The 514,260-nt window shown below is 47.7% G+C and overlaps 2 protein-coding genes across 4 annotated transcripts; one reads left to right on the forward strand and one right to left on the reverse strand.

Annotated features, from left to right (window-relative positions):
- Window positions 1-13,885: 13,885 nt before the first annotated feature.
- On the reverse strand, window positions 13,886-412,531 carry LOC140393004 (protein bicaudal C homolog 1-like). 3 transcript variants are annotated; one of them, XM_072478914.1, is made up of 20 exons: window positions 412,114-412,529; window positions 331,226-331,272; window positions 212,749-212,818; window positions 86,949-87,028; window positions 86,212-86,370; window positions 83,534-83,587; window positions 79,701-79,895; window positions 77,332-77,583; window positions 71,939-72,070; window positions 64,756-64,945; window positions 61,963-62,162; window positions 58,939-59,077; window positions 54,750-54,906; window positions 52,657-52,822; window positions 50,572-50,611; window positions 49,078-49,232; window positions 44,118-44,262; window positions 35,808-35,968; window positions 30,525-30,624; window positions 13,886-17,682 (listed from the first exon to the last, which is right to left on the reverse strand). In XM_072478914.1, exons 1-20 carry the CDS (start codon window positions 412,331-412,333, stop codon window positions 17,552-17,554), a joined length of 2,793 nt encoding a protein of 930 aa, XP_072335015.1. In that variant the 5' UTR covers window positions 412,334-412,529; the 3' UTR covers window positions 13,886-17,551. The 3 variants fall into 3 exon arrangements, with proteins under 3 accessions (XP_072335015.1, XP_072335017.1, XP_072335016.1); XM_072478915.1 differs by lacking the exon at window positions 13,886-17,682 and adding an exon at window positions 27,306-27,489 and having other exon boundaries at window positions 412,114-412,531; XM_072478916.1 differs by lacking the exon at window positions 79,701-79,895 and having other exon boundaries at window positions 412,114-412,528.
- Window positions 412,532-494,091: 81,560 nt separating this feature from the next.
- Window positions 494,092-505,342, forward strand: LOC140393005 (large ribosomal subunit protein uL18B-like). The gene is made up of 2 exons (XM_072478917.1): window positions 494,092-494,432; window positions 504,716-505,342. Exons 1-2 carry the CDS (start codon window positions 494,166-494,168, stop codon window positions 505,340-505,342), a joined length of 894 nt encoding a protein of 297 aa, XP_072335018.1. The 5' UTR covers window positions 494,092-494,165.
- Window positions 505,343-514,260: the final 8,918 nt, after the last annotated feature.

Genomic DNA, 514,260 nt, shown 5'->3' on the forward strand with positions numbered 1-514,260 from the left:
ATGTGGTAAAAACACCAGTTAGAAGGAAGACTCACCGAGTGTGTCATGTGAATATGCTTAAAAGGTACTTTGAAAGGGAAGGAGAGAAAAAGGAGGTTTTAATGATTCTAACTCAAAGTGACGACCCAAATCCAGATGACTGTGAATTTGACATACCTCAAATTAAATTGGAAAAGGAGGATGTTCTTAAAAATTGGGATGAATTGTTAAGTTATCTTCCAGAGGAAAAACGAACTGACCTGAAAGAGTTATTGATATCACATGGGCAGGTTTGGGAAGTCCTAAAATGGCTATACATGATGTAGATGTGGGAAATGCTGTTCCTATCAAACAACATCCATATAGACTTAATCCTTTAAAATTGGTACAGGTTAACAGAGAAATTGAGAGTATGCTGAAGAATGGCATAATTGAAGTGGGTTGCAGCCAATGGAGCTCACCCATAGTGATGGTACCTAAACTGGATGGTACCCAACGGTTGTGTGTGGACTATCGAAAGGTGAATGCAGTTACAAGAATGGACTCTTATCCTATCCCACGTTTGGAGGATTGCATTGAGAAAGTGGGACAATCTGCTTTTATTTCCAAATTGGATTTACTGAAAGGTTACTGGCAAGTACCTTTATCTGAAAGGGCGAAAGAGATTTCAGCTTTTGCCACTCCCGATGGTATATACCAGTTCAAAGTTATGCCATCTGGCATGAAAAACGCCCCAGCAACATTTCAACGGTTAACTAATACAGTTGTTTCAGGATTACCCAATTGTGCGGTATACATCGACGATCTGGTAGTTTTCAGCCAGACATGGAAAGAACCTTTAAAACATCTGATGGAGTTATTCGATCGACTTCAGGAGGCGGGTTTGGTGATAAACCTAGCCGAAAGTGAATCTGGAGAAGCCTGAATCACTTTCCTTGCGGAGTTTCCGATACCCTCAAGACGATCTCCTGGCATGAATGAATTTGATCGAACAGTGTGCAAAGGTTTTGTGGCGTGATTACTCCACTGATGGAATTGCTGAAGAAACGTAAAAAAGTTCAATGGACAGCGGACTTTCAACAGGCATTTGGCTGCCTGAAAGCTGTGGTAACCAATGCTCCTGTATTGGAGAATTGCAAGGGGCTCTGTGGTCAGATTGAACTAAAGTATCTGATTCCAAAGAGAAATGCTGAGGAGTAGAGGAATGGATGGATCGTACAGAGACTTTGTTCAAAGAGACTGTCAATTGAGAAGGATTTTGGTTGGAGGAAGAAGAACAAAGAAAAATGGACTATATTATTATATCTGTTTGCATGTGGTTTTTTTTAAAAACGAAAAGGTATATTTACTGTGTACATTTCTTAGTGGATGGTGCAAAAGTGAAAAATGAAACCATCTTGAAGTTGATGGGGGTTTTTTTTCTTCGGGGGAGGTGTCATGTGAGAGTACCTTTAAGACATGGATGTTTAAACAATGTACCTTTGAGAAAACAGTGATGTCAGAGAGTGGGTGGGGCTGAGCTCAGGTCAGCCATTTTGCAGTTTAGTTTTGCAGCTTGAAAAAGAGCTTGTGTGTGTCTGGGTGTTTCCAGAGAGCTGCAGTTTGGAGGAAAAGAGCTGGGTGTGTGTCTGTGTTGCAGTGAGCTGGATTTGCTGTGATGTGTGCCATGTAAGACTATCTCTGGATCATTTGGGTGATTTAAACTCATAATAGTAAAGCCTTTAACCTGATGTGATTCTGTTTTAAGGTGTTAAGTCTCTTGGAAGTTTGAAGGAACATTTTGGAGGAATTATTTACTGTTGCAATATTTTCTGAGTTATCTTTGAAGTAAGGGGTGTTAAGAGATCCAATGTTTATTGAAGATGTTAAGTTGAGTTCTTGGAATAAACATTGTTTTGTGTTTAAAAACCCACGAGTCCATAATTGTAATCCCACACCTAGGGAACAAGGCGTGTGCTAGGAAAAGCGGCAAATACATTAACGGGAGAGGTTGGTTGAACTCCTTGATACATTTTGGGGTTCTGAAAACACCTCGCCCATAACAATGGTAACAGTGGGGAAGAAACTGTTTTTGAATATGTTGGGCGTGTTCTCAGACTTGTGTGTTTTCTATGATGGAAGCGGTTGGAAGAGAGATTAACCCAGGTGGGAGGGGTCTTTGATTATGCTTCCCACTTTCCCAAGGCAACAGGAGGTGTAGAATCCAGTAGGAAATTCAGGAAAAATGTTTTTGGTAAGAGAGTAGTTTGAATGTGAAGCTTCCTACCACATTGGAGTAGTTGAGGCCAGTAGCATAGATGCATTTAAGCAGAAGCTTGGTAAGTAGATGAGGGAGAAAGGAATAGAAGGATATGCTGATAGGGTGAAGAGATGATGGGTGGAGCAGCTAAGTCAAATGGCCTGATGTTGTGCTGTATATTCTATTTAATATTATGTAAAATGTCAAGGAGTCTATAATCACGTGTAACTTATGGATGAATGGATTTTGAATGTCCCCTTCCTTTCCCCGGACTTGTTGGTTAATTTTCTCTGACGTTCAAGGTAAACTAATGGTCGATGAGACCCGCTGTAACAGAAACCACTCGAATCATTACTTCCATTCATCTCAGAAGAAAATCCCCTAGTCGCCACATTCCGGCACCTGTTCGGGTGCAAGGAGGGAGAATACAGAGTGCCCCATTCACCTAACAAGCACATCTTTCGGGACCTGTGGGAGGAAACCGGAGCACCCGGAGGGAACCCACGCAGACACGGGGAGAACATGCAGACTCCACACAGGCAGTGACCCAAGCCGGGAATCGAACCCTGGACCCTGGCGCTGTGAAGCAACAGTGCTAACCACTGTCCAAGTGTAGTTGATAACTACAGACCGGAGGGAAGTATATAATGGTGATCTCCAGGGGGTTGCTTTAGGACGGATGTTCTTTTTGATACATATTAGTGACTGGACAACAGTATACAGGGCATCATATCAAATTTGCCGATGATACAAAGCTTGGAAATTAAGTAGTGAGGAGGATAGAAACAGAATTTTATGCACTATCAATTACTACGAGACGAGAGTAGAGAATAATCGAGGCGTTATTAAACAGAGATGTGTGGCCTCCTGCAGCTGCTACCAGAATGGAAGCAGCTCGGGTGTGCACACACATTTATACTCCGCCTACTGGGCGGAGCCAGCAGGCAGGGATTTACCTATAGTACAAGAACCTTACCGTATTACCTCTAATAATTGTCATTACAACTACTATACAATCAGTGGTGACTACCATATTCACCCCCTGTTAAAAAGGAGTCCAGTGGGGGTGGTGGAAAAATTTACAGTTCGGTTGAAAAATTTACAGTTCAGGCGACATTTACAAGTTCAGCCAGTCGGGTGCCTTGATCCTCCACTGTGATCGCCTCGGTCCCGGTGGTGATGCGGGCACCGACTTGGTCGCCTGTGACTCCGGGAGCGTGTTATCCTCGTCTTCATCCCTGGGTGGAACGAGTGGGAGGACGGATCGTCCTGGGGCAGGGGCTGTGGTGAGGTGCGCTGGGGGGAGGGTGAGTGGCGCCGGGGCAATCGGAGGGTGGGTGTCGGGTGGTGGGCCGTGGGTGGAGATCCAGCTGGTGCCAGGTCCTGGGGGGAGACTGTGTCCTGGCGCCCGGTGGGGTACGCCACGTAGGCGTACTGCGGGTTCGGGTGCAGCAGTTATACCCTTTCGACCAATGGCTCTGCCTTGTGGATCCGCACGTGTTTGCGGAGGAGGACAGGTCCAGGAGCTGCCAGCCACGTTGGGAGCGGAACGCCTGAGGTAGACTTCCTGGAGAAGGCAAGGAGACGTTCATGGGAGGTTTCATTAGTTGCAGTGCAGGGTAGTGATCGGATGGAGTGGAGCGTGTCGGGGAGGACCTCTGCCAGCAGGAGACTGCAAGATTTTTAGACCGCAGGGCCAGCAGGACGGCCTTCCAGACCGTCCCATTCTCCCTCTCCACCTGCCCGTTTCCCCGGGGGTTCAAGCTGGTCATCCTGCTCGAGGCAATGCCCTTGCTGAGCAGGAACTGACGCAGCTCATCTCTCATAAAGGAGGATCCCCGGTCGCTGTGGACGTAAGCGGGGAAACTGAACAGGGCGAAGTTGCTGTTGAGTGCTTTAATGACCGTGGCAGCCGTCATATCGGGGCATGGGATGGCGAAGGGGAAGCGGGAGTACTCATCGACCACTTTCAGGAAGTACGTGTTTTGGTGGAGGGGAGGGGCCCTTTGAAGTCCATGCTGAGGCGTTCAAAAGAGCGGGAGGCCTTCACCAGGTGCGCTCGATCTGGCCGGTAGAAGTGCGGCTTGCACTCTGCGCAGACCTGTCAGTCTCTGGTGACAGCTCTGACCTCCGCAATGGAGTAGGGCAGGTTCCGGGCCTTTATGAAGTGAATGAACCGGGTGACCCCCGGGTGGCAGAGACCATCGTGTAGGGCCCAGAGTCGGTCCACTTGTGCGCTGGCACATGTACCTCGGGGAGCTCGTTGAGCTTCCCGGGGTAATACAAAACCTCGTAATTGTAGGTGGAGAGCTCGATCTTCCACCTTAAGATTTTATCATTTTTGATCTTGCCCGCAGTGTATTATTGAACATGAAGGCAACCGACTGTTGGTCAGTGAGGAGAGAGAATCTCCTGCCGGCCAGGTAATGCCTCCAATGCCGCACAGCTTCCACGATGGCTTGGGCCTCCTTTTTGACAGAGGAGTGCCGAATTTCGGAGGCATGGAGCATGCGGGAAAAGAATGCCATGCGTCTGCCTGCCTGGTTGAGGGTGGCGGCCAGAACGACGTCCGATGCATCGCTCTCGACCTGAAAAGGGAGGGACTCGTCAATCGCGTATATTGTGGCCTTGGCGATGTCTGCCTTGATGCAGTTGAAGGCCTGGTGGGCCTCAGCAGTCAGGGGGAAAACTGTGGACTGAAAGAGTGGGCGGGCCTTGTCCGCATAGTTAGGGACCCACTGGGCATAATAGGAGAAAATCCCCAGGCAGCGTTTCAGGGCCTTGGGGCAGTGGGGGAGGGGGAGTTCCATGAGGGGGCGCATGCTGTCAGGGTCGGGTCCTAGAACTCCGCTTTCCACAACATAGCCAAGGATGGCTAAGCGGTTGGTGCGGAACACGCACTTCTCCTTATTGTACATGAAGTTAAGGAGTTTGGCGGTGTGGAGAAATTTGAGAAGTTTAGCGTCGTGGTCCTGCTGGTCGTGGCCGCAGATGGAGACGTCATCTAGGTACGGGAAGGTGGCCCGCAGTCCGTACCGGTCAACCATTCGGTCCATCTCACGTTGGAAGACCGAGACCCCGTTAGTGACGCCGAAAGGAACCCTATGGAAATGGTAAAGGCGGCCGTCTGCTTCGAACGCAGTGTATTGGCAGTCCGCCTTGCGGATGGTGACAGGCAGCTTTCAGGTCCACTGTAGAAAAGACCCGGTACTGTGCAATCTGATTGATCATATCAGATATGCGTGGGAGGGGGTATGCGTCGAGCTGCGAGTACCGATTGATGGTCTGACTGTCTGTAGTCAATGACCATCCTGTGTTTCTCCCCAGTCTTAACTACTATCACTTGGGCTCTCCAGGGGCTGTTGCTGGCCTCAATGATGCCTTCCCGCAGTAGCCAACCTGATGAAGGTCCTGTCCTGAACACTGTACCGTCTGCTCCTGGTGGTGACAGGTTTGCAATCCGGGGTGAGGTTTGCAAACAGGGAAGGTGGGTCGACCTTAAGGGTCGTGAGGCCGCATACGGTGAGGGGTGGTAGGGGCCCGCCGAATTTTAGAGTTAGGCTTTGGAGGTTGCATAGTCTGCCCGCAGAAGTAGCGTTTGTGCCCACTGGGGTTGGCTGGCTGCCGCTCGGCGCAGGCTTGGGGTGGGTTGGGGGTGGTAGCTGTAGCTGGTGGGGCCCACGATGTCCATGAGGGTGCCATGCGGTCGGGAGCATACGACTTTACGTTACGGGAGGCTACTGTTAGTGAGTTCGCGAGCTGTCTGGTCGCCGTGAGGTTGAGCGAACCCTCTTCTAATCGACGCTGGCTGATGTACGTCGACCCATGCCCGTAACAAAAACGTCCCTGATTAAAAGTTCCGTATCTTCGACTGCTGAAACTGCCTGGCAATCACAGTTCCTCGCCAGGATGTGCAGGGCACGCCCAAAATCGTCTAATGACTCACCGGGGAGTTGCTGTCTCGTGGGCAGGAGGTGCCTGGCGCAGAGTTTGTTGATCGGCCGAATATAATGTCCTTTCAGAAGCTCCATTGCTTCAGTGTAAGTGGGCGCATCCCGGATAAGGGGAAAAATACCAAAGCTTAACCGTGAGTACAGGACCTGGAGCTTCTGTGTTTCCGAGGGTTGTTCAGTCGATGATCTGAGGTGGCTTTCGAAGCAGGCTAGCCAGTGGTCGAAGGCCGACGTGGCGTTGGTTGCTTGAGGTTGCAGCTGTAGGTGATCAGGCTTGATACGAAGTTCCATCGCTGTAATATCTCTGCTTAATAAATTGATGCACCATCAATTACTACGAGATGAAAATAGAGAATAATCGAGGCTTTATTAAGCAGAGATGTGTGGCCTCCTGCAGCTGCTACCAGAATGGAAGCAGCTCGGGTGAGGACACACATTTATACTCCTCCTACTGGGCCGAGCCAGCAGGCAGGGATTTACCCCCGTACCTATAGTACAGGAGCCTTACTGTATTACCTCTAATAATCATCATTACAACTACTATAGAATCAGTGGTGTCTACCACAGAATTCAGGGCGGGGGGAGGGGAGGAGGCTGGTGAAGCGGGCAGACACATGGCAGATGCAATTTAACGCAGGGAAGTGTGAGGTGAAGCAGTTTTGAAGGAAAATGGTGGGGCGATATGAATTAAATGGTATAATTTTAAAGGGTGTTTGTGCAGGAATACATGCGGGTGTATGTACACAAAGATATGAACTCTGGTAGGAGACACGCTGAGAAGATCATCCTGATCTGTATCTTTCACCATTCTTTGTTCCATAAACGTATTTAATAACAAGCTGTAACATCGGCTTTGAAATTTTCAAATGACACAGCTGTTGTCTACACCATCAATTCCCTTAATCACCTTAAAGTCCTCAATCAGATCGTGCCTTAATCCCCTGCATTCAAGGAAATAGAAGCCCACTTTATGCAACCAATACTTATAATGTAACCCCTTTAGTTCCAGTATTATCATTCCGGTGGTCAATTCGAGGACAATATACTCTTCTGGAGGCGTGAGTACTCAGAACTGAAGGTGGTACTCCAGTTGCAGCCTAACCAGAAATTCATACAACTGTATCAATACTTTTGTATTCAAGCCCGTTTGAGATAAAGGCAACATGGCCTCCAAATCTCACTGCTTCTTCTTGTTCCCAGTTTCTCACAATTTAGAAAATGCTCTCTTCTGTCCTTCTTAGGCCCAAAATGGATTACTTCACACTTTTCCCTCCTGCACTCCACCTGTGATTGTTCCCATTCATTTACCAATGTCAGTTCTCTGCTTCCAGCTACACTAATTATATCATCCAACTTATCATCAGCAAATTTTTATATCCTGATTTTTCTAACATTTTAAAATATAGTGAAAAGCTGAGGCCCCTTTCCAGATCCCTGAAGGCCACCATTAGTCACAGACTGACAATTGGAGTACCGGATCTCCAAGTGCAAATGGTTCACAGCTGAGGTCTCCACACATTCCCACTAGTCACCTGAATCTAACTCTGCTGTCTCATGGTCGATTTCCTTCCCTTCCTGGTCCTTTGTTTCTTTGGACAACCTCCAGCAACTCCCATGTCACATACAGTACGTTCCCTAATGTAGTCCCTGTCTTCAACTGCCTATGAACCTGGGCATTGATTTGTCAATACTTCAAACTGTCTCCATCCTGTTGAAAAGTCAACTTTGTGACACCGCAGGACCTTAGACCTTGACATTGAACACTCACGCATGTCTCGGAATATGTGTAATTTCCACATAACAATTCCTTTGTGACCATTTGTCAAGTAGCATTTGTATAAGTGGCTGCCACTCCAGAACAAAAACCATAACTTTTACCTCCTGTGTGTTTTATTTGGTCCCTCACTGATCCTATTCTGCTGCCTCCTCCCACCCCCTTCCTGCCACCCAGTCATGCCACCTTCTGTTTCTTCCTTTTTTGGAGTACTTTGCCACCCCAAACCTTACCTAAACCGTTCATTCTTTCTCACCCTGCTGCCTTGCCATTATTTCAGGTGTGAAGCTCTCTTGGGGAAACCCATAACCATCTTTTTTCATGAATATCAACACCGTTATTTGCTCCCATTGACCCATCCAACCCAATGCACGTTCCAGGGGCTGATTTCACCAACAATCTTTTCAGCTTACTCATCCCACACACCACTGACCCTTTAGGCTCTGCCTATGGATTCATAGTCACCTTCACCCTGTGCATTTTCCTCCAGAATCCGCCTTCACTCACGAACATGACCTTTGCCATCCATGTCAATGATTGCATCGATATCATGGCTGACTGATACTTGGCTCACAGTTGCCAGCACCCCACTCTTGAATGTTAATTATTTCAATAACTTCCTTCCTCCACCTTTTATTTCCTTGTTCCCAGTAAAACCTTTACTCTTTCCAATGCTGGTTGTTCCCCCTAATGTGGTCTCTGTTTTTGCTCCCTCAAATCCAAGGGGTGTCGACTTAAGTGCATCTGGAGCACAACCAGTTTAGCTATCTGTGGTATTGGCTGCTTTACCACATCGGCTTCTCACTCTGCATAAAGGTTCTCTGCTCCAAGATGATCCAGAACATTTCTTTGCTTCACCACCAACAGTCTCCTTAAACTCATGGACCACTATTGCTAAGATTGAGAGCAAACCATTAAGCTGGTTCTGGCACTGTCTCTCAACCACCATATCCAATTGACCCTCTGACCTCCCATTCTCTAACCTGAACCCCGTGTTTCCTCTTGCTTCTCTCCTATCTCCCCAAAACCCTCTCTAAACTTATCTTGACCATGAGACACCATTCCCACTAAGCTGGCAATCTCCGAACCTCTCTTCCTGACCCCGTTGCTGGACAACATTGTAAATTGCTCGCTCTCGTCAATCAAACGCTCCCTACATCATTCCCCTCTTACAAATGACTGTCTTATCTCCAAGCTCAAAGTCCTTGAAAATATTGACACCTCTCAAGTGGTTTCCAACTTTCCTGTAGCTCCATGTTTGAATCTCTCTGACCGGGTTTCCATGTTTTTCTCAGCTCTGATCATGTCCTGTGACTGTGAAAGTATTCCATTTCCTTTCTTGTCCCCCTTTAGTCTTTAACATATTTGATTAAGCTCCTCAGTGTCTATTCTCAATTATCCAGCCCAGTGGGTCTGCCCTCAATTGGGTTTGCTGCCTTGCACCATTACTCCTGGCCCTTTTTTCTTTCTCAACTACATGCTGCCATTCATGCCTTCATCTGGAAGCACACATATACACTGGGGATGTCCAGCTCCACTTCACCATCTTTCACAGCCCCTCCACTGCTACCTCGTCTCACACTTGGGCTCAGCTCCAGTTAAATATTGAGGAGATCAGATCAACATTTTTAGTCATCACTTCCAGCGCCAGGGTCTCTGGTTTGATTCCTTGCTTGGGTCACTGTCTGTGCAGAGTCTGCACATTCTCCCTATGCCTGCGTGGGTTTCCTCCGGGTGCTCCGGTTTCCTCCCACAAGTCCCGAAAGACGTGCTGTGAGGTAATTTGGACATTCTGAATTCTCCCTCCATGTACCTGAACAGACGCCGGAATGTGGCGACTAGGGGCTTTTCACAGTAATTTAATTGCAGTGTTAATGTAAGCCTACTTGTGACAATAAAGATTATTATTCCACTCCCCAGCCACTACCTCAGAGTGAAACATATCATTCTAATTGATACCAACCCCAACCATTTCAATTCTAATGCTCTTGTAGATGGGATCCCAACTGCCTGAGGGTTGTACTGCACTGTCCTACTCACCCATTGGTCCTGACTGCTAACCTATATTAGTTTTAGCACCTCATCTTTTGAGTCAGTCCCTTCAAAGACTCCTCACTCCTTGCCGCTATAACAGCTGTGCAAGTTACATATGTTCGTGATGGTGGGTGGAGTAATGATATTTTCAGGGGCCTAGTAATCCAGAGGCCTTGGCTAATGTTCTGGAAACACGGGTTCAAATCCCAGCACGGTGGCTGGTGAAATTTGAATTAAATTAACAAATCTTGAATATAAAGCTAACCATGTAATGGCAGCCATGGAATTATAATTGATTGTTGTAAAAATCCATGTGGTTGACTTAACGCCCTTTAGTGAAGGGAATGGTTGATTCCCAACTATCTGAAATGGTCCAGCAAACTACTCAGTTCAAGGACAGTTAGGGGATGGACAACAAATGCTGGCCTTGCCAGAAATGCCCACATCTCATGAAAGAATTCATTATCAATGGGTCAAGCCTCTACCACCCTGACCAAAAACATTGTGGGAGCATCTTCACTATGTGCAGCTCAGGAGGAAACCTCACCACAAGAGTGACTAGGGATGGAAAATAAATGCCTATCGTACTAGCAAGACCCATATCCCGGGAATGAAACTAAAAAAACAATCAAACTCTTCCCCAACACTCTTCATTCTTCTGCCTCTAGCATCTTGTACAAGGCTCATCTTTTTGCCTCACCTTTGGCAGCCAGGACTACAGCTACCCAGAGCTCACACTCTCAAATTGCCTTCCAAAATCTTCATGCCCTTGCCTCAGTTGATGAATCAATGCTCCCCCTGCCTGACCCATTCCTCCACTGAGGGCACAGAATGTACTGTGGAAGAGGGACTTAAATTAGGGAGTGCTGTGTAAGTGCCGCTTGATAGCACTACTGATGATCGCTTCCATCGCTTTGCTGATGATCTAAAGTAGACTGATGGTGCAGTAATTGGCAGGGTTGAATTTGTCTTGTTTTCATGTACAGGACATGCCTGGGCAATTCTCCACAATATCAGGTAGTTGCAGTGTTGTAGCTGTAATGGAACAATTTGGTGCTAGAGAATTCTGGAGCACAAGTCTCAGTACTACAGCCAGAATGTTGTCAGGGCCCTTGGTCTTTGCAATAGCCAGTGCATTAGGCTATTTCATATTATATGGCATGAATCAAATTGGCAGTAGACTTGTATCTGTGAGGCTGAGGATATCAGGCGGCAGCCAATATGTACCACACTGGGTATTTTTGGCTGAAGATTGTTGAGTACGTCAACCTTGTCTTGTGCACTGCTATTCAGGGCTCCTCCATCATGGAGGATAGGAATTTTTTGTGGAGCCTCCTCCACCAGTTAGTTGTTTAATTGTCCACTGCCATTCATGGATGTGGCAGGACTGTAGAGTTTAGATCAGCTGAGTACGAATAACGGGACATCATCTGTACAAGGACTGTGCGGTGGTCACTCTTACCTGTGCTGTAATGGACAGACGCATCTGTGACAGGGAGATTATTGTTGACAAGGTCAAGTAGTTTTGTCCCTCTCATTAATTTCCTCACCACTTACCTTATACCTAGTCCGGCAGCTAGTCTTTTAGGACTTGATCAGCTCAGTGTGTGGTGCCATTTTTTTGTGAAGGACAAAAGCCTTTTAAAATTCTTTCAAGGGATGTGGGCATCATTGGCAACACCAGCATTTGTTGCCCATCCCTAATTATCCTTAACCTGAGAGGATTGTTGGGCCATTTCAGAGGACAGTTAAGAGTCAACCAAATTAGTGTGGATCTCGAGTCACATGTAGGCCAGGCCAGGTAAGGATAGCAGATTTCCTTTCCTGAACTGTATGAGTGAAACAGATGGGTTTTTACAACAATGAATAATAGTCTCAGCATTACTGAAACTAGCTTTCAATTCCAGGTTTTATTAATTGAATTTAAGTTCCAACAGCTTCCATGAAAATGGTTCACACTGCTGCCACTATGTACCAGTGAATGTTGAAGGTGGTGGATGTGGTGCTAATCAACTGAGATGCTTTGTCCTGGAAAGTGTTGAGCTTCTTGCATGTTGCACGCATCCAGGCAAGTGGAGAGTTTTCCATCACACTCCTGACTTGTGTCCCAGATGGTGGACAGGCTTTGGGGAGTCAGGATGTGGGAATTCCCAATCTCTGACCTAGCTCATTTAGTACTTACTGTATTCAGTAACCAGTTTTTATATGCCAGTTTTAGTGCCTCATGGATACCGAGATTTGAGCTAGATCTGTTTGAAGTCTATCCCATTTAGCAAGGTGGTAGTGCCACACAGCACAATGGAGGGTATCCTCAATATGAAGACAGGACTTTGTCTCCACAAGGACTATGCGGTGGTCACTTCTACCAATGATGTCATAGACAGATGAATCTGTGACAGGTAGGTTGGTGAGGGTGAGGTCAAGTAAGTTTTTTCCCTCTTGTTGGCTCCCTCACCATCTGTCGCAGATCCAGTCCTTTAGGACTTGGCCAGCTCAGTCAGCCATGCAGCTATCGAGCCAGTCTTGGTGATTGATATCGAATTCTCCCACCCAGAGTACATTCTGTACCCTTGCCACCCTCAGTGCTTCATCCAAGTGGTATTCAACATGGAGGAGCACTAGAGGGGACATTAGCTGGTAACCAACCGGAGGTTTCCATGCCCATATATGACTTGATGCCACGAGACTTCATGGGTTCTGCAATGTTGAGGACTCCCAGATCAATTCTCTCTTGACTGTATACCACTGTGCCACCACCTCTGGCAGGTCCGTCCTGTTGGTGGGACAGGACATACCCAGGGATACTGATGGTGTTGTCTCGGACATCATCTGTAAGGTATGATTCTATGAGTATGACTACAGCAGGTGTTGCTTGACCAATCAATGGAACAACTCTCCCAATTTTGGCACAAGCCTCAGGTGCCAGCAAGGAGGACCTTTCAGGGTTGACAGGGCTGGGTTTGCCGTTGTCGTTTCCAGTGCCTAGGCCGATGCCGGGTGGCCCACTCATTTTCATTCCTTTTTGACTTTGTGGTGGTTTGATGCAATTTACTCGGCCATTTCAGCCGACAGTCAAACACATTGCTGTGGGCCTGAAGTCACATGTTGGCCAGGTAAGGACAGCATTTCCTTCCCTGTAGGGCATTATTGAGCCAGATGGGTATTTACATAAATCAACAATAGTTTAATTGTCCACCATTACTAAAACTAGCTTTATATTCCAGATTTATGAGGTGAATTTAAATTCCACAGCTGCCATTGTGGATTTTGAACCACTGACCCCAGCATTAACATGGGCCTCAGGATTACTACTTTAGCACTAGGCCACTACATCCCCTATATTGCTACCAGCCGACATATAAATGAGGATTGAATGCACTGGTCCACAAGGGGCAGATGAAAGAAACTTGAAATAGAAAGCAGCACGTGCAACAAGAATGTAAAGAAAAATACAAACGGACAAACCATGTAATCGCGACCAAGCAGCAGATCCTACTGTCATACAAAATCAAAATTGCTCAGTTTCATACAAAGTACCGTAAGAAATGGGCCACCTCTCCAACTACAATAGGTCATTGAATGTTCTGGCGGAAAAAACTATCCAAGCAATGTCACGTCACAAAAATGCACATTCTCTCACTTTCTCTCTTTCACTCACCATATATTGTTTCGAAACAAAGGAATTTATTGCTTGGCAGTTGAAGCATCAGATGATAACGTTTGCTGCTAAGTTGTCACACGTGATAAGCAACAAAATAAACTTTGAACAACAGCGGTCTTTCACCAGCCGAGGTCCCAATAGACATATTCAGATAAGTTGGGAGGGAATTGTTGCAATACCATGACTTCAACCTGCTTGTTTGACTCTTGTGCAGATGCAAAATATATTTACACAACAGACCATAGAAAAGGATATAGAAAATTATCTTTTAATACAATGTAAAATTGTGTCAAAAATTCCCTTTCTTAAAGCTCATCTATCAACAATATCATTTGAATCGAAAATCATGAAAAGGTCATCAAATCCCCCCCCCCCCAAACACGCACTGAAAATAAACATCTGTGCTATATTTACAGATAAGTAATCACTCAAAGCACTGAGTTATTCTTAACCTCTAACTTAAGATGATAATCAAACAGCTTTGTCCATTAGATAGTCCTAGGACCTTGATGTTAGTCTACACAAGTTAGCATGGCACCTCCTCACACTTGAGACAAGTGAGTATTCGTCCAGTGTTTCGTAAAGAATATTCTTTCAGTTTAGCTTCCATAAACTGAAGAGCCTTCACTTTGGTGTACACACACATATATACCATCGACTTTAAAAAAAATTTTAGAGGGCTTCACAAAACCGGATTTCCTCTTAGTGGCTAATAATTGAGAAAGAACAAATCACAAAACTACATTTTATATATAAAAGTGACAAAACATAACCTCTTCCCTTTGAGTGTGCAAATTTGTTTTCGATTCATCGAGCAATTACCTACACAGACCATATGCACAATTGCCACTGAAAGTAGAAAACAATATTAAACTATTCACATATTTCTTTATAATTAACTTCACTCATGCAGCAAAAGTGGTGTTTACCTTATGCTGGCTACGCAGAACACTTCATATGGCGGTTTACATCTTTAAAGTCCTTACTCCTAAGTACTGGTCAGTGACTCTATAGCTCACCCTGTTCCGGCAGAACAGGACAATATAGACATGGACATCAATATAACTGGGTAGCAGAACATGTAGGCACTTTGGGATTTTCTTCATTTCAACAAAAAACCTTCATAGATCCAGCATAAACATTGTGATACTTAATTCTTCAAACTCCTTTGGGCTTGCTAATTGTATTGGGAGAACTGCACGTGGAGACAAGAGCAAAAGGAAAAATTCAGGAGCTAAGGTTCCTATGGAAGATCGAGAGCAAAAGAAAAATAGGAAAATAGAAAGCTTGCATTGTCTGTGGATTTCTGAGGGTTACAGGGCGTAACTAAAGTGAGGAGCACTGAAGATGGTCTTAGAGAAGGAGAGAACCATGAGGAAATTGATTTTCAAACTCTGAAGACAGAGAGTTTGAGAACTCAATGAAAGGCTTCTCTGTCTCCAGTGTGGGAGTTTGTCACCTTCTCTAACCAGTTGCAAAACTGAGGAAGCGTGGTCTTCAGTTGGGGTCATGAGGAGGCAAGGAAGAGAGTTGGGGAGGGGGGGGGAAAAGAGAAGGAAAATGAAATTAACTGCACTCATCAACATCACTACTTATCAGTTCATCACAAAACATCATCCGTGACAGGTCTGCTGTCAAATGGGGTGTCGAAATTGCCCAGTCCTCCAGGATTGAGAACATGATGTGTTGGGGCCATCCAGGGAACCGGTGGGCCTATGGGAACAGGCTGCCAGATTGTGCAGTGGACAGTGATTCCCTGAACCGCTTCAAGTGACGACTGAAGCCTTTCTGACTGGGGAAAAGATCACCACATACAAAACATAATCAATGGCAGTTCTGTGTCAAATGGGCTGCTGAGATTGTCTAGTTCTCCAAGAAGGAGAACATGATGTGTGGGGGTCATCCAGGGAACCAGTGGGCCTATGGGAACAGGCTGCCACATTGTACAACATCCATCAGGCGCAGACTAGCTTTCTACGCTGAAGGGGATTGGAAATTAATTTCCCAGATGGCTTGGTTTCTTTATCTGGAGTGAATGAATATGTTGTGACACACAGGGCTGCGCACTTGCTTGGGACAATCTGGATAAACCGGAGGCTTTTCCCGTCTATCTCTGTTAATATGATTCAACAGCAAAAAAAACCTCCACAAATAAAAACACTTTCATGTGGTAATAAGAACGACTCTCAAAACTGAACTAAGACAGAAGTTTCCAGATAAACATGCGGGCTATTCAGAGCCATCTGTTTCAGCTTCAGACCTTGGCCGATGCCAAGTACACCCATAAACCGACATATTATCTTTGTTTTCTTTAAAATAAACTTTGCAAGAAAACGAAGGTAGACATTTTGCCAATATCAACTGGTCACACGTCCATTTCAGCTCTATCTCAATTTGCAGAGGAAAGCTTCTCAAAAACAGACATTCATTCTTGGGTTTCACATTACCAATGTAGAGGTTCTAGTGCTGGCACACCCGCACAATTGCATGATGCCCTCCAAAAACATTATGCCACTGAAATTGTTCCAGCTTAGACAATGCTGCAGGCCCAGTCGTTGGGAACTTGAAGAATTGTGAATGAATAATAAATCAGATGAATCCAATAGGAGAAACATCGTCACCTAAAAGGTGGTAGAAAATGAGAGAACAAGAAGGAAATCGATTTCCAAACTCTGAAGACAATGAGTTTGAGCACCCATTGAAAGATTCCTCTCTATCTCCAGAGTGGGAGCTCGGCACCTTTGCTTCCAAGTGATTGTAAAATTGAAATAGCATAGGCTTCAGTTGGGGTCATGAGGAGGAGAGAGGGGGGTGGGGGGGGAGGATAGGGGCAGAGAATGAGAACTGAAATGGACTGCACTTAGTGCACCAGCAACATATGAAACTCACTACCACAGGGAGTAGTTGAGGTGTATAGCACAGATGCATTTTATGTGGAAGCACACAAGGAAGAAAGATATTGGAGGTTACGCCAATATGGTTAGGGTGACGAGGGGTGGGAAAAGGCTCGTGTGGAGCATTAACAACAGCAAAGACCAGTTGGATCAAATGGCCAGTTTCTGTGGCTTAGATTCTACAAAAGAACTGAATTCAACAAACATGTAAAAAGTTATGTTTTTACAAGCTTTGTTGGATCGAAAACCAGCATATTGAATACTGTAAAGGTGTTTACGATGGCAGTAAAATACAATCAGATTCCATCACTGTATTTAGACATTGTTTCAGTATCTGCATTTGGTTTTATTGGAGGGGGGGGGTAGCGAGAGAGTGAGGTTGTCAGGCGACTGTAGTCCCAAGCCTCACTGTAAAATAATTATACACCTCGAGGAAGGAAGCTAGCTTCACTCAAGTCCCATGAGACACCCGCTCCATTTCCTCAACCCTGCTAACAATACATTTGTTGTATATGAAGACCAGAGAAACGAAAACACATTTCCACAGGTCTAGAAAACCAGGACATGTAAAGTGCAGAGGCAATTACATTTAAGTCATCTACTCAGCAGTACAATACATCTTACCCTCTCATTACAAAAGGCACCCACAATGCACTTGGGTTAGTGGTTCGGGTTTAATTCTACCATAGAACCTAACATTTCAGTGCATCATTAAGTTTTTGTTTCCTAATAAATAATATTAAGCCAGAAAGTTAGTGTTAACGGTCTTGTTGTTCTCTGGTCTGCATATAGATTAGTATCATATTTGGTGAAACAGCAAAAGGCAACCAAGGAATACACATTGTTGGCCCAATTTTGGCACAATTATTTGCACAGTATCAAAGCAATTTTGATTCTTGTAATCCAAACTCTGAAAAGACCAAAGGCTCTGTGCAGTAAATGCTTTCCACAGGGTTAACGTGGCATGGCAGGTTGTGCCAGCTTGCCTCATTCGGGCCAGCAAGTTCCAGTTCACGGCTACCACCGACCACTGATGCTGGCTATGTCAGAGTGATATTGCCGTGGTAATCGGCCGCTTGCGCCACCTTCTAGAAACGTTGAGCGAATGTGTGGAGGCTGAAAAGGCTTTCGACAGTTTTTGTTCAATTCTGAAAAGGGAGCAAAAAAGGGGAAAACAATGTTCATCGTCTCTTGAGGCCCAAGCATCAGAAGTAAGGCTCTAGTTTAATTATAATAGTTACATGTATAACTTGAATGCTGGGTACCACAATGCAACAATGTGTTACTCAGTTTGCTTTGCTTACTGGTCCTGAATGCAGCAAGACAAAAACGTTCAGGTTTGGGCAAAATGGCAATTAACGCTTACACCACAGAAGAGCAAGTCAATAAATAGCTTCTGCAAGATAAAATGTAATATCCCCATGACATTCAATGGCATCATTACCAAATAAATACCATCAGAGTTATCATTGACTTTAACTCAATTGTACTAGCTGCATAACTCCTTTGGCTGGTAGAGTAGGTCAGAGGCTGGATATTCTGCATCGATTGGCTCAACTCTAAACCCAAAGTCTCTTGACTGTCTACAAGGCACAAGTCAGCAGTGTGATGGCTGGAATGTGAGGTTGAGGTTACAATCAGATCAGCCATGGTCTTACTGAATGGCGGAGCATGCTCAAGGGGCTGAATGGCCTACTCCTGCTTGGTGGGAATCTATTTAAATATGTCCAAGCATTGCAAGGTTTGACGAGAAGGAAGTGGAAGCCTTTTTCATTTCATTTGAGAAGGTAGCTAAACAGATAAAATGGCCACCGGACATGTGGGTGTTACTGACTCAAACAAAGCTGGTAGGTAGAGCTAGTGAAGTGTTTGCATCACTACCGGAGGAGGTATCTGAAACATATGAGGAGGTGAAGAAGTCCATCTTAAGTGCATATGAGCTAGTGCCTGAAGCTTACAGACAAAGGTTTAGAAATTTAAGGAAAGAATTTGGTCAAACATACATGGAGTTTGAAAGGCTCAAACAGAGTAATTTTGATAGGTGGATAAGGGCTTTGAAAATAGACCAAACGTATGAAGCTCTCAGAGAAATTATACTTTTGGAGGAGTTTAAAAATTCAATTCCTGATGGAGTGAGAACTCATGTGGAAGAACAGAGGGTTAAAACTGCAAGATTAGCAGCGGAAATGGCAAATGATTATGAATTAGTTCATAAATGAAAGATTGGTTTCAGACATCAGTTTCAGCCGGTGAGGGATAGAAACTGGGGACATGAGAAATACTCAAGTGGTAAAGGTAAAGGTGATCTGATGGGAGACAATAAAGAGAGTGTACCTCAGATGAAAAATGAAATCCAGGAGGGTGGAAAAGAAATGAAAAGTTTCAAATGTTTTTACTGTAATAAACTAGGCCATGTAAAGTCACAGTGTTGGTGGTTGAAGAAATGCACTGGGAAGGCTGATGTGGTAAAACAGGATAAGACAGTGGGGTTTGTTAGAGTGGAAGGAAGGCCCAAGGGAAGCGAAGGAGGTGCAAACGATTGTATAGCCTGTTCAAGAAGTAATTGTTAAGAAGGTGCCAGATGTCTTGAAAGAATTTACTTGTGTGGATAAAGTTTACTCGTGTATCAGGAGGAGCAGGTAAAGAAGTCACAATTTTAAGAGATACAGGGGCTAGTCAATCTTTAATGGTAAGAGATGAGGAATTATGTAGTTTGGGAAGAATGTTGCCAGAAAAGGTGGTGATATGTGGAATTCAGGGTGAGAGGAGTAGCGTTCCATTATATAAGGTAAGGTTGGAAAGTCTAGTGAAGAGTGGTGAAGTGGTAGTAGGAGTAATAGATAAACTATCTTGTCCAGGAATACAGTTTATCTTGGGTAATGATATAGCTGGATCGCAGGTGGGAGTGATGCCTACTGTGGTTGATCAGCCAGTGGAAAATCAGACAACTGAAGGGTTGAAGGACGAATATCCTGGGATTTTTCCGGATTGTATAGTAACAAAGTCGCAAAGTCACAGGTTAAGACGAGGAGAAATCAACGAGTGAAGATGAAGTTGAAGTGCAATTATCAAACAATTTTTGATCAGATGGTTGAAAAAGAACAACAGGTGGAGGATGAGGCGGATATTTTTAGTTCAGGAAAATTGGCTGAGTTACAACAGAAAGATGGAGAAATAAAACGGATATATCAGAAAGCATATACGGAAGAGGAATCTGAGAGTATACCAGAGTGTTATTACCGTAAAAATGATGTCTTGATGAGAAAATGGAGACCTGTACATATGCAGGCAGATGAAAAGTGGGCAGACGTTCATCAAGTAGTATTGCCAGTAGGGTATAGAAAGGAGGTGTTGCGAGTTGCACATGTGGTACCAGTGGGAGGTCATTTGGGAATAAGGAAAACTCAAGCTAAAATCCAGAAACATTTTTATTGGCCTGGACGACATAAAGATGTAGTTAAATGTTGTCAATCATGTCACACATGTCAAGTGATAGGGAAACCTCAAGCAGTGATAAAACCAGCACCCTTAATACCCATTCCAGCATCTCAGGAACCTTTTACAAGGGTCCTAATCGATTGTGTAGGGCCGCTTCCTAAAACAAAAAGTGGGAATCAATATCTTTTGACTGTAATGGATGTGTCTACTAGGTTTCCAGATGCCATTTCAGTATGTTATATTACAGCTAAAAGGATTGTGGAGGAGTTACTTAAATTCTTTACTAGATATGGACTACCCACAGAAATTCAATCGGATCAAGGAACGAATTTTATTTCAAAGTTATTCAAAGAAGTTATGGATAGCTTAGGAATAAAACAATTAAAAACTGCATACCACCCAGAATCGCAGTTAGAAAGGCGGCATCAGACATTAAAGACAATGTTGAGGGCGTATTGTCAAGATTATTCAGAGGACTGGGATAAAGGAATTCGTTTCGTATTGTTTGCAATTAGGGATGCACCTAATGAGTCTACCAAATTTAGTCCTTTTGAACTAATTTTTGGCCATGAGGTAAGAGGACCACTTAAATTGACTAAGGAAAAATTGGTGGGTGAGAAATCGGAAATTACACTGTTGGATTATGTGTCAAATTTTAGGGAACGATTAAATAGAGCAGGTGAATTGGCTAGACAACATTTGAAAGTTGCACAAAATGTGATGAAACGGGTAGCGGACAAGAAATCCAAAGTTCGTAGTTTTGCCAGTGGGAATAAAGTTTTAGTGTTGTTACCAGTGGTGGGGGAGCCTTTAAAAGCTAGGTTTTGTGGACCGTATCAGATTGAAAGAAAATTAAGTGAGGTGAATTATGTGGTAAAAACACCAGTTAGAAGGAAGACTCACCGAGTGTGTCATGTGAATATGCTTAAAAGATACTTTGAAAGGGAAGGAGAGAAAAAGGAGGTGTTGATGATTCTAACTCAAAGTGACGACCCAAATCCAGATGACTGTGAATTTGACATACTTCAAATTAAATTGGAAAATGAGGATGTTCTGAAAAATTGGGAAGAATTGTTAAGTTACCTTCTAGAGGAAAAACAAACTGATCTGAAAGAGTTATTGATATCACATGGGCAAGTTTGTAGAGATAAATTGGGAAGTCCTAAAATGGCTATACATGATGTAGATGTGGGAAATGCTGTTCCTATCAAACAACATCCATATAGACTTAATCCTTTAAAATTGGTACAGGTTAACAGAGAAATTGAGAGTATGCTGAAGAATGGCATAATTGAAGTGGGTTGCAGCCAATGGAGGTCACCCATAGTGATGGTATCTAAACCAGGCGGGACCCAATGGTTGTGTGTGGACTATAGAAAGGTGAATGCAGTTACAAGAACGGACTCTTATCCTGTCCCACCATTGAAAGATTGCATTGAGAAAGTGGGACAATCTGCTTTTATTTCCAACTTCCGGACATGGAAAGAACCTTTAAAACATCGTATGGAGTTCTTCGATCGACTTCAGGAGCGGGTTTGGTGATGAACCTAGCCGAAAATGAATTTGGAGAAGCCCGAATCACTTTCCTTGCGGAGTTTCCGATACCCTCAAGACGAAGGGAAATAATACGATCTCCTAGCATGAATGAATTTGATCGAACAGTTGTGTAAAGGTTTTGTGGCGTGATTACTCCACTGATGAACTTGCTAAAGAAACCTAAAAAAATTCAACGGACAGCGGACTTTCAACAGGCATTTGGCTGCTTGAAAGCTGTGATCACCAATGCTCCTGTATTGGAGAATTGCAAGGGACTCTGTGGTCAGATTGAACTAAAGTATCTGGGGCGAAATTCTCCCCCAACGGCGCGATGTCCGCCGACTGGCGCCAAAAACGGCGCCAATCAGACGGGCATCGCGCCGGTCCAAAGGTGCGGAATGCTCCGCATCTTTGGGGGCCGAGCCCCAATATTGAGGGGCTAGGCCAACGCCGGAGGGATTTCCGCCCCGCCAGCTGGCGGAAATGGCGTTTGTTGCCCCGCCTGCTGGCGCGGAAATGCGGCGCATGCGCGGGAGCGTCAGCGGCCGCTGACAGTTTCCCGCGCATGCGCAGTGGGGAGAGTCTCTTCCGCCTCCGCCATGGTGGAGACCGTGGCGGAGGCGGAAGGGAAAGAGTGCCCCCACGGCACAGGCCCGCCCGCGGATCGGTGGGCCCCGATCGCGGGCCAGGCCACCGTGGGGGCACCCCCGGGGTCAGATCGCCCGCGCCCCCCCCAGGACCCCGGGCCCGCCCACGCCGCCTGGTCCCGCCGGTAAATACCAGCTTTGATTTACGTCGGCGGGACAGGCAATTTCTGGGCGGGACTTCGGCCCATCTGGGCCGGAGAATTGAGCGGGGGGTCCCGCCAACCGGCGCAGGCCGATTCCCGCCCCCGCCCAATCTCCGGTACCGGAGACTTCGGCGGGGGCGGGATTCACGGCGGCCAACGGCCATTCTCCGACCCGGCGGGGGGTCGGAGAATGACGCCCCTGATTCTGAAGAGAAATGCCGAGGAGTAGAGGAATGGATGGATCGTGCAGAGACTTTGTTCAAAGAGACTGTCAATCGAGAAGGATTTCGGTTGGAGGAAGAAGAACAAACAAAAATGGACTATATTATTATACCTGTTTGCATGTGTTGTTTTTTTTTTTAAAACGAAAAGGTATATTTACTGTGTACATTTCTTAGTGGATTGGATTAGATTTGTTTATTGTCACGTGTACCGAGGTACAGTAAAGTATTTTTCTGCGAGCAGCTCAACAGATCATTAAGTACATGAGAAGAAAAGGGAATAAAAGAAAATACATAATAGGGCAACACAACATATACAATGTAACTACAAAAGCACTGGCATCGGATGAAGCATACAGGGTGTAGTGTTAATGAAATCAGTCCATAAGAGGGTCATTTAGGAGTCTGGTGACAGTGGGGAAGAAGCTGTTTTTGAGTCTGTTCGTGCGTGTTCTCAGACTTCTGTATCTCCTGCCCGATGGAAGAAGTTGGAAGAGTGAGTAAGCCGGGTGGGAGGGATCTTTGATTATACTGCCCGCTTTCCCCAGGCAGCGGGAGGTGTAGATGGAGTCAATGGATGGGAGGCAGGTTTGTGTGATGGACTGGGCGGTGTTCACGACTCTCTGAAGTTTCTTGCGGTCCTGGGCCGAGCAGTTGCCATACCAGGCTGTGATGCAGCCTGATAGGATGCTTTCTATGGTGCATCTGTAAAAGTTGGTAAGAGTCAATGTGGACATGCCGAATTTCCTTAGTTTCCTGAGGAAGTATAGGCGCTGTTATGCTTTCTTGGTGGTAGCGTCGACGTGGGTGGACCAGGACAGATTTTTGGAGATGTGCACCCCTAGGAATTTGAAACTGCTAACCATCTCTACCTCGGCCCCGTTGATGCTGACAGGGGTGTGTACAGTACTTTGCTTCCTGAAGTCAATTACCAGCTCTTTAGTTTTGCTGGCATTGAGGGAGAGATTGTTGTCGCTACACCACTCCACTAGGTTCTCTATCTCCCTCCTGTATTCGGACTCGTCGTTATTCGAGATCCGGCCCACTATGGTCGTATCGTCAGCAAACTTGTAGATGGAGTTGGAACCAAGTTTTGCCACGCAGTCGTGTGTGTACAGGGAGTAGAGTAGGGGGCTAAGTACGCAGCCTTGCGGGGCGCCGGTGTTGAGGACTATTGTGGAGGAGGTGTTGTTGTTCATTCTTACTGATTGTGGTCTGTTGGTCAGAAAATCGAGGATCCAGTTGCAGAGTGGGGAGCCAAGTCCTAGGTTTTGGAGCTTTGATATGAGCTTGGCTGGGATTATGGTGTTGAAGGCGGAGCTGTAGTCAATAAATAGGAGTCTAATGTAGGAGTCCTTGTTTTCGGAATGCTCGAGGGATGAGTGTAGGGCCAGGGAAATGGTGTCTGATGTGGACCGGTTGCAGCGGTATGCGAATTGCTGTGGATCAAGGCGTTCTGGGAGTATGGAGGTAATGTGCCTCATGATCAACCTCGCGAAGCACTTCATTACGACTGAAGTCAGGGCCACTGGTCTGTAGTCATTGAGGCACGTTTCCTGGTTCTTCTTTGGTACCGGTATGATGGTGGTCTCCTTGAAGCAGGTGGGGACCTCGGAGTGGAGTAGGGACAGGTACCTCTGCCAGCTGGTCCGCGCAGGCTCTGAGTGCACGACCAGGGATCCCGTCTGGGCCTGTCGCCTTCCGAGGGTTCATTTTCAGGAAGGCCAATCTGAGTTCGGAAGCTGTGATGGTGGGTATGGGTGAATTATGGGCTGCTGGGGCACTCGCCAGCGGATTGTTGGTTACCTGCTCGAACCGAGCATAGAATGCATTGAGTTCATCGGGGAGTGGTGCGCTGCTGCCAGAGATACTGTTCGGCTTCGCTTTGTAGCCCGTTATGTTGTTTAGTCCTTGCCACAACCGCCGAGAGTCTGTCTGTGACTCTAGCTTGGTTTGATATTCTCTCTTGGCATTCCGGATGGCTTTGCGGAGGTCATACCTGGATTTCTTGTATAGGTCAGGGTCGTCTGCCTTGAACGCCTCAGATCTGTCCTTCAGTAGGGAGTCAATCTCGCGATTGAGCCATGTTTTCCGGTTGGGGAACGCACGTACTGCTTTCTTTGGCACGCAGTCATCCACGCATTTGCTGATGAAGTCTGTGACGGTGGTGGCATACTCATTTAAGTTGGTCGCTGAGTTCTTAAATATGGACCAGTCCACTGTCTCTAAGCAGTCACGTAAGAGCTCTTCTGTCTCCTCGGATGGTGCAAAAGTAAAAAATGAAACCATCTTGAAGTTGATGGGTTTTTTTTCCTTGGGGGGAGGTGTCATGTGAGAGTACCTTTAAGACATGGATGTTTAAGCAATGTACCTTTAAGAAAACAGTGATGTCAGAGAGTGGGTGAAGCTGGGCTTTAGATCAGCCATTTTGCAGTTTAGTTTTCAGTTTGGAGGAAAAGAGCTGGGTGTGTGTGTGTTTTGCAGTGAGCTGGATCTCTGCCATGAAAGACTATCTCTGGATCATTTGGGTGATTTAAACTCATAATAGTAAAGCCTTTAACCTGATGTGATTCTGTTTAAAGGTGTTAAGTCTCTTGGAAGTTTGAAGGAACATTTTTAGGAATTATTTACTGTTGCAATATTTTCTGAGTTACCTTTGAAGTAAGGGGTGTTAAGAGATCCAATGTTTATTTAAGATGTTAAGTTGAGTTCATGGAATAAACATTGTTTTGTGTTTAAAAACCCACGTGTCCATAATTGTAATCCCACGCCTAGGGAACAAGCCGTGTGCTCGGAAAAGCAACAAATACATTAAAGGGAGAGGTTGGCTGAACTCCATGATACATTTTGGGGTTCTGAAAACGCCTCGCCCATAACATAAGGTACAGATAGGCCCATTGTCTAATTGAATAGGGAGCAGGCAGACCAGGTTGAAAAACCTACTTCTGATTTTATACAATTACTAGTGTACTACAAGGATCTGTTTTGGGGCCACTGCTGTTTGTCATTTTTATAAATGACCTGGAGGAGGGTGTAGAATGATGGGTGAGTAAATTTGCAGATGACACTAAAGTCGGTGCAGTTGTGGACACTGCGGAAGGATGTTACAAGTTACAGAGGGACATAGATAAGCTGCAGCGCTGGGCTGAGAGGTGGCACATGGAGTTTAATGCAGAAAAGTGTGAGGTTATTCATTTTGGAAGGAATAACAGGAAGACAGAGTACAGGACTAATGGTAAGATTCTTGGCAGTGCGGATGAGCAGAGAGATCTCGGTGTCCATGTACATAGATCCTTGAAAGTTGCCACCCAGGTTGAGAGGGTTGTTAAGAAGGTGTACGGTGTGTTAGCTTTTATTGGTAGAGGGATTGAGTTTCGGAGCCATGAGGTCATGCTGCAGCTGTACAAAACTCTGGTGTGGCCGCATTTGGAGTATTGCGTGCAATTCTGGTCGCCGCATTATAGGAAAGATGTGGAAGTATTGGAAAGGATGCAGAGGAGATTTACCAGAATGTTACCTGGTATGGAAGGAAGATCCTATGAGGAAAGGCTGAGGGACTTGAGGCTGTTTTCGTTAGAGAGAAGAAGTTTAAGAGGTGACTTAATTGAGGCATACAAGATGATCAGAGGATTGGATAGGGTGGACAGTGGAGCCTTCTTCCTCGGATGGTGATGTCTAGCACGAGGGGACATAGCTTTAAATTGAGGGGAGATAGATATAAGACAGATGTCAGAGGTAGGTTCTTTACTCAAGAGAGTAGTAAGGACGTGGAATGCCCTGCCTGCAACAGTAGTGGACTCGCCAACACTAAGGGCATTCAAATGGTCATTGGATAGACATATGGACGATAAGGGAATAGTGTAGATGGACTTTAGAGTGGTTTTACAGGTCGGTGCAACATCGAGGGCCGAAGGGCCTGTACTGCGCTGTAATGTTCGATGTTCAATGGGGGTTATTTTGGTGAAACGGTGGAAAAAAGCAGTAAATGGGTGCTGTGCTAATTTAGTTTTAGAATGCAATGTTGGGCTTCATTGAGGATCACCATGATATGAAGCTGCCCAGTGTTGCTAAACCAGACATCTGCCGGCCTGCACTCAAATGCTGATTGTATGGGGCTAGATTGTTCAGGACAGGTGTTTGGAACTCTCTCCCACAAACAGCAGTTGAAGCTAGAACAGTTGTTAAATTTAAAATCTGAGATAGATAGATTTTTGTTAAGCAAATATCTGCACGTTCTCCCAGTGTCTGCGTGGGTTTCCTCCGGGTGCTCTGGTTTCCTCCCACAGTCCAAAGACATGCAGATATTGGTGGATTGGCCATGCTAAATTGCCCTTAGTGTCCAAAAAAAGGTTACAAGGGGTTATTGGGTTACGGGGATAGGGTGGAAGTGAGGGCTTAAGTGGATCGGTGCAAACTCGATCGGCCGAATGGCCTCCTTCTGCACTGTATGTTCTATGTTCTATATTAAGAGATACAGGCCAAATCCTCTGGGCAGACATTCCTAGCCCAGGCTTCAATCCCTTTACCAAGATGACATCTTGCACTAAACACAGGTAGACTGGTTTTTCGGCTCTGAACTCCATCTTAGCCAGCTCAAATGCTCTATGGCGCTGAAAGTATCCATGGAGAATCACCCCTTATGTGTTTTGATAAGAAGATAACATAACTTAAGCTTGTAATCAGTCAAATAACAGGCGGTGTCAGGGAGAATGCAAGAGTCTTCACTTCCTCATAATGGTGGAGTCACACATCTCTGTTTTAATCATTACATTTCCATGTTTAAAGCTCTATAACTCTGTTTACTCAGAGTAAATATGACTTGAGCTTCAAGTCACATTTTCTGACATGTCTAACACCTGTAGGTGGTTGTGAAACTGATTTTTCAGCCAGTGTATGTGGAACATACGATCACTCTCCGCTTGACCATAAACAGGGTTTCACATATTAGATCAGCCAAGCAGAAAATAGTTCTGAAACAAACCACACAAAGAATGTTACTCAGTATATCTCTCTCAAATACAACTGCAAAAGCAGGTGTGTATTAGGTCATTTTTAATCACTGGGTTTCATGTACCCAGTACAGAGGAGCACAGATTTCCTCAACTAATCATTGGGAAGGCTGAAGGCATCAATTTCAGACCCCACTGAAGACTCTGCTCCCCAGTCACCAACTTCATTCCTCTCCTCAGCAACTGCCTAAGACTCGGTGAAGCCTTTTGCAGCCTTGGTATGATATTTGATCCCAAAATTAGCTTCTGATCACATATCCATGCCATCGCCATGACCACCTATTTCCATTTCTGTAATGTCACCCAATTCTACCTCATCTCACTTCATCTGCTGTTGAAACAATCATTTCATACTCGTTACCTCAAGACTTGACTATTCCAATGCTCTCCTGACCAGGGGCGTCATTCTCCGACCCCCCGCCGGGTTGGAGAATCGCCGGGGGCTGGCGTGAACCCCGCCGCCGTGAACCCCGCCCCTGCCGGTTGCCGAAGTCTCCGGCACCGGATATTCGGCGGGGGCGGGAATCGGGCCGCACCGGTTGGCGGACCCCCCGCTGGATTCTCCGGCCCGGATGGGCCGAAGTCCCGCCGATAAATTGCCTGTCCCGCCGGCGTGGATTAAACCACCTTTTGAACGGTGGGACAAGGCGGCGTGGGCGGGCTCCGGGGTCCTGGGGGGGGGGGGGGCGCGGGGTGATCTGGCCCCGGGGGGTGCTCCCACGGTGGCCTGGCCCGCGATCGGGGCCCACCGATCCGCGGGCGGGCCTGTGCCGTGGGGGCACTCTTTCCCTTCCGCCTCCGCCATGGTCTCCACCATGGCGGAGACGGACGAGACTCCCTCCGCGCATGCGCCGCCCGGAGATGTCATTTCCGCGCCAGCTGGCGGGGCAACAAAGGCCGTTTCCGCCAGCTGGCGGGGTGGAAAGTCCTCCGACGCCGGCCTAGCCCCTCAATGTTGGGGCTCGGCCCCCAAAGATGCGGACATCGCGCCGTTCGGGAGAATTTCGCCCCAGTTTCCCGTCTTCTACACTTTGTAAGCTTGAGGTCATCCATTTGCTGCCTGTGTCTTAACTCACAGCAAGTCCAGTGTCACAGTTATCCCTGTGCTCGTTAGCCTCAATTACCTCCTCGTAAATCAACATCTCGGTTTTAAAATTCCCATCCTACTTTTAAATCGTTCCATGGCCTCACACCTCCCTTGCTCTGCAATCTACTTCACCTCCACAATCTAGTGGTTAGCATTGTTGCTTCACAGCTTCAGGGTCCCAGGTTCGATTCCCACTTGGGTCTCTGTCTGTGCGGAGTCTGGATGTTCTCCCCATGTCTGCGTGGGTTTCCTTCGGGTGCTCCGGTTTCCAACCACAAGTCCCGAAAGACATGCTGTTAGGTAATTTGGACATTCTGAATTCTCCCTCAGTGTACCTGAACAGGCGCCGGTATGTGGCGACTAGGGGTTTTTTGCAGTAACTTTGTTGCAGTGTTAATGTAAGCCTACTTGTGACAATAAAGATTATCCTAATGCCAGATCCCTGCTCTACCAATATCCTGAGGATTCTGCACTCTTCCGATCCTGATCTTCTCATCATCTCAGTTTTAATTGCCCCACCAATCGTGGCCATGCCTTTAACTGCCCAGGCCCTCAGCTCCAGAATTCCTGCCCTAAACCTCTCCAGCCGCTTTAATTTAAAAAAAGTCTAGAGTACCCAATTATCTTTTTCCAATTAAGGGGCAATTTAGCACGGCCAATCCACCTACCCTGCACATCTTTGGTTGTTGGGGTGAGACTCACGCAGACACGGGGAGAATGTGCAAACTCCACACAGACAGTGACCAAGGGTCAGGATAGAATCCAGGACCTCGGCGCCATTAAGCAGCAGTGCTAGCCACTGTGCTACCGTGTCGCCCCTTCCTTCCGCTTTCAGGATGATCCTTTTAAACCAACTCTTTAACCATGTTTTTGGTCATCTAACCCAATATCTTCTTCCGAGGCCTGGGGTAAAAATCAGTTTTCCAACACACCTCTGAAACACTTAAGGCGCAATTCTCCCATCGGGAGACTAAATCCCGACGCCGGAGTGAAAACTGGAATGTTTCACTCCAGCGTCGGAGGCCGTTCACAGCCCCCTATTCTCCCGCCCCGGGGGGCGAGGAGCGGCGCCGCGTCATTTACGCGTGCCGAGCCTTGCCGCCGCGTAAAAGCGGAGTCGCATAAATGACGCGACCGCGCCGCGTAAATGATGTTACCCGCGCATGCGCGGTTGCCGTCCTCCCTGCGGCCGCCCCGCAAGAAGATGGCGGATCGATCTTGCGGGGCAGCGGAGGAAAGGAGGTCCTCCTTCAGAGAGGCCGGCCCCTTTTGAGCCCCCCCCAGGTGCAGGAACCCTCGCCCCCCCCACAGGCTGCCCCCCCCCCCCCAGCATTCCCGCGCTGTTCCCGCCGGCAGCGACCAGGTGTGGATGGCGCCGGCGGGAACCCGTCGTGTTGGGCATGCCGCCCATCCGGGCCGGAGAATCGGGCCAGCCGTGATTCGCGCCGGGCCGGTTTGGGGGGGGTGGAAGAATCGCGTCGGGGCGGCGTGGCGGGACTCGTGTGGCGCCCGGGCGATTCTCCCACCCGGCGTGGGGGGGGGGGGGGGGGGAGAATTCCGCCCTTAATGTTTTCCTATCTTAAGGGGACTGTGTTGTAATTCTAGTAAAGGGGAAAGATTCTGCATTAAGTCATTAATTACCAAATCTCTGAGACTGATGTCAAACAACTGAAATCGAGCAGGGCCCTGTATAATTTAGGCAGTGCTGCAGTATTTAAATATGTGGAGCAATCCTTTTCATTTCCCACAAATCTTTCCACTTACGTTGAATTCAGACACTCGCAAAACGTCGGAACAGAAAACTGGTGTCCCCGATGCTGCTTTCTTTCACCATTTCCATTGCCTGTTTTCGGTTTGCTACCCTCTAACCAAGACAAACAACTGGCTGAAAATATAAATATGTACTAACCTGAAATTGCAAGCAGCATTTTCCTTCTGGCACCAAATGTGGTAATTCCGAGCTCCTTCAAGTCCTGGTCAGTCAGAGTGAGGAAAGTCTGAAGGTCAATCTACAAAGTCACAAGGAAGAAAGAAATCAATACATCTTCCAGAACGAGAGGTCACAGTTCACAGAGAACTACTTCTCGCAGAGGGTGGTGAATTTGTGGATTTTGTTGCCCATAGTGCGGTGGTGCCTGAATCTTCAATGGTTTCAAGGAGATAGATATATTTCTGATTAAAAAACAGGTCAAAGGAATGTGGGGAACAGGCAAGGAGGTGGATTTGAGACCAGGAAGAGATCAGCTAAGGTCTGATTGAATGGTGGAGCAGGCTAGAAGGGCTGAATTGTATACTTCTGCTCCTAATTTCTATTTGTTCCTATGTTCATTTAGGATGATGGAAGTGGATAAAACATACCTCCTCAGCTTTTATGCCTGTCTTCCTCCTATTGCTAGTTTTAAGGCTTCATTTTGCATTTAATGATTTCTTATACACATGATAAAATACTGCCCACTGACATATCTTCATTTTAGCATGATGTTGTGACAATCTAATTCATGGTCCCTATGTTTTAGAAAATAAATTTTGGTTTAGGAATTAAAATCTTAACTGCTGAAAATAATGGCACCTGATTGAGAAACCGATGAACAACCCTGAAGTGAATGCAATTTGAACAAGCTTGCAGTTTATTACACTAAAAAATTATGTTGACTTAAGAGATCAACAATTGGTAAGGCAAGATTATAAACAGCTGGAGGATTGCTCTTGGCTTTGTTATAATTCTAGTAAATCTGGCAAGCATTATCCTATCTTTTGTAGAAATATAAGAAGTTACATGGGGCGAAATTCTCCCAAAACGGCGCGATGTCCGCCGACTGGCGCCCAAAACGGCACCAATCAGACGGGCATCGCGCCGCCCCAAAGGTGCGGAATGCTCCGCATCTTTGGGGGCCGAGCCCCAACATTGAGGGGCTAAGTCGAAGCCGGAGGAATTTCCGCCCCGCCAGCTGGCGGAAACGGCCTTTGTTGCCCCGCCAGCTGGCGCGGAAATGACATCCCCGGGCGGCGCATGCGCGGGAGCGTCAGCGGCCGCTGACAGTTTCCCACGCATGCGCAGTGGAGGGAGTCTCTTCCGCCTCCGCCATGGTGGAGACCGTGGCGGAGGCGGAAGGGAAAGAGTGCCCCCACGGCACAGGCCCACCCGCGGATCGGTGGGCCCCGATCGCGGGCCAGGCCACCGTGGGGGCACTCCCCAGGGCCAGATTGCCCCGCGCCCCCCCCCCCCCAGGACCCCGGAGCCCGCCCACGCCGCCTTGTCCCGCCGTTCAAAAGGTGGTTTAATCCACGCCGGCGGGACAGGCAATTTATCGGCGGGACTTCAGCCCATCCGGGCCGGAGAATCGAGCGGCGCGGCCCGATTCCCGCCGAATATCCGGTGCCGGAGCGGGGGTCGGAGAATGACGCCCATGGTTTCCCAGAAACAAGAAAATGTGGGCATTAAAAGGTAGTTAAATTGCATTTCTAACTAGCAACAGGTTGTATGTGTCACATTGTCATAGAGATAGTGATTCAGGGTGAAAGCTTGCTTTTTTTGTTTAATTTATCTGAGTGCGTGCTGATAGAAATAGTCAGTTCTCTTTGGAAACAGACAGAGGAAGTTTTACCTGTGCTTTGGTGGGGACTATGGGCTGGATTCTCCGCACCCCGACGCCGATATCAGGGGCGTCATTCTCCGCCGGCGGGAGTCTCCGTTCAGCCGGCGCCCGGGGGTTTACCGACGGCGTGGGGCTGCCCCACAATGGGAAACCCCATTGACCGGCCGGTGTTACGGAGACTCCCGCCGGCCGGTCGGCGCAGAAATGTGGCGGGGCGGGTAGGAGAATTTCGCCCCAGATCCGGCGCCGGGGTGGAGAATCCAGTTTCACGCATGGAATCGTGACCAGCGCCAGTCCCTCAATTCTCCAGCCCTCGAAATACGGTGTACTCAGACCGTGGCCGCCATGGTCGGGGGGTGGGCCAATCGGAGGGCGGGGGGGGGGGGCTCATACGGAACTGGGCCTTTATTGTGCGGGCGGTCCGGGTCGGTCGCATGGCCGATTGGGGGCACTATTTCAGGGGTCCAGGTCTGTGGTCTGTGTCCGCCATGGAGCACGGCGCAGCCGCTGGAGGCTGCCGCTGTGCGCATCCGCGGCCTCTGACCCGGAAATGCGGGGGGCCGTATCTGCAGCTGGAGCTGCGGGCTCCACGACGGCTCCCTGCAGGGCTGTGAATGTGTGGCCTTTTGACGGCTGAAACGGAGAATCCAGCCCTACATCTCACTCGATTGAAATAGCCAATGTAAGGTTTAATGTTCTTAGTTTGGCCTGCATTTCAAGAGAAAAAAATAATTTCATTGTTCACTGCATGGAAGGAGGGTGGGGCTCTCTTTCTGCTTGGATTTCATGAGCAAAATGTAGATGCCTAGTTTGAAGCTAGGTGGGGATGAAAGGAGGATGAAGCTGGTAATTGACTTCAGGAAGCAAAGTACTGTACACACCCCTGTCAGCATCAACGGGGCCGAGGTGGAGATGATTAGCAGTTTCAAATTCCTAGGGCTGCACATCTCCAAAAATCTGTCCTGGTCCACCCACGTCAACGCTACCACCAAGAAAGCACAACAGCGCCTATACTTCCTCAGGAAACTAAGGAAATTCGGCATGTCCACATTGACTCTTACCAACTTTTACAGATGCACCATAGAAAGCATCCTATCAGGCTGCATCACAGCCTGGTATGGCAACTGCTCGGCCCAGGACCGCAAGAAACTTCAGAGAGTCGTGAACACCGCCCAGTCCAGCACACGAACCTGCCTCCCATCCATTGACTCCATCTACACCTCCCGCTGCCTGGGGAAAGCGGGCAGTATAATCAAAGATCCCTCCCACCCGGCTTACTCACTCTTCCAACTTCTTCCATCGGGCAGGAGATACAGAAGTCTGAGAACACGCACGAACAGACTCAAAAACAGCTTCTTCCCCACTGTCACCAGACTCCTAAATGACCCTCTTATGGACTGATTTCATTAACACTACACCCTGTATGCTTCATCCGATGCCAGTGCTTTTGTAGTTACATTGTATATGTTGTGTTGCCCTATTATGTATTTTCTTTTATTCCCTTTTCTTCTCATGTACTTAATGATCTGTTGAGCTGCTCGCAGAAAAATACTTTTCACTGTACCTCGGTACACGTGACAATAAACAAATCTAATCCAATCCAATCGAAATCTACTGTGACCCTCACAGAACGTTGTGGCAGAAAGCACACAACATAGTTATATTGGGAAGCTATGAGAAGAGAGGTGGATATCTACTGGCAACCTGAACAAAGAACAGGCATCTATAGTTGTGAGATCAGTAAAGGAAAATATGGAGGGTGAAAACCCAGAGTTAATTGAAGGAAGTCCATAACATCTTACCTCGGAGAACTAGCTGGAAGAGTAAGGAGAATTAAAGTAAATTCTAGATGGTTGAGGATTGGTCCCAGGAAAACTGAAGAATAGAGCCGAGTTTAGAGCATTAATCTTTATAAACCATAGTGTTAAGTTAATAGTAATAATAATAACCTTTTATTGTCACAAGTATGAAGTTACTGTGAAAAGCCCTTAGTCGCCACATTCCGGCGCCTGTTCCGAGTAAGCTGGTATGGGAATTAAACCCATGTTCCTGGCCTTGTTCTGCATCACAAACCAGCTGTCTAGCCCACTGAGCTAAACCAGCTTCATTTGTCCAATTATGTTTTTATTTAAAAAGTTGTAACATATTGGGTGCTCAGATTAAACATTATAACGGTTCCCGACAGGATCGTAACACTGGTAATGTGTGGAGCAGTCCCCCACACAAGTCAGGAACAGTCAACCCCAATTCTAGTTGGGAGATAATCAAGTTAAAAATGATATATTTCCATCTCTGTATCCAACATGTATTGCTGTAACCTTTGTGGTTTGGTGCAGATAAGTACACTCTCAGATAAAACACAACTGCATGTGGAAATGAGTTGGAAAAGATAAAGTGATTTAAGGGGTTTGTTTACTATTTTCACCTATGAGCCTTTGGATCAAGTCCAACTTATGTTGACAAGATACAACAATGGTATCTTCCATGAACTGAACTGGTGTCTCCTCAATCCAGCTTCTTCTGTGCCTGACCCCACTGTGGAAAGCTACCCAACAATTAAACACCAATCAAGTTAAACTGAGATACTCAATCAATGCTCGAAGATTAGAATGTGGTAGAGTAGACTGCATTGGTTCAGCAGTGGCGTGGTTTTGTGGTTTAGTTAAGATACAGTAATGAGTCAACATTCAGCTGGGGCTTTGCATGCCCTGGGAAAAGTAGGATATTGGACCACTGAGAAAATGTCTCAGTTCGAGATCAGGGGCGAAATTCTCCGGTATCGGCGCGATGTCCGCCGACAGGCGCCAAAAACGGCGCAAATCAGTCCGGCATTGCGCCGCCCCAAAGGTGCGGAATCCTCCGCCCCTTGACCGGCCGAGTCCTAACCTTGAGGGGCTAGGCCCGCGCCGGACTGATTTCCGCCCCGCCAGCTGGCGGAAGTGCCCCGCCAGCTGGCGCAGAAATGACATTGCCGGGCGGCGCATGCACGGGAATGTTAGCGGCCGCTCACGGCATCCCCGCGCATGCGCTGTGGAGGGAGTCTCTTCCGCCTCAGCCATGGTGGAAACCGTGGCGAAGGCAGAAGGAAAAGAGTGCCCCCACGGCACAGGCCCGCCCGCGGATCGGTGGGCCCCGATCGCGGGCCAGGCCACCGTGGGGGCACCCCCCAGGGTCAGATCGCCCCGCGTCCCCCCCAGGACCCCCGAGCCCGCCCGCGCCGCCTTGTCCCACCGATAAGGTAGGTGGTTTAATCCACACCGGTGGGACAGGCATTCTAGCAGCGGGACTTCGGCCCATCCGTGCCGGAGAATCGCCGCGGGGGGGGGGGCCCGCCAACCGGCGCGGCGCGATTCCCACCCCCGCCGAATCTCCGGTGCCGGAGAATTCGGCAACCGGCGGGGGCGGGATTCACGCCAGCCCCCGGCAATTCTCCGACCCGGCGGGGGTTCGGAGAATCTCGCCCCAGGTTCCTTACAAAACACTCCACACAAACAAATTTCCTTTTATTTCAAAGCACGCAGTAAGAAAAAAAAATGTTTTCAAGCATCCCTGGGTTGTGATATTATTGACATTCAATGAGATGTGGTCAGACTTACCTCTTGCTGCTGGAAGATATCCGTGTATTTGCCTAAACCGAGTTTGCTGAAAAGTTCGGGCAATTCCGAGCCTTTGAAGGAATTATTCAGGGTGCAGCCATTACTGCCCATCAGAGAGGAAATGCAGTCCATGTAATTGCTGCTGGTTAAATAGTGCTCAGCTGCAGAGACAAAAAGATTAAACATTACATCCAAAATCTGATACGGAAGAATCTTAAACTCGAGGAATGAAAAATTGGTCTACCTCAGTCTCTTGGGAATGACTAGCAAGTTGGAAATTCTCTTTAGGAATATGGTAGTGGCTAAGCAATAAAAGACCAAGGCCCATCTAATTTGTTCATACTATGCTGTCTATCGCAGGTTTCACGATAGATGTGGATGAATCATAGCAAATAATATATCAACTTTTTCTCTTCTTTCCCAGGACATGAATGTCACTGGCTGGGCTAACATTTGTTTTCCATCCTTAATTGCCTTTGAACAGAGTGGCTTGCTGGGTCATTTCAGAGGGTAGTTAAGAGTCAAACACATTGCTGTGGGTCTGGAGTCACATGTAGGCCAGACCAGATAGGGACTGCAGATTCTCTTCCCTATAAAAGGACATTAAAGGAGGTGCTGGAGGTATTAAAGCACACCAAGATAGATAAATCCCCAGGACGTGATTAAATATATCCCAGGACATTGTGGGAGGCTAGGGAGGAAATTACCAGCCCCCTAGCTGAGATATTTGAATCATTGACAGCCATAGCAGAGTGTCTGAAGATTGGAGGGTTGCAAATTTTGTGCCCTTGTTTAAGAAGGGCTGTAGGGATAAGCCTGGGAACTACAGACCGGTTAGCCTTACTTCTGTAGTGGGTAAGTTGTTAGAAGGTATTCTGAAGGACAGGATCTACAGGCATTTAGACAGGCAAGGGCTAATTAGGGAAAGTCATCATGAGGGGAAGGTCATGTCTCACGAACTTGATTGAGTTTTTTGAAGGGGTAACCAAGAAGTTGGATGAGGGCCGTGCAGTCGACGTTGTCTACATGGACTTCAGCAAGGCCTTTGACAAGGCACCATATGGTAGGTTGTTGCAAAAGGTTAAATCTCATGGAATCCAACTGTGGCACTGAGGACCCGGGTTCGAATCCCGGCCCTGGGTTACTGTCCGTGTGGAGTTTGCACATTCCCCCCCATGGCTGCGTGGGTTTCACTCCCACAACCCAAAGATGTGCAGGTTAGGGGGATTGGCCACACTAAATTGCCCCTTAATTGGAGAAAAAATAATTGGGTATTCTAAATTTATTTTTAAAAATCTCATGGAATCCAGGGTGAGGTAGCCAATTGGATACAAAATTGGCTTGGCGACAGAAGACAAAGGGTGGTTGTGGTGGGTTGTTTTTCAAACTGGAGGCCTGTGACCAGCAGTGAGCTTCAGAGATCAGTGCTGGGTCCACTGATATTTGTTATATATATATATTAATGATTTGGATGAAAATGTAGGAGGCATGGTTAGTAAGTTTGCAGATGACACTAAGACTGGTGGCATAGTGGACAGTGAAGAAGGTGATACAAGATTGCAACAGGATCTTGACCAATTGGGCCAGTGGGCTGATGAATGGCAGATGGAGTTTAATTTGGATAAATATGAGGTGATGCATTTTGGTAGATCAAATCAGGGCAGGACCTACTCAGTTAATGGTAGCGAGTTGGGGAGAGTTACAGAACAAAGAGATCTAGGGGTACAGGTTCATAGCTCCTGGAAGGTGGAGTCGCAGGTGGACAGGGTGGTGGAAAGCATTCAGCAAGGTAGGTTTTATCGGTCAGATTATTGAATACAGGAGTTGGGACGTCTTGTTGAAGTTGTACAAGACATTGTAAGACCACATATGGAATACTGTGTTCAGTTCTGGTCACACTATTATAGGAAGGATATTGTTAAACTAGAAAGAGTGCAGATGAGATTTACGAGGATGTTACCAGGACTTGATGGTCTGAGATATAAGGAGAGGCTGGGACTTTTTTTCCCTGGAGCGTAGGAGACTTAGGGATGATCTTATAGACGTCTATAAAATAATGAGGAGCAAAGATATGGTAGATAGTCAACATCTTTTTCCAAAGGTAGAGGAGTCTAGAACTAAGAGGGCAGAGGTTTTAGGTGAGAGGAGGCAGATACAAAAGAGATCAGAGGAGACATTTTTTCACACAGAGAGTAGTGAGCATCTGGAACAAGCTGCCAGAGGCAGTGGTAGAGGCGGGTACAATTTTTCCCTTTAAAAAACAGTTAGACAGTTACATGGGCAGGGTGGGTATAGAGGGATATGGGCCACATGCGGGCAAGTGGGACTAGCTTAGTGATAGAAACTGGGTGGCATGGACAAGCTGGGCCAAAGGACCTGTTTCCATGCTGTAAACGTCTATGACTCTATTAGTGAACCAGATGGGTTTTAATGACAGTCGATGATTGTCAGACTAACTTTCAATTCCAGATTTATTTATCAAGTGAATTTAAATTCCACCAGCTGCCATGGTGGGATTTTAACCTATGTCCGCTGACATTACCACCATGTCACTGCGTCTCCAAATTACTCTACAATGACCTCAAGTATAACACAAGGAAAACTACCATTGGTGGGGTGTTTAACGCTCCAAAGTCACCTGTTTCTCTTAACCAAGCTACACTCACCATTTTGCTATCAGCCCATTTTGTAGGCAAAGACTAACTTTATCCAGTGTCTCTTGGGAATTGTGCAAATTCCTTAGTTCGACGTGATCTGGGCTCAAATCAAAGTTACACCAATTCAAAAACATATTTGTGTCCTCTGGAGAGTGGGGCTGAGCAAAAAACAGAAAAGAAAATCGCAATCCACAGCAAAGTAATTTCCCTCAAATTCGCACGAGGTGAGGACAAGTTAGTTAGTCTCGCTCAGAGAGAGTTTAACAACTGTTTGCGATTGTCTCTTCCTAATACAGTAACAGCTCCTCATGAGACTGTTTTAATGCACACAGGCTTTACTTCCTTGTTTGATACAATGGCTACTGACGGTATAGATTATCAGCCTGGTGGTAATAGAAATATGTTGCTACTGGTGTTCCGTCACAACAGGATAGTGGTGGGAAACTAAAGGCAGGGCAAGAGAAACATAACGTAAACAGTGGGGTAAAAATAACAAACACCTCCCACACTGCGTCCACTCCCACATGCACGGGAGGAAAACCAATTTAGCAGTGAATTGCTTTTCAGCACAAATAATTACGTTCAGCATTCGGAGATCACACTAGTACGTTCAGCATTCGGAGATCACACTAGTATGTTCAGCATTCGGAGATCACACTAGGCATAACATGGATTCAGTCAAGGGAAGGGTAGTCAATTCGTTTTGTTCATTGTGATACAGCAACAGCATTCAAACATGATTTAATGGAAGTAACTGATAGCTTATCCAGTTGGAATTGATGAAAGGACAGACTCACAGCGAGGGTCATCTGCTAAAAACATACTTAGCAATTGCTTTACTGCTGTAAACACGAGTATTAGGAAATTATGGCTTTGACTATATCCTACACTCCAGTACTGCCAGGCATGATCTGGAATTCACTGCCTCAAAGGATGGTTGAGGCAGGAACTCTCACCACATTTTTTTTATTTCTTTCATGGGATGTGGGTGTCACTAGCAAGGCCAGCATTTGTTGCCTATCCCTAATTGCCCTGAACTAGGAGGCAGTTAGGAGTCATAGAAACATAGAAAATAGGAGCAGGAGGAGATCATTCGGCCCTTAGAGTGTGTTCCGCCATTCAATATGATCATAGCTGACCATCCAACTCAATAGCCTAATCCACTGTTCCCCCCATATCCTTTTATCCCTTTTGCCCAAAGTGCTATATCTAACTGCCTCTAGAAAACATACAATATTTTGGCCTCAACTACTTCTTGTAGTTGAGGTAACGAATTTCACAAGCTCACCACTCTTTGGATGAAGAAATGTTTCCTCATCTCTGTCCTAAATGGTCTGCCCTGTATCATCTGACTGTGATCCATGGTTCTGGACATACCCAACATCAGGGCCTTCCTACATCAACTCTGTCTAGTCCTGTTAAAATGTTATAGGTTGCGTATGAGATCCCCCCATATTCGGTAGCACAGTGGTTAGCGCTGTTGCTTCACAGCGGCAGGGTCCCGGGTTCGATTCTCGCTTGGGTCACCATCTGTGCGGAGTCTGCATGTTCTCCCCATGTCTGAGTGGGTTTCCTCCGGGTGCTCCGGTTTCCTCCCACAAGTCTCGAAAGACGTGCTTGTTAGGTGAATTGGACATTCTGAATTCTCCGTGTGTGTGTGCCTGAACAGGCGCTGGAGTGTGGCGACTAAGGGATTTTCACAGTAACTTCATTGCAGTGTTAATGCAAGCCTACTTGTGACAATAATAAAGATTATTATTACTCTTCTGAACTCCAGCGAATATAATACTAACTGACTCAATCAATCATAATTTGTCAGTCCCACAATCCCAGGAATCAGTCTGGTAAAATTTTGCTGCATTCCTGCTAGCACAAGAACTTCATTTCTCAGCTAAGGAGACCAAAACTGCACACAATATTCAAGGTATGGACTCAACAATTCCCTGTATAATTGCAGCAAGACATCCCTGCTCCTGTGATCTAATCCTCTCACAATGAAGGCCAGCATACCATTTGTCTTCTTTACTGTCTACTGTACCTGCATGCTTACCTTCAGTGACTATTGTATGAGGACACCCAGGTCTGATTGCACATTTTAGCACAGGGCTAAATCGCTGGCTTTGAAAGCAGACCGTGGCAGGCCAGCAGCACGGTTCGATTCCCGTAACAGCCTCCCCAAACAGGCGCCGGAATGTGGCGACTAGGGGCTTTTCACAGTAACTTCATTTGAAGCCTACTTGTGACAATAAGCAAATTTTTCATTTCATTTTCATTTTTCATTTCATTCCTAATTTATGGCCATTCAGATAATAGTCTGCCATCTTGTTTTTGCTACCAAAGTGGATAATCTCGCAATAATATCTCAAAGTGGATATCCAAATTATACTGCATCTGCCATTCATTTGCCCACTCACTTAACTTGCCCAAATCAAACCAAAGGATCTCTGCATCCTCCTCATAGCTCACCCTCCCACCAAACGTGGTGTCATCTGTCAATTTGAAGATATTACATTTTGTTCCCTCATCTAAATTATTCATATATATTGTGAATAGTTGGAGCCCTAGCACAGATCGCTGCGGTACCCCATTAGTCACTGCCTGCCAATTTGAAAAAGGCCCATTAATTCCTAGTCTTTGTTTCCTGTCTGCCAACCAGTTTTTTATCCTACCCCTAATCCCAAGTGCTTTAAACACATTTCTGTGGGTCTGGAGTTACATGTAGGCCAGACCTTGTAAGGGTGGCAGATATCCTTTTCTAAAGGACCTTAGCGAATCAGATGGGATTTTTTAATCTAAAACAATGGTTTTGGGGTTGGCACTAAACTTTTAATTCCAGAGTTTTATTGAAATTCAAATTTCACCAGCTGCCATGGTGGGATTTGAACCTAGGTTCCTACAGCATGACCCTGGGTCTCTGGATCACTAGCCCAGTGGCAAGATTAATACACCATCACCTCCCCTTACGCACTGTCCGCCCTCAAATAGTGTATGGATGTTCACTCAAAGAGCTGCGGCCTGCAAGGTTATGTACCAAGTACAGGAAAGATGGGATTCGACTGGCAGCTTTTCATCAACTGGCAGGGACATGATGGGCTGGCCAGCCTCCTCATGTGGCATACATTTTCCATGGTTTCTATAACAGGAAGGCCATTCGGTGGGGTGCCAGAAGAAAACTGTATCCAGGATCGAGATGCAAATACATCTGACCCCAAGGCATAAAATTGTTTTGTTCCTCAGGACCGTCTGTCTTCACAGCCCAGAAATTAACGTCCACCCCCAAATGAAAGTTTTATATACACAGCACAGAGAGCAAATGAGGGAAGTACCCCATCAATAGTGGTTACAATCAACTTTAATGACATTAACGGATACAAATAAAGATGTCCTGATAAAATACCCCATTTGCTTCCTTTTAACTTTTCAAAACTTGCCCCCCCCCCCCCCCCCCCCCCCCGGGGTCAGTTCAGCCAAGATCAGGAAATGAGAATTCCACTGAATTCTAAAGATGTAAACATTTCAACATGTTTTATACTGGGAGAGGAGCTGGAATTTTATTTTTTAAGTTCGCTTGAGGCCCCACATTCAAACAGACCACATGCCAGAACAATTTTTTTCTCTAAGAACTGTTTGACTGTTTAGGTTACAGGGCTATTATAATATATCTTTCACACTATTTCAGTGTCTCCCCATCTTTATTCTGCGGTCCTTTTTTAAGCGGGTCAACAGAGTGATCACCGGCTTCATCTGGGCTGGCAAGACCCCGCGAGTAAGGAAGGTCATGGTTGAGCGGAGCCGGGGAGAGGGCAGGCTGGCGCTGCCAAATTTTAGCAACTATTACTGGGCGGCTAATACAGCCATGATCAGGAAGTGGGTGGTGGGGGAGGGTTCGTCATGGGAGCGTATGGAGGCGGCTTCATGTAAGGGGGCGTTGGTAACTGCGCCTCTGCCGTTCCACCAGTCCAGTGGTGGTGGCGGCGCTGAGAGTTTGAGGCCAGTGGAGGTGGCATGTGGGAGCAGTGGGAGCATCGGTCTGGGCCCCTGACTGTGATAATCACCGGTTTGCCCCAGGGAGTATGGATGGGGGGTTCCGGTTATGGCGGAGAGCGGGGATTAAGAGGATGGGGGATATGTTCATAGAGGGGAGCTTTCCGAGTATGAGGGCGTTGGAGGAAAAGTTTGGACTGGCGAGGGAAAACATCTGCAGGTGCGGGACTTCCTTCGTAAACAGGTGTCGACCTTCCCACTCCTACCGCTACGGGGGATTCAGGACACGGTAGTTTCCAGAGGGTGGGTAGGAGAAGGGAGCGTCTCGGACATTTATAAAGTGCTTATGGGGTCGGAGGCGACGCAGACCGAGGCGCTGAAGCACAAGTGAGAGGAGGAGCTGGGAGGTGAAATAAATGATGGTCTATGGGCGGACGCGTTGAGTAGAGTCAACGCATCCGCAACATGTGCCAGGCTCAGCCTGATAGATTTTAAGGTTCACCGGGCTCACATGACAGTGGCCCAGATGAGCAGATTCTTTGGAGTGGAGGACAGGTGCACATAATGTGCGGGAGGACCAGCGAACCATGTCCACATGTTTTGGACATGTCCAAAGCTTAGGGGATTTTGGCAGGGGTTTGCGGACATCATGTCCACGGTGTTAGAAACAAGGGTGGCACTGAGTCCAGAGGTGGCGATTTTCGGGGTGTCAGAAAACCCGGGAATCCAGGAGGAGAAAGAGGCAGACGTTCTGGCCTTTGCTTCCCTGGTAGCCCGGAGACGGATACTATTAGCATGGAGGGACTCAAAGCCCCTGAAGTCGGAGCCCTGGCTATCGGACATGGCTAGCTTTCTCTGTTTGGAGAGGCCTTGAGAGGGTCACTGTTAGGGTTCACCCGGAGGTGGCAACCGTTCGTCGACTTCTTTGTGGGAAATCAATCGTCAGCAGACGGGGGGGGGGGGGGGGGGGGGGGGGGGGGGGGGAGTAGTTTAGATTAGAGTCAGGGGTCAATAAGGGTGGGATCTGTATGAGAGGTAAATGGCTTTTGCACTATGTTTATGGTATCATGTATATTGTTTATTTTGTTGCTGTTACTATACCAAAAATACCTCAATAAAATGTTTATTAAATATATATATATATATCTTTCACACAAAGGATAGTGGAAATCCATTACTCTATCCCCCAGAACGACTTGGCTTATAAGATCAATTAGCATTTTCATGGCTGAAATCAAGAGATATCTGTTCAATAAAGTGCTCAAGGGATTGGGAGAAAGAGCAAAAACCTTCAGTTGTGGTACAAATCAGCCACAATCTAAAAGAATGATGGAACAGGTTGGAGGGGCTGAATGGCCTACTCCTGTGTCGATAATAGGCTGGTTATGGGCTCACAGTTGAAGCAGCGATTTCTTCTTGCAGAGAGCAGCAAGTTAGGTGCAAGAGGAAGAAAGTTAAACTGTAGGGCAAGGATTCTGTTCTATTATAATGCATTGACTCCACCTTTATTGTCTAGTCCACGCTCTTCCACAAAATCATTTTATCAAAAGTCATCCAATCCCTTGACTATTAATACAACAAGTAGCAAATACATTCATTGCTGTCTCTTCAATATTACAGCACATTCTAAAGTGGAAGTCCCTCTGCCACAATACCTGGAAATGCTTACATGGGTTATTTTTTTGCTTAGGGCCGTTGATGGAAGTTGGGAATTCAGTGTGGGAACCATTCCGATCTCTCCAGTTATCAGAATCATTGCTGCCCCCGATGCACTCCCGACTGTTTGACCGTGATAGCGACACTGGCGATGATGACTGCAAGGCAAGATCATGATTAGATGGCACTCAATGTTTCTCTTAACAATGCGTGAAGACTTTGGTGAACTTTTAAGTGCGGCAGAACGCTACCCAAACAGAGCTAAGCTTTGTCAATTGATAACCTGAATGAATCACTCCCTGTCCTTCAGACAGTGTCCAATCATCGATTGCACTGCATTTTTCCCTTCCTAAAGAATGAGTTGTAGATCTTCCAAGCTGTGCCTCAGTTGAGAGTTACAACAATCTGGCTGGTCTGGATTCCCTTCCTGAAACAGCAGCAGCAGATTGTCAAGCAGCCATTTTCCATTCAACCTCAAAGACCAAAAACCATTCAGCAAGGGAAGCCAGCCTTGGTAGGAGATGCTGATGGGTTTAAGGTGAAGACAGTGGGAAGTAGACACTTGTGAGGAGCACAAACGCTGCCACAGAACAGTTGGGCCAAACAGATCTCACAGCACAGAAGCAGGCTATGCAATTCTCTGCATTTAGCTGCTTGCAGCCTACATTCAGCAATCCAGGCTCCAGGTACAGACGCCTCGTGGTCAGCCTATAATCATCATACAGCCCAGTTGAGATTGGCAGCACTTTGCTCAGTCACAGATTGGCTGTGAAGGCTTGCAACTGTGTGAGGTTTGCTTATTTCCTGGAACTGATATTGCAATCCTGATCTGACCCCAACTGTAAGTCTGTGAGGTAAGGACACCTCGCTCCAGGAGTAGGGGCATGGTATATTAAACAAGCTTTATTATTAACACAGCATTAGAATAGCTTAAACATCACACAAGAAAGTAGCTTGCAATTATCCCTTAAACAATGAAAATCAATGGAGTGAATGCATTAACCCTTAACTGCTATCTTTATTTCCACTCAAACAAAAATATCACCTCAGGTCCCAATTCACTTTTAAATACAGTTAGCACTCAGGAATACTTGCTGTACAGAAATGTCTTTTGAGACTGTTTGAAAAGATCGATCCGAACCCTGGGTGAACAATGTAGAATTGCTGGCTGTATTTCTTCAGGAACTTCTCAGCTTGCCTTCCAGCCACAGGCTAGAACGCTCTGAAAACTCTTAAAACCAGACTGCTTCAACCTCTGGCTTCTCCCATTAACTATAGCATCCCATTGAACTGAACACAATGTCTCCAATTAACTACTCTTAATATCAACAAAAGTCCATCAGATCAAACTTTTATGATGCTTTAATTGCACCTGTGGCTCCCAAAAAGCTTAGCTGTCTTTTAAAGCAGGATTGTTTAAAAACACGACTGAAGTAGTTATACACACATTAACCCAGGCTTTTCATCCTTATTGCACCAATACATATAATACAATATATCTGAAATTCTTACGTTCATCACACTGACCCAACAATACAGCCCATCACAGCCATGTCCGGCTCACTGGTGGCTGGGTTGGAAGGTGAAAGAACCATCTGCGATTACCTAAGCAATGAATTGCAACCATTGCTATAAGGCTGCTGTGAGGAGGGAGCATTGTGGGGTAGAAGACAAGGAGAGAACAAAGTAGGGAGAGAGGACAGTGATGGAGAACAGCAGCGGAAGGAACAAAAGAGGCGAAGGTGATCATTTCAGAGGTAAAGAGGATGAAGGTGGGTGGGAATAAGTGAGAGAGAATGGGATGCATGAGAGAGAGAGAGCGTGAAAAGAGGGATGATCGTGGAAGAAAGATATTTCAGATGCAAGGGGAGCCAGATGTAGATAGAGAGAGAATTGATGAAGTGGAAAGGACAATTAGTTGGGTAGAAGAAATCAGGTGGCACGAGGAATCTGAATGGAATTACAGACTAAATGGAGCCACAAAAAAGGAAGAAACAACAAAAGAAATGGAAAAGGACATTGTTTCATGGAAGTGATTTAGAAAATAAATATTTGTTTATGGGATGTGTTTACTGCATCAGCATTTCTTGCCCATCTCTAACTGCCCTCCATTTCAGAGGACTTTTGAGAATCAACCACATTGCTGTGGATCTGGAGTCACATATAGGACAGACCAGGGCGTGGGCCTGCAGATTTCCTTCCCTAAAGGGTACTAGTGAACCAGATGGGTTTTTATGATCATCAACAATGGTTTCATGGTTATCATTAGACTTTTAATTCCAGATTTGTATTGAATTCAAATGTCACCATCTGCCGTGGTGGGATGTGAACCTGGGTCCCCAGATCTTGCCCTGGAGCCTCTGGATTACTAGTCCGGTGACAATACCACTATGCCACCACCTTCCGTATTTCTCAAACGGCTTGTGTCAAGAATACTACTATCACGACACCCTGGGCTAGTGTGCAGTCAATTCCAGCCTCACATACACCAGAATCCCAACCCAAGTGAATTAACCAATAATTCGTATAAGGTTTGCAGAATCTTTAGCCCCTGGACTGTTCAATAAGTTACAACCACCAGGTTTACAGATTGAACACAGTAACTGTTTATGTATAACAGGAACAAAGTTGAAATATGCAATAATTATAATGGACTAACTGTCAGCTAATCTGCCACCTCCTTTTACCATCCCACCCTCTACCCAAACACACACAAGACGGACAAACATAGAGGGAGGGGAAGGGGTAAAAATAAGAGGGATTAAGATGAAAAGAGAGAGATGAGTATCCCTGTTTCTGATGTTGAGATTGTTGCAGCTGGTTGCCTCTCCAGAACGTGGAATGATTGAAGCCACCTGGTTGGATTGTTAATGAGGATCTTCTGGTGGTAACATTCAGTCAGAACTTCCAGGCTGTAGGATTCCCTCTGGGGAGTCACTTTAACTGTTATTAACCTGGGCCTTCACTCAGAGGATGTGACTCAGGCCTGTTTAATTCTTACTTGTTTCCAATTCCCCCAAAATGACCAAGAGACTTACTGAGATAAGAACAGAGCTCCTCACACAAGATTTATAAAATGGTTTTAAAATAACTGACTCTGCCTGCAGTTAGTGGTTGGGCTGAATCTCCCTGCAGTTCAATCTGGCTGTGGAGAGAAAAAGGTCTTTACTTTGGATCTTCAGAATAAATTCATTAGATGAGTGAGAGAGAGAGAGAGAGAGAGAGAGATCAGGGCCGGGATTCTCCCCTACCCGGCGGGGCGGGGGATTCTCCCCTACCCGGCGGGGCGGGGGAATCCAGCATAATGGAGTGGCGGGAACCACTCCGGCATCGCGCCGCCCCAAAGGTGCGGAATTTCGGCGCCACGCTGCCGGCGCCGAAAGGACTTCATCGGGCAACGCATGCGCGGGAGCGTCAGCGGCCACTCACGGCATCCCCGCGCATGCACAGTGGAGGGGGTCTCTTCCGCCTCCGCCATAGTAAAGACTATGGCGAAGGCGGAAGAAAAAGAGTGCCCCCACGGCACAGGCCCGCTCGCCGATCGGTGGGCCCCGATCGCGGGCCAGGCCAACGTGGGGGCACCCCCCGGGGCCAGATCGCCCCGCGCCCCCCCCCCCAGGACCCCGGAGCTCGCCCGCGCCGTCTGCTTCCGCCGGTAAGGTAGGTGGTTCAATCCACGCCGGCTGGCAAGGGTTGACAGCGGCGCGACTTCGGCCCATCGTGGGCGGAGAATCGCCGGGGGGAGCCCGCCGACCGGCGCGATTCCCGCCCCTGCCGATTCTCTGGTAGGGGAGAATTCGGGACACAGCAGGGGCGAGATTCACGCCAGCCCCCGGCGATTCTCCGACCCGGCGGGGGGGTCGGAGAATCGCTCCCCTGGACTATAATCCTACAGCTTCTGACCAAAACAAAAGTAAAACCTGGTCTCCCTAATGAACATTCCAGAGACAGCAGAACCAACCACTGCCTTGTCCTCAAGAAGAACCCGACTCTTGGGAATAGCTCATTGGCCACCAGCCAAGCCAGTCTGTCCGGGTCTTCACTGATGTCAGACCAAACAGCCCATCCTGTTGGAGTTTCCTGTGTTTAAATTAAAGGCAATCTGCTTGGTCTTAAAGGCATTAACCACCCATGGGCAGAAAATGGCAATAGCAAGTTAACAGAAATTAAAAAGAGGAAAGGGGAATAGACAGGGATTAAACAGGAGGATCCTTACACGACTATTATTTAAGGATGGTGATGAGGTTTAGAAGAAAGTTATCTTTTGTGACTTTGCACTTTAGCCAACGAATCGTTTTATACATTTTAGTGAAATAAAAACTATTCTTTTAGTCTTTTGCTGAGGCACTGCCTTATCAATACAGTCAAGAGTTCAGTTTAGAGGTTAACCAAGTATGACTGAATCATCTTTTCAGTGCAACTTCTCTGTGTACTTCAGAGCTGAACATGCTTGACTTGCTGAAAGACAATCTCGGTTCCAGACCAGAAACTTAAAAAGGAATCTGCTAACAGCTATACACAGAGAGTAATTGGTAACATGTGGCTGGGTCTCTGCCTGAAACTGGGTATTCATCATTCTTTCCTGGATTTTGCCATTGTTTATACAGCAAGAAGCTTTCTGCATGGCTTTCAAAGCTGCGGGATTCAGCACTTCTCCATTCGAGCATCCAGCCAGACCTTACAGCCAAGTGAAATATGAAGCCTGATATAGATAAATCACCGTTTTCAAAATAAAGTAATCATTAGCTTTGGACGGATGGCAAATATTTTTGTGCCTGACATCTTGGTTAAATCGGAGTGAAAAGGAATTACATATCATTGGTATTGAAAATATGATGTGACAAAAAAATCTTCAGCCACATTGCTGGCTGCACATTTACCTCCCAAGCTAAAACAACAGTCAGCGGCTGCGTAAATGGGCTCCACTTGTAAAAAAGGACAAAAACTGCAGAGCATTGGAAATCTTTAATTACCTCATATGTAGTTGACATAGTTGGTTTGTAGGACATATGATTGGTACGTCTTAGCTCCTTGATCGTTTCTGCAGGCATCGACTTGGAGAACCCAAGGCCACTCCATGTATTTGTTGGGGTCCTTACTTCAGTCACCACTGGCTTCTTCAGCATGGCTTTGTCAAGAAGAGAGTTAAAACAATGATATTCGGAAGGAGATGCTTCAATTCATCGTTACATGTTTCGTTTTGGCAGTGTAGCCTTTTTTATTCATTCAGGGGATGAGGGCACTATTGTTTAGGCCCAGTATTTATTCCCCATCCTTAATTGACCTTGAGAAGGTGGTGGTGAGCTGCCTTATTGAGCTGCTGCAGTGGATGTGGTGTGGTTTCAGCTACCGTGCTGCTAGGGAAGGAGGTCCAAGACTTAGACCCAACCATGCCGTACCAGGTCTCTTGAAACACGCGTTCTAAAGGATAGGCATACTGTTGCTGGGTCAAAATCCTGGAACCAGAAGTATTGTGGAAGCACTTTTAACACAGAGCCTACAGTGGTTCAACAAGAAGACAGCCTACCATCATCACTACCTCAAGGGCAACCAGGGATGGGCAATAATTCTTGCCTCACTGACGACATCTACATCCCAGGAATAAATTCTTATAAAAATCAGTATGCTAAATATTATTTTTATAAATATTGCTTTTAACAGCTTATATTAAAATGGAATTGCTCAAGGACATTGAATAAAAGCGTTTGCCCAAATCATGAACTTGTGACTCATTAACCAAATGCAGATGAGGATCATATTTCTGAACTGGTTAGTTTTGCTCGTTCTCTTCCATTTGCACTGCTGTCAACTTTCCAGTACCATTTAAAATCTCTGACTGCTGGGGAAACTGTGCCCAAAATATCACTGAATATCTTGGCCAACTTTCAAATAAGTCTACAGGTGTCTTGCGGTTTTTTTTTCCTTCCCTCACTTCTGTTTAACAGAATTGGACTGCACTTTCTCAAGCATTCTGCCATGATATACCAAGGGAAGGAACATAAAGCACTCTTTCTGCCTCTCTCCTGATTTATATCCCTTTCTATCGCAACACAAGAGCTTCTTGCCCTATCTTTTGAGTGAAGCGCCACTTAAAGCATTTACGCAAGTTCTACGTAGGGATTCATCTGCTTTCAATACCCTTGGCATATGACTCAGGAACTGGGGAATGTGCATGGCCATACACCAGGTGTCGGTCATCACTATAGACCAGTGTAAAAATATAATGGCCTTAGCTGCTTATTAAAACTCAGTACCCTCCGCCCAGAAGCAAGAGCTTTAAATGTGCTGCCAACCTTTTAAACACACACTTAACAAAGACAATTCCGTATGGATGGTCTGTGTGTTGGAGGCAGACTCAGTAGTCTTTACAGGAACTCGTAGCAACCACTAAGCACCAGTTTGGAAGAATTGCTTTCTCAACTGTTGACAAAAAACAAGGATCAGAGGTCACTGTCACCACCACATACCTTTCGTTGCCAACAGCTTCTTCTGTTCATAGTCAAAGGTCTGAAAGTGATAAAGAGACACAATGGCTTAATAGCGCTCACTGAAATGTCACTCCAACATGACCATTTCTCCAGGGATAAACACTCTGACCATGCTTCATAGTTCTACCGAAGACGGGAACTGGGAGGAGCTGGATAACGTGATGTGGTGATTTTAAAGTTACCAAAATGCTCATTCAAAACCAACCAAATAAGGTTAAACAGCACAAACTAAAAATCTTGTGTAGCATTTCCACCCAATACAAATGTGAGAACTTGTTTGAAATATCTCTGCTTTGCTCAAACAAAATGATCTTTCAGCTTTAAATGGGAGTCTTGGGTATATACATAGTTGGGTGTTTCTGCAGTTTTGCCAGATCGGAGGGAACAGTCTTATGCAACTTCACGTTACCAAGAAATATTAAGATTCTAGCACAAGCAAATTTTCTCACAAACCAATTCATCAAAACTGATTTTAAAAATGTAATCTTCAATATTAAATCCCAGTTCACCACTTTCAATGTGGGTAGGGTATAAAATAACACCCAAGTAATGCTGCACACCCACAGGCTGAACCCAAGCAACACGATTGTGTTTTGAAGACAGGCGAAAAAAGAAAGGACGTGCATTTTCATATTCATGTTCTCAGGATGTCCCAAAGTACTGTTATAATGCAAGAAACACAGCAGCTAATTCGCACATTGAATAGAATTTCTACAGTGCAGAAGGAGGCCATTGAGCCCATTGAGTCTGCACCGACCCTTAGAAAGAGCCCCGGCCCTATCCCTGTAACCTTTGGACACTAAGGGGCAATTTAACATGGCCAATCCACCTAACCTCTGGACTATGGGAGGAAACCGAAGTACACGGAGTGAACCCACACAGACACAGGGAGAAAGTGCATACTCCACACAGACAATCACCTGAGGCAGGAATTGAACCTGGGCCCCTGGCGCTGTGTGGCAGCAGTGCTAACCACTGTGCCACCGTGCCATCCCCCCGTCAAGGTCCAACAAACAGCCATTTGATAATAAAAAGGTAATCGCTTTTGTTGAAATTGGTTCAGGGATAAATATTGGCAGGACACCGGGGACATCTCCCCAGCTCAAAATAGTGCCCCAGGATCAGCTTGAACGGAGCTGGGTTTAAACACCATCCAAAAGATGGCATTGCAGCACTCCCTCAGTACCGCTCTGGCATATCAGGCTGGTTTTGTGCTCAAGTCTCTGGACTAGAACTCAAAGTCACAATCTTCTGAGAGAGAGGCAAGCGTTGTCTGCCGAGCCACAGCTGATACCTTCTATTTTTTTTCTTTTTACTTAGTCCTTACCACTACACGTGGACCTCCCTTTGCAGGTGGCCTGGACAGTGAACACCAACGTAACAGTATGTGACGTGGTCCAAATTCAGTGTAGGAAGTAAAAGGGGACATAATGGTGCAGTGGCAATGTCACTGAATGAGTAATCCAGAGGCCCAAGTTAATTTCCTGGTGGCAGGGTTTCCAATTCCACCACGGCAGCCGGTGGATTTTAAAATCAATTATTAAACCTGGAATATAAAGCTAGTTTCAGTCGAGACGACCATGAAACTATCATCAATTGATGCAAAAAAAACCCCATCTGGTTCACTTAATGTCCTTTAGGTAAATCCTCACCCGGTCTGGCCTATATGTGATTCCAGATCCACAGCATTGACTCTTAAATGGCCTTTGAAGTTGCTCAATCATGTTTGTGACCAGGACCAATTGTAAGACCCTAACTGCCGCCTTGGGCTGAAGTTAACTAACTGAACAAAGAATAGGGAATGAACTCTGAACTTGCCTAGTGCTTAGGGCAGGGCGATTAGCCAGCGAGCCACCAGAGGCATACCCCTTAGCTTGGTTACGAGCTTCAAATCACACTAACCTTGAACAATGGCAGATAATCAAGCTGAAACCTAAACACAGTTCTCTCAAATCTTTAGTAAACACGCTTTTTCCCACAGATGCACATGGGCCACATTGATTGAAATCGAGTGCCTCGTTATATTTTTTATTTTGTAAGATGCACACCCATCAGTGGCACTACCTGGATATTTGCATATGCTGACTGAGGAGCAAGTCGCAATCGCTCGGAGTTCTGTTGGGCAGCAGCAGCTCTTTCTGCTGCCCGCTCGCTCCCAGGGGCCCGCTTATCGGTGGTGCTGCCCTCGTTGGCACTGGAGTCAGAATCTGACAGCAGTCTGTCCGAGGTACTACAAGGCAAAAATCATCCATCAGAATTAGTTTCTTGCAAGGAGTTAATTTTCTATGTTTACATTCACCTTAGCAAACATGGAAGCTACAGCAGAGGAACAGGTCATTCAGCTCAACTGGTCTATGTTGGAGTTTATGTTCCGCATGAACCTCCTCCCACCCCTCTTCATCTTGCGCTCTCACAATATATACTCCTATCCCTTTCTCCCTCATGGGTTTAGCTAGCTTCCCCTTAAAAGCTTCCATACTATTCACCTCAACCACTCCTTGTGAGACCAAGCTCCATATTCTAACCACCTTGGGTGAAAAGTCTTTGTCCTGTATTCGATATTGATTTTGTTAGCTTTGATTTCCACCCAAACCCCCTACCATCCAACCCACTTAGGAGCAGTTAACAATAAAATTAAAAATCACAGAATTGTTATGGTGCTGAAGGAGGCTATTTGACCCATTGTTTCTGCACCAGCTGTCCAATTGAGCATTGTGGCATTGTGGCTTAGTGCCATTCTCCTGCCTTTAGCCCGTACCTTCTTGCACATTCTTTCTAGTAAAATAATCATCCATTGTCCTCTTGAATGGCGAAAGTTTTTCCTTAGTTAATTATCACTTCTTTAAAAAACATTTTTATTCAAGGCACTTTCAAATATACAAACAGAATCAGAAAAACAACCAAACAATTCAATAAACATACCCTACTCTCCCACCCCCCTCGCTGTTAATTATCACTGTTAATATATTTCCAATTCTCAATCTGGCTTAGACATTGCCTGGGAAAGAGGTGCAATGGCCCTTGAGGGAAGTGGGCCTGAGTCTTGTGCTGAGGAGTTTACCCCGTGCAGCACACTGTCTAACTATAGCACAGCGTGACCTGAAGGTGGATAGACGGCACTTCAGACCGGGTACAAATAGCTGTACAGTCGGCACATATAGGGTAACTGCATTAGTCAAATCTCACTTTAACCAACTGATTTCAAGTCAAGGATAGCACGTCACATTGACTGCTTTAGTGGGCTTAAGAAACAAAACATTTTGTGGAACCGAGTCAGTTATCTAAACCGCGGCACGTATTTTCCTTAAAGTTAACCCGCTTGGAACTCACCGACTGGCCTCTTGGGTAGCTGATCCAAAACCCGCCCCATAGTAAGGGATTGTCTGGGAGGATTGTCAATCTCCACTTGTTGGGTGTGGATCTTGAGACACTACGTCCTGCTCTTCCAACAATAAGTGGGGTGACTAAGGTAATGGGGGTGGGAGCAGGGGCGTGATTTGAACCCCCACAGTAATCTACTGGGATTGGTTTGGCACCTTCCCAATCCCAAAAACCAGCATTCCAAAACGGTTTTATCTAACTTTCAAATGCATTCCACTGCCCATCCTCCGGCTGCTGATTTAACTTAACTTCAAAGTGACATATTCGCAGAAAACGCACCGGTTCCTTCCCATGGGAAAATAATCAAAAACCCTGGAATGCGACAGGGCCCCATGTGAAATTATAACCAAGATCAGTCATGGAGTGAGGGGAATTTAGCTTGTAGCACTTTTTCCTATAACATAATAGAATTTACGTAAACACTTTCCCGATGAATCACTTTTAAATAAAACATAAAGCAGTTGGGAATTTCTCCAAATGTACTCTTCTTTAAAAAAAAATCTTCCATAATTTTAAATACCTGCATTAAATTTCCCCTCAACTCTCTCAGCTCTGAGGAGAACTTTCCTATTCTCTCCACATCACGACCCTCCCTGGGAAAATTCTGATAAATTTACCCTGCACCCTGTCTGTGGAATATATTGTAAATAATATATTTTCATGAACAGTAGAGAGCCATGCTCCCCAGCATAATGGCCAGTGAAAGACAGTGCTCAACTGACATCAAGTTGCAGAGTGCGGGTGCAGTATGCACCACAGTCTCCTAAAGTACTTACTGCCGATGGGTATTCTTCGTGCCCTGTAGCAACTCCAAGGTCTGTCGTTTTGCCACCGGGGTGGAGGAACTATTGAGCATCTGCTTCAATTCGCTGCTGTTGGCCGAGTGTGAAGGGCTTCTGGGCATGCCCACTTCCACAAAAGCATCGTTGGAACCTGAAAAACCAGCGGCAGAACCTTGAAGCCCAACCTCAAAACGACGTCACTCGTACCGCAGTCAACACAACGCAACAAAGAGAACGAAAACCATTTCAGCAAATGCTTCAGCTCTTGTGAATGTACGATGTGGAAATTTCAGAGTTACTGACATTAGTTTAATCAAGCAATGCAATCATTTTTCTTGAGTGCCGTTATTCCCATCAAGTCAATTAATCTTGAATGCAGGTGTGGCATTAGGGTAAAAAGAGTTGGGCAGGGGTGAGGAAAGGATTCCAGATTGACCGACTTGGCACAACACAGTCACCTCATTGTCCTATAATACTGGGTTTACATTCAGATCACACACAAAACTGCAATATACAATTGCAATTGGGAATTCAAAAATTCTATTTATAAATTATGTTTATCCAGTTTGGGCTAAATCCTGACATATTGGCCACCCCAGGCTGTCTCAAGGGTATATTTGCACTGCTGCCTCATAGTGCCAGAGACCCGGGTTCGATTCTGACCTTGGGTGACTGTCTGTGTGGAGTTTGTACATTTTCCCCGTGTCTGCATGGGTTTCCTCCGGGTGCTCCGGTTTCCAACCGCAGTCCAAAGGAGTGCAGGTTGGGTAAATTGGCCATGTTAAATTATCCCTTAGAGACTAGAGATGTGCAAGTTAGTTTATGGAATTGTATGGGGAGAGTCCCTCTTTCGGAGGAACGGTGAAGATCCAATGGGCCGAATGGCCACTTCTGCACAGTAGGGACTCTATGATTGCCACCCTAGGTGAACCTTCAGTCAACCCTCACACACACACACACACTCTGCACTCTTGGGAGTTGAAATGGAACTTCCAAAAGAGATCCTATGGAATCTTGTGCTGCAATGAGGAATTTGATATTTCTACCTTCAGCTTACGAGCCTTTTGTTTTTGGAGCTTTTCCTTGGCGATTTTCCTCTGCTTCTCCAGCTTTTCCTTATGTCAGAATGCTTCTTTAAATTTTTCTTTGGTCTTGCAGGATTTTAGTTTTTCGCTGCACTTCTTGTAAGGTTTTGGGTTTGTTCATTTGCTGTAATGTGTCGGTTATCATTCAGTAGGTCTTAGTTATCCTAGTTAATCATTACTTACAGTTAACTTACATAAAGCTGGAAAGACTTCACTATGTAGATGTTCAAACTCAAAGCCATCTCCACCTCATGAAGACAGATCACCCCTGGGCTCGATCCCGGTCAGTGCCAACCTGGCACCTGGGCTCTGCCAGCAGGAGTGCCAGGAGTGCCAGGGTACCATCCTGCCCAGAGCCCGACCACCCTGGTACATACAATGACCTCGGAGATCCCGCTGATGTTGTTACACCTGGGTCACTGTCTGTGTGGAGTCTGCATGTTCTCCCCGTGTATGCGTGGGCTTCCTCCGGGTGCTCCGGTTTCCTCCCACAAGTCCCGAAAGATGTGCTGTTCGGTAATTTGGACATTCTGAATTCTCCCTCTGTCTATCCGAACAGGCGCCAGAATGTGGCGACTGGGGTTTTTCACAGTTTCTTCATTGCAGTGTTAATGTAAGCCTACTTGTGACGATAAAGATTATTGTATTATTATAAGAGGACACACAGTTGCGCATCTTGGGCGAGGTCAAAGATCCTGGATTTTTACATCCTGGAATGCAGACATTTTGGTTAACGGCCATCTCACAAACTTTAAATTGGACTCGGGAACCAGTGTTATGTTTGTATTGGATAAAGAACCATGGCTGAGAGACCTCTGGCTCTGAACAACAGACTCATCACTCTATGGGACCTGAGGAATCCGACTTCTGATCATAGGAATGGTTCTGTAACCACTAAGGTATGGCAGCAAATAAACCTCAAAGCTGATTTTCATCGTCCATAACCAGACCTTTTCTCTCTTGAACAGAAATGCCCTGAATTGCCTTGAAACGGTAGAAGACGTCAAATCAACTACCGTCATAAATTATAAAGAACTGCAAGTTCCCAAGAGCTCCAACAAGCGGATCTGTCCATTTTCACCTCATGTGTTGGAAAACTCTCAACGGTCAGACCAAGCAACAACTCACATCATTGCCATGCTGCCTCCATTGGAGGATTGATAAGAAAGCAACAGCCAGAGACTCGATCTCCGACTCCGAGGGCTGTTGATGAGGTCAACGCTTCAACCGCACAGCAAACGCTGCAACTCCGGCTTGCATGACAGTGCCGCAGACAGTACTGGAACCAGGTTTCAGCTGTTCATTACCGACAGCACACCACACAACCAAATGTGAGCTTACTACAAAAGACATATCCTCGTATCAGGAATGGCTATCTTCCATCACAGAGGACATCAGGATGACCCACAGGATAAAAGGAAAAGAAAAACACTATGGGGACGAGCACAACGGTTCGTCCAGCCCACAACACCAGGAAAGGGAAACATCCATCTATCTCCATGACTGTCGAATCGATAAAGTGCGGTTCAATACCAAGGAATGGATGCAAAGTTTCCTAGATTCCAGAATAACCTCCAAATCAACAGAGTTTACCTGCAACAACAGAGCCTACCACTCCTCAAATCAAATGCCAATGCGATATGGAAGGATTACAATGACTCCCAATTGCCTGAATCTATAAACTCTGAGACTTGAAGGGGGGAGATGGGGCAATAATAACAATGTTAACTCATGGGGTAATCTGGAATGGTTCGACATACATTGGATGAAGACTTGTGGGACGAGTGCAGTCTATTATCTGGCACATTAAGAGTTAACTTGGGAAGGAGTACAGTATCCTCACAGTGCCAAGGACCCAGGTTTGATTCCCGGCTTGGGTCTCTGTCTGTGCGGAGTCTGCACGTTCTCCCAGTGTCGGTGTGGGTTTCCTCTGGGTGTTCCGGTTTCCTCCCACAAGTCCCGAAAGACGTGCTGTTAGGTGAATTGGAAATTCTGAATTCTCCCTCTGTACCCGAACAGACGACGGAATGTGGCGACTAGAGGCTTTTCACAGTAACTTCATTGCAGTGTTACTGTGAGCCTACTTGTGACACTAATAAAGATTATTATTATTGAGAGAGCCCATCACCTACACCTCAAGGTAACTCAAGTGTGGGACTGAGCCATGTGCACAAGCAAGCATGGAGACAGCTCCTGGCTTGAACATTCTTATTATATATGTACATATTTCTTGTAAGTTAATAACTACATAGTGTAATTTTAGGCCCAATAAAATTGGACACTTTAAATTGGGAATTGGACATTTTAAATCAAACTGCAGTCAACCTCAGACAGCCTGATGGGAATTTGAACTTGGCCAAACTTTGAATATACAACCCACAGACAAACTGCCAGAACACCTGCCCTTTCGATCATGCATCGGGTGATCATCGATTCTATTGATCTGCACCCATTTGTTTTGGGTTGCCCAGATCGAGCCAAACTTTCTGGCACCCAGAATGCCTACTGTTACCTTATATGGCCTGGGATGGTTTCGCTCTGTCCTCAGGCTGGTGCAACATTGCCAATGCAGACTGAATGCCTTCAAGCCCAACCTGAAATTCCTGGAGAATATTTTATCCCTCTCAACCTTCCTTCGAATAAGACAGATTCCTCACGCCAACCATAAAGTTGCAGTACAAGTTGGCTCGCACCTTTGCTTCCAGCTGATTCACGAGGAAAGATGTTGACAGAATTTTACATGAAACAAAACTATTTTCTGTCCCTGTGATGTTGCAGTTTGGCATCCTGCATCCCAATTAGAGCGCAGGGGTGATATTGGACAATCAGTGTGACACTACCTTTTCTACACGTCAACCATCTTACATCCTGTGGAACAAGGTTGCCAGCATAGTTTAGTCTTGATTATGAGCAAGTCATGATAGTTTGTACAGTGCGCACAACGAACTAGATAGGGTAATTTTACTTAGTGCACAAATTGTACTGATTGAAAGAAACTCCAATCCCAGTGGCCCTGGGCGGGGTTTGAACCGGGTTCCAGGAGAGGTTAACCTCATTCGAGCAAAGGTAATAACCGCAGTTTTCCATCAGAAATTTACCTTCCCCTTGATTGGACTTGCTGGTCAACTGCTCTTGGGGGCCGAGTGCATTCTCCTGAGGAACCTCAGAGTGGTTACTGCTCAACACTTTATCTGCTAGACAGGGAGTTGAAATTCTAGAATAAATAGTACTTGGAGGCTGTGAAAAGAAAACAAATTAATTCCTCTTTCAGTTATTCATGTCATACAGGAAAACAGTACAGAAGGCTTTGCGGTTTATACATGTGTTCCGTATTACTGGCCATTCAGTACTTTGCAAAAATGATAACACATCTAAAATATTCCATTGCTGTAAAGCACGTCAGGACATCCAGAGGGGATAAGAAGTGCTTTATCAATGCAAGTTTCTATCCTTATCTTTCTAAATGGAAAATCTATTTTGACTGCAGTGCAAGGAAGCACATCTTCGCACCAGTGCCACTGATAACCCGCTGGTGAAGTTTCAACAGCACAACACTCTTTTGCCTTGTCTTCCAGTTTGAAGCCAACTCAATTAATCGGAGTAAAGGATAAGTGGGGTGGAGGAGGGGGGTTCAAGTGTCAGGAGGCCAACACAAAAGGTTCTGGTTGAATTCTACAGGACATGCTGCTGATATTCCTAATTGATTGATATCTGTACACTGGAATTCTTACGATAACCGTTTACAATTAGTTCCACATTGGTCTGGGTAATTTTACGTTGCATTTTATTACCCTGAGAATACTTTAACAACATTCTATCCACTCTATAAATAGCACCTCAGCATCCAAAGTAAAAATAGAAAATCCTCCTGAGCACTGCAGCTTAAGTTCATAACATCTAGGAGCAGAATTAGGCCATTTGGGTCTGCTCCGCCATTCGATCATAACTGATCTCATCCTGGCCTTAACTCCACCGTCCTGCCCATTCTCCATAACCCTTCAATAAATAATGTTTAATTCCAACAACTGCTCTTATTAATGTGGTTTCCCAGTGGGTCCGTGACCAGTGGTTTCCCAGTGGGTCCGTGACCACATGACATTAAGCTACAAAAACCAACAGAAGTTCAAGATTCGATCCCTGAACGACGCTGAATTCATTTCTGAACAGTCATGGGGGCATTCCAATTCGCATTCTTTCCCCAGGCCTCAAAAGGAAGGAGGGAATCAGCAAATAAGACCATAAGACACAGGAGCAGAATTAGGCCACTTGGCCCATCGAGTCTACTCTGCCATTCAATCATGGCTGATATTTTCTCATCCACAGTCTCCCGTGTTCTCCACATTCCCCCTGATCCCCTTATTAATTAAGAAATGTTCATGTTAAGACCATAAGACATAGGAGCAGAATTAGGCCATTCGGCCCATCGTGACTGCTCCACCATTCAATCACGGCTGATATGTTTCTCATCCCCATTCTCCTGCCTTCTCCCCATATAACCTCTGATCTCCTTGTTCTTGCCAGCAGGTTGTGGATCAAGGCTCGAACATTAGTCTTGGTTGAGGCACCAGTACAGCACTAATAGCGTGCTGTTCTGTCAGAGGTGCTGGGTCATTAAACCAAGGCTGGCCTGCCTGGTCAGGTGGATGTTAAAATCAACAGAAATCTTTGTAGTTCTCCCAGTGTCTTGGGCAACATTCCACACTTAACGAAGAGCACCTAAAGTAAATTAGCTGGTTATTTACCTCATTGCTGCTCAGAAACCAGTTGCCTGGTTATTAAGAACACTGCAACATCCTGAAAATCTGACAGATGCTATATAAATGGAAGTTTTTTTACTTTGTTTCTTCTCTTTAAATCCGTCCATTTTTTAACACTATTTCTGACATTGATATTTTCTCTCTATTGTTTTCTATCTGTTGTCATGAGCATCAGTCGTTCTGTGACTATCATCATAGCTCAAAGTCCCTTTGTGCCATTGCCCACTTACTCTCCCTCTCTGTGGTCCTGTTTCACTCCATATCATTGGTTAAACGGTTGCCACAGTGGTTGACGTAACTAGCTGCATTCTACATAAAAGGTCGAAGGTGCTTTGTAGAGAAGAGTCACAAAAAAAGGAAGCAGTTTGTCCACTCCCGCCATGTGAAAGCCCATGTAGTGAGTGTGTGCATCTAGCACAGGCTGGATGAGCCAAATAGCCACAGTCAGTGCTGTACTACTCCAATCCGAGAATAGGGTCACACTTGGCTATGATATTGACCCACACAAGGTTAAATAGCCGAGATCCCCAACAGAGATGGCAAAGGTACCTGGAACTCCCTCTGAAACAAAGCCCAATACGAGTCAAGCCTTCCGAAAAACGTACATTGTGTAAGAGGTGCAGATTTTGAAACCCGAGACATTATTTCAGTACTGAGCGTCAGTATAAATTTTTTTTTTTTTTAAATCCCTTTTCCCTCAGACAGAATGGACAACAATTATGGCAAGTGAGATTAACAGTCGCACAGTGAAACATCAGTTTGAGTTAAAATATTACTTGTAGCATTGTTAACCTTCCTGGGTGTGCCTGGAGACTCAGCAGCGTTGAAGATGAACACTGATGTGAACATCACCCAGGACAAAAATCAAAGCAGAATTTACAAAATGAAAGCAATTGTTTTTACTTTCATTTTTTAAGTGGCAATGGAGGGGGAAAGGATGTGTGGCTGATTGACTGTTAGGAATCATTAAATTTGGTTATGCAGAGTCACTTCACTTTCCAATCTGGTACAGTTTGGCAGTAAAGATGGACGGCCAATGGAAGCAGCACGGAGGGCCCATTAGAGGCAGGAGGTCCAGGGGCACAACCTACAGGAATAGGTCCACTCACACGTGGTGACTCGGGTTTCATATTCCTTTGTAGATCGTGATGGTTAAAGTTCAATATCTTGTTAACAAGATTCCTAAGGTGCCAAACATTCATGAGCTGCCCGGTCATTATTCTGACCATCCAACCGAAGCATTGACCCAACAATCCATCAACATTTTGCTTATTTTCTTATTAAGAAAAGTTCCTTTTTTCTGACTTTGGTTGCAAGATTACAATTCAATGGAAGTTATCCGGGGATTCACACACTTCACCCTACCTTAACATGGCCATTGATGCAGGACGTTGCTGTCTTATCACTCTCCGGGGATAAGGTGCTGATCTGGATATCCATGGGTGCTAGACCAGGAGGTGGTGATGGTGTGCTCTGGCCATACCCATGCAGGCCCGACAGCAAAATACTGGTCAGGGTCGCTTGTGTTGTTGATGGGATCATGAGGGGAGATACCGTGGAGATACCTGGATGAATTAAGAAAAGGATCCATCAACATCTCTTATAAGGATCCGTCTCTTATAAAGAGGAGTCGATTTTTTCTGGCTTTGGTTGCAAGATTGCAATTTGATGGAAGTTGTCCAAAGATTCACACACTTCTCCCTTGTGTGTGGCAGGACTGCGCATCGCAAACCTGGACGGCCCCAACCAGCGATTTTCAGTTTCAAGGGCTGGAAAGTCCCTGGTAGTGCGAAAGTCTAGGAAGATCCTCTCCTGGAATCTTTACCCTGGCAAAACTTAAAAGTTGGAAGATTTGAGATGAATTGTTTGACCATTATGAGAGGACTGTCTCAACTTGCCTGTGGCTGGTGGTCCATCCAGCACAGCTCCCCACTGAAGTTTTTAATGCAAACCTATCAGAAATAGGTTCTTGCAACTCAGACCTTCTTATAGCTGCACATTTCTGCTCTTTGTCAAATACATGCTATGAGGATTGAGGCAAAGAATTTTTTTTTATTTTACTTCGAAAAACAAATTCCAATTAAGGGACAATTTAACGTGGCCAATCCACCTACCCTGCACATTTTTGGGTTGTGGGGGTGAGGGGCATGCAGAAACAGGGAGGATGTGCAAACTCCAGACGGTCAGTGACGTGGGGCCGGGATTGAACCGGGGTCCTCGGTGCCACGAGGCAGCTGTGCTAGCCACTGCGCTACCATGCTGCCCTTAATACTAATTGGATTATCATTGAATATGTCGAGCGTATTACAGTAGTTGGCCTACCTTCTGCGAGTGATGGGAGTGAACAGACCTGGTGCAAGAGTATTAGGTGAATAATGGATTCATAGTTATGGTAACTAGAGCACCAATTCTGCTGCTCTAGGCGACCGCCTAGTTTGACTGGCTGTCACACGGACACTATGAGTGAAACTACCAGGGCAGCACGGTGGTGCAGTGGTTAGCACTGATGCCTCACGGCGCCGAGGTCCCAGGTTTGATCCCAGCTCTAGGTCACTGTACGTGTGGAGTTTTCACATTCTCCCCGTGTTTGCGTGGGTTTCGCCCCAACAAACTAAAGATGTGCAGGCTAGGTGGATTGGCCTCGCTAAATTGCCCCTTAATTGGAAAAAATGAATTGGGCACTCTAAATTTTTTTATTTTTTTTTAAATGAGTGAAACTACACCAACACATTTTATGTTCTCCCTCACATTCACCCACATTGGCATCCTTGATCTTGTTTTGCCTGACTGCACCCTTCCCTTTGTATCTCAGGAAATGTCCAGGAGCTTAGTTCCCATTTCCCTTCCATCACAGAGTATTTATATATATTTTTTAAAGTTACATTATATCATAACATTGGTAGACTATAGTGAGATAATGGCCACAAATCTAGACATGTACTAAGTGCCCCTGCACCCCCCCCCCCCCACCCCGTACTGTGATTCTGTGCACACTCCAATTTCCAAAATTGCATTGTTCTTTCAATCCTTCAGGGGATGTGGGCATCACTGGCAAGGCCATCCCTAATCGCCATTGATCTCGGTGGTTTGCAAGGCCATTTCAGAGGGTAGTCACAAGTTAACAACCTTGCTATGAGTCTGGAGTCATATGTAAGCCAGACCAGGTAAGAATGGCAGGTCTCCTTCCCTAAGGGACATTAGTGAACCAGATGGGTTTTTACAACAATTGACAATGGTTTCATGGCCATGATTACGGAGGCTAGCTTCATATTCTAAATTTATTAATCAAATTTAAATTCCACCAGCTGCCATGGTGGGATTTTAACCAGTGTCTTCAGATAAATAGTTTGGATTGCTAGTCCAATGACAGGACTAGTAGATAGAGTGGTTAAGAAGGCATATGGTATAATTGCCTTTATTAGCCATTAAGAGCAGGGAAGTTATGCTGGAACTGTATAAAACGTTGGTTAGTGCGCAGCTAGAGTATTGCGTGCAGTTCTGGAATCCACATTATAGGAGGGATGTGATAGGAGGAAAAGCTGCAGAGGAGATTTACCAGGATGTTGCCTGGGCTACAGAGTTTTAGCTATGAAGAGACTGGGACTGTTTTCCTTGGAGCAGAAGAGGGAACATGATTGAGATGTATGAGATTATGAGGGGCAGAGCTAGAGTAGACAGGAAGAAACATTTCCCCTTAGTGGAGGGATCAATGAACAGGGGCATAGATTTAAGGTAACGTTCAGAGGGGCTTTGAGGAAAACCTTTTTCACCCAGAGAGTGGTGGGAGTCTGGAAGGTGGTGGAGGCAAAGACCCTCATAACATTAAAGAAGTATTTAGTTGCGCACTTGTGATGCCAAGGCATACACGACTATGGGCCAAGTAAGTGCTGCAAAATGGGATTAGAATACTTAGGTGGTTGCTTTTGACCAGTGCAGACGTGATGGGCCGAAGGGCATTTTCTATGCTGTAGACCTCTATGACTATGATTACTACAACACCACCATCTCTGCCTGGTTCAATATTGCTTAAACGTGCATAGACCCAAAACAATTTCAATGATCTAGAAATCTTGCATTGTTGATATAGATTAGGACTCAGTAAGGTAACAGTACACATGTTGCATTAGTCCTGCAAAGTGTATCAAAATACCCGCATACCTAACTGAGCAAGGCCGAGCCCAGCTGAAGCCAGGATGTCGAGTCCATGACAGGAGAGCCCGATGGGGCAGGTGATTGTTGATGGTGCATTTGTTGTCATAGCAACACCACTGTTTTCCAAACCCAGGAGGCATTTTCTTGTTTCATACATATTTGCAGCATTTCTCTCCACGCTTTTCACAATCACTGACTGACAAGAGAGAACGAGAGGTAAGTGATCAAATTTATACCACCTTAAAAACAGCATTGTGAATTTTTAACATTCACACAATTAAGCACAATTAAATGGATAATTGATGTCACAAATAATAGGAGACAAGTTCACATGTTTCAGCCACAACCGATGAAACAGGTCTTGAGGAGGAGGAGGAGGAAGCAGGGGAATTGAAACAATTGAAGCTGAAGACCATTGCTCCACAGGTTTGTTTGGAAGTATGAAACGCACGGCCGCCAGATTTAATAAATATAAGCAAAAGACTGCAAGTGCTGGAAATCTGAACTAAAAAGGGAAAATGCTCAAAACACTCAGCAGGTCTGGCAGCGTCTGTGGAGAAAGAAAGAGCTAACGTCCCGAGTCCAATATGACTCTTCTGTGGGTCTGACTCTTATGGAGAAGGGTCATATTGGAACACAAAATGTGAACTCTTGATGTTGTCGCCCCACAAATGCTGGGCCAGCAGATGCATTTGGGATTGGACCATGGTGCTTGGCACTCGAACATCAGGAAGAGAGCAGTGTGGTTTAAATCCTGAAATCAATTAATGGAGAGATGTGAAACAAATTACCCGCACGCTTATGCAGCCAAAATTGATGTGCTGGCATAGATAAGATATATTTGGTGAAATAATCCCTGATTTTGATTTGAATAAGTGTAAGTTCCAACTAGCTTGCATTTTGATGTTGAGACAGAAATGAGTCAATGATCCCAGAGAAATACACAAGTATTTGTCAGATATGTCTGGCAACACTTGGAAAATAAATTTTCTGATGAGAAACCACATAAATTATATTCCACTGAGCCACCAGGCATGCCTTTGTAGGTACACAAGACTATATAGCTACATAGGAGCTACAAACCTCAAAGTAAACATCCCCCACACATAATTCTTCTGACATGACCATTTGAGAAGGTGCACAGCATGTCATAGATCATAGAATTTACAGTGCAGAAGGAGGCCATTCTGCCCATTGAGTCTGCACCAGCTCTTGGAAAGAGCACCCTACTTAAGCCCACGCCTCCACCCTACCCCTGTAACCCCACCTAACCTTTTTTTTGGACACGAAGGGCAATTTATCATGGCCAATCCATCTAACCTGCACATCTTTGGTCTGTTTTTAAAAGTGCGGGTCGCGTCCCGCGGGTGGTCACGGAGCGATTGGCTGCTGCACAGCATTTTTATTGAGAATGGCGGCTGCCACCATCTTTTAAATGAGAAGGAAATAAGGTTGTGTGCAGTCTTCTGGCCATTAGCAGCAGCAGCGAGCAGGTCGCATACCCTGCGTATACACCTGATGTCAAGCATCTTCTATATGCATGTGCTTTTGGCGCCAAATCATGGAGGAGAGCTTATCCCATTTTCTAGCTGCTGGCAAGCAAGGCAAGAGGACTGTGAAGATGAATCATTTTGTTACAAGAAAGAGACAGCCAGAGACACAAATAGGCAGTGTACCTACTGGCCAGGATCTCACATCTGAATCTGGAGAGAGCTGATCAGGAGAGTCCAGGACAGGACAGAGTAGTGCTCATGTTAACTCTGTACAGAGTTCCAGGGCCTCTGGTTAACAGCCTACAAAGAAGAAACTTAACTTGGGAACAAAGTAGTATAAAGATGATTTCTTAAGGTATGGTTTTGTCAATTGTGCCAATGCAAACAAGGATGCAAAGCCCATGTGTGTAACATGCAGGGAAGTACTGGCAAATGAGAGAAGTTTCAGATTTTGAAAGGGAAGTATTGGTTGAAAAATTCCTTTTGAAGTTGAGATTCCAGAGTCAGTTGTCAACTTATAGCTGATTCCAAATGAAAAGATCAGGCTGCTGCACCTGACCTGCGAAAGCACTTTAAAAACACAAAGTCCATGAGGCTGTCAGCATTCTGGAGTGGCATCTCCCAGGAGTATCCACTGCTGAGTAAAACAAGTATTTTTTGCTATTGCCCTTCATGATGGCCTACATGTGCGAGGTTGGATTTTCTGTTCTCACAAAGATGAAGACAGCACAAAGGAACTGGGTGAACTCTGCATCTGATGTACACATTGCCCTCTCCTCCTGTGAAACTGATTGGAGTGAGATTGTGAGGGCCAAGCAAGCTCCCCTTTTGTATTCAAGGTTAGCGAACGTGGCATGTGTCACGTAGGTCAGCCGGGGTGGGTCGAAGGTCAGCCAGGGTGGGTTATGGTTTTTCTTTTTTTTTTTTAATGTATTTTATTACAAACATGTATCAAAACAGGTTACAGCAAATAAACACCCCGGGAAGCATACTTCCCAACAATCAACTATGCAGTCTGTACATATTCTTCCCCTTTTTCACCCTCCCACCCCTCCCCTCCTCTCCTTCCCCCCCCCCTTTGCGACGAACAGCCCCTCAAACACGGTCACAAACATCCCCCACCTTTCCTCAAACCCCCAGAAGAGCCCCTTAACTCATACTTTATCTTCTCCAATCGCAGGAAGTCATACAGATCGCCCAACCATGCCGCTACCCCCGGTGGCGATGCTGACCGCCACTCCAGCAAATTTCGCCGCCGTGGAATCAGAGAGGCGAAGGCCACGACTTTGGCCTTCCTCCTCTCCATGAGCTCCGGCTTCCTGAAACCTCAAATATCGCCACCAAAGGGTCCGGGTCCACCTCCTCTTCCACTATCCTGGTTAAGACAGTGAACATTCCCGCCAGAATCTTCCCAATTTTTCGCATCTCCAAAACATGTGCACGCGATTCGCTAGCCCCCGCTCACACCTCTCACACTCATCTGCTACCCCCTGAAAGAACCCACTCATTCGCACCCTGTGCACCACCCCAAACTATATCAGGCTCATCCTTGCACAAGAGGAGATCCTGTTTACCCTTCGATGTGCCTCACTCCATTCTCCCCAATTGATCTCCCCTCCCAACTCCGCCTCTCATTTCTCCCCGGGATTATGGTTTTTCAAGTGCTCATCTAAATGCGTAAATGTTTTGAGGGCTCCTGGATCTACCACCCTTTCAGGCAGTGACTTCCCGATTTCCACCACCCTCTGGATGAAACAGTTTTCCTCCAATCCTGTCAAAATATCCTGCCCCTTACCTTATATCTATGCCCTCTGGTTATTGACCACTCGCATAAGGGGAAAATTTCCTTCCTCTCTACTTTTTGTTTAATAAATTTAGAGTACCCAATAATTTTTTTCCAATTAAGAGTCAATTCAGCCTGGCCAATCCATCTACCCTGCACATCTTTGGGTTGTGGGAGTGAAACCCACGCAGACACGGTGAGAATGTGCAAACTCCACACAGACAGTGACCCGGGGTCGGGATCGAACCTGGGTCCTCAGCGCCATAGGCAGCAGTGCTAATTACTGTGCCACCATATAAAGATTACTGTTGATGTTTTTGTGCTATACTTTTTTCTAGAACCGAGGTTATTACAAAACAAGCTCAGATCACTCAGTGGTACAGTTGGAAAAAGGTGAATAGGAAGGCAGGATTGGGAAGTGAAGACAATGGAAAAGTAATGCTACAGTCGCTGCTTCAGTTATTTTAAAGGAACAAATTAATCAACACCGGCCAAAGAGTGCAGAGGATAACTACTGAAGGTTCGGATAAAAGGTGTTTTGTCAATCCGTGTCATCAAGACCATCATGAGATATAAGGGGGATGTCAGAGGTAGGTTCTTTACCCAGAGAGTAGTGGGGGCATGGAATGCACTGCCTGTGGAAGTAGTTGAGTCGGAAACATTAGGGACCTTCAAGCGGCTATTGGATAGGTACATGGATTACGGTAGAATAATATGGTGTAGATTAATTTGTTCTTAATCTAGGACAAAGGTTTGGCACAGCATCGTGGGCCGAAGGGCCTGTTCTGTGCTGTATTTTTCTATGTTCTATGAGCAGAGCTGAGGAAGTTCTGCAGAATTATGTCATTTTAGAGAAGATTGTGCCTGTGGAACTTCAGGTTGGCTGGGAACTGCTGTTCGTTGACGATTGCTGCATAAGTCCTGGAAGAAAAAGAGCTGGAAGTTTACTGGAAGAAGTTCAGAGCTTTGAATAACTTTGTGACAGAAATTGGGCCATAAATGTTGAGTGGACTGCCCAGCAAACCTGTGAGCTTTATCTCTTGTATCTGCTATTTAATGTGCAATTTATACTTATATTTATTAATTCATGTTTAATTTATGTTGATTTGTTGCTAAAGTTAAACTTATTCAAATCTTGTTCAGTTTTGTTGGAATCATTTGGTAAATTCAGTGTTTTTGGTTTATGATCCATGGGGATCAGAACAATAGGCTAACTCAGAGTCCAGGTATCTGGTTGGTTCCATGCTTTGTGTCAAAATGTATTCTGAGGTGGAGTCTAAATGGGTGCGGGGTTGGTGGGTTGAAGGAGGCGTTTTTGGAATCTTCCCACGTGTCTGGTTTTCCTTCGGTCACTTATCCTGCAAAATGAAAGCATTATAAACCTGGCAGGAATATGGAGTTGAGGGTCATCAGAACTGATCAGTCATGATCTCATTGAATGGCAGAACAGAATCAATGGACTGAATGGCCTACTTCTGCTCCCACGCCTTGTGATCTTATGGAGTCAAAGTTTATTTCTAAATAGTCTACCCGTAGTTATCCAATAGTTAGATGCAGGTGAAGACATCCTTTGGGTGCCTCCACTTCGGTCTCCCCTCCATTCCCATCAACACAGTCTTCCATAAACAACTCAATGTCACACAGCCCAGTGGATTAAAAATCCCAGAATCTACTTGAAAATTACATGAACATTGGGCTATCACACTATTTGTGTAATTCTCCAATAAATAATAGAGATATTGGGAATATGCTGAATCAACCCCAGAGAGAAAGGCTGGGCACATATAACCCAAACTCAAGGAGCAGTTACAAACAGGATTATGTACAAGGATTTATAAATGCTGTCAATACTCTCCACTGTCCTTGAGTGCCTTTGGTCACTTGTTCCTGTATCGCTGGAAGGATATGGCTTTGAGAGAAGGAAATCATGTTTAATATGTTTATTGGAGTTCTTTGCTGTGAATAAAGAGTAACCAGTGGATGTACTGTGCTTTGATTTCCAGGAGGCATTTGTGCCACATGAAAGATTATTGTGGAAAATAAAATCTCATGGTGTAGGGGGGAACATATTGCCATGGATTGAAGATTGTATGCTAAAAGGAAACAAAGAGTAGACATAAATGTGACATTTCTGGTTGGTAAGATGTGTGTCACAGGAATCAGTGCTGGGACCTCAACTTTATATAAATGATTTGCATGGAAGTACTGAATCTATGGTTGCTAAATTTGCTAATGATACAAAGATAGGTCGGAAAATAAATTGTGAAGAGGACAAAGGGACATAGATAGGTTAAGTAAGTGAGCAAAGATCTGCCAAATGGAGTATAATGTCAGAAATGATACATTTTGACAGAAAGAATAAAAAAGCTTGTTACCTAAATAGTGAGATGTGGAGATGCCGGCGTTGGACTGGGGTGAGCACAGTACGAAGTCTTACAACACCAGGTTAAAGTCCAACAGGTTTGTTTTGATGTCACTAGCTTTCGGAGCGCTGCTCCTTCCTCAGGTGAATGAAGAGGTCTGTTCCAGAAACACATATATAGACAAATTCAAAGATGCCAAACAATGCTAGGAATGCGAGCATTAGCAGGTGATTAAATCTTTACAGATCCAGAGAATGCATTCCTAGCATTGTTTGGCATCTTTGAATTTGTCTATATATGTGTTTCTGGAACAGACCTCTTCATTCACCTGAGGAAAGAGCAGCGCTCCGAAAGCTAGTGACATCGAAACAAACCTGTTGGACTTTAACCTGGTGTTGTAAGACTTCATACTGTAAATAGTGAGAGATTGCAGCGCTCTGAGATGCAGAGGGATCTGGGTGTCCAAGTGTCTGAATTACAAAAAGCTAGTATGCAGGTACAGCAAGCGATTAGGAAAGTTCAGAGAATGTTATTGTTTGTTGTGAGGGGAATTGATTAGAAAATCAGAGAGGCTATGCTTCAGTAATGCAGGGTTTTGGTGAGACTGCATTTGGAGTACTGTATTGTTTTCCTTATTTAGAAAGGATGCAAATGAGCTGGAAGCAGTTCTGGGATGGTTTACTGGACGTATCCGCTGTATTTTGAAGAATAAGAGGCAACTTGATTGAAACATATATTATCCTGAAGGGTAGTGACAGGATGGATGTGGAAAGGATGTTTCTCCTTGTGGAAGAAGCTAGAACTAGGGGTCACTGTTTAAAAATAAAGAATCACCCATTTAAGATTACGATGAGGAGAGAGTGTCTCTCTCGGAAGGTACTGTCTCTGGAACTCTCTTTCTGAAAAGGCAGTGGAAGCAGAGTCTTTGAATATCTTTAAGGCAGAGTTGGATAGATTCTTGATAAGGGGGTGAAAGGTAACTGGGGTTAGGCGGGAATGTGGGGTTGAGGCTACCAGCAGATCAGCCATGATCTTGTGGGATGATGGAGCAGGCTCGCGGGCCGAGTGGCCTACTCCTGCTCCAAATTTTTATGTACCTTTGGCCTTGGTGCAGAGGAGAATAATACCAGGTCTAAAAGGGTTATATTATGAGGACAGGTTACACAGACTGAGCTTTTAATCTATAGAGAACAGCAATTAAGGGGTGAACAATGGAAGGTGCATCAGATCATTAAAAAAATCTGGTAGGCTAGTTGGAGGGAAACAGTTTCCCCTGGTGGAGTGCAGCACCAGGTGGCCAGATCATTAAAATTAGAGCTAGACCGATCAGGGGATGATATGAGAAGGCATTTCTTCACAGAAAAGCTAACTGAATCCTGGAATCGGCTCGAGGGGCCTAGTACTCTAGTTTCTGTTGTTTCTATTCAGTTGGACCCTTGTTCTTGGCATCCTTCCTTCCTCTTACATGCAGTTATTTGAATTTTATCAGATCAAATTCATAAAGAAACCACGAGTTTGGTAAGGAGAGAAAGTTCATCAGTAATCCATACCTTACTGGGCTGTTTGGGCTTTGGCTTGATGCTAATGAAGACATCCAACTGCTCCATTAACTGAGTGATCCGCTGTGGCTCCACGTCAATATCTTCCTTCATATCAAACATCAACACAAGAGGGAGACAGCCCTGGAGTACAGCATTAACAAAAGGTTCAGTGCACTGCTACTGCAGCAAGCCCTCACCTCCAATCAGCAAAAACCACTGCCAACATTATAGAAAAGAACAAACCTAAATCAGAATTAAATTTGGCTACACTCGAGTACAACGCTACTCATCACTTGTCTGCGGTTTCTAAACATGTCCTTTCCAGTTACTTCAGCAGAAAACATTCATCGAGAACAATTTGTATTTATGTCGTGCCTTTAGCATTACAAATAAACCCCGAGGCACTTTAGCGGGACTTTATCAAATAAGAGCTGACGTCGAGCCACCTCAGGATAATGGTCGGGCAAGTGACCAAAAGCTTTCTCAAAGTGGTGGGTTTTAAGGAATATCGGAGGGGGGGGGGGGGGGGGGGAAACAGAGGGGGTGAAAGCAAGGTTGAAGGGTTTATAGAGAGAATTCCAGGACTTGGGCTCCAAGGCAGCTGAAGGCATGGCCACCAAATCATGGAGCAATTAAAGTCAGGTATGCTCAAGAGGCCAGTGTTGGAGGAATGTCGATATCTTGAAGGATTACAAATCAACTGAAAACAGTATCACATTTCACATGTACACTGATGACAGCCAGCTCCACCTAATCGGCGCCTCTCTCAATACTTAATCGCTACTTCCGAATGATCAGATTTGATGGTCCAGAATTCAGTGCTAGAAACTGCTGACTAAGATACTGGCCACAAGGATAGAGGACTGTGTCCCGGGGGTGATAGGGGAAGACCAGGCGGGATTTGTTAAGGGCAGGCAACTCAAGGCCAATGTTCAAAGGCTGCTCAATGTTATTATGATGCCCTCAGAAGGAGTGGAGGCGGAGGTGGTGGTGGCGATGGATGCGGAGAAGGCTTTTGATCGGGTGGAGTGGAATTACCTTTGGGAGGCGCTGGGAAGGTTTGGGTTTGGTGAGGGCTTCATTGACTGGGTGCGGTTGCTCTATCAGTCTCCAGTAGCGAGTGTGCGTACGAATCGGCTGAGGTTGGGGTATTTTAAACTACACCGAGGGACGCGGCAAAGGTGCCCCCTCTCTCTGCTACTGTTTGCTCTGGCCATAGAGCCATTGGCCATGGCATTAAGAGCCTCTAGGAACTGGAAAGGGTGGGTTTGGGGGGAGGGGGGGGGGGGGGTGGAGCACCGGGTCTCGCTCTACGCTGACCTGCTCTTGTACATTTCGGACTCGCTGGAGGGGATGGAGGAAGTAATGCGAATCTTGGGGGAATTTGGCAAGTTAAACCTATCCCGGTTGGTAGAACAAATGAAAGGGGACTTTAAGAGATGGGACATGCTCCCGCTATTACTGGTGGGGAGGGTACAGACCGTGAAAATGACGGTCTTCCCCAGATTTCTGTTGTTCTTTCAGTGCCTCCCCATCTTCATCCCTAAGAACTTTTTCAAGCGGGTGAATAAGATTATTTTGTGCTTTGTGTGGGCGGGTAAAACCCCGCGAGTGAAGAAAGTGTTGCTGGAGCGCAGTCGGGGGGAGGGAGGGTTGGCGCTGTCGAACTTCTGTAATTACTACTGGGCGGCTAATATAGCCATGATTAGGAAGTGGGTAGTGGGGGGAGAGGTCGGCATGGGAGTGGATGGAGGCGGCGTCATGTAAAGACACCAGTTTAGGAGCACTGATAACGGCACCTCTTCCGTTCTCGCCGGCCCGATACTCCACAAGTCCGGTGGTGGTGGTGGCGGCTCTGAGAATCTGGGGGCATGGAGGAGACATAAGAGAGTGGAGGGAGCATCGATTTGGACCCCGATTTATAATAGCCATAGGTTTGTACCGGGTAGGCTAGATGGCAGGTTCCGGAGTTGGCAGAGGGCAGAAATTAGAAGGATGGGGGATCTATTTATAGATGGGAGCTTTCCCAGCTTGAAAGCCTTGGAGGATAAATTTTAATTGCCAGCAGGGAATGGTTTTAGGTATTTGCAGGTGTGCGACTTCCTGAGAAAACAGGTGCCGGCCTTTCCGCTGCTGCCGCCATGGGGGATACAGGATAGAGTAGTTTCCAGTACCTGGGTGGGAGAGGGGAAGGTATCGGATATTTACCAGGAGCTTTCAGAGGCGGAGGAAACCCCGGTGGAGGAGCTTAACGGCAAGTGGGAGGACGAGCTAGGAGGAGAGATAGAGGCAGGTCTATGGGCGGATGCCCTAGGCAGGGTTAATACCGCCTCATCTTGTGCCAGGCTTAGCCTGATATAATTTAAGCTAGTCCACCGGGCACACATGGCTAGGATGAGCAGGTTTTTCGGGGCAGAAGATAGGTGTGCGAGGTGCATGGGAAGCCCAGCAAATCATGTCCACATGTTTTGGGCATGCCTGAAGCTTAGAGGGTTTTGGCAAGGGTTTGCTCAGACAATGTCCACAGTGCTAAAAACACGGGTGGTGCCGAGTCCGGAGGTAGTGATCTTTGGAGTGTCAGAAGAGCCGGGGGTTCAGGGGGCAAAAGAGGCCGACGTCTTGGCCTTTGCCCCCCTGGTAGCCCGGAGACGGATCTTGTTAATGTGGAGGGACTCGAAGCCCCAGAGTGTAGAGACCTGGGTTAGTGAGATGGCTGGGTTTCTCAGTCTCGAGAAGATAAAGTTCGCCTTAAGAGGGTCAATGGTCGGATTCACCCGGAGGTGGCAGCCGTTCGTCGACTTTCTCGGGAAAAGTAAAATGTCAGCAGATGCAGTATTCCAAGGGGGGGGGCGGATTGTTGTTGTATGGTTGAGGTGTGTGAAGATTGGGCTGGGGGGGAAATGTTTATCATACCATGTTGATGTCATTGTTTATGTTACTGTTATAAAAAATTTTCAAATACCTCAATAAAAATATGATTTAAAAAAAAGAATTCAGTGCTAGAAGAGCAGAAATTTTCTGCAATTTAATACTGGGGAAACCAAACTGACTTCAATCTGCATTCCAAACTCCATTTCTTAGCTACCGACTCCATCCCTCTCTCCCTGGCAAGTGTCCCTGCCAGTTTGTTTGCAACGTGGGCGCCACGTTTGGTTCCAAGATGAGCTGCCGACCTCATTCCTGAGCCGTCGCCATGGGGGCCTGTTTCCACCACCATAAAATGACCCGTCATTGCTCCTTCCACAGTTCATTTGCTGCTGGAACCCTCATTCATACCTTTGCCACTACTCACTCCTAGCTGGCCTCACAGTTGACCCTCTGTAAACTTGAGGCTATGTAAAACTCTGTTAGCCATGTCCCAACACACAGCAAGACATGTTCATCACCGACACACACTGGCTCCCAATTAAGCAAGGCCTGGATTTTTAAAATCTCGAGCCTGTTGTGAAATCCTCCCATGGCCTTATTGCTCGCTGTATCTGTAATCTCCTCTGGAATTCCTTTGGGTGCACCTACACCACGTGGACTGCAGCCGTGCAAGAAGGCAGCTCACCACCACCTTGTCAAGGGCAATTAGGGATGGGCAATAAATGAAGGCCTAGCCAACGAAGCCCACATCCTTTGAATTACTGAAAATAAATTCCTCCTTTAAAATGCTACTTAAAATCTACTTCTTTGTCCCAAGTTTTTGACAATCTGCCCTAATACTGTCTTACCTGCGTGTCAACATTTGCTTTACAACATTTCTGTGAAGCAGCTTGGGATGTTTATTCCTTAATAAAAATGCAAGTTGTTGTTGTATCTCCCTCAAGTCTAATAAAGCCTTCCTGTGGTGCAGTGCCCAGTTACTCTAAATGGAGTCCAACCAGAGCTTTATACACTTGTAATATAACTACGGTCCCCTGGCATTCCAAGCCCCTTGAGGGTCAACAGTCCATTTGATTTTAAATTGCTTTTTGTTCCTGTCCAGTAGCTTTTAGTGATTATATAATGGGTGGGTCTTCCAACATGGTCACAAGGTGGAGAGAGTGAAAATACCGCCTCCCTCATCTTATTAGTCTTAATCGACAAATCAATTTGCATTTGGATGTCATGTGCCTTAGAAATGTATGCAAGGCCGTCATGTGATCAAAGCTTAATTCAACATCAAAAGGGCACCATCAAGAATTCACAAGAAAAAAAAAACACTTTAAACACCTATTTGCTTTCAGGACAAAAGTTTATCCATTTAGCAAATTTCAAGAAAAGTGGCTGCCTCATAGTGCGTTGGAATTGAAGTCATTAAATGGCTTCAAGGTGGAAATATGTATATTTCTGATTTTAAAAATGGGTTAAAGCGATATGGAGAACAGGTGGGAGGTGGATTTGAGACCAGGAAGAGATCAGCCAAGAGCTGATTGAATGGCGGAGCAGGCTCCAAGGGCTGAATTTCCTACTTCTGCTCCTAATTCCTATGTTCTTGCAGTTATGGACAAAAATACATACTATCATAAATCATAGTAAATAGTTGTTTGGTCGTACAGAACTGGAGTATTGCTGAAAAAAAAGACATGTTGTTGAAGCTTTACATCTTGCACGCATCAGAACCATTCACCTTGCACTTAACAATTGGCATTCTTGCAAATTGTCCAAATGAGTGCAGGACAAAAAACTTCGACAAAATGTCACTTTTTCAGCAATCCATAGAAAACCAAAATCTCACATCCATTCTCCACGGGAATATTTCATTGCTACGATACTACTGCACTCTAGTAAAGTATTCCTGACTCTGACTTTACGGAGTTGTATATGTGGTATCATACAGCCTCTTGGACCTGTGCTCTTATTAATTTGAATCTCTCTCAAGCAGTTGAAAATAAAAAGTGGATGGGATTAGAAAGGCTGCATTTACGGTCTGCTCCCAGTTGTCATGGCGACTAATGGCTTGGTGAATGACTTTGGAGGGCACTAAGAGTCGACCATGTAGTCACGTGGAAGGCCAGACTGTGTAACAAAGCCAGGTTTCCATGTCCTGGAGCACATTAGTGAACTAATTCAGCTTAACAATAATCCAGCCGGTTTCAGAGTCATTTTTATGGTGCCAACCCACAAATTATCAGATTGATTGAATGCAGCTTCACAATTTGCCACATTGGAATTTGAAAACATACCTGGCAAACACAATACTCAAATTTTACAATGTGAAAATATTTACACTTAGGTGTGTTCAAACACAGATCTTTTCCAACTACCTTTTCAACACTTACTGTGGCGATCATGCAGCCAAGCCAATGAATTGTTGTTCCATCAAATTTAAACGGCATTTTCTCATCATATCGAAAAAAAGCTTCTAATAAAATTAACCATCAGCGATTCTACAAATGACCTGTTTATAGAACAGATATGAGAATATGAATGCATACCATGAGGTATTGTCTAGCTAGACAGACAGACTCGATGGTGCCCTGCAGGTAGACTGTGGACTTCTTCTGGGGACTGCTGGGGTCAGGAAAGTGGATCTGGGCTCCAGCACGCTGCATTATGTGTTTAATGTTATTGCCGTTGCGACCCATCATGAAGAGATGGTGTTGAGGTGCAATGTCTAGTTGGGTGCTGACAGGGATGGCACTGCCCAGACTGCCAGCTAGATGTTCCAGGAGCATGGCAGTCCCTTCCTGGAATTAGAACAGGCAGTTTACATTTGACACATAAGTGATCTGAACAATGGAATTCACCCACAAGCTGGCCTCTTCTCTTCACTGATGCTGATAGACCATATGTCTGGGGGGTTAACTTCACAAAAACAGGCCATTCAGCCCAGCTGGTCCACGCCAACACTCATGTTCGCTCAACAAGCCCGTCAGTCTTTCTGTTTCCATTTTCATTTGGTTAGCACTGCTGCCTCACAGCACTAAGGACCCGGGTTCAATTCCGGCCTTGGGTTTCTGTGTGGAGTTTGCACTTTTGCCCCGTGTCTGCGTTGGTTTCCTTCTGGTGCTACGGTTTCCTCCCAGAGTCCAAAGATGTGCGGGTTAGGTAGATTGGGCAAGCTAAAATTGCCCTTTAGTGTCCAAAGGTTAGGTGAGGTATGGGGTTATGGTGGAGGAGTGGGCCTAGGTAGGATGTTCTTTCAGAGGCTCAGTACAGACTCAATGGGCTGAATGGCCTCCTTCTGCACTGTAGGGTTTCTATTCTATTCAACTACTCCCTGTGGCAGAAAGCTCCACATTCTTACCACTATCTGGGTGAACAAGTTTCTCCTGAATTCCCTATAGGGTTTAGGTGTTATAATCTTCTATTTATGGCACAAGCTCTATTCTCCCCCGTACAGATGGAAACATCTGTAAATTTACTCTAACAAATTCCTTCATAATTTTAAAGAACTCCATTAGATCATTTCTCGTGAAAAGAGCCTCAGCTGTCTAACCTTTCCTGATATATGTAATCTCTCAGTTCTGGTATTAAACTTGCAAATGTATTTCTCCGCTGCCTTTTAAACAAAATACAGGAAAATCTCGGATATCAGACACGATCCAGGAATGGGAAATGCCGATTAACTTAAATGAAAGGGGACTCACGCGTTTTTACCCAATGAGAAGGCTCCAGGATGATCACGTGGGTATTAAGGTCTCACAAGAGGTGCGGGGAGCGTGTGGATCGAGTGAGCGATGCTGAGGGGAGACGGTGCTTCAGAGCAATGGGAGTCTGAGACTGGAGTGAGGACAGGCCACTGATAACTATTTACCTGCAATTTTGACATCTCCAATCAAAACCCCAGAATTACAGTTAATATAGAATTCTAGTTGGCAGAGGGCTGGATAATGAAATGTTATGGTCTATGGAAACCAGAATATGTGGACAATACTCTATTAGTGGCATGTTCAGTGTCAATTTTACTCTGCTGTCAATTTTGTGCAGTACACAAAAGGCCAGAGCACATGCTGGCCGTCAAAGGACGTACCGAGGCCTTTCGCAAATCACTGGTTAGGCCTCAGCTGCAGTATTTTGTCCAATTCTGGACACTGTACTTGTAAATCGCTTATGGTCACAAGTAGGCTTCAAATGAAGTTACTGTGAAAAGCCCCTAGTCGCCACATTCCGGCGCCTGTTCGGGGAGGCTGTTACGGGAATTGAACCATGCTGCTGGCCTGCCTTGGTCTGCTTTCAAAGCCAGCGATTTAGCCCAGGGTGCTAAACAGCCCCTACTTTAGGGAGGATGTCAAGGCCTTTGGGCAGGTGCAGAGGAGATTTTATTAGAGGGGGACTACAGCTACGTGATAAAGAGTAAAGAAGCTGGGTTAGTTCTCCTCAGAACAAACCAAGTTACAGGGAAATTAGAACTAAATATGGAGAAACTATTTCTCGTGGCAAGAAATAGCAATCAGCGGACGCCGATTTAAGATAATTATCAAAAGGATTGGAAGGGTTAGGGTGACAATTAGGAAGAGATGAGAGAATTTTTTTCAAATACGCTAAAGTTGTCATGATTGGAAATGGATTGCCTGAGAAGGAAGAATATTCAATAATAACTTCCAAACTGGAATTGAATAAATACTGCAGAAGGAAACATCTGCAGAGCTACAGGGAGAAATGTAGGGAGAGGGAGAATAACTGGATATGCCTTCAAAGTGTCTGTACAGGCACATAATGGGCCTCATTCTGAGCTGGAGGATTGTATTATTCAGTCGGTGTTTTGGCCTGGTCCATAAAGGAATCGGTTTTGTAATTCTTAACTGTGCTTACTGAATTGAAGGTAAAATCAGTATCTTTACAACACTGAGACAGCCCTCACCTTGACTGCTGCAGCATTGTTCTGGGATCCTCGGATAATGACTGTGGCGCCATACATCCGTGAGCGCTGTTTGAATGAAATGGAGATGTTATAGGTTTGGGATAGGTGCTGGATCGTGGGTGAGTTGGGATCTGGAATTGGCTGTAAAATGCCAGCGATGGGCAAATCGAACATCATCACCAGAGGAAGCAGCTCCTAGATGGCAGAACATTGAAGGAAGAGTTACTAAACATAAACTGTCCAATAATAAAACACTGCAGGCTGTAGATTCAGGACTGTTGCTCACTACTTCTCAATACATAACCAAACGGCTGTTAAGGGTCAACCACTTAGTCAAGTAGGGCTGCACGGTGGCAGAGTGGTTAGCATTGCTGCCTCACAGTGCCAGGGACCCGGGTTCAATTCCGGCCTTGGGTGACTGTTTGCACATTCTTCCAGTATCTGCGTGGGTTTCCTCCCACAGTCCAAAGATGTACAGGTTAGGCAGATTGGCCATGCTAAATTGCCTCTGTGTCCAAAGATTAGGTGGTGTTAGTGGTGGTTCCAGGGATGGGGGCGGGTGGCCAAGTAGAGTGCTCTTTTGGAGGGTCGGCGCAGACCTGATGGGCCGAATGGCCTCCTTCTGCACTGCAGGGAGTCTGCGGATTACTTGTTTACAAGCAAAAAGGGAATAGTTACATCAAGTAAAAATAAAGCTTTATTCATTGTAAAATCTTGATTCATGCATAAAGGGTGCAACTTGCTTTGAAAAATTAAGAATTAAATGATACCTTGCAGGCTTCCAGATGTATTTTATTTGAATGTAATTACAGAATCACAGAACTATTACAGACCATTTGGTCCTTCATATTTGTGCTGACTCTCTGAAGGGCAATTTACATAGTGCCACTCACCAAGCCTTCTCCTGATAGACTTGCACATTCTTCCTTTACCAGATAATAGCCCACTTCCCTCTTAAACACCTTGCGCGAACCTGACCCCGCCACAACCTTCTGTGAATTTTATTTGATTAAAATAAATTATTTCATGTAATTTTTATACTGCACCACACTGCAGGAGGTCTCAGTTTCTATAATACGCCTCCCACAGTGAGAGAGTGGGAGATTTTACCTTGTTCCCTGCACAGCACAGGAAATGACCATTTAGCCCATCAATCCTGTGCTGGCCCTAACGTCGGGAGGGAAGGGAAGTTGCTCGAGTCCATTATCAAGGATTTCATAGCACAGCATTTGAAAAACAGTGGTATAATCAGACAAAGTCAGCATGGATTTACAAAATGAAAATCATGCCTGACAAATTTACTACAATTCTTTGAAAATGTAACTAATAGAGTTGACCAGGGAGAACCAGTGGATGTAATTTATTAAGACTTCCAGAAGGCTTTTGACAAGATCTCACATAGCAGATAACTATGTCAAGTTAAAGCACATGGGATTGTGGGTAGTGTCTTGAGCTGGATAGAAAGCTGGTTAGCAGACAAGAAGCAAAGAGTTGGAATAGAATGAATGGATCTTTTTCTGATTGGCGGGCAGTGACTAGTGGGGTACCACAGGAATCAGTGCTCGGACCACAACTGTTCACATTATATATTAACGACTTGGAAAGGGAACTAAATGTATTATCTCACAATTTGCAAATGATACAAAGTGATGTGGAAGGGTGAGCGGTGAGGAGGATGCAGATGCTTCAGCGGGATTTGGACAGTCTGAGTGATGGAGCAGATGCAATATAATGTGGATCAATGTGAGTTTATCCACTTTGGTGACAAAGATAGGAAGGCAGATAATTATTTGGATGGGTGTAAATTGAGAGAGGTGGATACTTAGCGAGACCTTGGGTGTCCTCATGCATCAGTCACTGAAAGTAAGCGTGCAGGTAGAGCAGGCAGTAAAGAATGCAAATGGTATGTTGGCTTTCATAGCGACATTATTTGAGCATAGGATTAGGGATGCTTTACCGCAATTGTATAGGCATTGGTGAGGCCACACCTGGAGTATTATGTGCAGTTTTGTTGTCTTTATCTGAGGAAGGATGTTCTTGCTATGGAGGGAGTGCAGCAAACTTTCACCAGGCTGATTCCTGGGATGGTGGGACTGTCATATAAGGAAAGACTAAGTCAGTTAGGGTTATATTCATTGCAGTTTAGTAGAGTGAGAGGGATCTCACAGAAACTTACAAAATTCTAACAGGTTAGATTCAGAAATAATGTTACCGATGGTGGGGGAGTGCAGAATTAGGATTTCATAGTTTGAGGATAAGGGATAAACCTTTTAGGACTGAGGTGAGGAGAAATTTCTTCACCCAGAAAGTGGTGAATTTGTGGAAGGTAGTTGAGGCCAAAATATTGAACGATTTCAAGAAGGAATTAGATATAGCTCTTGGGGTTAAAGGGATCAAGCGATGTGGGGGGAAGGCGGGATCAGGGAACTGAATTTGCTGATTATTCATGATCATAATGAATGGCAGAGCAGGCTCGAAGGGCCGAATGGCCTACTCCTGCTTCTATTTTCTATGCATGTTTCTATGAAAGTGTAATCCAATTATTCCCATTAATGTTGTTCTTTCCCCATAGTCCAGTAAATGTTTCCTTTTCAAGGAATTTTAATTCCATCCAGTGTCCAGGGCACAGTGCCCATCTTTTCTGTATTGTTGAATGCCAATGGTGGTGCGAGTACTGTGTATATTACTGAGGTGATACCACTCGTGCACCGGTTTAGCTCAGTTGGCTAGACAGCTGATTTGTGAAGCAGAGCAAGGCCAGCAGCGCGGGTTCAATTCTCAAACCGACTGAGTTTATTCATGAAGGCCTTGCCTTGACGACCTTGGCCATCGTCTGAGGTTAAATCACCACCGGTCAGCTTTCCTCCACAAAAGGGGAAAGCAGCCAAAGGTCATCTGGGACTATGGCGACTTTACTTTACCAATCATGTGTTCCCAAGCATCTAAAAGGAGGCGAGCAGCTCATTTTTCTTTTTAAACCTAATTTGAAACTCTGGATTGAATTGTAAACTTCCCGAATATTGGGTAGGTGGAGTGTCCCTGTCAGCAAATCCAGCTGCCAGTTCTACATTTCCGCACATGCCAGTGTACGAGATGCCGACACTTTGTGCAAATGACTAGTTCGTCACTGAAAACTGTTCAAGCTTCTTTCGCAATGGTTTTCACAGAACGGTTATCTCTGGTCCCAAATACTTTGGAGCTACCCTGTTTAGAAATATCATTTTTTATAAATTTAGAGTACTCAATTCATTTTTTCAAATTAAGGGGTAATTTAGAGTGGCCAATTCATCTAGCCTGCACATCTTTGGGTTGTGGGGACGAAACCCACGCAAACACGGGGAGAATGTGCAAACTCTACATGAACAGTGACCCAGGGCCGGGATCGAACCTGGGACCTTGGCGCCGTGAGACAGCAGTGCTACCCACTGCGCCACCGTGCTGCCAGAAATATCTTTTTTTATGTTATGCTGAGGATAACTATTAGACGCTCCCATGAACAAAAACGTTGACATGTTAGTATACAACAGATTGACCTTCTCTGTAAACTGGAGCATGAATGTGTGTTTTATGTTCTCTACACTCCATTCAAATTTAACAAGAAAAAACATGCAGTTTGTTTAAAATTCATCTGTTAAACCCGACTTATGAAGCACTTCTGTTCCAAGTGCTTCTGGTGGTTGAAAGATCGGAGAGTCTATAAGCAACAAAACCACAGAATCTGGCTCTTCGAGAGTCCAAGTGATCTTCTCTCAGTAACTGTTGAGGATCCTGTCAATGGCAATTGAACTTCATGCATCATCAAAACCATGCACCAATTGTCAAATTAAACTTACCCTAATACGGCCTCGAGCTGCTTCTACACCATATGGCTGTCCTGCTATGGAGACCTGATAATCAAAGCAGATCAATTAGAAGTGTGATTTTCAAACATGTCTATCATGGGGACTCCCTTCAAGCAATGGTACATGCCTGGGGACTCCATTAATGACATATCCTTGTGAACGCCTGACAAATATTGAGACATTCCTGTGGACCTTCCCCACCCCCATTTGGTCCCATCTCCGAGGGAGATGCTTTCTCAACATTTCCATAGCTACCATCAGCTGCACACCGTAAATCAATGCTAACATTGTGAAACCATTTTTTTTTCAATAAATGACTGAAGCCAAAGGAGGAATATGCTCAAAAGTACACTGATACAAAAAAAATACAGAAAATCTGATGAACACACAGAACCTGTGGGACTCCCTCAAAGACCCCAAGAATAGAGGGGACCTTGTTTGACAACATATTAGAGGCTCCATCTCTATGCCACCCATAAAGTACAAAGGCCTTGTCCACCTCACGCCAATTCCATTCATCTGTGGACAAATCATTGGATTGTTTTTTACAGACCTATGAAGAAGTTCTGACCAAGAGTTATGGATCTGAATATACAAAAGGGTCTGAGGAAGTACCATGGACCTGTAACATTAACCCTATCATTCTGCTTTCACAGATATTCTCTGAATTCCTGAATGCTTCCAGCATTTTTTTTAAAAGACTTCCAGCCTCGGCAGCATGTTGGGGTTAGGTTTTGAAGGTTGACCTGAGCTTGTAATCCTCCCTCTTGTTTCAAAACATTAGGTCATCACATTATTGGCTCAAGGGAATAACCGGTCACCCATAACTCCAGATGAGTTGCCCGAACCAAGCCCAACCTTTATCAATGTAATCTCCAAGTACTAAGTCAGTGTTTAGTTACAGTATCAATAAAGGTTTTTCTAAACCAGTTTAATAAACTCAGCCAAATGCCATTATTTAATCAGGCTTTTCAACAGCAGTTACTTGTGACACAATGGGTGGGACTCTCTGGCCACGTCCGCCCGGCGACCAGAGAATCTCGCCCGAGATCAATGGATTTCTCCATTGTCTGCCTCTCGCCCGTGGCGGTCTTGAGGCAGGCAGGGCAAAATAATTCAGCCCAATGACGCAGTCAGTATGTGCATAGCAAGATCCCACAAACATAAAAATAAATGCGACTCAGTGTAATCTGTTTCTGTTGTGTGCGAGGGCAAACTATATACTGGGAGAGCACCCATGTGCTATAGGATCTTTAATGTTCACTTGAGCTGGACAATGAGACCTTGGCTCATCAGTCCATCTGAAAGTTGGCACCTCCAACACTGGAGCACTCCTTCGGGGCGGGAATTTGTGGCAAGTTGAGATTTTAATGCTCAAGTCTCCGGAGTGGGACTTGACCCCATGGCCCTTGGCTGCAGCATAGTGCCCATTCTCCAACTTCCTACAATAATTGTAAAGAATATACAATCCCAATTGATGATATAACTGGACCGGAAGATCCCAGAATGGAACCGTGACTCAAAAGTTTGTAACTATTACAGGACATGTATTAGTTTCAACAACAAGAAAAAAAACCATTAAATATGAAAAAATAGATAATAGTGTACTCCTTTACTCCCTCTTTAGCTTAACAATTACACAGAAATTAAGGTTAACACGGATGACACAGCACATTTGAAGCTACAATGATCTCATTGACAGGCAAAGTGCCTTTTATAAAGTACACCAATTGGCTGTAGTCAAACACACACCCCAAGTTAGTGCCTGTGCATTTCTTCCTCAGATGATTGCCATATGAGAGTTTCTAAATTCAACTCCTAAAAACATGTTTTAAAACCTTCTCTCATAATAAAGGTTTCCATTAGCAAGTTGCATTCAGACATCCACTTCACGTTTTCCGAAGAGCTCTTTGAACAGAGCTTCCACTCCACTTTTATCAGCGAATCTACTGAGATTTTACACAAAACCCTTTTAGGATTTCTTTGTCTCGATTATAGGCAGCGGGGGAATGTTCGTGCGGGGGTTGAGGGTCGGGCGCGCGGACGATCGGGGGTCTCTTTCTTGGGTCTGGCTCGGCGGTCCGAGTCCACCATGAAGCATGGCACGGCCATGAAGGCCGCCGCCGTCGCCGTGCGCGGCCTCTGACCCGGAAGTGCAGGGGCCCGTATCGGCAGCAGAAGCTGCAAGATTTACTACGGGTCCCTGCTAGCCCCCTTGCAGGGCTGGGAATTCATGTCCCTTTAATGCAGGATTTTCAGGAGTAAAATTATACCATTTTGACACTGACGTGGGGCCACAGTCCCAATAATGGAGAATCCAGCCCCTTATTTCTCATGTTTACCAACACTAATGTAAATCTCTTAAAACTACCTTTGTTCCTAACACAAGTTACTTATGACAAACACATTGCTAAAACACTGCGCTTTATTTTTTAAAAAGTTAAAAACAGAAAGTGAAAAACCAACATCAACAAACCAATGTGGGCTGTGCAAATGATCCAGAGAAGCTGAAGATACCAACTGTGGTTTTATTTACTGGCTTCAATGGAAACTAGGCTAACTGATGATGGCTGAGCTGTGGGATTGCGGTGAACGCAGGAGAGGTCAACAAATGGACAACTGACCCAACATAGTGTCAACAGCCATGAGGTCTGAAGTTTGGAAATTACCTGATTGCTCTTCTCTGTCTGGTTGTTCCTGTTGGAGTCGGGGAAGTGAATATGACAGCCCGTCTCCTCCATTACTTTTTTGATGTTGTTTCCCCCTTTGCCAATGACGTGGGAGTGTTCAGTGTGTGACACGTCCATCTTCAGCGTCACCCGGTTACTCTAATTCAAAGTGCAAGAGGAAACACAATTGTCATCAGTTGATACCTTCCATCTACCCTGGTCACGTCACCAATTTCTTTATTCCTTTCATTAAAGAATGCAGTAGAATTGTGAGGATCATTTTGATTCAACAGTGCTTTACTGTTCAAAAGGGGAAGTGGGGTATCGGATTACACAGTCCTGGAATGGAATTACTGGCTACTAAGGCTGTGCTTTCTAGAATTAGTTTGACAGGACACAGACCCCATGATATGCTTCCAGGCTGGATGAAGGTCTAAGGGGACTGAGTGCCCTCAGAGAGGCGCTGGACAAACAGGCATAACCAGGGATGGACATAGGCAGAGAATCATGTGCAGCAATAACAAAAGCTGATGGGGGAGAGAGAGAGAGCTAAAATGAAAGAGAGACAGCATGGGGCAAGGTTTTTAATTGGTGCCCTAATGGCAGCGATTGCACGACAATATATTTATGAAGTGTATATTATTGATCTCACTACACTGATCTATCGCAGTAATTATGCAGACGAAAAGACCATCACTAGTGGGTAACACACATGAATTGTGGCATTGCATGCTTACTTTCGTGTCGAGAACGGCCATGATCTTTTCTTTCGCTTCCTTCACGTTTTCTTTTTTTCCACCAACTTTAATGTGGGGATCTGTACAAAACGCAAAGGGAACAAACAAACGTGAGAAACATACCACCAATGTCTTAACTGAAGTGTTGGGAGTGTAGCCACCCGAGTTGGCCACTTCCCGACTTAAAATGGAGAACCGCAAAGGCTGAAGGCAAATTCAGCAAACACAGGCAAAAACTAGCAGGTGCAAAGTTACTGTGTATTAGACTCTGCAGAAACCCAGACAGCATCGATACAAGCAGCCATCTGCATAGTAATGTAGCAGCCATCTACATAGTAATGAGCGATCCCCGGGAACAATCAAAACATTTTAAGGTAAACAAGGCCAAGCCAGACTCCTCGGCGCCAGCAGGAGCCAACACAAAAGAGGTTAACGGACACTTAGAGACCGCCCAACGATCAGGGAACCGCTCCAGCATTGGAAAAATCGAACCTTGTGATTGGAACGAAGTCCAATCATTTGAAACCAGGTATGGGGTCCGCCTCGAAGGGCGGGAAGCCCCTGGGGACTATAAAGTAAAGCCCCCAAGTTCAAATCGTCCTTCTTGACAGGGTCACTCAGCAACGCGAAGCAACCCCTGAGAGTGAACTGTCCAGCGGCCGCCAAGAAAGTAAGTCTCAAGTCAACACTCGCCACGAGATAGGCACTCCTAGCTACCAGTCCATACCAGCTTTTGAATCCTGCAGACTCAGGACCTGAGCGAAAGGCCATTTGTTCCCCTGATCTGGTGGGCCAGTCCGAAGCTAAGTATAGGTCTGTTAGTGATAGAAATAGCCTAGAAAGTAGAGTTTATGCATGAGTAGCGATTTACTGTGTATAATAAATGTGTTTTTATTTGAATCTTACTAATTGGTGTGTTGAGTTATTGATCATTACTTGAATTTGAACCTCGTGGCAGTATCATAAAGCTACCTGGCGACTCTAGAGCAAAGGTTAAACAAACAGCAAATTACGATTTAAGAGCCAACCAAAAGTTAGCAACAGAAGCCAACAAAACCAAGAAAGCCTCTAACCTAGGGCCCATGAGGGAAGCGAGACTGGGAGTGGAGTAGCCAATAGCCACAAGTACAACAGTGGGTGTGGAGTTGTGTTTAGAGTAGTTGGGGAGTAATGTGGATTTGATAACATAGGCAAGGCGAGGAAAGAGGACCTGTTGGGGGATTCATCATAGAATCATAGAATTTACAGTGCAGAAGGAGGTCATTCGGCCCATCGAGTCTGCACCGGCTCTTGGAAAGAGCACCCTACTCAAGGTCAACACCTCCACCCTATCCCCATAACCCAGTAATCCCACACAACAATAAGGGCAATTTTGGACACTAAGGGCAATTTATCATGGCCAATCCACCTAACCTGCACATCTTTGGACTGTGGGAGGAAACCGGAGCACCCGGGGAGGATGTGCAGACTCCGCACAGACAGTGACGCAAGCCAGAATCGAACCTGGGACCCTGTAGCTGTGAAGCAATTGTGCTAACCACCATACTACCGAGTTGCACTATTTATCAGGCACTAGGAACTGCAGGTTCTCTAGGGTTATAATTTCTGGATTACTACCCAAGCCACATGCCACATACGAATTAGGGTGAGAAAATTAGGGAAGTAAACACATGGCTAAAGGAGTGGTTTGGTAAAGAGGGGTTCCTTTTCACGGGGCATTGCTTTCAGTATTGAAATGGGAGGGATCTATACCGTTTGAACGGTCTTCACCAGAGCGGACCTGGGTCTAGCTGAAAGGATAAATAGAGTGGTCAAAAGGACTTTAAACTAGCAAGTGGTGGGGTGGGGGGGAAAGGGATGGGTAAAACTACGGGAAGATTAATGGTCAAACAGAAGCAAAGCAGCAGGTTAGCACGTGGGGAGGAGGGTTCAACGAACGGGAAAATTATGAAAAACGTTAAAGTGAAGAAGAACTCAGGAGATGATTTAATGGATGTGTTAGGATTTAAAATGGCAAAAAAAAACTAGCATAAGGGCACTTTACTTGAATACCCATGGCATTCAATGGAGAAAAAGGTTGACTCCATTTACATATAGTAAGGAGAAAAGGTCGCTGATCATAGAGTATCATAGTATCATTGAATTTACAGTGCAGGAGGATGCCATTCGGCCCATTGAGTATGCACCAGCACGTGGAAAGAGCATCCCACTTAAGCCCCACACCTCCACCCTATCCCCTTTATCACCGTAACCCAGTAACACCACCTACCCTTTTTGAACATTTAAGGCAATTTAGAACCTTGGACCCTGGAGCTGTGAAGCAACTGTGCTAACTACTGTGCTGCCCCCACTGTGCTACCGTGTTGATAGATGCAGTCTATAGGCCACCAAAGAATTAATCCCGGACAGGCTGGCAATAAACAAAGAAATAACTGATGCACAAAATGGTACGGCAATCTTGATTGGTCGATAGGTCATACCAGGTCGGTCAAGGCAGCCTTGAGGAGGAGTTCATAGAATTCATCCGCAATAGTTTCCTCGAATAGTATGTAATGGTGATGTGGAGATGCCGGCGTTGGATTGGGGTGGGCACAGTAAGAAGTCTTACAACACCAGGTTAAAGTCCAACAGGATTCCCGGCTGGGTCACTGTCTTTCCCGGCTGGGTCGCTGTCTGTGCGGAGTCTGTACATTCTCCGTGTGTCTGCGTGGGTTTCCTCCAGGTGCTCTGGTTTCTTCCCACAGTCCAAAGATGTGTGGGTTAGGTGGGTTGGCTATGCTAAATTGCCCTTAGTGTCCAAAAAAATGTTGAGTGGGGGTTTTTGGGTTACAGGGATAGGGTAGATATGTGGGCTTCAGAAGGGTGCTCTTTGTAAGGGCCGGTGCATACTCGATGGGCCTAATGGCCTCCTTCTGCACTGTAAATGCTATGATTCTATGATTTGGAATCACTAGCTTTCAGAGCGTAGCTCCTTCATCAGGTGAGTGTATGTAATGGAACCTATGAGGAAGCAAGCTATCCTAGATCTGGTCCTGTGTAATGAGACAGGAATAATTAATGATCTCATAGTTAGGGATTCTCTCGGTATTGTTGATCACTGTATTGTTGATCACAGTATTGTTGAATTTAAAATACAGATGGAGGGTGAGAAGGTAAAATCCAATACCAGTGCCTTGTGCTTAAACAAAGGAGACTACAATGGAATGAGGGAGAAGTTGGCTAAGGTAGACTGGGAGCAAAGACTTTATGGTGGGGAGCAAAGACTTTATGGTGGGGCAATTGAGGAACAGTGGAGAACATTTAAAGTTATTTTTCACTGCTCAACAAAAATATATACCAATATATACTGGGAGGAAGGACTGTAGGAAAAGTAATGATCAGCCATGGATATCTAAGGAAATAGAGGGTATCAAATTGAAAGAAAATGCATACAAAGTGGCAAAGATTAGTGGGAAACTAGAGGATTGGGAAATTGTTAAAGGTCAACAGAAAGCCATGATAAAAGCTATAAAGAAAAGTAAGACAAATTATGAGAGTAAACTAGCTCAGAATATAAAAACAGATAGCAAAATCTTCTACAAATATATAGAACGAAAAAGAGTAACGAAGGTAAACATTGGTCCTTTAGAGGATGAGAAGGGGGGTTTAATAATGGGAAATAAAGAAATGGCCGAGACATTGAACAGGTCTTTTGTGGCGGTCTTCACGGTGGAAGACACAAATAACATGCCAATAATTGATGGCAAGGAGGCCATGGCAGGTGAGGGCCTAGAAACGATCATTATCGCAAAGGAGGCAGTGTTGGGCAAGCTAATGGGGCTGAAGGTGGACAGGTCTCCTGGCCCTGATGGAATGCATCCCAGGGTACTAAAAGAGATTGCGGGGAAACAGCAAATGCGCTTGTGGTAATTCAACAAAATTTGCCGGACTCCGGGGTGGTTCTGGCAGATTGGAAAACAGCAAATGTGACACCACTATTAATAAAGGAGCTAGACAAAATGCAGGTAACTACAGGTTGGTTATAAAATGCTTGAATCTATTGTTAGGGAAGAAATAGCGAGACATCTGGATAGATATTGTCCCATTGGGCAGACGCAGCATGGGTTCATGAAAGGCAGGTCATGTTTAAGTAATTTATTGAAATTCTTTGAGGACATTGCAGGCAAGGTGGACAATGCGGAACTGGTGGATGTGGTTTATCTGGATTTCCAGAAGGCATTTGACAAGGTGCCGCATAAAAGGCTGTTGCATAAGATAAGGGTTCACGGTGTTATGGGTAATGTATTAGCATGGATAAAGGATTGGTTAACTAACAGAAAGCAAAGAGTGGGGATAAATGGGTGTTTTGCTGGTTGGCAATCAGTGGCTGGTGGTGTGCCTCAAGGATCAATTTTAGGACTACAGTTGTTTACAATTTACATAGACGATTTGGAGTTGAGGACCAGGTGTAATATGTCAAAGTTCGCGGATGACATTAAGATAAGTGGTAAAGTGTGAAAAGGACACTGAAAGCCTGCACAGGGATATAGATAGTTTAAGTGAGTGGGCAAGGGTCTGGCAGATGGAGTACAATGTTGGTAAATGTGAGGTCATCTATTTTGGTTGGAATAACAGATAAATGGACTATTATTTAAATGGTAAAAATTTGCAGCATGCCGCTGTGCAGAGGGACCTGGGTGTCCTTGTGCATGAATCTCAAAAAGTTGGTTTGCGGATGCAGCAGGTAATTAAGAAGGCAAATGGAGGGTGACTATGGATAATCCCTGATTCCATTTTGTCATTTGTTTATGTAAACATACGGGCTGATGTTTGGGGGTTGGTGGGCGGATGGGATCGTTGTTATTATGGGGATTGACATATCTTGCTGATTATTATTTATTGTTGATGGGTGTAAATGCGGGAGAAAATGTGAAAAAGGAGAATAAAAATATATATTTTTTTAAATTAAGGCGGCAAATGGAATTTTGTCCTTCATTGCGAGAGGGATGGAGTTTAAAAACAGGAAGGTTATTTTGCAGCTGTATAGGGTGCTGGTGAGGCCACAGCTAGAGTACTGAGTTTTGGTCTCCTTACGAGAACGGATGTACTGGCACTGGAGTGATTGCAGGAGGAGATTCACTAGGTTGCTTCCGGAGTTGAGAGGATTGATTTATGAGGAGAAACTGCGTGACCATACTCACTGCAATTTAACATATAAAATAATGAAGGAAATAGAAAGGATAGAAGCAGGGAGATTGTTTCTACTGATGGGTCAAGATAAGGGGGGGGGAGATTTAGGACTGAGTTGAGGAGGAACTTCTTCACTTAAAGGGTTGTAAATCTGTGGAATTCCCTGCCTAGTGAAGCAGTTGAGGCTACCTCGTTGAATGTTTTTAAGGCAAAGATAGATAGATTTTTGAACAGTAAAGGAATTAAGGGTTATGGTGAGTGAGTGGGTAAGTGGAGCTGAGTCCACAAAACGATCAGTCATGATCTTTTTGTATGGCGTAGCAGGCTCGAGGAGTCAGATGGCCTACCCCTAGTTCTTATGGGAAGTAAAAAACAAAAACTGCTGGAAAACTCAGTGGTTTGGGTAGCATCTGTGAAGTGAGGAACAGGTTTCAGGTCGAAAACCTTCTGACAAAATTAAGGCTAGAGAGGTGCCAGGTTTTGAGGAGGTTCATAGATAAGGCAATTGAAGATAGCAAGTGTTTGGGGATTGAACTTCCGAGACACAAATCATATGCCTGAAAGCCTGGAAGTAACGGCGGAAAAGGGTAGAATACACCAGTGGCTGTATCCCAGGTGGCTGGGCTTTAAGCCAGAAATGTTGTGGAGTGGAGGGAAAGCAGATGGAGCAATTTGGAAATCAAAACTGAATAAGCCGAATTCAGTTTGAGGGTAAGTTCTGTGCAGACAGGTAACAGATGAATGGGATTTGGTGCAGGATCTTGGGCGTCAAATAAACAGAACTATCATTTCAGGTTTGTGACTTTCCATCAGGTCATCGACCTGGGATGTTAACTTTGGTCCTCTCTCAACAAATGCTGCCTGGCCTGTTGAGTATTTTGAGCGCGTTCTGCTTTCCTGTCAGTTTTGCAGTTTCCAGAGGATTTTGATTTTGTACCTTGGTGTTGGAGTTGTAACTGGCTGGAGTTAGTGCCAAGGGCTCATAACCTCCCTTGCCACTCATCTCCCTTTCCAAGGGTTATGGAATGGTGAAGGGCAGGCAGGAAAATGGAGTTGAGGCCACAATCAGGTCAACCCATATAAACTTGTCAAATGGCCGAGCAGGCTTGAGGGGATGAATGGTTCCTAATTCTGTGGCTGGATGGGGAAGGGAGATGATGCTGCAAGGAAGATGCTGTTGAAATTAAAGTCTTGGGTTGTGCGGTTAAGGGAGTCGCAATAAAAGTATGGGAGGGTCAGAGGCAGGTGCTGTTGTCGAGATGGACTTGGTGATGGGTGGGATATGATGTGAACTTAGGGCTAAACGGTTACCACCCGGGTTTATGGATCATCTGGCACAGACTGAGGGAAAACCTAGAAATTACAGTCAACCATGCGGAGGCTAGAAACAACAGTTTCAGCCTCTCCAATCTTCAGTTGGAGCAAGTTTTGTCTTATCGATGAGGTACAGCCTAACTGGACAGAGTTTTTTTTTTTAAATTTGAGTACCTAATTAATTAAGGGGCAATTCAGTATGGCCAATTCACCTATCCTGCACATCTTTGGGTTGAGGGGGGTAAGACCCACGCAGGCACGGGGAGAATGTGCTAAACTGTACAGAGTTGATCACTGAATCAAGCTTGCGGTGCAAATGCAAAGGTGGGTGATGTGTGTCGGCATATCGAAGATGACTCCGGAGTGTAGATGCCTGTGAGGGGCCAGTATGTAGAGAAGAAAAGGAAGGTAATCAAAAAGATTTCCTCGAGCTGCACCAGAGTTTAGTGTGTGAAGGAGGTGGTGGGGCATGGTGTCAGAAGCCTCTGCTCGGCCACGGGCAGCTGTGTTGAGTTCAGGGGGCATGCGAGTGAGTGCAATGCCTAGAGGCACTCCACGAAGAACTGGCGTCTATCACACACTGCAATGAAGTCAAGAGATTCAGAAAGCAGTTTTGGGAAATCTAGGCATAGAGATAGGTGGTGGTGAGTTATTCAAAGACCTTGAATAACTTCTTGGTTGTGTGGAGGAGGGTTCAGGTGATGATGACAAGGGGAGGAAGGGGTTCTGTGAATAGTGCCAGGATCCACACATCAGAAAATCACAGTGCTCATGAGAAGTGAGCGGTAATATAGTTTGGTGCTGGGGAAGAATCACGGAATAGTGTGAATTTTCACTGGCACTATTGACACTCAAGCTGGGAAAATACTTGTCAAAGTTCCAAAATCCAAGATACAGAAGTGTGCCATAATTCCCAAAAGACTTCCCAACAACAGACCTTCTCAAACTGCACAGATGAGCGTCTTCGAGCCAGAAAATCAGGTCTTATGTTATAAAATACCAAGAGTGTACACAGGGGACACTTTGTTCTCAAATGTACACAGTTAAATCACATGGTTTACGGCCTATTGCCTGCTCATTATTTGAAAGTGGGATGACAGCAAGTTTCAGACAATAGGAAGTATAAATGAAAGACTGCAGTCAAAATACACCAAAGCAATTTTCAAATTTCTTTTGCAAATGCAGGAAAAGAATAGCTCATCAAATCTAAATGCCTTTGGCAAATAAACCTTCCAAACAGCCAATTTTCAACCCGTCCCCGTTTTGGGGCCATCTTGGTGCCAAGGTCAAACCAATTCAATTGAATGAAGCTCGCCAAGCCATGTTGCATTGAACCGCTCTCTTATCCACATAGCAATGTTGCGCACGGCGAAGACACAGATGTTCCGAGCATCTTGCACATCCTTGTCCATTACAAATCACTGAATAGGAACTGCAAATCCAATTTTTCCATGGACCCCAGGAGACCGGCATATCGCTACGGTAACATCTTGCTGCTACGGTAACACAGTTTTGTCCACATGCAGTAATTTTAATAGAAAATACCTTGCACTCAATGCAGGCAAATATGTTTCATGTATATAGTCACTGAACAGGCATCTGGTAAAGTACCAGCAACAAAAAAAAAATTGTTGTCTGACAACATTTACAACAATCACAAACACTACAATTATATAAGCTGCACGAATGAGGGTTGTGATTACAGGCTCATTTGGTTTCTTGGTTTTTATTTACCAATCCGTAATATGAATCGCCACATCTGGGGCGCGATTCTCTGAAATGGAGGCAGAGTGTTCGCGCCATCGTGAACGCCGTCGAGGTTCACGACGGCGCGAAACGGCCCCTATCCCGACCGATTCAGGGCCCTAAAAAGGGCTAGGAGCAGCGCCGCATCATTTACGCGCGCCAGGCCTTGGCGTCGCGTATAGGCGGCGCCACATACATGACGCGGCCGGCGCCACATAACTGGCGTCACCTGCGCATGCGTGGTTGCCGTCCTCCCCGCAAGATGTCCGACGGAACTTGCAGGGCTGCGGAAGAAAGGAGGTCCTCCTTCAGAGAGGCCGGCCCGACGATCAGTGGGCACCGATCGCGGACCAGACCCCATTTGAGGCCCCCCCCTCGCGCAGGATCTCTCCCCCCCCCCCCCCCGCAGGCCGCCCCCCCCCCCCCCCCAGTACTCCCGCGCTGTTCCCGCCGGCAGCGACCAGATGTGGACGGTGCCGGGGGGAACCCGCCGTTTTGGGCAGGCTGCTCGACCGATCTGGCACTGAAAATCGCGGGGGTACCGGTGAATCGCCATTTTGGCTGTCTAGGGCGATTCACTGGACCGCGCCGCGCAAAACGCGATTGTGCCGATTTGGCTGCTTCCGTGAATCGCGGGAGGGCGTCGGACCGGCGTTGCGGGAAAATTTGGCGACCCAGGCGATTCTCGGAAATGGGGCGGGAGCAGAGAATCGCGCCCCTGTATTCCCAATTGCCCACAGGTGACCTGACGCCAATGCACTGTACAACACTGGTCTACTGTGGCTGTAGCATTTATGACAGGGATCATGTTTCCACCATCCATGCCTTATTTAAACACTGCTGCCTATATTCCATATCTGCTATCATTTCAAGCAGAATGTTCTGGAGGTGGTAGCTAGGAACTTTCCAGGGACTTCCCAGGAGATCAGCACATCACCATAGTAACATCTTGCACAGATGCTTCTGTTGCTGAAGAATGGTCTGATTTAATGAAACTATTGCTCATCTGCACAAGGCATTTTAACAGTGAAAATGCCTCGTCAATTTCTCTGGGTTGGGGCAATGTTCTCTGCTGCGAGCGCTTCCTGTGGTAAGGGTTGCAGTTAATGAAATATTCCTCAAACAATCTTTAGTCAGGAAATTGCCATAAATCATAGGCCTCCACGTCCTTACACGCCACATTCTGGAGAAGAGTTACAGAACACAAATCGCTCCACATGAACCCAGACACGCAGGGGCCCCTTAATATGCTGCCACATCCAGTAATGATGTGTGTGTGCAGTTAAGCACACATGAGCATTTCCATACATTAAATCCCCGCTTACCGTGGTTTTAATTTAAAGTTGTTTATTCTGTAAAGTCTGGTTTCCTGATTTGGATCACCAGTTCCATTTTTACGCTGTAGGCGTCAGAGTAGTGCGGCGTCATGGCCATCGGCATAGCGATGGAACACTACTGTCGGGAGGTTTGTCTGTAACCTCAGGAACTGGTTTGAGAGACTCTCAGTTCAGCATACTGATCATGAATAGAAGTCCTGCTGACATAAATCGGTGGGATTTGGACAAAGAATACTGGTAACCCATCAGAAGGTGACTTTTCTAATCTTTCCTGGGAAGCAGGTGTCACTGGCTGGGCAGTTATTGTCCATCCCTAATTGCCCTGGTTGGGGGAGGGGAGACTTTTAAGAATCAAGCACATTGCTGTGGATCCGGAGTCTCATGGGGCTGGTTTAGCACACTGGGCTAAATATCTGGCTTTTAAAGCAGATCAAGGCAGGCCAGCAGCACGGTTCAATTCCCGTACCAACCTCCCCGAACAGGCGCCGGAATGTGGCGACTAGGGGCTTTTCACAGTAACTTCATTTGAAGCCTACTTGTGACAATAAGTGATTTTCATTTCCATATAGGCCAGACCAGGTTGCCAATTGTGCCACAGGGTTAGGTGTTTTTTCTCCAGAGGATGAAAAATCCTTGGGAGGAAAATCATTGAGGCAGCTAAACAGAGATAAAAGATGTGACAGCAGCATTTCATGATTGAAAGGATGCCAAATGAAGTTTTGAAAAATGCATTTAGTTCTCAGACTAAAAGAACTGCAGGAGAATCCATAGAATCCCTACAGTGCATGCAGGAGGCCATTCACCCATAGGATCTGCTCAGACCCTCCAAAAGAGCACCCTACCAGGCACACTCCCCCTGCCCTACATCGCCCCATGCAATCCTGCGCACTGATCATGGCCAATACACCTAACCTGCACATCTTTGGATGTGGAGGAAACCGGAGCACCCAGAGGAAACCCATGCAGACACGGGGAGAACTTGAAAACTCGACACAGTCACCCAAGATCGGAATTGAACCCGGATCCCTTGCGCTGTGAGGCAACAGTGTGAACTGAGGGGGACAAATATGTGAGAAAAATATGGCAGACATTTTCTATAGAGTTTAGGGAAAGAGTCAGAGGACCAGACTTAGGACCTCACCTCAGCTTCTAATCACAGAATCATCAAATTATACAGCACAAAAATAAGCTCATCGTGTCTCTTTCTGCATTGTCCTTCAAACATGTTCCCTTCAATTAATACAGGATTTCTTCCAGATTTAGTGATGCATTTTACTTTGCAAGTTATTTCAGCTGGGAATGCACAGTGCTGCGCATGTGTGGTACAGTATTTCAATTTGCGCATTGGATATTTTCCACCCAGAAAAAACAAAGGAACCCATGGCTTTAGCATTGCTTCCTACAGGAACCTGTGACTCAGTTAAAAATCACTTCACTTAAATGTCGTGATTTCAGGAACACAACAACTTTAAGTGAGGACTTACTGTAAATAAAAACAAACACATTCACTCTGTTTAGATGAGGGAGACAAGTCTAGCCCCGTGTCCCAGTCCTATCATGACAAACCTACTCATATATTGTTGCTGTACGGGTGGCTTATAAGTTTGCCCCGGAGGTCATTTCCTATTGTATTTCCTGTTACCTAGGTAAGGTTTATAGGTCAGTATTTGACCTGATTAGAATGGCTCATCCCTTCCTCAAATTCTGAAATCCTCGTCGACATCTTCATTATCTAGAATATATCCTTATATCAGAGGTAATTTCAACTTCTCTAATAATGACAAAGTGAGCGTTGGAGCACAGATTAGACCCAAAGACAAGCTTTACAAGCCTGACATTTGTTAGCAAAAATGATTTTGAATCTGTGGATTTGAACCTGTCCGTGGGCGTACTGGGGGCGGCAGGTAATTACATCAGCATTTAACTGCTGAACTAAAAATAAATACATCTGTGATGGTGATTAGATTTTAATGCAAAGCGATTAAAAATAATGAAGAAAATAGTAAAGTGGAAGGTCAATTCTTTGCTACTACCTTCATGTTTTGGCAGGATTATTGGGCAATTAAATGGTTTATTTTTTTGGCCTACACTTTAGTTATGACGACAATGCAGTAGATAACTGCATATGCTTTTGAGCTGATAAATAGAAGGACTGGGTTAATCACTATAATTTCCCTACTTTGATCCCAGTCTGCTATCAAAAGGAACTCAGAGCACTGGCGACGAACAAGTTGCATAATCTTTGATTGCATTGAGGTAGTTGACCTGAGCTTCTGCCTTATACTCTTTAACTACCTTATGTGACCTTCCTTGGTAGCTTGGCCGTGTTGGAATATTAAAGGCTGAATCGGACCTATTGCAGGAGTTGAGGAAAACCTCAAGCTACTGACCTTTTTAATCTAAGGCAGCATGAAAAGCTTGAAGTCGGTTGGAATCATTACAGCCACAACACTTTTCAATAAATTTCAGAATGATTTGTTTCCTATTTTTCAACAGCTCCACAAATTGTCGCTTAGCAACAGAGACCTCAAAGGCCCCAAGTTTGAAAGCTGGTCTGCGCACAGTAAGGGCTTAGGCAGAGAATGCTCAAGGGGTAATTAGATGTTGTGGAAAACAATTAGATTCAGGATCTGAGGAAACCACAGGTAGATGTGGCTGATCTAGGAGAACGTTCCGGATTCGGTAGACCTGCTTTTCATGACACTATCATGTTACACTCCTGGAATGCAATCTCAGAGAAACTGGGCACCCCACCCTGGGGAGCTCCTAAACTGATGTCCTGAGGCTGAGATGATTGGCCTACAACAACCACAACCATCTATTTTGCACAAGGCATGATTCCAACCAGTTGGGTTTTCCCTACTGATTTCAATTTTGCCAGGGATGCTTGATGCCACACTTGGTCAAATTCTTCCTGGCTGTCAAAAACAATCACTCCCATCTCACTTCTTTAGACCCCACTGACTTTAACCTCCTGGATTGCCGGTCAAACCCAGTCTAGAGTGCAGTGATGCGGCGGTAATGGCCCTCATGAAATGAGTTTGGGCAGTCATGGTCCAGCTCCTAGTCAACAATTGTCTCTAATCTGCCACTTATTGGCAATCTGTTAGAGTGGCAACAAGATAGAATGTGTGGAAAATTGTAGTGTCAGACTGATGGGTGCAGTAGTTGTTTGAACAGTTTTGACAAAAGTTAACCGGCCTAAAAGGTTAACTCTGTTTCTCTCCCCACAGATGCTGCCTGACCTGTTGAGTGTTTCCAACATTTTATGTACTTGTTCCACATTTCTTACATCCTTACTTCCAGTAATAGCAGTATTTTGCCTTTGGTTAACAAGGCAGCCTCTTCTGCTTATCTAAGACACAAATACTCAAACACTGCCCACCAGCACCACTAAGGCCTTCAGTGGTGCGGCGGGGTCTGTGGCGTTTTATTGATCCCTTTGATCATATTTTGGTTTGTGTTTTAAATTGCCTTTAGAATTAGTTGTTTTGTTTGATGGAATATCCCTTCAAGGACTGTTCTCTGAATTTGTCCCTCACTTTGTTTGATTTAGTTGAATTAATTAGCTGTTTGGATCAAAAGAATAAAATACAAACATGATCAACAAAACTCCATTGTATGGCATTTATCTGCCATTTGCTACAATGTGTTCCATATACACTTCTCAGTGGCCAATGTAAGCCACAGCAGGCATGGTCACAAACCAAGAACATTTTAATCATTTCCAGTCATATTTTTGATAAGGTGCAAGTTGCCAATACTAATGGCAATTACATTGTTATGATTTGATGGCAATTACATTGTCAAATGGATGATGGGTATTTGTACACTTATAAATGGTGATGAGACACTGGTGGGTGGAGGAGTGTTGGCTCTGTACCAATTCAATAAACTCAATCTGCAATCAAGCACTCGGTCTTAGTTTTGACTTCACCAACTGATGTGGATCCATGTAACAAGTTATGGCACAAAACTAGGGCTATGTGATTGGGGATGATATGAATGTGGATGAAAACTGGTCATGAATGGTAAACAGAAAGTAGGAATGAATAGTAATTTTTCAAGTTATACCAGTGGGGTACCGCAAAGCATCAGTGATTGTCCCTCAACTATTTACAATCTATATTAATGATGAAGAGCCAGAGTGTAATGGATCCAAGTTTGATGACAGTACAAAGTTAGGAGGGAAAATATGTTGCAAGGAGGATGCTTAGAGGCTGTAGAAAAATACAGGCTAGACGAATGGGGGATGAGATAGAGTGACGAGAAACTTGAAACAGTCCACTTTGGAAGGAAAATCAGAACATTATTTAAATGGCGGGAAACTGGAAATGTTAAGGGACTTGAATGCTCTTGTACGCGAATCACGGAAAGTTAAAATGCTACAAATTGGGAAAACAACTGGCCCCTATTACAAAGAGATTTGTTTTATTCGTTCCAGGGATGTGAACTTCACTGGCAAGACCAACATTTATTGCCCATCTCTAATCGCCCTTGAGAAAGTGGTGGCAAGCTGCCTTTTTGAACGGCTGCGGTCCATGTGGGGTAGGTACACCCACAGTGCTATTAGGGAAGGAGTCCCAGGATTATTATCAAGCGACAGTGAAAGTACGGCCGATATATTTGCACGTCAGGATGCTGTGTGATTTGGAGGGAGCTTGCAGATTCCCAAGCATCGGCTCCCCTTGTCCTTCTGGGTGGTAGAACATAGAACATACAGTGCAGAAGGAGTCCATTTGGCCCATCGAGTCTGCACTGATCCACTTAAGCTCTCACTTCCACCCTATCCCCGTAATCCAATAACCTCACCTAACCTTTTTTGGTCACTAAGGGCAATTTATCACGGCCAATTATGAGGGGCATAGACAGAGTGGATAGTCAGAGGCTTTTCCCCAGGGTAGAGGGGTCAATTACTAGGGGGCATAGGTTTAAGGTGAGAGGGGCAAAGTTTAGAGTAGATGTACGAGGCAAGTTTTTTACGCAGAGGGTAGTGGGTGCCTGGAACTCACTACCGGAGGAGGTAGTGGAGGCAGGGACGATAGGGACATTTAAGGGGCATCTTGACAAATATATGAATAGGATGGGAATAGAAGGATACGGACCCAGGAAGTGTAGAAGATTGTAGTTTAGTCGGGCAGTATGGTCGGCACGGGCTTGGAGGGCCGAAGGGCCTGTTCCTGTGCTGTACATTTCTTTGTTCTTTGTTTCTTTGTTCAATCCACCTAACCTGCACGTCTTTGGACTGTGGGAGGAAACTGGAGCACCCAGAGAGAACCCACGCAGACACGGGGTGAACATGCAGACTCCGCACAGACAGTGACCCAGCGGGGAATCGAACCTGGGACCCTGACGCTGTGAAGCCATAGTGCTATCCACTTGTGCTACCATGTTGCTCCTATTGTGGGTTTGGAAGGCGCTGTTGAAGAAGCCTTGGTGAATTGCTACAGTGCACCTTGCAGATGGTGCAAACACTGCTACAAGAATAAGGACACCTTGCTAGAATTGTGCAGGGCTTTGGGGAGACCAGACCTGGAGCACTGCCTTTGACATAGTGCGATAAAACTGCACTCCATTGATTCCTGGGACAAAGCCATTGTCCTATAGGCAGATATTATGCAGATGCTGTCTATATTCCATGGAATTTAGAACAAGAGGTGATCCCATTATAAAGTAGAAAATTCTTAGGGGCAGGTCAGATGCTGGGTGAAACATTGCCCCCTAACTGGGGAATCTAAAGCTAGGGGTCACTAAGTCTCAGTATAGGGACCATTTAGGGCTAAAATGTGCAATTTCTTCACAAAGATGTGAATCTTTGGAATTTTCTATCTCCGAACTGTGGATACATCCTCGTTGAATGTATTCCAGATAAAGATTGATAGATTTTTGGATACTAAGGGAATCATGGGATAAGGGGATAGAGCAGGAAGGAGCAGTAAATCAGTCTGATCATCTTAAGAACATAACAGATAGGAGGAGGAGACCATTCAGCCCATTGAGCCTGCCCCATCATTCCATACTATCATGGCTGATCTTTGGCTTCAACTCCACTTTCCTGCATGCTCCTCATATCCCTCGATTTTCTGAGAAACCAAAAATCTCTGTCCAAGCCTTAAATATATTAAACGAGGAAGCATTCACAACCCTCTGGGAGTACAGAATTCCACAAATTCACAGCCTTTTGAGTGAAGTAATTTCTCCTCATTTTGAAATGACAAAGTCAGTTCGAGGAGCCCAATGGCTTCAATAAGTCTTAGACCCGACTGATTGAGGGGGAAATCCTTTTCACCAATGAGATCAAAGGGCTTTGTGTTTACTTATGAAGTCTACTCCTTCCCTTTGAAAGTCACTTAATTCAAATTAGCTGATAACTGAAATATTCATAGAATCATAGAATTCCTACAGTGCAGAAGGAGGCCATTTGGCCCATCGAGTCTGCACTGACCCTTCGAAAGAGCACCCTACCCAGGCCCAATCCCCTGCCCTATTCCTGCAACTCTACCACCTAAAGGGCAATTTAGCATGGCCAATTAACCTAACCTGCACATCTTTGGAGTGTGGGAGAAAACCACAGCACCCGGAGGAAACCCACGCACACACAAGGAGACTGTGCACACGCCACACAGTCATTCGAGGTCGGAATCGAACCCGGGTCCCTGGCCCCTGGCGTGGAGCTGTGAGGCAGCAGTGCTAACCACTATGCCACCGTCCCCCCCATAATTCCTACACTGCTACGTTATTGACCTTGTTTCATGAAAACTATTGGATAATTCAGTTTCTTGGCGCAAGAAACAGCCTTGAACTATGACGAGTAGGACAGCTGCAGTACTAATGGAAAAACCCTCTCAAGCGGCTTGTGCAAGGCCCAATTCTGGGTGATATTCTATTTAAATGATGGGGAATCCAGCTTTACATATGCGCTGTAAACTACTCTGAATTACATTGACCAGGCTGAAGCTTAAACTAGCCTCATCTGGTTATTATTAATGGCAAGCAGAGTGTTTGAAAACAGGTTTGTTTGTGCTTTTGTGCACATGCTGCTATGACAACCAAATATAAACTACCAGCTGATTTCCTGCTCATGGGTAGGCCGGGTCTGCTCATAAGGAGCTTAGTTGATGACGTGATGTTTAGCCTGGTCTATCCCTTTATGTTTACTGCTTTGGGTCTCCATGTGGGAAAGTGATCTCACCGATCCGAGTTTGTTTGGGAGCTCATTGTTAAGAGACAGCTTTGTTTGTGTGGGTTGAAGCTGCTCCCCTAAGATTGCTGGCTGCTGACCTCAGAGAGGGGTCAGGTTATCGAGGTCAGGTCAAATCGACAGGAAGTGACCGGCTTCCTTTTAATGCTTGGAGCTTTGGTACAGCCATCAGACTTGCATTTGTGTAGCACCCTTCTCAAAGCGCTTTAATCTAAGGAGGCATTTTTGAAGGGCTGTTCCCAATGAAATGTAGGAAATGCAGCAGCCAACGTGGGCACCGCAAGCTCTGATAAACAACCATTTGATAATGATGAGGTCATCTGTTTTTCAGGAATGTTTTGCCTCATCTTGGCCTGAGAAACCATGGCAACTGAAGGTCCAACAGTTCTGACTGAAATCAGGTAATGACATATCACCTTCCCTCCCCCTACATCCAAGTCCATCAAAACTCATAACTTTCATTTAGAAGTACAAGGGAGATAAAGTAATAATCAGCACAAACTATGCAGCCCCGCTCACCAATTAATTGCGGGGGTCTGCTTAACTGTAAACTAGATAAAGGTGGTTTGATAAAGAGAGCACTGGTTCCTGTGCAACCACAAGTGATCATTGCACACAGTGTCCTGGATGAATAAGCTGTATCTCCCTTGCTTGCAAGGTATCTACAGTGCAGGTTCGTACCAGGTACCAGTCTCTGCAGCTGATCCTTCAAACCGCTGCCACACAAAGTTCAGTCATTGCGCCAAGTCACCGGAGCCACGCTTTCAAAGCCTCCAAATGTAACGCTTGAGAGAAAGAAGAAAAAAGAGAGAGACTGCAAAGTGATCTTTAACTCGCTCTGCTGGCCCATGCGTCGAAAGCGGTCGATTATTTTCAATTCAAGGTGCCAAGTATTTAAACTGAAATCATCACAGCCTTTAACAAACAGCGAGTAATTCTGCAAGGAAAAGCTATTCATCACTGAAGAGTAAGCTGCTCCTATTTAAACGCAAATACTTTTAGAATACAAGAGATAGAGTGAAAGCTAAATCCATGAAAAAAATATTTAGAATGAAAACACAACACCTCAGATGATAGCAAACATATGTAACACCTCATCATTACTCGCCCTCCCCCCACCCCCGTTCTGGGGTTTTGTGAACTCTTAAGGATTTACCTGACTCCCGAAACCCAAATGCCAAATGAAGCTATCGAACGAAACAGAAAAGTTGATATGTCAGAGAGTAGGGTGAAGGCCAGCTGAAGACTTTCGAAAGGAGCTCCCAAAGAATAAGGTCCTAGATTTGACAAGGCAAGAAAATCCCAAGGCACTTCACAGAGTTGCCACCTTGGTCCCCAAATTAAAAATGTTGTGGCTTTACTCCCTCCCTCTCTCTGAACTCCTCCACCCTCTCCCTGCCTCTGAACTCTCTTTTTCTGACTCTAGCCTCACGTCGATTCCCCAGCATTGGAAGCTGTTCCTTCCGTCATCTAGGCCCCTGCGTTCTGTAAGTCCCTATTTAAACCCCTCTAGTTTCCCTATTCATTATGACCATCCTTAAAATCGACCTTTTCAGCTGAGCCGTTGGTCATCCTTCCTTGGTTCTCTGTTCATTTTTCTTTCCACACCTATGAGACACTTGGGATGTTTCTCAATGTCAAAGGCAAGTGGGGCCGTTAACCTCCGCCTTTTGCTTTGCAAACAGGTTCAACTTCAAAGTCAAGGGTTGTCCATCAGCAGCAGATTCAGATGCAGGTGCATTTCTGGGTGACAGAAATGCATTTTTGTGCACGTGTGTTAGAAAGTTGACCATATGATGGTTCCAAGTCTTTAATATCCTGGATGGCAATATACCAATGACTTTATTCATTTTTTAAAAAATTCTTTCGATCACATTGACTAAGCTGAAAATATAGTCCATAAAATAATAAACAGATTAAAACCAACAATTCAGAAAAATACACAGATAGTTCAGGGTCCAGGTAGGGCCACTGGTTCTAGAATATACTTGAGTGAAAGTTCTCCAAAGGCAGGCAGTCTGCTTTGACAAGAACATAGCCTCTCTCCTCACTGTCCGTCCCAATGACTCCATAAACACACCAAAATAAGAAAAATGTGCAACAGCCACACAACAACAAAGTGTGATTTACCTAAAGAGAATGTTAATGAAAATGAACCAAAGGCATGATTTGCCTGCAATTTAGGCTACTGGAGGTTAATATGTTCTGTTTATTAGCTTCTCTTCCTACTCCGTCACCTCTGGTGTCCTCTCCAGGTTCTATCTTTGCCCACGCCTCTCATCTACATGCTGACCCTGGACAGGAAAACAGCATTATTTTTGCATGTGGGCTGTCTACACCCAGCTCGATCTCACCATTACCTCGCCTGACAATTCCACTAAGTTGCTAAGTTATCACCCTCCTTATCTGCGAACCTGAACTGGCTGAGCAGAAATTTTCTCCGACTAAATTTTGGAAAACTGAAACCAGACCCTTCGGTCCACACTACAAGTCCATTCCCTATTTAGTAACCCTATTGGCTCCCTGTTAAGCAATGTCTTGGTTTTAAAATTCTCTATCTTATTTTTAAGTCACGCCACAGCCTTGTCGCTCCTTATCGCTGGAATCTCCTCCTTCCCCACAATTCTCTGCGATAACTGCGCTCCTTTAATCAAGGCCTCTTAAACAGGTGCGGAGGCAGATGTTGTAGCCTTCGCCTCGTTGATCGGCCGAAGGCGGATTCTGTTAGGATGGAGATCAACCTCTCCACCCTGTGCCCTGGCATGGCGGGGGGACCTGCTGAAATTCTTAATGCTTGAAAAGGTCAAATTTGAACTGAGGGGAAGTTTTGTAAGGGCCACGAAGAATCCAGCTCGCGTTTTAAGGATACAAAGTAATAACATTTATTTACTATAACATATATAACATAACAGTAGCAGTAACTTCCCTTGCTACATACTCCTTCCTGCTGGTTCCTGAACTGGCCAGCTTTATTTATACTAGGAGTTTTACTAGTGGTTTCTCCGCCCCCCTCATTGGAGAAGCTCATACTCCCACAGGATTGTGGGATAGTCATTAGTCCCCAGCCAATCTTAAGTAGGCAGGTTATAACATCCCTCCCCCCCCAAAGTCCAAGGAATCCACCGAAGACCCTGGCGAAGGAGGGCGGCGGACTCGTTTGGCCGCAGGCCGGACACCATTTGCACGTGGCGCTGGATCAGGCGGCGTGTAACGAGACGGAGACCGGCGCTTCCGTGATGAACGGCGCAACGGTTGTACATCCACGGCCCGTGGACCCGAGGATGCCCCCTCTGATGCATCCTGTGTCTCCATCTCGGAGTCAGAGTCTGCTGCCTCCGTCATGTCAGCGTCTCTATCACCATTCGGTCCCGTAACGACCTGCGCAGGCTTCGAGTGAGGCACCAGTGGAAGATTGTGAGGACTACCTTCCCTTGTCTGGTCTCTGCGGCTGTTGAAATGAGCTCCGGGGGTGGGGAATCTTTTGAGGGGATGGTCTTCTGGACCGAACGTGGTCTACATGTTTTCGCTGGAGACGACCCTGGGCTTGCACTTGGTAAGATATAGGGACCGTTTGGCGAAAGATTACACCAGGAACCCATTGGGCACCACCAGCAAAATTCCGAACGAACACTGGGTCACTGGGCGCAAACTGCCGAATCGGCCGATGCCGAGAAAATCCCTGTCCCTGCCGTTCTTGTGTGCGGCGTACGTTTGCGCCAATGTCCGGGAAAACCATACTAAGGCGGGTGCGAAGGCTCCGGCCCATTAGGAGTTCTGCGGGAGCTACCCCAGTCACTGCATGGAGGGTGGTCCTGTACGTAAACAAAAAGTGAGCCAGTCTCGTGTCCATTGATCCGGAAGACTGCTTCTTTAGGCCTCTTTTGAATGTCTGCACTCTGCCAACCCATTTGAAGCCGGGTGGTAAGGGACAGTGCGGATATGGCGGATGCCTTCATCTTCGTGAACCTCGCAAACTCCTCACTCGTGAATGGAATGCCATTATCCGTGACCAGCACCTCGGGGAGGCCATGCGTACTAAACAATAAACGCATCTTTTCAATTGTTGCGCAGGACGTTGTCCCCTGCATGTTATGCACCTCTAGCCATTTGGACTGGGCGTCAATTAGTAGAAGAAACATGGATCCTTGAAAAGGGCCTACAAAATCTGCATGCAAGCGTGCCCAAGGCCGCCCTGGCCATTCCCAGTGATGTAGGGGCGCGGCCGGCGGAAACTTCTGATGCTCCTGGCAAATGGAGCAGTTTTGGGCCACCTTCTCAATGTCGGTGTCGAGGCCTGGCCACCAGACATAACTCCGGGCCAACATTTTCATTTTGGTCACGCCTGGATGCCCATTGTACAAGGCTGATAGTATCAGCTCCTGGCCTTTTTCCGGGTCAATCACACGCGTCCCCCACAAGAGGATGCCGTCTTCCACGCTGAATTCTGACAGCTTGGAGGGAAATGCCCGCAACTCGCCTGGGAGCTGTCTATGCTGCCCACCATACAGGACTATGTGCCGAACATTTGACAGGACTGGCTCCGTCTGGGTCCACTCACGGATCTGCGATGCCGTGACAGGCAAGGTGTCCATAAAATTTAGGGTTGCAACCACCTCACCGGTCGTGGGGGTCGACATGGGGCCGGTCGATAAAGGCAATCGGCTCAGTGCGTCGGCATTTGCTATCTGCGTACCTGGTTTGTGCTCCAGAGAATACTCGTATGCTGCAAGCAACAAAGCCCAGTGCTGGATCCGTGCAGAAGCAATGGGCGGTATTAGCTTATCCTCTCTGAAAAGTCCCAGCAGGGGCTTATGATCAGTCACGATAGTGAAATGGCGGCCGTACACGTACTGGTGGAAGCGTTTCACCACAAAAACCACTGCCAGGCCCTCCTTCTCGATCTGCGCGTACTTTTTCTCCGCTGCAGTCAATGTGCGGGAGGCGAAAGCTATCGGTCGTTCGGCCCCGTTCTCCATCTTGTGGGACAGGACAGCCCCAATACCATACGGGGATGCATCACATGTGACGAGCAAAGGCTTTCCAGGATCATAGTGGGTTAGTAACCTAGACGACGACAATTGTTGCTTTACCCGCCGGAAAGCGGTTTCTTGCAACTGACCCCAAACCCAGGTGTGATTTTTCTTTAGCAGAAGGTGCAAAGGGGCCAGCATAGTTGCCAGATTGGGAGGGAACTTCCCGTAATAGTTTACGAGACCGAGAAAAGAACGAAGATACGAAGTGTCAGTCGGGGCGGGGGCATGTTGAATTGCACGCACCTTCTCTGCGACGGGGTGCAGACCTTCGCGGTCCACCCGATAACCTAGGTAGACTACTTCCTTTGCCTGAAATACGCACTTTGTGCGACGTAAACGGACTCCAGCCTCCGAAAGGCGTCTAAGGACAGCCTCCAGATTTTCCAAATGTTCCTGCTCCGACGTCCCTGTAATCAAAACGTCATCTAGGTAGACAGCCACACATGGTAAACCTCTCAAAATGCCCTCCATAACACGTTGAAAAATTGAGCAGGCAGAGGATACTCCAAAGGGTAACCGTATATATTCATACAGGCCCCGGTATGTATTAATCGTTACATATGGTCGGGAAGCAGGGTCCAGCTCCAACTGCAGGTAGGCGTGACTCATATCTAATTTTGTGAACGAGAGTCCACCTGCAAGTTTCACGTAGAGATCCTCTATGCGAGGCATTGGATATCGGTCGAGTCGGGAAACCGTATTCACTGTAAGTTCATAGTCGCCACACAAGCGAACTGTGGCATCTGGCTTCATTACAGGTACAATTGGTGCTGCCCAGTCAGCAAAACGGACGGGCCTGATAATACCCAAACTCTCCAAACGAGTGAGCTCCCCTTCTACCTTCTCGAGCAAGGCGTAAGGCACTGGGCGCGCCCGGAAATAGCGCGGCGTGGCTCCTGGTTCAACTTGGATACGGGCTACGGCCCCTTTTATTTTCCCCAAACGAGGCTGGAATACATCTGGGTATCGTCCTAGCACCTCAGTCAACCCTTCAGAAACTGTTTGGAGGATGTGCTGCCATTGCAACCGCAAATGGCGCAACCAGTCCCGACCCAACAGGCTGGGCCCATGGCCGCGCACCACGATAAGTGGGAAACGCCCCTCCTGGCGTCCATAGACAACAGGCGCCATTGTAGTTCTTGCAATGTCCAGTGGTTCCCCAGTGTAGGTGGCCAACCTGGCCTGTGAGTCGGTTAATGTAAGGGCCTGTATACCCTGCTTGATGCGGTCGAATGTCCTCTGGGCGATCACGGAGACCGCTGCGCCAGTATCCAACTCCATCTCAAGCGGGTGGCCATTGACCCGTACTGTCACCTTAATGGGGGCCACACGGGGAGCTGCCACATAATGCAGCTGCAGGCAGTCGTCCTCCGTCTCCACGTCCTCAGGAGTAGTCGCCGCAGGTTCATCTACATGGAAGGTACGGCCTCTGGGCTGGTCCCAGTTACGGCCCCTGGGCTGGTCCCAGTTTCGGTCGGAACGACGGCGCCGCCCCCAGGACCGCCGTCCGCGACGTGGTCGGCGCCTACAAGTCTGACACGGACATGGCTCCTCATCCGTTGACTCTGGAGAAGGCTCCCTTCGGGGAGGAATGTCTGACGGCCACTGGCGTCGGTCTGGACGTTGCCTCGCCCAAGGTACCGCAGGAGTGCGGGGGGATGTTTTCGGACAGAAGGGGTTGCGCCCCAAGGCATGCACTTCCATTCCCTGTAGCTCCTGTACTCCTCGCCCTGCGCTCTCTCGGGACAATACTATTTGAATGGCCTGTTGAAAAGTCAATGTTGGCTCCGCTAACAACTTTCTCTGGGTGGCCGCATTGTTAATACCGCAAACCAAACGGTCGCGTAACATTTCTGACAAGGTCTCACCATAGTCACAGTACTCCGCAATCCTGCGTAGCCTGGAGAGAAAATCGGCAAGGGATTCTCCAGGGGTCCTCTCAGCGGTATTAAACCGGTAACGCTGGACTATCGTGGATGGGGTTGGGTTAAAATATTGCCCCACTATATTCACAAGTTCATCAAACGTTTTGGTGTCCGGCGCAGCTGGGTATGTAAGGCTCCTAATCACCCCAAACGTATGCGGGCCGCAGGCGGTGAACAATATGACCACCTGGCGCTCGTTTTCGGTGATATTGTTTGCCCGGAAATAGTAACGCATCCGTTGTGTGTACTGGTTCCAGCTTTCCAGCGCAGCATCAAAAACATCCAAACGTCCGTACAGAGGCATGGTATAATAGAAAACAACTTCCAACCTGTATCCAACAAAAATCCAGGGAGGTGGCTTCAGCAGTGTACACAGCTATTCGCTTTAACCTTCGTCGCCAGTTTTGTAAGGGCCACGAAGAATCCAGCACGAGTTTTAAGGATACAAAGTAATAACATTTATTTACTATAACATATATACATAACAGTAGCAGTAACTTCCCTTGCTACATACTACTTCCTGCTGGTTCCTGAATTGGCCAGCTTTATTTATACTAGGAGTTTTACTAGTGGTTTCTCCGCCCCCCTCATTGGGGAAGCTCATACTCCCACAGGATTGTGGGATAGTCATTAGTCCCCAGCCAATGGTAAGTAGGCAGGTTATAACAGGAAGGATGGAGGGGGTTCTACAATTCATGGGTGTTATTCATTATGCACTTTCGAGAATTGGGTCACATAGAACATTAGTTAGGGGCTGGGAGGTGTAGCCATCTGGGATGGCCACGTCCCGATTACAAAATGGACACTTTGCAAAGATTGCAGGGAAAATGGACAATGCTGAGAAAACAAACAGGTTCAGGGTTTGTCTGTATATTGGAGCCGCAGCTCCCAGACAAGACCAAAACTGTAGGCCCATTAGCATACTAATGGCCCATCTCCGGGAACAAAAGAGTAACATTTGAGTAACCGATACTAAGGCAGACACCCCGGTGCCAGAGGAGACCGAAACAAAGCAGGCCAACGGCCACCTAGGACACGCCCAGCCATCAGGGCACCCACCCCTTTATTGGATGAAATCAATATGAATGATCAAGAAACGGCCCAATTGATTGGGGCCAAGTTCAAGGCCTGCCCAAAAGCACGCGAAGCCCCTTCAGGTATAAGAAGAAGGCCCCGAGAAAGAATCGCTGTCTTGGACTTGGCTCTCACAGCGGAGAGACCCGTCCACCAGCTGCACCAGAAGCAAGTCCAAGGTCAACGCTCGCTACCAGATGGACGCCCTTAGCTGTTTCCCCTTCACCACTTCGACCCCAGCAGCCTCAGATCTGAACAATGGCCATTATTCCTCTGACTGAGTGGGCGCCTGAAGCTAAGTACAGGCTTTAGCAGTAGTGATAGTTTAGTCTGTAGAGTTTTCGTGCATGAGTAGATTTAACTGTGTGTGTAAATAAATAAGCATTGACTTTGAAGTAACTAACTGGTGCATCGAGTCTTTGATCAGTATTCGGTTTTGAACCTTGTGGTGGTATCGAAAGATACCTGGTGACTCTAGAGCAAATATAATTAGAATTAAGGAAGGCGACCATATCGACCGCCATATTCAGAGCCAACCAAAGAGAGCAACAGAGGGTTGGGGGGAGAGGGACTGTTTGTGTTAATGGTGACTATGGGTGATTACCGATTCCTTGTTGTCATTTGTTTATGTTAACATGCGGGCCAATGTCTGGGGGTTTGGTGGGAGGATGGGATTGTTGTTATTGATATGCGGATTGACATTACATTTGTTACTGATTATTTTTTATTGTTGGGTGTAAATTTGGGAGAAAACGTGAAAAAGGAGAATAAAATAATATATATTTTTTTTAAATCAAGGCCTCTTGAGCCTCCTCGCTGCACCACTCAGCAGCTCCCGGTCACATGACCCCTCACCACCCAACTCCAATCCCTCTCCACCCCACTCCCCAGCCCTCTCCTGCCTTCTCGGCAGTCCTCATCACCAGTCTCCTGGCCCTTTGCCATCCTGCTCACCACCGTAGTTCTAAATCCATACCATCTCATTCCTAACGAGAGCTCAGGGGAGGAGGGGTAATGAGTGGGGTAATGAAAGCGGAGGAGCGAGTCAGCGAGTGAGGTGGTGAGGGGTCAATAGGGAGCGGCCAAGTGGAGGGGCGATACGGAGAGAGTGGTGATCAAAGAACGTACAACAATAGATGTCAGTGATAACACCGCATCTATGTTAGTGGAAGGAGGGGGTATCTAGGGGACATGCGTTGGCGAAGCAGCGGGTATCTAGGGGACATGCATTGGCGAAGCAGCAGGTATCTAGGGGACTTGCGCTGGCGGAAGGAGTAGGTATCGAGGGGACATGGGTTGGAAAAAGGAGCGGGTATCAGGGCGATATGGGTTGGAAAAAGGAGCGGGTACCTCAGAGACACTCGCTGTTGAAAGGAGCGGGTATCTAGGGGTCATGCGTTGGCAAAAGGAGTGGGTATCTAGGGGACATGCATTGGCAAAAGGAGCGGGTATCTAGGGGACATGCATTGGCAAAAGGAGCGGGTATCTAGGGGACATGCATTGGCAAAAGGAGCGGGTATCTCGGGGACATGCATTGGCAAAAGGAGCGGGTATCTCGGGGACATGCGTTGGCAAAAAGAGCGGGTATCTAGGGGACATTCGCTGTTGGAAGGAGCGGGTATCTAGAGGACATTCGCTGGTGGAAGGTACGAGTATCTTTTTTTTTTCCTCATAAATTTAGGATATCAAATTCATTTTTTACAATTAAGGGGCAATTTAGCACAGCCAATCCACCTACCCTGCACATATTTGGGTTGTGGGGGCAAAATCCACGCAAACACAGGGAGAATGTGCAAACTCCACACAGATAGTGACCCAGGGCCGGGATCGAAACTGGGACCTCGGTGCCAATAGGCAGCAATGCTAACCACTGCGCCACCGTGCTGCCCTCGAAGGTGTGAGTATCTAATGCACTGGTGGAAGGTACAAGTATCTAGTGGACGTGCATTGGTGGAAAGTGCAGATATCTGATGAACATGCGCTGGTGGAAGGTGCAGGTATCTAATGGACATGCACTGGTGGAAGGTGCAAGTATCTGATGGATTTGCGCTGGTGGAAGGGGCAAGAATCTAATGGGTATCTGCTGGTGGAAGATGCAGGTATCTAATGGCTATGCGCTGGTGGAAGGTGCAGGTAATGGACATGCGCTGGTGGGAGTTACAGGTATCTAATGGACATGCGCCGGTGGAAGATGCAGGTATCAAACGGACACGCGCTGGTGGACGATGTGAGGATCTACTGGACATGCACTGGTAGAAGGTGCAGGTATCTAATGGACATGCACTGGTGGAAGGTTCAAGTATCTAATGGGCGTGCACTGGTGGAAGGTGCAGGTATCCAATGGACACGTGTTGGTGGAAGTTGCTGGTATCTAATGGACATGCACTGCTGGAAGGTGCAAGTATCCAATGGACATGCACTGGAGGAAGGTGCAAGTGTCTAATGGACATGCATTGGTGGAAGGTGCAGGTATCTGATGAACATGCGCTGGTGGATGCTGCATGTATAAAATGGCCATGCACTGGTGGAAGGTGCAAGTATCTAATGGGCATGCGCTGGCGGAAGGTGCAAGTATCTAATGGACATGCACTGGTGGAATGTGCAGGTATCTAATGGACATGCGCTGGTGGAAGGTGCAAGTATTTAATGGACATGCGCTGGTGGAAGATACAGGTATCTAATGAACATGCGCTTGTGGAAGGTACAGGTATCTAATGGACATGAACTGGTGGAATGTGCAGGTATCTAATGGACATGCGCTGGTGGAAGGTGCAAGTATTTAATGGACATGCGCTGGTGGAAGATACAGGTATCTAATGAACATGCGCTTGTGGAAGGTGGAGGTATCTAATGGACATGCACTGGTGGAAGGTGCAGGTACTGAATGGACATGCGCTGGTGGAAGATGCAGTTATCTAATGGACATGCACTGGTGGAAGGTGCAGGTATCTAATAGACATGGGTGGTGGGAGCTGCAGTTATCTAATGGACATGCGCTTGTGGAAGGTGCAGGTATCTAATGGACATGCGCTGGTGGAAGGTGCAAGTATCTGATGGACATGTGCAGGTGGAAGGTGAAGGTATCCAATAGACATGCGCTGGTGGAAGATGCAGGTATCTAATTGATATGCGCTGGTGGAAGATGCAGGTATCTAATAGACATGCGCTGGTGGACGATGCAGGTATCTAATTGATATGCGTTGGTGGAAGGTGGAGGTATCTAATAGACATGCGCTGGGGAAGGTGCAGATATATAATGGACATGCGCTGGTAGAAGGTGCAGGTATCTAAAGGACATGCACTGGTGGAAGGTGCAGGTATCTAACGGACATGCGCTGGTGGAAGGTGCAGGTATCTAATGGACATGCACTCATGGAAGGTTCAGGTATCTAATGGACATGCACTGGTGGAATGTGCAGGTATCTAATGGACATGCGCTGGTGGAAGGTGCAAGTATTTAATGGACATGCGCTGGTGGAAGATACAGGTATCTAATGAACATGCGCTTGTGGAAGGTACGGGTATCTAATGGACATGAACTGGTGGAATGTGCAGGTATCTAATGGACATGCGCTGGTGGAAGGTGCAAGTATTTAATGGACATGCGCTGGTGGAAGATACAGGTATCTAATGAACATGCGCTTGTGGAAGGTGGAGGTATCTAATGGACATGCGCTGGTGGAAGGTGCAGGTATCTAATGGACATGCACTGGTGGAAGGTGCAGGTACTGAATGGACATGCGCTGGTGGAAGATGCAGTTATCTAATGGACATGCACTGGTGGAAGGTGCAGGTATCTAATAGACATGGGTGGTGGGAGCTGCAGTTATCTAATGGACATGCGCTTGTGGAAGGTGCAGGTATCTAATGGACATGCGCTGGTGGAAGGTGCAAGTATCAAGTGGACATGCATTGGTGGAAGGTGCAGGTATCTAATGGACATGCACTGGTGCAAGGTGCAGGTATCTAATGTACATACACTGGTGGAAGGTGCAAGTATCTGATGGACATGTGCAGGTGGAAGGTGAAGGTATCTAATAGACATGCACTGGTGGAAGATACAGGTATCTAATAGACATGCGCTGGTGGAAGATGCAGGTATCTAATTGATATGCGCTGGTGGAAGATGCAGGTATCTAATAGACATGCGCTGGTGGACGATGCAGGTATCTAATTGATATGCGTTGGTGGAAGGTGGAGGTATCTAATAGACATGCGCTGGGGAAGGTGCAGATATATAATGGACATGCGCTGGTAGAAGGTGCTGGTATCTAAAGGACATGCACTGGTGGAAGGTGCAGGTATCTAACGGACATGCGCTGGTGGAAGGTGCAGGTATCTAATGGACATGCACTCATGGAAGGTTCAGGTATCTAATGGACATGCACTGGTGGAAGGTGCGGGTATCTAGTGGACATGTGTTGGTGGAAGATGCAGGTATCTAATTGATATGCGCTGGTGGAAGATGCAGGTATCTAATTGATATGCGTTGGTGGAAGGTGGAGGTATCGAATCGACATGCACTGGTGGAAGGTGCGGGTATCTAATGGGCATGCACTGGTAGAAGGTGCAGGTACTTAATGGACATGCTCTGGTGGAAGATGCAGGTATCTAATGGACATGCACTTGTGGAAGGCGCAGGTATCTAATGGACATGTGCTGGTGGAAGGTGCAGGTACATAATACACATGCGCTGGTGGAAGGTGCAGGTATCTAATGGACACGCACTGGTGCAAGTTGCAGGTATCTAATGGACATGCGCTGGCAAAGGTGCAAGAATCTAATGGACATGCACTGGTGGAAGATGCTGGTACCTAATAGACATGCCCCAGTGGAAGGTGCAGGTATCTAATGGACATGCACTGGTGGAAGGTGCAGTTATCTAATGGACGTGCGCTGGTGGAATGTGCAGGTATCTAAAGGACATGCACTGGTGGAAGGTGCAGGTATCTAATGGACATGCGCTTGTGGAAGATGCAGGTTTCTAATTGATATGCGCTGGTGGAAGGTGCAGGTATCTAATGGACATGCACTGGTGGAAAGTGCAGGTATCTAATGGACATGCACTGGTGCTAGGTGCAGATATCTAATGGATATGCGCTGGTGGAAGGTGCAGATATCTAATGGGCATGCACTGGTGGAAGGTGCAAGTATCGAATGGACATGCACTGGTGGAAGGTGCAGGTATCTGATGGACATGCGTTGGTGGAAAGTGCAGGTATCTAATGGACATGCACTGGTGGAAGGTTCAAGGAACTGATGGACATGCGCTGGTGGAAGATGCAGGTATCTAATGGACACGCGCTGGTGGAAGGTGCAGGTAATGGACATGCGCTGGTAGAGGTTGCAGGTAGCTAATGGACACGCACTGGTGGACGGTGCAGGTATCTGATGGACATACGCTGGTGGAAGGTGCAGGTATCTAATGGACTCGCGCATGTGGATGATGCAGGTAATGGACATGCGCTGGCAGAAGGTGCAGGTATATAATGGATATGTACTGGTGGAAGATGCAGATATCTAATGGACACGCACTGGTCGAAGGTGCAGGTAATGGACATGCGCTGGTAGAGGTTGCAGATATCTAATGGACATGCGCTGGTGGATGGTGCAGGTAGCTGATGGACATGCACTGGTGGAAGATGCAGGTATCTAATGGACAAGTGCTCGAGGATGGTGCAGGTATCTGATGGACATGCTCTAGTGGAAGATGCAGGTATCTAATGGAAATGCGCTAGTGGAAGGTGCAGGTAATGGTCATGCCTTGGTAGAAGGTGAAGGTATCTAAATGACATCCGCTGGTGGAAGGTGCAGGTATCTAAATGACATCCGCTGGTGGAAGGTGCAGGTATATAAATGACATGCGCTGGTGGGAGATGCAGCTATCTAATGGATGTGCGCTGGTGGAAGATGCAGATCTCTAATAGACATGAGGATCCGTTCCGATGCAGCAGCTGTAAATGCTGTATTTTAACTGCTCCAACATTGGTTTCCATGCTTCAGTTGCCTGGATCCTAAGCTCAAGAATTCCTTCCCTAAACCTCTCCACCTCTGGCTCGATTTCTTCCTCGAAGATGAGTCTTAAAACCGACCGTTTGCAATCTAGCCTGACTTTATATCTTTTTATGGGATTTTCTTTCATAAGGAAGTGCCTTGGGATGTTTCATTACATGAAAGGTATTCTATAAATCATTGTTGCTGCTTTAGAACTTCATTCTGTTCTGCAGAGTGTAACCTTTATCCCATTAGCAATATTATTGCCTCTGTCTCAGTCTGTGCATTGCCAGGGGTGATCGGCTTGTGTCTGTTACAAAAACACCAGGCCAGTGATTTAAATAAAACACAATTTCCAAATTATTTGCCATGTCGCTGCACGCAACAATAGACTGGAAAGAAATAAGCCATGAATTAATGTGACTTGAGACTTTAACTGAAATACAAAGAGCATTCAATGGCAACATAATTCTCACTGTACACAGGGTTTCAACATCAGCAAAGCTGCCATTATTTGGCCTCTGTATCCATGTGTAGAAATGTTTCTGCTGAAATATAAAAATAAGACAGACCGATTATAATACTGAAAATACATGGGGAATCCCAAGCCTCCGACCAGGTACACTGCAGCCATTACTCTAACGTGGGATCATCTTACTTGACACATGGCGGATTGTAAAATAAAAAGCTTGCAAATGGAGGTCGGCCAGGAAATTCCACGGGAACTGCCAGACTTCTGTCCATCTGAGACCAGCACACACAGTTCACAATCAAGAGTTTATATTCTATATTTGTTCCTTAGTTCCGAACTTAATATCGCCTGACTTCACCCCGCCTCAGCTCATCTGCTGGTGAACTCTCCTCCCCCATTGAACCTTCCAATCAATCCATCTGCTCCAAAACTTCAAGCACCACTTGCCCCGCAAGTGGCAGGTAGGGGCGGCACAGGGAGTGAGTAGGCCGGGACGGCGTAGAGACCAAGACCGAGCCGGTTGGGGCTGGACTAAGATCGAGCCGCAGGGGGCGGCGGCGAGACCGAGCCGGCCGCGGCAGCAGTCACAGAGCAGACCGAGCAGGCCGGGGTGGCACTGTGAGCGAGCCAGCCGGGGCAGCGCAGAGACTGAGCAGACCGAGCAGGCCAGGGTGACACTGGGAGCGAGCCGGCAGGAGCGGCACAGAGACTGAGCAGGACGGGGCGACGCACAGACTGAGCAGGACGGGGCGACGTAGAGACTGAGCAGGCCAGGGCGGCGCAGAAACCGAGAAGGCCGGTGCGGCGCAGAGACTTAGCAGGCCACGCAGGCTGGGGTGGCGCAGTGACTGAGCAGGCCGGGCGGCGCAGAGACTGAGCAGGCCGGGGCGGCACAGAGACGGAGCAAGTCGGGGCGGCGCAGAGACTGAGCAGGCCGGGGCGGCGCAGAGACTGAGCAGGCCGGGGCGGCGCAGAGACTGAGCAGGCCGGGGCGGCGCAGAGACTGAGCAAGCCGGGGCGGCACAGAGAGGGAGCAGGCCGGGGCGGCACAGAGACTGAGCAGGTCGGGGCGGTGCAGAGACGGAGCAGGCCGGGGCGGCGCAGAGACGGAGCAGGTCGGGGCGGCGCAGAGACGGAGCAGGTCGGGGCAGTGCAGAGACTGAGCAGGCCAGGGCGGCACAGAGACTGAGCAGGCCGGGGCGGCGCAGAGACTGAGCAGGTCGGGGCGGCTCAGAGACGGAGCAGGCCGGGGCGGCACAGAGACTGAGAAGGCCGAGCGGGCCAGGGTGACACTGGGAGCGAGCCGGCAGGGGCGGCACAGAAAATGAGCAGGCCGGGGCGGCGCAGAGACTGAGCAGGCCGGGGCAGCTCAGAGACGGAGCAGGCCGGGGCGGCACAGAGACTGAGAAGGCCGAGCAGGCCAGGGTGACACTGGGAGCGAGTCGGCAGGGGCGGCGCAGAGACTGAGCAGGTCGGGGCGGCGCAGAGACTGAGCAGGCCAGGGCGGCGCAGAGACTGAGCAGGTCGGGGCGGCGCAGAGACTGAGCAGGCCGGGGCGGCGCAGAGACTGAGCAGGTCGGGGCGGCGCAGAGACTGAGCAGGCCGGGGCGGCGCAGAGACTGAGCAGGTCGGGGCGGCGCAGAGACTGAGCAGGCTGGGGCGGCTCAGAGACGGAGCAGGCCGGGGCGGCACAGAGACTGAGAAGGCCGAGCAGGCTGGGGCGGCACAGAGACGGAGCAGGCTGGGGCAGTGCAGAGTTTGAGAAGGCCAGGGCGGTGCCGAGACTGAGCAGGGTGGGGCGGAGACTGAGAAGGCCGAGCAGGCCAGGGCGGCACAGAGACGGAGCAGGATGGGGCAGTGCAGAGTTTGAGAAGGCCAGGGCGGCGCCGAGACTGAGCAGGCTGGGGCGGAGACTGAGAAGGCCGAGCAGCCCAGGGCGGCACAGAGACGGAGCAGGCCGGGGCGGCGCAGAGACTGAGCAGGCCGGGGCGGCACAGTGTCTGAGAAGGCCGGGGCGGCACAGAGACTGAGAAGGCTGGGGCAGCGCAGAGACGGAGCAGGCTGGGGCGGCACAGAGGGAGAAGGCCGAGCAGGCCGGGGGGCACAGAGATGGAGCAGGGGCGGCACAGAGACGGAGCAGGCCGTGGAGGCGCCTTGACTGAGCAGGCTGGGGCGGCACAGAGACTGAGAAGGCCGAGCAGGCCGTGCCGGCGCAGAGACGGAGCAGGCCGGGATGGCAGAGAGACGGAACGGGCCGGGGCGGCACAGAGACTGAGCAGGCCGGTGCGGCACAGAGACATAGCAGGCCAGGGCAGCACAGAGACCGAGCAGGCCGGGCAGCACAAAGATGGAGCAGGCCGGGGCGGCACAGAGACTGAGAAGGCCAGGGCGGCACAGAGGTGGAGCAGGCTGGGGCGGCACAGAGGTGGAGCAGGCTGGGGCAGCACAGAGACGGAGAAGGCCGGGGCGGCACAGAGACGGAGCAGGCTGGGGCGGTACAGAGACAGAGCAGGCTGGGGTGGCACAGAGACGGAGCAGGCTGGGGCGGTACAGAGACTGAGCAGGCTGGGGTGGCACAGAAACGGAGCAGGCCGGGGCGGCACAGAGACTGAGAAGGCCGGGGCGGCACAGAGACGGAGCAGGCTGGGGCGGTACAGAGACTGAGCAGGCTGGGGCGGCACAGAGACAGAGCAGGCTGGGGCGGCACAGAGACAGAGCAGGCAGGGGCAGCACAGAGACGGAGCAGGCCGGGGCGGCACAGAGACTGAGAAGGCCGGGGCGGCACAGAGACGGAGCAGACAGGGGCGGCATGATTGAATCATCCAGAGCGGTGCCAAAACGAGGTTTGTCGCCGAGACTGGGGTAGTGCCGAGATTAAGTCAACCGAGGGAGTTTGAGAAATAGTTTTGAGTAAGTTCATGTCAAACACAGAGTTTTGGTTGTGGTGTATTATGGGAGAGGTGTTTTAAATAAACATTGGATCTCTTAACACCCTTTACTTCAAAGATAACCCTGAAAATAATACAACACTAGCCAATCCTGCAAACTGTCCCTTTACACATCCAAAAGACTTCAACCCTTCAAACATAGAAGCACAACAGGTTACATTCAATATATTTATGGTCTTTGGATTTGCAGAAATCACCAGACCAGCTCTTTTCCTTCCTGCAGCTCTCAGCAAAACACACAGACACTCCCAGCTGCTCTCTCAAACTGAAACTAAAAACTCAGAACTAACCTCAAAACGGCTGAACTGAGCTCAGCTCCACCCACTCTCTGACATCACTATTTTCTTAAAGGTACATTGCTTAAACATCCATTTCTTAAAGGTACTCTCACATGACACCTCCCCCCAAGAAAAAAAAATAAACCATCAACTTCAAGATGGTTTCATTTATCACATTTGCACCATCAATTAAGAAATGCACACAGTAAAAATACTTTTTCGTTTCACAAAAAAAAAACCCACATGCAAACAGGCATAACAATGTAGTCCATTTTTCCCATTCTTCTTCCTCCAACCGAAATCCTTCCATTCATCACATTCGTGACAAAGCATCGGCTATCACATTTTCCTGTCCTGCCACATGTACTATTTTTAAATGAAATGGCTGTAACAATAAACTCCAGCGAAACAGCCTTGAATTGTTATTCCGGAATCGTTCCAAAAGCATCAAAGGATTATGATCAGTATATATAATGGTGTCAGATGGATTGCTGGTCACATAAATGTGAAAATATTGCAAAGCCAGCACCAAACTCAAAGTCTCCTTCTCAATCGTCGAATACTTTTTCTGGAGAGAATTCAATTTTTTGAAAGATAACCAACAGGCCGCTATAGCCCTTCGTCATCGTCTTGTAGAAGCACCGCACCTGCGCCCACATCACTCGCATCAAAAGCCACTTTGAATGGTTTGGTATAATTTAGGATGACTAACACCAGGAGCAGTGGTTAACACAGCCTTTAGGCCGTCAAATGCCTGTTGACACTCCGCTGTCCACTGGAAATTGTTACACTTCTTGTGCAAGTCCGTTAGTGGAGCGACCACATTGCTAAAATTTGGTACAGATTTCCGGTAAAATCCACTCATACCAAGAAACCGCATTATTTCCCGTTGTGTCAAGGGTATCGGAAACTCCCCAATAACTTTCGTTTTCACATTCCGTGGGACTAATCGGCCCTGTCCGATTGTATGGCCAAGGAAAGTGACTTGGGCTTTTCCAAATTCACTTTTGGCTTGGTTTATCACCAAACCCGCCTCCTGAAGTCGATCGAATAAACTCCCTCAGATTTTTTCAATGTTCTTTCCATGTCTGGCTGAAAACTACCAGATCGTCGATGTATACCGCACAATTGGGTAATCCTGAAACAATTGTATTACTTAACCGTTGAAATGTTGCTGGGACGTTTTTCATGCCAAATGGCATAACTTTGAACTGGCATACACCATCTGGAGTCACAAAAGCTGAAATTTCCTTCGCCCTTTCAGATAAAGGTACTTGCCAGTAACCTTTCAGTAAATCCAATTTGGAAATAAAAGCAGATTGTCCCACTTTCTCAATGCAATCCTCCGAACGTGGGATAGAATAAGAGTCCATTCTTGTAACTGCATTAACCTTTCTGGAGTCCACACACAACCGTTGGGTGCCGTCTGATTTAGGTACCATCACTATAGGTGAGCTCCATTTGCTGCAACCCACTTTAATTATGCCATTTTTAAGCACACTCTCAATCTCTTTGTTAACCTGTGCCAATTTTAAAGGGTTAAGTCTATAATGATGTTGTTTGATCGGAACAGCATTTCCCACATCTACATCATGTATAGCCATTTTAGTACTTCTCAATTTATCTCTATAAACCTGCCCATGTGATATCAATAACTCTTTCAGGTCAGTTCGTTTTTCCTCTGGAAGGTAATTAACAATTCATCCCAATTTTTAAGAACATCCTCATTTTCAAATTTAATCTGAGGTACGTCAAATTCACAGTCATCTGGATTTGGTTTGTCACTGAATTAGAATCATTAAAACCTCCTTTTTCTCTCCTTCCTTTTCAAAGTACCTTTTAAGCATATTCACATGACACAGACTTGGTGAGTCTTCCTTCTATCTGGTGTTTTTACCACATAATTCACCTCACCTAGTTTCCTTTCAATCTGATATGGTCCACAAAACCTAGCTTTTAAAGGTACCTCTACCACTGGTAACAACACTAAAACTTTATCCCCACTGGCAAAACTACGAACTTTGGAATTCTTGTCCGCTACCCGTTTCATCACATTTTGTGCAACTTTCAAATGTTGTCTAGACAATTCACCTGCTCTATTTAATCGTTCCCTAAAATTTGACACGTAATCCAGTGTAATTTCCGATTTCTCACCCACCAATTTTTCCTTAATCAATTTAAGTGGTCCTCTTACCTCATGACCAAAAATTAGTTCAAAGGGACTAAATTTGGTAGACTCAGGTGCATCCCTAATTGCAAACAATACGAATGGGATTCCTTTGTCCCAACCCTCTGGATAACCTTGACAATACGCCCTCAACACTGTCTTTAATGTCTCATGCCACCTTTCTAACGCTCCCTGCGATTCTGGATGGTACGCAGTTGATTTAAATTGTTTTATTCCTAAGCTACCCATAACTTATTTGAATATCTTTTGAGGTAAAATTTGATCCTTGATCCGATTGAATTTCTGTGGGAAGTCCATATCTAGTAAAGAATTTAAGTAACTCCTCCACAATCCTTTTAGCTGTAATATTACGTACTGGAATGGCCTCTGGAAACCTAGTAGACACATCCATTATAGTCAAAAGATATTGATTCCAACTTTTGGTTTTAGGAAGCGGTCCTACACAATCGATTAGGACCCTCGTAAAAGGTTCCTCAAATGCTGGAATGGGTATTAAGGGTGCTGGTTTTATCACTGCTTGAGGTTTCACTATCACTTGACATGTGTGACATGATTGACAAAATTCAACTACATCTTTATGTAATCCAGGCCAATAAAAATGTTTCTGGATTTTAGCTTGAGTTTTCCTTATTCCCAAATGACCTCCCAGTGGTACCTCATGTGCAACTCGCAACACCTCCTTTCTATACCCTACCGGCAATACTACTTGATGAACTTCTGCCCACTTTTCATCCGCCTGCATGTGTACAGGTCTCCATTTTTTCATCAAGACATCACTTTTATGGTAATACCACTCTGGTATACTCTCAGATTCTTCTTCCGTATATGCTTTCTGATATATCCATTTTATTTCTACATCTTTCTGTTGTAACTCCGCCAATTTTCCTGAGCTAAAAATATCCGCCCCATCCTCCACCTGGTCTTGTTCTTTTTCAACCATCTGATCAAAAATCGTTTCTGATAATTGCACTTCAACTTCATCTTCACTCGTTGATTTCTCCTCGTCTTAACCTGTGACTTTGCGACCTTGCTACTACACAATCCGGAACAATCCCAGGATATTCGTCCTTCAACACTTCAGTTGTCTGATTTTCCACTGGCTTATCAACCACAGTAGGCATCATTCCCACCTGCGATCCAGCTATATCATTACCCAAGATAAACTGTATTCCTGGACAAGATAGTTTATCTATTACTCCTACTACCACTTCACCACTCTTCACTGGACTTTCCAACCTTACCTTATATAATGGCACGCAACTCCTCTAACCCTGAATTCCACATATCACCACCTTTTCTGGCAACATTCTTCCCAAAATACATAATTCCTCATCTCTTACCATTAAAGATTTACTAGCCCCTGTATCTCTTAAAATTATGACTTGTTTACCTGCTCCTCCTGATACACATGAGTAAACTTTACCCACACAAGTTAATTACTTAAAGACATCTGGCACCTTCTTAACAATTACTTCTTGAACAGGCTGTACAAATGAAATGAAATTAAATGAAAATCGCTTATTGTCACAAGTAGGCTTCAAATGAAGTTACTGTGAAAAGCCCCTAGTCGCCACATTCCGGCACCTGTTCGGGGAGGCTGCTACAGGAATTAAACCGTGCTGCTGGCCTGCCTTGGTCTGCTTTCAAAGCCAGCGATTTAGCCCTGTGCTAAACAGCAATCGTTTGCACCTCCTTTGTTTCCCTTGGGCTTTCCTTTACCACTCTAACAAATCCCACTGTCTTATCCTGTTTTACCACATCAGCCTTTCCAGTGCTTTTCTTCAACCACCAACATTGTGACTTTACATGGCCTAGTTTATTACAGTGAAAACATTTGAAACTTTTCATTTCTTTTCCACCCTCCTGGATTTCTCTTTTAATCTGAGGTACACTCTCTTTATTGTCTCCCATCAGATCACCTGAAATAGATTCCCACCAAGCCTTCGACTATGACGCTCTATCTCACTATCATCCAACTGTACGTTTCCCTTTACGTCTGCCAATTTTAACTGACTGCCATGTTTCATGGCCTTTTTCTGAAGTTCAAACTCCCCCTCTTTATCTTTTTCCCTGATCTGTATCTCCCTTTCTTTTTATTTTTGTTCTGCTAGGGCTATTCTTTCTTTTCTCCTTTCTACTCTCTCATTTTCTTTTTCCTCTCTCTCTCTTTCTTTTTCCGCTCTCTCTCTTTCGTATTCAAGCCGCTTCAACTCTTTCTCATGTTCCATTTGTTTAATTTGCAACTGAATTTTTGCCATTTCCAATGAGTCAAACGGTATCTCAGGCAACTTTAAATGCTTAACCACCGCCATAATTACCTCATCTTTTTGCATGTTGTCAGGTAATGTTAACTGCAATGTTTTTGCCAAATCTAACAGTCTGCTTTTAGTATCTGTCCGTAAGGTACTGCGGGTGACAGTCCCCACCCACAAAAACTTCTGAGCCTCTGAAAGAGCCATTGCCCAGAACACACTTAAACTAAAATACCACACCGGAAAAGCAACAATCCTTCACTGTCTTTAAGTTCACAAAAGCCAATCCAATAGATAGACTTTTATCCCGGACGACCCCCCAATTGTTATGGGAGAGGTGTTTTCAGAACCCCAAAATGTATCATGGAGTTCACCCAACTCCCACCTTTAATGGATTGTTGCTTTGAAGCACACGGCTTGTTCGCCAGGTGTAGTATTACAATTATGGACACGTGGTTTTTTAAAACAAAATAATGTTTATTCCATGAACTCAACTTAACCTTTTAAATAAACATTGGATCTCTTAACACCCCTTACTTTAAAGATAACCCCGAAAATAATACAACACTAGCCAATCCTGCAAACTGTCCCTTTACACATCCAAAAGACGTCAACCCTTCAAAAATAGGAGCACAACAGGTTACATTCAATATATTTATGGTCTTTGGATTTGCAGAAATCACTAGACCAGCTCTTTTCCTTCCTGCAGCTCTCAGCAAAACACAGACACTCCCAGCTGCTCTCTCAAACTGAAACTAAAAACTCAGAACTAACCTCAAAATGGCCGAATTGAGCTCAGCTCCACCCACTCTCCGACATCACTATTTTCTTAAAGGTACATTGCTTAAACATTCATTTCTTAAAGGTACTCTCACATGACAGGTGTTCTCCAAAATGTTTTCTCCAATGAACCTCAGCTGCCTACGTATCCTTGATGAGCTGACATCTATGCTCGCCTCTCAGCAGGTGGGCCCTTGAGTGCTTAGGACAAAGAACGACTCAACAGCCCTGAAAAAACCTTGCATGCCTGTGTTGTTGGATCTCCCACACTCTTTCTGCCCATTATTTGTTCTTTTTGCCACAAGTTTGATGCTGTACTGCTGCCTTTAGCCACCTACATGAATGCTACTTTACTCAAGCCATGGTGAAGTTTCCAGTCAATGCATGTTTTGTGCTCGTGTTCAATTAGATCCTCTATCTCTAGGTTATTATCGTCAAAGCAGTCAGGATGTTTCCTGTTAAAGAGGCCAAGGACATCTTCACAGGTGCTTATTATGTTGGACTTTTGGGTCCGCCGGCACCGTGGGCACACTGCAACTCCTAGTGGCTAGAGCTCGAGAGATTGGCAGTGAGGCGCTGATCAAGAAGGATCACCCTGGTAGGATCTTTGAGACATTCGATGTTAATTTTCTTGCGGCATTGCTTCTGTTGCATTAACGGTTTGAGGATGGTAGAGAGGATACGGCAGTGATCGGTCCAGCAGTTGTCATTAGCTGTCATGCATTGGGTGATATGTACATACTGACAGTCCCTTCTGTGAACGATGATGTAGTGGGCAATTGTCAACACTGGACCGTGGATGTTGCCATGAGGCCTGGTGGAACAGGATATTGGTTATGACAAGGTTGTATTCCCGACATTTTATCAGGCGAAGGAATCGATTGAAGATTGTTTTCCCTATTCCTTCCTTGTCTATCACAATTTTTCTGAGATTGGCATCCTTCCCGAATCTGGAGTCGAAACCCCCGAGGAGGGTCAGCTTGTCCCCAGTTGGGCCCCCAAACTTGGGATTGCTCAAGGTGAGTGCAGAATCTCTCCTTGGTCTCGTCCAGCTCTACCATACCGAAACTGGCATCATTATTTAGAGGTCGAGTTACAATGCAAATATTGGGAGGGGTGGTCCCTTAAGCACATTTATGGATTCTATGGAATATCAGACATGCGGTATTGTTTGAAACAAATCCATGCAAATGGACCCCCACAGCATGAAAGTGTATGAAAAACTTTCTTGAATGTATAATTTTGTGCGGCGTCCTGGGAGCTTGGCAAAGGGACCCAGAAGTATGTCAATGTTTGCACTAAAATCACCACACAGAATAAGGACAGAGTTAAACAAAATACCAACATAAAATCTTGCTCTTTATGGTTCAGTAAGTTTAAAGAATCCATGGAATTCTCCCCACAGCGGAAAGACGTGGAGGGGGACGGAATAATTCTGGCCCAGGTGGGCTTGAACTTTTACCCAGATATTTACAGAAAATTCCTGCACTTATTGACGTGCATCACTGCACAGACACGGAACCCTGTGTGAGCTGGCACTTCACACGGGCTGGGGGGTCAAACTCTAAATTTGCCAAAGTATACACTTTCCATCCAAAATTATAGACTCTCATTTGATCCAAACTGCATCTCACCTTCAATTAACCCCAATACACTGACTGAGACTCCCATTTGCTGCAGCCTGGGGAATGGTTTTCTGCTTAAGTCTTGATTTAAGCCCAGCACTGAAAAAACATTCCATTATCGAAGAAATTTGTGAGAAGGCAAATCTTTAAGGGTCTACTTTCAGAAGTGAACGCATTCCACTTAAAATTATGCAACGTCTGCAGCCTTCATTTTGCCAGCATACATTTTGAATTGTGTTTTCTTTTTTGCCTTTTTCTACACAAGCTTGTTTTATTGATTTTTCACCTGGTTCAGGTAAAGGGGTCTAACACCCCAAAAAGAGCATTTCCTCTCAAGATATGTCCATGGTTGATGCTAACACAACGAGGCTTGCTGGGGACTGTGTATGGAATAAACATGGGAGTGGTAAGGTCCTCAAATAAAAAACAAAGTTTGTGGATGGGGGAAATCTGAAACGAAAACAGAAAATGCAGGATAAACTCAGCAGCCCTGAAGAGTCATACGGACTCAAAACCTTAATTCTATTTCTCTCTCCACAGATGCTGCCAGACCTGCTGAGTTTATCCAGTGTTTTCTGTTTTTATTTGAGTCGTAAGGTCCTTTCTATCAACACTAAAATCACAACACAGAGTTCAATCCATTGTGTGCATGCCATTCATGATCTTGCAAAATGGGAGCCACCCGACCTAATCCCATTAACCCAGTTTCTTCACCCCCACCAACCTCCCCCCACACCGTGTGCTTTTCGCATCCCTTCTTTTCAAATACTTCTCCAATTCCTTTTTCAAAAATAATTTTTATTAAAGATTTTCCATTCATAACAAACTAACAACGCAAAAGACGGATGTTACACAATGCAATATAGCCGAAACCCAACCAACAAAATAAATCCCATCCCAAAGGGAAAGCAATCCCTCATCCCCCTAATAAACGAAAATTCACCCCTACCGCCCGCCCCCCTCCCCCCTCCCCAACCTCCCGCAAACAACTGACGATGAGTAACTCTTATGAATGGCTGCCATCTCAGGTGGAACCCCTCAACCGATCCCCTGACGGTGTACTTGACATTCTCCAGATGCAGAAATTCCATAAGGTCATCCAACCACACCAAGGAACTGGGCAGAATAGAGGATCTCCACCCCAGCAGAACTCGCCTCTGGGCTATTAACGAGGCATAGGCGAAGAAATCCCCCTTCACCCCGCTCTGCAGCCCCAGCGAGTCCCAACGCCCCAAAAATGGCCAACAAGGCTCCAGATCGACATTTTCTCAATAGCCTCTTCCTGTTAAATCATTCCATATTCTGAGAAACTGGGTGAAAACCATCGTCTAACTGTCCTTCATACTTTTGTCACAAATGTGAAGATTATAACACTCATTTTTTTGAAACATATTACCTCATGGGACGTGCGCAGGCTGTGTTAGCATTTATTGCCCATCCCTAATTGTCCTTAAGAGTCAACCACATTGCTGTGGATCTGGAGTCACATGTAGGCCAGACCAGGTAAGGATGACAGATTTCCTTCCCGAAAGAACATTAGTGAACCAGGTGGGATTTTTCAACAATTGGTGACACAGTTTCATGGTCACCATTACGGAGGCGCGCTCACAATTCTAGGTTTTTATTTTTAATTAATTGAATTTAAATTGCACCAGTTGCCACAGTGGGATTTGAACTGTGTCCCTGAAATAAGGACCACTGGATTACTAATCCAGAGATATTACCACTACGCCCTCTCCACATGGGCTGTAACATGACTTCCAGAACTATGTATCTGGGGGATACCCAACAGATGTCCCATCAAACTCTTCCTCCCTCCTCCACCTCAGGAATACAAGGCAATTATCTGGGAAGTTCAAACTCCCAATGGGCAATGGCCGTGCATTGGGAACCATCTGGAAGTATGATGTAAATTACAAACTTTGGATGATTTTGACCGGCATACAGTAATAGCTACCTAGAAAAAGTGAGAAGAATTAAAACCACTTTCAGCTTCAAAGTAATCATTGTACTGACCGACCCCCAACCCCCGCACTAAGCCTCCGAACCCCCCCAACAGGACCCCCTGCCCCAATTCCCTTCTACACATCTCCGAAGCAATGCTGTAGGATATTTACAACCTTCTGAGGGGGCAGGCAGTTTAATGTCTCACCCACACAACGGCATCTCTGTCAGTGCGGCACCATCTCTTCACGGATTGGAGTGTCAGCCTAGAGTTATGCTCAAGCCCTTGCGGTGGGACTTTCAATTCACTTCTCCAGTTTATTTTGCTAGCTGTTGCAATATAATGTCTTCTTCCATTTCATCAGCTTGATTTTTATCTCCCAACATCTCTGACCGGTTGGTTTGACTACGAACTTAATGGTTGGGGATTTTGATGACAATTTATTTGTCGCAATCAAAGAACCTGGCTCACTTTGCTCTGCTGTTAGATTCGATGATACCAACAAATGTTTAGTTTCCTTGTGACTTTCACTTTGGACTGGAGAAGGAATTTGAAATATAGGTGGTGGCAGGGTAGTAATGGCCCTGCATTAAATTCACCTACCCTGCACATCTTTGGGTTGTGGGGGCGAAACCCACGCAGACACGGGGAGAATGTGCAAACTCCACACGGTCAGTAACCCAGAGTCGGGATCGATCCTGGGATCTCGGTGTCGTGAGGCAGCAGTGCTAAACACTGCCCAACGTGGTATTGTCATTGGACCAGTAAACCAGAGACCCAGAGTAGTGGTCTGGGGATCCAGGTTCAAATCCCACCACAACAGATGGTGAATTTTGAATTCAATAAAAAATCTGGAAGTAAAAGGTCTAATGATGACCATGAAACCATTGTCGATTATTGTAAAAACCCATCTGGTTCACTAATGTCCTTTAGGGAAGGAAATCTGCCGTCCTTACCTGGTCTGGCCTACATGTGACTCCAGACCCACAGCAGCATGGTTGACTCTTAACTGTCCCCTCAAGGGCAATTCAGGATGGACAATAAATGCTGGCACAGCCAGCGACACCCACGTCCCATGAACAAATTTTTAAAAAACATAGGCTGCTTTCTCCTTTGAGGGCGAGAGTTGACTGGTAGTGATTTAACCTGAGGATCACCACACCTCAGGCGGGGTTAAGGTTGAGAAGGCGGGACCTTCATGAATAACCTGTTGGCCTCGCTCTGCATCACAAACCAGCTGCCCAGCCAACTGAACGAAAACAGCCCCAGGCTCTGGATTAGTAGTCAAGTGGCCGAGGCTAATGCTCTGCAGACACAGGTTCAAATCCTGCTACAGCAGCTGGTGGAATTTAAATTAAATTATTAAATTAATTTCCATGGGACCATGAAACAACATTTGTCATAAAAACCCATCTCATGCCCTTCAGGGAAGGAAATATGCTCCCTTATCTGATCTGACCTGCATGTGACCTCAAACCCACAGCAATATGGTTGACCCTTCTCAAGAGATGGGCAACAAATGCTGGCCAGGCCAGTGGCACCCACATCCCATGAATGAAGTAAAACAAAATGTCAGAATTCTCCTTTCAAGCCAGTAACCTTCATTACAATGATCAAGCCTCTGTCCAATCTTCACGAGATGTGTGAATGTATCTCATCTGTTTACAACACCTCCAATCGCATGCTTCTTCTCATCTCGCTGGTTTTTCACCACGACCTTCAGCCGGCATTGAACTAAGTTTTATGACTCATCTTCAGTTATTCTTTTAGTTTGTGACTGACATCAGGCTGAGGCAAACTGAACCTTGTCCTAGGAACATGTTGAAATACAAACGTGAGGTCAGCAACGTGGAGTTGACGGCAGGGTTATTCTGTGAGAGAACAGAGAATTGTCGAGTCTGTGACGACAGGAAGCTGCTGGCCAGCTGATCACTGAGCAAATACTTCTGTGAAGACCTCTTCGCAATCTGTACACTTCTTTCTGCAGCACCATTCGGTGCTGGATGATAGGGTGGGATTCGAGTGTGTTTGACTCCATTCTGACTCAAATATTTCAAACTATTCTGATGTAAACGGAAGACAATTATCTGGCATCAACAGCTCTGGAAACCCATAAACTACAAATCAACTTCTCAAAACGTCATTAGCTTTGGCACTTGTGGTATGGGCATGGACTCAACATTTACTCACTGACTGATGAGTATGTCTATGAAGACTTTATGAAGAGTTTTCTCATGTTTGACCATTCTGAGACACGCCACAACTTTTCATCTTCTTAATTGCCCCTCTGCTTTATAATTTTCCCATTTCTTTACATGTCCTGCCACCTTCAGGGATTTGCACTCCCAAAGTCTCTCTGATCTTCATTACTATCCAGGGTCCTACCATTCATAGGGTAATCCTTCGCCTTGTTAGTCCTCCCCAAGTTCATTACCTCACACTTTTCTGGTAAAATTCCATTGGTCACTGCTCTGCCCAATTGACCAGTACATTGATATCCTCCTGCAGTCTACGGCTATTCACCTCACTATTTACCGCCCAACCAATTTTCTTTGTCATCCACGAACCTCTTGGTCATACCCCAAAATCCAAATCATTAATGTACATCGCAAATAGAAAGGGCTCCAGCACCGAGCACCCCACTGGAAACATACTTCTCATCACAGGTGTATCCCTCTACCAATTGCCTCTCAGACAATTCTGGATCCAATGTGCCATTTTATCTTGGATCCCATGGGCTCTTCCTTTCTTGACCAGTCTACCATTATCAAAAGCCTTCAGGTTCATGTAGACCACATCAAATGCATTACTCTCATCAACACTTCTGGTTACCTCCTCAAAAAAATTGTTTCTCAAACCGGCCTTCCCTTAACAAATCCATGCTGACTATCCCTTATTAATCAGTGTCTATCCAAGTGTAGATATATTCTGTCCCTTAAAATTATTTTGAGTAACCTCTATACCACTGAGGTTAGACTGACTGGCCTATAATTCCCTGGACTATCCCTACCTCCCTTTTTTAATAATGGGACAAGATTTGCAGTCCTCCAATCCTCTGGCACCCACCTGTGGCCAATGGGGATTTGAAAATTGCTGCCAGTGTCCCGGACTTCGTCACATTGTAGATTAAGTCTTGCAAGATGCTGGCTGCACATTTCTTGGCTTCAGCCTTGGGATAACAGGTTTTATTATTTGGTTCTTCTTGCTCATACACTGATTTCTCTCAGCAGTTTCTCAATGTCACTCTTACTGATCCCTATTGTAAATAGCTTAGTCCAGTTTAACCATACCTTTTAAGCCAGTTTCTTCCCACTAGGGACACACTGTTCCCTCCCATTACCGCCAATGGAGAGTAATAGGAAGCATCATTAAATTCCACGCTAACAATAACTTAACTTAAGGCTGGAATACTGTTATTGGAATACCTAGACAGTTTCACAACGGTTTTGCACAAGAGCATGTGACTTAGGGGTCTCTTATATGCTGCTCCTTTCAAGATAACACATACTTTTGCAACTGTATCAATGATGAAACTAAGCTGCTGATCTCTGACATTCGATCCTACTGTGAGTGTTGGAGTTATATGTTTCGCCCTTGTGCTGCCACCTTCCATGTGTCCTTGCTCTATGATTGGGTACAACTCTGGAATTTCCTCTCAGCACAATCAATCTCTATTTTCATATCTGTCCAAAGTTTTTTGAGGACATTCCTGGCCCCTGAACTAGCTTTGATCTACCATGACCTCAGCTTGATACACCACCTCGACCTGGAGCATTACCGGTTCCTCTACTCATTGTGCCACTGGGATATGACTGACTTTCCCAAAGACACGGTTGGCATTTTGACTGAAAATGGGGGCGTTTAAATAGTAAGTGGCTACCAAAGCAAAAGTAACATCTGAATTTCCGTTTCTGAGTCTGTGAACTTAGTTGCTGTGGCCTGAATCTGGCTGAAATCAGGTGCACCTCCCCTGTTGACTCAGGGAAAGAACTCCCTTGCAATTTGCAACACTGACAATTTTCATGGCCACGGCATCATTGCAGGCCTCCTTCAACGTAAACCTATTGTCTTTACCCAAAGCCTGGCTTGGATTTTATTGTTCTTTAAGCCTCCTACGAAAATGTATTCAAGGTTGATTTCTACGTTTGCACCATACCGGTGATGAGAACGTTTTGTTAACTTGAGAACGTAATCTGCAATTGCCTCACTTGACAACCGCTTCTTCTGTTGAAATGTAACTTAGTGCAATTTCTTTCTTAGTTCTACCATAATACGAGTCCAGAATCTGATTAATTTCAGCATATTCTATAATACTGGGGTCTTAGGGACAACATTGGTGAAAAATCACAGAATTTTCAGTGCAGAAGGAGGCCATTCAGCCCATCGAGTCTGCACCAGCTCTTGGAAAGAGCACTCCATTTCAGCCCATACTTCTAACCTATCCCTGTAACCCAATAACCCCAGCTAACCATGGGCAATTTAGCATGGCCAATCCACCTAACCTGCACATCTTTGGACTGTTGGAGGAAACCGGAGCATCCGGAGAAAACCCACGCACACACAGGGAGAATGTGCAGACTCTGCTCAGTGACCCAACCCGGGAATCGAACCTGGGACCCTGGAGCTGTGAAGCAACTGTGCTAATCACTGTGCCCAAAAGACCAAACTCAGTTTGCCCTTTACTTTAACCTCATCTCCTATTTTAGTCACTTTCAGCAAAATGTGAAATCTCTGTTTTGAATTACACCAGTTAGAGTTAGAGTTGAATTCCCCCATTGTCTCCAGGTATATGCCTGAATTTTCGCCCATCAGGCGCAAGCACTCTGGCCCAGGAGCCCAATTTCACGCTGGCTGGCCAGGTAACGGCCATCTTGCGTGAAATGCGCTCTGTGAAAGGCTTGAGCGCAGTTGGGGATTGCAGGAAGATGGTGGTTACACAGAAAAGGGAGTGTGCGGGATGACTCTTCCATTGGGATCCCTCAGCTGGACAGCTGCTGCCGAGATGTCTCGGGGAGCTGCTGACCCCTGAAGAATAAATAGTGACAGAAAAACTATTACAAAAGTGTCTAGGCAGCACATTCAAACACAAACCTCAGTCCCCAGGTAACATTTTTAAATTTTATTTCAGTCCCGAAAGTTCATCCCACCCTGGATTGAAGTTGAAGCTAAAACATAAAGCTCGCCTGGTCAATCGGCCAGCCTGCCAAACACAAAAGCAGGCGTGCTGCATAAAATTGGGTTCAGTTGCCCCTTAAATGAGCAAAATCATCTGCTTATACGTGAGTGTGCTCGCCGACCGAAATATTGCTTGAGCGTCTGATGACGTTTGGGAAAATGGCTGACATCTTCTCCCTCAATTTCGCATGCTTCCAGGTTGGCACACTCCCGCTCGAGCAACACAAAATACTGGCCATGGACGTTTCTTTCAATTGCAGACTGTGAGAACTTGCTGAGCTGTACCTGAACACACAGAGCAATCTTTCAAACTGCTCAGACACCCTCAAAAATCAACAATGGGAGTTCCAAAAAGTGCATCACAATGTTCGTTAGCACATAATTCTGCAAATGAAATGTTAAAAGTTCCATCCTGTCCTCATCGCCATCCTGTTGTGTACCGCGCTGAGAAAGAGATTCACTATGTAGACTCACCGCAAGCAACCATTGTTGAAACAACTTTGTTTAAACTTCCCAGACAGAATCATAGAGGACAGCAGACAGTCAGCTGTAGAATGTACTACACATGGCAACAAACACAACACCATCCACATACCAATGAACAGGTAAAAAAAACGATCATTTAAAATGTTTGCAGATGATCAAGTATTAAGGATTAATCAATTCAAATATCACATGAAATAGTGGGACCTGGATTTTTTGCCACCTTGCATTAGTAATTTTTATGACTGGAAATCGAGGAGGACAAATGACATGAAATAGATATTATTAAATATAGGTTTGTTTGGATTAGGAATAGAATGTAATGTTATGTGAAAAGTAGATTAATGAGTATTAAGCATAGTATGTTTAATGAGGATTACATATAGTAAATAATTAGGGATTAAGCATTGTATGTGGTTTCTTAAGTGCTGTATCATAAGTGTGGGTGTTATAACGGTGCATGTGTTGGAAGAATACTCTGTGCAGTTACAGCTCCACCAAGTTCAGCCTAGTTTCTCTCATCCTTTGCTGTGATGGGGAAGTCAGGACTGTTGCTGTAAACTCATGTCAGGAATTTCTGGTGCTGTGACAATTCGAAGAAGGACCTTTGGCTGACCTTGCAAGACATTAAGAGACTTCCCATCCACAAATCTTATATTCCTGGGCTCTAAGAGTGGAGCACCTAACCCGGCTGACACACCACTACTGCTACTGATAGACAGTAGCATTATCACCATTGTATCAATGATTTTGACGTGGAGACCAATTGTAACATTTCCAAATTCACAGGTACTTCGAGTGCGTGGGCAAGAACATGGCAGATGGAAAATAATGTGGAAAAACGTGAGGTAATCCGTTTTGGTGGAAGGAACAGGTGTGGAGAGGATTTCCTAAATGGTAAGAAATTAAGAAGTATAGCTGTACAAAGGGACCTGGGTGCCCTTGTCCACAAGTCACTGAAGGCTAGTATGCAGGTGCAGTAAGCTATTCGTAAGAGGAATTGAGTCCAGGAGTAGTGAATGAAATGAAATGAAATGAAATGAAAATCGCTTCTTATCACAGGTAGGCTTCAAATGAAGTTACTGTGAAAAGCCCCGAGTCGCCACATTCCGGCGCCTGTTCGGGGAGGCTGGTACGAGAAGTGAGGTCTTGCTCCAATTTCAAAATAAGAGGGGAGCCACTTAGGACCGAGATGAGGAGAAATTTCTTTACACAGAGGATTGTGAATCTTTGGAATTCTCTACCCCAGAGGGTTGTGGAAACTCAGCCATTGAGTCTGTTTAAAGCAGAGATTGATAAATTCCTGGTTAACAATAATGTAAGGGGTCATGGGGATAGTGTGGGTAAAGTGTCCGATCACCCATGATCGTATTGAGCGGAGCAGGCTGGATGGCCTACTCCTGTTCCTATGATCCAGTGCATTTCAGGTGAGATCTTAATCCCTCATAAAATGAAATTGGCGAAATGCTGAAGGAGATCTCATTCACCATCAACCAGTGCACATTCCCAGTCCCTTTGAGACACAGTGCACAATATGTTGAAGACATCTGGTAGCCATTAAAATGGAACCACATCACCGTCATCATCCAGGTCTGAGTACAGTGGTAACCTTTAGAAAGCTGTTGGATTTCAATATGCACAATCTAGTCTATTGACCAGTTAATATATCATGTAAAATATGTTTTGTCACATAATATATAGCTTAAATAAAATAGTGGACATCAAAATCGAAGTCAAGCTGATTATTATGCATAGAAGCATCAGGGCTTTACAGCACCTATTCTGGATACTGCATTCCACCATGTTGGCTTCCAAGGCACACGTGGCCTGGCTACTGCAGGATTCAGCTGAATTACGTATTCTTTGTTCAAACAATGCCCTTTAAAGTTAACAAGGGACATCAGATCCCAACACAATGCAGTGTGGTGGTGTACACAGGGCAGGGTGGACTTGTGGACAAAACCAAGAGGAGGACAACCACATGAGAGATAAAAGCCTGACCCTATGAGGTTAAAAATCTGAAGCACAGGTACGAGACCAGAGGTAGCGATGGACCTGCACAGGACATGGCCTGGAATGTCCTCTAAATTGCAGTGGTTGTATTGGTGCAATGCAGCTGCCAGCAGCACAAACCACACAAGTACCTGCTGAACTTTCAGGTGTGATTTGCATTCGGTGCAATATAGGTTTCTTCAATCGTTTGCACTGATTTTACAAACACCGTGCTCGTGAGCCGACCACACCCACAGGGCGAATTACATTTCCAGTAATTGCTCTCTTGGAGGGTTTAAAAATTAAACTGGATTTTATTTCGTGCAGTGACTCTAAAAGGCCCATTTTTAGAACTTTTAAATGTGATGTTTGTTTTAATTTACAAACAAACAGACGAGTGCACTTCAAATAATTTATGAAGGCGGATTTCAGTCATTTAAATTCAGGTTGCTCAGGTGAATTGACACGATGATTACTAAAGGGTTATTTTTGGATCTTCAGCTGCTTCAATCACACTTCCAGTTTCCATTTTAAATATATGAAAGAGACTATTTGAAAGCAATTTGAAAATAAATACATACTGAAAGATTTGATTGCACTGCTTCATGGTAGTTTTTGCATTCCCCACAGACGGGACAGAAACATGGAGGGAAAGGAAACTCACAATGGGTGCAGATTGGAGCCAAATTGACAACTGCACCATTAGCGGAAACACGGTCTCAGTGTTTCTCACACTCAATATGGTGCAGGGTCACTGCATTAGCGCAGCAGCAAATCGTTTCATAGATTCAAGCAATTAATTTCTCACTACCGAAGTATTGCACTCGCAAAGAAATGGCCAAAATTTATTTTCTGTTGTTGACTGATCTGGAGAAAATAAAGACTTGGGGTCTTCGAAGAGAATTTCAGATTTACAGGATTCTTTGCAAAATTCATTAATGCTGTAAACGTGCCCACGGCATTCCTGTGGCTGGAATCAGTCACAGTTGGTGAGGCGATAGAGCCGCAAGATGTTTGTAAAATATGTGGCAACGGGCAAAGTGTGGAAAACATAAAAAGGAAAGTGGAAGGCGAGGCTGTGCCTCACAGACAGACATCTCACTTATTAGAGCTGTCTGCTACAACTATATACATCGCACCAGTCCATGCTACATGGAGATAGGAACATTTGCAATGCAGTTTCTGCTTATCAACATTGGTGCAGCAAATTTAATGCTGTCACTATGCTTATTCCTCAGCTCGAACCCATTCCTCCAACTGTGACTGATTCCAGCCACAGGAATGCCGAATCCTCAGCATATGCAGGACCCTCAGCCCCACATCCCTCTGCCCCACTCCCCTCCTCCGGCCCTCAGCCCGCCCCACTCCCCTCCCCGGCCCTCAGCACCATTCCCCTCCCCGGCCCTCAGCCCCACTCCCTCCTCCATGCCCCAGCTCAATCTGTCCCTCAGTCCCCATTCCTCAAACCCAGTCCCCTCCTCAGTCCTTCAGCCCTACTCTGCTCTCTCATCCCTCAGCACCTAACCACATATCAAACGTCAATGCCACATCCAATCCCTTTGCTTCCTGTTATATCACACACTACCCCTCAGCACTCCACCCTAAGCCTTCCTGCTGCTGTTCTCTGGCTGAAAGGGGCAGAATGTTATTCCACCGCTGCTGGGATTTCTAGAGTGACCAGGAATTCCCGGTCACTGCAGGCAGAGATTCCAGTCTCTGGAGCAGGAGTAGGTGGGAGTTGCGAGTGGCGGTAGGAGGAGTAGAACAAAAGGATATTGTAGAGCGCAAACTCGTAGTGCGGTTGTAATATCCCGCATGGAACCTACGGGATGGGAATGCTCGTCTTCCACGTGCCCCTAGCGGAGTACGAGCTGAATTAACCCAGTAAGGCTCCGACCAGAGACGAATCCGGTATAGTGCACATACCTTTTATGAAAATAAAACTTTGTTCTTATTTTACTCGGTGTGGGCTCCCCATGTCCTTATTAAGGGGGCGTGAAGGAGAAGCAAGTATGAAATGAGTGAGAGGACAAAAGAGTGAGAGTGAAAAGCCAACATAAGCTGGGAAGCAGAAGGTGGAAAAGGAATTGCGTTTAGAAAGTCCTCATCACACTGCCTTTCAAAAACATTCCATCAATACTGCATCGAGAGGGGACTTCCGGTGGCGGCATGTAGGAGGAGGTCGCAAGTTGGGTGGCTGCTGCTCGAGGCTTGATTTTTTAGAATTTAATGCCCGGTCCGAGGGGCAACTTTTGGTTAATTAAGTGCAGGAAGACATAAGGAAGAAAGATGTCCAAAACCCAAAGGAAAACGGCCGTGAAAAAGGGGGTGAATGAAGGGGTGGGGGAGAGGGGAGGGAGAGAGGGGAGGGGAGGAGAGAGACCCCGGTTAGGATAGTTATGTGGAATGTAAGGGGTTTATGGAGGAAGGTTTTTCAGGGTCATCTCGGGGTAATGCTCGTGAACTTGGAACCAGGGCCCCTAGAAGCCTTTTTCGGGGGTCGGACCGGCTCAGGCGGCAGGCGGGTGCAGGGGCAGATTACCTTTGCCTCGCTGATTACCCAGAGGCGGGTCCTGTTTTGGGGGGGGGGGGGGGGGGGCGGCGCGGAGGTTAGCTTCTCAATCCTGTGACACGACTTGGGGCGGGGGGGGGGGGGGGTGGTACTTGAATTTCTTTGACTCTCGGGAAGGTGAAGTCTCAGTTGAAGGGGATGAAGGAAGGGCTTCACAATTCATGGGGGCTGTTCATTATGCACTTCCGAGAATTGGTTGCCATTGAACATTAGGGGTCGGGGGGCAGGGGGGTTGCTGGTATTGTTGTCGTTTTTTTTACACTATTTACGGATTGATTGTTAATTATTTTACCTGGACTGCACGGGTGGATGTTTTGGTCTATATTTGGGGGCGGTTTGTGTGTGGAGGATTGTTGTTATATTTGTTTTTCTTTGTTTTTTCTTTGGTAGTTAATTGATGGAAAGATAGAAAATGAGAAGAGTAAAAAGATTGTTTTTTAAATAAAGTCCTCATCATTGTGGGCATCCTTTTTAATTTATTTGTGGAGTGTGAACATTGCTGGCTCAGCTAGCATTTCTTCACTGTCTCCCGTTGCCCAGGCGAGGTCATGATGAGCAAGCAGGCATTGAAAAACCACTCACAGAAATAATAACTTACTGCAAGGTAACTGAGATGCCAATCAAACAAAGCTTGCACTCCCTTATGCAGCTGTCTGAACATTTCATTTCATTTTAATGGTCTTTTACCTTTTCTTTCTTTCTTGTCTTTCTTTATATATATATTTCCCCCCACTCTTTTCCCCTATCTTATCCCCCCTTTTTCTCATTTTACCTCTCCCCCATCCATGTCCCCCCACCCCCACATCTACATCTGTCACTGCTTACTCTCTGATTTTAGTTTCTCTGGCCTTTCACACCTTTTATTCTCTCCGAGGACTGCCATTAGCACTCTTTTCCCTTGGTTTCTGTGGCTATGACTCATCTTTCATTCCCTCACCCTACAGTCTAAATATTTCCCACTTTCTATGCCTTTTAGTTTTGACGAAGGGTCAGCTGGACTCAAAACATTAGCTCTTTTCTCTTCTTACAGATGAGAGAACTGCTGAGATTTTCCATCATTTTCTCTTTTGGTGTCTGAACATTGCTTGCTGACCCTAGTGTATTAGTGATTCTTGGAGCTCAGCCAAGCATTCATAATTAGGTCATCTGGCAACTTTATCAGCAGAAGCAGACATCTGGGGCGAAATTCTCCGGTATCGGCGCGATGTCCGCCGACCGGCACCAAAAACGGCACAAATCAGTCGGGCATCACGCCGTTGCGGAATTCTCCGCCTCTTGGGGGGCCCAGCCCTAACCTTGAGGGGCTAGGCCCGCGCCGACTGATTTTCGCCCCGCCAGCTGGCAGACGTGCACCCGCTGGCGTGGATATGACATCTCCGGGCGGCGCATGCGCGGGAGCGTTAGCGGCCATACGGCATCCCCGCGCATGTGCTGTGGAGGGAGTCTCTTCCGCCTCCGCCATGATGGAGACTGTGGCGAAGGCGGAAGGAAAAGAATGCCCCCACGGCACAGGCCCACCCGCGGATCGGTAGGCCCCGATCGCGGGCCAGGCCACCGTGAGGGCACCCCCCAGGCCCAGATCGCCCGGCGCCCCCCCCAGGACCCCGGAGCCTGCCCGCGCCGCCTTGTCCCGCCGGTAAGGTAGGTGGTTTAATCCACGCCGGTGGGACAGGCATTCTAGCAGCGGGACTTCGGCCCATACAGGCCGGAGAATCGCGGGGGGGGGGGCGGGGGGCCCGTCAACCGGCGCGGCACGATTCCCGCCCCCACCGAATCTCCAGTGCCGGAGAATTCGGCAACCGGCGGGGGCGGGATTCACGCCAGCCCCCGGCGATTCTCCGACCCGGCGGGGGGGGTCGGAGAATCTCGCCCCTGTTTTTCCAGGCAATGGGTGTATTGGATGGCGCATGAGGGTAATATAAGAGGCACTAAGGGTGTAAGTGTCTGAGGGCCTGACAGTCATGATAAGATTGTGTGATGAGTCAGTGAATTGAGGTCTGCCTTCTGGCATCAGCATCTGACCACCCCGTTGCTGCCTTGGGCTCGTCTCTGGAAGGTCTCCATCCAGCCCCGCCTTCCTGGAATAAATATGGTTGCTAAGGCCTCCCTAAACTGCTGAAGGTTTCCAGGGTCAGGAAGTTATTCGACTCCTGATATGTTTTCTTGATGAAAATCCAGCCAAGAGGCTTGAATACAGTTCTGACAAAGAGTCTGTACTGAGGGTCCCAGGTTCAATTGCAGCCTCGGGTGATTGTCTGTGGAGTTTGCACTTTCTTCCCCATGTCTGCGTGCGTGTCCTCTGGGTACTCCGAGCTTCCTCCCACAGTCCAAAGATGTGCAGGTTAGGTTGAGAGACCATGCTAAATTGTCCCTTAGAGTCCAAAACATTAGGTGGGGTTACGGGGAAAGGGTAGAGATATGGGCTTAAGCAGGGTGCTCTTTCCACGGGCCGGTGCATACTCGATGGGCCGAATGGCCTCCTTCTGCACTGTAAAAAATTCTATGATTCTATGAGTGCCTCATGTAACTGAAACAGCTATATTAAAATATTAAAATCCATACAGCACTAAGATCTAACAACAAAGGTAACAGACATGATAGTAGCGTGCAATTTCTACAATAAAAGGGAATATCCCACAAATTTTGCCAACATTTATATAAGAGATGGTATATTGGATTTACCTGGAGTTTAACAATCCTATCCCTATTATGAAATGAAATGAAAATCGCTTATTGTCACAAGTAGGCTTCAATTAAGTTACGGTGAAAAGCCCCGAGTCGCCACATTCCGGCACCTGTTCGGGGAGGCTGTTACGGAAATTGAACCGTGCTGCTGGCCTGCCTTGGTCTGCTTTAAAAGCCAGTGATTTAGCCCAGTGTGCTAAACAGCCAATGCATGATTTTAGCCTATATTTTAGCCTATTTTTAGCACTATTATGAGGGCTTCCTGAAGCTGGCATTTGTACATTTTCCAGGCCAACGCCTATGGAAACACCTTGAATAATTGGAATAAAATATGCCTCTTTCTTGAGACTCTAGTCCACTCTCACTCCCTCCCAACCTAATTTCCAATGTATTCCAGTGTCACATGTTGTGGATGTCACGAACCAGTGATTTCAAACGGGTCTTGCAAGAGCCCTTCCTGGTGACTCCCTTATTTCCCATTTCTTTCACTTTGTGGTTATCATTTTTGATCCAAGAATATTTAATGGATATATGTATACTTTTTTAATTTTTTAATAAATTTAGAGTACCCAATTTTTTTTTCACCAATTAAGGGGCAATTTAGCGTGGCCAATCCACCTAACCTGCACATCTGTGGATTGTGGGGGTGAAACTCGCGCAGACACGGGGAGAATGTGCAAACTCAACAGGGACAGTGACCCAGGGCTGAGATTCGAACCCGGTCCTCAGCACTGTAGGCAGCAGTGCTAACCACTGAGCCACGTACAACCCTATGATTTATACTTTGTTAAAAAATATTTTTATTCTCCTCCTTTTACATATTTTCTCCCAGATTTACGCCCAACAATAAGCAATAATCAGTAACGAATGTAATGTCAATAACAATGATCCCATCCCCCCAACAAACCCCAAACATTAGCCCGCATGTTAACATAAACAAATGACAAAGGAATCAGGAATCACCCATAGTCACCATTAACACATACAGTCCCCCTCCCCCAACCCGCCCAGCCCCTCCTCTAGCGTTCGATGTGATCCAATTCTCGAAAGTGCATAATGAATAACGCCCATGAATTGTAGAACCCCTCCATCCTTCCCCTCAGTTCAAATTTGCCCTTTTCAAGCGTCAATAATTCCAGCAGGTCCCCCCGTCACGCCAGGGGCACAGGGTGGAGAGGTTGATCTCCACCCTGGATATATACATTTAAGTCGAGCAGAGGAAGTGAGGAATTCAAAAGTTGCAAAATGGTACACTGTGCTATGGAGATTTAGCTTCTGAACAGAAAAACTCAGACTTTTTGGCACCCAAAAGATCAGAGGGATTTGGTTTGATTGGTTGGCCGTTTGCCAATGAATTAGCAAAAGCCCATATTCTGTCAGGTGACAGGCAGTGATTGGGTTCTACCAGAGTGGGATGGTTTTGAGAGGACACAGGAAGTGACAGTCGGATCCTGGATGGTGAGAGAAGCAGCTGCGAGTGCCTCTAGTCTCTCTCCCCAGAAATACTGCCTATCTGCTATTTCCTAAACCTGCAGAGAAGTTGTTTGAGACCTGTGTTGCTAACTTTTGCCTTAGTTTAATTGCTCTGATTTATCACCTTTGCTCTTGAGCCGCCAGGTATCTTTATGATACCGCCACGTGGTTCAAGTCCGAGTAATGATCAATAACCCAATACACCGCTTAGTAAGATTTAAATCAAAGCACATTTATTATACACAGCAATCACTACTCATGTACAAATTCTACGTCTAAGCTACTTCTACAGCTAACAGGCCAATACTTAACTTGGAACTGGCCCACCAGGTCAGGGAAACAAATGGCCTTTCGTTCGGGTTCTGAGCCTGCGGGATTCGAAGTTGGTACAGATTAGTAGCTAGGAGCGCCTATCTCGTAGCGAGCGTTGAAGTAAAACTTACTGGATATCGGCGGCGGCTGAACCGGTCACTGTCAAGGGTTGGTTCGCGTTGCTGAGTGATCCGGTCAAGAAGAACGATTTGAACTTGGGCTTAATTCTTATAGTCCCCAGGGGCTTCCCGCCTTTCGGGGCGGACCCTGTACCTGGTTCCAAGTGATTGGACTTTGTCCCAATCGCTTGGTTCGATTTTCTCCAATGCTGGAGCGGTTCCCTGATCGATGGGCGGTCCTGAGGTGGTCGTTCACCTCCTTTTATGTAGGCTTCTGCTGGCGCCAAAGAGTCTGGTTTTGCTTTATGTGTCTAAATGTTGCTCATTGTTCCCGGGGATTGCTCATTAGTATGCAGATGGCTGGTGTTTTGTTATGCTGATGGTTGCTGGTCTCGATCTTGTCTGGCCTTTCCAGAGGTAAATACACAGTCAACCTGCAGCTGCTCGTTTGTGTCCTGTTGGCTGACTTTCCCATCAGCCTTTGCCATTCGCCATTTTAAATCGGGAGTTAGCCATTTTAAGTGGCTACACCTGGATGAATCTACAGTGGAAATCATTACAGACTGAAAACAATAACCTCCAATTGAATGCCTCAATTGAAGAAAGGTGTACTGGGAGATGTCCAGCTGAAACAAAGACTCGTATCCTTTTACTTTCATTCTTATTTTTCACCCTTTTTTCCCCTCTGTGTTTGTCTGTCTTGTGTGTGTACAGAGGGTGGAGCGAGTTAAGCAGGGATTAGAAATTAGATAATAGTTGCTAATCAGTTGAATGTGGTGCATATTTGTAGTTACTATTATTAATAAAAATTAATTGTGAATATATTTACAAACCTTAGTTATTCGGCAGCCACAGATCAAAGAATTCAGGGGTGGGATTCTCCGCCCCCCCCCCCGCCGGCTCAGAGAATCGCCGGTGGGCGGCATGAATCCCGGCCCGCCGGCTGCCGAATGCTAGCAGCGGCCCCCCCGGCGATTCTCCAGCCCGCAATGGGCTGAGTGGCTGCCCGTTTTCGCCGGGGTCCCACCGGCGTAAATCAAAACAGGTCCTTACCGGCGGGACCGAGTCCTCGGGGGGGCACGGGGAGATCTGGGCGCAGGGGGATCTGGCCCGGGGGATGCCCCCAAGGTGGCCTGGGACGCGATCGGGGCCCAGCGATCCGCGGGCGGGCCTGTGCAGTGGGGGCACTCGTTCCCTCCGCACCGGCCGCTGTCAACCTCCACCATGGCCGGTGCGGAGAAGAACCCCCCTGCGCACACGCTGGCGCTCCCGCGCATGCGCCAACTCATGCCGGCTGGTGGAGGCCCTTCGGCACCAGTTGGCGTGGCGCCAAGCCCTTCCGCGCCGGCTGGCGTGGTGCCAAACACTCCAGCGCCAGCCTAGCCCCTGGAGGTGCGAAGGGCAGCCCGACGTCAGAGTGGTTCACGCCACTCCTCGCCGCCGGAGTGGCCCGCCCCGCCGGTTCGCGGAGAATCCCGCCCCAGGTATTTCCTAAGAATTATTTGTTAATTTCAATTGTGTTGTCACTCTGGGACAAGCGGGATTGGAATTGATTGTGCACCAGCGCAGGGTGTCATAACAGTCTGGATGGGGAAGTGAGGAAGAAAAACACTGTCTACTTTAGGCATTCACCTGGACCTCTGTTAAGTAATTCAACAACAGCAATTCTGTGCAAGACCTGAGAATGTTATCACAAAAGCAGCTTGCAACATTTTCTTAATATCAGATGATTTTGAACAAGTGAACCCTTGCTTTTATCCAAGAAATCCCAGTTCACACTGCAGTTTAATTAAGTAATAATTGTGTTCTGCAAAATGCAAATTTGATTCTGAAAGTATCCTGCACTGCAATCACGGTCCAATTCAAGGTAGGATTTTAAACTAAACTTTCGGTTTAAACCACTCACAACACTACAGTGAACAAAATTGGCTGTGCAGCATTTTAAAGATCTCACAAGAGGTGGATTTCAGTAATCCGTAAGGGTAGATGCGGAGAGGTAATTTTTAGGGAATTGAGGGTTATGGGGATACGGTGGGAAAGCGGAGTTGAAGATTATCACATCAGATCAGTAATGGTCTCGTTGAATGGCGGAGCAGGCTCGATGGGCCGAGTAGCCTACGCCTTTGCCTAAATCTTATGATCCTGAATGGGGTCATAGAATTTGTTATCATAGAATTTACAGTGCAGAAGGAGGCCATTCGGCCCATTGAGTCTGCACCGGCTCTTGGAAAGAGCACCTACCCAAGGTCAAGACCTCCACCCTATCCCCATAACCCAGTAACCCCACCCAACACTAAGGGCAATTTATCATGGTCAATCCACCTAACCTGCACATCTTTGGACTGTGGGAGGAAACCGGAGCACCCGGAGGAAACCCACGCACACATGGGGAGGATGTGCAGACTCCGCACAGACAGTGACCCAAGCCGGAATCGAACCTGGGACCCTGGTGCTGTGAAGCAATTCTGCTATCCACAATGCTACCGTGCTGCCCACTAATGTCACCTCCCTCCATGCCTTTCCAATTCCTTAAGAAGGTTTTATTAACAAAAGCATTGGTACGTTGAGGGCAAATCTTCTGTATTGAAAAACCTGATTCAGCACTGCACCGATTGATTCGCAAGGCAATTATGATTGGGTGAGGCGTTGCCATAGGGAACGCAACAGAGAACAATAGGGTCCTAAATTCCTAGGTAATTCAATAAATGCGCAAGACTTGAACATATTAATTTTGTTTGCAGAGAACAGGTCCCTCCGAATGTATGTGTATCTCGCAAATGTAAATGAGACACAAATTGGTTCCTGGTGTTGCTACTGGCGCATTCAGGATTGTTCAGCAGGTGCTGCTCAATCACGGAATTGCGTCTAATAGTTAAGTATTTGAGGGCATGCCTTATGGTCAATAGGTCAAAATCGTTATTAGGTGGGCAGAAGTAAAGACCCCTATGGAACTATTTGAAGAATAGTTTGCTTTATGTCCTGGTTGACATTCCTATCCACACCAGGTTTATAATCATCAATATATTTGTGAATATCATCACCACCGACCCAACAAAAGTTGGACAGCAGGCAAAGCAAGGCATTTCATGTTATGACTAAGCAGTGGCTATGTTGTTATTTTTATACTGACAGGATGCTGCCGTGAGTCAAAAAAAACCATTCTGCCTATCATACAATTGTGTATGATAAATAATAAGAACATAATAAGAACTAGGAGCAGGAGTAGACCATCTGGCCCCTCGAGCCTGCTCCGCCATTCAATGAGATCATGGCTGATCTTTTGTGGACTCAGCTCCACTTTCCGGCCCGAACACCATAACCCTTAATCCCTTTATTCTTCAAAATATTGAATTTGGTGTTGGTGCGATGCCAGGTATGTAGGCCGAACATCCCAGCAGTTGACTGATCATACCGCTTGTGGTAGTATGTATTGGGGGTCATGTGGGACTGGAAGCCCTAATGTCATTGGCTGACAGATCCCGGGTCCTGGTTGGCCGTTGACCTCTAGCTCCGCCCTGAAGGCGGAGTATAAGAAGCCGGAGTCTTCCCCCGCAGGCCAGTTTACTATCGAGCTGCGGGGGAACAGACACGCTTAATAAAGCCTCATCGACTTCACTCTATTCGTCTCACGGAGTCTTTGTGCGCTACAATTTATTAAGCGTGCCTAAAAAGGACTATGGAGCTCAGGATCATTCCGGAATGCCTGAGGATCAGCCCCCCGGCAGTGAACGCGGCAGCAGCCTTCAAGCACTGGCAGACTTGCTTCGAGGCCTACCTCAGAACGACCACCGGCCGGGTCTCAGAAGACCAAAAATAGTCGCTAGGACTCTCAGAGGCACGGGCCCTAGCAGCCTCCCTAGACGTGGCCGCGCGTAATACCCGCGCCTACGGCCCCGACCGCGCGGCAACCCATTGGGCCCCGTACGTACCCGTCGCGGCAAACCCCCTACCCCCCCCCAGACACCCCACAGGCTTGCGCGGTCCAAACGCCGAGTCGCACCGGGGGCGCCCGCTGTTATTTCTGCGGCCAGGCGAAACACCCCCGACAGCGCTGCCCGGCCCGCGCAGCTATCTGCAAAAGCTGCGGGAAAAAGGGCCATTTTGCGGTTGTGTGCCGGTCCCGCGAGGTCGCCGCTGTCCCGGGAGAACAGGGAGCCCTGCAAGCCGTTTACGCGCCCCAACCCCCCAGCACGCCATGTACGACCCGCAGGCGCAGCCGCTCTGGGTCCCGACCACCGCGGTCCCGGGAGAACTGGGAGCTCTGCACGCCGCTTACGCTCCCCAACCCCCCTCCCCGCAGCCCATGTATGACCCGCCGCCGGCGCTACCGCTTTGGGTCCCGGCCAACACTCTCCACGGAGAGGAGGGGGTTTTGCGCGTCCCTAACGCCACCCTAACCCCCACCCCGCGCCCCACGCCTGACCCGCCGGCGCCACCTACTTGGGCCCCGACCACCGCTGTCCCCGGTGAGGGAGCTCCGCGCGGTCCTAGCGCTCGCGGTCCTAGCGCTCCCCAGCCCCCCCAGCACACCATGTGCGACCCGCAGACACCGCCATTTTGGGTCCCGGCCACCACGAGGGGAGGAGGGGTGCCGCCATCTTGTGACCCCCCAGCCACGTGCGATGTATGGGGGCGGCCATTCTGTCCATCCCCGACGCCATCTTGGACGGCAACAACGGACCCCACTCCACTACTACAACCACGCCTCACTTCAATTACGCTCGATCAAGCTCGGCCCCGGACACTCCAGACGACGACGACAACGGTGCTAATAAACGGCCACGAGACGCCATGCCGAGTCGACTCCGGGAGCACGGAGAGCTTTATACACCCCGACACTGTCCCTTGACCACCTATCCCAGGGCACAAAAGATTTCCCTAGCTGCAGGATCCCACTCCGTACAGATCCAGGGATTCTGCATAGTTACCCTAACGGTGCAGGGGAGGGAGTTCAAAAACTACAAACTAAACATCCTTCCCCAACTCTGTGCCCCCACCTTGCTGGGATTAGATTTCCAATGCAATCTACAGAGCCTTACGTTCAAATTCGGCGGCCCAATACCCCCACTCACTATCTGCGGCCTTGCAACCCTCAAGGTGCAACCCCCGTCCTTGTTTGCGAACCTCACCCCGGATTGCAAACCTGTCGCCACTAGGAGCAGACGGTACAGCGCCCAGGACCGGACCTTCATTCGGTCCGAAGTCCAGCGGCTACTAAAGGAGGGCATAATCCAGGCCAGCAATAGCCCCTGGAGAGCGCAGGTGGTAGTAGTGAAGACAGGGGAGAAATAAAGGATGGTCATTGACTATAGCCAGACCATCAACAGGTACACACAACTAGACGCGTACCCTCTCCCCCGCATATCCGACATGGTCAACCGGATTGCCCAATATAAAGTTTTCTCCACCGTGGACCTCAGGTCCGCCTACCATCAGCTCCCCATCCGCCCAAATGACCGCAAGTACACCGCCTTCGAGGCAGACGGGCGATTATACCATTTCCTACGGGTCCCTTTTGGCGTCACAAGCGGGGTCTCGGTCTTCCAACGGGAGATGGACCGAATGGTTGATCAACATGGGTTGCGGGCCAAGTTCCCGTATCTCGACAATGTAACCATCTGCGGCCACGATCAGCAGGACCACGACGCCAACCTCCAAAAATTCCTCCAGACCGCCAAAGCCTTGAACCTCACGTACAACGAGGACAAGTGCGTTTTTAGCACCGATCGGCTAGCCATTCTGGTCTATGTAGTGCGCAATGGGATAATAGGCCCCGACCCCGAACGTATGCGCGCACTCATGGAATTTCCCCTCCCGCACTGCCCAAAAGCCCTGAAACGCTGCTTGGGGTTCTTTTCATACTACGCCCAGTGGGTCCCCCAGTACGCAGACAAGGCCCGCCCCCTAATACAGACCACGACCTTCCCTCTGTCGACAGAGGCTTGCCAGGCCTTCAGCCGCATCAAAGCGGATATCGCAAAGGCCAAGATGCGCGCCATCGACGAGTCCCTCCCCTTCCAGGTCGAGAGCAACGCCTCCGACGTAGCTCTAGCGGCCACCCTTAACCAAGCGGGCAGACCCGTGGCTTTTTTCTCCCGGACCCTCCACGCCTCAGAAATCCGCCACTCTTCAGTAGAAAAGGAAGCCCAAGCCATAGTGGAAGCTGTGCGACATTGGAGGCATTACCTGGCCGGCAGGAGATTCACTCTCCTCACGGCCCAACGGTCGGTAGCCTTCATGTTCGATAATGCACAGCGGGGCAAAATCAAGAACGACAAGATCTTAAGGTGGAGGATCGAGCTCTCCACCTTCAACTATGAGATTTTGTATCGTCTCGGAAAGCTGAACGAGCCGTCCGATGCCCTATCCCGCGGCACATGTGCCAACGCACAAATTAACCGCCTCCAAACCCTCCACGAGGACCTCTGCCACCCGGGGGTCACTCGGTTTTACCACTTCATCAAGTCCCGCAATCTCCCATACTCTTTAGAGGAGGTCCGTACAGTCACAAGGGACTGCCACATCTGCGTGGAATGCAAGCCGCATTTTTTCAGGCCAGAAGGAGCGCACCTGATTAAGGCTTCCCGCCCCTTTGAACGCCTCAGTCTCGATTTCAAAGGGCCCCTCCCCTCCACCGACCGCAACGCATATTTTCTTAATGTGGTGGACGAATACTCCCGCTTCCCTTTTGCCATTCCCTGTTCTGACATGACCGCGGCCACAGTCATTAAAGCCCTGAACAGCATCTTCACACTGTTCGGTTACCCCGCTTACGTCCACAGCGACAGGGGGTCCTCTTTCATGAGTGACGAGCTGCGCCAGTTCCTGCTCAGCAAGGGCATAGCCTCAAGCAGGACGACCAGCTACAACCCCCGGGGGAACGGGCAAGTAGAGAGGGAGAACAGCACGGTCTGGAAGGCCGTCCTACTGGCCCTACGGTCCAGGGACCTCCCAGTTTCACGGTGGCAGGAGGTCCTCCCGGACGCTCTCCACTCCATCCGGTCGTTATTATGTACGAGCACTAATCAAACGCCTCATGAGCGTCTCCTTGTTTTCCCTAGGAGGTCCTCCTCTGGAACGTCGCTGCCGACCTGGCTGGCGGCCCCAGGACCCATCCTGCTCCGAAAGCATGTGCGGGCACATAAGGCGGACCCGTTGGTCGAAAGGGTTCACCTCCTCCACGCGAACCCCCAGTACGCCTACGTGGAGTACCCCGACGGCCGACAGGACACGGTCTCCCTGCGGGATCTGGCGCCCGCCAGCAACACGCACACCCCCCCGACACCATCAACCACCCCCCCCCCATCCCGCCACCACCGCACCCCGCGACCGCCCCCTTCCCAGGAGGATCGGTTCCCCTCCCCTCAGCACCGACCAAGAATAAAGCCCAAGCTGAAACCGTAAGGCTCCTGGAGGCGACAACACCGGTACAAGCACCACCACCACCGGGGCCGAGGCGATCGACACGGACGACCAGACCACCCGACCGACTCGTGGCGTCGATCTAAAACTAAATATGGACTTTTCACAAGAACATTTTGCTTTTCTTCCCATACCCTCTGTAAATAGTTGCAACAGGACAAAATTGTACAATACTGTATTGCCTTGTGAATGTTTTTTTCCTCCCAGGACCAGCCCTGTAAACCCTTACCACCATACGAAGCATCACCCCGCCGGGTTCATTTTTGACAAGGGGTGAATGTGGTAGTATGTATTGGGGGTCATGTGGGACTGGAAGCCCTAATGTCATTGGCTGACAGATCCCGGGTCCTGGTTGGCCGTTGACCTCTAGCTCCGCCCTGAAGGCGGAGTATAAGAAGCCGGAGTCTTCCCCCGCAGGCCAGTTTACTATCGAGCTGCGGGGGAACAGACACGCTTAATAAAGCCTCATCGACTTCACTCTATTCATCTCACGGAGTCTTTGTGCGCTACAATTTATTAAGCGTGCCTAAAAAGGACTATGGAGCTCAGGATTATTCCGGAATGCCTGAGGATCAGCCCCCATGCAGTGAACGCGGCAGCAGCCTTCAAGCACTGGCAGACTTGCTTCGAGGCCTACCTCAGAACGACCACCGGCCGGGTCTCAGAAGACCAAAAACTGCAGGTCCTGCACTCGAGGGTGAGCACGGAGATTTTCTCCCTCATCGAAGACTCGGAGGATTTCCAGACGGCGTTCGCAGCACTGAAAAGTCTCTATGTCCGCCCAGTTAACCAAATCTACGCTCGCTACCAGCTCGCGACGAGACGGCAAGCTCCCGGAGAATCGATGGACCTGCAAAACCCCCAAAAAATGTCCACTGTTAGACATGATTCAGTGATTGGGAAGTACTTGTTAAACAATCCTTTTATTTAAAATATATTTTATTAAAGTTTTTCTTACACAATTTTTTCCCCTTACACATCAAACAAAAAGAAAAGTTAACAGTACAAGTAACATGATAACTACAATCTAATAATGAGTAACTAACTAACATGGTAAACTAACCAAATAACATAAAATGAAACTTCCCCTAAGCCTGGCACACGAGGAAGAGGAATTTACCCTGCTTAGGGCATCAGCCCACAAACCCTCCTCTATCTCCTCCCCGAGCTCTTCTTCCCATTTTCCTTTCAGTTCGCCCACCAGCTCCTCCCCCTCTTCTCTCATCTCTCGGTATATCTCTGACACCTTGCCCTCCCCGACCCACACCCCCGAAAGCATTCTATCCTGGATCCCCTGTGTCGGGAGCAATGGAAATTCCCTCACCTGTTGTCTTGTGAACGCCCTCACCTGCATATACCTAAAGAAATTTCCCCGGGGCAGCTTATATTTTTCCTCCAACGCTCCCAAGCTCGCAAACGTCCCGTCTATAAATAAATCTCCTACCCTCCTAATTCCCAACTGGTGCCAGCTCTGGAATCCTCCATCCATCCTCCCTGGGGCAAACCTATGGTTGTTCCTAATTGGGGACCCCACCAAGGCTCCCAGCACACCTTTCTGTCGCCTCCATTGCCCCCATATATTTAATGTTGCCGCCACCACTGGGTTCGTGGTAAATTTTTTTGGTGAGAACGGTAGTGGCGCCGTCACCAGCACCTCTAGACTCGTCCCTTTACAGGACTTCCTCTCTAATCTTTTCCACGCCGCTCCCTCTCCCTCTATCATCCATTTACGGATCATCGCCACATTGGCGGCCCAGTAGTAGTCGCCCAAATTCGGTAGCGCCAGTCCCCCTCTGTCTCTACTACGTTGTAAGAACCCCCTCCTTACCCTCGGAACTTTCCCTGCCCACTCGAAGCTCGTGATGCTCCTGTCTATTTTTTTAAAGAAGGCCTTAGTGATCAGTATAGGGAGACACTGGAACACAAATAGGAACCTCGGGAGGACCATCATCTTAATTGCCTGCACTCTGCCCGCCAGTGACAGCGCTGCATGTCCCACCTCTTGAAGTCCTCTTCCATTTGTTCCACCAGTCGTGTCAGATTAAGTCTGTGCAATGTTCCCCAGCTCCTGGCTATCTGAATCCCCAGGTATCAAAAGTTTCTTTCCACTCTCCTTAAAGGCAGGCCATCTATCCCTCTACTCTGGTCCCCAGGGTGTATCACAAAAAGTTCACTCTTTCCCATGTTGAGCCTATATCCCGAGAAATCTCCGAACTCCCTCAATATCTGCATGACCTCTGTCATCCCCCCCACTGGGTCCGTCACATACAGCAGTAGGTCATCCGCGTAGAGTGACATTCAGTGTTCCTCTCCCCCTCTAATCACCCCTCTCCATTTTCTGGAGTCTCTCAGCGCCATGGCCAGTGGTTCAATTGCCAACGCGAACAGTAATGGAGATAGCGGGCATCCCTGTCTTGTTCCCCTATATAGTCGGAAATACTCCGATCTTTGCCGGCCCGTGATCACACTTGCCGTTGGGGCCCCATAGAGGAGTTTGACCCAGCTAACAAATCCGTCCCCGAACCCGAACCTCCTCAGCACCTCCCATAGATACTCCCACTCCACCCTATCAAATGCCTTCTCTGCATCCATTGCCGCCACTATCTCTGCCTCCCCCTCTGCTGGGGGCATCATTATCACCCCTAATAGCCGTCGCACGTTGACATTTAGTTGTCTCCCCTTTACGAATCCTGTCTGGTCTTCGTGCACCACCCCCGGGACACAGTCCTCTATCCTCGTTGCCAGCACCTTTGCTAGCAATTTGGCGTCCACATTTAGCAGTGAAATAGGCCTATAGGACCCGCACTGCAGCGGATCTTTATCCCGCTTCAAAATTAGCGATATCATCGCCTCCGACATTGTCGGGGGTAGAGTCCCCCCTTCCCTGGCCTCGTTAAAAGTCCTCACCAACAGCGGGGCCAGCAAGTCCACATATTTTCTATAAAATTCCACCGGGAACCCATCCGGTCCCGGGGCCTTCCCTGCCTGCATGTTCCCCAGCCCCTTGGTAACCTCGTCCACCCCAATTGGTGCCCCCAGGCCTTCCACCTCCTGCTCCTCCACCTTCGGGAACCTTAATTGGTCCAAAAACTGCCGCATCTCCTTTTTTCCCTCCGGGGGTTGGGACCTATAAAGTCTTTCGTAAAAGGTCTTAAACACCTCGTTTATCTTCCCTGCCCTCCGCACCGTAGCTCCCTTTTCATCTCTAATTCCCCCTATCTCCCTCGCCGCTGTCCTCTTTCGCAGCTGATGGGCCAACAGGCGACTAGCCTTTTCCCCATATTCATATCTCATCCCCTGCGCCTTCCTCCACTGCACCTCCGCCCTCCTAGTGGTCAGAAGGTCGAACTCCGTCTGGAGTTGTCGTCTCTCCCTGTATAGTCCCTCCTCCGGGGCCTCCGCATATTCTTTATCCACCCTTAAAATCTCCCCCAGTAATCTTTCCCTTTCCTTGGCCTCTATTTTCCCTTTGTGGGCCCTGATGGAGATCAGCTCTCCTCTGACCACCGCCTTTAGTGCTTCCCATACTACTCCCACTCGGATCTCCCCGTCGTCATTGGCCTCCAGGTATCTCTCGATACATCCCCGCACCCTTCCACAGACTCCCTCATCCGCCAACAATCCCACACGCCAGAGTGCACGCTGCTCCCTCTCCTCTCCTAGTTCCAGGTCCACCCAATGTGGGGCATGATCTGAGACAGCTATGGCTGAGTACTCAGTTTCTTCCACCCTCGAGATCAACGACCTTCCCAAAACAAAAAAATCTATCCGGGAGTACACCTTGTGAACATGGGAGAAGAAGGAGAACTCCTTGGTCTTCGGTCTAACAAATCGCCATGGATCCACTCCCCCCATTTGGTCCATAAACCCCTTGAGCACCTTGGCCGCTGCCGGCCTTCTTCCGGTCCTAGATCTAGATCTATCTAACCCTGGGTCCAGCACGGTGTTGAAGTCTCCCCCCCATTATCAAGTTTCCTACCTCCAGGTCCGGAATACGTCCCAGCATCCGCTTCATGAATCCCGCGTCATCCCAATTCGGGGCATATACGTTAACCAACACGACCTCCGTTCCCTCCAATCTGCCACTCACCATCACATATCTGCCTCCACTATCTGCTACAATGCTCCTAGCTTCGAATGATACCCGTTTCCCCACCAGTATGGCCACCCCTCTATTCTTTGCATCCAGCCCTGAATGGAACACCTGTCCCACCCATCCTTTCCTTAACCTAATTTGGTCCGCCACCTTCAGGTGCGTCTCCTGAAGCATAGCCACGTCTGCCCTCAGTCCTTTCAAGTGCGCGAACACTCGGGCCCTTTTAATCGGTCCATTTAGGCCTCTCACGTTCCACGTGATCAGCCGCACTGGGGGGCTACCTGCCCCCTTCCCCTGTCGACTAGCCATCCCCCTCTCTAGGCCAGTCCCACGTCCCGGTTCTGCGCTCCCACCCGTTCCCCAGGTGGCGCATTCCAGCCCCGACCACCCTTTCTTTAACCAGTTCCTCTTTGATTTCTGCAGCAGCAACCCAGTTATCCCCCCCCCCCCGCTAGATCCCCATCTAGCGTGATTGCTCCCCCCATATTACTTCCGAAAGTCAGCTGACTTCAATTGACCTCGGCTTCTCCAGCTCACCCCTTGACCCCCCCCGTGTGGGGAACTCCCATCTACCTTGCGCCTATCTTCCCGCCATCACCTTTCTGGCGCGGGAACAAGGACAGTAGGCCCCATATTCTCTGTAGTTGTCCCGCCCCTTGTGGCGCAGCTCCCTCTACCGCCCCACTCCCATTCCTCATCCCCCGCCTATGTCTCTTCTTTCCCCCCACCGACGCCCACATTTCTTAGTGTCCCCCCCCTTCCCAATTTACATCCCTATATACATCGACAGTGTCATTTCCCCTCTAAGATCAGTCCCTCAGTTCCGATCCAGTTTCTCGTCTTTAATAAAGGTCCATGCTTCTTCCGCCGTTTCGAAGTAGTGAAATTGCACGATTGTCACCCTAGGTGGTTCTCCCGCCTTTGGTCTCCTCGCAGGGACCCGGTGAGCCCCTTCCACTTCCAAGGGGCCTGAAGGGGCCTCAGCTCCCATCAGCGAGCTTAGCATCGTGCTCACGTAAGCCCCGCAGTCCACTCCTTCCACTCCCTCGGGGAGACCCAGGATCCGAAGGTTCTTCCTTCGTGTTCTATTTTCTAGGGCCTCAATCCTTTCAATGCACTTTTTGTGGAGCGCCTCGTGCGTCTGTGTTTTGACCGCCAGGCCCAGGATCTCGTCTTCATTATCCGTCACCTTCTGCTCCACCACGCGGAGCTCCGTCTCCTGGGTCTTTTGTGCCTCCTTAAGCCCCTCAATTGCCTGTAGCATCGGGGTCAGCACCTCCTTCTTAAGTAGCTCCACACACCGTCTTAAAAATTCGTCTTGATCAGGCCCCCATGTCGCCTGGGCTTTCTCCGCCGCCATCTTGCTTCTTTTTTCCTCCTGTCCCTTTCCTCGAGGATTCTTCGCGATATAGCCACCGCCGCCGATATTTTTCTCTTGCGTTGGGGGGGGACTCCCTGTTAACTCACCCCACACCGGGTTTCGTCCTGAAAAAATTCCCCGTTAGGGCTCTTAAAAGAGCCCGAAGGTCCGCTTGAGCTGGAGCCGCCGAAACGTGCAGCTTAGCTGGACATCGCTGCAACCGGAAGTCTTCTTGTTAAACAATCCTAAGTGCGCTAACAACCAATTTGGATGGGATTGGATTTGTTTATTGTCACGTGTACCGAGGTACAGTGAAAGGTATTTTTCTGCAGCAGCTCAAACAGATCATTCAGTACATGAAAATAAAATAAAATAAAAAGAAAATGCATAATAAATAATAATTTACGGTAATAAGCCAAGATTATAACATGGCTCTTTTACGCCATCTAGAAATGGCATACATTCATACACAGGGACCCTTTCTCTACAAACACTAGCAGTACATTCAAGCCTTGCACTTTTTAAAAAATTATCCAGGAACTTGGGGAGCCTAGAGATTCCTTTTGCCTTCTCAATGGCAATGCCTCAGCCAATCCGAATCGACGTTCCAACCAATCAGCACTCCTTTTCTCCTGTAGTATAAATTGAGATTTGTATGAAATTTGGTATTCTTGCATTTGTCCTGAGGAGTGCTAGGCAAAAAGCTTCAGCAACACGTCTCTCTTTTCAGCAATATTCAGTAAGCAAGTGGCATACTTATAAATTGCGCATCTTTTGGTGATTTCATAAATTTAGATTAACTAACTCTTGGTACAATGCTTCGATAGGAACAATTTATGCCAGAGCATCACAAATTAGCATAAAGGAAAATGTTTGTTGGTGAATGCTGTATCAGAGGATCGTAAGCTTTAGATTTACAGGCTGCTTGGGTGTAAAACTGTTATTTGAAAATACTTTACCACATATAAAGGCAAACGTAGAGGCAACAGCTGTGAAAACAGAGTGAGGTCTCTTGCAGCATTGCCTTATCTTGTTTTATTTACTGCATGTTTAATAAGCATGCTCTAGTTCCCATGACGACCTGCTAGGAAGTTGTTGCATAAGGCCTGGTATGTCCCTGGTGTCAGACTGCGTAAGAGGGTGGAATTCAAAACCTCTGGTTTATGGGGACTGAGGTCTTGTTATCCCCCCGCCCCCCCCCACCCCACCCCCAACCTCCCACCCCCCACTTACATGGCGAGTGTCAGAATTTGGTTCTCAAGGATAATGCATTGTGGACTGGCTTCAGTACAGTGCAAGGAACCCTTTAAAACTTGACATTTCCACTTTTAAAAGAAGGAAAACTAGCCGTCTCCATGGTGATATATGCCTGGACAAAGCTATTCCAGTCCAACACAACTTTGCAAGAATTTCTTTACAGGTCCCTTCAGGCCCTCCAACAGGGGAAGGAACTAATTCAAGTTTAAGACAATCCATCATTAATTAAAGCAATTGAGGGTTAGCAAAATCTTCCCGTCACTAAAACGAAGCAAGGTTTCAGAATATATGTACACTCAATTTGGGTTTCCAATTGGCTTGTGGAAGACTGCAGTGTCAGGCATCATTAACTGGCAATACTGAGGGAATGTTCAATCAGAAACCTGTCTGCCAGTACAGGTGGGCATTAATAATGCCATGTTATGTTGCAAAGGGGCACAGGGATCATTCCGTTGCCCTGGCCAACATTCCCCCCGTCACTGAGCAGTAACTAAATTGGTTGGCTGATCATTTGCTGCATGTGGAATCTTCCTGGGTGCATTTTGCTGCTCCATGCGCCTAAAGCCAAACACTTCAACAGTGATTCATGAGATGCAAAGTGCTTTTGTTTTAAGACAAAGGGTGGGAGGGGTGGAAACCTTGTTGCATTTTTAAAAATTACTTGGATATGCATTTGTAGTGCCTGGGCTGCAGAGTTGGAAAGTGAGATTAGGTTGGAGAACTCTTTTTAGCATGGCACAGATAGAATGGACTGTATGGCCTCATACCATGCTGCAGACTTTCAATGTCCTAATAATTTCTGGTCAATGAAGATTCACAGGATAATGGGTGACTTTATTCCATTGGTGAATCGGAGTCGCACGAGACAGTTGATAAAGCACAACCAGTTTCTCCTGGATTTGTGCAACTTTACAAACTGGTTTATTTAAACATTTGGAGTTCCTTACCCTGCAACTCGTCCTTGTGAGAGTCTGTGCACTATCCTATGAAGAGAGTTCATGATAACAAAAGGAAAGAATGTTGGGGAAGAAGGAAGGGGAAACTCTGGGCTCAGCACCCGGGAGAAGAAATTCAGCCCCATGAAAAGCACATTTGGCGAAAAAGCCCCTTAGAAGGACCTGGACAAAACAGTTGATTTTGTATGCAGCACTGTATTTCATGGAATCATACAATGTTTACAGCACAAGAGGCTATTTGGCTCATCATGTCTGTGATGGCCCCTCTAGAAGGAGCAATTAACATGCTGCCACTCCTCTGCCATTCCCGCTTAGACCTGGAAATGTTTCCCTTTCAGACTGGGATCCAATTCCCTTGTAAAATCATAGAATGGGGAGTCTCTGGCTGGGGTCGAACCCAGCCGTGGGGGTGAAAGGAAATCTAGTGGTCTTGCATTGATCATTCCACCACACCAAAGCAAAGTGTTGAGGAACTGACATTTGTACAGCAACTTCCATGTTGTGAGAGACCTCAAGTTGCCCCACTGCCGGGTGTCAGTGCAGCCAAAGAGGAAACACAAGCTTGGGTTGGTGGTCGATACCAGAAGACAGAGTCCAGCAAGATGTGCTCATCTCCTTGGGCTTTGATGTTGTTATAAACCTCAAGGGACCCACAAGAGAGACCCGATTGATCTCCTCATGGGCTCGTGGAATACAAGCTCCCCCACTGAGGGGGTGGAGGCCCAAGAGCGGGGCTTGTTAATATCCACAGCCAGCCTGGAAGGGAACCGGCATCTTCGGATGATCCTGGCTGGGACTAGTTGTACTCCCTGCCACTTTGCAGCTTTCCTTGGGAATAAAGTAATCTCTTTCAAATCTTTTCGGGACTCCTCGTGATTACAATAGATGTCCACCTTGATTGGACTGCTAAGAGCTCCACTCTTTCAGAACAATGCAGGTCAAACAACTGGCTGACCAAAAATAAACAAAAAACACGTTCTTTTTTTTCCCAAATAAATCAGTTTGTGTTAATGAACTGTGCAAAAACATAACTGCCAGTTGAGTACCTTGTATCAATATTCCAATTGGGGCCATTTCCTTTTGGTTCAGATTCATTTAACACCACTTTCTCCCGATATGTGCTCTAAACCTGACTGAACAAGTCATCTGAAGAGAACATCCTGTTCACATCAAATACTTTGCTCATTCATTTTATATTTCAGCAAAATGCAGGTTTAATTATCTGGGGGGGTTGGGTGAAAATGCACTGTTTGATCTCAGTAATAAACTTGCTTGTGAGAAGTTCCTTAGGCAGCCAAAAGGCACCAACCCACTTACTTTCACCAGAATGAGTGAGGAACATGGGAACAGGAGGCCACACAGCCTTGAGTTTGTTTCACCATTCAGCTAGATCATAGACTTTTTCATAGATCATAGATTTTACAGTGCAGAAGGAGGCCATTCGGCCCATCGAGACTGCACCGGCCCTTGGAAAGAGAACACTACTTAAGCCGTAACCCAGTAACCCCTCTTAACCTTTTTGGTCACCAAGGGCAATTTATCATGGCCAATCCACCTAACCTGCACGTCTTTGGACTGTGGGAGGAAACCGGAGCACCCGGAGGAAACCCACGCAGACACGGGGAGAACGTGCAGACTCGGCACAGACAGTGACCCAGCGGGGAATCGAACCTGGGACCCTGGCGCTGTGAGGCCACTGTGCTAGCCACTTGTGCTACCGTACTGCCCTATGTTGATAAGCCTAGCAACCCTGTAAACAGATGTTTAACTGAGGCAAGTTGGTAACAGTCAAGAATAGAATGTCAAGAATGTCAGGTTTGAGTAGATGTTAGAAGTTCAAAGAAGGAGATGAAATGTGAATTTTATAATTACATTCTAAAACGTGACTTACGAAATGAAGGTACTTAAGAGTGACTGCTGAGGAGGTTAGTTCGGAAAAATAAGAGCAGTTTCCAACCCATGCAAGTCAGCTGTTTTGAGAACTCAGCTTGCTAGGAGTTCACATAGCTTTTTCCTTCTGTGGGGCTTTGTCTGTAGAAAAGCCTGTTTGAACAACCAGCGGTTCTACCCTATGTTACTAGCAATCCTGACAAATATAAGTGTTTGGTGTGGTAACTAAGGTGTTGGGTGCTCTGAGGTACAGACGAACCAACACGGTTGCGATTGGTACAACGCAATTTTATTCCATCCAACTATTTATACATCTGACTTGGTACTCAGCACGTTGTGACTGTGTGAGTGTCTTGCTATTGAGGTCCTGGCCCTGTGCTGTCTCCAGATGGACTGCCCAGGAAGTGTTGTGTTTCTTGTCTTATACTGTGTCTGCTCTTGTCTGTGATTGGCTGTCGTGTTATGTGTGCTAATTGGTCCGTTGGTCTGTCTATCATTATGTATGTGTTATGATGTATGTTTGAATATCATGACAGTAACTATTGCTAGATTTTATCTATGGTTTTAAAAACCTATAGTATGTTATCTGGAAAAGATTAGTTCTAAAGTTAGAGAACTGGATTGGGATACTGTGCATAGTCATTGAGTTCATTAAGTGGATTTCTAGTCAACTTTCTTGTGTATTTTATTGCTTAATAAGCCATCACAAAGACGTATGGGACAACCTTCTTAGGTTATCACATCTTTTCTTACGTTGTACCAAATTACAAAATTACAATTAAGAGCAGATATTTCAAGTTTCCCTCCTGAGATTTGGAATACCCTACCATTTAACACAAGCTGCGCTTTGAACAAGAGCAGCAGGTTTGTTTACTGGTGTTATTGTCCCCTCATTCTTCGAGGGGATCTCACAACACCCCTATAATTGGCAAGCTGCCTAATGCACAAAGTAAGGCACTTTGAAAATATATTTATCTTAAAAACAAACAAAAATTCTGGTTAACAGCCAAATGTCCTTTGTGATGTGGCAATGAGTAATAATTCCTCAGAACTGTTGTAACTCTTGCTATTTAAGTGGCTGCTTTCTCGGTCTCCAACAGCTTTACTTTTCAACATTCCAGCAACCCACAAACATTTATTCAAAGAATGAGACTTGTGTCGTGCAAGGAGTTACAATGGATTTGATGGACAGATTGGGCTTCTGCAATATTCTCTTACTTAACTGGTGCTCTAATGCAACACATGGCAAAAGGATGACAAGAACTTGAGACGAAACAGACCGAGCCAAAGGAAATCCGCTTTGAAAAGTTGGCCTGTACAACCTGAAACCCAGCAGTCTCTTGCACAGCCTGTGTTCCCTTGTGTAGGATTTCTGTTGCACCTTCAATGCCACCACCTTGGCAGCACTTTTATAAACCTCCACGTCTGCTAGGGGACCTTACTGGCTACCTGTGTGTGATTTATTACACGCATACAATGATTTCCAAACAATTAATTTTAATAACTACAGTCACAAAAGGCATTTATTTTCCACATAAGCAATAGCCCTAATCCTGGGTGCCCACATTGCTCTCATATCACCTTTATTCCATTTTCCTTCAACCACTTATTCTTTAATGCTTCAATCGCATTAAAATTGAGCTGTGTGTTGGTTAGAAAAGTCAATCTCTATCATTTCACTACAGATTTATGCAATAATCAATAAAATTGGTTTGTCAGTTTATACTCTACAAAATGCATTCGTCGGCTGTCCTTTGGGTCAGTCTTTTTTGATAGTGCACAAGCATACTTGAATATATCATTAATAAACTGTAAATTAATGGTTTATAACAAAAGTTATAGGGACAGGAGTATCCCATTCAGCACCTCAAGCCTGACTCTGCCAATCAGTTAGAACATGGCAGATCTCTACCTGAACTCTATTTACCTGCCGTTGTTCCATATCCCTCAATATCCTTACCTGCGTTGTTCCATATCCCTCAATACCCTTACCTGCCGTTGTTCCATATCCCTCAAAACCCTTACCTGCTGTTGTTCCATATCCCTCAATACCCTTACCTGCTGTTGTTCCATATCCCTCAATATCCTTACTGCCGTCGTTCCATATCCCTCAATACCCTTGTCTGCCGTTGTTCCATATCCCTCAATACCCTTACCTGCCGTTGTTCCATATCCCTCAATACCCTTGCCTGCCATTGTTCCATATCCCTCAATACCCTTACCCAACAAAAATCTATGCTCTCAGTCTTTAAAGCTCCAATTGCCCGCGAACATTCATAGCCTTTTGGGGGAGAGAATTCCAGATTTTGACTGCCCTTTGGGTGAAAAATTGCTCCTCCTTGGCCTGGCTCTAACTTTAAGATTACGTTCCCTCATCTTTGATTTTCGAGTCCAATACAGAGCTCAGAGTATTAAAACTGTGGCATTACAAACTGACACAATCTCACGACAGAAAACACAAGGCAACAAATCCCTTGAACAGGATAAGTTTATTTTTAAATCTAAGTGAGGAATCAAGTGACTCTGTACAACGATGCATACATACATAAGGATTCAAAACAAGCTTAGTCAGAAAAATAATGACACAAAACGATTGTGCCTAAAACCTCCAAGGTAATTCCTGCTCCAAGTGAATTGGAATGACTGGGTCAAAGGGCATTGAATGATCAGAAAATGACTATTTGGATTAGTCATTAACCCAAGGAGGGCTGCCCCACCCCCACCACTCCAATTATCAGCTAAACCAATGTTTGTAACCCATTAGTAATAAGCATTTATCACAGAATTAAATGTATAAATAGTACGTATAACTGGGGGAAGGGGCTCAAAGGATATTGGGGGGAGGCAGGATTAGGCTATTGAGTTGGATCATCAGTCATCATCATAACGAATGGCGGAGCAGGTTCGAAGGGCTTCCTCCTGCTACTATTTTCTATGTAACACGGTAGCACAGTGGTTAGCATTGTTCCTTCACAGCGCCAGGGACCTGGGTTCGATTCCCGGCTTGGGTCACTGTCTGTGCAGAGTCTGCATGTTCTCCCAGTGGGTTTCCTCTGGGCGCTCCGGTTTCCTCCCACACGTCCCGAAAGATGTATTTTTTAGGTCAGTTAGACATTCTGAATTCTCCCTGCGTACCTGAGCAGGCGCCGGAGTGTGTCGACTGGGGGATTTTCACAGTAACTTCATTGCAGTGTTAATGTGAGCCTACTTGTGACACTAATAAAGATTAGAAATATCAAAGTGCTAATTCTGACAATGCACAGTGGATAGCATGATGTTTTAGTTTGGTGGAGTCAAAACGATACGTTGGAGAGGTAAGCCTGGTAACAGTCATCCAAATAGAGGAAATAAGGGATACTTCAACCGTGCGGAGGGGGTGTTGTTCTACTGAGAATGTAGAGGGAGGCTGCTCTTGAGATTGGAGGTTGCAGGTGAGAGTAGTGGTGGGTGCTGGTGAGAGCAGGAGGGTTAGAGCAGTGTTTTTCAAACATTTTTTCCAGGGATCCATTTATACCAACCGGCCAACCTTCGCGATCCCTGCCGGCCGACCTTCGGGACACACGCCGACCAACTTTTGCGATCCCCAGCGTCCGATCTTCGCAACCCACGACAGCCGACCTTCGCGACCCACTATTTTCTCTGACCTTGTTTGCTGCTGACGAAATGGAGGAATCGCGATTGGGTGCAAAGCACGTGACGTCAACTTTGGGGGGCGTGTTCTACTCTCAGCCTCCCTTCAGCCAGGAAAATTACATTAAATTTTTTTTTAAAAATCGTCTGCTGCAGCTCCGATTGCGCAAATTTGCGCGCAACAACTGGCTTTTAACAATGCTGGCTGCAGTGACCTTCAAAATGACAGCCACGACTGTATCAAAAAATGCGGCCGCACTGGGCATGCATGCCTGCTCATTGGTGCGCATGCGCAGAAACACGGTGCTTCTGCGTGTGCGCACCTATGAGCGGACACGCATGCGCTGGGCGCCCGCATTTTTGTATATGGTTATGGCCGTCATTTTGAAGGCCGCTTGCAGCCGGCATTGTTAAAAGCCAGCTGCAGCAGCTGTTGCAAGCGAATTTGCGCAATTGGGAGCGCTGCGATGGACGGCTCCGCGACCCTCCCAACACCTGCCCGCGACCCGCCCACGGGTCACGACTTGACTTTGAAAATGCCTGGGTTAGAGAGCTGGGTGATGAGGGAGATACAGGTGAAGGTGGGAGGCTACCGGGGATTCGTTGGCAATAATTAATAAAAATAATTAAGTTCTATGCATGAGACACCATTTAATAGGTGATGCTTGTGCTCCCAGAAACAGTTCCTACTGCATCATCAGAGAAATCATCCACTCATCCCAATAACATGCATTATTTCTGCCTTACAGGGGTGAATGCCACCTCAGCATAAACCTACTGTCTTCTCAAACCATCAGTGTGTTATGCTACAGAGTGCAAGTCATTCATCCAAGTGATTGAGTTTGAGCTGAGAGGGAAGAAACAATAGTCACTTGACATTTCAAGTTGGTCAGTTTAGCATCGTAAAACCATAAGGTGTAGAAGCAGAAGTAGGCCTTTCAGCCCATCGAGTCTGCTTTGCCATCCAAAGACTGATCTAACATGATAATCCTCAACTCCACTTTCCTGCCTCATCCCCATAACCCTCGATTCCCTTGGTGAATCCAATTGATTCCATCGATGCCACATGGCTCAATTTGAGTGGCAGCACTATGGGAATAGGAGCATCTGGGTGTGACAGAAAATACACCAAACGCTGAGAACACAATGTATGTATTTGGCTCAGGTGTCTAAGATAACACTAAGCAATCTAATTAGTTCTAACCTGTCATGCATTCGATGATTAAACTTAAGTATTTGCTATTTGTGTGGTTCAGCATATTTGCATTGTACGTCAACTGCTCAATTCTCTTTTGTGTTGGTCAGAACAAATGGAGCATTTTGAGACAATTTTCCCTCTCCCCCTTGGCACTGATGTTTGCTGCACCTCTGTTCCATTGACTGTTATGTTCTCTGCAGTATCCTATGTCAGTACCTCAAACTTCTGACTAACACAGGACTCCTGGCAGTCCATACGGTCATGAGGGGTTGTCGTGTTAGGTACACTGGTCTGACACTGGCTGCAACTGGATGCAGCTTAGATCAGAAAGATAATCCAGACCTTGAAGTTAGTTCAGTTAGGTTTATTGAACTAATAGCACAGTTAGCACAGTTCTCTGTGAGTTCGACTCTCTGCTAACTTAAATGTGGTTACTCTGACTGAACCAGACTAGCTCTTCGCCACGTGGTGGAGGTGTGAGATTGTAACAACACCCTTGACTGACTCTCTAGATGTTCATCAGTGGAAAGAGGCGGAGTGTGAGTGCCTCTTGTCTTTTATAGTCAGATCCCACCCGAGTGTCCTGCCTGCTTATTGGTCATGTCCTGGTCTCTGTGTCCATTAGCTGCTTGTCTGTATATCATTATGTGTGTGTCCGCATATCATGACATCTCTCCTTTTTTTTATCTTTGGATGACATATGTGAACGTATTTAAAAGAATAGGCCAATATTAACATATATACATGCAGTGGATGTGAACATATGTACATGTGAAAACAGCTGTCTAATGCGAGAACACAGAACATAGCAAACAGAACAAATGTTCATAAGTCCAGTCTCTGTGGCTTGCGTCTGATCCTGGTCGACCGCCGGAGAGGTGGTGGTGGGGACAACAGTGCCTTGATGGGCGGGATTGAAACCTGACTGGTGGCCTCGTGAGTCGAGGTATCAGGAGTTGGCAAAACAACAGAAGGAAACGGAGAAGAATGTGTTTGCGGGCAGGCAACTTTGCGCAGTGCCCGTCTGTTTCGTCGCACAACAGAACCATCAGCCAGATGCACAACATACGAGCAGGGGGCAGCCTGTCGAACAACGACAGCTGGAGCTGACCAGCCTCCATCAGGGATCTTGACCCGAACAGTGTCTGACGGGGACAACACTGGCAAATCGGTGGCATGAGCATCATAGCCCTGTTTTTGACGGTCTCAGAGTTGCTGCCCCTTCTGCAGCACCGGAAGGTGATCCAGGTTGGGCACGTGTATGGCTGGAAGTGTCGTTCGCAGGTCCCCATTCATCAGGAGTTGAGCCGGCGACATGCCAGTGGACAGTGGGGTCGCCCTGTACGCAAGAAGCGCAAGGTGAATGCCAGAGCAGAATCCGCGACCTTGCAGATGAGCTGCTTCACTATGTGCACCCCTTTCTCAATTTTTCCGTTTGACTGCGGATAGTGTGGGCTGGAAGTGACGTGTTTGAACTGATACGACTGGGCAAACAGAGACCATTCATGGCTGCTGAAGCACGGGCCATTGTCACTCAGGACAGTGAGTGGGATACCATGCCTGGAGAACGTCTCCTTACAGGCCTTGATGACGGTCCGAGATGTGAGGTCTGAGAGCTTCACGACTTCAGGGTAATTGGAAAAGTAATCAATGATTAACACGTAATCACGACCATTTGCATGAAAGAGGTTGATGCCAACCTTGGACCACGGAGAGGTTTCGATTTCATGCTGCAGAAGTGTCTCCTTACTCTGCGCTGTCTGGAAGCGTTGACAGGTCGCACAGTTAAGGACCATGTTCGCGATGTCCTGGCTGATCCCGGGCCAGCAAACAGCCTGCCTGGCTCTGCGTCTGCACTTTTCCACACCCAGGTGGCCCTCATGGATTTGACGGAGCACCAAGCTCTGGAGACTGTGTGGAATGACAATCCGGTCCAGTTTGAGGAGGATACCATCAACCACCGTCAGGTCGTCCTTTACATTGAAAAATTGAGGGCACTGCCCTTTTTGCCAGCCATTGGCTAGGTGTTGCATAACATGCTGCAAGAGGGGGTCTTTGGCTGTCTCCTCACGGATACGAATCACCTTCTCATCAAATGCCGGGAGGGTGCTAGCACACAGTTGCACCTGTGACTCAACCTGTGACTCAATTTGCCGGATGACGTTCAGTGGTTCACTAGGCACGGTGATGGAGCGGGACAGTGTATCGGCAATGATGAGCTCCTTGCCAGGCGTGTAGACCAGGTCAAAGTCGTACCATCTGAGTTTGAGGAGGATGCGCTGCAACCGAGGCGTCATGTCATTAAGGTCCTTGTGGATAATGTAGACCAGGGGCCTGTGAATGTCGGCAGACCGTTGACATAATCGTGAAACTTGAGAATGCCAGTGAGAAGGCCCAGGCATTCCTTCTCGATTTGTGCATACCTTTGTTCAGTGGGCGTCATTGCCCTTGATGCGTAGGCAACCGGTGCCCAGGATGAAGTGTCATCACGTTGCAGCAGGACCGCCGCGATGCCAACCTGGCTCGCATCTGTCGAGATTTTCATTCCCTGTCTGGGTCGAAAAATGCCAAGGTGGGTGCAGTGGTGACCTTGGCTTTCAGCTCCAACCACTCTGCCTGATGGGCCACCTTCCACTCGAAGGCATTGGACCTCTTCACTAGGTTTTGTAGGGCCGTGGTGTGTGAGGCCATGTTTGGGATGAACTTGCCTAGAAAATTGACCATGCCCAGGAAGCGCAATACCGCCTCCTTATCTTCCGGGACCCTCATGGCTGCGATGGCCTTGACCGTGTCTGTGTCGGGGCACACGCCCTGCTGAGAGATCTGGTCTCCTAGGAACTTGAGTGTCGACATGCCAAAGCAACATTTGGCCTGTTCAGCTTCAGGCCATTGGCGTGGACACGGCGGAATACATGCTCCTCAGGGGTCATGGGCCATATGATGACGTCGTCCATGTACACACGAACCCCTTCGAAGCCCTCCATCATCTGCTCCATTATGAGATGAAATATCTCTGATGCTGAGACGATGTCGAACGGCATGCGATTATAGCAGTACCTGCCAAACGGTGTGTTGAAGGTGCAGAGCCTTCTGCTGGATTCATCCAGTTGGATTTGCCAGAATCCATGTGACGCATCTAACTTTGTGAAAAACCGTGCATGTGTCATCTCACTGGTGAGTTCCTCCCACTTCGGGATGGGGTAGTGTTCATGCATTATATTCTGGTTGAGATCCTTGGGATCAATGCAGATGCGCAGGTCTCCAGAGGGTCTATTAATCACCACCATCGAACTGACCCAGTCAGTCGGTTCAGTTACCCTGGAAATGATCCCCTGCTGCTGCAGCTCCTTGAGCTGTTCCTTCAGGCGCTCCTTCAGCGGACACGGGACCCGGCGTGGTGCATGGACCATTGGCTTGGCATCAGATCGCAGTAGGATCTTGTACCGATATGGCAAAGTGCCCATCCCGTCAAACACATCTGGATACTGAGCGAGGATGTCGTCAATGCCAGCTTAAAGATCCACGTTGGAGGATGTCGTTGAATAAACCCACTGCGCCAGGTTTAGCTTTTTGCAGGCATGCGCGCTCAGTAGGGATGCCCTGTCCGGCTTGACAATTTCAAACCTTAGCCGTGCGTGGGTATTCCGGTTGGAGACGAGTAGTTGGCAGGACCCCAGTGCCGTGATGGCGTTACCGTTATAGTCCAGGAGCTGGCAGGCTGCTGGAAGGACCTTGGGGGGGGCTTCTTGATGTGTTTGAGGTCTGCCTGGGAGAGGAGGTTGGCAGAAGCACCTGTGTCCAGCTTGAACTGGATGGAGCAGCGGTTGACCTGCATCACCGCACGCCATTCGTCCTCCGAATCCACAGCGAGGACAGACTGAATGCGAGATGAGTTAGGTGTGGCATGTTCACGTGTGGTAATGATGCCCACTCGGTCGACGAAATCCAGGCACTCGTCCTCTGGATCCGTTGTACTGCCAGGATCAGAATCCTGTAATCGTCATTGCACATTCTGGACGTGCCGTCGTCGGAATTGGGAGCGCTGGCCTCTGACTGGTGGTGCAGACCTGCACAAGGCTGCATAGTGTCCAGGCATCCCGCAGTTTAAATATTGCCTGCCTCTTGCAGGGCAGTGTTCCTTTAAGTGGACGTTGCCACAGTTCTGGCACGTCATGACGTCGGCGTCGTGACGCGGTGTACGTCGTCGCACATGCACAGTGCGGTCGGCAGATGTCTGCACCTGCGCAGAGTGGGTGTCGGCCGCTTCGTTATCCCGTTCGCATCGCGCATGCGTGGGGCTCCGGGAAAAGCGCGTGAGATGGCCGCTGTCTTCAATGCTGAGGCTCTGCATCCGGGAGATGGCCTGCACACTCACTGCCTCGTGGGAGGCAAGTTTCTCATTTTCAGCCGATTTGTATTGGGAATACCGATTTTTTGCATGCTCATGCACTTTATATGTTTCAATCGCGACTGGCAAGGTCATATGCTTGATTTTCAGTAGCTGCTCTCTCAGAGGATCAGAGTGAACTGCAAACACGATTTGGTCTCTGATCATGGAGTCAGCAATTTCACCAAAGTTGCAGGACAGCGCTAGCAGGCGGAGGCTAGTTAAGAAGGCATTGAAAGATTCATCTTTACCTTGAAGACATTGTTTGAATATGTAGTGCTCAAAGATTTCATTGGTGTCCACTTCACAGTGACTATCGAACTTGTCCAGGATGGTCTGAAACTTTGTCTTGTCCCGGCCTTCGGTGAAGTTAAACGAGTTGAAGAGTTCGATGGCTTGATCACCCGCTGTTGAGAGGAGAAGCGCGATCTTTCTTGCATTAGATGCACCTGTGGTAGTATGTATTGGGGGTCATGTGGGGCTGAAAGCCCTAATGTCATTGGCTGACAGATCCCGGGTCCTGGTTGGCCGTTGACCTCATGCTCCGCGCTGAAGGCGAAGTATAAGAAGCCGGTGCCTTCCCCCGCAGGCCAGTTTACTATCGGGCTGCTGGGGAACAGACACGCTTAATAAAGCCTCATCGACTTCACTATATTCGTCTCATGGAGTCTTTGTGCGCTACAATTTATTAAGCGTACCTAAAAAGGACTATGGAGCTCAGGATCATTCCAGAATGCCTGAGGATCAGCCCCCACGCAGTGAATGCGGCAGCAGCCTTCAAACACTGGCAGACTTGCTTCGAGGCCTACCTCAGACCGACCACCGGCCGGGTCTCAGACGAACAAAAACTGCAGGTCCTGCACTCGAGGGTGAGCACGGAGATTTTCACCCTCATTGAAGACACCGACGATTTCCAGACGGCGTTCGCAGCACTGAGAAGTCTCTATGTCCGCCCTGTTAACCAAATCTACGCTCGCTACCAGCTCGCGACGAGACGGCAAGCTCCCGGAGAATCGATGGACGAGTTCTACGCCGCGCTGCTGATTTTGGGACGAGCCTGCAGCTGCCCGTCGGTGAATGCAAACGAACATACGGACATGTTAATGCGAGACGCTTTTGAGGCAGGTATGCAATCCTCCCAAATCCGCCAAAGACTTCTAGAAAAATAGTCGCTAGGACTCTCAGAGGCACGGGCCGTCGCAGCCTCCCTAGACGTCGCCTCGCGTAATACCCGTGCCTACGGCCCCGACCGCGTGGCAGGCCATTGGGCCCCGTACGTACCCGTCGCGGCAAACCCCCTACCCCCCCCCCCCCCCCGGACACCCCACAGGCTTGCGCAGTCCAAACGCCGAATCGCACCGGGGGCGCCCGCTGTTATTTCTGCGGCCAGGCGAAGCACCCCCGACAGCGCTGCCCGGCCCGCGCAGCTATCTGCAAAAGCTGCGGGAAAAAGGGCCATTATGCGGTGGTGTGCCGTTCCCGCGAGGTCGCCGCCGTCCCGGGGCCACAGGGAGCCCTACAAGCAGTCTCTGCCTCCCAACCCCCCCAGCACGCCATGTGCGACCCGCAGACGCAGCCGCTCTGGGTCCCGACCACCGCGGTCCCGGGAGAACTGGGAGCCCTGCACGCCGCCTACGCTCCCCAACCCCCCTCCCCGCAGTCCATGTACGACCCGCCGCCGGCAACACGATTTGGTCTCTGATCATGGAGTCAGCAATTTCACCAAAGTTGCAGGACAGCGCTAGCAGGCGGAGGCTAGTTAAGAAGGCATTGAAAGATTCATCTTTACCTTGAAGACGTTGTTTGAATATGTAGTGCTCAAAGATTTAATTGGTGTCCACTTCACAGTGACTATCAAACTTGTCCAGGATGGTCTGAAACTTTGTCTTGTCCCGGCCTTCGGTGAAGTTAAACAAGTTGAAGAGTTCGATGGCTTGATCACCCGCTGTTGAGAGGAGAAGCACGATCTTTCTTGCATTAGATGCACCCTCGAGGTCTGAGGCTTCGATGTACAGCAGAAACTTTTGCTTGAATATCCACCAGTTGGCACTAAGATTTCCGGAGGTCCTGAGCTGGTGAAGAGCCTGAATCTTCTCCATGGTGCCGGGATACATTTGCTGGTTGTCACGGAACGGACTGAGGTAAGCCACCTTAAATTATTAGTCTCCTGGTATCATGTCGTGTTAGGTACACTGGTCTGACACTGGCTGCAGCTTAGATCAGAAAGATACTCCAGACCTTGAAGTTAGTTCAATCAGGTTTATTGAACTCATAGCACAGTTAGCACAGTTCTCTGTGAGTTCAACTCTCTGCTAACTTAAATGGGGTTACTCTGTCTGACTGAACCAGACTAGCTCATAGCCATGTGGTGGTGGTGTGAGATTGTAACAACATCCTTGACTGACTCTCTAGATGTTCATCAGTGGAAAGAGGTGGAGTGTGAGTGCCTCGTGTCTTTTATAGTCAGATCCCACCCAGAGTGTCCTGCCTGCTTATTGGTCATGTCCTAGTCTCTCCGTGTCCATTAGCTGCTTGTCTGTATATCATTATGTGTGTGTCTGCATATGATGACACGGGGCATAGGAAATTAACCAAATCCTGTGCCGACCATACACCTGTAAACACGACCTCCCAGCACGAATTGATCAACAGCCATGAGCATCAAAGCCCTGGTCAGTTACAATGCCACTTACTGCACCCAGCATGGACCCGTCCTAGTCCATTGAGCTCATTCGCTTACTGAGCCACTGGTGATCTGAGGTGTTGTTGCGTTTAAGTTGGGAATATGAGATTGCTTGTTGCAATGTTGGTTTAGTGCGACATGGCACAAATGTGGCATCCGTTTCAATAACTTTGGCTTTTCGGAAGCTTATTAAACTGGAATGTCTATTCTGTTCCTCGTGCCTTTACCCCTTTATAGGTAACAGTTAACTGTATAATCTTTCCATGAACTGTGAGCCACATAATCACATTACAAGAGTTTGGCAACAAAATGAAAGGAAAAATAAAGACATGTTTTGCGTTTATGGTGCTTTGAGACCATAGAACATTGCAACGTTCTTTAAAGCCAATTAAATACTTTTGAAGTACAGTCACTGTTGTCATGAAGGAAACGCAGCAGCTAATGTGCACATAATAATGTTGTCACAATCCCCTGGGCTAGTGCGTGGTCAATTCCAGCCCCACTTGACCCAGAGTCGCAACACAGGTGAAATTAGATTTTTTTTTTTTTAAATACTCGAGGTCCTTGGCCACCTGAGCCCACCAATAAACTGCAGTCACCAAGTTTGTAACTTTAACACAGGCAACCTTTGATTATCTACAGTATTATAATTAAATGGACAGAAAATGTAACCGACCATTTAATCCCCTTTCCAAATTCCCTCGCTTCCTAACAACCCTCGCTCTCTCTAGACACACAAACGACACAGAGGGGAAAGTGTGGTGGAAAGAGAAATAAAATATTTATTAAAAAAATATAAGGATAAGGATCTTTGATGCCCTGGGATAACTTCTAGTTAGTGTCTTTCTGAAGCTCAACTTTCATTTTGATACTTCTTCCTTCTAGACTTGAGATGGTTCTCTCTGGCAAGGTTGTCTCTCTTCTCTGCAGACTCAAAATCATGCCAGGTTCACGGCAAAGGATGTGCCAGGCACTCATTTGCTTTCAGAACTAGAGCAGTTCTTTCACTTCAGCAAGCAGGAGAGAGAGATAAAAAGAGAGAAAGAACAAAAGAGAGAGAGAGAAATAGAGAGACAGAAAGAGAAATAAAAGAGAAAAAGAGACAGGGAGAGAGAGAGAGAAAGAGAAAAAGCAAAAAAAGAGAGAAAGAGTGAGAGAGAGAGAGAAGAGAGCACTACGCAGAAACTATTCACTGATCATTGTCAGGCAGAAGACTGTCCTTGGCCAACCCATCAATCCGACTCTCTCCGAACCTGGTTCCTAAAAATCCACTCAGTGCCGAGGAGTCTGGCTAATAACAAAACCTGGGAAAACAGTGTCGAGACAAGCAGGCTGCTGCAATTTTGAGCCTTCTGCTTAAAGGCACATTTTGATTATGGATCCACAGACCAAAATAATAAAATAACATAAAAGAAATGGGAACAAAGCAAATAAACAGGAAGAGCTCTAACATACTACCCCCCGCCCCCCCATATATATATAATATATAATTTACAGTGCAGAAGGTGGTCATCTGGCCCATCAAGTCTGCACCGGCCCTTGGAAAGATCACCCCACTTAAGCCCACGCATCCCTATCCCCGTCACCCAGCAATTCCACCTAACCTTTTTGGACACTAAGGGAAATTTATCATGGCCAATCCACCTAAACTGTACATCTTTGGACTGTGGGAGGAAATCGGAGCACCCGGCGGAAACCCATGCAGACACGAGGAGAACGTGCAGACTCCGCACAGACAGTGACCCAAGCAGGAATAGAACCTGGGACCCTGGAGCTGTGAAGCAACTGTGCTAACCACTATGCTACTGTGCTGCCCCAGTTTATTTAATTGACTTTAAAGCACTTGGAGGGACGAAACATCATTGCAGGGACATTTCATCACAAGGTATGTGACACAAAACAAAACAAATCCATTCATCCTTCCTTTCCCACTGCACAAGTTCCCCCAATTTTTATTTTGGCCACTTATCAGCACTTAAACTCAAGACAATGCATCCGCAATAATATTGTCCTTTCCAAGAACATGCACAATTTTAAGTTGAAAGGTTGCAACAATAACCTCTAACAGAACAAGCTAGCATTTAGAGTTGTAAATCTTTCCACAGATTATGATCAGTATACACCAGTCTTTGCTTGTTATCATGCCGCATGTAAACTTCAAAATGCTGAAGGGCTAGTAGCAATTTTAAGGCTTCCTTCTCAACGCTGGAAAACTTTCTTTGGCATAGACTTTCTTTGAAAAATATCCCACCGGCTTCTCTATTCCTGACTCGTCATCCTGTAGTAACATTGCCTCCACCCCCATGTCACTGGCATTCATGGCCATTTTAAAGGGTTTAGGAAAATCAGAGGCGGCCAACATTGGTTCGTGAACCAAAACAGCCCTGAATTTCTCAGAAGCCCTTTGGCATTCTGCGGACCACACCATTTTTGTTTGTTTCTTCAATACAGTAGTCAAATATAACGCTATGATACTGAAGTTAGGTACACATTGCGTATAGAACCTGCACATGGCTAGAAAGCTCAATCTCCCATTTTATTTTGAGAATGGGGAAATCTAGTAATGCCCTTAAGTTGGCTGTTCTGGGGACCACTCGTTCCTGACCCACAACATGCACTAGGTAGGTGACCTTTGTTTTGGCAAACTATCTTTTGGCCGAATTGACGACTATATCGGCCAACTACAGTTGTTTAAATAACTACTCCCAATTGTCCAACACACCCCTTCTATGTGTCACTGTAAACTACCACATCGTCCAAATAGCCCACACAGTTAAGCACCCTAGCCATTACTTGATATGCGAGGCATTGAAACATAGCTGGTTCAATTTTAAATCCAAATGACATCACTTCACACTGATACAATCCGGTTGGGAGTCGTAAAGATAGATATTTCTTTACCCTTGGGTATAAAAGGAACCAATATTCTTTCGCAAAATAATTTTTGAAAAGCATGAGACACTGCCTAGCATATTGATACAGTCCTCCACCCTGGGAATCGGATATGAATCCGTTTTGGTGATGGCACTGACCTTCCAGCACACCGAGTTGTCTCATCTGGCTTAGGTACTAACACAACCGGTGTACTCTAGCTACTTTTACTCGGCTCAATTAAATGATTCTCCAACATATACTGAATTTCTGCTTCTGAGCTAGTTTCTGCAGGTTCAGTCAATATGGATGCTGTTTTATTGGGTTTGAGTCACCTATGTCTACATCATGTTCAGTTAATGTAGTGCGCCCCAGTGTGTCCCTACAAATCTTATTCTGCTTTGGCAATATCTTTAGTGCCTTTATCTTTATTGAAGGGACATATTTTCATTGCTCTTCTTCCAAGTATGCAAACTCAGTATCTAACTGTTCTACTATTACTGTATTTGCTAGTCATAACACAGGAAAGTCGGTCTGTGAACTGTTGACCTCTTCGCCGACCTCGCTCTTACTATTTCTGTGCTCTTTCACTACTTCTGCCACCTGACACACTGGTTCCATTCTATGTTCTTCCCTGATGATATTTCTTCAACATATTTATGTGGCATAATCGATCCTTCTTCCTACAGTCTGGAGTATCTGTTAGGCAAGTCACCTTACTCACCCTCCTAACTACCTTGAAGGAGTCGCTGAGTTTCACTTTCAGAGGTTCGCCCTGCAAAGGCAACAAGCACCTCATCCCCAACTTGGAATATTCTGGACCTGCCATGTTTGTCTGCCCAAATTTTAATTCTTTCTCCCCAAACCTTTAGATGCTCTTGGGCTACCTGACAACCTCCTGTGAGCCTTTCCAGAAACATGGACACATAATCCAACATTGAGGATTTGTCTTTTTGTTTTAGAAATGTCTCTTTCATTAATTTTAATGGATCCCGGTCTTCATGGCCATAAGCCAATTCAAATAGGCTAAACTCAGTAGATTCAGTCAGAGAATCCCTGGTGGAAATAGAAAAAATAGATCCAATCTCTTGTCCCAATCTCTTGGATATTCACGACGATAGGCCCTAATCATGGGAGTCTGATGATATCTTTCCAAAGCTCCCTGAGTTTGTGGATGATAGGCGGTCAACTTTAGTTGCTTGATACCTAAACTACAAATGATGTCCTGGAAAACTTTAGACTTCAAGTTGGAACCCTGGTTAGATTGTACTTCTAAGGGTAGACCATAGCGTGTGAAGAACTGCATCAACTTTTTCACTTCTACCTTAGTTGTAATTGTTTTTAAATGTGTAGCTTCCAGAAAACAGGTGGTCATATCCATGATCGTAAGAATGTATTGATGCCCTTCCTTTGTTTTAGACCAAGGGTCAAAGTGTGGGACACCACTGGTGGATGGGTCGCGGGCATGTGTCGGGAGGGTTGAGGAACAATCGCTTGTGGCATTTCTGTGGTGGTCCTGATGGCGGGAGAAGCTCCCAACGGCTGCTACCGACATTTAAAATGAGAATTGCAGCTGCTCCTAGTTTCAAAACTACAACAAAAAGTTGTGTGTAGTCTTCCAGCGATAAGCGGCAGCAGTGAGCAGATCAGTGTACCCTGCACGTACACACTATGTCAGGCGCGCTGTATGCACATGCTTTTCGCCCAAAATCACCGAGGAGCGCTTCTTCCATTTTCTAGCTGATGGCAAGCAAGGCAAGAAGACTGTAAAGATGGATGGTTCTCTTCCAAGGAAGAGACGGCCAGAGGCACAAATAGGCAGCATGTCACATCTGAATCTATTCGAGAGAGCTGATTAGGAGAGTCCACAGCAGGAAAGAGCAGTGTTAGTGTTAGCTCTGTACAGAGTTCTAGGGCCTCTGATGAACTGCCGACAAAGAAGAAACGTAACTCGGGAACAGGGCAATATAAAGATAATTTCTCGAGGTATAGTTTCATCAATTTTACCAATGCAAATAAGGATATGAAGCCCATATGTGTTCTCTGCAGTGAAGTACTGGTGAATGAGAGAAGATTTTGAAAGAGAAGTAGTGGGTGAAGAATTCCTTGTGAGTTTGAGATCAAAGTCAGTTATTAATTTACAGCTGACCTCAAATGAAAAGACTGCTGTTGTACCTGAACTGTGTGACCAAATTAAAAACACACCAAAAGCCCATGAGACTATTAGCATTCTGGAGTAGCATCTCCTAGAAATATCCAGTGCTGAGTTAATTAAGCATTTTGTTACTCTTGCCCTTCACAGTGACCTACATGTGTGAGGTTGGATTTTCCATTCTCACAATGATGAAGACGACACAAAGGAACTGGCCTAACTCTGCATCTGGTATGCGCATTTCCCTCTCCTCCTGTGAACCTGATTGGAGTCAGATCATGAGGACCAAGCAGGCTCCCCTGTTGCATTAAAGGTAAGCAAACGTGGCGTGTATCATGAAGGCCGGCTGGTGTGGGACGCGACAATCAGCCGACGTGGGTCCCGAAAGACTGGCGGTTGGCAAAAGCGAATCCAGAGAAAAAAGTTTGAAAAGCACCGTTTAAGGCAATGGTCATACACAATTTACCAATACGTGACTAAATGGTTCTTCAAACACTGGTTTGGGTATCAAAGGTGTTGGTTGGATCACTTTATCCATTACCTGAGAGATATGTCAGGTTCTACAGAATTCCACAACATCCTTATGCAGTCCTGGCCAGTAAAAATGGCTGTTAACTGATGACCTGAGTTTTCAGAATTCCTATATTTCCTGCCATTGGTATCTCATGCGCTACCCGCAGTATTTCTCTATGATATTTGGGTGGTACCACTATCTGATGAACAATCATGAAACACCATCTGATGTCCATTCCTTGTCTGCAGTTCTTTGAGGATATCTCCACTTACTCATCAGAATCTGATAGCACTATGGAACCCCCTCAGCCTCAACTTCTGCAATAACTAACTGTGTCAATCAATGCATCTCTCTGTCTGTCTCCTGGGCCTCAATTAATGAAGTCCTACCAAACACTTCCTTGGAATTATCCTCATTCTCGAGGATAGTTTTATCTATTCTACCATCTGATGGTGGTGTGACTTCAATCTCTGGTGGTGGCAGCCATTGCCCTGGTCACCGCACATGATGGCGAAGTATCTGCAAACTATTCCTGTAACGGTTCAGTTTCCTGATCTTTCCTCAGACTCTCTGTAATCATGGGTGAAGCTACAACCTTCACTCCTGCCAAATCATTCCCTAAATGTAAGTCGACTCCATCCACTGGTAACTTCTTGACAAGATGCAGAGCTGAGCTGAGAAGTGGCAGATGGAGTTCAACCTAGATAAATGTGAAGTGATTCATTTGGAAGGTCGAATTTGAATGCTGAATACAGGGGAAAAGGCAGGATTCTTGGAAGTGTGGAGGAACAGCGGGATCTTGGGGTCCACGTACATAGATCCCTCAAAGTTGCCACCCAGGTTGATAGGGTTGTTAAGAAGGCGTACGGTATGTTGGCTTTCATTAACGGGGATTGAGGTTACCACTGCTGTTTGCGCTGGCCATAGAGCCATTGGCAATGGCTCTCGGGTCGGCGGAGTGGCGGGGGATTATGAGGGGACAGAGGGAGCATCGGGTGTCGCTCTATGCTGATGACCTCTTGCTGTATGTTTCGGATCCGCTGGAGAGCATGGGAAGGTTTATGGGCCTGCTGAGGAGGTTTGGAGGGTTCTCAGGGTACAAGCTGAATGTAGGGAAAAGCGAGGTATTCCCGGTGAATGAGCTGGCACAGCGGGCTAATTTAGGGGGGGGGTGCTGTTTACGGTAGCGAGGGATAGGTTTAGGTATTTGGGGATTTAGGTAGCGAGGGAATGGACGCGGCTCCATAAGTGGAACTTAATGAAGCTGGTGGAGGAGGCTAGGGAGGATCTTAAGAGGTGGGATATACTGCACTTAACGCTGGCAGGGAGGGTCCAAGTGGTGAAAATGAATATTCTGCCGAAGTTCTTCCTGATCTTTATACCAAAGACCTTTTTTCAGAAAGTGGACACGATCATTTCAGACTTTGTATGGGCGGGGAAGGTGCCTTGGGTGGGGAGGACCCTGCTACAGAGGCAGAGGCAGCAGGGGGGGTTGGCGTTGCCAAACTTGCTTCATTATTATTGGGCGGCAAATGTGGACAAGGTGCGACGGTGGTGGGAAGGAGAAGGGGTCGAGTGGATACGGATGGAGGAGGAATCTTGTAAGGGGGCTAGTTGGAGGGCTATGGTGACGGCAGCATTGCCAATGGCTCAGAGTAAGTATTCAAGGAGCTCAGTGGTGCAGTCCACAGTGAAGATACTGAATCAGTTGAGGAGGCATTTTAGGTGGAAGGGATGTCAGTGCTAACGCCGCTGTGCAAGAAACCCATGGGTTTGAGGTAGGGGGGAATGATAGTGTATACAGGAGGTGGAGGGAAGTAGGCCTGGTCAAGGTGAGGAGTCTGTATTTGGAGGACGGGTTTGCCAGTCTGGAGGAGCTAAGGGAGAGCTGGAGCTGCTGAGGGGGAGTGAGTTCAGGTATCTGCTGGTTAGGGACTTTGCGTGAAAGGTCTGGAGGGGGTTCCCTAGATTGCCGGGATACATTCTGCTGGAGCGACTGCTGCTTCCGGATGTGGAAGGGGAGGGAAGAATTGGGGATATATACAAGTGGCTGGGGGAGCAGGAAGGCGAGCGAGTGGTGAGGATCAAGGAGAAATGGGAAGCGGATTTCGGAGGAGAAACCAATTGGGGAGCATGGAGTGAGGCACTGCGTAGGGTAAACGGGACCTCCTCATGTGCAAGGTTGAGCCTGATACAGTTTAAGGTGGTGCACAGGATGCATATGACTCGGGCGAGAATGAGTGGGTTCTTTCAGGGGGTAGCAGATGTGTAAGAGAGGTGTTGGCGGGGCCAGGGAATCACACGCACATGTTTTGCGGTTGTGAAAAATTGGGAAGATTCTGGGCGAGCGTGTTCGCGGTGTTAGCCAGGATAGTGGATGAGATGGACCCGGACACTTTGGTGGCGAAATTAGGGGTTTCAGAGGTGCTGGAGCTCATGGAGAGGAGGAAGGCCAGTGTCGTGGCCTTCACCTCTCTGATTACATGGCGGCAAATGTTGCTGGACTGGAGGTCGGCATCGCTACCGGGGGTAGCAGCATGGTTGGGTGACCTGTACGACTTCCTGCAGTTAGAGAAGATAAAGTATGAGTTAAGGGGCTCTTCAGGGGGGTTTGAGGAAAGGTGGGGGATGTTTGTGACCGTGTTTGAGGGGCTGTTTGTCGTGGGGGGAGAGGGGGGGGGGGGGGGGGGGGGAAGGAAAAATCTGGACCGACTGTATTATTGATTGTTGGAAGTATGTTTCCCGGGGTGTTTGCTCGCTGTAACCTGTTTTGATACAGGTTTGTAATAAAATATATATATTTTTTTTTAAATCAGGGGGATTGAGTTTAAGAGCCGTGAGGTTTTGCTGCAGCTTTATAAAACCATGGTTAGACCACACTTGAAATATTGTGTCCAGTTCTGGTCGCCTCATTATAGGAAGGATGTGGAATGCTTTGGAGAGGGTACAGAGGAGATTTACCAGGATGCTGCCTGGACTGGAGGGCATGTCTTATGAAAAAAGGTTGAGGGAGCTCGGGCTTTTCTCACTGGAGAGAAGAAGGAAGAGAGGTGACCTGATAGATGTGCACAAGGTGATGAGAGGCATGGATAGAGTGGCTAGCCGGAGACTTTTTCCCAGGGCTGAAATGGCTGTCACAAGGGGACATAATTTTAAGATGATTGGTGGAAGGTATAGGAGAGATGTCAGCGGTCGGTTCTTTACACAGAGAGTGGTGGGTGCGTGGAACGCACTGCCAGCGGAGGTGGTGGAGTCAGAGTCTTTAGGGACATTTAAGCGACTCTTGGACAGGCACATGGACAGCAGTAAATTGAAGGGGTGTAGGTTAGGTTGATCTTAGATTAGGGTAAGTGGTCGGCACAACATCGTGGGCCAAATAGAATAGAATAGAAAATTACAGTGCAGTACAGGCCCTTCAGTCCTCGATGTTGCGCTGACCTGTGAAATCAATCAAAAGCCCATCTACACTATTCCATTAGCATCCATAGGTTTATCCAATGACCATTTCAATGCCCTTAATGTTGGCGAGTCCACTACTGTTGCAGGCAGGGCACTCCACGCCCCTACTACTCCTCTCTGAGTAAAGAACCTACCTCTGACATGTATCCTATATCTATCTCCCCTTATTTAAAGCTATGTCCCCTCGAGCTATCCATCACCATCCGAGGAAAAAGGCTTTCGGCTTTCACTGTCCACCTTATCTAATCCTCTGATCATCTTGTATGCCTCAATTAAGTCACCTCTTAACCTTCTTCTCTCTAACGAAAACAGCCTCAAGTCCCTCAGCCTTTCCTCATAAGATCTACCCTCCATACCAGGCAACATTCTGGTAAATCTCCTCTGCACCCTTTCCAATGCTTCCACATCCTTCCTATAATGCGGCGACCAGAACTGCACGCAATACTCCAAATGCGGCCGCACCAGAGTTTTGTACAGCTGCAATATGACCTCATGGCTCCGAAACTCAATCCCTCTACCAATAAAAGCTAACACACCGTACACCTTCTTAACAACCCTATCAACCTGGGTGGCAACTTTCAGGGATCTATGTACATGGACACCGAGATCTCTTTGCTAATCCACACTGCCAAGAATCTTACCATCAGCCCAGTACTCTGTATTCCTGTTACTCCTTCCAAAATGAATCACCTCACACTTTTCTCACATTAAACTCCATTTGCCACTTCTCAGCCCAGCTCTGCAGCTTATCTATGCCCCTCTGTAACCTGCAACATCCTTCCGCATTGTCCACAACTCCACCGACTTTAGTATCATCCGCAAATTTACTCACCCATCCTTCTACGCCCTCCTCCAGGTCATTTATAAAAATAACAAACAGCAGTGGCCGCAAAACAGATCCTTGTGGTACACCACTAGTAACTGAATTCCAGGCTGAACATTTCCCATCAACCACCACCCTCTGTCTTCTTACAGCTAGCCAATTTCTGATCCAAACCACTAAATCACCCTCAATCCCATGCCTCTGTATTTTCTGCAATAGCCTACCGTGGGGAACCTTATCAAGCGCTTTACTGAAATCCATATACACCACATCAACTGCTTTACCCTCGTCCACCTGTTTGGTCACCTTCTCAAAGAACGCAATAAGGTTTGTGAGGCACGACCTACCCTTCACAAAACCGTGTTGACTATCCCTAATCAAATTATTCCTTTCTAAATGATTATAAATCCTATCTCTTATAACTCTTTCCAAGACTTTGCCCACAACAGATGTAAAGCTCACTGGTCTATAGTTACCGGGGTTATCTCTACTCCCCTTCTTGAACAAGGGGACAACATTTGCTATCCTCCAGTCTTCTGGCACTATTCCTGTAGACAATGACGACATAAAGATCAAAGCCAAAGGCTCAGGAATCTCCTCCCTAGCTTCCCAGAGAATCCTAGGGTAAATCCCATCCGGCCCAGGCGACTTATCTATTTTCACACTTTCCAGAATTGCTAACACCTCCTCCTCATGAACCTCAATCCCGTCAGTCTAGTAGCCTGTATCTCAGTATTCTCCTCGACAACATTGTCTTTTTCCTGTGAGAATACTGACGAAAAATATTCATTTAGCGCATCTCCTATCTCCTCGGATGGGCCTGTATTGTGCTGTACTGTTCGATGTTCTATGCTCTTTTTTTTACAAATATTTTTATTCTCCTCCTTTTTCACATCTTCATCCAAATTTACACCCACCAACAATAAACAATAATCAGTAACAAATATGTCAATCCCCATATCAATAACAGCGATCCCATCCTCCCACCAAAACCCAAACATTAGCCGCATGTTCACACAAACAAATTACAAAAAGGAATTAGGGATCACCCATAGTCGCCATTAACACACACAGCCCCCCTCCCCGAACTCTCCCACCCACCTGCCCTAACTAATGTTCGATGTTATCCAGTTCTTGAAAGAGCATAATGAATAATGCCCATGAATTGTAGAACCCCTCCATCCTTCCCCTCAGTTCAAACTTAACATTCTCAAGAGTCAAGAATTCCAACAGGTTCCCCCCTCCACGCCAGGGCACAGGGTGGAGAAGTTGCTCTCCAACCCATCAGGATCTGCCTTCGGGCGATCAACGAGGCGAAGGTTACAACATCTGCCTCCACACCCGTTTCCAACCCTGGCTAGTCCGACACCCCGAATATGGCCTCCCAGGGTCCCGGGTCCAGTTTCACGTGCACCTCTTTAGAAATTACCCTAAAAACCTCCTTCCAGTAATCCTCTAGCTTTGGACAGGACCAAAACATATGAACGTGATTAGCGCCCCCCACCCCCCCGCCAACGTTCACACACATTTTCTACTCCTTCAAAGAATCGGTTCATCCTTGCCCTCGTGAGGTGTGCTCTGTATACCACCTTCAACTGTATCAGCCCCAACATTGTGCACGAGGTGGAGGCATTCACTCTCCGGACACCTCATACCCTCCTCCATATCCTCTCCCAACTCTTCCTCCCACTTTGCTTTGATCCCTTCCAGTGGTGCCTTCTCCTCTTCCAAAATAGCCCCGTACACCGCTGACACTACCCCTTTCGCCAGTCCCCCTGTCGTCAGCACCTCCTTCAGCAATGTAGAGTCCGGCTCCACCGGGAAGCTCTGTATCTCCTTTCTGGCAAAATCTCGAACCTGCATGTACCTAAACATTTCCCCCTGCTCCAGCCCATACTTTGCTTCCAGCTCCTTCAATCCTGCAAACCGACCCCTAAGAAACAAATCTTTTAGTGTCATAATCCCCTTCTCCTCCCATTTCAGAAAATTTCCAACCCATTTCCCTGGCTCAAATCTGTGGTTCCCCCGAATCGGCATTTCCCATGGCCCTGCCCCCAACCCGAAGTGTTGGCGAAACTGCCTCCAAATTCTCAATGAAGCTATTATTACCGGACTCCCTGAGTATTTCCCCGGGGCTATCGGGAGCGGCACTGTTGCTAGTGCTTTCAATCCCGACCCCCTGAACAAACTCTCCTCCATTCTGACCCACTGGGAATTAACCCCTCTGACCCAGCTCCACACCCTCTCCACATTCGCCGCCCAGTAGTAATACATCAGGTTCGGAAGACCCAAACCCCGTCTGCCCTCCCCTCTGTAGCAGTACCTTTCTAACTCTGGCCACCTTCCCTCCCCATATGAACAAAGTAATCCTTCCCTCAATCTCTCTGAAAAACACGTTTCGGCAGGCATTGAAAAATAAACAGAAATCGTGGCAACACGTTCATTTCAACCGCCTGTACCCGACCCACCAGTGCAGAGTGAGACCATCCCACTTTGCCAGATCAGCTTTCACTTTCCCCACCAAACTAGAAATGCTGTATCTGCGGAGCCCCCCCACTCACGGGCAACCTGCACCCCCAGGTACCTAAAGTGAGTCTTTGCCCTATGGAATGGAAGTCCCCCCGCCACCCCCAGCCAAGACACCACAAAATACTCACTCTTGTCTAGATTTAGTTTGTACCCTGAGAAAGACCCAAACACTCAAAGCAGCTCCAATATTTCCCCTATCGACACACTCGGTTCCGACACGTATAACAGCAAGTCATCGGCATATAAGGACACCCTATGCTCTACCCCCCCCCCCCTGCACTATTCTTTTCCATACCCCCGAACTTCTTAATACGATGGCCAACGGCTCAATCGAGAGTGCAAACAGCAGGAGGGACATAGGACATCCCTGCCTGTTCCCACGGTGGAGAGAAAAGTATCTCGAGCTGATGTTGTTTGTGCGGACACTGGTCCTCGGCTCCTTATGGAGTAGCTTTACCCAGTTCACAAATCTTGGTCCAATCCCAAACCGCTCCAGAACTGCCATCAAGTACCCCCATTCTACCCGGTCAAACGCTTCCTCAGCGTCCAATGCCACAACCACCTCTGTTTCCTTCCCCTCTGCCGGTGCCATAACAACGTTCAATACCCTTCTAACATTTGAAAAGAGCTGCCTCCCTCTCACCGAACCCCATCTGATCTTCACCCATCACCTTTGGGAGGCACTCCTTCAGCCTACCTGCCAGTACCTTCGCCAATACTTATGCGCCCACATTCAGAAGGGATATGGGCCTATACGACCCACACTCCGTCGGATCCTTATCTTTTTTTAGCAACAGGGAAATTGATGCCTGCCCCAAGGTTGTGGCAAGACCCCCTTCCTATCGCCTCTTCAAACATCTCCAGCATCAGGGGTGCCAGCTTATCCTTGAATTTTTTATAATATTCCACCGGAAACCCATCCGGCCCTGCCACCTTCCCCGACTGCATCCTCCCAATTGCATCCTTTATCTCCTGCTCCACTATCGCTCCCTCTAATGTAGCCCTGTCCCCCTCCGCTAACCTCGGGTACTCCAACCCATCTAGAAATTCCTGCACCTCCCGGTCTCCCCCAGGTGACTGACCTGTACAACCTCTCATAAAATTCCTCAAAAACATTGTTAATCAGGTCCGGAGCCACCACCAACTTCCCTGCCCTGTCCCTCACCTGAACAATTTCCCTTACCGCTGCCTCACTCCGGAGCTGACCTGCCTTATCTCCATGGTCGTAAACTGCACCCCTTGCTCGTCTCAGTTGGCGCACCGCCTCCCTGGTAGATAGTCGGTCAAAGCTCGCCTATAGTTCCTTCCTCTTTTCCAGCATCTCACCCTCCCCCATCAACTCTGCCAACCTCTGTTGGCCTTGGGCCCTCTGTCCCTTCAATTCTCAGATTACGCAACCTCGAGCTTTTGTCCAAGTCCTCTATTGACCCCCACCACCCTCCGCAGCTCATCCCCCATCGAGGTGAACTGGTCTCTGTGCTGCGACACGGCCTCCTCCACTTCCTTCATCTTCTCACCCTGCTCTCTCACCTTGGCCGATGTCTTTGCCACAGCTATCCTCACCGGGGCGATTGCCTCCTCCACCAATGACTTCAATGCAACTACCATCCCCTTCCATGTGCCTCGCAAACTGCTTTTCCAGCTCCACCGCCATCACCTCGGTCATCTTCTCCACCGTAAGTAGTGCGGTCCCACCATGCGGTCCAGCATCCGCCATCTTGTCAGCACTTTTGCTGGTCCTCTCATTCAACGGCAAACCCGCGTTTCCTCCCTTCCTCGACGCTGCTTTTCGCATCCTATAACGACTTATTATTTTTCCTTTTTTTTCACCCTTCTTTCCTTCTTCAATTTTTTTTATATTATAGAAAAACAAAAAATTCTTCCTTCAAAAAAGGAAAAAAAAAACTTTCACCAAGTTTCTTTAAAACTTCTTTCTCTTCTTTTTTGAATTCCTCCAGAATTCCCCTGGGACCGGGTGACTTCAGTCTTACAACATTCTAGGCGGGAGCCACCCAATGTGGGACATCTCACCTACATCGCACCCTGGCTTCGGGCCTGCCCACTCGACCTCCATTTGGCTCCGCCCCCGCTGCTCCGACCTCCGCACGCGCTAGGCCCGACGCCTCTGCACCAGCCGCCCGATAGCCGCGCGGGGTTCCTCGCAGGTTTTCAAACCGGCCCCGCTTGATGCCCGGGCCGGCCCCTAAGGCCGACAATAATTGGGGTGGGGGGGGGGGGGGAAGAATCGGGGAAACCACCGAAAGCGCTGCAAATAGTGGCCGCCGGCGGGAGCTCCACTCGATGCGGCCGACCCGCTCGCAAATGCCACCGGAAGTCCTATGTTCTATGCTCTTAGACACACCGACAACTACTGGACCCGATGATAAATTACATTCCCAAATGCACTTTGTACATTTGAACTGGGATATAATCTCCATTTCTCGCATTAACTCACTCTTACTCTTACCAATTTCTATAGATGTACCATAGAAAGCATCCTATCTGGCTGCATCACAGCCTGGTATGGCAACTGCTCGGCCCAAGACCGTAAGTTAAAACAGAGTAGGAACACAGCCCAGCCCATCAAGCGAACCCGCCTCCCATCCATTGACTCTTTTTGCACCTCTGCTGCCTTGGAAAAGTGGACAGCATAATCAAAGACCTCTCCCACCCATTCTATTCTTTCGTTCAATCTCTTCCATTGGGCAGAAAATACAAAAGTTTGGGAACACGCACCAATAATAAGAAACAGGTTCTTCCCCACTGTTACCAGACTCTTGAATGACACTCTTAGAGTCTGCACTGATCTTTTGATGCATCTTCTCTACAGTTGTAGCACTACATACCGTATACTTCACCCGCTGTCTATGTTTATGTATTTTCATTATGTATTTAGATTATGTTCTATGTTTTCGTGTATGGAACGATCTGTGTGGGCTGTACGCAGAACAATATTTTAAACTGTACCTCGGTACACGTTGTCACAATATACACCAGTATATCATGGTGCAGAGACACACACACTGATGGACACACAGCAAGACCAATCAACACACACAACACCGCAGCCAATGACCAGTTAGAGCACACTCACTATAAAGACAGGGGGCATCAGAGTTCCCGCTCATTCGGGATGCAGCCTCCTAGAAGGACAGAGCTTACAGCACAGATCTTCACCACGTGCTGAGTGCATAGACTGGTTAGGACAGGCATAGGTCTTTAGTTTAATCTAACATCGTGTTAACCCACAGTGAAAGTATGTTCAACAGTTTATAACTTAATAAAATAGTGTTGCACTATTTTAAGAGTTGGTGGCCTGTATGTGTTCCACGGATCCAGCGCGCAACACATCACAAGTGACAATAAATCCAAATCTAACATGTCCATTGAACTCTCTGGAGGGAAAAACAAATCCCTTTCCAGTACAAGAGTTTCTGCAGAACCTGTGTCCTTTAGAAAGGGTATTTATGGGTTTGACTACGTCATTTGATGAAAATGGGGCAGTTTTCCCCTCAGACAAAAACCTTGCACATCTTTTGCCCACCTCATTCACCATGCTTACTCCCACAGTAATGTTTACCGCAGGTCTCCATATTCTGTCTAGAGCTACTGTCTGCCCTGTAGCGTTCTCCACTTTTGTTCCCTTTTCAAAATCCTCCTTATGAGCCCAATAAGTTCCACGGGGTTTGCTTGCAACTTCCAAAGTGCTGAACAAATGTATCCCTCATTATTACAAAGATAACTATTACGCTTTTGAGTCTTGTCTTCACCCTCAGTGCCTTCCTTCCTGCTTTGAGGGGGGGATCTCGGAGCATTCACAGCTTCTCCATTCCTTATCTTAGTTACCTGCCTTCTTTTCACTCTCCCACTTCCTATCATTTTCAAAATGACGGGGATGATGGAACAAAGGTTTAAATCTATGGATCAGCACATAATCATCAGCCATTATTGCTGCTTGTTATTAACCCTTTGGTCTTGAACATGGATTCTTATAATAATAATAATTGTTTATTGTCACAAGTAGGCTTCAATGAAGATACTGTGAAAAGCCCCGAGTCGCCACATTCTGGCGCCTATTCGGGGAGGTTGGTACGGGAATTGAACCCGCGCTGCTGGCATTGTTCTGCATTACAAGCCAGCTATTTAGCCCACTGTGCTAAACTAGCCGCATAGAGGGTAGTGAATTCCAAGGGTAAGCCAAGTAAAGTCGCTATAGTCCCAGATGACCATAGGCTGCTTTCCCATTTGAGGGGGAGAGCTGACTGGTGGTGATTTCACTTGAAGTTCACCACACCTCAGGCAAGGGGCAGCGTTGAGAAGGCAGGGCCTTCATGAATAACCTCAGCCGATACAGGAATTGAACCCGCACTATTGGCCTTGCTCTGCATCACAAACCAGCAGTCCAGCCAACTGAGATAAGCCAGGGGCCAAGCCCCCAAACTAGGTCACAACACCCCGAGACAGAGAGCATTCCTTTCACTTCCAAGGTCTAAACACTTCTGCCCGGTTCTCTCAGAAAGCATCACGCAGGAACCAAGCACTAACCGTTGTCAGGCAGAACACTGTCCCTGGCCAACCCACCAGTTGCCAGTTAACCAATTGATCCAACTCCCTCCAAACCTGGTTCATAACATCCACTCGGCTAATGAGGCTGGCTAAAAACAAAACTTGGGAACAGTGTCCTGGCAAGCAGGCTGCTTCAATTTTGAGTCTTCTGCTTAAAGATACATTCAGATTATGGGTCCACAGACCAAAATAATAAAACAATATAAAATAAATGGGAACAAAGAAAATAAAGAGATAGAGTATTACAATGTCCCACAAACAATTGTGAGGTAATGACCTGATAATCTATTTTAAGTGATGTCCTTAAAGGAAAAATGCATCTGTGGAATGCCAAGGATAACTCCACCCTACTCTTTGAACAGTGCCATTGCACCTTTGACAGGGAAAGTCCCAGTCTAGTATCTGACCCAAAAGACAGCATCTCAGACAGTGCAGCACTCCCTTAAGTTATGCATAGGAGTGTCAGCTGCGAGTATGTGCTCAAGACCCTGCAGTGGGATTTGATCCCACAACCTTCTGACACAGATGTGAGAGCGTCTGCAAATAAGCCAAGCTTTCTCATCAGCCTATTTTCATTGTTTTTATTATTACAATTGCCTGAACATTTGACACATCTGCCTGTTGAACCAGGACAAAACTAGACAGATCAAAGTCACTAATCCCAAGTGACCAAGGACACCCACTCTCCAAAAATATTCTTAACCCAGCTCCCAAAATAAAAACTCCTCAATATAACCATAATCAATGAACAGGAAGTTCAGACAAGTGCAAAATATGCCCCTGCTCTTTTCAATGAAAGTGCAGTTTATTCCACAACTGGTTGTTTTGAGGGACCCTTCAGCATTTCTGCTCATTAATCATTTCAGGACAGATTTGGATGAACTGTAAAAGTGAACAGTAACTTGGAAGAGGCAGGCATTCTGTTTCCAAACTGCAGTTAATGCTGCGGAAACTGTGTTTGACCCAGTTATCTTCAGTGGAGCATCAGCAAGGCTTTCCGGGGGAAGCCCGGCCAAAATGATGCCTAGAACACAGATGAAAATTCCATGTTTAGTCACTGTAACCAGTGGATTGGAGAATACATTTCTTCTGGAACCAGCCACTGGCAGAACGTTCTCTGCTCCCAGCACACTCCTGACTCAATCCCCTTATAGCAAGCAGGACAGTGGTGCAGACAGATTGTGCCCTGGTTTAGGGAACAGGGAGAGAAATGGAAATCAGATCAGGAGATTTTGTTTTGGCTCCGAATGGTAAATAATCCCTCACCTATATTGGTGAAAGACAGTGATGCAGGAGGTGATTAAGGCTTTGTCACAAGGTCCTCCTTTGGTTAAACATCCACTTGAACAACACCACCCCAGCTCATGCACCCAGAACAGCCACTTCAAACAAGGATTGGATTGGATTTGTTTATTGTCACGTGTACCGAGGTACAGCAAAATGTATTTTTCTGCAAGCAGCTCAACAGATCATTAAGTACATGGGAAGAAAAGGGAATAAAAGAAAATACATAATAGGGAAGTACGTGGGAAGAAAAGAAAATATATAATAGGGAAAAGATTAGAACGAGTATACGTTAAGTAAAAAGTGGATTTGTTGGGGAAAGTTCGCAGAGAGTCGCCTCGCTCAGGCACCATCTTGTCAATTGTCTGAATGGGTGTCTGAATTGTCTGAAAGGGTGTCTGAAAGGAAGGCTGGCAGTTTAAATGAAATGAAATGAAAATGAAAATCGCTTATTGTCACAAGTAGGCTTCAAATGAAGTTACTGTGAAAAGCCCCTAGTCGCCACATTCCGGCGCCTGTTCGGGGAGGCTGGCACGGGAAATGAAGCCCTACCCCAATGAAAGAAACCCAGCAAGTGGAGAGAAAGGGTTAAATGAATTTGATCAATTACAGTAACCCAAAATATACCAAAGAAATATAACTTCCACCAGGAACTCGCCTTTATACAATGGTGAATTATTCTTCTGACTCTACAGAAGGATAAGAGGAAGAACATTTTTTTTTAATAAACATTTTATTGAGGTATTTTTGGTATTATAACAACAACAAAATAAACAATGTACATGAAACTATAAACATAGTGCAAAAGCCCTCTCCCTCCCTTACAGGTCCCACCATTATTAACCCCCTACTCTAAGCTAAACTAACCACCCCCCCCCCGTTCTGCTGACGATTAATTTTCCGCGAAGAAGTCGACGAACGGTTGTCACCTCCGGGCGAACCCTAACTGACCCTCTCAAGGCGAACTTGATTTTCTCCAAACAGAGAAAGCTAGCCATGTCCGATAGCCAGGTCTCCGACTTCGGGGGCTTTAAGTCCCTCCAAGCTAACAGAATCCGTCTCTGGGCTACAAGGGAAGCAAAGGCTTTCTCCTCCTGGATTCCCGGGTCTTCCGACACCCCGAAAATCGCCACCTCTGGACTCAGTGCCACCCTTGTTATTAACATCGTGGACATGACATCTGCAAACCCCTGCCAAAATCCCCTAAGCTTCGGACATGCCCAGAACATGTGGACATGGTTCACTGGTCCTCCCGCACATTTTGCACACCTGTCTTCCACCCCAAAGAATCTGCTCATCCGGGCCACTGTCATGTGAGCCCGATGAACGACCTTGAATTGTATCAGGCTGAGCCTGGCACATGTTGCGGACGCGTTGACTCGACTCAATGCGTTCGCCCATAGACCATCCTCTATCTCTCCTCCCAACTCCTCCTCCCACTTGCGCTTCAGCTCCTCGGTCTGCGTTTCCTCCGACCCCATAAGTTCCTTGTAAATGTCAGAGAAGCTCCCTTCTCCTACCCACCCTCTGGAAACTACCCTGTCCTGAATCCCCCTTAGCAGTAGGAGTGGGAAGGTTGACACCTGTTTACGTAGGAAGTCCCGAACCTGCAGATACCTGAATTTGTTTCCCCTCGCCAACCCAAACTTCTCCTCCAGCGCCTTCAAACTTGGAAAGCTCCCCTCTATAAACATATCCCCCATCCTCTCAATCCCTGCTCTCCGTCATATCCGGAACCCCCCATCCATATTTCCCGGGGCAAACCGGTGATTATTACACATTAGGGACCAGACCGATGCTCCCTCTGCTCCCACATGTCTCCTCCACTGCCCCCAGACTCTCAGGGCCGCCACCACCACGGGCTGGTGGAGTACCGTGCTGGCGGGATGGCATAGGCGCAGTTACCAACGCCCCTAGAACTGGTGCCCTTGCATGAAGCCGCCTCCATACGCTCCCATGCCGACACCCCCCCCCCCCCCCCCACCACCCACTTCCTGATAATGGCTAGACTCGCTGCCCAGTAATAGTTACTAAAATTTGGCAGCGCCAGCCCGTCCTCTCCCCGACTCCGCTCAAGCATTACCTTCCTTACTCGCGGGGTCTTGCCCACCCAAATGAAGCCAGTGATCACTTTGTTGACCCATTTAAAAAAGGACTGCGGAATAAAGATGGGGAGACATTGAAACACGAACAGGAATCTCGGGAGGACCATCATCTTCACCGTCTGCACCCTCCCAGCCAGTGACAACGGAAGCGCATCCCACCTCGAAAACCGTCCTTCATTTGGTCTACTAGTCGGGCCAGATTTCATTTCTGCAGCCGGTCCCATTCCCGCGCCACTTGGATGCCTAGGTACCTAAAGCCTCCCCCTACTAGACTTCCAGTGGCAGCTAGGGTGAAGTAGGTCGCAGGTCCGATCGCTCCCGCCGGTGATGGGCTAACGGACCTTTTTCAACAGGATTTATCGGGACTTTGCGACCTGGATCGGTGGAGGAAACAACAGGGAAGAGGTTTTCCCCCCCGGGGTATGGACGATTGGACCAGGAGTGGTCGAGTGAAGCGGCTTGGATCGAAGCGGGAGCAGCGAGGACAGCAGACCGGGCGGTGAAGCATGGCGGACAGCAGGGACCAGAGAGTGGAGGCTCACTGGCCAAGGGAGCAGCAGATGGAGTTTTTTAAGAACTGCTTCGCCGAATTGAAAAGAGACCAAATTGCTGGACCCGATGAGTGATGGACCGAATGGTCGAGACACAGGCGGTCTTGGAGAAGGCAATCAAGGATGTTCAATCGAAGCTTTCCAGCCAGGAAGACACGATAACGGCGCTGGAGGACGAGGTGGAGGAACTGAACGCCCGCCAAAAGAGGATTTAGGAGCAGCTTGAGGAGCTGGGAAACAGAGCCGGAAGACAGAACCTAATGATCGTTGGCCTTCCCAAAGGCAGTGAGGGATCGGACCCGGGAGCGTACGCGTCAAGTATGCTAGAGGCGTTGATGGGACCGGGGGCCTTCCCTCGACCCCTGGAGCTGGATGGGGCGCACAATGAAGCCCAAGGCGGGCGACCGACCGAGGGCCCTGGTGGTTCGCTTCCACCGGCTTTCAGACAAGGAACGTATACTGCGGTGGGCAAAGGTGGAGCGGAGCAGCAGGTGGGAGAACTGTGAGGTGCGCATATACCAGGACCTGGGAGCGGAGCTGGCCAAGTGGCGTGCAGGGTTCATCGAGGTAAAGGCGGCCCTCTTTAAAAAGGGGGTGAGGTTTGGAATGCTGTATCCTGCGAAGCTTTGGGTAACGTTCGGAGAGCATCACTACTACTTTGAGTCGCCAGATCAGGTTTGGACTTTTATTAAAGAGAATAAACTAGACTTGAACTGAAGGACACTTAGTTTCCAATGTTGTACAGTGGCGGCAGTCTGTTAATCTAATCTGTCCTGATCAGGTTTGGACTTTTATTAAGAGAAGAAACTGGACTTGAACTAAAGGACTTTTGGCTTCCAGAGATGTAATGTGGCGGCGGTTTGTTAATTTAATCTGTACTGTACTGCTCCATTCAAAGGGGGGGGTTTAGTTTAGATGACCATATGTGGGCTGTGCACACAGAGCCGACGTGGGAAGTGCCTTATTATGTTTGGTTTTTCCCACTGTTTGTTTTCACCATGTTAAGGTTCTTTGCTAATTGCCTTCTTTCTGTAAATGTTACAAATTTGTTTTAAATAAAAAAATAAAAAATAAAAAAAAGCTTCTCCCTACTAATCTAAACGGCAGTTCCCCCAATCGCCTCTCCTGTCCCCTCGCCTGGACCGCAAACATCTCACTTTTCCCCATATTTAGCTTATACCCCGAAAACCGACCAAATTCCCCATGAATCCTCATGATTTCTTCCATCCCCTCTATTGGGTCCGATACATACAGAAGCATAAAGCGAGACTCTGTGCTCCGCCCCCAACCCGGATCAGCCCCTTGAGGCTCTCAGAGACATTGCCAACGCTCTATAGCTACCGCGAACAATAGTGGGGAGAGGGGGCATCCCTGTCTCGTCCCCAGATGCAGTCTAAAACAGGCTTATGTTGTCCTACTCGTCCGTTCACTTGCCACAGGAGCCTGATACAGCAACCTGACCCAGACAATAAAGCCCCGCCCAAATCCGAACCGTCCCAGTACCTCCCACAGATAATCCCATTCTACCCGATCAAAAGCCTTTTCTGCATCCATTGCGATCACTACCTCCACCTCCCCACCTTCCGGGGGCATCATGGTCACATTTAACAACCTTCTTACATTGGCCACTAACTGTCTACCCTTAACAAACCCTGTCTGGTCCTCCCCAATAACATCCGGAACACAATCCTCAATCCTGGAGGACAACATTTTGGCCAGCAATTTGGCATCCACATTCAACAGGGTTATCAGCCTGTAGGACCCACACAGCTCCGGGTTCTTGTCCCGCTTCAGAATCAGTGAAATCGTGGCCTGTGACATCGTCGGGGGCAGCACCCCTCTTTCCTTTGCCTCATTGAACATCCTCATCAACAGCGGCCCCAATATCCCAGAGATCTTTTTATAGAACTCCACTGGGTACCCGTCTTGCCCCGGGGCTTTACCCGACTGCATGGCCTTCAGACCTTCCACTATCTCTTCCAACCTAACCGGGGCCCCCAGCCCTTCGACCAGCTCCCCATCCACCTTTGGGAAATTCAGCTCCTCCGGCCCCATAGGGGGTTCCGACCTATACAGCCTACTGTAGCAATCCCTAAACGCCTTATATTCACCCCTGCTGAATCTCCGACCAGGTTCCCATCTCCATCATTTACTTTCCCTGGCTGCCTCCCTCTCTCTAAGCTGCTGGCCTTCTCTCCATACTCATAGATCGCCCCCCTCGCCTTTCTCAGCTGCTCCACCGCCCTCCCTGTGGTTAACAAGCCGAACTCCGCCTGTAGCCTCCTCCGTTCCCTTAAAAGCCCTGCCTCTGGGGTCTCCGCACACCTCCTATCGATCTGTAGTATCTCCTTTACCAGTCGGTCCGTCTCTGCCCTGTCCACCTTCTCCCTGTGGGCCCGTATCGAGATCAGCTCCCCTCTGACCACCGCCTTCAGTGCTTCCCAGACCACCGCTGCTGAAATTTCCCCCGTGTCGTTGACCTGCAGGTAGTTCTGAATAAGTTTCCTCAGCCGCTCGCACACCCCTTCGTCAGCCATCTAACCTCCATTGCGGGCGCTGGTTACTGTCTTTACTAACCTGCAGATCAACCCAGTGCGGAGCATGGTCTGAGATTGTGATCGCCGAGTGCCCCGTGTCCACCGCCCCTGCCAATAAGGCCCTGCTCAAAATAAAGAAATTAATCTGGGAGTACACTTTATGCACGTGTGAGTAGAAGGAGAACTCCTTCACACCCTTGGCTGCCCAAATCTCCATGGATCCACCACCCCCCAATCTGCTCCATGAACCCTTTTAGCTCCTTTGCCATTGCTGGCATCCTGCCCGTTTTCAAGCTTGACCGGTCCAAGCCAGGGTCAATAACTGTGTTGAAGTCTCCTACCATGACCAACCTGGGCGGGTCCAGGTCCAGTATCTTTCCCAGCATCCTCTTTATCAACTCCACATCATCCCAATTTGGCGCATATACATTTACTAATACCACCTGTACCCCCTCCAGTTTCCCACTGACCATAATGTATCGACCTCCCACATCCAAGACTATTCTACCCACCTCAAACACCACCCGCATATTGATCAGGATCGTGACCCCTCTAGCCTTTGAATCCAGTCCCGAGTGAAAGACCTGACTGACCCAGCCTTTCCTCAATCTGATCTGGTCAGTTACTCTAAGGTATGTCTTCTGCAACATTACCATGTCCGCCTTCAGTCCCCTAAGATGCACGAACACACGTGCCCTCTTCACCGGCCCATTTAACCCTCGAACATTCCAGGTGATCAGCCTAGTTGGGGGGCTCATTTGCCCCCCCGCCCCCCACTGCCCTTCGTCGATCAGCCATCCCCTTTTTTGGGCCCGCCTCCAGCCCATGCTCCGCGCCTCCACTGGCCCATCCCCAGGCAGCCTCCCCCCCCAACCTCCTCTCAATTCCTCTGTAACCCAACCCCTTTAATAAACCAAACATATGCACACACCCCACTGTGCTTAGAACATAGAACATAGAACAATACAGCGCAGTACAGGCCCTTCGGCCCACGATGTTGCACCGTAACAAAAGCCATCTAACCTACACTATGCCATTATCATCCATATGTTTATCCAATAAACTTTTAAATGCCCTCAATGTTGGCAAGTTCACTACTGTAGCAGGTAGGGCATTCCACGGCCTCACTACTCTTTGCGTAAAGAACCTACCTCTGACCTCTGTCCTACATCTATTACCCCTCAGTTTAAAGTTATGTCCCCTCGTGCCAGCCATTTCCATCCGCGGGAGAGATGCTTCTGTGAGTTAGCCCGCCCAGCTAGCTTGGTGGCCCCCATCCCTGGCACCGGATAGTCCCCCACCTATTGTTCCCTCCCCACCGCTCATACAAAAATACTCAACATCAAGCAATCCCCACACAACTGCCCGACAGAAAAACACCAAGATCTAAACAAGCACACCTCCATCCCCCAACATTGCCAATGAAAACCTTAACTCACTCAGCTCTACCGCGTGTCCCAAATCAATGAAAAAGGCATTAAAACATCTTCCACAAAACGAAAAATGAGAAACTTTTTGAAAAGAACAGAAAAAAAAACCCAACATGAACGTTGCAGCAAAGTTCAAAAGTTCTCAGTCCACCACCAGTCCTTTCCTTTTCGCGAAGTCCAGCGCGTCCTCAGGCGACTAAAAATTAAAGTGCTGTTCCTCATGCATGACTCAGAGACCAGCCGGATACAACAGTCCGAACTTCACCTTTTTCTGAAAAAGGATCGACCTAATCTGGTTGAAGCCTGCTCTTCGCCTGGCCATCTCCACACTCAGGTCTTGGTAAACCCGCAGGATACTGTTGTCCCACTTACAGCTCCGTGTCTGCTTGGCCCACTGTAGAATGTACTCCTTATCCGAGTACCTGTGGAATCTCACCACCATTGCCTTCGGGGGGTCTCCCATTTGCGGCTTCCTCGCAAGTGCTCTGTGAGCCCTGTCCACCTCCAAGGGCCGGGAGAATGCCCCATCCCCCAGCAGCTTCTCAAGCATGTCTGTGATGTATGCCCCAGTGTCCGCTCCTTCGGACCCCTCCGGGAGCCCAACGATTCTCAAGTTCTGCCGGCGGGACCTATTCTCTAGGTCCTCCACCTTCTCCAGGAGCTTCTTCTGCTGGTCTCTCAGCATCTCCACCTCCAACTCCACCGCAGTTTGATGTTCCTCCTGCTCAGCCAGCGCCTTCTCTACCTTCTGGATCGCCCGATCTTGGGCGTCCAATCTAAGCACCAGCTGCTCAATTGACTCTTATCAGGTCCAAGCAGTCCCGTTTCTGCTTAACAAAGCCTTCCTGAATAACTTGCATCAGCTGCTCCATTGACCGCTGGGTCGACAAACCAGAGGTCCGGTCCTCCGCCATGCTGTCTCCTGCTGCAGCTTCAGCCCAAGCCTTCTCTGTCTTTCTGTTTCTGCCTTTACGAGCACTTCTAGTCCTTCTCTCCATGCACCGATGTGGGAATTCAGTTCACAATTGCCTCTGTCATCAGTTTTACAATTCAAGTCCGGTAGAAAATCGGGGGGAAAGGTCCAAAAGTCTGACCCGAGCGGGAGCCACCAAATGTGCAACTTACTCCTTCATTGCTGCCACCGGAAGTTGAGGAAGAACATTTTTATGCATGTGTCTGAAATTTGCTGCCCGAGTTGGTGGTGGAAGCAGAGACCCTTTACTCTATTATAAGGTATCTGGATCTCCATCTTAAGGGCTGTAGGCTGCAGGGCAATGGGCCATGTGCAGGAGGATGGGATTAGAAAGGGCACCTGGGTGTCTTTGGATCAGCACGGACAAGATGGGCTGAATGGCCCCCTTTTGTGTTGTGTCATTTCATTGGTTCTAGAAGAAGAGCCAACATCAGCTCTGTATTTAACCCCAATTTTATTTCAATTTACAGTCACCTTTGTCAATGTTTACAAATCACTTAAATATCTCCCACTGGGTACCTTATAGGCAGATCAAATAGCCAACCTTTACACAGCTTGGGAAAGGTTGATTGCTCAACTCCAAACACCTGTTCCTCCACAGCCTCTACTTCACTCACTTACCTGAGAGCTTGCCCACTGTCCGTGTAGAGTTGTGGATTAATGATATTAATGATGAATCTATGATATTAGTAGTGAGATGACTGTAAAGCTCCAAGAGAGCGAGACGCAGAAGAGTCTTTGTCCTGAATACCATGAGCTTGCCCTTTGTGAATAGCTCTCAATACGTTTTTGAAGTTAAACTGTACCGACTATCTCAAGTTTGTAAGCAAGTCCTCATCAAGGCTTGGGAAGACTGGAAAGCATGTTTAGTAAAACGTCACTAATACTCGGCAACGACACTGAAACATGGTGATAGCGCTGGAAGCTACGGTCCAGCAAACTGCGGCCACTGATTGGCAACTAAATTACATCAACAACAACAATGAAACAGTCCGTGTCAGCTAGCACAAAGTAATCGGTGAAGTGGCAAGATCCGGAGTTGGAGCTGGTTATTTTGGCTGTGATGGCTCTGCTGCTGAGAACTGGGGAAATGCAGGATAATTGGCAACCCCGGGAGCCAATTAACGGGACACAAGAAAAAAGCCAAACTTATGGGACAGTATGTAAAAGATGAGAGGGTTGGTAACCCGACCTGGTAGAGCTGTGCTTTTACCCATTGTACAACATTGTATTCTTACCTAGTTCAGGTGCAAATTGAGAGAGAATTGAATCTCATCCGGCAACACACAAGAGAAAATTGATGGACAGGTTTACACAAGATCAGAACTTATTTTTATTGACGAGTTATAAAACAGGCTGCAGATCCACAGGTATCCATATCACACTCCCACTGACAGAACTGTAACTCTGACAGGCACTGGCATTGTCCTGTTCACTGATGTATATGGGCCTGCAGAAGGTGAAGAACTCTAGCTGCAGCACTCCGGGGAAAGGATCATTCCTTCCCCCCTCCAACTGTCTCAGTGTTGGAAACTAAAACTTTATTTGATCTGTCACAGAGTGAAGAATCTTAAAGAAAGGAAAGCTTGCATTGTTCTAACTTCTTTCACATTGTTAGGACATCCCAAAGTGCTTTCCAACCAATGAAATACATTGGCAAGGGTCATTGTTATTTTTATCGGAAAAGATAGAAGTCACTTTACACCCATAATGATAATAGGATAATGACCACAGCATCAATTTTAATTATGTTCACTGAGAGCTAAATATTAGTCAGGAGCTAAATATTGTTAGATGAATTGGACATTCTGAATTCTCCCTCTGTGTACCCGAACAGGAGCCGGAGTGTGGCGACTAGGGGATTTTAACAGTAACTTAATTGCAGTGTGAATGTAAGTCTACTTGTGACAATAATAAAGATTATTATTATTAGTCAGGACGGTGGCACAGTGGTTATCACTGCTGCCTCACAGTGCCAGGGGCCCGAGTTCAATTCCAACCTCGGGTGACTGTGTGGAGTTTGCACTTTCTCCCTGTGTCTGTGTGGGTTTCCTCCCGGTGCTTTGGTTTCCTCTCATAGTCCAAAAGGTGAGGTGAATTGGCGATACTAATATTGCCTAAAAGTGGGGTTACGGGAATTGGGCCTAGGTAGGGTGCTCTATTGGAGCAAGGGCCGGTTCAGATTCAATGGGCCGAATGCCCTCCTTCTGCAGTGTAGGGATGCCATGATTGGGAGAACTCCCCCCATCTTCTTCAAATATTGCCTCCAGTTGAAAGGGCCTCTGTTTTTTTTTTAAAAGGTTCATCTGAAAGATATGTGGTACTTCCAGCAATGCAGCATTCCCTCAGTGCAGACATCGAAGGTGTATAATTTGTTCCTTACTTTACCAATAAATCAGAATGCTTGCACATGGAAACCCAGCAGTGTGTTAAAGAGAGGCTCTGAGCCAAATTACTAAATTACTGAGGTATACACATGGGTTGAGTCTTTGTTTGTTTGATGAGGACACATTGTACTAACCCAAGTTCAAAACAGAGGTGAAAATTAGCTAGAGCCAAAATTTAATGACCCATAGTCCGCAAACATAAAAATTCACAGCCTACCAATAAAGACCACAGCTTGTCCAGCCGGGTCCATTGGGAAATCCATGGGTAGGCTTAACTGGTGGTGTAAATCGTAGATGCCCATGACAGGCTAACTCTCCTGCCAATAATCCCGGATCGTGGGTCAACCATCACAGAGGCCACGAGCATCTTGGATTGACTGGCTCTGTTATCAAAATACCTACCATGAAGTTGACTTTCCACTCCTGCACTCGTAGTCGCATTGTCTTGACTCAATTGAACTGCAGGGACGTTAAATGTCCTCTCGACTCTCAAAAAGCAGTCATGAGCTGGTCATTAGGGAAAGTGACAAGCGCACATCTGAGTTCTCACCAGGTGGAACTCCATGCGACCAGCACAGTGAGCTACATAATTCTAAATAAGAGTGTACATTCTCTTCAACCTCCTGATCCCTGTGTGGGCCCAGCAATGGCTGCTGGGTCCACCAATTGCAGATGCAGACCTCCATTGATCAACTGCTTTGCTCTTTACCATGCAATCGCGAACGAGATTGTGCAAATGTTGGGCGCGCTCTCATATACAGGTAATTGTGACAAAATAAGGAGCAATATCATTTAAAAATTAGCTTCATGTCAGCTATCACACCTGGAGAAGTCTATTCTATGGCAGCAGCAACCAATGTACCTAACTGACTCCAGAACTAGGCATTGACAGTACACTCACTGGGAAACTGTTGTCCGAAATAAGTTCTGGTCGGAAAACAATCAAGTCAAAATGTTTCTTGGTGGTTAGATTAGCCTGATTGAGATGTTAACACATGCAGTTTGACTAGTTTTGGATAATTAGTGCGCTCACACTGAAGTATCCAGACATTGCATGAAGAAAGATGAGAAAGACCTTTCGCTACATTGCTTTGTCCTTGTGCCCAATATCAGGGGTGACCAAGTTGAACTGTCCTGTCCAAGATGAGAGTTTACCACAAAGCTGTTCCAAGCAGGATTCCATCTAATTTTTAAAAAATATTCGTTCTTGGGATGTGGGCTGGTTGGGTCTGCTTGGAGCAAAAGGAGATCCCTAATTTCCCTCGAGCTGGGTGGCTTGCTCAGCAATTTCAGAGGAGGACAATTAAGAGTCAACGGCATCGCTGTGTGGGTCTGGAATCACATGTAGGCTAGACGAGGTAAGGATGGCAGATTTCCTTCCTGAAGGACATTCGTGAACCAGGTGGGTTTATTGAATTCAAATTTGAACGTCTGCTGTAATGAGATTTGAACCTGCAGCCCAGAGCATTACGCTGGGTCTCTGGATTACTCATCCTGTGACAATACCACAATGCCACCGCCTCACCATCCGATACCAGAACATTTCATAGAATCTTCAGTGCAGAAGGAGGCCATTCCGCCCTTTGTGTCTGCACCGGCCCTTGGAAAGACTTAAGCCCACACCTCTACCCTATTTCCATAACCTAGTGACCCCCACCTAACATCTTTGGACTGCGAGAGCAAACTGGAGTACCCAGAGGAAACGAACGTAGACACGGAGAGAACGTGCATACTCTGCAAGACAGTGACCCAAGCCGGGAATCAAACCTGGGATCCTGGAGCTGTGAAGCAACAGTGCTAACCACTGTGCTGCCTTGCCGCCCACTCATACATACCATTATCTCAGAGATTAGGTCACATCCGTGCAATTTATTTCCACATTTACAGAACCCCGTATATTGTGAATGGAGGCTTTGTGGCACCGTCGACAGCATTCCTCCCTCTGGACCAGAAAGTCTGGGTTCAAGTCTCACTTCAGGACCTGATTGCTAGGGAGGGTGCTTTTATAATGTGGCCAAATGGTGTGATTATCAGCAGCCTGTTTAATTCCTTCCAACGCACCTGATGGCAGGTGGCAAATGCAGGAGAGTTTGCTGGTCAGCCATCCTGTGGGAGGCAACGGCAAACTGCTCCAGTACTAATCTAATGGAAGCCGATGGTCACCAATGCCCTCCAAGGGCAGGGGAGGAGAGGTACATTGTGAATTCGCCCCTGCAGCATCAGAGAGGAGAGCCTCTGACAGGTTAAGCCACGTACAAACAGACTGCACCATCATATCCGAACAACCTTCCCCGCAAATCCATGACTTCCCAAAACAATTGTGTTGTGCTGCACTAGTAATTTAGTACAACCAACTTGGGATGGTTCAGAGGAGATGAAAAGGCATTTAATTCAAAAGGAGGAGAAAAGAATTCTGAAAGTATCCATGGGAAAATAGTAGTTACCATGTGCGACTTCATAATGTATTTCCAGGAATATAATTGGAGGCAGCCTTTTCCCCACAACCACCTGGAAAAGAAAGGTCTTCTCCAACCCAGAATAGTACATTATCTTCACCCATTGAGAGAGCATTATATTGCATTTAAGAATACACTTATAGCTCCCGAGATCCAAATCTACCAATCCCACCCACAAAGAGTATTTCCTATTTTACGATCCCAAATAAAGATATGCAGCACTGTTGATGGAGTAGCCTTTCAGTTGAGGAGTTAAACTGGAGCCCCTTCGTGACCCTTGGATGGATGTCAAAGGTTCCATTGGCACTACTTTGAAGAAGAGCAGGAGAGTTATCCCCGGTGTCCTGGCCAACATTCATCCCTCAATCAACATCACAAGAACAGATGAGCTGGTCATTATCACATTGCAATTTGCGGGAGCTTGCTGTGCACAAATTGTCTCCTGTGTTCCCTATATTACAACAGTGATTACAACTTTGAAGTACTTCATTGACGCGTTTGGATTTTCTGCAGTCATGAAAGGTGCTACATAGAGAGAGTAAACACATCAGAGAGACTACAAACAAGAACGGAGATGAAGGAGGAGAAAAATAATCCAGAGAAAACAAAAACAACGAAAACCAACAGGAGGAACATAAAGAGAAGATACAAGCAAGAAAAAGGTAACTGATAAAACAAAGGTAAATTTAAGCATGCATCCATATTTGTCCTGCATGTTTCTGACATCACAACAGTGACTACACTTCAAATGTACCTCAATGGCAGCTTAACACATCGGGCTGTTGCCTTGTGAAAGGTGCTTTATAAATAAGCTTTTTTATGTGCAAGGCTGAGAACAAGTTTATTTTGTATTCCTCTTTGACCACATTTTTAGTCATGTGCCCTAATAACTTCTTATGCTGCTCAGTGTCAGATTGCGTGAACATAATGCCTCTGTGAAGCACCTTGGGATGTTTTATTTGTTGAAGATGCGATACCAAAACAAGTTGCTGTTGTATACTCTGCTCAGGCGAAAGGCAGGAATGAAATACAACAGCAAAAGAGGTGAACGATTCCATTAGGACAGTGTCATGCTCGAATAACAGTAACAAATGCCATTCTTATCAAGGTTTGAAAATCTTTATGCTTTCTTCATTCTAGTATTTGTTACGGTGCATTGGCGGAATTAATGAAGCAGATATAAAATGGAGGACAAAGTGTTGCTGCAGCCTATGGGGTGTCCAAGCCTGTTGGCTCTGTGAACTGCTTGGGTATGTTTCATGGGCCTTTGAGGGTCACTTATAAAGTACCAATTAATTTTCATCTATTTCAAGTTGCCAATACTAACAGATCTTGGTGTTCTCATTTAGGATTTATTCACTGATTTATTCCCTTTCCAGACCCATAAAATTCAATCAGGACCAGCCAATAACTGTAAACACGAACAGGACTGAACTGCCTGAGCTTCGAGGGGCTGGCTGCCAGGGGTCAGGCATCAGAAGTGGTCCAGAGGGTGCAGTTTGGCCACCGTTGTGTAACCGCACTTATACATCAATGCCAATGAGGATCGGGTGGGGGGGTGGGGAGGGTCGACAGGACACACAAATGGCGCTCACTTCACCCCAAGGCAGTCAGTATTCACAGGTCTAGAAAGCACGTTCTTCTCCCTCTGCATGTAATAAGCAGATGTCGGAGCAAAAGTTCCTTCTCAAAGCTGAGCCAAATGGGAGTGAAATCAGGAACAGCTTGTCCACACAAAGGGTCATGGAAATCCGAAATTCCATCTTCCAGAAGAGAGGAGATCGGAATGGTATCAGCACCAAAAGAGTCAATTGAGATAAAAACAGAAAATGTTGAATAAACTCAGCAGATCTGGAAGCATCTGTGGAAAGAGGCACAGAGTGAACCTTTCGGGTCCAAACGGCCCTTCTGCAGTTCCCAAAACGTTAACTTTGTTTCGCTCCATAGATTCTACCAGACCAGCTGAGTTTATCCAGCATTTTCTGTTTTTCTTTCAGATTTGCAGAATCTGTAATTGAGCACTGGTTTCATGAACCTAGCTTGTGTGATCCTACCGAGCTGGTTCACTGAATCATCGAACGAGGTACAGCCCAGAGAGTGGCTATCCGGCCTGTTATGTCTATACGGCCTCTCCGATGGAGCAATTCACCTAGTATCATTCCTCGCTTGATCGATTAAAGGTGACTAGAACATTCAAAGGTTTTTACAGGGAACATTATTCGGCTTGTTCCCAAACTGTGGGTCGCGACTCTAATTGGGGTCAGAGAAACAGCAAATGGAGTTCCGAGAAATCACGTTAATTTCCCGCTCGGCCTGTCATTCAGGTAGTGGGGAGCAACCAAGCAGAAGTCAAATGCTGACATTGCACATTGATTGGCTGCAGAGGCTCTGATCACGTGTGTGCTGTGATGTCACTATGTGACTGTAAATGCTTCAGAGGATTCTGGAGCGCAGTGATGGAAGTCAACTTGGATTTCATGACTGGTCACGGAGGCCCAGGATTTATCATCACAGATGTTGTACAATACACTGATCTATAATACTCAAACTTTAATAATTAGACACTGAACTTACTCTGCTGCTTTATTGCTGTTTTGTTTCTGTTAGCACCTGGGACCTCATTAATTATCAAGTGTTAAAACGAGGTCACATCAGAAAATCATTTGGGAAGGACTGGGGTAAGGATATAGAGAAGCTATTTCTTCTGGTGGGAGAATCCAGAACCAGGAGATACAATATCAAATTGGAGCTGGACTATCCCTGGGGGAAATCAGGAGCCCATGCTTCCCACACACACAGTCACAGAAATCTTGGACTCTCTCCCAGGCAGCATCTGTGGAAGGGGAAACAAGAGTCAATGCTTCAGATCGATGACCTTTGACAATATGTTTTGATGTGAGGCACAGACCTGAAACGTTAACTCTAGTTCTCTCTCCACAGATCCTGCCAAACCTGCTGATTATTTCTGGCTTTCACTTCAGAGTCTTATTACTATAATGCATCTTCTTATTTAAATCCATTGCAGATGTCATCAGTAAGTGCTGTGACATCATTACTTGTTGTTGTTATCTGCGTATATTCGTATTTAACTGCCGTTCGTTCTAAACCTTTTCCGTTACGGTTATTTCGATGTTTAGCTCGTTGCTCCTGCTTTCGAGTTCATACTGTACTTTAAACATTGTTATTTTTATATATTAAAGAAGATTAACGTTCTGCATGATTCAACTACCTTTTTGTGGTCAAGTTACCACAATTTCAATAGATTTTTTGTTATATAATGATTATAAAGAGTAAATGGAGCCGAAGTACAGATCAGTCACAGTCTGATTGAACTCAGAGTTAAAATTGTTCATGCTCATTGAATTATAGAAGCATTGACAACAGAGGAAGTGGCCATTCAGCCTATTGAGTCCATTGGGCAAGGTAACTGTAGAGCAATCCCATCTCAATCCCCCATGCCCCTGCAAGTTTATTTCCATCAAGTGCCCATCCAAGATCCTTTCACCTCTGCTTCCACCACACTCACTGTGTTGAAAAGTCCTTCCTCACATCCCCTCTGTAGCTCATGCCCAAAGCCTTCAATCTGTCAACCATATTGCCTGGAGTCACATGTAGGCCAGATCAGGTAAGGATGACTGATTTCCTTCGCTAAAGGACATCAGTGAACCAGATGAGATTTTACGACAATCGACAATGGTTCCATGGTTATCATTAGACTTTTAATTCCACATTTTTTACTGAATTCAAATTCCACCAACTGCCCTTGCGGGATTCGAACCCAGGTCCCCAGAGCATTACCCTGGGTTTCTGGATTACTAGTCCAGTGACAATACCACTACACCACTGTCTCCCCTAATGGAGCCCAAGGTCACCCGTGCTTTGCTAACCATTCTCGCAACATGCCCTGCCACTTTCATTGAACAATGCACCCCCAGATCCCTTTGTCTCTGTATTCTCGTGTATTCTCTTTAAAATTATTCCAAGGAGTAGCACATATGGCCTCTCCTGAATCCCTTCTGAAAAAAACGCATCACCTCACACTTTTGGTGTCAAATTTCATCTGCTACTTGTCTGCCCATTCTGCCAGTCAAGATGGACTGGCAGAATGTTGCGGGCATCATCCTCACTGTCTGCCACCCTTCCTACTTTGACATCATCAGCAATTCATTTGAAATTTTACTCAGTGTTCCAATACCCAAGTTATTAATGTGCATCAATAATAAAAACAGTGATCCTAGCACTGATCCTTGGGGGACACCACTGTCTACCACCCTCTGTTCTGAAAAATAACCATTTACCGTCGCTCTGTTTTCTGTTCTTCAGCCACTTTCTTTTTGTCAGAGAGGACACCGATCCTCATATCCCACGAGCCACTATTTTGTTAGCCAGCCTTTCACACGGTACTGGTCAACGCCACGAGGCAAGTGCTAAAAAGCTACAAGAAATAAAGCTTTCATAGAGCTATGAAAGTCATTGAACTTGAAGTTTAAATGCATTATATTTGATGGCACTTCTGTCACATGCAGATTCCTGCACAGCAAGGTGGCAACTACAATTACATTCACTCACCTTTGATTTCCGCTGTTTCATTTCCAAGTTTGCTTACATTTGAAAACAAATTGCCATCTGATCATTCCGAGCGGAGTATTTACATAAGACATGTTCTTCAATGAGGTGTAAAAAGGGCATTCACGGCGTCTAAATCCACAAATGCCTCACGGCTACCTAAACAGCAGCATGACACTTAAACCTATATTAACAGAAGATTGATGTTCAATATCCCATTCTTCTCCAAAAGCATGGCAAATGAATGATAGATTCAATAAATAGCTCCTATTGACACACAGCACTTTGTCATTGGGATTGATGAATTAATGCTTAGCAACATGACACAGTATGTATCAAAGAGAGAACTGAAACACTCAGTGGATATGGAATGTATGACTGCTTCTATTACTTGAAATGAAATGACTGAGTTTCTATTGCCACTAGTTTCAGTGAATTAACCTAACAGAACGACCACACCATCACATTACTAGTTTTAACTGTAAAGCTCGCTCCCTTCATCCTCCCACCTCATTTTCAACTTCCCCTCTTCAGCATCAGAGTGAATGCCGGCACTAACTTGTCTCGAGCCTCCAAAACTAGCAACCTCCCACCACTGCCATCCCACCAACTCCCCAAAATCTCTTACCCCTTCCATAAACCTGCCAATCACCATCTTGTCGCCAACTGTCCCTTTCCCTTCTCAACATACCTCTGTCTCAATTGAACTCTGATCCCTCCCTCCTTAAAGCTCCTCTACTCACGTTTTCACCCTGAAACGGCATTGGTCAACCACGATGTGTGTGAAGGCGGTTTTTAGCCACTCTCCTTTCCCAGCATGCACAGCCTCTCCACTGCCTCGGTGTATGTGCTCGTTCAACAACATCCTCCTGAGCTGGTTTAGCTCAGTTGGAGAGATGGGGGGGGGGGGGGGGTGGTACATTTAGCTTAGTTGGCTGACAGCTGGTTTGTGATGGAAAGCAAGGCCAACAGCAGGGGTTCAATTCCTGTACTGCTGAGGTTATTCATGAAGGCCCGCTATCTCAACTTGCACCTCGCTTGAGGTGTGGTGACCCTCAGGTTAAATCACTACCAGCCAGCTCTCCCCCTCATTGGGGAAAGTAGCTTATGGTCACCTGGGACTATGGCGAATTTACTTACTTTATCTACATCATAGCGCACAATGGCTTCACCTCTTTTGTCCACCCGATCGCCCTGATATATCTCAGGATTTCCTTTCTTGGGTCTGCCTTCATCTTGTACACACCAGCCTTCAGTAACATCTGGAAGGGTTGGGGGTCACTTTTCATATATACGCTGCCAATACTCAGCTCTAATTCCTCCCTCACTCTGTGACTGTAGATTTTTTTTTAAATTTAGAGTACCCAATTATTTTTTCTCCAATTAAGGGAGGCTGGCTGGGTGGGGGGGGAAATCCGCGACAAAAACAGAGTTTTGATGGACCAAGTGCAAGCTCCCAGACATGTAAAGACCACTGGAAGTTGTTTAAACAACAATTCCAGCTCTATCTGGAAGCTAGTGATTTAAACGCTGCATCTGAAGCAAGCCAAATCGTTTTGCTTCTGTCCCTAGCATGACAGCAAGCAATTGAAATCTACAATTCGTTTAATTTTGCTGCTGGTGAAGATAAGTCGAAGTTTGAACAAATAATCATGAAATTTGATGACCATTGCAAAATGCAAACTAATGAAATTTTAGAGAGATTCAGGTTTCATAAGCCAGTCCAAAAAGTTGGTGAACCAGTGAATAACTTCATTTAAGATCGCAAACTCTTAGCTCAAACTTGTAACTATGCTGATCGTCGTGATTCTCTTGTAAGAGATCAAACTGTTTATGGAATAACTGATGATACTGTACGAGAAGCTTTAATTCGGCAAAATGATTTACCGTTGAAAATCGCGATAGAGAAATGCATCTCCAGTGAACAGACCAAAAGTCAGTATTTAGAATTTTATGCCAAGGAAAAAGGCGCGAAAGTCTACCATTAGGCAGAGAGAATAAAAATGGTGTTGCAGGCAGAACAGAACACTGTTCGGAACAGCAGCTACCCAGCGCACGCATTTTCCATCTCAGGACATGCGCACTTCGCACAGAAATGCGAGACTCCACAAAAGACTTCCGCACATGCACGAACATCACTATATGTCACGGCGAAACATAATGATTCATTTTTGAACATCTCAGACAACATTTTCCAAAAGTAGTAAAGGGATTAAGTGGGTGTTGAAAAACGTTGTCTGAGATGTTCAAAAATGAATCATTATGTTTCTCAGTGTCAATCATCCTCAAGTTATCTTGCTCCTGCACACAAAAAGAACTACAATGTGAGAGCTGTTGACAAAGATGAACAAATCAACACTCAACAAGATTTCAAACAAAGTGATGAAATTTTCTCGTTAGAAAATACCTTCTTTGTTGGAGTGGTTGAAGGATCCATGAAGACTAGTCTGCAAGCAAGCAAGAATGAATGATCTTCAAGCAACAAAAAAAGCTCTTCACAAAAATAAAAAGGATCTTCAAGCAACGAAAGATCAACTAGTCAACATCGTCAGCAACGAATGGATGAATACTGTCCGTATTAATAATATTCCAATCTCATTCAAATTAGACACAGGTGCTTCAACAAATCTTCTCAATTCCAAAGATTTGTCTACGATTAAAAGTTGCCATGACATAATTCCTCCAGAGTGTTCAAAGCAAGTTGAACAACAACTACATTCCAATCTGACAATCAACAAGGACATTAAAACTTCTTCATCACCAGTGAGATTAAGAAGATCCACAAATCGACTGAATTTGTGAACATTTACATAATTCTAGTGATTGCTGTACTATGTAACCACTGCATTTCAAATGTAACATTTTCTTTTAATATTTGCAAGAACATGTTAAATAAAAAAGGGGGGATGTAGTGATCTCTGTATATCACTATACACTATCAATATATGTAGTGCTAGTAGAGGCAATTGAACACTAGATGTCTCACTATCAGGATCTATCAGAAAGTAGCTTTCCCGCACTTTCTGATGGAGTGTGTATCAGGAGTGCAGAGAGAACAGACATAGGAAAGCTAGAGAGAGAAAAAGTTATTATTTATCGAAGTATTGTATTGTATAATTTAATTATCTCTACAATTGTTTCTTTGTTTTATTAGTTGAGTATTAAGTAAAAAAAGCTCACAATATTTATTTGTATTACTCAATAAATTAGTTTATCTTTACAAGAAGACTACTGCTCATTTCAACAACTCGACTGGTTTAAAAGCGAAATATATAACAGGTAGGTGGATTGGCTGCCCTAAATTGCCCTTTGAGTGGAAAAAATAATTGGGTACTCTAAATTTCTTTTAAAAAAGTCACATTCTGAGCGTAAAATTCCGTGCTGTTGACAGGGAGTACAAATGTCCAACATTTGCTACAAAGCAGCTGGATGAATGTCATTCCTGATCCTGGAATTTGGTGACATCATGCCCACTGGGAAGCTTTGCCTTGGCACACTGTGATTTTGTATTCTACAATTGAATAATTCATTAGTATTTCACTCATGCAAACTTATTGATATTTTTGTTCTCCAAATGTCTGGACCTTTTTTTCATGGAATCAAATTTCTCCTCAAAAGTAACTTACCTTTCTTCGACTTTGCTCCAATCTTCAGTTTGGACGGCCAGGCTATCTGTGTGTTTGTTTCTTCCATAATCTGTTGAGAGATGCGAAAAATAATGAATAACTTATTTGAATGGATAGAATGTTTAAGGACTGATCGCAGTCTGCCACTTACTGAATCATCGGCCAGAGTTCAAACACTGACCAAAACAGATTGGGATAATACAGATTCGATAGAACAGTCCATCTAATGGATATGAACACCATCGCAGAGGCAGAATGCTTTCAGGGAGGGAGTGCATTTGAGAACCGAGGGCCTCGACGGTTGAAGCCACAGCTGCCAGTGGTAGGGTGAAGGAAGTTGGGGATGGCCCCCAAGAGATCAGAGTTGGAGGAACGCAGAGTTCTGAGGGTTGGAGGAGGCCACAGAGATGTAATGGGGTGAGACAATAGGAGGAATTTGAACAAGGCTATGAGAATTTTAGATTTGCAGCACTGATGGACCCAAACTAGGCCGGAAATAACCATTAATACAGTTTGTTGCAATGGCTCATTTTTTGTCATCCTTTTCCTCAAACTAAGATTTGAGAAACAATTATTTTTTTCAAATAAATTTTGAGTACCCTATTACTTTTTTTCCAATTAAGGGCAATTTAGCGTGGCCAATCCACCTTTGGGTTGCGAGGGTGAGACCTATGCAGACACATTGAGAATGTGCAAACTCCAGACAGACAGTGACCCGGGCCCTCAGCGCCGGGAGGCAGCTGTGCTAACCATTGCGCCACTGTGTTGCCCTTGAGAAACAATTCTTAATCAAAAGTAAATATTTCATGTTAGCGCCACTGCCCACCCAACCTGTGCTAAGGCTGCTCCGGCCCTTGAAAATTGTGCCCTGCACCTCCACCCTATATCCGTAACCCCAGTACACCTAACCTTCTTGGACACTTAAGGGCAATTTATCATGGCCAATTCACCTAACCTGCACATCTTTGGACAGTGGAAGGAAACCGGAGCACCCGGAGGAAATCCACGTAGACACGGGGAGAAAGTGCAAACTCCACACAGACGGTCACCCGAGGCCAGAATTGAACCTGGGACATTGGGGCTGTGAGGCAGCAGTGCTAACCACTGTGCCGCCATGCCACCCGATCGCGCAGCGAGAGAAAGCTCGAGCTAGTTGTTCAGTCAATGGACCCGTAAGGGTACAACTAGAAAGTGTCTGGGAACAGTAAAACCTATCTGAACAGGTCAGGTATACCTGAGAAATGGAACTCCAGTGATACTGATTTTTGACTGTTTTGAACTTGTATGAATACTGATTTTTCCTGCTGCCTCATTTTAGGCAACAATCAAACTATCATTCTCTACTCTACATTGAAGTGATTAAACGCAGACTGGGTGACTGCTTTGCAGAACACCTTCGGTCCATCTGCAAGCAGGACCAAGGCCTTCCTATCACTTGCCATTTCAACTCACCGTCCTGCTCTCACGTCCACATGTCCATCCTTGGCCTGTTGCAATGTTCCAGTGAAGCCCAACGCAAATTGGAGGAACAGCACCTTGTCTTCTGATTAGGCATGTTACAGCCTCCGGACTTAACATTGAGTTCAACAACTTCAAACTGGGAACTCTCTCCTCTACCTTCACCCCATTTTTATTTCTATCAATTTAGTTTAATTTCTTCCGTCGATCAGTTTTTCCCTCACCATTTTTTCCCCCCCCTTTCCCCCCCCCCCACTCCACCTAGGCCAACGGTTCCTAGTTGCCCTTGCACACTGCTTACCTTTGTTCTGCCATTTACACATTCTAATCTCTTTCATATCTCTTTATAAGCACGCTTCTTAGCCTTAATCACCCCATTTACATTCCCTTTGTCTTGTCCTTCTGTCCACGACATCTTTGTCAATCTCCACCAATCGCTGGCCCTCTATTCAGCCCCACTGCTCCACACTCTCCAAAATCTGACCCTATTTCCAGTTCTCTCAAGCTTTGGCAAAGAGATATCCACGTTAGCTCCCACCTCTCTCCACAGATGCCGTCAGACTTGCTGAGATTGTCCAGTATTTTCTGTGTTTGTGTCATTCTTCAGTGTTGACCAGTGCATGTTATTGTATCATCCAACATCAGCATATCGGAATCAACAGGCTCCATTATCATGTTCCAGGCTTGGCTGAGTGGTTGAATCTCATGTACACATTTCTTGTCACCCCATTTATCCCAATAACACATTTCTTACATTACAGAAAGAAAAGCCACAGAAGATGGAAAAAATAACAGGGGAGATTACTTTGCAAATACCTGTCCTACATCTCGGGCACTAACTAGAGACTGGAAGATTTAAATTAACTTCTTTCAAAGACTGGACAAAATGATGAAGGAATGAAGCTTGAGGGGTAAAGAAAGAGGTTAGGCGATTTTTGTTGCAATAGGCAATCCTTTAAAATGGACTCACTTATCTTTCATCATCCAATTCTATTGAGGGGACTCCATCCAAAACAATAGCCTGTTTTCTCAAATCCAATGCGAAATGATTTAATATCCAATTTCATTCATGAGAGTTCAGCTAATTCCTTAAAATCAACCACCCACTTGGAAAGGTTTTAGCTATATTATTTGCAATCGTTTTGAAGCTGCTCTACTGTTACTTCCAATGTCCCTGCCAAGAGCAACCGAGAGAGGAATGTTACAATAACAGAACTTTTCCCTCCAACAGCCAAGCAACACTTCCGATGGGAATGCTCCCTGTCTAGAACACCCACCAACCTCAGGTAATGAGAACATTCAGAGGCAGCACAGGACATGGGGCCACCAGCCAGATTGTTACTGAGGGGTGAGGAATGCGACTGAGGGGAGGGGCTGAAAGGGGAGAGAAAGGCAAGGGAAAGAGAAAGGGGAGAGGGAGGAAGAAGAAAAGAGAAAGAGTGAAAGATAAAGAGACCGGGAGGGAGGACACAATGAGAAAGGGAAAGAGAAAGTGGGAGATGTCATGATATGCAGACATGCAGATAATGATATACAGACAGGCAGCTAATGAACACAGAGAACAGGACATGACCAATGAGCAGGCAGGACACCCAGGGGTGGTATCTCACTATCAAAGGCACGAGGCACTCACATTCAGCCTCTTTCCACAGACAGACATCTAGAGAGTACATCAGGGTTGATCAACAGCATCACACCCAGCACGTGGCTTAGAGCAGACTGGTTTAGTTAGACTGAGTTACTACAGTTAGATTAGCAGGAGAGTCAAACTCATTTAAGAACTGTGTCAATAGTTCAATAAACATATTGAACTCATTACAAAGTCTGGACCTTCCTTTGTCAAACCGAACCGACTGACAGGGCCAGCTCAATGGTATGTGTTAGAAAGCCTTCGTGAGACATGCAAATCTGCATTGATCCCAAGGATCTCAATAAGAGTATAATGCGTGAACACTACCCCATCCCGAAGCGAGAGGAACTCACCAGTGAGATGGCACACGCACGTTTTTTCACTAAGTTAGATGCGTCACATGGATTTTGGCGAATCCAGCTGGATGAGTCTAGCAGAAGGCTCTGCACCTTCAACACACCGTTTGGCAGATACTGCTATAATCGCATGCCGTTTGGCATTGTCTTGGCATCGGAGATCTTCCATCGCATTATGGAGCAGATGATGGAGGGCATTGAAGGGGTTTGTGTGTACGTGGATGACATCATCATATGGTCCACGACCCCTGAAGAGCATGTTTCCTGTCTCCAGCAGGTATTCCGCCGTGTCCATGCCAATGGCCTGAAGCTGAACAGGTCCAAATGTTGCTTTGGCATGTCGACACTCAAGTTCCTAGGTGACCAGATCTCTCAGCAGGACGTGCGCCCAGACACAGACAAGGTCATGGCCATCAAAGCCATGAAGGTCCCTGAAGACAAGAAGGCAGTGTTGCGCTTCCTGGGCATGGTCAATTTTCTGGGCAAGTTCATCCCAAACCTGGTCTCATACACCACGGCCCCACGAAACCTGGTGAAAAAATCCACTGCCTTTGAGTGGAAGGCAGCACATCAGGCAGAGTGGTTGGAGCTGAAAGCCAAGCTCACCACTACACCCGTCTTGGCATTATTCAACCCAGACAGGGAGACGAAGATCTCGACAGATGCGAGCCAGGGTGGCATCGGTGCGGTGCTGCTTCAATGCAATGACACTTCATCCTGGGCTCCGGTAGCCTACGCATCGAGGGCCATGACGCCCACCGAAACAAGGTATGCGCAAATAGAGAAGGAATGCATGGGTCTTCTCACTGGCATTCTCAAGTTTCACGACTATGTCTACGGCCTGCCGGCATTCACGGTCAAGACGGATCCTAGGCCTCTGGTCCACATTATCCTCAAGGATCTGAACGACATGACGCCTCAGTTGCAGCGCATCCTCCTCAAACTCAGAAGGTACGACTTTGACTTAGTGTACAAGCCTGACAAGAAGCTCATCATTGCTGATGCATTGTCCCGCTCCATCACATTGCCTAGTGAACCGCTGGAAATCATCCGGCAGATTGAATCACAGGTGCAGCTGTGTGCTAGCACCCTCCCGGCGTCTGATGAGAAGGTGGTTCGTATCCGCGAGGAGGCAGCCAAAGACCCCCTCTTGCAGCGTGTCATGCGCCACCCCGCCAATGGCTGACAGAAAGGGCAGTGCCCTCAATTTTACAATATAAACGACGACCTGACGGTGATTGATGGTATCCGCCTCAAACTGGACCGGATTGTCATTCCACACAGTCTCCAGAGCTTGGTGCTCCGCCAAATCCATGAGGGACACCTGGGCGTCGAGAAGTGCAGACGCAGAGCCAGGCAGGCTGTCTACTGGCCGGTATTAGCCAGGATATCTCTAACATGGTCCTCAACTGTGCGACCTGTCAACGCTTCCAGCCAGCGCACAGCAAGGAGACGCTCCAGCAGCATGAAATCGAGACCGCCCCGTGGTCCAAGGTTGGCATCGACCTCTTTCGTGTGAATGGTCGTGACTACGTGTCGATTATTGACTATTTCTCCAATTACCCTGAAGTCATTAAGCTCTCAGACCTCACATCTCGGACCGTCATCAAGGCCTGTAAGGAGACGTTCTCCAGGCATGGTATCCCACTCACTGTCATGAGTGACAATGGCCTGTGCTTCAACAGCCATGAGTTGTCTATGTTTGCCAAGTCATACCATTTCAAACATGACACTTCCAGCCCACACTATCCGCAGTCCAATGGGAAGGTTGAAAAAGGGGTGCACATTGTGAAACAGCTCATCTGCAAGGCCTACTTCTGGAAGGATTCTACTTCTGACAGCTACCTCGCGCTGCTTGCGTACAGAGCGACCCCACTGTCCACTGGCATGTCGCCGGCTCAACTCCTGATGAACAGGGACCTGCGGTCGACACTTCCAGCCATACATTTCCCCAACCTGGATCACCTCCCGGTGCTGCAGACGGTGCAGCAGCTCGGAAACCAGCAAAAGCAGGGCTATGATGCTTATGCCATTGATTTGCAAGTGTTATCCCTGGCAGACAGTGTCAGGGTCAAGATACCGAATGTTGGCTGGTCTACCCCAGCTGCAACTGTTCGACAGGCTGCGCCCCGCTCGTATGTTGTATGTATGGCTGGTGGTTCTGTTGTGCGACGAAACAGACGGGCACTGCGCAAAGTTGCCTGCCCGCAACCACTTTCTTCTCCATTTCCGTCCGTTGTTTTGCCACCTCCTGATACCTCGAACTATGAGGCCAACAGTCAGGCATCCATCCCGCCTGTCAAGGCACCGTCGTCCCCACCACCACCTCTCCGGCGGTCGACAAGGATCAGACGCAAGCCCCAGAGACTGGACTTATGAACATTTGTTTTGTTTGCTATGTTCTGTTTTCTCACATAAGACAGCTGTCTTCACATGTAAATACGTTCACATATGCCACCGCTTGTAAATATGTTAATATATGCCACCACATGTAAGTACTTTACCAAGTGCCAACAAAACATTAAAAAAAGGGAGATGTCATGATATGCAGACATGCAGATAATGATATACAGACAGGCATAGACAGGCAGCTAATGAACACAGAGAACAGGACATGACCAATGAGCAGGCAGGACACTCAGGGGCGGTATCTCACTATAAAAGGCACGAGGCACTCACATTCAGCCTCTTTCCACAGATAGACATCTAGAGAGTACATCAGGGCTGATCAGCAGCATCACACCCAGCACGTGGCTGAGAGCAGACTGGTTTAGTTAGACTGAGTTACTACAGTTAGATTAGCAGGAGAGTCGAACTCATTTAAGAACTGTGTTAATAGTTCAATAAACATATTGAACTCATTACAAAATCTGGACCTTCCTTTGTCAAAGCACACATCAAGGAAGCAGCTTATGCCACACGAAGAAGCATAACACAACAGGAGAGAGGGAGAGAGGTTGGGGAAAAGAGGCAGAAAATGAAATAGAGGAGACAGAGAACGGAGTTCATTAGAAGCACTGCAGTGAACCTGAAAGCTGGCTTTGCCACTTAACGTTTCTACAATGCTGGGATGGATTGGAGGTACAAATCTAAGACAAGAGGTCCAATTGGTATTTTGAAGAGACCTATAATAGTCACAATCAAATATTGAGCCAAATGTATTTTCCTTGTCAGCTGAAACTGTACTTCAGAGAATTCATTCAGTTGCGAACTCTGAGTTTGCCTGTGGAGCTGTTATATAGTATCACCAACAGAGATGCCAACGTTAAAACCGAGGAAAAAACTGCTCAAAGGTTTTATAACATAATGGCAAAAAACCAAGGCAGAACAGTCTGCATATATAAAACAGTGCAGCACGGTAGCATTGTGGATAGCACAATTGCTTCACAGCTCCAGGGTCCCAGGTTCGATTCCGGCTTGGGTCACTGTCTGTGAGGAGTCTGCACATCCTCCCCGTGTGTGCGTGGGTTTCCTCCGGGTGCTCCGGTTTCCTCCCACAGTCCAAACGTGCAAGTTAAGTGGATTGGCCATGATAAATTGCCCTTATTGTCCAAAATTGCCCTTAGTGTTGGGTGGGGTTACTGGGTTATGGGGATTGGGTGGAGGTGTTGACCTTGGGTAGGGTGCTCTTTCCAAGAGCTGGTGCAGACTCGATGAGCTGAATGGCTTCCTGCACTGTAAATTCTATGACTTCTATGATAACTTGTGCAAATGGTGCAGCTGTCAGTGTATCAAACTGACCCAGAGGCAGGCTGGCCAGCCAGTTTGAGAACATGGTAATTTAAATATTTGGAACAACTTATCATTTTCAATTATCTGCAGGGGGCAGAAGGGAAAGTCAGCATTTTTTAATCCTTTGTTTCCATTATGTGTGCAGGGCGATTGGAAAAAGGCAGAGGAATGACACTCGGTGAGTTCCTCATTCTGAGAGTCAGTGCAAACACAATGGGCCAAATGGCCTCCTTACGCGCTATGACAATTCTCAGTCAGTCAAAGCCAAACATTAACTGCTGCTTCTTTTAAACGCTGGGAAATTCAAACATTTTCTTCACATTCTCGTGACCCAGTCTTTTAAAAAATAATTTTCTTGCTAATGGAAATAAAAGGGATTACACGCTGTAACCATGAGAAGATGAACATGACCAAATACAAGGTTTGGTGAGGGGGTCTGACTGGAATATGTGATTTATTATCCCCTTGCAGATTATTGTCTCTTCTCTCACTCCCGTACGGATACTGGAGACTTGGATATTAATGGTGTGGGCCCTCTGACTGCTGCCTGCTCATAAAGGGGCTTCCAGTACGAGTGCATAACCAATCTGAAAAACATTATATTGAGGTACTGTGTACAGCACACAACACTGTGCAGCACACAATAATGGAATCCTAAATCACGCACTTGTCAGTATTCTTTTATTCAAAATCCAACTATCATCCCAAACCTATTCCTTATCTTACCTCCAGATCCCAGAGGTTAGCCAGGCAGTCAGAATGCGAAAGAAGACACATCAACAAACACATGCGCTCAACAGGATGTGACAGGAAACAGCAAAATAAAAACAAGACACCTTCATATCAGACAAGAGGGATTTAATTAGGAAGGTTCAACGCTCTAGAACTGGGCATGGATTGCAACATTTCTTTGAGGAAAATGAATACAATCTGCATTTTACCATTTTGCTTGGTATGCAACACTTGTGGGGAAGCAAGCGCTGAACAATTTCTCCAGAATCTCTGATTCCACATCAGTCACTTCTTTTTTAAATTCACTGCTGCAAATAAAGACCTGATTGGTTGATTTTAGTCATGTCTTTCAAAACAATTTGATTTGTTAATTCTGATGAATTGCATAATTCTTTATATAATATGATTGGTTAAAGTTGACAGCCTTCAGTATTAGTGACCATAATAGGAACAGGAGTAGGACATTCAAGCCTGATCCATTATTTAATAAGATCATGGCTGATCTAACACTCACTAAATCCACTTTCCTGCCTTCTCTCCGTAACTCTTAATTTGGCTACTGATTAAAAACCTTTCAGCTTATCACCCTCCTGAACTTCCTTGGTTAGCCATGGTAGATTCTTCCTCCCCTTAGAAACTTTCCTCCGCATTGGGATGTATATTTGCTGAGAGTCATGAATTATCTCCCTAAATGTCTGCCAGTGCATGTCTATTGTCTTACCTCCTAATCTATATGACCAGTCCACTTTGGCCAATTCCAACCTCACCCCTTTGTCATTTCCCTTCTTTAGGTTTAATGCTGATATTTCAGTCCCAATTTCCTCACACTCAAGCTGAATCCTAAATTCTATCATACTGTGATCACTACTTCCTTGGTGATCCTTAACCTCAAGATTTATTAACCTCAAGGTTTATTAAACCTACCTCATTACACATTACCAGATCCAAAATAGCCTGATTCTCAAAAACATATTGCTCCAAGAAACCATTCCAAATGCACTTTTATGAATTCATCCTCTTGGCTGCTATTTAGCCGGTTTAGCTCATTTGGCTGGACAGCTGGTTTGTGACGCAGTGCAAGGCCAACAGTGCAAGGGTTCATTTCCTGTACTGGCTGAAGTTATTCATGAAGGCCCTGCCTTCTCAACCTCACCCCTCGCCTGAGGTGTGGTAACCATCAGGTTAAATTACCACCAGTCAGTTCTCCCCCTCAAAGGGGAAAGCAGCCTATGGTCATCTGAGACTACGACAACTTTACATTAAAATGAATTCATCCTCTTGGCTGTAATTTCCAATTTGATTAGCCCAATCTATATGAAAATTAAAGTCGACCATGATTCATTCAGTGCTCTTTTTATATGCATTTGCTATTTCTTGATTTAAACTCTTTCCCACAGTGCGGCTACTTTTCAGGGGCCTATATGATATTTCTACCACTCCCTTCCTTTGTTATTCATCACTTCCACCCAAATCGACTCCACATCCTCTGAGCTTAGATTGTTCCTCAGAACTACATTTGAATATTTCTTATTAGCGGAACTACCCCACTAGCTTTTCCTTTCCGCCTGCCCATCCTAAAAGTCAACTGACTCTGAACGTGGATTTTCCAACCTTGTTCTCTTTGCAACCATGCGTCAGTAATAGCCATCAGATCCTACCCATTTAAAGCTATTTGTGTTGTCAGCTCATTTATCTTGTTTTTTTATGCATGTGCATTAAGACACAGAACTCTTAACTTTGTTTTTCTACCACCTTTTCTTACACTAAACCCATCTCTATGGACAACAGAGCCACTGTTTAGTTTTTGCCCTTTATTCCCATGTCTTCCGCTTTTGCTTTCATTTTTTCTGCCATTTGTTTTGAACCCAGTTTCCATCTCCTCTAACTCCCTGCTCAGGTACTCACCCACCTGCCATGCTAGTTTAAAGCCTCCCCAACAGGAATAGCAAATGTCCCTTTGAGGATATTGGCCCTATTCCTGTTGGGGTGTAACCCACCCAGTTTGGAGAGGTTCCAACTTCCCCAGAACACAGGCTATGTAGGGTTGAAGTGTTAATAGCCTGGACACTAATGTCCACATTCATTTTTCACTTTTTTTGGCCTTTTAATAATATTAATAATTGCTTATTGTCACAAATAGGCCTCAATGAAGTTAGTATGAAAAGTCCCTAGTCGCCACATTCTGGCGTTTGTTCGGGGAGGCCGGTACGGGAATTGAACCCGTGCTACTGGCTTTGTTCTGCATTACAAGCCAGCTGTTTAGCCCACTGTGCTAACCCAGATTTTAGTGACGAAATTAATAAATAAGCAACAACCTACATTTGTATAGGACCTTGTTCATAGTAAAGCATGGTGCTTAACCAGAGCATTATCAAACAAGACAGGACATCAAGCCATATAAAAGGGTATTAGGTTGAAAGCAAATTACTGTGGATGCTGGAACCTGAAACAAACAAAAAAAAAAATGCTGGAAAATCCCAGCAGGTCTGACAGCATCTGTGGAGAGAACGGAGCTAACGTTTCCAGTCTGGAATGGGGGGGAGCTCCGTGAAGGGCAATAGCAACAAATTGCTTGTTTTACTCAGAGCTGGATACTCCTGAGAGATGCTACTCTAGAATGTTGACAGCCTCAAGATCTTTTGCCGTGTTTTTGTCACAGGCCAGGTACAGCAACATAGTCTTTTCATTTGGAGTCAGCTGGAAGTTAATAACTGACTTTCAATCTAAAAAGGTATTTTTCACCCACCACTTCTCTTTCAATATCTGAAACTTCTCTCATTTGCCAATACTTCCCTGCTTATTACACACATTGGCTTTGCATCCTTATTTGCATTGGCATAATTGTCAAAGCAATGCCTCAAGAAATCATCTTTATACTGCTTTGTTCTGAGTTAAGTTTCTTCTTTGTAGGCTGTTCACCAGAGGCCCTGGAGCTTTGTACAGAGCCAACACTAGCACTGCTCCATCCTGCCCTGGTCTCTCCTGAGCAGTTCTCTCCAGCAGATTCAGTTGTGCGATTCTATACAGTAGTACACTGCCTATTTGTGTCTTTTGCCACCTTACTTGTAATAAAACGATTCACAGTCCTTTTGCCTTGCTTGCCAGCAACTATAAAATAGAACACGGTCTTTTCTATGATTTGGCGCCAACAGGAGAAGACCCTTGACATCAAGTGTACATGCTCACTGCTACTGCTCCTGCTTCTGGCTGGAAGACTGCACACAGTCTGCTTTTGTTCCATTTAAAAGGAGACAGTGGAATCCATTCTCAATAAAAATGCCAGTTGCGGTTGTTGGGAGCTTCTCCCGTGATCGGGACTACCGCTGGAAATCCACCGCCCCCTTTCCGATAACAGCCCACTATCCAGCTGCGGGTCGAGACTCTCACTTTCAAAAACCCTGGGATAGAGGGTCAACAAAAGATAAAGTCTAAGGAGAGATTGACAAAGATGTCGTGGGCAAAAAGACAAAGGGAATGTAAATCATGGTGATCAAGGCTAAGGAGGGTGCTGATACTGGCACATTAATATATCAGAATGTGTTAATGACAGAACATAGGTGAGCAGTGTGTCAATGGACAACATGAGACAAGGAATAGATGGCCCTAGTGGAGTGGATGGGGAAGGGGAGACGGTGGTAAGGGAAAACGGACTGATGAAGAAATGAAAATAAAATGATAGAAATAAAAATGGGGGTGAAGGTGGAGGAGTATGTTCACAGTTGGAAATTGTTGAATTCAGTGTTTAAGTCCGGAAGGCTGTAATATGCTGAAGAGGAAGATGAGGTGCTGTGCCTCCAGTTTGCGCTGGGCTTCACTAGAACATTGCAGCAAGCCAAGGAAGAACATGTGTATCATGATATGCAGACACACACATAATGATATACAGACAAGCAGCTAATGGACACAGAGAACAGGACATGGCCAATAAGCAGACAGAACACTCAGGGGTGGGATCCGACTATAAAAGACACGAGGCACTCACACTCCGCCTCTTTCCACTGATGAACATCTAGAGAGTCAGTCAAGGGTGTTGTGACAATCTCACACCTCCACCACGTGGCTAAGAGCTAGTCTGGTTCAGTCAGACAGAGTAACCACACTTAAGGTAGCAGAGAATCGAACTCAGAGAACTGTGCTAACTGTGCAATGAGTTCAGTAAACCTGATGGAACTAACTTCAAGGTCTGGAGTATCTTTCTGATCTAAGCTGCATCCAGTTGCAGCCAGTGTTAGACCAGTGTACCGAACACGACATGATACCAGAACTAGTAATTTAAGGTGGCTTACCTCAGTCCGTTCCGTGGCGACCAGCAGATGTATCCCGGCACCATGGAGAAGATTCAGGCTCCTCACCAGCTCAGGACCTCTGGTAATCTCAGTGCCAACTGGCGGATATTCAAGCAAAAGGTTCTGCTGTACATCGAAGCCTCAGACCTCAAGGGTGTATATGATGCAAGAAAGATCACGCTTCTCCTCTCAACAGCGGGTGACCAAGCCATCGAACTCTTCAACTCGTTTAACTTCACCGAAGGCCAGGACAAGACAAAGTTTCTAACCACCCTGGACAAGTTCGATAGTCACTGTGAAGTGGACACCAATGAAATCTTCGAGCGCTACATATTCAAACAACGTCTTCAAGGTAAAGATGAATCTTTCAATGCCTTCTTAACTAGCCTCCGCCTGCTAGTGCTGTCCTGCAACTTTGGTGATATTGCTGACTCCATGATCAGAGACCAAATCGTGTTTGGAGTTCACTCTGATCCTCTGAGAGAGCAGCTCTTAAAAATCAAGCAAATGACCCTGCCAGTCGCGATTGAAACATGTACAGTGCATGAGGACGCAAAAAATCGGTATTCCCAATACAAATCGGCTGAAAATGAGAAACCTGCCTCCCAAGAGGCAGTGAGTGTGCAGGCCATCTCCCGGATGCAGCCCCTCAGCATTGAAAACAGCGGCCATCTCACGCACTTTTCCCGGAGCCACACGCATGCGCGATGCGAACGGGATAACGAAGCGGCCGACACCCACACAGCACAGGTGCAGACGTCTGCCGACCGCACTGTACATGTGTGACGACGTACACCGCCTCACGGCGCCGTCGTCATGACGTGCCTGAACTGTGGCAACGCCCACTTAAAGGGACACTGCCCTGCAAATGGCAGGCAATGTTTAAACTGCAGGAAGCCTGGACACTATGCAGCCTTGTGCAGGTCTGCACCACCAGTCAGAGGCCAGCACTCCCAATTCTAATGACGGCGCGTCCAGAATGTGCAACGACGATTACAGGATTCTGATCCTGGAAGTATAACGGATCCAGAGGACGAGTGCCTGAAGTCCGCCTACCGAGTGGGCATCATTACCACACGTGCACATGCCACACCTAACTCATTTCGCATTCAGTCCATCTTCGCTGTGGATTCGGAGGACGAATGGCGTGCGGTGATGCAGGTCAACCGCTGCTCCATCCAGTTCAAGCTGGACACGGGTGCTTCTGCCACCTCCTCTCACAGGCAGACTTCAAACGCACCAAGAAGCCCCCCCAAGGTTCTTCCAGCAGCCTGCCTGCTCCTGGGCCATAACGGTAATGCCATCACGGCACCATATCCTGCCATCTACCCGTCTCCAACCGGAGTACCCATGCACGACTAAGGTTTGAAATTGTCAAGCCGGACAGGGCATCCCTACTGGGCGCGCATGCCTGCAAAAAGCTAAACCTGGTGCAGCGGGTTTATTCAACAACATCCTCCAACGTGGATCTTCAAGCTGGCATTGACGACATCCTCGCTCAGTATCCAGATGTGTTTGACGGGATGGGCACCTTGCCATATCGGTACAAGATCCTACTGCGACCCGATGCCAAGCCAGTGGTCCATGCACCACGCTGGGTCCTGGCTCCGCTGAAGGAGCGCCTGAAGGAACAGCTCAAGGAGCTGCAGCAGCAGGGGATCATTTCCAGGGTAACCGAACCGACTGACTGGGTCAGTTCGGTGGTGGTGGTTAAAAAACCCTCGGGAGACCTACGCATCTGCATTGATCCCAAGGATCTCAACCAGAATATAATGCGTGAACACTACCCCATCCCGAAGCAGGAGGAACTCACCAGTGAGATGGCACATGCACAGTTTTTCACAAAGTTAGATGCGTCACATGGACTCTGGCAAATCCAGCTGGATGAGTCCAGCAGAAGGCTCTGCACCTTCAACACCGTTTGGCAGGTACAGCTATAACCGTATGCTGTTCGGCATCGGCGATATTTCATCGCATCATGGAGCAGATGATGGAGGGCATCGAAGGGGTTCGTGTGTACGTGGACAACGTCATCATGTGGTCCACGACACCTGAGGAGCATATTTCCCGTCTCCAGCAGGTATTCCGCCGTGTCCACGCCAATGGCCTGAAGCTGAATAGGGCCAAATGTTGCTTTGGCATAACGACACTCGGAGACCAGATCTCTCAGCAGGGCGTGTGCCCCGACAAAGACAAGGTCAAGGCCATCGCAGCCATGAATGTCCCGGAAGACAAGAAGGTGGTATTGCACTTCTTGGGCACGGTCAATTTTCTGGGCAAGTTCATCCCAAACATGGCCTCACACACCACGGCCCTATGAGACCTAGTGAAGAAGTCCACTGCCTTCGAGTGGAAGGCGGCCCATCAGGCAGAGTGGTTGGAGCTGAAAGCCAAGCTCACCACTGCACCCGTATTGGCATTTTTCGACCCAGACAGCGAAACAAAAATCTCGATAGATGCGAGACAGAATGGCATCGGTGCGGTCCTGCTGCAACGCGATGACACTTCATCCTGGGCACTGGTTGCCTACGCATCAAGGGCAATGACGCCCATCGAACAAAGGTATGCACAAATCGAGAAGGAATGTCTGGGCCTTCTCACTGGCATTCTCTCACGACTATGTCTACGGCCTGCCGACATTCACAGTCAAGACGGATCACAGGCCCCTGGTCCACATTATCCACACGGATCTGAACGACATGACACCTCGGTTGCAGCGCATCCTCCTCAAACCCAGAAGGTACGACTTTGATCTGTCTTGTCGGCGGGAATTCAGCTGTTGGAGTGGACGGAGCTACAGAGTCGAGCGGTGAGTATTTAAACTAGCTGCTTCGCGGATTCGAGTCTTTTCGGCGGGAATTCAGCTGTTGGAGTGGGCGGAGCTACAGAGACGAGCGGTGAGTATTTAAACTAGCTGCTTCGCGGATTCGAGTCTTTTCGGCAGGAATTCAGCTGTTGAAGTGGGCGGAGCTACAGAGTCGAGCGGTGAGTATTTAAACTCGCTGCTTTGCTGCTTAAACAGCGGCCACAGGGTCTTTGGGGATAAATTTGAAGAGTGACATCACAGCAAAGCAGTGACCTGATTAGCTGGTAAGGAAAGTGCTCCAATTAGCAGTAGTTGGGAGAAATTTGGTAAGTATTGTGACTGGTAAGTAAAATCTTTATTCCTTTCACTTATTCATTATTTGATATTATATTTGTAATCAGTTAAGGTAAAGTGTAAAAATGACAGGAGATCAGACCTGTGTTATGCTCCTCGTGCTCAATGTGGGAGTTCAGGGATGCGGCCGATGCCCCTGACTCCTTCATGTGCGGGACGTGTGTCCAGCTGTAGCTCCTGTAGACTGCATGACGGCTCTGGAGCTGCGGATGTACTCACTTTGGAGCATCCGCGATGCTGAGGAGGTCGTGGATAGCACGTTCAGTGAGTTGGTCACACCGCAGACTAGGATTGGTGAGGGCGACAGGGAATGGGTGGCCAAAAGGCAGAGAAAGATCGGAAGGCAGTGCAGGTGTCCTCTGCGGTCATCTCCCTCCAAAACAGGTATACCGTTTTGGATACTGTTGGGGGAGATGACTCACCAAGGGAAGGCAGTAGTAGCCAGGTTCATGGCACCGCGCTGGCTCTGCTGCACAGAAGGGCTAGATAAAGACTGGCACGGCTATAGTCACAGGGGATTCAATTAAGGGGAGTAGACAGGCGTTTCTGTGGTCGAAAACGAGACTCTCGAATGGTATGTTGCCTCCCGGAAGCACGGGTCAGGGATGTCTCAGATCGGCTGCAGGACACACTGAAGGGGGAGGGTGAACAGCCAGTTGTCGTGGTGGATATAGGCACCAACGAGATAGGTAAAAAACGGGATGAGGTCCTACAATCAGAATTTAGGGAGTTAGGAGATAAGTTAAAAGTAGGACCTCAAAGGTAGTAATCTCAGGATTGCTACCAGTGCCACTAGACAGTCAGAGTAGAAATTCAAGAATAGTCAGAATGAATACGTGGCTTGAGAGATGGTGCAGGAGGGAGGGGGTCAGATTTTTGGGACATTGGAACCGGTTCTAGGGGCGGTGGGACCATTACAAATCGGATGGTTTATACCTGGGCAGGACTGAAACCAATGTCCTAGGGAATGCTTTTGCTAACACTGTTGGGGAGGTTTTAAATTAATGTGGCAGGGGGGTGGGAACCAGATTAGGAAGTTAGAGGTCATTAAAGATGCAGCAACTAAAGCCAGTAAGGTACTAGATAATAAACTCATTGTGACTAATGGGAAGAGTAGACAGGGAGGAGGTGATAAACTCAAAGGGACAGGTGGTCTGAGGTGCATTTGTTTTAATGCGAGAAGTGTAGCAGGTAAGGCAGATGAACGTAGGGCTTGGATTAGTACCTGGGAATATGATGTTCTTGGTATTACTGAGACTTGGTGGAGGAAAGGGCAAGATTGGCAACTAAATATCCCAGGGTATAGATGCTAAGAGAGGGAGGTAAAAGGGGTGGAGGAGTTGCATTTCTGGTCAGAGATGATATCACAGCTGTGACTAAGGAGGGCACGATGGAGGATTCGAGCACTGAGGCAATATGGGTAGAGCTAAGAAATAGGAAGGGTGCAGTAACATTGTTGGGACTTTACTACAGGCCTCCCAAAAGCGAGCGTGAAGTAGAGGTACAAATATGGAGACAGATTATAGAAAAATGTAGGAGCAATAGGGTGGTCGTGATGGGAGATTTTAACTTCCCCAACATTGAATGGGACTCATGTAGTGTTGGAGGCGTAGATGGAGCAGAATTGGTAAGGAGAGTCCAGGAGAGTTTTTTAGAGCAGTATGTAAACAGTCCAATTCGGGAAGGGGCCATACTGGACCTGGTATTGGGGAATGATCCCGGCCAGGTGGTTGAAGTTTAAGTCGGTGATTACTTTGGGAATAGCGATCACAATTCCGTAAGTTTTAGAATACTCATGGACAAAGATGAGAGTGGTCCTAAAGGAAGAGTGCTAAATTGGGGAAAGGCCAAGTATAACAAAATTCGGCAGGAGCTAGGGAATGTGGATTGGGAGCAGCTGTTTAAGGGTAAATCCACATTTGAAATGTGGGAGTCTTTTAAGGAAAGGTTGATTAGAGTGTAGGACAGACATGTCCCTGTGAAAATGAGGAATAGAAATGGCAAGATTAGGGAACCATGGATGAGGGGTGGAATTGTGAGACTAGCTAAGATGAAAAAGGAAGCATACATAAGATCTAGGCGACTTAAAACTGATGAAGCTTTGGAGGAATATCGGGAAAGTAGGACAAATTTCAAACATGCATAAAGAGGGCAAAAAGGGGTCATGAAATTTCTTTGGCTAACAGGGTTAAGGAAAATCCCAAAGCCTTTTATTCGTATATAAGGAGCAAGAGGGTAACTAGAGAAAGGATTGCCCACTCAAAGACAAAAGAGGGAATTTATGCGTGGAGTCAGAGGAAATGGGTGAGATTCTTAATGAGTACTTTGCATCGGTATTCACCAAGGAGAGGGACATGACGGATGTTGAGGTTAGGGATGGATGTTTAAATACTCTAAGTCAAGTCGGCATAAGAAAGGGGGACGTTTTGGGTATTCTAAAAGGCATTAAGGTGGACAAGGCCCCAGGGCGGACGTGATCTATCCCAGGTTACTGAGGGAAATGAGGGACGAAATAGCTGGGGCCTTAACAGATATCTTTGCAGCATCATTGAGCACGGGTGAGGTCCCGGAACTCTGGAGAATTGCTAACGTTGTCCCTTTGTTTAAGAAGGGTAGCAGGGATAATCCAGGGAATTAAAGACCTGTGAGCTTGACGTCAGTGGTAGGCAAACTGTTGGAGAAGATACTGAGGGATAGGATCTATTCACATTTGGAAGAAAATAGACTTATCAATGATAGGCAGCATGGTTTTGTGCAGGGAAGGTCATGTCTTACAAACCTAATAGAATTCTTTGAGGAAGTGACAAAGTTAATTGATGAGGGAAGGGCTGTAGATGTCATATATTTGGACTTCAGTAAGGCGTTTGATAAAGTTTCCCATGGCAGGTTGCTGGAAATAGTGAAGTCGCATGAGGTTCAGGGTGTACTAGCTAGATGGATAAAGAACTGGCTGGGCAACATGAGACAGAGAGTAGTGGTGGAAGGGAGTGTCTCAAAATGGAGAAAGGCGACTAGTGGTGTTCCACAGGGATCCGTGCTCAGACCATTGTTGTTTGTGATATACATAAATGATCTGGACGAAGGTATAGGTTGTCTGATTAGCAAGTTTGCAGATGATACTAAGATTGGTGGAGTTGCAGATAGCGAGGAGGACTGTCAGAGAATACAGCAAAATATAAATAGATTGGAGAGTTGGGCAGAGAAATGGCAGATGGAGCTCAATCCAGGCAAATGCGAGGTGATGCATTTTGGAAGATCTAATTCAAGTGCGGACTATACGGTCAATGGAAGAGTCCTGGGGGAAATTGATATACAGAGAGATCTGGGAGTTCAGGTCCATTGTACCCTGAAGGTGGCAACGCAGGTCAATAGAGTGGTCAAGAAGGCATACAGCATGCTTGCCTTCATCGGACGGGTTATTGAGTACAAGAATCGGCAGGTCATGTTACAGTTGTATAGGACTTTGGTTAGGCCACATTTGGAATACTGCATGCAGTTCTGGTCGCCACATTACCAGAGGATGTGGATGCTTTAGAGAGGGTGCAGAGGAGGTTCACCAGGATGTTGCCTGGTATGGAGGGTGCTAGCTGTGAAGAAAGGTTGAGTAGATTAGGATTGTTTTCATTGGAAAAACAGAGGTTGAGGGGGGACCTGACTGAGGTCGACAAAATTATGAGGGGTACGGACAGGGTGGATAGCAGCAAGCTTTTTCCAAGAGTGGGGGTGTCAATTACTAGGGGTCACGATTTCAAGATGAGAGGGGGAAAGTTTAAGGGAGATGCGGGTGGAAAGTTTTTACGCAGAGGGTGCTGGGTGCCTTGAACGCTTTGCCGGCAGAGGTGATAGAGGCGGGCACGATAGCATCATTTAGGATGCATCTAGACAGATATATGAAGGGGCGGGGAACAGAGGGAAGTAGATCCTTGGAGAATAGGCGACAGGTTTAGGTAAAGGATCTGGATCGGCGCAGGCTGGGAGGGCCAAAGGGCTTGTTCCTGTGCTGTAATTTTCTTTGTTCTTTGTACACGCCTGGCAAGGAGCTCATCATTGCCGATACACTGTCCCGCTCCATCACCGTGCCTAGTGAACCATTGAATGTCCTCCGGCAAATTGAGTCACAGGTTGAGTTACAGGAGCAGCTGTGTGCTAGCACCCTCCCAGCATCTGATGAGAAGGTGATTCGTATCCGTGAGGAGACAGCTAAAGACCCCCTCTTGCAGCGTGTTATGCAACACCTAGCCAATGGCTGGCAAAAAGGGCAGTGCCCTCAAATTTTTCAATGTAAAGGACGACCTGACGGTGGTTGATGGTATCCTCCTCAAACTGGACCGGATTGTGAATCCACAGTCTCCAGAGCTTGGTGCTCCGTCAAATCCATGAGGGCCACCTGGGTGTGGAAAAGGGCAGACGCAGAGCCAGGCAGGATGTCTACTGGCCCGGGATCAGCCAGGACATCGTGAACATGGTCCTTAACTATGCGACCTGTCAACGCTTCCAGACAGCGCAGAGTAAGGAGAAACTTCAGCAGCATGAAATCGAAACCTCTCCGTGGTCCAAGTTGGCATCCACCTCTTTCATGCAAATGGTCGTGATTATGTGTTAATCATTGATTACTTTTCCAATTACCCTGAAGTCGTGAAGCTCTCAGACCTCACATCTCGGACCGTCATCAAGGAGACGTTCTCCAGGCATGGTATCCCACTCACTGTCCTGAGTGACAATGGCCCGTGCTTCAGCAGCCATGAATGGTCTCTGTTTGCCCAGTCGCATCAGTTCAAACACGTCACTTCCAGCCCACACTATCCGCAGCCAAACGGAAAAGTTGAGAAAGGGGTGCACATAGTGAAGCAGCTCATCTGCAAGGCCGCGGATTCTGCATCTGACATTCACCTTGCGCTGCTTGCGTACAGGGCAACCCCACTGGTATGTCGCCGGCTCAACTCCTGATGAACAGGGACCTGCGAACGAGATTTCCAGCCATACACGTGCCCAACCTGGATCACTTCCCGGTGCTGCAGAAGGTGTAGCAACTCCGAGACTGGCAAAAAACAGGGCTATGATGCTCATGCCACCGATTTGCCCGTGTTATCCCCGTCAGACACTGTTCGGGTCAAGATCCCTGATGGAGGCTGGTCAGCTCCAGCTGTCATTGTTCGACAGGCTGCCCCCCGCTCGTATGTTGTGCATGTGGCTGATGGTTCTGTTGTGTGACGAAACAGACGGACACTGCGCAAAGTTGCAGACCCGCATCCACATTCTTCTCAGTTTCCTTCTGTTGTTTTGCCATCTCTTGATACCTCGACTCACGAGGCCACCAGTCAGGCTTCAATCCCGCCCATCAAGGCGCTGTTGTCCCCACCACTACCTCTCCGGCGGTCGACCAGGATCAAAAGCAAGCCACAGAGACTGGACTTATGAACATTTGTTCTGTTTGCTATGTTCTGTGTTCTCGCATTAGACACCTGTTTTCACATGTACACATGTTCACATCCACTGCATGTATATATGTTAATATTGGCCTATTCTTGTAAATACATTCACATATGTCATCCAAACATAATAAAAGGAGAGATGTCATGATATGCAGACACACACGTAATGATATACAGACAAGCAGCTAATGGACACAGAGAACAGGACATGACCAATAAGCAGGCAGGACACTCAGGGGTGGGATCTGACTATAAAAGACACGAGGCACTCACACTCCGCCTCTTTTCACTGATGAACATCTAGAGAGTCAGTCAAGGATGTTGTTAAAATCGCACACCTCCACCACGTGGCTAAGAGCTAGCCTGGTTCAGTCAGACAGAGTAACCACACTTAAGTTAGCAGAGAGTCGAACTCACAGAGAACTGTGCTAACTGTGCTATTATTTTAATAAACCTGACTGAACTAACTTCAAGGTCTGGAGTATCTTTCTAATCTAAGCTGCATCCAGTTGCAGCCAGTGGTAGACCAGTGTACCTAACACGATAATGTGGACTTGAGAGCAGGAAGGTGAGTTGAAATTGCAAGCGATGGGATGGTCTGGGTCCTCCTTGCGGACTGAAGATATTCTTCAAAGTGGTCACTCAGTCTGTGTTTAGTCCCTCCAATGTAGAGTAGACCACAATGGGAGCAGCAGACTGAAGGAGGCATACGTGAAGCAAACCATCCAGACTCGAATGTTAGGTCCCTTCTCTCTCCACATACGCTGTCAGATCTGCTGAGATTTTCCAGCAATTTCCGTTTTTTTTTCATTGGTCTTCGGACAGGTCACCAAAAACTTGAAGTGATAGTATTATTCTTAGGTTAGAACATAAGAACTGGGAGCAGGAGTACATAATTCAGCGCTTTGAGCCCACTCCACCATTCAATACGATCATGGCTGATTTCCTCTCACCCTGAACTCCACTTTCCCGCTCATTCTCCATAACCCTTCAAACCCATTCCTGATTAAAAATCTGTCTACCTCTTCCTTAAATTTATTGAATGTCCCCGAATCCATCGCACTTTGGAGTAGCAAATTAGACAGATTCACAACCCTTCAAGAGAAGTAATTTCTCCTCATCACAGTTTTAAATCTGCTACCCCTTTTCCAAAAACTCTGGTTCTAGATTGCCCCACAAGAGGAAGCATCTGCTCTACATCTACTTTATCAATGCCTTTTATCATCTTACATATTAGTATTACTGGTTTATGCAAATTAAACGAGTATTAAATACATATTAATATTACTGGTTTACGCAAATTAAACTAGTATTAAGTTGCCCATTTGGGATTGCTATGTATTGTTTTGTTAATTTTTTGGGAGGATTTTTTTTTTTTTTTAAAGTAAACTAGTTACTGAGGTTTTCACACATTACTGCCATATGGCTAGTCCCCAAAATGCAAGCACTGGTTGCATCACTCTTCTCCCTGACTGAAGTTGCCCCCTTTTCCTTTGTCCTCCCCTATAGGCAGTGCCAAGTCCAGGGGCACAGTGCTAAGGGCATTACCAAGACCTTTGGCACAATTTGCCACCCATTTGTCTTCGAGAGCAGCCACAGGTCCTGTGACGACAAATCGTTCAGCCAGGAACTCAATCCCGTTCTCACTCCCCAAGTACAAATTTCCAGGAAAGAGTCGGCAAATGACATTCAGGAGCAGGTAGCCAGGTCTGGCTTCTCCTCCCTGTTGCGTGGATGCTGAAACCAGTTGGAGAATCTCTGCCAGCAAAGCAACTAGGATGTGCATACCTCGGACAGAGTAGGGATCCTTCCTGGTTAAAATAGCTGACTGGATTTAGTGACTGAGTTGCTAGGAGTGAAATCAGATGTTCTGAACATTCCATTTCAGCAACAAAAGCTCTGTTGATCCAAGATAATTGGCAGCAAACCCAACGAACCACCACAGTTTGTTTAAGGTATGAAAATCTCCTGTCCAAAGTTTTGCTGCGCCCACTCGCTATCTGACCTGGTCATTGGGGAATCGTGTAGAGCATGTATGCACCAAAGTTGTTGACTAATGGGACTGTATGGTGGGGCTGACATGTTAATCGACACAATAAGAAATACATATTGCATTTCCAAGCTAATAATACTTCAAAGGAAATTCAGTTGCTTTTCTTGAGCTGCAAAACACAATTCTAACAAATGTTACACACAATAAAAGTGTCCAAGTAACAAGTTAACACCCTGATGTATCAATTGCCTGAAATCCGAGTGAACATTGTAATTCACAAAGCAACACTTTCTACTTCTCATGTAGCCCATACAGCCCCCCAAAACAGCTGATGACACTGTCAAATTTCCATCGGGCAATCCTGTACCAAATACTGCATTGTATTTGATTAATTTTGCAATCTATGATCACAAATTCAATTTAATTTGTTAGATGATGCTGAATTGGCCAGAGCATTTATCATATTTGAAAAATGCACAGCATCGGAATTTCTCCTCTATACAATTACCTTAACCTCTCTCCGTCATTACAAGCACACATGTATTGTTTCAGCTGTTGTCGGTGGAGCAAACACACGAACACATATGGCAACAGACCCATCTGGTTTCTTTCCCAACTCACGTCTCTATGCACCAAAATTAATTTTACATCTAGCCGTCCATTACACCTTTTGGCAGCATTAATAACCGATTTGACACTCTATGCTGTTATTTGGGATAAATAATCTTGATTTAATTGCAGCTCTTGCTTGCTTTTATAAGCATCAATGCCCCATGAATCATCTCCTCTCCCTTTCTGTGACATTTTTTCAAGAACTGGATAACACAGTGCTTATAATTTGATAATTATATCCAATTATAGTCGCATCCCTCCTTTATAAGCTATACGTATTATGAGTGCACCGCACCCTCGAAATTCAGAATTAATTTGCCAAAGTAACTTCCAGTGGAATTAGATCAATTAACAGTGGCTTCAATTTTCCATTATCCTGGAGCAGATTTTTCATTTAATCTCCAGCGGGACAGGCTTTCATCTGTCGCAAGGCACAAGACCTGTGGCAAACCTGAACAAACCGAAGAGGGCTAGGATCCTAAAATAGTTTCTCATGGCGCACTGACTAAGACGGACTAAACCAAACCGTAAATTTATTTCCCTGTAAATCCATTGCTCCACTTATCCATTTGCCATTGAAGGTGTCAGCCTTGGCTCTGATAGCTTCCTGCCTGATAACTATCCTTTGCTGTGTGCAAAAACAAATGACTATATTTCAGAAACAGTTGATAAGCTGTGAGGCGTTTTGGTATGTCCCAAAGCCCTCTGAGGGATGATACAACTATAACTTCCAAAAGGTGCCATCTGACACAAGTCTCAGAAGACCACTGGCTTCTCTCCCCTCCGAGAGCTGACTGGTGGCAATTTAACCTGAGGGTCACCACGCCACAGGCAAGGGGCAAGGTTTAGAAGGCGCAGCCTTCATGAATAACCTCAGAAGGTACGAGAATTGAACCCACGCTGCTAGCCTTGTTCTGCATCACAAACCAGCCATCCAGCCAACTGAACTAATCTCTATTATTTGATTACCACAAACCCAGACATGAAATGAAGACAACCCCTAGTGGTGGCAAGCTTAGGAAACCAATGAGGATAACCCTCCAGGATTGGCCTGGAGTCTCCAGGAATTGAGAATCAATCTCCAGGGCACTGCTGTGTGAGACTCTGGAGAAAAATAATTGAGATAAAAGATTTTTTTTTACCTGATATAAAAATATTGAAAACGGGAGGTAAAAAGGTGATTGGGCTGACAGCCAAGCATCATCCAATTGGGTAATGGGTTTTTGCTTTTCAGCTGGTGTAGGAAGCCCGTATGTCACAAGGATGGATGTGTTGGCCGACTAATGGCTGGAAGTGTGGGGGAAAGTCATGTGGTAAACCTCCAGGAATACATTTAATCAGTGGGCAACCGTCAGAACCACAGGTCCAAAGTCACCTGTCCTTCCCAAGAATGCTACACTTAGCATTTGTCATGTCTCAAGTTATTCACATATTGTATCCCCATATGGATTTACTAAGGAGAACACTCTGCCTGACCAACTTGCTTGATAGCTATGAGGAAATAACATCTCTAGCAGACTGGGACCATATGATGTTGTACACCTAGACTTTGACATGCATCTGACATAGGCCGACTCGGATGGCTGCAATTTATACTTAAATCAGTCAGATACAGAATAAAATCAGAGGAGATATATTTTAGTATATATATTACATATAAATATTGGCTGAAGAGTTGTAGGCAGCACATTGTTATAAAGAGGCATTATGTTGGGGTGTAGAGGGCGGTACGGTGGCACAGTGGTTAGCACTGCTGCCTCACGATGCCACGGTCCTGGGTTCGATCCCGGCCCTGGGTCACTGTGGAGCTTGCGCATTCTCCCTGTGTCTACGTGAGTCTCACCCCCACAACCCCAAAAATGTGCAGGGTAGGTGGATTGACCATGCTAAATTGCCCCTTAATTGGGGAAAAAAAAGAATTGGATACTCTAAATCTAGGAAGAAAAATGTTGGGGTGTAAGAAGTGTTATCCCCAAGATCACTATTGGGACCCAGACTGATTTGAGTTTAAATGAACAACCCAACTTCAAACCCTCAGTACAAACTGATCAAATACGCAGATGATGCTGGAATTGTCGGAGCTTAGCTGCTACAAAATGTGTGGCAATTGGGAACAACTTGACTTTTTAAAATTATAGCTATTGTCAAAAACAAATGTCCGTTTTCCTTCATTAGGAGATGAAAGGCAGGAATAGACAACAAATTGTCCAAATCCCTTTGGTGCTGGGACAGAATTAGAGGTGATGAGCATAGAATGACAGAGACAATCCTTTCACCCTGACCTTTAGCAAATTGAAATATGCCAAGTAATAGCTTTCAGTCATAAATACCTCATCGATCTTGGTGCAAAGATTTCCACAGTGTCCATTTGCTTGTTTACTTCAAATAGAAATGAAAGAAGCTCCAGGGCACAAAGCTGTGGCTTTGGCTGCTGCCTCTCAGTTCTGGCGTAAGAGCAATAAGCTTGGAGTGAGCTGGAATTCAGATCCTCCACATGCAATATTCTCATTTGGAACGTCTACGAAATAGGAAATCCAACTGCTCACCCCTAAGGAGTTGAAGGTGCCAAGAAGTTGTTAAGAAACAACTGATCCCTTCTGGACTGACCCAGGTTCTGTTATTTGGTAGCAGTACTTTGCTTTGCCGTTTTGCTTCTAAATGTTGTCTCACCTGCAAATCAATAGCTTTAGCTAGTCCCCTTCAATCCAGGGGTATTCACCACAAGTGTGGCAAACACATCTCTTTACTGTGCCCCTGACTACATCGCCACAAGTCCTCTTTTTCATCCCTATTGTGATTAGGGGCATCAGTTGGGTGGAGTTGAAACTCTGTAGGGGTGGAGGAGGTTGGGAGAGACGCACACAGTCCTGGGCCCCACTCCGAAGCCCCATGACACACAAGCTTGTGGTTTTTTTTTCTTGCCATGGTTCAGACCGCTTTGTCTTGAGGATCAGCACTCGGAATCCCAATCACTGCCTCCGTCAGAGAATACAAAACCATTGCGGACAAAAAACGTGGCACAGCTTTCCTCTGCCACCACCTTGTACCCACCCACCCATTCCCACACCTCTCTTTGGTTCCCCCATCCCCCGACATTCAAGGGCAGCAGTGATCATACGGAATGGCAAGACAGGCTTGACAGGCCATATGGTCTACCCCCTGCTCCTACTTCTTGTGAATTCCATTTTGTCAAATAGTGTGTTATTCTCCATCCTCGGAGATGAGGATGGAGCCGGCATCAGAGACTTTACTGAGGCAGCTATTTACTGTAATTAGGATTTTATTGCTAAATCTGGATATGCTGACCCATGCACAGCGGATTTGGCCGATGAGCGGCTGGGTCTGTCTCTGAAATCTGTGTTCTGGGGGCAAACATGTAAAAATTGCTTGTGGGGGGGGAGCAGAGCAAGGCAAGAGATATGGGGAAACCTTGTGAGTCAGGCCTAACATAGGTTCCACAGTTCCACAGTCAGGGAGAGAGAGTAGTTTAAAGTTAATGAGTGTGAAATTGCTCAGGAATGTCGCATATTCCTTTATCAATTCAGTATGTTGTGCGATGGCAGAGTGCCAGTTCATGCTGGTGGAATAAGCACAAACAATTTATAAAGACAGCATGATTATTAAGCAGTCTTGTCCCGTGCCAATCTTAGCTCTGGACCATTACAAGAAAATACAAAGTTTGCCAAGAGTTACTTACCAATTGGACTAACCAAATTATAAATACGAGTTATTGTATAATTACATCCTGGGAGGGGGAGGAGTGAAAATTCGGCAACACTAACTAGTCGAGATTCTCATTACTCTCTCAGCCACTGTCACTTCTCTCAATGATTAGATGTTTGGAGAATTTGCAAGAATTTTACTTTTTAAGAAGATTAACAGAGCATTTGGCTATGAGAACTAATTTGAGAATTGTGATATGGTGTATCTACACGAGTTTAGAATATGAGTAAGGCTGTGTTTATCTTACTGGCATCATTAAATCCTGGTATTTAAGCATCTCATTAAGTGGCTGATACCCAAAGATAAATGTGCCAGAGTTCAGCAAGGTTGCTGGGCACAAAGAACTGTTTTGTTTAAATTCAGGTCTTCCGAATGATGGTGACGGTATACCCACCAGGTTAATCAATGCCTCATATTCCAAGTCCAGGAAATGACTCTTCATTGTAGATTAACCTAGATCCATTTGTACCTTTAGTTAGCTTCTTGACTGTTCTAAGATACTTCTCAGGAAGACTACCAAACAAAATTAGACGTGAAACCACAGAAAAAGATGTTACAACAAGTGAAAAAAGGAGAGAGAGGTGGATAGGTATAGGGAAGGGATTGCACAGCTCAAACCTCAGCAGCTGAAAGCCTTGTTGTAATGACGGAATGTTCAAAAATGACAATACCCAAGGAACTAGAACTGAAGAACGAGGAGATTGTTGGGCCGGGGTGTGGTTACGGCGAAATCGAGGAGGGAGGTCCTGGAAGGGTTTGTCAGCAAGGATGAGGATTTGCTGCTGGACAGAAAGTCAATGGAGGTCATTCAGCACATGGGAAAGGAGGGAAATGGGACTTGGTGAAAGTTAGATCAGTTCAAGTTTATTGGGACTAGAAGGTGGCAGGGCAATTCAGAGTGCAGTGGAATAGTCAATTCTGGAGATAACAACTGAGAGGCTCAGCAGCAGATTTGCTGAGGCACGAGGAGGGGTGAGCACCATTATGGCAGAAGAATGCGGCCTTGGTGATGGTGCGGATGTGGAATTGGATGCTCATCTCATGGTCAAATAGGACACCGAGATTGTGGACACTCAACATCAAAGTTACCAGGGAGAGGGGTGGATAGTGGCCAGGGAACAGAATTTGTGCAGGGCACTGAAGACAATGGTTTCAGTTTTCCCAATATTTAGGGAACTGTTGGTCATCTGAGATGGAATGGCAGACAAGCAATGGAACAAATTCAAAACAGTGGAGAGAGGTGGTGGTGAGGTAATGTTGGGTGTTGCCTCCATTTACATGGAGCCTGATGCAATGCTTACGGGTGAGATACCTGAGAGGCAACATGTAGATGAGAAACAGGAGGGAGCCGAGAATAAATGCTTAGGGGACACCAGCGGTTACGATGCAGGAGCACGTGAGTGGAGTCCCACCCAACTGGTCGACAGGGGAGAGGCAGTGGGGGAGGATGGGGTGGTCTTATCTACTTTTCTGCAGCCATTGACAAGGACGAGGCAAGATAGTTTATCCTTCATCACAATCACACAAGATGTCGTTTGTGTCTTTGATAAGAGATTCAATGCTGTGGCAGGGGCAGAAACCCGACTGCAGGGAGTGAAACATGGATTTGAAGGCAAGCTGGGCATGGGTTTGGGAGGGGACGACACATTCCGGAACGTTCAGCTGTTCCGTTAAAAAAACAGCTGATTGGTTAATGGTTTTAGGGTTAACTCTGCAATATGGTTCCAAGTCTCTTGCGCCAGAGCAAAGCCGACCCACATGGAAACAGTTGCTCCACATTCATTCCAAGGTCATCTATAAATGTAGCCAAATTATTAGCTCAGGAAATAGGATTCAACAGCTTACATTTGTATATCGTTACCACATTAAGTAAGGTATCTGCCAGCAGAAAGTGAAGCAAAAACAAGAACAGACGAGGGGAAAAGCAAGAATGAAATCATTCAATGGGGATAAGGAACCTGTCGGGAGATTCGTCTTTGGAGAAGGCTGTTGCAGCAAGATGGAGGGAACTCCAAAAGGCAGGAGGAGCTCGTGCCAGGAGAGCGAGAAGGCTTCATTCACAAGATGAATTTGTGATGGTGTCGGGATGGTGAAAAATAATGTAATATCCTTGGGATAATTTGGAAGAGGGTGTACCTGCACATGACACGGCAAGAACCCTAAAAAACCCTTTGCAGATCAAAAGTGAGGAGGGCCTGGGGGTGGGGGGCAAGCATAGAGAAGACAGTTGGCAACAGAGATTAGGAGCGGGGCACTGCTTCCACTTGCCAGGGCAATTTTAAAGCAGGAGTGAGTTGAGGCCACTTATTGGGCAGCACGGTAGCATTGTGGATAGCACAATTGCTTCACAGCTCCAGCATCCCAGGTTCGATTCCGGCTTGGGTCATTGTCTGTGCGGAGTCTGCACATTCTCCCCGTGTGTGCGTGGGTTTCGGTTTCCTCCAGGTGCTCCGGTTTCCTCCCACAGTCCAAAGATGTGCAGGTTAGGTGGATTGGCCATGATAAATTGCCCTTAGTGTCGGGTGGGGTTGCTGGGTTATGGGGATAGGGTGGAGGTGTGGACTTGGGTAGGGTGCTCTTTCCAAGAGCCAGTGCAGACTCGATGGGCTGAATGGCCTCCTTCTGCAGTGTAAATTCTATGATAATTCTATGGTTATGCAGGACAGGTCCAGTGCTGGGCACACGTATGGTTAGTTTGAGCTCATAGCCACTGATTGGGACCAAGGGACATAACCAGCGTGAATAGAAATCTAAGATCTAATGCAACTGGCAACAGCTATGAAAGCTGCTACTTTCAGTGCCGGCTGAATAATGCAATCAATCACATTGAACACAACTGGAATCCAGAGGCAGGGCCCTGAGCAGACACGAGAGAATTGCAGAGTGGCATTCCCTAGCAGAGACGCCTCACTCTGATCAACTCAGACCTTCACCAGTCCAGCACTGAAACCATTTTTCAGCAAGACTAAACTTACCATGAGAATTCATCATTAAGAGCAGCAGGTCCCTCCATGATCTGCATTATCACTATGAGCTGAATGGAGCCGCATTTTAGCTCTGCTGAGGCACCAGTTGTACAGGACCCCGCCGTGTAAGCACTTGGCTTCTATAGGACACTTCAGTCATGCCTTTCTGAAAACTACGAAATGTAACAATGGACATGCATGGATTAAGGGGCCTGGGACTCAGGAACTACCACTATACACTACCAAAGAGGGAGCCATGCACCTGGGTGTTTAGTGCTAATCAAAATAAAATAAAACTTCCAAAATCACTTCCCAATATGTATACAAAGTTTTACTCCCTGATTTTAACTAGAATGAGTCCTAGGAGAGATACTAACCTCCTCACGCACATTGCATTCCCAGCGCAAAGCAACTCAAATATTCACAGATAGATTTCGGCCCTGTAAAATGCCCAATGAAAGTTTTAATCGTTTCATTGTAGGTCCAGAGGAGCAGGACTATTTCCCCCACACCCCAAAACAAACATTGGACCTCCTCCCACCCCAATTCCCATTACACCCATCTATTCTCCAGCCACCCTTTCTGTATGGCATGGTAGCACAGTGATTAGCACTGTTGCTACACAGCGCCAGGGTCCCAGGTTCGATTCCCGGTTTGGGCCACTGTCTGTGCGGAGTCTGCACGTTCTCCCAGTGTCTGGTGGGTTTCCTCTGGGTGCTCCAGTTTCCTCCCACAAGTCCCGAAAGACACGCTTGTTAGGTGAATTGGACATTCTGAATTCTCCCTCCGTGTAGCTGAACAGGCACCGGAATATGACGACTGGGGGATTTTCCCAGTAAAGTTTTTGCAGTGTTAATGTAAGCCTACTTGTGACAATAATAAAGATTATTATTATTATGGTGGTGAGGCCCCAGGTTAAAACGGCCAGTCTCCTGGCCGGGCGCACTGGTCACTCATCCTGCCATGGCCTCGCCCCCCCCCCCGCCTTCCCCTGTCAATGCTGCCTTCATTCAAGTTAAAATCATGGTTTGCACTTGTAACAGTGGCTTATGTGAGTTGAAGAGGTAAAGAATGATCCATTTAAACATTATACACTTCATTGCAGTTTATGTGAAATACCAACTGTGGACAGTTTGGTTTTTATTCAATTATTAACTGCACAGTTTGCAAATGGGTCACAGCGGCAGGATATCGTTGCCTATATTTTATCACAAATGGGTACACATGCACACACGCGCATGCAGATTCACACGCACATGCACACACATGCAATACCATCAGCAAGTGATTACTGTCTAGTAAAAACAATCAAACGTTAGTGAAGCAACATTAAAATAAAAAATGTGATGTTTAATTTGCTTCTCTGTGAGAGTGGGCTGGACAGGGAATGATGTAACCAGTAACAATGTCCTTCAATTTTACCTAAGTGTCAATGTCAGGCATGGTTCAATGAGAGGCGCTCTCACATACCTCAGAGCCAAAAGGTCGTGGGTTCAGGTCCCACTCAAGGGCTGGATATCACACCACCATAGATAGTGAAATTTGAATTCATTAAAAATATGGAATTAAAAGTCAATCAACAATTGACACACAGTTGACATTAGACGTTTAATTCCAGATTTTCATTGAATTCAAATTTCGTAATTCAAAAACCCAACTGGTTTACTATGTCCTTTAGGGAAGGAAATCTGCATCCTTACCTGGCATAGCCTGTGTGTAACGACAACATATCATGATCAGGCCTCATGTTTCCTCACAGTTTTGCAAACAGACACATGAAGTGAGTGAGTGGGCTTTAACATGGGTCACAATTGAGGTGCAGTGTGTCACTTGGCTTTATGCTCAGTTCTTTCATCGTGAGATGTTCCTCGTGAATCATGCAGAGTGTCCAAACTGCAGACGGAGCAATTCTCTTCAAAGACCTGAAGGGTGTAGCCTGTCACATGTAAAGCACCATCAGCGCCACAAAATGTGTCTGCCCTCGTGTATCGCTATGACAAACTGAATATTCCCTATGCCATTTTATGGTCAGGAAGCGGGAGACACAACATCTTCAAGAATACAATTCGTCGTGCAGCACGGTGGCGCAGTGGGTTAGCCCAGTTGCCTCACAGCGCCGAGGTCCCAGGTTCGATCCCAGCTCTGGGTCACTGTCCGTGCGGAGATTGCACATTCTCCCCGTGTTTGCGTGGGTTTCGTTCCCACAACCCAAAGATTTGCAGGCTAGGCGGATTGGCCACGCTAAATTGCCCCTTAATTGGAAAAAATGAATTGGGTATTCTAAATTTATTTAAAAAAAAGAGAAAACAATTCGTCCACACTGTGCACAAAAGCCAATGACACCCCTCAGTCCTCTCATCAATTTGAAGAGCAAAATCAGATGCTTTATCAGCGTGGATTCTCGATTACCTGCAATTGCTTCAATTCTTCTCTTCACTGCCTTGTTTGAGGGGGGCACGGCTGTTTGCCTATACCTCCCCAAACATTATTTCCCCCCTATCGATTGTAGGAGCTCAGTCTCTGCAATCCTGTATGGCTTCTTTGCCTGTGCAATCTGATAGCCCCCTCTCAAATGGTGTTCTTTGAGCTTGTTCAGAGATGGTTAAGGCCCTCTTAAACTGAAAACGGGGCTGTGAAAGCTCATCTTTTCGATGGTGAATTTGTGCCAACATGTTCCTTGTGAACAGTTCCTCAAAGTTTGCTTGGCTTCATTTTTTTTGCTGGGCAGCACTGGTAGACACACGAGTGTGTGGGTCTTTCTTACATGAATTTTGAACTCAAGGAATGTGTCACTTCCAAAACATTTTATTATCATCTAACTTTTCATTTACAACAGAGTCAGAAGGCTCACTGCTGGAGGTAAAGCTCTATGCAAAAATGTGTCCACAGTGTTAGATTGAAGTGGCTGGCAATCATCAAAATGACTTTCAGCCTGTTCAGCTTCAGATAGAGAATCACCATGCCAACAAGGAGTTCTGGAACTTTCCGCACAGGAGCACCTTCCTGGCCCGACCTCAGCCCCCTGCAACCATCCAACTCCGGCCTGACCTCTCTCCCCCACTCACTCACTGATCCTCCAATCAGGATTCCTGTTGAATGATCTGATTCGGACATGTGTGGGGTCATTTGAAGGTATTCTCTACTTTCCTGGCTGCAAGTCGGAAGCCCGAAAAAAAAACTAGACACCCTCATGGCAGGTACTGATGCCTCCTATGCAGAGCACATTTCTCCCTGTCTGGAGCAGCAATGAATTGTTTTGACAGCTGAGCCAATTAGAAATGTTTGGCTGAATTTCAAATGTTGTAAAGCATTTAGCTCAGCCCGTGAATGTTTACACATTCTGACAGTTTTAAGCATGGGCTTATGTTCTGACAGTTATAAAAGGTTATAATAAGATCATCTGTATTTGACGTGGTTGCGAATAGATGGTTGTTTTCACAATTTAATGAACACTTGAGGGGATTAAATTTTGTTATCGACAGGACTGGAGTTTTGTTTGTGTGCGGTATAAATGGTGTTGTGCTTGATTGTTGGTTGCATTAGATTGTTAGCGTTTAAATTTTATTCAAGTCCATTTTTTAAAAATTCTATTACGATTGCAGGGATCCCGAGGTCTGATCATAGTGGATATTCAGCAAGTCACTCTGGAGATTCATAGGGGGACATGGGGTTGAGGGGTGAGGGGGCATGGGAACGACACGGCTGATGTCCCCGAGATGCAAGGTGGGCATTCCAACCAGCATGCCTCTGCACCTACGTTCCTCCAATGCTGCCTCAGGCCTGCCGAGGGAGGTGACAGACTTGAACCTTGGCCACACATTTCCCTGGGAGATGAAAATAGGGCAGGTATGGGAGGTGGTGATGGGTTCGAGTTGGCAAACTTGGGAACAGCCCTGATTCACATTTCCTGAACCAAAGCCAGAATTGGAGCACAATATCTCGGCTGAGACTTCAGTGTCGTACGGAAGGGGTGCTGCAATGTCAGAGGTGCCATCTTTGGGATGAAATGTTAAATTGAGGCCATAGTTACCTTCCGAGGAGAATAAATGATCCCACTGAAGAGCAGCGAAGCTTTCTCTCGGGTCTTGGGTAATATTTGCCAGTTATCTGCTTATGATCACATTGCTGTTTGGTGGACAGTGCAGTTCACAAACTGCTGCTGCGTTCACACATTAAACAATGACGTGAAAATTACTTCATTGATTGTAAAGTGCTTTAAATCCCGAGATTATGAAAGGTGTTATGTATCAATGTGAATGCTTTGTTCTCTTGTTTTCAAATGTCCAGGTAAACAAACTCTCTCCGCCCAGGTGGTCCTCGACTTTACGATGTTCGAGTTACATCAAATGGCATTTACATTTATAAACTGACATCCTGGGCGGGATTCTCTGATCCTGAGGCTAAGTGTTGACGCCGTCGCGTTTTCCGACGGCGTCGACAGGCCCCCAGGAGCAGCGATTCTGAACCCTACAGGAGGCCAGCACGGCACTGGAACGACCCACGCCATTCCAGCTGCCAATACCGACGTCAAATGGGTGCCGCGGGTCTGTGCATGCGCGCTGCGATCGGCGCGAATGCATGCATACGCGGTGGCTTCCTTCTCCGCGCTGGCCCAGACACAACATGGCGTAGGGCTACAGGGTACGGCCGGAGCAAAAGAGGCCTCCAGCCCGCGACGCCGGCCCACCGATCGGTAGGCCCCGATCGCGGGCCAGGCCACAGCGGAGGCCCCCCCCCCCCTCCACCCCCACCAGGCCGCCCCCGAAAGGATGCACGCCGAGGTTCCACCGGGTAAGACCACACGTGGATGGTGCCGGCGAGACTCGGATTTCTTTTTGCGGCCATTCGGCCCATCCAGGGCGGAGAATCGCGCCCCGACCGGCGGCGCACCAACCATGCCGGCGCCATTTCTCCGCTCACCGGAGAATCGGCATCGAGGCAGCGTCGTGCGATTCGTGCCCAGCCCGGCAATTCTCCAACCCGGCATGGGCTGAGAGAATCCCGGCCTCGGTTTCAAATTTACAATGCAGTTTCAAATTTACCACGCCACCCCAGTGAACAAGTTCAAACATTCATACATGTGCATCAACGTCTGTGCCGCCAACTCTCCGACTGATCAAGACGCTCAGTTGCTTTTCCGACGCATTTTTACTTGGCGAATCTTTGTGTTTCCAAACTTTTTCTTCAAATTTACATTTTATAATCTTAATTTATCGCTATCTGGCATTTTGTAAATAATTGATGCGAGTACAAAATTGTGGGTTATTTTGGTGAAAGTAGTATAACAGACCTTAGCTCAGGAACCAATGCCCGATTTTTAATATTGCTCTTATGGGAAAATCAGTTCCGACTTATGATGTTGACTTAAGATGCAGTTTTCAGGAACCGAGTGTTGCAAGTCCGAGGACTACCTGTATTCTACTCTTAGGTACTGCACTCTTTTATACAGCATCACAGCTGCCCTTAAAAAGTAACATTTCTTTTATTCATTCATGGGCATTTAAGAGTCAACCGCATTGCCGTGGATCTGGAGTCACATGTACGCCAAAGCAGGACAGATTTAGGGCAGGTTTCTTTCCCTAAAGGACATTAGGGAACCAGATGGGTTTTTACGACAACCAATCATCATTTAGGTTTTTAATTCCAGATTTATTTTTATTGAATTGAAATCCCATCATCTGCCATGGTGGGATTCAAACCCAGGTCCCACCGTGCGACTCTGGGTTACTGGTCCAGTGACAATACCACTACAGCACTGCCTCCTCCATGGGTTTTTTATACATCGATAAAACAATAATAGATTGCAGCTCACTAAACACAAGCTTGTTGCAGATAGCTTTTGGATATACAGATATACAGAATATTTCTCCTTACTTTCAGGAAAAAACTGGGTTTTTGGTTCAGGAAATGTGAATCAGGTCTATTCCCGAGTTTGCCAACTTAAACCCATCACCTATGCCTACACCTGCTGTACTTTCATCTCCCAGGGAAGTGTGTGGCCACGGTTCAGGTCTGTGGCCTCCTGAGGCAGTGTCGGAGGAGAGTAGGTGCAGAGGCCAGCCGGTTAGACTGCCTGCCTTGGATCACGGGGACATCGGTCCAGCTCTCCACGCGGTGATTTACCTGGTGGTGGAGGCACCTCGCCATTGGCTACCGGCAGAATTTTCCGGTCCATCCAATGTCAATGGTGTTTTGCGTGGTTCACCCGGGGTGGGGGGGGGGGGGGGGGGGGGGGTGCCTTCAGCAGGACAAGATCCCACTGCAGGAAGGGCAGGAAAATCCCACACCAATGTTTGACACAAGTCATGTGAGGAGATATTAGGACAGATCAGCAGAGGCTTCATCGAACAAGCAGGTTCTACAGAGCGTCTTCTGGAAGGAGAGAGAATAGAAGAAGCGTGGAGGAGTTAAGTTAAGGCAATAAAAGTCACTGTCACACCAACGACTGGGCAAAGGAAGCCAGGATTTAAAGAGTGGTCAGGCTGGAAAGGGTGACAGGGACTTGTATTTCGAATTTAAGGTGTTGTTGGACCGCGAAGGCCACCGAACATGGGGGCAAACGAGACTTGATGCAAGTTCGAACATGGACAGCAGAGTTGAATTGGATTGAGGATGAAAGAAGGGAAGGCCGGGAGATGATCAAATACTCAGTATAGAGATAATAAAGATGTAGCCAAGGGTTTCAGAAACGGACGGGCTGAGGCACAGCAGGAACTGGAAGGAAGCAGTTTTGATGATGGCATGGATATGCGGTTGGAAGCTCTGTGAGGGTTCAAAAGGAAGCTGTGAGAGGTCCAGCCTTAGACAGTAGCCAAGGGGATGATGTTGGTCACAATGGAAAAGGGTTTGCGGTGGGGACCAAAAGACATTGGGCTGGATTCTCCGATTCTGGGGCTATGTCCCCACACCGGCGTGGGGACCGTGGCGTTTTACGCCAGAAAGAAATGGCGTAAAATGGCCACCGATTCCCCATTTTGCTGGGGGCTAGCAGGAAGGCAGCGTAGAGCACCCAGCTCTAGCTGCTGATACGGCCCAGAGAATTGCCGAGTCCATGGCCGCGCATGCGCACAGCAGCGGCCGTGGCGTGCTACATGGCGGAGGCTGCCTGCAGACCCGGTCCACGAAATAGTGCTCCCTTATGGCCGTCTCGCGCACGCCCCGGACCACCACCTCCCCCACCCCTTCCCTCCCCACACAGTGCCCCGAACCACTAATAAAGTCCCCCCCCCCCCCCCCCCCCCGCCCACGGGTCGGCCCTCCCCCGACTGTGGCGGCGCTGGACTGAGTCCGCAGGCGCCACGCCGAGTTCCCGACGGATGAGTCTACACAGGACCGACGCCGTTGGGAACTCGGCCGTTCGGGGGCGGATCATCGGGGTGGCGGGTCTCAGGCAGTGTCCTGAGGCCGTCGATATGTGGCGCGGCGGAGTCTGCAAGTACGCTGCTTTGGAGGGGGCGGAGCATCGTGAAAGCAGCGCCTCTCCCGATTTGGTCGAGAAATGTGACTCTTCGGCCAGTCGCCGAACGCGATTTTGGCGATGACTGGAGAATCCAGCCCAAAGACTTTGATTTTCTCAAGATTTAACAGTAGGAAATTTTTATCACCCAATCCTGCATGTCAGATAAGTAACCAACACCCTTAACCACTTCCTCATCACTTATTAACCTATCCTCTGGGAAATGCATCAACAATTTTTCCTTTCTTCAGCAGTTCTTCCCTCCATTTCAAAATTATCAGCACTTTTTTAGAAAAGTCCACCTTCAATTCTTCAATCTCCTCCAATCACTCGCTTCTCTTTCTCCATTGGCCTTCAGTTCCTCCCTACGCCCAATTATGCCTAATCGGAAGCTGTCCAGCCCTACTCACAGCACGGCCCGAGTCGAGAGTTACATACAACCGCCATAACAGAGCACCACAAAGGGCAAAATGATTTGTATTTTTGAAGGCTCGATTAGAGATTTTCTCACAGTTTTTTTTTAATTCTCAGATGCTGTTCTTGGTTTTCAGGGGCTCCTTGAAGATAAAGTAGGTCTAAAGATTTAAGTTATAAACCAAACTGTTCTCGACCAAAGTGGGTCTCTTTATTTGAGGAAGGATGTGGTGGCATTGGAGGCAGTTCAGAGGAGGTTCCCCACATTGATTCCGGGGATTGATTCAGGGTTGACATATGAGGAGAGATTAAACAGTTTGGGCTTATACTCGCTGGAGTTTACAAGTATGAGAGGGGATCTGATCGAGGTGTATAAAATACTTAATGGGACTGATAAAGTAAACGTAGGCCAAATGTTCCCCCTTGTGGGTAAATCTGGATCGAGAGGTCACGGATATAGGTCGAGAGGCGGTAATTTAGAGCCGAGATGTGGAGGGACTACTTCTTGCAGAGGGTGATGAATTTGTGGAATTTTTGGTTTAAAAACGGGTTAAAGGAATATGGTGAGCAGGTGGGAAGGTGGATTTAAGACCAGGAAGAGATCAGCCATGATCTGATTGGATCTGATTTGGCCCCTCAATCTCTCTGCGTCCCTTGGAATAATCAGTCACTCAATCCTCCTTTTCTCGTGCAATTTAATCTGCTAAGATTTTGCATGGGGCGAGGGACACGAGGTCAGAAATTCAGGATGAATTCAACACATCTGGTCATTTGCTGACAGGCACAAGAAAAATTATCTTGAAAACGGCTGGATTGCTGTTGAAACCCCAACAGCTGGCTGAAGACAGAAACTGGTCATTGAGTGCACTCGGGCCTCCACTTGGGGGTCAAGGTTTAAATACAGTTCCATAGGTTTACAATGTCACTTCCCATAAATGTTTCAGAGCAATTTACCGTGGAGATGTTGACAGGTAGTGCAAAAAGTAAAATGTTTAATATATTAAGAGATCGACGATTAAACTACAGTCTCTGACATCGGGAAAAGACCCGCATTCATGTAGCGCTTTCTGTGACCACTGGATGTCGCAGGCAGTGAAGTACGTTTTGAAACGGGGTTGCTGTTGCAATGTAGGAAACGCAGCAGCCAACATTGGCTCAAATTCCCATAAACAGCAACGCGATAATGACCAGATAATCTGCCCTTTTGTGATGTTATTTGTGGGATGAGTATTGGCCAGGTGCTGCACAATTTTTTTAATATCCCTGTTAAAATGATGCAAGCTTTTTTGATAGTCCAGCTGCCTCAGGCCCCAATAGATGAGAGTTGCTGTTGAATACCCCAAATTGAAGGTCCAGTGATCAATTAAGAGTTCCTACACGTATTCAGGGAGCCCAATTAAAATGGAGTCCCAATAAACCACTGCCTTCAAAATCACCTCACTAAATCCCCCATTAATGGGCTGTAGTGCTCACCCGGTGACTCACTTTCCTGACCCTCACTTGATTCCTACTTTGAATGATGTCACTAAAACTATTTAAACCACCCAGGTTTGCTTTGTTCTAAGAAAATAAGTCGATGGATGATGGTGAAAATACTGAGCCACTGGCAGATTTTAACAACAAACGGCCATTTCAGCCTCGAGTATAAGGTTACTGAGCAAATTACAGACTCTTTCACTTTGGAAATTGGTGTGAAAAGAATATCTGGAAAATGTCAGAACAAAGACCCCTTCGAGTCTGGCAGGTAGGCGACGGCAGGTGAAGGGGCAGTCACGCATTAAATATGCTAAATAATTAGGCAAGTAGCCATGGAGATCCCTTCATCCCAAATTTCCCGTGCTTTTTCTCTTCCGAGAGCACAAAACTTCAATTTGTAACTTGAATTAGATGCACCATTTCAGCCACAGAGTCAGAGTTTTACAACACAGAAAGAAGCCCGCCCTCCAGCCCATTGCGCCTGTGCTGGCCGTCAAGCACATTTCTATTCCAATCCCATTTTTCAGCACCTGGTCCGTAGTTTTGCATGCTATGTGTACCACAGGATAGAATTCCTGACATTTTCAATAAGCTAGCAACTCTTAATATGAAAGGGGAAAACAATGGCTTAGTATGGAAGGTGTTTATGGTTTAGGAGGCAGCCATTTTATTTCCATTCTGCAATTACCTAAAAATGTTCCATAAACATGGAAGATTCCTGTAGGAAACTGTCCAATCTGATATGAGTTCTCCACAGCAACGTGAAGTAACAGGTTAACTACAATTCAGGCCATAGGAAGTGAGCGATCTCCACTCTCACAAAGGTTTATTTGCTTTGCTGAGCTGCAGCTCATGCTTAATAAAGGTTAGGAAGCGATAGAGCTGGTAAACCTGTCTTCTACAGCTGTGACAGAAAGATCACCAGATAACTTCAGCAAAACCCACCCAGACCAGGGATACATTTAAAAATAATATTGTGCTGTTCGCTATTTGGAGCAGAGTTCAAATCTAGAGTTAAAACATTAAAGAGAAAATTTGAGGTTCAAGCATTGGGGCATCAGGTGTCAGGAGGATAATCACGGGAAGAGAGTCCAATCTTGGATTTTGACAAAATCTGCAGATCATGGGAGGAAGCGAGAGAGGTAAAGGGAGGGAGTGAGCAAGAGAGAGAGGTGGAGAGACTGAGACGGGAAAGGGAGCGAGAGAGTGAGGGGCGAGAGCGAGAGAGTGAGAGAGTGAGGGGTGAGAGCGAGAGAGTAAGGGGCGAGAGCGAGAGAGTGAGGGGTGATGCACGATCGATTGTACAAGGACTAAGGTTGGGTACAACTGTGGCTTTATTGCAGTCAGATGCGTGGCCTCCTGCTGCAGCTGGTGAAATGGCAGCTGAATGGAGGACATGCATATTTATACTCCTCCTACTGGGTGGAGCCAGCCGGCAGGGGCTATTGGCGAACCTGTAGTACAGGTCTTACCTTACATCCCCTAATACAGGTGTACAGTGGTTCACCACATTCACCCCCTGTTAAAAATGAGTCTCGCGGGGGTGGTATGGAACTATATACAGTGTTGAACATTATTTACAGTGTTCGTGGAAACAACATGAAGAGAGAGAGAAAAAAAAATTGTCGATTTTGAAGGTCCAGTTAAAGGTTCAATTTGTCTGGAGCCTTGACATTCCGCTGGGAGCGGCGTAACGGTGGCGGCGACGGCGGTGCTGGCCTGCTGTTAGATGACTCCGAGAGCGTGCCGAAATCTTTGTCGTCCTATTGTGTGGGCAGGGGAAGGAGGGATGGGTCTGGTGGGGACAATGATGGAACGGTGGGGAAGGGGAGGATGGCGCCGGGGCGGGGGAGGAACCTGACGGTGCCGGGTTCCTGAGGGAAACTGTATCTTGGCAGCCGTCGGGGTACGCAACGTAGGCATACAGGGGGTTGGCGTGGAGCAAGAGTACCCTATCCACCAACGGGTCCGCCTTGTGGAGTCGGATGTGCCTACGGAACAGGACCGGTCCTGGAGCTGCGAGCCAAGTTGGGAGCGACACCCCGGATGTGGACTTCCTGGGGAAGGTAAAAAGATGTTCATGGGGTGTGTTATTCGGAGTGGTGCACAGTAGTGACCGAATGGAGTGCAGTGCATCAGGGAGGACATCCTACCAGTGAGAGGCTGGAAGGTTCCTGGACTCTAGGGCGAGCTGGACGGCCCTCCAAACCGTCCCAGTCTCACTTTCTACCTGCCCGTTTCCCCGGGGGTTGCAGCTGGTCATTCTGCTGGAGGCGATACCCCTGCTGAGCAGGAACTGACGCAGCTAATCACTCATGAATGAGGATCCCCTGTCACTGTGGATGTAGGCGGGGAAACCGAACAGAGCGAAGATTGTGTTGAGGGACTTGATGACAGTGGTGGACGTCATATCCGGGCATGGGTTAGCGAAGGGGAACCTGGAGTACTCATCGACCACACTGAGAATATATGTGTTACGGTCGGTGGAGGGGAGGGGCCCTTTGAAATCCACGCTGAGGCGTTCAAAGGGGCGGGAGGCCTTCGCCAGGCGCGCACGGTCTGGCCGGTAGAAGTACGGCTTGCACTCCGCACAGACCTGGCAGTCCCTGGTGACTGTCCGTACCTCCTTGACGGAGTAGGGCAGATTGCGGGCCTTGATGAGATGGTACAGTCGTGTGACCCCCGGGTGACAAAGGCTGTCGTGTAGGGCCCGGATTCGGTCTACTTGTGCGCTGGCACATGTACCTCGGGATAGGGCGTCTGGGGGCTCGTTGAGCTTGCCGGGGCGATACAAAATCTTGTAATTTTAGGTGGAGAGCTCAATTCTCCACCGCAAGATTTTATCATTTTTGATCTCGCCCTGCTGCGTGTTGTTGAACATGAAGGTTACCGACCATTGGTCAGTGAGGAGAGTGAATCTCTTGCCGGCCAGGTAATACCTGCAATGCCGCACAGCTTCAACGATAGACTGGGCCTCTTTTTCGACGGATGAGTGCCGAATTTCAGAGGCATGAAGGGTGCGGGAAAAGAATGCCACGGGTCTGCCTGCCTGATTGAGGGTGGCGGCAAGGACGACATCTGGTGCATCACTTTCTACTTGAAAGGGCAGTATCTCGTCTACTGCGTGTATCCCTGCCTTGGCTATATCAGCTCTGATACGGGCGAACCTGTTGCGCCTCGGCCGTGAGGGGGTACTAGATGGACTGTATGAGTGGGCGGGACTTGTCCGCATAGTTTCGGACCCACTGAGCGTAGTACGAAAAGAACCCCAGGCAGCGTTTGAGGGCCTTGGGGCAGTGGGGGAAGGGGAGCTCCATGAGGGGGTGCATGCGATCGGGATCGGGCCCCAGAACTCCATTCTGGACCACATAGCCGAGGATGGCTAAGCGGGTCGTGCTGAACGCACACGTCTCTTTGTTATAAGTAAGATTGAGGAGAGTGGCGGTGCAGAGAAATTTAGCGAGGTTGGCATCGTGGTCCTGCTGATCATGGCCGCAGATGGTGACATTATCAAGGTATGGGAACATGGCCCGCAAACCGTAGCGGTCGACCATTCGGTCCATCTCCCTTTGGAAGACCGAGACCCCATTAGTGACGCCAAAGGGAACCCTAAGAAAATGGTAGAGACGACCGTCCGCCTCGAAGGCAGTGTATGGGCGGTCGGATTTACGGATGGGGAGCTGGTGGTATGCAGATTTTAGGTCAATCGGTGAGCAGACCCGGTACTGCGCAATCTGATTGACCATATCAGTTATGCGTGGGAGGGGGTACGCATCGAGCTGAATGTACCGATTGATGGTCTCGCTGTAAACCACGACTATTCGGTATTTCTCCCCAGTTTTAACCACTACCACTTGGGCTCTGCAGGGGCTGTTGCTGGCCTCGATGACAACCTCCCGAAGCAGCCGCTGGACCTCGGACCTGATGAAGGTCTTGTCCTGGGTGCTGTACCGTCTGCTCCTGGTAGCGACGGACTTGCAATCTGAAGTAAGATTGGCAAAGAGAGAGGGGGTGGTCGACCTTTCGGGTCGCGAGGCCGCACACAGTGAGGGGTGGAAGGGGCCCGCCGAATTTGAGGGTGAGACTCTGGAGATTGCACTGAAAATCCAGGCCTAGCAATAGTGCAGCGCAGAGGTTAGGAAGGACGTAGAGGCGAAAGCCACTGAACTCTACGCCCTAGACCGTGAGGGTGACTGTGCAGAAACCTCAGATCGGGACGGAGTGGGACCCGGAGGCCAGGGACATCCGTTGATTGGCGGGTTGGACCGCGAGGGAGCAGCGCCTTACCGTACCCGGGTGTATGAAGCTTTTGGTGCTCCTGGAGTCCAGCAGGCAAGAGGTCACGTGGCCATTGATTTTCACCGTTGTCGAAGCGGTGGCCAGGTTGTGTGGACGAGACTGGTCCAGCGTTATCGAGGCGAGCTGCGGGTGATCGTCACTGGTTTCAGACAAAGAGTGTTGGGGGCCCAGGTCGTGGAAGGTCAGTGGCGTCCATGCCCCATGGGGAAGGCAAGATGGCGGCGGCTGGAGTTCCTGTGGGGAACAAAATGGCGGCGCCCATGGGGCGCACGTTGCGGGGGCAGGACAAAATGGCAGCGCCCATGGGCCGCACGTTGGTGGAGCAGGACAAGATGGCGGCGCCCATGGTCCGCACATGGACTGAGGGGGAGAAGGTGGCGGCGCCCACTGGCCGCGTGTGGCCCTGGGAGGTGAGGACGGCGGCGCCCACTGGCCGCGCGTGGTCCATGGGGGTGAAGAGAGCGGCGCCCATTGTGAGTTTGGTAGGGGGGAGGGGGCGATAGCGGCGACTGCGCGGGCCTGGCACACTGTGGCAAAGTGGCCCTTTTTGCCGCAAGCCTTGCAAATGGCGGCACAGGCCGGGCAGCGTTGGCGAGGGTGCTTCTGCTGACCGCAGAAATAGCATCAGGGACCCCCGGGGTGCGCGGCTTTGCGTGTGGCGCAGGCGTATTGGTTAGGCAGGGCCCCAGCTGAGGCGGTCGTTTGCGGGGTCCAGGAGGGATAGGAGGGGTGGGCTGCGCGGCTGGAGGGGTCGGCCTGAACATTACGCGAGGCAACCATTATGGAGCGCGCTAATTTTTTTGTCTCCGCTAGGTCGAGTGTGGCCCCTTCCAGCAATCGTTGTCGGATGAGGTCCGATTCAATCCCCATTACGAAAGCATCGCGCATGAGGAGATTAGAATGTTCGGCAGACATAACGGCTTGACAGTCACAGTCCTGGACGAGTGGGATTAAGGCCCGCCAGAAGTCTTCGATGGACTCACCAGGGAGTTGAGAGCGAGTGTCGAGTACGTGCCTGGCGAAGAGTGTCTTCATTTTCTGCGGGTAGTTCTCTTTGAGGAGCGCCATGGCTTCCGCGTAAAACGGGGCACCCTGGATCAGCGGGAACACGCTTGAGCTCAACCTGGAATACAGGACCTGTATCTTCTGAGCCTCCATCGGTGGTCACTGAGTTAATGTAGGCCTCAAAGCAAGCTAGCCAATGATTAAAGTCTTTTCTGGCACTGGTCGATTGCGGATCCAGCTGCAGGCGATCTGGTTTGATACGTATGTCCATCCTGTAGAAATTTCTGTAGAATAAATTGATGCACGATCAATTGCACAAAGACTAAGGTTGGGTACAACTGTGGCTTTATTGCAGTCAGATGCGTGGCATCCTGCTGCAGCTGGCGAAATGGCAGCGGAATGGAGGACACACATATTTATACTCCTCCTACTGGGTGGAGCCAGCCGGCAGGAGCTACCGGCGAACCCGTAGTACAGGTCCTACCTTACATCACCTAATACAGGTGTAGAGTGGTTCACCACAAGGGGCGAGAACGAGAGAGCGAGGGGCGGGGGCGAGAGCCAGGGGCGAGGGCGAGAGCGAGGGGCGAGGGCGAGAGCGAGGGGCGAGAGCGAGGGGCGAGAGCGAGGGGCGAGAGCGAGGGGCGAGGGCGAGGGGGTGAGGGGCGAGAGCGAGGGGCGAGAGCGAGAGAGTGAGGGGCGAGAGCGAGAGAGTGAGGGGCGAGAGTGAGGGGCGAGAGCGAGGGGCGAGAGCGTGAGGGGCGAGAGCGTGAGGGGCGAGAGCGTGAGGGGCGAGAGCGTGAGGGGCGAGAGCGTGAGGGGCGAGAGCGTGAGGGGCGAGAGCGTGAGGGGCGAGAGAGTGAGGGGCGAGAGCGAGAAGACGGGCGGGCCGCCAGTGAAGAGGGTCGAGAGCAAGAGAGGGGAGAGAGCGATAGAGAACGAGGGAGTGTCCAGGGAAGAGGGTCGAGAGCGAGAGAGCATGAGGGAGTGCCACCAGGGAAGAGAAGCAGGCCGCCGGGGAAAGGTGGGGGGCGGGCCGCCAAGGCAGGCCACACAGTTATCGGCGGGCCGCGCCAACAACTCGGGAGAAGCTGCACCCACGACACGGGAGGGGCCGTGTCCATGACATGGGGAGGGGACACGCATCCGACAAGGGAGGGGATCGCGCGGGCGAATGCATGACACAGCAGGGTGGCACACACCACACAGGAGATGGGGGAACGTGCCAGACACAGGAGGGAGTGCGTGCTCAAGAATTTGAACAGGAGATATCTTCATCAGATTTCAGGACCAGCAGTGCCCCATGAATTCCTAACCCCGCCTATTGCACAACAACAATTCAGGGCTCATGGGTCAACTTTCAGCAGCTTAATGTTGTGGAATCGGATTCAATGAAGAATAAAACCAGTTGACTCAAACAACTTCTGCCACTTGCTCATCTTGGTCGAGGCAGGCAGGAAATACTTTAAAGGTCTGGGTTCTGATATGATGATCTGGGGTCCTGATGTACAAAACACACAGTCATTTCAGCAGAGGCACGAACCCAGTCATAAAATGGTTTGTGCCGGCAGCCGAATTTCAAAAAGGTTCTACCCTCCCACACAAGAATTCCACAGTCTAATTGCAAGGCATTCGTGCGGCAACCATTTAGTGATCGATCTTTTGAATAAAACCTGTTGATGAATCATATCTTTATATAAGGTGGTGGGGGGGTTACCTCCCAACTATTGAATAATGCAGGTTCATAAACATTTTAAAGATAAATCACGTTTTCTCACCCTGGTGCACATTTGACCCGCAGGTCAATTATTTCTTTTTGTAATTGTTCCCTCTCCATAAGGGATTCACAGCTGACATGGAGATAGGAGAGAGAGAAGCAGCCTCTTTTACTCTGTACATTATTGATGCCGCCTCACTGCGGGTTCAGCGTCAAATCCAAACAGCTGACTGAGGAGAGCTACACAACAGGGAGGATTCCCCTGTCTTTGCTCACACGTTCACACTCGCGTCGCTGCCCAATCCCACCGTCGACACAGGTGTACATCAACTCCGGAAACCTGGCAAAAACGGAACCACCGTCTCGAAAACAAACCGGAAACAAAAGCATCAATGATGTGACTGTGATCTGTGAAAACAAGTAATTACTAAGTGCTGGGGTCTGTGTTCATTTCAAAATTCAGCTGCCAGATCGTCCAACATTACAAATCACCATCAGCTGTGGCTCTCTGCTGGCTCTTGTTGTATTTGCTGTTTGCTCCTGCTGGTGGCTACAGATGCCTGGAGGCAGTTGTTGCTGTTTCCTTCCTTTTCTGTAGCCGGAAAGAAGGACATTTGTTTCTAAGATACCTGGGTCCTGGAACACCGGACCCAAGGGCTCACAAGCCCAGAGGCAATCCGGTTTTAAGCAAGAAGCAGCTGCGGGACCTGCTGCACAACACTGATCCAAATGGGCCACCTGATTACACCGCTAAGAAATGCTTTCGCAGATTGCTGGTGTGGCGAGTGCTGCATGTCACTGGCATGTCACCGCTAGTTAAAGGCGCTGGAAGTCAAGGATGTTCAACTTCATCTTGAGCACCAGTGGAATATGTGGGTGAAAGGATTTGTTTCCGGTGGGATTGGGCCATGTAGGAAGGCCTGCGCAGCTACGGCTCCTGAGCGGCATATGGCACTGATACATGGAACAAAGCACACATTGATGGACAGATCATTTCTACGACACATTCTCAGGCTTATCCTCCATTTTTGTTGAGGAACCTGCAAGGAGTGATACCGTGTGTTTGTCTTTTTGGTGAAAGTGAGCTGATATTGCTTTGCATTGGTACCAATATGGAACGGCCACGTTTCCTTGTTGTTTAATGGTTTAATGGTGATATGTGGAATGTTACATGGTTGATTTTTAAATCTTTGTTACTGTTGACCATTTAATAAAACAAAATATTCCCAAACTGGTTGATGAAGTCGGAACTGAGAGAGTTTATCGACTTGTTCGGTTTCACAACTCTCCTTCCATCCAACCCAGTGTCCCAGCTATCCCCTATTTATACCTGCTCAAAGACAACTAATAGCCACCACCATGTTTCTCTTAATCTTAACAATGTAATTGATGAGCCATTAACACTGACATCCTCACTTTCAAGTCAGAATCTGGCTGCATCACAGCCTGGTACAGCACCTGTTCGGCCCAAGACCGTAAGAAACTTCAGAGAGTCGTGAACACAGCCTAGTCCAGGACATGAATCTGCCTCCTATCCATTGACTCCATCTACACCTCCCGCTGCCTTGGGAAAGCGGGCAGCATAATCAAAGACCCCTCCCACCCGGCTAACTCACTCTTACATCTTCTTCCATCGGGCAGGAGATACAAATGTTTAAGAACACGCACAATCAGATTCAAAAACAGCTTCTTCCCTGCTGTTACCAGACTCCTAAATGACCTACTTATGGACTGACCTCATTAACACTACACCCCTGTATGCTTCACCCAATGCTGGTGTCAAGTAGTTACATTGTGTACCTTGTGTTGCCCTATTATGTATTTTCTTTTCATGTACTTAATGATCTATTGAGCTGCTCGCAGAAAAATACTTTTCACTGAACCTCGGTACACTTGACAATAAACAAAATCCAATCCAGAAGGCTATTTCCATGCTAACACTCCAGTGCAGTACTGGTCGAGTGCTACACTGACGCAAGTGCCGTCTTTTGTATTATACATTAAACTAAGAGACGATTTATCCTCCCAGGTGGGCGTAAAAAATCCCACTGCAAGAACATTCTTCTCGCTCTACCACACCCACCTTCGCAGGAGACCTGATCAATATTTATCCCTCAATCAACATTACGAAAACAGATTGCCCAGTCATCATCACATTGCCGTTTGTGTGTGTGCAATCTATATTGCAACAGTGACTACACTTCATTTAAGTACTCATTGGCTGTGACGGACTTTGGGGCATTGTGTGGTTACACAGTCTTCTTTCCCTTATAATTCCCTGCCACCACAGCAAAATGACCAGCAAAATGATTGAATTGAAAACAGAATATACTGGAAATACTCAGCAGACCTGGGAGCATCTATGGAGAGAAAAACCGACTTGTGAGGTAAACAAGGGTATTTTTAAGGGATTTATATTTGTACTGATGAACATTAGATGTACGGTATAGTTTTAAGGTTTAAATTAAGGTTTCTGTGCCTGGAAGGGTAAAACTATAGTTAGATCCATGCTGGCAAAGTTGTTTAATATGTGCGGGGGTTAAGTTCCAACTGTGTTTCTATCGTGCTCAGAGGGGCTATGGCATAAATAATAAATATACCAGCAGTGGCTGCTCTGCAACTGGGGCCTCGTACGGTAGAGAAGCTTTAAGTTCAGCGAATTTGATGGAGGTTGGAGGTAGGTGATGAGAGACAAGGCAGCTCTCACAGCTCTGCTGGAAGCAGTTGGTTTAGAAGGTTTAGAGAGTGAGCATCTCTCAGCTTTGCGAGAAAAAAAGCCACACGGTGCAGTAATGGTTAAGAAAACAAGTGCAGAGATCTGAAGAGCAGCTGGTTAAGTAAAATGAAATGGAGAGAAGTTTCCAAGAAGCCTGAACAGGGTTCAGTAAAGTCAGAGTGTTGAAAAGACATTAGATTGAGACAGGGCAGAAAGATATCTGGTGATTTTCAGGTTTGTGAGATATTACTACAACATGTGGAACGTGGGTTGAAATAACTATGGAAATCGATGGCTTGATCTCGGAGTTTCTGTAAAAGCAGGAATCCTGCAGGAATCCTAAAACAGAGTGGTGTGAAATCCTGCACTCGATTCACTATTAAAAGTGGACTACCCTGGTCACATGCTCAAAAAATTCAATCAAATTTGTTATGCATGACCTCACTCTGACAAACCCATTTTGAACATTCCTGATCAAACCTTGCCTCTCCAAGTGGAGATAGATTCTCTCCTTCAGAATTTTCTCCAATAGTTTCCCAACTGCTGATATGACAGTCACTGGTCTATAGTTCCATGGCCTATCTCTACAATACTTCTGAAATAATAGAACCACATTAGCTGTTCTCCAGTCCTCTGGCACCTCCCCCGTGGCCAGAGAGGAATTAAAAATTTGGGTCAGAGTCCCAGCAATCTCCTCTCTCACCTCCCACAGCAGCCTGGGACACAATTCATCTGGACCTGGAGATCAGCCCACTTTTAAGCTGCCAACACCTCCAATACCTTGTCACTCCCTATGTCAATTTGTTCCAGATTCTTCCCCCCAACCACACACACACAGCCAGAGGAAACAACATCCCTGCATCCAGTCTGTCCAACCCAGTCAGAACTTTTTACGTTTCTATGAGATCCCTTCATATTATAGACTGTGGCTGGCTGAAAAGTACCCTGCTGGAGGGGAGAGGAAGGGTAGCTGGGCACAGCAAACAATTATCGTGTGCCAACAAATTAAACTTTAAATTCCTTTCTCAGACTTCCCAGTACCAGATTAGTACATGTATCATTGTAAAAGTCTCCGACATGACGTCAAACTCATCCCAGTTAATTTATTTTCAATTAGATGGCTGCCAATCCCTTATCTGGAGAGCTACATGTTTGCCTCGAGATCTCCTTGACTGACAGGATGTTACAGATCAACCCTAAGATAGAGGAAGGTTGTGGGATGTAAACCAGACTAGGATAGCTGTCGTATGTGTACACTGAGATTCTAGCTTCCGACCACAGGTGGAGTGATGACAGGAGTAGGTCACTAGAAGACAGGCCTCATGGAGATATGAGGTAATCTCCTGCACAGCACAGACAAGGAATCTGGACAACAAGCACAGACGCATATCGAGCAGCTCCTGAGTCGACAGTGATTAATAAAAGTTAACCATAGTTATTTGTATTTAGCCATAATATCCAACTGCAATCTTACATCATAGAAACCCTTTCGTGATTTAGTTAATAAATAAACAGTTTTGTTCATTTACAAAGTGCATTATCTCTGAGCAATTCAACTACAAAGACCTCGCCATCCGTGCGTGCAGAGAACATTACAGAGGGCATTTCTTTCTCAGTGTGAGTCTGTTGTGGACCACTGAAAGATATGGGGGGGGGGGGGGGGGGCTCATGTACAATGGGCCTATCCAAACACCACTTAAAATTGGGCAAACTCCGAACAAAACTAGATTTTATCAGGGACAACAAGGTGAGCAGTGGGCCACGTAGAATGTAATGCTGCAGTATCCCTTTGTGCTAAAGCAAGTGGTTATGGGTGATTCCATCAACAAAGAGTGCAAAGGAGGATCAGACTCAAGAGCTGAACGAATTTCAAATTGAATGTCACAATGGAACGTTGAAAATCCCAGGGCTTTGCTGACCATTTGCTGGAATTATTCAGCATTAAGATTAAATAGTTCTTCAGCATACTTTGTGCTATTAAGTTAAATCTCAAAGTCAAGCACCGGGGCGGGGGGGGGGGGGGGGGGGGGGGGGGGGGGGGGGAGAGAAAATACTCGGCAGTGAAATACTATCATTTCTTTTTAAAATCCTGATGATCCGATGCAAGGGTTGAGAGCACAAGTGAGCATTCTGCGTATCGAGCGTCAGCCTGAAGCACTCACAAGCCAACGAGAGATTCTCTCCCCCGCCCCCCCCCCCCCCCCCCCCCCTGTGATTGCACTTAGAAACGAACAACACTGGCAAAGTTTCTAACTGCTCATTCCTCTAGGTGCCCCATGGTGACGGCGCTTGGTGGAATGTTCTAGCATTCTGACCTGGTGACAATGATATATGTCGAGGTCAGGAACTGTAGGGTAGCCTAGTGCTGACAGTACTGGACCCCTAATCCAGGGGTCACGAGTTCAAATCCCATCATGCCAAAATAAATTTAATGTGGTGGAGGAGAAGGCAAATAAGGAAGGGAAATTACATTTTTCCTTTTAAAAAAACCTTGCGATACAATGGTTAAAGGGGCACAAACTATGCGAAGGAACATTCTGGGTATCGAGTGTCAGCATGGAGCAATCGTAAGCCAACTACAGAGCTCATTTTGTATTCACTCTCAGGTATGGGTTGGCATCAGAAATATGGCCGTATTGATGTTAAAAACCTAACTGGTTCACTCATATCTACGGAGAAAGGGGATTCCAGTGTGGCCTACACGTGACTCCTGCAGATTCTTGATGCCCTCTGAAGTGGTCAGCCAGTTGCAAACAACCTCTGTTCGTGGTAATTCCCTCCAATGTCGATATATTCAAGATCTTAAAACAATTGACTTTTTTTTTAAACGAAGAGACGTGTGTACTAAATTCATGGCATCAGGCTAGCTGAGGGAGAGACTGAAGAAGGTCCGGGAGTGGTCGTCAACTCAACCCTGAGCAGTTCCGATCACTGTGGGACAGCAATTAAGCCGAGGAGACTAGGCTTACAATTCCTAGACAACTAGAGCTGTTGTGATTAAGCTGTGCAGTCATGGCAGGGAAGAAAAATCATAGTTGAACACAACATGAAAAATGGGAAACGACGCAAACATTTACAATTAAAACTGCTCTCGCATAGAGTGCCTACCTCATGCTTCTTCAGTCCCGATAGACTTTCCTTCAGATTTGAGTTAACGAAAGAGAGCCAGCGTGGATTTGAAAAAAGTAGATAGCTTTTGCTGATGTGACAGAGAAAGTTGATGAAGGAGATGGGCAGCACGGTGGCACAGTGGTTAGCACAGTTGCTTCACAGCTCCAGGGCCTTGGGTCACTGTCTGTGCGGAGTCTGCACATTCTATCCGTGTCTGCATGGGTTTCTGCTCTGGTTTCCACCCACAGAGCAAAGATGTGCAGGTTAGGTGGATTGGTCATGGTAAAATTTGCCCTTAAGTGTCCAAAAAGGTTAGGTGGGGTTACTGGGTTGCGAAGATAGGGTGGAGGTGTGGTCTTATGTGGGTGCTCTTTCTAAGGGCCGGTGCAGACTCGATGGGCCGAATAGCCTCCTTCTGCACTGTAAATTCTATGATTCTATGAAGTGGCTGTTGTCTATGTGCTGTGTAAGGAAGAATTTGACAACCACCTCATTAAAGGCTGGTTCACAAAACGGAGGTTCATGGAATAGGAGGGCCAGTGTGCAATTGGATGAAAGGTTGCCATACGGACAACAAGCAGTACATGGTTGTTTGTTGGAGAGGAGGGGCGTGCTGGGACCAGCGCATCTTTTGCTACATGGAAATTTTGTGCATCTTGGAACCTGGAATAAAATCTCAGAATTTACCAATGATACCACAGTTAGAGGAGTGGTAAACAATGAGGATATGTATGTTGTCAACAACAGGATAAAGGTGGGCTAGCAGAATGCATAGACAAGTGGCAGATGTAGGTTACTACAGGGACAGACATGTGAAGTGATGGAGAAGGGAAGGTGTGGAGAGGGAGGCAGGGGGGGGGGGGGGGGGGGCAATGTAGACTTAATGGCACAGTTTAGACATTTTCAGCCCTTGTGAGAGAGTCCAGGATAAGGGGATAGAATCTCAGAGTAAGGGGTCACCCATTTAAGACAGAGATGAGGACGAATTTCTTCTCTGAGAGGGTAGTGAATCTGTGGAATTCTTTACCACAGAGGGATGTAGAGGCTGGGTTGTTGCGTATGCTCAAAGCTGACATAGACAGATTTTTAATCAGCAAGGAATAAAAGTTTATGGGGATAAGATGGAAAAGTGTAGTCGAGGATCATCACATCAGATCAGTCATGATCTCATTGAATGGCAGAGTAGACTCAATGGGCCGAGTGGCCTACTGCTGCTCGTACATCTTCTGATTCTACAGATTGTGCCGGAGACCAGAGGGATCTATGGTTGCATAGACAAAGACCTTTGAAGATGGTCGGACATGGAGCGAGTGGTTAGCAAAGCATGTGGAATCTTCTGCTTCTTCACAAAAGGTATTGAGTGCTTAAGCATGGAAGTTATACTGACTTTAAAGGTCTGGTTAGGCCATAACTAGACTACTGGGTCAAGCTCTTATCACACTGTAGGAAAGATGCGAGGGTACTTTGAGGAGCAGAGGAGGTTCATAAGAATGGTTCCAGGGATGGAGGATTTTAGCTACAAGGTTAGGTTGGAAAAGCTGGGCTTGTTCCCCTTGGAGCAAAAGGAGATTGAAGGGATGCTTGACAGAGGTGTACAGAATTAAGACAGAGTTACATAAGGTAGATAAGGAAAAATAGTGACAAGGACAGTAAGAGACACAGATTTAAGAAATTGGGCAGGAGATGTAGGGGGAAATGTGAGGAAGAATCTTTTTTTCGTGAGTGGTAATGACCTTGAACTCGCTCCCACGAGGGTGGTGAACACAGAAACAAATCAATGATTTCAAAAAAGCACTTGAAGAAATAAACTGACGAGGCTAGGAGCACTCAGCAGGGGAGGGTGGGACTGACTGGGTTGCGCCACATGAACCCAGCATGGACTAGATGGGCAGAGTGGCCCCCTTCTGTGCATCAAATGACTATGATTCTAAATCCTATACTATAGATACAGCCATATGTCCTCTATAATGTGTGTTTGTCGAAACAGGACGCACAACGCTTTTTATATTAACTGGAAAATTAAATACAGCTACTAATCATCTTCTGCAATCTTCTGCCAGAAAAACGTTTCATACTTATCTGGGTAACAGCTGAGTAAAAACATCGCAGAACTATTTTCGCAGAGTACAGACAGAGCCCAACACATTTAAACTGAGATGACGCAATGGCCATGCTTTTATTTAACAACAGAAGGTGGAGGTCCTGCAATTAGAGTCACAAGTCATACAAGATCCTGAGGGGTCTTAACATGGTGGACGTGGAAAGGATGTTTCCCCTTGAGGGAGAATCTAGCACCGGGGCCACTGTTTAAAAATGAGGGGTTGACCGTTTAGGACAGAGATGAGGAGAAATTGTTTCTCTCTAAGGCGAGTGAATCTGGGACACTCTTCCTCGAAAGGCAGTGGAAGCAGAACCACTGAATATTACTAATGCAGAGCTAGATAGATTCTTGATAAGCAAGAGGGTGAAAGGTTATTGGGAGTAGGCAGGCATGTGGAGCCGAGGGTGCAGTTAGATCAGCAACAATCTCGTTGAATGGCAGAGCAGGCTCGAAAAAGAAAGGTCATCCAGCAAAGGAACTGTTTCTTCACCCGAGAAACAACTTAAACCTACACCATACAGCACTCCAAGGAACAGACAAAAGGCAAAGAGAGAGGTTCGCAAAGATCAGCAGAGGACAAGAGCTTCATTTAAATGGGGCAAAATGACATTTGTGGTTAACAGAACAGAAATTCATGCCAAGCCAGTTGACGTAGGAGGGAGAGTGGGAAAGTGCAAATCAAATCAGCTGGCTCTTTCATAATAAAACATTTCAAACAGTTTCAATCTTTCTTGCCACAGAGATTGAGAATGAGAGCCAGAATTGGCTGCAAGTATTTTAGTTTCATTTTAGTGTTTGGTTTTAAAAAGCTGCTGGCTCAAACTCTGTACGTAGTGACACAGAGGCAGAGAAAGAGTGATATAATTCAACCCACGAAACCGTCGGAACAAAGGTTGACTAAAAGCTGGAATAAACACGAAGGCCACAACAACGCAGACGTCTGTGCCAAGTTGGAAATGATGGGTGCCAGGATACAACTGACCAACAGTTTCTAAATGGAGAATGTGGACTCTATCTGCTTGTGCCTAGACAAATGCACTCATAGAATTCCTACAGTGTGGAATAAGGCCATTCAGCCCATCGGGTCTGCACCGACCCTCCGAAAGAGCACCTTATCTAGGCCCATTTCCCTGCCCTATCCCTGTAACCCCACCTAACCTGCACATCCCTGGACACTAAGGGGCAATTTTATCATGGCCAATCCATCTTTGGACTGTGGGAGGCAACCAGAGCACCTGGAGGAAACCCACACAGGCACAGGGAGAATGTGCAAACTCCCCAGAGACAGTTACCTGATGCCGGAATTGAACCTAGGTCCCTAGCGCTGTGAGGCAGCAGTGCTAACCATGTGCCACCATGCCAGATATGCTGCAGAAACAGGAATTTTTCAGTTCCATACAGATCCGAGAAGGAGAAACCACAGTTGGTCAGCAGTTGGAGAGCAGAGAACTGCCCAGAGGAAAGTACTTGAATTTGTATCGTGCCTTTATTGGCTTTCGGTTGTTGAAAGAGCTTCACATCCAAGGATGTATTTTTGCTGTATGGTCACTTATAATGTAGAAGACATGGCAGCATATTCGTGCACAGCAAGCTCCCACAAATAGCAATATGATCATGACCAGACCAACTGTTTTTGTGATGCTAATTGAGGACTGAATATTAGCCAGAGCACTGTTCTTTCAAGGATAATGCCAGGGGATCTTTAAAAGCCACTTCCGAGGCAAACAGGCCTTGGTTTAGTCTCATCCTCTGGCAGTGAGGTACTTCCTCAATACTGCACTGAGGTGTCAGCTTGGATTATGCTTTCACGTTTCTCAAGTGGGGCTTCACTCAACACCTTTATATGCAAGGGGTGACAACCGTCTATTAGTAACATTCTTCGTGCAAAATCACGTCAGCCATTTTGGTTGGTATCTTGGGATACAGGTGGCACAGAACTGGGCCCTGCTGCACAGGTTGAATCTGGCAAAGCTGGTGGAGGGAATGGAGGGGGACTTCAGAAGGTGGGATATGGTGCCTTTGTCGTTGGCTGGAGGAAGAGTCCATACGTTAAAGATGACAATACTCCCAAGATTTTTGTTCATGTTTCAGAATCTCCCAATTTCCGTGCCCAATTCTTTTTTCAGCAGGGTGAATAAGATGATACTGGAGTTTATGTGGGCGGGCAAGGTTCCCCAGACTAGGAGGGTGTTTCTGGAAAGAGATAGGCTAGCGGGGTGCCGAATCTGCAGAATTATTATTGGGCGATGAACATAGCTATGGTACAGAAATGGGCGGTGGAGGAACAGTCGGTGTGGGGATGGATGGAGGAGGCCTCGTGTAAAGGACCAGTCTGAGGCCGCTATTGTTGGCACCTCTTCCGTTCTTGGCTGCCAGGTACTCCATGGGCCTGGTGGCGGTGTCAGCGTTGAGGGTGTGGAATCAATGTCGAGAGCACATCAGGATGGAAGGCAAGTCCCTGTGGATGCCGATATGTGGTAACTACAGGTTTGTTCCGGCAGGGCTGGATGCGAGGATTTGGGGGTGGATGCGGTTGCGAATAGAGTATTTTCAGGACCTGTTTGAGTTGAGCTAAGTTTACGGAATTGGAGGAGCTTGGGTACTTGCTGTCAAAGGGGAATGGGTTCAAGTACCTGCAGGTGAGGGACTTCTTGAGGAAGGAGTTGGGTTAATTCCCGCGGTTGCATCATCCAGCACTACAGGACAAGTAGCTGTCTGAGGATGAGATAGGCAAGGTCAAGGTGTCAGATGTATATGGGAAGCTGATTTGGGGGGGCGCCCACCCAGTGGAGGAGATCCGGTGCAAATGGGAGGAGGAGCTGGGAGGGGCAATGCAAGCCAGGATGTGGAGTGAGGCGCTACGGAGGATATACTCGCCTTCATCATGTGCAAGACTAAGTCTCATACAGTTTAAGGTGGTGCGTAGAGCGCATATGACAGGGTCTAGGGTGAATCGGCTTTTTCCAGGGGTGGAGGATAGGTGTGGGCGGTGTGCAGGGGGTCTGGCAACCATCTTCAAATGTTTTGGGCCTATCCAAGTTGGAGGAGTTCGGGAAAGAGTTTGCAAACGTAATGTCAAAGATCTTGGGAGTGGCGGGCAGCACGGTGGCACAGTGGTTAGCATTGCGGCCTCACGGCGCCGAGGTCCCAGGTTCGATCCCGGCCCTGTGTCACTGTCTGTGTGGAGTTGGCACATTCTCCCTGTGTTTGTGTGGGTTTTGCCCCCACAACCCAAAAGATGGATTGGTCACGCTAAATTGCCCCTTAACTGGAAAAAAATGAATTGGGTACTCTAAATTTATTTTAAAAACGATCTTGGGCGTGGAGGCGGCTGGGTGGCGGTTTTTGGGGTGTCGGAGGATCCGGAGTGAGATTTTTAAATTTTATTTCTGGGTGGAAAGGCTGACACGGAAGCCTTTGCCTCCTTGATAGCCCAGAGGTGTATCTTGTGCTGGCGGGACTCGGAGCCGCTGAAATTGGGGGCATGGGTGAGCGACTTGGCAGAGTGCTTTGATCTGGAAAAAAATCAAGTTCACCATAGGGGGAGGGGGCATAATAGAGGTTCTCCACAAGGTGTTCATGGACTTATTTAAGGGGCAGTAAAACATCAGTTTGGGTGGTAGGGGAGGATTCTGTGTGATTGATAGGGGTTGGGGGTAAAAGGAGAGGCTGGTGGCTTGGCATGGAGGAATAGTGGCATTTGTGCATGGCCAACTGCACATTTCTGTTCTGTATATATTTGAAAATACCTCCAATAATATATATATATTTTTTTAAATCACGTTAGGACAGATAGCTTAGCAAGTTTAGATGGTTCTTGGAGCTAGAAATCCTGTGTACAGTGGCACGCTGAATAACTGCAGAGCATTGGAACACCGCTTGTATCAAAAAACAACTGTGGTATTCGGACTTGCGAAGAGAATGAGAATGGTTCCAGGGCCAAATTTGAAATAGGATTTAAGCTACTGCACCTAACAGCGCAGTAGTTAGCAGGGATGCAGAGGTTTAAATCAAATCCGTAGAATATGTATATTAAAAAACTCACAGAACAATACGAGTTGTGTGTTCTGGTTTTGTCCCTATTTTATAGGGCTACATAGAATCGACAACACAGAAACATGCCATTCAACCCAAATTGCTGAAATTTATACTCCACAAGTCTCCATGCATTGCATTTGCAACGATAGCCATTCTGCAGATGTTTCTCATCCCTTTTCTCTCAAGTACTCTCCCAGTTTCCTTTCTGAAAGAATTTAAGCTATTTGCCTCAATCTGCTTCTGTGGTAACAACATTCTGACCAATCTCTGAGAGTAAAGAATTTTGCCTCATTTCCCTAGTGGATTTATTAGCAAATGTCTTATATTGATGACTCCGAGTTTTGGAATCTCCCACAAGCTGAAATATTCTCTCCATGCATATTTTTGTCCAACCCGTTTAAAGGCCTCTGTTCGGTCACCTCTCACTCTCTTTTCTAAACCTGTTCAATCTTTCTCAATAACTGTAATCTCGCAGATCTAGACTTAGATACGTGAATCTCTCTCTCTATCTCCAGTGTTTCAGTGTCCTTTTTATACTATGGAGTCCAGAACTACCAGGATCCTGTGTGCAGTTAACATAATTTCACTGACTTTGGAGTTGTCCAAATTCTTATTTTCCAAAAGCAACTTGCATTTATATAGTGCCTTTAACATAGTAAAATGTCCCAATGTCCTTTAGATGGGGTATCAATCACTGAGCCAGAATAAAGATATTTTAGGGCTGGTAACAAAAAGCTTGGTCAAAGAAGGTGGTTTTAAACAGCATCCCCTACCAGAAAACGTGACACCGTTCTGCACTCAACGGCACTCGCATGAACTCGTTTGCAATTATCTATATTCAAAAGCAATCGTTTGGTCATCGTTTGATATCAAATAGTGATCTAAAGACATTGTTGGCGATCAACTGACAGAAAATGAAATCACAAAGCTCACACATCATCATTTGCAATCATCCTGCATAATTTTGGTGCTCAGAGTACATTCAACCGACATTAAAAATGATCAAGGGGCTTGCTGGTGAGGAAAATTTCAAACTCCTAGCGATCATGGCAAAAGTGGCTACATTACCAACATCAGAATTTTCCAAGTCCCCGATGATACAGTATTTGCATGCAGTGTGTAGATTTTTTTAAACACAGGGTCAGTGAATAAATCACCACAGTATTGTGATTATAATGGGGGGTGGGGGGGGGACCTGGAGGAACCGTGCATTAAACAAATCTGGGTGAATTTTCAGAGCACGATTTCACACGATAATGTATGCACAGAGACATCCTAATCCTTTATACATTTTACCATTATGAGTAAACTTGCATCCCCAGACTTCACCCCGGCCTTTATTTAATACTGTCTCCACCGAACATGTTCTTTTCATGAAAATTTATTTGAGGGGCATGTTAATGGAGAGATTTTTAATTTTATTTCTTTTGCACAGTAAATTGGAAGAATTACACAAGTGACAATTTCAATGAAGATTCACACATGTTGAAATGTATACCTAATCTTAATTGGCTCTTGAGAATAAGCTCAGTATTGATGTGAATTAACACCCTGGCAATACTCCATAGCATAAAAACAATACGTTATTTTTCCTATTTCATTATTATTCATTCGGATTGGATTTACCTTGTACCCAATCAGTGTTTGTTTTAATATAAATTTAGAGTACCCAATTATTTTTTTACAATTAAGGGGCAATTTAGCGTGGCCAATCCACTTACCCTGCACATCTTTGGATTGTGGGGGTGAAAGCCACACAAATACAGGGGAGAATGTGCAAACTCCACACTGACAGTGGCCCAGAGCCAGGATCGAACCTGGGACCTCAGCGAAGACCCAATCGGTGCTTTATACATTTCTCTGGCCCGTACCAGATGGCCAACCAAATGCACCAACTCCCCACTCCCACCACCCCCACATTTTCAGCACCTTGCTCCGGTTTCCTCGCACAGTCCAAGGATGTGCAGGTTAGGTGGATTGGCCATGCCAAATTGCCCTTTAGTGTTCACAGATGCGCAGTTTTGGTAGGGTTACAGGGATAGGGCCGGGGAGTGGGCCTAGGTAGGATGCTCTTTCAGAGGGCTGGTGCAGATTCAATGGGCTGCATGGCTTCCTTCTGCACTGTAGAAACTCTATTCTATTCTAATACTTTCCTTGTGATATAAATTATTCAGCTACCCATGCCAAATAAACAGTCAAACTGTACACGCGGCTCCAAAGAGGGGCCACTAACATTCCCAAAATGATTTTGGCTCCTTTACAGTCCTGTCTCTAGTGCTTTTACTGCTGACTTGAAAAAAAACCAAAGAGGAGCTTTGGCATTTGTCTACAATTACCTCCTCGAGGGATAATGTGTAGGAGTTACAGCACTGACATGCTCATGCTGAAGAGCAATCCTGCTCTTTTACTTACCCTCCAGACTGTACCACTTTTCCTTCCCCCCACCTCCACTTTTACCTCACCTCGCTCTTGCCCATTCCTTCCATTGCAAAGACACAAACAAACAAAATAATAATAAATTTTAACTTCGCAATTCGACCTCGGGTGTGTGGTGATATGCATCACCGTATATACACTACAACTAAGTAAACACAAGAGGGAGCACCAAAGATGTAATGATATGCAAACATGCAGCTAATGAACACTTAGAATAGGACACAACCAATGAGCAGTCAAGACACCCAGAGGTGGCATTACCACAAGGGGGCACTTCACAACCCATTTAAAAGGACAGGGCACACATGCTCTGCCTCTTTCCACAGACAGACATCTAGAGAGTACATCAGGGTTGATCAGAAGCATCACACCCAGCACGTGGCTTAGAGCAGACTGGTTTAGTTAGACTGAGTTACTTCAGCTAGATTAGCAGAGAGTCAAACTCATTTAAGAACGGTGTTAATAGTTCAATAAACATATTGAACTCATTACAAAGTCTGGACCTGCCTTTGTCAAAGCATACATCAAGGAAGCAGCTTATGCTACACAAAGAAGCATAACACAACAGGGAGAACTCTGTTATTGTACCATGGAACCCTTAAGGCAAGGAAACTATATAACACCAAAAAGGAGAGCATCCAGCTTCTCTCAAATAAACCTCCACAAAAGCAGTTTGGAAAATTTGAAAGCCCTCTCATCTTGCACAAACTTACAAACAACTTCATCAAGAGCAAGGTCAGAGTTCAAATGTTGCCCACGTGACTAGTGTTAAAATAATCTGCGAACGTGCAAGTGAGACGGTCATTCTTAACAATGGCTGCTTCAGCTTTCCCCTGTAACACAAGGACAACATTTCCTCAGTCATTTTTATCTAAACACATGCCCAGTGAAATGAAATGAAATGAAAATTGCTTATTGTCACAAGTAGGCTTCAAATGAAGTTACTGTGAAAAGCCCCTAGTCGCCACATTCCGGCGCCTGTTCGGGGAGGCTGGTACGGGATAGGAGAAGCACCAACCTTTTGGGTGATGGGTGGGGGCAGTGAGTTGTAGGGAGTGGTGGGGCTGGAGATAGATTGGGGAATGGGGGTTTAGTAGGGCGCAAAAGTACGTAGGTTTAGCATCAGTCTTTAATTTAGATTTGAAAAACATAGTCCTGGACTTCATCTTTGGGTCTAGCTCTCAAACAGCACTCTGGGTGCATCTTCATCACAAACACTGCAACGGTTCAACAAGGCAGTTCAACACCATCTTCTCGAGGGCCATAATGTTTGGCCTTGCCAGCAAACTCACAGTACATCGTGGGAAGCCTATGATGGTGAACAAAGGTTACACAGTCTCGAGAAACTTAAGATTGCAAAGAAAAGCAGGGCGCACAGCTCCAAACTGACCAACAACGACAGACTCTCTGCTTTTTCACAACCACCATCACTCTTGTTTTCTCCTCTTTTTCTTTCCCCCCTCCCCCACCCCCCACACACACACACACCAACTCTCTCTCTCTGTTGACAGAAATGATGGCTCTCTCTCTTAATGGGAATGTTGTTAGATCCCTGATATATTTTGCTCGATAGCAATAATCGTCACTGTAGCCACCTAAATTGGCCAACTCCCGATTTAAAATGGCGAACGGCAAAGGCTGATGGGAAAGTCAGCCAACATAGACAGAAACCAGCAGCTGCAGGTCTGCTGTGTATTTACCTCTGCAAAGGCCAGACAACATCGATACCAGCGACCATCGGCATAACAATGTAGCAGCCATCTGCATACTGATGAGCAATCCCCAGGAACAATAAGTAACATTTTGGACACGCAAAGCAAAACTAGACTCTTTGGCGGCAGCAGAGGCCTACACAAAAGGAGGTGAATGAGCACCTCAAGACCGCCCATCGATCAGGGAACCGCTCCAGTATTGGAGAAATCGAACCAAGCGATTGGGACAAAGTCCAATCACTTGGGACCAGGTACAGGGTCTGCTCCGAAAGGCGGGAAGCCCCTGGGGACTATAAGAGTTAAGCCCCAAGTTCAAATCGCTCTCTTCACCTCTGCATCCTGCCCGGGTCACCCAGCAACACGAACCAACATTGACCGTGACCGGTGCAGTGACCCTGAACAAAGTGAGTCTTAATTCAACGCTCGCTACGAGATAGGCGCTCCTAGCTACCAATCCGTACCAACTTCGAATCCCGCAGACTCAGAACCCGAACGAAAGGCCATTTGTTTCCCTGACCTGGTGGGCCAGTCCGAAGTTAAGTATAAGCCTGTTAGTTGTAGAAGTAGCTTAGACGTAGAATTTGAGCATGAGTAGCGATTACTGTGTATAATAAATGTGCTTTGATTTAAATCTTACTAATCAGTGTATTGGGTTATTGATCATGACTTGGACTTGAACCTCGTGGCGGTATCATAAAGATACCTGGCGACTCGAGAGCAAAGGTAATAAAACAGAGCAATTGAACCAAGGAGAAAGTTAGCAACATCACCTTCACACAGCACACTGCACTCAGTGAAACATCACAAAGCGCTTCACATGGGCAACGACTTGTGCAGAGCAGTGCTTTCTGCTCAGTGACTTTAAAAGAGCGGAGTAGATTATTACTATAGCAGGAGTGAACGCCACCTCTGAAACAGGATGTGTTTCTAAAATAGGGGGAGCAGAATTGATTAAGGGGAATATTACAGTGCTGGAGAGACACAGCGTCCGAGAGGGGTCAAGAACAGAATCAATTTAGCTGGAGCTAAGAAACAACAGAGATACCGTTACACAACCCGAGTGTATTCTATGAAGGTTTCAAGGAATTTACAGAAAAGTTCAAGTATAGAGTAGCTATGATGGAGGACTTATCTGAATATAGACTGGGATAGTAACAGTGTAAGATACAGAGTATCTATAGTACGTTCATAGGAATTTTCAAGGGATACTGTCAAGTTTGCTTGAAGTCTAGTGGTGCCTTGTTCACAGGCATCCTGCCCTAGTAGGGGAAATACAGCTTCTAAGTGTCCTCCCAATGAAGCTGAAAGCATCGGTGGCAAGATTCCTGCTGCCAATTAGGGGCTTTGTTCCCTCAGGGCTCTTGAAGGTCCAGTCGGTGGTAGGCATTGGGGTTCCCAACATTCAGGAGTGTCTCTTCCCCCCCCCCCCCCCCCCTCCCCCCTCCCCCCCCCCCCCCCCCCCACCCTCATGAGCCCTCATTAAATTCCACCCAACCTCTCCTCCTAGGCTCACAGTGTGAACTTTGGATCCTCTGAAGCACTTTCTGAAGCTTTATACATTAAAGGCATTGCATAAATATACATTAAAGGCATTGCATAAATATACATTAAAGGCATTGCATAAATACATGTAGTGGTGTTGTTGCTTGACACCATACAAAGCGGGATAGTGACCCTATAAATTATTTCTGTTCTTGATGCCTGCGGACACTTGCCAGTATTTCTTAAATGGCAACAGAGGCCTGGTGAAGTGGTATCCCACAGGCTGCATAATATAATTGTTAATTATTGTACAGCTTAACTATTGGGGTTTTTTTTTTTTTAAAGTGCTTTGTTAGCTTCCTCGACTTCCAGTCATGTGCACAAAAAACTAAGTCTTGTTTACTTCACCAGGGTACCTAGGATCCAGTTTAACCGCCTAACCCTGCCACAATTCACAGAATCATAGAATTCCTACAGTGCAGAGGGAGGCCATTCAGTCTATCGAGTCAGCACCGACCCTCTGAAAGAGCACCCCACCTAAGCCCATGTCCCCTGCCCCATCTCCAAAATCACAGTTGACCTTTGGACACTAAGGGGAAATTAAGCATAAAAGCAAATTACTGCGGATGCTGGAATCTAAAACCAAAGAGAACATGCTGGAAAATCTCAGCAGGTCTGGCAGCATTTGTAGGGAGAGAAAAGAGCTAACGTTTCGAGTCCAGATGACCTTGTTGTCATGATATTCAAGTGAAAATCACAGCACATACACACATATATAATGATAGACAGAGCAACGGACCAATTAGCACACTTTTGTAAGGGCCACGAAGAATCCAGCACGAGTTTTAAGGATACAAAATAATAACGTTTATTTACTATAACAATATATACATAACAGTAGCAGTAACTTCCCTTGCTACCTTCTCCTTCCCGCTGGTTCCTGAACTGGCCAGCTTATTTATACTAGGAGTTTCTCCGCCCCCCTCATTGGGGAAGTTCATACTCCCATAGGATTGTGGGATAGTCATTAGTCCCCAGCCAATCGTAAGTAGGCAGGTTATAACATCCCTCCCCCCCAAAGTCCAAGGAATCCACCGAAGACCCTGGCGAAGGAAGGCGTCGAACTCGTTTGGCCGCAGGCCAGACGCCATTTGCACGCGGCGCTGGATCAGGTGGCGTATAACAAGACGGAGACCGGCGCTTCCGTGATGAACGCCGCGGTTGTACATCCACGGCCTGTGGACCCGAGGATTCCCCCTCTGATTCACCCTGTGTCTCCATCTCGGAGTCAGAGTCTGCTGCCTCCGTCATGTCAGCGTCTCTATCTCCATTCGGTCCCTTAACGACCTGCGCAGGCTTCGAGTGAGGCACCAGTGGAAGATTTTGAGGACTACCTTCCCTTGTCTCTGGTCTTTGCGGCTGTTGAACTGAGCTCCGGGGGCGGGGAATCTTTTGAGGGGATGATCTTCTGGACCGGACGTGGTCTACATATTTTCGCTGGAGACGACCCTGGGCTTGCACTTGGTAAGATATAGGGCCCGTTTGGCGAAAGATTACACCAGGAACCCATTGGACACCACCAGCAAAATTCCGCACGAATACTGGGTCACCGGGCGCAAACTGCCGAATCGGACGATGCCGAGACAATCCCTGTCCCTGCCATTCTTGTGTGCGCCGTACTTTTGCGCCAATGTCCGGGAAGACCATACTAAGGCGGGTGTGAAGTCTTCGGCCCATTAGGAGTTCTGCGGGAGCTACCCCAGTCACTGCATGGGGGGTGGTCCTGTACGTAAACAAAAAGCAAGCCAGTCTCGTGTCCATTGATCCGGAAGACTGCTTCTTTAGGCCTCTTTTGAATGTTTGCACTGCACGCTCTGCCAACCCATTTGAAGCCGGGTGGTAAGGGGCAGTGCGGATATGGCGGATGCCGTTCATCTTTGTAAACCTAGCAAACTCCTCACTCGTGAATGGAGTGCCATTATCCGTGACCAGCACCTCGGGGAGGCCATGCGTACTAAATGATAAACGCATCTTTTCAATTGTTGCGCAGGACGTTGTCCCCTGCATCTTATGCACCTCCAGCCATTTGGACTGGGCGTCAATTAGTAGAAGGAACATGGATTCCTGAAAAGGGCCTGCGAAATCTGCATGTAAGCGTGCCCAAGGCCGCCCTGGCCATTCCCAGTGATGTAGGGGCGCGGCCGGCGGAAGCTTCTGATGCTCCTGGCAAATGGAGCAGTTTTGGGCCACCTTCTCAATGTCGGTGTCTTGGCCTGGCCACCAGACATAACTCCGGGCCAACATTTTCATCTTGGTCACGCCCAGATGCCCATTGTGCAAGTCTGATAATATCAGCTCCTGGCCTTTTTCCGGGTCAATCACACGCGTCCCCCACAAGAGGATGCCGTCTTCCACGCTGAACTCTGACAGCTTGGAGGAAAATGCCCGCAACTCGCCTGGGAGCTGTCTATGCTGCCCACCATACAAGACTATGTGCCGAACCTTTGACAGGACTGGCTCCGTCTGGGTCCACTCACGGATCTGTGATGCCGTGACAGGCAAGGTGTCCATAAAATTTAGGGTTGCAACCACCTCACCGGTCGTGGGGGTCGACATGGGGCCGGTCGATAAAGGCAATCGGCTCAGTGCGTCGGCATTTGCTATCTGCGTACCTGGTTTGTGCTCCAGAGAATACTCATATGCAGCAAGCAACAAAGCCCAGCGCTGGATCCGTGCAGAAGCAATGGGCGGTATTGGCTTATCCTCTCTGAAGAGTCCCAGCAGGGGCTTATGATCAGTCACGATAGTGAAATGGCGGCTGTACACATACTGGTGGAAGCGTTTCACCGCGAAAACCACTGCCAGGCCCTCCTTCTCGATTTGCGCGTACTTTTTCTCCGCTGCAGTCAATGTGCGGGAGGCGAAAGCTATCGGTCGCTCGGCCTCATTCTCCATCTTGTGGGACAGGACGGCCCCAATACCATACGGGGATGCATCACATGTGACGAGCAAAGGCTTTCCCGGATCATAGTGGGTTAGTAACCCAGACGACGACAATTGTTGCTTTACCCACCGGAAAGCGGTTTCTTGCGGCTGACCCCAAACCCAAGTGTGGTTTTTCTTTAGCAGCAGGTGCAAGAGGGCCAGCGTAGTTGCCAGATTGGGGAGGAACTTCTCGTAATAGTTTACGAGACCGAGAAAAGAACGAAGATGCGAAGTGTCAGTCGGGGTGGGGGCATGTTGAATTGCACGCACCTTCTCTGTGACGGGGTGCAGACCCTCGCGGTCCACCCGATAACCTAGGTAGACTACTTCTTTTGCCTGAAATACGCACTTTGTGTGACGTAAACGGACTCCAGCCTCCGAAAGGCGTCTAAGGACAGCCTCCAGATTTTCCAAATGCTCTTGCTCCGATGTCCCTGTAATCAACAAGTCATCTAGGTAGACAGCCACACGTGGTAAACCTCTCAAAATGCCCTCCATAACACGTTGAAAAATTGCGCAGGCAGAGGATACTCCAAAGGGCAACCGTGTATATTCATACAGGCCCCGGTGTGTGTTAATTGTTACATATGGTCGGGAGGCAGGGTCCAGCTCCAACTGCAGGTAGGCGTGACTCATATCTAATTTTGTGAATGAGAGTCCACCTGCAAGTTTCGCGTAGAGATCCTCTATGCGAGGCATTGGGTATCGGTCGAGTCGGGAAACTTTATTCACTGTAAGTTTATAGTCGCCACACAAGCGAACTGTGGCATCTGGCTTCATTACTGGTACAATTGGTGCTGCCCAGTCAACAAAACGGACGGGCCTGATAATACCCAAACTCTCCAAACGAGTGAGCTCCCCTTCTACCTTCTCGAGCAAAGAGTAAGGCACTGGGCGCGCCCGGAAATAGCGCGGCGTGGCTCCTGGTTCAACTTGGATACGGGCTACGGCCCCTTTTATTTTCCCCAAACCAGGCTGGAATACCTCTGGGTATCGTCCTAGCACCTCAGTCAACCCTCCAGAAACTGTTTGGAGGATGTGCTGCCATTGCAACCGCAAATGGCGCAACCAGTCCCGACCCAACAGGCTGGGCCCATGGCCACGCACTACGATAAGTGGGAAACGACCCTCCTGGCGTCCATAGACAGCAGGGGTCATTGTAGTTCCTGCAATGTCCAATGGTTCCCCCGTGTAGGTGGCCAACCTGGCCTGTGAGTCAGTTAATGTAAGGGTCTGTATACCCTGCTTGATGCGGTCGAATGTCCTCTGGGCGATCACGGAGACCGCTGCGCCAGTATCCAACTCCATCTCCAGCGGGTGGCCATTGACCCGTACTGTCACCTTAATGGGGGCCACACGGGGAGCTGCCACACAATGCAGCTGCAGGCAGTCGTCCTCCGTCTCCACGTCCTCAGGAGTGGTCGCCGCAGGTTCATCCACATGGAAGGTACGGCCTCTGGGCTGGTCCCAGTTACGGCCCCTGGGCTGGTCCCAGTTTCGGTCGGAACGACGGCGCCTCTGACGTCCCCAGGACCGCCGTCCGCGACGGGGTCGGCGCCTACAAGTCTGACACGGACATGGCTCCTCATCCATTGGCTCTGGAGAAGGCTCCCTTCGGGGAGGAATGTCCGATGGCCACTGGCGTCGGTCCGGTCGTTGCCTCGCCCAAGGTACCGCAGGAGTGCGGGGGGACGTTTTTGGGAGGAAAGGGTTGCGCCCCAAGGCATGCACTTCCATTCCCTGTAGCTCCTGTGCTCCTCGCTCTACGCTCTCTCGGGACAAGACTATTTGTATTGCCTGTTGAAAAGTCAATGTTGGCTCCGCTAACAACTTTCTCTGGGTTGCTGCATTGTTAATACCGCAAACCAAACGGTCGCGTAACATTTCTGACAAGGTCTCACCATAGTCACAGTACTCCGCAATCCTGCGTAGCCTGGATAGAAAATCGGCAAGGGATTCTCCAGGGGTCCTCTCAGCGGTATTAAACCGGTAACGCTGGACTATCGTGGACGGGGTTGGGTTAAAGTGTTGCCCCACTATATTCACAAGTTCGTCAAACGTTTTGGTGTCCGGCGCAGCTGGGTACGTAAGGCTCCTAATCACCCCAAACGTATGCGGCCCGCAGGCGGTGAGCAATATGACCACCTGGCGCTCGTTTTCAGTGATATTGTTTGCCCGGAAATAGTAACGCATCCGTTGTGTGTACTGGTTCCAGCTTTCCAGCGCAGCATCAAAAACATCCAAACGTCCGTACAGAGGCATGGTATAATAGAAAACAACTTCCAACCTGTATCCAACAAAAATCCAGGGAGGCGGCTTCAGCAGTGTAGACAGCTATTCACTTTTACCTTCGTCGCCAGTTTTGTAAGGGCCACGAAGAATCCAGCACGAGTTTTAAGGATACAAAATAATAACGTTTATTTACTATAACAATATATACATAACAGTAGCAGTAACTTCCCTTGCTACCTTCTCCTTCCTGCTGGTTCCTGAACTGGCCAGCTTATTTATACTAGGAGTTTCTCCGCCCCCCTCATTGGGGAAGTTCATACTCCCATAGGATTGTGGGATAGTCATTAGTCCCCAGCCAATCGTAAGTAGGCAGGTTATAACACATACATAACACGACAGCCAATCACAGACAAGAGCATACACAGTACAAAACAAGAAACACAACACTTCCTGGGCAGTCCATCAGGAGATGGCACAGGGCCAGGACCTCAAAGCCAGACACTCACACAGTCACCACGTGCTGAGTACCAAGTTTGTTATATAAATAGTTTAAAGGAATAAAACTGCGTTGTACCAATCGCAACCGTGTTGGTTCGTCTGTATCTCAGAGCACCCAACACTTCACTTCTGTCAAAGAGAAATTTAGCATGGCTAATCCACCTAACCTGCGCATCTTTGGACTGTGGTAGGAAACCGGAGCACCCGGAGGAACCCCACACAGACATGGGGAGAACGTACAAACTCTACACATTCACCCTCAGCTGGAATCAAATCCAGGTCCCTGGCGCTGTAACATAACGGTGTTAACCACTGCACCACAGTGCCGCCCCTTTTCCAATGTGAACAAATCTCACCTGAAAACCTAGTTTCTAAATCAACAATAAAAAATGACTCTATTCGATCCTTATATTATAGCTGTCAAGAAGACAGCAAGGTGGACGGTACAGTGGCTAGCACTGCTGCTTCACAGCAGCAGGGACCCAGGTTCGATTCAGACATAGGGTGACTGTCTGTATGGAGTTTGAATGTTAGACCATAAGACATAGCAGCAAAATTAGGCCATTCTGCCCAGTGAATCGGCTCCGCCATTCAATCATGGCTGATAGGTTTCTCATCTCTATTCTCCTGCCTTCTACCCATAACACCTGATCCCCTTATTAATCAAGAATATTCTCCCCGTGTCTGCGTGGACTTCCTCGCACAGTCCAAAGATGTGCAGGTTAGGTGGATGGGCCATGATAAAATTGTCCCTTAATGTCCAAACATTCAGGTGGGGCTACAGGCATGGGTCAGCTCCAGGAAGGTGAGATTTAGAACGAGCACCGGTTGTGTCCTCGGGCTGGCATGGATAATATGGGGCGAATGGCCTTCTTCTGTGCTGTAACCTTTGTATGGTTCTATGGATAGGGCAGGGGGTGCTCCTTCGGGGGTCGGTGTGGACTTGATGGGCTGAATGGCCTCCTTCTGCACTGAAGGGATTCTATAAATGCTGTGATCCTGGTGCCCAATTGCTGCTATGAACCATGCATCAATTTGATACTGGAAGAGGTGTGGGGGAGCTCAAAATAGATCGTTAGCTTATCTTGTGAACATTACCAAAATCCAAAATATTCTATGGAAGGAAGGGGGGGGAAATTAGTAACAAGCTTCCATTTTAATAAGTGTCTAATCATTAACAGTGCGTCAATAGAATTCTTAGCTTATCGTTCTAGTTATCAAAACACTGAAGGGCATCTAAAAGCATTAAAAATGACAAGAGGTAATAAATATATTTGTCCTTCATTACTCCTCATAAAGAAAGTGCTTTGTAGTTCTCAGCAAAAGCTATAGTTTGTAGAAATTTATTAAGAGGTTTCTTCAGGATGCTGATGGACCCAGCTCTTCATGGTAGTCTGAGGACATCCATTTACAATTTTTCCTCCCCCTCCGTGGGCATAATTCCAGCAAAATATATTGTTTATCAAAAATGTAAATGTTTAACGACACTATCTTCCAGATCAGGCCACTCTGCCAAACATTAAAAGATCAAAAATGATTGGAAGTTGCTTGAAATGAGTCGAGTTGAGCTCCAGATCTCTGCAGGAGGGAGGAACTATCATTGGTAAACTTGGTTCAATGAAGAGTGCGGGAGGGTATGCCAGGAGCAACAACAGACAGACTGAAGAATGAGCGGTTAGACTGGTGAAGTTGCAACTCAGGACAACTTGCATGTCAGACAGCACAAGCAGAATGTCATAGACAAGAGCTAAGCCCAACGGAACCACTGGGTGAAGTCGAAGCTCTGTGGTCCTGCTACATCCAGCTGTCAATGGTGAACTATTAAACTGCTTATGCGACGATTATCAACATCCTAAAATATGGAGCAGCATATATAGTGCAAAAGATAAGACTTGCCACGATCTTCAAACAGAAGTGGCAAGTGGATGATCCACCTTGGCCTCCTCCGGAATGCTAAACTCCCTCCCTAACAGCACAGCTGGGGAAGTGGGAGCGAGAGGACAGGGGGCAAAGGGTAGAGAGATTGGGGATGAGGGAGGGAACAAAAGAGATTGAGGGGGAGTGGAGAAAGAGATCGAGGGCAGGGGGAGAAAGAGATCGAGGGCGGGTGGATAGAGATCGATGGCGGGGAGGGGAAAAGAGATCGAGGGCGGGGGGGAAAGAGATCAAGTGTGGGGGGGAAAGAGATTGAGGGCGGGGGGGGGAATGAGATCGAGGGCGGGGGGGGAAAGAGATCGAGGGTGGGGGCGGGAAGAGATCGAGGGCGGGGGGAAAGAGATCGAGGGTGGGGGGGAAAAGAGATCGAGGGTGGGGGGGAAAGGGATCGATGGCAGAGGGGAAAAGAGATTGATGGCGGGGGGGGAAAAAAACGAGGGCGGGGTGAAAGAGATCTATGGCGGGGGGGGAAGAGATCGAGGGCGGGGGGAAAGAGATCGAGGGCAGGGGGGAAAGAGATCGATGGCGGGAGGGAAAGATGGAGGGCGGGGGAAAGAGATCAAGGGTGGGGAGGAAGAGATCGAGGGCGGGGGGGGGAAAGATATCGAGGGTGGGGGGGGAAGATATCGAGGGCGGGGGGAATGAGATCAAGGGTGGGGGGTAAAGAGATCGAGGGCGGGGGGAAAGAGATCGAGGGTGGGGGGAATGAGATCGAGGGGGGAATGAGATCGAGGGCGGGGGGGAATGAGATCGAGGGTGGGGGGAAAAAGATCGAGTGCGGGGGGGGAAAGAGATCGAGGGGAAGAGATCGAGGGCAGGGGGGGGGTGGAAGAGATCGAGGGCGGGGCGGGAAAGAGATCGAGGGCGGGGGGAAAGAGATCGAGGGCAGGGGGGGGGAAAGAGATCGATGGCAGGGGGGGAAAGATATCGCGGGCAGAGGGGTAAAGAGATCGATGGCGGGAGGGAAAGATGGAGGGCGGGGGAAAGAGATCGAGGGCGGGGGGAAAAGAGATCGAGGGCGGGGGGGAAAGAGATCGATGGCAGGGGGGGAAAGAGATCGAGGGTAGAGGGGTAAAGAGATCGATGGCGGAAGAGGAAAGAGATCGAGGGCAGGGGGGGGAAAGTGATCGATGGCGGTGGGGGAAAAGATGGAGGGTGGGGAGGAAGAGATCGAGGGCGGGGGGGAAGATATCGAGGGCGGGGGGGAAGATATCGAGGGCGGGGGGGAAGATATCGAGGGCGGGGGGAAGAGATAGAGGGCGGGGGGGAAGATATCGAGGGCGGGGGGGAAGATATCGAGGGCGGGGGGAAGAGATCGAGGGCGGGGGGAAGATATCGAGGGCGGGGGGAAGATATCGAGGGCGGGGGGAAGATATCGAGGGCGGGGGAAGATATCGAGGGCGGGGGAAGATATCGAGGGCGGGGGGGAAGATATTGAGGGCGGGGGGGGGCAGAGATCGAGGGCGGGGCGGGAAAGAGATCAAGGGCGGGGGGAAAGAGATCGAGGGCGGGGGGAAAGAGATCGAGGGCGGGGGGAAAGAGATCGAGGGCGGGGGGAAAGAGATCGAGGGCGGGGGGAAAGAGATCGAGGGCGGGGGGAAAGAGATCGAGGGCGGGGGGAAAGAGATCGAGGGCGGGGGGAAAGAGATCGAGGGCGGGGGGAAAGAGATCGAGGGCGGGGGGAAAGAGATCGAGGGTGGGGGCGGGAAGAGATCGAGGGCGGGGGGGAAAAGAGATCGAGGGCGGGGGGGAAAAGAGATCGAGGGTGGGGGGGAAAGGGATCGATGGCAGAGGGGAAAAGAGATTGATGGCGGGGGGGGGAAAAAACGAGGGCGGGGTGAAAGAGATCTATGGCGGGGGGGGAAAGAGATCGATGGCGGGAGGGAAAGATGGAGGGCGGGGGAAAGAGATCGAGGGTGGGGACGAAGAGATCGAGGGCGGGGGGGGAAGATGTCGAGGGTGGGGGGGGGAAGATATCGAGGGCGGGGGGAATGAGATCAAGGGTGGGGGGTAAAGAGATCGAGGGCGGGGGGGAAAGAGATCGAGGGCGGGGGAGAATGAGATCGAGGGGGGAATGAGATCGAGGGCGGGGGGGAATGAGATCGAGGGTGGGGGGAAAAAGATCGAGTGCGGGGGGGGGGGAAGAGATCGAGGGGAAGAGATCGAGGGCGGGGCGGGAAAGAGATCGAGGGCGGGGGGAAAGAGATCGAGGGCGTGGGGGGGGGGAAGAGATCGAGGGCGGGGGGGGGAAGAGATCGAGGGCGGGGGGGAAAGAGATCGAGCGGAAGAGATCGTGGGCGGAGGGCGAAAGAGATCGAGGGCGGGGGGGAATGAGATCGAGGGTGGGGGAGAATGAGATCGAGGGTGGGGGAGAATGAGATCGAGGGGGAATGAGATCGAGGGCGGGGGGGGAATGAGATCGAGGGTGGGGGGAAAAAGATCGAGTGCGGGGGGGGGGGAAGAGATCGAGGGGAAGAGATCGAGGGCGGGGCGGGAAAGAGATCGAGGGCGGGGGGAAAGAGATCGAGGGCGTGGGGGGGGAAGAGATCGAGGGCGGGGGGGGGAAGAGATCGAGGGCGGGGGGGAAAGAGATCGAGCGGAAGAGATCGTGGGCGGAGGGCGAAAGAGATCGAGGGCGGGGGGAAAGAGATCGAGGGTGGGGGAGAATGAGATCGAGGGGGGAATGAGATCGAGGGCGGGGGGGAATGAGATCGAGGGTGGGGGGAAAAAGATAGAGTGCGGGGGGGGGAAGAGATCGAGGGGAAGAGATCGAGGGCGGGGCGGGAAAGAGATCGAGGGCGGGGGGAAAGAGATCGAGGGCGTGGGGGGGGAAGAGATCGAGGGCGGGGGGGGGAAGAGATCGAGGGCGGGGGGGAAAGAGATCGAGCGGAAGAGATCGTGGGCGGAGGGCGAAAGAGATCGAGGGCGGGGGGGAATGAGATCGAGGGCGGGGGGGGAATGAGATCGAGGGCGGGGGGAAAAAGATCGAGTGCAGGGGGGGGGTTGGAAGAGATCGAGGGCAGGGCGGGAAAGAGATCGAGGGCGGGGGGAAAGAGATCGAGGGCGGGGGGAAAGAGATCGAGGGCGGGGGGAAAGAGATCGAGGGCGGGGGGGGAAAGAGATCGATGGCAGGGGGGGCAAGAGATCGATGGCGGAAGAGGAAAGAGATCGAGGGCAGGGGGGGAAAGAGATCGAGGGCAGGGGGGGAAAGAGATCGAGGGCAGGGGGGAAAGAGATCGAGGGCAGGGGGGGGAAAGAGATCGAGGGCAGGGGGGGGAAGAGATCGAGGGCAGGGGGGGGAAAGAGATCGATGGCGGGGGGGAAAGAGATCAATGGCGGGAGGGGAAAGAGATCGAGGGCAGGGGGGGGAAAGAGATCGAGGGCAGGGGGGGAAAGAGATCGATGGCGGGGGGGGGAAAAGATGGAGGGTGGGGAGGAAGAGATCGAGGGCGGGGGGGAAGATATCGAGGGCGGGGGGGAAGATATCGAGGGCGGGGGGGAAGATATCGAGGGCGGGGGGGAAGAGATCGAGGGCGGGGGGGAAGATATCGAGGGCGGGGGGGAAGATATCGAGGGCGGGGGGGAAGATATCGAGGGCGGGGGGGAAAGAGATCAAGGGCGGGGGGAAAGAGATCGAGGGCGGGGGGGAAAGAGATCGAGGGCGGGGGGAAAGAGATCGAGGGCGGGGGGAAAGAGATCGATGGCAGGGGGGGGAAGAGATCGAGGGCGGGGGGAAAGAGATCGAGGGCGGGGGGGGGGAAAGAGATCGATGGCAGGGGGGGAAAGAGATCGAGGGCAGGGGGGAAAGAGATCGAGGGCAGAAGGGTAAAGAGATCGATGGCAGGGGGGGAAAGAGATCGAGGGCAGGGGGGGAAAGAGATCGAGGGCAAGGGGGGGGGGAAGAGATCGAGGGCGGGGGGGGAAAGAGATCGAGGGCGGGGGGAAAGAGATCGAGGGCGGGGGGAAAGAGATCGAGGGCGGGGGGAAAGAGATCGAGGGCGGGGGGAAAGAGATCGAGGGCGGGGGGGGAAAGAGATCGATGGCAGGGGGGGAAAGAGATCGAGGGCAGAGGGGGAAAGAGATCGATGGCGGGAGAGGAAAGAGATCGAGGGCAGGGGGGAAAGAGATCGATGGCGGGGCGGGAAAGAGATCGAGGGCGGGGCGGGGAAGAGAGCGAGGGCGGGGCGGGAAAGAGAGCGAGGGCGGGGGGAAAGAGATCAAGGGCGGGGGGGGAAGAGATCGAGGGCGGGGGAAGAGATCGAGGGCGGGGGGGGGAAGATATCGAGGGCGGGGGGAATGAGATTGAGGGTGGGGGGGGAAGAGATCGAGGGCGGGGGGAAGAGATCGAGGGCTGGGGGAAAGAGATCGAGGGCGGGGGGAAAGAGATCGAGGGCGGGGGGAAGAGATCGAGGGCGGGGGGGGGAAGATATCGAGGGCGGGGGGGAAGATATCGAGGGCGGGGGGGGAAGATATCGAGGGCGGGGGGGAAGATATCGAGGGCGGGGGGGGAAGATATCGAGGGCGGGGGGGAATGAGATCGAGGGCGGGGGGAATGAGATCGAGGGCGGGGGGGAATGAGATCGAGGGCGGGGGGGAATGAGATCGAGGGCGGGGGGGAAGAGATAGAGGGTGGGGAAGAATAGATCGAGGGCGGGGGGGAAAGAGATCGAGGGCGGGGGGAAAGAGATCGAGGGCGAGGGGGAAGAGATCGAGGGCGGGGGGGAAGATATCGAGGGCGGGGGGGAAGAGATCGAGGGCGGGGGGGAAGATATCGAGGGCGGGGGGAAGATATCGAGGGCGGGGGGGAAGATATCGAGGGCGGGGGGGGCAGAGATCAAGGGCGGGGCGGGAAAGAGATCAAGGGCGGGGGGAAAGAGATCGAGGGCGGGGGGAAAGAGATCGAGGGCGGGGGGGAAAGAGATCGAGGGCGGGGGGAAAGAGATCGAGGGCGGGGGGAAAGAGATCGATGGCAGGGGGGGGAAGAGATCGAGGGCGGGGGGAAAGAGATCGAGGGCGGGGGGGGGGAAAGAGATCGATGGCAGGGGGGGAAAGAGATCGAGGGCAGAAGGGTAAAGAGATCGATGGCGGGGGGAAAGAGATCGATGGCAGGGGGGGAAAGAGATCGAGGGCAGGGGGGGGGGGAAGAGATCGAGGGCGGGGGGAAAGAGATCGAGGGCGGGGGGAAAGAGATCGAGGGCGGGGGGAAAGAGATCGAGGGCGGGGGGAAAGAGATCGAGGGCGGGGGGAAAGAGATCGAGGGCGGGGGGGGAAAGAGATCGATGGCAGGGGGGGGAAAGAGATCGAGGGCAGAGGGGGAAAGAGATCGATGGCGGGAGAGGAAAGAGATCGAGGGCAGGGGGGAAAGAGATCGATGGCGGGGCGGGAAAGAGATCGAGGGCGGGGCGGGGAAGAGAGCGAGGGCGGGGCGGGAAAGAGAGCGAGGGCGGGGGGAAAGAGATCAAGGGCGGGGGGGGAAGAGATCGAGGGCGGGGGAAGAGATCGAGGGCGGGGGGGGGAAGATATCGAGGGCGGGGGGAAAGAGATCAAGGGCGGGGGGGGAAGAGATCGAGGGCGGGGGAAGAGATCGAGGGCGGGGGGGGGAAGATATCGAGGGCGGGGGGAATGAGATTGAGGGTGGGGGGGGAAGAGATCGAGGGCGGGGGGAAGAGATCGAGGGCTGGGGGAAAGAGATCGAGGGCGGGGGGAAAGAGATCGAGGGCGGGGGGGTGAAGATATCGAGGGCAGGGGGGGAAGAGATCGAGGGCGGGGGGGGAAGATATCGAGGGCGGGGGGGAAGATATCGAGGGCGGGGGGGAAGATATCGAGGGCGGGGGGGGAAGATATCGAGGGCGGGGGGGAATGAGATCGAGGGCGGGGGGGAATGAGATCGAGGGCGGGGGGGAATGAGGTCGAGGGCGGGGGGGAATGAGATCGAGGGCGGGGGGGAAGAGATAGAGGGTGGGGAAGAATAGATCGAGGGCGGGGGGTGAAAGAGATCGAGGGCGGTGAGTGAAAGAGATCGAGGGTGGGGAGGAAGAGATCGAGGGCGGGGGGAGTGAGATAGAGGGCGGGGGGTAAAGAGAATGAGGGCGGGGGGTAAAGAGATCGAGGGCGAGGGGGAAAAGATTGAGCGGAAGAGATCGAGGGCGGAGGGGGAAAGAGATCGAGGGCGTTGGGGGCAAGAGATCGAGGGTGGGGGGGAAAGAGGTCGAGGGTGAGGGGGAAAGAGGTCGAGGGTGGGGGGGGGAAGAGATTGAGGTCGGGGGGGGGAAGAGATTGAGTTCGGGGGGGGAAAGAGATCAAGGGCAGGGGGGAAAGAGATCGAGGGCGGGGGGGGGGAAAGTGATCAAGGGTGGGGGGGAAGAGATCGAGGGCGGGGGAGAAAGAGATAGAGGGCAGGGGGGAAAGAGATAGAGGGCAGGGGGGAAAAGAGATCGAGGGCGGGGGGGAAAAGAGATCGAGCGGAAGAGATCGCGGGCGGAGGGGGAAAGAGATCAAGGGCGGGGGGGAAGAGATCAAGGGCGGGGGGGGAAGAGATCGAGGGCGGGGGGGAAAGAGATCGAGGGCGGGGGGGAAAGAGATTGAGGGTGGGGGGGGAAGAGATCGAGGGCGGGGGGAAGAGATCGAGGGCTGGGGGAAAGAGATCGAGGGCGGGGGGAAAGAGATCGAGGGCGGGGGGAAGAGATCGAGGGCGGGGGGGGAAGATATCGAGGGCGGGGGGGAAGATATCGAGGGCGGGGGGGGAAGATATCGAGGGCGGGGGGGGAAGATATCGAGGGCGGGGGGGGAATGAGATCGAGGGCGGGGGGAATGAGATCGAGGGCGGGGGGGAATGAGATCGAGGGCGGGGGGGAATGAGATCGAGGGCGGGGGGAAGAGATAGAGGGTGGGGAAGAATAGATCGAGGGCGGGGGGGAAAGAGATCGAGGGCGGGGGGAAAGAGATCGAGGGCGAGGGGGAAGAGATCGAGGGCGGGGGGGAAGATATCGAGGGCGGGGGGGAAGAGATCGAGGGCGGGGGGGAAGATATCGAGGGCGGGGGGAAGATATCGAGGGCGGGGGGGAAGATATCGAGGGCGGGGGGGGCAGAGATCAAGGGCGGGGCGGGAAAGAGATCAAGGGCGGGGGGAAAGAGATCGAGGGCGGGGGGAAAGAGATCGAGGGCGGGGGGAAAGAGATCGAGGGCGGGGGGAAAGAGATCGAGGGCGGGGGGAAAGAGATCGATGGCAGGGGGGGGAAGAGATCGAGGGCGGGGGGAAAGAGATCGAGGGCGGGGGGGGGGGAAAGAGATCGATGGCAGGGGGGGAAAGAGATCGAGGGCAGAAGGGTAAAGAGATCGATGGCGGGGGGAAAGAGATCGATGGCAGGGGGGGAAAGAGATCGAGGGCAGGGGGGGGGGGAAGAGATCGAGGGCGGGGGGAAAGAGATCGAGGGCGGGGGGAAAGAGATCGAGGGCGGGGGGAAAGAGATCGAGGGCGGGGGGAAAGAGATCGAGGGCGGGGGGAAAGAGATCGAGGGCGGGGGGAAAGAGATCGAGGGCGGGGGGGGAAAGAGATCGATGGCAGGGGGGGGAAAGAGATCGAGGGCAGAGGGGGAAAGAGATCGATGGCGGGAGAGGAAAGAGATCGAGGGCAGGGGGGAAAGAGATCGATGGCGGGGCGGGAAAGAGATCGAGGGCGGGGCGGGGAAGAGAGCGAGGGCGGGGCGGGAAAGAGAGCGAGGGCGGGGGGAAAGAGATCAAGGGCGGGGGGGGAAGAGATCGAGGGCGGGGGAAGAGATCGAGGGCGGGGGGGGGAAGATATCGAGGGCGGGGGGAATGAGATTGAGGGTGGGGGGGGAAGAGATCGAGGGCGGGGGGAAGAGATCGAGGGCTGGGGGAAAGAGATCGAGGGCGGGGGGAAAGAGATCGAGGGCGGGGGGGTGAAGATATCGAGGGCAGGGGGGGAAGAGATCGAGGGCGGGGGGGGAAGATATCGAGGGCGGGGGGGAAGATATCGAGGGCGGGGGGGGAAGATATCGAGGGCGGGGGGGAATGAGATCGAGGGCGGGGGGGAATGAGATCGAGGGCGGGGGGGAATGAGGTCGAGGGCGGGGGGGAATGAGATCGAGGGCGGGGGGGAAGAGATAGAGGGTGGGGAAGAATAGATCGAGGGCGGGGGGTGAAAGAGATCGAGGGCGGTGAGTGAAAGAGATCGAGGGTGGGGAGGAAGAGATCGAGGGCGGGGGGAGTGAGATAGAGGGCGGGGGGTAAAGAGAATGAGGGCGGGGGGTAAAGAGATCGAGGGCGAGGGGGAAAAGATTGAGCGGAAGAGATCGAGGGCGGAGGGGGAAAGAGATCGAGGGCGTTGGGGGCAAGAGATCGAGGGTGGGGGGGAAAGAGGTCGAGGGTGGGGGGAAAGAGGTCGAGGGTGGGGGGGGGAAGAGATTGAGGTCGGGGGGGGGAAGAGATAGAGGGCAGGGGGGAAAGAGATAGAGGGCAGGGGGGAAAAGAGATCGAGGGCGGGGGGGAAAAGAGATCGAGCGGAAGAGATCGCGGGCGGAGGGGGAAAGAGATCAAGGGCGGGGGGGAAGAGATCAAGGGCGGGGGGGGAAGAGATCGAGGGCGGGGGGGAAAGAGATCGAGGGCGGGGGGGAAAGAGATCGAGGGCGGGGGGGAAAGAGATCGAGGGCGGGGGAGGAAGAGATCGAGGGCGGGGGGGGAAGAGATCGAGGACGGGGGGGGAAGAGATCGAGGACGGGGGGGGAAAAGAGATCGAGGGCGGGGGGAGAAAGAGATAGAGGGCAGGGGGGAAAAGAGATAGAGGGCAGGGGGGAAAGAAATCGAGGGCAGGGGGGAAAAGAGATCGAGCGGAAGAGATCGAGGGCGGAGGGGGAAGAGATCAAGGGCGGGGGGGGAAAGAGATCGAGGGCGGGGGGGGAAGAGATAGAGGGCGGGGGGGGAATGAGATCGAGGACGGGGGGGGGGGAATGAGATCGAGGACGGGGGGGGGGGGAAAGAGATCGAGGGGAAGAGATCGAGGGCAGGGGAGAAGAGATCGAGGACGGGGGGGGAAGAGATCGAGGGTGGGGAGGAAGAGATCGAGGGCGGGGAGGGAAGAGATCGAGGGCGGGGGGAATGAGATTGGGGCAGGGGGGAGAAAGAGATCAATGGCAGGGGGGGAAGAGATCGAGGGCGGGAGGGGAAAGAGATCGAGGGCGGGGGGAGAAAGAGATAGAGGGCAGGGGGGAAAGAGATCGAGGGGGGGGAAGAGATCAAGGGCGGGGGGGAAGAGATCGAGGGCGGGGGGGAAGAGATCGAGGGCGGGGGAGGAATGAGATCGAGGGCGGGGGGGAAGAGATCGAGGGGAACAGATCGAGGGCAGGGGAGAAAAGAGGGCGGGGGGGGAAAGAGATCGAGGGGAATGAGATTGGGTGCGGGGGGGAAAGAGATCGAGTGGAAGAGATCGAGTGCGGGGGGGAAGAGATCGAGGGCGGGGGGGGAATGAGATCGAGGGCGGGCGGGAATGAGATCGAGGGCGGGCGGGAATGAGATCGAGGGCGGGCGGGAATGAGATCGAGGGCGGGCGGGAATGAGATCGAGGGCGGGGGAATGAGATCGAGGGCGGGCGGGAATGAGATCGAGGGCGGGGGGGAATGAGATCGAGGGCGGGCGGGAATGAGATCGAGGGCGGGGGAATGAGATCGAGGGCGGGGGGAATGAGATCGAGGGCGGCGGGGGAAGAGATCGAGGGCGGGGGGGGAAGAGATCGAGGGCGGGGGGAAGAGATCGGGGGCAAGGGGATCGTGGGCGGGGGGGAAGTGATCGAGGGCGGGTGGGGGGCAGAGGGCAGGGGATCGAGGGCGGGTTTGAAGGGATCAAGGGCGGGGGTGAAGTGATCGAGCGCGGGGAGGGGAATGGATCGAGGGCGGGGGGGGAGAAAGGGATTGAGGGCGGGGGGGGAAGGGATCGAGGGCGGGGGTGAAGTGATCGAGCGCGGGGAGGGGAATGGATCGAGGGCGGGGGGGAGAAAGGGATTGAGGGCGGGGGGCGGAAGGGATCGAGGGCAGGGGTGGAAGGGATCGAGGGCGGGGGGGAAGGGATCGAGGGCGGGGGGGGGAAGAGATCGAGGCCGGTGGGAAAGAGATCAAAGGCGGGGGGGCGAAGAAAGAGATCGAGGGCGGGGGGAAGAGATCGAGGGCGGGGGGGAAGAGATCGAGGGCGGGGGGGGAATGAGATTGAGGGCAGGGGGGAAGAGATCGAGGGCCCAGGTAGTGTGGTAGTCCCCACTAGCAGTATTATATGTATTACGGCAAGACACGTATAATAGAGGTACATGGATAAATCCCTGCCTGCTGGCTCCGCCCAGTAGGCGGCGTATAAATGTGTGTGCTCGCCGGTGCTGCAGCCGTTCTGGTTCCAGCTACCGGAGGCACAACATCTTTGCTCAATAAAGCCTCGATTATTCCACGACTCTCGTCTTTGTGGTAATTGATAGTGCATCAATTTATTGCGCAAGATTTTTAAAACGATGGCTCTCCGCATCAAGTCTGATCGCCTGCAGCTGAGCCCTCAAGCAGCCAACGCTACGTCCGCTTTTGACCACTGGCTAGCCTGCTTCGAAAGCTACCTCCGAACATCCGCTGAGGAACCCTCGGACGCGCAGAAGCTCCAAGTCCTTTATTCACGGGTGAGCCCTGACATTTTTCCTCTCATCCGGGATGCGCCCACTTACTCTGAAGCAATGGAGCTCCTGAAGGGACATTACGTTTGGCCAGTCAATCAACTATACACCAGGCACCTCCTGTCCACGAGACAGCAACTCCCCGGGGAGTCTCTGGACGATTTCTGGCTTGCCCTGCACATCCTGGGGAGGAACTGTGACTGCCAGGCAGTTTCGGCAGTCTAGCACACGGAACTTTTAATCCGAGACGCCTTTGTTACGGGCATAAAGTCTGCGTACGTCCGCCAGCACCTATTGGAAGGCGGTACGCTTGATCTTGCGGGAACCAAGCAGCTCGCAAACTCGTTAACAGTGGCCTCCCGTAACGTCCAGCCGTACGCCCCCGAACGCACGGCATCCTCGTGGGCATCATGGGCCCCACCAGCTGCCGACTCCAGCTCACCGCAAGCCTGCGCCGCACGGCAGCCAGCCAACCCCGGGGGGCCCCAAATGCTATTTTTGCGGGCAGACCAAACACCCCCGGCAGCGCTGCCCGGCACGGAACGCGACCTGCAATGGATGCGGAAAGAAGGGACACTTTGTTTCTGTGTGCCAGGCCCGGTCGGTCGCCGCTGTTTCTAGGCGCGGCGTTCCTACACCCTCCACGTGCGACCCAGGGACGCCGCCATTTTCCTCCTCGCAAGCCACGTGCGGCATGTGGGCACCGCCATCTTCTTCCCCGCAGGCCACGTGCGCCCTGTGGGCGCCGCCACCTTCGGCGGCATTTTGGACAGCGTCTCAGGACCCCTGCTCGTCTCGAAGCTTGTCTGGCCGTTCATCGCCTGCCGCTGCCTCCACCAGCGCTGACCAGCCCGGGGCCTCCCAGCATCTGCCGCAGGTCGCATTTTGACCAGTCACGGCCCCGCAAACTCGCGACCGCAACGACAATGGTGAAAATCGATGGGCACAAGACCTCCTGCCTTTTTGACTCCGGGAGCACAGAGAACTTCATCCACTCCACGACGGTAAGGCCCTGCTCCCTCGCGGTACACCCAGTTACCCAGAAAATCTCCCTGGCCTTCGGATCCCATTCCGTGGAAATCCGGGGGTACAGCATCGCGACCCTCACCGTCCAAGGCGTAGAGTTTAGCAACTTCCGGCTCTACGTCCTCCCCCACCTCTGCGCTGTCCTGTTATTCGGCCTGGACTTCCAGTGCCACCTCCAAAGCTTAACCTTAAAATTTGGCAGACCCCTACCCCCCCTCACCATATGCAGCCTCACGACCCTTAAGGTCGATCCGCCTTCCCTGTTTGCGAACCTCACCCCGATTGCAAACCCATCGCCACCAGGAGCAGACGGTACAGTGCCCAGGACAGGACCTTCATCAGGTCGGAGGTCCAACGGCTTCTGCGGGAAGGGGTCATTGAGGCCAGCAACAGCCCTGGAGTGCCCAAGTGGTAGTAGTAAAGACTGGGGAGAAGCACAGGACGGTCATTGACTACAGTCAGACCATCAATCGGTACACGCAGCTCGACGCGTACCCCCTCCCACACATATCTGACATGGTCAATCAGATTGCACAGTATCGGGTCTTTTCCACAATGGACCTGAAGTCCGCCTACCACCAGCTCCCCATCCGCCCAGAGGACCGCCAATACACTGCATTCGAAGCAGATGGCCGCCTCCATCATTTCCTTAGGGTTCCCTTCAGCGTCACTAATGGGGTCTCGGTCTTCCAACATGAGATGGACCGAATGGTGGACCGGTACGGACTGCGGGCCACCTTCCCGTACCTAGACAATGTCACCATCTGCGGCCATGATCAGCAGAACCACGACGCTAACCTTCTCAAATTTCTCCAGACCGCCAAGCTCCTTAATCTCACATACAATAAGGAGAAATGCGTGTTCCGCACCAACCGCTTAGCCATCCTTGGCTATGTCGTGGAAATTGGAGTTCCAGAGCTCGACCCCGACCGCATGCACCCCCTCATGGAACTCCGCCTCCCCAACTGCCCCAAGGCCCTGAAACGATGCCTGGGGTTTTTCTCCTACTACGCCCAGTGGGTCCCTAACTATGCTGACAAAGCCCGCCCACTCATCCACTCCACAGTTTTTCCCCTGACGGCTGAGGCCCGCCGCATCAAGGCAGACATCGCCAAGGCCACGATGCACGCGGTCAACGAGTCCCTCCCCTTTCAGGTCGAGAGCGTTGCACGGACGTGGCTCTGGCCGCCACCCTCAACCAGGCGGGCAGGCCCATGGCCTTCTTTCCGGCACCCTCCATGCCTCCGAAATTCGGCACTCCTCTGTCGAAAAGGAGGCCCAAGCTATTGTGGAAGCTGTGCGACATTGGAGGCATTTCCTGGCCGGCAGGAGATTCACTCTCATCACTGACCAACGGTCGGTTGCCTTCATGTTCAATAATACACAGCGGGGCAAGATCAAAAATGATAAGATCTTGAGGTGGAGCAACGAGCTCTCCACCTATAATTACGAGATTTGGTATCGCCCCGGGCAGCTCAACGAGCTCCCCGATGCCCTATCCCACGGTACATGTGCCAGCGCACAAGTGGACCGACTCCAGGCTCTCCACGATGGCCTCTGCCACACGGGGTTCACCCGGTTCTTCCATTTTGACAAGGCCCGCAACCTGCCCTACTCCATTGAGGTCACGACTGTCACCAGAGACTGCCGGGTCTGCGCAGAGTGCAAGCCGCACTTCTATCGGCCAGATCGGGCACACCTGGTGAAGGCCTCCCACCCCTTTGAGCGCCTCAGTATGGAATTCAAAGGGCCCCTCCCCTCCACCGACCGCAACACGTACGTCCTGAATGTGGTCGATGAATACTCCTGATTCCCTTTCGCTATCCCATGCCCCGATATGACTTTTGCCATGGTAATTAAAGCACTCAACAGCATCTTCACTCTGTTCGGTTTCCCCACCCACGTCCACAGCGATCTGGGATCCTCCTTTACGAGTGATGAGCTGCGTCTGTTCCTGCTCAGCAAGGGCATCGCCTCGAGCAGGACGACCAGCTACAACCCCCGGGGAAACGGGCAGGTGGAGAGGGAGAACGGGACGGTCTGGAAGGCCGTCCTGCTGGCCCTGCGGTCTAAAAATCTCCTGGTATCCCGCTGGCAGGAGGTCCTCCCCGACGTGCTCCACTCCATCTGATCGCTCCTCTGCACCGCGACTAATGAAACCCCCCATGAATGTCTCTTTGTCTTCCCCAGGAAGACATGGCTGGCAGTTCCTGTACCCGTCCTTCTTTGCAAGCATGTGCGGATCCATAAGTCGGACCCTTTGGTCGAAAGGGTTCACCTCCTATACGCGAACCCGCAGTACGCCTACGCAGCACCCCGGCGGGCGCCAGGACACAGTCTCTCTCCGGGACCTGACACCCGCTGGATCCCCACCCACGGCCCCCGACCCGACAAACCCCACCATCCACTCCGGTTGCTTCATTCACATGCGCCACTCCCCCTCCCCCCAGGGAACCTCACCGCAGCCCCCGACCAAGGAGGATCCGTCCTCCCACTGGTTCCACTCAGGGGTGACAAAGACGAGGCCAACACGCTCCCGGAGTCACAGGTGACCAAGTCGGCGCCGACATCACCACCAGGACTGAGGCGATCACAGAGGAGGGTCAAGGCCCCCAACAGACTGAACCGGCCGGACTCTTTTTTTTTTTTTTAAACAGGGGGTGAATGTGGTAGTCACCACTAGCTGTATTATATGTATTACGGTAAAACACGTATAGTAGAGGTACATGGGTAAATCCCTGCCTGCTGGCTCCGCCCAGTAGGCGGTGTATAAATGTGTGTGCTCGCCGGTGCTGCAGCCATTCTGGTTCCAGCTACAGGAGGCACCACATCTTTGCTCAATAAAGCCTCGATTATTCCACTATTCTCGGCTTTGTGGTAATTGATAGTGCATCGGGGGGGGAAGAGATTGAGGGCGGGAAGGGAGGGGATCGAGAGGGGGGAGATTGGGGGGTGAGGGGATTGAAGGTGGGGGAGAGAGATCGAGGGCGGGGGGGGGAAGAGATCGAGGGCGGGGGAGGGAAGAGATCGAGGGCAGGGGGGGGGAGAGAGATCGAGGGCGGGGGGGGGGGAAGAGATCGAGGGCGGGAGGGGAAGAGATCGAGGGCGGGGGGAAGAGATCGAGGGCGGGGGGGGAAGAGATCGAGGGCGGGGGGGGAAAGAGATCGAGGGCGGGGGGGAAGAGATAGAGGGCGGGGGGGAAGAGATCAAGGGCGGGGGGGAAGAGATCGAGGGCGGGGGGGAAGAGATCGAGGGCGGGGGGGGAAGGGATCGAGGGCGGGGGGGGAAGGGTTCGAAGGCGGGGGGGAAGAGATCGAGGGCGGGGGGGTAGAGATCGAGGGCAGGGGGGGAAGAGATCGAGGCCGGGGGGGGGAGAAAAGAGATCGAGGGAGAAGGGATCGAGGGCGGGGGGAAGAGATAGAGGGCGGGGGGGGGGAAAGAGATCGAGGGCGGGGAGAAGGGATCGAGGGCGGGGGAGAAGGGATCGAGGGCGGGGGGAGAAGGGATCAAGGGCGAGGGGAGAAGGGATCAAGGGCGGGGGGAGAAGGGATCGAGGGAGGGGGGAGAAGGGATCGAGGGCGGGGGGGAGAAGGGATCGAGGGCGGGGGGGAGAAGGGATCGAGGGCGGGGGGGAGAAGGGATCGAGGGCGGGGGGAGAAGGGATCGAGGGCGGGGGGGGGAGGAGATATAGAGGACGGGGCGTAGGGATCGAGGTCGGGGGCGAAGGGATCGAGGGTGGGGGGGGGGGGGAGGGATCAAGGGCGGGGGGAGAGATCGAGGGCGGGGGGGAAGAGATCGAGGGCGGGGGGGAAGGGATCAAGGGCGGGGGGAGGGATCAGGGGTGGGGGGAGAGGGGGAGAGATCGAGGGCGGGGGGAAAGAGATCGAGAGGGGAGGGCGGGGTGGAAAGATCGAGGGGGGGGGAATGTATAGAGGGCGATGAGGAATGAGATCGAGGGGGCAGAAATGAATTGGGGGGGGGAAGAGATCGAGGGCGGGGGGAAGGAAGAGATCGAGGGTGGACGGGGGGGAAGAGATAGAGGGCCGGGAGGAAGGGATAGCGGGCGGAGGGAGGAAGGGATCGTGGAAGGGATAGAGGGCGGAGGGAGGAAGGGATCGAGGCCGGAGGGGGAGGGTGGGGGGAATGAGATCAAGGTGGGTGGAGGACAGGGGGGAATGGATCGCGGGCGGAGGGGAATGAGATCGAGGGGGAGGAGGGCAGAGGGGGAATGAGATCGAGGGGGGGAAGGGATCGAGGCGGAGGGGGAGGGCAGTAGGAATGAGATCGAGGGTGGGGGGGGGGAAGAAGAGATTGAGGGCAGGTGATGGGTTCACACTACTGGCATTTGTCACGCTACTACCTAAATATGGGTAGTGTGAACTGCAGGCACCGCCTTCAATACATAACTCAGAACGTGCTGACGTCAGCGTCATGACGTGTCTGAATTGTGGCTCTGCCCATTCAAAGCGGCAATGTCCAGCCAAAGGCAGGCGATGTCTACAGTGTGGAAAGCCTGGTCACCACGCGGCCTTCTGCAGGTCCGCTCCACCGAACGGCCAGCGATCCCAGCTGCAGCGCAGACGTGTCGCTGCGTATGACAAAGCATGCAGGATTCTGATCCAGACAGCCCAACGGACTCCGTGCTGACTGCCTCGAGTCTCCATATCGGGTGGGCATCATCACCACATGCGAGTGGGTCTCTACCGTGCCTGCCAACCGCCTTTCGATCCTCAGTGTGGATCCTGACGGCGAGTGGTGTGCCGTCATCACGGTCAACCAGTGTCGCATGAGTTTTAAATTGGACACTGGGGAGTCTGTGAACCTCATATCACAGTGGGACCTCGACAGCAACCGACACCAACCTAGCATTCTTCCACCAGCCTGCCAGCTCCTTGACTACAATGGTAATGCCATAGCTGCCAGTGGGTCGTGTCAGCTCGGTGTCTCTCACAAGGAAATCAAGGCGATGTTGTGATTCGAGATCGTCCGGCCTGACAAGGCATCCCTGTTCGGTGCTCATGCATGCAAACTCCTAAATCTGGTACAGCGAGTTCATGCCAAGTCCCCGACACCGGTGATGGCCTCGCCCAATGCGAATCTCCAGGCTGAGATAGACGACATTATCACACAATGCCACAGTGTGTTTGATGGGATGGGCACGCTCCCATATCGCTACAAGATATTGCTCAGCCGAATGCCACCCCAGTCATCCATGCACCACGCCGGGTGCCAGCTCCTCTCAAGGATCGTCTGAAAATGCAGCTACGAGAGCTCCAAGACCAGGGCATCATCTCAAAGGTCACGGAACCCACAGACTGGGTCAGCTCCATGGTCTGAGTCAAGAAACCCTCTGGCGAACTCCGCATTTGCATTGATCCCAAAGACCTGAATCGCAACATCTTGCGAGAGCATTATCCGATCCTGAAGCGTGAAGAATTGACCTGTGAGATGGCTCACGCCAAATTCTTTACCAAGCTGGACGCCTCCCATGGTTTCTGGCAAATTCAGCTGAACGAGTCCAGTCGGAAGCTGTGCACTTTTAACACTCCGTTCGGCAGGTATTGCTACAACCGCATGCCTTTTGGTATCATATCAGCTTCCGAAGTATTTCATCACATAATGGAGCAAATGATGGAGGGCATCGAGGGGGTGCGAGTCTATGTGGACAACGTGATCATCTGGTCCACGACGCCCGAGGATCACATTGCTCGCCTCAAACAGGTTTTCCAGAGGATTCATGAAAATGGCCTCCAGCTCAATAGGGCTAAACACTCGTTTGGGCGGTACGCTATCAAGTTTTTAGGTGACCACATTTCACAGCAAGGTGTGCAACCTGACGCCGACAAGGTGCTGGCAATCAATGCCATGACGACACCAAAGGACAAAAAGGCGGTCCTCCGCTTCCTTGAGATGGTCAATTTTCTCGGAAAATTCATTCCCAACATGGCATCCCACACCACGGCCCTCCGGCATCTCGTTAAAAAGTTGACAGTGTTCCAGTGGCTTCCCGCACTTCAAGCGGAGTGGCTTGAGCTGAAGGCGAAGCTCACCGCAGCTCCAGTACTGGTTTTCTTTGACCCAACCAAGAATACCAAGATATCCACAGACGCAAGCCAGGACGGCATTGGGGCGGTGCTCCTCCAGCGAGACGATTCCTCTTCCTGGGCTCCAGTGGCATATGCCTCCAGGGCCATGACTCCGACCGAACAACGGTATGCCCAGATCAAAAAGGAGTGTCTGGGTCTCCCAACAGGAATAGTCAAGTTTCATGGCTACGTATACGGTCTGCCGAAGTTCACGGTGGAAACAGACCACAGGTCTTTAGTCCACATAATCCAGAAGGATTTAAATGACATGGCACCTCGGCTGCAGCGAATTCTTCTTCGTCTCCACCGATATGAATTCGAACTCGTCTATACACCGGGCAAGGAGCTGATCATCGTGGATGCCCTATCCCGATCCATCACCATGCCATGTGAACCGGGCGACTTCATTCGCCACATCGAGGCGCAGGTGCAGTTGTGTGTCAGCAACCTCCCAGCCACTGATGAACGAGTTGTCCAGATACGCAAAGAAACTGCCAAAGATCCTCTCCTGCAGCGCGTGATGCAACACCTTGCCCATGGCTGGCAAAAGGGGCAGTGCCCCCAGTTCTTCAACGTTAAGGACGAGTTAGCGGTAGTCGAGAGGATCCTTCTTAAACTAGATAGAATCGTCATTCCCCAAAGCATGCAAGCCATGGTGCTCAGACAAATCCATGAGGCTCACCTCGGGGTCGAAAAATGTCGACGCAGAGCTCAGCAGGCAGTCTACTGCCCTGGCATGAGCCAGGACGTTGCCAGCATGGTCCTCAACTGCACAACATGCCAGAAGTTTCAACCAGCTCAGCCCAAGGAAACACTGCAACAGCATGAGATCGTGACTTCTCCGTGGTCCAAGGTGGGGATAGACCTCTTTCATGCAAATGGGAGTAATTACGTGCTCTTGGTCGACTACTTCTCCAGCTACCCAGAAGTGGTGAAACTGTCGGACCTCACGTCCAAGTCAGTGATTAAAGCCTGCAAAGAGATGTTTGCCAGGCACGGCATACCACTCACAGTAATGACTGACAACGGCCCATGTTTCTAAAGCCAAGAGTGGTCAGACTTTGCACGATCCTACCACTTCAGTCACATCACATCCAGTCCCCATTACCCGCAATCAAACGGGATGGCCAAAAAAGGGGTCCATATTGTCAAGCGGTTGCTGTGCAAGGCTGTAGACTCAGCCTCGGACTTCAACCTGGCGCTGTTGGCATACAGGGCAACCCCTCTGTCAACTGGTTTGTCTCCGGTGCAGCTGCTCATGAACCACAACCTGAGGACGACTGTTCCAGCCATCCATGTTCCAGACCTTGACCACCTCACGGTGCTGCAGAAAGTGCAGCGATCCAGGGACCACCAGACGATCACCTATGATACTCATGCCAAGGATCTACCTGCGCTGGCTCCAGACGATGTTGTTCGCATCCAGTTGCCTGAGGGAGGTTGGTCAGACCCAGCTATTGTTGTCAGGCAGGCTGCCCTCAGGTCCTTCATTGTCCAAATGGCTGATGGCTCCATTCTACGGCGCAACAGGAGGGCGCTACGAAAAGTTCCCTGCCCACCGCCTGGCCGCACTTCTCCGCATGTCATCATGCCTCGTCCGGACATCTCGCACCACGAGGCCACCGATCTGGCAGCGATCCTGCCTCCCCATGAGGCGACCGACATGGCAGCAATCCCGCCTGTCCAAGTGCCGGCGTCCCCCCCTCCACCTCTGAGGCGATCGACAAGAATTCGTCGCCCGCCACAAAGACTGAATCTATAGACTTAAATCTTGTAAATTTTGTTCAGTTTGCTCTGTATCTGCACGATAGACACCTTCCCATGTACATATGTTCATTCACTTGTATATAATCATGCATGTATATATATCGCCATGTTCCAAAATTTACTTCAAAAAGGGGAGATGTCATAATATCCACTCATGTATATAATGAGATGCAGACAGGCAATGATTGACACACAAGATAATTAATGAACACACACGACACATAACAACCAATCACCAGACAGAACACCACCACTATAAAGCACACAGGGCATTAAGACTCTCCCTCTCTCTACAGGACACAGCTACTGAGATAGTGAGAGCGCAAAAGCCAGTGAGCACTATCACCATGAGGTAGAGAGTTAGTCTGGTCAAGCCAGTAGGAGGTTATCAGTTAGATGGATAGAGTGTCAACTCACAGCAGACTATGTGCAGCAATCAGGAAGTTCAATAAAACAGTGTTGGACCATCTCCGGTGTCAGAAGCCAGGGGCGAAATTCTCCACCAACGGCGCGATGTCCACTGACTGGCGCCAAAAACGGCGCCAATCAGTCGGGCATCGCGCCGGCCCAAAGGTGCGGAATGCTCCGCATCTTTGGCGGCCTAGCCCCAACATTGAGGGGCTAGGCCGACGCCGGAGGGATTTCCACCCCGCCAGCTGGCGGAAATGGCGTTTGTTGCCCCGCCAGCTGGCGCGGAAATGCGGCGCATGCGCGGGAGCGTCAGCGGGCGCCGACAGTTTCCCGCGCATGCGCAGTGGGGAGAGTCTCTTCCGCCTCCGCCATGGTGGAAGCCGTAGCGGAGGCGGAAGGGAAAGAGTGCCCCCACGGCACAGGCCCGCCCGCGGATCGGTGGGCCCCAATCGCGGGCCAGGCCACCGTGGGGGCACCCCCCGGGGTCAGATCACCCCGCGCCCCCCCCCCCCAGGACCCCAGAGCCCGCCCACGCCGCCTGGTCCCAGGTTTGATTTACGCCGGCGGGACAGGCAATTTCTGGGCGGGACTTCGGCCCATCCGGGCCGGAGAATTGATCCGGTGGGTCCCGCCAACCGGCGCGGCCCGATTCCCGCCCCCGCCCAATCTCCGGTACCGGAGACTTCGGCGGGGGCTGGGGCGGGATTCACGGCGGCCAACGGCGGGGGGTCGGAGAATGACGCCCCTGTTTCTAGTTTCACTGCATCCAGTTGCAGTCAACGTTGAACCAACTTACTTAACACATCAGTCACCTCTCATTCTTCAAAACTCTGGAGAATACAGGCCCACGAAGCTCCATTGCACTGCCTCTATGGCAAGAATATCCTTCCTGGGATAAGGAGACCAAAACTGTCCACAGTACTCACGGTGAGGTCTCACCAAGACTCAATAAAATTGCAATAAATTGCCAGAACATTTCAGATCTGCTCAATTGTCAGTTCCATTGAACTTCAATATGTTACACGGAACATGTATAGAGAGCACTTTATTTCTCTTGATTGTATCAACTGAGAATTAATCCCGTCTAAACCCTCTCTGGGCAGCAAAGTTCGGGAATACAAGTACATAGATACACTGAATAGGAAAGATTACCTGTCTGATCTGTTGTGTTATGCTTCTTCGTGTAGCCTAAACTGCTTCCTTGATATATGCTTTGACAAGAGAAGCTCCCGACTCGGAGATAGGTTTAACACATTTATTGAACAGTTAACAATTCTCCTACTTGATTTCGACTTTCCTGCTAATCTAACTGTAGTAACTCAGTCTAACTAAACCAGTCTGCTCTTAGCCACGTGCTGGGTGCGATGCTGTTGATCAACCCTGATGTACTCTCTAGATGTCTGTCTGTGGAAAGAGACAGAGCATGTGTGCCCTGTCATTTTATATGGGTTGTGTAATGCCCCCTTGTGGTAATGCCACCTCTGGGTGTCTTGACTGCTCATTGGTTGTGTCCTAATCTAAGTGTTCATTAGCTGCATGTTTGCATATGATGACATCTCCGGTGCTCCCTCTAGTGTTTACTTAGTTGTAGTGTATTTACATTAACCCCTTGTGTATATACGGTGATGCATATCACCACATCCCCCCTTTTTACGTGTTACATATTCTCTGTACTTGGTTAAAGAATTTTTTTTAAAATAGGTAGATAAGTGATGACATGTATAAGTCATGATGACAGTGATGATTACACAATACCAAATAATATTTATGAGTCCAAAGTTCATGAATGTATATGGACGAGTGGCTTTCTTGTTTTGTTATTTAAGTGTCATAGAACATAGAACATACAGCACAGAACAGGCCCTTCGGCCCATGATGTTGTGCCGAACCTTTGTCCTAGATTAATCATAGATTATCATTGAATTTACAATGCAGAAGGAGGCCATTCGGCCCCCTGGGTCTGCACCGGCTCTTGGAAAGAGCACCCTATCCAAACCCAACACCTCCACCCAACACCAAGGGCAATTTTGGACACTAAGGGCAATTTATCATGGCCAATCCACCTACCCTGCACATCTTTGGACTGTGGGAGGAAACCGGAGCACCCGGAGGAAACCCATGCAGACACAGGGAGGACGTGCAGACTCCGCACAGAGAGTGACCCAAGCCGGAATCGAATCTGGGACCCTGGAGCTGTGAAGCAATTGTGCTAGCCACAACGCTACCGTGCTGCCCTTAAGAACAAATAAATCTACACTATATCATTTTACCGTAATCCATGTACCTATCCAATAGCTGCTTGAAGGTCCCTAATGTTTCCGACTCAACTACTTCCACAGGCAGTGCATTCCATGCCCCCACTACTCTCTGGGTAAAGAACCTACCTCTGATATCCCTCCTATATCTTCCACCTTTCACCTTAAATTTATGTCCCCTTGTAATGGTTTGTTCCACCCGGGGAAAAAGTCTCTGACTGTCTACTCTATCTATTCCCCTGATCATCTTAGAAACCTCTATCAAGTCGCCCCTCATCCTTCTCCGTTCTAATGAGAAAAGGCCTAGCACCCTCAACCTTTCCTCGTAAGACCTATTCTCCATTCCAGGTAACATCCTGGTAAATCTTCTTTGCACCTTTTCCAAAGCTTCCACATCCTTCCTAAAATGAGGTGACCAGAACTGTACACAGTACTCCAAATGTGGCCTTACCAAAGTTTTGTACCGCTGCATCATCACCTCACGGCTCTTAAATTCAATCCCTCTGTTAATGAACGCGAGCACACCATAGGCCTTCTTCACAGCTCTATCCACTTGAGTGGCAACTTTCAAAGATGTATGAACAGAGACCCCAAGATCTCTCTGCTCCTCCACATTGCCAAGAACTCTACCGTTAACCCTGTATTCCGCATTCATATTTGTCCTTCCAAAATGGACAACCTCACACTTTTCAGGGTTAAACTCCATCTGCCACTTCTCAGCCCAGCTCTGCATCCTATCTATATATCTTTGCAGCCGACAAAAGCCCTCCTTACTATCCACAACTCCACCAATCTTCGTATCGTCTGCAAATTTACTGACCCACCCTTCAACTCCCTCATCCAAGTCATTAATGAAAATCACAAACAGCAGAGGACCCAGAACTGATCCCTGCGGTACGCCACTGGTAACTGGGATCCAGGCTGAATATTTGCCATCCACCACCACTCTCTGACTTCTATCAGTTAGCCAGTTCGTTATCCAACTGGCCTAATTTCCCACTATCCCATGCCTCCTTACTTTCTGCAGAAGCCTACCATGGGGCGATGTTGATGTTGTCATTTCATTGTGAACGCCATCAGTGTTCCTGTGCTTAAGGAACCAAGAAGTCATCAGGAGGTGTTCAAATGGTCAAATTACTTCCTTGTCGGATTTGGACTGGTTTTGTTTTTGATGCTTCTGGTAGCGATTCTTGATGTCATCTTCCCTGTCTGACCTGAACTGGTGTCGGTGTTCACGGTATTGATGTTGTATGGCAGCTGCCTTGAAAGCTGGTCTGCTTGTTTGTAGTGTAGCAAACTTGAATTTGTAAGATGCGTTATCATGCCATGGTATGTCTGCACACTTGCCATTGTCTTGAGCTGTGCTGTCACAGTGTCCTGCATTGGCAGAGTTGTACCATGTCGTACCAGTCGTTGTTCTATTGTTGTTGTTTTTGTCATGCTTGTTGTTGACGTTGATGCCTTTGGTATGCTTCTTGTTGTTGTCTTTGTTGTTTTCGTAGGTTTTGTTGTTGTGTTTGTTGTGCTCAATGACCATTCTGAGTGGAGAATTTGAGTCCTTTGCAAAGTTACTTGTGTCAGTGTCCTTTGTGGCATCTGCTGTTGAATTGAGCATTTCGTCTTTGATTCCTCGGTGCTCCCCGTCTGGAGTCATGTCCGGTTCACTTGAATCATCTTTGGTTTGTTGATGGTCCTCTGTCGGAGTCATTTCAGGTTCACTTGAATCACCTTTGGTTTCTTGATGCTCCTCGGCTGGAGTCAAAATGTTCAAGATTTCATTTTCTTGTGGAGATGCTCGAGTGGATGAGGTTTCAATTGATGTGGTCGTACTGGGCTCACGAGTAGTTTCACTTGGATTGCCGAATGCCTCTGTGCATATGAGCTGAGATCTGTCAGTCTCGCTGTGATGTTACACATCTTGTATGGGAATTGTGATGCCTTCGTCACTTGTCTCACATACAGTGGGTAGAGCTGCAGTGTCTTCTTGTTGATTAGATGAGCTGGGTAGACTGTCAGAGTCTTTCTGTTGTTCGCGTGAGCATGGCAGACTTGCATCGTCTGCTGCTGTTTGCTCAGATAAGGTGGATAGACCTTCATGGTCTTGTTCATGCATGGGATGCGCTTTCGAGTCTTGAGTTGCTCCCATTGCGGAGTCTGTCAATGAGCTCATTGTGGAGGCTTGTATCGCTCTCTCTGTGGAGTCTGGCTTAGTTCCCTGTGTGGAGTCGTGCAGTGGTCTCGCTGTGGAGTCGATCTGTGCGCTCTCAACGGAGTTGTGTAGTGGTCTCGCTGTGGAGTCTTTCATTGCTCTCTGTGTGGAGTCGGGGACTCTTCGTGGTGCGTGGACCATTCTTCGTGGTGCGTGGACCACTGGTGTGGCGTCAGGCCGCTCTCTGTGGGCTTGTACCGCTCTCTGTCTCTTGGCGTTAGGCCGCAGCAGAATCCTGTATTCATGGGTCGGGATGTCGTCTATGCTGGGTTGAGGATCCCCAAATCCGAAGAACTGATCCATGTTTGTGTAGGATGCTTCAATGTACAAATCATCTCGTTGCGGTTCAGATTTGTTATGGTGCTCGCTATGTCCAATGATGAAATCTTCTTCTGAGTCGTAGTTTTCAAGGACCAAATTATCTCTTTGGGCGGTGCTAACTGCTTGGTGCAGGGTTCTGCGGAGGTTATTTTCATCTACTGGTCGAAGTTCAGGCATTATGCTGTCTTTCGTGGTGAAAGAATTGTGTTTTCTGGCTTTAAAACTCTTCTTCACTATTTTCGGACATTTCCCCTTTAAGTGGGCGTGGTCCGGGGCCTCTGACGTCATGACGCTCGTGGCGTAAAGCATAGGAATGGATTGAGCATGCGCAAATCGCTTTTCCTTCACTGTGCGCTCTTTTCGCAAGTGCGCTTGCACGGCTTCTCGCGCATATGCAATACGCTGTTTTGACGTTTCGCGTCGTCTGGGGAACTGCGCATGTGCGGACTGGGCCGGCTGGATATGCGCAAGATGGCTGCCAATCAAAAATGCCGTTTGCTTCTGTTGCATCCCTACCTCTGTCTCGTGGTGAGTGTAGGTGCCAGTTTTACCGATTTCTTTCGTGTTTCCCTCGCAGTAGTTTTCAAACTTGTCCAGGATTGTCTGGTAGTCTTTTTTGTCCTGCCCTTGGGAGTATTTGAAGGAGTTGCAGATCTCTGTTGCATGCTCACCCGCAATGGTGAGTAGAAGAGCTATCTTTCCAGCATCGGCCATGCCATTTAGGTCGGCTGCATCCAGGTAAAGCTGAAACCTCTGCTTGAATGCACGCCAGTTGGCACTAAGATTGTCGTGGTACCTGAGTTGCTGAGGAACCGGAATCTTGATCATCTTACCTGGGTGCTGTTGCTGGTTGTCGCGGATCTTGCTGAGTTGAACTAAATAGATTGAACAGGCACTACTGGTACCATGTTGTGTTATGCTTCTTCGTGGAGCATTAGCTGCTTCCTTGATGTATGCTTTGACAAAGGAAGCTCCCGACTCGGAGATAGGTTTAACACATTTATTGAACAGTTAACAATTCTTCTACTTGAGTTTGACTCTCCTGCTAATCTAACTGTAGTAACTCAGTCTAACTAAACCAGTCTTCTCTAAGCCACGTGCTGGGTGTGATGCTGCTGATCGACCCTGATGTACTCTCTAGATGTCTGTCTGTGGAAAGAGACAGAGCATGTGTGGTAATGCCCCCTTGTGGTAATGCCACCTCTGGGTGTCTTGACTGCTCATTGGTTGTGTCCTAATCTAAGTGTTCATTAGCTGCATATTTGCATATCATGACATCTCTGGTGCTCCCTCTAGTGTATACTTAGTTGTAGTGTATTTACATTAACCCCTTGTGTATATACGGTGATGCATATCACCACCTGATCCAATCCTAAGAACACACATTACAATGTGCATTGCGAACAAGATTAATTCAGTCTTACATGGGATCCATGGTATTGTCCAGTTTTCTCTTTTTTTTTTAAACATAAATTTAGAGTACCCAATTCATTTTTTCCAATTAAGGAACAATTTTGCATGGCCAATCCACCTACCCTGCACATCTTTGGATTGTGGGGGCGAAACCCTCGCAGACACGGGGAGAATGTGCAAACTCCACATGGACAGTGGCCCAGGGCCGGATCGAACCTGGGACCTCGGCGACATGCGGTAGCTGTGCTAACCAGTGTTTTCCCTGATTATTAACTCACGACCAACACGTTGAAAGAATTCCCTTTTACAAAGTTGGGAGCACCCATTTTATTTTTGGAAGAGAAGTAAATTGAACATTCAGGAATTCTTCAAGATTTCACCTGCTCCCCTCGCTGCTCGACAGCTGCTGACTCTGACCGGCTGGCTCACCACCTTTGCCTGGCCCGGCACCTCGCCTCGCTATTGCTGGCCGGCCTACCCTCAGCCCTGGGTCGGGAAACCTGATGGCTGCGTCTGTCTTCCCACAAAAGTAACACAGGGTCTTCTGCCTCTCTCACCCCTATTGGTTGGGGCCCTGTGCCTAGGCATGGTGTGTTTCATTGTAAATCTGTCTCTGAATCAAGTAGCTTTTGTTAATTCAATTCAACTTTGAATCGATTGTTTTCCTCCTTACATTTTAATGAGCAGGCAGACGGTGGTGTTATCGATCCAAATATTATGAGGTTGGCACTCCAATCTCCTCACAGAGATTCCTGGGGCTTGTCTAACTTTCACGAGATTCAAAGGAATAAGTTCTAAGGAGTTCAGCTCAATAAAGAAATGCTCCCTGGCCAGCCCATGCAGAAAGGTGTTATGAATGTGATATGAACTCCTGGGGTGAGTTTGCAAATGGAGCATCATTTTTTGAGGTAGGAATTACATTTACAATTTACGAGTTCCTATTTTATGTTAGCTGAGAGGGTCAGCTCAAGAGGAGGATTAAAAACAAAATGGCGAACAAAACTCGACTTCAGCCCATCCCAAACAGTTTAACAGTCAAGCAAGCATTTTATATGGTAGCCGCTGGACAGAATGACAATGAACAATATATTTTGCTGCATAGCCAGGTAGTAATACAGTATGGTGGTATGCATATAACTTTTAGCAGAAAAGATCATAGTTGCACTCCTGTCTACGTTTATTTAACAAATGGGTACTTAGTGACAGGAAGTGCTGGAAAGGAGAAAAGAGTAAATTGGTGTATAACATCAAGAAGAGAAGGATACAATTCTTTGATCACAGCATTAGAGCAGACAGTAGACATAGATCATTACTGGAACGGAAGATCTGCAGTGATTGTGGTGACTGTTTCTTTAAGACAGAACAGCAGAAGAGGGTCACCTGACTTGAGGGACCAATGGGAACCGAGAGTGATTGTTGACCCCAGAGGGTGGAGGCCACCCTTGGGCAGAATACATCTAGCAGTCATGTAGTTGGTGCAAGAACATCGAGCTGCTGCTCAAAGATAGACTAGAGCTGCAAACCTCCTCTACCAAGTTACTCATTATTAATAAATACCTTCTTGTCCCTAACAAAGTCTGAAGTCTCTGGACAACGACAGACGTGTGCACACAATAAATAACTGGAAGAAGAGGAGAAAATAGATAGTTTGGACTGGATGCAGATTACCTATGTGGAATGGACCAGACAGACAGAGGTGTAGATCCAGGGCAAGCAACCTTCCAGGAAGATGACGACACCAACAAACACCAGTGACAAAGGGAGTAAAACACACCATCATCAAAAAGCTCTCACACACTCTGGTTTTAATCTAACATTTTACCATTTTAACAACAAATGCCCCCAAAAGGCTAAAGGTTCACATGAATATGCCCTGTGAATGTGAGCATTGAGATTACAGGCTCAACGGTAATGTCTCTTACTTTTCATTTCGTAATTGAAGTGAAATCAGCCATTTCTGGATTTGCAATCAGTCACATGTAGCTCATGGCTAATGAACAGCCCTGCCCGCTCCAAGCTCTCAAACATCACAGTTAAGCTGAGAAGATTCCCCCAACACTGCTTGCTTGGGTTTTTACTGTTACGTTCGAGGCAGAGAGAGAGCAGGGAAGTTAAATTCACGCGAGGTTGCACTCAGATCCTGCACGGACCAACTGGCAGGTGTATCTTCAACTTATCCCTAATCCATTCTGAGGTTCCCACCTGCTTCAAGAAGACCACCACCATAGCGGTGCAAATAAGAACCTGGCAACGTGCCTCAATGGCTACCGTCCAATAGCCATGACATCTATCATTATCTGTGCTTCGAGAGGTCGGTCATGGGACACATCAACTCCATACCCCCAGAATGCCTCAATCCAATTCGCACAGCGCCACAATTGGTCCACAGCAGACACCATCTCCCTGGCCCTACACTCATTCCTGGAGTATTTCGACAACAAGGACTCCTATGTGAGACTCCTATTCATTGACTACAGCTCCGCCTTCGACACCATAATCCCAGCCAAGCTCAGATCAAAACTCCAAAACCTCGGACTCAGCTCCTCCCTTCGGCAATTGGATCTTGGACTTCCTGACCCATAGACCACAATCAGCAAAGATAAAGAACAACACCTCTCAACACCGGGGCCCCGTAAGGCTGCGCACTTAGCCCCCTAAGACACCTGAGCCCCCTACTATACACACACACACGCACACACACACACACACACACACACACGAGTGTATGGCAAAAGTGGGCTCCAACTCCATCGACCAGTTTACTGATGACACGACTGTAGTGGGTCGGATCTCAAACAACGAGTCAGAGTACAGGAAGGAGATAGAGAACCTAGTGGCATGGTGCAATGACAACAATCTCTCCCTCAATGTCAGCAAAACTAAGGAGCTGGTCATTGACTTCAGGAAGTGAAGTGTCGTACACACCCTTGTCTGTATCAACAGAGCCGAGGTGGAGATGGTTGACAGCTTCAAATTCCTAGATGTACACATCACCAATAATCTGTCCTGGTCCACCCATGTCGACGCTACGACCAAGAAAGCACAACAGCGCCTATACTTTCTCAGAAAATAAGAAAATTCAGCATGTCCACACTGACTCTTAGCAGTTTTTACAGATGCACTATAGAAAGCATCCTACCTGGCTGCATCACAGCCTGGTATGGCAACTGCTCGGCCCAAACCCATAAGAAACTACAGAGAGTCGTGAACACAGTCCAGTCCATCCCGTGAACCCACCTCCCATCCATTGACTCTGTCTACATCTCCCGCTGCCTTGGAAAAGTGGGCAGCATAATCAAAGACCCCTCCCACCAGGTCTCTTCCAATTTCTTCCATTGGGCAGAAGATACAAAAGTCTGAGAACATGCACTAACAGATTCAAAAACAGCTTCTTCTCACTGTTACCAGACTCCTAAACGACCCTCTTATGGACTGAACTGACCTCTCAACGCATCCTCTCTACCGTGTAGCACTACACTCCGTATGCTTCACCCAATGTCTATGACTATGTATTTACACTGTGTATTTATCAATTGTCCTATGTTTTTCATGTATGGAACGATCTGCCTGGACTGTACACAGAACAAAACGTTTCTCTGCACCTCAGTACACGTGACAATAAATCGAAAGATTGCCATATCTCTTACATCACGAAAGAAGCCTTGTACTGAGGCCAACCCCCCCACCACCCCATCCTTCCAGCATTCTTCGCTGCTTCCTTCCAATATCCAAGCACACACTCTTACTCCTTCCCTTACAGTATTGAGCTAGATTCATCCACCCACAGTGTGCAGACAAGGTGGGGGGAAAAGAGTGTTAAATGATCTTTGCAGCTCTTAATATCTGTCCACTCTGCAAAAACAAGGCTGTGTAAATGTTGCACAGTGTCTTGGATCAGCTGTGTGGCCCTTGCAGTAGGGTTTTTGTTTAATTGCAAGTGGCTAATGATCTGCATATGGTTCTGCTGGAGTGGCACTGGAATACTTACAAGCACTCTTTTCATCCCTTGCACCCTCCACCCTTCCAAAGCCAGTTATTTGCACAACGTGCCAAGTTGGAAATCACAGACAGCGGTTAAGAAAGCCTTTCAATCAAATTCATGCCAGCTCTTGGCTAGATCAGTTCAAAGTAAGCGCACTGTCTGGTTCTCCCCACTGTCCTGCATCTTACTCCAATTCAAATATTTTGTCTTGTATCCTTTAAAGCAGTGATTTTCAAACTTCTTTTACCCCAGGGCCGACTTTTGCCAACCAGCCGACCTTTGGGACCCGTGCTGGCTTATCATCACGATAACGTCATGTTCGCTTACCTTTAATGCAAAAGTGGAGCCTGCTTTGTCCTCACGATCTCACTCCAATCAGGTTCACAAGAGGAAAGGACAATGTGTATATCAGATGCAGAGTTTAGCCAGTTCCTTTGTGCCGTCTTCATCTTTGTGAGTGGAAAATATAACCTGCTACATGTTGGTCATTGTGAAGGACAACAGCAACAAAATGTTTGTTTTACTCAGCACGGGGTACTCCAGGGTGATGCAACTCCTGAATGCTGACAGCATCATGGACTTGTGGCATGTTTTTATTGTACTCTCACAGGTCAGGTGCAGCAGCTCAATCTCCTCATTTGGAGTCAGCTGTTAGTTAATAACTGACTTTGGAGTCTCAAGGGATTTTTCACCCACTGCTTCTCTTTCAAAATCTGAAACTTCTCCTCTGGAAAGCAGTGACAGAAACTGATCAGCGCAGCCAGATGTGACTGAACAAGGCTTGCCAGTTCCCTTACGAACACTGTTTTCTGTGATGTGCCGAGGAGTGTGGGGAACATGTAGTTCTTTTTGTTTTGCCCTGGAGCCACCTGAATTGGCCAACTCCCGATTTAAAATGGCAAACGGCAAAGGCTGAAGGGAAATTCAGCCAACACAGGCAGAAACCAGCAGGTGCAGGTTTACTGTGTATTTAACTCTGCAAAAGCCCAGACAGCATCGATGCCAGCGACCATCAGCATAATAATGTAGCAGCCACCTACATACTAATGAGCAATCCCCGGAAACAATAGCAACATTTGGGACACACAAAACTAAGCCAGACTCCTCGGCGACAGCAGGAGCCAACACAAAAGAGGTTAACGAACACCTCAAGACCGCCCATCGAGCATGGAACCGCTCTAGTATTGGAGAAATCGAACCAAGCGATTGGATCGAAGTCCAATCACCTAGAACAAGGTACAGGGTCCGCCCCGAAAGGCGGGAAGCCCCTGGGGACTATAAAAGTTAAGCCCCAAGTTCAAATCGTTCTCCTTGACCGGGTCACTCAGCAACGCAAAGCAACCCCTGAGAGTGAACGGTCCAAGTTGCCGCATCCCTGAAGTAAGTCTCAAGTCAACGCTCGCTACGAGATAGGCGTTCCTAGCTACCAGTCCATACCGGCTTTGAATCCCGCAGTTGCAGATTCTGAACGAAAAGCCATTTGTTCCCCTGACCTGGTGGGCCAGTCCGAAGTTAAGTCTAGGCCTTTTAGTTGTAGAAGTAGCTTAGACGTAGAATTTGTGCATGAGTAGCGATTACTGTGTATAAGAAATGTGCTTTGATTTGAATCTTACTAATTGGTGTGTTGAGTTACTGATCATTACTTGAACTTGAACCTCGTGGCGATATCATAAAGATACCTGGCGATTCGAGAGCAAAGGTTATAAAACGGAGCCAATTGAACCAACCAAAAGTTAGCAACAGCACTTGCCAAACCTCTTTGTAGGCTGTTCACTGGAGGCCCTGCAGCTCTGTGCATTCACAGAGCTAACACTGCTCTATCCTGCCATGGACTCTCCTGGGCAGCTCTCTCCAACAGATTCCAATGCGAGATCCTGGCCAGTAGGTACAATGTCTATTTTTGTCTCTGGTTGTCTCTTTCTTGTCCATCATCACAGTCCTTTTGTCTTGCTTGCTAGCAGGTAGAAAATGGAAGAAACCCGCCTCCGTGATTTTGCATCAAAAGCACATACATACATTTGGCGCCTTGTACATGCAGGGCACATTGACCTGCTCACTGTTACCTCCTATGGTTGGAAGACTGCATGGCTGATAATGCAGCCGTTCTCATTTTAATTGCCGGTAACGGCCATTGGGCACGTCTTTCAGGATCGGGAACACCGCGGCCTATTGCTCCGCAACTCTTCCAACAGCCGCACACGACCCACCCGCAGGTCGTGACCTGCATTGAGAAAGCTTTAACATATGCTGCAGTCTCGATCTCAGCCACTTCCTGTAACAAAGCACTCCATTCATCAATATACCTGCTTGATGAGATTTTCCTTAACCTCACTATTCGCTCTGCGATGATTTTGCACTGAGAGGCACCTCAATGCTAATTCCTGAGAAAATAGTCTTCCCTGTGTATCCTTCACTGCTCCAATGTAAAGAGTTACAATATCTAAATGCAATTTTCCCATTCTTGGCAGCATTCTGGGAAATATTGACAGGATCCAAGCCAGCTTTTGAAGCCAAAAGCAAGATCCACAGCTTTTCTTTATGGAGAGAGTTTATTGACATGTTCAGTCTCACAGCTCTCCTTCCACACAACCCAATGTCCCAGCTATTCCCAAAGACAGTTAGAATCATAGAAAATGTACAGCTTTACGCATCGCGTCTACGCCAGCTGAAAAACAAGCTTCCTTGCCTTATCCCACTTTCTCATGTTACAGTTGTATAGAACCTTGGCAAGGCCGTTCTTGGAATATTGGGCACAATTCTGGTCGCCACACAACCCGAAGAATGAGGAGGCTTTGGAGAGGGTGCAGAGGAGGTTTTCCAGGATGTTGCCTGGTCTGGAGGGTGTTAGCTATGCAGAGAGGTTGAATAGACTCGCATTGTTTTCATTAGAACGACGGAGGTTAAGGGGTAAGTCTACAAGATTATGAGGGGCATGGATAGGATAGAATGGATTGTGAGGCACTCTTTTCCAGGGTGGAGGGGTCAGTCACCAGGGGACATAGGTTTAAGGTGTGTGGGGTAAAGTTCAGAGAAGAAGATGTGCGAGGCAGATTTTTTTTTTTTTTTGCAGAGGGTGGTGAGTACCTGGAACGCGTTGCCAGGGGGGTTTGTGGAAGCAGATACATTACGGCGTTCAAAAGGCACCTCGACAAATACATGGATAGGATGGGTATGGAAGGATAGGGCACTAGGAAGTTCGGAGTGTTTAGGCCAAGGGTGGTATCAAGACCGGTACAGGCTTGGAGGGCTGAAGGGCCTGTTCCTGTGCTGTATTGTTCTTTGTTCCATTCCAGCGTTTGGTCCGTAGCCCTTCGCGTTATGGTACTTCAAAAGTGCAAACCAAACCCCCTTGAAATGGGTTGAGGGCTTCTGCCTCTCCTATCCTTTCAGGCACTGAGTTCCAGACCACCACAACCCTCTGGGTGAAAACAGTTTTTCCTCATCTTTCCTCTACCCATCACTTTAAATCTATGCCCCCTAATCAATGACCTCTGTATTGAAGTAAATCGGCCCTTCCCAGCCATGCTATGCAGCCCTCACAATGTTGTATATCTCAATCAAATCTCCCCTCATTCCCCTAACAGTTACAACCAAATCATTAATATACACCACAAAAAGCAAGGAACCTAGTACTGAGCCCTGTGGAATCCCACTGGAAACAGCTTTGCAGTCACAAAAACAGATATCAACTATTACCCTTCGTTTCCCGCCACAGAGCCAATTTTGTATCCTGCTTGCTACGTAATAATAATTACTGGGCTTTTAGTTTTTAACCAGTCTGCCATGTGGGACCTTGTCAAAAGTCTTGCGGAATTCCATATTGACCACAACAACTGGTCCACACTCATTAATCCTCCTTTTTACTTCCTCAAAAAATGAGTCAGCTTAGTCAGACATGATTTTCCGTTAACAAACCCATGTTGACGGTCCTTGATTACTGCGTGCCTTTCTAAGTGCTAAGTGACAGTTTATCCTGTCCCTCAGACCCAATCATTTGGCCACCACCGAGGTCAGACTGCCTGACCTGTCAGTAAGTAAAGTCGCCCTTGTCCCAGATGGCCATAGGCTGCTTTTTCCCCTTTGAGGGGGTGGGGGGAGAGCTGACTGGTGGTGATTTAACATGAGGATCAGCACACCTCGGGCGAGGGGCAAGGTTGAGAAGGCGGGGCCTTCATGAATAACCTCAACTGGTGCAAGAATTGAACCCACGCTGTTGGCCTCGCTCTGCATCACAAACCAGTCGTCCAGCCAACTGAACTTGACTGGCCTGTAATTATTCAAGTCTATCCCTTGTTCGATTTTTAAACAAAGGTACAACTTGAGCAGTCCTCCAACCTTCACATTCATCCAATGAGGATTGGAAAATGGTCAAATCCTCTGATAATTCATCTCTCGCTTCTTTTTTTTTTAATAAATGTTTTATTAAAGTTTTTCCAATGAGCGTTTTTACATAACAAAAATAGAAATACAGATTGTAATAGAAAATAACAATAAACATAGCCCAAAGCTTACAATGAAACTACTTACACAACAGAAAAAAAAACAATTTTTAAACAGAACAAGGTGGGTTTTGCCTCCATGCCCAACTCACATTACATCAACAGTTACCCCCCCCCCCCCACATGAACCCCCCCCTCTCCCCCAGGATGCTGCTGCTGCTGACACTTCTCACCTGGCTCCCCTTCAGTCAGCAATGCAGCACCCCCCCCCCCCCCCCCAAAGCATCCATTAGCTCTGGATTCCCCCCCCATTGTGCTTCCATGAGTCAGCTCACCCATGCTGACCCCGGCTGCTCCCGCCTCTATATACCAACCCTTAACTTGTTGCCTCCTTCAGGCCACCCTCCCCCCCTCCCCCGCAGGGTAGAGGGGCAAGCACCATCTGGGACCTCCCCATGCCCCGGACAGCCCATCCCGGGCGTTTCCTGCCCCCTAGCACCGAACACCTGGAAAACAAAACACCTGGAAAACAAGCAGAACAAACAACAAAACCCCCAACCAAACCAAGACATGCCCATAAACTTATGTTTTATCTGCCGTCCTCCCCTCGGTCCCTCCCCACCCGCACATTTCACCCCCAAAGAACAGTCCCTTAGTTCAGGTCCACCTTCTCCTGCCTGATGAACGACCACGCCTCATCTGGGGTATCAAAATAGTGGTGCCTGTCCTGGTATGTTACCCACAGTCTCGCCGGGTGCAGGAGCCCAAACTTCACCCCTTTACCGTGGAGGGCCGCCTTCGCCCGGTTGAAACCTGCACACCTCCTCGCCAGCTCAGCTCCCATGTCCTAGTAAATTTGGATCTCACCAGTCTCCCACTTACTGCTCCGCTCTTTCTTCGCCCACCGCAGGACTCGCTCCTGGTCTGCCAAACGCTGAAGCCGTATCACCATCGCCCTCGGTGGCTCGTTTACCCTCGGCTTTCTGGAGAGAACCCTGTGCGCCCCATAAAGCTCCCGCGCCCATCAGCGTTCCCAGCATTGTGGCCACGTACATGCTCGCGTCCGCCCCCTCCGCTCCTTCAGGAAGGCCCAGGATCCGCAGATTGTGGCTCCGAGACCTGCACTCAAGGTCATCCAGCCTCTCCTGCCATCTCTTATGGAGCGCCTCGTGCGCCTCCACTTTCACCGCCAGGCCCAGGATCCCGTCCTCGTTCTCCTCCGCCACCTTCCTCCTCACCTCCTTGATCTCCTTCTCCTGCGCCTTCTGGGTCACCACAGTTCTTTCCATGGAGGCCAGCATCTCCGTTTTCAGCTCCATGAAGCAATTTTTAAGGAGCTCCTGTTGTTCTCTGGCCCACTGGGCCCACACCTCCCGATCTTCTCCGGCCGCCATTTTGTCCTCCCAGACCTTCTCGACCTTCTCCCCCGGGTTCGCGCATCTATCTCTTGCTTCTTTTAACAGCCTGGGGTACATGCCATCCGGCCCTGGTGATTTGTAATAACTATCTTTATTAGTGTCACAAGTAGGCTTACATTAACACTGCAATAAAGTTGCTGTCAAAAGCCCTTAGTCACCTGTTTGGGTACACAGAGGGAGAATTAAGATTATCCAATTCACCTAACAAGCACATCTTTTGGGATTTGTGGGAAGAAACCAGAGCACCCGGAGGAAACCCAGGCAGACATGGGGAGAACATGCAGACTCCGCACAGACAGTGACCCAAGCCAAGAATCAAACCTGGTTCCCTTGTGCTGTGAAGCAACAGTGCCAACCACTGTGCTACCATGCCACCCTTATCCACTTTGAAGGATGCTAACTCCTTTCTCCCGGTGTTTAACACAGTTAAACTTAACATTTCTCCTGCCCAACTGCAATGTCTGTAGTGTCCCCCTCTTTTTTGAAGACAGACGCAAAGTATTTAAGAACTATACCCACATCCGCTGCCTCCTCACATTGGTTATCGATTTGGTCTTAATGGGCCTTACTCTTTCCTCAGTTATCCTCTTAATATATTGGTAGAACATTGGTAGAATATTGGTAGATGATTAAAAGTCTGGTGATATAACAGAACAGAAAAAGGAAGCTTATGATAAATGTTCAGTTCAGAAGTCAGTAGAAACTAAATACAGGAAGCACCTTTGGGGCAGCACGGTAGCATTGTGGATAGCACAATTGCTTCACAGCTCCAGGGTCCCACGTTCGATTCCGGCTTGGGTCACTGTCTGTGCGGAGTCTGCACATCCTCCCCGTGTGTGCGTGGGTTTCCTCCGGGTGCTCCGGTTTCCTCCCACAGTCCAAAGATGTGCAGGTTAGGTGGATTGGCCATGATAAATTGCCCTTAGTGTCCAAAATTGCCCTTAGTGTTGGGTGGGGTTACTGGTTTATGGGGATAGGGTGGAGGTGTTGACCTTGGGTAGGGTGCTCTTTCCAAGAGCCAGTGCAGACTCGATGGGCTGAATGGCCTCATCCTGCACTGTAAATTCTATGAAACAACTTTGGGTTCTCCTTGATTTTGTTAATTCCCATCACCTATTTCTCGTCGCATTTAACAATGTAATTGACAAGAAATTAACAATAAATCTACATTGCATAGCTTTAATACCTCAACTATAATGGGATACCAAAAGCTGGAAGCAATACGATCATTGTGACCTGTCCATTGTCTTTGTCTAAATTGTACTCCATCTCCCATTTCTAAGTATCACCACCTTCTGAGTCAGAAGCTAGCATGTCACACATTGAGTCACAGCTCACACCTATTGTGGAACAGAAAGCTGATCCAGACATATCCAGAAAAAAAGGGAAGAGCTCACAAAATTACAAGTTTTAGGCTTTCTTTTTTTATTACTACTAGGCCATTCTGATCCAAAAAAAGCAAAGTTCAACCACATTGAAATGGGGAAAATGAAGCATGTTTTAGATGGAGAGCAATTAGGAAATAGTGATCACATCACCAAGTAAAGTAGTTCTGAAAAAGGACACGGTACAAATGAGCGGAGGACTAATTTCAGTGAATTGAAAATTGATTTTGCCTTCAGGGATTTGAGTCAAAGATCGGCAGGTGAAATAATAAATAAGCAATGGAAGGCCACAAGGGCATCAATAGCTACAGATCCCTGGATGATTAAAAGTCTGGTGATATAACGGAACAGAAAAAGGAAGCTTATGATAAATGTTCAGTTCAGAAGTCAGTAGAAAATCAAACTAAATACTGGAAGCACCTAGGGAAATGGAGAAAGAAAATAATGAGAGATTATGCAAATAGATTAGATGGCAGCATAAAAAGAAACAGAAAAGTACTTTTATGAATAAATCATAACAGGATAGTGATCGAAATAGTGACTGATGAGGGATAAATAGATGATTTTATCGAGGCAAAGGACATGCTGAGGTGCGACAGCAGAGGACATGCTGAGGTGCGACAGCAGAGGACATGCTGAGGGACGACGGCAGAGGACATGGCTGAGGGACGACGGCAGAGGACATGGCTGAGGTGCGACAGCAGAGGACATGCTGAGGTGCGACAGCAGAGGACATGCTGAGGGACGACGGCAGAGGACATGCTGAGGTGCGACAGCAGAGGACATGGCTGAGGGACGACGGCAGAGGACATGGCTGAGGTGCGACAGCAGAGGACATGCTGAGGGACGACGGCAGAGGACATGCTGAGGTGCGACAGCAGAGGACATGGCTGAGGGACGACGGCAGAGGACATGCTGAGGTGCGACAGCAGAGGACATGGCTGAGGGACGACGGCAGAGGACATGGCTGAGGGACGACGGCAGAGGACATGGCTGAGGGACGACGGCAGAGGACATGGCTGAGGGACGACGGCAGTGGGAATGGCTGAGGGACTACGGCAGAGGACATGGCTGAGGGACTACGGCAGAAGACATGGCTGAGGGACTACGGCAGAGGACACGGCTGAGGTATGACGGCAGATGTTACGTCTGAGGTACGATGGCAGAGGACATGGCTGAGGTACGATGGCAGAGGACACGGCTGAGGTACTATGGCAGTGTGCATGGCTGAGGGACTACGGCAGAGGACATAGCTGAGGGACTACGGCAGAGGACATTTGATCTTTGCCACTGAATGGAACAGAGTTTCCCAAGCTTTGATTAAGCCAGGGTAAGTAAACTGACGAGCAAGTTGGAATTGGTAGAAATGAAACAGTTGATGGCAGAGGTCTGAAAACGGCATCTTTGGTCCTTCCGATGGACATTTTCACTCGTCCATGACATGGTGGCAGACAACAGAGGTTGAAGGAAGTGACAAAGTCGTCGAGCTTGATGTCACTCACATGCAAATGGAGGCTGACCCTGTGCCCACTGTTGAAGTCATCGAGGGACAGACTGCAGATGAGAAAGTGGACGGCACTGGGAATATGACAGCACTAAGATGGAGGTAGATGACACTGTTCCAGACACTCATCCCATTAGCAACCAGACAAATAGACGGATTGGTTTTTGGGTTTCCAACAAGGGGTTGACAAATAACGTGACATTTGATCACAAGACCCCATTCCTGATGCTTAATCACGTTTGACCACATAACGTTTGATCACTCTTTACAAATCTTATCGCATTTACCTTTGTCAGGAGCTTCCCCTCGCCCAGCGTTAAATAAAATGATTGACATCTTGTGGACATTTAAGGGACAATATAGCATGGCCAACCCACCGAGCCTGCACATCCTAGGACTGGGAGGAAACCAGAGCACCCGGAGAAAACCCACACAGTCACAGGGAGCTCTGGAAATCGAACCTGGGTCCCTGGCGCTGTGAGGTAGCAGTGCTAACCACTGTGCCACCCTGTCCAATTACTAACTGACTAATTAGTCAAAGTGCAAAATACACACTTGACTCACAGAATTATATTTGATGTCTAATCAGAATTGCTGAATTGACCCACAGGCCTGTGCCAGCATAGCTTCCTCAAACTGAAACAGCCTGGTACAGCACACTAAACAAAGAATGTGGAGAGCAGGCAGCAAGAGCATCTGAACCTTTTTTGCTTCTGATCAACATCCTCAATTATTATGGGAAAGAAAACAATTCTGGATATTTGCACCAGTGGAATCTCACATTCACTTCAGAATTCGAGGTTCATCATCACAGGGTACGGTAATGTCTAGCACTGGTATTCCCAAAGTCTGGACTAATAATCCAGAGAACAAAAGTTGAAATTCATCAATAGCAGTTGGGAAGTTTTGATTTCAGCTTTTAAAAACCTGGAAATAAAAAGTTGGAATCAGTGAACTTACCCCAAAATTTCAGATTGTTGCAAAAAGAACCCCAACTAGATCACCGATGTCCTTTAGAGAGGGAAACATGTCATCCTCACCTGGGCCAACACCAGTCTCACAGCAGTGTGGCTGACTCTCAACTACGGTGGCATAGAGGTATTGTCACTGGGCTAGTCATTCAGGAGCCCAAGCCAATGATCCGGGGACTTGGGTTCAAATCCCACCACGGCAGACGGCTAAATTTCAATTCAATCAATGAATATCTGGAATTATGAAGACCATGAAACTACCGTCATAAAATCCCATCTGGTTCACTCATATCTTTTAGGGAGGGAAATCTGGGGGTCCTTCCGTGGTGTTTGGCATGTGACTCCAGGCCCAACAGCAATGTAGTTGACTCTTAATTGCCCTCTGAAATTCCCTAGCAAGTCACTCTGTTATATCAAACCGCTAGGAAGTTACAGCACACGGACTGCAGTGTTCCAGGAATGCAGCTCACCACCACCTTCTCAAGGGGCAAGTAGAGACGGCCATTAACTGCTGGCCAAGCTAGCGACACCCACATCCCATGAGTGATCTTTTTTTTAAACCCTTCTTAAGTAGCCTAACGAGTCACCAGGTTGCATCAAACTGTTACATCATTGAGCAGGCACGGGTTGCAGCCGTTCAAGAAGGTAGCCCAGTGTAAGAGCAATCAGGGCAGCTGGGAAAGGTCAACAAATGCTGGCTGTGCTGTATAAAAGCACGATCAAGGTCTCATCTTTCTGGCAATCCCCTTGACAAAGCCACTGGACATCTTTCTATTCTACAGGCACCACTTAAATACATTGTGGTCACAGAAAAAGATCAACGATGGAACTGGACCAATCTTATTTTCTCCGGTCTTTTAAAATCATAGAATCTTATCGCACAGGAGGTCAGGTGAACCTTTGTGCAGGCTCTTTGAATTGCAATGAACTAAATATATGCCCAATCAGGACTGGAAATTGAAATTGAACAGCGAACGATGTGAGGGAAGACTTCAAAGACACATTTAATTTGTTTCTTCATTGGATCTCCAGATGAATGACAGTGAGAGTTTTTTTATTCATCCACAGGTTATGCAGCATTTATTGCCCATCCATAATTGCCCTTGAGGTGATGGTATACTGCCTTCTTGAACCGCTGCAGTCTCGGAAGTGTAGGTACATGCACCGTGCTGTTAGTGAGGAAGTACCAGGATTTTGTCTGGCCTACATGTAAATCCATGCCCACAGCAATGTTGTCGACACTCAATTAACCCTCAGAAATGGCCAATCCAGCCAATCAGTGGTAGTCGAGAAAGTGGCTCACCATCATTTTTAAAATACATAAATTTAGAGCACCCAATTATTTTCTTCCCATTAAGGGACAATTTAGCGTGGCCAGTCCGCGTACTCTGCACATGTTTGGGTTGTGGGGGTGAGACCCATGGAGACACAGGGAGAATGTGAAAACTCAACACGGACAGTGACCCAGGGCTGGGATCGAACCTGGGACCTAGCAGTTTGAAAGCGCAAAACTCTCCACTGGTTGGACCATACCGAGCACAAAGGAAGATGTTGTGGTTGTTGGAGTCCAGTCACCTCAGTCCCAGGACATCAGTATAGGAATTTCTCAGGGCGGCATGTGGCGCAATGGCTAGCACTGGGACTGCGGCATTGAGGATCCGGGTTCGAAACCCGGCTCTGGGTCACTGTCCGTGAGGAGTTTGCTCATTCTCCCCATGTCTGCGTGGGTTTCATCCCCACAACCCAAAGATGTGCTGGTTAGGTGGATTGGCCACGCTAAATTGCCCCTTACTTGGTAAAGAAAAAATTATTGGCTACTCTAAATTTTAAAAAGTCTAGGAGTTTCTCAGGGTAGTGTCCCAGGCCTAACCATCTTCACCTGCTTTATCAATGACCTTCCTTCCATCACATGGTCAGATGTGGGGATGTTCGCTGATCATTGTACCATGTTCAGCACCATTCGCGACTCCTCAGACACTGAAGCAGTGCTCGTGAAAATGCAGCAAGACGTGGACAATATCCAGACTTGGGCTGACAAGTGGCAAGTATCATTCACGCAATGCAGTGCCAGGCAATGAACATTTCCTATAAGAGAGGATCTAACCATCACCTCTTTACATTCAATGGCATTACCATCACTGAATCCCCCATTATCAAAACCCTGGGGGTTACCATTTACCAGAAGCTGAACTGGACCAGCCATATAAACACTATGGCTACAAGAGCAGGTAAGGGGTTAGGACTGCTGTTGCGAATAACCCACCTGCTGATTCCTCAAAGCCTGCCCACTACCTACATATTAGCACATTACAAGGCACCACACACAGCAATGGGCTAATGACCAGATCATTTGTTTTAGTTGCATTTGTTAAGGAATAAATATTGACTGTTGTGATATGGTGTGCATGCACCTTTAAGGACACAATTCTTCAATTCTTAACAATCATTATATAGCCGTTTGAGAGCACAAAACTCTCCACTGGTTGGACCATACCTAGCACAAAGGAAGATGGTTGTTGTTGTTGTTGGAGGCCAGTCACCTCAGTCCCAGGACATCAGTATAAGAATTTCTCAGGGCAGCATGTGGCGCAGTGGTTAGCACTCGGACTGCGCCGTCAGGAGTGTGATGGAATACTTTCCACTTGCCTGGATGAGTGCAGCTCCAACAACATTGAAGAAGCGCGACAACATCCTGGACAAAGCAGCCCACTCAATTGGCACCCCATCCATAAACATTCACTCCCTCCACCACCAACACACAGTGTCAGTTGTGTGTATTAATATGTACAATATGCATTGCAGGAACTCACCAAGGCATCTCAGATGGCACCTTCCAAATCCACGACCATTACCATCGAGAAGGACAAGGGCAGCAGATACATGGGAACCCCACCACTTTGAGGTTCCCCTCCAAGCCACTCACCATTCTGACCTGGAAATATATCACTATTCCTTCAGTGTTACTTGGTCAAAATCCTGGAACATCCGCCCTAACAGCACACTGGTGTACCTATACCACATGGACTGCAGTGGTTCAAGAAGGCAACTCATCACCACCTTCCAAGGGCATTTAGGGATGAGAAACAAATGCTGGCCGAGCCAGCGAGGCCCACATCCCAAAAAAATTACTTATGCATTGCTGAAAAGACCATTTTGTCAAAGCTTTTCATCTTGCACTCATCAGGACAAATCTCAAGAACACCAATGTCAGTGGAAACAACAACTTTATACTCCATGAGACAAAGCTAGTCAAAAAGCTTCAACAAAGTGTATTTTTTCAGCAACAATCATTATATACCTCGACAGAATGTGATGTATTCGTCCCATAACTTGTAGGCAGTCTATGAGCAGCGGTGGTAATGGTCAGATACTTAGTTCTTGATGAACAGTCACTGTTTATTATCTTTTCAAATAAAGGACTCACAGTATTGCTTCGTCAATCCTGGTGTATGATTGGTGCACACAAGTTGAAGAAAAGAAGAATTTAATATTGACGAGGGCACCTTAAGGAGCTTTCCTCCTCTTCGAAATAGTGCTGGGGATCTTTCATATTCGATTATAAAGGGAAGATACAGCTTCGACAAAAGTGCAGGCCTCAACTATGCACTCGAACCTCTGCAGTAGGACCTGAACCTACAGTCTCCAACTCAGGAGTGTGAGTGTGACCAATGAACTATGACTGACACCTTACAAAAGATGAATGAATCATAGGGAAAGATGCAAACAAAAGTTCTTTGAAGACGTAACCAGCAAGGTGGATAACGGGGAAACTGTGGATGTGGTATATCTAGACTTCCAGAAGACGTTTGACAAGGTTCCGTATACAAGACGGTGAGATCACAGGGGATTGGGGATAGTGTGCTAGGTTGGATTGAGGATTGGCTGACTGACAGAAAGCAGAGGGTCGGAATAAATGGGTCCTTCTCTGGCTGGCAAACTGTAACTAGCGGGGGTGCCACAGGGGTCAGTCCTCAGACCTCAACTTTTTACAATTTATATAAATGATCTGCAAGCAGGGACAGAGTGTAACAAAGCAAAATTTGCAGATGTACTAAAATAGGTGGGAAAGCAGGCACTGAAGAGGTAATAAAGAATTTACAGACGTATATAGATAGGCTAGGAAAGGTAAATTATTATCTAAATTAAATGTGTCTGAGCAGAGGAATCTGGGTGTCTTTGTTCATGAATCGCAGAAAGTTAGTATGCAGATACAGCATGGAATTAGAAAGGTAATGAGTGTTTATTGCGAAAGGTCAGGCGTATAAAAGTAGAGAGGTGTTGTTGCAATTGTACAGGGTGTTGGTGAGACCACATCTGGAGTATTCTGTCCAGTTTTTGTCTCCTTATTTGAGGAAAGAGGTGGTGGCATTGGAGGCAGTTCAGGAGTTGTGTCAGATTGATTCCGAGGAGGAAAGTGTTGACGTACGAGTAGAGATTAAACAGTTTGGGCTTATACTCGCTGGGGTTTAGAAGGCTGAGAGGGGATCTGATCAAGTTGTACTAAAAGGGATTGGTAAAGTAAATGTAGACCAAATGTTCCCATGTGGGGCAATCTAGAATGAGAGGTCACAGATATAGGTTGAGAGGCGGCAAATTTAGAACTGAGCTGAGGAGGAACTACTTCTCACAGAGGGTGTGAATTTGTGGAACGCGTTGTCCCATAGTGTGGTGGAGTCTGAGTCATTAAATGGTTTCATAAAGGAGATAGATATAGTTTTGATTTTTAAAATGGGTTAAAGGGACATGGGGAACAGGTGGGGAGATAGATTTGAGACCAGGAAGAGATCAGCCATGAACTGATTGAAAGGCGGAAAAGGCTCAAGGGGCTGAATCACCTACTTCTGGTCCTAATTCCTATGTTCCTAAAATGGGGCACGGCAAATCTTGTTGAAAGGATTAAACGTTTGTCTTCTGATGTATCACTGGAACTAGATTTGTTGCTTTTAATTTGTTCTTGGGATGTGGCCATCCCAGGCACAGGATGGTGACGTTGCACCTTCTTGTGGGACCGCTGGCAGTGGTTTTGATATGGCCTACTGGCTTGCTTGGCCCTCTCAGAGGTTAGTTAAGGGCCAACCACGTTAATGTGGGTTTGGAGTCACTTAGATACAAGTCTGATTAAGGGCAGCAAGTTTCTTGCTCTCAAGGACAATTGTGAACCAACTGAGTTTTCACAACAATTCATCAATCAGGTGTTTCATGAACTGGAGGTAATATTCCAGATATAACATTCTACTTCGGAGCAGTATTATCAAATGTTTCAGAGTCGAATTGTCAGAACAGACAAAATGAAGCAACCAGCCCAGGAGGAGAGGATTTCTCTCAACCATCCAGCAACTTGAGGGTTCATTGCCGACAGCATTTGATCTGAAATGAACTCATTATCTCTGAAATCAAATTCTTTTTGAACCCATAATAAAACGATGACGCCACGTATTTTGTAGCATCGTACAACACAGGAAGGTGGCCATTTAGCCCACTGCAGCTCTTCGAAAGGGCTCTTCAATTTTTTTGGCTCTACGGCTCTGTCCCCATAGTCCTGAAAATAATTCCTTTTCAACCACACACCTTTTTAATGTTGCACCCTTTCAGCAAGTTCTTTGCAGATCACAACTCACTGTGTCAAAAATATTCCTCACCTTCCCTGCAGTTCTTTTGTCAATTACCTTCAATAGGGAATAGTTCCTTTTTGAAAGTTACTATCAAAACCCTCTGTGATGCTGATGAGCTCTACTGAACCTTCCCTCTGCTCAGAGGAGAACTCTCTCAGTTTTTCCAGTCTCTCCTCTTAAGATCTAGTCCCTCATACCTTGGCGCCATTCCCGCAAATCTCTTCTCTGGTCTTGCTATTGCAACAGTTCAGGACTGAAAGCGAATGTCGCCACAGTCCCCGAGGACCAGAGGCTGCTCTCCCCTTATGGGGAGAGAGCGGACTGGTGATGATTTAACCCGAGTGTCACCACGACTTAGGTGAGGGGGCAGGGTTGAGAAAGCGGGGCCTTCACAATGCAGGAATAGAACCTCTGCTGTTGGCGTCTCTCTGCATCACGAACCAGCCGTCCAGTCAACTCAGCTAACGGTCTCTCCAAACCAGTATCCAGCAAGTTAATCCCAGGAACTGCTGCTTTGAAGAATCTTTCACTCCCCATGTTTTATGAACTTACTCATCTGTTGGACATATTTAGACATTTTCTTAAAGAACAATAAATCCAACACTTTGATTCCAGTACGCACAGCACTCCATCTCAATGATATCAGTGCCTGAAATCTCACCAGCAGCTGATTTTAAATGAAAGGCAGAAAGACTTCTCATTCACACTCGGAAATGTTCTTTGAATGATGGGTTAAAAAGAAAACCCCACAAATCCTCATTTTTAGATGGAATCTAGAGTGCCCTGCATTCCCGCGTTTCTGCCTTTTTCTTGATCACATGCCTTTCAGACACTTAATCAACTAACCAACAGCTAATTGAAATGACTTGGGGGCCTTGAGAATGGGCTGAAAGTGCAGGGGACTGCAGGTGAGCATGGTGCAAAAGTTATGTGCCAGTACCTTTACTTGGCCAGTAAAGAGAATTTGCAAGTTTGGTTTAAAATTAGGTATATTACAAAACAGGCACATTAAAAGGTGGAACAATTCCTATGGCTGCCCCACTAAAACTGATTATGGGTGTTATTGGAGTCCGAGTCCTTCTGATAATAATCAGCATCATAGGCACAAGGTTTTACAGTGACAGAGCTTAGGAACAGAGTAGGGAAGCATAATGCTTTCATTTTCACAAGATCAGAATATCTTTATGCCATACTCTCTCACAAACAAGGACCTCATCATTTCTTACAGATATGGTTTGAATTATCTTTTTAAATTGGTCTGAGGTAAAATGCACAAACTATACCAAGGTCAGGAGTATTAAGGGGGCTGAGCAACAACACAGTACCTTCTGGAAGAAATCTTCCCCAGTTGTGCCTTTTCCTTCAGCAGCGGCTGTAAAATAAACATTCAGGGTCAAAAAGATTCCAGTTCAATACTTCAATCAAACACAAAGAAATAAACAAGCAGCAAACGTTTAATCATGAAAATCAACATGTTTATAGAATCTTTTATCAATACCCCGAATGGTGTTCTTTGTCCCACGTGACACGTCAAGAGGGTATTGGGTGATAAAAATCACATGACCATTCAATCTAAATTCGGAGTGGTAATTGACTCAATATTTTTTTTTTATTTAGAGTACCCAATTATTTCTTTCCCAATTAAGGGGCAATTTAGCGTGGCCAATCTACGTCCAGTGCACATCATTATCTGCAAACTCCACATGGACAATGACCCGGGGCCGAGATCAAATCCAGGTCCTTGGCACCTTGAGGCAGCAGTTCTAACCACTGTGCCAGCGTGTTGCTCTATTGGCCCCCTCTTCGGGGTGGATCTTGTTACCATAAAAAATCATTGTTCAATATTCTACCAACTGGATCCTGACAAAATCCATTCCTGGCCAGAAACTCACTGCTCGGACCAACCCCATCCCCCCAATACTCCCCACACTCACTTCCCTCCCATGTCCAGCCCCTCTTGCACCCATCCCTCCCTCATCCCAACTCCAGCTTTCACCCACCCTAACCCGCTCCCAACTCACGCCTCACCACCACCAACCGAACTCCTTCCCCATTCCCAACTCCTTCCCAACCCATCTACACAATACCGCCCCCCCCCCCCACCCCCCCATCTCATCCCCAACCCAACCCTCCCTCATCCCTATGTTCATTATACTCACTGAAAGGGTGCCAAATTTGATTCCAAGCAGAGTTCCGTTTGTGAATCTTTGGCGGGATTGTTGTTGGGGGAGGATGGGTGATAATACCACCCTCTTTAACCTCTGGACTGGACAAAGTGGGCAGTGAACAAGTGGCCACAGGTCCCAGCCATCTTTGCTGGAAGTGTACATGTGAATACAGGGACATAACAGGGAGCCACAGTCCAACCTTGTGTCTCCCCCTCCTTCACCGTTTCAGCTGACACACAGTCAGCACACTCAGAATAGGAGTGAGAGGGGTTTTGGGGAGGGAAAGGCAAGAACAATTCAACAGTGACAGAAAATGGTGGGGTGTAAGGCAAGTAAAAATAACACAGAAACAAGAATCATAAATAACTGGGCAGTAGCTTGTGCTTAGCTCAGGAATGTTATATAATGTGAAGTGAGTAGGAAATGAGCTGCTCCATAGGAATTTTACACTTGGATCAAATATCTGTTTCCCGGAGCTCAACTGAACACTTTCATTTAATGTGTAACATGTTCCCCAAGGCAAACACGAGACCAGATTACCCAACACCATCATCGCAGAATATAGGCACAATACTTTTGGTTTAAGCCAGGCTAACATACAGTTAATGATAGAGGGGAGAAGATCTTCTGGTCAACCTGTCCCACACAATGGCGATACCCTGTGTAGCACAATATTGTTATGAGGATATGTTGTATAGAATAAAAATATATATGGCATTGGCTAGATATTATATACATTTTGGAAAGAACACTTTTGTTAAGCAAATGACGTTAGCCTATAGCAGCTATTAAGTTGAATCTGCAAAGGACCCAAGGTTGTTAATGGAGACACAGAGTCTAAGGAATTCTCAGAGACAGTGGCTAAGATAAACTCAGATTGAAAACCAGAGATAGGTCACGAGGCCCAGCCTTTGGGCGAAATATATTGGATTGTTTGAACTAACAGTCGGAGAGTCTGCCAAAGGGACATCAGGGGCATGAGCCTTACCCTTCCTCTCTTCCCCTTAAACCAGTCTCATCAAAGCTGAGCTATGTTTTGTGATTGGAAACCCCACCAGAAGACCTCAGTGCTGCAACCACGATAGTTCCAGTGAAAAACCCCAGTATCTACTATGGAAAGCAACCCTTCAGCTTATAGAACATAGAACACAGAACACAGAACACAGAACGATACAGCGCAGTACAGGCCCTTTGGCCCACGATGTTGCACCGAAACAAAAGCCATCTAACCTACACTATGCCATTATCATCCATATGCTTATCCAATAAACTTTTAAATGCCCTCAATGTTGGCGAGTTCACTACTGTTGCAGGTAGGGCATTCCACGGCCTCACCACTCTTTGCGTAAAGAACCTACCTCTGACCTCTGTCCTATATCTATTACCCCTCAGTTTAAAGCTATGTCCCCTCGTGCCAGCCATTTCCATCCGCGGGAGAAGGCTCTCACTGTCCACCCCATCTAACCCCCTGACCATGGACAATCCATGAATCCATTTTTTCAAACTTTAATTTTTACTTGGCCTAGTTTTAATATCTGATAGTTTGCAGAATTATATTTCCTCTTTGCTTCATGTTTGGGGAGGGGGATGTGTTGTGTGTTGTTTTTGAATTAGTGGGTAGTTGGACATATTTGTACGTTTCAAGCCTTTTGTTTACAATTTCTGCATCTTTCCTTGAGAGTTTGAGCAAGAAAGCCAGCTCCTTATCTGTTAACATCAAATACAAGTTCCAATTAAGGGGCAATTTAATCTCACCAATCCACCTACCCTGCACATCTTTTGGGTTGTGGGGTTGAGACCCGCGCAGGCACGGGGAGAAACTCCACACGGATAGTGACCCGGAGCCGGGATCGAACACGGGTCCTTGGCACCGTGAGGCAGCAGTGCTAACCACCCTCTCATTTGTTAACTTAAGGACCTAGCTGGTTTACTTATTATACCAAGCCACACACAGTTAATTAATATATATATACATACACACACATTATATATAGTGCGCTTCCTCAAAAAATTAGAGGGTGGGGTCAGACAAACAAAGAATTCAACTCCTTATTCGATCTGACCTGTGCAAGGATAAGTAGAAACGTGCCAATTGCCTTCCACACGTTCGTCTGGGAGAGCATAATTAACAGGGAAACAGCAGAACCCAGACAGCACAAACCAACCTCTGTCCGTCACTTACAGCACTAGTTGGAAGTGTTTTGGGCTGCATCATTTTCACTTGGAGACCCTTAACACTAAAATCGCATTGGAAACCATTGGATACACCCAGAGAGCCAACCTGCGAGTGACAAGGCAGAAGACAAGGTGGAGGTCAGTTGAATTAATCTGCGAGACAAAGGACTCAGCTGTTCACTTAATGAGAAAAAAGGAGGCCAAATGCTCCGATATGTTTCTAGGATGAACGTTGACTGAAATGTATCCGAAGAAAATGTGTGTTTGCAGGTGCTGGGTTCCCACGTCTGACTGGATTCTTCTGGCTGAAGTAAAGTTGGTTGCACCCTTTAGTTACACCAAGTTCCACAGATGAAGGATCCATGAGCCTCCCACCAGTCCCACACTGCAAAGACTGGACAATAAATCCAGTTTAGGCAGACGGAACGCAGCATTACATTTGCCTGTCTTCTACCTGCTTTCCAGTATCCCAGCCATCCCTGTTTATATTTTTATGAGAAAACCAGGAGAGAAAATAGTTAATTATAATAAATGATCAGCACCTTTGAAAGGGACATTTGACGGAATTGCGCTGGAAAGCAAAAATTTGAACAGAAAGTTCATCAAATTAAAATAACACAATGCCCTCCAGCCCCTGTTGACCCCACAAGTCATGGAAGGCCACAGGTATTGCAAGTGACCTGCCAAGGAGTGTCAATGCCAGCCTCTCAATTAGCTGCAGTTGTTCATTTTCGCTGTTTGAGTGCTTCCCAGCCTGTCAGTTTCACTGAACAAACATTGGCCAGAATTCTCCGGTCGTGGCAATTTGATTTTCCCACCGGCAAACAAGTTTTATGGCAGCGAGGGCTGATCACAATGGGAAATCCCATTGAGAAACGGCGGGAAGTTAGAATCCCACCGCCAGCGACCAGCACACCGGCAAGAAGCATGCGACTGGCGGACCGGAGAATTCTGCCCATTGTCTATTGTTCTGTACCATCTTCTTGGCCCTGGTGAGTTCCACACAGCAGGGTAGCTCCATACACAGGCTGTTAAAGTGAGCGGACATTGCGTGCTCTTGGCTGTTGTATCAGGACATTCAATTTCTTTACAGGTGAATTTGGAGCATTGGAATCAGGCGGGGTGGCTTTTAAAATATTTTGGCCCTCTCAGTTCTTAAAAGGCAATACTAGCACATCGTTAGTCTTCAGCTGTTCTCTGGTCGGTGCTATTTTGCAGACTTACCCCAGGCTTCTAGGTTTTGGGATAGATGGATTTCAGCATCATTGAACCAGTTCCAGTCACATAGTCAATGGACTTTAGAAGATAGACAGTAGTCTTTCACACTTAACTTGTGGATAACTGGTTGCATCAGTTTTCCTTTGCGCCATTGTAAACCTGAGACATAAGAGACTCTGGGTCCATGTACTCTGTTTTTAGAGTAGGTTTCGGCCGAAGGCAGGCATGAATTCCACAAAGGAGTGCTGTTTGGGCATGTCTATTCAAGGAGAAGAACCCCCACCCAGTATGATTCCATGCAGAACTTTCTAGAACTTGATAGTCTGGGTTGCAGTTGGAAAGATCACCCTTTCGTCAGCCGTCTTAACATTTAATCAGTATACATATTTAAATAAAGACAGTTCCAGACATTTCCATACCAGCACATGACACGCTTGCAGTTAAGAAAATGGCGGGTGCTTCACTGAGCATGTCAAAGCCATTAACAGAGGGTGGAAGATTCAGCATGATAATGCCACTGAAGGTTAAGGGATGGCGTTAGTTGGAGATGGTCATAACCTGGCATTCGGGTCCCACTCCAAAGACTTGAGCACAAAGTCACGCCAGACACAGTGCAGTACCGAGGAAGAGCTCCACTGTTGGAGGTGCCATCTTTTAAGATGAGACCTTAAACTTTTTAAAAATAAATTTAGAGTACCCAATTCAATTTTTCCAATTAAGGGGTAATTTATCGAGGCCAATCCACCTACCCTGCACATCTTTGGGTTGTGGGGGTGAAACCCACGCAAACACGGGGAGAATGTGCAAACTCCACACGGACAGTGACCCAAAGCGAACCTGGGACCTCAGTGCCGCGAGGCAGCAATGCTAACCACTGAGCCACCTTGCTGCCCAGATGAGACCTTAAACTGAGGCCAAGTGGATGCTAAAGAAACAATGGCACTATTGCAGTGAAGCAGGGAACCTCTTCCATAAATTATCCCTTAATGTCCAACGATGTACAGGTTAGGTGGGTTTACGGGGATAGTGCGGGGGAGTGGGTCCAGGTCAGGTGCTCTTTTGGAGGGTCGGCACAGACTCAATGGGTTGAATGGCCTCCTTCTGCACTGTAGAGATTCTATGGATTCGAAGTGGCCTGCAATGTTTATCCCTCAATTAATGTCACTGTAACAGTATGTCTACTCATTATGGAGTTTGTGGGAGCTTGCTGTGTGATCCATGCATTACAACAGTGACTACACTTCAAAGGGACTTCATTGACTGTAAGGATATATTCAGGGGTTGTGCATGAAATGAAAATCCCTTATTGTCACAAGTAGACTTCAAATGAAGTCACTGTGAAAAGCCCCTAGTCGCCACATTCCGGCGCCTGTTCGGGGAGGCTGTTACGGGAATTGAACCGTGCTGCTGGCCTGCGTTGGTCTGCTTTCAAAGCCAGCGATTTAGCCCCGTGCTAAACAGCCCCTAATACCACAGTATTTATGTTATGTAGTATCTAGAATAGCAAGAGTTCATCACCACGGGGCAATCTAAAGAGTCACAAGACCAGCTACTAGGCTCAGCTGTAGACTGGGCAGAGACCCATGAGTTAGCACATAGCGTGGGTTCTACCCAGTTTATGTGCATATCATTACAGGTTATCATCACACACTCTTGTGTTCACCCGGACAAGGCTCAGAACCTCTTCGTGAGACCTGCTGAAACAAACATACAACAACTACAGGCCCTTTTGCTTTGCAGATATGGAAGCTAACAAGAGCTCAAGTCCAGTGAGCACATGAGCAAAGCACAGGGTAACTGCAGGTGGCGCTGTAACCAGTGGGTTTGTGCAGAACCACAAAAATGCAAAACAACTCACGACACATTCAATATAGAAAAGGAAAAAAGACTTGCAACCTCGGGACTTTCCAAAATCCAGAGAACTTGTTTACATCCACCCAAGGAGTAAACATGTACCAATGAGCGGTTTCCCTTCGTTTATCTTATTGCTGCCGGGTGGGAGTGTCGGACTAGAGGACCTGGTCTAAAAATCAAACCTTTCAGAAGTGAAATTAGGAAACACTTCAACATACAAGTCTACAAACATAAACTGATGTTGGATCAAATGTTCATTTTAAATTGAGTGTGATAAAACGTTTAGTTAATATGGAGCAAGTACATGGAGTTCAGCTGTAAATCAACCAGGATTTCACCGATTGACAAACGGCTCGAGGGGTTAAATTGCCGACTCCAATTCCTGGGTTCAGTCAGCGAAAAAATGGGCTCCCAGTTTAACACCCCATCTGAAAGATAGCGGGCACGATTCAGCGGCCTCGTCGCACCCAACTTGGTGCCAGGACGAAACCATTGATGAATTGCTCCTGAGATTTCAAGTCAGTCTCTGAGATCTTGATGTGGGCCCGTTGCTTGAAATCTTTCTTTCCCAAGTTTGGGAGTTGAAACTGAGGTTCAGTTTAGCATGTGATGGCTTCTGCAGTCAACTATTCGGAGGGTTGCCTTTTTCAGATGAACTCGGCAGTTTTTTGGGATAGTGAGCTTTCCTATTCCTCACCAATTCTGCAGTTAAGGCACTTGTCAATTGGCAGAATTGCAGCTGATTTCTTAGCACCTCCCTCTTTTGGCCAAGAATCCTCTCTGAAGTTGTTTCTAAGAGATATTCCTGAGGTACTGCTCACAATATGGTAATTCTCAAACTGACTATAATACACAGTACTCCAGATGTGGTTGCACTAGTGTCCTGTAACCTCATTTTAGTATTCAATTCCCCTCACAATAACATGCTATTAACTTTCCTCATTACCTTCTCTCTCTGCCAGTAATAATAATCTTTTGATGCACGATCAATCACTACTGAAGCGAGATTGTAGTCCAATTGAAGGCTTTAATGAACAAGTAGTTACCCCAGCAGCTCCAGTACAGAATGACTGCTGTGGGTGAAACACAGACTCTTATGCTCCGCCTGCTGGGCGGAACCAGCAGGCAGGTTCTACCACTCATACTACAGTGTAAGGTACATCCCACCTAGGTACCGCGATACCCCTAAAGTAGCCGACCACATCTTTATTGTCACAAGTAGGCTTATGTTAACTGCAATGGAAGTTACTGTGAAAATCCCCTGGTTGCCACACTCCGGCGCCTGTTCGAGTACACAGAGGGAGAATTCAGAATGTCCAAATTACCTAACAGCACATCTTTCTGGACTAGTGGGAGAAAACCGGAGCACCTGGAGGAAACCCACACAGACACTGGAGAACATGCAGACTCTGCACAGACAGTGACCCAAGCTGGGAATCGAACCTGGGACCCTGACACTGTGAAGCCATAGTGCCAACCATATGGGGCAGCATGGAGCCTGCACGTTCTCCCGCTGTCTACGTGGAATTCCTCCCCCAAATCCCGAACGATGTGCTGTTAGGTGAATCGGACATTCTGAATTCTCCCTCCGTGTACCTGAACAGGCGCCGGAATGTGGCGACTAGAGGCTTTTCCACAGTAACTTCATTGCAGTGTTAATGTAAGCCTACTTATGACAATAAAGATTCTTATTATTACTCTGCTACCGTGCTGCCCCATATATAGTTTATAGTTATATTGTTATATCGCTTTATATGGTTCCAAACTTAAAATGGCTGCTATGTTAATTTTATGAAGCATTGTCACACCAGGCAAAGATGTTAATTATGTTGAGGTCCTTTGAAGTTTTTTCCCGTCTCTTCAGAAGTAAAAGGGTTTTTCACACCTTTTAGAATTCAATGAACATCCCTGGAGGGATCCTTGCATTTTCTAATGAGTCTTTGTAGCGAGATATGGAGATACGAGTCTGACAAGGCTTAAACACTGGAGGTGCCATGTTGTCTGCCCATTCTTCTGTTTTAGAAAGCTTTAAACCCAACGCAAAAAGTGTTAAAATCAGAATGTGCCTTTAAAACAGTTGCCCTTAAAGTCTGAAATTGCACATTTGCACAAATTGGGCAGGTTACAGCGCAGGCCCAGATAGGCAATGGGCTTTGCAACTTACCCATTCAGGCTAGCCCAAGAAATTTAAAAACTGTGCTCAATATTCTTCAGTGACTGAATTAAGAGCCTGCATTGGGCATAGTTCAGCGAGTCAGAAAGGACAATTCTAGGAGTTAGCAAAATGGAAAGATAGAGATTATTCATTTAATCCCATGGGGCTCAGGCCTGTCCATAACATTTAGGTAGTCAGAAATTCAGGTTCTAGGCACAATTGGATTACCGAATACCAGATTTACAACTTGTATAACACAGCTGCGGACAGCGGGTCTCTCTATATTAACCACCATCTTCAAACACTGCCTCACCTTATAGGTTTAAATGAAATAGTTTAAGGGCAGCACAGTAGCATAGTGGTTATCACAGCTGCTTCACAGCTCCAGGGTCCCAGGTTCGATTCCCGGCTTGGGTCACTGTCTGTGCGGAGTCTGCACATCCTGCCCGTGTGTGCGTGGGTTTCCTCCGGGTGCTCCGGTTTCCTCCCACAGTCCAAAGATGTGCAGATTAGGTGGACTGGCTATGCTAAATTGCCCTTAGTATCCAAAAAGGTTAACTGGGGTTACTAGGTTACGGGGATAGGGTGGAGGTGTGGGCTTGGGTAGGGTGTTCTTTCTAAGGGGCGGTGCAGACTCGATGGGCCGAATGGCCTCCTTCAGCACTGTAAACTCTATGATCTATTAAAGTGGTCACAATTGCGCTCTTTGTTAGAAGTGCACCAGGTTTATACAGAATCACAGGTGTGTACAGCGACACTCCTCCACAGGATGGGACTCGATAACAACAACACCTTGCAATTATGTCATTGCAATTATATAGCACCTTTAAAATACCATCACAAGGCATTTTACCGGAGGAAGGAAACGGAAGAGAGATAGGGGGAGAAGTTTAGGGAGGGAAATTTCTGAGCTTAGGCAGCTGAAGGTACCGCTGCCAGTGGTGGAACGATTATAATCGGGGATGTTCAAAGGTGTGCTGAAAGTTGAGGGTTGTAGGTTGGGAGGAGATTACGAAGATGAGTGGTGAAGCCAGGAGGGATTAAACAACATGGATGAGAATTTAAAAATTGAGGCAATCAAAATTGACCAGGAAGCAATGTAGGTTAAAGAGTGTGCAGGTGGTGGGTGAACTGCATTTGGTTGAACCTATAATAAGGATAGTTTTGGATGACCTTAAATGTTTACAGAGGTCAGAAGATGGGAGGACAGGCCAGGAATGTGTTGGAACTGTGAATTCTAGAGGTATCAACGGCATGATATGGATAAGGAAACAAGAAACCTTAATGACAGCACAGATATATCGCCATCTCAGCATGGAATACTACACCAAGGTTGCAAATGATCTGGTTCTGCCTCGGATGGTTGGCTGGGCGAGGAATGGTGTGGGTGGCCAGGGAATGGATTTTTGAGGTGGGGCCTGAACACAGTGGCTTCAAGACTTTGCAATGTTTAGTTCGAGGATATGTCCTCTCATTCAGTACTAGCTGTTGGATACGTAGTCTGATCATTTAGAGAGTGAAGGGGTTGAGGAGGTGCTGATGAGGTAGAGCTGGGTGTCGCCAGCATAAATATGGAAACCAAGCTGTTTTTCAAAGATGTCACTGTTATAACCTGCCTACTGACGATTGGCTGGGGACTAATGATTAGCCCACAATCCTATGGGAGTATGAACTTCCCCAATGAGGGGGGCGGAGAAACTCCTACTATAAATAAGCTGGCCAGTCCAGGAACCAGGAGGAAGGAGAAGGTAGCAAGGGAAGTTACTGCTACTGTTATGTATATATTGTTATAGTAAATAAACTTTATTATTTTGTATCCTTAAAACTCGTGCTGGATTCTTCGGGGCCCTCACAAAACTGGCGACGAAGGTAAAAGTGAATAGCTGTCTACACTGCTGAAGCCACCTCCCTGGATTTTTGTTGGATACAGGTTGGAAGTTGTTTTCTATTATACCATGCCTCTGTACGGACGTTTGGATGTTTTTGATGCTGCGCTGGAAAGCTGGAACCAGTACACGCAACGGATGCGTTACTATTTCCGGGCAAACAATATCACTGAAAACGAGCGCCAGGTGGTCATATTGCTCACCGCCTGCGGGCCGCATACGTTTGGGGTGATTAGGAGCCTTACGTACCCAGCTGCGCCGGACACCAAAACGTTTGACGAACTTGTGAAAATAGTGGGGCAACACTTTAACCCAACCCCGCCCATGATAGTCCAGCGTTACCGGTTTAATACCGCTGAGAGGACCCCTGGAGAATCCCTTGCCGATTTTTTTATCCAGGCTACGCGGGATTGCGGAATACTGTGACTATGGTGAGACCTTGTCAGAAATGTTACGCGACCGTTTGGTTTGCGGTATTAACAATGCGGCCACCCAGAGAAAGTTGTTAGCGGAGCCAACATTGACTTTTCAACAGGCAATACAAATAGTCTTGTCCCGAGAGAGCGCAGAGCGAGGAGTACAGGAGCTACAGGGAATGGAAGTGCATGCCTTGGGGCGAAACCCTTTCTGCCCAAAAACGTCCCCCCGCACTCCTGCGGTACCTTGGGCGAGGCAACGACCAGACCGACGCCAGTGGCCATCGGACATTCCTCCCCGAAGGGAGCCTTCTCCAGAGCCAATGGATGAGGAGCCATGTCCGTGTCAGACTTGTAGGCGCCGACCCTGTCGCGGACGGCGGTCCTGGGGACGCCAGAGGCGCCGTCGTTCCGACCGAAACTGGGACCAGCCCAGGGGCCGTAACTGGGACCAGCCCAGAGGCCGTACCTTCCATGTGGATGAACCTGTGGCGACCACTCCTGAGGACGTGGAGACAGAGGACGACTGCCTGCAGCTGCATTGTGTGGCAGCTCCCCGTGTGGCCCCCATTAAGGTGACAGTACGGGTCAATGGCCACCCGCTGGAGATGGAGTTGGATACTGGTGCAGCGGTCTCCGTGATCGCCCAGAGGACATTCAACCGCATCAAGCAGGGTATACAGACCCTTACATTAACTGACTCACAGGCCAGGTTGGCCACCTACACGGGGGAACCACTGGACATTGCAGGAACTACAATGACCCCTGTTGTCTATGGACGCCAGGAGGGGCGTTTCCCACTTATCGTAGTGTGTGGCCATGGGCCCAGCCTGTTGGGTCGGGACTGGTTGCGCCATTTGCGGTTGCAATGGCAGCACATCCTCCAAACAGTTTCTGGAGGGTTGACTGAGGTGCTGGGACGATACCCAGAGGTATTCCAGCCTGGTCTGGGGAAAATAAAAGGGGCCGTAGCCCGTATCCAAGTTGAGCCAGGAGCCACACCGCGCTATTTCCGGGTGCGCCCAGTGCCTTACGCTTTGCTCGAGAAGGTAGAAGGGGAGCTCACTCGTTTGGAGAGTTTGGGTATTATCAGGCCTGTCCGTTTTGCTGACTGGGCAGCACCAATTGTGCCAGTAATGAAGCCAGATGCCACAGTTCGCTTGTGTGGCGACTATAAACTTAGTGAATACAGTTTCCCGACTCGACCGATACCCAATGCCTCGCATAGAGGATCTCTACGCGAAACTTGCAGACGGACTCTCATTCACAAAATTAGATATGAATCACGCCTACCTGCAGTTGGAGCTGGACCCTGCCTCCCGACCATATGTAACAATTAACACACACCGGGGCCTGTATGAATATACACGGTTGCCCTTTGGAGTATCCTCTGCCTGCGCAATTTTTCAACGTGTTATGGAGGGCATTTTGAGAGGTTTACCACGTGTGGCTGTCTACCTAGATGACGTGTTGATTACAGGGACGTCGATGCAAGAGCATTTGGAAAATCTGGAGGCTGTCCTTAAACGCCTTTCGGAGGCTGGAGTCCGTTTACGTCACACAAAGTGCGTATTTCAGGCAAAAGAAGTAGTCTACCTAGGTTATCGGGTAGACCGCGAGGGTCTGCACCCCGTCGCAGAGAAGGTGCGTGCAATTCAACATGCCCCCACCCCGACTGACACTTCGCATCTTCGTTCTTTTCTCGGTCTCGTAAACTATTACGGGAAGTTCCTCCCCAATCTGGCAACTACGCTGGCCCCCTTACACCTGCTGCTAAAGAAAAATCACACCTGGGTTTGGGGTCAGCCGCAAGAAACCGCTTTCCGGCGGGTAAAGCAACAATTGTCGTCGTCTGGGTTACTAACCCACTATGATCCGGGAAAGCCTTTGCTCGTCACATGTGATGCATCCCCGTATGGTATTGGGGCTGTCCTGTCCCACAAGATGGAGAACGGGGCCGAGCGACCGATAGCTTTCGTCTCCCGCACATTGACTGCAGCGGAGAAGTACGCGCAGATCGAGAAGGAGGGCCTGGCAGTGGTTTTCGCGGTGAAACGCTTCCACCAGTATGTGTACGGCCGCCATTTCACTATCGTGACTGATCATAAGCCCCTGCTGGGACTCTTCAGAGAGGATAAGCCGATACCGCCCATTGCCTCTGCACGGATCCAGCGCTGGGCTTTGTTGCTTGCTGCATATGAGTATTCTCTGGAGCACAAACCAGGTACGCAGATAGCAAATGCCGACGCACTGAGCCGATTGCCTTTATCGACCGACCCCATGTCGACCCCCACGACCGGTGAGGTGGTAGCAACCCTAAATTTTATGGACACCTTGCCTGTCACGGCATCACAGATCCGTGAGTGGACCCAGACGGAGCCAGTCCTGTCAAAGGTTCGGCACATAGTCCTGTATGGTGGGCAGCATAGACAGCTCCAAGGTGAGTTACGGGCATTTTCCTCCAAGCTGTCAGAGTTCAGCGTGGAAGACGGCATCCTCTTGTGGGGGACGCGGTGGTTGTCCCGGAAAAAGGCCAGGAGCTGATATTATCAGACTTGCACAATGGCCATCCGGGCGTGACCAAGATGAAAATGTTGGCCCGGAGTTATGTCTGGTGGCCAGGCCTCGACACCGACATTGAGAAGGTGGCCCAAAACTGCTCCATTTGCCAGGAGCATCAGAAGCTTCCGCCGGCCGCGCCCCTACATCACTGGGAATGGCCAGGGCGGCCTTGGGGACGCTTACATGCAGATTTCGCAGGCCCTTTTCAGGGATCCATGTTCCTTCTACTAATTGACGCCCAGTCCAAATGGCTGGAGGTGCATAAGATGCAGGGGACAACAATTGAAAAAATGCGTTTATCATTTAGCACGCATGGCCTCCCCAAGGTGCTGGTCACGGATAATGGCACTCCATTCACGAGTGAGGAGTTTGCTAGGTTTACAAAGATGAACAGCATCCGCCATATCCGCACTGCCCCTTACCACCCGGCTTCAAATGGGTTGGCAGAGCGTGCAGTGCAGACATTCAAAAGAGGCCTAACGAAGCAGTCTTCCGGATCAATGGACACGAGACTGGCTCGGTTTTTGTTTACGTACAGGACCACCCCCCATACAGTGACTGGGGTAGCTCCCGCAGAACTCCTAATGGGCCGGAGACTTCGCACCCGCCTTAGTATGGTCTTCCCGGACATTGGCGCAAAAGTACGCCGCACACAAGAACGGCAGGGACCGGGATTGTCTCAGCATCGTCCGATTCGGCAGTTTGCACCCGGTGACCCAGTATTCGTGCGGAATTTTGCTGGTGGTGCCCAATGGGTTCCTGGGGTAATCTTTCGCCAAACGGGCCCTATATCGTACCAAGTGCAAGCCCAGGGTCGTCTCCAGCGAAAACATGTAGACCACGTCCGGTCCAGAAGATCATCCCCGCAAAAGATTCCCCGCCCCCGGAGCTCAGTTCAACAGCGGCAAAGACCAGAAACAAGGGAAGGTAGTCCTCCAAATCTTCCACTGGTGCCTCACTCAAAGCCTGCGCAGGTCATGACGGGACCGAATGGGGACAGAGACGCTGACATGACGGAGGCAGCAGACTCTGACTCCGAGATGGAGACACAGGATGAATCAGAGGGGGAATCCTCGGGTCCACAGGCCGTGGATGTACAACCGCGCCGTTCATCACAGAAGCGCCGGTCTCCGTCTCGTTATACGCCGCCTGATCCAGCGACGCGTGCAAATGGCGTCCGGCCTGCGGCCAAACGAGTTCGACGCCTCCCTTCGCCAGGGCCTACGGTGGATTCCTTGGACTTTGGGGGGGGAGGGATGTTATAACCTGCCTCCTGACGATTGGCTGGGGACTAATGATTATCCCACAATCCTATGGGAGTATGAACTTCCCCAATGAGGGGGGGCGGAGAAACTCCTACTATAAATAAGCTGGCCAGTCCAGGAACCAGGAGGAAGGAGAAGGTAGCAAGGGAAGTTACTGCTACTGCTATGTATATATTGTTATAGTAAATAAACATTATTATTTTGTATCCTTAAAACTCGTGCTGGATTCTTCGGGGCCCTTACAAAAGTCACCAAGGAATCAGATGTAGATTTAAAATAGGAAGGGACCAAGAATAGAATCCTGGACAACAAGGCAGGAAGAGAGGTCAGAGCAAGTGATTCGCTAGCTATAATTGGTATTACATTGGTGATGTTTGTATGATTATTATGCTTTACAAATCTATCTCTTGGGGCAACACGGTAGCACTGCTGCTTCACAGCGCTGAAGACCCAGGTTTGATCCCAGACTAGGGTCACTATCTGTGTGCACATTCGCCCCGTGTCTGCGTGGGTCTGACCCTCACAAACCCAAAGATGTGCAGGGTAGGTAGATTGTCCATGCTAAATTATCCCTTAATTGGAAAACAAAATGCATTGGGTACTCTAAAATGAAATGAAATGAATGAAATGAAATCGCTTATTTTCAGAAGTAGGCTTCAAATGAAGTTACTGTGAAAAGCCCCTAGTCGCCACATTCCGGTGCCTGTTCGGAGAGTCTGGTACGGGAATTGAACCGTGCTGCTGGCCTTCCTTGGTCTGCTTTAAAAGCCAATGATTTAGCCCAGTGTGCTAAACCAGGACTGTATCTCTTGATTCATAGAAGAGTTATAGCTGGGGCAGCACGGTGGCGCAGTGGGTTCGCCCTGCAGCCTCACGGCGCTGAGGTCCCAGGTTTGATTCTGGCTCTGGGTCACTGTCAGTGTGGAGTTTGCACATTCTTCCTGTGTTTGCATGGGTTTTGCCCTCACAACCCAAAGATGTGCAGGCTAGGTGGATTGGCCATGCTCAATTGGATAAAATGAATTGGGTACTCTAAATTTAATTTTTTTAAATAAAAATAAAAGAGTTCTAGTTTAAGACTGTATCATGTGGTCTACACTGGAGTCTTCGGACTTCAGTAAGTAAACACAGGTCATCCTTTGAATTGCCCTTACTGGAGTTTGAGCGAATTTCTGGTCCCATAAATTTAAAACCCTTGCGCTCATGAATTTAATCTCCCCAAACCTCTAGATTTCTCTAAAATAGGAATATGAAACATGAAACTGGACGCTTACGACACTGGATAAATAGGAAATGAATGAAAAGATGCTGGAAATACTCAGCAAGGCAGGTCAAAGAAGCTCCGTCAGATGAGAACAAAACCAGGTGAGAGTGCAGTGCCACTCAGCTGGACAGTGGGCGGCGGAGCGTTTGGGGAAGATGTTGTGGTCAATCATGTCAAAAGGCTGCCTTACTGATCAAGAAGGTTGAGGAGGGATAGTTTACCTTTGTCATGGTCACACGGAAATGTCTTCAGTGACTGATCAGAGCCATTTTGATCACACCCTGCGATAAGGGTAGAATCCCGATTGGTGGGTGTTATAACCTGCCTACTTACCATTGGCTGGGGACTAATGACAATCCCACAATCCTGTGGGAGTATGAGCTTCCCCAATGAGGGGGCGGAGAAACCATTAGTAAACTCCAATTATAAATAAAGCTAGCCAGTTTAGGAACCAGCAGGAAGGAGTGTGCAGCAAGGGAATGTTATTGTAAATAAATGTTATTACTTGGTATCCTTAAAACTTGTGCTGGATTCTTTGTGGCCCTCACAAAAGTGGGATTCAGACATCAAGCTCCAGCAAAGGTGAGCATAGGTGGGAGGAAGCAACACATTCAAGGTCTGCAGAAGGGTAATTTAGATCAGAAATGTTAAGTCTTGTCTTTCTCCACAGATGCTGCCAGACCTGCTGAGTTTAATCCATTATTTGCTGTTTTTATAACATGTTCCACTCTTGGGAGTGGGAAGGGAGGTTTGGAGATGGGGCGGTAGTTTGCAAGGACAGAGTCATCAAGGGATGAGAACCGCTGATTTGAATGAGTCAGTGGCTGAGGAAGGAGAACAGTTAATAAGGTTGGCTAACATAGAGGTCAGGAGTAGAAGTTGGGTGTTCAGCAGTTTAGTGGGAATAGGCTTGTGGGAGCAGGAATGAATCTTCTCAACAAGATGAGTTCAGAGAAGGAATGTGGGCAGACAGGAGAGAAATGAGGGAAAGATGAAAGTTCAGAGTTGGGGCAATAAATGAGCCTTTGAGTAAGTTTGGCCCATGCAGTGCGTTACGGGAAGACAAAGTGGCAGAGGCAGTGATAAAGTTAATGAGTATCTTGCTCTTATTGGAGGTGTGGGTGTTTAGGAAGAAAGTTTCCAGCACAAGAAAGAAGCTGGAAGCAACACTCCCTCACACAGCACTGTAACAGTGTATTGTTATAGAATCAGTGTAATATACAATGACTAATGCACAAATTATTATGCACAGTTGTTTGGTGATATGGAACTTGTGCATTGATGAAAAAAGACCTTTTGTCGAAGATTCTCATTTTGCACTCTGACAATTGCAAGAATATGATGTCAGGGGAAGCAACCACTTTAGCTCAGATGGCTGGACAGCTGGTTTGTGATGCAGAGAGGTGTCAACAGCACGGGTTCAATTCCTGTACCGGCTAAGGTTATTCATGACCTTCTCAACCTTGCCCCTCACCTGAGGTGTGGTGATCCTCCGGTTAAATCACCACCAGTCAGCTCTCCCCTCTCCAAGGGGAAAGCAGCCGATGGTCATCTGGAACAATGGCAACTTTACCAGCCAGAGATTTGACTGAAGGATAATCTCTAAAAGAACAGTTAGCTACTTTATCATTTCCATGCAGCAGCTGTATATTACTTATGAATACAAGCAATCGTGAAATTTTATAGTTAGTATTTTTGCAGTGATATTATTAAAACTAGGTTAGAATGCATACAGGCCTGCTATAGGTGTGATTTTTGCAGGGAAAATGTTTTGCTAACAGTGGTTGGAACTGCTGCTTCTCAGCGCTATAGGAACCCAGGTTCAATTCCAGCCTTAGGTGACTGTCTGTGTGGAGTTTGCAAGTTCTCCTCCTGTCTGCGTGGGTTTCCTCCCACAGTCTAAAGATGTGTGTGCGCTAGATGGATTGGCCATGATAAATTTCCCTTTAGTGTCCAAAAGGTTAGGTGGGGTTATAGGGACAGTGTGGGGCAGTGGGCCTAAGTAGGGTGCTCTGTCAGAGGGTTAGTGCAGTCTCAATGGGTTGAAAGGCCTCCTTCTTCACTGTCGGGATTCTATGCTTCCATAGATTCTATATTAAAAGCTATCTTATCTATTTGCAGATAGAGAGCTAATGTAATGTTGTAACAATTTGAGCCTGGCTAAACAAATCCAGGCACATCTTGTTACAAGAGACAAAGGAATGCTGTGTGTTTTGAGTGCAGCTGGAGTAGCTAATAGAAGCAGCCAGGTCTGTCCGAACAATGGTTGCTTCCATGGCTCTCAGCTGAACAAAAGATTTTCAGCTTTGTCGGAAAACCAAAGTTCTCTCTGAAAGGACTCTGCACCAAGATAAGCAAGTAAAACCTGATTGTCAACTGTATACTTAAGTGATATTTGAAATATAGGAGTTTGCTTAATAGGAATGTACAGACAGGTTTCAGAAAGCCTACGGGCGAAGTGCTGGCAAATGGGATTATATAATCAGGTCAAGTGGCTTTCATGCGTCAGTATAGACTTGATGGGCCTCTTCGGCACTGTATTATTCTGTGAGGAAGCAAGTTAAGGTATTGTAACTTTTAGCAACAAAGAAATAGCTTTATAGTTTTGTGCTTCGCTCGGTGTTCAAATTAAAGTTTATTTTAATATAAAAGCTGCCTACTGGTCAGTGTTATCACTCCTGTGGTGCAGTAACATTTCCTCACAACTTTACCAAATGCAAATAGTTGGGTCCTAAACCACGATCTTAACCTAAATTGGGGTTCTGTTCTGGACCGATTACAACTGGGGGCTTTTTGGTGAGATTTAAAACTATAATTCCCTATTTGGCTTGGGATTATTGAATTTAAAGACAACAAGCGTGAGGAGCTGTTGCTTTCAGGTGTTGGTACTCAATCAGTTTAGTAGGGAGTGACTTGTAAAATGGCTCTCTCAGAGCCTAAGAGTTTCCTGGGTGTTGAAGAGATATCTTGAGGTGGTTTACAAAAGGTCGTTAAAACAAAACCTTTGGAATTTATCTGCAGGGACAAGGAAGGTTGAGATAATTGAAGTGATCACTCAATATTTATATTTGGAAGGGATGCCAGAAATAGAGCCTGGGTTGTGATGAGAAACAGTGGAATTAGCTAAAGTCACTTAAAACTGGTATATAATTTAGATATCTTTAAATAATTAAATTGTTAAAGTTTACACATGACAAATGCAAAAATATTGAAATACCACTGGCAAGACTGGAGAAATAAATCAATTTCACATTTGTGAACACATTATGGTTGACCTATCAAAACAGATACGAAGATCTTTTTGAAATCTTACATGGGATATGCATGTCGCTGGCAAGGCCTGCATTTGTTGGTCATCCCTAATTGGCCATGAACTGAGTGGGTTTCTCAGCCATTTCAGATGGCAGTTAAGAGTCAACCAAGGGCAGCACGGTGGTGCAGTAGTTAGCACTGCTGTATCACGGCGCCGAGAAGAAGGGATCAAGGCAAAGTGGAAGAGTTGGGAGAGGGCATGGAGGAGGGGTTCTGGTGAGGTGCTCCGGAGGGTGAACGCCTCCACCTCGTATGTGAGGTTTGGGCTGATACAGCTGAAGGTGGTGTATAGAGCGCACCTTACGAGGGCGAGGATGAGCCGGCTCTTTGCAGATGTGTGAACTTTGCGGGGGAGGCCGCGCAAACCACGTTCATATGTTTTGATCCTGTCCAAAGCTGGAGGATTACTGGAAGGAGGTGTTTAGGGTAATCTCTAAAGTGGTACACGTGAAACTGGACCCGGGCCCGAGGGAGGCCATATTTGGGGTGTCAGACCGGCCGGGGTTGGAAACGGGCGCAGGGGCAGATGTTGTAGCCTTCGCCTCGTAGATCGCCCAAAGGCGGATCCTGTTGGGATGGAGATCAACCTCTCCACCCTGTGCCCTGGCATGGCATGGCGGGGGGACCTGCTGGAATTCTTAACGCTTGAAAAGGTCAAATTTCAAGGGAGAAGGATGGAGGGGTTCTACAATTCATGGGCGTTATTCATTATGCACTTTCGAGAGTTGGATCACATCGAACATTAGGGGGGTTATGGGCTGGTAGGGTTGGGGGGAGGGGGACTGTTTGTGTTAATGGTGACTATGGGTGATTCCTGATTCCCTTTTGTCATTTGTTTATGTTAATATGCACGCCAATGTGTTGGGTTTGGTGGGGGGATGGGATCGTTGTTATTGATATGGGGATTGGCAATACATTCATTACTGATTATTGTTTATTATTGGGTGTAAATTTGGGAGAAAATGTAAAAAAGGAGAATCAAACATTTTTTAAACTTTTTTTTTTAAAAAGTCAACCACATTGCTGTGGGTCAGGGGTCACATGTAGACCAGCTCAGGTAAGGAAGGTCAATTTCCCTACCTAAAGGACAGCAGCGAACTGGATGGATTTTTATGACAATTGAGGATAGTTTCATTGTCACCATTACTAAAACTACTTTACAATGCCAGATTTAAAAAAAAAAAAAAAATTATATTACATTTTAAATTAAATGAACCCAGGTCACAAAGGATGAATAAAAGCACAATAAAAGATGAGAGCAGGTCTGACAGCATCTGTGGAGCAAGGAACAGAGTTAATGTTTTGGATCTAAATGATCCTCTACAAAATTACACAAATTAAGGATAGGCAATTAAGGATAGGTTATTTATAAAGCACCTTTATCGTAGTAAATAAAAGCTCAATGTATCACGGGGGAGCATTTATCAAAACAAATTCAACACCGAGCTTTAGGAAAGCTAATGGGGTAAGTGACCTAAAGGTCGTTCGGAAAGGTGGACTTTTAAGGAGAGTGTTAAATAGAGAGAGGGGTTTAGGGTGGAAATTCCGAAACTAAACATCAAGCTAGTGCACCAAGGGGCTGGGAATTGTACAGAATCCCTCGGGCTGTATGATGAATGTGTACAGTAAATATTATGTATCACAATCGTATTGAAGCTCCTCTGAGTCAAACATGATCTATGTAGAAAATATTAATATAATTGATCTTATTAATGACCATTTTGAAATACTTTTATGTGATCTTTTATGAATAAAGTGTATTTTTGCAAATAAGAATTTAGACCGCTAAAGGCAGGGCCACCGATGAAAATCAGGAAAATGCAAGAGATCAAGCTGGAAGAAGTTACAGTAAGATGACTCGCTCTTGTTCACTATGAAGGTGGCATATATCCAGCTGCGCCACAACATTTGTACAAACCACAGCACCGAAGATGCAACCAATGTAATGATAGTGAAAAATATGATTTTTTAAAAATGGAAGCCTTTTTGTCTCAATTCAGGCAAGTGTGAATGGGCAGCACGGTAGTATAGTGGTTAGCACAGATGCTTCACAGCTCCAGGGTCCCGGGTTCGATTCCCGGCTTGGGTCACTGTCTGTGTGGAGTCTGCACATTCTCCCCATGTGTGTGTGGGTTTCCTCCGGGTGCTCTGGTTTCCTCCCACAGTCCAAAGATGTGTGGGTTAGGTGGATTGGCCATTCTAAATTCCCCTTAATGTACAAAATGGTTAGGTGGGGTTACTGGGATAAAGGGGATAGGGTGGAGGAGTGGGGTGCTCTTTCCAAGGGACGGTGCAGACTCGATGGGCTGAATGGCCTCCTTCTGCACTGTAAATTATATGATTCTATGAATCTGCACCAACCTTGTCCTGAACCTTTCTCCACAATTCCGTGAGCAAATCATAAAACAGTGTCTTCTGCGATTACTACATTCCCGACAAAGCAAGGATAACACCATGAAGCAATCACGACGTTGTGCTGGCATTTTATTTTTGATAAGCACTGAACAACAGACTGTAGTTCTCGTGTGGGAGCTGGGTGCAAAAGCAAGACTGACACAGCGTTGTACCACACTGAATGTTCCTGGACTTAATCTCAACTCCTCAGTTTGGCTTACCTCCTCATCTTTCATCACCAACCTCCATGTCCAGCATTAGGGAAGCAAATAAGTATTTTAAAAATTCCACTGCCTCACAGAAACCTCAATTTTAAAGAATCAAAACTGTACTCTTTGTTCAAAGTTACACTCGTGTCGAAATAATCACACATTTCTACAATTTGATCCTGTACACATTTTGGCATTTAAAAAAAAATAAAGTATATTTATTAACGTTTTACATTTTAAAGAATAATGCAACAAAGTTACAAAATAATACATCGCTATAAGCAAGCATCAAGAAAAAATAACAGCTCAGCATACAGGACTACAGAGAGAGACAGGAGAACAACATCCCGACTGGCTCATCAGACATAACTAGGTACCCATACCGCCCCCACCAGATACCGAGGGAGACACAGGATAATGCCATGGTAAATGGTGTGCATCCTCTCACACCAAATCAGCTCACAAATACTACAAGAATCAGGCTACATTTTCCACCCCAGGTTCGGGTGCTCACCAACACAGATCTCCCCAATTCTCGCAGCACCAAAAGGCAGCAACAACCCACCAAAGCCTTTGTGTCCCCAGATACCAGACCCATCAGCATCTATGTAGGAGCCAAGCACAGATTCTTCATACCCACCCTTACAAAAATAAAGGAAATACGCCAGAACCCCAGTTCTAAGGGGGAGTTGTACATCACACAACGCTCACTCATCTCCAAACTAAGGCCCAGTGTAGACCCGGCATCCTAATTAACTATTATGTAGAGGGGAGCAGCAGCAACATGTTCGGATTATGATCAAACTTTCAGAGCCTTCCAAGAAAGGAAGAAAAAGAAAAAAGGAAGGAAAAACTCGAACTATCAGAACTAACCCGCAGGGTAACAATGGGTCAGGACCCAACCCAGGCTCTGTATTACCCTGGAGCACGCCAAGCAACCGCCAATAAAAGAAAAAAGGGAATAGGTCGCTCAATCATCCCCCCCCAGATATCTACCGAGTATAGAACCTGGCCCATCCCCAGGTCCCCCTGCACTGAAGAAGCAAAACCTAACTGCCCAGGAAGCCCTCTTGAAAAGAGGCACCCCAAGTCCCCAGAGGCCCCAGGATGACGGACCTGACTGAGCTCAGCACATCCCGACACACAGGAAACTATACCCCAAGGGTCTCCAGCACAACCCAAAATCCTGCCTCCCAGCCAAACCTCCTCCATTAATGCACCCCCCCCCCCCCACTAATACTAGGAAAAGGATAATCTGGGGGGGGGGGGGGAAGGAAGGAAGGAGGAGAGGGTGGAGGGTGGAGAGGAGAGGGTGGAGGATGGAGAAGCGGAGAAGCAGAGAAGCACCGCCAAGACGCCAACAAGTGGGTGCCCTGGGAGGGAGTGCCGATTCCCTCCTCACCGGTACAACTAGCTGGGACTCTCCCAGATCAGGATTAGAAACAGCACCCTGTTCACCCACCAAGAGGGAGAAAGAAACAAGGCCCCTGTGGAAGAGATGCCCAAAATGATTCAGAATGATTACCATCACAGAAAGGACACCATGAGCAATTTCTCTCCTCAACAATCACATTTAACCAATCTCTCCTCAGTGTGCCCCAATATTAAACCTCCTTCAGCGAATAGCTCAAAAGAGGGCCACAGAGAGAGGGACTCATGAATTTTCTAGAACAAGATAACCGACAACACCCGCCCTCATACTCACATCTCCCACTCCCTGCAGGAGAAAAGACAACATTAAATAATCAAATAGTCTTCGAGGAAAACATTAAGATACATCATTACTTCAGGTTTAAATAAAGAGTCAGAAGAAGTGCATGTCAGCACGCTGCTTTACTGTATGGGTCCGACTTCAGATGACATCATTAAGACATGGATCAACTGCAAAATTTGGAGAGGGACTAAAATCAATTAAACATTTATTTCAATCCGAGAAGCAATAAAATACTCGAAGGAGCAAAATTCAACAAGAGCATCCAGCTGCCACGAGAACCAGTTGATTCATTCATCCAAAATTTGTGTAGGATGGCAGAAGACTGTGAATGAGGAGATTTGAAGACTCAACCATGGAAGACAGAATAGTGGCAGGATCACAGGCAATGTGCTCTCTGACCTCCAACAAGCAAAGGGAGATCTAACCCTCCAATAGGCAATCCAAATAGTTAGATTGTCAGAACTCCGTAAACAACACAGGACAATCGAAGGGAAGAGAATAAAACTGGGTGCAGAGGTCAACCTGTAGTCCAGCTCGTCAGGCCACAAAGACACAGGGACACTGTCAGGGAAAGTAATTCACAAGCCGGCCAGCAGAGAAACCATGCTGTGGATCAAAGCACCCTGACAGGTGAGAACAAGGTCCTGCAAGTGTAGCCCAATGCTTCCAATGCAGCAGAACTGGACACTATGGCAAAATGTGGAAGGCAGAAACTCTGAAACTCACAGAAAGCCCCAAGGTGATCCACGAGGTCGAGACTTCAAACGCAGAAGACACACAGCCCTGCTCCTTGGACAAAGTCAAAGATCCTGCTTTCTCATTTTCAAATGCAGACATTTCTGTCAATGGCCATTTAATAAATTTGAAATTAGATATAGGAGCCAGCATGACAGTCCTATCAGATAAAGAACTGTGGCTGAAAGGCCACTGGCTTCAAACAACAGACGCACAACTTAACGGACCTTGAGGATTCCGACTTCCAGTCATTGGTGGTCCACAGAGGTATGGTGACAAACAGATCTTCGACCTGATGCACTTCATCCATAGCCAGCCTTTGTCTTTCCTCAGCAGGAATTCCTACGTGGCCTTGGATCTCCCCAAGGCGGCAGGTGATGTCAAGATAACCACCGTCACTAATCAAACAGAACTACACGTTCCTGAGTACTCAAAGAAGAATTCTGAATGGGACTTCAGCTCTGAATGTGGCTTCTCTGGCACACAGAGGGGTAATGTGGGACTGAGTATGATACCGCCTACACAGTGATGTAAGTAGGCATGTGACCAGGCCCAAAGTCAGTGCGGTGTTGAACAGAGACATGGAAAGACCTAAACATGGAGATAGTTCCTAGCCTGTACATATGTAAATAGTTCCAATAGTTAATAAAGAACCGACTGAAAACTGTCGATACATCTCTTAGACACACCACTCTGTAACCAACACTCTCCTAATGCATTCTACCTTGTATTAAAACATAAAGTTGTCAAAAATGTTGATAGGGGATGGAGGTATGAATGGTAGATTTTGGATCTTCTTTGTGTTTCTTTTGGGCAATGGGGTTTGGATTGTTTACGTTTGCATATGGGGGGGGGCAATAGGTGGGGAGGGCAATAGGTGGGAAACTGTCTGGCACCATGGGCGGGGGCCACCAAGCTAGCTGGGCGGGCTAGCTCACGGAAGCGCAGTGGGGGGGGGGGGGGTGAGCAGATGTTATTGCTTGTTGAAGGGGGCTGTGTGTATTGTGCAGTTACTGGGGGGTGGAGGGGGGAATGTTCTGCTGACGGGAGAGGGACTTTTGCTGCAGGACAACAGGGAGGTTGGGGATGGAGACTGCCGGGGGGGGGCCTGTGCAGATGCGTCGGACTCGAGCTGGAGACTGGCCCAAGAAAGGTGATGGCTGATCGGCGGGGGGGGGGGGGGGGGGGGGGGAAGAGAGCCCCCCAATCGGGCTGATCACATGGAACGTAAGAGGGCTAAACGGACCGGTAAGAGGGCACGCGTGTTCGCAAATTTGAGAGGACTAAAGGCAGACATGGCAATGTTGCAGGAGACGCACCTTAGAGTAGCTGACCAGGTCAGGCTAAGGAAGGGATGGGTCGGACAGGGTTTCCACTTGGGGCTGGACTCTAAGACTAGAGGGGTCGCAATCCTGATTAATAAGCAAGTGTCATTCGAGGCGGGAAGAATAATTGCGAATGTGGGGGTTCGGTACATTATGGTCAGTGGGAAGCTGGAGAAGCTGCCAGTGGTACTCGCGAATGTGTACCCGCCGAACTGGGATGATGTGGAATTCATAAGGAGGATGCTGGGGAAGATCCCGGACCTGGATTTGCATAAGGTGGTCATGGTGGGGGGGGGGGGGGGACTTCAACACAGTCATTAACCCAGGGCTAGACCAGTCTAGCTCAAGGACAGGCAGGGTGCCGGCAATGGCAAAGGAGCTAAAGGGGTTTATGGAGCAGATGGAGGGGTGGACTCATGGAGATTTGGGCGGCTGAGAGTGAAGGAGTTTTCCTTCTACTCACATGTGCATAAAGTGTACTCCCGGATTGACTTTTTTTTAGCCCGAATAGGGCTTTACTGACGGGGATAGATAGTGGACACTGAGTATTCAGCGATCACGATCTCGGATCATGCCCCGTCATGTAGGTTGACCTACAGGTGAGCAAGGGGAGTAGCCAACGCCCGCACTGGAGGCTGGACGTGGAACTTTTAGCTGATGAGGTGGTGTGTGGGCGGCTGACGAAATGTATCCAGAACTATCTGGAAGTCAACGACACAGGGGAAGTTTCGGCTGCAGTGGTCTAGGAGGTGCTGAAGGCGGTGATTAGAGGGGAGCTGATCTCGATATGGGCCCATAGGGAGAAGGCAGACAGAACAGAGACGGACCGACTGATAAAGGAAATACTACAGGTCGACAGGAGGCATGCGGGGACCTCAGAGGCAGGGCTTCCAAGGGAACAATGGAGGCTACAGGCGGAGTTTGGCTTGTTAACTACAGGGAAGGCAGTGGAGCAGCTGAGGAAGGTGAGGGGGGCGATCTATGAATATGGGGAGTAGGCCGGTAGAATGCTTGCGCAGCAGCTTAGAAAGCGGGAGGCGGCCAGGGAGATTGGGAAAGTAAGGGACAGGGATGGGAACCTGGTCGGAGATGCAGCTGGGGTCAATAAGGCGTTCGAGTAATTCTACAGCAGGCTCTATGAGTCAGAACCCCCAGCTGGGCCGGAGGGGATGAGGCAATTCTTAGGGAGGCAGAAGTTCCCAAAGGTTGACGAAGAGTCGGTCGAAGGGCTTGGGGCCCCAATCGGGTTGGAAGAGATAGCAGAAGGGCTGAAGGCCATGCAGTCAGGTAAAGCTCCGCTCTGGAATACTGGGGTCACTGCTGATGAGGACAATCAATGAGGCAAGGGAGAGAAGGGGGCTTACCCCGACGATGTCACAGGCTACAATCTCATTGATCCTGAAGCGGGATAAGGACCCGGAGCTATGCGGGTCCTACAGCCCGATCTCTCGACTAAATGTAGACGCCAAATTGGTGGCTAAGATCTTGTCCTCAAGTTTGAAGACTGTGTTCCGGACGCGATTGGGGAGGACCAGACAGGATTTGTTAAGGGGAGGCAGTTGGCGGCCAATGTAAGAATGCTGTTGAATGTTATCATGATGCCCTCAGAGGGTAGGGACGTAGAGGCAGTGGTCGCAATGGACGCAGAGAAGGCATTTGACCGGGTGAAATGGGATTATCTGTGGGAGGTACTGGGGTGGTTTGGATTTGGGCGGGGCTTCATTGACTGGGTCAGGCTGCTGTATCAGGCGCCCGTGGCGAGTGTTCAGATGAACAGGCTGACATCGGGCTATTTTAGGCTGCACCGGGGGACGAGGCAAGGATGCCCCGTCTCCCCGCTGTTGTTCGCACTGGCCATAGAACTACTGGAAATTGCGTTCAGAGCCTCAAGAGGCTGAGGGGGCTGGTCCGGGGGGTGGAACACACGAGTCTCAGTATACGTAGACGACCTGCTCTTATATGTGTCGGACCCATCGGAAGGGATGGAAGAAATTATAGGGATTCTGGAGGACATTGGCTAGTTTTCAGGTTACAAATTGAACATGGGGAAAAGTGAGATGTTCGCAATCCAGGCAAGGGGGCAGGAGAGGCGACTGGGGGAGCTGCCGTTTAGAGTGGTGTGGTGTTGGGGTGGGCTAGGGGGGTGGCGGGGGGGGGGGGGGGTCGATGTGGGAGCGAGTAGAGGCGGCATCATGTAAGGGCACTAGTTTGGGGGTGTTGGTAATGGCGTCTCTGCCATTCCTGCCGGCACGCTACTCCAGCAGCCCCGTGGTGGTCGTGGCCCTGAGAGTCTGGGGGCAGTGGAGGAGACATGTGAGAGCAGAGGGAGCATCGGTCTGGTCTCCAATTCGCATCACCGGTTTGCCCCGTGGAGGTTAGATGGAGTGTTCTGGAGATGGCAGCGGGCAGGGATCAAGTGGATGGGAGATATGTTTATAGAGGGGAACTTCCCCAGCCTGAGGGAACTGGAGGAGAAATTTGAACTGACGGGAGGGAATGGATTTAGATACCTACAGGCGCGGGACTTCCTACGCAGGCAGGTCTCAACCTTCCCGCTCCTACCACCAAGGAGGATACAGGACAGGGTAGTTTCCAGAGTGTGGGTGGGAGAAGGGAGGGTTTTGGACATTTATAAAGGAACTTATGGGGTCAGAGGAAATGCAGACCGAGGAGCTGAAACACAAATGGGAAGAGGAGTTAGGAGGAGAGATAGAGGATGGTCTTTGGGCGGATGCGCTGAGTAGAGTCAGCGCATCCACAACATGTGCCAGGCTCAGCCTGATACAGTTTGAGGTTGTTCACCGGGCTCACATGACAGTGGCCCGGATGAGCAGGTTCTTTGGGGTAGAAGACAGGTGCGCAAAGAGTGCGGGAGGACCAGCGAACCATGTTCAGATGTTCTGGGCATGCCCGCAGCTCAGGGGATTCTGGCAGGGGTTTGCAGATGTCATGTCCAAGTTGTTGAAAACAAGGGTGGCGCCGAGTCCAGAGGTGGCGATTTTCGGGGTGTCGGAAGATCCGGGAATCCAGGAGGAGAAAGAAGCAGACGTTCTGGCCTTTGCCTCTCTGGTAGCCCGGAGGCGGATATTATTAGCTTGGAGGGACTCAAAGCCCCCGAAGTCGGAGACCTGGCTAACTGACATGCCTAGCTTTCTCTGTCTGGAGAATATCAAGTTCGCCCTGAGAGGGTCAATGTTAGGGTTCGTCCGGAGGTGGCAGCCGTTCATCGGCTTCTTTAGGGAAAATTAACCGTCAGCAGAAGGGTGGGGGGGGCTGTGGAGTTAGTTTAGTTTAGAGCAGGGGGTTAGAAAAGGTGGGACCTGTGAGAGAGGAAGACAGCTTTTGCACTATGTTTATAATTGTATGTACACTGTTTCTTCTGTTACTGTTATAAGACCATTAATACCTCAATAAAATGTTGTAAAAAAAAAAAAAGATTTGGGCACAAACATTGGTCCTCAGGAGAAAATGCTCACATAAATAGTTAGAAAAGGAATCAGGAATAAAAGCCCATCAAGGCCGCAGGCCTTACAAAATCCAAAATCAACTTTTAAAATCACACTTCTCCACCCTAAGAATAAAAAGATTGCCTTTCTGTACAAATCAACTTCTCAATCATCAGCAAAGAATGTAGCCCGTCAGAAAGTTACCAATTTTTCAGGAGTTTACGTTTTTAAAATGCGTTTAAAGCGAGGGATAGTATCAATGCTGGTGATCAATACTGAAAATTGGAGAGGAAAGGAATTCATCAGTTAGGCTGGGGCCATCAGGAGTAAATGCTGCACATTGATCTATTCACACAACGCAATCTGATATATGTGGACATTTCTCGTTCAACTGCTGTGTAAAGGGATGAAAACACAATGCCACATTACCAAGCTAGTTGGCACAGTAAATAGTGTGGATGGGAGCTGACCATCGCCATGGGACATTGACAGATTAATGTAGTGGGCGAAACCGTGACAGATGGGAGTTCAGTGGGGAGTTGGGGGTCAGCTACTGGAGAAAGATAAGTCAGGGTATTCTCCAAACGGTGAGGAACTCGGAACTATAGACAAGCAGAGAGCTTTATGGGGCCATAGGCTGAACTCAATAAAAATGATCAACCTTCACTCTGGCAAAACAAAATACATCTTGCAATTAGCCAATTCCCATTGCTGTCTGGAGGAGGCAACTAGGATTGGCCATGACTCAATCTGGATGTTGCCTCTGCTCTTAATATAACCTTTGGCTGTATTAAGTCAGCTGCACACAGTACATCCAGCCCATTGATGCAGTGGCAGGATGTCCACATATCCTCTCCTACAAAAAAAGCTCCGTGATGGAGTGTGGGTCTTGGCCCTGTCCATCCACTGGGTCCACACAGAATTAATTACGTCAGCTCACCACCAGCCAACTGTGAGTAAAAGGAAAATCTCAGTACATGGAGATATAGTCATTTTGCGAAGGTTTGCTTTCAAGGAGGGGGGGGGACGCATATCATTTCTTCTGAAAATACTTGCATTCGGAATCTGCGAATAATCGCATCATAGCTCTCATGTTCTCTCATATGGCCTTCTTACCACACACATCAGCTTTTTTAAAAGTGGCCCAAGGCAACGGATCATTCGGTGCAGGTGTCAAAGGTGGGCGAAATACTGAATGGAAGATAAGCTCACCAGGTCCGTGGCTCATCTCAGGCTTCTTTCCTCCAGAGCCTCAAGACGGATGCAGGAAAAACGTTTAAAATAATCAAACCCTGATCAAATCAGAGACAAACAGAATCCTGATGTGCAAGAGTCATAAACAGCGCTGAAGATCTTTTTGCGTGGATGTTACATTGTTCAACATTAGTTTACTGCGAGTTGAACAGCACCTGAAGAGCACAGCTTTCACAACTTTACTTTCAAATGGTGCCACCAGTTCTTCACCTGTGGTGAGGTCAGGAAAAGTGGGATAGGAATACAAGTCTTTCTTTTCTTTCTCATAAGCCACAAAACCAGGATAAATCACTACAGTTTGAGCCAACAAGCCAGTGACACAATGATGTACAAAACATAAGAACAGATGAATTAGGAGCAGGAGATGGCCAGTAGGTCCCTCGAGCCTGTTCCACCATTCAGTAAGATCATGGCTGATCTGACGGGAAGCCTTAAAAATGCTCGTAGACGCTACTTCCACTGTCTTTTAAGGAAGAAAGTTTCAATGACTCTCTGCCCTCAAAGAAAATAATTCTCCTCATCCCGGTCCTAAATGGGCAATCCCTTATTTTTAAATAGTGCCCCCGAGCACTATATTCTCCCACGAATAGAAACAACCTCCCTACATTGATCCCATCAAGACCTCTCACGATCTTTTAAGTTTCAACCAGGTAAGACCAGGTCTTACTGGTCGAAACTCCAGCGGATTCAATCCGAGCCTGTCCAACCTTTCCTCATAGGACAACCCGCCCAATCCTGGTACTAATCTAGTAAACCTCCTCGGAACTGATTCCAATGCATTTACATCATTGCTCAAATAAGGAGAGCTATAAAATATAATTACAAATTTAAGGCCATATGAGTCACATTCAGAGCACGAGGTCGCAGTGGGTCAGGATTGCTCTAGTGTATGGTCAAAATGGTGACAGGTGCTAAAGCCAAGGGGAAGAAGTGAGGCTTCATGTCACCTTCAAGAGGACATCAAGGCCAAGGGTTAATACAAAAAAAAGACCAACACTGCACTCCATGTTACAGAAAACAAAAGTACACAAATTATGCAATTGCCTAGTAATTGAGGGCACAAAACAATACAACACTTTGACAGTTACATAGTGACCTCAACTTAACAAACAAAATCCAGAAATGAACAATTATTATCAATAAAGGTGATGGATAAGTTGGCAGTTTGTGGGGAAGCAATGACGTAGTGGTATTGTCACTGGACTAGCAATCCAGAGACCCAGGATAATGCTCTGGGGACATGGGTTCGAATCCCACCAGGACAGATGGTGGAATTTGAATTCAGTAAATATCTGGAATTAAAAGTCTAATGGTGATCATTGTCGATTGTTGTAAAAACCCATCTGATTCACTAACGTCCTTTAGGGAAGGAAATCAGCCATCCTTACCTGGTTACATGTGACTCCAGCAATGTGGCTGACTCTTCAATGCCCTCAGGGATGGGCAACAAATGCTGGCCCGGCCAGCGATGCCCACATCCCATAAACAAATAAATTTAAATCCATCTGGTTTACGAATATCCTTCAGGGAGGGAAATCAGCCATCCTTGTCCAGTTTGGCCTCTACGGGACTCCCGTTGCATACCAAAAGAGGTGTCACAGCCTTCCTCGCAGTTTGTTACAGCCTATGGGGCTCTTTTGGCAGTGTGGTCTCCATGGAAACAGGGCAATTAATTTGCCCTCAGCAAGGTCCCACAAGCAGCGACGGGATAATAACAATGATTTTGGCTGTGGGAAACGGTTCAAACAGTGACTGGTGTGGGCCACAGTTTAGCACATCATCTGGAAAACTGCAGGTCCAAAGTACAGCGCTCCCTCAGTGCTGCACTGGAGGGGTCAGCCGAGAATATATTTTGTGATCACAGCAGTGGGACCTGAACCCATTGGCTGCTGACTCAGCAGGAACATTGCCCAAGACCAATGGCAGCATCTAATAATCCCAATCCCAGAAGCGCAGAAGGATGTCACAGCACATTCAACCATCAGAGGGCGGAGAGCTGTGGATGGATTTTTATTGAGTGAATGAGTAGGTCACGCAAGAGTAACGACCAAGCTATATGGATCAGGCAGATCCCAGAGACAATCTCTTACCCGAGATGGGCAACGCTCCTTTCATCTTACAAAGCCCACTCCCATAGGGTAAACATACAACTCTGCGCACACGCACACATATTTGTTATGAAGTCGCATTTGGGACCGTCTCACTCTGGCCACGAATTTCAGTGATGTTGGAAGGGAAGGTTCAGAATGGAGAGAAACAACCCTGCAGTTTGACCAGACGTATTAGCCAATCAGCGAGGTTGTGATACCTCCGTATGCCCAGGCTAGGAAATGGAAATTATCAGCTAGGGTAGGATGGCATAGTTTTTACTGTTATATGATTGGACTAATAAGCAAGGACACAGGTTTTGACCCAGTTTCAAAACAAAAAGTAATCTAAAAAAGGAGAAACTTTTCAGTAGAAGTGACTGTCAAGCTGTCAGATTGTTGATTCAATCCATCTGGTTCACGAATATCCCCAGGGAAGGAAATCTGCTAGTTTAGCCTCGATGTGACTCCATGGAGGTGGTTACACAACTTCCCTCTAAAATGGCCTCACAACTATGGAGTTCCATCGATCTAAAGGTAACCCGACTGCTTCTCTGGGCAACTAGGGGATGGTCAATAAATACCAGCCTTGCCAGTGATGGCTCATCCAAAGTCTTCTGGGACCTCACGAGGGCAGGGTTAAGCTTGGTTGCGGACAGGCGCCATTGCTAAATAGAGCACCAATGTGGTGCTGGCTCACCTGGGCCAGGTACTGCAGGTGGGGGAGGGCAGCAGATGCATCAACCAAGTACTTGAGGAGGTGTTCATGGGGGCATGGTAAGGTTCTGTGGGGTTTGTCGGGGAGGGAGGTTGCTGCTTGTGCAAGTAGAGAAAGTTAGAAAGGGATTTTTTTTTTTTTTTTTTAAAGGAAAGAATCAGTGTCCCAGAATTCTGAGGAATTCGATGAAAATTCAACTAAATCTTTCGGTCAAAAGGACCGACAAAGCAGGGAGTGGGGTGCACACACAGGGTTACAAATGAAATTCCTACATTTCTCACCACTTGGTAACCATGATGGTACAACATGCCACACTCACTGAGAAAACAAAACAATCAAAAAACACAGATCTCGTTTGGAAAAGGCATGTTATGCTTGGAGCCTGTCAGGGTTGTGTGGACCTCTTCATCCAAACTCTTGGTTATAACATGCGGGGGAGGGGTAGAACTTAGCAACTGGATGTTTGCACGGTGAGGTAAAGCTCCGGACATAAAATAGGGAGAAAAATACAAGACGTGACTAATGAAAAGCTTCTGCAAGACAATGGAATTGTTTTAAGGTTGGATCCAATGAAGGAATATGCTGATTTAGTATTGGGAAATGCTTTTTCTTTTCCCTCCCCCTCCTCTGGTTAGGACATTTCCCCACCAGAGTATTCCAGCTGCCAGCTTTTGCAGCTGTTTGCATTTACTGCCAGAACACTTCATTTCCACTGACTGAAACATCCCGGGGCTGGAGGGAGACCTGAGGAAGCCGTCTTCGGCCACACTTTAACCACCAAATTCTGCACGCAAGGCCACTCCTCGGGTTCCTGCCACTCCATTATGTGTCGCCTTTGCGTCTTTTAATGTTTATCTACACATCTCTCAATTTGAGAGGGTGTTTCTCCCCTCGCGGTCCTCCACAGCTATTGTCTGGCCTGGAAGACTGACTCGCCTCCCCATAGCGAACAAGTGGGACTTGGAGGTTAAGCATGACAAAGAAAAACAAAAGCCAGCGGGTGATATCAAGTAATATGTAATGTCTGCACGTACTTCCAGTGCTACACTCACTGGAAAGAGCACAGCATCCAAAAGGTCACAAGATTCATCTGCATCCCAGAGCTTGTTCGGAAATATACGGCCCATATAAAACAGCCACAGAATATCTCTCCTCATGTGAATGAGCTGTCAGTGCCCTCTATCCTGAATGGTGGGGGAGGGATGGGGCTTGCAACAGAACTCTGCATTCATTCTGATAAGCTCATCCCAAAGCCTGAAATGGGTAGAACATAATAGCAGGCCATTCGACCCCTCGAGCCTCCTCCACCATCTCACTAGACCTTAGCTAGTCTTCAACCTTAACCCCATTTTCTCCATATTATCCCACATCCCTTGACATATTTAATATCTAGGAATCCACCGATCTCAGTTGTGAATGCACTCAATGATTGAGCCCAACCCTCTGGGGTTTCATTGCTCCCAGAGCAAAGAAACGCCTCCGCATCTCAGTCTGAAAACGTGCCCATTGGTTCTAGACTCTTGCCCGCTCCCCACGCGCCAGGGGAAACAGCACCTACCCTTTCAAGAATTTTTGTTAAGTTTGAATGTCTCATTTTTCTCAGTCTCTCCGTGTAGGACAAGCCCGTCATCCCAGGGATATTTCTAGTGAACTTCTACTCCCTCTATGGCAAGAATACCAAAACTGCACACAATGCTCCAGGTGCGTTTCACCAAAGCTCTGCAGCAAGACATATTGCTTGCTGCACCTGCATACTTACAGGGTTGCAGCCTCATAACACATCGACAACCCTGCTCCCATGCAGCTTTATGTTCCAGTTGCAAATAAACCTCTGCAGCAATATTCAAAACACTGAATGCTACTTCAAAAATCTTTTTTTTAAATTGCTATATTTTAGGAAATTCTTCAAGGCGTCTTAGTCAATATTGCTTCTTCAACCACCATTACGATGGGCTTCCTCGAGACGATGTCCAAGGTTGCAGGGAGTGAGGGTGGCACCGTGTCAGAGAGTGGCAGTCTTCGGGGTATCAGACCAGCCAGATCTTCATATGGGAAAGAGGGCTGACGCCCTGGCTTTTGCTTCCCTCATCACATGATGGAGAATCCTGCTCAGCTGGCCATCAGTAGAACCACCCACAACTGCAGACTGGCTGGCAGACCCAACAAAATCACTCCACCTGGAGAAGATCAAGTACACCACCGAGGGTCAGGCAAGGGCTTTCACAAAGCGTGGGGGACATTCACCAGCCTGGTCCAAGACCTGTTCACGGCCAACACCGACTGGGAGGGGGGTGGAGAGACAAGGCAAGGCACACACAAGAGAAAGGGGTGGAGGGGGGAGGGAAGGGAATTCAAGGGAAGCACAGAGCGAAGCACTGGGGCAAGGGGAAGGGGGAGGGGCCACGCAGGGCAGGGCAGGGCACGGCACCCTCCCCCCCACCCCCCCCCCCCCCCCCCCCACCATAAAACCCAGAGCACAGTACATGGCACCCAGGGCAGACGGCAACATTAAGAGGGAAACTAAACGACCAACTGGACCAGCCATATAAATACTGTGGCTACAAGAGTAGGATAGAGGTTGGGAATCCTGCAGTGAGTAACTCACCTCCCAAAGCCTATCTACTACCTACAAGGCACAAGTTAGGAGTGTAATGGAATACTTCCTACTTGCCAGGACAAGTACAACTCCAACAACACTCAAGAAGCTCAACACCATCCAGGACAAAGCAGCCCACTTGATTGGCACCCCTTCCAGAAACCTTCGCTCCCTTCATCAATGATGTACAGTAGCAACCATGTATACCACTTACAAGATGCACTGCAGGAAATCACCATGGCTCCTTAGGCAGCACCTTCCAATCACAAGACCACTATCATCTAGAAAGACAAGGGCAGCAAATGCAAAGAAACATTTACCACCTGGAGGTTCCCCTCCAAGTCACTCACCATTCTGCACTGGGACAAAATTATTGAATCATAGAATCTCTACAGTGAAGGAGGAGGCCATTTGGCCCATCAAGTCTGCACTGACCCTTCGAATGAGCACTCCACCTATACCCACTCCCTCCTATCCCTGTAACCCCATACCTAATCTGCACCTCTCTGGATACTAAGGGACAATTTAGCATGGCCAATCCATCTAACCTGCACATCTTTGGACGGTGGGAGGAAATCGGAGCGCTCGGAGGAAACCCACGCAGACACAGGGAGAACGTTCATACTCCACAGTTAGTGACTCAAGGCCAGAATTGAACTTGGGTCCCTGGAGCTGTTAGGCAGCAGTGCTAACCACTGAGCCACCCATCTTGGAACTCTCTCCCAGCAGTACTGTGGATGTACCTACACCACATGGACGACAGCAGTTCAAGAAGGCAGCTTACCACCACTTTCTCAAGGGCAATTAGCGATGGGCAATGCCCACATCCCATGAATGAATTTTTTAAAGCTGGCGAGATGGGAACACTGGCCATATGCAGATCAGTTCTCCATCTCACCCAAACCCCAAGGAATAAGGGGTCACAAGGCAATCAGATCCAGTACTAAAATGATCTCCGAAAGGTTATTACATACATCTTTGCATTGGGTCGATAAACAGGTAAGTGTGTAGTGGAGGGGAAAATCTCAAAGCAAAAGTGAATTGCAGACGACACTAAGACTGGTGGCATAGTGGATAGTGAAGAAGGTTATAGAAGATTGCAACAGGATCTTGACCAATTGGGCCAGTGGGCCGATGAATGGCAGATGGAGTTTAATTTGGACAAATGTGAGGTGATTCATTTTGGTAGATCAAATCAGGGCAGGATCTACTCAGTTAATGTAGGGAGTTGGGGAGAGTTACAGAACAAAGAGATCCAGGGGGTACAGGTTCAGAGCTCCTTGAAGGTGGAGTTGCAGATGGACAGGGTGGTGAAGAAGGTATTCAGCATGCTAGGTTTTAGCGGTCAGAATATTGAATACAGGAGTTGGGACGTCTTGTTGAAGTTGTATAAGACATTGTAAGACCACACATGGAATGTGTGGCTGATTACTTCTTACAGACGGTTATGCAAATTCATAACAGGAAGCAAATTAAACATTCAAGCTTAGCTCTTTCTGCAAACCTCTCCCAAAATTACTCAGCAGGAAGTTGACACCTGGAGAGAAACACCATTCACTTTCTACCAATCTACATTAGTATACCATCAACAGTAATGCCCTTGTACAGTACCTTCAGCACAGGCTGGCAATCAGATAAACATTTGCAACAAGCCAAAGAAGGGAATGACACAAACCACACAAGGCCCCAGATGATAAATTATCTAGGCTGTCTGTGAATGTAATTTGTGTCAATGGGCTTCCGAATGAGTTGCACCCTTTGCCTTGCTACACTCAACGAGCTTGCACAGCGAGGCCACAGAAGGAAGGCTCTTGACAATCGGTCTGCATCAGAGCAGTCTGCTGGCAATACAATGAATGAGGGGTCTGCAGTACCCCACTTACACCACTAGCTTCATCCCATGAAACTGCTGCTAGCTTCTCACGTTCGAGGTCTCCGCAAGGACTGAATTGCACTCCTCTAGTAACAGTACACTTGCCAATATAATCTGGCTCACTGGACCCTCTCTTGTGTTACTGCACTGTGGAAACTCATCTATCTTACAATACACCACTGTGCTGAAAACTGGGGAGTGATTTGTCTTCTGCGGCTGCTGAACTTGCTGGACCGTTAAATTAAAACATATTTCGAGTTACAGGACAGGTGATTACAGGTGTATATGAGCAACGGAGCCATTTAAAGGGATACAATCTTCATGGGGAGGATAAAAGGGTTTTGATATCAAATGCAGGGCTGCATAATGCAGAACAGGAACTGGAAAAGTATCAATCACATTATTGTAACATGGCAATTCTGTACACACGTTACAGCTTCAGGTCATTTTATGCACAGTGTTATGCCAGGATGCTAAAAGCGGAGAGAAATCTCTTCAGCCAGTACAACATGGATAGTTGAGGAAAAGCCTTCTTCTCAGGAAGAATATAGGACTTAGGAGCAGAAGTAGGCCAGTCAGCCCCTCGAGCCTGCTTCACCATTCAATAAGCTCATGGCTGATCTGGTCGTGGTCTCAACTCCACTTTGCCGTGAGGAAGCTTTTGTTGCAGAGGAACAGGGTAATGGGGAGAGAGTGAATGGAATGAAATGAAAATCGTTTATTATCACAAGTAGGCTTTAAATTAGTATCCATTCATTTCAAAGAGCTAACACAGGCTGGAGGGGCCAAATGGCCTCCTTCATTGCTGTAAACTTTAATGGTTCCATTGAATATTGACTTTGATGGACCACAAAAAGTGCAGGAAATAGAATAGTTTTTCTACAGTGCAGAAGGAGGCCATTCAGCCCATTGAGCCTGCACCTACCCTCTGAAGGAGCACTCAACCTGGGCCCACTTCTTTGCCCTTTGACCCATAATCCCACCTAACCTGCACATCATTGGACACTAAGGGGTAATTTAGTATGGCCAATCCACCTAACCTGTACATCTTTGGGCTATGGGAGCAAACCAGAGCACCTGGAGGAAACCCACACAGTCACTCAAGGCCGGAATTGAACCAGGATCACTGGCACTGTGAGGCAGCAGCGCTAAACACTGTGCCACCATGCCGCCCCAAATTTCCATGCTTAAATTGGTTTCTCTTAATTAATTAACTAGTTGATTAAGATATCGATCTGAAAGTATTGAGTTGTCCAGTACAGAAGAGGCCCTTTGGCCCATCGAGGCTGCACGGACAAAACTACACTAAATATACACTAATCCCACGTTCCAGTTTTACTGCAGTGTGTCTGTAGTGTCGTGGTTATCACATTCGCGGATGGTCCCCAGGTTTAAAAGATAACAGAAACATTTCCAGCAGTTGGCCCATAGCCTTGAACGTTATGACATTTCAAGTTTTTTTTTTCTTCTTTCATGGGATGTGAGCCTGCATTTATCGCCCATCACCAATTGCCCTTGAACGGAGTGGCATTTAAGAGTCAATCCCATTGCTCTCAGTCTGGAGTCACATTCAGCCCAGACCAGGTAAGGATGACAGATTTCCTTCCTTAAAAGGACATTTGTGAACCAGGTGGGTTTTTACAAGAATCAGCAATATTTTCATGGTTACCATTAAACCTTTAATTCGGAATTTCGATTGAATTCAAATTTCAGTATCTGCCATGTTGGGATTTGAACCGGGCCCCCAGAACATTACCCTGGGTCCTGGGTTTCTAGTCCAGTGACAATACCACTGCGCAATTACCTTCACTCATCCATGTACTTTTTAAAAGGTGGTGAGGTTCTACTACCTTCCCATGCAGTGCAGTTCAGACTCCTATCACTCTCTGGGTGGAAGCCTTTTGTTGTGTGAGTCAAGATACTTTAGACATTGGACCTGTATCTTAGATACTTTCGGGAAAAGCTAGGAATCAGTTGACAATTACCACATGTAACAAACAGTCCAGCCTTCAACGCTGCTCATCACTGGTCCTTCATTACAACCTCGTCAGCCACAATTAATCATCAGCCGTTCCTGCCTCGATGACACTGGGCCATCCCGAGGCCCAACATGCATTCAAGCACGAAATGGGGAGGTTACACAAAGGTCCCTGCCCTCCCGACTCCTTCGTGAATGCAAGCTCCATCTCTGAAAGTGGGAGGGGGTTGGGCGTGGAGGACGGAGGTCTGTTCTGACATTTTGACAGGCACTTTTGTGAAAAAAGGCACAAAGGTTAAATCACCTTTGATAGCTGGTCACTGGATTCTGTTTTTATACATGTGCTTTTATGAAAATGCAAAGTGGCAATTTGAGAAAGTGAAGCATCAGGCGGGAAAAGGAACGTTTCTGCCTGGCCAGTGTTTTTCCCAAGTGCAAAGATCAGGAATTATTTTTAACCAAACAGTCAATGTAAGGATTTTTCTTTAACTTTGCAGACGGAAGAAAGTCTTTCCCCAAGGGACTAACAGGAATGTTATTTTGTGAAAGAAATGTGAACAGAGTGCACCACTCTACAGGCTCCTGAAAGCAGAAATGAAACAAATTCTGTGGGTGTAAAATTCAGAACAGTTTGTGTTCAGAGAGTACCTCGAACACAGAAAATACGCCAAAACTCTTTACCGAGTGTAATAGGAAGGAACAGGAGGCCTCAAGCCTTTGCCACCATTCAATTAGACTATCTCAGACCCGTACCTCAGCTCCATCTACCCACCTTGGTTAAGAATTCAAGAACCCAAGAAACATGAGAAATAGACTGTGCGGCCCACCGAGCCTGCTCTGTTAATCAATACGATCATGGGTAGAAACCCAAACCGATGTTGGGTTTCTACTCCACTTTCCCCGCCACTCCCCATATCCCTCGATTCCCTGAGGCTTCAAGAATCTATTGCGGCCTGAAAAAGTTCAAAGATAAGAGCATCCACAATCCTTCGCGTCAGAGAATTCCAAAGATTCTCATCCTAAATGATCAACTTCTTGGCTGCGATCTGGGGGCCACACTAACTGTGGGCACAAATCCCGTAGTGCCTGCCAAATCTCCAAAACGAGATTTGCGCCAGCGCGATCACGGAATGAGATGTTCCCGGCCCCCCTCCGCTGGCACGATCAGGTTTACGCGGGCCTGATTAGCATATATTAACATAAATTCTCATTGAATTATTGGGCTCAATGCTGCTGCTTCCACCCTCTCTGCATCATCTCACCCAGACAGATGACATCAGGCAGGCACCAATCACTATTGATTCGCAGAAATGAAAAGCAGTTGTGATGATCGTGCTGGGAGTGCACAACTAAGTACAGGGACATGGCCAGGAGTGCCCTGGCACTGCCTGGGTGGGATCGCTGTGGAGAGACCCTCTTGGGGAGGGGGGGTAGAAGAAACACCTAAAATCAACAGTGCAGAAGGAGGCTGCTCGGCCCATCGAGTCTGCACCGATCCTCCGAAAGAGCACCCTGCCTAGGCCCAATCCTCTGGCGGTAACCCCATATCTTTGGACACAAAGGGGCAATTTAGCATAGCCGATCCATCTAACCTGCAGATCTTTAGATTGTAGGAGGAAACTGGAGCACCCGGAGGAAACCCGCGCAGACACGGGGAGAATGCACAAACCCCACACAGACAGTCATCCGAGGTTGGAATTGAACCTGTGTCCCTGGCGCACCACTGACAACTGTGCTACTGTGCCTCCCCTTATCTGTGGTGGTGGTGTGTGTTGTGTTATGTAATTTGGAATAACACAAGCTGCCACTTGATGCAGTTTTGAGTAAAAGATGCCCCAGACTTTGAAGTGAGTTCAGTGTGTTTTATTGAACTATTAGCACAGTTCTCAATGAGTTTGACTCTCTGCTAATCTAAATGTAGTAACTCAGTCTAACTGAACCAGCCTTGCTCTAAGCCACGTGCTGGGGTGTGATGCTGAGGATACACCCTGTCTCACTCTGTAGATGTTGGTCTGTGGAAAGAGGCAGGGTGCAAGTGCCTCATCCCTTTTATAGTGAGTGTCCTGACTGCTCATTGGTCGTGTCCTATTCTATGTGTTCATTAGCTGCATGTTTGCATATCATGAAAGTGTGGTGGGGGGCCCACTATCGGTGAGGGGATTATCCCGATACATGCGTTGTGGTGATGGGAGCGGGGAGGGGGATGACTTAGGCCCTGCCCGATTCTCTGTGCACTGAGCGCCAGAGTGAAATCTCAGCTGTGCAGCTGGAGAGATTATCGCTGGTTTTCTGCCTGAACTGGACACCGACAGATTTGGGGGAAATTCTGCTCCTTACTTTGAAATGGTGACACACTTGTTTTTAAAAAAAACCTATTTATTTGTTTGTGGGATGTGGGCTTCACTGCCTAGGCCAGCATTTATCATCCATCCCTAATTAACCTGGAGAAGGTGTTGGTGAGCTGCCTTCTTGAACCGCTGCAGTCCATGTGATGTAGATACACCCACTGTGCTATTAGGGAGAGTAGTCCAGGATTTTGACCCAGCGACAGCGAAGGAATATATTCCCAAGTCAAGATGGTGTGGGGCTTGGAGGGGAACTTGCAGATGGTGGTGTTCTCATGTGTCAGCTGCACTTTGTGTTTCTAGATGTTAGAAAGGTGCTGTCGAAGGTGTCTTGGTGAGTTTTTGCCGTGCATCTTGTTAATGGTGCACATTGCTGCCACTGTGCATCGGTGGTGGAGAGAATGAATGTTTAAGGTGATGGATGCGGTGCCAGACAAGCAAGCTGCTTTGTCCTGGATGGTGTTGAGTTTGAATGTTGTTGGAACCGCATTCATGGAGGCAAATGGAGCGTATTCCATCACACTCCTGACTCGTGCCTCTGTAGATGGTGGACAGGCTTTGCGGAGTCAGGACGCAAGTTACTCACTGCAGAATTCCTAGTCTCTTGAGTTGCCTTGTAGCCACAGTATTTATATGGCTAGTCCAGTTGAGTTTCTGGTCAATGGCAACCCCCAGGATGTTGATAGTGGGGGAATTCAGTGATGGCAATGTCACTGAATGTCAAGGGGTGATGGTTTGATTCTCTCTTTTTGAAGATGTCATTGGTACTTGTGACATGAACGGTACCTTGTTCTAGACAGCCCAGAGTGGAAAACAACATTTCAGTATCTGACCTATCATGTCCCTTCACAATCTCAAATGTTTCATTGAGATCACCTCTCATTCTTCTAACCTCCAGAGAGTATAGAGCATAGAACATAGAACAGTGCAGCACAGAACAGGCCCTTCGGCCCTCAATGTTGTGCCGAGCTTTATCTGAAACCAAGATCAAGCTTTCCCACTCCCTGTCATTCTGGTGTGCTCCATGTGCTTATCCAATAGCCGCTTTAAAGTTCCTAAAGTGTCCGACTCCACTCCACTGGAATGGGTGTCCATTCCACACCCTAACCACTCTGAGTAAAGAACCTACCTCGGACATCCCTCCAATATCTCCCACCCCGAACCTTATAGTTATGCTCCCTTGTAACAGCTACGTCCACCCGAGGAAATAGTCTCTGAACGTCCACTCTATCTATCCCCCTCATCATCTTATAAACCTCTATTAAGTCGCCCCTCATCATCCTCCGCTCCAAAGAGAAAAGCCCTAGCTCCCTCAACCTTTGCTCATAAGACCTATCCTCCAAACCAGGCAGCATCCTGGTAAATCTCCTTTGCACCCTTTCCAATGCTTCCATATCCTTCCTATAGTGAGGTGACCAGAACTGCACACAATACTCCAAATGTGGTCTCACCAGGGTCCTGTACAGTTGCAGCATAACCCCATGGAGGCCCAATTTACTGAGCTTCACCTCTTATCCCAGGAGCCAAATCTATTGAACCATTGTTATATGTCCACCATTGCAAGTTATACCTTTCTTAAACACAGAGACCAAAAATGTGTACAGTATTTGAGGTCTGATCTCACAAAAGCGCTTTACTCTAACCCTTAATGCACTAGCCGAACATAAATCCATGTGTCTCAAGCTAATTGAAATTTTCAACTGATCTATTGTCTAGCGTTTTGGGAGGGAGAATTCTACCACTCTTTGGGTGAGGTAGTGCTTCCTGATACCACCCCCAAATGATCTCGCTCCAATTTCTGCCTCTTTTTTGGGGAACTGCAGGTCCACAACAGAGAAAATGGTTTCTCCCTATCAAATCCCAACATAAGACTAAGGGACGAAGAGATCAGCAGAGTCTGAGGGGGATAGAGTGAGTATTTTCGCTGAAGGATCGGATGGGAAAGCAGCTGGGAGGTGAAGACAGGTTTCATATTTCACACAGTCTGGGGCAGCCTGAGGGAATGCTCATAGACAGAGTTGGCATCAGCGACAGGCGAGAAGAGCACGTTTATTGGGGAGGCTGAAAACAATGACTTCAGTCTTCCCAAGGTTCACGTGAAAGAAGCTGCGACTGGGTTAAACCTGATGTCCGAGGGGCAGTCTGACTGCACAGAGGTACTCTCGGACCTCTAGAGGCATGGAGACTGCTAGAGGTATGGAGCTGGGGAATCAACAGCATATAGGTGCGAGCTGAGCCAACGACTGTGGGTAATACCACCAGGGGACAAGGTGTAGATGAGAATGAGGAAGGGCCAAGGATAGTGCCCAGGGGGACTGCAGGGGTACGGGACATGGGGAGGAAACTCATTGCTGAGACATGTGGTGATATGCATCACTGTATATACACAGGGGGTTAATGTAAATACACTGCAACTAAGTAACCAATAGAGGGAGTGAAGAAATTGAGTGAGTTCAATTCCTCAGGAGCACCAGAGATGTCATGACATGCAGACATACAGCCAATGGGTCATTACAATAGGACACAACCAATGGGTAATCAGTATACCCTGAGGTGGCATTACCACAAGGGGGCACTTCACAACCCATATAAAAGGACAGGGCACACATGCTCTGCCTCTTTCCACAGACAGACATCTAGAGAGTACATCAGGGTTGATCATCAGCATCACACCCAGCACGTGGCTTAGAGCAGGCTGGTAAAGATGGACGGAGTTATTTCAGCTAGATTAGCAGAGAGTCAAACTCATTTAAGAACGGTGTTAATAGTTCAATAAACAAGTTGAACTCATTTCATAGTCTGGAGCTTCCTTTGTCAAAGCATACATCAAGGAAGCAGCTTATGCTACACGAAGCAGCATAACACAATGTGGTGCCAGTAGTGCCTGTTCAATCTATTTAGTTCAACTCAGCAAAATCCATGACAACCAGCAACCGAACCCAGGCACGATGATCGAGATTCCGGTTCCTAATCCACTCAGGTACCACGACAATCTCAGTGCCAACTGGCGTTCATTCAAGCAAAGATTTCAACTTTACATGGAAGCACCCGATCTAACTGGCATGGCCGATGCTGAGAAGATTGCTCTTCTACTCACCATTGCGGGTGAACATGCAACAGAGATCTTCCGCTACTTTAAATACTCCAAAGGGCAGGACAGAACACGATTCCAGACAGTCCTGGACAAATTTGAAAGCTACTGCGAGGTAAACACAAAAGAAATCGGTACAACTGGCGCCAATACTCACCACGAGGCAGAGGTAGGGTTGCAACAGAAGCAAACGGCAATTTTGATTGGCAGCCGCCTTGCGCGTACCCAGCCGGACCAGTCTGCACATGCGCAGTTCCCTGGATGACACGAACCGGCAAAACAGTGTTTTGTGCATGCGCGAGAAGCCATGCATGCGTAGTTGCGAAAAGAGCGCACAGTAAAGGAAAAACGATTTGCGCATGCGCAATCCATTCCTACGCTTTACGTCACGAGTGTCATGATGTCAGAGGCCCCGGACTACGCCCCCTTAAAGGGGAAATGTCCAAAATTTAAAAAGAAGAGTTTTAAAACCGCAAAACATCATTCTTTCACCTCAAAAGACAGAACAATGCCTGAACTTCTACCAGTAGTTGAAATCAACCTCCGCAGAACCCTGCAACAAGCAGTTAGCACCGCCCGAAGAGATGATTCGGTCCTTGAAGACTACTACTCAGATGATGATTTCTTCCTTGGACACAGAGAGCGCAATGACAATACCGAAACAAAAGAAGGTAATTGGTTTATCGAAGAATACTACTCAGACATGGCTGAGTTATTCAGATATGCTGATCACAGCATCAACAACATGGTTGCAAAGCTCAACACGACTCTACTCATGGTAGATGAATCCAATACCATGATGCCATGGCAGATCGTCGATACATTGGCTGACAGCAACCTGTCAAATACCTACGAAGAAGACGAGCAGCCTGAAACCACACGAAAGGTGGTCCACGCACCGTGAAGAGTTCCCGACTCCACACAAAGGGTGGTCCATGCACCACAAAGAGTCCCCGACTCCACACACAGAGCGATGAAAGATTCCACAGTGAGACCACTGCACGACTCCACACAGGGAACAATGCCAGACTCCAGAGAGAGAGCGATATAAGCCTCCATAGCGAGCTCGTTGACAGACTCCACAATGGGAGCAACTCAAGACTCCAAAGCGCAGTCCATGAACAAGACCATGAAGGTCTATCCACCTTATCGGAGCAACCAGCAGCAGACGATGCAAGTCTGCCACGCTCACGTGAATAACAGAAAGACTATGACAGTCTACCCAGCTCATCTAACCAACAAGAAGTCACTGCAGCTCTACCCACTGTATGTGAGACAAGTGATGAAGGCATCACAATTCCCATACAAGATGTGCAACATCACAGCGAGACTGACAGATCTCAGCTAGTATGCACAGAGGCATTCGGCAATCCAAGTGAAACTACTCGTGAGCCCAGTGCGACCACGTCAATTGAAACCTCATCCACTTGAGCATCTCCACAAGAAAATGAAATCTTGAACATTTTGACTCCAGACGAGGAGCATCAAGAAACCAAAGATGATTCAAGTGAACCGGACCATCAGGAAACCAAAGATGATTCAGGTGAACCAGAACAGACTCCAGACGGAGAGCATCAACAAGCCAAAGATGATTCAAGTGAACTGGACATGACTCCAGACGGGGAGCAAAGAGGAATCAAAGACGAAACGCTCAATGAAACAGCAGATGCCTAGGACACGGACACAAATAACTTTGAGAAGGACTCAAATTCTCCACTCGGAATGGTCATTGAGCGCAACAAACACAACAAGACCTATAAAAACACCAAGAAGCGTACCAAAGGCACCAACGTCAACACCACGTACGACAAAAACAACGACATAGAACAACGACTGGTACAACTCTGCCAATGCAGGACACTGTGACAGCACAGCTCAAGACAATGGCAAGTGTGCAGACATACCATGGCATGATAACGCATCTTACAAATTCAAGTTTGCTACACTACAAACAAGCAGACCAGCTTTCAAGGCAGCTACCATACAACATCAATACCGTGAACACCGACACCAGTTCAGGTCAGACAGGGAAGATGACATCAAGAATCGCTACCAGAAGCATCAAAAACAAAACCAGTCCAAATCCGACAAGGAAGTAATTTGACCATTTGAACACCTCCTGATGACTTCTTGGTTCCTTAAGCACAGGGACACTGACGGCGTTCACAAGGAAATGACAACATCAACATTTCAATTAACAAAACAAGAAAGCCACTCGACCATATAAATTTATGAACTTTGGACTCAAATATTATTTGGTATTGTATAGTCATCATGACTTGTACATGTCATCACTTATCTACCTATTTTGTTCAATTTTCTTTAACCAAGTACAGAAAATATGTAACAGGAAAAATGGGAAGATGTGGTGATATGCATCACTGTATATACACAAGGTGCTAATTTAAATACACTTCAACTAAGTAACCACTAGAGGGAGCACCAGAGATGTCACGACATGCAGACATACAGCCAATGGGTCATTACAACAGGACACAACCAATGGGTAACCCAGTGGTGGCATTACCACAAGGGGGCACTTCACAACCCATATAAAAAGGACAGGGCACACATGCTCTGCCTCTTTCCACAGACAGACATCTAGAGGGTACATCAGCATTAATCAACAGCATCACACCTAGCACGTGGCTTAGAGCAGACTGGTAAAGATAGACTGAGTTACTACAGCTAGATTAGCAGAGAGTCGAACTCATTTAAGAATGGTGTTAATAGTTCAATAAACAAGTTGAACTCATTTCATAGTCTGCAGCTTCCTTTGTCAAAGCATACATCAAGGAAGCAGGATAACACAACAAGACACTCTGGACAGCAGAAGGACAGTCTACATTTAAAGATAAAAGATAAAGATAAAAGATAAAGATAAAGTTCCTTTGTTGTCACAAGTAGGCTTACATTAACACTGCAATGAAGTTACTGTGAAAAGCTCCTAGTCACCATATTCCGGCGCCTGTTCGGGTACACAGAGGGAGAATTCAGAATTCTCAGCTGGTACGGGAATTGAACCCGCGCTGCTGGCCTTATACTGCATCACAAACCAGCTGTCTAGCCCACTGAGCTAAACCAGCCCCTATTTAATAGCACCATTAATAACCCCATTTAATACAAATACTCAGATGGATGCTATTCCTGTTTAACTTTGGGTAAACAAAAATAATTTAAAGGGAGCCCTTCTTCATTCAATAAAATATAAAAGTTAATCTGCAACTAGAATTGGGCCAGATAACTGGCAGGTAGTTTATGTATAGTCTATCATTTAGAAAGGGAAATTGATTCAAGTGAGGGAACCTTACAACAGTTAGTTTAACATCGGCAGTTCAAATATTTCTTCAATTTTTTAGTGGAAAGCATCTGGAAACCAAAAATACAACAAACAGTTCTGTAGGGAATTCAAAAAAGGAAGATCATGCTTTAACAAACTCATTGAATTTTTTAAAGAAATAACAGAAAGAGCATACCAGGACAAAGCAGTAGATCTGATATACTTTGTGTTGTGTTGTGCATTCATTTGGTGTCTCAAGGATGAGATCATATGTTTAAACATTGTTAAGAATTATCAATAAATGGTTCAATGTACAGATACCAGTTACTGCCATGCATGGTGCTGCTCGCTCATGCAGATTCTTCTGAAACTGATCTTGGAGTCTATTACCATGTGACTCTGTACGTCATACCATGGGTGGTGCCGTTCTCCAATCCTATATTAGCCCTTGCTCTGCCGAGCACCTTAACATTACAATGGCATGCAGGCACACACAACACAGCCTTTGACAATGTACCAGGGCACGTGGAGTTAGCGGACTGGTAGCAGACTGGATAGCAAGTTGACTACAGAAAACAGAAATTAGGGATCACCCAGGCCCCCACAACAGGGATTAGGACCACTGTTGTTCACCATCTATATAAACTATCTGGATTCTGAGATTCTGGTACCGTTTCCAAATTTTCTGCACCAGGAAGAATAAATAAATTTGCAGAATAGGCAAGTAAAAGGCAAACAAATTTCAACATATAGAAGTTTGAGATGGTGCATTCTGGTCAGAAGCACAAGGAGGCAATCTATCATTTCAAATATAAGAGCCCAAATGGGGTGATGGGCATAGAGGTGCAGATTCACAAATCATTCAAAGACGGAATGCAGGTTGATAAGGCCATAAGAATACATGAAAGTACCAGAACTCAATTTTGGAGGTTTCACCACATTTTGAATATGGTCTTCTGGACTAAAGGGATATGGAGACTCTGAAGAGAATAAAAACAAAGATTTACAAACCTCATGATGGGTATAAGCAGTGATACAAACCAGTTAGACTCAATGGCCTGTTCCTGTGATGTAAATTCTAAGTAAAAGCATTGGTTAATTGGTTATCTGACTGAAGCAGGAGAGCACTACCCAGATGGGTATGCCTGTAGCATGTTTACATTCAGCATCACCCAGAGAACTCATAACATAGAAATGACAAAGTAGACACAGCTCCATCTAGTTCAAGGTTTTTAAACCTTTTTTTCCCAGGACCCACTTTTGCCAACCAGCCGACCTTCAGGACCCACACAACATTCGCTTAATTTTAATGCGAAAGGAGAGCCTGCTTGGCCCTCACGATCTCATTCCAATCAGGTTCACAGGAGGAGGGCAATGCACAAATCAGGTGCACACTTCAGCCAGTTCCTTCATGCCGTCTTCATCTTTGTGAGACCAGAAATCCAACCTCTCACATGTAGGTTGTCATGAAGGGCAATAGCAACAAAATGCTTGTTTTACTTAGCACTGGATACTCCTGGGAGATGCTACTCCAGAATGCTGACTGCCTCGTGGGCTTTTGTCATGTTTTTAATGTCTTTTCATTTGGAGTCAGCTGTAATCTAATACTGGACTTTGGGGTCTCAAATTCAAAAGGAATTTTTCACCCACCACTTCTCTCTCAAAACCTTAAACTTCTCTCATTTGTCAGCACTTCCCTGCATATAACACACATCAGCTTTGCATTCTTATTTGCATTGGCGCATTTGACAAAACCATACCTTAAGAAATCATCTTTATACTACTTTGTTCCCGAGTTAAGTTTCTTCTTTGTAGGCTGTTAAACCAGAAGCCCTGGAGCTGCTTACAGAGCTAACACTAGCACTGCTCTGTCTTGCCATGGGCTCTCCTAAGCAGCAATCTCTTGCAGATTCAGTGGTGAGATCCTGGTCAGTAGGTATACTGCCTATTAGTGTCCAGGGGGTCTCTTACTTGTAAAAATATGATTCATCTTCACAGTCCTCTTGCTTTGCTTGCTAGCAGCTAGAAAATGGAAGAAGGTCTCCTCCATGATTTGGCGGCAAAAGCACGTACATAAAGGGCGCATGACCTACTCACTGCTGCCCCTTCTGGCCAGAAGACCTGACACAGCCTCATTTCCTTCTTATTTAAAAGGCGGTAGTGGTCGCCACTCTCAATAAAAATGCTTGTCGCGGACGTTGGGTGTTTCCCCTGCGATCAGGACCACCCCGGAATGCCGCGACCCATCACTCCGCAAGGCTCCCAACACCCACCCACTGGTTGCGCCCGCACTTTGAAAAACCCTTATCTAGTTTGCCTTCTTACCTTCTGGAAGTCCCAAGAAACAAGAATACTGGAGTCACTGACTAATTATAGCAATCAATCTCTATTAACCTACATTAAAACCAGATAGAAGACAAAGAAATCCCCAGTTTAGGAGAGCTTTGGGAACTGTAGCTCCAAAGTCACCAGTCTGTTAACACAACACATTAAAATGGCACTGCCTCTGCAAAATAAGTAGCATTTCATAAACCTTTATTTTTGCACTTGCCAATACTGCATTGCAAGGGCAGACATTCTATCAAGATATTTTGAAATACTTGCCTTCAACTTGATAAAGCAAAGGCAGTCTTCCATCACACCCCAAATCAAGGCAGCTCCACTTGGAACTCCACTTAATTTTCTCCATTTCCCTTCTGTCCCTGACCTATCTGTTCCATCAAAAGCTAAATTTGAGCTGTGATTTTGACACTAGCCTATGTCAAGTACTGACGCCTAATGGAACCATTCAGCTTTTACAAAACTATTGCTTCGAAACTTGGAAATCGGAGTTCAAATATATTTGAGGCATTTTGATGCACACAAAACAAAACATCGCCAGCTCCAAAAGGTGGTTTCTACGATATTGTGCAGAATCACAGATCAGCATCCCTCAATGGGAACCTCGACCTTCAGTTCCATCACTCCATTTGAGGTGCCAAGGAAAGCTGCCCGCCCCCCATCCACTGGTCTCCAGGGAAAGTTTTGTTAACTGTTGCTAGGTTACCACTAAAACCATGCAGATGTGTCACTATTTCCTGGGCCCGACTGCACATTATACGCAGTTTAAAACTCAAGTTAGTTTCCTGCAAAGCATTTTAAGGAAATCTTGTTGTACCTTAGATTCAAAATTTGTTCAAAATCTTAGGACCCTTTTAAACTGGGAATTTTCTACTCTTGATATAGTTATTTTCTAGTAATTGGCTATCTCACCAATAATATTCCATAATATACAAACCGCATACTGCCAAAATCATCCACTTTTCCGCCAACATAAACAATCACGTCAACCGACCCCACACACTACTGGCCCCAAACTGAACATTCACCCAACAACTCCCCCCACCCACCTCCTTTCCCCCATCCGACCACCCCAAATCTTGGGATTCCAGGCTAACGTCACAATGGGCCACATTCTCTCTTCCACCCTCCCCCCCCCCCCCCCCCCAACTCACACACAATCAAGACTGACCCGTGGGCTCCCAGACTCTGCCTCCTGTTCATGGGGTAAGGCACAGCAGCAAGAATGGTCAGGGTACCTTTTCTTTAAAACAAGAAAATGAAAAGCAAGGATTACAAATTTTCCATTTGTAAGCCGGTTGAGTTATCCAACAGCAAATACAATGGTTACCACATTATAGGCCGGATCCCTCTGGCTGGCAGAATAAACTAAAAGATTCTGCACCTCAAGCCCAACTGCACATCCTTTATAAAGAAATGTCTGGTTAAACACAGCAGATTTCATTAAATTACAAAACTTACCTTTGAATCTCTGGTTCACCAGTTTGAATTTTAAAGAGCACCTTTAGCAAAGTAAAATATCCCAGAGGGCTGCACAGGAGCTGAAGTAGCACGGGCCCTTTGGGTGGGGGCTCGGCTGCCAATGTGATAAATGTCTGTGGTGAATGTTTTGCAGTAACCATTCACCATGTAAATAACTGTATCACGCTGTTGCCCATGTGGGCTCCACCTATGGACTATTGTAAGGTATTACCTGTAATGTATCAGGTTAGTGCCTTATGGGCTCCGCCCCTGGCTCCACCCCTTGAGCAGTATAAAGAGCAGTAGCCATGTAGGTGGCTCTGACTAGCAGACTAGTCGCAGGCAGGCACTGTTCTAGTTGATTAAAGCTGCAGTTTACTTCTACTCCTGGTTTCGTGTAAATTGATGGTCGCATCAATTTAATCAACTACAACGCCACTATGTAATCGGCCCTCAAACCTGACCGACTGGAAAACAGGCCGCGGAGGCGAAAGGGATTTTTTCGCACTGGCTTGGCCGTTTCAAGGCCTACCTCACCGCCTCCTCCTCGCCTTCCATCACCGACGAACAGAAGTGGAGTCTCCTCCACACCCAGGTGAGCCATCGAATCTCTGTTCAACTCGAGGAAGCCTCCACTTACGCAGACGCCCTCGCGATGTGCCAGGGAATCGCTGGAAGAGTACCTATGCGACCTCAAAGTCCTTGCATGAAGTTGCAATTACCAGGCCGTTACGGCCACTCAACATATGGAACTCGCCATCCGGGACACCGACGTGGCTGGAGTCAGGTCCAACCATGTGAGACAGCGCCTACTCGAAAAAGGTGCCCTAGACCTGGAAGAGACGGTAAAATTAGCCTCCTCTCCAGAAGTAGCGTTCCAATGCCTTAACGCGTTCCCGTCCGATCAGACGACCCCTCGTGGACCCTCGACCAAAGAGTACCCCAGGCCTGTGCCGCGCGGTTGCCCGCCCACCATGGGGGCCTACCCTGTTACTTCTGCGGCCAGCATCAACACCCCAGGCAGCGCTGACCGGCCCAGAACGTGAACTGCAGTGACTGCGGGAGAAAAGGACATTTTGCTAAAGTTTGCTTCGCCAGGTCCAAAAACTCTAAATCGCTGGCCCGACCCTCAGACTCACAGGCCCGCAGATCCTGCAGTGTGGCAGCGTGTCTGCCGGCTCCGCCCCCCACGGAAGAGTCATCGGCCTCGTGTTGTCCGTGGGAGCAGCCATCTTCACACCCCACCCAATGTGGGTGACCCACGGGGGCGCCATCTTGGCTATCCTCACCCTAGTGGCCCGCCACGTGCGATTCATGGGGGCCGCCATCTTGAATGCCATCTTCCTCACCGCCCGACATGTTCGACCGACGGGGGCAGCCACCTTGGGACTACCCCAGCACCTCCGAGCACGCCGGCTACCCGCAACTTAGCGCAGTCACCCTTGACCAGTCATGACCCAAACACCTCTGGAGCTCCATGATGACCGTCCGGGTAAATGGACACGAAACGCCATGCCTGTTCGACTCCGGGAGCACGGAGAGCTTCATTATCCAGACATGGCAAGACGCTGCTCGCTCCCAATCTTCCCGGCACATCAAACCATCTCCCTTGCTTCTGGGTCGCACTCGGTGCAGATCCGGGGGTGCACTACCGCAACCCTCGCAATACAGGGCGCCGAGTACGCCAATTTTAAGTTATATGTACTCCCCCCAACCTCTGCGCTCCTCTTTTGTTGGGACTGGACTTCCTGTATAACCTCAGGAGCGTAACTCTGAAGTTCGGCGGGCCCCTACCCCCACTCACCATATGTAGCCTCGTGACCCGAAAAGTCGACCCTCCCCCGCTCTTCGCAAATCTCACCGCCGACTGTAAGCCAGTCGCCACCAGAAGCAGGCGGTACAGCATCCAGGACAGGACTTTTATCAGGTCCGAGGTCCAGCGACTCTTGCGGGAGGGAATCATCGAGGCCAGCAATAGCCCCCGGAGAACTCAGGTGGCGGTCGTCAGGACCGGGGAAAAGAACCGGATGGTTGTAGATTACAGCCAAACCATAAACCGGTACATGCACCTCGATGCGTACCCCCTTCCCCGGATCGCAGACATGGTAAATCAGATCGCGCACTACCCAGTGTTCTCCACGGTGGATCGGAGGTCTGCGTACCACCAGCTCCCAATCCGCCCAGGGGACGGCCACTACACGCTGTTTGAGGCAGACGGCCGCCTCTTCCACTTCCTCTGGGTCCCCTTTGGCATCACGAACGGGGTGTCGGTCTTCCAAAGAATGTTGGACCGAATGGTGGACCAGTACGGGCTCCGTGCCACATTTCCGTACTTGGACAACGTCACCATCTGCAGCCATGATCAGCAGGACCACGATGCCAACCTCCAGAGATTTCTCCAAACCGCCCAAACCCTTAATCTCACTTACAACAAGGAGAAATGCGTTTTCCGCACAACCAGACTAGCCATCCTCGGCTACGTTGTGGAAAATGGGGTTCTCGGACCCAACCCCGATCGTATGCGCCCCCTCCTGCTACTCCCCCTTCCCCACTGCCCCAAAGCCCTGAAAAGGTGCCTCGGGTTCTGTTCTTATTACGCCCAGTGGGTCCCCAACTATGCGGACAAAGCCCGCCCACTAATCAAGGCCACCATCTTCCCACTGGCGGCTGAGGCCTGCCAGGCCTTCAGCTGCATAGAGGCGGATATCGCCAAAGCCGCAATGTGCGCGGTGGATGAGTCCGCCCCCCTTCAGGTGGAGAGCGGCGCATCAGAGGTCGCCCTCGCCATTACCCTCAATCAAGCAGGCAGACCAGTAGCATTATTTTCACGAACCCTCACCACCTCCGAAATTCGACACTCCTCAGTCGAAAAGGAAGCCCAAGCCATCGTGGAAGCCATGCGGCACTGGAGGCACTACCTCGCTGGTAGGTGGTTTACCCTTGTCACCGACCAACGATCGGTAGCCTTCATGTCCGATAATACGCTGAAGGGCAAGATCAAGAATGATAAGCTCTTGAGGTGGAGGATCGAACTCTCCACCTACAACTACGATAAAGTATATCGCCCTGGGAAGCTCAAATAGCCCCCAGATGCCCTGTCCCTCGGCACATGCGCCAGCGCACAAGATGACCAACTACGGGCTATCCACGTTGACCTCTGCCACCCGGGGGTCATCCGGCTTCTCCACTACATCAAGGCCCGCAACCTGACCTACTCCACTGAGGAGGTCAGAGCCATGACCAGGGACTGCCAAATCTGTGCGGAGTGTAAGCCGCATTTCTATCGACCAGATAAAGCCCACCTGGTAAATGCATCCCGGCCCTTTGAGCGCCTCAGTATCGATTTCAAAGGGCCCCTCCCTTCCACCGACCGCAACACATATTTCCTCAACATCATCGACGGGTTCTCCCGCTTCCCCTTTGCAATCCCTTGCCCCGACATGACCGCGGCCACCGTCATTAAAGCCCTACATAGTGTCTTAACCTTGTTTGGTTTCCCCACATACGTGCACAGTGACCGGGGCTCGTTGTTCATGAGCGACGAACTGCGTCAGTATCTGCTCAGTAAGGGCATCGCCTCGAGCAGGTCTACCAGTTATAACCCCCAGGGAAATGGACAGGTGAAGAGGGAGAACGAGACGGTCTGGAAGTCTGTCCACCTGGCCCTACGGTCTAGGAATCTCCCAGGAGGTCCTCCCCGACGCACTCCATTCTATTAGGTCCCTCCTTTGCACGGCCACAAACGAGACCCTTCATGAGCGCCTATTTGTTTTCCCCAGGAAATCCACCTCCGGGCCCTCGCTTCCGTCCTGGCTGAAGACACCGGGGCCCGTCCTACTCCGCAAACATGTCAGGAGCCATATGTCCGGCCCCCTGGTCGATAGGGTCCAGCTCCTCCACACCAACCCCCAGTACACATACATTGAACACCCCGACGGCCAACAGGATACGGTCTCCCTCCGGGATCTGGCACCCGCGCGTTCCACTACCACTGCCACCCCAACTTACCCCGCCTGACCTACGCTGGCCAGCGCCCCCACATGGCACCCACACCCCCTCCCGCCCTCCATTCTCCCATCACCGACCCACAGGAATGAAGCTCCAGAAGTCACGCTCCCGGAATCCACGTCTGTGCCCACACCGGCGACTTCACTACCCATGCCAGCAGGGATGAGTTCGACACCAGGGCCAGCTGCAATACCAGAGCTTTGGCGATCACAGCGCACAATCCGTGCTCCAGACAGGCTAAACCTATGAACCCTTCAGCCCCGCCGGACTTCATTTTTTAAACAGGGGTTGAAAGTGGTGAATGTTTTGCAGTAACCATTCACTATGTATATATCTGTATCACGCTGTTGCCCATGTGGGCTCCACCTGTGGACCATTGTAAGGTATTACCTGCAATGTATCAGGTTAGTGCCTTATGGGCTCCACCCCTGGCTCCACCCCTTGAGAGGAGGTATAAAGAGCAGTGGCCCTGTAGACGGCTCTCATTAGCAGACCAGTCGCAGGCAGGCACTGTTCTAGTTGATTAAAGCCACAGTTTACTTCTACTCCTGGTTTCGTGTGAATTGATGGTCGCATCAATGTCTTCTACAATAAACACCTTAGGGTGGAAGCCTCCAACCTGTCGGTCTCAAGCCACTACAAGGGCATAAACCAAATACAAATTGACAATGACACAGCATAGAAGTATTACAAAATACGGAAAACCTCAGCAAGTCAGGCAAATCTGTGGGGAGAGAAATATTTAGCAAGCTAGAGTTTTAATGCTGCTTTGCTCTCTTCGCAGATTCTGCCTGACCTATAAACGTTTCCAGCCTTTTCTTCAGATTTCTAGCATTGACTGTAAAGTTGCTTTTGTTGGAAGTAACGCAAGTTAGTTTGATGTGTGGGCCAAAGTTTTCAGTGACGAGAAGCTTTTGTGTGTGAGATCGAACAGACCCCTCACCCGTCTCCTTCGTTAACCTCATGCCTGCGTTGCGGCACAGACACAAGTCTCGTGAAGCCGTTACAAGCTTGCCGCAATGGTTTCAGGGCGTTTCCACCCACAGGTCAGTCAAATAATGCTAAATGTCAGAGATGGGAAGCCTGCCTTGAACCCTTCACCCATTTACTGGAGAAAGCAGGGCAGTGAGGCCCATGACAGGGCCTTGTTCAGGCAGCCAACACAGCAAGAGGCCATTAGGAAACATAGCATAACAGTGCATAAAATGTACCATACATCTGGTAGGAATCACTACTTCCGCCACACTGAGTGCTCCATCACTAGTTCAACAATTGTATGAGGGAATTTCCGCTCCACCTAACTGGCTGTGACCTTGCATATTTTCCTCAAGCGTAACTGGAGAAAGGAAAAAGGGGGTGGGAGGAGGTGGAAAAACAGTCACCCAATTTCCATAAATATGAATCATAGATGGGACAGTCCTGGGCTAGATAAAGTGTGTTCCATCAAGACTGGCTACCTCCAGCCACTCAGAAACCCTGTTTAAAGTGACCACATTTCTGGAAGGATTGATATCTTCCTAAAGAATTGCAAATGCACATAAACAGTCCTGAAATGACGTCGAACAGATATCAGATCTGTCACGGTAGATAACCACTCTTCATTTCCAGCTGCCAGCAGAATCTTATTAAAATCATCCCCCCCACCTCTCTGCCTACCTACACCTTTCCAACTCATGGTCATTGATCAAGCCCTTGTCCTCCCCATGAACCTCCAAAATTGAGGGACAAATAAAAGGGAAACTCTCAGAGAGAGAGAGAGAATCAGGAGAAGAAATGTCTCTACAGGACATCCAAGTACTTTACAAGAAAGTGGCAGACACTCTTGTCCTACACGTAAACAAATGCAGCAAATCAACACAGTCCAACCAAATAGCCAATGAGAGGAATGATTTTTGGCAGTGGCAATTGGGGTATGAATGCTGACCAAAGCACTGAACTCTGCGCACCTCCGCGAACAGTCCACCAGAACAGGCCGACGAGCCCGTCAAACCAGAAAGACAGCATCGCCAACAATGCAGCACTCCAGCAATTCTGCCCTACAGCAGTGTCCATGGTGGTTTCCACTTTAACCAGATAAATAATAAGTCACATCCAAGCTGTTGAAGTACACACGACAATCAAAAACAAAATCGGACATTCTACTTTCAGTCTTCCCATCTAATCCACAATTGTGCGCACAGGGTAAAGTTCACAGGCACACGTTGTGGGAGGACTGAGATCATAGGCTCGATGATGGTGCCGTTACTGATTTCTAATTTACTGATCAGAACTGCAATTAGCCACATCTGGATTCATTATCCAAATGTAATGTGTGCCAAATGCATTGGATAACACTGCTCTGTGAATATTCCACCGTAATCTTGCATGCAAAACGTTAGCTAAATCCTTAAAGATTTCAATGTACATCATAAGACTCACAACACAGTGTGCCAGTATTTATAAAAAAGGTCAAAGAGGTTGATTTCTCTTCTGAAATCATACTAAAAGCCATTTAGAATGGTTACTTTCGTACAGCATTCCTTAGGTTTGTTCCTGATGATTAAGTCCATTAGTTAAGCATTTATGGAGTTATAATTAAGACAAGCAGCATTCCAAATCCAGCAAGACCTCCCCTGTGTACACTGACTCCCTCACAATGACCAGAACCCAAGTTCACAATCATTCTGGTCAAGGTGCCTCATCCGTCATGCACTGCAAAGCCAGTTTATTTTACCTCCACCACAGTGATTAGGTAGTTTGTTTCGTGTGGTTCAACCTGCAATACTTCAATGTGACAGGACACTTATTCATGATGTTTCTGTACAATATCCTTAATTTGGGCAGTTTAACTGAATATGAATCTAAATCCTGTTAATCTTTCAGAAGACAGACGAAACCAGCACTAAATTCCCACTGATGTCGTCAGTCCTCAAATATTATTTTCTCGCCAATTGTTACGACACCCTGGGCAAATGTGTGGTCAATTCCAGCCCCACACGTCCCAGAGTCCCAACACAAGTGAATTAACCAATAATTCTTATAAAAATTCCTGAAGTCTTTGGACCTTAGCTGCCTAATAATTACAGTCACCAGATTTGTAAATTGAAAGACAATTTATAACAGGAATTATGATGAAATATGCAATAAATGCAACTGAATAACAACAAGCTAGCCTACTACCCCTTTTAACTGTCCCAACCTCCACCCACACACATGATAGAAAAGCACGGGGGGGGTCTAAAAATAAAGTTGAAAGTCAAAAGATAAGAGTCTTTGCTGCAAATTGTGGTTCATAGCATGCTTTCTTCACAGTATACTTGTGAATTAAAGTCTCTGGTTTACAGCCTGCAATGATCTTCCTTGCAGTTTAGCAATATTACTCACAGCTTCTCTGAAGAGACCTCCACTTCGCATCAAACTTTGCTTCCAGCCCTCTGCCTTTTCTCGAGAGTGAGCGATCAGATTCTGACCTTTCGTTCCCAGCGTGTAATGGTTCTCCTGTAACCAGATTAATTCAGGCTTTCTACAGTTCAGAAACACAGTCCTTCTGGAGAAAATCAGAGTGGAAAGAGAGTGGGTCGTCTCTTTTAGCAGCCAAAATGAAGCTGAAAGCTCCTTAGGTCTCGGAACCATTTTTGTGGGAACAGGTCCAATCAATACCTGTTACTGGGCAGAGCACAGCCTTTTGGGCCAATCCAAATCAAATCAGGCAAATCACTCAAACAGAGATTGGGCCAATCTCAATCATGGATGCCCAGCGGTCCACAACTCCAGTCCAAACCAGCACAGACTTCTGCTTGAATTAAAAGCCACTTTCCTTAATGACGCATGTCCATAAACCATCCATGGATCAAAAATGTAATGCAAAAATAAAAGAAAGGCAAAATAAAGGAATAATAGGAACAAACAGGAAGGGCCCTCACACATTGCACGGTTCCACAGGTGTCAAAAGTTCTCCATTACACAGGCACATGTGCATACACACACTTGGGCAGTTTTCCCGGTTTAGTCGCAAACACCAGGGCCAACTGCCCTGTCACAGCCAGGTTGGGCACAGAACGTTCTGGGCAACACTCATGATTCCAGCCCCGCTACCTCGGACGTCAAAAGGGTGGACAGCTTCCCCATGATGGGGTCTTCTCCCAGGTGGGGCTCCGTTGGTAGCGCCCTCACCACTGAGTCACAGGGTTGTGGGTTCAAGTCCCACTCCAGGGCTCTGCGACAGCTGCCATCTGTCACATGAGTCCTTAAGCTGACACTCCACCCGCCCTCTACAGTGGGCATAAAAGATCTCATGGAATTATTTGAAAGAACATCAGGGGAGCTATCCCCAGCATCCACTCCAATACTTAGCCTTCAGTCAAAATTACAGTAACAGATTATCTGGTCATTATCACACTGCTGCTCGAGGTACAGTGAAAAGTATTTTTCTGCGAGCAGCTCAACAGATCATTGAGTATATGAGAAGAAAAGGGAATAAAAGAAAATACATAATAGGGCAACACAACATATACAATGTAACTACATAAGCACTGGCATCGGATGAAGCATACAGGGTGTAGTGTTAATGAAGTCAGTCCATAAGAGGGTCATTTAGGAGTCTGGTGACAGTGGGGAAGAAGCTGTTCTTGAGTCTGTTCGTGCGTGTTCTCAGACTTCTGTATCTCCTGCCCGATGGAAGAAGTTGGAAAAGTGAGTAAGCCGGGTGGGGGGGATCTTTGATTACACTGCCCGCTTTCCCCAGGCAGCGGGAGGTATAGATGGAGTCAATGGATGGGAGGCAGGTTCGTGTGATGGACTGGGCGGTGTTCACGACTCTCTGAAGTTTCTTGCGGTCCTGGGCCGAGCAGTTGCCATACCAGGCTGTGATGCAGCCCGATAGGATGCTTTCTATGGTGCAGCTGTAAAAGTTGGTAAGAGTCAATGTGGACATGCCGAATTTCCTTAGTTTCCTGAGGAAGTACAGGCGCTGTTGTGCTTTCTTGGTGGTAGCATCGACGTGGGTGGACCAGGACAGATTTTTGGAGATGTGCACCCCTAGGAATTTGAAACTGCTAACCATCTCCACCTCGGCCCCGTTGATGCAGACAGGGGTGTGTACAGTACTTTGCTTCCTGAAGTCAATTACCAGCTCTTTAGTTTTGCTGGCATTGAGGGAGAGATTGTTTCGCTACACCACTCCATTAGATTCTCTATCTCCCTCCTGTATTCGGACTCGTCGTTATTCGAGATCCGGCCCACTATGGTCGTATCGTCAGCAAACTTGTAGATGGAGTTGGAACCAAGTTTTGCCATGCAGTCGTGTGTGTACAGGGAGTAGAGTAGGGGGCTAAGTACGCAGCCTTGCGGGGCGCCGGTGTTGAGGACTATTGTGGAGGAGGTGTTGTTGTTCATTCTTACTGATTGTGGTCTGCTGGTCAGAAAATCGAGGATCCAGTTGCAGAGTGGGGAGCCAAGTCCTAGGTTTTGGAGCTTTGATATGAGCTTGGCTGGGATTATGGTGTTGAAGGCGGAGCTGTAGTCAATAAATAGGAGTCTAATGTAGGAGTCCTTGTTTTCGAGATGCTCTAGGGATGAGTGTAGGGCCAGGGAAATTGGGCCTGATGTGGACCGGTTGCAGCGGTATGCGAATTGCAGTGGACCAAGGCGTTCTGGGAGTATGGAGGTGATGCGCTTCATGATCAACCTCTCGAAGCACTTGTTGAAGGGAAGAGAGAGAGAGATGGTAATATTACTGGACTAGTAATCCGAGGGCCCAGGTTTATTTTCTGGGGACATGGGTTCAAATCCCACCACGGCAGCTAGTGGAATTTAAATTCAATTAAGAATTCTGGAATTGAGAACCATCATTGATAATTGTAAAAACCCATCTGGTTCTCTAATGACCCTTAGGAAAGAAAATGTGCCGTCCTTACCCTGGTGTGTCCTATATGTGACTCCAGACCCATAGCAATGTGGTTAACTCTTAACTGTCTGATGAAGTGGCCTATCTAGTCACTCAGCTAAAGGACAAATAGGGATGGGCAATAAATGCTGGGCTGTGCTAGTGACGCCCACATCCCATGAAAGAATAAAGAAAAATGCAAGTTTTCCTTTCCTTTCAGCTTTTTGTTATTTAAACCAGTTGAGCCACACATCTCCTTTCTATTTCAGTGATAAGGTGGCGTGTTCCCGTCACAGAGTTACTTGTTCAAAGGGGCAGCTTTTGCAGGAAGGCACCTTTGAAATTCGTCTCTGGCCCAATCACCACTATTCCTTTGGAACATGGGAATATATTCATGATCCCCTGCTGGAATGTTCAAATAGTGTCTGACTAGCCTGTTGCAATGCAAAGGACTGAGTCACTCCAGCAGGCATTGTCTACTTCTGATCCAGCTCCAACACAATGGGATTGCAAATTAAACGCAAAGCATTTCCAGTGCGCTAAACCACTATCCTTATTGTTCAACTAACACCAGCACTTGGCTTCAGCTGGTTGGTACTCTAAGATGACAGCAGCAGCATTAAACCTACTGTGGAAGCAAATGCGATCTGACCTTTGGTTAGGCCAAAGCAGTCACTAAGCATTAAAACAATTTTTTAATAATCTTTATTGTCACAAGTCGGCTTACATTAACACTGCAATGAAGTTACTGTGAAAAGCCCCTAGTCACCACATTCCAGCACCTGTTCGGGTACAAAGAGGGAGAATTCAGAATGTCCAATTCACCTAACAAGCATGTCATTCGGGACTTGTGGGAGGAAATCGGAGCACCCGGAGGAAACCCATTCAGACACAGGGAGAACGTGCAGACTCCACACAGATAGTGACCCAAGCCGGGAATCGAACCTGGGACCCTGGAGCTGTGAAGCAAAAGTGCTAATCACTGTGCTACCATGTTTTTATCGTACTGAAACACTTTCCACACCCAGTCTTGCCAGCAGAACCCCCTGAAAGTTGCCTTGTTTAGATTGTGGAATGCTTTTATGCCACTGGTAACACCACCAAACCAGACCAAACCAAATACACGTGAACAAGACCGAACCTTGCGTGATTGCAAAGCTGCAATAGCCAATAAAGATCTATGGCCCGTGCAGTAAAATTCAATAGCACAGAGTCAACAATCGTTGGGAAATGAGAGCTACAACAGACTTCGGAGAGGAACAAGGGGCTGGAGGCGGTTACAGAAAGAAAGGGAGAAGCGAGGGATTCGAAAACAAGGGATGAAAGAAGGCCAGTAATCACTCTTGGATATTAGGAGAGAGGTTTTACCTCCAAGAATGGTCTGAGATATTGATTCCCACAGAACAGATGGCTGTAGAGATAATTTTTTCTTTTGCAATCCTATTAACAGAGGAACATTGACCTTTGACATTTGCTTGGGAATAAAACATGTATTCTTTAGTATTTGAAAAACCACAAGCCAGGAATCGCTCCTGTACTGGATTATTTCGGAGTGTGGCCTGAGCAACAGCATTCTGAAAGGTGCCAATCCCAGGGACACAGAGTCGTGTTTTCTTGACAGACACGGCGCCATGGTCCCAAACATTTTCGCTTCTTGCCTCAGCAACAACTGGGTTGGCTGAGGTCCAGGCTCCAGTTCAGTTAGCTATGGTCAACCCTCACGACAACCACTTTAAGAACAATGGGCTTCTTTCTCATTTGCTTTCGAGGTAGATTCACTCACAGCCTTGCTCACAGAGAAGCAGCACCACAACGTTACAGGACATGCAGGAGGCCCAAGAGCACTTATCCTATTCATGCGATGGGGCCTTCACTAGCAAGGGCAGCATTTGTTGCCCCGCCCAAATTGGTGTCGAACTGACCAGCTTGGCCAGCCATTGCAGAGGGCAGTTAAGAGTCAAACACATTACTGTGGATCTGGATTCAAATATAGTCCAGATCAGGTAAGGACAACAGATTTCTTTCCCAATAGGACATTAGCCCAATGAATCAGGTGGGTTTTTGTGACAACTGATAATAGTTCTCATGGTCATCATTACCGAGACTAGCTTGATATTCCATGTTTCATTCATTTAATTTAAATTCCACTAGCTGCAGTGGTGGCATTTGAACCCTTGCCCCCAGAATATCAGCCCGGTCTTCTGGAATTATTACCACTATGCCCTCACAGCTCTTGTGTTGCACTTTTTATTCTGGTGAACTGCACACGAATTGCTTCCCTTTTAGTTGACTTCAGTGTTCTTCCTATTTAAGAGATCAATCCAGCAGGCCTGTAATTCCAGGCAGGCCATTTAGGGCCAAGAGGAGGAAAACTTTCTTCACTCAGAGGGTGATGAATCTTTGGAATTCCCCACCCCAGTGGGCTATGGAAGCTCAGTCACTGTGCACGTTCACGACAGAGATCGAAAGGTTTCTAGATATTAAAGGGATGTTAAGGGACATGTGGATAATGCAGGAAAATGGCACTGAGGTAGAAGAACAGCCATGATCTCGTTGAATGGGGCAGCAGGCCCCAGAGGCTGAATGGCCTACTTCTGCTCTTTCCTCTGTTCCTGTGCCCCAAGGGTTTGAGATTTTTCTTTGAAGTTCCTGTGGACCTGGCCCCATTTTCAACCCTTTGTGAAAAGTTCCACTTCAACCCTCCTGGTTTCAAGCGAGGTTCTTGCACACATTCTGTCCCACCTGTTCCCACCGCCTCATAAATATGCAAGTAACTTTCTCCTTCCTGTCGCTTTGGAGTCTGCCCTTCCATTTGCATCTACATCAAGGTCACACTTCACTGAGCAGCAGGATTTTTACAAATGAATTGTTTGCAGAGGTATAAATGGTGAAAAGATGTGGCTTTGACTTGGCAGTACCCTGGCTTTTCAAACCAGGCCAACAGACTCACTTACAAGCTGTGGAGTTCCTCGCACACAAATAAATAACATGGACAGCAATAGAAGCATCTACAACTCCAGGAAATTAGCAACTCTGTGTGTGGTGCTACAGCAGCTTGACTGTTCTACAATTCCTACACATTCCGCTAATGTGGAAAATATCAAAAGACCGACCATTACTATTACTACTTTTCAGTTGCTGGGTTATAATCTATGTAGGAATTGTTGCAAGCAGTTTATATCGTCAGTGACAGGTTAAGGCATCAAACATCCATCCAGCTCCATTTGATTAATAGCTCAAATCAAAACTTTCATGTAAAACAATCACCATAGGGGAGCCCTGCTCCGGTAGTTCTCGAGGACACATCGCCTTAGACACCAAACACAACTGTAAAGAGCACACATTGCTTCACTTCTCTATGACGACCACTTTGACAGGTCAGGTGGAAGTCCCCTCCTGTTAATCAAAGTGTACTTCCAGTCTTTCAGATAACCATGGCAACTTTCCTTGTATTACATTGCTCTCCCTCCCAGCATAACCCCCCACCCCCATCCCCCTCATGCCTCTCTCCACCCCAACCTGACTCCAATTCCTAAGCAACATCTCCGCAGCTGCCCAACCCATCAGACAGTTGATCTCAATCTTTCTCTACCAACTTACCTTTGCCACTTCCCCTTCAATGTTCCCCACTGACTGCCCCAAAACGAAGGTCAGATCCTCTGAGCTGTGTTTCGCAGCCTCTGTACCTGATATCAAGCCAAACGCTCCTTCCCTCCCACGATTAATTTGTTCTTGGCCAGTTAAAGATTCAAAAGGTGAAGACTGAACTAAATAAAATGAAGCTACATTAATTTGTGCTTCATCCAGGAAGAATTATACATTTAAACCTTCTCCATTGGTTTATAAATTACATGAAGAGCAATATTCATTTGGCTAAACCACATATTGTGCACTAACTTTCATTTCTACAGCGTTTTTAAAAAAGATTATCCCTACTTCACAGGGCCATAATGAAAAGAAAACTGAGTATTAGCAGAAGTGCTCGAAGGCTTATTCATAGAATCATTGAATCACTACAGTGCAGAATGTGGCCATTCGGCCCATTGAGTCTGCACCAACCCTCCGAAGGAGCAACCTACCTAGGCCCACTACCTTTCCCTACTCCCATAACCCCACCTAATCTTTTGGACCCAAAGCGGCAATTTAGCATGGCCAATCCACCTAATTTGCAAATCTTTGGATTGTTGGAAGAAGCCAGAACACCCAGAGGAAATCCACACAGACAAGGGGAGAATGTGCAAACTCTGCACAGTCACACAAGGCCAGAAATGAACCCGGATCCCTGGCAATGTGAGGCAGCAGTGCTAACCACTGCACCACCCATATTCAAGATTATGGGGGGGGGGGGAACTCCAAAAGAATGGAGCTGCTGTCACAACTGGATGAAAGGGAGGAGTGGGACACACGGTGAGCTGAAGTGTAATTTATTCTTTATTTATCATTCATTTAACCTAAAATGGTGATTTTCTATCATCTGGGCACAGACAACATGAAGAAGAGTTGCACAGACTCGAAACATGAACTCTGTTTCTCCCTCCACAGATGCTGCCAGACCTGAGTTTAGCCAGCATTTTCTGTTTTTATTTCAGATTTCCAACATCTGCAGCATTTTGCTTTTATTAGCTCACAACATGGATTATGTTCATGTAACATATTGACTGGCCGAAAGAAATCCCGATTTCCCTCCAAGATAACTGAACCACACCGATTCTGGTCTCTTGTCCAGTCTTGATTTTAATTGCCCCAAAAGGTTAGGTGGGGTTACAGAGATAGGGTGCGGGAGTGGGCCTGGTGAGGTGCTCTGTCGGAGAGTTGGTGCAGACTCAATGGGCCAAATGGTCTCCTCCTGCACTGTAGGGATTTTAATAAATGGAAGGTCCTGCTGTTTTTGAGACAGGGCCTCGAGTGAGCAACGTGGCCTTTTCCTGTTCCTCCAATTTCTCCCTCCCCCCCCCACCCGGCAAGACAGCAACTGAAGAATAATGCCAAATTTCTTCGGCAAATAAAATCATCAAAATTTTAATCGACAGGCAAAGCAGGGAAGAAATGAGAAGCAAGCTACGGGACAACAAGAACCTCCTTCACAGAAAATGGACAAAGAAATGCACAAACATGCCTTGGCAAATGTCACTCACATGACATACCAAGTGTTGATTTTGCATCCCCTGCTCTCCCAGCTGTACAATCCCATTAATATTTGCCCAATTTCTAAATGTATAACTAAAAAGATAAGGATGGAATCCCAAAAACGCATTCTGCGATGGCAATTTACAGAAAGATATAAAAATCAATTTTTTACGATATGCCTGTCAATCTCGAGTTACTGATTCACGCCGGACGTTTACAGCACAGAACGAGGCCATTCAACCCATTTGTTCTGTGCCAGCTTTCCGGTAAATAAATCACTGGGGGAATTAATAGGCTCTTCAGCACCACGCCCTGCAGCACACCAAAAAAATCAATCCCACCATCCTGTTTTGTTCCCACAATCCTTTCTCTTCCTCGGTTTACTCTCTTCCTTTAGAAGATAAATGGCTGCTGCCTCAGCAACTCCTTGCAGTGAAGCATTCCTTGCTCTGTCAACCTGTGAAAATAAATTTAATGTATCTCCTGGCCTCTCTCCTCATGCGGTTTGTCTCGATATTAAAACCAGTGGTCCTGGGGCTGCACGGTGGCGTTGTGGTTAGCACTACTGCCTCATGGCACCAATGACCCAGGTTCGATCCCGGCCCCGGGTCTCTGTCCATGTGGAGTTTGCACATTCTCCCCGTATCATCCCAAAAGATGTGCAGGGTAGGTGGATTGGTCACGCTAAATTACCCCTTAATTGGAAAAAATGAATTGGGTACTCTAAATTTATTTTTTTAAAGTGGCCCTCTTTTCTGTGATGGTCAAACCACATGAAACAGTTTCCCCCAATTCACTCTATCAAATCTCTTCAGGATGATTTGATTAATAAAATAATATTTTTAAATTACCTCTCAAATTCCTCTGCTCCAGCGAAAATAAAATCACACTATCACAAAAATTCCAATAGCACTGTTCTTATTTTTGAAGTCTAATATGCATAAAAAGGTATTTGCTTAATCACTCAACATCACTGCTTATAATACTACAGTGTACTTCCTCTGTCAGGGGGCCAGTTTAGCTCCGTTGGTCGGACTGCTGATTTGTGATGTAGGGTTCAATTCCAACACCGGCTGAGGTTATTCATTAAGGCCCAGCCTTCTCAACCTTGCCCCTCGCCCGAGGTGTGGTGACCCTCAGGTTAAATCACCATGAGTCAGCTCTCTCCCTCAAAGAGGAAAGCAACCTATGGTCTTCTGGGACTATGATGACTTCACTTTAGTACTTCCTCCAAAGTGTACCAAATGTCATGTTTTTTTCCAGATCACATACACCAATGACTCACAAGTCTAGTCTCTCAAGAATACAATAATCATTATTTACTCCAGGACATCCCCACAGAGCTTTGTGCTAATCCTACTACAGTCTAATTGTAGTTAACACACCAAATCACTGAACGTGCCAACATCTAATGAGCAGCAGCTGGAAAGGTGAACACACTCTTTCATTCCTTAATTACTCAAATAAAGGCATTGACAGGTATTTTTTGGAAATGGCAATTAAAATTTAACATGCTCACAGTTAGCAAATACCTTGGGATATAAAGCAGTGTAAAAGTAGCACAACTTCAAACGCACCGTATTCCAATGCAGAAAATAGACAAAGCTGAACCCAGCCAGCAGACCAGTCAGCACCTGTGGAATGCACAGGCTCACCAACGTTTCAGGCTCCTCCCCTTCAGAACAAGGCATGGCGCTGAAGAGACTGTTCACTCAACAGATGTGGACGGGACTTTCACATGTTTCTGGCTTTTTGGTTCAGATTCCTTCTCATCATTTAGCGTTTAACCTGTACCTTCTGTCCTTGTTTAAGCCACTCACTTTTACTAACAGAATAAAGGATCTCGCGAACTCCTAAATCAAACCCCAAACGTCTCACAGTTTTGGTAGGTATAGACCATATTCAGTTGTTGGGAGATAGCCAGGAGCCCAAGACCAGGGTAGAATCGTACTTCAACTCCCTCATCCTTGTGAAGGCTCACATACATAGGCCTATCCTGAGTATAGCAGATGTGATTCTGGCCTGCACTATGTGGCAAATTCAGCAGTCGCTGAAGCGACTTCTTAGCAAGCCTGTCAGTTGTGAAAACAATGCCTCATCAGCACAAGGAATGTCGCAGTTCAAGATAGGTGTAGCTCCAAAACACTCAAGAAGCTTGACATCATCCAAGACAAAGCAGCCCGCTTGATTGGCACCCCACCCACAAACATTCCCTCCCTCCAACACTGACTCACATGGCGGCAGTGTGTGTACAAGGTGCACAGCAGGAACGCACCAAGGCTGCTTAGACAGTAGCTTGCAAACCCACGACGTTGACCATCTGGCAGAAGGACAAGGGCGGCAGATCCATAAAAACACCTTGATGGTGCCCTCCAAGCCACTAGCCATCCTGACTTGGAAATATTGCAGTTCCTTCACTGTCACGGAGTTAAAATCCTGGAACCCCCCGCCCCGCAAACAGCATAATTGGGTGTGCCTACACCAGGTGGACTGCAACAGTTCAAGAAGGCAGCTCACCACCACCTTCTCAAGAGCAATTAGTGATGGCCGAGCCAGCGACACCAACATCCCACGAACAGAAGAAAATGTCAGCACAAATGACAGCATGAAACAAACCCGAGAATGGGCAATAAATGCAACCTGACCAACATCCCCCATATTGCATATCGCTATACAGCAACTTATTGATGCACCTACGGCATTTTGGACAATGTTTTATATTCTCATGGAAAGCAGCCTCATGTTCTGCTTCCTATGTGTTTCTTCTTTACAATGTCGGAGTTATCAAAGAATCATAGAATTTACAGTGCAGAAGGAGGCCATCGTTTGAGTTTGCATCCCTAGTTACTCTCTATTGGGTCCACGGATTTCAGCTTGTTTCAGTGGTAGCACTCTCACCTCTGAGTCGGAGAGTTCGAGATCCTCCTGCGGGCATAAAGAGGCCAACACTCCAGGGCCCATACTGACGGGCCGCTACAATGTTGGAGGTGCTTTTTCTCCCTGTGTCACCGCTAAACATCCATCCTTCAACAAAGACTAGCAAAACAGACCAGCCAGGTAATTGACTCATTTTCGGACAGTGAGCTATGCAAGTTGGCTGTTACATGTGCCTTAAAAGACAGCAGTTGGTAAAAGTGACGTTCAAGGAGGAGTGTTTCGAATGGGGTTAAGTTGACGAAGAATAGCAATTGGGTACCCAGCCAGATGAATAATAATAATCTTTATTAATGTCACAAGTTGGCTGACATTAACACGGCAATGAAGTTACTGTGCAAATTCCCCAAGAGCATTGGCATAGTAGCATCTGGAGAGAATAAACAACATTGCAGAAGGAGGCCATTCGGCCCATCGAGTCTGCACCAACCCACTTAAGCTCTCATTTCCACCCTATCCCCGTAATCCAATAACCCCTCCTAACCTCATGGCCAATCCACCTAACCTGCACATCTTTGGACTGAGGGAGGAAACCGGAGCACCCGGAGGAAACCCACGCAGACAGGGGGCGAACGTGCAGACTCTGCACAGACAGTGACCCAATGGGGAATCAAACCTGGGACCCTGGCGCTGTGAAGCCATAGTGCTATCCAATGGAGGTATGACAAGGGCCTCAGGCACATGTGGGCTGATGTAGGGCTGGAAAGGCAAGGCTCTGGAGGTGAAAGTGGGCATGCACTGATGGAGAGAAAATGGGACTGGAAATTCAGCTTGGGATGAATAAGACAATCAAATCTTGATCAGCCTGGTTCTGGCTGTCAATGGCCAGGGTTAGGAATCGGTGGTTAGGGAACAGCATCTGTGACGGGTAACCGAAGACAATGGTTTCAGATTTTCCAATGTTGAATAAATGACTGTGCACTGGTAAGCGAATAATGGGCTTTTCCTTCTCTTCAATTCAACTTTGGGGTTATTTGGCCCCTATTTTACTAAACAGCATTGAACATGTGAACTTCACAATAATTCATCAATGGAGCACAAGAATATATTTGGCAAACTCCCAAAAATCTAACCAAACATCTTTAACCCATTGAGATTACAAATCAGCATGCGTCAATTCAACTTCTGTGAATGCCTGCAGCTTCATCATCCACGGATTTTGGCAGACTGGTAAAGAAAGGACTGGAGATGAATAGACGGATGACACAACATTTTAACTCGCCAGTTAAACCACAACATGTCATTTGGAAGGTACTCTTCAAGGAATGGAACCGTACTTTATGTTCAAAATTTACATTTGGGCTCTGGTTAACATGTGTTATATGGAAATCAACGAAACCAAATGAAAATTAATTTTGATCTAATGACTAAGAAGAGCAGTTAAAAGCAGCATTGTATAAGTTTGAGGTAATGCTCACGCAAGGACATGTGCCTTTCTGAGCAACGTCAAGGGCATTCAGCCTCTGATCTCCGGGTAAACGTTCTCCAAGGCGGCCTTCAGGACGCGCGACAACGCAGAATCGCCGAGCAGAAACTTATAGCCAAGTTCCGCACACATGAGTGCGGCCTCAACCGAGACCTGGGATTCATGTCACATTACATTCATCCCCCACCATCTGGCCTGCAAAATCCTACCAACTGTCCTGGCTTGATGCAATTCACACCTCTTTAACCTGGGGTTACACCATCTCTGGATCTGTAAAGATTTAATCACCTGCTAATGGTCGCATTCCAAGCATTGTTTGGCATCTTTGAATTTGTCTATATATGTGTTTCTGGAACATACCTCTTCATTCACCTGAGGAAGGAGCAGCGCTCCGAAAGCTAGTGACATCGAAACAAACCTGTTGGACTTTAACCTGGTGTTGTAAGACTTCTTACTGTGCTCACCCCAGTCCAACGCCGGCATCTCCACATTCTGAGCAACAACTCTGTTTTCTCACCATTACTGCCTTTCCACAGCCTGGTACACGTCACAATATTACACTGCCGACCTGGTCAGTTCTGCTTCATAGATTTCATAGAATGCCGACAATGCAAAAAGAGGCCATTCGGCCCTCTTAAGTATACACTGACTCTCTACAAATGCACTCCCAGGTCCACTCCCGCGCCCTACCCCAATAGCTGCGAAATCTAGCCATTAGCCATTTGGACATTAAAGGGCAATTTAGCATGGTCAATTCACATAACATAGAACATACAATGCAGAAGGAAGCCATTCGGCCCATCGAGTCTGCACCGACCCATTTAAGCCCTCACTTCCACCCTATCCCCGTAACCCAATAACCCCTCCTAACCTTTTGGGTCACTAAGGGTAATTTAGCATGGCCAATCCACCTAACCTGCACATCTTTGGACTGTGGGAAGAAACTGGAGCACCCAGAGGAAATCCACGCAGACACGGGGAGAACGTGCAGACTCCGCACAGACAGTGACCCAGCGGGGAATCGAACCTGGGAACCTGGCATGGTGAAGCCACAGTGCTAGCCACTTGTGTTACCGTGCTGCCAAACCGGTACATCTGCACATCTTTGGACACCCGGAGGAAACCCACCCAGACACAGGGAGTTGCGTTTCAAAATGTGTTTTGATGCACAGGAAGGGAAACAAATAGACATAACTTGATCGAGACATTATTGTGCAAACAGTACACCACAGAATCAAAAAAAAAGAGACAGTAAAAAGAGACAGTCACAAGCCCATAGTGACAGGAGCAATAGGCATAGTGGCAAAAAGCACGTTTTAAGGTGCAGTTGTTGAGGAGAGAGAAAGACAGATGAGGGAAGGGCCTGCGCCCAGGACCCCGCGCGTTCTCTCCATTGGTCGGGGTTCACACTCTCCCACATGAATGGTCCTGAGCCAGTCACATGGACCTCAAAGCCCACCCCCTTAAAAAGGCCACACTACCAGCAGCCAATTTGCAGAGTCAGGTCACAGGAACAGCAATGTGCTAATGACCAGATAATGTGTTTTCGGTCCTGCTGACTAAGGGATATAGGTTAATAATCCTTATTAGTGTCACAAGTAGGCTTACATTAACACTGCAATGAAGTTACTGTGAAAATCCCCCTAGTCGCCACACTCCAGTGCCTGTTCGGGTACACTGAGGGAGAATTCAGAATGTCCAATTCACCAAATAAGCACGTCTTTTGGGACTTGTGGGAGGAAAGTAGTGTGTGGAGTTATGGTCACCTCATGACAGAAAGGATGTCATTACATTAGTGAGGGCACAGAACAGATTTCCAAGTGACATTTTGTCAATCTCTCCTTAGCTCCAACCTATCCCTGACCTGTTATTCTGCCCCACCTCCTCCACCCCCGTCTCCAACTATATCTTACATTTCTACCCTTCTTCAATTCTGCAGAACAGTCATACAGACTGTTCCTCTCTCCCCAGATGCTGTTTGGCCTGCTGAGTTTATCCAGCATTTTCTGTTTTTTATCTCAGGTTTACGAGAGTGTTGCCAGGGACTGAAAAATTGGAGCAATGAGGGAAAAATAGGATAGACTGAGTTCTCCTTGGAACAGAGAAGGTGGAGGGGAGGTTTGATTGACATGTACAAAATTGTGAGGGGCTTGGATAGAGCGGTTGGAAAGGGCTTATTTACTTCAGCAGAGTAGACAGCGGCTAGATATAAAATGATTGGTAGAAAGATTGGAGGGGAGATGAGGGAGGTGGGGTGGGTAGTTTTTATCCAGAGGTTGGTAGGGGTCTGGATCTCACTGCCTGAAATCTTGGGTGAAAATTACCAAGTGACTTAGAAAAGCTGCCAGCCCACTTCAAGTTGCTGAACGTGGAAGGAAGCAATGGCGCTTGTGTAGAGATGGCTACAGAGCAAGGTCAAGGGAATGTTTGTGGGTCTAATTTTGAAGGGAGTTTTGCAGACGTTTTGCACGGCATTGGAGAAGCCAGCATCGTTGGTCAGGCAGTTTTATGGGTCATTAGGGCACAATATAACCTTTGCTGCAAAGGCCCTGACAATCCAGCAAGCACACTCTACATGGGTAACCTCTGCATCCCCTCAACAGCAGCAGAAAGGTTTGGAAAAGAAAGTTGCATATTCCGTCTGCCATAGCGTCAAACTATCAATTAACGTCCGACAGAGAAGTGGCAGGAGAAACACAGAAAACGACTGCAGTTGGTGGGTTCCATCTGACACGTATTATGGATGAAAAAATATCTTGTTATGTGCTGGCCTTACATGGAACAGAGAAGTGCCTGAGGAACAGGCTAGTGTCAGTATGCTCTCTACAGATGAAGCATGGTAATACCACCAACCTTCTTAACTTTTTCTTCCGCAACCACAAAAAAAAACGGGCCTCGAGGAAGCTGCTCCTTACTCATCTTGTATAAGAAAAATGTTACTTCAGATGGTGGATGAAATCACTGTTCACAAAGAGGCTCATTAATCTCCAGCTCGGCGACTGATCCAGCACTCGGACAATCGACTTTCCTACTGCAATAATGTTTGTGACTAACTAACAAAACTGGAATTAATAGAGCGAGGTAGAGAAAGAGTGAAATAAAAAGAGATCGATAGAGAGACGGATAAAGAGAAAAAGAGCAATACAGAAGACAGTGACGAGGATAAAGCGAAAGAAACAAAAGGCAGATAGATATAATACGATATAAACTAAAAGATTATAGGCAGGAGAGATAGTAAACCAGATATGGCTAAAACATTAATTTAAATAGGAGTAAAGATCAATAGGTAGATAAAACAGATTAGATTACAAAGTCATGTTTTCAGTCAGTACCTCCTATTAGTCTTTCCTGTAACTGCCAGGAGTGACATATTCTTCACTCTGCCATTATAAGCAGCAACTTCAGAAGCACAATACTGGTGGCCACACCGAAAGTTAGTTCCATGGTTATAGATTGGAAACAAAATTATGTCACCGTTATCTCTTGAATAATGTTTTAAAATGTAAGCAATATTCAAGGGAAATGAGGTTAGTTAATGCTGTGCGGTTCGACACAATGAGAGAACTTGGGTCACACTACCTCGACAATTGGCATCAAACTGACCAGAGTACAGCTTGTCCTCTGCTCCAGGGTAGGCAGAAGGTGAGATTCTACATCTGAAACTTGAAATGGCTGGGGAAAAATCATTTCTGTTCCAGAGCAGGTACATTCTATACTGTACGTTTTTAGATAATAGGTTTGAAGAGGTTATTTAAACGAAAGAAGCTTTGTGTTTTTCATCTTTCCATTGACTACTGCATTAAAATTTCAGTTGCAGAAAAGCACCACTTTGTTTAACATCAAAACTCTGTGTTTTCAAAATAGGTAGAAATACACTGAGGGCCCAGAGTAGATATCATTCAGTGGCGGGCCGGACATAATGGGTAGTACAGACACTCGACACAACTTTCACGTGTTATCACTGGACACAGTCCAGAAAAAAGCTCTTGTCTTCACAAACCTTGAAAAGGAATTCAAATTTCCTTTCTTTCTGCAGTCACAAACCTCAACAACATAGTCGGAAAAGGATAGGTGCATCAAGTGATTTCTGAATGCGATGCTGCTAACATCATCAACTCGTGGTCTCCGACAGTTTTAAGTGTTCCAGTCAGGAAGTCGCTGTCATGGAGGAGACACTTTGAACAGGCTCTGTTACCAACAATCCACATCCCCATAGAGTGGATTCCAGCTGAGAAACTCCACTCCTTCAAATTATTCTATGGAACAGATTTGTCTAGCAGACCAATTTTTTCCAAAAATCATATCCGTTCCTATAATCTCACTTGCAAATGTTTTCTGGAACACAATCCTCGTATGGTGAGCATTATTATATTATTAAAAATCTGACTTTCCATTTTAAACGCATCATCTATCATCTGATGATGGTTAAAGCAGACTAGTCTATTGCAACGACCCTCAAATTGCAACTATCAAAAGTATTTACATGGATTAAACTTCAAAGTGTTGAAAAGTCCAGATCAATATATTAAATGATTAATTAGCTGCAGCTTGTAGAGAGGTTTTAGAACATATGTGGTGCGCAGCATCAATCATTAACCCACCCCCAGCAAAGAAAAACAACTTGAAACAAATTCCACACAACCATATCCAGTGAATCACAATATGAACAAATCTTACTTCCATCCAAGCCACCCCCACCAAACTTCGGTGTAACCAAATTTTTAATCTCAGCCTTTCCACTCACGCGAAGCCTGTTCACAATTCCCAAGTCCCAGATAGTTACTATTGATACAAATGCTATCCCTCTCCTGTCTCTCTCTAAGTACCCATAGGCGTATGTACGTCTCTCTAATGTGTCAAATATAGAACTTATTGTATGAATTCATACATTGAATTGCCACCTAATGTAATAAGAGCTGCCATATTTCTGTAAAAGAACACTGCAACCTCTCCACAATTTATGAATTAGTAATACTTGCATTCCTCAAAAACAGCAACCCACTACAACCACACCGCACAAAACCTCCCAAACAGAACACGGCAGTCCCCCAAAGCATGCCACCCGCACTGCCAAAACGTTCCCCCGCACCACTCCAAAGCATCACCGCACCCCCAGTGTCCCTCAAAAACACATTCTCCCTTCCCCACCTTGCGTCCAAGCAAAGCATATACTCCTGCTCCCCCACCAAATAAAAAAAACACACCACACCCGAGAGATATCCAGTGATATCCCGCTCTATCATAACTTTGGAACAATGGTCCCCAACCAGTGTGCCACTGCACAAAAAAAGATGCAAAATTTGTGTAATTAAAGTAAATCTAACTTGTCTTCAGTTATGTGATTGGCATCTCCAAGGCCAGACAAATCTTGAGCCTCCTGCGTATGCGCTGGCTGGGAAAGAGCCGCATGTGCATGGTTTAGATTTTGGTGTTGGTCAGGCCCGTGGGCATGGCCAATGGGACTTGGAGCTGAAGACAAAGGTCCCACTACTCCTGCACAAAAAGAGCGCAAAAAACTCTGAGAGAAGCGAGAGAGACAGAGAGAGGTGAAAAAAAAGGAGAAGGGACAGGGAGAAGTTAAAAACAAACTTCCCACTAAGGGAAGAAGGTAGGGAAAGTAGGAGGTGCGCCTCATAATTTCTTATAGCATAGAGGTGTGCCGTGACATATCAAAGGTTAAGAACCACTGCTCGAGGGTAGAGACTATCATCACTATCTTCATCCATAGAATCAATAGATGTATTCTTTGAAATTCACCAGCTTTTCCAAAATCTATTCATGCAAACCTTTGTGAATCTTGGTTTTGCCATAGTTAACCAATTCCATCATCTCATCCTTCCCTCCCATGCCATCCCCACCCTTCCCATCAATCCAGATACAATCTCTCCAGCCAAGGTAACTTGGCTGTTGGCTCCCCTTACCGTACTTTTTTTTTTAAACCTGAACATTTTATTCCAAACCTGAACAACACCACATTCCAACAAAACTGCAACTGGAGAAACTCGTACAGGTCCCAGAGCCAGGACGCAACCCTCGGTGGAATATCCGACCTCCAGTTCAAAAGAATCCGTCGCTGGGCAATCAGGGAGGCGAAGGCCACCACATCAGCCCCCTTCCCCACCAGCAGCTTCAGCATGTCCGGCACCCCAAAGATCGGCACCACGGGTCCGACTTCACCTCGGCTCCCACTATCCTCGATAAGGTCCCAAACACCGCCTCCCAGAAACTCTCCAAATTCTTGCAATCCCAAAACATGTGAACACGATTCGCCGGCCCTCGCCCACACTTCCCCTTGTGATTTTTTCTGCACCAACCTGCCACCACCAGTTGGCAGTCGCACGTGCTCCAGTCCTGGCACTGCCCAACAAATAAACCGACCATCAAGCGAACCACTTAAACTGATCATTCAAAACAGTCTGCACCGAGGAAAACAGTAGTATTTTAGATGCTGACTAGTTTACTTCGGAGTTCAGCCCATTGACAGTCGAGTCAAAATGTTTTTAGTGCCCACAGTAATCTCTGCATGGTTTACTGTGGGTTAGTTAGGATCACAATGATGCAGTTGGAATCATTCGCACTGATGTGGACATTCACACATCAGCCTTACAAACCACTTTTCTCTTTAATTCAAGCTTACAATCCCAGTCCTTGGCAATGGGAGAATGGAGACCACTGGGAGAACGGAGACCAAGTTAACTTTATTACTGTAACACCCTACACAATGAAATGAAGACTTTCATTTAAACACCAGAGAGGGAATGGTATCGAAGTACAGCAGAGAGTCACAACGACAATCCAAGAAAAAGCCTTTGACAACACCCAGTTATTTTCTGGTACTATCCATACCTAAAATCGATTTAATAATATTTTACATGGAATTAAACAGGAGAGATGGCAAAGTTGCTTAAATTGAATTCTTGGTAAACTCATCATTTCATTCGATTTTCCACTTTGGTGCATTACCTATGTTGCTTTATTCAAAAAAAATTTCAGTACAAAATGAACTTCTAATCAGGAGTAGACTAATGCCAGTCTTTGTTATTCATCAGCCACCCACCATCAAAAAAATTAATCCCTGCTTGTACACCTAACCTATCAAGTGATGTACTATCATATATCTAATTACACGAAGCTAATTTTGCTTGAAGACTTCTGATAATTCTTTTACCCCACTGCATGGGAATGGGAGGCACCTCAGGGCAAAGAAAATTACAGCAATGTTTCTCAAGTAAACACATCGAAGAACCAGAAGTTCAGCTCATCAGCTGGTCGAGGGGGGTTCACTAAGTGCAAATTCAGCTCAATCACTTCCTAGGGCTGCGTAGTCTGTCTACACGCCTAAAACATATGAATGACTGATCATTGCCATCATTACTTTAGAAGGAAGCTGTCAATAAATCCCAATGGGAAATTCAGGAGAAACTTCTTTCCTCAGTTGTGAAAATGTGGAACTTGCCACCAAAACAAGCAGTTAAGGAGAATGTCAGAGATGCATTTTAAGTATCCTTGGAATCCATAGAATCCTTACCGTGCAGAAGGAGATCATTTGGCCGCCCGAGTCTGCACCGACTCTCCAAAAGAGCACTCTACCTAGGTCCACTCCCCTGCCCTATCCCCATAACTGCGTGCCTAGATCATAACTTGCACATCTTTGGGCTGTGGAAGGAAACCAGAGCACTGGGAGGAAACCCATACGGCCACAGGAGAACGTTCAAACTCCTCACAGTCACCCAAAGGCGAAGTGGAACCCCGGTCGCTGGCATGGAGAGGCAGCGGTGCTAACCACTGTGCCACCCTTTAAGCAGTTAGCTGTAGCTAGAAAATCACATCAAGAAGAAAGCAAAGATGAGATGGAGTAAGATAGGAGGAAATTTTTGTGAAGCATTAACACCAACTGTGAAGATGATTCATAGAATCTACAGTGAAGGAGGCCATTCGGCCCATCGCGTCTGCACCGGCTCTTGGAAATAGCACCCCACTTAAGTTCATGCCGCCAACCTATCCCCGTAACCCCACCTAACCTTTTTGGACACTAAGGGCAATTTATCATGGCCAATCCACCTAACCTGCACATCTCCGGAGCACCCGGAGGAAACCCACACAGACACGGAGAGGACGTGCAGACTCTGCACAGACAGTGACCCAAGCCGGAATTGAACCTAGGACCCTGGAGCTGTGAAGCAACTGTGCTAACCACTGTGCTACCCAGTCACGACGTGAAAAGTTAACTCTGTTTTCTCTTTACTGATGCTGCCAGAGCCTTTCCAGCATTTTGTTTTACACCAGATTTGATCCATTGGGGCTAAATGGCCTGTTTCTGCGGTGTCATTCGACATGTCTCAGGGTCTATGAAGCATCGTGGTCCACATCAAAGGATATTTAAGCTAAAAATAATGGAACCCAAGTCCAAATTCACAAAAGTTTGCTGTTTTTGTTTTAAGTGACATAATCGTAGAATCCGACGGAAGACGCAACAGTAGTGCATGGTCGGGTTGAAATGAACAAAAGGGCCACCCTCCCTGACCTGGGTGCAAGTCAGGGTTTTTTAACTGAGTGGTTCCCCCTTGTCAAGGGGAACCCACCTCCCCCTATTACCGGGGAGTTCATGTTCAGCTGTCTAAGGGGGAATCATACAGAGCACAATCCTTGGCCCTCAAAGGGGTCTTAACAATAATGATGTTTGTCGGAAAAAAACTTTAGAAATGAGAGATTATTGCCCACATCAAAAAAATTTAGACCAATGCCAACCAGTCAAACGGGACAAGAGACAAGTGGGTCACTAACTTGGAAATCAAACCTTCACAAACCTGTTGATCAACTCCCACCCATGTAGCAGGCACAGAGTGATAGCCGTGGCACTCATGTACAATAGAAGTTAGCCCAGACTCTCACTGCAAGTTATATCTGCGCGAGGGGGACTGAAGCACTTCCATTGCTGCTACTTTACTTTCTTTGAAACTGCCACGTCTTTCAAAATAAGTTTTGGAGTTTAAGTGGGAGCATTGGGCAGAGGCTGCGGAGGTTTCAATGCAAGGAAACGGGCAGCAATCTGTGTTTGAATTGACCTATTATTCCGACTTCCCACAGTTGCCAGAAATGCATTTGCCCCTAAAGTTCAGGGTTGAGGATCTGAGAGCTGCGGTGATGTTACAGCCAGTCCGGATCTGACATTAACAGATTGGAAAGTAGCTTGTCTGTCTGGGGGTTGCTGCACCAACATTTACAAATGCTGAAATCGGTAAAGTGTTGAGAACCCCCCTGTCCAGTACTGGACTACACTGAAATGTACCCAGGACCTGACTTACACTGAAATGCACCCAGGACCTGACTCCACGAGTTATACTGTCAGCTCTGCACTCTAAAAGCAGGAGTAAACGAGTCGAGCCTCAAGCTGAAAGAGCTACCTTTACGTTGTTCCAGAGTGAATTCGATTACAGTTTATATTGTAGGAATAGAACTCCCCACACGTCAGTTGTTAAGCCTTTCGTGGCAAATTGACAATTGTTAGCTCCAGAAATGCTCAAATGATTTAGATCCAGTCACCACAGATGATGAGCTATTCGTACTTAGCAACTTTCCCTCTCTCTGCTCGACTGATTTCATCTGCTTCCCATAAATTGCCCACTCTCTTCCTGCCCGGGATTTGCTGGACTTATTCGGCAGCTTCCCCACTCACTCTTAAAGCTGGACACTATTGGGGAAACTTTCCCCCCTCTCTCTCTGCTGACTCTCACCTTGTAACATTGCCTCCAGCTTCTTGCGGTCCACTCGGAATCTCTCCTCTAGCCAGTCGGGGTCAGTGCAGTGCGGGAGAGCCTGGCCATCGTCCTCGGAGGCGGCGAGCGGAGAATCGGTGCTCCTCTCGCTGTTGGAGCCGGGCTCCGGGGCTCCAGGCTCTTGCAGCGGCTGAGCCGGTAGAAGGTAGCCGCCCAGAGAGTCACACTGAGCGGCCATGGCTACTGGGGAGGGAGGGGGGATCCGGGACACAGGAGTTTTTACACTTCGCTCAATTCAGTCAGTTCCACTTCCAGCTCGGGGGCTGGACTGGGGCTGAGACTCCAACATCCACATCTGAACTCCTAATGCAGAGCAGCTCTGCTCCGCAAATCCATCCGCACAACTGCACCAAAGTAGTCCCATTGCAATTTAATCTGTAACCTATTATAATGCTCATTCTTTGGGAGCTCTCAGACTTTAGTGCAGACACAGAAAATGTACAAACTGCATGTTATTAACCCCTTGGAGTGAAACTCAAACTTTTTAACCAAAGAAAAACACACACACGTGAAAGTTTTACAACTCAAAAGATTTCAATGAATGTTGCTGCTTCTCAAGGCGAGAGTTGAGAAGGAGTGACCACTTCTCCCCCTCCCCATCATATTCCCGACCTATAATCAATTCCAAATACATGGATAGGATGGGTATAGAGGGATACAGTACTAGGAAGTGCTGAGGGTTTTGGCCAAGGGTGGTATCATGACCGGTACAGGCTTGGAGGGCCGAAGGGCCTGTTCCTGTGGTGCACTGTTCTTTGTTCAGAGTAAAACTACAACTGTTTTATTAACAGTTTTTTAAATGCAGTTTTCTAATTCTCATTCTGTTCTGAGGGAGAGTGTTGAATTTATTGTCAATTTCTATCCAGGCAGATTGATGCTACAGTCCTGCGTATGGAATCTGATTTAAAATTGTCTGTCTGCACGCGTGACTTCTCAGGTTCTCACCTTAGAAACTCGCAGAAACTGCCAACTTGTCGCCACAGGTGAGAGGGTGTAACTGCAGCGTGACCAGTTTACATGATACTAGAAAAGGAAGAATTTGTAATGATATCACCTTCCATAATCTCAGGCCATCTCAGAGCACCTCTAAACCAATGGACAACAGCAACTTGTATTATATAGCATTCTAAGATGATAAAACATCACAGTGTACTTCACAGAACTGCTATGAAACAACATGTCACTGAGTCACGTAAGGATCAGATGATCAAAAAGCCAAGTCAATCAGGGATGTCTTAAAAGGACAAAGTTTGCTAAGAGATGGAGAGGTAGAGGGAGGGTATTCCAGGGTTTAGGACTCAGGCAACTGAAGGTATGGTCACCATTGATGGCCCGATTAAACGCAAGGATGCGCAAGAGGCCAGAATTAGAAAATGCAGATACCTTGGAGAGTTGTGGGGCAAAAGGAGATTACAAAGATAGGGAGAGTTGAGGCAGGGAAGGATTTGTTAACAAGGGTGAGAATTTGAAAAAAAACAAGATTTTGCTCAACTGGGAGCACAAGAGTCTTGGGTGAATGGGATTCAGTGTGTGTTATGACAAGGGCCGCAGAGTTGTAAATAACCTCTTTTTCAAAAAATGTATTTTATTGCAAACATGTATCAAATCAGATGACAGAAAATAAACACCCCGGGAAACATACTTCCCAACAATCAACTATACAGTCTGTACAGATTTTTCCCCTTTATCCCCCCCTCCCCTGCAATGAACAGCCCCTCAAACACGGTCACAAACATCCCCCACCTTTCCCCAACGCCCCCCCCCCCCTCCCCCCGAAGAGCCCCTTAACTCATACTTTAACTTCTCTAATCGCAGGAAGTCGTACAGGTCACCCAACCAAACTCTATCCCCGGTGGCGATGCCGACCGCCACTCCAGCAAAATCCATCGCCGTGCAATCAGAGAGGCGAAGGCCAAGACATCGGCCTTCCTCCTCTCCATGAGCTTCTCTGAAACCCCAAATATCGCCACCAAAGGGTCCGGGTCCACCTCCTCCTCCACTGTCTAAGACAGAATCTTCGCAATTTTTTGTAACCCCAGAACGCGTGATTCGCTGGCCCCCGCCCATACCTCTCACACTCATCTGCTACCCCCTGAAAGAACCCACTCATTTTCACCCGAGTCATATGCACCCTGTGCTCCACCTTAAACTGTATCAGGCTCATCCTTGCACAAGAGGATGTCCCTTTTACCCAACACAGTGCCTCACTCCATAATCCCCAATTGATCTCTCCTCCCAATTCCGCTTCCCATTTCTCCTTGATTTTCACCACCCGCTCGCCTCCCTGCTCCCCCAGCCACTTATATATATCCTCAATTCTTCCCTCCCCTTCCACATCCAGAAGCAGCAGTCGCTCCAGCAGGGTGTATCCCAGCAACCTAGGGAACCCCCTCCAGACCTTTCGCGCAAAGTCCCTAACCTGCAGTTACCTGAACTCACTACCCCTCGGCAGCTCTACCCTCTCCCTTAGCTCCTCCAGACTGGCGAACCCTTCCTCCAATTACAGATCCCTCACCTTGACCAGCCCCACTTCCCTCCACCTCCTGTATGCACTATCCACCTCCCCCACCCACCACCCCCCGGCTCAAACCCAAGATTCTCGCATAGCGAGGTTAGCACAAACATCCATTCCACCCTAAAATGCCTCCTCAACTGATTCCATATATTCACTGTGGACCGCACCACCGAGCTCCTTGAATATCTACTCCGAGCCATTGGCAATGCTGCCATCACCATAGCCCTCAAACTAGACCCCTTACAAGATTCCTCCTCCATCCTAACCCACTCTACCCCTTCTCCTTCCCACCACCACCGCACTTTATCCACATTCGCCGCCCAATAATAATGAAGCAAGTTCGGCAATGCCAACCCCCCCCCCTGCTGCCTCTGCCTCTGTAGCAGGGTCCTCCCCACCCTCGGCACCTTCCCCGCCCATACAAAGTCAGAAATGAGCGTGTCCACTTTCTGAAATAAGGCCTTTGGTATAAAGATCAGGAGAGCTTGAAAAATAAACAAGAACCTCGGCAGAATATTCATTTTCACCACTTGGACCCTCCCCACCAGTGTTAAGTGCAGTGTGTACCACCTCTTAAGATCCCCCTAGCCTCCTCCACCAGCTTCGTTAAGTTCCACTTGTGGAGCCCCGTCCATTCCCTCGCTACCTGAATCCCCAAATACTAAACCTATCCCTCGCTACCGTAAATGGCATCCCCCCTAAATTAGGTCGTAGATTACCTCTGTTAACAGAGAGCAGAATGTGGGGGATTGGCCAGGACTGTCTTGGAATAGTCAAGTCTGACCTAATACCTCCTTAAGTGACCCTATGTCATTGTTTTGTTCCAGTACACTCTTGTGGAATACTTTGGGATGTATTGATGATTAAAGATGCTAAATAAATATAAGTTGTTCTTGTTGTTGCTTGTTTCCAAACGTTCCCGGTTTGAAGGTCAAACCTTCAAAGTTCAGCCTTGCTGATGATAAACTAAGCTAGCAGTCCAGTGTAATCATGAGGGAGTTCTCCAACATCGACAGGTTCTTCTTTCAGATGAGAAGGGAAGCTCAATCGCTAAATACATTTTTTTGAAGGTTTCAAGTTTTTTTTACAATTATTGCATCATAACAAAAGAAAAAGAGAAAAATAAAGCCATAGGTAGGTGCAGTGCATAACTTTAAGTAACTGCAAGCATAGGAACTTGCAAGATCCAGGAGGTTCGAGAAGATAAGTTAACTGGAGTTTATTTAAGGGCAAGGAGATGGCAGCTACGGGGACATACAACACAAAAGGTCCCCGTTGGGACTACGGGGATACCAGTCCCAGTCCAGGCTGGCTTTTACAGAGCAAGGTCACGAGTCCCAGCTGGGTGGGCCTCCGCCCTTTAGCAGGGAAGCTCGTACTCTATGAGTCCCATGGTGAGGTCGATTTGTGCATCCCCATGGGTCTCATAAGGGTTATTACAGGACCAGATGAGTCGGGGACAACATCCCCAATGAGTTCCCTTCATGGATACAATTTTAAAAAAAAATTTAGAATACCCAATTCCTTTTTTTTCCAATTAAGGGGCAATTTAGCATAGCCAATCCATCTACCCTGCACATCTTTTGGATTATGGGGGTGAGACCCACACAGACATAGGGAGAATGTGCAAACTCCACACGGACAGTGACCCGGGACCGGGATCGAACCTGCATCCTCAGCGCCGTGAGGCAGCAGTGCTAAACACTGTGCCGCCCTACCCTTCATGGATACAAGACCTCTCTGTACCAAAACAGGATACAGTCAACAGCACAGAATAACATCATACCCATAGCTTTAAAAAAAAGTCAGAAGTCTTGCAATACCAGGTTAAAGTTTAACATGTTTGTTTCAATTCACTGGCTTTCGGAGCGTAGCTCCTTCATCAGATGAATGAAGGGGTGGGTTCCACAAACACATATATAAACAAATTCAATTATGCAAGATGATACTTTGAATGCGAGTCTTTGCAGGTAATGAAGTCTTTACAGGTCCAGACAGAGCAACTGGAGAGAGGGATAATCACAGGTTAAAGAGGTGTGAATTGTCCCAAGCCAGGACAGTTGGTAGGATTTTGCAAGCCCAGGCCAGATGGTGAGGGGTGAATGTAATAAGACTTGAATCCCAGTTGAGGCCGTACTCATGCGTGCAGAGCTTGGTTATCAGTGTCTGCTTGGCGATTCTGCGTTGTCGTGCGTCCTGAAGGCCACCTTGCAGAATGCTTACCCAAAGATCAGAGGTTGAATGCCCTTGACTGCTGAAGTATTCCCAACTGGAAGGGAAAATTCCTGCCTGGCGATTGTTGCGCAATGTCCGTTCATCCATTGTTGCAGCGTCTGCATGGTCTCGGCAATATACCACGCCAATATTCCTCATAATTTCCTGCAGCGTATGAGGTAGACAACGTTGGCCAAGTCATACGAGTATGTACCTGGTGAGTGGTGTCCTCATATGTAATGGTGGTACCCATGTCGATGACCTGGCACGTCATGCAGAGGTTGCCTTGGCAGGGTTGTGTGGTGTCGTGATCGCTGTTCTGAAGGCTGGGTAGTTTGCTGCAAACAATGGTCTGTTTGAGGTTGCGCGGTTGTTTGAAAGCAAGTAGTGGGGATGTAGGGATGGCCTTGGCAAGATGTTCATCTTCATCGATGACCTGTTGAAGGCTGCAAAGATGATTTCGTAGCTTCTCCGCTCTGGGAGAGTACTGGACGATGCAGGGTACTCTGTCGGTTGTGTCTCTTGTTTGTCTTCTGAGGACGTTGGTACGTTTTTTTATTGTGGCGCGTTGGAACTGTCGAGCAATAAGTCGAGCGTCATATCCCGAGGGCATCTTTCAGCATCTCTAGATGTCTGTTACGTTCCTCATTGTCTGAGCAGATCCTGTGTATACAAAGGGCTTGTGCATCGTGTAATGATATGTACAGTGCAATATATATATGGGGCAGAACGGTAGCAAAGTGGTTAACACGGTTGCTTCACAGCACCAGGGTCCCAGGTTTGATTTCCGGTTTGGGTCACTGTCTGTGCGAAGTCTGCACATTCTCCCCGTGTCTGCGTGGGTTTCCCCCGGGTGCTCCAGTTTCCTCCCACTGTCCAAAGATGTGCAGATTAGGTGGATTGGCCACACTAAATTGCCCATAGTGTCCTCAAAGGTTAGATGGGGTTAGGGTGGAGTTGTGGGCTTAAATAAAGTGACCTTTCCATGGGCCGGCGCAGAGCCGGTGCAGACCCGATGGGCCGAATGGCCTCCTTCTGCACCGTAAATTCTATATAATTGTGTAGTAAAGGGTTAACAGGAGAGACCACATGTAACTCAACACTGGATGGCGTTACTAAGTGATCATACATCAGGCTGCATCTCTAGGAATTCTGGAAGAAGCTGATGAGAAGTTGAGAGAGAGCTGAAGGAGATTTCAATGTAGAAGGATAGCATGAGGTTGAGTTATAGTGTAGTTTATAAGTTAGAGAGAATATTGATTACTGTCTAACAGGTTCAGTATTATTATTTTATTATCTGTTACTCAGTAAAGTGTGAAAACCTGATCAAGTTAAGCAGTGAAAAATAAATTAGTTTTGATTAAACTTCTTAGTTTTATATTCTTTGTCAAGACTACATATCTGGCTATCTTGGAAAACAAGATAAGGAAAATAAAACATAGGGAATGGCTTCTTTAATGTGTTTAGGGTGGAAGCTGGAGAAGTGGAGCATCGTGAGGTTATCCGTGGGCTTGCGGTAAATCGAAGTGCTGAGGTGACCGTCCTTGATGGAGATGAGTGTGTCCAAGAATGCAACTGATTTTGGAGAGTAGTCCATGGGGAGTCTGATGGTGGGATGGAACTTATTAATGTCATCGTGTAGTCGTTTCAGTGATTCTTCGCCGTGGGTCCAAAGGAAAAAAATGGCGTTGATGCATCAGATCTCAGCTGGAAGGGGTGAACCCCGTTCTAGTGAACAGGAGGCCATTAGGGCATGAACCTCACAAAGTGGGGGGGGTTCCCTCGAAGACAGGGCCAGCCAACCTTACTCCAGCACCAGGAAACCCACCCCAACTACCAGGACTGCTGAGGAAAAAGGAGCAGGGCGACCTTAAGACAATTTATTAAAGAGGCCCACTCAATTAACCATAGCACAGAAACGTGGGAAGAGAATTGGGAAATACAAATGCAGATTCTTCCTTGCCTTCCATTATAGTCTCACAAAGACAATTTGTCACTGATTATCTGATATCATCTTTAATAAAACATCTTGGAACTTTCACCAAGGTGCCTAAAACATGATCCTACTGGAATTCAGCAAACATTGGCTTTATTTAGATTGAGATACAAAACACGAAATAGAATTAGTCAATGACATACAGCAAAAACGCCCCAGTGAACAGTAAGCTATAAAGATCGTTCCAACCCTGAGATTCAGGAATTCTGTGTAAGGCTAATAAATGTTATAATAATTAATATCTCTACAATGAGTAAATGTGTGTCTGTGAGAGTGCAGCAAGCTCACAGGCTGCAAAACATATTTTTAATTGAATGTGAAATTTGTGCCAATCAGAAGTATATAAACTCTCACGTCAGTTGCCCTATCCCAACGTGAATTCCAGAGAATAATATTTCTCGCACGAAAAATACATTTTAAAAGTCAGCAATTCTGATTTTAAAAATAACAAACAGTCCCTAAACCCTTACTACCTGGCCTTCCAATACCTTCAATCACTTTTCCCAACATGGGGATGGTGTCCTTCTGGAGCCTGGAATTTCCTTCCCCTCTGTTGCCAAACCTCAGCGCCGATTAATATGAGATGTAGATGAGCAGCATCTGATCAACCTTCAGGCCCAGCAAACCAAATACAGTCAGGCAGAAGAGAGTGACCATGGCAGAGAGTACGGAAAGAGTGGAAAACATTTAAGAAAACAGAAAAAAATGAGTGACAGATAAACTGAGAGACAGATGCAAGAAAACAGATGCATTTTTATTTTGATTTTACTCCATAAGTACGTTTGTGGCAAAAAACAAATTATATGGTGTTAATTCTGGTCAGAATGAAATATTTCTTTATAAAATGAAGAACAGATGCAAAAGTGCTTTAAGATATTTCGACCTGCCAGGTACAATACGAAGGCAAATATTATTAATAGTCATTTGGTAGTACTGAACTTGAATATTGCTGAAACAAGAGCAATGTCGCTGAAGCTTTTCATCTTGCACTGATCAGGACAATTTGAGAGAATACCAGATGTAAACGAAGCAACAATTTCTACTGCATGAGAAGAGAGTGTTGATTGATTGACAAATAGACTCTGGATGACTGAGATGTTGCCATGAAGAATACACCAGTTAATTGATGACTGACAATAATCTGCCAAGCTTTGTTTAAATTCAAACCAGGCAGGTCAATTCCAATTGATCAAGGCATTGTCCTGGAGAGTGAATCAGAGAATTACTGTCACCTATTTTAGTTGATTGTTGTTCTCTTTACATTTGCTATTCTTGCAAATTGTCCTGATGAGTTCAAGACAAAGATCTTTGACAACATGTGTCTTTTTCCAGCAATGCTCAAGTATTATTGCTAAGGTATCATATCATTCAGCATTTCCAAACTCAAGAAACAGTTTAGAAACTCTGAATTAGAAGGTTTAGCCTTCAAATCACACTCTAAGACTCCTACATATAATGTCAGGTGAGACATCTGAGCATTACTGGTTTAGCACAGGGCTAAACAGCTGGCTTTTAAAGCAGACCAAGGCAGGCCAGCAGCACGGTTCAATTCCCATACCAGCCTCCCTGAACAGGCGCCGGAATGCGGCGACTAGGGGCTTTTCACAGTAACTTCATTTGAAGCCTACTTGTGACAATAAGATATTTTCATTACAGAGAGCGAGCTTTTAGATAAGATGGAAAATTGTGGAATGTTCAATAGGGCATGAAAGATTCTATGGAACTATTGAAGGAAGTATGGGGAGTTCACCCAGTATCCAGTCAACATTTACCTTCAATCATCAGCCCCCAAAATAGATAAACTCATCACTTACATCATTTGCTGTTTGTGAAAACTTGTTTTTTTAAATTCAGAGGATGTGAGCGTTGTTGGCAAGGCAAATTAGCGGCCTTGTTTCCTACATTACAACAATGATGACACTTCAAAAATACTTGTTTGGCTGTGAAACCTGTTTGGGTATCCTGAAATAATGAATTGGTGCTATATAAAAGCAAGCTCCTAGGATAATAGGTCCAATCTGCACCGACTGAGGTCATTGATGAAGGCCCCGCCTTCTCAACCTTGCCCCTTGCCTGAGGTGTGGTGATCCTCAGGTTAAATCACCACCAGTCAGCTCTCCCCCTCAAAGGGGAAAGCAGCCTATGGTCATCTGGGACTATGGCAACTTTACTTACTTAAATAAGTCCAACCACAATTTAAATAGATGTTGATAAAAAAGGAGTCACTTATCTTGCTCAGACACTGGATAATGGTGAACTGTTTTATTCTGAAGAATACTGATAGTCTTTTAATTTAAGAATCAGTGACTAACTAAGGCTGTTAGTCACATCAATCAGTCTGAACTGAATAAATAAATAAATAACCTTTATTGTCACAAGTATGCTTACATTAACACTGCAATGAAGTTACTGTGAAAAGCCCCTAGTTGCCACATTCCGGCTCCTGTTCGGGTACACAGAGGGAGAATTCAAGATTCTCAGCTAACTGAACTGGCATGAAATATTCTTCAATTCCTATTCCCCTTGATATCTATAAGCACATTTCTTTGACTGTTCAACTCACAACATTCAAAGATGAACAAATTATGTTGTTCGCATCTCGGAAAGTGAATAAATTATAGGTTTGGACTGAAGCAAGTTCTTCAGTATCCCGAGTAGAATGGACAACAGACACTGTGTAGAAAATGCTCCTGGATTTCACACATCTATATTGTGGTAGATGTCTTTATATTTACAGTTTACTTTTTTAAAAACATATTTTTATTAAGTTTTTAACATTTTATATATAAGCAAGAGAACACACCCCACTCCAAACAATACTTGTACAAAGAGAAAACAATCCTCCATGCCCCAAACTACCGCCCCGCCCCGACCCTACTCCTCCCTCCCTTCCTGACAGCTGACAGTGACCAACTCCTTGAAATGCAGAATGAATGAGCACCATCTCTTGTAGAACCCCTTGATCCCGCCTCTCAAGATGAACTTAACATTTTCAAGGTATAGGAATTCCATTAATTGCCCAGCCACACTGAGGCACAGGGCGGAGAAGCTGATCTCCACTCCAACAGGACCCGTCTGCAAGTAACCAGCGAGGCAAAGGCTAAATCATCTGCCCCCACCCCATCTGTAGCTCCAGCAGGTCCAACACCACAAATATGGCACCTAGGGACTCGGCTACAAATTCCTTTGCAAGATTGTCAACATGGTGCTGAAGAAAGAGCCCCAAAGCCTCCTCAGCTCAGGCAAGACCAGAATGCATGGACATGATTGGCCAGACCCCTCCAACACCACTCACACTTGTCTTCCACTCCCACAAAAAAAGGCTCATCCTCGACCTTGTTAGATGTCCGCTATGCACCACCTTTAATTGGATCAACCCTAGTCACACACACAAAGTTGTGGTGTTCAACTTGCATGACAGTTCACCCCACCCCCCCTCCTCCAGTGCCATTCTCAACTCCTGCTCCCACTTGGCCTTAATCCCCCTCCAGCACTACCGTATCCTTCTCCAGAATCGTCCCATAGATCTCTGAGGTAACCCACCCACTCCATACCCACCACCGACAGCACTCTCTCTAACAGCGAGGAGGGAGGCATTACCAGGAATGTTGGAAAGATATTCCTAACAAAATCCTGCACCTACATGTACCAGAAAGTATCTGTTTGTGGGATCCCAAACCTCTTCGTCAACTCCTCCAAATTCGCGAACCGTCCCTCCAGAATCAAATCCCTCATTCCTGCAACTCCTCTTTCCTCCCAGCCCCGGAACCTAGCATCTAATCCAGCCAGTTGAAACAGGTGGTTTGCCCAGACTGGTGTCACCTTCAACACCGCCCCTAGTTTAAAATGCTGCCAAAATTGCCTCCAAATTCTCAGTGTAGCAACCACCACAGGATTGCCCGAGTATTTCCCTGGGGAGAACGGAAGGGGCGCCATTACCAGTGCCTGCAACTCTGACCCCTTACATGAACCCAACTTCATCTTTACCTAAATTGTTCTACGGTTTACTCTTTAATGTCTTCATTACCTCATTTCTTCCTCTCTCATTCACCTTCCCACCTCGATGATTCACTTGACAACACTATGTGTGGAGCCATTGTTGAGCGCAATGATAAGAGAAGCAAGAAAATGTAGTTGAAAAATCAATGTGGTCCCTCTGTATCTTCAGGAGATCATGGAGCGGTTGGGTCCTCATAATAATAATCGCTTATTGTCACAAGTAGACTTCAATGAAGTTACTGTGAAAAGCCCCTAGTTGCCACATTCCGGCACCAGTTCGGGGAGGCCGGTACGGGAATTGAACCCGTGCAGCTGGCTTTGTTCTGCATTACAAGCCAGCTGTTTAGCCCACTGTGCTAAAACAGCCCCTGCATCTGTAAAACCACAGGCTATGCTTGGATCAGGATTTGTACTGGCAGCTCCCTCACATGGTGTTATCCATTCTCCCATGGAGATGATGTACTAACCCATTCCAAGCTTGCAGTGCACTACTCCCTGTCTGACTCCATGGAGATTTAAGATCAGTTTTAAATAATCAAGTGCTTAAAACTGTGTGAACTTTTGTCCATGCAGCTAGAGAGATAACATTTCGGCAGAGTTCCCTTCATTTGTTCATGTCAATGGAATGTTAGCATTAGTGTAATGTTGGGAAACCAGCTTTCTAAGCTCGTTTGTTCTCTCCTTGACTCTAGATAATGGAGTAAAATATACCCCATTCAGGGTGGGCTAAAGGACAAAACAAAGTTAAAGAAGATGGAAGACAGACCCAAATCTGGAAGGACAGGTGCAGCAGGGGCATTGCAACACCACTACCTGGATGTTCCCCTCCAAGCCACACACCATCCTTGCTTGGGAATAAGAAAAAAATAGTCATAAGTAAATGAAAAAGTGTGAGACAAGGATAGTTGCCTCATCAAGCACATCGCCTTTACCTTCCATGTGCAATCCTTAATGCAAAAGCAAAATATTTACAGATTCTGGCAATCTGAAAATAAAAACAGAAATGGTTGGAGATAGTCAACATGTCCAGCAACATCAGAGGAAAGAGAAACTCTGCTGCCAAATCTTAACTGGCACCAAGTGCCATTTATCCATTAGCCTTGTGCTCAGTGACTTACATTGGCTTCTGATCCAGAAACATGTCAAGTTTTAAACCCACATGTGTAGTGATCTGTACATCTGTACATACATTTGCACATACACCAGGGACTGCAGACAGCTGTAACAGCCACAGCATCACTAGAGGGCATCAGAGACGGGTATAAAGAGTTCAGCCCAAGGCAGGATCCGCCTCTTTCAGAAGCACAGGGCTAGGGAGCAGCAGCACACAGACAGCTCAGCATAGGCAGTTTACCTTAGCTTCACTGGTCATACCTCTTGACTGTATTATATCTAGTTAAGCTCTGGAAACAGAATGAACCCATTGAATAAAGTATTTGTGTTAATTGGAAGTCTACAATCTTTATTCAGACTTAGAGAATAACATATGTTACCACGAGTGATTTCAGAAAGCTAGCTAGACACCAGCAAGAGAAGAAAAACTTAAACTGGATATTCGACAGTGGAAGACTTCGCAGCAAATGGATCCTCGACAGCTAACTGATTAGATGGAATTTGTTGGAACTCCATGGCAGCTGGAAACAACCGGTAATTTAAGTTATAACTGGAAAATGTTTGAACAACTGTTCCAAATATTTATCACAGCTAATGATTGAAGCACTGCCTTTGATGCAACGAAAATAGCCCTACTACTCTCAACAGGAGGGCATGAAGCTAGAGAAATGTATTATTGCTTTAATTACCTAGAAGGTGAAGACAACACCAAAGTATACAGTAAACTCAAAAAAATTGCTAAAAGCTGTAACAGTCAGGCTGGTGCACTGCTGGAAAGATTTAACGCTTGTCAGAGAAACGGAGGGCCCATCTCTGATTTTATTACAAATCTCAAGTTAATACCACAAGGCTGTGATTATGTTGATTTCAGAGACACTGTGATAATGCATCAATTAATTTCTGGACTATCAGATAAAAATTCGAGGGAAGAACTATCACAAAATAAGCATCTAACTCTAGAAACTGCTATACAAAAATGCCTTGCTTATGAACAAAAACAAAATCGACCCTGTCAGACTTTACAAACACAGAATCAGTGTCTAGAAAAGAAAATCGGAATAAACGGCGGCAAAACTTACCACGAGGCAGAGGCAGGATTGATGGAAGTTCTAAGCGGCAGCCATCTTGAGAAATGAGCCGCACATGCACAGTTGCGAAAAGAGCGCACAGTACAGGAAACTCAGAGTACGCATGGGCAATTGAGTCCTACGCATGACGTCACGAGCGTTATGACATCAGAGGACCAGGACCACGCCCACTTAAAAGGGAAATGCACAAAAATTAACAAAAAGAAATTTAAAGCTGCAAAACCCAATTTTCTTGCCTCAAAAGACAAAACAATGCCCAAACTTACACCAGCAGTTGAAAATAACTGTCACAACACCCTGGAACAAGCAATTAGCACCGCCCTCGAAGATGATATGGTCCTTGTAGACTACGACTCGGACGAAGATTTCATCTTGGGAGGTGTCACCCCAGTACCAAATCCGAACCGCAACTAGAGGTGTTGTACCGTGAAGACCCCGACGATTAGTTCTTCGGATTGGGGAATCTTCAGCCCAGCATATATGACATCCCGACTCGTGAGTACAGGATTATGCTGCGGCCTGACGCCAAGAAACAGACAGTGGTCCATGCACCACGAAGGGTCCCATCCTTCACACAAGAAGATGATTTGTTCATTGAACATAAAGAGAACGATCACAGCTCCAAAACAGAAAGCGATGATTTGTCCAACGAACAATACACACAATACTGCTCAGACATGGCTGAGTTATTAGGAGATCCTGATCACAGCATCAGCAACACAGTTGAAAAGCTCAATACGACTCTTCTCATGGTAGATGAATCCAATACCATGGTGCCATGGCAGATGAAATGAAATGAAAATCGCTTATTGTCACGAATAGGCTTCAATGAAGTTACTGTGAAAAGCCCCTAGTCGCCACATTCCGGCGCCTGTTCGGGGAGGCTGGTACGGGAATTGAACCGTGCTGCTGGCCTGCCTTGGCCTGCTTTAAAAGCCAGCGATTTAGCCCAGTGAGCTAAACCAGCCCCTCTCGCTGGTACATCGGATAACGGCAATACCCAAGACGAAGACGAGGGCGATGACAGACTCCACAGAGAGAGCGATGACAGACTCCACAGAGAGAGCGATGACAAACTCCACAGAGAGAGCGATGACAGACTCCACAGAGAGAGCGATGAAGGACTCCACAGAGAGAGCGATGAAGGACTCCACAGAGAGAGCGATGAAGGACTCCACAGAGAGAGCGATGAAAGACTCCACAAAGAGAGCGATGTAAGCCTCCACAAAGAGAGTGACGCAAGCTTCCACAGACAACTCGGTGACAGACTCAAAAATGGAAGCAAGCAAACACTCCATAGCGAACGCCATGCATGTACAAGACCATGAAGACCTATCAAGCTTATTTGAGCCACCAGAAGAAGACACTGAATGGCTACCCACTGTATGTGAGACAAGTGATGAAGAAAGCACAATTCCCATACAGGATGTGCAGGATCACAGCGAGACTGACATATCTCAGCTCGTCTGCACAGAAGCACTCAATAATCAGAGGACGGCCACCCATGAGTCCCGAGAGACCATGTCAATTGAAATCTTGAAGATTTTGACTCCAGAAGAGGAGCACCAAGAGTCCAGAGAGACCATGTCAATAGAAATCCTGAAGATTTTGAACTCCAGAAGAGGAGCACTCCTTAAAACCTACCTCTTTGACCTAAGGTTTGGCCATTTGTTCTATTATCTCCTCATGTGCCTCAGTGTCAAATTTTGTTTGGTTTAAAACAAAATCATTTATGGGGTGTGGGCGCCGCTGTCTAGGCCTGTATTTATTGGCCATTCCTAATTACCCTTGAGAAGGAAGCGGTGAGCTGCCTTTTTGAACTGCTTAGATCCATGCGGTGTAGGTAAAACTACAGTGCTGTTAGGGAGGGAGTTCCAGGATTTTGACCCAGCAACAGTGAAGGAACATCAATATATTTCCAAGTCAGGATGGTGAGGGGCTTCGAGCGATCCTGCAGTTGATGGCGTTCTGATGTGTCTGCTGCCCTTGTCCTTCTAGATGACAATCGTTTTGGGTTTGCAAGGTGCTGCCTAAGGAGTCTTGGCGAGTTCCTGCAGTGTATCTTGTAGATGACACACACAGCTGCTACTGTGCACCTGTGACGGAGGGAGGGAATGTTTGGGACGGGGTGCCTATCAAGCGGTCTGCTTTGTCTGGATGGTGTTGAGCTTCTTGAGTGTTGGTGGAGCTGGGATGATGATTGTGGGGGATTTGGCAATAGTAATGCCGTTAAATGTCAAGGGCAGATGGTTTGATTCTCTCTTCTTAGAGAGAGTCATTACCTGGCACTTGTGTGGCCCGATTGTTACTTGCCACTTGTCAGCCCAAGCCTTGATATTATCTAGGTCTTGCTGCATTTGGACATGGACTGCTTCTGTATCTGAGGAGTTGCAAAATGGTGTTGAACGTTGTGCTTTAGCAAACATCCCCACTTCTGACCTTATACAAAGAACAAAGTGAACAAAGAACAATACAGCACTGGAACAGGTCCTTCGGCCCTCCAAACCTGTGCCGACCATGGTACCTGCCTAAACTAAAACCGTCTGCACTTACGGAGTCCGTATCCTTCCATTCCCACCCTATTCATATATTTGTCCAGATGTCCCTTAAACGCCGGTATCGTACCTGCTCCCATCACCTCCCCAGGCAGCACGTTCCATATATTTACCACCCTCTGTGGAAAAAAACTTGCCTCGCACATCTGTTCTAAACTTTTCCCCAAGCACTTTAAACCTATGTCCCCGAGTACTTGACTCTCCTACCCTAGGAAAGAGCATCTGACCATCCACTTTGTCCCATGCCACTCATAATCTTATAGACCTCTATCAGGTCGCCTCTCAACCTCCGTCGTTCCAGTGAGAACAGACCAAGTTTATCTAACCTCTCCTCATAGCTAATGCCCTGCATACCAGGCAACATCCTAGTAAACCACTTCTGTACCCCCTCCAAAGCTTCCACATCCTTCTGATAGTGTGGCGACCAGAATTGTACACAATATTCCAAATGAGGCCTAACTAAGATTCTGTTAAGCTGCAACATGACTTGCTAATTTTGATATTCAATGCCCTGACTGATGTAGGCCAGCATGCCGTATGCCTTCTTGACCACCTGATCCACATGCGTCGCCACTTTCAGTGATTGGTGGACATGCACGTCCAGATCTCTCTGCCTGTCAGTACTTGCAAGAGTTCTGTTATTTATTGTGTAATTCCTACATGAATTGGACCTTCCAAAGTGCATTACCTCACCCTTGGCCGAATTAAACTCCATCTGCCATTTCTCCGCCCAAGACTCCAACCAGTTTATATCCTGCTGTATCCTCTGACAATCCTCTTCACTATCTGCAACTCCAACAATTTTTGTTTTGCTTGTAAACTTACTAATCTGACCAGCTACATGTTCTTCCAAATCATTTATACACAGCACAAACAACAAAGGCCCTAGAACTGATTCCTGTGGAACGCCGCTAATCACAGCCTTCCATTCAGAAAAGCACCCTTCTACTGCCACCCCCTGTCTTCGTGCCCAAGCCAGTTCTGTATCCAACTTGCCAGCTCTCCTCTGATCTCATGTGACTTCACCTTTTGTACCAGTCTACCATGAGGTACTTGTCAAAGGCTTTACTGAAGTCCATGTATACAACATCTACTTCCATTCCCTCACCTATCATCTTTGTCACTTCCTCAAAAATCCTGATCAAATTAGTGAGGCACGACCTCTTCACAAAACCATGCTGTCCATCACTAATAAGCCCATTTTTTTCCAAATGTGAGTAAATCCTATCTCCAAGAACCTTTTCCAATAATTTCCGTACCACTGACGTAAGGTTCACCAGTCCATAATTTCCCGGATTATCCCTGCTGCCCTTCTTAAACAGTGGAACAACATTGGCTACTCCCCAGTTCTCTAGAACTTCACTTGTAGCCAATGAGGATACAAAGATTCCTGTCAAGGCCCCAGCAATTTCCTCCGTTGACTCCCACAGTCCTCTGGGGTAGATCCCATCAGGCCCTGGGGACTTATCTACTTTTATGCTTTTTAAAATGCCCAACACCTCCTCTTTATTAATATCAACATGACTCAGACTATCTACACACTCTATTCTACACTCCTCATCCACTAAGTCCTTCTCTTTGGTGAATACTGAGGCAAAGTATTCATTTAGTATCCCTCCCATTTCCTCTGATTCCGTACATAGATTCCCTCCAATACTCTTGAATGGACCAATGCTTTCTCTGGCTACCCTCTTGCCCTTTACATATGTATAAAACGCCTTAGGATTTTCCTTAATCCTGTTTGCCAATGACATATCATGACCTTTTCTTAGTCTTCCTAACTCCTACCTTAAGTTCCTTCTTACTTGCTTTATATTCTTTAAGGGCTTCATCTGTCCTAAGCCTTTTAGACCTTACAAATGCTTCCTTTTTCTTTTTGACAAGAATCATAATATCCCTCATTATCCAGGGTTCCCTATACTTGCCACTCTTATCTTTCATCCTCACAGATACATGTCGGTCCTGAATTCTAATCAACTGACATTTGAAAGCCACCCACATGCCGGATGTTGATTTTCCCTCAAACAGCCTCACCCATTCAACACTCTCCAGATCCTGCCTAACGCTATTGTAATTAGCCTTCCCCAGTCTAACACCTTTACCTGAGGACCACTCTTGTCCTTTTCCATAAGCAGCTTAAAACTTACAGAATTATGATCACTGTTCCTGAAATGATCTCCTATCGAAAATTCGATCACCTGGCCAGCCTCAATTCCCAGCACCAGGTATAATATGGCCACTTCCCGAGTTGGGCGATTTACATATTGTTTCAAGAAACGTTCCTGGACCGCTCCTTACAAATTCTGCTCCATCCATGCCTCTAGCAGTAAGTGAGTCCCAGTCAATATAGGGAAAGTTAAAATCACCCACCACGACAACCCTATTGTTTATGCATCTTTCCAAGATCTGACTGCATATCTGCGCCTCTTTCTCCCGCTGGCTTTTAGGAGGTCTGCAGTAAACGCCCAACATTGTGACAGCACCCTTCCTATTCCTGAGTTCTACCCAGATTGCCTCGCTGCCTGAACCCTCCAAGGTGTCCTCCCTCAGCACAACTGTGATATTCTCCTTAACCAATTTTGCAACTCCTCCACCCCTTTTGCATCCCCCTCTATCTTGCCTGAAACATCTAAATCCTGGGATGTTTAGTTGCTAATCCTGTCCCTCTTTCAACCAAATTTCTGTAATAGCCACAACATCATAATTCCACGTATTAATCCAAGCTCTAAGTTCATCTGTCTTACCTGAAATACTCCCCGCATTGAAACTAATGCACTTCAGCCCACCAGCCCTGTTGACCAACCACTCCCTGCCTGCTCTTCCTCTTAATCTTACTGACCTTAGTCTGTAGCTCTCCCTCAGTTATTGCTCCCGCTGACCTACTGCTCTGGTTCCCACCCGCCTGCCATACTAAGCAGTTCAATCTGTTTCTCTGCCTTCCACTTTTCTCCTTCCTAGCTTTTGTTTCTGTCCCCTCTTTACTATCCTCTGACTTCCTGCATTGGTTCCCATCCCCCAGTCACATTATTTTAAACTCTCCCCAACAGCACTAGCAAACAACCCCCCAGGACATCGGTTCCAGTCCTGCCCAGGTGTAGACCATCCGATTTGTAATGGTCCCACCTCTCCCAGAACCGGTTCCAATGTCCCAAAAATCTGAATCCCTCCCTCCTGCACCATCTCTCAAGCCACGCGTTCATCCTGTCTATCCTGTCATTCCTACTCTCACTAGCACATGGCACTGATAGCAATCCCGAGATTACTACCCTTGAGGTCCTCCTTTTTAGTTTATCTCCAACTCCCTAAATTCAGCATGTAGGACCTCATCCTATTTTTTACCTATATCGTTAGTGCCTATATGCACCATGACAGCTGGCTGTTCACCCTCCCCTTTAGAATGTCCTGCCTTACAACGTCCACATATTTTGTCGCATTCTCAAATCTCTTCAATTTAAGAAGGATCAATGCAGGACTAAATATGATTTTGCAAAGAACTGACAGACACTCTATTTTGATGCATGGTACACCGTTCTTGAAAGTAGATAAGCTGGGTTTGTGTCGCATTTTTATGGAGATGACAGCCGCTCACATGACATTGGCAGAAAAGCCATGATGTGGAGATGCCGGTGTTGGACTGGGGTGAGCACAGTAAGAAGTCTTACAACACCAGGTTAAAGTCCAACAGGTTTGTTTCGATGTCACTAGCTTTCGGAGCGCTGCTCCTTCCTCAGGTGAGTGAAGAGGTATGTTCCAGAAACACATATATAGACAGATTCAAAGATGCCAGACAATGCTTGGAATACGAGCATTAGCAGGTGGTTAAATCTTTACAGATCCAGAGATGGGGTAACCCCAGGTTAAAGAGGTGTGAATTGTGTCAAGCCAGGACAGTTGGTAGGATTTCGCAGGCCAGATGGTGGTTGATGAATGTAATGCGACATGAATCCCAGGTCCCGGTTGAGGCCGCACTCATGTGTGCGGAACTTGGCTATAAGTTTCTGCTCGGCGATTCTGCGTTGTCGCGCGTCCTGAAGGCCGCCTTGGAGAACGTTTACCCGGAGATCAGAGGCTGAATGTCCTTGACTGCTGAAGTGTTCCCCGACTGGAAGGGAACATTCCTGCCTGGTGATTGTCGCGCGATGTCCATTCATTCGTTGTCGCAGCGTCTGCATGGTCTCGCCAAGGTACCACGCTTCGGGACATCCTTTCCTGCAGCGTATGAGGTAGACAACGTTGGCCAAGTCGCACGAGTATGTACCGCGTGCCTGGTGGGTGGTGTTCTCACGTGTAATGGTGGTATCCATGTCGATGATCTGGCACGTCTTGCAGAGATTGCCATGGCAGGGTTGTGTGGTGTCGTGGTCACTGTTCTGAAGGCTGGGTAGTTTGCTGCAAACAATGGTTTGTTTGAGGTTGCGCGGTTGTTTGAAGGCAAGTAGTGGGGGTGTGGGGATGACCTTGGCAAGATGTTCATCTTCATCGATGATGTGTTGAAGGCTGTGAAGAAGATGTTGTAGTTTCTCCGCTCCAGGAAAGTACTGGTCGACGAAGGGTATTCTGTCAGTTGTGTCCCATGTTTGTCTTCTGAGGAGGTCGGTGCGGTTTTTTGCTGTGGCACGTTGGAACTGTCGATCGATGAGTCGAGCGCCATATCCCGTTCCTACAAGGGCATCTTTCAACGTCTGTAGATGTCTGTTACGCTCCTCCTCGTCTGAGCAGGTCCTGTGTATACGGAGAGCTTGTCCATAGGGGATGGCTTCTTTAATGTGTTTAGGGTGGAAGCTAGAGAAGTGGAGCATCGTGAGGTTATCCGTGGGTTTGCGGTAAAGCGAAGTGCTGAGGTGACCGTCCTTGATGGAGACGAGTGTGTCCAAGAATGCAACTGATTTTGGAGAGTAGTCCATGGTGAGTCTGATGGTTGGATGGACCTTATTGAAGTCATTGTGTAGTCGTTTCAGTGATTCTTCGCCGTGGGTCCAAAGGAAAAAAATGTAATCGATGTATCTGGTGTATAACGTCGGTTGAAGGTCCTGTGCAGTGAGTCGGTCTTGTTCAAACTTGTGCATGAAGATGTTGGCGTATTGGGGTGTGAATTTGGTCCCCATGGCTCTTCCGTGCGTCTGGATGAAGAACTTGTTGTCGAAGGTGAAGACGTTGTGATCCAGAATGAAGCGCATGAGTTGCAGAATTGAGTCTGGAGATTGGCGGTTGTCGGTGTTGACGGCTCAATTTCTGCACCACCACCAAAATGGACTCCATCAGTCTCACGGCAGACACGGAGGAATTCATCAGGCGAATGAGGCTCCGGGAATTCTTCCACAGACCCCAAGAGGCCAACAGCGAACCCAAGCAGACTACCAATGAACCGGAAAGCGCAGAGGATACTGGAAGTCTGCAGAGGGATTTGGACAGGCTAAGTGAATGGGCTAGGGTCTGGCAGATGGAATACAATGTTGACAAATGTGAGGTTATCCATTTTGGTAAGAATAACGGCAAAAGGGATTATTATTTAAATGATAAAAAATTAAAACATGCTGCTGTGCAGAGAGATCTGGGTGTGCTAGTGCATGAGTCGCAGAAAGTTGGTTTTCAGGTGCAACAAGTGATTAAGAAGGCAAATGGAATTTTGTCCTTCATTGCTAGAGGGATGGAGTTTAAGACTAGGGAGGTTATGCTGCAATTGTATTCGGTGTTAGTGAGGCCACACCTGGAGTATTGTGTTCAGTTTTGGTCTCCTTACTTGAGAAAGGACGTACTGGCACTGGAAGGTGTGCAGAGGAGATTCACTAGGTTAATCCCAGAGCTGAAGGGGTTGGATTACGAGGAGAGGTTGAGTAGACTGGGATTGTACTCGTTGGAATTTAGAAGGATGAGGGGGGATCTTATAGAAACATATAAGATTATGAAGGGAATAGATAGGATAGATGCGGGCAGGTTGTTTCCACTGGCGGGTGAAAGCAGAACTAGGGGGCATAGCCTCAAAATAAGGGGAAGTAGATTTAGGACTGAGTTTAGGAGGAACTTCTTCGCCCAAAGGGTTATGAATCTATGGAATTCCTTGCCCAGTTAAGCAGTAGAGGCTCCTTCATTAAATGTTTTTAAGATGAAGATAGATAGTTTTTTGAAGAATAAAGGGATTAAGGGTTATGGTGTTCGGGCCGGAAAGTGGGGCTGAGTCCACTAAAGATCAGCCATGATCTCATTGAATGGCGGAGCAGGCTCGAGGGGCCAGATGGCCTACTCCTGCTCCTAGTTCTTATGTTCTTATGGAACAGCAGACCGAGAGATCTGCGGTGCGGCAACCGAAGAGGAAAGAGTCGAATTGGACCCCTCCGGAAGGCCGCTGCCCTAGACTCGACATGTATGCTCAAGCCGTCAGGAGTCGCGTCAATGCCAGATTCATCAGTCGCATTCACAAGACAGCCCCGAACGTCACCCAAGCACAATGCATTGCCATCCGCGCTCTCAAGACCAACCGCAGCATCGTCATCAAACCAGGAGACAAAGGAGAAGCCACTGTCATACTGAACAGAACGGACTACTGCAAAGAAGTATACCGACAACTGAACAACCAAGAGCACTACAGACAGTTACCCGCAGATCCGACCAAGGAACACATCCGCCAACTTAACAGACTGATCAAGACCTTGGATCCAGATCTTCAGAGCATCCTACGTGCTCTCATCCCACGTACTCCCTGCATTGGAGATCTCTACTGCCTCCCGAAAATACACAAGGCCAACACACCAGGCCGTCCTATCGTTTCAGGCAATGGGACCCTGTGTGAGAACCTCTCTGGCTACATCGAGGGCATCTTGAAACCCATTGTACAAGGTTCGCCCAGCTTCTGTCGCGACACGACGGAATTCCTACAGAAACTCAGCACCCATGGACCAGTTGAACCAGGAACATTCCTCGTCACAATAGACGGCTCGGCACTCTATACCAGCATCCCCCAAGACGACGGCATTGCTGCAACAGCCTCAGTACGCAACACCGCCAACTGCCAATCTCCAGACGCAATTCTGCAACTCATCCGCTTCATTCTGGATCACAACGTCTTCAACTTCGACAACAAGTTCTTCATCCAGACGCATGGAACAGCCTTGGGGACCACATTCGCACCCCAATACGCCAACATCTTCATGCACAAGTTTGAACAAGACCTACTCACCGCACAGGACCTTCAACCGACGTTATACACCAGATACATCGATTACATTTTTTTCCTTTGGACCCTCGGCGAAGAATCACTGAAACGACTACACGATGACATTAATAAGGTCCATCCAACCATCAGACTCACCATGGACTACTCTCCAAAATCATTGCATTCTTGGACACACTCGTCTCTATCAAGCACCTCAGCACTTCGCTTTACCGCAAACCCACGGATAACCTCACGATGCTCCTCTTCTCTAGCTTCCACCCTAAACACATTAAAGAAGCCATCCCCTATGGACAAGCTCTCCGTATACACAGGATCTGCTCAGACGAGGAGGAGCGTAACAGACATCTACAGACGTTGAAAGATGCCCTCGTGCGAACGGGATGTGACGCTCGACTCATCGATCGACAGTTCCAACGTGCCACAGCAAAAATCCGCACCGACCTCCTCAGAAGACAAACATGGGACACAACTGACAGAATACCCTTCGTCGTCCAGTACTTTCCCGGAGCGGAGAAACTACAACATCTTCTTCACAGCCTTCAACACATCATCGATGAAGATGAACATCTTGCCAAGGTCATCCCCACACCCCCACTACTTGCCTTCAAACAACCGCGCAACCTCAAACAAACCATTGTTTGCAGCAAACTACCCAGCCTTCAGAACAGTGACCATGACACCACACAACCCTGCCATGGCAATCTCTGCAGGACATGCCAGATCATCGACATGGATACCACCATTACACGTAAGAACACCACCCACCAGGCACGCGGTACATACTCGTGCGACTTGGCCAACGTTGTCGACCTCATACGCTGCAGGAAAGGATGTCCTGAAGTGTGGTACATTGGCGAGACCATGCAGGCGCTGCGGCAACGAATGAACGGACATTGCACGACAATCACCAGGCAGGAATGTTCCCTTCCAGTCGGGGAACACTTCAGCAGTCAAGGGCATTCAGCCTCTGATCTCCGGGTAAGCGTTCTCCAAGGCGGCCTTCAGGACGTGGGACAACGCAGAATCGCCGAGCAGAAACTTATAGCCAAGTTCCGCACACATGAGTGCGGCCTCAACCGGGACCTGGGATTCATGTCGCATTACATTCATCCCCCACCATCTGGCCTGCGAAATCCTACCAACTGTCCTGGCTTGGTACAATTCACACCTCTTTAACCTGGGATTACCCCATCTCTGGATCTGTAAAGATTTAATCACCTGCTCGAATTCCAAGCATTGTCTGGCATCTTTGAATTTGTCTATATATGTGTTTCTGGAACAGAGCTCTTCATTCACCTGAGGAAGGAGCAGCGCTCTGAAAGCTAGTGACATCGAAACAAACCTGTTGGACTTTAACCTGGTGTTGTCAGACTTCTTATTGGCAGAAAAGGCAGCCTAAAGATGCTATATAACACTAGAACATAGAACATAGAAAATACAGCACAGAACAGGCCCTTCGGCCCACGATGTTGTGCCGAACCTTTGTCCTAGATTAATCATAGATTATCATTGAATTTACAGTGCAGAATGAGGCCATTCGGCCCTTTGAGTCTGCACCGGCTCTTGGAAAGAGCACCCTCCCCAAACACCTCCACCCAACACCAAGGGCAATTTTGGACACTAAGGGCAATTTATCATGGCCAATCCACCTAACCTGCACATCTTTGGACTGTGGGAGGAAACCGGAGCACCCGGAGGAAACCCACGCAGACACGGGGAGGATGTGCAGACTCCGCACAGACAGTGATCCAAGCCGGAATCGAACCTGGGGCCCTGGTGCTGTGAAGCAATTGTGCTATCTACAATGCTACCGTTCTGCCCTTAAGAACAAATAAATCTACACTATATCATTTTACCGTAATCCATGTACCTATCCAATAGCTGCTTGATGGTCCCTAATGTTTCCGACTCAACTACTTCCACAGGCAGTGCATTCCATGCCCCCACTACACTCTGGGTAAAGAACCTACCTCTGATATCCCTCCTATATCTTCCACCTTTCACCTTAAATTTATGTCCCCTTGTAATGGTTTGTTCCACCTGGGGAAAAAGTTTCTGACTGTCTACTCTATCTATTCCCCTGATCATCTTAGAAACCTCTATCAAGTCGCCCCTCATCCTTCTCCGTTCTAATGAGAAAAGACCTAGCACCCTCAACCTTTCCTCGTAAGACCTACTCTCCGTTCCAGGCAACATCCTGGTAAATCTTCTTTGCACCTTTTCCAAAGCTTCCACATCCTTCCTAAAAAGAGGCGACCAGAACTGTACACAGTACTCCAAATGTGGCCTTACCAAAGTTTTGTACAGCTGCATCATCACCTCACGGCTCTTAAATTCAATCCCTCTGTTAATGAACGCGAGCACACCATAGGCCTTCTTCACAGCTCTATCCACTTGAGTGGCAACTTTCAAAGATGTATGAACATAGACCCCAAGATCTCTCTGCTCCTCCACATTGCCAAGAACTCTACCGTTAATCCTGTATTCCGCATTCATATTTGTCCCTCCAAAATGGACAACCTCACACTTTTCAGGGTTAAACTCCATCTGCCACTTCTCAGCCCAGCTCTGCATCCTATCTATGTCTCTTTGCAGCCGACAACAGCCCTCCTCACTATCCACAACTCCACCAATCTTCGTATCGTCTGCAAATTTACTGACCGACCCTTCAACTCCCTCATCCAAGTCATTAATGAAAATCACAAACAGCAGAGGACCCAGAACTGATCCCTGCGGTACGCCACTGGTAACTGGGATCCAGGCTGAATATTTGCCATCCACCACCACTCTCTGACTTCTATCGGTTAGCCAGTTCGTTATCCAACTGGCCAAATTTCCCACTATCCCATGCCTCCTTAATTTCTGCAGAAGCCTACCATGGGGAACCTTATCAAATGCCTTACTAAAATCCATGTACACTACATCCACTGCTTTACCTTCATCCACATGCTTGGTCACCTCCTCAAAAGAATTTAATAAGACTTGTAAGGCAAGACCTACCCCTCACAAATCCATGCTGACTATCCCTAATCAAGCAGTGTCTTTCCAGGTGCTCAGAAATCCTATCCTTCAGTACCCTTTCCATTACTTTGCCTACCACCGAAGTAAGACTAACTGGCCTGTAATTCCCAGGGTTATCCCTAGTCCCTTTTTTGAACAGGGGCACGACATTCGCCACTCTCCAATCCCCTGGTACCACCCCTGTTGACAGTGAGGACGAAAAGATCATTGCCAACGGCTCTGCAATTTCATCTCTTGCTTCCCATCAGTATTCACCAAAGAGAAGGATTTGGTAGATGTTGAGTCTGGAGAAGGGGGTGTAGATAGCCTGGGTCACATTGTGATCCAAAAAGACGAGGTGTTGGGTGTCTTAAAAAATATTAAGGTAGATAAGTCCCCAGGGCCGGATGGGATCTACCCCAGAATACTGAAGGAGGCTGGAGAGGAAATTGCTGAGGCCTTGACAGAAATCTTTGGATCCTCGCTGTCTTCAGGGGATGTCCCGGAGGACTGGAGAATAGCCAATGTTGTTCCTCTGTTTAAGAAGGGTGGCAGGGATAATCCCGGGAACTACAGGCCGGTGAGCCTTACTTCAGTGGTAGGGAAATTACTGGAGAGAATTCTTCGAGACAGGATCTACTCCCATTTGGAAGCAAATGGACGTATTAGTGAGAGGCAGCACGGTTTTGTGAAGGGGAGGTCGTGTCTCACTAACTTGATCGAGTTTTTCGAGGAGGTCACTAAGATGATTGATGCAGGTAGGGCAGTAGATGTTGTCTATATGGACTTCAGTAAGGCCTTTGACAAGGTCCCTCATGGTAGACTAGTACAAAAGGTGAAGTCACACGGGATCAGGGGTGAACTGGCAAGGTGGATACAGAACTGGCTAGGCCATAGAAGGCAGAGGGTAGCAATGGAGGGATGCTTTTCTAATTGGAGGGCTGTGACCAGTGGTGTTCCACAGGGATCAGTGCTGGGACCTTTGCTCTTTGTAGTATATATAAATGATTTGGAGGAAAATGTAACTGGTCTGATTAGTAAGTTTGCAGACGACACAAAGGTTGGTGGAATTGCGGATAGCGATGAGGACTGTCTGAGGATACAGCAGGATTTAGATTGTCTGGAGACTTGGGCGGAGAGATGGCAGATGGAGTTTAACCTGGACAAATGTGAGGTAATGCATTTTGGAAGGGCTAATGCAGGTAGGGAATATACAGTGAATGGTAGAACCCTCAAGAGTATTGAAAGTCAAAGAGATCTAGGAGTACAGGTCCACAGATCACTGAAAGGGGCTACACAGGTGGAGAAGGTAGTCAAGAAGGCATACGGCATGCTTGCCTTCATTGGCCGGGGCATTGAGTATAAGAATTGGCAAGTCATGTTGCAGCTGTATAGAACCTTAGTTAGGCCACACTTGGAGTATAGTGTTCAATTCTGGTCGCCACACTACCAGAAGGATGTGGAGGCTTTAGAGAGGGTGCAGAAGAGATTTACCAGAATGTTGCCTGGTATGGAGGGCATAAGCTATGAGGAGCGATTGAATAAACTCGGTTTGTTCTCACTGGAACGAAGGAGGTTGAGGGGCGACCTGATAGAGGTATACAAAATTATGAGGGGCATAGACAGAGTGGATAGTCAGAGGCTTTTCCCCAGGGTAGAGGGGTCAATTACTAGGGGGCATAGGTTTAAGGTGAGAGGGGCAAAGTTTAGAGTAGATGTACGAGGCAAGTTTTTTACGCAGAGGGTAGTGGGTGCCTGGAACTCACTACCGGAGGAGGTAGTGGAGGCAGGGACGATAGGGACATTTAAGGGGCATCTTGACAAATATATGAATAGGATGGGAATAGAAGGATACGGACCCAGGAAGTGTAGAAGATTGTAGTTTAGTCGGGCAGTATGGTCGGCACGGGCTTGGAGGGCCGAAGGGCCTGTTCCTGTGCTGTACATTTCTTTGTTCTTTGTTTGTTTGTTCTTGGATATATCCCGTCAGGCCCGGGGGACTTGTCTATCCTCAAGTTTTTCAAAATGCCCAACACATCTTCCTTCCTAACAAGTATTTCCTCGAGCTTACCAATCTGTTTCACACTATCCTCTCCAACAATATCGTCCCTCGCATTTGTAAATACAGAAGAAAAGTACTAGTTCAAGACCTCTCCTAGCTCTTCAGACTCAATACACAATCTCCCGCTACTGTCCTTGATCAGAACTACCCTCGCTCTAGTCATTCTCATATTTCTCACATATGTGTAAAAGGCCTTGGGGTTTTCCTTGATCCTACACGCCAAAGATTGTTCATGCCCTCGCTTAGCTCTCCTAATCCCTTTCTTCAGTTCCCTCCTGGCTATCTTGTATCCCTCCAATGCCCTGTCTGAACCTTGTTTCCTCAGCCTTACATAAGTCTCCTTTTTCCTCTTAACAAGACATTCAACCTCTCTTGTCAACCATGGTTCCCTCACTCGACCATCTCTTCCCTGCCTGACAGGGACATACATATCAAGGACACGTAGTACCTGTTCCTTGAACAAGTTCCACATTTCACTTGTGTCCTTCCCTGACAGCCTATGTTCCCAACTTATGCACTTCAATTCTTGTCTGACAACATCGTATTTACCCTTCTCCCAATTGTAAACCTTGCCCTGTTGCACGCACCTATCCCTCTCCATTACTAAAGTGAAAGTCACAGAATTGTGGTCACTATCTCCAAAATGCTCCCTGGTTCATTACCAAGTACTAAATCCAATATTGCCCCTCCTCTGGTCGGACAATCTACATACTGTGTTAGAAAAGCTTCCTGGACACACTGCACAAACACCACCCCATCCGAACTATTTGATCTAAAGAATTTCCAATCAATATTTGGGAAGTTAAAGTCACCCATGACTACTACCCTGTGACTTCTGCACCTTTCCAAAATCTGTTTCCCAATCTGTTCCTCCACATCTCTGCTACTATTGGGGGGCCTATAGAAAACTCCTAACAAGGTGACTGCTCCTTTCCTATTTCTGACTTCAACCCATACTACCTCAGTAGGGTGATACTCCTCGAACTGCCTTCCTGCAGCTGTTATACTATCTCTAATTAACAATGCCACCCCCCACCTCTTTTACCACCCTCCCTAATCTTATTGAAATATCTATAACCAGGGACCTTCAACAACCATTTCTGCCCCTCTTCTATCCAAGTTTCCGTGATGGCCACCACATCGTAGTCCCAAGTACCGATCCATGCCTTAAGTTCACCCACCTTATTCCTGATGCTTCTTGCATTGAAGTATACACACTGCAACCCATCTCCGTGCCTGCAAGTACTCTCCTTTGTCAGTGTTCCCTTCCCCACTGCCTCATTACACGCTTTGGCGTCCTGAATATCGGCTCCCTTAGTTGCTGGACTACAAATCCGGTTCCCATTCCCCTGCCAAATTAGTTTAAACCCTCCCGAAGAGTACTAGAAAACCTCCCTCCCAGGATACTGGTGCCCCTCTGGTTCAGATGCAACCCGCCCTGCTTGTACAGGTCCCACCTTCCCCAGAATGCGCTCCAATTATCCAAATACCTGAAGCCCTCCCTCCTACACCATTCCTGCAGCCAAGTGTTCAGCTGCACTCTCTCCCTATTCCTAGCCTCGCTATCATGTGGCACCGGCAACAAACCAGAGATGACAACTCTGTCTGTCCTGGCTTTTAACTTCCAGCCTAACTCCCTAAACTTGTTTATTACCTCCACACCCTTTTTCCTACCTATGTCGTTGGTACCAATGTGCACCACGACTTCTGGCTGCTCCCCCTCCCCCTTAAGGATCCTGAAGACACGATCCGAGACATCCCTGGCCCTGGCACCCGGGAGGCAACATACCTTCCGGGAGTCTCGCACGCGACCACAGAATCTTCTATCTATTCCCCTAATCATTGAATCACCTACAACTATTGCTTTTCTATTCTCCCCCCTTCCCTTCTGAGCCCCAGAGCCAGACTCAGTGCCAGAGACCTGGCCGCTAGGGCCTTCCCCCGGTAGGTCATCCCCCCCAACAGCATCCAAAACGGTATACTTGTTTTGAAGGGGAACGGCCACGAGGGATCCCTGCACTGTCTGCCTATTTGTTTTTTTCCCCCTGACTGTAACCCAGCTATTCTTGTCCTGTACCTTGGGTGTGGTAACCTCCCTGTAACTCTTCTCAATCACCCCCTCTGCCTCCCGGATGATCCGAAGTTCATCCAGCTTCAGCTCCAGTTCCCTAACACAGTCTTTGAGGAGCTGAAGTTGGGTGCACTTCCCGCAGGTATAGTCAGCGGGGACGCCGGTGGTATCCCTCACCACCCACATCCTACAGGAGGAGCATGCAACTGGCCTAGCCTCCATCCCCTCTTACCTGACAGAATATAGCTGCCCTGTGGACTAACTAGCTCTCCGCCCTCCGACTCTGCTCCCAGTCAGCTACACTTTCTGTAAACTCCTGGCTCTCTCCTCACTCTTTGCGGAAATGTCGGAAACAAAATGAAAGGAGCACCTTACTCCCTCCTAACCTAACTCCCTCGGTCACCAAACTCTTACTATAGCACTCAAATGCACCACATTCAGCACTCAATGCAAACAAAGACTGCACTGTAGGGGATCACTTTTATACTGTGAATCTAGCCTCTGAAAACTGGCCTAATCCAATTAACTAATTAACAAGTTCCAGCTGCAAGTGCCTACAAGTAGAAGCTTGTTTAAAGCTGATTGAAATTCACCTTCTTCTAAACCAAACAGCAACTTTTAAGTTAATTAACTAAATAAAAGAAAGACTAAACTTTAGATAAAAATGAAGCCTTATACTCCCTCGGTCACCAAACTCTTACTATAGCACTCAAATGCACCAAATTCAGCACTCAGTGCAAACACTAATTTACTACAATAGTGAGCACAGGTGAAAAAGTATTTCTTTGGCTCTTTTTTGGGGGATGATCTGATGGCATGAAAGTTACTATATAAATGCGAGTGCTTATTTTTATAAATGTAAGTTGGTGTTGGTGTTGTTGAACTAATGCATCTGCTGAGAGTAAATTCGTCATAAACATCCTGATACTGAAATTTAACGGATCACTGTTCCCGAATATTTATGAACCTCCAGGTCTCTCATTTTTAATCTTTTTCTTGCTAACCGCCCAACAGTTCAACACTCTGTATCTCCCAAAAAGTATCTGGGCATCTCAGCCTACGTCTATTCTTATAAAATCCAATGGCAACATTGCATGAATAAAAATATTTCCAGCCTCAGCATTTCCTCTGGACACACTTGAAAGAAAGGGTGGCATGGTGGCACAGTGGTTAGTGCTGCTGCCTCACAGCGCCAGGGATAGGGTTCAATTCCAATGTCGGGTGACTATCTGTGTGGAGTTTGCACTTTCTCCCTGTGTCTGTGCGATTTTCCTCCAGGTGCTTCAGTTTCCTCCCACAGTCCAAAGATGTGCAAGTTAGCCATGCTGATATTGCTGATGTTAGGTGAGATTACGGGGATTGGGCCTAGGTAGGGTGCTTTATCGGAGCAAGGGCCGGTATATACTTGATGGGCTGAATGGCCTCCTTCTGCACTGTAAGTGTTCTATTCAATGAAAGAAGACTTGTATTTTTCATGACTTCAGGAATTTTCAAAGAACATTATAACCACTAAAGTTCTTTTGAACAACAGGCACTTCTGTATTGTAGAAAATGCAGAAGCCACAAGTTGCACTGAGGAAAATGTCCAGCTTAGGAGTTGGTAATATTACAATCCCAAACCATTCTAGTTTATCACCTGATGAAGGAGCTGTGCTTCGAAAGCTAGTGATTCGAAACAAACCTGTTGGACTATAACCTGGTGTTGTAAGACTTCTTACAGTGCCCACCCCAGTCCAACGCCGGCATATCCACATCTAGTTTATTTTGTAAGACTGTGTGGAAAGAATGATTCCTTCCTGAAGTGATTGTTTGAAGAAAAGGGGATTTGTTACTTTAAAACAAAACTTTATTATGAATACAATATTAAACTCCTTAAATTCATACCTGAAAAGAAAGGTTTAAGATTACCTTAACACAACTATACAATTTACCATTAAAAACATGAAAAGAAACATACAGCTCTTAATCCAGTTTAAAAACAGCAGGGCATAGATTAATACTTTGACAGAGTCATCCAGACTCAAAACATTAGCTCCCTTTTCTCTCCACAGATGCTGTCAGACCTGCTGAGATTGTCCAGTATTTCCTGTTTTTGTTTCAGATTCCAGCATCTGCAGCAATTTGCTTTTATCGAATAATATTTGCTTTGTACAACACATTTGGGCCCCAGTTTGAACCCCTGCAGACTATGGCTGAATATCTTCTTTTTTAAAAAAAATATGTTTATTAAAGTTTTTTAACACAATTTTTCACCCTTACAAATAATAACACCCCCTCCCCCCCTTGTAACAAAATAGAAAGAAAACGCACATAGCAAGATATATACATGGTAAAAAGATATGTTACAGAGCTTTGTACACTGGCTCTCTCCCGCACGTGCCAGTTTCCCAAATCCTTCATGTGTTCTCTTGCTCAAAGTCCCCCTAGGCAAACCCCCTTCCCCCCTCCCTCCATTCCACCCCCCACCTTCACAGGACACCCCCCCCCGGGTTGCTGCTGCTGCTGACCGACTTTCCTCTAACGCTCCGCACGATAGTCTAGGAACGATTGCCACCGCCTGTAGAACCCCTGCGCGGACCCTCTCAAGGCAAACTTTATCCTCTCCAGCTTAATGAACCCAGCCATGTAATTTATCCAGGCCTCCACGCTGGGGGGCTTCGCCTCCTTCCACATGAGTAAGATCCTTCGCCGGGCTACTGGGGACGCAAAGGCCAGAATTCCGGCCTCTTTCGCCTCCTGCACTCCCGGCTCGTCCACTACTCCAAATATTGCTAGCACCCAGCTTGGCTTGACCCGGACTTTCACCACCTGAGATATTGTTCCCGCCACTCCCCTCCAGGACCCCTCCAGTGCCGGGCATGACCAAAACATATGGACATGGTTCGCCGGGCTCCCTGAGCACCTTCCACATCTGTCCTCTACCCCAAAAAACTACTCAACCTCGCCCCCGTCAAGTGCGCTCTGTGAACCACCTTAAATTGTATCAGGCTGAGCCTGGCACACGAGGAGGAGGAATTAACCCTACCTAGGGCATAAGCCCATAACCCTTCCTCAATCTCCTCCCCCAGCTCCTCCTCCCATTTACCCTTCAGCTCCTATACAAGCGCTTCCCCCTCTTCTTTCATCTCCTGGTATATTGCCGACACCTTGCCCTCCCCGACCCGTACACCCAAGATCACCCTGCTTGAATTTCCTGTGCCGGGAGCAACGGGAATCCCTCACCTGCCGCCTCACAAACGTCCTCACCTGCATGTATCTAAAAGCATTTCCCGGGGGTATCTCAAACTTCTCCTCCAGTGCCCCTAGGCTCGCAAACGTCCCATCAATGAACAGGTCCCCCATTCTTCTAATCTCCGCCCGATGCCAGCTCTGGAACCCCCCGTCCATCCTCCCTGGGACAAACCGGTGGTTACCCCTGATCGGGGACCACACCGAGGCTCCCATTGCACCCCGGTGCCGTCTCCACTGGCCCCAGATCTTTAGCGTTGCCGCCACCACCGGACTCGTGGTGTACTTTGACGGCCAGAGCGGCAGCGGTGCCGTCACCAGCGCCCCCAGGTTCGTTCCTTTACAGGACGCCATCTCCAACCTCTTCCATGCCGCCCCTTCTCCCTCCATCATCCACTTACGGATCATCACCACATTTTCTGCCCAGTAGTAGCTCCCTAGCTTCGGCAGCGCCAACCCTCCTCGGTCCCTACTGCGTTCCAGGAACCCTCTCCTTACTCTCGGGGTCTTATTCACCCACACAAACCCCATAATACTCCTGCCTACTCTCTTAAAAAAGGCCTTGGTGATCACGATGGGGAGGCACTGAAACACAAACAGAAACCTCGGAAGGACCACCATTTTGACCGACTGCACTCTACCCGCCAGCGAGAGCGGTAACATGTCCCATCTTTTGAAGTCCTCCTCCATTTGCTCCACCAACCTCGTCAGATTCAGTTTATGTAGGGCCCCCCAACTCCTGGCTATCTGGATCCCCAGGTACCGAAAGCTCCCCCCCCGCCCTCCTCAGCGGTAGCTCGCCTATCCCCCTTTCTTGGTCCCTTGCCTGTACTACAAAAAGCTCACTCCTCCATACATTGAGCTTATAGCCCGAGAACTCCCCAAACTCCCTCAAAGTCTGCATGACCTCCACCATCTCCTCCACTGGATCCGCCACATACAGCAACAGGTCATCCGCATAAAGCGACACTCGATGCTCTTCTCCCCCTCGGACCACCCCCCTCCATTTCCTAGACTCCCTCAATGATATGGCCAAGGGTTCAATCGCCAATGCAAACAACAGGGGGGACAGGGGGCACCCCTGCCTCGTCCCACGGTACAGCCGAAAATACTCCGACCTCCGCCGATTCGTCACCACACTCGCCACTGGAGCTCTGTAAAGGAGCTTAACCCAACTAATAAACCCTCCCCCGAACCCAAACCTACGCAGCACTTCCCAGAGGTACTCCCACTCTACTCGGTCAAAGGCCTTCTCCGCGTCCATAGCTGCCACTATCTCCGCCTCTCCCTCCACCGAATGCATCATTATCACGTTTAAGAGCCGCCGCACATTGGTGTTTAGTTGCCTGCCCTTTATAAATCCCGTCTGGTCCTCGTGGATCATCCCCGGGACACAATCCTCAATTCTCGTAGCCAGCACTTTTGCCAGCAACTTAGCATCCACGTTGAGGAGCGAGATCGGCCTGTACGATCCACTTTGCAGTGGGTCCTTGTCCCGCTTTAGGATCAAAGAAATCATCACCTCCGACATTGTCGGGGGCAGGGTCCCTTCCTCCCTTGCCTCATTAAAGGAGCCAACAGGTCTGCGTACTTCCTGTAGAACTCCACCGGGAACCCATCCGGTCCCGGGGCCTTCCCTGCCTGCATACTCCCCAAACCCTTGCTCAGCTCCTCCAACCCAATTGGTGCCCCCAAACCAGCCACCTCTTGCTCCTCCACCCTCAGGAATCTCAGCTGATCTAGGAATCGTCTCATCTCCTCTTCCCCCGCTGGGGGCTGGGATCTGTACAGCTCCTCATAGAAGGCCTTGAATGCCTCATTTATTTTCGTCGCACTCCGCACTGTGGCTCCCCTTCCATCCTTGACTCCCCCTATTTCCCTCGCTGCCATCCTCTTACGGTGCTGGTGTGCCAGCATCCGACTCGCCTTTTCCCCATACTCGTAGGTCGCCCCCTGTGCCTTCCTCCACTGTGCCTCTGTCTTCCCTGTGGTCAACAGATCAAATTCCGTCTGGAGACGTCGCCTTGCCCCAAGCAATCCCTCCTCAGGGGCCTCTGCGTATCTCCTGTCCACTCTTAGAATCTCCCCCACTCTCCCTTTCCATGCCCTCTGTGTTCTCCCTATTTGCCCTAATGGAGATTAGCTCCCCCCTGATCACCGCCTTCAGCGCCTCCCATACCACCCCCACCCGCACCTCCCCATTGTCGTTGACCTCCAAGTACCTTTCGATGCACCCCTTCACCCTCCCACACACCACCTCATCTGTCAGCAGTCCCACATCCAACCGCCACAGCGGGCGTTGGTCCCTCTGCTCTCCCAACTCCAGTTCCACCCAGTGCGGGGCGTGATCTGAAACGGTTATGGCCGAATACTCCGTTCCCTGCACTTTCGGGATCAGCGCCCTGCCCAGAACAAAAAAATCTATCCGGGAGTAGGCCTTGTGGACGTGGGAGAAAAAAGAAAATTCCCTGGCCTGCGGCCTGGCAAACCTCCACGGGTCCACTCCCCCCATCTGATCCATAAACCCCCTAAGCACCTTGGCCGCCGCCGGCCTCTTTCCAGTCCTCGATCTGGAGCGATCCAGTGCTGGGTACAACACCGTATTGAAATCCCCACCCATTATCAGGCCTCCTACCTCCAGGTCCGGAATGCGCCCCAACATGCGCTTCATGAATCCGGCATCATCCCAGTTCAGGGCGTATACATTCACCAATACCCCCCCTCCCCCCCCCCCCCCCCCCCCCCCCCCCACCCCCCGACTAGCCATCACCTTTTCTAGGCCAGTCCCGTGTCCGCGCCACCCTCACCCTCCGGTCCCCCAGCCGGGAGACCCCCGCCCCGACCACCTCTTCTGTGTCCCATTCCCCTTCGGCCAGTGCAGCAGCAACCCTCCCCCCCCCCCCCCCCCCACTCCCCCCCCCCCCCCCCCCTAGACTCGTGTCTAGCTTTTTTGCTCCCCCCATATCACTCCTGTAAGTCAGCTGACACCTGCTGACCCCGGCTTCCCCCGCTGTCTCATTGACCTCCCCGTGTGGGAATCTCCCAATCAGTGTGCGTTCCTCCATTCCCCCTTCCGCCTTTCTTCCCCAGCGCGGGAAAAAAAAACGCGCTTTCCTAAGCCTACCCCGCCCCCTCTGGCGCAGCTCCTGTCGCGGCCTTGTCTCTTTTCCCCCATCGCCATCCCCCTCTCTCCCCCAGCCCATGTAACATTTCCTGCGCATGCTCAACACCCTATATACAACAACCGTCAAACATCAAACATCCCCCCCACACTCACTCACCCTCAGTTTGAGTCCAACTTTTCGGTTTGAATAAAGGTCCACGCCTCTTCAGGCGTTTCAAAATAATGGTGCTGATCCTTGTATGTGACCCACAATTGCGCTGGCTCCAGCATTCCAAATCTCACTCCCTTCCGGTGCATCACCGCCTTGGCCCGGTTGAAACCCGCTCTCCTCTTTGCAACCTCCGCGCTCCAGTCCGGGTATATTCGGATCTCCGCATTGTCCCATCTGCTGCTCCGCTCCTTCTTGGTCCATTTCAAGACCCTCTCTCTGTCTGTGAAACGGTGAAACCTCACCACAATCGCCCTTGGCGGCTCGCTAGCCTTGGGCCTCCTCGCCAGCACCCGGTGTGCCCCATCCAGCTCCAGAGGCCTCGAAGGGGCCTCCTCGCCCATCATCGCCTCGAGCATCGTGCTCGCGTATGCCCCGGCATCGGCCCCCTCCACTCCTTCAGGGAGACCCAGGATCCGCAAGTTCTTTCTCCTCGACCTGATCTCCAGGTCTTCGAGTCTTCCCGCCCACCTCTTGTGCAGCGCCTCGTGCTCCTCCACTCTCACCGCCAGGCCTAAGATCTCGTCCTCATTCTTACTGACATTTTTCTGCACCTCCTGGATCTTTACCTCGTGGGCCTTCTGGGTCATCCCTAGTCCTTCAATCGCCGACAACATAGGCGCCAGCATCTCCTTGCGCAACTCCTCGAAGCAGCGCTTGATGAATTCCTGCAGCTCCGGCCCGCATTCCGCTTTGTCCCCGGCCGCCGCCATTTTGATTTTTTTCCCTCGCTTCTCCCGCTGCTCCAATGCCGTTTTTTTGACCGTTTCACTTCTGGTCCGGTCCATAAAAGGTGAAGGGGGACCTTGCTCTTCCCTTCCCCACGGATCGTCGTCAAAAAAATTCCCGTTGGGGCTCCTCTAAAGAGCCCGAAAGTCCGTGATAGCGGGAGCTGCTGAATCGTGCGGCTTAGCTCCGCATAGCCGCAACCGGAAGTCCCCATAAGTTCATTAGTTGAAGGTATTTCAATGTTTTAAATGGGATTTTTATAAATGAGTGTGCTTTTTTTAAAAAATGACAACATCAATAAAGATGTAATCTTTACTGGGTCTCACCCTCACAGCCCAAAGATGTGCAAGGTAAGTGGATTGGCCATGCTAAATTGGCCCTTAATTTGAAAAAAGTAATTGAACATAGGACATACAGTGCAGAAGTAGGCTATTCGGCCCATCGAGTCTGCACTGACCCACTTAAGCCCTCACTTCCACGCTATCCCCGTAACCCAATAACCCCTCCTAACCGTTTTTGGACACTAAGGGCAATTTATCATGGCCAATCCACCTAACCCGCATGTCTTTGGACTGTGGGAGGAAAGCGGAGCACCCGGAGGAAACCCATGCAAACACGGGGAGAACGTGCAGACTCCTCACAGACAGTGACTCAGCAGGGAATCGAACCTGGGACCCGGGCGCTGTGAAGCCACAGTGCGATCCACTTGTGCTGCCGTGCTGCTCTAATTGGTTACTCTACATTTATTAAAATAAAAAAAACATGTAACTTTATTTTATGTCAGCATGGTTCCTGACGTTTACCCATGGTGGATACTAGTTGAGTTGGCATGGTGGTTGTAAGGGCATTGGGTGGTTTGTGGAGTACATAGGTTTGCATGAGTTGACACTGAGTTGGAATAGGGGCTATAAAAGGCCATGGGATGAGTGGGGCGCATGAGTTGGCATGGGATAAGAGGGGTTATAGGAGGAGAGAGAGGTATAGAGTATCATTGAGGGTATGAGGGGCAATAGAAGTGGGTAGAAGAGCACAGAGTGGCATTGGGGGCATGAGATGGCTTGGAGCAATAGGAGTGTGTGTGTGGTGGTGGAGGGGTGGCAGTGGGGGGGGTGGGGGGGTGGGGGGGGAGATGGTGTGTTTTTCAATAAGCAGGCCTTCAGCGTTGACTGTCCCCGCAATCGGCAGCCCCCACAGCCATTCCAGAGGTGGTGGGCCCAACATCTGCATTCTGGGCGCCATTTTTGCTACACAGTCACACAGCAGCTTGGAAGATACTGTTCAGTTCTTGTTCCATCTGCATCTGTCCAAAAATATTCAAAGATACCGTACATTGAAATAAACAACCAAGCGCAACAACAAATGTTTCCAATAAACAGAGATGCTGGTGTCACCACTGATCAGAAACTGAACTGGACCAGCCACATAAACACTGCAGCTACAAGAGCAGGTCAGAGGCTAGGAGTTCTGTGGTGAGTAACTCACCTCCTGATTCCCCAAAGCCTGTCCACCATCTACAAGGCGTAGATGAACGATGTGATGGAGTACTGTCCAATTGCCTGGATAAGTGCAGTTCCAACAAGACTCAAGAAGCTCAACACCATCCAGCACAAAGCAGCCCACTTGATTGCTTCGCCTTCCACAAACATTCGCCGCCTCCACCACCAACACACAGTAGCCTGTGTACCATCTGCAAGATGCCCTGCAGAAATTCAGTAACTTTGGCAGCACCTTCCAAACCCACAACCGCTACCACCTAGAAGGACAAGAGTGACAGATACCTGGGAACAGAACCACCTGGAAGTTCCGCTCCAAGCCACTCACCACCTTGCCTTGGAAATATATCACTATCCCTTCACTGTCGCTGGGTCAGTGCCTGGCCAGCCATACAAACATCCAGTAAAAGAAACCAAACACAGGTAGATCCATGAAAAGGATTGTGAGGGGGTAGAATCAGCAAAGACCCACATTATTCTTCTCTCCTTCACTTCCTGGCCTTCCAAATAATTTTAACACACACTTTCCCTTACAGCATTGTCGCTTCTGAGTCAGGTGGTCATAGATTCAAGTAGATTTGTGAACAAACTCCAGGTTAACACTATAGTACAGTACCAATGGTGTGCTGTATTGTCAGAGATGTTGGGCGGGATTCTCCGCAATCAGCACGATGTCCGCCGACCAGCACCAAAAACAGCGCAAATCAGTCCAGCATTGCACCGCCCCAAAGGTGCGGAATTCTCCGCATCTTGAGGGGCCGAACCCTCACCTTGAGGGGCTAGGCCCGCGCCGGACTGATTTCCACCCCGCTGGCTGGCGGGAAAGGCCTTTGGTGCCCCGCCAGCTGGCCTGTAAATGACTTTGCCGTGCGACGCATACGTGGGAGCATCAGCGGCCGCTCACGGCATCCCCGCGCATGCGCAGTGGACGGGGTCTCTTCCGCCTCCGCCATAGTGAAGACCATGGCAAAGGCGGAAGGAAAAGAGTGCCCCCACGGCACAGGCCCGCCCGCGGAACGGTGGGCCCCGATCGCTGGCCAGGCCACCGTGGGGGCACCCCCCGGGACCAGATCGCCCTGCGCCCCCCTCCCAGGACCCCGGAGCCCGCCCACGCTGCCTTGTCCTGCCGTTCGAAAGGTGGTTCAATCCACGCCGGCAGGCGTGGGTTGACAGTGGCGGGACTTCGGCCCATCGCGGACCGGAGAATCGCCGGGGGTGGGCCCGCCGACCGGCGCGATTTCCACCGACCGGCGCGGCGCGATTCCCGCCCCGCCGAATCTCCGGTGGCGGAGAATTCGGGACACGGCGGGGGCGGGATTCACGCCGGCCCCCGGCGATTCTCCAACCCGGTGGGGGGTCGGAGAATCGCGCCCAGAGTCTTTCAAATTACACATTAAAAGGAGCTATCTGTCCTCTCAGGTGGACTTAAAAGATTCCATTGGCATTTTCAAAGAAGAGGAGGGAGTATTATTTTATTCATTCACAGGAAGTGGGCATCTCAGGTAGGTCCAGCATTTATTGCCCATCCCTAAATACCCTTGAGAAGGTCCTGTTGAGCGGCCTTCTTGAACAGCTGCAGTCCATGTGGCGTAGATACACTCATAATGCTGTTCGGGAGGTAGTTCCTGGATTTTGACCCAGTGACAGTGAAGGAACGGCAATATGTTTCTAAGTCAGGATGATGAGTGACTTGGAGGGGAACTTCCATGTGGTGGTGTTCCCAGGTATCTGCTGCCCTCTTCTAGGTAGTAGAGGTCATTAGTGTGGATGGTGCTGTTGAAGGAACCCATGGCGAATTGCTGCTGTGCATCTTGGAAATGGTACACACAGCTGCCACTGTTAGTCAGTGGTGGAGGGAGTGAATGTTTCAGGTAGGGTGTCAATCAAGCGGGCTGCTTTATCCTGGATGGTGTTGAGTTTCTTGAGTGTTGGAGCTGCACTCATCCAGGTAAGTGGAGAATATTCCATCATGCTCCTGACTTGTTCCTTGTAGATGGTGGGCAGGCTTTGGGGAGCCAGGAGGTGAGTTACATGCCACAGGATTCCTCGCCTTTGACCTGTTCTTGTGGCCACAGTATTTATATTGTTGATTCAGTTCAGTTTCTGGACAAAGGTAACCCCAGGATATTGATGATGAGGATTTGGCAATGGTAGTGTCATTGAATAACAAGGGGAGATGGTTAGATTTTCTCTTGTTGGAGATGGTTATTGCCTGGCACTTTCATGGCACGAATGCCACTTGCTTCCATGTCAGCACCTGTACTATGTCGGGCTCAGCCATTAAGCAACGCCACCTCCTGCCACAAATAGTGGCTGCTGACGCCCCCAACCATCCATTGGTTCCAGACGTTCCCACCCCCATTTCTCTCTTGCTACTTTCAGAAGTGTGGGAAAAGAGGCGGGTTGGAAAGCTCACACACTGCCAGTTAGAAGTTGCCAGCAGCAATCTGGAATTGAGCATTTCAAATCTTGTGCAATTTTCAGTGAGGCAGCCATGTATGGAAGCCTTTCTAAATGACAACTGATGACTGGAAATGTGAGCCATGGTTTGGAGACTGGAACGACATAAGGAGTGAGTAAAGATGGTGCTGCCTCCTCCTCAGTTCATCATTATATGCTTTCTATGTTTACTTAAGTGAGTGTTGACAGTGTCATGATTGGAAACTAAGTTTTTAAAAATTAATTCATGGGATGTGGGCATTACTGGCTGGGATAGCATTCATTGCCCATTTCTATGTGGCCTTGAACTGAGTGGTTTGCTGGACCATTTAGACAGATTGCTGTGGATCTGGAGTCACATGTAGGCCAGGTTGTGTAAGGATTTCCTTCCCTAAAGGAAGGACATTAGTGAACCAGATCATTTACAACAATGGTTTCATGATCATGACTTTTAATTCCAGATTTTTACTGAATTCAAATTTCACCATGTATCATGGTAGGATTCGAATCTGGGATTCGTCCCCAGAGTATTTTCCTGTGTTTCTGGATTACTAGTCCAGTGACAATACCATTATGCCAGAGTCTCTCCATGTGAAAGAAGGATATTGTAAAAGTAGAAAAGGCTTCAACTGCATTAGAATGGGTTATCCACTGGAAATAGTGCTATACTGCATTACAGAATATGGAAAGTATAGCCCAGTGTGAGATTAATAGCAATTGTTGAAACTTTTCCCATGGCTTTCATTAATTCTTTGAAGAAACGTTCATCCATCAGTTTGGCTATTTTAAAGCTTTGATAAATGTCTGAACTTTTGGCTGTCTTCAAAGGCACTCATTGATTCTATACTGCAGGGTTTCTTTACACAGCTGGACATGAGAATGTCAGTTTGATGTTTTATCTGCCTCCCAAATCACTAATGGATTTGTTTACATGGAGGAATATGAGTTAGCTTATTTTGACAGTTTTATGAGGTTCAAAGAGGATAATGGATTTTTTAATGTGTCTATGTGCTTTTTGCTTATTTTAAGACTTATGGGCTTTTCAAGACATCCAAATGTTATTATAGAGCAGTGCTTCCCAAATTCCAAAGTGTGAGGCAGATGTAAAGGATGCTGTAAGAGTGGCAGAAGGGGGGTTATCCTCTCCGTGTGGTAGGGTAGGGGGAGTGCTGAGGGAGCAGGTGGAGAGTTGTGCGGGGGTGTAGTGGGGAGGGGGGGGGGGGGATTTTTCATACAAAATCACCTACTCTTTCACTGGCTCCTTTGGACCAGGAATCAGATGTCAAAGATTGGTCAGTGAGTTGGGAAAAAAACTCAAAGATTTAAAGAACCCTCACATTTGTCAGCACTCAGTCCTAGCTCCACGATAGCCATTCCTGCATTGTGGGTCACAACTCCACAATATCACCTTACGACCCCATTATGGCGTCACAATCCACAGCTTAGGAAGCCCTGTCAGAAAACTTGTGAGTTCTGTATGTAACATGAATACAGGGTATTTGGGTGGGGGGATGAAAGGGGATGAGGAGTGTGAAAAGGGGGATGGGAATTTAGGGGTAAAGGTTGAAGAGAGGTTAAGGGGTGAAGAGGGTGAGCGAGTGAAGAGGTAAAAGAGGGAATGAGGGACTGAGAAGGTGAAGAGTGTGTCGGGGGGTGAAGAAGGGTAAAGGGGTGGAGGGGTTGAAGAGTTGATGAGGGGTGAAGTGGATGATGGTTGGAATGAGGGGTTGAATATGCTGAATATGTGGTGAGGGTGTTAAAAGAATGGTTGAAGGGATGTGAGGGGGGATGGGGTGATGATGATAGAGGGTGAGGGTGATGAGGGACCTTAACACTGAACTGGGCTGATGTCTCTGTGAGCAGAGGTAGGACTCTTCACTGTGACATCTTGGTAACTCCCTGTCTCTGTCTCCACCGGAGGTGCCAGGTCCAAACCCAAACCTTTCCTACTTCCACCAGATGAAAATTCTGCCAGTTGGTACTGCCGGGATGGAGGTGGAATCACGTCAGAAAATTTCTGACCCATGATTCCCACTTCCATGATGAAAATCTGGTCCCATGCGTGGCTGGTTAAGAGGAGTAACAGTGCCATCTCTGGGAGAAGTGAAAATAACCAAACAGGTAACACTGTTGCCCCCTGGAGGACCAAGGATAGCAGATTCTGTTAAAATAACTGTTAAAGCATTATACGTCAGTTCTGAAAAAGAGTCAAATCTGACTCGAAACATGAACTTTATTTCTCTCTCCATAGATGCAATCAGACTGGTTGAGTATTTCTAGAACCTCCTGTTTTTACTGAATAGGCCAAAGGAGTGAAGGTTACTAACTCAGGGGTTTTATACATACAAGAGAAGATTTCTTATTGCCTTACTTATGGTGAATCAACAACAATAAATTGATGCATATCGATCTAAACATAATATCTCATAACATGTCACAGGAATGTTATCAAAAACAACTTGACACTGAGCCAGAGAGAGAGAGGCAAGGACAGATGACCAAAACCTTGTACCAAATGAAAGAGAAAATGCTGGAAAATCTCAGCAAGTCTGGCAGCATCTGTAGGGAGAGAAAAGAGCTAACGTTTTGAGTCCGATGACTCTTTGTCAAAGCTGCGACAAAGAGTCATCGGACTCGAAACGTTATCTCTTTTCTACAAGAGCAGGTCAAAGGCTAGTAATCCTGCAGTGAGTAACTCACCCCCTGACTCCCCAAAGCCTGTCCACTATCTACATAGCACAAGTCAGGAGTGTAACAGAATACTATCCCTCGCTTGGATGAGTGCAGTTCCAACAACAATCAAGAAACTTGACATTATCCAGGACAAAGCAACGCACTGACCACAAACATTTGACGCACAGTAGCAGCCGTGTGTACCATCTAGAAGATGCACTGCAAGAACTTGTCAAGACTCTTTAGGCAGCACCTTCCAAACCCACAACCACTACCATCCAGGAGGGCAAGGGCAGCAGACATGTGGAAATAACTGGAAATTTCCCTTCAAGTCACACACTATCCTGACTTGGGAATACATCAGCCGTTCCTTTACTGTCGCTGGATCAAAACCCTGGAACTCTCTCCCGAACAGCACTGTGGGTGCACCTGCACCACATGGACTGTAGCAGTTCAAGAAGGCAGCTCACCACCACCTTGTCAAGGGCATTTAGGAGTGGGCAATAAATGCTTGCCCAGCCAGTGAAGCCCACATGCCATGAACAAATAAAAATCATGTTACAGTGGTAACTAACCCATGTTTGACCTGATGCCATGAAACTTCATCACGTCCACAGTCAATGTTGAGGACCCACTGGACAACACCCTCCCAACTGTATAGCAGTGTGCTGTCACCTCTGGTGGTTCTGTCCTGTCCAGTCGATGGTAGTGTCTGGGGCATTGTCTGTGAGGTATGATTCTGTGAGTGTAACAATGTCAAGATGTTGCTTGACAAGACTGAGGGACAGCTCTCCCAATGTTTGGCACAAGAATTAGTAAAGAGGGCCTTGCAATGTTGACAGGGCTGGGTGTACAGTTGGCAGTGTCTCGGTCAATACCTGGTTGTTTGTCCAGTTTCATAGCGGTTTGATACAACTGAGTGGCTTGCTAGGCCATTTCAGAAGGCACTTAAGAATCAACCATATTGTTGTGTGTCTGGAGTCACCAGTAGGCCAGACCAGGGTATGAACAACAGATGCATTAGTGAACTAGGTGGGGGGTTTTGGCGATGGTTTCATGGTTACCATTAGGTTGGCTTTCAATTCCAGATTTAAGTGCCACCAGCTGCCATGGTGGGATTTGAACATGTGTCCATAGAGCATTAGTCTTGTCCTCTGGGTTGCTGGTCCAGTGACATCACTACCACGTTACTACATTTCTCCTGACATAATAATAATCGCTTATTGTCACAAGTAGACTTCAACGAAGTTACTGTGAAAAGCCCATAGTCGCCAGATTCCGGTGCCTGTTCGGGGAGGCTGGTATGGGAATTGAACCCGCGCTGCTGGCATTGTTCAGCATTACAAGCCAGCTGTTTAGCCCACTGTGCTAAGCCAGCCCCTATAACTTTGCAATGTAAAATATGTCTAAATGCCAGCAAGGCATTGCCCTTTTTAAGAGTAGCCTGCTAGGGTCAGAGTTTTACTGTCTATATTGAAACCAAGGACATTAAAGGTGCATTTTCACTTCCAGCCTTGACCCAATGCAATGTCACGTAACTTGTGCTTTGGATTGGGGTGGCATGGCAGCGTAGTGGTTAGCACTGCTGCCTCACGGCGCCGAGGACCCGGTTTCGATTCCCGGGCCCCGGTCACTGTCCATGTTGAGTTTGCACATTCTCCCTGTGTCTGCATGGGTACCACTCCCACAACCCAAAAAGATATGCAGCGCAGGTGGATTGGCCACACTAAATTGCCCCTTAATTGGAAAAAAATTTTTTAAAAAATTTTTAAACTTGTGCCTTGGACACAGACACTAAACTGGCAGAGGTCAACTCGAATCTGGAGTCAATTCGAGACATGTACGTTCATAAACAGCAGCCTTACATAGAGGGTAAATCCAGCTCTGTGTCAATTTGCTTCACAAAATGTTCAAGGACTCCTTGGATCTCCTTGGAAATTTGTAAACTGACAAAAGTTAGTTGGCAGCGAGAGGAGACGATAGCATCGTGGTAATGTCACTGGACTCATAAACCAGTGGCTAATGCCCTTCGAACACGGGTTCAAACTCCAGTATGGCAGCCACTGTAATTTCAAATTTAATAATGAATCAACATCATAGAATCGCTACAGTGCAGAAGGAGGCTGTTTGACCCATCGAGTCTGCACCAACCCTCCGAAAGAGTACTCCTCACTAGGCCCACTCCATCCCTGTAACCCCATGCATTGATCAGGGCCAATCCAACTAACCTGCACATCTTTGGACTGTGGGAGGAAACCGGAGCACCTGGAGGAAACACACACAGACACAGGGAGAATGTGAAAACTCCACACACAGAGTGACCCAAGGCCGGAATTGTACATGGGTTCCTGGTGCTGTGAGGCAGCAGCGTAAACCACTGTGCCGCCCTGCAAAACCTGCAACCGAAAGCGATGAAACTATCATTGATTGTTGTATAAACCCATCTGCTTCACTTATGTCCTTCAGAGAAGGAGGTCTGTTATCCGTCTGGCCTACATGTGACGCCAAGCCCACAATAATGTTAACTCTTAAATCCCCCCTGAAGTAGATGGGCAATATATACTGGCGCAGCCAGCAAAGGCTGCGTCCTATGAACAATTATTTTCAAAAAAGATATCTTGGAGTGTTGAGGGGCAGGATTAGATTACAGAGGTGAGGAGGAGTGAGGCCAGGGAGGTGAGTGAGTGATCAGCAAGTCCTCACACATGACAAAATGGAGAACAAACTTGCATAAAGTCAACGAATAAGCTTCTCGAGAAGTTCTAAAGTGCTTCACGACTGTATTAAGTCCACGGAGGCTGAAGTCCCTTCACCAGAATCCTGTTTATTAACAAAACCAACAGCCGAACAACTAGGTGCATTCAGCTTGCTGTCTACACTGGGAGTGCAGAGGATCTAATGCTTTCTGTTATATACAGAGAAAGGGGTTCCCTGATTGGCCCACTAATAGGGAACTCGTATTCCAATTGGCCAATCTCAAAGGCCTGGCCTAAGTCATTACAATGACCAAGGAAGTTCTTTTGAATTGCAACCACTTCTATAAAACATGGCAGCCAATTTGCACACAGGAGGACCCCACAGACAGCAATGAGATAATGACCAGATGATGTGTTTTTTTTGCTGATGATAAATATTGGTCAGGGCACCAGGGAGAACGCCTTGCACTCTTTTTGTTAATAGCACCATGGGATCTTTAGCATAAGAGAGATAAGTCAGTTTAACGTTTCATCTGCGAGACGCCACCTCCGGCTAGATTTAGTTCACGTGTCATGAAGTGGGCTTTACTTTCCTAACAACAATGAAGCTGGAACTGTAATCACAGCAAATAAGAGAGTAAAGATAGATGGAAGGAAGCAGAGGAAGAGGGATGGATAAGTGGAAAGCTGTGTGCTGACATTTACTCAATAGCAATAACTTGCCTGTATTTGTATATGTTGTTGAAAAAAAAATTATCGAAGAGATTCGCAGGATCACAACATCAGACAAAGGTTGATAGTGAATCAAAGGGGGAGACTGCAGGACCTGTGACAAAAACTTGGTCACTGAGGAAACAACAAGTTGTCAGCTATCCTGCGAGACCGGTCTTAACGAGCGTCTTAATGGAGGAAAGGTGGAGAGTCAGAGAGGTGGAGGAGGCAGATTGCCAGAATTTAGGACTTAGATGGCACGACCTTTAGAATTACAGAAGCCAGCAATGGACAAAAGGAGGAGGAATTGGGGGAGTGCAGGTGTCTCAAGTGTTGCAGGGGTGGGGGGACATTACAGAGGTCGGGAGAGGTGAGGCTATAAAGGGGTGTGAAAACAAGGGTGAGAATTTTGACACTGAGTTGTTGCCAGACCAGGAACCGATGTAGGTCACCAAGTACAAGGGTAATGGGTGGGTGAACAGGGCTTTGGATGCTGAACGAGGTTCAGTTGTTAAGTACTTGGTGAATTGTGAACCACCTTAGTTTTGTCCTGTTTTTAATATTGGCGCAGGCCTTCTGAAAATGAAATGAAATGAAAATCGCTTATTGTCACAAGTAGGCTTCAAATGAAGTTACTGTGAAAAGCCCCTAGTCGCCACATTCCGGCGCCTGTTCGGGGAGGCTGTTACGGGAATTGAACCGTACTGCTGGCCTGCCTTGGTCTGCTTTCAAAGCCAGCGATTTAGCCCTGTGCTAAACAGCCCCTGTAGGATCCATCCCGAAAGCAGCCCAGTTCCACATTCACCATTCAATGAGCTGGTGCTCCTTGACTTGCTGTGTAAAACTGGATAGCTGACAAGTATTTGTCACTATGTCTGCTTCACCAGCTGTTACACTGCACAGAAGCAGCTTTGTTCAGCTGACAATAATATAAAATAAATGTCACTGGTGAATTCCCCACACCTCAGTGACACATGCAGTGATCCTAGCCTACAGCATAAAATGACAATGCCTTGGTTGTAACAAGGAACTTACCCTGCCTTGGCTCAGTGACCAGCTCTCTTGCTTCAGAATCAGAAGGCTGGTGGATTCAATTCCACAGCCTTGAGCCCAAAATCTAGGCTTACACTCCAGTGCAGTGCCAAGAGAGAGCAACGCTGTCAGAGATGCCGTTTTTCGGATGAGATATTAAACTGATGTTAATCTTCCCTCTTAGGTGGGCATATGGTGCTGATCAAGGAGCAGTCGGGGAGGGGGGTTCTCCCCAGTGTCCAAACCAATATTTGAAATGAAAAATGAAATGAAATGAAAATCGCTTATTGTCACAAGTAGGCTTCAAATGAAGTTACTGTGAAAAGCCCCTAGTCGCCACATTCCGTCGCCTGTTCGGGGAGGCTGGTACAGGAATTGAACCGTGCTGCTGGCCTTCCTTGGTCTGCTTTAAAAGCCAGCTATTTAGCCCTGTGCTAAACAAGTCCCTTATCCCTTATATTAACATCACTAAAAGATCTAGCCAGAATTGCATTGCTGTTTGTGAGACCTTGCATTGTGAAAATTAGCTGCTGTCATTTATATATGTATTCTTATATGTCATTTAAAAAAACCCATTGACAGGATTCACAGGATCACAATATCAGACAAAGATTGATAGAGAGTCAAAGAGGGGGACTGCAGGACCTGTGACAAAAACTTGGTCAGTGAGAAAACATAGAAGTTATCAGCACTCCTCTGCTGTTGTTTCTGCGTAACAATGACTACTATACTGACTGTAAAACATTTGGCAAATCCTGAGGTCATGGAAGACATGATGTAAATTCTACCTTTCACACCTGCACCATTCTGAAATTACAGGGCGCTCGAAGAAGGGTAATTAAAGTTCAACAAAGTACAAGTCCATTTCTTTTTGCTAGGCTGAGTTTCACTTGAACACATCCCACAGCAGGATATTGGTCAGAGATTAGTTTACCAAAACTCTGCTTGGTGAGATTCTGGGAGGTTTTGTGATGAGGTGAGGGGTCACTAACCTTCGTGTAGTGTCATAGGTCGTGCCAGCTGTACACCAATGAACTGATGGGGAGAAGACAAGGCAGTGCCTCTGGAAGTGTGGCACAGTAGCACAATGGAGGGCAGCATGGTAGCACAGTGGTTAGGGCTTCACATTGCCAGGGTCCGAGGTTCAATTCCCGGCTTGGGTCACTGTCTGTGCGGAGTCTGCACCTTCTCCCCGTGTCTGCGTGGGTTTCCTCCGGGGGGCTCTGGTTTCCTCCCACAAGTCCCGAAAGACGTGAATTGGACATTCTGAATTCACCCCCTGTGTACTGAACAGGTGCCGGAATGCGGGGACTAGGGGCTTTTCACAGTAACTTCATTGCAGTGTTAATGTAAGATTACTTGTGATAATAAAGATTATTATTATATTATTAGTAAGTGCCTGAAAGTCATGAGAAGCTGATTATCAGCTATATCTCATTCACCCCTCAAGCCTTTCACTATTTATTTGGAGAAAGCCTAAATATGTTTTACTCTCTGTTTGCACACACAGCCACGCCCCGCACCACACACACACACACAGACACTCAAACATGCACACACACACAAATGTGCACACACATACACACACTCTCACACATGCATACATATTTACTCACACAGCTGTACCCTGCACCACATATACAAATGCACATCACGCACATACTCACATGCACACATGTACGCACACACTCACACATGCAGCACACACACACAACTATATACAGTACCACACGCACATATATACGCGCTCACACTCACATACACACAATACATCAACACCCTGCACAATACATGCACACGCACACAGAACGACACCCCCTATCCCACTACATGCACACATGCGCACACCCACACACATATGCACATGCAAATGTACACGCAGCTACACTGCAGCCCCCCCCCCCCCCCCGCCCCACCTTTCACACACATACAAGCTTGGGACGGGTGAAAAATCCCAGCCTCGTCAGTAATATCCACATCCTGAGAATTAATAAAAACGTAAAGTTAATGGTCGGACTGTATTTGTGAACTGTGATTTAAAACTTAGAAGGTCATTCCTTACAGGTAACATTGAGATGTAAGGTCAATCCTGAGGTCAGCTGCATAGATCGTCCATTTCAGATCTGCTATTCGGAAACTCGGTAGTAAACAGGAGTCATTGTTTTGCGGTGACCTTTCCATCTGTTGGAAAGTGAAATGACAAATATCTTTCACAGTAACCATTCAACCCAGCAAAGACACAAACGCCTAATGGGTAATAATCAACGACAATGCTCCAGTCAGAGCACAGAAACCACACAATCTCAATCTATGTGCAATCGTACCAATGACCACACCGTGTCAATGCACTCAACTGTACATACCATTTAGTAACTATGTACAGGGGGTATTCTGTACAAGTAGAAAAGAAGTCTGCTGTGTCACAGGTTAGGATTTGATTATCACCGATTTAGTGACTAGAAAGTGAGGGGGAAATCCTGTTTAATTCCCGGGGTTTCTTAGCTTGCAAGGAGCAAGTGCAAAGTGAAGATTAGCTGGAGGCAGGGGAATGAATAATCTTGGCTTGAGGTGGGTGGAACTTTACAACCTCCTAGGTAATGGAATTGTGCTGGCCCGGCAGCTGAACAAATGCACCCTGTGACAAGCAGCTCTCAGTCAGGCACAGTCTTTAACTTCTGTCTTAGGTATCTCATAACTGAACCCCTCCGGTTAGGATGGCAACCACAAAACTCTTGCATTGTTACTCTCGCAAGAGCTCCACCTAAACAGCATCTAAGCTATTTCAATTATTAGAGCTAATTTGAGTCAATAGTGCTGATTCGGCAGACTCTCGGTGATGCTAGGTGTATTCGGACAGCGTTGATCCTGTGCTGACACTGAGTGAAGCCTGAGGTCTTCCAGCCAGATTACAGCTGCTGCACATGACAGGTAGTCACCCACTAAAGGGCACATTGTGATGAAATTACTTTAGATCCACTGAACTAGCTTAGTGTGTTCACTGATGCATGTAACTCAGTATAGTTTCCATACATATCTAGGGGTGTTCATTTTAGGGAGGACTAAGTGGTCAGGAATATCTCCACCATTGAGAGATGTGTGTATTGGCAGTTAGTGGAAATCCTGTTGAGGTAAAGGGAGTCCTTTAGGTCTCTATATCCAGTGCATTGCAACACTTTTAAGCAATAGATTTATACCAATTGGTGTCTGCCTTGGATTACTGGTGGCATCATCAGATCTGGGTGTCCGATACGCAGTCTTTAGAAATGGTGGGGCAGTCGAACGAGAGGCGAGGATGAGGTACATGGGGGTGTTGCCAACGGGGCATGTGCGATCTAACGGGACAGATGAAACCGCTGTTCACTTGCTACCGCGGATCACACACATATGTTTTGCCAGACTCGCCAACTTCTGGGCTTCCTTTTTTAATACTATGTCTAATATTCTCAGATTAGATTTACGGCCATGCCCTCTGGTGACCATATTTGGAATTTCGGACTCTCCAGAAATTCACCCTGGGTTAGAGATGGACGTTATAGCCTTTTCCTCATTGATAGCTCAGAAGCGGATAGTGCTCGGTTGAAAGTTTCCCCTCCGCCTAGTGCCTCTGGCTGGTTGGGGACTTAACGTCCTTTTTGCACCCGAAGAAAATTAAATTCAGGAGAGATTCTACCTAAGATGGCAACCGTTTATCTCCTTTTTCAAAGAGCTAGTCACCATCAGTTGTTAGGGCTATTAGGGAGTTTAGGTATAGAGTTTAAGTTATTTGTTTTTTCTTTGTATTATTGGGAAAATTTTCTTTTTGTTCTTATATTTGCAATAATTCTTGTTCTGCACTGTACCTGTTTTGCATTGAAAATGTGTTTGTCGTGTTATTTGTAAAAAATTAAAACCCAATATAAATATACTTTTTTAAAAGTGAGATCGAAAGCTGTGCTTTTGAATGGTGTTATCAAGAGGCAGTGGGTAGGTGTGAAATAGGAGGAAAGCCAGGATAGATCTTGGGGGAACACCAGAGGTCAAAGTGTGGGAGCTCACAAGAAGTGATTCTCCGGTTATGATTAGATAGAAAGGAAAGGAAGCAGAAAAATGTAACCCCAGAGAAAAACAGAAGATGCTGGAAACACTCAGCAGGCCAGGCAGCATCTATGGAGAGACACCCAAGTTGATGCTTCAGGTCATCAGATCCGAGGAAAGAAAGAAATCGAATAGGTTTTGAGCAAGTGAACATTGTTAGTTCCAATAATTATAAGTTGTGGAGTAATGATTCCATAGCGAGCCTTCCAGTTCCAGATCCCATTCCAGTTCGAGCCCCAGCCCCAGCTCTACCATCCAGATCCAGATGCAGATCTAATTTCAGTTTCAGTTCGGATCCAGTTCCAGTTCCAGATCCAGATCAAGCTCCAGATCCGGTTTCTGTTCAGATCCATACTCAATTCCAGTGCCTCATCCCCACACCACTCCCCACTCGTCTCCCAACTATTTTTCATAAAACAATTAAACTAAATTAAACAAACTGAGGGACAAATTAACAAGGCAGACCCAATAAAGGGATACTGACTTAAGCAAAAATAAAGAACAAATTAAACTTAAAACATCAAACTGAAATGTGATTAAAAGGGTCAATAAAGAACCCCAGCGCCTGTGGCATCCACTGGGCATGGATGGTGCTGATGGACACTGCATGCTTCCTCTCCAGGGGCACCGGATTGGGAATGTAACTGAGGTAGAGGGACAGGCAGTCAGGTCGGACGACCCACCAGCTGTCCCCAATTATACTCTTTTGAGATAAGCAATAAATCAATTAAAAATGGGAAAAATTAACACATGACCAAATGAACAAATTAAAGGGGCAGCCCCTTTAAGGCAAACTGCGACAAAACACAAAGGGAACTTACCAAAAGTTCAAATTAAAATGATTGTGGGGGCATCCCCATTTATAGATGGACCAATACCCATCATCTATTTAACAATGCAATCCAACCTGACTGCCTGTCCCTCCACCTCTAATCAGGTCGGATCAGTGGGGTACTCGGCTGATGGAGGGGTGATGGGGTGGGATAGGTCAGGTCGAGGGTTTGGTTGGAAAGTTCTGGGAGGGAGTCAGATGTTGGGTGGAGTGGTTGGGAGGTAGTCAGGGGTTTGTGGGGCAGTCAGGTCTTGTTGGGAGGGGTAGTTGGGGGGGAATGAAGGGGTTTGGGGGGTAGTCAGGTCGGGTTGGGAGCGGTGGTTGAGTCAGGTTGGAGTGTAGTGGGGGAGAATCAGAGGGTAGTCGGTTGGATCGAAAGGTGAATCGGGGCAATGAGGGTCAGTTTTGTAGTTACCTAGGAGTTAGACTAGGATTTTTCTGTCAAACATTTCCTGTAACTATCCTGGTAATTCCCATGGAATTGTCAGAGATCTCCGACTCTAACTCAAGAGACATTTTGAGAGGGGCCAGGGGAGCTGGGGAATTGCCCCAGTACATCAGGACTTCCACCAGATTCATACTCACACCTTGGGTTGCACGTAAAATCTCTGGCCATCCAGAGGTCGGAAGAAAACCCCCCAGAAAATGCTGTAAAATCCCAGCAGGTCTGGCAGCACCTGTAGGGAGAGAAAAGAGCTAATGTTTCGAGTCCAGGTAGGGTTAAGGAAAATCCCAAGGCTTTTTACACGTACATAAAAAGCAAGAGGGGAGCCAGGGAAAGGGTTGGCCCACTGAAGTACAGGGGAGGGAATCTACGTGTGGAGCCAGAGGAAATGGGCGAGGTACTAAATGAATACTTTGCATCAGTATTCACCAAAGAGAAGGAATTGGTGGATGTTGAGTCTGGCGAAGCGGGTGTAGATAGCTTGGGTCACATTGAGATCCAAAAAGACGAGGTGTTGGGCATCTTGAAAAATATTAAGGTGGATAAGTCCCCAGGACCTGACGGGATTTACCCCAGAATACTGAAGGAGGCAAGAGAGGAAATTGCTGAGGCCTTGACAGAAATCTTTGGATCCTCACTGTCTTCAGGTGATGTCCCGGAGGACTGGAGAATAGCCAATGTTGTTCCTTTGTTTAAGAAGGGTAGCAAGGATAATCCAGGGAACTACAGGCCGGTGAGCCTTGCGTCAATGGTAGGGAAATTACTGGAGAGAATTCTTTGAGACAAGATCTACTCCTATTTGGAAGCAAGGGGTTGTATTAGTGAAAGGCAGCATGGTTTCGTGAAGGGGAGGTCGTGTATCACTAACTTGATAGAGTTTTTCGAGGAGGTCACAAAGATGATTGATGCAGGTAGGGTAGTGGATCTTGTCTATATGGACTTCAGTAAGGCCTTTTACAAGGTCCCTCATGGCAGACTGGTACAAAAGGTGAAGTCACACGGGATCAGAGGTGAGCTGGCAAGATGGATACAGAACTGGCCAAGTCATAGAAGGCAGAGAGTAGCAATGGAAGGATGCTTTTCTCATTGGAGGGCTGTTCCGCAGGGATCAGTGCTGGGACCTTTGCTGTTCATAGTATATATAAATGATTTGGAGGAAAATGTAACTGGTCTGATTAATAAGTTTGTGGCCGACACAAAGGTTGGTGGAATTGCGGATAGCGATGAGGATTGGCAGAGGATACAGCAGGATTTAGATCGTTTGGAGACTTGGGCGGCGAGATGGCAAATGGAGTTTAATTCGGACAAATGTGAGGTGATGCATTTTGGAAGGTCTAATACAGGTAGTGAATATACAGTGAATGGTCGAACCCTCAAGGGTATTGACAGTCAGAGAGATCTTGGTGTACAGGTCCACAGGTCACTAAAAGGGGCAACACAGGTGGAGAAGGTAGTCAAGAAGGCATGCGGCATGCTTGCCTTCATTGGCCGGGGCATTGAGTATAAAAATTGGCAAGTCATGTTGCAGTTGTATAGAACCTTAGTTAGGCCACACTTGGAGTGTAGTGCTCAATTCTGGTCGCCACACTACCAGAAGGATGTAGAGGCTTTAGAGAGGGTGCTGAAGAGATTTACCAGGATGTTGCCTGGTATGGAGGGCATTAGCTATGAGGAGAGGTTGAATAAACTTGGTTTGTTCTCACTGGAACAAAGAAGGTTGAGAGGCGACCTGATAGAGGCCTACAAAATTATGAGGAGTGACAAAGTAGACAGAGTGGATAGTCAGAGACTTTTTCCCAGGGTAGAGGGGTCAATTACTAGGGGGCATAGGTTTAAGGTGTGAGGGGCAAGGCTTAGAGGAGATGTATGATGCAAGTCTTTTACACAGAGAGTAGTGGGTGCCTGGAACCCGCTGCCGGAGGAGGTGGTGGAAGCAGGGACGATAGTGATGTTTAAGGGGCATCTTGACAAATACATGAATAGGATGGGAATAGAGGGATACAGACCCCAGAAGTGTAGAGGATTTTAGTTTAGACGGGCAGCATGGTCGCCGCAGGCTTGGAGCGCCAAAGGGCCTGTTCCTGTGCTGTACTTTTCTTTGTTCTTTTTGTGGCATAGAAAGTGGGAAATATTTATACTGTGGGGTGAGGGAATGAACAATGAGTCATAGTCACAGAAATCAAGGGAAAAGCGTGCTATTGGCAGTCCCCAGAGAGAATAAAAGGTGTGAAAGGCCAAACAGCAGAGAAACTAAAATCAGAGGGTAAACTGTGACAGATGTAGATGTGAGGGGAGGGGGGGGGGACATGGGTGGGAGAGGGGTAAAATGAGAAAAAGGGGGGAAGGGGAAGCAAGGGGAAGCAAGGGGAAGGGGTACCAGCCTCCCCGAACAGGCGCCGGAATGTGGCGACTAGGGGCTTTTCACAGTAACTTCATTGAAGCCTATTTGTGACAATAAGCGATTTTCATTTTCATTTTTTCCAAATAAAAGGTAAAAGACAGTTAAAATGAAATGGAATGAAGACAAAGGGGTGAAAGGTGGGGCAGAGCTAATCATCTGAAGTTGTTGAATTCGATGTTGAGACCGGAAGGCTGTAGCGTGCCTAACCGAAAGGTGAAATTCTGTTCCTCCAGTTTGCGTTGAGCTTCACTAGAATATTGCAGCAGGCCAAGGACAGACATGTGGGCTTGGGAGCAGGGTCTTGTATTGAAATGGTAAGCAACGGGAAGGTCTGGTCTCAAACTCCCAGCAGAAAATTTCTGATGTTAATTGGGGCTCCCTCCATGGGACAAAGGTGGCACTGCAGGCCATGAGAAACAAGCTGCGAGTTTCCTTATGACAACCGGAATGGAGACCTCGTTGGAGCTACGCAATATTGTGGGCAGTGTGTTGAAGAATTTTACCCCATCAAACAGATCGAAAGGTCAATTGAGTAACGAGGAGTGCTCTGGGGGAAGAAAAACGTCGTGTCTCTTTTCCACATATCAAAGACACTGATTATTGAGGAATTTGATAAATCTTAATCACCAAACTTCAAGTCCCAAGTCGTGATCCCATCTCCGATTGGCAAGAAGCAATGGTATTGTTTGGGCTTTCTGGATGAGGGAAAGAATGCTTTAATAGGCAGCTGACAAAGATGATATTTAAGAAAACTGTCCACAGAGGATTTATATTTCATACCTCATTGTTCTTTTTTTAAACACATGCCTGGGTTTAATATTATACATTGCTTCACTACTTTTGAGTACGGGTATTTTGTAACATGATGCAACAAGCAATGAAGGAGATTAAATGTATCACAATATCATTTCAAGAATCTCTTCGCACAGCCAATACTACGAAGATATGAATGGGACTTATTGTTGTGAACAAATTGCTTATCCTAATAGCCGTTGTACACACCAACAAAATTAAATTTTCTTTTACTAATCTTGTTCATGAGTCAGATTCCTTTAAAATTAAAAAACAATTTCACCCATTTTAAATAAATAAATATTTGATCTTCCGATGCTCTCAAACCACAACATGTGCTTTTATCATACTTAGTAAATTCTTTCTGACCTTGTGTATCCTTGTCTGTTTGCTATTTTTCTATCTCTCCCGTTCTCGCTTTTTATGCATCTCCCACCAGTTTCTCTCATGGGCTTTTAGATTGATGTTAACTCTCCAGGCTTTGTTCATTAAAATAGTACCCTGGCTAATTCGGAAAAGGGAAGACAAATTGAACTGCACGACACACTCAGATATTTAACCCGGAATAGTTTATACTCTGGTGCCCACCCACTTCCAAATCACTCAACCATGAAAGCCATCTTTCCCATCAACTTGACCCAAAATAGTACGTGTGGCATTGTGGGGTTGTGTAGGAATGATGACGAGGACAACAACGTCTACAGTTAATTATAAGGATCTTCAGGGCAGCACTGTGGCACAGTGTTTAGCATTGCTGCCTCACGGCGCCAAGGTCCCAGGTTCGATCCCAGCCCTGGGTCACTGTCCGTGTGGAGTTTGTACATTCTTCCCATGTTTGTGTGGGTTTCGCCCCCACAACCCAAAGATATGCAGGGTAGGTGGATTGGCCACGCTAAATTGCCCATAATTGGAACAAATTAATTGGGTACACTAAATTTATATTGAAAAAAAATTATAAGGATCTTCAGCAGCTCTCAAATGCCATACCTGTAGCCACACTGGTGAGAACTCACACACACTGTGCCACTTCCAGTGCCAGGTCATAGTAATATGTACATGAATGCACATTCTACAACTTATCCGTTTTAGATGGGACAATCCATACCCACATGCAAACAACAATGTTGAAATGGTAGAAACAAAACAAAATGAGCTTGAGTCACAAAACCTGGAGCAAAGCCCAAATGTGTCCATCCTGTCCACCTCTCACCTTTTCAGAAACAGCACATATATGCACACACGTTAGTACATAGTCCTTGAGCTTGGGGTTTGGGCTGCTCAGCCACCCCAAGAGTGTAGTCACACAAATTGGCTGTGCCTGGGAGGCAACCAGGTTATTGTCCACGTGGTGGATAGCACCAGGCATGCCTGGACTTGTTGCATTTATAGTAGGAGAGGCATCCAGCTCGACTGGTGCAGGGGACACAGATTCTGGACTCGGTGTGCCAACCTCTGTGGCAGTTGGCGGGGCTGGTTCATGTACCTGTAGTAGGTGACACCGGTTTCTGACATACATGGTACATCTGAGGCAACCATGTAGCTGTTGCGTTTGGAGACATGTCGGCCAGGACCTGTTCAACTGTCTTCATCAGATGGTGAGGTCGCAAAGGCGCTTTGTTCAGGTGGACTGGGTCAATACAGGTTCTGACTGTGCCATCTTCCTTCCCATTGTGCCTCATTAATGGGGACTATGACACTCACTCTTGTCAATCTGTCGAGTGGGTCCATTACCTTCTGTTTCATGGCAAGGGGTACTCTTCTTGGAGCACAGACAATGGGTGGCACTGAGTGATCCAGCCTCATGTGATATACGACAGGAAGCTTCCCAGTAGCATCACAATCGAACAGGTCTTTTTATTCCAGCATCTCTGGGGCATGGTGCTGTAGGGTGTGTACATCTGGCCCCAGGTGCATTAGCCCCAGTGCAATGCTGTCCTGGAGACCTAACTATGCCTTTTGTTTGTGTGGTTTGTCCACCATACGTGACAAGGTTTACTTTGTTGGTGGAATCCCATGCAGCACAGGGCTCGACTTTTCTCAGCAGTGGCTTCGACAAAACAGTGCATTTTGCCTCGGTATGAATTTTGACTTTCACTTTGCCATTGTTGTGAGCAATGTTGAGTGTAGTGAATATTTCACCCACTTCAGTGATAAGGTCGACACTTTGCAGTAAAATGCATCCAAGGGCTCAAGGTTTTGATTTATCGCCAGCTCATTCACTTTGTTTATATGTTGAGCCTTGGAGGAATCAACACCTGAAATGTGCCTTGTGGCAGTAGAAGGTTGATATGGCTTTGATCAGCAACACCTGACAAAGTGATTCCATTGGCCACAGTTGTTGCAACGCTTGTTCAATGCAAAACCCGTGCTTACTAACACTACTTATAACTAGATTTGAACATCTTCCTAAAGTACAAAGGTTGCTAAATAAACTGTGCTATAACTATATCTACAGATGTCCTGAACACACGATTACTCTCTCTCACGCCTAAACACCTTCTCCCAGAATCAAGGGTCTCACGTGATCTATGTGACTGCTCTTGATCACCATCTGGTGGTTAGATGTATTTACATGAAATTGTTAACCCTTCATCTACCATACAATATCCATATTGTCACATCTCCCTTCCTTTGAATTTGTTTGGAGACTTGTACAAACATATTTACATGGTATGACCATTGTATGTTCTATACATGGTTGAATGGTTACTGTCCATTTGTTAACAATTTTTTTTTAAAAAGTTCACAAATTGCGTCTGTCCGGTTTCTTTTTCACATGTCTGGACCTTCTCAATTGTGGTGGTTCAACAGATGTCATTGCCTTCGTTGCAGTCACAATATCTCGCTGTTGTGCTGTCGAAGTTGTAAAAGTTGTTTTAAGTAGACCTGTATCAAGCTCTATGTGTGGAAATACAGGTTGAGCTGTCTTCATTTTGAGAAGCGCTCTACGATTCTTTCATAAGATTGAACCTTCGTCCGTGAGAACAATGTACGAGTGTGGAGCTGCCTGGCGAATGACATGTGCCATGCAAGACCAACCTCCAGTCGGAGGTTGTACCTGCACACTATCTCCCGGTTCTAGCGTTGCGAGATCCTTCGGTGTCCTGATTTTGCTTGCTTTGCTTAATTTTTTGTACAGCATCATCATTGGCAGGATTTACTGTAGGTAAGCATGGTAACATAGCACGTAGGTGTCGCTTCATCAGCAGTTGAGCTGGTGAAAATCCAGTTGCTAGTGGTGTTGCTCTGTAGCTTAACAAAGCTAAGTATGGATCACTTCTTGAATCCAGTGCTTTTTTGAGTAGTTGCTTGGCTATGTGCACACCTTTGTCAGCCTTCCCACTGGATTGTGGATGAAGTGGGCTGGAAGTGACATGCTGAAAATCATATTGTTGTGAGAACACTGTCCAGTCACAGCTGTCAAAACATGGACCATTGTTACCCATGACAGTTAATGGGATTCCATGCCTTGCAAAGATCTCATTTGTAGCCTTTATGACTGCCTTCGAACTGATATTGGGTAATTTAATCACCTCGGGGTAGTTCGAGAAGTAGTCTATGACGACTTGATAATCATTTCCGTGGAAGTAAAACAGATCGATGCTGACCTTTGTCCATGGTGTCATGACTAGTTCATGCATCGCAAGTGTTTCCTTTTGCTGATAGGACTGGTTCTTCTGACAGGTTTTGTATGCTTTGACAAGGTTATTGATATCCTCACTAATACTTGGTCAATAGACGGACTGACGAGCTCTTCGTTTGCATTTTTCCATCCCCAGATGGTCTTCATGCACCTTGCCAAGGATCATGTCTCTCAACGAAGTCGGAATTACACTCTGGTCCTGTGTAAGTACGAATCCGTTTACGTTGCTCAGATCCACTCGAATGTTCGTGTAGTTGGAACAAGTTCCTTTGGGCCAACCACCTTGCATGCAATGCAACACACATTGGATCGTTTCATTCTTGATGAGTTTCATTTTTTCATCAGAGACAGGTATACTTTCTTGAATCAGGGTTGCCTGAGCTTCGATTACCTGAACAATGTTGGTCGTCCCTGGCTCTTCAGTTACATGTGACAGTGCATCCGCTACAACAATTTCTTTACCCGGGGTGCAGACTAATTCAAAGTCATACCTCTGAAGTTTCATTATCATATGTTGGAGTCTCGGAGACATGCCATTCAAGTTTGTCTGTATGATGGATACGAGAGGATGATGGTCCGTTTCCACTGTAAAGGTGGGTAACCCATTCACTTTGTTGTAGAATTTGTCCATCCCAGTGAGGAGGCCCAAACATTCTTTCTCTATTTGCACATAGCACTGCTCGGTTGGTGTCATCGCTCTTGATGCATACGCAATCGGTTGCCATTGCCCCTCATATGTTTGCTGCAACAGCATAGCTCCTATGCCATCTTTGCTAGCATCGGTAGATAGCTTTGTGTTCCACTTTGGATAACAGAAAGACAGGACCGGTGCTGTGGTGAGTACTGTCTTTAAGTCAGACCACTCCTTGTGTTCTTCAGACCACGTGAAAACAACATTTTTCTGTATTAGCTGTCTCAGAGCTGTGGTACGTGATGATCGATTTGGAATGAACTTTCCCAGAAAGTTTACCACGGCTAGCTGTCTAAGAACCTCTTTTTATCTTTAGGAGAAGACATTTCGTTGATGGCTGCAACTTTTCCAGTGTCTAGCTGCACACCTTGAGTTGAAATTTGATCACCTAAAAACGTGAGTTTGGAGATAGCATTTGGCTCTATTTAATTCAAACCAAACTGCTCAATTCGCTGCATTACTTGAAGAAGTCGGGCGTTGTGTTCTTCTTCATTCGCTGACCATATGAAGATATCATCAACATATACTCTCACACCTGCAATTCCTTCTCTCATTTGTTCCATCGCTCAAATAAATATTCTGGATGCAGATATGATACTGAAAGGAATTTGATTAAAGCAGTACCTTCCATATGGAGTATTGAAAGTAGATAGTTTTCTGCTGGCTTCATCTAGCTTGAGTTGCCAAAAGCCTCTGGATGCGTCTAGTTTTGTGAATATTCTGGCACCTGAATCTCACTCGTGATCTCTTCACGTGTGGGAATAGGGTAGTGTTCCCTCTTTATATTTTAGCTGGGTTCCTTAGGATCAATGCGAATTCTTAGATCACCATTTGCTTTCTTGATGCACACCATAGAACTAACGCAGTCAGTTGGTTCTTCCACCCTTTAAAGGAGCTGATATCCTTCTTGGCGGATCAATAACTGGCCTGGCATTCTCTCTAAGCTGTATTCTTTATTCCAATGGTAAAGTTCCCATTCTATGTAAAACATTAGGAAACTTGTTAATGGCTCAATTTGGTCTTTACCATTGGCTGAAATCTTGTCTGAGTTGTGAATTTGCTTCACCAGCTGCAGTAGCTCGCATGCCTGCATACCCAACAATGGAGACCGTTTTGTTCTTACAATCTCAAATTTGCTAGGTATTTTCTTGCCTTTGACATGAACTAGCAGGTCCCCATTGTGGTAATGACATTGCCATCTGTAGACACGTAACCGACAGTCATTTTCTGCAACTTGAGGACTTATCTTTATTTGGCGATGTCTGATTGACTTATCAAATTAGCTCGTGCACCGGTATCCAGTTTCATTTGAATATTGGTTCCGTTAATTTTTAATGGAATCATGCAATCATCATTGTAATGAATGATTGAGATTTGTTTTATATTGTCTGCATCGGAAATTGCCTGTGGAACTTTATTTACACTTTCAACAATGTGGCACAGTGGTTAGCACTGCTGCCTATGGTGCTGAGGACCCAGGTTCGATCCCGTCCCAGGGTCACTGACTGTGTGGAGTTTGCACATTCTCCCCGTGTCTGCGTGGGTTTCACCCCACAACCCAAAGATGTTCAGGTTAGGTGGATTGGCTGCGCTAAAAATTGCCCCTTAATTGGAAAGAAATGTATAAATAATTGGGTACTCTAAATTTGTTTAAAAAAAATTACACTTTCAACTATATCGACAAAGAAAGAGTCTTCTAAATCGTATTCATCTTGCACAGTGTCAGGTTTGCTCGCTTTACTTTCATGTTTGTTTAAACATATTTCTTGTACCGCTCTTCCTTTAGTAACTGTAGCCATTTTCTGAAATTGTTGCGATGTAGTTCCCATTCACATTGAGAAGCAAAGTGATTCTGTCGGTGACACTTCACACAGGTTTTACCAAAGGAGGGCATTTTTTATTTGGTGAGCATGGCCACAATGTTTGCGCGTCATGACGCTCTTGACATCATACGCAAAATGGCCGCTGTCTGGAACGCCCGCTTCTTCTTCAAGTGCATCACTGCATCAATGGCATCAGCCACGTTGTTCGTTTTTGCGCCACTTTCACAGACCAACATTTCAGAATCTTAATTTTTTGCCAGTCGCTTGCATGACATATACTAATGGCATCTTCGAAGGTTAACTTCAATTATCTCACCCAGTTTTTCGCTTTCAACTCCATACACTATTGGCAGCAGGGTGTCTAATAGAATGGAAAAGTTACAGATCTGTGCTTTAAGCCTGAGATCTGTAATAAAACAGTCCAGTGTTTCACCTGTTTTCTGGACTCTTTCTAAAAATATATCTTTCAAAAGTTTCATTAATCTGAAGCTTGCAATGCTTGTCGAACATTTTGATTACTTTGCTATATATTTTTTGATCATCCCCATTCTCAAAACGTAATGGGTTCAAAATTTTTTAAAGCTTGCGGTTCAGCCATTGTTAGGAACAGCGCTACTTTTTGCTGGTCACTGGCTGCTTCGAAGTCTAAGGCTGAGGTATATAATTCAAACTGCTACATTTTTCCAGTAAACATCAATTTTACCTGATGCCCAAAATTGGAACAGAGTTTGCAAACCTTCCATCGCTCTTCGACTAGGCAGGTTTTTTTGATGTTACTAGCTTCAGGGAGGTGGTTGAGATCGAAGCCTGGTTGAAGTTTTTTTCCTTTCTTCACGTGTTTTTTTTTCACACAGAGATTTTTTCTTCTCTCACTGAGACTTTTTCTCCTGCTAAACCTTTCTATTTTACCTTAGGAAGACCTCCTGATACCATATGATGTTCTCTGTTTCTTGATAAGTTTGGCTTGGGTGTGTAGTGTTCAACAAAGAACATCAAGCCCCGAACTGGGATGATGCAGGATTCATGAAGCGCATGTTGGGGCGCATTCCGGACCTGGAGATAGGAGGCCTGATAATGGGAGGGGACTTCAATACAGTGTTGGATCCAGCACTGGACCGCTCCAAATCAAGGACTGGAAAGAGGCTGGCGGCGGCCAAGGTACTTAAGGGGTTTATGAATCAGATGGGGGGAGTGGACCCATGGCGGTTTGCAAGGCCGCAGGCCAGGGAATTTTCTTTCTTCGCTCATGTACACAAAGCCTACTCCCGGATAGATTTCTTTGTTCTGGGTAGGGCGCTCATCCTGAGGGTGGAGGGGACGGAGTATTCGGCCATAGCCATTTCGGACCATGCCCCGCACTGGGTGGAACTGGAGCTGGGAGAGGAGAGGGACCAACGCCCGTTGTGGCAGCTGGATGTGGGACCGCTGGCGGATGAGGTGGTGTGTGGGAAGGTGAGGGGGTGTATCGAAAGGTACTTGGAGGCCAACAACAACGGGGAGGTGCGGGTGGGGGTGGTATGGGACGCGTTGAAGGCGATGATCAGGGGAGAGCTAATCTCCATTAGGGCTCATAGGGAGAAGACAGAGGGTATGGAAAGAGAGAGGTTAGTGGGGGAGATTTTGAGAGTGGACAGGAGATACGCAGAGGCCCCAGAGGAAAGATTACTTGGGGAAAGACGACGGCTCCAGACGGAGTTTGACCTGTTGACCATAGGGAAGGCGGAGGCACAGTGGAGGAAAGCGCAGGGGGCGACCTACAAGTATGGGGAAAAGGCTAGTCAGGGGCACGGTCCCCTCCTCTCTTGCCTCATTAAAGGTCCTCACCTGTAGCGGGGCCAACAGGTCTGCGTACTTCCTGTAGAAATCCACCGGGAATCCATCCGGTCCCGGGGCGTTCCCCGCCTGCACACCAGCTCCGTAAGAGGATGGCAGCGAGGGAAATAGGGGGAGTCAAAGATGGAAGGGGAGCCACAGTTCGGAGTGCGACGAAAATAAACGAGGTATTTAAGGCCTTTTATGAAGAGCTGTACAGATCCCAGCCCCCAGCGGGGGAAGAGGGGATGAGACGATTCCTAGATCAGCTGAGATTCCCGAGGGTGGAGGAGCAAGGGGTGGCTGGTTTGGGGGCACCAATTGGGTTGGAGGAGCTGAGCAAGGGTTTGGGGAGCATGCAGGCGGGGAACGCCCCAGGACCGGATGGATTCCCGGTGGATTTCTACAGGAAGTACGCAGACCTGTTGGCCCCGCTACAGGTGAGGACCTTTAATGAGGCAAGAGAGGAGGGGACCATGCCCCCGACAATGTCGGAAGCGACAATTTCTTTGATCCTAAAGCGGGACAAGGACCCACTGCAATGTGGATCGTACAGGCCGATCTCGCTCCTCAATGTGGATGCAAAGTTGCTGGCAAAAGTGCTGGCCACGAGGATCGAGGACTGTGTCCCGGGGGTTATCCACGAGGACCAGACGGGATTTGTAAAGGGCAGGCAACTAAACAGCAATGTGCGGCGGCTCTTAAACGTGATAATGATGCCATCGGAGGAGGGAGAGGCGGAGCTAGTGGCAGCTATGGACGCGGAGAAGGCCTTTGACCGAGTAGAGTGGGAGTACCTCTGGGAGGTGCTGCGTAGGTTTGGGTTCGGGGTAGGGTTTATCAATTGGGTTAAGCTCCTTTACAGAGCCCCGATGGCGAGTGTAGTGACGAACCGGCGGAGGTCGGAGTACTTTCGACTGTACCGAGGGACAAGGCAGGGGTGCCCACTGTCCCCCCTGTTGTTCGCATTGGCGATCGAACCATTGGCCATGTCATTGAGGGAGTCTAATAAATGGAGGCGGGTGGTCCGAGGGGGAGGAGAGCATCGGGTGTCTCTATATGCAGATGACCTGTTGCTGTACGTGGCGGATCCAATGGAGGGGATGGTGGAGCTCATGCAGACTCTAAGGGAGTTTGGGGAGTTTTTGGGCTATAAGCTCAATGTAGGGAAGAGTGAGCTCTTTGTATTACAGGCGGGGGACCAAGAAAGAGGAATAGGGGACCTACCACTGAGGAGGGCGGAGGGGAGTTTTCGGTATCTGGGGATCCAGATAGCCAGGAGTTGGGGGACCCTACATAAACTGAATCTGACGAGGTTGGTGGAGCAAATGGAGGAGGATTTCAAAAGATGGGACATGTTACCGCTCTCGCTGGCGGGTAGAGTGCAGTCGGTCAAAATGGTGGTCCTTCCGAGGTTTCTGTTTGTGTTTCAGTGCCTTCCCATCGTGATCACTAAGGCCTTTTTTAAGAGAGTAGGCAGGAGTATTATGGGGTTTATGTGGGCGAATAAGACCCCGAGAGTAAGGAGAGGGTTCCTGGAACGCAGTAGGGACCGAGGAGGGTTGGCGCTGCCAAACCTGGGGAGCTACTACTGGGCAGCAAATGTGGCGATGATCCGCAAGTGGGTTATGGAGGGAGAGGGGGCGGCATGGAAGAGGATGGAGATGGCGTCCTGTAAAGGAACGAGCCTGGGGGCGTTGGTAACGGAACCGCTGCCGCTCTCGCCGACAAAGTATACCACCAGCCCGGTGGTGGCAGCAACACTAAGGATCTGGGGCCAGTGGAGACGGCACCGGGGTGCAATGGGAACATCGGTGTGGTCCCCAATCAGGGGCAACCACCGGTTTGCCCCGGGGAAAATGGACGGGGGGTTCCAGAGCTGGCATCGGGCGGGGATTGGAAGAATGGGGGACCTGTTCATCGACGGGACGTTTGCGAGCCTAGGGGCACTGGAGGAGAAGTTCGAGTTACCCCCGGGAAATGCCTTTAGATATATGCAGGTGAGGGCTTTTGTGAGGCAACAGGTGAGGGAATTCCCATTACTCCCGGCACAAGAAGTTGAAGATAGGGTGATCGCGGGTGTATGGGTCGGGGAGGGCAAGGTGTCGGAAATACACCAGGAGTTGAAAGAAGAGGGGGAAGCACTGGTAGAAGAGTTGAAGGGTAAATGGGAGGAGGAGCTGGGGGAGGAGATCGAGGAAGGTCTGTGGGCTGATGCCCTAGTAGGGTTAATTCCTCCTCCTCGTGTGCCAGGCTCAGCCTGATACAATTTAAGGTGGTCCACAGAGCGCACTTGACGGGGGCGAGGTTGAGTAGGTTCTTTGGGGTGGAGGACAGATGTGGAAGGTGCTCAGGGAGCCCGGCGAACCATGTCCATATGTTTTGGTCATGCCCGGCACTGGAGGGGTTCTGGAGAGGAGTGGCGGGAGCAATATCTCAGGTGGTGAAAGTCCGGGTCAAGCCAAGCTGGGGGCTAGCAATATTTGGAGTAGTGGACGAACCGGGAGTGCAGGAGGCGAAAGAGGCCGGCATTCTGGCCTTTGCGTCCCTAGTAGCCCGGCAAAGGATCTTGCTAATGTGGAAGGAGGCGAAGTCCCCCAGCCTGGGCGCCTGGATAAATGATATGGCTGGGTTCATAAAGTTGGAGAGGATTAAGTTCGCCTTGAGTGGGTCTGCGCAGGGGTTCTACAGGTGGTGGCAACCGTTCCTCGACTATCTCGCGGAGCGTTGGAGGAAGGTTGGTCAGCAGCAGCAGCAACCTTGGGGGGGGGGGCGTCCTGGGAGGGGGGGAGGGGGGAAAGGGGGGACTGCCTGGGAGGGTGAATGAGCAAGAGATAACATGAAGGGTTGGGGAAACTGGCACGTACGGGTGAGGGCTAGCGTACAAAGCTGTGTAAATATATCATTTTGCCATGTATATATCTTGCTCTGCGCGATTTCTCGTTTTTTTTGTTACGGGGGGGGGGTTATTGTTTGTAAGTGAGAAAAATTGTGTTAAAAAACTTTAATAAATATATATATTTTTTAAAACAAAGAACATCAAGCTATGTTGAGTAACAAAGCTAATTTATTAACGCTACTTATAGCTAGATTCGAACATCTTCCTAAAATACAAAGATTGCTAAATAAACATGCTATAACTATATCTACAGATCTCCTGAACACATGACTACTTTCTTTCACGCCTGAACACTTTCTCCCAGAATCAAGGGTGTCACGTGATCTATGTGACTGCTTGTGATCACCATCTGGCGGTTAGATGTATTTACATAAATTTGCTAACACTTCATCGACCAAACTGTCATGTGAGAGTACCTTTAAGAAATGGATGTTTAAGAAATGTACCTTTAAGAAAACAGTGATGTCAGAGAGTGGGTGGAGCTGAGCTCAGTTCAGCCATTTTGAAGTTTCAGTTTGAAAAAGAGCTTGGGTGTGTGTCTGTGTTTTGCAGTGAGCTGGATCTGCTGTGACCTCTGCCATGAAAGACTATCTCGGGATCATTTGGGTGATTTAAACTCATAATAGTAAAACCTTTAACCTGATGTGTTTCTGTTTAAAGGTGTTAAGTCTCATGGATGTTGAAAGGAATAACTGAAGGATTATTTAGTGTTGTAATATTTTCAGGGTTATCTTTGAAGTAAGGGTGTTAAGGGATCCAATGTTTATTTAAAAGGTTAAGTTGAGTTCATAGAATAAACATTGTTTTGTGTTTAAAAACCACGTGTCCATAATTGTAATATCACACCTGGAGAACAAGCCGCGTGCTTCAAAAGCAATAATAGCATTAAAGGGGGATGTTGGTTGAACTCCATGATACATTTTGGGGTTCTGAAAACACCTCGCCCATAACAATTCCAATATCCATATTGTCACACCCTGTAGTCATAGAGTCAGAGTCATACAACACAGAAACAAGCCCTTCGGCCCACCAAGTCAATGCCGACCATCAAATATCAATCTACACTAATCCCATTTACCAGCATTTGTTCCACAGCTGACTATGCATTGCCGATTGAAATGCTCATCCAGATGCTTCTTAAATTTTCAAGAGCACCTGCCTCCACCACCCTCTCAGGCAGCATGTTCCATATCTCAACCACACTCTGAATGAAAAAGGTTTTCTACAGGTTCCCTCTAAACCACTTACTCCTCATCTTCAACCTATGCCCTCTGGTCTTAGACATCTCTACCGTAGGGACAAGATTCTTACGGTATAACCTATCTATGCCTCTCATAATTTTGTAAAACTCTTATGAGATCCACCCTCAGCCTCCTCGGCGGTTCACTAATGTTCTTCAGGTAAGGAAATCTGCCATCCTAACCCGGTTGGCCTACATATGACTCCAGACCCACACAGTGAAGCGGTTGACTCTGAACTGCCCCCACTGAAAATGGCCTAGCAAGCCTCTCAGTTCAAATGCAATTAGGGATGGGCAACAAATGCTGGCCCAGCCAGTGACTCCCACATCCCAAGAACAAATAAAATCAATATGTTCTTATCAGCACAAACTTTATAGTAATACATTGCCATTAAAATGATAAAAGTATAAGTAGCCCAACAATGTAATTAAATTAATGTTTCAACAAGGCAACTGGGTTTCATATCCTAAGAAATAGGTCAAATGCTGCCAAACCATTTTGCCTATTATTTGAATACTACAACAATCGCTCTTTTGTCTGAGACTGTACGATGCAATATAAAAGACTGATGGATCAAACTCATCACTACACCTTGATGCACTTGTAAATTAAATTAACACAAGAATCTTCTGTTCTATATTAATTTTACTTTAAATAAAGTTTTATAGAGGCTTCCAACATTAAACGTAATCATTTTATTAAAGAGATTAATTTTGTTCCTCATCGTGAAGGTTATTAAAACATAAACACCTTTTAATAACTTAATATGTCTTCGAAGATTTTTTTTTGTCCGTTTTTGATTAGTTAAACATGCCTGAAATGTATCAGGCTTTGAGCCTCTCTGTTTAGCAATAGTACACCATGCTCTTAGTTGCATCATCACTGATCCATTATTGTTGACCTGTGGTGATCGCTGTTAATGTGTGAGATGGCAACACATGCAAATAGTCATAATTTTAAACAACCATGCTATAAATGTGTAAAAAATGTCCCAAAGTGTTTTGCAGAGGTGTAGTTGAAATAATCTAGGTGCTGAGCCAAAGGAGGAAATAGGTGGATGTGCAAAAGCGTTGCCAAAGTGGTGAGCTTAAGGGGGGTATTGAAGGATAAAAGGAGAGGTGTCTGGAGGCTGAACCATTAAAGTCATGATCGATGAGACAAAGGAAGGGAAGGCTGCAGAAAAGGCCAGGGAAGATTCGGCAAAGGGCGTTGTGGGACTGGAGATAGTTATAGCGATAGGGTCATGAAGGGTTTCAAACATTAGTATGAGAATATTAAATTGGAAGCATTGCGGTATGGGGCCGTAAGTAAGGACAAGTGTGATGGGTAAGCCCGGATACGATTCAGGCAGTACAGTTTTGGATCAGCTGATGTTTATTTTTTTTAAAATGTATTTTATTCCAAACTTATACGAAAGATTCCAAACCATAAAGGACTGGATTCTCCTCCCCGCCGTGCTGCTTTTCTGCCTCGATCCGCCGGTGGGATTCTCCATTACGCCGGCCAGTCAATAGGGTTTCCCATTGTGGAGCAAACTCCCCAAAACACAACTACGCAGTTTGCACAAATTTTTACCTTTTTCACTTCCCCCCCCCTGCCCCCTCCCCGCAATGAACAGCTCCTTAAACATGGCAACAAATATCCCCCACCTTGCCTCGAAGCCCTCAGCTGAACCCCTTAATTCGTACCTGGCCTTTTTCAGCCGAAGTAAGTGATGTAAGTCCCTCAGCCAGGCCGCCACCTCCGGCGGCATTGCTGACCGCCATTCCAACAGAATTCTTCGCCAGGCAATCAGAGAGGTGAAGGCTACAACTTTGGCATCCCTCCCCTCCATCTGCTCCGTCGTCGCCGATATCCTGAATAGCGCCACCAAAGTGTCCGGTTCAACCTCCACCCCAACTATCCTTGTTAGCGCAGCGAACACTCCCGCCCAGAACCTCTTCACCTTTTCGCAGCCCCAGCACCTTTCGCACTAGTCTGCCACTCGCTGGGAGAAACCACTCATTCTTGCCCGAGTCACATGTACCCTGTGCACGACCTTGAACTGTATCAGGCTTATCCTTGCGCACGAGGTCACATTTACCCTCCGCAGCGCCTCCATACTCCTCAGTTTATTTCCCCGCCCAGCTCCCCTTCCACCTCTCCTTTATCTTCATCACCTGCTCACCTCCCTGCTCTTCCAGCCAACTGTATATGCCCTATCCCTTCCACATCCAGAAGTAGCAGTCGCTCCAACAGGGTGTACCTCTACAACCTGGGGAACTATTTCCAAACCTTCCGCTCAAAATCCCTTACCTGCAGGTACCTAAACTCACACCCTCTCGGGAGCTCTACCCTCTCCTTCAGTTCCTCTATACTGGCAAACCCTTCTTCCAGGTACAGATCCCTCATCTTAACGAGCCCCACTTCTCTCTACTTCCTATATATACCATCTATCCCCCCTGGCTCAAAACCGATTTTCGCATAGCTGTGCCAGCACCGACATCACTTATGTCCTGAAATGCCTCCTCAGCTGGTTCCAGACCTTTACTGTGGACTGCACCATGGGCTCTCCGCGTATTTTCTTGGCGCCATTGGCAATACCGCCGTCACCATAGCCCTCAAGCTGGATTCCCTACAGAATTCTTCCTCCACCCTAACCCATTCTGCCCCTCTCCTTCCCACCACCGCCTCGCCTTCTGCACATTCGCCGCCCAGTAAGAGTGTAGCAGGTTTCCTTCCCTTCTGCCTCTGTCTCTGTAACAGGGTCCTCTTAACCCTTGGCACCTTCCCTGCCCATACTAAGTCTGAGAGAATCATATCCAGTTTTCGAAAGAAGGCTTTTGGTACAAAGATAGGAAGTGTCTGGAATATGAACAGGAACCTCGGCAGAATGTTCATCTTCACCACTTGGACCCTCCCTGCCAATCAGGTGCAATGTGTCCCACCTCTTCAGATCCTCCCTAACCTCCTCCACCAGCTTTGTTAGATTCCATTTTTGAAGCCACCTAAATCCCCAGGTTTCTAAACCTATCTCTGCTACCTTGAATGGCATCCCTCCGCCAGATTGGCTCGCCAACCCAACTCATTCACCAGGAACACTTCACTTTTCCCGACATTTAGCTTATATCCCGAGAACGCCCCAAACATCCCCAACAGACCCATGATCCTCTCCATGCTCTCCAGCGGTCCGAAACATAGGTCGTCCGCATATATAGTGACACCCAGTGCTCCCTTTGTCCCCTTGTAATCCCTCACCACTCTGTTGACTCCCTAGTGTCATGATATGCACTCATGCACATAATGAGATACAGACAGGCAGTGACAGACACCCAGTACAGCCAATCAACACACAGGACAGATCACAACCAATCACCAGGCAGAACACGAGAAGGTGGGCTCCCACTATAAAACACACGAGGCATCAACACTCTGCCTCTTTCCACTGGTGACAACTGTAATCACAGTCAGGGTGCATATATCAGTTGTATATATCAGTTAGCACCTTCTACACGTGGCTCAGATAGACTGGTCTAGTTAATTATAACAAGCACGCTTAGATTAGTAGAGTGTCAAACCCATAGCGAACTGTGTGCACTGCTTAACAAGTTCAATAAAGCATATTGAACCAACACTAAAGTTTGGAGTCTACTTTCAAGTACAACTGCATCCAGTTGCAGTCTGTGTTACCCCAGGGTGATTAACACGACATGGTACCAGTAGTCTACTATCTCTAAGTGGTTTTCCTCGAGTGATTCCGTGATGACCAGCAAGTGCCTTCCAGCGGCATGGAGAAGATCCAGGCCCCTCCACAGCTAGGATCTTCGGCAATCTCGGCGCCAACTGGCGGGTCTTCAACTCCTATCAACTGCGGGGGACCAAACCATTCAGATTTTCAACTTGCTTAATTTTACTGACGGCCAGGACAAGATCAAATTCATGACCGTTATGGAGAAATTCAACAGTCACTGTGAAGTCGAAATAAACAGGACCTTTGAGCGCTATATCTTCAAGCAACGCCTTCAGGGTAAGGATGAACCGTTCCAATCCTTTCTAACTCATCTCCGTATATTAGCGCAGCCCTGCAACTATAATGACACCGCTGATTCCATCATCAGGGATCAGATCGTGTTTGGGGTCCACTCCGGCGCCCTGCGGGAGCAGCTCCTCAAAATTAAAAACATGACGCTGCCAGTCGCAATTGAGACGTGTAAAGTGCATGAACAGGCGAGAAATCGGTACTCCCGTTTCAAATAGGCAGAACAGGACAATCACACACACACACTGATGGATAGATCAACGGACCAATCAACACACACGCAACATCACAGCCAATCACCAGTGAGAGCACACGCACTATAAAACAGGGAACACCACAGTTCCCGCTCATTCCAGCAGGAGATAGCTCAGAGCACAGAGCTCACAGCATGCCACTCAGACATACACCACGTGCTGCGTGCCTCTCTAAGATAGTGTTAAGGCTGGGTCCACAGGTTAATGGGTAAAGTAGGAACCACAGCCATGAGTTAACAGATGTTGTTATCAAGAGTAATAAAACAGAGTTGTACCATCTACAACCATGTTGGATCATTTGTACACCGGAACACACAACACGACATAGTACCAGGATTGGAACCCAGCAACTGTGAGACCTACCTGCACATCTTCAGAGATCCGCCATCCTGCGCCATGGACACAATCAGCCCACCGCAGCCGCTCCAAATCGCTGGAAACATCGGTGTCAACTGGAAGCTGTTTAAACAGCGTTCCAGCTCTTCCTAGAAGCCACAGAAAGGGAGAATGCATCGGACACGAGGAAGATCGCCCTCCTCCTCGCCACGGCAGGGCAACACGCCATCCACATCTACAACTCCCTGGTATTCGTGAAAGGTGAGGACAAGACGAAGTACAAGACGGTCCTTCTCAAACTTGAGCAACACTTCAGCGTCAAGGTGAATGAGAGCTTCGAGAGGTACCTCTTCCAGCAGCTCCTGCAGGGTAAGGGTGAGCCTTTTCAATCTTTTCTGACACACCTCCGTATCCTCGCGCAGTCCTGCGGCTACGAGGCCACCTCCGATTCCATGATTCGGGACCAGATAGTTTTTGGGGTCAACTGGGGCACCCTACGCCAGCAGCTCCTCAAAATTAAGAACCTCACCCTAGCCACCGCCATCGAAACCTGCGTCCTCCACGAAAACGCGACCCGCCGGTACTCCCCAATTCCAGGCAGCCGAATCGGCACGGCAGGGGTCCCACGAGGCCGAGCGGGTCCAGTCGATCGAATTCCTCCCGGCCCGCGGCCCGGACGAGGGCGCCCATTTTACGCGCTTTCCACGGCCTCCCGCGCTTGTACTCCCGTTTCAAATAGGCAGAACAGGACCAACTTGCCTCCCACGAGGCAGAGAGTGTACAGGCCATCGCCCGGATGCGGAGCCTCAGTATCGATGAAGGCGACCATTTCGCGTGCTTTTCCCGGGGTCCCACGCATGCGCACCACGAACAGGAGAACGAAGCGGCCGAAGACCAAACTGCGCAAGTGCGAACGTCGGCTGACCGCACTGTGCATGTGCGACGACGCACGGAGCGTAACGACGTCAACGTCATGACGTGCCCGAACTGTGGTACCGCGCACTTAAAGCGGCAATGCCCTGCAAAAGGCAGGCAATGTTTAAACTGCGGGAAACCTGGACATTTTGCAGCCTTGTACAGGTCTGCACCACCAGTCAAGGGCCAACGATCCCAATTCCAATGCAAGCACGTTCGATGTGTACAGCAAGGTTTACTGGATTCTGATCCTGGTAGAAACTATGGATCCAGAGGACGACTGCCTGGAGTCTCCCTATCGTGTGGGCATCATCACAAAATGTGAGTATCCCTCTTCAAATTCAGCAAGACGCCTATCTATCCTCAATGTGGATTCCGCGGACTTCCGGTTGCGGCTATGCGGAGCTAAGTCGCACATTCGGCGGCTCCCGCAAAAACGGACTTTTGGGCTCTTTTCAGGGCCCCCAACGGCACTTATTCGATGTTTCCCAGTGTGGGGAGGAGTCTATAACAGCTCCCCGTCAGTATAAGGCTTCAACAGGTGGTGGTGGACCCGAAGAAGGTGCGAGCAAAGAAGGACAAAATGGTGGCGGACGGAGACCAGGCAGCGTGGATGCAGTGGCCGGAGGAGCAGCAGGAGGGTATTCACCGCTGCTTCAGAGAGATTAAAACGGACCTGCTAGAGCCGATGAAGGCTTCTATCGATAAGCTGCTGGAGACACAGACGGCCCAGGGGGTGGCAATCCGCGAGGCCCGACAAAAGATCTCTGACAACGAGGACGAGATCTTAGGCCTGGCGGTAAAGGGCGCTCCACAAGAAATGGCAGGACCGGTTTGAGGAGATGGAGAATCGGTCGAGGCGGAAGAATCTGCGGATTCTGGGCTGGAGGGGCCAGACGTGGGAACCTATGTGGTCACCATGTTGAACTCGCTGATGGGAGCGGGGTCCTTCCAGGGGCCCCTGGAGCTGGAAGGGGCCCATAGAGTGCTGGCGAGGAGGCCCAAGGCTAACGAGCCTCCGTGGGCGGTGCTGGTGAGGTTCCATCGGTTCGTCGATCGGGAGTGTGTGCTCAGGTGGGCCAAGAAAGAGAGGAGCAGCAAGTGGGAGAACGCGGAGGTTCGGATATATCAGGACTGGAGTGCGGAGGTGGCGAAGAGGAGGGCCGGGTACAATCGAGCGAAGGCGGTGCTGCACAGGAAGGGGGTGAAGTTTGGCATGTTGCAGCCGGCTCGACTGTGGGTTACCTACAAGGACCGACACCATTGTTTTGAGTTTCCGGAGGGGGCGTGGGCCTTTGTTCAGGCCGAGAAGTTCGACACAGATTGAGGGTCGGGAAGGGCGATTGGGGACTGCGGTTGATATGTTATGTTTATTTTTGTTTCGAGGGGGGAGCCTTTGTATTGCTCCGGGTTTCTTTTTCTCTGTGTTTTTTCTCTTTCGGGTCGGTGAGGGTGGCTGGGGCGGGTTGGGCACTGTTATGGTTGGGTTGGACGGGGGGGCTCTTGGAGGGGGGTAGGTAAATGGAACAGGGGGGGTGGACGGCGGTGAGATGGGGCCTCGCAGGGGTGGGGGAGGCCCGTGTCAGGGGTAAGGGGACCGGGCCTGTAAAAGGAGCTGCGTCAGAGATGGCGGGGCCTGGTAGGTGGAAAGCGCGGGCTTTTTCCCACGCTGAAGACTGGAGGTGGCGGGGCGGGAAAGCGAGGGTTGTTTCCCGCGCTTAGAACGGAAGGGGGAGGGGGAGAGCCTATGGATGGGGACGGGAGAGGAGGGTGTGCCACACAATGGGAGGAGTCGAAGGAGAGGCGGGAGTGGCCGGGGTCAGCAGGAGTCAGCTGACTTGCGGAAGTACAATGGGGGGAGTAAATCAGCGAGGATGGGTCCTAGCCGGGGGGAGGGGGGGAACACACATTGAGTTGCTGCTGCTATGGTCAAGGAGGAGCTGGAGGGAGTGGGGATGGTCGAGACGGGGGTATGCCGCTGTGGGGAACGGGCCGGGTGTGGGGTGCGGGCCGTGGCTGGCCGAGGAGGGGTTATGGCTAGTTGGCGGGGGGGGGGGGGGGGGGGGGGGGGGGGAAGCCCCCTGATCCGGCTGATAACCTGGATTGTAAGGGGACGGAATGGGCCGGTTAAGCGGGCCCGGGTGTTCGCGCACCTGAAGGGACTCAAGGCGGATGTGGTTATGCTTCAGGAGACACACCTGAAGGTGGCAGGCCAGGTAAGATTGAGGAACGCGTGGGTAGGTCATGTGTTTCACTCGGGGTTGGATGTCAAAAATCGAGGGGTGGCGGTCTTGGTGGGAAAGAAGGTGTCATTCGAGGCGTCGAGCATTGTGGCAGATAATGGCGGTAGGTACATGATGGGAAGTGGTAAGTTGCAGGGAGAGAGGGTGGTACTGGTCAATGTGTATGCCCCAAACTGGGACGATGCGGGTTTTATGTGGCCTATGTTGGGTCGGATCCCAGACTTGGAAATGGGGGGCCTGATAATGGGGGGGAGGCTTTAACACGGTGCTGGATCCCGGCACTGGATCGCTCCAGGTCTAGGACGGGTAGGAAGCCAGCGGCGGCTAGAGTGCTGAGGGGGTTTATGGACCAGATGGGAGGGGTGGACCCGTGGAGATTTGCAAGGCCGGGGGCTAGGGAATTTTCAATCTTCTCACATGTCCATAAGGCTTATTCCCGAATCGACTTTTTCATTTTGAGTAGGGCGCTGATAGCGAGAGTAGAGGATACTGAGTATTCGGCAATAGCCATTTCGGACCACGTACCGCATTGGGTGGACTTGGAGTTGGGGGAGGAGAGGGACCAGCGCCCGTTGTGGTGCTTGGAGGTGGGGCTGCTGGCGGGCGAGGAGGTGAGCGAGCGGGTCCGAGGAAGTATAGAGAGGTACTTGGAGACCAACGACAACGGGGAGGTCCGAGTGGGGATGGTATGGGAAGCATTGAAGGCGGTGGTGAGAGGAGAGCTGATCTCCATCAGGGCCCACAAGGAGCGGAGGGAGCGGGGGGAGAGGGAGAGGCTGGTGGGGGAGATGGTGAGGGTAGACAGGAGGTAGGCGGAGGAAGCCGAGGAAGGATTGTTGAGGAAGAGGCGTAGCCTCCAGGCCAAATTCGACCTGGTGACCACCAGGAAGGCGGAGGTGCAGTGGAGGAAGGCCCAGGGGGGGATTTAGAAGTATGGGGAAAAGGCAAGCCGGATGCTGGCGCATCAGCTTCGGAAGTGGGACGCAGCTAGGGAGATTGGGGGAGTTAAGGACAGGGGAGGGAGTGTGGTGCGGAGTGGGGTTGGCATCAATGGGGTCTTCAGGGACTTTTACGAGGAATTGTACCGATCCGAGCCCCCACGGGAGGAGGGAGGGATGGGCCACTTCCTGGACCAATTGAGGTTTCCAAGTGGAAGAGGGACTGGTGGCGGGATTGGGGGCCCCGATTGGGCTGGAGGAGCTGATCAAAGGGATAGGAAGCATGCAGGCGGGGAAGGCACCGGGGCCGGACGGTTTCCCGGTCGAATTCTATAAAAAAATATATGGACCTGTTGGGCCCGCTGTTAGTCAAGACCTTTAATGAGGCAAGGGAGGAGGGGGCTTTGCCCCCGACGATGTCCCGGGCACTGATCTCCTTGATCCTGAAGCGGGACAAGGATCCCCTGCAATGTGGGTCTTACAGACCGATTTCCTTGCTAAATGTAGATGCCAAGGTGCTGGCGAAGGTCTTAGCCACGAGGATTGAGGATTGTGTGCCGCAGATCATCCAGGAAGACCAGACGGGGTTTGTGAAGGGGAGATAGTTGTGACATGATATTCATATAAACATATCGTGGTGCAATCACACACACACACTGATGGATAGATCAACGGACCAATCAACACACACGCAACATCACAGCCAATCACCAGTGAGAGCACACGCACTATAAAACAGGGAACACCACAGTTCCCGCTCATTCCAGCAGGAGATAGCTCAGAGCACAGAGCTCACAGCATGCCACTCAGACATACACCACGTGCTGCGTGCCTCTCTAAGATAGTGTTAAGGCTGGGTCCACAGGTTAACGGGTAAAGTAGGAACCACAGCCATGAGTTAACAGATGTTGTTATCAAGAGTAATAAAACAGAGTTGTACCATCTACAACCATGTTGGATCATTTGTACACCGGAACACACAACACGACATAGTACCAGGATTGGAACCCAGCAACTGTGAGACCTACCTGCACATCTTCAGAGATCCGCCATCCTGCGCCATGGACACAATCAGCCCACCGCAGCCGCTCCAAATCGCTGGAAACATCGGTGTCAACTGGAAGCTGTTTAAACAGCGTTCCAGCTCTTCCTAGAAGCCACAGAAAGGGAGAATGCATCGGACACGAGGAAGATCGCCCTCCTCCTCGCCACGGCAGGGCAACACGCCATCCACATCTACAACTCCCTGGTATTCGTGAAAGGTGAGGACAAGACGAAGTACAAGACGGTCCTTCTCAAACTTGAGCAACACTTCAGCGTCAAGGTGAATGAGAGCTTCGAGAGGTACCTCTTCCAGCAGCTCCTGCAGGGTAAGGGTGAGCCTTTTCAATCTTTTCTGACACACCTCCGTATCCTCGCGCAGTCCTGCGGCTATGAGGCCATCTCCGATTCCATGATTCGGGACCAGATAGTTTTTGGGGTCAACTGGGGCACCCTACGCCAGCAGCTCCTCAAAATTAAGAACCTCACCCTAGCCACCGCCATCGAAACCTGCGTCCTCCACGAAAACGCGACCCGCCGGTACTCCCCAATTCCAGGCAGCCGAATCGGCACGGCAGGGGTCCCACGAGGCCGAGCGGGTCCAGTCGATCGAATTCCTCCCGGCCCGCGGCCCGGACGAGGGCGCCCATTTTACGCGCTTTCCACGGCCTCCCGCGCTTGTAAGCGCCAAAAGAGATGTCGACGCAGAGGAACGTGACGCGCAGGCGTGCTCTATGCAGGACCAAACTGCGCATGCGCGGTGTTGCAACGAACGCCATGACGTCACGACGTGCGTCAACTGTGGATCCGCACATTTAAAGTGGCAATGTCCAGCAAAAAATCAACAATGCCTCCGCTGTGGCATGATGGGCCACTACGCTGCCTGCTGTCGAGCAGCTCAACCTGCCAACGCTCCCCAAATCCACCAGCCTTGCAGGGACGTGCGGGCCATTCAGCCTCCATACACCAAGTCATACCCTGACGACGTACAGACCGGTGATACTGACGACCGGGAAGCCTTCCACGTTGCGGTAATTGACAGAAATCGGATGTCCCCAAGTAGGACCCACCAGCCGATGCCAGTGCACAGCGTTAATCCGGGTGATGAATGGTGTGCCACCCTAACGGTCAACCCGAATTCGTCGCCCACCTACTAGGCTGGACTTATGAGCCTGTTTGCACATTGAACTCACTGAATTGTTATACAACTATGTTAATGTGTTTCTCTCTTTGTCGTTTCAGGAGTTCTCTTTCGATATTTGATGATTGCACTTGTTTTGTTTGTGGTACAACCTCGTTGCTATGTTGCACCTGACACCTTCCTATGTATATAGTTTAGCCTCATGTACATGTTGTAGATATTGCACACACATATTCAGCTGCACTCAGTACACACCAATATTTATTACCATATAGGCACATATTCTTGTAAAAAGGGGGATGTCATGATATTCAGATAAACATATCGTGGTGCAATCACACACACACACTGATGGACAGATCAACGGACCAATCAACACACACGCAGCATCACAGCCAATCACCAGTGAGAGCACACGCACTATAAAACATTGAACACCACAGTTCCCGCTCATTCCAGCCGGAGATAGCTCAGAGCTCACAGCATGCCACTCAGACATACACCATGTGCTGAGTGCCTCTCTAAGATAGTGTTAGGGCTGGGTCCACAGGTTAACGGGTAAAGTACGAACCACAGCCATGAGTTAACAGATATTGTTATCAAGAGTGATAGAACAGAGTTGTACCATCTACAACCGTATTGGTTCATTTGTATAGCGGAACACCCGACACGACAAGTGGAACGCGAATGTGCGGAGGCTTTTGAACATTATCATGATGCCGGCGAGGGAGGGGGAGGCGGAGATAGTGGTGGCGATGGGCTCTGAGAAAGCCTTCGATAGGGTAGAGTGGGGGTACCTGTGGGAGGTGCTGAAGAGGTTTGGATTTGGGGAGGGGTTTGTCAGGTGGGTTAGGCTGTTGTATGAGGTCCCGATGGCGAGAGTGGCCACAAACAGGAGGAGGTCCGAGTACTTTCGGTTGCACCAAGGGACGAGACAGGGGTGTCCCTTGTCCCCCCCTGCTCTTCGCACTGGCGATTGAACCCCTGGCTATGGCACTGGCGGAGTCAAGGAACTGGAGGGGGTTGGTGCGGGGTGGGGAGGAGCATAGGGTGTTGCTTTATGCGGACGACCTGCTGCTGTATGTGGCGGACCGGTGGGAGGAATGCCAGAGGTAATGAGGAGTCTTAGGGAATTTGGGGACTTTTCGGGGTACAAGCTCAACATGGGGAAGAGCGAGCTGTTCGTAGTTCATCCAGGGGACCAGGAGAGGGGGATTGGCGAGCTCCCACTAAAAAAGGCAGAGAGGAGCTTCAGGTATTTGGGGGTCCAGGTGGCCAGGAGCTGGGGGGCCCTGCACAGGCTTAATTTTACAAGGCTGGTGGAGCAAATGGAGGAGGAGTTCAAGGCGTTGCCACTGTCCCTGGCGGGTAGGGTGCAGTCAATCAAAATGACGGTGCTCCCAAGGTTTTTGTTCCTGTTCCAGTGCCTCCCCGTGTTTATCCCAAAGGCTTTTTTCAGGCGGGTTAACAGGAGTATAATGGGGTTTGTGTGGGCGCGAGGGGTGGCAGAGGAGCCGGGAGTGCAGGAGGTGAAAGAGGCCGGAATTCTGGCCTTTGCGTCCCTGGTAGCCCAGCGAAGGATTCTTCTTCAGTGGAAAGATGCGAGGCCCCCAAGCGTGGAATCCTGGAGCAGCGATATGGCAGGGTTCATTAAATTGGAGAGGGTGAAATTTGCCTTGAGAGGGTCGGTACAAGGGTTCTTCAGGCGGTGGCAACGGTTCTTAGACTTTCTGGCAGAACGATAGACATTGGTCAATGGCAGCAGCAGCTCGGGGGGCGGGGGGTTACTTTATTATTGTTTTTGTTATTTACACTGAAGGGTCTGAGGGGGTGTATATACCTATTGTGTTAAGTTGGGGTGTTAATGTTAATTTATTCTTTATGTACGGGGGGGGGGGGGGGGGGTATGGGGGGTCGCTTTTCTAGATTGTGTTTTGTACTTAACCCTGTTGGGTTCCTTTTTTCATTTTGTTATTGATATTTTATGAAAACCTTTGATAAAAATTATTCAAAAAAACAAAAAACAAATGTGGATTCCGCGGACGAATGGCGTGCTGTCATACAAGTTAATCAATGCAGTTCAAGCTGGACACTTGAACACTGGAGCTTCTGCCAATCTCATCTCTCAAGCTAATTTTGACCGCATTAAAAAACAACCCGAAATTCTTCCGCCAGCCTGCCAGCTCCTCGATTATAATGGCAATGCCATAACTGCACTGGGATCTTGTCATCTATTTGTCTCCAACAAGACCATCAATGTCGGCAGTATGAATTGCCTTTTCCAGTTTGGCGGAATCTGCCATCCCGAGAAAATCGCCTGGGTCCCGGGTGATTGAGGGGGAAGAATCCTAATAATGGGATTTGTTAAAGTTGTGAAAAGCAAGGCATGCTTCAAGCGGTACCAAGTTAAGTTTAGAAGGAGGAGAGAGGGAAAGACTGATTACTTTGCACGAAAACGCTTGGTGGTACAGGATAAAAACAAGTACAACACGCCAAAGTACCGGATGATTGTACGATTCACCAACCGGGACATCATATGCCAGATTGCGTATGCTAAGATTGAGGGCGATATCATTGTGTGTGCTGCCTATGGCCATGAATTACCCAAGTACGACATTGATGCACGATCAACGACCACTAAAGCGCGGTTGTAGTCCAACTGAAGGCTTTAATAAGCTAGATGTTTCCCCCAGTAGCTCAGATACGGAAAGAAGGCTGCTGGGGTGGCACAGGCTCTTATACCCCGCCTTGCAGGGTAGAGCTACCATACAGCTTGACCAATAGAAAACATACAATATCTACCTATAGTGTTCCAGCATTACCAGGTACCGTAATACCTCTACACTGACTACCACATTCGCCCCCTGTTAAAAAAGAGTCCGGCGGGGGTGGTGGCTTGATATTACAAATTGGTAACGTGGTAGAAATTATAGTTATGGAGGCACCGTAATACCTCTGTACAGTGTTTTTGTCTTATTGTCGTACTATTTACAGATTCACAATTAACTATATACACTTTTAAATGAAGCAATCAGTCGATCGGGGGCCCTCGTCGTCCTCTGTGATCGTCGAAGCTCTGGCGGTGACGCCGGTGGAGGCTCGGGCGCCTGTGGCTCCGGGAGCGTGGCCTCGATCTCTGTGGCAGCTTCAACACCCCTAGAAAGCGCTGGTGGGGAAAACGGTTGACCTGGGAAGGGAGCGTCTGCGGGGTGCGTCGGTGGGTGGGTGGGGGGGGGGGGGGGCCTAGACGGGGCCAGCGGAAGGACCGATCCTCCTGGGAAGGGGGTGGCTGTAAGGTGTTCCAGTGGGAGGCTGGGGTGGCCATGTAGGCATACTGGGGGTTAGCGTGGAGAAGGTGGACCCTCTCGACCAGCGGGTCCGATTTGTGCATCCGCACATGTTTGAGGAGCGGGATGGGTCCGGGAGCGGCCAGCCAGGTAGGGAGCGAGGTCCCAGAGGAGGACTTCCTGGGGAAGACAAGGAGACATTCGTGAGGTGTTTGCAGTGACCGGATTGAGTGGAGGGCATCCGGGAGGACTTCCTGCCAGTGGGAGACTGGGAGATTCCTGGACCATAGAGCCAGTAGGATGGTCTTCCAGACCATAACGTTCTCCCTCTCCACCTGTCCGTTACCCCGGGGGTTGTAACTGGTGGTCCTGCTCGAGGCGATGCCCTTGCTGAGCAGGAATTGACGCAGTTCGTCGCTTATAAAGGAGGACCCCCTATCACTATGTATATAAGCGGGGAACCCGAACAGTGTAAAGATACCCTGGAGGGCCTTGATGGCGGTGGTTGTGGTCATGTCGGGGCAGGGATGGCGCATGGGAACCGGGAGTACTCGTTCAGGAAATACGTGTTGCGGTCGATGGAGGGGAGGGGGCCTTTGAAGTCCATACTGAGGCGTTCAAAGGGACGAGAAGCCTTTATCAGGTGCACTTTCTCTGGCCTGTAGAAGTGCGGTTTGCACACCGCGCAGATTTGGCAATTCCTGGTGGCTGTCCTGACCTCCTCGACGGAGTAGGGCAGGTTACGGGTCTTGATAAAGTGGAAGAAGCGAGTGACCCGCGGGTGGCAGAGGTCCTCGTGGAGGGCTCGGAGGCGGTCCACTTGTGCGTTGCACATGTGCCGCGGGACAGGGCATCAGGAGCCTCGTTTAGCTTCCTGGGACGATACAAGATCTCATAGTTGTAGGTGGAGAGTTCGATCCTCCATCGCAAGATCTTATCGTTTTTTATTTTGCCCCACTGTGCATTATCGAACATGAAAGCAACCGACCGTTGGTCAATGAGGAGAGTGAATCTCCTGCCGGCCAGGTAATGCCTCCAATATCGCAAAGTTTCTACTATGGCCTGGGCCTCCTTTTTGACTGAGGAGTGGTGGATTTCGGAAGCATGGAGGGTACGTGAGAAGAAGGCCACGGGTCTGCCTGCTTGGTTGAGGGTGGCCGCCAGAGCTACGTCAGACGCGTCGCTCTCGACCTGGAAGTTGAGGGACTTGTCAATGGCATGCATCGTGGCCTTTGCAATGTCTGCTTTGATGCGGCTGAAGGCCTGGCGGGCCTCTATCGACAGGCGGAAAATTGTGGATTGGTTCAGGGGACGGGCCTTCTCCGCATAGTTGGGGACCCACTGGGCATAGTAAGAGAAAAACCCTAGGCAGCGCTTCAGGGCCTTGGAGCAGGGAGGGAGGGGGTACTCCATAAGGGGGCGCATGCGTTCAGGGTCTGGCCTATAAGCCCATTTCGCACTACGTAGCCGAGGATGGCTAGGCGGTTGGTGCTAAAGACGCATTTATCCTTGTTATACATAAGGTTAAGGATCTTTGCGGTCTGGAGGAATTTTCGGAGGTTGGTGTCGTGGTCCTGCTGTTTGTGGCTGATGTGCTGGGTGCTCTGGATCCGTGGAACACATACAGGCCACCAACACTTAAAATAGTACAACACTATTTTATTAAGTTAGAAACTGTTGGAACATACTTTCACTGTGCGTTAACACGATGTTCGATTAAACTAAAGACCTATGCCTGTCCTCACCAGTCTATGCACTCAGCACATGATATAGTGAGTGTGCTCTAACTGGTGATTGGCTGCGGTGTTGTGTGTGTTGATTGGTCTTGCTGTGTGTCCATCAGTGTGTGTGTCTGCACCATGATATACTGGTGTATATTATGACATCCCTCCTTTTATAAAAGAATGTATGTGTGTGGCAATAAATAATGTGTGGTGAGAATGTTCCTTACTACGTGTGGGGTGTGAAGACATATTTACAGGACTGCGTACATGAGAACTAAGCTATTTACATGGGAAGGTGCCTGGTGCAGAGAAGCAGTATGCAACAAGAATAACGAGATCAACACTATATACAAACCAGGGAAACGATCAAACAAAGCAACGAAACTATTCAGGGAGTCTATAAGTCTGCAAAGTTCATAAATTAAGTCTCTGAGGTGGGCGACGAATTCTGGTTGACCGCCTCAAGGGTGGGTCGAGAGTCGCCGGTTCAGGAGCGGGCTGGACTGCGCCAGAGTCAGGGGGAGGCAGAGTGACAGGGAGCTCTGCATAGTCCGTGGCAGGGTCAGCAGGAGGGCGAGGCGACAGTGGAGGATCATGTGGCGAGCGTGGAATGAGACGAAGGGCGCGTTAATTGCGGCACAGAATAGAGCCATCCGGTAGATGAACCAGGAAAGAGCGGGAGGCCACCTTCCGAAGGACAACAGCGGTTGCAGACCAGCCACCATCCGGAAGATGGACTCCGACGTTGCCATCTGGAGCCAGAGCAGGGAGATCAGCTGCACGGGAGTCATGAGCCGCCTTGTGCTGTGCATGAAACAGCTGCATCCGGCGAAGGACCGGAACGTGGTCGAGGTCTGGGACATGGATGGACGGCACCGTCGTCCTCAGGGTATGACCCATGAGTAACTGGACTGGCGACAGGCCAGTGGACAGTGGGGCGGAGCGATAGGCCAGCAAGGCAAGGTAGAAATCGGACCCAGCATCGGCAGCCTTGCATTGGAGCCGTTTGACTATATGTACTCCCTTCTCTGCTTTGCCGTTGGATTGGGGGTACATGGGACTGGATGTCACATGGGCAAAATTGTACCGCCTGGCAAAGGTGGACCATTCCTGGCTGGCGAAGCAGGGGCCATTGTCCGACATAACCGTGAGCGGGATGCCGTGTCGAGCAAAGGTTTCTTTACATGCACAAATGACTGCAGACGAGGTGATGTCATGCAACCGTATCACCACCGGGTAATTCGAAAAGTAGTCCACGATCAGGACATAGTCTCTACCCAGCGCGTGGAACAGGTCGATGCCCACCTTGGTCCATGGTGACATGACCAACTCATGAGGCTGCAGGGTCTCACGTGGTTGGGCCGGCTGGAAGCGCTGACAAGTGGGGCAGTTGAGCACTGTGTTGGCTAAGTCTTCATTAATGCAGGGCCAGTACACTGTCTCTCGGGCCCGTCGGCGGCACTTTTCCACGCCAAGGTGGCCCTCGTGTAGTTGTTCCAGGACAAGCTGGCGTATGCTATGCGGGATGACAATGCCGTCCAGTTTTAGAAGAACCCCGCCTACTACCGCCAGATCGTCTCTGACATTATAGAACGGAGGGCATTGGCCCTTGAGCCACCCGTCCGTTAGGTGGCGCATGACACGCTGTAGCAAGGGGTCAGCCGCCGTCTCGCGGCGAATTTGGACGAGGCGTTCATCCGTGGCAGGTAGATTGGAGGCCGCGAATGCCACACGGGCGTCAACCTGGCAGACAAATCCCACTGGGTCACATGGAGTGTTGACTGCCCTGGAGAGAGTGTCAGCAATATTGAGGTCTTTGCCTGGGGTGTATACCAGCTGGAAGTCATATCGCCTGAGCTTGAGAAGAATATGCTGGAGGTGAGGCGTCATATCGTTCAAGTCTTTCTGTATTATATTGACCAGCGGGCGATGGTCGGTCTCGACGGTGAATTGAGGAAGTCCGTAGACATAATCGTGAAACTTAACCACACCGGTCAGAAGGCCCAGGCACTCCTTTTCTATCTGTGCGTAGCGCTGCTCGCACGTGACGCATATAGCAATGGGGGCCCATGATGAGGCCTCATCACGTTGAAGGAGCACTGCCCCAATGCCAGATTGACTGGCATCGGTCGAAATTTTGGTCTCCTTTGCTGGATCAAAGAAAGCTAAGACCGGAGCCGTGGCCAGTTTTGTTTTGAGTTCTCTCCATTCGCGCTCGTGGGCAGGGAGCCATTGGAAGTCTGTCGTCTTCCTGACCCGGTTCCTGAGAGCCGTGGTATGAGAGGCGAAGTTAGGGATAAATTTCCCGAAAAAATTGACCATGCCCAGAAATCGGAGGACCGCCTTCTTGTCCTCTAGTGTTTTCATAGCTGTGATGGCAGCTACCTTGTCCGCATCCGGCTGCACACCCAATTGGGAGATGTGGTCCCCGAGGAACTTGAGTTCCGTCTGACCAAAAGAGCATTTGGCCCTGTTGAGGCGGAGGCCATGCTCATGTATATGTCTGAATACATGCTGGAGGCGATTAACATGCTCCTGCGGGGTGGTGGACCAAATGATTATGTCATCGACATAGACGCGACCACCTTCAATGACTTCCATCATTTGTTCCATAATCCTATGGAACACTTCTGATGCAGATATGATCCCAAACGGCATCCTGTTGTAACAATATCTGCCAAAGGGGGTGTTAAATGTGCAAAGTTTCCTGCTGGATTTATAGAGCTGGATTTGCCAGAATCCTTTTGAGGCGTCGAGTTTGGTGAAGAGCTTGGCGTGAGCCATCTCACATGTGAGCTCTTCACGCTTGGGAATTAGATAATGCTCCCTCATGATATTGCGATTTAGATCCTTGGGATCAATGCAAATTCTCAATTCGCCGGAAGGCTTTTTTATACATACCATGGAACTGACCCAGTCGGTCAGTTCCGTGACTTTGGAAATCACTCCTTGGTTCTGGAGGTCCTGCAGCTGCTGCTTGAGGCGGTCCTTAAGGGGTACTGGGACCCTGCGAGGTGCGTGCACCACAGGCGTGGCATTCGGTTTTAATAAAATCTTGTAGGCGTACGGGAGCGTGCCCATGCCCTCGAAGACTTCGTGGTATTGGTTGATAATGGCGTCGAGCTGCGCCCTGAAGTCGGTGTCCTGAAAGGCAGACGCGTCAGCAGGAGAGAGAGAGTGAACTCTCTGAACTATGTTCAACAGCTTGCATGCCTGCGCACCAAGCAGGGAGGCTTTCGAGGAGCCCATGATTTCAAAGGGAAGGATAGCTTTGCGTGACCTGTGCCTCATTTCAAGTTGGCATGAGCCGCTGGCAGCAATGGCATTGCCATTATAATCTAATAGCTGGCAGGCTGATGGCAGGATGGCTGGTTTGACACAAAGGCTTTGGAGGTCAGACTGCGCAATGAGATTGGCGGAGGCACCAGTGTCCAGTCGGAATCGTATTTGGGACCGGTTGACCGTCAGGGTGGCACCCCACTCATCGTCCGGATCGATGCTGTATACCGATAGAGGCTGGATTCTTTGCTTCGGGAACACTCTGTTTTTTGTAACGATACCGACTTGAAAAGGCACCTTCGGGTCCTCGGTGTCAATATCGGGTAGTCGGTCCGCATCGGACTCGGTGACCGTGGGTTGAATGGCCCAGGCATTCCTGCGAGGCTGGCTGGAGCGATATGAGTTGGCAGGCTGAGCTGATCGGCATAAAGCTGCATAGTGGCCAAGTTTGCCACATCTCAGGCATCGTCGGGATTTGGCAGAGCATTGCCGCTTTAAGTGGGCGGAGCCAATGTTGCCGCACGTTGTAGCGTCAGTACGTTCGATGCGCCACCGCACATGCGCGGTGCGGTCGTGCGTGGCCTGCGCAGTACATTCGTCGACATCGCCGTCCCCTCATTCGGTGCGCGGGAGTCCCTGAAAAGCGCACAAAATGGCCGCCCTCATCCAGGCTGAGGCCCTGGAGTTGTTCGATTGCTTGGACCCGTTCTGCCTCGTGGGGACCTTGCCGCGCCATTTCAGCCGCTTGGATGTGGGAATACCGACTGGTGGAGTGTTCGTGTAGCACGCAGGTCTCGATGGCGGTCGCTAGGGTGAGCTGCTTTACCGTGAGGAGCTGCTGGCATAGGGGGTTCTGACTGGACACCGAAAACGAACTGGTCGCGTATCATGGAGTCGGAGGTGGGCCCGTAATTACAGGACTGCGCAAGGATGTGGAGGTGGGTGAGAAAGGACTGGAAAGGTTCATCCTTACCCTGCAAACGCTGTTGGAATACATAACGCTCAAAACTTTCATTCACCTCTATGTTGCAATGACTGTCAAACTTGAGGAGGACCGTCTTGAATTTTGATTTCTCAGCAAAGGTGAGAGAATTGAAAATGTGGATGGCATGTTCCCCGGCCGTGGATAGGAAGAGAGCGATCTTCCTGGTGTCTGAGGCATCTTCCCGGTCTGTGGCTTCAAGGTAGAGCTGGAAGCGTTGTTTGAATATCTTCCAGTTGGCCCCGAGGTTACCGGTGATGCGGAGCGGCGGCGGCGGGCGGACGCTGTCCATTTTGCAGGATGACTGATGGAAGGCTGATGGAAGGCAGATCACTTGCAGGTAGGTCTAAGAAGTTCTAATATCCTCAACTCCTGGTGTCATGATGTGTTGGGTGTGTGAAAGTGTACAAACTCAGCAATAGCATGATGGGAAAAATAGCCAACTTATGTAACCAAGTGTGAGAAAGCTATGTCAGCTAAGTGCCAAGATCAGACCCTGACAAACTAGACAAAGCTAAGAATCCACATAATTGTATCATACAAGGCCAGAAGAGGGAAGATAGTGCCTGACCTTATTAAAACCTGATAACAAAGCCATGATCTAGGAATGTCCTAATAACACAACTTTCTCATGACCTAGGTCCCTCTGCGTCAAGGCATCGTGAGGGCAGAGGTGAAAAACAAAATAGGACCACGTCTTATTTCCTCTAAAAACAAACTACTGCAAATAAGCCGAGTCAGGGTCTTTTCCATGACAACATGTTTGATCAGAAGTTATGACTGTATTGACATTTTTGAACAAGGTCTGTTTTTGTAAAATGATACAGCTTGTGTATAAATATTGAACATTTTCTCCATGTCTTTGCGAGCTTGAGAAAGAATGAGCAGGTTTACCTTAACAGCTCTCTCTCTCTCTAACCTGTAGCCATCTGCATGCAGACTTTGGTCAATAAAGACAAAGTTATTTATTTCGAAACAGAGTTGTAAAGTTGTTTTCTTCACAGTCTTGAAGTAGGAAAGATTTTAAAAGACGACAGGTGCTCTGGATCCGTGGAACACACACAGGCCACCAACACTTAAAATAGTGCAACACTATTTTATTAAGTTAGAAACTGTTGAACATACTTTCACTGTGGGGTAACACGATGTTAGATTAAACTAAAGACCTATGCCTGTCCTAACCAGTCTATGCACTCAGCACATGGTGAAGACCTGTGCTGTAAGCTCTGTCCTTCTAGGAGGCTGCATCCCGAATGAGCGGGAACTCTGATGCCCCCTGTCTTTATAGTGAGTGTGCTCTAACTGGTGATTGGCTGCGGTGTTGTGTGTGTTGATTGGTCCTGCTGTGTGTCCATCAGTGTGTGTGTATCTGCACCATGATATACTGGTGTATATTATGACAATGGCCGCAGGTGGTGACATTATCGAGATACGGGAACGTTGCCCGTAAAAAGTACCGGTCAAACATTCGGTCCATCTCGTGCTGGAAGACCGAGACCCTGTTAGTGACACCGAAGGGAACCCTTAAGAAGTGGTAGAGCCGCCCATCTGCCTCAAAGGCAGTGTACTTCGGATGGGGAGCTGATGGTAGGCGGACTTAAGATCCACCGTGGAGAAGACCTTGTAATGCGCGATCCTGTTTACCAGATCGGATATGCGGGGGAGAGGGTACGCGTCCAGCTGCGTAAACCTGTTGATGGTCTGACTGTAGTCGATGACCATCCTATGTTTCTCCCCGGCCTTTACCACCACAACTTGAGCTCTCCAGGGACTGTTGCTAGCTTCAATTACTCCTTCCCTCAGTAGCCTTTGAACCTCTGACCTAATAAAGATCAGATTCTGGGCACTGTACCGTCTGCTCCTGGTGGCGATGGGTTTGCAATCCGGGGTGAGGTTCGCAAACAGGGAAGGCGGATCGACCTTAAGGGTCGCGAGGCTGCAGACAGTGAGAGGGGGTATAGGGCCGCCGAATTTGAAAGTTAGACATTGGAGATTGCACTGGAAGTCTAACCCTAGGAGTGTGGCCCAGCAGAGGTGGGGAAGGACGTAGAGCCGGTAATTTTTAAACTCCCCTCCCTGGGCCGTGAGGTTTGCTACACAAAACTCTTTTATCTCTAATGAGTGGGAACCGGAGGCCAGGGAGATTTTTTGATTAACGGGGTGGACGAGGAGAGAACAGCGCCTTAACGTGTCGGGGTGTATGAAGCTCTCCGTGCTCCCAGAGTCGATTAAGCAGGACATCCCGTGCCCGTTGCTTAGTACTGTTGTTGTAGCAGTTGAGAGTGTTCGAGGCCAGGACTGGTCCAGGGTCACCGAGGCTAATCGCAGCAGTTGAGTGTTCTTTTCGGGCGGTGTGCGGTCAGCCAAGCTGGGGTCCTGGGAATCCATCCAAGATGGCGGCTCCCAGTGGTCGCACATGGCTGGGGGTGCACAAAATGGCAGCACCCATCCATCGCACGTGGTGTCCGCGGGACAAGATGGCGGCGCCCGGGGGCCGCACATGGCCCTGGAGGAGGAAGATGGCGGCGCCCGCTGACCACACGGGGGCTGTGGAGAGGGTTGTGGTGGCGGTCCGCATTCGCCACCGGAGACCGCGGCGACCGCACGGGCCTTGCATAGCACCATGAAGTAGCCCTTTATACCGCATCCCTTGCAGGTGGATGCGCGGGCCGGGCAGCGCTGCCGGGGGTGCTTGGCCTGCCCGCAAAAGTAGCAGTGGGGCCCCCCCAAGGTTGCCGGGCCACCTTGCAGCACAAGCTTTTGGGGGGATGGGAGATGTCTCGGGGTCAGCTGTGGAGGGGTTCAACGCTGCCCAGGGGGCTGCCGCGCGGTCCGGAATGTAGGCGCGGGCGTTTTGGGAGGCCACATATAGGGAGTCTGCAAGGGCCCATGCCTCCTTGAGGCCCAGGGTGTCTTTTTCCAGCGGATGTGGGAGGACAGCATACCTGCCACAAAAGCGTCCCGGATCAAAAGTTCTGTGTGGTCGCTCGCCGAAACTTGCGGGCAGCTGCAGTTTCTCCCCAACACCAGGAGCGCACGGTAGCATTCTTCCAGCAATTCCCCAGGGATTTGTCACCTCGTTGCTAGTAGATGGCGGGTGTAGACCTGGTTTACCGGGCGAATATAATGTCCTTTTCGCAGCTCCATTGCTGCATCGAAGTCGTCCGTGTCCTCGATGACGGTGTAAATTTCCGGGCTCACCCTCGAGTGCAGGACTTGCAATTTCAGTTCTCCCGAGGGTGTTTTTTCGGCCGTTCCGAGATATCATTTAAAACACGCCAGCCAATGCTTGAAGGTTGCCGCTGAGTTTGCTGCGTGGGGGCTGAGTTGCAGACACTCTGGCTTGATTCAGAGCGCCATCCTTTTAAATCTAGCTTATTAAATTGATGCACGATCAACGACCACTAAAGCGAGGTTGTAGTACAACTGAAGGTTTTAATAAGCTAGATGTTTCCCCCAGCAGCTCAGGTACAGAAAGAAGGCTGCTGGGGCGGCACGGGCTCTCATACCCCACCAAGCAGGGCGGAGCTACCATGCAGCTTAACCAATAGGAAACATAAAATATCTACCAATGGTGCGCCAGCATTACCAGGTACCCTAATACCTCCACACAGACTACCACAGGCATAAAGGTTGGGCTCACCAACTACGCTGCGTCTTATTGCACTGGTCTGCTTCCTGCCCACAGGCTGCTGCGCAAATTTGGTTTGGATACGATCTATGAAGGTCAGGTGGAAGTGACTGGTGATGAATACAAAATGGAAAGCATCGATGGGAAACCTAGTGCTTTCACCTGCTGCCTTGATGCTGGACTTGCCAGAACCACCACAGGCAACAAAGTCTTTGGAGCTCTGAAAGGTGCAGTTGACAGTGGCCTGTCTATTCCACACAGCACCAAGCGATTCCCCGGTTATGATTCTGAGAAGAAGGAATTCAATCCTGAAGTCCACCGTAAACACATCTTTGGGGTGAACATAGCAGAGTACATGCGCTACCTGATGGAGGAGGACGAGAATGCTTTTAAAAAGCAATTTTCTCAATACGTCAAGCATGGAGTCGCAGCTGACATGATAGAAGATTTGTATAAGAAAGCTCATGCTACTATTCGAGAAAACCTTATTCATGAGAAGAAGCCCAAGACAGAAGTCAAGAAGAAGAGGTGGAACCGTCCCAAGAGGTCATTGGAACAGAGACAGGATCGTATTGCTCAAAAGAAGGCCAGCTTCCTCAGGGCACAGGAACACAATGGCGAGAATTGAGAGGGCACTTTCAGTCATCTAATGATTCATATAAACTGTCAAATAGATTTAAAGAAAAAGTGGGGAAAAAAATAAAAGACCATCAATGTCACACTGCGATTCGAAATCGTCAAGCCTGATAAGGCATCCCTGCTCGGTGCCCATACATGCAAGCTACTCAACCTCGTACAGTGAGTCCATGCCATGTCTTCTTCCAATGTGGATCTTCAGGCTGACATTGATGACATCCTTGCTCAATATCCGGATGTGTTTGATGGAATGGGCACTCTGCCATACTGATACAAGATCCTACTCAGGCCTGATGCCACGCCTGTAATCCATGCATCACGCCGGGTGCGGGCTCCTCTGAAGGAACGTTTAAAGGCACAGCTACAGGAGCTCCAAGACCAGGGCATCATCTGCAAAGTGACGGAACCGACTGACTGGGTCAGCTCGATGGTCTGCGTGAAGAAGCTCTCTGGAGAGTTGCGGATATGCATAGATCCCAAAGATCTTAACCAGACCATAATGCAGGAACACTACCCGATCCCGAAGAGGGAGGAACTAACCAGTGAGATGGCACACGCCAAATTCTTCACGAAGCTAGATGCATCGCGTGGTTTCTGACAGATACAACTGAACAAGTCTAGCAGGAAGCTCTGCACATTCAACACACCATTTGGCAGGTACTGTTATAACCGTATGCTGTTCGGCATTGTTTCAGCCTCTGAAATCTTCCACAGGGTCATGGAGCAGATGATGGAGGGCATTGAGGGTGTGCGTGTCTACGTAGATGATGTAATCATATGGTCCACGACCCCCCGAGGAACACAGATCTCATCTCAAACAAGTCTTTCGACGTGTCCATGCAAACGGCCTCAAACTGAACAAGGCCAAGTGCTTCTTTGGCATGTCAACCAACAAGTTCTTGGACGACCAGATATCCCAGCAGGGTGTGTGACCGGATTCGGACAAGGTCAAGGCCATTAACGCCATGAAGATCCCGGAAGACAAGAAGGCGGTACTACGCTTCCTCGGAATGGTGAACTTCTTGGGAAAATTCATTCTCAACTTGGCCTCACACACCACGGCTCTCAGGCATCTGGTGAAGAAGTCCACTGCATTCCAGTGGCTACCCACACATAAAGCAAAGTGGTCGAGCTCAAAGCAAAGCTCACCACTGCTCCGGTACTAGCGTTTTTTGACTCGGACAGGGAAACAAAAATCTCCACGGATGCAAGCCAGGACGGCATTGGTGCGGTGCTCCTCCAGAGGGATGACTCCTCGTTTGGGGCTCCAGTTGCTTATGCATCAAGGGCCATGACTCCTACTGAACAGAGGTACGCCCAAATAGAAAAAGAGTGCCTGGGCCTCCTAACCGCCATTGTAAAGTTCCATGACTACGTCTACGGTCTACCTACATTCACAGTGGAGACTGACTACAGGCCCTTGGTCCATTTCATTCATAAGGACTTGAATGACATAACGCCCAGGCTTCAGCGCATTCTCCTTCGACTCCGAAGGTATGATTTTGAGTTAGTATACACACCAGGCAAGGAGCTGATAATTGTGGATGCCCTGTCCCGCTCCATCACCTCGCCCAGTGAACAGGTTGACTTCATCCGTCAGATTGAGGCACAGGTGCAGCTGTGTGCCAGCAAACTCCCGGCCTCAGATGAAAGAGTGATCAACATTCGTGAAGAGATTGCCAAAGACCCTCTTCTGCAGCGTGTAATGCACCACCTTACAAATGGCTGGCAGAAAGGGCAATGCCCTCAGTTCTTTAATGTGATAGACGACCTGACAGTCATCGAGGGGATCCTCCTCAAGCTAGATCGTATCGTTATTCCTCACAGTCTGCAGAGCTTAGTGCTCAAACAAATCCACGAGGGACACCTAGGTGTCGAGAAGTGTAGGCGCAGGGCCCAGCAGGCTGTTTATTAGCCTGGAATCAGCCAGGACATATCCAACATGGTCCTCAATTGTGCGACCTGCCAGCGTTTCCAGCCTGCTCAAACAAAAGAAACACTCCAGCAACACGAGATTGTGACCACTCCGTGCTCCAAGGTGGGAATCGACCTTTTTCACGCCAATGGGTGTGATGATGTGCTCATCATAGATTACTTCTCAAATTACTTTCGCAAAAGGAAGTTGTGGAGCTGTCAGACCTCACATCAAGGACAGTCATCAAGGACACATTTGCCAAGCATGGTATTCCACTTCCTGTCATGAGTGACAATGATCCCTGCTTCCACAGCCAAGAATGGTCCAGGTTTGCCAAGTCGTTCCAATTCAACCACATCACCTCAAGCCCACACTACCCGCAGTCCAACGGGAAGGTTGAGAAAGGGGTCCAAATAGTGAAGCAACTGCTCTGAAAGGCTGCGGACTCTGCTTCTGACTTCAACCGTGCGCTGTTGGTGTACAGGGCAACCCCTCTGTCCACCGGTATGTCTCAGGCTCACGCCTCATGAATAGAGACCTGCGGACGACTGTTCCAGCCATACACTTACCAGACCTGGATCACCTCCCAATGCTGCAAAAGGTGCAGCAACTCAGGAACCGGCAAAAGCTGACGAACGGTGCTCATGCTACCGATTTGCCTGTGCTCTCTCCGGAAGATGCTGGTTGGATCAAGCTACCTGATGGAGGCTGGGCAGCTCCAGCTGTTGTTGTTCAACAGGCAGCTCCCAGATCGTTTGTAGTTCGTATGGCTGATGGCTCCATTGTCTGGCGCAACAGAAGGGCACTTCGCAAAGTTGCCTGCCCGCCACCAGATCCTACTTTTCCAGATGTTGTCGTGCCTCCTCCGGACACCTCGCACCACGAGGCCACCAATCTGGCAGCAATCCCACCTGCCAAGGCGCCGTCGTCCCCACCTCCACCTCTCAGGCGGTCGACAAGGATCAGACGCAAGCCCCAAAGATTGGACTTATCTGCACACTAGACAACTCTGATGTATATATTCATCCACTCGCTTTCATCCACTCGCCATTTAATGTAAATAGTTCTACATGTAAATACAGTCGCATATGCTCCAAGCAACCAACATTTTTTTTTTAAAAGGAGAGATGTCATGATATGCACTCGTGCACATGAGATATAGACAGGCAGTGACAGACACCCAGTACAGCCAATTAACACACAGGACAGAACACAACCAATCACCAGGCAGAATATAGAAGGTGGGCTCCCATTATAAAACTCACGAGGCATCAACACTCTGCCTCTTTCCACTAGTGACAACTGGAGTGACAGTCAGTGTGTATATATAAGTTAGCACCTTCTACACGTGGCTCAGAGCTAGTCTGGTCTCGTTAGTTATAGTAAGTTAGATTAGTAGAGTGTCAAACCCACAGCGAACTGCTTAACAAGTTCAATAAAGCGTATTGAACCAACACCAAAGTTTGGAGTCTACTTTCAAGTACAACTGCATCCAGTTGCAGTCCGTGTTACCCCAGGGCGATTAACACGACACCAAGAACCATTGCCAGAGGTTCTATCGCTAGTGCAAACAACAGCGGCAACAGCAGGCACCCCTGCCTTGCTCCCCTGTGCAGTTCAAAGTTTTGTGAGCACATGTTGTTGGACCGCACACTCACCTTCTGTGCCATGTATAACAGGCACACCCATACCACAAACTTCGGCCTAAACCCGAGCCTTCCCAGGACTTCAAACAGGTACCGATACGCCACCCGGTCAAATGCCTTCTCCATGTACATGGACACCACTACCTCCGGTACCCAAGCTCTTGATGGGGTCATGGCCACATTTAAAAACCTCCTTACTAGAAAACTGCCTGCCCTTTATGAAACCTGTCTGGTTGTCTGCAACCACCCCGGGACATATCCTTCCATTCTTCCCGCCATCAATTTAGCCAGCATTTTCACATTCGTATTTAACAGCGATATGGGCCAAAAGACCCACATTCCAACGGGTCGTTCCCCTTCTTTGGTATTAATGTGATTGTTGCCTGTGGGCAGTATGGTGGCGCAGTGGCTAGCGCTGCTGCCTATGGAGCTGAGGACCCGGGTTCGATCTGACCCTGGGTCACTGTCCGTGTGGAGTTTGCACATTCTCCCAGTGTCTGCGTGGGTTTCACCCCCACAACCCAAAAATGTGCAGGCTAGATGGATTGGCCACACTAAATTGCCCCTTAACTGGAACAAAATAATTGGGTACTCTAAATTTTTTAAATTTTTTTACAGTGATTGTTGCCTGCATCATCGTCTCCAGCAGCTTCCCCTTCTCCAACGCCTCGTTAAATGTCCCAAGAGATGTGGTGCCAGATCCGGCGCAAACTGCTTAGCGAATTCTGCCGGGTAACCATTTGGCCCCTGGGCCTTCCTGACTTCATACCGCTCATTCTGTCCAATCAGCCCCAAGGGCTCCTCTAGCGCCTGCCTCTTCTCTTCCTCCAACTGTGGAAATTCCAGTTTGTCTAAAAACCGTCCCATGTCCCCACGGGTCTGCCTGTACAGCTCCGTATAATAATCCCTGAATGGCTTGTTTATCTTCCCTGGCTCCGACACCACTTCTCCTGCCCAGTCCGTATCTTCAATATTTCTCTGGACGCGGCCTGCCTCGGTAGCTGATGCACTAACATTCGACTCGCCTTCTCCCCATATTCGTACTGCACCCCCCTTGACCTACACAGTTGTCTTATGGCCCTGCCCGTCGTCAACCTATCGAATTGCCCCTGCAATTTTTTCCTCCTTGTCAATCCATCCGTGGTGGGCACTCTCAAGTACTCCCTATCGACCTCAACTACCTCGATCATGAGCCATTCATATTCCTCCCTCCTTTCCCTATCTGCATGTGCCTTGAATGAGATAATCTCCCCCTCGATCACCGCTTTTACTGCTTCCCAAAATGTGGCATATTCCCTTCCCCCTGGGTCCACAATACCGATCTTTTCCATAAACCCACCCAGCTCCTTTGCCATTCGCATCCTACTCATTGACCTGGGGCTCGATCTATTTACCCTCAGCTCTAGGACATAGTTACAATCTCCTCCAATAATCAACTGGTGCGTGGCCAAGTCCGGGATCGCTTCCAGCAACCCCGTCATAAAACCTACAATGTCCCAATTCGGAGCATATACATTCAGCAGTCCCACCAGCATCCCCTCTAATACCCTACTCACCATCACATATCTCCAACCCGGGTCCCTCACTTCTTTCGCGCTCACAAACCCCATTTTCTTACTCATCAAAATGGGCACCCCCCGTGACTTTGAATCAAACCCTGACTGGAAAATCTATCCAACTCATCCCTTTCTTAGCCTAACCTGAACCTTCACGCGGAGGTGCGTCTCCTGCAGAAAGACTATCCCCGCTTTTAAACCCCTTAGGTGCGTAAAGACCCGAGATCTTTTCACTGGTCCATTGAGCCCTTGCACGTTCCATGTTATCAGCTATACCGGAGGTTTATGCCTCCATTCCCCGCTACCATCCTCCCCTTTTCGATTTACCCCCGTTAATTTCACCCTGTACCTGGTCAATCCAAGATGGCTCCTTTCTTCGCCCCCGACCATGTTTCTTGCCCAATCTCTCGGCCTATCATCTCCCCCACCCCTCCCCCGATGATTATGGCCACCTCTCTCGGCTTTCTCCCCCACCTCACTTTCATTCACTAGCATTACCTGCCAGCATGGGAACTCCTGCCCAAAGGCTCCTCCTACACTGACCCCCCGCCCCCCTCACCTCTTTGTTCTGTGAAAAAGGCTGACCTTACCACAGGTCCCCTTCCCCAAAAAGAAAGAAAAAGAAAAAATAGCCACAGGCAGCAGTCGTGAGGGTGGGGGGGGGGGGGGGGGGGGGGGGGGGGGGGGGGGGGGGGGGGGACACAGCCGTCCCCGTACAAACTTTTCACTCCTGCTACCCTTTGTCAACCCAACTGAAAGAAGAAGAAAATCCCTCCGCATTGGAGGACAAGAAACCCCTCCCCCCCCCACCCTTCCCTCCAACCCCACTCTACCCATATTCTCCATTATTCCAGAGTGCCAGTGACGAATGTGATATAAAATAGATACTTTAGAGATATTAGTTACTGTAATGTAGAGATAGGCCAGTCTCATTCTGGTGAGTTCACAGACAAAGGATTTCAGACCGCATGGCAAAGCAAGGAGGAGGTGTGTCCAGCAAAGGAGGAGAAAAGGATGCTGGGTAATAGGGGCCCCAGGAAGGGATTGGAAGTGAGCCAATCAGAATGTCTGACTAGGTCAGGAGGGGTATAGGATGACCTATGGGAATCATGTATGTGAAACTTGATACCATTTGAATTGATTTGCAGAGATCCCTTTGTCTCTTTGTTCATTCGCTTTCCGGGGTGTAGGAGACTGGATGTGTCTTATGCCTCTGAGATGAATCAGGCTTGCAAGCCAAATAAAATAACTAATGCTGTACCTGCAAATCCATCTCGGCTTTTATTGAGGCCAGACTGACGGGTAAAGAAATTTGGGATTTGTCATTTGGTGCCGAAAACCCGGGATTTCTCAAGACGGTTCTGACCAACTGCGAAATCAGAATTAGACTGATTATGAACAGGAGGATGGGGAAAAAGGGCCCACAATGTACAGCTGGAAAATGACCGCGCATTGATTTTTCCCCTCTTCTTATCGTCTGATTAGTCTGGTCACTCGCGGTTGGTACGGAAAGATCGTCTCGACGAAATCAAAGGTCAGTCTGGGGATTAGCAAATTAAACTGATGGGATATCATAATTGATAGTTCAGTTTTGGGTTAATTGTGTTGTTGACGACTGATGTGATTTCAGCAGATGAGGGGTCAGTTAAATAAGTGTTTTTAAATCTGAAGATGGTTCAACTCCATGTGTGAGTTCTGATTCGGCTTGGGTTAGGTTATGGGTTGATGGGACATCTAAAATTGAAGATGGTTCAACTCCATGTGTGAGTTCTGATTTGGCTTGGGTTACGTTATGGGTTGATGGGACATCTAAAATTGAGGATGGTTCAACTCCATGTGTGAGTGTTTTAAATCTATAGTTGATTAAGCTAAAATTGTACCCTTGGACTGTGGTGGCGAAGAGTGCAGTTCTGAGGACTAGTTGAGATTGTGGGGAATGCTGCATATTGGTTGAAGCAGAAGTCTCTCAAAGGGTTAACAGCAGCAGCCAAAGTTAAAGACAACAGACAGTGCTTCTCACTCAGGCCTTGAGATAGCAGCAGCAGCCTGTAATGTAATCGGATACCTTTCCTTTGAGTCAGTGAACTCCAGCAAAGTTACGTTTTGAATTAATTAAAGGAAACCAGTGGGTTTCTCCACCTCTTTGATAAAAGTTATTATTTTCAAAAGCAATTGATTGAAATTGCCAGAATCTTAAGTTTTACTTACTTGAAATAATGTTTATCTCATTTTATTTGTGAATTAATAGAAACTTAAAGAAGATCACTGACACCATTTTAAAAAGTGTAAATCCGGAGATGATAGTTGACTTTGCTCCGGTATACATCACCTCCCTCATTGATAGCAGCCAACATTTTGAGAATGTAAGAAAAACTTGTTAAAAGAAAAATTGTTAAGATAAAGAATTAATTAAGTTGTAAATGTTATACAAGTTTGTGTTAAGCAAATCGTAAATTTAGTTCTGAGTTGAGATCAGAGCTAAGCTTGCAAGTTGCAGTAATTCAATTTGAATTTTCAAACATTTTTAAGTTTTAAAAGAACACTGTTAGAACCTTTTCAATCGTTTTGCCAAGAAAAACAAAACAAAACGCGCAAGTAGAGACAGGAAAGGCTCGGGTCAAACAAAAGATGAGCTACGTAGTTCAATGGCTGGCCTTGAATTGACAGAAAATGATTAATACAATAATTTAAAAATGTCAGTAAAAGTTTTGACTGCACCTGTAGCATTGTCTGCACTAATTCCAGAACCACCAGAGTATAATAATTTATATCCAGTCACTGCTCCCCAGATTCCAATCATGCCAGTAACTCCAGCCCTTTTGGATGATAGTGTGGGTCCCGATTTACCATCTTCACGATCAGTAGAGAAAGAGGAGCTCTGTTCCGCAAGCCCAGTTAGCTCTAGGACCAGATCTCGGACAGCGAGAGAAGGGCTTGATCCTAACCAGAAACAATTAAGCATACCACCAAAATCCCTCCAGACCAAGGGGAAACCGCAAATTTCGAGAACAAAGGGAGCTGCAACAGATGATTTTGAAGAGAAAGAACTCCCTCTAGTGACAGGGAGGGACGTCGAAGTCTTGGAAGAATCAGAAGAAATAGCTAGAGTGCCCCCTGGTGAGACTCGGAGACAGTTGCCAATTAGGAAGATACCAATCACTTGAATTATGCTAGCCACGCCGCACTTCAGCAAGCCCATGCGTTAGACGACGATAGAACATAGAACATAGAAAATACAGCACAGAACAGGCCCTTCGGCCCACGATGTTGTGCCGAACCTTTGTCCTAGATTAATCATAGATTATCATTGAATTTCCAGTGCAGAAGGAGGCCATTCGGCCCCCTGAGTCTGCACCGATAGACGGACACAGATCCTGAATGCGTTGAATAGCACATTTCAAAAGCCCATAAATATTTCTGCTATCTTAGACCTAAAACCTAAGAAGACTGAAGAGCCAGAGGAATTTCTGGAGCATTTTAATGAAATCTACCGTGGGCAATCAGGCGACTTGCCATATCAAAATGGTCAGAATTCCCCTTAATATTGTGCTATGTTAATGCATTGCCTACCACCTTCTGTGGCTACTGCTGTGAAATGTAATAACATGAATTGGACAGAGAACGACCCTTCCCAGATGGCAAGGGCAGTCAGATTTTATTGGAAGGAGGGTGTAGGCCAGGAAGGAGGCTCAGTTACAAAGGTTAAGACTGAGTATGTAATGAAAAAGGATGATCTGCGACCCCAACAAGCGGCAGAAATGGTAGTTTACCAGCAGGAGCCCCAATATTGTGA

Source organism: Scyliorhinus torazame, chromosome 16 (genome assembly GCF_047496885.1).
Source record: "Scyliorhinus torazame isolate Kashiwa2021f chromosome 16, sScyTor2.1, whole genome shotgun sequence".
Lineage (NCBI taxonomy): Eukaryota > Metazoa > Chordata > Chondrichthyes > Carcharhiniformes > Scyliorhinidae > Scyliorhinus > Scyliorhinus torazame.

Excerpts from the sequence above, each read along its gene's own strand:
- LOC140393004 (XM_072478914.1), bottom strand. The coding sequence starts at position 412,333 with ATGGCCGCTCAGTGTGACTCTCTGGGCGGCTACCTTCTACCGGCTCAG. Across the intron at positions 72,071-77,331 it reads TAGCTAGACAATACCTCATG|GGCTGTCTCCCTCTTGTGTT; the intron begins GTATGCATTCAT and ends GCTGTACTCCAG. Across the intron at positions 62,163-64,755 it reads GCTCGGCCTTGCTCAGTTAG|GTATCTCCACGGTATCTCCC; the intron begins GTATGCGGGTAT and ends TAATTCATCCAG.
- LOC140393005 (XM_072478917.1), top strand. The coding sequence starts at position 494,166 with ATGGGATTTGTTAAAGTTGTGAAAAGCAAGGCATGCTTCAAGCGGTAC. Across the intron at positions 494,433-504,715 it reads TACCCAAGTACGACATTGAT|GTTGGGCTCACCAACTACGC; the intron begins GCACGATCAACG and ends ACAGGCATAAAG.